At 42.9% G+C, this 576,716-nt stretch overlaps 1 protein-coding gene across 4 annotated transcripts; it reads left to right on the top strand.

Moving 5' to 3' along the window:
• Positions 1-244,598: 244,598 nt before the first annotated feature.
• Positions 244,599-500,953, top strand: ESRRG (estrogen related receptor gamma). 4 transcript variants are annotated; one of them, XM_075540577.1, is made up of 7 exons: positions 244,599-244,654; positions 295,469-295,884; positions 327,562-327,678; positions 437,433-437,543; positions 441,208-441,369; positions 485,259-485,528; positions 500,709-500,953. In XM_075540577.1, exons 1-7 carry the CDS (start codon positions 244,599-244,601, stop codon positions 500,951-500,953), a joined length of 1,377 nt encoding a protein of 458 aa, XP_075396692.1. The 4 variants fall into 4 exon arrangements, with proteins under 4 accessions (XP_075396692.1, XP_075396695.1, XP_075396693.1 ...); XM_075540580.1 differs by lacking the exon at positions 244,599-244,654 and having other exon boundaries at positions 295,476-295,884; positions 441,187-441,369; XM_075540579.1 differs by lacking the exon at positions 244,599-244,654 and having other exon boundaries at positions 295,767-295,884; positions 437,433-437,558.
• Positions 500,954-576,716: the final 75,763 nt, after the last annotated feature.

Below are 576,716 nucleotides of genomic sequence, written 5' to 3'. Positions count from 1 at the left end.
TATTTGCATTTGTTGACTTGTAGATAGAGATAACTTTTCATGTGACATCTTTTCTTGCGTGGATGACTTTGTCTCTACTTTTTTTATATAAGGTATTAGTCAAGAGACCTGGTTGCCTAATGGTCATGGGTTAGGCTGCTAACCATAAGGCCAACAGTTCAAAACCATCAGCCATTCCGAGGGAGAAAGATAGGGCTTTCTACTCCTGTAAAGAGTTACAGTCTTAGAAACTCACAAGCAGTTCTACCCTGTGCTGTAGGGTCGCTATGAGTCAGAATTGACTTGGTGGCAGTGAATTGGTTTGGTTTGAATCAGATAGTGAACCTTGGTAACGGAGTTGTTATGCATTGGCTGTTAACCACAAGGTCAAAAGTTTGAATCCATCAGTTTTCTGAGGGAGTGAGACAAGACTTGGAAATCCACAGGGTCAGTTCTACTCTGTCCTTCAGGGTCACTATGAGTCAGCATGGCAGTGAGTGAGTCAGGTGGATTAAAACCCACCCTACTTATATGAGCTCATGAACTTAGCCTGACAATAGCATCAAAGGAAAATCCTATTTCCCGAAGTCAGGTCACACTCATGGGTACAGGGACAAGGACTTCAAGATACAGTTGCTTGGGGACATGATTGAATCCGTGGCAGTTCCTAAGGCAGGTGCTGTTTACAGGGACCGGTGCCTGATGGGCTGCACTGGAGCACCAGCACTGGGCAGGGGACCCATTCACCTTTGGCCGTTGTTTCCGGAAGGTTACCCTGAGTACCAGGAACACTGGCACAGGAAAGTCAAGTTAATGTGCACGAGGACAAGCCATTTGCACTGAGAGCTAAGGTGGCCCTTTGGGAAAACGTACAATTCAGAGTTTTGGTGGTCTGAGCTGACAGTGAGATGTGTTTACATGGTCAAAGCTCTTTTTCATACAAAGACACTTTACGTGCACACTCCTGAGAAAAGCTGACAGTTTCAGAAAATTGCAGGACCACTAATGGCTTGAGCAATGACCTCTTAGAGACGTGTTGAAATTGCAGTGGGGAAAGAGTGAGCATCTTTGGAAGTAGTATTTTATTTTATTTGTGTAACGAAGCTCAGATAACCATCAATATTAAATAGGCACAGCTATGCCCAGGCCATGTACACATATGGATATACTGCTGCTAACACTAAGAAAAACATGGTGGATTTTTTTCCTTCGGGAAACCATACAAATATCTGTTTATAAATCCCCGGTGTCAGAGCTGGGATTAGAAGCCATGCTTTTGTCCACCAACGGATTGATTTTATTCTCTATGACAGTAGAACCCACGAATATAGCAGTATAGGAAAATACCATAAAAAGAAAAGAGGCAGCTAATGTGATTCTTAAAAACAATTTGAAATAGATTTGTCTGGATTGAGACAGTAAAAATGGCAAAGAAGTGCTGCCCGATGTCCTCTGGCTTTGCCGGGGACAAGAGAACCAAACTCTATATCAGCCCCAGGCTGAGTCCTCTGAGGTAGGCTCCAAACAGGCCTCTACCTTTCTTACCAATTCTGATACCAGCCACCCTTCCCACGGCACAATATGCTTCGCTCCTGCGTGCAGTGGCCACACCAAACTCACGGACAATAGTCACGATTTGGGGGAGTGTTAGGGAAGTTAGCAGGTTACAACTTAGGTTCAGGAATGCTCAGGAGATAGTTCTTTGGTTAGGACAACCTCTTTTTTTGATGTGTCTGCAGGTTTGCCTCTCTGTTGCCCTTGGTCTGGCCTCTGCCCTGCTCGGACAGTGGAACAGAATTCGTTTAGCATTGCTGGTAAATGCCCTAAAAGCACCTCTCTCGTTCATAAACCTCAGCCCAAAGATGCCCGGCGCCTCCCCGTGGGCAGCTAAGCTCACTCCCCAGATTAAGTGCGTGGAGGCACCCACTTCACAAGCCAGACTTCCGCCGCAGGTACTCAGCTGCACTCACTCCATGGGCCATAAGACATGGCTCGGGTCCTGCTGCTGCCATTTTCAGGTGACACAGCTCCAAGTGTCCTGGATCTAGGAGCTTCCCATGCAGGGATCTGAGGGTCCACAGGATGTGCTTTACTCCTGGCTTTCCTGAGTGATTGTAATGAGATACCCACCCCTCCTCCTACGGAGATGGTTCATTTCCTACCCAGAAGGATTATTAAAGTTCCAGGTTTTTGTAATCATAATTAATCCTGTTAACAGTCACTCCCAACTGAGTCATGTAATCTATTAGGATCCCCCCCACTACCCGCCCCCACACACACTTTCTCTTGCCCAAGACAATCACTAAGTGAGGAAGTACACCCAATACGCATGGTCCCACCCATTTGTTTGGTGGAAATTGACCAGAAGAGCTATATCAAGTAAATGACTATATCACAAAAGACTTATGGAATAAACTTAAAACAAAAATACTTTCCATGTAGTCATTTCGATTTCCCCATCGAATGGAGTTTGCTGCTCTCACTCACTGCCATTGAGTTGATTCTGACTCATAGCAACCCTATGGGACTGGGTAGAACTTCCCCTGTGGGTTTCCTGAGACTGTAAATCTTTACAGAATTAGAAAGCCCCATCCTTCTCCCAGTTTAGGATCAGGCATTTTTCCCTCTTCCTAATTCCGCAGGGCATAATCTTTCAAAGTCATTTAAAAAAAGGGAAACAATATAACTGCTGCTTTAGTTATCATGGCAGTGAAACTCTCATAGCTTCCTCACAGTTTACAGTCTCACAAAGAACCGTGATAGAAGGACCACGGCTGTTCCAGGGTAGAATTCGTACCTTCCGTGCAGGAAGCCTGGGTTTGCTGTCTGCTCGATGTCTGCTAGTATACTTCGTGCACAACACCACCTAGCAGTGGATCCTTGTGTTTCGCTATCGTGCTGAACAGCTTTCAAATTTTCATGGGAGCTTCCAGATGAAGGAAGACAGAGTAGGGAGAAAGGCCTGGTGATCAAGTTCAATAAAACAGACCGTGGAAACCATATGGATAACAATCACCTGATCCGCAACTGATCGTGGAGATCAAACAGGACCAAAAAGCATTTCATTCTGTTGTGTGTGGGGTCCCCATGAGTTAAGATTCACTTAAGGTCACTAGCAGCAACCACAGTGCATATAGGGTCCTATATCGTAGAGTACTTGTCTTGGGGGCTGTATAATTTGATAGTCAGACTCCCTGTGAGGTTGCTGGGGCAGGGTGCTTATAACTGTCTTAGTAAACGGTAGCAGAGCCTATACTATTAGGGAACTGTTCCGAGTACTTCAAAGCTGTAATCAACAGGTCATGTGGAACACTGTGATACATTTAAAAACATTAACTACTAATAAATATGGATATATATATACATTCTATATGCTCCCCTTTGATGTGATTGTAAAAATTAAATATGTAGGTTACATATATAGAGAGAGAAACATGTTGTCGAATTTTGCGATCACTCACTTTATGAGTTTTGATAATCCTTGCAGTGGCATCAACAGTGCAGAATCAAATATACAATGGCTAACTGGTGCAACTGAGCATAATTCTGCATTACTGACCATTATGAATAGACTGATAGCAATTGTGTTGGGGAAGAGAGGAATATAAAAGAGGTTGCCTTGAGTGGAGATCCATGTAAATCCTCCACGAATTTTTAAATATAAATGGGTGCAGACAATGTACAGTTTGAAATCACATAGGCCTAAGATTTATCGAATTTACTTTTTCCAAGCTGAAAATGAAGCTTAAAAGACCTCGCTGAGCAGAAAAGATGAGATGGGAAGAGGTTTCAGAATTAAGTAGATGCTGAATACATGTGTATGGCGCACATTGTACTTAAAGAAAACACTCACTACATGGTTACGGCAGAAGCTTGGCAGCCAAGTAGTTGCTCAGTACAGCAGTTCGAAAAGACAAGCTGATCCGTGGCACAAAGACCAGAGTTTCTACTCCCATAAAGAGTTGCGATCTCAGAAGCCCACAGGGATAGTTCTGAGTTGGTATCAACTGCGAAATGGTCATTGCTAATAAACAAAAGCAAGATTTGGACAAGGCTGCCGTCTGTGTTGGCGCAGATAGTTTCTTGTGTTTGCGCACAGATTGCTGAAATGTTTATACATTGGCCGAGAGTCTCATAGCTATCTTAGTAGTGATCTGTGTGATTTATCTTTGTTTTGGGAGGGGGAACTCAATTCATGCAAGTGCATAAACCCAACAACCCCCATTGCCATGGAGCGCATTCAGACTATAGGAACGTTATGGGATTGTAGATATGCCCAGAGAGTCGAAGTCTTCATGGGAGCAACAGACAGCTTCCTCTTTTTCCTGTGGATGACAGGAATTCAAACCAGAGTCCGTTTGGTTAACAGCCTAGTGCTTAAGCCATGACACTACCAGTGGGCCTTTTCCATGAAGCAAAACTCCTCTTAAGCAGCACTCGATTTCACGGGTCCAATGGAGTCTCCATATAGTCAGTGATATACAGAGCTCCTCACCACGACAAGGAGGACATTGTCTGCCCCAGTTCCTGACATCCCGAGTACAATAGTGCTCTGTCAAAGCCAGTCAGTGCCATCCTGTTGATGAGAAATGCCAAATGTTCATCCTCGGTCCAGTCCTGTGACTTGTGCTGAATTCATGTGAATTGCTTTTGTAAGGTCGAGGCCTTTCTGACAATAAAGGGAAAGTTTCAGGGAAGGTAGTGATGACGGATTCTTCTTGAGTTCATTGGAGTGCTTGCAATAAAACTAATGAATGGGAAAGACTGAACATTTTCAATGAGGTGCATATAGTAAAATCCTAAAAATAATGAGTGGCTGAGTTGGTGTGTACTTATTTTAAAATACTATCTCCAGTGTGTCAGGATCGGGGTTTAGTTTTCTTTGGAATCAAGCCATTAGGGAGGGGGGCGGGGGGAATCTACAATTTCCGTGCATGTGTGTGTTTTAGTTCAGCTTTTTAATTTCTTGGCAATAGAAGAATAATAAATAGCAACTTTTTCAGTGCGTTATGCTTTCACAAAGTTTCATTTGTAATAGTTCATTCCTCACAATAGCACTGTGAGACTAGCGTGGTCACCCTATTTATTGAATGAGGAAAGCCACTGTGTATGACTGAGATGACCCCCTTAAGGTCACATAGCTAAAACAAAATCAAATAAAGAAACAGGCATTTAAGTGAGATTCGGTGACTGTAAATTCAATGCTCCTTTAGCATGCCTTGTACGTGTTTGGGAGGTGTTTGTTACTGGCTTTGCTTGTGCTTTGGTTTTGCTTTCTTCTTCTTTCCTTGGCTGTTTTGAATGGTGACAGCACTGTTTCCTGTTTAAAACAAGCCTGTAACAAATCAAGGCTTTTAGGTTCAATCACACACACACACACACCGCCCCCCCCCCCCAGTAAAACAAACATGTTTTCTCCCAACATTTATTCACTGCCAAGGGTAGCCACTGTGCTTGGTTCTTGGAAGTCAAAGATGAATTGGGTAAGACCCTCATCCTCACATGGTGTATCCTTTGGCTTTCTGGGTCAACCCTGCCAGCCTAGTTTTGCCCATTGGAACTGGGTGCCACTATAGTGGTATGGCTGGACAACTCATGCTAGAACGAGACTTCCTGAGCTTTCTTTCTCAGACATGGTTGAGGAGTAGGTGGTGGAGTCATTGGTCCAAATGGGTTTGTGTGTGTGGATCACAACTATCAATGCTTTATACAATAATACAGTTTTTGCTTCCATTATCTCATTGTATCACCATGGTAGCTGAATGCAATCCTCCCTACAGATAGACAAATGTGTCACATAAGGTTCTGTGAGATCCAGGGGCCTAGACCTCATGTTCCTTAGCTACAAAAGGAAGCTGCTCCAACTTTCTACCCATCCACACCAAAAGCAGTGGGCGAGGAACGTGTGACATGGGACGCTTTGGTCCGAAATGGCCAGTTGCAATCAAAACGGTTGAGTTTCTTTTTCCTGTGTCATTGTTTTGTCTCTGTGTCTGCCTTATGTGTAGTGTGCATGGGAAATTTGTTCTCTACCAATGGCCCAACCCAAACCAGAAAATGAATCGATGCTACCAGGGATAGACCCTATCCCCCCCCCCCCCCCCCGCCGCCCACCCTACCCTAAGGATACATACCTTAAGCATGCATTGCACCCAGGAGAGCCCAACCGGGTCCAGTAAACTTCAAAACCCTACTAGCAGTTAACCGGTATTTGACTTAACTCTGAGTCATGACACCTCTAGGCTTTCAGATCAGAGGTGTGCTCCCTAGAGGTCTTCAAAACCTGAGCTTCCAGAGGTTGACTGCCAGGCGTTTCTTATGCAGCGCCCCTTATATTGCCGAGCCTTTGCTTTGCATCCGAGCACCCTGACTATCTGCATCATCTAGGGACTCTATGTCCCACTAGTGTTAGCTCTTTTATGTCATGTCATCTGGTTGGTGTTTTGCCCCAAATTACACAGTTTGTCTTCCTTCCTCAGTCTGTATGTTTGTCTGTCTATTCTGTTATCACCTCCCTTATTCCAAGAATTATCTGTGGGGACATAGACACAAAAACAAGAACCCATTGTTACTGATTCCATTCTAACTCCAGGTGACCTATGTCCACCAAGATGAACTGCTCCATAGGATGTGAAGGCTCTTGCCTTCCAAAAGCCTTCTGATGTGCCATGGGGTGGGTTTGATCCACACGCATTGAAGTGCTTAACATTCACACCATCAGGAGACATCCCATCAACTAAAAAGTGATCTAAAAATCAGGGTGAAGCAAAGAGCAGGCTTTCCTAGGAAGATTGCATTTGGGGTGGGAAGAGATGCCTGTCTTATGATGGTGTGTATTTTCTAGAAAGAGTCAGCTGGCTTGTCTGTAAGCTTCCACCTAGCCCAATCGTTCTTTGTCCTGAGTTTTGCCTTCTCTTACATTATCAGCAAGGAGCCCTGATGGCAAAGTAGGTATACCAGAAGGCCAGCAGTTCATACCTACCAGCTCGTTTCCTGGGAGAAAAATGAGACTGTATGCCCTTATAAGGATGTAAAGTCTGAAAAACCCAAAGGAGGTAGTTCGAGTCTATCCAGTAGGGTCACTAGGAGTTGAAATCTACTCCATCGATGGCAGAGAGTTTGTTTGGGGGTTTATATAACCAACGCTTAGGGGCAACCCAGTTTATCCTGGAGCTGAAATTGGAATCTCTCCTTAGGACACAGATTGCGGGTCACACTGATTAACACTCCCATGGCAAAACCCAGGGAGATCATCCGGCTGTCTGTTACAGCATCCTGCTGGAAAACGGGAGGTATAAAACTAAAACCCAACTGCGGCCGGGCCAGCCTGAACCCAAGCCTGTGAGTCCACTGTGATTTCTGACAAGGATGGATTACCCTGTGACTTTTTATTTTCTTATCCAAATCATACCCTCAATAGAGTTAAGAGAAAATTTATAACAATATTTTCAATGAAGTGTTTTTCTCATTAGAAGAGAAAATGAGTAAGTTGGAATTTTAATGGTAGGCCTTTTTAATAGCAATCCTTATGATTTATTATTCTCCCTGGGATTTTATTCACAGTCTTAAAATCTTAATAAAAATATTTTTTAAAGGTTCTTGGCTTCTCCCTCTGGGACAAGCTGTGATGCGAGAGGAGAGGGTGGCGTGGGCACAGGCGGCGCAGAAGGGGCGGCCCCAGTCTGTGCTTTCCTCCCGTTGCGGATGCGGATCAGACAGCAAGGACACCGTGTGCGTTATTTGGCATTGTGCTGATCAGACAGACGGACACTGGAAACTTTCCATCCGAGGGGGCTCTCCAATGATACACTCTTTACAAAGAGCATTGTGAGAGTCAATGTGTCTTTGGTTTATTGTCTTTTGTATCCAAAAGCACCCAATGGGTTCCAATTCATAATGTCCTTATCACAGAGTTTTTGAGGCTGTAATTCTTTTGGAGAGCCGAGAACCTCATACTCAGCTAGTGAGTAGCCCATTACACCATCACACACAGACACGCACACACACACACACACACATATGTCACCATCATAGAGTCTGACTTACTGTGACCATATAGGACAGAGTAGAAAGGCTTTTTAGGTTTCTGAGACTATAAATCTTTGTGGGAGCAGAAAGCTCCATCTTTCTCCCGTAGAACAGCTGGTAGGTTTGAACTGCTGACCTTGTGGTTAGCAGCCTAATATGTAACTGACTTCACCATATGTTGTGGGTGTGGTATGGGTTGGAGTCAATGGGATGACAGCGAGTTTGGGTTTTGGAGTCGGCAACCATGTGTTACATTGGTGGAAAGTCACAGTACAAAGGGGCCTTCTGGCAGGTGAGGTGGGTGGGTCAAGAAGGGAGTTGATTACTCAGGGAAGTGGGTACGATGGAAGGAAGAAAGGTGGAATTGCTCACCTATTCAGGCTAGCCAGCAGCGGTGCTAAAAATCAGACTGGACTGCTCACACTACCCTTGTTCGTTTTGAAACCGGCTCACAAATTGCTGCAAAGCCCTGACAGTGCCTGCATAAACCGTTCCCAGTTCCAGACGTTTGATCACAGAGGCAGCAGCTCCCTGCTAATGCTGTGCAGGTTGATAAAACAGTGCCGAGCTGGAATCCCTGAAGAAATTATTAATTATCTGGTTAATGTGCATCAGGCTGTGGGAGTGTGAGATTAATCACCAGCAGTGGGATGAGTTGCTGAAGTGGATTTGGTTTTTTGTCTGCTGTCACTCGGTAATGGCTTTTGCTTCCTTCACCATCAGGTGAACAGGTGCAGAGATGCTGTATTTTCATTTTCCCCGAGTCAGGAACAGCCGGTGGCCAGGCGATGCCTTTGCCTCAGTCCTGCTGCATGAGCAGTTTACAACATGGAGTATTACCTACTCGGAACCTTCCAGCTCTCGGGGAGGCTCCCAACATGCCAGGCCCGACTGCAACTGTTTCCGGGCTTCAAATAAGCCCGCACATACCCGCATATATACGTGTATACATATCTATACACACAGGGGACACATATATGTACGCAAGGTACATATTTAGATAGTCCTTGTGCTCTGTATGGATCCAGTCTCAGTGCTTTTTCTCATTTCTTTCTTTCTTTAGAAAGGCATTCCTTATCTACAAATGCTTTTTTAAAAAATGGGAAGACGTCTGCTTGGTTATTTTTTAGAGAGAGATGAAAGTGAGGATGCATGTGAGGGTGGTATCCTGCAGGCAGGGCACTCAGCCCCTGGCATCTCCCTTGGCTACCTCTCCTCTCAGGTCTGAGCTCAGTTGTCTTCCGAGGGGACACCAGGTGCGGCATCATCTGCTCATGGGGAGGTGTGTTTTCAGAACGCAGTCATCTGTGTCCCGGATGCGCCCGTGTGCTGGAGCTGATGCAGTGGTTGCTGGGGAAGGGTATCTCGCACTGAGAATGGAGGGAAAAGCTGGTGACTGGGGGCAGAGAATGGCTTCTGTGCGGGTTACAGGAGAGTTGGTTCATTTGAGCTGTGCTTCCGGACCCTCTGGCTGGTAAACAAAGGCTCCTCAAAAAAGCCAGTTGCCAGGGACTCCATGAACTGAGCGAATCCCCATCACACTCTAGCTCCTCCTCCCTTGGACAGGAGCCGGAGACTTTTCTGTAGGATAATCCGCTGCTTCCAAGGATGCTAAAGATTTAAAATTATCTGATGATGCTAAAGATATGTTGCTTTTCATTTAATTGATGTACAAGAGTTTGATGATAGAGACCTAGTAGTGTCATGCTTACCTGTTGGGCTACTAGCCCCAAGGTCAGCAGTTTGAAGCCACCAGCTGCTCCGCAGAAGAAAGATGAGGCTTTCTATTTCCGTCGAGAGTTATCATCTCAGAACCCCGTGGAGCAGTTCTGCCTTGCCCTGTAGGATTGTTGTGGGTCAGGGTTGACTCGATGGCAGGGAGTTTCTTTGTTTTTGAGAGGTTGGCAACTTTTCCCCCCTCTTTGTTTGAATAAACAATATAGCCAGGCATATACAATACGTGGGGAAGAAGCGAGTTCAAATGAGTAGACTTTTGGAAATATATAAGTCATGGACATATGTCATTGCGTTACTCTCTAGGATGTCCTATGCTCCTCAAATTGTTTTTAAGTAGATGTCTTTGAGAACTGTCTTTCACAAAGAGTTTGCGTATTTTGCAATGGATTTATATTTTATCCACACTTGCTGGGAGCTGTTAGGGGTGGTGTGCCCCCAAAGTGCTGGGGCTCCTAACCTGCAGATGTACTCCCTTTGGGGAATAAGGTTTTGATGTGTTAATGAGTCCTATCAGCCTAATCACTTTTAAGATATAAAAAGAGCAGATTAGGCTCAGAGATGAGCAAACAGACACAGGGGAAAGACAGATGCTCTCTACAGACCATACCAACCTCAAACTCATTGTCATTGACTGAAGGCCGACTCATAGCAGACCTTCTAGGGCAGGGGAGGGCTGCGCCTGCGGGTGTCCAAGACGGTATCTCTGTACTGGGGGAGAAAGTCACGTCTCTCTCCAGGAAGACACCGAGGAAGATATTTACAATCCCAGCAGCCCCAGCGCTGGCCAGTGTAGTGATTACGTGCTTGCCTGCTAACCAAAAGGTGGGTCATTTAAGCCCTAAAGCCACTCGGCGCTGCAGGAGAAAGCTGTGGCAGCCTGCTACTGAAAACGTCACCCTCTGAAACCCTAGGGGACAGTTCCCCTCAGTCCTCACTGAGTCGGAATCCACAGCAATGGGTTGAGATGCTTAAATGGCCAAGAATGAACCTCTGGCTACACTCATCTTTTGAACTTCTACCTCGAGCCACCTGAACTGGAAGAAAATACCTTTCCAGCCTGTAAAGCCGCCCGTTTGAGGTATTTGGTTACAGCAGCACTGAGAAACTAAGACAGCAGCCTGCTCTGTTCCAAATGTAGGGACTGCAGTGGGGACAAGGTGGACAATGTCGAGGGCAGAACTTCAAGTCCAGTCAAATCACCCTAGCAAACAATAGAAAGCGAAGACTCTCGAATCGCAGGTGGTGCTCAGGGTTCTGAAGAAAACGAAATAGGGATCTAATAGAGAGCCTCTGGGCAGTCAGAGAAGACATCGCTTTAAGGGGTGATCTTTGAGCTGAGAGCTGAATAGGAGAAAGAAGCCAACCAATCTTGTGAAGCTTTGAGGCTGAATGTGCTTGACTGACCAAAGAGCATGTGCAAAGGTCCTGAGGTGGGCGTGAGTTGAGTTGGTTCAAGGAGCAGGAAAATAGACTGACACAGTCGGAGCCTAGTGAAGGAAGGAGCACATAGACTTGAGGCTTTCAAAGAAAGCAGAGAGCAATTTACATTAAGTGTCATCTTGCTGTTTTTAAATACCATCATGTCAGCTCCAAGTGAGAGCAACCTCACATGCAAGGGAACAAAACACTGGGGTTGGTACCAAAGCACTGTGCCAATCCATCTCATTGAATACCTTCCTCTTTTCCTGTGACCTTCTACTTTAACAAGCATGGTGTTCTTTTCCAGGGCATAGTCTCTCCTGGTACCAAATTCCTAGTACTTGAGAAGACATCTACCTATCCTTGCTTTTAAGGAGCATTCTGGCTGTTCTTCTTTCAAGACAGATGTTTGTTCTTCTGGAAACCCGCAGTATATTCAATATTCTTGCCAACACCGTAATTCAAATGCATCAATTCTTCACTAGTCCTCATTCTTCGTTTTTTTTCAGTATTCACAAGCATATGAAGTGATTGAAAATACGGTTGCTTAAGTTAGATGCACCTTAGTCCTACAGCGATATCCTGGTTCTTCAATACTTTAACGAAATTTTGTGCAGTAAATTTCCCAGTGCAATATGTCCCTTCATTTCTTGACTACTGCTGGAAGTTCTGTTGAGACCTATCCACCACGCATTGAAATATTGATGTCAGAGTTTCCAACAAGGCTCCCTGGCGGTGTCGTGGTTACACAGTGGGCAAGGTCATCAGTTCAAGACCACCAGCTGCTCCGCAGGAGGAAGATGGGGCTTTCTAGTCTTGTAAACAGTGATAGTCTCAGAAACTCACAGAGCCACTCTACCATACCCTATACCGTGTTGCTATGAGGCATCAACTCGATGGCTGTGAATTTGGTTTTGCAGCTTCCAGCATCAGCCATATATACAAGCCACCACAATCTGACTGGTGGGTTGGCCTTTTAAACAGACTGCGATCAAGTTGCTTCAAATCCTAGCACCCCTATGGGACAGAGCAGAATTGCCCTTGTGTATTTCTGAGGTTATCAATCTTTTTTTTTTTTGAATTGCCTAGATTGTTTCTTTCTTTTTTTTTTTTAATTTTTTTATTTTAACAATTTATTGGGGCTGATACAATTCTTTTCACAGTTCATACATATACATACATCAATTGTATAAAGCACATCTGTACAGTCTTTGCCCTAATCATTTTTTTCTCTTTTCTTCTTTTACATTTTATTAGGGACTCAAACAACTCTTACCACAATCCATACATATACATACATCAATTGTATAAAGCACATCCATACATTCCCTGCCCCAATCATTCTCAAGGTATTTGCTCTCCACTTAAGCCCCTTGCATCAGGTCCTCGAGGTTATCAATCTTTATGGTAGTGGTAAGCCTCATCTTTCTCCAGAGGAATGGCCAGTGGTTTTGAACCACTGATCTTGGGGTCAAGAGTGCAATGCAAAAACCCACTATACCACCAGGGTTGGCCTTGTAGGCCCCAGTAGAAAAACCCAAACCCAAACAGTGGCCATTGTGTCAGTTCCTCAAGTGTTGAACTGGGGTTGAAGCTTGTTCCATAAGGCTTTCAACGGGCGGCTTTCTGAAATAGACCATCAAGCCTTTCTTCATGCCTCTGGGTGGACTTGAACCTCCAACCCTTTGGTTAACAGCCAAGCACATCATAGGACTAGCAGCTTGCACCACTCAGGGACTGCCTATAAGGAGGGTGTATGCAATTCCTGCTGTGTGTGATGGACAGCCGTTGGCATCCAAGGTGATGAAAACCTTATGGTTCATTTAAGAACACTACCTGCAATATCCCTTACATCTTTAATTTCCTTGCCTAATCTCTCTTTATATAGAATGTGGAGAAAAATTAAGCATATATTGGATTTCCACCCCCACCTCACCCCAAAATTCTGCAATCGCTTCCGTTTGAGTGAAAGAAGATGGCATGTGAGTGTGGAATAGCACAGAAGCAGACAGTACAGGCCGCTGTCTGCATTGGGTCTTTAATCTCATTGGGGTAAAGACTTTCCCTTGAGCAGTGCAGGAGAGGATGGTGTTCTACGCATCCTCTTTATCCCTGCTCGGTGCCAGGATCCCAGAACTGCTTCGAGGCTCACAACATCTGCCTTGCCATAAGCTCCCAGTGATGGCTGGGCTCTGCAGCCACGTAAAGTCCAGCTGACCCATGTGCCTCTCCACCCCGAGCCTGCCTGCGAGTTGAGAAGCAGCTAGGGGGCTGTTGGCATACAGCTGTCTTCTGGGCTTTTTGTGAAGCAAGTGCATAACCATGTTTGGGTGGCTCCTTCTCTTAGGGCGCCTGAGCTCCTTCTGATAAGCAAAGCCAACTTGACTTTGTGCGGCTCAGCAGTCCCCAGCAGTAAAGATATAAGTAGGGGAAACATTAAGGATCCTTCAGAGAAAAAGAGCTGTGTGTATTTATAACGGGCACGAAGTACGCTTTTGAATGACTCTGTTTAATTTTAGCAATCTCACACTACATTTACCAGAAGATCCTGACTATCCCATAAACTTTGAAGTCCCAGAAAGGTTGGATGCCGCTCCCTGTGTCTGGCAGGACCATCTTAGTTCGCAGGTAGAATCGCCCCTGCTATTTTCGGAACATAAGCTGCAGCATGTCATTCGCGAGAGGGCAGATAGGTGCTACTTTCTTTAGAGAAGGAAGGAATTAAGTTGGACTCATTAGAAGGCTGTGTAGTAAGTAATTTGTGGTCGGCCTTAGAGCAGCCAGAAGATGACTTCCTACTGAGGCCAGCCTCTTTGGTGCTAGTTAATTTGTAGACCTACCTCATCTCGTGATCACAGTGGGTATGATGACTGTCATTCTTTTACAAATGACTTCCACGAATCAAGAAGAGATTTTGTCATCTCCAGTGTGGAGATTGGAACCCAGGCTCTGTGTATCAGGCCTCCCGCCTCTTTGTGCTACCTGCTGGAATTTGCATTGGCCTTCTGGAAGCAAACGCTAGAGGATCCAAGCAAGAACCTAAATGATCTTGGGTAGAGTTATCACTTGTCTTTTGAATAAAATTATGATTCACAGCTGGTCATGCATTTCCAGAACTTCAGAGTTTGTTTGGCATTGGCGGCATCTAACTGGCATTTAACCGAACCAAGATCTCTACTGTCCTTTCCTGCACTGTCCCACGGAACTGACTTTTCTGGTTGGATTTTTCTTTCCTGCGTCTCTGGTCTTTCTCCAAATGCAGCTCAGTCTCTCCCCTGGGTATCTAGGCCAGCAGGGACCAGCTGTGCGGGCCTCGGCTGCCTGTCTCTGCTGCCTGCTGTCCCCTCGTGACTCACTTTCACACCTCCAGTCCTTACAGCTGGGGAAGCAGAGCTTGAGCATATTGCTCCCAACCTATAATCTTGCTCTTTCTGCCCCCCCACCCCACTGCTGTGTGTGTGCATGCGCACACATGAAGCCACACATAAAAATACAGTCACCCACACACCATTTGGGGGGTTTTATTTGTCTGGGTGTTTTTTTTCTTTTGCTTCAATACCTTTTAACTTACAACAGAGGTTAGCCTGGTAATAGGTACATCACGGTCTTTTCAAAAAACACCCCGTGAAGAATTGCACTCTTCCCTGTGACTGGGGTTGCCGCAGGGCAGTGCTGTCTTGTCTTGGTAACGTGTGCTTGCTGGCAGGTGCCAGTGCCCAGTGGAACCAGATAAAATCTGAGAGTGCACACAATTCCAAGTATGTTTTAGGAAGTTCATAGAAACATGCATACACACACACACACGCACACATGCACAGCTGGTATAATCCCTTAGAACTGGGCTAGGAAAGCAAGTCCAGCACTCTGCCTTTCGCCCGAGGCGGTTCCTAAATGCTTGATGAGAAACAATGGCAGCATTGTGCTGTTGGGACAAGTGGGAACATGTCCGGTGAAACACGTTCAGTTGGCTGGTGACCATCATGGACAAGAGGCCAAATGTGTCAACAGTGGAGGACCATTACTAAAGGCTGGCAGAGCAAGCACTTCACACATATCGGGACGTTCCGCATAGGAGTACTCACTCTGTGTGAAGCATTGTTTCCACCATTGATATGGTTTTCAATACGGAATCACATAACTACATCAAAAGCTCTGATGTTTTCTTAGCTGGTGGGGTCTTCCAAAGAGGTGAAGATGCTCAACAATTCACTACTGAGATGCACAACAATTCACCACCGGAGATGTCAGGAGTAGGTCTGGCATGGAGATGTGTACAGGAGGTCCACAGGAGCATGAACGGAGAAGTCTTGGTGGTTTCTTCTTTCTCTGTGGGTGCAGGAATGGCTGACATCATTTTCAAGGTCAAAGCCAGTCTGAATTACAATACCGGATTGATATTGAGGATGCAGAAATGATTAGGACATGAGACATGTGGGACATGGCAATTGGGAGATAAATTTATGAACATTATGTGGATGGGCTTAACGTATTTCAAAGAAGTGATAAAGTTTGGACCTTATCACTGTTTGTTTTTTAGAAGAAATATGCAAGACACATACATTGATTTAAGAAGAGGTGGACTACCTTGAGCTAAGTCCTGGAAGGATCTCTTGGAACTAGCTAGACATAGTGCCTTTTATTTCGGGAAATTGAGGAAAGGGGATTCTAATTTGCTATGGATGAATTGAGCTTGGTTTCATCCAGAGAACCAAATAAATTTCCCAATAGCCATTCCAATGCCGGTTCTTAAGATTCTGTCCCTCAAGTCTGCATTCGTTCCCTGCCAGGCATGCTTTCCTCATGCAGACACATAAGAGCTGGCTGGAGAAACAAACCCAGAAACTGGGTTGCTTCTCATGGCCTCACCTTAGTATTTTTCTGGTCTGGCAGCTAGAAGCTGGTGAGCAAGAACTGCGGGCTCTCAGCAGGAATATTCTCGAAGCTGATTTCACTTGGCAATGTGACACCCTTAGTCACCTCTAACTTCTACTGTTATTTCTCTTCATAGTCATTATCAGAGATTCACGAGACCTGGATATGGTCACACGTCCTGGAGCTCTCTCCAGTGTGCGCTTTGCAGTCTAAAGATACAGATAGAGTGAATGTATTATGATTACCTGTGAGCCCTGAGTGTAACTAAAGGGGACCAAGCTGCCGTGGTTAAACATTTTATTACATAAGCTACCCTTGGTCCACTCCTTAAAGTGTCAAAGTCCTTATGATTTGGGACCAAGAGATAAAACCCAAGCTAATACTTCTTAGAAAGGCTTGAGCCAATATGGTGCATTGCCCAGGATGGAATTTACCTGCTAGGTCAACATCTCCAACAAATCCAGATCAAACCATTCCACACCAGACACTACAGACACCCATGCTGCTGCGAGGACACACACACTTCATACCTACACCCCAAGCATCTACACCCTAGCTAGAGGATGCTTAATTCTAAGACTGCTTCTGGGAGCTCTGTTCCCAACACTTTTATTCTAAGAGCTTTCCAATGACAATCTGAGCCCCAATTTGAGTGGGTGATCTCTTTCCCCAGCACCCTTCTGGAGATGCAGTGAGCATGTTGTATTAAACCTGAATATGTAGACCGTGCTTGTTTGTCTTTGGCAACACTCTAAGAATTCTAGATTTGTGAATTGTCAGCCTGAAAGTGCTGTCACGTCATTAAGGGTAACGTAGCTCAACTTTGACTCTCCTCTAATATCTCCTGACCCACTGAGGTCTGTCTGAAGCGGGACAAAGGCTTCATTATGAGCTGTCTGTATCTTATTATTTCGGTCTTTTATTGGGACCTGACAAAAGTTGCTGATTCTAAAGGGCAGCAGAGGGCAGATTTAGATTGGTTAAGCAGCTTTATGATGGCATCTAAAGAGGACAAATGCGTTGAATTTACAAAAGCGAAGCGAAGAAGGTACACCCTTTCAGTGTACTGGAAGGAGAGATACCAATCTGTAAACCTAAAACCTAAGACATAATGCAGTTGATGAAGCAGTGGGTTATGGCCCTACGATCAGAATCTTGGCAGGTAATCCCATTACCTTCTGGGCCACTGTGGCTACCCACACCTGCCAGGCCCACCTTCTGGATGGGCTGATTGTCTTTTGCTACTTTGGCCACCCACCTTTCAACTGGGGTTTTGCCAAATTTGCCCTGTCTTCCTCCATAAGCATGTCAATGTTAGCATAACCTGAGTCTCTCTGACAGCTTCTGTGTATGCTGTGTGAGATCTGTAAGTGCATGTTTGGAAACACAGGTGGGGAGCAGAGAGAAACCTTAAGCAGAGCTCCTAAACCTTCATCATGGTGGGGAGTTCCCTTGAGATGTCCAGACATTTTCACCAGAGAAGTATCCCTGAGCATGAACCAAGCATCTACTTTCCTCCTCTTCAGTGGCCCTGAGCAGAAGACCCATTGTCTTTGAGCCTGTTGGGAAATTTTTGTTTTCAAGGTTAAAATGAATGCTTAACAGAGTAAGAACAATAGCCTTGACACCTTCTCTTAAAGTGCTGCTCAACAATAATGAAGAATATCAATAATAAAATGTAGGACTGATAGGAAAATATGTTCAAAGAGTAAATTCCAAATCCCACAGTTACTATTACCCATGAAAGGGGTTAAGTACTAATCTGGAAACACATTCCAGGACAGAATTTAGGTGGTTTTGATTCTTAGCTCTGACATTTTCTTGAGAAAGGGGGGCGGGGGGTAGAGAAAGAAAGAGAGAGAGAGAGAGATCTGTGACCCATGACCCTAATAGGATACTTTGTCCTGCTCCTAGGGCTCTTGCAGTCCCTGAGGGCGTGCTGGGATAAGGAGGATATGTCTGGGATGGTCTTGCCCATCACCTGGTGAAGGAAATACGCTTACTTCCTTCAATGGCAGCAGAGGAAGATGTGTGCTAGTGTTTCATAGCCAAGCTTTCATACAAAAACAATATTTACATAGGAGTTAAATATGCTTTGGTGGGATGGCCTATAAACCTAAGCTCCATTGATTCCATGGGAAAATATTCTAAAATTTAAATAACCATTCAATTCAAGCATATTTGGAGTATGGATGTTGTTAGTCATGTGGAGCAATATGTTACCATCTTCCTATAGTAACTTTGGTTTAATGTATGTATTGGGGAAAGGAACCCTACCATCCATGGCCTAATTTCCATGATTCCTCCAGTAAATCAAACTGAACCATAAATCTCATAAATGGAGCACAGGAACTAATGCAAATGGAATCACGGAAATTTAAGTCTGGGCTCTCGGTTTCATGAACAAATTTCCCTGATCCCTTCACCTCCACTCCTTCTCTTTCATCTCTGTGTTAAGAACATCGTTTTATTGCCTGCTTTCACCCTCATAATCTGTGAAGTGGGTGCAGAAGCTCCCAGGTTTTGCTGAGGATGGGAAATGAATGAGGATTTCCCCAGACTCACAAAGCTGATATGGGGCAAGATGGCCTTGCACGTAGACCCAGCCCTCGGCCGGGCTACGCAGCTGGGCACAGCAGTACTAACTAAGCTAGTGAATGGTGCTCTGTAAATAGACTGGTGAGAGCTCACTTTTTAAAATCACTGGGTTCTTCAGGAATGGTGTCCCCACAGAAGGAAACAATTACCCATTTTCTTAAAATTGAACTGCAGCAATTGAACCCTAGGGTGACAGTTAGAACAACACCATCCTATATTTTTCAGGAGTAAGGTTATTTCACTGCTTTGAGCTGCTTATTGAATCCTATTTCTTCTATTTCTGGCTTGCCTCGGCTCCCCTGACCAATCACACGCCTGGAGGCTTGATTGTCAAAAGTGTGTACTTTCAGGCAAAGCCTATACCGGTGTATTGAAAATCGGCTTGATATGATGTTTGTCAATTAAAATATATATATGTATGTGTATATGTGTGTTCTTAACATATTTTGTACATGTTTTCAGTAGAGACTGGTCCCCAGAGAAGGACATCATGCTTAGTAAGGTGGAGGGGAGTGAAAAAGAGGATGGCCCTGGACAGATTGACACAGTGGTGCCCACAATGGGCTCAAAGATAACACCTGTGGGGTGGCACTGGGCCAGGCGGTGTTTCGTTTTGTTGTGAGCTGGGTCACTGTGGGTCCGAAGCAACACGACGGCCCCTAACAATAACAGCTGATCAAACAGTACAGAAAAGTCACTTAGTGGCTAAAATCATCACGAGCATCTCAAGCACCACCCTGAAAGTATAACTCAGTGGTGTTGCCCATAGCACTTTCCGTATGGCAAAAACAGCGGGGTCCTTCCCATGGGCACATTTCCATTCCCCCGCATGCTCTTCTTCCCAGGGCTACTTTTGCAAACTTCCATGCTCCTCATAACAGCCGATCAATGAACTTAAACATGAAAGACAAACTTAAACTCTTCTCGCCGCTTTTCATCCCCTCCACTGCAAATGCCCTTTCATCTTCCCAGACACTCCAAAATGTGTGGGGGTGCGGTGGGGGAGTGAGGGAGGTGGACGGGGATGGGGACGGGATGGGGGTGGAGGAGAAGGAGGCTCTGCAACAGAGGCAATTCTTCTAGGTCTCTAGGTAACATCTGAACCTGGGTAACGTTCGCCGCACAGCATCTCAAGTCATATTCCGGGACACACGCTTCCGCTTGTTAGAAAGGATAGGACCCCAGAGGTGTCTTTAAATATGCCTGTAAAGTGAGAGGTGCCAAGAGAAAGATAATATGGCTGATTATAGTTATTTACCTTACATTTTCATTCGCTTTTAACTGGGTGTAATTTAGGGGCATGAAATCTCTTATTGGAAGTGCATTTGCATTAAACAGCTCTAAGCAACCATGAAAGTGCAGAAACTGAAAAATTGACAGACTGGGTTCCAAGAATCCCAAAGTAGCATTTTTGTAACAGGCATACAAACAAATCGAATAAACATGTTTTGCTTCAGCGATTTAAAGAATATGGTCTTTGGAGTAATTTGTCTTTTTTTAACTATCATTTCTAACCTTTTCATTGCCTATCTCTGGTTTGCAGCTCCCCTAACCATCTGAGGCAATTTCCCAAACAGCTGTTGGTGTTCCAGGACTGGCACTTTGCTTCCATTCCCTTGCACGATCAAATCAACCTATAAAGCGGGTTGCCTGCGTGCTGCTGTTTTGAAGGTTTGTCGTTCGCATTGGGTGATTTGGTTCTTTGGGGGTTTCTCCCCTTCCTTTTTGTTTTTCCAAGAGCCTCCATTCTGTGGGCAGTACAAACATTTGCAAGAAAAACAGAATTGAAAGATAATGGAGTTTTGTTTTGTTTTTCTTACAAGCTTTTTGAAGCTGCCTTGTATGCTGGAAACATCATGATGGTCTTGCACTGTGCTGCTCAGGCCATGGCGAGAAGTTGCTTCCAGTGATGTTGCGAGCCAGTCTTTTGTCCCAAAGAATAACTGATGGAGGCAGACATGGCTTTGCCGACATTTTAGCTTGTTAGCCGTGCCTGACCCCTTCAGGTTTGCATAGACTTCGTTTGAAAGAGATGTGTGTTAATTTCACTGGTCTTGGTATAATGTTAAATAACAGACATTATTTGAACACTCTTACCCCTTAGGGTCAATCAGGGATAAACAAAGTAAATGTTTACACTTGGACTTGATGGAAGAAAGAAGCTTCATATTTCACTTCAGATTTTGAATCTCGAAAGGAAAGGAAAGGGTGTTTGTTGTGCTGATTCTTCACGGTGAATGACGTCCTGATTTCCACTTGGGTACACGTTACAGACATCAGTTTTCTTCACAGTGGTGGGCACTGCCACCGGTCAAATTATTCAATAGAAAGAGGCACCAAAAATAAACCACTGCCCTCAGGTCACATCAGACTCTAGGCCAGAGAGGAGAACTGCTCCAGAAGGTTTCCGAGGCTGTAACTCTACGGCTGCAGACGGCTGTTTCTTTCTTGAACAAAGAAGCTGGTGGGTTCGAACTGCTAACCTTTCTTGTAGCAGTGGAGCATTCAACCACTGCACTTCTACGGATCTTAGAAAGCAGGCAGCCCCTAGTACCATCAAATTGATGACATAATCACAGGGATTCTACCTAGGATTTCTGAGCCCGTACATCTTTACAGGAGTAGACAGCCTTATCTTTCATCATTGCCGGTGGGTTTTGAACCACTGACCTTGGGGGTTAGCAGTCAAAAGCTTACCCGGTAGTGCTATCAGGTTCCCTTGGGAGAAGGAAAGAGGGGATGGGAAACGTTGGTTTGTTTGTTTGTTTGTTTTTTAAGCAGGGGGCTGTGCTCTCAGTTTTTCCTTTTCCTGCCCACCTACTTTCAAGTTACATTTTAATCCAAGTCTGTTTGGCTACCATTAGAGAATTCATTCTGAGTACCACCCCGCCATTAGGAAGGAAAGTTACTCTAAGCTGGTCTCTGGAGTTGTGAATGACATTTGTTCCTTTGAGACGTTCCCTTCGTTTAGTTGGAACTTGCTAAGATGCAAGAGCACGTGGATCCTTCGGAGGAGGATTTTTATCTTCCAGTTAGAGCTGGGGAAGAAATTCTGAAAGGGCTTTTATTCTGTTCTCGCACGAGTCTGATAAAATGACAAAAGCTTTTTGTCACTAATGGGTCCTTGAGTATTTGGTCCCCATATATGTTATGATGTACATATTATCAAAACACTCCAGAGATGAGTTGGTCTTAATTAATAGTCTTAATTGACGGTTTTACCCTTAGATAGGTAGTAATCATTGCTCTTCAAGTAAGCAAATATATATATACATATACTGCATATATAGATACCTATACTATATATGTGTGTGTGATTTCCCTCATATGTCATAGAAACTGAGAGAAGGATTTTACAGTGATTATTGCACAGGTCACTTACAAAAGATAAATTAGAGCAGTTGACATCCCCTCAAAAGCTGATGTTCTTTTATGAATCAAAACAAGTATGAGTTTAACGAAGATAAAAATAATATGCACATTTCTGGTGGGTTACAGGTGTTGATAGCCACCAATTTTTTTTCCTATTGATAGAGAGAAAGAAGTATAGGGAGTCATAATATAAACATATAAATCAGAGCTATAACCAGACATGGAAAAGAAATATATTTTAGTAAATGTTTTGGTTTTTCAGTGGTGGTTGGATTTTTGGTTTTGTTTTTGTTTTAATTAATGGGATTTTTTTTCCCTCAGTCAGGATAAAACGGACTAAAAATAAACAGCTGTATACTACTTCATTAAGCTGCTGCTTGGAGTGATTTTCCCATCGATTAGTCTCAGGGCTAATGCCGGTTCATTCCTCATTTCATTGCTAATTAACATCCGCTCTGCTCCTGACCACTTGACCGTGCTCCCTGGTGAACATGTGCTGGTTTGGCAAGTAATTGCTCTCTTCTCCCTTTCTCCTACCCCCTAGCCCCCACTCCCTCATCTTTTCTTCTTCCTAAAAAATAAATAATATTTTAATCTAGTCAGGAAGAGGGATGACCTTTAAGTTATAGCTTGCTCTTTCCTCTACAAAAACAGCAAACAATCAAGGGATTAGATGCACAGCCAAGAAACAAGCACAGCTCCTCGCCCCGAGCATCCTGCGCTGAGGGGCGGGGTCAGTACAGATGATTCACGCAAGCGGCTACGTGGCCTCTCTGCCTGCCTCGGTTTGCATGTTTCTGATTATTCAAGTTCTCTGGGAATAGTCACAGGGCAGATCACCTGGCCCAGCGAGTTTGGGGCAAAGACCTTTAGAAGAAGACATTGAACATTGGCTTTAAGACATCTCTTTTCTAAGACTGTTCATTTCTAGTCCTGAGTTTGTGACAGAAAAAAGTCACTGTCAGGTCTTCTGATATGACCCATAGTTCTAGCTTTTGCACAGCGCTTCACAGTGAAACGGGACACAAGGTCTCGTCAGAACTGGTTGTTGTTGGGTGCCATGGTGTCAGTTCCTGCCATAGCGGCCTGCGGCACAATGGAACGAAGCACCGATCAGCTCAGAGCCATCCTGGCCATGGTTTCTAGGGTTGAGCCCATTGCTGCTGCTACTGTGCCAATCCATCTTGCCAAGTCAGTTCCTCTTTTTCACTGCCTCACTACTTTACCAACCATGATGTCCTTCTCTAAGGCCTGTCTCTCCTGACCACCTGTCAAAGGATGGGAGACATTCTGGCTGTACTTCTTGCAAGACAGATTTGTTTCTTCTTCTGGAAGTCTATGGTACTTTCAGCATTCTTCGCCAGCATATCATTAAAATGTGTCGATTGTTTTTCCATTTTCCTTATTACACGTCTCTCTTTTGCATGCTTATAAGGCAATGCTTTCCATTCCAATGCTTTCCGTTGTCCTCAAAGACAGTACCCTGCTTTTCAGCACTGCAAAGAGGGCTTGTGCAGCAGATTTGCCCAACGCAACTTGTCTTTTGCTCTCTTGAGTACCGCTTCCATGAGCATTGATTGTGGATCCAAGCAAGACAAAGCCCTTGACAACTTCAGTCTTTTCTCCAGTTATCCTGATGCTCCCTAGTGGCCCCGTTGTGAGGATTTTGGTTTTGTTTGCATTGAGTTTTTATCCACACTGAAGGCTGCAAGCCTTGATCTTCGTCAGCAAGTGCTTCCAGCCCTCCTCACTTTCATCAGCCTTCCTGTGTTCCGGGCGCCACATTGTTCTGCATCTAGCCCGGCTCCTCTGATGACTCGCTCAACATACAGATCAGATAAGTACCAGGAGACGGTACACGCCCGTCACACACCTTTCCTGATTGTAAACCACGCAGTATCCTCTTGTTTGCACAACTGCTTCCTAATCCATGTACAGATTCTGCATGAGCGCAGTGAAGTGTTGTGGAATTCCCATTTTCTTAAGACTATCCATAGTTTGTTATAAATCTAATCCGAGTAGATGACTCAATTGTTACAACCTAATGAGAATAGACTACTCAATCTGGCAAACCTGGATTAGGAACAGAGAAGTTTCCAATGATAGGCCTAAGGGAAATCGGTTGCTTCTGTTTCTGGTCCGGAGGTCAACATTTCCATGATCGCAAACCAGCGTGCATTTGGAAGAGCCTTTCTAGGACCTCTGAGTAATGTGTTGATCTGACTCAAATCGTCACATCATTTTCAATGGAACGAAACATTTTGTTACACTTAGGAAATAATGTCAAATAGCATTTTAGTTCAGTGTATTATATTTTCTAAATAATCACAAAGCTGTTTTCCTTTTCAAATGCCCCTTTTAGGAACAGTCTCTAGCTAGCCATTCTTTCTATTTTTTCTCTTCTGTAGCCTAGCCATTTTCTTCCCACCATCATTTTATCCGGTGCCAATCTTAGAAAGACCTATTGCGTATTGTTTGCATCTTATTCTTGCTATAAGATTTAAGATTATACTCAGAGTAACATGCATTGGTGTCTTACCACTTGCCAAATTCCACTCCTAAGACAAAAAAAAATGAACGAAGAAGCTGCAGATTTCTTTAATAACAACATCGTTCTGTTGCATGCATATCATTCTGTATGAATTCCCGTATGCTTGGTGGAGTCTGGCTCTCAGGCATTATGGCATTTTTGTCTGTCCTTATTTAGAGTTTGGCTATTTCCACGTGTGCAAGCATTAGGCTGACATTGGGGAGTCACTATTAAGCCTCAAAGGATTGATTAGAAAAAAAGTAGATCCTAAGACCCTGGACTTCGGAAGCTGTGTCTACTTATTTCCCCAATGTATTTCCAATGATCTGCTCAGTAAATGGTGTTAAATGGACATAAGTAGACAACAAGGTATTCGAGTCAATCGGAACTGCATAAACAAAGGTGCCAGGACCAGATTATACCTACTTATAAAGGAAACAGCAGGTAGCATATTGAGTGTGGTTTATATCCGGAGAAGCCATAGAAAACAACTTGGAAGGGTAGTTGAAGTCCAGTCTGTAAACATCCTGAAATGCTCAGCTAAGAAATTTGGATTTCAGACTTGCAAGTTGATGCTGGATACAGCTAATGACTAATAAATGTAGCCTTTATTTGAAAAACAACCTTTTAAAAAAAGGTAACTTTGAACAGCAAGGCTGTCACATAATAAGACCATAAAGCAACTAGAGCATGTATGCTGGTACAGACAGGGGCTCCCGACATAGGGATAACCCTTCAGGACCAGTAATGAGAGTAGCGATACCAGGAGGGGAAGGGGAAGTTGGGGGAGAGCGGGGAACCAATCACAATGATCTTCATATAACCTCTTCCCTGGGGGACGAACAACAGAAAAGTGGTGAAGGGAGACAGCGGTTGGTGTAAGACATAAAAAAAAATGTAAATTGTCAAGGGTTTATGAGAGAGGGAGGGTGGGGGTAAATGAGCTGCTATCAAAGTCTCAAGTAGAAAGAAAATGTTTTGAAAATGATGATGGCAACATATACATAAATGTGCTTGACACATGGATGGATGGATTGCGATAAGAGTTTGCAAGAGTCTCAATAAAATGATTAAAAAGAAAAAAAAGACCAGGAAACCAATTACAGGGATCTACATCTAGCTTCCTTCCTGAGGGATGGACAACAAAAAAGTGGGTGAAGGGAGATGTCAGACAATGTAAGATATGACAAAATAATAATTTATAAATTATCAAGGGTTCATGAGGGAGGAGGGAGTGGGGAGGGAGGGGGAAATGAGGAGCTGATGCCCGGGGCTTACGTGGAGAGCAAATGTTTTGAGAATGATGAGGGCAAGGAATGTACACATGTGCTTTACACAATTGATGTATGGATGGATGGTGATAAGAGTTGCATGAGCCCCCAATAAAATGATTTAAAGAAAAAGACCATAAAGCTGGGGCGGGGGGGGGGAGTCGGATGTTGATTCTGGTTCTGGAGGTGCTAAGCAGGGTGACGGTGCCGAGGACAGGCCAGTCATTGGGATAGCAGCTGCAATCGCTCTATTAGCTGAAGGTTGTTAAAGAATGTGAGGGGTGGTGTGTGTGGCTATAGATCAGCTGAGTTGGTTCTCATCTTTTTTGTTTTCTGATCACTGGCATGGATGGGTCCAAAGATTATCCAGCAGACTCGATTTGCATAATCTTTGTTTCTCATTGATGTGTGAGTTCCCAACATTTATTTTAGCTTCCTTAACGAGGGTATAAGGAATTGAAAGAGTGCCTCAGACTTTAATACACCACAACTAAACAGTGTGCTGTAATTTCCATCCAGTCGTTGAATAGTAGGGTAGACACTTTGTAAGTAAACTCTTTAAGGAAACTTTGGGACACAGGGCGAGGTTGAGACTTGAAATCTCGGGAGCCAGGGCTGGCAATTCCAAAAACATGCCCTTCCTCTTTTGTAAACTGCAAAACCAACAGACCTCCAGGAAGAGGGTCTTTTTCTTGGCAGCCACACCTGATATGCTGTTAGTCTCTAAAGTATCCTATTGATTAGTCAGAGTTAAAATCTGTTATCTCAATGCCAGGAGAGGCTGGCTCAAAGTTCTTCAGTCAGGAATGTGTCTTTTGTAAATTATAGGGTGACTTCAAAGTTAAATGCTCACAAAGAGCCCACTGACTAAAAAGTCATGGAACTAAGGACATTTGTTTTCCTTGAAGTATCCTGTTTTTCTTTGATACCTCCTTTATTCGGTTTCCTAAAAACAAAAACAAAAGCTTTTCCATGAATAAAAATGAACAGCATTAGATGGAAACTGTATTGGAATTCATCTCTAAATTGATCCAAAATTTTTTTGTCTCCTTCCCACAAGTTAACATAACACGTATGAGGTATGCACACATGGTTGTCACCCAGCTTGGGGGGACTACTCAAGGCAGAGGGAGGTAGGTCAACGTGTAATCTCCTAGGACATCGGTGCATGTGCGTGCATGTGTGCGTGTGTGTGTGTGTATGTCAAGGAAAGGATTTTCTTAGAGATTCTGGAGGGAATTACGTTTCATTAGTAGAGCATCAGGGAGGGATGCCACAACAGGACTGATTGTAATAAGACTACATTTTACTAAATATCTATTACTTGTTGAGCTGCTAAGTGATGAAAATATTAAGGGGATTTTTAAAAACTCAAATACAGATGATCACATTAGAGCATTTGGTGAAGTATGCATGTGAACATATAATATTCCTGTCTGTCGGCAGACTGCGGCTCATCTGGACCATACATATAGGCATAAAAAATGCAACAGCAGAGTTTCCGACCAGGAAATCTGTTTCCCCCCATATGGGCATCCATATGCTTTATCTTAAAATCCATATTTTTGGCCTGGATACCCATATGTTAGCTTTTTGCCCAACTAAGATTGTGCAGTCATTCTCTATTATTTCTTCGTTCCTGGGAGCTATCACTCTTAGGTTTGGGACAGGGAGTAAATGGGCTACTTTGCATGCCTGAGAGAGAGAGAGACATGGATAAGAAGCTGTGCTGCACGGTGACCATGTGCACAATTGTGTGTGTGCATGCACACACATCTCTAACTATATATTCTCTCTCTCTCTCTCTCTCTCTCTCTCTCTCTCTCTATATATATATATATATATATATATATATATATATATATATATATATATATATATATATATATATATGCTTATAGACCCACTTAAAAGTTAAGCTTATGCTTAGGTGTTGGTTTGGTCAAGCTGAGACTACTGCCAGTAGGATTTTCACATCATAGACCATCTGTCTACAGTTGACGCAGCCATGTGTCCAGCTGTGTGCTTTGAGGGTGAGAGACAATGAGAGGATATATTTGCCAGTGTTATATGTTGGAATTGAGCAATAACAATTTTACTACAGAACACTGATTTTGTTGTTTCAACCTAACAGGGGAATGCTACCACCACCACCCTCCCAACACACACACAAGTGAAGCAACCCACTGCCATCAGGTTGGTTGGGTTTCGGAGACTGTAAATCTTTACAGGAGCAGCCTCGTTTTTCTCCTAATCATTGATCGGTGGGTTTGAAATGGGAATCGTGTGGCTAGCAGCCTAGTGCTTCACACACTGCACCACCAGAGCCCTTTCGGAAAGTTGTAGAGTTAAATAATTATAGTTTGGGATATGATGGATTTAGGCAAGGCCAGGGAATTTTAAATAATTTAATATATATCAAATATATGACCAAACATACATAAAAGTATCTCAATAGCTGTGTGGCATCTACAATACATTGAATGTAGTGTACTTGCCGAGCAGAAAGATGAGTGTGGGGGGGGGGGTGAAAGAAGGCATGAGATGGTCATTAGCATCAAGCACTTTTCTTCAAGGTTTCACATGATACTGCTGTTGATTACATGCACGATTCTTCTTCCATGTATAATTAAAGCCAACCTGGTGAATAGTGATGTTTTGTTTTTAGGACTGCTATATCAATATGCCCACAGCCTCTGATTAGAGTATTTCATCATATATGTTTGAAATTATTGTAGCTTAAAAGACAGACACACAGAGAGGGAAACAAGCAAATATGTGCTCTGTCCTCTTCCACCTCATGATTCCCTAACTTTGCTCATCACATACTGTCAGCATGAAATGGGGGGCTATTTTTTTTCAGTTCACACCATTTCCATTGCATTTTCTACATCTAATCATAATTGTATCATAACCAGGTGTGTGATTTCCCCTCTAGACCAGGAACTCCTGGAGAATACGATAAGGTTAGAAAAGTACACTCCTCACTTCTGCGGACCTCACTCATAGCTCAAGGTTGAAATTCCATAAAAGTTTTTAGACCTTATCTGCAAAAAGTTCACCAAAGAAAAATGATTTAAACATTTATAAATTTCCCCAAATCAAAAGATCCTCAGGCAAGCAAACCCACTTTATTTCCAGCCCTCCGTCTGAAGAGAAATTTACTCTCTGCACTCTCTCTCTGTGCCATGCAGCTCCCTCTGCAGGCCCATCCCATCCTTCAACCCCACCCCAGAGTAGAACAAATGGCCTTTCCCATCATTGTCTTCTATTCCCCACATATAACAAAAACCACCATTAGACTGGATAATTCACATCAATTCACCTAAAACTAATTCCTGAGTTATTGAGGACTGGCTTACTAAGAAAGCAAAATCCACTGAGATGCCCCAACCAAAAAGTACTACTCAGACACAAGTTGTAGCGATCCTCCGTAGAGCAGAAAGAATCACCGCCCGTCCAGCTCCATCCTGCCCCGATCCTACGTAGAGCAGAAAGAATCACCGCCTGTCCAGTTCCATCCTGCCAACTGTCCTTCAGCTGGAGCCCATTGATGCAGCCAACGAGTCTGTCCATCTTCTCGGGGCCTCGCCCTTCTCCACTGCCCCTCTACGTCACCAGGCACGAAGAAACAAGGCAGATGTCAACACAAACAGACCCGGAAATACCCGCGTCTGTGCACCCTTAGAAAAGGAGTGGCTGCCAAGTGTCTTTCTTTCTATGTCCTGCTTCCTCGGGTGAGACCAGAGGATGGTGCACACTGGATTACCAAGACACCAAGAAGGATCTCTTTCCCCATCGTCATATTTAAATATATTTACATGTGCACATGCCTGTATTTAACCTCTATAAATGTCCTTTGCCTCCTAGTTCTTTCCTCTATTTCCTTTGACTTTCCTCTTGTCCCACTATCATGTTCAGCCCTCATTTGGTTTTCAGTAATTCCTCTCGGTTACATTGCCCTTGATCAAACCCTACTAGGCCTCCTACACCCTCCTCACCATCGATTTTGAATCACGTGTTACTCCCTTGTCACTGGGGTGGTTAACATCCGCTTCCTTTCCCCTGCCGCCCCCTCTCTCATGCCCCCACCCCCCTCACCCCTGGGAAACATCAAACCTGTTGTTTTCTCCTCCAGATTGTTTATCCAGCCTATCTTGTCTAGATAGACCTGCAGAGATAATAATGTGCACATAAAACAAGACGGAGCAAAACAAAGCAACAAAAGAAAACAAAACAACGACAAACAACCAAACAAAGAAAAATCTGTAAATAGTTCAAGGTCTGTTTTTGTGACTTTTAGGAGTGTTTTTCCGTCAAATATGATAGGGTGCCACACCCTGGCCCCAAAGTCTATTTTTGGTATTTCCTGGGGACTTCATTGATCGATTCTCCTTGCTGTTTTGTTGCATGCCCTTAGTGTTTCACCTAAGTGTAGTGGGGTCAGATCGGGCACAATTCCCACACTGTGCCCCCTCTACTCAAGGACTCCCTCACTGCAAGAACACTTTCTTCTATTAAACTGGCATTCCATGATGCTCACCTTCCAGACACAATCGCTGAAGACAAAACGGGTGCATAAGCAAATGTGGTGAAGAAAGCTGATGGTGCCTGACTATCAAAAGATATAGCATCTGGGGTCTTAAAGGCTTGAAGATAAACAAGTGACCATCTAGCTCAGAAGCAGCAAAGCCCACCTGGAAGAAGCACACTAACCTGTGTGATCATGGTAGGTGTCAATAGGATCAGGTATCAAGAATCAAAAAACAAAAAGTGATATCACTGTGAATGAGGAAGAGTACAGAGTGGAGACCCAAAGTCCATCTGTAGGCAAATGGACATCCCCTTACAGAAGGGTCACAAGGAAGAGACGAGCCAGTCAGGGTGCAGTAGCACTGATGAAACATACAACTTTCCTCTAGTTCTTTAATGCTTACCCCATCCACCACCACCCAATTCTACCTTATAAATCCAGCTAAACCAGAGGATGTACACTGGTACAGATAAGAGCTGGAAACACAGGGAATCCAGGACACATAAACCCCTCAGGACCAATAATGAGAGTAGCAATACCAGGAAGGGAAGGGAAAGGTGGGGGAGAAAGAGGGAACCAATCACAATGATCTACATATAACCCCCTCCCTGGGAGATGGACAACAGAAAAGTGGGTGAAGGAAGACATTGGGCAGTGTAGGACATGAAAAAAAAATTAATGAATTATCAAGGGCTCGCGAGGGAGGGAGGGAAGAAGAGAGGGTGGGGGTGAGGGGGAATGAGGAGCTGATACCAAGGGCTCAAGTAGAAAGAAACTGTTTTGAGAATGATGGTGGCAACAAATGTACAAATGTGCTTGACACAATGGATGTATATATGGATTGTGATAAGAGTTGTATGAGCCCCAATAAAATGATTAAAAAAGAAGACAAGAAGGGAGGCATTACTTTTAGAAATAATCTTATTTCCTCCTATTTTCTTGAGAAGGGGAGGGAATTCCTGCTGTCAGCCACTTTCTGTCCCTCCTTGTCCAGGTGATCCAGGAAGGTCAGAAATGGGGTGAGAAGTGGGTGTCCCTGGTCTGTCAGCCTCAGGACCACTGATTGACAGGCTGCTGAATTGCTCTCTGTGAAATAAAAAAATAAAAGGTGGTGGCAATGTGCCTAGCATGTGCAAAATCCCTCCACGTTTGACCATTCCCTGGCATTTTGGCTTGCAATTGTGCTTCAGCTACCTTCTTAGAAATGTCCAGTCAGGGCACATGTCAGTGCCACCTCTGCTGGATACCGCTCAGTGTGGACAGTCAGCATTCTGACCCCACTCCCACCCACCGAGAGAGATGTCAGCAATCTTTCGCTTATTATATTCCCAGGGAAACATGCTGAGATCACTCGATGGGCGTGCTCGAAGTGTAACTGCACTCGACAGGCAGAGGAAGCAAAAGTTCATTCTTCTCCCCCCACCTCCAGCCCCCTTTCCAAGGGTTTTAAACACGGAACGTCTTTTGCTTCTCCTCCTCCTTCTGAGGCTTGGGATGGAAGTCAGAGCTTATTTTAAGGTCCCTCGGGGCAGCATTCCATTCCTGGACTCTTCTATTCTTCGCTGCCTGACCTCACCGCATTAGTACTTGTTTCTCCCTCTGATGGCATCCAGTTTCCATCCCATTCACAGTGGCCGGGATCATATCTCTGATCCACTTAGAGGCACAGTAGCTCTGCCCCGGAGAATGCCAACGCTTTCTCGGTCACAGCTATTGATCACAGGGCTCTATTTCTGGATTTCCATTCACACACTCACTGGGTGTTTGGGATATTGGCTGTTCCTTTGAGGAACAAGAGTTAAGTTGGGTGCTAGGAACCAGATAAAGAACATCGCTTTGAATCCATAGGAGCAAGTTTTTATATAGGTATCAATGAGAGTCTGCATGCACCCCATCGTCCTGTGAACCAAATGTAAAATGTAGCCAGTTTCTCTTACAGGGCATGCCTGCTGGAGGGAGAGAATGTGAAAGCGAAAAAGGAGACTTGTCATTCTCTGTGTGTTTAAATTGAAGCTTGTGACGATGGCACAAAGTATAAAATGATTGAATATAAAAATATTAAGAAACAAATGTCCAGGAATATTTAGTTGGTTATTCCTCAACTGAAGTTCCTTTCTCCAGAGAACCACCGACCACATTCCTTTAACAAGGCGGTGGTTGGTATAATGTGGAGATAACAAATATTATGATGTCATTGGGAACCGGAAATAAGGGAAAGGAAGCTCAGAATTGGGTTAAAAATTTTTCCACAGCTGTAATAATGAATTGTTGCCATGAGAAAAAACTCCTAAATTAGAGCCAGAGTGGCTGTCTGTCTTAATAAGAAGCATGGTGGGAAGCCCTTCTTGAAATAGGAGCAAAACAAGGGAAAAATTACATTGTTGCAGGCCTAATTTGATGAAAGGACCTCAGTAAATTGTGATTGCACAGTTAATAAACCCTAGAGCTTTTTTTGGAAGACAGAATTAGTTGTTTAGTGGTAAAAAAAATCAATTACAAATTGTGTTGTCTTCTTTAACCAATCAGGCAGAGAAGCTTCCATAATAAAGAATACTCAAAGTGAATAGAACATCACTGCCTGTGAGAGTCGGCTCCTTTCCTCCTCCTCCTCCTCCTCCTCCTCCTCCTCCTCCTCCTCCTCCTCCTCCTCCTCCTCCTTCTTCCTTTTTAATGAGATTGAAAACTAACATTTCTAAATGGATAAAATGTTTCTGTCGCTTTGAAAGAACATTTTCAATTCTTTTCATATAAAAGGTCTATGGAGAGAGATGAACCAGTTTCGTTGTATCTTTGAATGTTGCTCAGTGAGGATGAGTTTGTGTGCTAATTCAGAGAGGAAAAACGTCATTAAAGGGAAGAGGGAGATGTTTTTGCATGTGGCAAAAAATCGCCAGTTTTATTGGTATACAGAAAAACCTGGGATTCTGTAAGCAGAGGCACCATATATATGTATATATACATTCTACTCTATAGCACATTAAAACATATCTATGTGAGATGAGCTATAGAATATGTATATAGTGTAGAAGATTTTAGAGTATTGCATATATATACATATACAGATATATTCTAAAAATTACTTTAAAGTATTATTGCTTTTGTGAAACAACTCAATGTGCCTGCCAGGATACACAGCGGCATCATCTGTTTTTGGAAATGACAGCTTAGTGAAGGACCACAAATAAATCTTTCCAATAAGTTTTGACCCAAGTCAGCCAAAATAGGAAGTCTTGGAGTTAAAAGTGATTGTGCTGTGATTTAAGATCGAGTTTAAGGTTAAAATCTGTTCCCTGAAACTTAGAAGGTGTTTTCCCACCATCAGAATATACTGTCTGGCAGTTGGACCATTCCACAATAGCTTGTTTCACTGGCACGAAGCCGAAATACTGTGCATGTGCAGCACTGAGATCAGTCCCCCTGGCTGACCCAGCCAGATCCAGTTTGACTCTCTACCCACCCAATGACTGTGGACAACTTACGCTGTTATCTGAAAAATGAGAGAAATGACACCTTCCAAGGGACTCCGGGCGAATTCCAGGAGACTGGGAGGTGTTATTATATTATCTGTATACGTCAGTGGTCTAGTAATTAAGAACGTTGAAAGATTATCTTGATTTTGAAAATCAAATCATGATATTTAGCTACTAAATGGACTTGAGAGAATAGAGCATTGCAGGAAGATGAGGACACTTTTAGGCATGACGGCACATTTATGAATTTATGATGTTGGTGCTGCCAATATCTTATTACAAGGCTTAACTTTTTTTAGTAGGAACCCTGGTGGCATCATGGGTTGCATATTGGGCTGCTAACCAAAGGGTCAAAAGTTGGAAACCACTAGCCGTTTAATGGGAGAAAGATGAGGCTTTCTAATCCTGTAAAGCGTTATGGTCTCAGAAAGTTCGACCCTGTCCTATGAGGCCACGGTGACAGGACCTGGGGTTTACCATTTGACAACAAACCCTCACAAGATAACATGTCTGCTGAGTGGATTTTATAGCCCTTCTTTCTCATTCTAATGTATTTATCACCCTCCTGAAATCCATTTCAAATCTGAAGGCATCCTTCTTATGTGGAATAGTGTCTCTTCTTATGTGGAATAGTGGAATTTCTGAATATAGTGATTGATTTTTTTTGTAACTTCGATGGACCCAAGAAGAGTCAAGAGAAAGGAGTGAGCTGAGTTCAAATTCATTTGACTTCATCTTATTGCCTGCATCTCAAAAGCCAACATTTAAAAAGCAAACTAAAGTGAGCAAGGTGCACAATCTGTGGACCGATGTGGCCAGCCCTGTTAGTGGCTGCTGTACTGTGTGACCATCACCAAAGGTCTAGTTAACTTACAGGATTTGGGGATGGTTTTTTTATATACCACAATAAAGCACTGCAAACCTGAGTGCACTTAGACCAGCAGCCCGAATAGAAAGCACAGAATGGCCTCACAGGTGTTCTGAGGACGAGGCAATGCCCGTTTCTTTGTTCTCATCCTTGACGGAGGTCCCTGTGAGAGGAGGGTTGGCCTATATCAGAGAAATCTGAGAGGACAGCTCCCCATATGGAAGAACACTTTTAGCAGCTAAGGAGACATTTTTAGTGGCTCTGAGAAGCACAGTTATTTCAAAATTCTAACCCACGGGAAGCCGGAGCAGGCGTGGGCAGCCACTGTACACATTAAAAACAAAACAATTGTTACCGAGTTGACGTCGGCTCACAGTAACCTTGTGTTAAAGTCGGACTGTGCTTCACCGGTCTTCCAGTGGCTGTTGTTTCAGATGTAGATAACCGGGCATTTCTTCTGAGAAACTTCTGAGTGCATCGGTCTTCCAGTGGCTGTTGTTTCAGATGTAGATAACCGGGCATTTCTTCTGAGGCACTTCTGAGTGCACTTGACCTTTTGACCATTTTCACCACCCAGGGACCTAGATGAGGCTAAATAAATTCAATTTAAAATGATGAAAAATGCTCAGGAACTCATACAATGTCTTGAACATTGTGGGCTCTCAATAAATATTTTATGAGTTAAAATAACATCTTTTTTCTGGAATTGCTTGTGTCGCCCAGAGTGAACTTGCCTACCCAGTGTTATTTCTTTTGCATGGCACTTGCCCAACTATGGAAGGCCTCTTTGCTCATCATAGCAAGCATGGGGGGCACCCTGTACAGGTTCCTAAAGGAACAGGTTTACGTTTAGGTCCACAACCATTGGACAAACCAGTCTCGCACCACTTAGAGGTAGGACTGTGGACTACTCCGGGAAAGGGGAAGCCAAGTGGGGGTCCACCTTCAGGAGAACATTGTCAACAAGGGGAGTTTGGTAATGCTGATTTATAAAGATACTGTCACTTTTAGACATGTACTTTCTACCTGAAGGACTGCCGTGGGGATTTAAAATATGACTATTTAATTTTTTTAAATTACATAAATTAAGTGAACAGCCCATCAGCAGGATGCCATCAGGATCACATGGCCAATTCAGACCCAGTTATATTATCTTGCCTGCCAGATTTGAATAAGAATTACAACATTACTATTCCAAAGTGGTGTGGGACATTGATCCTCATTTGCAAGTGATATTCTTCATGGTTACTACCTGGAACGGACTGCTCTGACCGTCTTGCCACTGAATCTTCTTGGTGGCCCTACCACTGGGGATGGATTAGTTGGAGAGAGGCAGCTGGTTCTTCATCCCACCTGCCTATGAGGAAGCTGTGTATAACGGGGTCCCATGTTTCCTGCAGGGAGGAATAAGTGTCTCTTGGAGGAGAACAACGATCCCGGAACTTTGTCTTTTTTCCCACTCTGTGGAGTGAAGCTTAAACTTCATGGCCAGATGGAAGCAATCAAATTTCATTCTTGTTTCTGTAAACTGCAGATCCAAACTTTGTCTTTTTTTTTTTCCCTTAACAAGTTCTTCAAGGGCATTCACACTAAGTCACGCATTTGACGAGAAAACTCTGCTTACAAAGATAAAGCTTGCCTCTGAATCTGCAGTTTGTCTTAGCTTGTTGTTGGTACATGACCAAAACACAAACAAGCAAACTCACTTGCCATTGAGTTGATTCCGACTCATAGTGACCCTGTTGGACAGTGTAAAACTAGCCCTGTGCGTTGCTGAGATTATAGCTCTTTACAGGGAGTAGAAAGCCCCAGCTTTCTCCCTGGGACCTGTGGGCAATTTGGAACTGCTGGCCTTGTGGCAGTTAGCAGCCAACGCACAGTCACCCAGGCTTGCTCCTTTGGTCCGTGGACTATGGTTTAAATTGGTCAATATGTTGACTGTGGTCAGGGGGCCCTTGGAATCAATCCCCCCTCTCGGCAACCCCAGGGCAGAGAGCATAACTGCCTCCGAAGACTTTCTAAGCTGTCAGGTTCATGGAAACAGGTCTCCAGGTCTCTTTCTCAGTGAGCTGCTGGGGGGCCTTGAACTTGCAGCCTCTTAATTAGCAGCCCAGTGCTTACTCTTTATACCATCAGGGCTCCTTCTCAGTGGAGGTAGGCTTTACGGTTTGGGATGCATTACTTTTATCTGGGCAATACATTCAAATATTTGATTCTCTAGAACTACAGGGACATTTTGCCTCTTGGACTTTTAGCTCCTTAAAATGATTGGTTTTCCTCTGCTGTCCTTTTAAAGATTACTTCATAAAACAAAAGAAACCTCACTCTTATTTTTCCTCGGCTGTATTTCTGTATGCTTAAAGGCCACTTTCTAACCTCACCCGTTTCTTCAAACATGAATTCACCAAATTCACCCGAACCTTGACCTATCTATGAGCCATCCAAAGCCTAGAATGTATGCTTTATATTTAATTCATCTCTGAATAATTTAAGACCTTGTGCTTGGCTCATTCTATTTTGATAGTTTATCGATACAGAATCTATCCTTTGTTTATTTACTCCGGCATCTCTCGTGTTGAGGAGTGAATTTTTGTTGTTATTGTGTTTGTTGCCTTCAAGTTGATTCTGTTCCTGAATCAGGATCCAAGGTACCTCTGGGTAGGTTTGAATCACCAACCTTTGGCTGATGGTCCCGCTGGTTGCCACTCAAGGACTCTGGAGTCTATCCTAAGGACTAGGGGTGGTCTGGTGTCTACATCTCCATTAATTCAACCAACAAGAGTCTCTGAGATACAAGGCACTTAGAATTTTTTGTCTTTGACCCTCAGAGAGTTGATAGCTAGTTCAGGAACAGTCAGGTCAGCCAGAGAAGATCAGCTCTATCAATTGCCTTTGGATCCAAAGCCTGGATGGAGTCTGAGACAGTAATGAAATCACGAGATCTATAACCCCAAGTCCTCAACTTGCCACCATCCTCTGCCTAACCTGAGGAAGCCACTGAAAAATGGCGATTATAACCAGAATGTTCCCCCACTAGCCAGATGGTTGTGTGGCTGAATGCGTGAATGAACTAGAGAGGGCTTATAGTAAAACATCGGTCAAGACGCCTTTTCTTTAGGATATATCTGTTTTTCCAATCCGTTGAAAGTTCATTGCATTCAGTAGACTAGTCAGCACAGTTTTGAAATTCTGTACTTTGAAAACACGACAACAGATGCTAATGTATGGGGCTATATAAGTCACTTACCAGATGGTTCACAACACATCTTTCCTATTAGATTTATGCAGTAAATCTTCATTCCCCTTGAAACATTTGTTTAAATGTGTCCATAACTTTGTATTCTCATTTCAGATGTTTGTGTAATACACATCTGACTCCCACAGCATCCAATTAGAACGAGGGTCAAGTAGTCTTTCCCTTGACCTACATGGCAAAATTCATCTCTAATTTTGGGGGAGTGGGGAAGTGGCATAGAAAGATGGAAGGTATGAGATGGTGGGAACCCTGGATGCTAGGAGAAACTTTTTTGATATTGGTCTTTGTATCCTCTTTGGAAGTCTTTATGCACCCTGATGGCACTGTGGGATGAGTATTGACTGAGCGTCTCAGGTCTTCTGTCTGCTCCCATAAGACATTCAGTCTAGGAAGCCTTGCAGGGTCACGGGGAGTCAGACTTGACTTGACAATCGGTTTGGTTTGGGTTTTGATGTAGTTTTCATCCAAGTCCCCCATCCTCCTAATTCCTGCCTCTACTTCCACGCCTACTCCCCTTTACTCCCATGTCCTGCAGTGTTAGAAGGAAATCTACAGAAATGTTCTTCACTTTCGTTAATGCCTTGGAGAAATGCCTTTCCGGTGGCATTGATGCTTCTCAGCCACAGTTGATGTCTACGGAGGGAGGGCGCTGTATTTGACAAGCTACCTGGCTCTCCTTTCTGGTTTGCAGTTGTTTGGAGAGCAACCTGCAGCTGCTTTCCATAATCTTCGCCTATCTGGAGAGGCTCCTGCTTTCCTGAGGAAATTACCCAACGTGTTGAAAAATTCGGGGGTTTATTTTCACATTGTTTCACTCCCAATTTTTTTGCTATGATTTTTTTGGGGGTGGTGGTAGCATTTACTCCTGTTCATTGTAAGAAGCTTTTAATACACATAAAAGGAGAGTCATTTGAATGTTGCTGGTTTAATTTATTCATTCTTTTTCTTTTAAGTTGTATTTTAGGGGTTTTTCCCTGTGGCTTCCTGCAAAGCAACCTCAACTTCAGTTAATATTTATTTTTAACTGCTGGTCCAATGATTTTAAGGTAGAGAAAAAGCATGCTAAAAGGCAATAATTATGGACCAACAATGTTTTTTATCTTTGACACCTAGTTTGTCATTATATGGAATACTTCTACTATGAATAACAATACATTTGAAAATTCCATTTTTTATTGTTTGTGGAGTCATCCTTCTTATTTCTTAATAATAGACTTTATGATTACATTAAGCTTTTTGAAACTAACGCATTTTGCACAATTTTAAATTAAGAAAGAGGGAATGAGTGATGTTCCTATTACAAGATAGATATTTGTATCAATAAAAATGTAGATAATTAGTTAGAAGGATCTCCCTGGTTGAAGCCAAGCAAAACAACAATAAAGATTTTAGAAATTTCTGAATGCGGTTTTTGATCTGCATCTGGACTAAAGTGATAGACATTTGCATAGGAGAAATCTTTTAGTGATCTGCTTTAATAAATACATCAAAGCCCTGCTCCTTTGTGATTCTCACATTCTTCAGCTGTCTGATAAACTGTAGATAAAATGATCCACCTGGTGTCATTGGATGCTAAAATAGCAACTCTTAAATATCATTGCATGCTCTGAAAATATTGGAGGTCACAAAAATAGCTTCTCCTTTTAAAAGTAGTTCAATCACACTCACAATAATGCATAAGCAAGTGTACACCTTATTAGTACAGATAATTGTAGTAATTTCTGGCATAACTTAATGATTTATATGTAACAGGATCAGCTTAATTACCTATGTGTGTTGCAAAGTCAGAATTCACGAAGTCAGAGCTAATTATATTTTACTTTATTCCGTTGGTTCCTCAGAGCTGTTTTACAAACTTATGCATGATGTAAGTGTGCCTTGTGTGGAAAAGGTCACAGGGACATGGGGATGGATTTCGGGACAAAAATATGACTGCTAGCTTCCTCGGCTTTGAAAAGAGAATTGCGCTAGATTTGAGGTAATTCCTGGGGTGGCCATTTTGTTGTCCAGAAAATACCATGGCGGTGCTTCGACTAACTCTCAAGTGATATTGTCACTGAAGGAACCGGCTGGGAGAGGGGAGAGGACCAGGGAAATGGACCGAGTGGGCCCACTCTCCTGTGTCTGCATTAATGCAGCACTGTCGCAGCTGCTGTCTTTTTAAAACAGCTTTTCTTGTTTGTGTTTTCCTGGTGGCCTTACATTTTTTTTCCCTTGTAAAGTAAGCCAGCCAGATTTCCCCTTCATAAAACTGGGACAAGCTTCGCAGAGGACAAGAATTTCCACGAACCGTCTTCTGGATGAATAGTATCAGTATCAGAAGACGGCCGGGACAGTTGCAGAGGGCAGTCAAGTGCAGTGGACGGAGTCAGCACCGTCCCTGCTCATTCTTTCAGAGAGTGGAGTCGGAGCCCCGTCCATTTACCAAAGCATTGAGCCCGAGTGCAAACCCCCTGAAGCCCTTGAACTCCAAGTTATTTAGAGATGAGGACAGATGGCAAAGCAGATTTGCTACAGGATTACATAAATGGACTCTGTCCAGTGGCTATATGTTCACCTATTTGCCTTAAGGAACTAAGCTCTTTGTGCTGAAGCCAACATTGTTGGTTAAAATCCAATTTCTCTCCCCTCACATGTATGCTCGGCCTCTGTGCCCACCCAGCACTTTCTCTGCACATCTCTACGGTCGTAATCCAATACCTCTGTCTCAAAAAGTGTGTCCCCAAGCCCATTTTGTGCCAAACACTCCGTTATGGAACAGGAAGTTCAAGGGGAATCAGAAGAGCAAATCTAATGTCTACGTGTTGGAAGAATAAAAAATAAAGCCCTTAATCCATACTTTTATATGGTTTGTTTATCATTGATTCACTCAGGAATCCATTTGGAACTTTTTGAGTCCTATTTTGGGGGCGGGGGGCAGGCACTGTAATATGTAATAGGAAAAAACAAGATAAATAAAAAGATTACTTACTTTCAACTTGATACGGAGCTATAAAGATACCCAAAGAGCTAAGGAATTCTTCAAAGGAAATAACAGGAAAATGTTGCCCTATAAAACATTAAGGAAATCACCTACTACCTTGAGGATATACAGTAATCACTGTTACCAAATTGATTCGAACTCATAGCGACCCTATAGGATAGAGTAGAATTGTCCTTGTGGGTTTCTGAGACTATTAGTGTATAGGAATAGAAAGCTTCATCTTCGTCCCACCACCTTGATCGGTAATAATAATTATGAGATGATACTAATAGCAGCAGTAATTATTTCTGACTTCTGACAATCTTATAGGGTAGCCAGGACCTTTCGAAATACTCTCTAGGCAGCCATGTGGTAGCGCCTACAGAAGGTGGGTTAGTATCAAAAGAGAGCTCACTACTTTAAATATTTTATTGTTTATTACATGAAGATTTAAATATATATATATATATATATGAGCAATAATCATATTGTAACAAAACCCATCCAAGAGATTCTAAACAATGTGTTGCCCACCATGGAATAAGAACAATTTTATTAGAATATGTTGATCTCTCTGTGGGATAATCCAAGATAATACTTTTCTTGGATATTGCTGTTGTCCGGTAAGCATTAGACTGCTAACTGCAACGTCAGGGGTTTAATCCCACCAGGCTCGCCTCAGGAGAAAGATGAAGCCGTCTGGTGCTGTAAATATTTAGTCTCAAAAACCCTAAATTTAGGATAGCTATGAAACATAATCGACAAAATGGCAGGGTTTTTTTTTTTACCATTTGTTTGTTTATATGGAGGTGGGTAATTTCCTTTATTGTTTAAGCATTACCTATTATGAAGGGGAGAATCTTCATTTTTTAAGAGATGTGTGGGGAGAATAATTCTAGCGTTTACCTATCTGCTTGCTTCTCATTACACAAAATTAATGGCATTGCCCTCTAATGATACATATTCCGTATCAAAATGATCTCTTTTGCTGCAGTTAGTGTGCATGTATCTGGTGTGTATGTGATGGTGTGTGTGTGGGGGGGGGGTGGACAGTACACCCATTCTGGAAAGCCGGCACTGTCTTCTAATGATGAATAGAAACAAACCCTGAATCCCCAAATCCCATTCTTTTGAACAAAGAAGCGTTAAAAGTGTGGGTGGAAAGTCCATTGCCTTTTTCAAGCCCCCTTGTATACAACCAAGAGAAAGAAAAAGTATGAGTCCATGGAAAGAACTCTGCAGAATACTTTGTCATTATTCACGGCAGCAGAAAAGTGCAGAGCGCTCAAATGTCCATCAACACTTTTTGATGAAGAAGCAAAGGAGTGATTATAAATAAGGATGGTATAAATAAAGCGTCTGGGCAAAGGAATACTATGTAAGCATGAAAAGAAACCACTGCTCGAATCCAATAACGTTCGTGAAGGGTTCTCGCAAATACAGCAACAAGTCAGACATCAATGAAGTCAGATGTAAAACATGCATTCCATGTAGTTCTATGTCTGTAACAACTAAATGCAGGTAAACATAATCTGAGACGGTAGACATCGGGGCATCTTTCATAGGAAAGAGAATGATTGGGAGGAGAAGATTACAAGTCCTCAGGGTTCAGTAGGACAGTAAAGGAGTGTGAGACATTGACGCCATTGGAATCCTTGAAGAAAGGAGAAATTGGGCAGAAATTAAAAAGCACTTGAAGAAATAATGACTAAAGCCTTTCCACATTTAGAAAAGGGAGTGTGGGGGCGGGGGAGGGCAGTGGGAAGGCCTACAAATTTAAAAATCCCAATGAAAGCCAAACAGGATAAGCCTAAATAAAGCATAATATGACAGATAAAATATTAAGACATAAAAATTCTTGAAGGTGGCCAAGAATAAAAGATAGGTAACAAGATAGAAAAAAAATGCTAACCCCTAATTCTCTATGCTGCAAAAATGACATTCAGATTGGAAAGTAAAATAGTAACATTCTCAGACTTAACCCTCAGATAATTTCTGACCAGCAACCTGATCTAAAATAATTTCTAAAGGAGGTTTTTTATCTTCCCCTAATCAGAGGGAAAATAGTAGCAGAAGAAAAATTTGGAGCATCAAAACTGAAACAAGTTTCAACGACATTACTATCTGTGCACCTGTATTATTCGCTTCCTCTTGAGTTCTTTACAACAGATTGGACAGTTGGAAGCAAAATAAATAAATAAACATTGAATGATAGAGTTTTTCAAGCATATAGATGTACTATACAAAATAAAAGGATCTCTAGTGGTGTCATAGGTATGTGTTGGGCTGCTAACTGCAAGGTCAGTAGTTCAAAACCAGCAGCTGCTCCTCCGGAGAATTATGGGGCTTTCTACTCCAAAACCCACAGAGGCAGTTCTGTCCTATCTTATAGGGTCACTATAAGTTGGTATCAACTCGATGGAAATGAGATACAAGATATAACATAAATGGGGAAGATAAAGGGATCATATGGTGGTAAAATATCTATACTCCACTTGGAGTGGTAAAATACATCAAGCATACAATTGGAAAGCCTGAAGCAACCACTATAAAACTAGGCAAGAGATAATAAAAATGGCAATCAATACGTTAAAATGGAATCCTAAAATCATTTCGAATGAATGAAAAAAAGAGCAGACATGAAAAAACTTCATAATAGAGAACAAATAGGATATAAATAATATATTGGCAGACATAAATCCAAATGTATCAATAAATGCATTAAACATAAGTGGTTCTAAATGCAATACATTAAAACAAAAATCAATAGAATGGAATTAAAATATGACTTAACTATTTACTATTTATTAGAAATCTCTTCAAGTATACTGATATACAGCTTTGTGTCTTCTAATGTCTGTTTAGGCATTTTTAACCACATAAACATCAGTGGATATATATATATCCATAAATATATTGGACTTATATATACCAATGTATTATTTATATCATATATATATTAGGGAAAGAGTATAGCACTGCATGTGTTTTTCTTCATTATTCTTTACTAATGTGAGAATATATTACAAATTTGGTCTTCAATAAAGTATCGATAATCTAAGCACTTACATTGATAAACTATATAAATAAGCATAATGCAAGCTGGGGGAAGGATAAGGCAATGGAGAAATGAACAGATATTAATTAAGTTAAAAAGATGAAAACATTAGGGAAAATACAATAAGAATGTCTGTTCTCTGAAAACATCATTAACATTGGTAAAATTCTAGTAGATTGTCAAAGGAGAAAAAAAGGAAAATTTATAAATTTTCTACACCAGGCATAAAACAGGATGAATATTACGACAGATCTGACGACCATTAAAATGCTAATAAGGGACTACAATGAGCAATTTTAAGCCTGAAAATTTGACAATGTATGTGAAGTGAGCTAGTTCCTTGAGAATCATGAGCTACTAGAATTCATCAAATATGAAATAGGTTACATAACAGCCCAATAACTGTTCAGAGTTTGGATTCCTATTTGAAATCTCTGAACAGGAATTCTTCAGACAGAGATGCTTTTATTAGTTCATGCTACCAAAGAGGAAAGATTGCCACATCCACACACTCTGCTACAGAACATAGAGTAAGATGGACTGCCTCCTCATTAATGAGGTCAGAGGTATAGCCAGGAAGCCATAATCAGGCAAAGAGGGTACAACATTGCAGAACTACAGACCAATACTCCTCATAGACACAGATGAAACAATCTTGAATAGAATATTATTAAATCATATATATTAAGATCTAAAAAAAAAGAAAACACAAAAGACAGTGACCCAGTGGGACTTATTCTAGGAATATAAGGTTAGTTCAATATTAGAAACTAAGTGTATGTAATCCTCTATATTAATAGTTTAAAGAAGGAATAAGTTACATAATAATTTCTACTGATTCAGAAAAAATAATACCAACCTTTAGCAACCATGGGGAGCATTTTTTCATGGGGAAAAAAAATCTTAGCAAATTGGAAATAAAAAGACATGTCCTCAACCTGATAAATGCCATTTACAAATTACCTCCAGCGAATGCCAGACTGAATGGTAAGACTGCGCTCTCTCCTTCTCACTGCCCTGAGTCAGTGCTGACACATAGCAACACCCCCTGTGCTTTCCCAAGACTGCAGCTGTTCTGGGAGTAGAGAACCCCGCCTTTGTCCGAGGAGCTGCTGGTGGTTTCGAACTGCGGAGCTTGAGGGTCACAGCCCAACTTATAACCACTACACCACCAGGGCTCCTCCTGCTTTCCCCGTTAGACTGTATGAAAAAGCAAAGATGATTACGGACAGAATTCCTATCCTGCATGTATATAAGAAATTCTAATCATAATGCATTATGTCAAGGAAAAATAATATATAGATTGGAAAGAAATGAAATTATTTCTTTATGCAGACAACATACTTGTCTATGCAGAAAATTCCAGGGAAATCACAACAAACCGCCTAGAACTGATAAGTGAATTTAGCAAGTTTATGGGATGCTAAGTCAATGCAGACAAATCATCATAGTTCTGTATGCTAATATGTGAAATTGGAAACCAAAACTTCAAAAGAGTGCTCTGCCATACAGCTCCCAAAGTGAAATATTGAGGTGTAAATCTAACAAAATGTTTACAGAATCTGTATGCTGAAGACCGCAAATACTGATGTAAAAAATTAGGAAGACTGAATTTGTGGAAAGACACACTGTAGTCATGAATCAGAGTCAACATAGTAAAGATGCCAATTCTCCCAAATTGATGAATAGATTTAATGAAATTCCATTTAAATCCAGCAGGATTTGTTGGGTCTCCATTCCTTGAGGCTGGTTGGCTGTCTGAGTTCCTAGGTGCACCCATCCTTTTCAGGACTGTTGGAAACCTGGGCCTATTTTCCCTAAATAAACTTGTCGCCTGTGTCACAAGTCCCGACTTGTGATAAATAACTAAAAAGAAAGTTATTGATTAGTTGGTCTTCTTCAAAGCTTGCCGCTCTCATCCTCCCACTATAAAGAAAATGAGAAGACCAGTCCCAAACCGGGTGAAAATATTTGCAACAGTTAACCGCTTCCAACGCGCTTGAATCCCTAAGAGTACACCAAAGGAGCCATGCAACCCAAGAGCTAAGGAAAAAAATAGCACAGTCAAAACATTCGCCTAAGACTCAACCAGACGCGAAAGCGGTACGTGTTGATGGTAAAATGATGGCCGGGATTCTGGGGAATCCTTGCTCTTGTGGGGACTGCCTGAATCTAGTCATGTTCGATGTGGGGCTGTACAGCAAGACAATTACTTTCATCCTCACTTAATAGGTGTTATGGATTTTTTTAAGCTAAAATGAAATTAATACTTTTTAAAATTTCCTGAAAAGGAAAACAACAAGCGCAGTCCTGCTATCGCGGAGTGATACTATTACAAACTGGTGAGGAAGCAAGTAAGTGAAGCTAACAAACAGAACCGGGGATGCATTTACAGAGTCTGGTGATGGTGGCACCTCAAGCCACGTCAGGTTTTCTTGTGTACTTGAGAATGATTTTTTTAAATCCGTTTTTCTTTGTAGTGAAATAGTTGCTTCTCAATTCACAGGGTCCCACCAATACTATTTCATCTCAATTAGCTTAACATCTACCATACGAAATTGTTCGCTGTTAGTTTACTTAGAGAAACTTCTCGTCATGAATATATGAAGGCAGAATTCTGCCCACACGCTAAGTGATACTGTATATGTCAACTAATGGGATCTGAATGGATGTGCCAATCTGGGCTGAGAACTTGGAAGTTGTATAAAAATGACAGATTTGAAAAATATTGTTAAAACAGAGGCAGAGTGATTTTGCAAGAACAATTTGAATAAAATGATGACATTTCACTCGTTGGGTGTGCGTGCTCATTTCACAGCATTCGCTTCTGTGGCTCAGTTGCACACTGTACGGGTAGACGCTCTGACCACGCATATTCTTCCCAGGGCAGATGGCACACAGATTTAAGCATAAGGCTGAAAAGTCCCTGCAGAAGAACGCCCATATTGATAAACGTTCATCATTTCTTTCTCAAACCCAATGCATCTTTTCCTCGTTTCACAATTCCAGCACTGATTTTTTTAATGGCAGAACTTTTTAATTAGGGAATTTCAAAATACTGGAAGTTAGAAAACTGTCTCTGTGGCAGTAAAGAAGGAAAAACAACTTACTTTTGCTCTGCTTGATAGCCTGCATCAAAGAAAGGAAGAAAGCTTAATCATCGATGCGAGTACGTTGGAAAGCTTCTAGAAAAGTCCGAGGAAGAAGCACTTGGCGATGCCTTTGGCCCATTTGGAAGATGACGCTGTTGTGTGGAACTATCTCTATGGGACAAATCACCACGTGTGGTCCCATAATGATAAAAGCCTCCATTAAACCGAAATATCAAGCTATGAAGATCTTGTGTATCAGCATCTCCTCCACTAGGTCTGTGCACTTCTTATGGCAAGGTTTCCATCTCTCTAAGCCTTCCTCCAAAACCCCTCTCTCTGACTTACCCCAGCATGCTCACGAGAGTCAGAGTGTGACCTTGGAGTAGTGGAGGCTACCCAGACTCTGAGAGGGCAAGGTCAGGACAGTAGCAGGTCATCGGTTCCCCAACGAGAGGAGCCTTTGCTGCGCTCCAAGAATGAGCAGGTGCCTCATTGTGTGGGGAAAATATATATCCTCTGAGTAATATTCCTGGGCTTTTCTTCACCAAAACTTAAGAACATTTTCCATTTTCTTCACACTTCCTTATAATAAGCCCCATGACCTTCCTGTGTTCATAGAGAAAATTGATAAAGATTACCCTTGGAATGCCAAAAAGAGTCACAGTAACCTTCCGAGCCGAGCTCTCTGCCTTGAATTTGACAGGGCAAGCAGATCCCCTGGAAAGCTAATGGAGCCTTTCCAGAAGGCACCTTCATGAGATTCAGGCAAGTCTATCATTGAGAGAGCTTGTCTGCAGCCACCCACTGATCACAGAGACATATTTTAATAGTTTTATTGGCATGTAATTCACATGTCTTATGATTTAATCGTTCATTTGCATTAAGAAGAATTGTACAATCAATTTCAGAACATGTTCTGCTTTCTCGTGTTTTTTTTAACTTCCCATGCCCCGCCCCCTCTGACACACACACTGAACCGCCCCAACCTAATGCGGTGACTCTTTAATACAGTTCATCATGTTGTGGTGACCCTCCAATCATAAAAATATTTTTGTTTGTTTCTTTTTAACTGTAATTTTGCTACTGTTATGAATCGGGTGAACCCCGTGAAAGAGTCGTCTGACCCCTGAAGGGGTCCCGACCCCAGGTTGAGAATCGCTGCCCTAAGGTGATTATTAATCCAATCATTGTCTCTATAGATTTACCTACCCTGAATTTGATATACAAAAAATCATGCAACACAAAAACAAGAAAAACAGAGAAAAAACCTAGAAAAATCTAAATATAAAAGAAAGCAGAAAATGTGAAAACCTGTACAAACCTTAAAATAATTCAAAAGAAATATGAAATGATAAGGTGTTATATTTTAACCTAAGTATGTCTCTTATAATCCAGACTGCAATGATCTCTGTCTGATAGGAAGGCTATTCACATTGTGGTCAAAGGGGATTCACTGGAGGCTCACTTCACATCGGGAGCTGCAAGTGGATGTGAGGCGGCTTCGGTCATCTGTGGCCTTCTGGAAAACAGGTGTTCGCATTTTAAGTTCTGATACCATTTCCTCCTTTGGCTTTTGCTGTTTACAATCATTGGACCAGCTGGTGCGCTTCTAAATCACAGCCCTAATGTAAGAACAATTGGTTCTTTTGACATGACCCTACTTGATGCTCACCCTCCTGAAGAGGTTGTGGAGGATATGCATGCTAGAAAGCAAAGTGAGGTGAGGAAACCAGGTGGTGCCTGGCCCTCAGAAACAATAGCGTCTGAGTTTTTTTAAAGATGTCTTACAACAAGCAGTCACCTAAGTGAGGTGGCAACTAAGTCCACAGGGACGAAGCACTTTTTGTTTAGAATAAGTTCTTGCATGTATAACCTGAAACATCAGTAGTAATACTTTTCAACTTACCCTATCTTGAAATATTTAAATATGTGGAAGGGAGTGGTTTCAAAAAATTAGGAGATATTTTCATTATTGCTTGTTTCCACTTTTCCAAAACTCTTTTTGAGACCCCCCCTCACATGTATGTGTTATATATATTTCATGATGTTTATCTTTGTGTGTGTATATAATACTGGAGAACTGATATAAATTATTTTAATACCGTTCTCCTAAAAGAATATGTAAAATGGTTTCTTGTCTCTGAAATGATGTACTTTTAAAAAAATATCAGTAAACCAAACCAAACGAAACCAAACTCAATCTAAGTGACGCACCAAACCAAACTCAATCTAACTGACACAGTCGTGGATGTGTTGGAGTAGAATTGTGCTTTCTCAGATCCTCAGCAGCAGGGAGCAGAGCGAAGCACAGTACCAGTCCTTTCTTCCAGAGCTGCTGTGTGGATTTGAACCACCAGCGTTCTGTTAGAACTTGTGTGCAAACCATGTGTGCCTCCCAGGGACCTTAACGGCAAATGCATTTAAATAATAGGGGCATACTTTAACACTTCATGGTATTATTATATTTGTACAGTATAAAAGAGATATGTGTATATTATATCATATATGACTACAAATCTTGACTTCTTAATAGTTTGTCCAGAAAGAGTGTACATATGCAGGCACATTGTTTGTACAGAATTCACTCCATGAATATGCTTACTACTTGATAGAATGTCTTATAATATTATTGTTCATAAAATGGCAGAGTAATAGTCACTGTTATTAAGCAGCATGCTCAAAAAGTTTTCATTCCCTAAGCAAGAACTAATAGGAACGGGATTTCTAGGTTAATAGCAGTCTCTGGGCCGCTTATTTAAAGCATAGTTTATAATGGTGATTTGCTTTCTAAAGATAAACTGAAAATCACAACAAGAACAATAAAATTAAAGAGTAGTGCAGAAGCTGATTATGGACAAACACCTCATGGGATGTGGTTGCTCAGTTTGGAGGCTTGGGGTCATGGTTTCACAGCACGGCCCAGTTAATAATGGGCCTATTAATGTGGAGAGCTTCTGTTCTGTCTCCTCATTTGCCGGCTTCAAAGCTCACAAGCGGCCATCCAAAGCACAACAACGTGTCTCTGTTCCCCTGGAGGAACAGAGACAGAGGAACTTTAGGAGTGCGAGGAGCATAGGAAGTGCTTGGCTCGCTGCTCCATGAACAGCTGCCTCCTTTGCTGGAAGATCAGAGGAACTGGATGGTGCCTGGCGACCGTTCATGGGCTTTTTTGACCTAAGATTCCATAGAATAATCCTGATCAAAGAGTGGGAAATGCAGAACAGAAGGCCAGATTCTCAGGGACTCCAGAAATTCTGGAGTCATCGAGGGTACGTGTTAAAGGATGCTATGACCCTTTAACCATGAACCGAAAAGTATTCACTAATGTAGTCTTAAAACTGGCTAATAGTTTGGCTTAATTAGTAAAATAAAATCCGGCGTGAGCATTATACTCTTTTAAGAACTATCACTGTGGGATCAACTTGATGACAGTGGCTCAGAGGGGGAGTGAGGAGCCTTTGGGGGCAGGAAGCGCATGTGAATGAGGGAGGAGCAGCCCAGAAGAGGGAGCGGAGAAGGACCAGCAACGTCATGAAACTGTGGGTGTGCAAACGGTTGAACGTGTGTGTGTTCTGCGGCGTACCTTCTCAGCAGCAGCAACAACAAAAATAAAATTCAGAAAGAAAAAAGTAAGAAACTGAAGACGGCAAAATGTCACGTAGCTCTTCTGGGTGAGCTTCCCATAAACTTTCTTGTGGCCATTTGGGGGGAGCATCAGGCCGTGGCCATCTGCACGATAAGAAGTAGAAGTACATTATGTTGGGTATGGATATCAAGTTATCTTGACTGGCGGTTGATAATGTTTAAAGGAAAAAATATTAAACTTCTCTGATGACAAGGAATGCTATTTGAATTGACATTGCTTTTGAGAAGTCACTATAGCACACGCAGAAAACGAACAAGAGCTAAATTTTCCTTTGAGTCTTCTATGTACTCAATCTGTATGTTGCCGGACATACAGCCTTATCAATTGTCAGTCACATATTAAGAGTAACATCCTAAAAATGCGATTTTGTTGCATGATATTTTTATTTTTTTAATCTTTTCTTCTTGGTGAATGATGCTGGCTTTTAGTATTGTTCCAAGTGCCGAGGCAATTATACTGTGTTTGCTTTTTTTCAGTTTACTCGCTTTTAAAATTTCTCTTTTTAATTGTAACATAAACTTTTCAAAGACAAGACCGAACAAAGGCCAGCACTCCTGTGTGGTCTGTGAAGTTAGGTAGGCATCTTAGCTACTTCCTGCTACAGCAGGTACTTTGGTACTTTGTAAATGGGCTTCTGAAATGCTTAACATAAGACTTAAAAGAGAGAAAAAGAGGAAAGGACAATTGTCAAGGATGGTTGATTTTAAAGACTTAACTAGCTGAACAATGTTCATTTAAAGTAACATATGAGTCTCAATCACAATGATCTAAACGGAGCAAATGGCCACTTTGTCCTTCCTTCTCAACGAAATTCTGGGAGGCTACAATACGGGGGAGTGAAAATTCTATAGATAGTTCTTACTATTCCTTTTGGAAATTTTTTACACATTTTTTCCTGCATACTTTTGTAAAAAGAGGCTCTGTGACCGGAGCATTGAGCTGCTAACTACAAGGTTGGTGGTTCAAACCCACCACCCGCAACCACAGGAAAAGTGCTGAGTCTGTCTGTTCCCATAAAGGCTTACCTTCTCAGAAACCCTCTGTAAGCAGTGGTTCTCAGCCTTCCTAATGCGTGACCCTTTCATACAGTTCCTCATGTGGTGGTGACCCCCAACCATAACATTATTTTTGTTGCGACTTCATCACTGCCATTTTGCTACTGTTATGAATCGTAATGTGATACGAAGGATATACTTTCATTTTTACAAATTGAATATAAACATAAAGCATAGTGATTAATCACAAAACGATATGTAATTATATATTATGAAATATGTATGTGCTTTCTAATGGCTTTAGGCAACCCCTGTGAAAGGGTCGTTTGACCCCCCCCAAGGGTCACGACCCACAGGTTGAGAACTGCTGCTGTATGGAATGGCTCTGAGTTGGAATCACCCCGGTGACAGTGAGTTTGTATTTATTTATTTTTAGTGCAGGCCTATTGGAAACTTTCTTATGAGAAACTGGTAGTCCGATGGTCTAAACGTTTTCGTTTCTTGTTGCTCCCCCACCCCTTCCATTCATCAAAATCTGGTTCTGCTGATACTAAGATCAAGGTGCTGTATTAACTTAGGAATACATTTTTTTTTTCTGCCAGAGCAATAAGGCCCTTTCTAGGTTCCTGCTGTGTGAAGGAGTTGGACTCCGTTACGTTCTGGTTAACTGTGAACATAGCAGTTCGGTCTCCACAGAGGTGCCATGGAAGAAAGGCCGACCATCCACTCCTGAAAAATCAGCCACTCCAAACTTAGAGTCCAGTACCTCTCGGATGCCCACGGGCTCCCTTTCCGACAAGAGCCAGCTTGAGGGTAGCTGGTTGACTGGGCCGTCCGAGATGTTGCTTCACTTCTGGGGCTCCACGGTGGTGGTAGGATCTGGGAGCCAGGAGCCCAGGTCGCCTGGCAGCTGCTTGCTTGTCTGGGCTCACTGTGTTCTTACTTACTTACCAAACACTGACTGTGTTCCTCGCAAGACACACACACACACACACACACACACACACGCACACACAGTGTTCTGCCTAGCTGCTGGGCCTGTAGGCCTCACTCCTCAGGTGGATTGTTCCTGATGCTCCCACCTCAAGTATGTCTGCTGTCATTCTGCTCCCACCACCAGGCCCCAGACGTGAAAAGATCATGATTTTCCCTAAGACAAATGCGTCAATGCTTTTCCATTCATCCCCTGGGTGTATCCTTCCTTCTAATGGAAATGCACTTTTCCAGGAATTTTTTGTTCGGGATTAATTTCTAAGCTACTGTAGCAGCAAGACCACAGAACTCTAGAGATTTTATAGTTTCTCACTAGAAACTAAAAAAGAAGCTCCTTAGACCTAACCCATGTCCATGAGCAGGCATTTTTCAATGACTCTCATAAACGTTAGGAATGTTTTCCAACGCAGAGCTGACCTCCTCATGGGTAATTCTGTTAACAGTCCTGGGTTTGGTTGCTTTTTGCTGACTTGGTGATTTAGGGACCAGCTGCCTTCTAGGAAATTGTGATCAAAGCTGTAAAAGCAGACCATAAATATGTCAAATGCATGAGTCGGAATTGGGAAGCTTGATTTGTCCTGTGATCCAATCTAGGCTAAAGGTTGGTGTCACTTGAAATTACTCTCTTAGAAAAGTGGTTTACATCCTCCAAAGTAGTTTATAAGCGCATGAATGTGTGTGCTGTGTATTTATCATTTGAGTCCATGTCTTTCTTCTCCAGTTTCATGATGATAGAGTTTGTGAGACACCCCCCCCAATCCTACACCCTCTCCCCAACACTCCCTGAAACCCAGAGGGGACCCAGGGGGCTGCAAGATTCCAGATGCTACTTTATTAAATCAAGGAGAAATAACAAACGATTTTTTTAAGGAGTAGGGAAAAAATGGGATTGGTGTGATCAAACCCTAAACAAAACAAAAAGGCCTTCCCGAATCATGTCTGCGAAGTACTACCTAGGGGTATGCAGTGACAGCCAGGGAGCCAGGAGAGAGGTTTAGAAAGCACTAGTACAGGTGTGGGAACATGCCAGAGAAAGTTCTGAAAAGATGATATCTCTGCTCCTAGGTATATGTGCCAAAGTACTGAAAGCAGAACTAAAATCAAGGACGTGTACACCAACGTTCTCCATAAGATGAAAACAACCCGAATGCTCATCGATAGGTGAATGGACAAACAGGCTGTGGTGTATACCAGTAAACAATGGAGTCTGATTCAATTATAAAGAAAAATGACGTCCTGATACATGCTATGAGAAGGATGCACCTTAAAAACCTCACAAGGAAGCTAATGTTGTAGTGCCCCACTTGTGTGAAATATTTAGGATAAAGAAGCGTATACAGAGCAAATTTGATCAGTGGTCATCAGGGCCAACAGGAAGGTGGAAAGAATCACTGCTTAGAGGAAACTTGGAAACTGATCGGAGGGACAGGTGAAGAACATGACAAGCCTAACTGATGTCACTGAGAATATCGAAGGGTATTGAATGCGTGAGGGATACTGAAATGGCAGCATGAGTGTTACATAAAGATTTGTCCCAACGAGCGAGAAGAGGGAAGAGAGGGGAGGAGCTAAATAGAGAGAGAATGCCAATAAAAAAGCAACTAATCTTCAGGGGGCAAATGGAGAGCTGATGGCTAAGCTGCGTTTAGCCGTAGATAGAAAGCAGGAAGAACAAAGGTGTGACTGACTGACGGAATGACAAGCACAAAGCCTGTCGTTGAAAAAGAGAGATCCCGTGTTTTGTTTATTTTTTAACTCTCAAGGATAACTGGTTCTCAAAAGGGTTGCAGATGAGAATCCTTGATATGTGACAGCAAGGAGGAAGAAAGTGTGGCTTTAGCTGGACGCTACCTTGCCTTCAAATTACGGGACTCCACGTAATTTCCCACTGACTGGATTAATTGCTTTCTGAGAGCATGGTGGTTCTCTTCCGTAATGCATTTGAGATTCACCTGAAAGTGATGGGGTTTTCTCTACGAGCAGAGTAAAAAATTGTGTAGGGAAATCCTTTCTAGAATAAAATAAAATTTTATTTACTTAAGTGTTCTGTTTTATTGTGAACTTATGTATGAAATAAAAATGGATCAGAAACAGGCTAACACTGCTGCCTTTCTACACTTGCTCATTATTCTATATTGCTCTATTATTTTGCACATACATCAATGGTTACTGCAGTGTGCGCCAGGACCAGCATCACCGAGAACTTGTTATAAATGCAAACTCCGAAGCCCACCCTCAGCCTGCTGACTCAGAAACTCTGGGCACTGGGACGAGCAATCCTTTTTAACACGTCCTCCAAGTGATTTTGATGCATGGTCAACGTTAAAAACCACTGGTCTATACTATTTTTGTTTTATGAAACACGTTATACAATCTCCTTCATTAAATTGGATTATGGATATGTTTTGTTTCAGTAACTAAACTTTAAATTTCTTATAGACCATGATTTTAGATTTGTTGGGCATCTTTCTTGAGGTATAACTCATATCAAATAACCTGAACACTTAAATTGTGCTTTTTGAGAAGCCTTGATATACAAGGGGATGCACATATAAAACCACCTCTATAACACAAAGGAACATGCTTATCAGCCTGATACCCATGATACCCATACAAGACACTCATGCATCTTATATCCCTTGTATCCCTTCCCTTTGACCTCTCACTGATCCCCCACCTCCACCCAATCTCAGGGCAGCTTACCTCATTTCTGCTTCTATAGACAAGTTTCAATTTCCAGAGTTTTCTATAGATGGAGGATACCATATATACTTTTTTTGGGTTAGGGATGGGAACTGATTTCTTAAATTTCACTTAAGATATATCCATATGGTAGCATGTACCAATAGTTCCATTTCATCTCTGAATATTATTTGATTACATTAATATACCACAATTTGTTTACATAGTAAACTATTGATAGACTTCTTTTGTTTTTCACTTGGGAGCTATTACAAATAAAACTGATAAGAACATTCATATTCAAATATTTGTATAAACATTTTTATTTCGTACATAAGTTCACAATAAAACAGAACACTTAAGTAAATAAAATTTTATTTTATTCTAGAAAGGATTTCCCTACACAAATTTTACTCTCCTCTTAGAGAAAACCCCATCACTTTCAGGTGAATCTCAAATGCATTACGGAAGAGAACCACCATGCTCTCAGAAAGCAATTGATCCAGTCAGTTTACTTTCTCTGAGGTAAAGATCTATGAGTGGACCCAATAATAGTTATATGCTTAGCTGTTTAGGGACACTGCCCAGCGTTTCAAAAGTGGTTAGGTCCCTGTTCATTCCCAACAACGGTGGAAGGGAGTTCTATTTGCTCTGAATCCTTTCCAACACTTAGCATGTTCTATCTTTCTAATATCCATTCTAATAGGTCTGTGGAAGTGTAGTATTGGCATTTTAATGAGCATTTTCCTCATGACTCATGGTGTTCAGAGCCTTTTCACGTGCTTCCTTTGCATTTGTGTACCTTCCGTCTGCAGTTGTTGTGCAAATATTCTGTCCATGATTGCTTATTATTTTTGAGTTTTGAGAGTTCTTTATATAGTCTTATACATAATGACATATACTCTAGATGCAAGCCTGTTAGTAATCTTATAAATTGGAATATAAATTAGAAGGGTAGACTTATCCATTTATTCCCTTCGCAGACTCTTTTAAAAATCACAACAGTTTGATTTTGATGACACCCTATTTATCATGTTGATCTTTTATGAATTGTGGTTTTGATGTCCTACTTAAGGGAAACTTTTTGACTATTCAAGGTTACAACATTTTTCTTTTGTGTATCTTTTTTTATGGGCAACATGTAGTTTAATCTTGACTTCTTTTTTATCTGCCAATCTGTGTCGTTCAATTTGGTTATTTAGTTCACTTATAAGTTATGTAATTATTAATAGAGTTGAACCTTGTTACTTCTTTATTTTGTCTTCTTTCTTTCTCTCTTTCTTTTTTTATTTACCATTTTTAGAGTTTCTATGAGTCAGAATGAGATTTCACTCATTAATTTGCATTAATTATTTTTATATTTTGTTTTATCACTATTGTTGGCTTGTGACTTTTAACTCTTTGTTTTCTGATGTTAGTGTTTGCTTAAAATGGATAATATCATCTTTTTCTTACTACAGACTACTGTCAAATTATTTTACAACTATTATTTCAGATTGACAAGATGTGCTAACAAACTTCATCTCATGTTTTATCTATATAAACATATGTTTTATCTATATAAACATATGTTATATGTGTAAACATGTTTATATATGTAAATATATGTTTTATATATAAACATATGTCATATATATTTATATACATCTATATAAACAAAAAGACCTCTATGGTATCAAGTTGGTTCCAACTCATAGAAACTCAATATCAGTGGTTCTCAACCTTCATCATGCTACAACCCTTTAATATAATTCCTCACGTTGTGGTGATCCCCAACCATAAAATTATTTTTGTTGCTATTTCATAACTGTAATTTTACTACTGTGATGAATTAGGTGACCCCTGTGAAAGGGTCGTTTGGCCCCCAAAGCCGTCGCAACTCTCAGGTCGAGAACCGCTGCTTTATATAGTTCCCAAGGTGTTGTAAATCTTTACTGAAGCAGACAGCTTCACCTTTCTCCTGGAGAGTGGTACACTATATTTTACTTTTGTTTGTGTAAATAGCAAATTTTGTTATCATTTTCCTTTACCACAAGAGCAGGATTTTATTTTTATCCATCACTGCATCTTCAGAGCCTAGATAAATTCCTGTCACATAGCAGCATACAATAGCTAACTTTTGAATGAATATAACTCTCAATAGAAAATTATTTTTTAAAGAGAGCTAAATAATATATATATATATCCATGTAACTATCATTCCTAATACTCTCCATTCCTTTATGAAAATCCAGATTCTCATCTAGCACCATTTTCCTTCTGTCTAAAGGACTTATTTTAACTAATTTGAAGGGTAATTCTTTTGATGATTCATTATTTTAGCTTTTGCATGTTTGTTTGTTCTTTTCCCTTTTGTTTTGTAAGATATTTTCAATGAGTATAAAATTCTTGGTTGGCAGTTGGTAGTATACCGGGTTACGTTGTGGAAGGCCAACCATGAGGTCAGCAGTTTGAAAGCACCAGTGGCTCTGAGGGAGAAAGAAGAGGCTTTCTACACCTGTAAAGATTTGTAGTCTTGGAAACCCACGGGGGCTTTCTGTACCCTGCCCTGTGGGTTCACTGTGGGCTGGAACCACCTCTATGTCAGTGAGTTTGGTTTTTGGTCTGATGACCTCACAGAAGATGGTCATCACAGGAAGGCAGCTAAGGAACGAGTCACAGATTTTAGGCTCAAATCTCACCTCTGCCACTTAAGCAAACTTTGTTAGTCTTGGTTGCCTCCTTTGTAAAAGAGAATCGCTAGACAATTCTTGTGAAGGTGAAATCAAATACCAGTTGTCCAGAGGCTAGAGCAAAGCCTGGCCCTTTATTACCCGTATTTAAATGTCATGTATGGTCCCAAGACTGCATTTAAGAATGCTCACAAGTGATATTAGAAAGCAAAAAGCTTTTAGTGTAATTCTGCCGAGAATGTACCATGACTTCATTTCATGGTTTATTTTTTTTACAACATACAGTAGTTTCATTTTCTGGGGTCTTCCTGTGGCTCATCTTATGTTTTCTCTACAATCATGTAGAAAATAAGGACCATGATTGCCACTCAGACAGACCACTTGTCTTACATCTGGTTTTCTTGGCTCTCGGGACAGCATGTCATCAGCACTGGAAAAGACCTTTGAGAAAGGCCAGGAGGTTTTACATGCAGGCATGTGTGTGCTGTATGTTCCAACCAAAACCCAAATAAAGAGTTGTTGTTGTTTGTTTGTTTTGTTTTTAATCACTGGACAGACGTGGTCCTGGATGAATCTTTCTGCTGTAAAGAATGAGGGGACTTGCCGGACTCTGGCTGGGTGGAAGAGTGGCAATCGGAATAGACTTGGTTTTCATGTCTCTCCAGCCTAATCCCCAGAGATGAGAAACCACCAGAGTTGCAGAATTGTATTTTTCTCTCTCTTTTTTTCCTAGACTGTTTCATTGTGTGCATTAAAGAACCCACTTTTTAAATGTTTATTTTTAAATATGTGGGTGACAGGGGTGTCTGTCTTCTCATGTGTCCAGAATTTAAACCTGCAGGCAAAAGCATTGCTGAAGAGAAATTGGCCCTGGACGGTTAACAAATTCCAAGCAGAAATGCATAAATCAGCAAAGGATATTTTTTAAAGTGCTCTCTCTCTCTCTCTCTCTCTCTCTCTCTCTCTCTCTCTCTCTCTCTCTCTCTCTCTCTCTCTCTCTCTCTCTCTCTCAAGGGTGGGCAGGGGAGAACAGGAAAGGAATGTCTTTAGAGAATTGTTTCCTATCAGCTCCGAAAATAGAGGAAAGCATTGCGGAATGCCCAGTGCTGGTTAGCAGATTGTCATTTTTAGGTTTGATGTTCCAGGGTTTAATTGTCTTTCATGTGAACAATGGCAGGCACTCTCTGGTGTGCCATGCTAGCATGATAAAAGGGGGTCGTTCTTGCATAGCAATGCCTTTTTTTTATTATTAGCGTAAAAAATTAGCAAGCTGGAAGTCATTAGAAGGAGTTCCACTGGCATTAATTGTAATGCAGCCTGAATTTGTTTGCAGACCACTGCAGCAAGACAATAGGGAGAGAGAAAAAGAGCAATATTAATAGCCTTCTAGTTATTGTATCATTTTAGTGGGCCTTAATAAGGTGTCTGCTGTCAACTGGAATTTTTTTTTATAAAAGACATAGTAATTGATGTATTGCAGTAGGTATAGATGAGGGTTCGACTTGATTAATGTATGAGTTGGCTTTTTAAGGCATTGTAAAAAAGGCTTCTTAACTGGATCTTAAGAGACTGGCACAAGCCCACTGTAAACTACTTCTTTGCAGTTGGAAAACAGCCTGACAGCTGCTAAGTCTCTTGTGGGATTTTTCTCTCCTTTTTCCCCTTTCTTTCTGATCAGAGAAAATCGAAGTAATATACTCCTCGTCAATAATTGCAGTGCTTAAAAATCTTATAAAGGGATTTTGGCTCTTTTCTCCAGAGATAACTTTCCAAAGGTTAAATTAGTTTTACTTGTTGTGCTTCAAATGTCACTGCTTCCGATGAGGAACAGATTTGGTTTTTAAATGAGCTGCTACTTGGTGGGGTGCTCGAGCTTGTGCCCTCTTGGAGAGAAATTGGTTTGATGTCAGAGATGAGCCCCCTCCAACACCAGCAGAGTGCAGCTTCAAGTCAGAGGCGGTTCCTTCACTCTCAAATGGCTCAGATTCTTTCCCAAGTGTGTATGTGTTATATAAAGACAGACAGACAAACTGATTAAGCAACTGGTACTATGCACATAGGGCGGGGGGCAGGGGGACGGAATCAACAAAGAACAAGCTTCCTTTTACCTGAGTTTGAGATTCATTCATCCATTTCTCCTCTTACTCCACACACTCTGTTATCAACTCTATTCTCATTGCTTTTCCACGGAAGGTTTTGCATAGGAAAGAGAGCCAATGTTATAACCTTCAGGAAGACTCAATCTAAATCCAAACTGCCTGCTGAGTGTCTGAGACTGTAGCTCTTTACCGGAGTAGAAAGCCCAGTCTTTCTCCCCTAAGCAAGACAGACAGGGTGAGAGAAGAACCGTGGGTGGTGGGGGGAGGGGGGTGGGATGTAAATACTTTGTCTTTTTTGGTACCTGAGTTAGTTAAAGTTTATTGTGCCAACCTGGCCGATAAACATGTGTGGGGTTAATTGAAGGGCGGAGGGATAAATGACTCAGTAAGCCTTGCCTTTTAATTCTTGTGACTCTTGATTTCTGATGATCAGACCAGGGTGCAGCTGCCTTAGCCAGTTCCCTGCTTTAGCTGACAAGGCATACTTCCTGCAAGACATCCCCAAGGAGAAGCCACATGCAGCCCTGGATGCTGGAGCAGCCATGTGGAGACCCCTGCCAGCTCTGAGATGCTTACAGGCTCACTCACTGGTTTGCCTTTCCTCCTGCAGTCGGCGGCATAGTATGTGTTTTGTGAGATGGAGGAGGACTTTGTGGATTGGTGTTGGACATATGGGTTAATATTTGACTTGTGGGCTTGGGCAGCACTGGGTTGGGATGTTTTCTTGATGTGCACTTAACCTTTATGTAAAACTCTCTCTTCTACATGAGTTGCTGTGGATGTTTCTCTAAAGTACCAGACTAACACAGTACCCATGAGTGTCAAGACAAGGTTCCCTCCATTAATAATAATAAGGAATTGGGAGAATTTCAATCAGGCTATCCTGAGCGTGGGGGAAGGGAAGTCCCTCATCATTATTTGGCACACCCACCTTCACCAGAACTGAGATCAAGGCTGTCACAGAGCAGTGGGAAATAAGACCAGCAGGAATGGAGGCGAGAAGGAAGAGTCCAGACAGCCCTGGAGATGGACTCTCTTGCTCAACCCGATTTCTGAGTCAACAACTGCTCAAAGGCACCTTCTGCAGAGGCAGGAGCAGTCGCATCTCAGCAGCTGGGCTTGACAGGTTGGCTCCTAGATCTTGGGGCTTATTTGCAAACCAGGGAGTGGGCAAGGGATTGGTCGGATTAAGTGCAGCCTGTGCGCAGAGAGGATTGGTCCCTTGGTGTGTAACCATATTCAGACTCGTTGCTGTCTTTGCCGGTTTCATCTTCGCATTGAGTTTGCTTGTTTCTCTAAAGAAGTGTTGTGTTTTCCACTTTAACTGTTGAAGGTCGAAACTTGCTTTTGGATTGTGTGCAGCTTCCTGAATTTTTCAGTTTTCTTTTTCTCGTCAGTGAAAGGGAGAATGGTACCTGCTGAGGTGGTTCAAAGAATTAAAGGAGATAAGTCATAAACAACTTGCCCTGCTAGCAGGGCAGCAAAGGAGCATTCACATCAGCGCTGCCAGCACCAGCACCAGCCGTCAGCCAAAGAGAGGCTCCCTGCAAGCCAGGAACCCAGCTCAGTCCCTAAACCCACTATTGGGCAGGCCCACTTCAACAAAGTTTTTTCTCTGTGGATTTTGATTCCAAGTGTTATTCCAAGTGGCTCCTAAGACCCAGAAGAGTTTGATAAAGCATTTTTACTTCCTTTTCCTTAGAGGGAAATAGAGGAATGAGAGCGGAGAGGACTAGCTACATTGGGAGAATAATGAAAGATCATGAATGTTATCTATAAGCGTCTTCATTATATAGGCGCCGGCACCGCTGACTGAGAATTGCTGGGTTGGATGTCACATGATCTGCCCTGGGTGTTTTTGGAAACCGAATTGGCAGCCTGTGCAGGGTGGACTGACAAGGTAAAGCATCTATTAGGAAACGAAGCTTAGGCTAATGAGACTCTCCTTCTCCATTGTGACCCGTCAACTCCCAGGGTGGTACTTACTGCGCCACAAAAAGCAAGTTTAGCTCAATTTCACCTTCAGCTTCATTCAGTTATTTAAATAAAAGCTGCCTGACAAAGAATGACCAGTTTAAAAGTATCGACTGGTGTACGATACATAAGACAAGCCCCCCAGCAATGCTGTTTAAAACATTTGAAAGTGCGGGTTCTGTGGATGTAACTACTTGGACAGTGTTACGCAGCCGTACCCGTTGTCTGTTTCCAAATGGTTTTCATTGCCCCAAACAGAAAGTCAATATCCCTTACCCAGGGCCCCTTAAATACTAAAGTCCTCATCTGCCCCTCCTTCACTCCCTGTTGTCTGTGTACATTTGCCCAGTCCAGATGTTTCAGAGAAGTGTGATCATAATTTTTAATATCTGAAGGGTATTAATATCTCTAGTGTGTATTTACAATCTTAAATAAAAATTTAGAGTATTGCCACATTTGGAAACTGGTTGCCAAGGGCACGGGTTCTTATTGTAGAGTAAGTACTTCTATAAAATATCAGTTATAGAACGTGTGTGAATCACAGTACCTTACACATGGCCTATGGAGAAAAGTGAGCGTGGCCATGGTGAGAAGCAACCAAGCACAACTCGGAAGGTTGGATCATAGGTTCCCAACCTTGTTTGACCAACTGCCCTATTATCAATAAAAACGAACACACAAACACCTCAGTGCTCCCCACACCTTTCAGGCAAATAGAAACTTTTGTACTCTAGCCCATAAAACAGGATAAAGTATAGGTATCTGCCTTGGCAGTCGCCCTGGATTATTCCATTGTCTGCTAGGGGGTGGTACTGTCCACTTGGGGAAACAGATCCAGTTCTTTCTTGATCTGAGGACCCTCGGTCAAACTTTGGAAATTCTTTGCTTATTTATGTTCCTTTACAATATTAAGTTAGAAGGAATATGGTAAAATGTAGGTAATCCCAGCCCCACCCCACCCTGGTGTCTGGTATTTCTATGATAACCTAAAAACCCAGTCCAATGTCTGGCTTCTGAAGTGTAAATCTTCATGGGAACACACAGCCTCTTCCTTCTTTCTCCCAAGGACAGTGTCCCAGCTTGAACCATTCACCTTGCATTAGCAGCCCGATGCTTAACCCAGTGTGCCACCAGAGCTCCTATTAATCCAGTGAAGAACAACCCACTGCTGTCAAGTGGATTCTGAGTTATGCCTGGGATTTTGTTTGTAATGTTCCAGAAATCTAAAAAGGCCCTTAGCAGGTCAGTAGGAGACCATGCTTCTGCAAGTCAGGAGGCAACGGAAGTTCTGCGCTGAATTGCTGTGTTTCCAAACTGATTTTGACGCCAGAACAGAGGAAGGAATTTATATATATATATATATATATATATATATATATTTCTAATGAAGTACGCATAGGTCTTCCACCTTTATTAGTTATACCAGGAATTCCAAAAAGAGTACAGAAATGTGTGATTGCCTCACGGTATCTGAACAAGTACCAAATGCATTCAACAGAAGCAAAATATCGTGTCGGTGGGTAGAGTTTTACAAATGCGATGTTAGCTAAGTGAGGTGCGCATATTACCATGGGCGCCGCATGCTTTTGTCTTTCTTTTCTCTGTTACATTTGGCCATGCATCTGTGGAGGGTCACTTCTTCAAGATAAGATAAGCGCTATCTCAACACTTCAGATCAGTCTGCCCAAAGAACAAGGATATTTGCTAAGCCTAGCTCTAAATAAGTGATATTTCCATATAGCTTTTCGTCTCTTATATTCTTGATAAATGCCTCATCAGTAGATTCGGTGAGACGTATAAAGCATGTAATCAATATTTTCCATCTTTGTTATCTGCATTTTGGAAAACAGTCGGTATTTATTACAGATTATAGAAAGAGTTTAATCTGTAGGAGGAAAATTATATGTACTACACTCTCTGCATATTAAACTCTGCTACCTGTAACTTGACGTGGCTTGAAAGGTCATCAAGAAATGTACATTTGATTATTGTTATAAAGGAAATAAGACTGCACTGAATCATATAACTAGCAAACCAACATGCACACATAGACACAATCACTCTCCTGGTTTTATCCAGACAAGCGGTGTTGTATAGATAAGATCTTTGCTTTTGAAACTCCATACGCAGAGTCCGATAGTGGTGGCAGCTCTTTTATGCGTGTAAATGTTAATTAATTTAATGCTACTCTTGCTAAACATAGTATGTTCTTAACATGAAAAATTCCTAAAATAGTTAATCAGTGAATGCTCTGTATTTGGAGAAAAGGAAAGCTAACAGATCACATTTATTAGAAAGGATATTTATGTTGAGAACACTTTCATGACACAATTGATTTGGGTACATAATATTTTTCCTCCCAAGAGAGCTTAAAGGGGGATTCATTTGGAAAAAAAATGCTGATGTATGGGCAGCTTAATTTTTAAGTTGTGTTTTTAGTTCTGTTTGAAGTCACAGTAAAACTATGTTGCCCACTATGGGCATGGTGAGCGTTTGGTAAAACTAATGAGAGTAAAAATCTTCTCTCAAAAAAAGATGTGGACCAAGTACATTATACTTATCAAGGTCTTCACTGACTTAAATCAAAATGTAAAACTGTAATTAGAGATCTCAGTAACAAACCACCCACCCAAGAAGCTTTATAAGCTTCTTCAATGTGTATAGCTTGAAGGGTCACATCCTATTTTTAACCCATGACACGAGCTAGCAAACCTGCAGAGAGGAGGCTCGGAGCTGGTGCTGTGTGGGTGAGCTACATCGAAGGGACCCACACAGCCCTCCAATGGGGGAGGCATTGCAAGTTCAGCTAACACAGTTGACATTTCTCAATATTTGACGAACATAGGCCTATTTATTTTCGTATTAATCTGTTTCCCAAATAATCAGTATCAAAGCAAGTGTTTAAAGCAGATTGCTTCTGATAGCCAGTGCTGAAATGAAGCAGGAAGAATCCTTTTGATCTCTTGTGAGTAAACTCTGTTTGCAGATAATACTGAACAAGAGCGTTCCTGTTCATTTGTTATCGAATTTACTAAGAACAAGTGGAATTGAGTTCAGCAAAAAAAAAAAAAAAGAAGAAGAAAGAGAGAAAAAAGGTAAAGAAATAAAGCCTCATACAGGTGTTGGAATACATACGTTTACCTATTGAAAGATAATGATTTGTATAGCATTGTTATGTAACGCATTTCTTGTCTTCTATCGGGCGCATGTGACAAATTCCAGTTGATAAGTCTCAGACTCTGGAGTCAGGTGTCTGGCTAGTTATTAAGATTAAGATAAGTACTGAGAACGAAAGATACAGCGCATTGTACTGCCTTTATGGGCCTGGCCACCGAGGATTCTGGGTGTAAACAATGAATTAGTTCACCCTGACTCTCTTTCAAGCCTGAGGTGAACACTGTAAATATTACTGGTGAGAAATAACTGGACCCATGTACCAAGATGACTTTTAATGTAATATATATGATTTTAACTAACAAACGCAGAAATGCAGTCCTATGTTTACAGAAAAGAGATTTACTGTCATTTTCTTTTTTTTCCTTTTGTATCAGTATTCAGAAATAATTAATGAATAATAATTCATATCAGAAAAATGAAAAAATGTTCTCCTCATAAATTATGCTAGTAAAAAAAGACAGAGAGAGAAGGAGATTTAAGTGCAATTAGGATATTTTAAGATGCAAGATCTATGAGTAAAAAAATTATATGTTTCTAATGCATATTCAAAGCTAACAGTGCCGATTAGAAGGTTCTCACTAATTTTTTCAAAGGCTGAAGAAAGTGTGTGCGCTGCTCTCTAAAGCTGATGGAATGTTCCAGAAGCATACCAAACAGAGACAAATATTTCCTGAAGTTCAGTCAATGATTCACACTAAATGTAGTAAATATGAGCTCTGCTGCAAACGGGTAGGCCCCATTTCCAGCACAGCAAAGTTTAACTGTCCCGGCGCTCGCTGGAGGAGTGATCGAAAGGGGTAATTTAGCAAGCACACCATAGCAGCATGCTGCGCCATGTAGAGCTCCAAGTAGCTATTAATTTTTGTTAATGAATTTAAAACGAGATGTATGGAAATGGTTATATGAAATGTATACACTGCTAAACAGTTAACTAGTCCTTAGGGCTTACGCTTTAATTATCTGCCTGTAAATCATTTTGAGCAGGGCAACCTAATGAGTCAAAGAAAGAAAGAAAGAAAAGAAAAGGGCCAGGGATCGCACGGGAGCTTTGTAACAGCTGCTGCACACAAGGAACCAAACCGTCCCTCCTGCAGGCAGAGAATAGAGAGAAGAGCTGCCTGGGCCTCGGGAGCCGAGCTGGGACTGTATGGTCGAATGTCTTTCCTTGTCCCAGGCCTTTCTTTGGTTAGAAGAACAGTCCAATGCTGTGTGTGCTTCTGGGTAGTTTCCCATATTTGCATTGGCATGCTAGGTCTCTCTCCTCCATTGTGTCTCACCTGGGTAAATGTTGTACCTGTGGTACAAAAATTCTTTGTTGGTCACACCAGCGCAGTTGCTACTGGCATCTAGGGAGTGGGGGCCGGGGAGGCTGCTAAATCCTGGGACATTCTGCAACGACCCCATCCCAAACAGTTATCGAACCCAACATGCCGCTGGTACCAAGCTAGAGAAACCATTTCCCATTCCAACATGGTGAAGCAGCATACACGCCTGGCACCAAAACCCGAACAAAGGCTATGATGCCGCATGAATGCAGTTGGTTGGCGCCCTTTGGCTTCCTGAAAGATCATTGCGTTTTGAGCCCAGGAGAACCCAAACCCCACCACTGGGTTTCTGTTTAACTGGTCACTCTGCAACGGCACACGACCCCTTTAACTCAGCAGTTATGGTCTTGTGATAAGAGCCTTGGATGAAGAATAAGTTCACCCGGGATTCAATACAGTTTTGTAAGGTAGTAGAATCGCCGACCTGGACACACCCAAGTTAGAGAGAGACAACATGCCAAAGAATGATGAAAACTGCAGAGCCAATGCAGGGGCTGGGGCTGAAATGACTCGTGAGATTCCCTGTAGCCCCACCATCCCTGACTGGTTGCAGGGAAAGGGATGCACTTGCATCGTTGAGAGGAAAACATGGCAGAATGCAAAGAAGCAAAGACCCCCTCATAATCCCTTGCAGAAAGTCACTTGAGGAATTAAAATGTATCCCTTTCCCCTCTATTCCTGTTAATCATGGTGCCTTTTCGCTCCCTTGAGGCATTTATGGAGATGTCGTCTCTGCTGGGAATAAAGATAAACAGCAAATAGGCTCTCCACCCCCTTCCAGCTTATTAAGTAAAACGAAACTCGGAACATGATGGTGTGGTAGAACAGATTTATAGTGAAAATACTAAACATTGTTTGAAAACTTTAGATAGACAACATTTATACCCTCACACACGTTCAAACTTTAACCATATCGAGTCCTGGTAGTAGGAATTGGGCCCTAAAGACCTTGATATACTGTCACTGGAGTTGTCACCTGGGTTTGTGGTCTAAATAGTAATCATAATGCATGATAAGCTTCCTCGCTTTGATTTTTTTAAAAAGGTAGTGACCCTGCTTTTTCCTGCTGAATTGCTCTCCATACAAACACACACACACACACACACACACACACACACACACACACAGTATCTGTCCAGCCAGCTCCGACTCATGGCCACCCCATGTGTGTTAGACTTGAACTGGGATCCATCAGGATTTAATGGCCTTTCTTGCGAGACCCTTCTAAGCAGACGCCAGTCTTCAACCTTTCCGTTTTCAACTGAGCATGTGGTCAACTGCCTCCACTGCTCGGGGACCCCATGATGAGGGGTGTTATCAGAGTCCTACGAATTCCAGGACATGTGCCTTTTCTGAGGCTGATGACAAAACTCTTGCCAGACCCCAGAACGTTTCTTTCTGCAGCAGAATTGCAGGAGAGTGCTAAATGCAACTGAAGACCTACATTGAGTTTTTTCAGGGCCTCTTTTGCACTCTTCTCAGTTGGGTCAGGAATCCTCTAAATTATTCAACAATTCTGTGATTGTAAGAAATCAGCAAACAACCATATTTTAGATCGCTGATGGGTATTAAAAAACAAAAAAAAAGTTGCAAAACATGTATTCCCTTTGAGTTAGTCATTCTATTTTTAAGCATCCTGAGAAAGTGATCAAAACTCTACCAAGAGATCTTGCTGGCAAACTACAGTCTTTGGGCTAAGTTCTGTCTATTGCCTATTCATAAATTAAAGTTCACTGCACTGTTGGCACACCCCTTAGTTTGCAGAATGTCTATGACTGCATCATAGGTAGGTACTTACAAAAGAGAGTCTTTATGACTGCCAAAGCCTAAAATATTGATAATCTGCCCCTTTAAAGAGAACGTTTCCCATCTCTCTAGGCAAAGACATGTATTTATTAATTGCCTATTTCTCAACAGAAAATGTTAAATAACTTAATAGTTTATTAGAGGGCATTTTTGATGCCAACCCCAAACCAGACCCATTGACAGCGAGTTAATTCTAAATTGTATGAGGTTGTTATGAGCATTGTTAACTAAAAGGTAATAAACCCCTATAATTAAATGTTCTGTCCCAGCCAAAATGTTTACCAAGAAGTTTTAAGCCCATAACCATATAGTAAGTGGGGAGAGAGTAAATTTGAAAGTTGTATGTAGAATATGATTTTACATGTGAAAGATGTGCAAGGGAAGAGGATCCTAAGGTAGTGATTTAAGCCACGGTAGGATGGAGAATCATTTTCTTCATGTTCTAAATTTCCTACCATGGCTCTTTCAGATTAACTTTATTACTAAGGGGGAAAGGTTACTTCATCATTGTAAACAGAAGATCGAGGAGGAAGAGATGGGAACAGAGAGGAAGGAGGAGGAGGATGGGTACAACACTAGACAAACATACCAGTGATTGTGAAGATGACACGGGGCTGGGCTACATCTCATTCTGTTCAACATGGGTGGCTGATGACAACTAATAAGAACAGCAAGAATAGAGACCTGGGAGGATACAACCAGGCAAGGGAAGTCTTTGGAGAACGATGAGGATGGGTCAGAGAATTTCAGAGTTGGGGGTATTTTCAGGAGAGAGGGATCTGACTCTGCTGCTGACATTGAAGCCACCTGGCGTCCCGAGGTTTGAAACTAGAGCTAGTAGACTTCATGGATGTTATAAGCAGGAAAGGGGCAGAGGTCTGGGGACCCTGCTCTAACCGATGTTGGCAATTTTATGATTTTACTCAAGATCAGCGTTTTTCTGATTCAGGCTTTGGTTTTCAGCTTTTCTATGTCTCTGTACCAATGAAAGACAGTATCTGCCACCTTCAGCGTCTTTTTACAAGAGGTGGATTACCTTACACTTGTTCCTATATTATTTTGATTCCTAACAATTTTGCCAATGGTAAAAGTGGGTGACGACGCTGATGCTCTGCCCTCGTGGAGTTTGAAGTCTAGGGCAGGAAACAAAAGCATATCAATCTGTACAGAAATACACTCTTTCTGAGTCAGACAATCAGGAGGAAGGCAATTATTAAGCTAATGACTTTGGGGAGTGGATATGACACAAGTGCCACTTTAGATAGAAGTTACCTAGGAATCCTCTGTGGGGAAACTGATGGATCTGAGACCGGAATAGTGTGGCTGTGTCAGGTGGACTGAAAATCACTTCGTTCCAAAGAAATATTTGAATTGGGCTATGGTAGTGAATACAACAAAATCCCTGTTCATCCTGAGTTGTCCTTTTTAAGTGTGTTTATGGTGTACCTGTGACTAATTTGGGCACACATGCAAACATTATGGAGAAAAGCACAGCAAGAGAAGAGGGGATGGGGTTGGAGTGGAATGGGGTGGGCACTCTCCTTCACCAGCTCTGTGAGCTCATATGTGAGTGGAATCCTGGGATGAATTAGGCAAGTTCTCAGAGCAGAGTCTCCAAAGCACAGGGCCTTATTGGAGAGGAGCTGAATGTCTTTGGATGATGGAAAGAAGACCCATATATTCAAAGTCTGGTGAGTAGCTTGGAGAGTGAGCTAAGTAGGGTTGACCATGCAGGGCCTTTGAGACTAAGATGACTAATTGAGAATAAGTTTGAGACTAAGATGAATTGTTGAGATTTTCTGCACTTTCTCAGAAGCACGCATTGGGGAAGTTTGAAGCAGGCTAGCATGTGATTTCATGTTAGGAGCGGCATTTGATAAAGATAAAGTAGGAAAGGTCGTCTACGTACTTACTTGGTGGTTAAAACATAGTCAGACAATGCCCATTCATTTAGTTCTCCTTTGATCAGAACTTCTCCTTTAACTGAGCTCAGAAAGAATGAGATTTCAGGAAGGTCTGCTTCTCAATTCTTCAACCTGTAATGAATTTCCAGTGCTACCTTCGGTATTCATAAAGAGGTTAATCTGGCTGCAAGGAAGGAAGAAGCAGGAGGATTCTCCTTCTCCGTTTCCCTCTCTCCTCATCCCTTCCATTTTATTAAGGAAAGAGTTGTATTTTCGTCTCCTGAGCGCTGCGTATTTAGATAGCAAGCTCCAAGACGACAGCACCCAAAGGGTGCACGAGGTAAACTTGGGACAAAACTTGGATTCCTGCGAACTGTAATTAAAGCGATTGAGATGAAAAGAGAGTTATTTCAATTCAGATTTATGTTCCAAAGACACACATACACACACAAGGGAAGAAAGAATGGGAAAGTGAAATACAGCAAAAAAAGAGAACTCGTAATTCCCATGTATTCAACTCACCCATCAGAAGAAATGGCATTAATTCAGGTACCCAATTACAGTAATGTGGTTCAGAGCACCGCAATAGGTGTTTCAATCTCAAGCCAGGACTAACATTTGTAATCCTTTAAATGCACTTAAGAAATTGATGTTACAGCCCCACAATCTGTTAGGGGCCTTGCTTCCTGGATGATTGCAAAGTATCCCACCATTAATTGGATCATCAGAATGTGATCCGCGTCCTGGTCCCTGGATTATGGTAGACTGACTCTGCTCTGACGTGTTGAACCAGAAGCTCCTCTTGCTAGATATTTTGACCCTTAATGTAGATAAGTGCTATTTTTCATCAATCTTAGCGTGCACTAAAAAGGGGGAAATGTCAATTCAATGTGAGCCATTTAACTTAATTCAACATCTTTTAATTTAATACCTTGGAAAAGTTAGTCTCTCCGACCTGCCTAACACTTCTACTGATGGAATATTTTGTAAGGCCCCATTGAAGAAAGTTGTCTTCCATGTGTTAATAATATTGAAAATTTGAAATTGCCTGCTTGTCTTGTTAGGGTTGGAGATGGGGGGTGGGGTAGACCCACAAAATTCAAACCAACCAACAAAAGGGTCATTTATTAATAGCTCCCTCTGTTGGAAGAGTGTCGAAGGAGACATGGAAATAAAAATGAAATACATGATTTGCCTCCCAGTCCTTTGTGTTTGAAATACAGAGAAATGAGGCAGTCGTATTACCCAGCCAGTGTACACATTGCACAAGGTAGAAAAGACTGCTGTGCTCCTTGGAAGGCGAGCACAGAGGGAGGAATTGATCTCAACTAGAGGAGCCCCGGTGGCAGCGGCGGTTCCATGTGGGTGGTTTGAACTCGCCACTGGCTTCAGGGAGAAAGATGAGGCTCTCCACTCCCATCAAGATTAGAAAGCCTCCAAAATCCTACTTAGGGTCCCTATGATTTGGAATCAACTCGGTGGCAGTGAGTTTTTAGGTTGCATGCACACTACACCATTTCACGTGCAATTCTTAGCAGCAAAACTCAGCTACTAACAAAACAACCCCAGAAGTTTGAACTCATCCGTGCCCTGTAGGAGAGGAAACCAGATCATCTGTTCCCATAAGAGGGTTAGGTTTCCACTGAGTTGATTCTGATCCACAGCTACCCTATCTGTGCACCACAGAAGGAAACACTGCCAGGTCCTGCGCCATCCTTGCAGTTGTTCCTGTGTTTGAGTTCATTGTTGCAACTCCGGTGTGGATCCATTTCATTGAGACCTTCTTCTTTTTCACGGCCCCTCTACCAAGCATAATGTCCTTCTGCAAGGGCTGATCGTTCGTGATTACATGTCCAAAGTATGGAGGATGAAGTCTCACCATTCTGGCCTCTAAGGAGCACTCTGGCCATACTTCTTCCATGGCCGATGAGTTTGCCATTTGGGGCAGTCCATTTCAATTTTCATTGCCGGCACCACCATTCAAGTGCATTGATTCTTCTTTTTCTAATTCATGTAATCCCACAAAGATTCAGCCTCGGAAATCCTGTGGGTCTGTTGTACCCTGACTTATGTGTTCACTATGAACTGAAATTGCGTCAATGGCACACAATAACTTCATTGGTCCGGGAATCCTTGGGGGTGCCCACAATAAAAGGGCTACCCTGCTAAATGAAAAAAAAAATCTGAAGGTTGAGTCTACTCAGAGACACTTCAGGAGAAAGGATTGGGGATCTCCTTCCAAAATCTCAGCCACTGAAAACCATACACTGAGTTACTCTGATGCCCGTGGGTCTCCAAGAGGCAACTTCAACACAGCAGCAGCTGGGTTCTTTGCTGTTTAGAAGTAGTTCGCTGCTGCTACTATTTTGGATGGAGCCACCAGTATAGAAATGTGCACAGCAACTTGATGGTTTCTAATCCTACCAACTCCAGGATGACCTCCCTGTGACTCTAACATCTGTGAGCCCTCATCTGACACATGTGGCAATAGAAGAGCCTGCAGCCCTCGGTTACCTTTGACTTCTTCCAAGATCTGGGGTGGAAACACAACTGTCAAATTCATAGCATGGGACTTCTTGGACTACTAAGGGTGTTTTCCTGCCCAGGGGTAGAGAGAGATGCCTGCCCTCTTGTGAAAGACATCGAAAACTCGGTAAAAATGGCTCGTGTTGGTCTCCGGCTGGGGCATCTTGTAAGCATGTCACATATCATTTAGTGGGAGCCAGTCTAGATGCCGCAGCCTCTCCAAGCAGAAAGCACATCTGCCTCTCGCTTGCAGGACCCTCTGGGTTGGAGAATAAAGTGGGGTTTGTGACAAAGTTCATATACCGGTTCCTTGTGCTCCGAAGACAAATGGAGCCTGCGCCTGTGCTGCTGAGGCCAGTGCCCTGGTGGTCCCTTGCAGACAGCTTCCGGTTCACATTGCAGCATGTCCTTCATCCCTAATGGGGTCCCTTGGTAGGGAAGCCACGCGAGTGCAGGACAGATGGGATGCCCTAAGGACCTGTGTCAGACGTTCTCATAAGCCAGGTCTTGCTGAACTGTGAACCAGTCTGAGGACATAAATTTAACTGGGAGACACAAGGAAAAGGAAGGGAAGGAGACGTTAAGAACCTTCCATAGCACGCGGTGCTGTGGCGAGCCTTGTAGCATGGGTTGCCGAAGCAAGACGGCCCAGCGTCAGCAAGGCTCCTTGGTTGTTGGGAATTTTACTTGTCTCTCTTGTTTGTACAAATAGTGGAGGAAAAAACCTTCTGGACTCAGTTTTTCCAGCCTGGCAGCAAGCTTTGAGACAAGTTACTTTCTTGGTCTTCTCTCTCTCTCTCTCTCTCTCTCTCTCTCTCTCTCTCTATATATATATATATATATATATATATATATATATATATATATATATATATATATATATATATATATATATATATATTCCTCATGACCAAAAAGCCTATTTTATTTAGAGGGCTTCTTATATGGAGCTCAATGCCACAGAGCTGATTCTGACTCGCCGTGACCCAATAGAACAGAGTAGAACTTCCCCAGTGTTTCCAAGGCTGCAGTCTTCCTGGCAGCAGACTGCCATGTCTGTCTCATTGGGAAGACAGCTCCTAGGCTTGTACTGCAGACCCGTGGGTTAACAGTCAGATGCTTCACCGCCGCGCCACTAGAGCTCCTGGGACATGGAAACTGGACCTCATTGTGGAAAATAAGAAAATGTTTGTCTTTCTACTGAGGCTCTGTGCCATCCTTTCTTCTTATTTTTCTTCTCTAAGTGTGAGGCTTAATTAAGAAATGATGCCTACTCTGCTGAACCCGGATGAACTAGCATGGACATTCCCTAGGGGAAAGAACACATATGCACTAAATTTTCTGTCTTGTATTCCAAATTGTAAGCTACTCCTGCCCCTTTGGGGTTGAGGCAAGGTGAAGAGGTGCTAGCATGATAAAGTAAATCTGCCATAAGTTACCTGTCTTATTGCTTCAGGTTTCTCCCTGCCCTGCCGCTGTCCTGCGGAGGCAGTATTCTTAACCTTTCTCCGAAGTGGGCTGGGAAATGCTTGGTGACTTTGCTCTTTCATGTTAAAGTTCCATCCTAAACAGACTTGGCAGCTGTTTTTGCCCAGTGCTCATGCACCTCTCCGGTTTCCTTCCTGATTGAATTCCTGTGGAATCCCGTATGACAAGAAGAGTGTGCACACCGGCGCTGACCGGAGTCCTGGCTCCTGTGTTAGGGGAAAGGTGTTTACCCTCCATTTTAAGACTTATTAAAAAGGACACAGCGCTGATGGGAGGCCAGTGTTGGAAGTCAAGCAGTGTGTGTGTGTGTGTGTGTGTGTGTCTTTCTTTCTGTAGGTCTCCCTTCCTCCCTTGCCCCCCACTTCTTTTTTCCTCCCCAGGAATTAGGACAAAAACAATTTCTCTTGGGGAGATTCATGGTGCGCTCCAACACAGAGGCTGCCAATTCAGTTTTGTTTTCGCTGAGGCTCATGCTCAGCTATGTGACCACTATTTTTAAACCCAAGGAAGAATTGTTCAAGGCACATTTGGTGAGTTAGAGCATGGTGGGTGGGTTGTGGCCAATGTCATGAATTTGATCACTGACCAGGCTGGCTATTTTTATTCTTTATTTTTTTAATAGCTTCAAAAGATTTCGCTAAAACTCATCAAATGTTTTGCAAACCATTCTTTTTACAGTGTTCTAACTGAGTACTCAGAAAAGGGAGCATCACCGTGTTAAAGTCATTATCAAAATGACAGCACGTAGGTACACTCGTCAGTCATAGGCTAGAGGTGACAGAAATATACAACAGAGGTGGACAGAAAGACAGTATTTGTTGCCAGATCTCAATTCCTTACTCAGTTACCAGACTCAGAACCAAGGTTCCTTGGCCACTGCTGATAAATTATGATATGAGGAAATCGAAAACGCTCTCATCCTTTCTCTAGCTTTTGGTGCTCAGGAGGAGGAAGTCCAAAACAGGTAGAAGGTGTGGTTGCAGAGACACTACCAGCTAGTTCCATGGTGGCTTTGGTGGCTGGGTTATACCTTCTCAAGTCCAGCTAGAGGTGAATAACTAATTTGGGGGGGTGGAACTGACTGAACTGAAAGCTCAGCTCCTAAACTTGGACTGAGGTAGACAGACCTATCATTACATTTGCTTGGGGCCAGGGGGCACTCCTAGCTGCCCACCACCCTAATTCTACTCACTCTATCAAAAGAAAAAAACACAACTCAATTCAAAGCTTCTCATAGCCTACTTTGTAAGAAGTCTGCACTCATAACTATAAAACAAAATTAATTTTAGCCCATTGAAACTTTCATCTCACCAAGGACAAGCCCTGGGGTGTCCGTGGACCCCCACAGGTAGTTTTGGACAGCTAGAAGTCATAGCCCAGTGAGCTATGGTTACAGTTCAGGACTCAGGGTCTAGCTAGCCTGCTTTTTTAACTCCCTATTGTCATTCATGATGAATTCTTCATCTCCTATCCACCAGATCAAATCCTCTTCAGGACTCCATGACTTGAAGGGACCCGTGGACTGTCTGCCCAAACTCATTGGCTCATTTTTTTCCCCTTCAACTTTGTATTGTAAATTAGGTTTACATTTCAGATCATCAACTCTTATTCGACAGAATAGATTACTCATCAACACCCTCCCCCACTTCCCCACCCCAAAAGTTTATTCTTCACCCATTCCTTGATTTCTCATTCTGGTGGACTATCTTCTTTTTCACCCAAGTGAACGCCTGTCACCATCTAGCCCGAGGCTTTGTCCTCCCCAAGCTTACCCTTGGCAACATCTGTTCCCTTTGCTCTGAAGTCTTTTCCTTGTTTGGGGTTGTATCTGCACCCCCCACAACCACTGTCCCATAACAGTGGTCTCATGCAACATTTTCCCTTTTGTCAATGACTAATTTCACTCTGCCTCATGTTCTCCAGGCTCATTGCCTCATCTCTAACCCTGGACTTGCCAGCCTACATCAGTGACTGCTTACTTCTCGCCCCATAACCAAGGCACAACGCACTGCCGCCCCCTCGATTCTGACGCCTGACGACTCTGTATAGGGTTCTACCAATGCTAAGTCTTTGGGTTTGAACTATTGACTGCAGTCAGCAGTCCAACACTAACTCAGAGCCCCTGTCTCCTCCCCCCGTAGTCATGGATATTAGATATCAGAGCAGTCATGAAAGTATGAAATGGCCACTTGTCTATTTTAGAAACTGGAGTTTTCTGTAGAAAGAGTTACCTCTTTTCCAGTTCTATAAATGAATAAATGCCTTTAATTGGAACTAGATGCATTTGGTTACTGGGAGGTTAGAGTTTTGACTCTCCCAAGGGCACCTTAGAAGGAAGGCCTGGTGGTACACTTCTGAAAAATTAACCATTGAAAACGCTATAAAGCACAGCTCTACTCTGATATTTGCAGGGCAACCGGAAGTGGCAACCCACGCAGTGGCAACTGGTTTACCTGTAACTAGGTGCATACGTAGCCATATGCCAGCTTATTTGATAGTTCTTTGTCACAGGAGATCTGGTGGCATAGTTGTTGCACATTGGGCTGCTAAGAAGGTTCGCAGTTTGAAACCATCAACTGTTCTGCAGGAGAAAGAGGGAGCTTTCTACTCCCATAAAGAGTTAGTCCCAGAAACCCACAGGGGCAGTTCTACCCTGTCCTATGGGGTCGCTGGGAGTCTGAATTGACCTGATGGCAGCGAGTTTGAGGTTTGGGATCTTCTTTCATTGTAATGGGTTTGGAATTTGTGTGTCTGGTAGTAAAGCTTGGAAACACTTACTTTTCCTCCTTCAACCATGTATGTATGCGTTTCTGTGTATGTATGTGTAGGAGTGTATATATTTGTGTGTGTGTGTGTGTGTGTGTGGTGCCTGTATATACTCTGGCCTGTTTTATCCAGGATTTTCATTCTCAATGATTTCTCTTCTCTCCCCGTCCTTTGTCTCTGCCACTCAAACCAATTTCAGCCATCCACCAGCTCTCATTCGAGATAAAAGTCTCTCTCTTCGCCATCGTCTTGTCATGCTCGGTGGGGCTGTGCACAGATTTTAAATTAGCCAAAACGTTTGCCTGCTGGGCTGACTCTGTTACCACTACTAGTTGTGGAGATGGCACCACTTGAAGCTGCAATGGATAATTGCTCAGAAAAAAAGATCAGACACTGTTAGTGACCATTGTCAAAACCATTCAGGCCAAGGCCCTTTTCAAAACCAGAACGGGAGAGAAGAACCCCTGTTTTCTGGCTGGCTCCAGGGTCATCCCATGTGTTTGTGTGAGTTCGGCTCCCGTTGTGAGCTGGCAGACCTGCTGGGCCTGAGAGCCTGAGACTGTAGAGGCAGAAGCCATTCACAAAGTAAAATAAAGAACAAAAAGCGTGCAGGTCCATTCAATGACTTGCTGCTGCTGCTGCTGCTGCTGCGTTTAACAGACTGACGAGGGAGCATGACCTGGTTTTCTCACTTGCTTTTACTCTCTCCGCCCTGAAGTTTACTCACTGCACACTTGGGCTAACAGACCGATTCTCCCTCTCCCTATGAAGCTCTCAGGTGTCCTCCCAAAAAGGAAACCCAGGGGACACGAACTGTTAGTTTTTGAAGTGATTTGTTGCCCGTATGTCTGACTTGGGTCTTCGGGTCATCCAAAACCCAATAGCTTCCCTAACTATTTTGGTGAGGTTTAGAAGTCAGTCCTTTGGTTCACTGGTAGGAGTGGACAGATGGTTGAGTACTTCCCTACCAGCTGGAAAGCTGGCTGTTCAAACCTCTGAAGACATGGTTGGGATCTGCTTCCTATAACTCACCACTTTGTAAAGCCTGTGGGTCAGCTCTACTCTGCATGCACGGGGTCCCTGGGAGCTGGACTCAACAGCAGAGAATAAAAACAATAGCAATAACAATAACCCAATAATCCAGGTGGTGTTGAGCCCATTCTGACTCCTGGTGACCCCAAGTGTGAGGAAACAGAATTGTTCTCCGTAGAGTTTTCAATGGTGGAACCTTTGGAAGTCCATCCCCATGCCTTTCTTCCAATCTAAGGATTAAAATGGAAAGGCCTCACCTCTTTTTGTTAAAAGAGCATCATCTGCCCTCCTCACCCCAGAACTTCGAAACGATTTCACTTACTCAGAGGCAAATACATGAGCACACGCTTTTTTGTTTTTAACTTTGCTGTTAAAGACAATGCAACTATGGAGCCAGGTCCACATGATTTCAGAACAATGGACGAAAAAGTAGAAACTTCAATAAATCAAACAACTGTTTTGTTTGTGAGACAAAAAAATGCTTTAGCTAAGTCTCTCATTAAGTGTCGTAAAATAAATATTACAGCCTTCTGTGTTTTGAGCCTTGCTTTGCTATTTTACATGACTTCTTTTCCTGGTAACTTGTAATTTTTTTAGAGGACTAAGTTGTCACATATTTTATCATGCTATTGTTTCCCATTGCTGACACAGAGTTTAGTCAACTCTCCTCTGCTATCTCAGATAGTCTTTCTTTTTTAAAAAAAAAATCATTTTATTATTTATAACTCATCACAATCCATGTATCTATCCGTTGTGTCAAGCACATTTGTACATTTTTTTGCCATCATCATTCTCAAAACATTTGCTTTCTACTTGAGCCCTTGGTATCAGCTCCTCATTTTCCCCATCCCTCCCTGACACCCTCCTTCATGAACCCCTGATAATTTATAAATGATTATTATTTTGTCATGTATTACACTGTCTGATATTTCCTTCACTCACTTTTCTGTTGTCCATCCCCCATGGAAGAGGTTATATGTAAATCCTTGAAATTGGTTCCCCCTTTCAACCCACATACCTTACATATTCCCAGTATTGTCACTCACTCCACTTATCCTGAGGGGTTTATCTGTCCTGGATCCCCTGTGTTTCCAGTTCCTATCTGTACCAGTGAACATCCTCTGGTCTAGCCTGATTTGTAAGGTAGAATTGGGATCATGATAGTGGGGGGGGGGCATTTAAGAACTAGAGGAAAGTAGTATTTTTCATCATTGTTACACTGCACCCTAACTAGCTCATCTTCTTCTCTCTGTGACCCTTCTGCAAGGAGATGTTCAATTGCCTACCGATGGGCTTTGGGTCCCCACTCCATACTCCTCCTCATTTGAAATCATTTGATTTTTTGTTCTTTGATGCCTGATACCTGATCCCATTGACACCTTGTGATCACACAGGCTGGTGTGCTTCTACCATGTGGGTTTTGTTGCTTCTCAGGTAGATGGCCACTTGTTTATCTTCAAGCCTTTAAGATCCCAGATGCTATATCTTTTGATAGCTGGGCACCATAACCAGGCATCATCAGCTTTCTTCACCACATCTGCTTATGCACTGGCTTTGTCTTCAGTGATTGTGTCAGGAAGGTGAGCATCATGGAATGCCAGTTTAATAGAACAAAGTGTTCTTGCATTGAGGGAGTACTTGAGTAGAGGCCCAACGTCCATCTGCTACCTTAATACTAAACTTATAAATATATGCACATAGATCTGTTTCTCTGTATTCACATATAAATATGTTTACATATGTACATGCCTGTATTTAGCAGATAGTCTTTCTAAAACTGGTTCCAACCCTTTCAGTGTTCTCTGAGATTCAATTCTATCAGTTAGTTCTACTTATGCTGGAGCCGTCTAATTCCAGTGATTTTTTTAATGATTTGTGGTACTGTGAATTGTTTGATATGGTTCTTTGAGTAATAGTCTTTGTAACTCCCCACATATGAATGGGTCCAGCCATGTAATTGTGTGGTATGGAAATCTAATGAGAGCATTGGTCTGTTTGGCATCCTATATAGTTTAAAATGAATCATCTCACAATCAGAATGGGGGTTTTCACTACCTTTAAGAAATAAATGTCTCCCAATTATCATGACCCCAATTCTACCTTGTGGACCTGGTTATACCAGAGGATGTACAGTGGTGCAGTAGGGATCTGGAAACACGGGGAATCTAGGATAGACGAACCCCTCAACACCCGCGGTAGGAGTGGCGGCACCAGGATGGAAGGGGGTATAGGAAGGGAGACCAATCTTGGAGATCTATGTGTAACCTCCTCTCTGGAAGATGGGCAATGGGGAGGTGGGTGAGGGGAGACGCCAGGGAGTGTAAGATAAGATATAATAATTATTTATAAACTATTAAGGGACCAGGAGGAAGGGGGGAGTGAGGAGGGAGGGGGAGGGGGGAAAAGGGAAACCGAGCTGATTCCAGGAACCCAAGCGGAAGGTGAATTATGAGAATGATGAGTGCAACGAATGTATAATGGTGCTTTGCTCAATTGATGTATGTACGGATTGTGATAAGAGCTGTATGAGCCCCAATAAAAAGATTTATTAATTTTAAAAAAAGAAAGAAATGTCAGGGATCCTGTGGCCCCTGTGTGATGAACCTCTTCAACCCAAGAGACAGAACTATAACATCAGAAGAGTAACGGGGTAACGGAATGGCAATAGCAGAATAAGAGCATGTAACAGCATCTTGGGCTTCCTGGCCATGGAACAGAGCAAGGCAATGGAGGGCCTTGGGCAAGAAGTTCACTTGGCCTGTGGGATTCTTCCGGCCCTTAAGCTGGGGAGCTAGGTTTTCTGACTCGGGGAGCTAGAGCCGAGAGCCTTTGGGCTGAAGCATTTGGCAGAGTGTAGTGCCCTTTAGGCATTTATTGGGAGCACCAAAGGAGGTTGACAACACTTGCCTGAGCAGGGCAGAACTCAAGGGGCCACAAGGCTGAGAGGTCAAGTAGCAAAGAAAGGTGTGCCAGGAACCTCATACTCCTGACCACAGCAGTTGTGTCTTGAGCATGTCTGATTCCAAATTGTAGCCTGTGAACTTCCCCGACACACCCCATAATGGGGAATCTTATGAGTTCTGTGCAGCCATTGTGCCATGAATTGTTGATCACAGCAGAGAAGCAAGGAGTGTCTTGGGAAGGGTGCTGGGTGTCAGAATTGGAAAGAAGGCTGTAGGATGGAGGCATGTCTGATCTCCAGAAGAATTGGCTTTGGGTTGGGTTTGCGTCTAATTTCCTCTCAGAATCCCCCTCCATAAACTTCCCAAAGGAACTCAAATCCAGCCCACTGCCATGGAGTTGATCCCAACTCACAGCAACCCTCCCTGACAGAGTAGAACTGCTCCTTGGCGTTTCCAGGGCTGTGCATCTCCATGGGCACAGACAGCCTCGTCCTTCTCTCACAGGAAGACTCGAAAAGCTGACCTTATGATTTGCGGCCCAATGAATAACCCACAGTGCCACCAGGGCTCGCTAACAAATGGGGACAAAACAACACAAAAACTTTCCCCGCATCTTGCTAACCGTTCTATTAATGGCCGCACATTTCTCATGCCCTTCCTTACTTTTTTTCCAATTAAAATACTTCATTGAGCTAGTATCACAGGGAACTTTTTCAGTCTCGTGTAATCTGGAACCTGTCTTGCAATTGTACTTCATCTGCTGCTTCTAAAGTCACCAACCAAAGTCACAGCAAACCATGAGTTGAGGAGTCAATTCTGACTCAGGATGACCCCATATGTGTTAGAATAGCACTCTGCCCCATGGGGGCCATTCCTTCAGAAGGAAGATTGCTACATCTTTTTGTGTCTCTTGGTTCATTCAACCCTCCCGCTTTTTGGGTAACAGCCTTGCACGATAACAATTTGCACTGCCCGAGGTCCTTTGGATAACAAGTGTGTGGATATTTTTTACCCCTTGTATCCTTGAGCACTCAATTGTATTTTGCATATTGAATGGCACCATCCATCTGTGTCTTCCTCTTTGATCAACTTTCTGTACATTCCTGAAGTTCTTCTTATCTCTTACACAGCTTTCAGTTCATGTCACTGCCCAGCCATACACTCATCATTTCATTCTTCCACATGTAGGTCTTCAAGGCCTGACCATATTTGTGGAACTTCTACCTTGAACTCTCTTATAATTTCCATTAGCACCTCACAGCCACTTGAATGTGTTACCTATGGGTTACCTAAACCCAACCCAAACCAATTGCCTTCAAGTCCATGCCACATCATGGTGACCTCATGTGTGCAGTGCAGAGCCTTCAATCTGCTGGTCCTCACTTCAGTCATGGCCAGTGGAGTGAAATGGAATGGAGCTGGATTTGTAAGGGGTGGCTGTGCCAGAACAATAACCCGAATGGAGAACATTGCAGCTCCAACATCTCACTGGAAATGCAATCTCCCTGTGAGGAGCTGAGAGCACTAGTTGTGTTGCAAAGCAACCAAAACTGATGCCCAGGGGGTGTCTCTGTCCACACTTCTAGCAGTAATCCAGGATTATGCACCAAGGTCCTAATTTCCAGGATTTCAATGCATAATTTTTCCTGTTCCAACTATTGTTCGGGTATGCCCACATTTTACAAATTTGAAGCTGCTCCTATTTCACTATGTTGCCCAATCCTGAACCAGTTAGAACTGCTTAAAGCCCTGGTATAGCCTAGAGCTGCTCCATAGAAGTTTCAAGGTAATGGCCTTTCATAAGCAGATTGCTAACCGTCTTCCCAGGTGTTTCAAGGAGGTTTGAACTGTCAATGATAACAGCGGAATACTTAAACCATGCACACCACACAGAAACTCTAATCCTTTCTCCCTTAGTTCTGCACACACGTGTTTCAAACCATTCTTCTTATCGTCCTTTCAGAATCTTCTCCTCCTGAATATCTGATTTTTTCAATAGCCGACTCTTCATCCAACATCATATTTACAACTTTGTGGTCATTTTTTATGCCCCTCCCCCTTCTTTTTTCTTCTTGGGCTTCACAGCTTGCAAAAAGCTTGACCTGTGCAATATTTTAATTTTTTTCCTCATTTTAATGCTCTTAATTGAATAATGGGATCTCACTGCACTCACTCACTGCCCTCAAGTCGATTCTGATTCATAGTGACCCAAGAAGTCAAAGTAGAATGACCCTGTAAATCTTCATAGAGACAGAAAACCCCATCTTTCTCCTGCAGAATAGCCGGTGGGTTCGAATGGCTGCCCTTGCAGTTATTGGCCCAACATGTCATTCACTATGCCACCAGGATTTAGAATAATTCTCTCTCTCTCTCTCTCTCTCTCTCTCTCTCTCTCTCTCTCTCACTTAAATGTACTCTTAAATAGTTGACTGGCTGTGCCTTTTATAAGAAGGGGCATCAAGTGAGGGGACTAATCTACCTGATTTATTGTGTCAAAATTTTCTCAGGATGAATTGAGAACTGATTTGAAGAACGCCTACACTGATTAGAAACAGTAAAGCATCCACATACCATACTACCTGCAGTCCTACAGACAGACAACCAGTAATATTGGTTAGAACAGAGAGCCTAGGAAACAGTTATAAAGCTGGAAACAAGACATGTAGCTTTAGATCTGGATCTCAATAGCTGTGCTATTTGTTCTGAGTTATACTTTTATAGAATTTCTTGTGCAACATGGAGTGTTCTCTAAGGACAAGCAATCTCACCTACCAAAGGTCAAGCCATGGTTACTTTTGTGAGCACTTGCTTGTGTATATGCAAGTAATATGTAAGACATCACATGAGATAAGTCAACAGGTTTGGGATAATCAATCCTTGTCCCATCAGGATCAGGCCCAGTCAGGGACAGGTGTGCCAGAGGAAGAAAGAGGTCCGTGTCCAAGTGCTAGCGCCGCCATCACTTTTCATTGTCCAGCAGTGCAGGTACTCTCCTAAATCCTAGTAGCTGGATTACAGGAAAACAAGAAAGGCCAGAAGTGAAGAAAACCAGAAAGCAATTTGAAGAGAACCTGATGAAATGAAGAGGAGCCCTAGTGGTGAAATGGTTATATCGTTGGGCTACTAATCACGAGGTCAGCAGTTCAACACCACTAGTCACCCCTCAGGAGAAGCTTTCTACTCCCGTAATGAGTTACTGTCTCAGAAACCCACAGGAGCGTTCTGCCCTGTCCTCCATAGTTCCCAAGGAGGAATTGACTCTATGGCAGTGAGTTTGGTTTGGCTTCGTCATGAACTGAAGTCGGGTTGTTACCCACCCAGACTTTGGGATGTTGGGCTACCAGTCTAACAAGTGGGCCAGTTTATTAGCTCGTGTGATCATTTTACCCCACTAGCCTGCCAGCTTTCATTTCCAGAAATGTCAGATGTCAGATGCTCCTCAGCCCCTGCTGTTTATATAAAGGTTATGTAACCTGCCCCTAGAGCAGGATGGCATTTCAGTGGGTAGCTTGTCTCTCCCGGATTAGGAGAATAATGCCCGTGTTCTCCACCTACAGGCGAAACCTGGCCAAAACTAACAGCCAGAGGAGCTTTCTGTTCAGCGTAGGTGCTTCAGTCAGTGTTGAGCAAGAAGGAATTCCCAGAAATGTATCTCATAATTGTCCTTGTGTGTGTGTATATGTATGTGTATTTGTGTGTATGTGTGTATGTATGTGTATGTGTGTGTATGTATGTGTGTGGGTGTGTGACAAAAATTGCTGTTGATTTGGGGTAGTCGCCTGAAAGGGCAAGAGCGGAGTATAGAGGAATCACTCAATCAATCAAGATCCTATGTATCAAAAGAGCAATGACATCCAATGGAAGATTTTGAGGTGCTAGCTTGTAGACAAGAGCATGCTACCTTGATTTGGGTTAACATATGGACATCTGTACAGTGCCAGGGGGACGAGGGGGCCCTTCAGCGTCTGGAAGACTCCTTGCCACAAGATGAAGACCTATTTGCAGACACTGGCAGGCTAGACTATTCCCCCAATTGAAGAGACCAACTTGGGATTAAGAAGAATAAATGGATAATAATAGTCTTCTAACTTAAATGTGTGTGTGATATGTGTAGAAAATACATGTATGCTGACACAGAGAGATAGATATTGCACATATTTTCCCAGTGAGTAGCGGAGATCTTTCCTGTCCTTCTCAGGATGGCTTCTCGCCTCTTTATAAGCAGGTCCTACATATAAAGGCCAAATAAGACCCGAGTAATCACAAATCTCATTTTCCTCAAAAAATCGCTGCCTGGAGAATTCTTTTAGGTGATCAAGAAGTATTGCTCTTTACATACGGTCCCTGCTGTGCCCAGTATATAGTGTATAAATGTGTTGTCTCATGGTTTACCTTAGGTAAAGTTTAAGCATTTTTGTTGGTGGTATTGTTTTTCTTCACTCTCTTGTCTTTTGTTCCCTTTGTTGAAAGGGGAGTAGGGTGGGGGGCGGGGGGAGCCTGGTTCATTCCCCCAGAGTCTGTCTCCTCAGGCTTCATTTGGTAAAAGAGAGTTTAGATTAGATAATTTTAGTTCTTTGTGTGAAGCTATTTTTAAATGTAATTTTTGCTAATAATGCAATTAGTTGTGTTTTTTGCATAATTTGCAATACGGTGTTGAAGTTTTAAGAAGCTTCATTTTATTTTAATTAACAACTTATCGGTAATAATAGCCAGGCGGCAGCCAACGTTAGCAGCCTTAACTCTTTTTGTAAAAAAACATGCACCAGACACCTAGATCCTCCCTTTCCCCCCACCCCCCTTTGAAATATTTAATAAGAATGCCATGTATAAAATTACCCTGTTTGAGAGGACAGGAGCTGCATCCCAATATAGATCGCAGTGGAAAATCACTCAAAATTACATGATGTATTCCCTCCCCCCAGCCTTCCTCTCTCTTCCCCTTCCTCCCTCTCCTCCCCCCACTCTTTTCCAATCGTCTGTCTCATGGCTCAGTTGTAGGGAGGGGGCAGACACAGGGGCTATTGTGACATTTCAGTTTACTGTTACTAACAATCCCTTTGCACATTCCATTAGCACATTATTTATAGCTTCATAAAAGGGTTCTCTTCCCTCTACCTCCCCACCCCAACACTATCCTTGTATCTCTGATGATGATACTATCTGAGAATTGAACTGTTATTTTTAAAAAATCTATTCCCTGAGTTGACTCCTCATTGGCTCACTATATTCAGCAGCCCCTCCCCCTCCCCCCGCTCTTGTCACACTTAGAAGTCCACCCACAAATCCTCTCAAGAGACATGGCTCACAGCTCACAGTTGAAGAAGTCCGAGAGAGGCTTGGAGCGGATCGCCTGCAGTGCCCGAAGCTGCTGAGAGCTCTGGACGCCAGATGCTGTGGACACAAGACTTCCCGGAAGTCATTACCTCATAGCTCCTCATAAGCTTGCACCTGACAAGCCTCTCGAACCAAGAGGGCTGTGTTTTCCCTAATAAATTCCTTTTTGAACCCACTTGTTAGTGGAGCATTGTGCTCGCTAACTAGAGAAAGGGCCCGGTGTCTTGGGCATAAATTACTCTTCGGTGCCACTGTCTCTGAACAACACCCCCGCCCCAAGTTATGGATTACTTCGTTCTCGACTTGACAGGAACATAATTAGAACGGTTGATGAAATCTACCAAATTGTTCCTCCGTGGCCTCAGTGGTCAGGAGATTTGGCTGAGTCGTATTTGTCACCGATGCGGAGGCTCTAAACGCTTCATATTAACTCTGTTATTAATGTCCCCCCTAATCTGCCCAGGAATTGGCAGCACTCGAAGTGAGTCCGGCCCTCATGGCACCTTGCAATGAATACATTGTGGTGCTGCATTAAAAGTTTCAGCAGGAAGAAAATGGTCAGAAAATTCCCAGTGTGTACATGGTGTGTGTGTTTACGCGCGCGCGTGCGCGCATGGGGTGTGTGTGCATGTGTGTTTACACCCAAGTTTGCTGGAAGGCACATTTCTGTCTTCATTTCAAACTGGTTGGTGTAGGCCTTTGCTGGACTATTGAGTTTGGTTTTACTTTAACTACTGTTTAGCCCCATAATCCCCTTGGAAGTTGAGAAGGCAATACAGGACACTGCTCATGAATTCAGAGGGAGCCAGGTCTAGGCTCAAATCTTGGCTTGTTTATTACCCATAAACACATTGCATCCTCTTGTTACGCCTCAGTTTTCTCATCAGTGACGTTAGTGTTGGGGCTCTTGAGTCCAGTCCATCGGGTCCCTGTGTCCAATGGAACGGTACACTGGCCAGCCCTGTGCCGTCCTCACAACGGTTTCTCTGTTGGAGTCCATGGTTGCATCCACGGGGTCGGTCCATCTCCTCGACTTCCTTTATTTCACTGTTCTTCCACTGCACCAAGCTCGATACTCTTCTCTAGGAACTGGTCTCTCCTACTAACATGCCCCTAAGTATGTGACATAAAGGCTCGCCCTCCTCATTGCTAAGGAGCATTTTGGCTGTTCTTCCTCCAAGACCGATTTGTTTGTTTTTCGGCAGTCTGTGGTACTTTCAATAGACTTAGCCAGCACCATATTCCTTTTCAGTAAGGGAATAAGAAGATCTCATTTGCAGGGCAGTTGAAGGGAGTAATCCATGCCCTGGTGACACTGTCAGGTTGAACGGCTAGCCACAAGTTGTGGTAAAGATGTACAGAAGCACCATGTGGGAGCTCTATGAGCCAGGGTCAACTTGAGAGCACTGACGGTTGGTTTGGAGGTTTCTTGGAAAGAATTTCACATATTATCTAAGGGAATTTCACATATTATCTAAGAATTTCACATATTATCTGATGACTGTGTGTTAGGCATTGGAATGCTAGTGATAAGGTTCAAAGGTTCAAGCTCACCACCTACTGCAAGGGAGAAGAAAGAGGCTACCTGTTCTCATAATGATTTATCGTCTCAGCAACCCTCTTGGAGTCCGCACGTGTTGGAATCACCTCAAGAACGATGCTGAGCAGCACACATGGGGTGCGCTCAGCCACTACACAAAAGCTCCCCAGTTCAACCCACACCCAGTGGCTTCATGCTCTGCTTCAGTAAAGATCATAGGCAAGGAGATCCTGCCCATAGTGACAGGTTACGCTGAGGCACATCGGGTTGCTCTGGGTCCGAATTCACCGGATGGCAACAACTTCAGTTTGGGAGAGCTGAGAGCCTGGCGTAGGTGGACAAGCTTGCTCCAGTGGGCGGCTACTCCACGTGCTCATCAAGTCACAGCTAAAGTATTGGAGAGAGACGAACCTCACTGGGCAGCAGCACAAAGAGGAAGCAGTTGTGCTTTGAATTCCATGACCTCTCGGTAAATGTAATCCATTGTCTACCAGACAACATAGTCTTCTAAGACGGATTAAGATATATGTCCAGTAAATGCATACATATATGTGGATGCCTCGATGTTCATCTGTTTAACAGAGATTTGCTCCCACATGCTGTGTAGGTATTCCATAGGGTGATTCTTACCAATGTGTGGCTCTACTTTGCTGGGAAGCATTGGGACTCCAATTGGGTGATAACGCTCACTGTAAGAGGTACCGGGATTGACTGGTGTACATATAATGGACACAAGGGTGATGAGTTCATAAAAGAGAAAGGGTAAAAGATGAGCTACTGGTGAGAGGAACTCATTTTTAATACGCAGATTTCAGCACCAAAGGAAACACTGTAATGAAGTTATTGGCCACAGAAGCACAGCCTCTGGATCCATCTGTTAATTAAGGATGGAAAAAAAATCAAAGACTTAAATTTTTTATAACCAGTTGCCCTTTTTGGGTTAATGCATTTTTCTCTGAGTCTCTGCTGGTAGTAAATACAAATGCCAATACATGTAGAGACAATAAGTCTTCTCTGTAATGCATGAAAGCAGGCTTGTTGTGCTTGTGCTATACCCTAGAGATAGTCTGGGAATTGTGTTGAGATAGATGTGTGTGTGTGTGTGTGTGTGTGTGCAGTGTATGATCATAGAGTGTTTTTCATTTTCCTTTACTGTAAACGTTTATTCGCGGTGTATGATCATAGAGTGCTTTTCATTTTCCTTTACTGTAAATGTTTATTCTTAAAGGAAATGCTTATTTTTTATTACAATGTTACTGCTGCCACAACCAGTTGTGATCAAGATATTTGTAACCCCAGGCGACTCCTTGCATACCAGAGTCAAACTTGCTCCATCGTATACCCAGTGGCTGGTTCTCTGGAAGTTGACTCTCAAAACCTTCCTTCCCAAGCATTTCTGGGTAGAGTCACACCTCCAACCTGAGTAACCAAATATATTAACCATTCACACCCCAGTTGACTTTTCATGATAACCACAGGTCCTATCCTCATGCCCCTGGGATGTGAAAGCAATGTGGTCGCTGTCTGAGTCTGGAGCCTGTGGTGGGAAGCACGTGCTTTGTTAGGAACAAACCAATGTGAGGTAACAAATGCTTTGTTACATTTTTGTTACAATACCAAAAAAGTATACTAAATGCATAAATGAGTCCCCAAAACCTCTCTACCAGAAGCAAACCCCCCCCCCAAAAAAATCAATAACAACAGAAAAACCCAGAAAAAAGGAGTAAATAATGAGGTATTTTTCAAAGGCTTTGGGTTTTTTTTAAAGATATTTTCAAGGTCTTAAATCGAGCTGAATGAAAGCACAGCTTGCCTCAGTCTTCACACTTGGAGAATTTGGGTCGAGAATGGCCAAGTCATCATGGGGATCCAGTTCTCCCCGCAAAGGGGCTATAAAGTCCCCAAACCTCAAAGCAGCTGTCCTCCCTCTGAGAAATAGCACCCATGTACAAGCTTGGGTTATTTCCCTGGCATAAGAGATGCTCAATCATTGCTGGTTTCAAGCAAGAAAGAGTTATGTTTTATGCCGAGAATTATGAACAATAAGCAGTAGAAAGTGATTTATGTAGGGCACATACAAAGAAAGAGCAAGAGAATTCAGAAAGTTCATAATTTTTCTCATGTCCCCAATTTCTTGTCTATGAAATTCTGCTCACCTTTCAGGGCCATCACAGGAAGGGCAGAGAGTTGGTGAATTTCAAAAGCCTAAGTGCCAAGTGAATTAAAGTAAGTACTGTATTTATCAAGGCAAATGAGAAATTATAGAGCAGTGGAGACTTTTCAGAAGCCTCCTCTCAATGCAAGGGGATGATTTTATTATTCTTGTTTTATAGATGAGGAATGGCAGAAATTAAAGTACCTCACCCAGGTCATGGAATTGGTGAGGGATTTTTTTTCCCTCTGTCCCTCCCAACCCCAAGCTCCCATTGTCTACGTACAACCACTGTAGGATGAAGACCCTCAGCAAAAAGTTAGAGAGCACAGAGTAAACTACATAGAACGAGTCACCCACCTACCCGACGAAGCGCAGTTGAGTCAACCACTGCTTAATATAACTCCATGTGTGTGCACCTAGCCCCGTTCAGTTCCCTTCAAGACAGAGTCTTTCGGGTGTGCGGAGAGCCTCTAGTGAGGCTTGAACCTCCAACTTTTTACTTGTACCCCAAACTTCATTGACAACAGATTTTTAAAATGTAATCAAACTTCAAAGATAAAAATATATAATAATGCCATCCATGATAGACAGCCAGCCAGCTAACATTTAGTGCAAACGATCCTTCCATCTCCTGTGCTCACCACCTGCAGATTGAGTTGTTTCCTCTGGCAGCGTTGAAGCAGCCAATGTTTCCATGGATGTCCGTGTCTCTGGTGTACAGCGCAGGACAGCGCTCTTCGGATATGATGGGGAAGGAGAGGAGGGCGTAATGTACTCTCGTCAATGCCCCAAATTGACGCCGAAGAGTACTTCAGTGGGGCAGTTGATCAATGACGAACATTCAAAGTCCTTCCAAAATCAAAGTGTGGAAATTTATTGAACCGCAATGTCACGTTCCTATATGAACGGAGGAGGGAAGAATAATAAATATACACGCTGCCATTTTTCTAAAGTCAGTGAAGTTGAATCTAAAACCAGAATTTATGTAGAATGGTCTAAAACTAAGAACAAGATCTGTGGGTTCTGACCAATCAGATCCTTTGCCCTCTATTGTCTTATCTGTACAACTAATTTTCACCTCAGAAGGCTTATTAGCATGCGGATTAAATTAAGTGGGGGGGGTGTTTATAAAACCATTACACATGTATCTGAAACTGTTCTAATAGTACAATGGCATTGTTATCTCTAACCTCTACTTATCGCCTCTCTTGACTTGGGCGCCAGGTTGTAAACTCTGCTAGATATGGTGGAGGAGCCCCGTCCCAAAGCTCATACTAGACTCTCAAGGTCAGTCGGGGTGCCGGTACTCACTGTTCCACAGCATGCATTTGCTCTGATACTACACTTAAGCATACTGTAGGTTTATAAGGCCAGATAAAGGGATTGGGTTAGAATTGTACCTTCGGCCAATGTGCGTTGACTTACTGATTGTACACCCGTCTGTATGTCTCTATACCTGTACGTGATATGTTCCTCAAACACATTACTTGGATCATGGTCACTTGAGCACTTTATCATTAGAACTTAGTGTAAATCCAAAGTAACATCACAAGCCTTTCCTTTAGATGTTACCCGTTCTCTCTCAATTAAAAAAAAAAAGCAAAACTTGCTGTGTAGATTGTGATTCACCTTGCTGAGTTTACACAGCCACTCAATGGCAGGAACTGGACTAAAACCCCAAACTGTCTAGTTCCAACTACCATACAGATTTCCAGCATCATCAGGAGCCTGTCTGATTTGTTTCATCATTTTCTGGCTTCTTCTCCTCCATTAATACATTGCATTGTCAAAATAATAATACATTGCCTTGTCAAACCAGGTTAGTGCACCTTTGCCATTTCATTGGGCAATTATAACAACCTGTTTCTGTTGGCTGGGAGGAAAACGGGGCTCTCCAGTCCCATGAAGAGTGACAGCCTCAGAAAGCCACAGGAAGTGTTCTTCCCTGTCCTCTAGGGTCTCTATGATCACCCCGATGGCGGTGAGTTTAGCTTTGGGGTTTGGTTTTCGTTATCTAGTGTGGCTATGACAGAAACAAATGGCTCGAATAAATGGCTTTAACAAACAGGAGTTTATTCTTTCATAGTTCAGAAGCCTAGATGTTTGAGTTAATGGTGCTGGCTCTGGAGGAGAGCCTACTCTCTCTGTTGGCTCACAGTTTCAGAGAAATATCTTCTCTTCCTTCTAACATGTATGAGCTTGGCCGTCTTTGGAGATCTCCATGTGTTTTAGCATCAATACTACCTGGATCTAGAAGGTTCTCAGTGCAGGGATCCTGGGTCTAAAGGACATGTTCCCCACACCGCTGGTGGTAGTAGCTCCCTCTCAGCTTGCTTCTCTATCCTTTGCACTCCTGTAAAGTAAACCGTGATGCAGGTCCTGCCCCAGGGGAACTCCAGTTCAGAACTATAACCTGCGTAAGGGTGTTGCATCCCACTCAAATCCCCTTACAAATGATTCTGATTATATCAGAAGGCGTCATAGGGACGATGATATTATTACATGACTGCCAAATGGCATTGTTACTTAACTGCCAAACCATTGAGGACCAGAGCCCAGTCAAGTTGACACATACTTGGAAAGACACAACTCAATCCTTAACATAAACTGGTTTGGGTACTACTGTCCACATTGTATTGATTCCTTTTTTATGATAGAATATTTAAGCCATATTCTAATACATAACCAGCAAGTGGTTTCGGCTCAGCCCCAAATCTTACTCCTCTGAGGCATAGGCCAATGATTTCTCAATTCAAACTTGGTCTTGAAGGCAGGAGGAATGTGAAAGAAGGGCATGCCTTGGCATCTGGAAGCTTTCAGAACTTATGTGCAGGGAATTAGGCCCATGACTCGTGCCCACTTTGCCACGAATCAGACAAGAGGGCCCACCATTACTGCCAGGATGTTTACGGACGAGGCCAGATCCATGTAGCAAAGGAAGGCTCTCATAAGAAGTCCGCAGAGCCATGCATTTGACAATGAAAAGCCTCTACCACTGAAATTCACTCTGCAAGGTTTCTGGGACACGTTTTGTAGACTGTTACATTGTTTTCTAGTACATTCTCTGTCTTCAATCAGCACTGCGTGCGGATATTAAGTACATGTATTCAAAACATCCTTTATCAAAGGGAACAGATTTTGGAGGTTCTCAAGAAGGGGCGGCAGGGGTGGGAAGATGAGTAATGGAATAGAAAGCAGGCAGGAATGGACTTGGGTGGAAGGGAGGATGGAGGTCCTTAAGAGGGAGGAGAGAAAGCAGAGAAGGTGGAGTGGAATAACAGGGGGAGGGACTGATGATTGGTTTGACCTGTTAAATACCGAGCTGGTAGTCTAAAATATAAACCCATTTCCCACCTAATTCAAAAAAATTTTTTAATCACTTAGGGAAAAAAACCACGTGTCATCGCTTAGTACAGTTGGAAATGTAGACAGTAAACTCAATATGGTTCATTTCACAGATGAAAATGTGCTGTCTGTCCACCATTATAAGGTGCTGGTTTGGTAAATGTATGTGTGTGCCTTCAGCATCCCTTGTCTGGAACATATGGCAAGGGATGTTCACGTTTGAAATGCTGATTCGCAGTTAATCATTATAAGAAATAGGCTTACCACTTCATAAACTCTAGGAAAGACTGTTTTCTTTTCTAAACATTTAAATTGCTCAGCCATTTTATGCATTAAGACCCAATTATAACTTACTATGTCAGAGAATTTCAGAAGCTATTCCCTGCAGGATCTGTGCCTCAGACTATATTTTATCTTCAGTCGTTCATACACTCTCATATAAATTTAAGCGAGAGAGAGAGAGAGAGAGAGAGAGAGAGAGAAGAAGAAGAAGCTTGAAATGCAGAAAAACACTTGACAAGAGTTTGGGTACTGCCTCATATTCCAGAAGTTCCTGAGGAAGGCATCGGGAAAAGGTCATTTCTCAGCTGCTCTGGTCCAATGATCACAAGTGCTTGTGACTCTGTAAGAGAAACGGAAAGTCTTATAGTCAAACCAAGATCGAGTCCAGTCACACTCTCAAACTCAAAAAACTGACTGCCGCGGTGTCAGTGCTGTGCCTAGCAACTCCGTAAGACAGGGCAGAGCTGCCCTTGGACTTTCGGAGACTGAAACCCTTTACAGGAGTAGAAAGCCCTGAGGAGAGGCTGATGGTTTTGAACTGTTGACCTTGTGGATCACAGCCCAGTGAGTAACCGCTATGCCACCAGGGCTCCAGGAGCACTCTAGTCATATGCACTTTGAACAGGGTGGACACCCAGCAGAGGTGCCCTTTATCGTAAGGAAGGCAGCTGGGAAAAAAAGATGTGACTATTCCTGTCACACTTGCTGCACTCTGCGGTCTAAAATCATCACCATGGTAAGGACATGTTTGGAATTTCCTCTGTTAACTTAATGCCTTGCCTCTTTAAAGAAATCTTATGTCTCCACCAGTGAACTGGAGCCTCTTACTGGCTAGATGAGGAAAGAAACTGTGAAATTGGGAAACTTAGAAGTTGGGAGGTATTCAATTCCACTAGCAAAATGGAAATGGACAGAAAATGAAATAAAATTAAAAAACAAAAACAGGTTAAGGGATTGTAATCTCTTAGAAGATTGAGTATAATTTCGTGTTGTTCCCCCGATACTAAAGTTAAGCTATGTTCAAGCAATATTACCCTCTCTCAATGCCACCCCCCAAAAGCATGCAGCTAATTTCTGGACTTGAAGCAAACATCCCTCCAATCACTCTGCTTGGGAATACTCCCTGTGTCCTTGGATGCAATAGGACCATGGTGCCCTTGCTCTAGCTAATAATATGAATCAACCAATTAATTTCACTGCTGTAAATATGTTAACTAGTGGAATAATGGACTATTTGGCTGACATGAATCTTTGCCTCCTTTTCCCCGTTTTCCCCTGGTGCTCAGACTTAATGAACCGCCCTGCAGTGGCTAGGAGAGCTAACACTAAAACCCAGAGACTCCACACATAGTCTGATGTTAATCCAAATTCTTATCACAGGATTTCTATCTGAAATACCTTTGGGTTTGGGGGGAGGTGGAAGCGGACCTGAAGGATTTAAGAGGCCGGCAGGCTGAGACCCAAGGCCAAGACCCTCCTTCCCTTCTCTAACTGGACAGATACACAGTCAATCTCACCACCACCAAAGAACGAAAAGAGAAAAAGCAAATTGATTCGCATTTATTCTTTATGGGCCAGCACTATTTGTTGAATCCTGTCTCACATCAGGACAGCATTTTCTCCGTGGAGCCGAAATGAGGATAAGCTTCTGAGTTGTATTCCTGCTGAGTAAATCTGGAAGATCGCATTAAGGTTCCAAAGGATGGGAGATTTGCAACTGAGAGTCTTACTTGTCAATAGCTCCTCTTGTTGGATATTTAAAGTTCAAGGGCTTTGTTTGCTTTGGGAAAGTGCTCTGAAGTGTTTCAACAGCTACTGGACCATTTATATAAACAAATGGAGATAAGCCATGATACCCAGAAGCAGCCCAAGTCCTAGGAGCAGCACAAATCCTCGATGACTTAAAAGATAAGCCTTCCACACACCTGCCTAATTCATGTTGTTAAACAACAACAGGTGTGTGCTAACGGTTTGAATAGTTTAAGACAGTGGTTCTCAACTTAATGCCACGACCCTTTCATACAGTTCCTCATGTGGTGGTGACCCCTAACCATAAAATTATTTTTGTTGCTACTCCATAACTGTCATTTTGCTACTGTGATGAATCCGGGAAACCCTGTGAAAGGGTTGTTCGACCCCCAAAGGGGTCACAACCCACAGGTGGAGAACCGCTGGTTTAAGAGGAAAGGATCTGTATTGGGGTGGGGGGGGGGTTTACTACTTTAGGCACATATTTCTTTCTTTTAATTTGTTGACTGCGACCATTTTGCTAAGAAGTTCACTGACACCATGATGCCGGTATTTGTCTTCAGGAGAAAAACTGTCATTGTAGTTAGCTATTCTTTTTAAGCATGGTACAAGTATAAGAGAGTTTTGTTAATAATTGGTTTCTTCTGAATCTGAATTATTTTAAATACTTTCTAACCCATTTAAGGTTTTATGAAGCATCAGTATTTATTTCTTAAGGAAAATCCATTTAAACCCAGTGACTTTGGAAATTACTTGAGCACAGTCAATCTACCTGTAGATAAACTGGAATTCATATAGCTATGCCAAGACTGGACAGTGAACTCAACTGATGCATAGGCTGCAATTCACCATCAAATGATGGCGTCTTCTCATGTCAACCACTCTAATACCGTGCATCTTCATTTATAGAGCCCTGGGCTGAGATTCTGTCATTTATCCTGCCAGAGTGTGCAAACACATGGAAAATGGGTATTGTTTTAGGGTGCAAAAGAGTCCTCAATCTCAAATATAGTGTAAGGAGAACATTTATTAAGTCTTAAAAGGGACAAAGATACAGACACATCATCCAGATGAGGAAGGCCATGAGCACGAGGTAAAATGACATCCAAGAAATCAAGTCAGGATACGAGTTAAATAAGGCATGGAACAAAAGAATTGGTCTCAAATTCATGATTGGAGCACAACCAGTGCATCATAGTTACAGGTGGGACTACAGCCAGGATTGGGAGGCCTGCGGTATGTTAGCTGGAAGGACTTCAAAGATTGGTCCAGGGCCTGCCTACAGAGACAGTCAGGGAACAGCTGATTGGGCATAACTCATGACTAGTACAGTGACCTCCATCAAGGACACACCCAGACAAGTCCCTAAGACACACTGCCCCGCCTTCGGCTGGCCGGAGAGAGATGGAGTTAATTATTTTCTAGTGCATGTTGCCCCAGGGCAAGATTATCTTTGGTTAATGATCAGAAAGAATTCAATGGAGCCTTAACCCATGTGGGGACCCTAAAAGTGGTTTGTCTGGCCCAGCCATCAGTAGTCTTTCGCAAACTGCGTTGCTCAGCGTGTCAGCTCTAAGGAATGTATTTGTGCAAAACCTGTCCTTTTCACCAGGCAGTAGTAGGAAGCTACTAAGAGACATTAAACTCAAAAAACAAAAACCAACTGAACTCACTGTCACTGAGCAGATTCTGACTCACAGTGACCCCATAGGACAGAGGAGAATTGCCCTTGCGAGTTTCTGAACCTGCACATCGTTATGGGAGCTTTGCCTCATCTTTTCCCCTCAGAGCAGCTTTAGAGGGCTCCTGAGGCAGGCAAAAAATTCTCATTCTCTGGGGAGAGAAGGGATTCTTGCATAAGATCTTGGAAATCAGCAGCCTGAAGTATGACCTCATAGAAACTCAAATCTAAAACCAGCTTTTGTCCATTAGTGATTGCATGATACTGCACAGGTCCAGGGAAATCTTACTGTGCGATTCAGAGTTCACCCTGGTTCATATGTTGTTGTTGTTGTGAAATACCTTCATCTCAGTTCCGACGCATAGTAACCCTATGTACAACGCAACACTGCCCGGTCCTGCGCCATTCACACAATTCTGCCTGTGTTTGAGCCCGTTATTGCAACCACTGCGCTAATCCATTTTGTCCAGGATCTTCGTAGCTTTCACTGCCCGGCTACTTTCCTGAGCACGATGTCCTTCCCCAGGGGCTGCTCTCTCCTGACAACATGTCCCAAGTATGCAAGCTGAAATCTCACCATCCTTGCCTCTAAGGCACATCCTGGCTGCAGTTCTTCCAGGACAGATTTGTTTGCTCTTTTGGCAGTTCATAGCACTTTCTCTATTCATCGCCAGGGTAATATTAAAATGCATGGCTTCATCTTTGGTCTTTCTTATTCAACATCCAGCCTTCTCATGCACATGAAACGATTGAAAATAACATGATGTGGATCAAGCACACCTTCGTCCTGAAAGTAACATCCTTACTTTTCAACGCTTTAGAGAGGTCTCGTGCAGCAGATTTCCCAGTGCAATGCATCATTTGGTAACTCTTGGCAGCTGCTTCCATGAGCATAGTTTGGGGATCCAGGCAAGATGAAATCCCTGACAATTTCAGTCTTTTCTCCGCTTATCACGATGTTACCCTCTGGTCAGCTCATGTGGAACTGCTTACATCTGACCGCACACAATAGCAATTTCCAATGTTTCCAAAAGCACAACATTCTCAATAAACAGAGATTTCAAAAAACAATCGATCATGGGCTGGACAGAGAGCGAGGTGGGTTTGCTAATGAAGATTGCACCGACGTCTGACGAGGAAGGAGCTCGTCGTTCCAGAGCTGCTCTTTTCCGCGAGCAATGGGGGTGCCTCCTGACTCACGCGGAATGATTACTTTTATGAATGAACCCACATATAGCTGATTTCATTCAAGCAAGTTGAGCTCCAAGAACTTTGTATTTTCTAAAAATCTCTGATCAAATAACAGTCCACAGAGGCAGGAAAAGCAATGTTTATGATCCCATCAAGAGAGAGAGAGTAGACAAGGAAAGGGAAGAAAGCTTTCATGAATGGAGTTGGTGCTCGGTATACGGTTGAAGATTTAAAAGTCCTGTCACTTCCTCTGGCCTGACAATTCTGAGTGTCCAATGCACGACAGGATCCTAGTGGCCGAAGGATTAAGAGTTAGAGCGCACCAGCCTTTCAGTGAAAGTAGAGTCAGCCATCTGCTCCCGTCAAATGGGCAGCCTGGGAAGCCTTTATGGGCAGTTCTGCTCCGGCTCATAGAGTTACTATGAGTAGGAATGAAATCAACAGTAACCATCACCTGCAAAAAACCCAAAAAACATATTGCTTTAAGAGACATTAGCTAAATGCTGAACATCGTTAGAAATGAATTTCAAAGCAAGTGAACCGCCCGTTCTGGGTTGACACATCTTGGTGCAGAGTGGGAACTTGAGAAGACTACTGGTTTCTTGTAGCATCATCCTGCAATCCTGCTCCCTCGCTCTTCATAGAGTACAGCATCTCATATTCACGCTCAGCCCAAAGGATGATGAACTCACACAACCCTGACCCATAGCTTTCCTGATGTTAACCCACCTCCCCTTATTCCGTACCAACGAGCTCTCAGGCCATAGTCTGTGTACAGGTTCTGAGTGAGCACATTTTCTTTTCTTGTTCTGCACTTTCTCTTCTTGTAATGGTGTCCACCATTTCTTATGGTTCACATAGTTCATTTGTTGAGATAGTTGAAATCGTTTAATTGCTGTTTTATCAAGTCGTGGAGTCTTGTCTCTCGAGAATGTCTTCATGGATTTTTTTTCCTTCAGTATTACTGGGTTTTGATTATATGCTACCTCTTGAAATGATTGACTGTCAAGCAAATCTTCTGGTCGAGTGCCTCTGTAGCTCTTCCATCTCTTTGGATGCTTCCTGTGCCATGAGATCTTTGGCTCATAACATCCTTCAGGAGGACAGCTCAAGGCTCTTTCATTCTTCCCGTCTGAGGAAGCTCCAGCAGGTGCTGCCTTTGGATTCTCTAACTCCAGGTGTTTGCACATGCCATGAAACTGCTTACTGAACTACTTTTTGAAATCATCTGTTCAGCTCCTTTACTTTCTAATGTCTTTTTTCAATGGTGATTTCATGTTCAAGATCATGTATTAGAGTCTCTTCTGAAGGCTGTGGATGACAGTGGAAGCCCAAAATCAATTGGCAGTGTGTCCATCTGGATCGTCTCTGTGGAATGCCCCTGACCCTAGTCCAGGGACATGGACAGTGTTGCTGCCACACAGAGAACATCGCAAAGTCGATTGTGGCAGATATTGATGGGTTAAAATCTAATACCTTATCATTGGAGCTCCCTTTTTGACCCACTTTAGAGTTGTTTCCATTTTTGATATTTCCTTCTTTCTCTTTAATTGGGGTATTCCTATGTTCTTTCTAGTCCTTGTTGGAGTTTTGTTTATTTTGTCCTTCGGATGATCTTGTGTGACTGTGTTTTGTTCAGTACGATGTTCTGCATGTGAAGTCCAGGTTGGTAGACAGTGACTGGATCAGGGTGTGGCAGGGAAAGATGGGGAGGGATGGGAGGCTATCAACACTGAGTATGAGACGAAAATGGTCTGAGATTTGTTGTAGTGATGACTGCACAAACCATAATATGATTGAACAATTCAATTGTATCACAGGTGATGGATATGCCAGTATTTTTTTTTAAATCTTCTGAGATCCATGTTAGTCTTTTTTCTTTAAAATAATTTTACTGGGGGCTTGTGTAGCTCTTATCACAATCCATCCATCCACCCATTGTGTCAAGCAGCCTTGTACATTTTTTACTATCATCATTTTCAAAACATTTTCTTTCTACTTCAGCCCTTGGTGTCGGCTCCTCATTTTATTTTCCCTCCCTCTCCTCCATCCCTCCGTCATGAACCCTTGATAAATTATTATTATTTCATTTCTTACACTGACTGATGTCTCCCTTCACACATTTTTCTGTTGTCTGTCCCCCAGGGAGGGGGTTATATGTAGATCATTGTAATAGGTTTCCCCTTTCTCTTCCCACCTTCCCCTCCTGGTATCACTACTCTCATTATTGGTCCTGAGGGTTTATCTGTCCTGGATTCCCTGTATTTCTAGTTCTTATCTTTACCCATGTATATGCTCTGGTCTAGCCGAATTTGTAAGGTAGAATTGGAGTCATGAGTGTGGGGGAGCAGGGAAACCATTAAAAAACTAGAGGAAAGTTGTAGGTTTCATCGGTGCTATACTATACCCTGTCTGGATCGTCTCTTCCTTCGGACCCTTCTGTAAGGGGATGTCAATTTGTCTACAGATGGGTTTTGGGTCACCACTCCACACACACCCCCTTTCACATTGATATGATCTTCTGTTCTGGGTCTTTGATGCATGATACCTGATCCCATCGACACTTCATGATTCCACAGGCTGGTGTGCTTCTTCCATGTGGACTTTGTTACTTCTCAGCTAGATTGTTGCTTGTTTATCTTCAAGCCCTTAAGACCCCAGATGCTATATAGTTTGATAGCCGAGCATCATCATCTTTCTTCAACACATTTGCTTATGAACCCATTTTGTCTTTAGTGATCATGATGAAGAAGCTGAGCATCACAGAATGTCAGGTTATTAGAACTAAGTGTTCTTGCATTGAAGGAGTACTTGAGAGGAGATCCAATGTCTGCTATCTTAATACTTAACATATAAATATGTACATAGATCTGTTTCCCTATTGTTATGTGTAAATATATTTAAATATGTACATGCCTATATTTAGACCTCTATAAATGCCCATTTGCCTCCTAGTTCTTTCCTCCAATTCCTTTTAGTTTCCTCCTGTCCCACTATCATGTTCAACTTTCATTCTGGTTTTAGTAATTCCTCTTGATTACATTGCCCTTGAGCAAGCCCTACCAGATATCCTAAACCCTCCTCTCCATTGATTTTATATAATTTGTTGTTCCTTTGTCCTTGGGTTTGTTAATACCCACTTCCTTTCCCCTTCCTCCCCCTCTCCCATGTTCCCCGAACTGTCGGCTCATTGTTTTCTCCTCCAGATTGTTTATCCCATCTATCTTATCTAGATAGACCTGCAGAGATAATAATATGCACAAAAACAAGAAAAAGCAAAACCAAATAGCAAACGAAAAGAAAACAAAACCCACAACAAAAAATTTTAAAAAGAAGAAGAAAGAAAGAAAGAAAAGAAAAGCCTGTAAATGTTTCCAGGTCTGTTTGTTCACCTTTGGTAGTGTTTTTTTGGTTCAGTCTGATGGGGTGCCGTGCCCTGGCTCCAAAGTCTATTTTTGGTATCCCCAGGGACTTCATTGCTCTGCTCCCCTTGCTGCTCTGTTGCAAGCTCTTAGCATTTCGCTCCAGTGTGTTGGGGTCAAATCGGGCACTATTCCTGCACTGTGCCTCCAGTGCTGTCCCTTGTAGTGCTATGGGTCAGTGAGGGACATTGTGTCTCATGGTAGGGCCAGCCCTATGGTCCTCTCTGCGTATTGGATGCTCTGAGCAGGAATATCATCTTTGGGGCTTGATGGGTCAGGCTGTGTTCCACTTTCTCTCTTCCTCCTCCTTCATTTGTTCCTCTGTGCTCTGATCAGGTGTGCCCCTCTTCCTGAGCTGTAGCTTCAGTGCTGTTCTCTGAAGTGAATTCTTCTGGGGGTAGGCGGTGTAGTAGAAACTAGTTGGGATTGGGGCCAGCCAACTCTTTTTTCTTTAACTACTTAAAAAAAGGGGGGGGAGAAGAAGGCTTTTTGCCCTCATGATGTCCTTGATGTCATCCAACAACTTGTGTGACCTCTGATTACTGATGTTCAATATGTGCAATCTATTCATGAGACAATCTCTAAATTCAGATTGGATATACTTAAGTTCATATGTTGGCTCTTGTAGACTTCATTTTCTTCCACGTCAACTTGAACTTGCATGTGAGCAATTGATGCTCTGTGCCTGAACAGAAGGATAAGTGGCACTTCTTTGAATACTTAGCCAAAAAAAAAAAAAACAGTACATTTATCAGCAGCATGAACTAGTGTCAATAAATTCAACAGAAATATAACTAAATACCCACCAGGGGTCAAAAGCTATATTCAGTACTACAAAAGATAAGATAATGGAAAAGAAGAGCCCACCTGTGCCCTGAAAGGATTAATTAAATTCTATGAAAGATCTGCTTAGAAGGCATGGGACTCTATTACAAGGCAGGATGTGATTTGGGCCATTAGAAATCTACTGTTCACATTGACCCAAGGTATAGAACAGTTCTTTTTGTGTGGATGCTGTGGAGATGGAGCGGGGGGGGGGGGGGGGGGAAGGTGTCTTAAGGAATGCATGAAAATAGAATAGGAAGCAAGGTAGGTTTTGTGTTATTAGCTGTCCTCCTTGTGACAAATGCTCCTTAAAGAGGGAAAAACAGGATGTAAAAGCAAACTGAAAGAACATTTCAGAAACCACATTGCTGGCAGATACTTGCTGCTCATACTTGGAAATTAGAGCACGGGTGTGTTTTGAGAAAATGAGAGGATAAGGGTGAGGTGGAGCGCTAGGCACTTTATGGAAGGGATTCCTGGCCACTTGCTTCCCAAGTTCTATATCACAAGTGCCCACACCAACCCAAGTGGTTTAGTCCTCTGTGATTTTCTATTCCTTTTCATAATATTTAATGTCTGCTTGACAGACAATCTCATCTTTCTGCAAGGGCAGGTAAATGTAGCAAAGACAAAATGACAATCTTTGCCTCTCCATGTGGATACTCGGTACTACATTCCATTATCCATCCATCCATTGGTAATTAAATAGCACAAAACAAGACAAAAATTGTCATTATTTACTCCTTGAACTATGCCAACTTTCCCTCTTCCTTGGAAAGCTCTTTCAGGAGGTTTTAAGGGATTGAATAAATGTACTTCTTTTAACACTTTTGTTGTTTAAAAATGCTATTGTTTCATTTGAGGTGTAAGAAGATGTGCTAACCTTGTCATCATTGGTGCAGCAGTGCAGAAATGATAACTGTATATACATTTTTTCACAAAATAGAGAGGAGCAGGAAAGAGAGACAACTTATTTAAATCCTGAGTGCAGTCAGACCTCATATGCATTGTAAAAAAAAAAAAGCCCTAAAGAATTGCATATGGATAAGAAAACCAGCAAAAAAAAAAAAAAAAGAATTGCATATGGATTAGAGGGATGAATATTCTATTATTTCAGTCTGTTCTGCTGATCTTCTTATTGTGACTTTGGGCTTCAGAAATCTGCTAGGAACTTGGCTTTGCCGCAGCAGGCAGTAATTTTAAATGTGTATCGAGCACTTGATCGTGTATGATTTGCGTGCTGTCGCATTCCTATTCCCTAAATTTCCCACCAATTTATTACTTTTTTCATACTGTTTTAATATTTCAGGATGATGAATATATACAGCATCATTAAAGGTAAATAAAAAATGCATGAAATTAAAAAATGGAATATTAGATGTTTCTTTGCTGTAATCCCTCAGCCCAACAGGAATGAAATGTCTCTGTTCTGTCGAGTAATCCCTAAACATGATTAGGAACCTGGGAGTGTCCACATGGCCCACATAATATTTGTATCATCTAAGCCTATTTATGTAAGGTTTCAGTAAAAGTTGTTATTAGAAGACCCTATAAACCCATTTTACATTTTCGAAAGATATGCTTCCCTCTTAATCTTTCTTCCTTTATTATTTTTACTGGAGTTGATGACACTGTGTTCTTAATTCATTTTTCAGAATGCCATTACCATGCATCTCTTCTTGCTTAGATGGTACATCGGCTATTCAATTGAAATAGATTTTTAAGACAGAGGATTGAGCTCGGCAGTTCATTTGCATCTGGTAGCTATTTCCCCCCAACCCGCCAACATTTATAGGAAAAGGAAGACTCACAACTTCTGGTCGTTATTTGACGTGTGTCTAGGACACGAGTGGGGTTTTTTTCCCCAAAAAAATGCTTCTTCATTTTCAAATTTGGCTCTGTCTTGACTCACAAAACTCCAATTTTTGTTGTGTTTCATTTTTTCTTTGATACTAATAGTATACACTATTTGACAACTTGCTACAAAATCTTTTTGATTGGGATTTGGTGCTGTCATCGTGGAAGATAGTATTTAGTTAAGCAGATATAAGAAAACAAGGAGAATGATTGTCCCTAAAAACCCTGAAAAAGCCTCGATAATTTGGGCCCACGTTCTTGAATGGCTGCTTCAAACAAATAGTCTTCTTTCTTTCTTAGCAACTCTCCAGTGTTTGTCCTTTTAGGCGGGTCTCATTGCCGTTGTCGTGTTCTTGTCATTGAGTGGATTCTGACTGAGCAACACGAAATGCAGTAGAACCAAATACCATCCTGTCCTGCTCCTGCCTCACAGCTGTTGCTGTGTTTGATCCCATGGGTCCAGCCACTGTGTCAGTCAGTCCGTCTCATGAGGGTCTTTTTCTTTTTCACTGAGACTGAACCCAGAAGGATGTCCTTCTCCAAGGATTAGTCTCCGCTGATAATATGTCCAAAGTACATAAGGTGAAATCTCACAATTTACTTTTCACATTCTGGCTGTACCTCTTCCATCACAGATTGTTCCTTGTTCTGGAGGCCCATGGAGTATTTAATATTCCTCACCATCTCTGAAATAGTTGAAGTCCCAGTACAGAGAGTAGTTTAAAAACATCTCAAGTATCATATCTATTATTCGATTTTTCTTTTCTTCCCTTCCATTAGAGTTTTAGTAGGTAACTGGCTGCTCTCAACCCATTTCACTCCTTGTAAATGTAAAAGTAGTAATTAGAAATTGGAATTTGAAACCCTTGCGTTTCAGGAAACTTAAATGTGCGTCATTTGAATATTTAACCCACACATATTAAAGTACTAGGCCACTCGTTTGGCTCTTAACGCCCTCTAGAATTCCTTATTTATTGTGTTCTTATTTTGGCATAAGCACAAAAGGCACTCTTATACTATCCCTGTTAACCAAAGCCAAGGCCTGTGAGGGTCAAGTGCGCCTATGACATTTACCGGGATACCCGATGATCCCAGATCTGAATGGAGATCATTTGAATGTCCTAAGCCTCCAACATCACATTTCCTAGAGCACTGCAAAGATGGGTGCGGCCTTTGAAATCCTTCGCTCTCATTTCTGGCCAGGCAGCATAGTAGGGAAAGAGGCATTCCTTAAGCACCTGTGGAAGGCAGGTTCCCGCCAGGTTCGAGCAGAGGCTGAGTGGCGTTGCTCCTCCATGTTTGGCATGTGTGCCCCTGGATGTCCACCCTGTCAGCAGTCTTGAAAAGTCTCCTTTAGAATGCGATTCCTGCGGGGTTGCACCCAACCTTGCAAAAGGATGAAGGAGCGCCAAGTTACAAGTGACCCACGGTCCCCGAGATGAACTGAACCCCTAGAAAAGCATGTAAGAGCTGGGAGGGGAGGAAAGTTTTAAATAGCCCACACACTTAGGCTAGAAAAATGAGCCAGCGAGCATGTGCTTTCGCAATGGTCCTGTGACAGGGCCGCTTCATTGTGTTCAGTTCAGCGGAAATCTGAGCCTCTCTCTGCCAGCTGCGCTCAACCGTACACAAATGTCTTGGGTTCAGTTGGCAGATAAAACGCTGCTGTGTCGCAACTTCAGTGTGTGGGGCTACCAGGTGCAGCAGAACCAGGGAGGCCTGAGCCCGGGTGGTCCTCTTCTCCCCAGGGCAGGTGGCAAAAGGAGCATCATCTGTGTGGATTTAGGAAACTGTGCACAGAGACCCAGCTCGAGAAGGAAAATGTGGGTCCCCATTGTGACGTGTCTCTGGAGCGGGCATGTAGCAGGGCCTGTTCCTGGAAGCCCTTCCAGATCTTGGAATCCCAAAGCCCACCGTGTGAGCAGCCGAAACGCCTGTGGGTTAGAACTCAGCCTGGGCAGTTTGCTGCCAGCTGTGTGACTTTGGGCAATTTCCTTAATGTCTCTGTATCTCAACTACCTTTCCTTTACAAAAAAAAAAATCTGATAATAATATAATCTACTTCGCAGGATTAAACAAGATAATCACTATAAAGCGCTTAGCTCTGCACCGGGCACATAGTCAGCTCTCATTTTGCAGGGTATGCAATGCATCCATAAGTGGAGAAACTGAGGCTGTAAACCATGAGTCCCCCCCTAGTACCTCTTGTTGAGAAAAGAATCTGTGTTCCCTGGCTCTCCCGCTTTATGGTAACCACTAATCTAGGCCTCTTCTCCAGCATCAAGCCCTTAACATTCCTATTCATGATTAAAGCGAGGGGAGGATTTAAGAAAATAATAATAAGAAATAACCGCATAGAGATTAACTTAATCTGCAGCATCTCATCCTGGAAACTGATCATATTTGAAATAAATAACAATCTGCTTTCCATCAGTGCTCCCCACAGCAACCATGCCCAGGTTCTCCAAGTCGAAGTTTTATATTCTTGCTGCAACTGGGAGGACATTTCAGTGGATCTTTTAGGGGTGAATCTATAGGGTCTTTCTTCTTCTGAAGCCATCTATAGACATAGAAAGAAATGTGCACCTGGGGCAGAATAAGGTAAAAAATGTTTACAGTTCATAGTGGTGCATGTGCACTGGAGTAATTTGCCCTGAGCATGACAGAAACTCCTGGGATACAGAGAAAAAGTGCATTTGCAAAGTGACACAAACTGAAGAAAATAGCAGGGGGGGAGGCGGGGAGAAACCATCTAGGAGGCTCAGTTAGAAAAGGTAGACAAGGAGTCTTTAGGCTCCTTCGGTAAGTAGTGGATTATGTCTACGTTCACGAAGTAGTTTGCAAATTAATATTTGTAATTGGCTAAATAATGAGCCATTACTTGTTTTGAGAGAAAAAAATTAAAAGTCACCAGTTCCTTGACTGATTGGGGCCCGCAGTTTCCCAAATAAGCAAATAAGCAGCTTGTGCAGATCCACCTCTCTCAGGTAGTGCCTCATTCTGCAGTGCAATTCTCTCCCGCTCTAAGATAGCAGCGAAATGAGCCCAGGCCAGCCGCTCACTCGTGGCCCTAGCGCACTCAGCCTGCTAATTTGGTTTGATTACTGGATATGGTCCAGTGGTCCAGGGTGGCTGGCGGGGAGCGTGTTCTTTCTCCATAAATGACAACAACATGGTGAGTAGAGAAGGGGCTTTTGTTGTCGTCGTTGCCCCACCCTCACCCCCATCTCTAAGGAGTAAAGCCTTTGGGCACATTAGCACTACTTTCACCGAGTAATGCAAAATGGGGCATAATTGGGTTGGGGAGCTCCTGGGATATTAGTGGTACTGCAGGCAGGAAAGCAGGCATTGAAAAATAAATGACAAATTAGTATGCTTAATCTCTTTATTGTGAATCAGATGCCATGGCAGAGGTTCATAAGACATTAATAAACACCAGTTAATGCAACTGAGGAGCTATTCCTCAAATTCCCAAAAGTGGTAAGCATACGTTCCCAAGGGAGCGAGCATGTGTGTGGAAGCATTTTCCCTGATATATGTGGGGCTGGAAAGACTACTCACCATCATGTGTGCTTCATACCCAAGCCTTCATAGACCAGCTTGCAGGTTTTACCATCTTCCCATTTTACAGATGAGCCACCTGAGGCTAAAAAGACATTAAGTTACCCACTTAATGCCAAAGATAGCCCAGTGTTAGCAGAGTACAGCAGGAGCCTTAAATTTGTTTGGCTTCCAAACTTGTGTTCTTTGTATTCTGTCACCCTACTCACATAGGACTCAAAAGTCCATACTAGACTAACTCTGCACAGGACAAATGCCGACATTCTCAGAGTCCAGTCCTCGTCCCTGACACGTGTGACCAGCTTCGGCAACCGCCTGGTATTAAAAAGATACCCTGTAGAGGTTCCCGGACCAGCCGTGATATAACGCATGCTGGTGGCATTTTCCACATGGAAACGGAGACTTGTAGCTGAACTTTGTCACAGTGACTACTCTGGACACCCTGACTTGTCGCTGATTATATCATGAGTTTAGCAAGTAGCACCATCTGAGTCGTGAGCTTCCTGTGTTAGCATCTCCGCGACATGAGTTATCATCCCAGCTCAGGAGACCTATTGATGAGTAGATGACTTTACAAGGAGTCTGTCCAATTTAGACCTGGACACAGTTTACACTGTGCTGCACCTAACTACTTGCCTGTGCAGTGTTATTTTGTTCTAGTTGATGGGGTATTTTGTAACTAATCTAAAACTTGTTGTGGCTATTATTTTTGTATCTAGACCCCTTCTTTCACATTTATGTGTGCCCTATTCATATTGCTTATGAAACCCACTCCTGTTGAGTCGATTTCAACTCATAGCAACTCGATATATAGGATTTCCAAGGCTTATGGGATTAGACAGTCTGGTCTTACTCCTGCTTGTTGCTTATAGAACATAGAAACACATTACACTTCTGCTTATGGACCAGTTGATCTAGGGAGCTTTTTAAGGAGTCCACACAAGAGCGCATATCAAGAGATCAGTCTGAACGGTACAGCGGTGGTCACATAATGAGCAAGCAGAGATTAGTATCCAGGTGGTGGTCATGGAGAGAAGAAAATAGACAAAAGATGTGTAGGAAGTGCAATAATTAAACTTATATTTGAATCAATGTTATAAGAATGTAAGAGTTTCTGCTATTGAAAGGAAGACAAAAATATAGTGAAGAAGGTCAACTGCATTTCTGAATAACCCACTGCAATTGAGTCTATTCTGACCCATGGCAACCCGATAGGCCAAGGTGGAACTCTCCGGTGAGTTTCTGAGGCTGTAAAGCCTTATAGGAGTAGAAAGCCTCATCTTTGTGATTTGAGCTGCCGACCTTGTGATGAGCCGTCCAATGGACAGCCACTACACCACCAGGGCTCCCTGCATGTCTTTCGAGAACCTCTGAGTACAGAGCTGCGTCTCCACGTTCAAAGAGGGCTGGTCTCCTTTCTGATTCTTTCAATAGAGAATTCACGGTGTAGACAAACTGCAGAGATTACAGGCAAATGGTCCCCCAAAGTAAGTTAAATGGGAAAAAAAAACAAACCTCGAAAACAATTAAGTTAGTCAGGGGCATGTGAGGTGTTCATACCTCACTGGGTAATAGTGTTAGAGGAGGCAACTGAAATATCTATAAAATGTGTGTGCAATGTTTAAGCAGAAATGTATTTCTTTATCAAAAGACACCTGGAGTTATAACAATGAAAGCATTTTTACGTTCATTTGACACGCTTCAAGATACCCCAAAGGCTAAAACTTACCATAATTTACCTTTTAAGACTTCTAATATGCGACTGACAGCATTGTCATTATTTCCCACTTACAGGAACACTTCAAATCACACACTTCCCTCTGCATGTGCTCAAGTCTGTTGCTGTTTTTGTTGCTGCTGGTGTTTTAAGAGTTAACTTGTCATATTTTCTAGTGTTTTAGCTACAATATTGTGATAAGTAGTATTATGAAACCTGTATCAGTCATTGTTTTGAGATTCAAACCACTTATACTCACTGATATCAAGCTAATGCAGACTGATTGTGGACCCTACAGGACAGGGTAGACCTGCCTCTGTGAGTTTCTGAGACTAACACTTTATAGGAGTAGAAAGCCTGTCTTTCTCCTGAGGAGCTTGCAGGAGGTTTCAAACTGCTGACCTTGTGGTTAGCAGCCCAATCCATTACCACTATGCCACCAGGGCTCCCGTTTTGAGAATGAGGTAGTAATTAAAGGGAAAAGAGAGAGAACATTTTTGAAGACTTCTACTCCACGAATAGTGTTGCAACTAATAATTCAATGTAGCTCTTATGAAACACTTTCAAGAGTGGTATTTATATCATCTAATAAATGTGACATTTAGGTACTGTGTACCGATGTTTAAATCCTTTGTTGGGATCCTATGATTAACCATGATCATAATCAAAATGATCAACATATAACCCCCTCCAGGGGGTCAGACAACAGAAAAGTGAGTGAAGGGAGACAGTGGTCATGTAAGACATGACAAAAAATTATACATTATCAAGGGTTCATGAAGGAAGGGTGGAGGGTGAAGGAGGGGGGAAATGAGGAGCTGATACCAAGGGCTCAAGTAGAAAATAAATGTTTTGAGAATGATGATGGCCACAAATGTACAAATGTGCTTGACGGACGGACGGGCGGATGGATGGATGGATGGATGGATAGATGGACTGTGATAATTGCTGTATGAGCCCCCAATAAAATGATATTTTAAAAATAGAAAATGATGATGGCAACAAATGTACAAAGGTGCTTGACACAATGGATGTATGTATGGATTGTGATAAGAGCTGTAAGGGCCCCAATACAATGATAAACAACATGATCGTGAAAATGACTAAGGGTTGCTCCTGAGCAGGAGGAGTCCTTTGGCAGTGGCTGTCCCACTGGGTGACCCAGCGGTAATGGTGCCGCTGGATCCCGTCGTCACCGCACGTGTCTTTTGGGTGGTGGTTTTTAGTTTGGCATTTGCAAGCTACTTAGATGGAACTACTTTGAGCACTCAGATAGGAACAAAATGTTCATATTCTTTTGAAGATGAGCCCTAAAGAAATGCGTTTCAGAGCCAAAGGTGGTGGTCTTTTAGGAGAGGGGGCGGTTTGGGTTTTTGTTTTTCTGGTTATCATGAATTTAGCATCTTGATATAATTGCTCTCTGAGATATGTGTTCTGGTGCTGGATCTGATTGTCTTTTTCGGTGTCTTCTTTTGAAAGTGGGACTTGGAGACTTCCAGGGTAATTATGCCTCCTCCCGTTCTAAGGACACTCTGTTACTGTTTTCGTTAAATAAACTGTGATCATGTAAGGGATAAACAGTATTAGCTCTGTTTTAATGACCGCCCCCCCCCCCTCTGGATTTTCCTGCGGCCGGCACCTTGCCAGAGCCCACTCCCGGCCTCTGTTTTTGTTCTGCATGCCTCAGAACTACGACAAAAACTATTTACGTTTTGCTTGAATAGCTTAAACACCATTTTAGAAGACTTTAGATTGCTTTTGAACATACTTGAATGCATCTTTAGCCATCACTAGGCTTAAAATGGAAACCCTTTTTTCAGCTTATCTGTATTAAACACCTGTAAAAATCAATGGTACTGTATTTTTCCCCTTATAATGCTCTGTTCCTTTAACTAATGCCAGAAATAATGCACAATTTATCCCAGCATGCTCTGTTCCCCTGCCTGATGTTCTCCGGTGGTCAGTGGCATAGAACTCACTTCTGCTGACTTAATAGTAAAACTGCCAGGTTGATGTTGAAATTCAACCAATTGGAGCCTAATCCTCAAGAAGAAATTTGCTGTCTCTCCTACTGATTACCGTCTGCCTTCTTCATAATGAATATGCAGAAAGTTTATTTTATTTCATTGCTAGTGCACATGCTTACTTAGGTGGCCAATAGGAGAGGTGAGAGTTGAAGAGTGATTTTTTTTCAGCAGTTATTTTTCCCTAAAATCAGAAAGCCATTGCATTCATATTGAAAATATTGAGTGGTTTGTGTGAGCTTTATGCCCAACTAAGATTAATGTGCTGTAGTCCATTACAAATGGGGGAGATTGGCCATTTTTATGAGTTAGAATAAAAAATGATAATAATTTCTTCTCATCGTTAGAAAAATAGATGATAATGACTAAATTAAATATTTATATTATCTCATTTTATTAGATAGATTCCATCTTTGCCCATTCCAAACACTTCCCCAAGAGGAACCATCACCTCCTCTTTAAAAAAGAAATCTATGTGGAATTCCCGTTCCTTGAATTTGTTAATAAGTTCAGTAATCCCAATACTGCGCTCATTGTTATTCTCTTGCCCTTCCGTTTCTAGAAATTATTTGTGCCTCTTATGATTCCTGATTCTTTGCTGCTGTTGTTTTCTTTTAACCTTTATTCTTTCTGAGTCTTCCTGTGTGTTATGGGTGGAGCAACTCACAAAAACAATATATTTTAGCTTCCAGAGGCTTCTCGTACTTGCCTGTTTCCAAGTTTCGTTTTTAAGAAGGAGGATGACGCGTAAAGGAAAGTCGATAGATAAACAAGTAGCTAGATTCTTTCTGCGTGCTCGTGCGTGCATGCGTGTGCCTGTGTGTGTGTGTGCGCGCGCATGCGCGCGCGCCTGTGTTTACTCAGACCTGTGATCGTGTAGAACTGTGCTACCCAGGAAAGTTCAGTGCCTGTTTTTAAAAGTAGATCATCAGGCTGTTCTTCCAAGGCACCTATGATGGACTTCCGTATCCAGCGGTTCATTTTGTACCCAAACTCAGAGATGATTATATAGACTGCATGGAGTCAAGGCGCTTCAAAAGTTCATGAAAAATTGAATGAAAAGATACAGGAATTCCTCAACTTTGTGATATATGAGATGTTTGTGTCTGTGTTTACGCCATATATCCCACACGTATGTGTGTGCTATGGATGCCCAGACTAAATATTTGTCATCTTCCCTCCGTTGCTAGACACCATTCTCTCTATACTGCTCATATCAACTACGTATGGAAACTTGCTGCCTCCTGCCCTGGCCCCGTGTGGCTACGTTTCTGTCTCCCAGTTCAGGTGCCCTCACGTCCTTTCCAGCTGGTCCCTAGTCTAGACTTTTGTTTCCTTTTGATCTAGACCCTTTGCTCTAGAGACCGCTCTGCAAGGACGGCTGCTCCCCACAGAATGCTCTGAGCTTAGCCATGCAGGTTGCAACCAAGAGCAAAGGAGAAAAGAAGTGACATGGAAGAAAGGGCAGGTGGTTGTACCATCTATACCAGGGGCATCAAAGCTCACCTTGAAGCGTCTCCTGAAAGCTTGGGGGAGGCACTCCGCCTCCAGTGACCTGAGTGTGGGAAAGTGGGTGATTCCAGCCAATGCCCTCTCTCATGACAGACGCTCAGAGTTCCCGGAACCGTTTCTAGTGTGTGCCTGTGGCAGGCAGCCTTCATGTGACCCGAACCAGCCTGCGCTCTCGCTCTTTTCCTTCCCCCTCCCCCCTCCTGATTCCCCATGTTCATCCCACTGAAGTCAGAGAAGAAAAGCTTTGAGGCTTGCCCAGTTTGTTCTGATATCAAGAGATGTTCAACTCTATAAAAGGTGGTGGAGGAAGCCGCCCCCGTGCCTGACCCACATTTCAACACTGTGTCTGTGCGGACCGCTCACACCAAGCCCCTCCTTTGTGCCTCCTGTCCTTCCTGTCGTGAGAGGGGCGACAGTCCCACCTGCCCCAGTGCTCAGCACCTGGTTAGATCAGGCAGAGGACAGCAGAGCACCCAGCTCAGCCCTTGTTTTCTGCAGAGAATGTTTGTTTGTGGAACACCTGAAAAAATCCTTTCTGAGAAACTGTAATCTGGGGAGTAGGAGGGTCCTATTTTCTGAATATATGCATTTGTTTTACATATTTCTTGAATGTCAAGAAAATATTTGGACTCAGCACACATAGACACAATTGGCCGTCCGTCAGGGGCCTTTAATCTTGCATCTGAAGCCCTGAAATGATGGCAGCGGAACAGATTATAGGACTTTACAGCATGGGACTCCTGATCATCCCCAATTTCTTCTGTTATGTTTTTAACAATGATGATCGGCAGTCTGCTTTATTTTCTTTTGTTTCATTATTGCTAAGCAGTCAGACCCTTGCTCACTTCAGATTTGACGTTGCATTTTCAAAACATGTCAGAAAACATCCAATACCCTCGCATAATTGAAAGGCGTCGGATTTTAGAGTCAAATAAAGTTAATTCTGCTGCCCTGTCCTAATTATCCTTCCTAAATCATTTTGACTTATTATTGGCATAAGAAAAGTATAGTGGGGGAAAAGACACCCACTTGCAACATTGTTGCTACAATGTGGTAGAGCACCCGATCTACACACATGCACATGGTGTAAGCCTGGAGTCCAGCATGGCATCTGGTGACTAATAGTCACCTCTTAACAGTCTCCTCCCTTCCTCCTCTTCTACCATGCTTTCTCCTTGGTTTCCTTCACATTTGAGCCAAAAAGTTAGGTGTGGAAGGAGCTCTTCTAACAGAATATGAGAAGAAACTTGATTTCACACAATGAATTTTTGAACTTAGGAATGGCGAGGTGAGAACTACGCTAGAAGAAAATTGTCTTCTAGGCACAAGGTTGCCCTTGATTATGGCCCAGCCTGACATGAAAATCCATGATCATTTTCTTTTAGCTTCATGGGTGGTCTCACATTGAGCCTCATCCAACTCTATGATTCAGATAGACCTGTCATTTCCATGAGCTTTGCCTCATCCTCTTAAGTGACCCTAGCTCAGATGCAGTGGCACCTCAAAGCACCTATGAGCCGAGAGGAATTATATATAGCATCTAAATGTCAGGAATCCTGCCTTCGGTTTTCCCTGATTTCAAAAATTTATTGGACCATTTCTCCACATTCCATCAGAGACAGGCCTTCTGGAAAGGTTTCTCCTTTCAACATCAGGGCTGGCCTGTCGAGGAAGATGTCTGCCATGGGAGCGAAGCAGGAGACCCGCATTGCTAAGATGATCATGCAGCCCTAGAACCGAAGACCTTCTGATTCCAAAACAAGAAGGTACCAGCCACTTCAGAGTCTCCATATACAGCTATGGAATGCTTATCTTTCCATTGTGATCTCCATCTTCCTTCCACACCAAGTCCCTGGCGATGTTGGGCTTTGTGATTTGTCTTGAATTTTGACAGGATCAGAACTGTGCCTGACACATGGAAAGCACTCAGCAGTGATTAGCTGTGATTATTACTTAATGAGCCATTTTCGTCAGGAGCCATCCTCATCTTGGTTCTTCCCCGCATGCTCCCTCCCCCCATTGAAAAAGTCCTATCACAGCCCGTGATGCAAAAGGAAGAAGAGCTGCTGCAGAGGTGAGGGGTGCGTCAGAAAGTCCAGATGCCTCCTCCCCCGGGCACATTGAGCACTGCCTTCCTGCAGTCAGCTCTCGAGACCCCAAAGTTCCTTATGCTGCATTACCAATACGAGAAACCAGAACCCCCAAAGAAAATGTATTACACTTTTTGTAGTCTTTATATTACGGATGTTTAGGAAGGTCGGAAACAAACATCAGAAAAAACAGAAATAAATGAGGTGAGCAAATCCAGTTTGCAAACTGAACAATTCTTCTAATCGGAAGGTGTTGGTTGTGTTTTTCTACAATTTCCAAAGACGACCTCATCTAACTGGTGTTTGACCGCCAGAGTTCCGGGAGAGCCTGCCATGGTGGTCAGAAGCAGAGACAAGGCTGGTCCGAGTTCTGCGTTTATTCCTGCGTGTCCCTGCAGGAGGAAAACTGCCAGGTTTCTCCTCTGAGCTGTTTCAGAGTTCAGTCCTGGCCCCACAAGTTAATATACCAGAAACGTTTTCTTTTTTACCAGTGGTCATAGGAAGAGATTAGCACCTTTTTACAATGCCATCGGATACAATTGATACCCTAGGAAAGCAGGTTTTGCAGCGATCATTAAGAAATTGTCTACACCTACATTTCTCCAGGGTCCATTAGACCACCATCACCTGAAGCTTCATGCACCCTTGTTTATCTAAATTGGGGTGATGTTTCATGTCTGGCTTCTTATTCATCTTCTTAGCCTCCTACCTGAGTTGGAACAGCTCTGTTGAGTAAGTTTAACAGGATTTTTTGCTGTCAGAGAGAGGACTGTTACATTTTGGATTGTTAGCAAAGGAAATCTTAAATTATGTTATACTTCTAGTATTGATTGTCTCTATCTCCTGACTACAAGATCTACACCCTAACCCAAGGTGGGGGGAGCAGAAATTGGGGGAAAGAGTTTTGGTGTGCTCACAGAATGGCAACCCAATTCTAATAGAAGATGGTGGATTATCCAGGAGAGGAGCCCCGCCTTTAGAGGAAAACACAAATTGGGGTGATGTGTCATGCTCGACTTTTTATCCTACTCACCTTCTTAGCTTCCTACCTGAGCTTCCTACCTGCCATTAGACAGCGGAATCACAGTATTAAGCTTCTCGGGAATCCTAACCTGTCCTCTTCACCAGAGGCCAGGTTGCTGATGTGCACATCAAGCCAGGGCTCAAGGCTGCCAGGGATGTATTAATTGTCAGCTCTGGCGGATGATAGCTGCCCCCAGAAGGCAATCAGGATCAAGAAATGCAAAGTCATGCCTTCACCAAGAACGTGAAACTGCCAGTCTCTCACAGATGAGCGCAACTGCGGATGGTTTACGGAGTCCTGGCTCACAGAGAGGATGCCTGTGCTAGGCCCGCCGTTGTGTGGTAGGTGCGCCTTCTCTATCATCGTGGGGTGAAGGCAATAGTATCAGTATCATTTGACGATGGGATTATTGTCACCAAATATGGAGATTGAAATGGAAAGAGGGCACCTGCATCTCATTCTCAGGGCAGCGAGGCACTGCCCAGCCCTCACAAGACGCACCAATGCAGGAAGGCTCAGGAGAAGGCCCACGAGGGGATGTGCTGGGCCGAGCTCAGTGTGCCTTGCAGGGGCGTTTTCCCCCGGACTGAATTAACTCTGAGAGTCGTAGAATACGCCAGGGCGGGACTGGATCGGGCTGGCTGGTATTGCATCCTGCGCATTACGTCTGACCTTGCAGCTCGGTATTCATTTGAAGTAGTGGAATTAAATTTTTCTATTCTTTTGCATTGTCATGCCTCACGTTGATAAGCACAAAGAAATGTAAATAAAAAAGACCTATTTCAAACCCTTCTGTACAACCTTTTTTGTTTTATGACAAAAGACAGTTAATTAACATACTAGCAGTAAGCAGCCTTCCCAAACCCCTGCTAATTATGTATTCTGTTGACCGTGACTCTAGTCATAAGGTAATTGGCTTGCAGCAACATGACATTTCAAATCATCTCTTGAAATTACATCAAAAAGGCAGCCTGTTTTGTTTTGATAGGGGAACAATCAATTTGATAAGTGGTAACACAGCTCATTGTTTCACATTAATTAGACTAATTGCCGCATGTTAGCCTCTGAAATAGACAGAACTTGGAGAAGACAAAGGCTGCGGCCTTTAGCATGCAATGTGCGCCATGGTTCCACTTGCTTGCACATACTGTAGGCAGAAAACAGAGCGGTGAGGAGGCAGCCTTGTGGGAGGCTGGGTGTTAACAGTAGTTTGATGTGTTATGCTTAATACACTGGCTTTCAATTATAGCATCTGGGTTCCAAGTCCCACCGAGGAAAAGAAGGATGCGTCCGAGAAGGAGCTGTTTCCCAGCTCATCAAGCTTGGCTTCTGAGGGACCGAGAGCAGCTTTCCCATCACCCTCTGTCCATCGAAACCCATACGCTTCTATGCCCCGGCCCAGAAGCCCCTGCTAATGCCTTTCGGTAGGATTCTGCACATACCTGCCGAAAGGAAAGAGAGAAAAGAACCAAGCCAAGCCAAACAAAACAAAATTCCAGAAGGCAAAAAAAAGGCCCCTAGTTTCCAATTACAAGATGGAATCGTTCCTCCTGCAGAAATTCCACAAACCATGACCATGGGCAGCTCATGATTCAACACTGCCAACTGTGCTTGGTTTCACAGTGTCCCATCCTGTATCCTGAAGGCCACCGATGTGGGCCACACTAGACAGTGTGATCTTCATGACTAACAGCACATGTTGCTCTCAATTGGCAGCAGAGTGGCTTTCACTTGTGACTTGACTCGCCCGGTCTCCTGATGCTCGCTTAGGTCGCTGCTATCTTGTTACCCGGCATCTGATGCAATGGAACAGAACGCCTTTCCAAGTCAGAGGCACCCGGCGCTTAAAACAACCAGAGGCAGGGCCTCTGTCACTCAGCTGCTGTCGAGTGATCCACACGTAACTCCAGAACACTGCGGGCTAACTCCACCAGTGTGCACTTTGGGGGCCTGGCCTGTGCATACCTGTTCGTGTCTACCCTACTTTCATAGATTCAAAATATTTAAATCTGCTGTTGCATACCGCCAAATTCAGTGAGGTTAGATGATAAATTATCTTGTTGGCTTTGGGCTAAATTTGCTCTAAGAGACAGAGTCCCCACCAACAACAGGATCCGCAGACTACTCTTGCAACCTGAACTTAGAGGCTGCCTTCCCCGTGCTCATGGCGTGGAAGGGGCTCTCTGTTTGGCACTGGTTTTCGTCAGCTATGCCAAGAGTGACGTTGTCTTGGAGCAGGAAGGACCGCAATCTATAAACATAACAGTGGTTTGGTTTTGTTTTTATTTTTCTTCATAAGATACACAGCTGCATTGCACACCCCAAAATTGTAAGTACCTCATTCCTCCATTTGTAAATGCTTATGGGCTTTCCTTGAAATTGCAGAGGGCAGTATGGCAGTGAAATGTCGACCTGGCTTGGAAAATGAATGAGGAACAGTTAAACTAGAGTCATTTGCTTCTGTGAATGCAGGCAATTGGGAGGGGCAGGCTCGTGGGAAGAGAAGAGCGAGAGGGAGGCCGATATTTGGCGGGAGAGAAGCATTACAGGTGTTTTCATGACTCCCTCAAAGGGATGGATGAACCTTCTGCAGGGGCTTCAAAAGCACAAATGTGTGCAGCACCTTTCATTTGGTGATTTAAGGGAGGGAGGCAGGGAGAAAAAGAAGAAGGAAGGAAGAAAGTATGCGGTGTGGCCGAGGCAAGCAATTAAATGATTGCTCCTACAAGTTAATAAATCTTCAACAGCCTTTTAAAAAGGTACAAGGATTTGTGATTTAAGGGTACTAATGTGCTATTTTCCCTCTAAAATCCCAGGCTTTATTCAGAAGGTAAATGATGGGGGGCGGGGTGAGGGGAGCAGCACGATTGAAGCCCCTTAGCATTCTGTGTAAGTGCTGGTTCCACTCGCCTGAGCACAAGTTGGAAGCAGCTTTGTTAGGATTCCGGCCCACACCCTCGCTGTCAGTACTGCTCCGTGTACAGTCAAGTCCCACTCAGGGCCGAGCAAATCTTTGCTCAGTTAAGCGAGCGTCAGTCACTGGTAAGCTTGGCTGCCGGCCCAGGGTTGTTAGGCTTGTCCACGCTACACCTGAATGAGATATCGAAGAGACATTGCTCCTCAAACAGAGTTGAGAAAGTGGCTAAAAAAAAAAATTAATTAAATTGTCATGGGGCTGACAGAATAATTGTGAAAATGGAACTTACACTTCCAGGGCCCAAGTAGAACCAGACAACGGGCGGCTGCTTGCCTGCTGTGAGGTGGTGCACCATTGGCTTGTGTGAATGCTCTCTCCCCTCCTTGCCTCACAATGACTGTACTTTTCCCCCTGACAAACCACATGCCCATGGCCATGATGTATGGAAGTGATAAAGTTAAATCGATTGGTTATGATGGAGTGGGCACTTTTTTTTTTTGCTTGCATAAAAAGTGCTGGATGGATTTGGATGGGAGTGATGGTGGTGGTGGTGGTGGTGAGAGGAGATGCTGGGAGATTGCGAACCTGCAGTGGACCATTTGCGCCTGACCTGCTTGGTCAGAATAGGTGTCTAACACTTCCTACTGAACAAAAGCTCCCCAAGACTGAACACCGTGGAATAACATTGTAAGGATTTTCAGTGGGAGAAAGCCTAACATTGGTCATTTCTGCTGAGGAGAAAACTAAAGATCAGAGAAAAGCAGGGACAGAGTGGGCAAAAGCGCTATAAAGGGGGATAGTTTTTAAATAGGAATGGACTGGCAGAGCTATTCATCAAAGAGCACGCTCTGAGCTGGAGGGTCTTCATGAATGGGAGGAGGTCCAATGATGGAGGTGACAGGAAACCCTGAGCCTGCCCCCAACAGCCCCAAGCAAAACGTCAGAGAACAACCTGTTTGAGTAGATGGAACATAAAAGCATATCACAATGGCATGGATGTTAGTCAATGTTTCAATTCCTTGGTGTGTCCTCCAGCGCATGTTTGGTCATGAGAAAAGTGGATTGCCTTCTGGGCAATGGATGGGTTAGCGCTCTGATGAGCCTGCACTCTCCCCTTAGCCCTTTGTTTCAATAGACTATCAGTGGAAGCTTTGGGGGCAGGAATCAAGTTACTAAAATAATTTCTAAAACAGATCCCAGTGTTATGAACGAGGCATGCGCTACTTTGGTGCATTATTTCTTACAGAAATTCCCTAAGTTCTCCTTCTATGTAGGTCTGTATTCAGATAGGACACTTCTGAGAGTAATAGCAATCTGCTCCCTCCAGCGTCACTATATGTCCCAACCAGTGATAGGTGTGTGTGTGTGTGTGTGTGTGTGTGTGTGTGTGTGTGTGTGTGTGTCCGGTGGTGTAGAGGTTTCTACTTGGCCTGGAATTCTCGAAGTCGGCAGACTGAAACCAACAGCTGTGCAGAAGAGGTTTTCTAGTCCTGTTAAGAGTCAATCTTGGAGTTCCCCATAGGATCACCGTGAGTCGACATTGACTTGATGACAGTGACTTTTGTTGTTTTTCCGTGTGTGTGTGTGTGTGTGTGTGTGTGTGTGTGTGTGTGTGTGTGTTGAGGAAGGAGTCCCTGGTACAAACCATTAACAGGTTGGAGGTTCAGGTTCACCCCCCAGGTACCTTGGAAGAAAGGCCTGAAGATCTGCTTCTCGAAAAGCACAGAGCCCCTTCTGGACCACAGTTATAGTCTGAAACACATGCGGTCTCCAGGAGACTGAGTCCGTACAAAGGAAATCAGTACTCATGTGGTGGAGTCACTGGAACACTGGTTCTGCACCTCAAACCTCTCTCTCCAACCCCCATTGGCTGACTTCACAGGGCTTGGATTCCCATGGCCCAGCCAAAGATGCACGATCACAAAGCAATCAAACACCCACTTAGCAGTCATCACTGAGTTGTTTGCCGGTGAGTTGAGTTCTGCTTGTAGAGACACTGTAGGACCGAGAACTGCCCCGTAGGTTTTCCAAGACTGTAATTTCTATGGGAAAGGGATCACCGGGTCTTTTCTTCCCATGAGGCTGCTGGGACTGTGGACCTTTTGTTAACCATTGTACTGCCCGGCTCCTTCACTGTAGAGCATACCCTGCAACACAGTATGGTGTAAGAGATTAAGAGTGAAATTAAGACATAATCATATAAAATAGCTTTTCTCTTTCTTCCCTTCCTGCTCTGGTCATATATACTCATGTATAAGCCAAGTTTTCCAGCACATTTTTCGTGCAGTTTTTGTGGTAAAATTAGGAGCCTCTGCTGATATTCGGGTCTGCTTATAGTCGAGTATATATGGTAATTTTGGTTCTATCACTATGACGAATGGGAATGCTAAGATCTCCCTGATAGAGTGGCTGAGAAGGTAAAGCAAATGGAAAACGCTGGACCTGCTGGTTGCCACTGTGGGAATTTGCTGTGTTAGCAAGAGTAGGTATGAACATTTGAAATGTCCTTCTGATAGCATCTCTTCATGGGTGTGTGACCAGGACAGTCACATGGGCCCCTTCCTTAGAAGGACATGGCACTTGGTTTAATGCTCTGCTCCCACCATCTTGACAGTCTTCATTTTTGAACAATGACCCTGTGTTTTCATTTTTGCACCAAGCCCTGTAAATTACGAAGGGGGCTTCCAAAGGTTCGTGGAGATTTCTAATTAACAGAGAAGAGAGTTTTTTTTCCCAAAAACCTTGTGAAGCCCCTTCCTAAGTCACTTGAAGCAAAGATAGGTCTTCAGTTTTTCACATATGTATTTCTGTTTCTTTTCAAATTACCACTGTGTGTGTGTGTGTGTGTGTGTGTGTGTGTGTAGAGAATATAATATGTAACAAGACAGGTGACATTCCAACAACCTTTTTCCCACAACGGCAGCTTTCTAGCCGATATTTTAAATTAGCTTTGGCATGGTCAGGGCAGCCCGACTCTGTTCATTCACTTGTGACTTTCCTGCTCCCCAAGGACTGCTGCTGTTGTGAGCGGCCATCGAGTTGACTCCAGCTCAGGAACCCCATGGGTGCCGCTGACAGAAAACTAACAAACACACCCACTGCCATCAAGTGAATGCCGCTTCTTGGGGACCTTATAGGACAGGGTAGAACTGTCTCTGTGAGCTTTCAAGATGGTAATTCTTAACGGGAGTAGAAAGCCTTGTCTTTCTCTGGTGGGGTGGCTGGTGGTTTTGAACTGCTGACTTTGCAGTTAGCAGCCCACCTCTTAACCACTGTGCCACCAGGACCCTTCTGCCCAGGAGAAGGGTGCTCTAAGGTTTTTAAGGCAGTGGCCTTCAACTGCAAATCACCAGGCCTCTCGATTCTTTCCTCTGGATAGCTGCAGGCTGCAAATCAAGTGTGTAACCCTTTGGGGCGTAAATACAGCTCCCATTTGTTCTAACTACACCGAAGTTCTTACCCTTCCTTTGATCCAAAGCCCCATTCTCTTGGGAAGAGGTGCCTTTCTAGTCTTGTAAACTAAGCCTGCCCTCCTCTGCTGCATCCTCACACAGTGCTGCTTACTTCCCTCCTGTTCTCAGAGTGGCTTGCTATGCCTGCATTCAAACACTTCCCTGTCCCTGCGCTGGACAGTAAGCTCTTCAGGGAGAAACATTGTGTCTTTTTAAACTCAGGGCTTCTCCTGTTGCTGACATATTGTCGACTGAGTAAATGAATAAACAAGCCCATTGCCAGAGCTGCCCAGAGTACAAGGGGCACCTTTTCAGTGGATCTCCTCTCCCGCACCCCCAGCCTCCCGCCCTCCTTCCCGACTGGCTGAGGATTTTTGAGAATGGAATGTGTGGAATGCATGCAAAAGGAAGTAAATGAAAAACCAAAACAAGTAGACTGGAATGTCATCCAGGTAGAAATTGGCTCCTAAATAGCAAGGATTGCGAGGGAGTTAAATGGATATCGTTGTATGCCCCATGATCAGCAAAATGAAATGCCCTGCCAAGTCCTATTCTATTTGATCCTATCTTACCACCTTCGGCTCTTGTTCCAAAGTCTTAGTGCATCCTTTGTTGACGCGGGGCTTTATATAGCTTTATCCTCAGAGATCCATTCAACAACCTACCACAAAACCCACGGCCACCAAATGCGTTCCAGCACACAGCGACCCTCTGTGCTCATCCCGTCAGGAGCAGACAGCCTCCCCAGGGCAGCTTATACACCAAACCCAAACCCAACTCACTGACCAAGTGCATTCTGACTCACAGGGACCCTATAGGACAGGGTAGAACTGCGCCTGTGGGTTTCCAACACTGTCACTCTTTAGAGGAGTAGAAAACTTTCTCTTTCTCTCTGGTTTTATAAGACACCCATAGAAGGAGAGGGCGTTCATATTGGGATGAGTTCAACAGTGGCCAGAGATTTGAGGCTGCACACGCTGCAACGGAATGCTCAATTTTGTGGACCTATGCAGTGTTTGGAGGAGATCTCTGAGTCTTCCTCAGATCCTCAAAGGAGTCTCTGATCTGAAAGAAATGAAAGCCCTGCTTTGGTATTAAGGTCAGCAGGGAGAGTCCATTAACTGCCCTTTAGGAGAAAGCAGAGGCTGCCTGCTTCCATGAAGATTTACAGCTTTGGCAACTGCACGGAGCAGTTCTGCAGGGTCTCGACAAGCCTGCACTAACTCAACGGCAGTAGGTTGGCTTGGACTTGGTATTACAATGGAGAAAAAGATGTTTCTTTTTAAAAGTAGAGTATTGTATATGAGTGCTTATTATTATTAAAGAGATATTTCCACGGCTGTCAACAACCCTTTATCTACCCCAGGAGCCCTGATGTGTAACAGGTCAAACACTAGGCTGTCAACTACAAAGTTAGCAGTTTGAAACCATCAGCTGCTCCATAGAAGAAAAATGAGACTTTCGACTCTGGTGAATACAGACAGCCTTAGAAACCCACAGAGACTGTTCTACGCTGTCCACTAGGGTCGCTAGGGATCTGATTGGACTTGATGGCCATGAGTTGGGTTGGGTTTTTGTTGTTGTTTTTTGTTGGTGCCTTTAGGGCAGCCCAGAGTCCTTCCTTCAAGACAGTTCTTCATCATATGCCACCTCCTGAACCAACTCGATGGCGGCGAGTTTGTTTTTGGAGTTCATGGGCCTGAAGAGCTCTGGTGATGTCATAGGTCCCATATGCGCCTGCTAACCACAAGTCAGCTGTTCAAACCCATCAGCTACTCCACAGCAGTAAAATGAGGCTGTCTACTTATGTTAGTCCAAGTAGACTAGAGAAACAAATTCATAGACACTCATATGTTTATAAGAAAGCTGTCTATACCAGAGCAATTGAATATTCAGAAAATGTCCCGGCCCAGTCCAGGTCAGGTCCCTAAGTCCGTGGGAGCAAAGTCTTGTGGATCCAGTGACAGTAGAGGCATCTCAGCGCTGGCAGGGGTATCCACCTGACTTCTCAGCTCCAGAGGTCACAGGCTATATCAGCAAAGGACAATGTATCTTTTCAATAGAGCATCTATCAGGGAGTGAGCAGAGAGAGAGAGAGTCTCCCACCTCCAAGGAGAAATACCGGAGTTCCACAATCCTCAGGGGAAGGCCTTTCCCACACAGAGGCTTCATTGGCTAGACAGTGATTGACAGGCTAGACTCATCCCTTCACTCATAATCCTCACAAGTCCCAAATTGACACCAGATTATGTAACTACCACACTAGTCTATAAAGATTTAGAGTCTCTGAAACCCTGGGGAGTAGGGTCTAGCTGAGAGGGTCGCTTTGAATCAAATTCTACCTGGTAACAGTGGGTTTGTTGATAAACGTGTACTGTTTGTCTACTGTACATTTTGAAGGGGGTTGCTTCTGTGGTCTGAAATGTAGGTCCAGCTATGTGTGTGATGGCCTTTATGAAGTTGGCTGTCTTTTTTCCACCTCCTCCCTTCAGCCTGTGCTCCTCCTGCATTCCCAAAGCCCTCCGTGTAGAGAGGTACACCAGGGAAGGGCAGTTGAGAGAGCGCCTGTGCCATTGGCTACTTAGTGGTGTATTCCTTGTGCTGTGCTGATATGATAGAATTCATATCATTGATGTGCTTGGGGCATTGGTGACAAGATGTTAATGCTTTCCTGACTGGGCAGGCAGCTGGGCTGAGAGGTATTAAGTTTTCAGTAAAATCATCTGTTTTATTAGTTACACTTACCTGCAATGGTAGCTCATTTACAAGTGAACATTAGGTCTGTTTTTCTCACCTTTAGCAGCTTCTGCTTCCTCTCTTTGATTTTATTGTAGTTTTATTTGAAAGGCAGTGGGTTTCCCTACTCATCCTCCATAAGTTAGGATGCTTTTCCGGACACATACGTATGGGTTCTTTTGGGTCCACTTCCCCCAAGAGCTTGATGTGCTTGGAGGGAGCCTAAGGAGCAGTGAGATGACTGACACAGTGGGGGCTACAATGGGCTCAAGCATAGCCTCTGTGGTACATAGGGTCGCTGAGTCATAGCCAACTCAAAGGTGCCTCCCAACAACAAAGAAACCTGGTGGTGCAAATGGTTAAGCACTTAGCTTTGAACCAAAAGACTGGGGGTTCCAACCCACTCAGGGACTCCGAGGAAGAAAATCTTGTGATTTGTTCCTGTAAATGTTGCACCTTGAAGAGCCCTATGGGAAATTATACTTTTGTCACATGGAATGTCACTATGATATGAGTGGGATTCATCTTAGCAAGGCTACCCGTGTAAGTTATAATCACGTATCCCTGACAGGTGAGAGCTGAGCAGTCGTCACGGAAAATACACACATGCAGGTAAATGGGCGTGTTCTGTTTTGCTCCTTGTCTGTATTTCTGTTGAGATGTCTGCAAGAATTAGTAGAATTCAAATTTTTGCTTTCAAGATGAGCTTTGACAAACCTTTCCATTGCTATAGGAACCACATTGTATGCCCCAGAGCTGGGCTTATTCTATCATTGCATATCCTCATTCTCTCATTTCTGAATTCTTTCCTGTCCATCTAGACTCTAGAGCCAGTATGGAAAAATCATTCGTAACTTCTCCAAGGTTGCATCTGATTCTCTTGTGTGTAGAAGAGCCTGCCTCGTTGTAAACTCCTAGAGGACAAGTCCAATCTTGTTGTATTGCCCATAAATCCTAGGCCACTGTCAGAAACATGGTCAGTGTTGTAAACCCTCTCATTGATTATAATGCCAGCCCCCTACCTGAATTGATCACAGCCACCAGTAAAGCTGTGGCCCTGTGGTCTCTGATGCTCTCTCTGGATAGGTAAACTTGCTGGGGGTAGATTCTTTCCTGAAATGCTTTCTAAATATAGTAGAAATAGCAAGATAGGGTCCCTGTGTAATGGAGAGAAATACTACTGGTCCCGAATGTGAAATGTTTAGGAATCAAAATCAGTTTCTTTTTTTTTAAATTAAAAGTCCCTAATTAAGGAACACTTTCTTTCCCATTGTCAGGTTTTGTTTTTCTTGGTTGTTTCCCCCCCTCCCCACTTTAGAAGCATCTGAGGGATATTGAGGCAGGTTAGCTCAAATAAGGTAAAGCAGAGAGATTCCTGACTTCTGTCTCTCCCTTAAATCTGTCCATTTCCCTCCACCTGCACTCCTCCTACCACAAGCTCCCATCATCTCCTGGATAGATTTCTGCAGAGACTTCCTCACCAGCTTTCCTTATGCATTCTTACAGACCAGACGGGCTCTGTCCCGGCTGCCTGGATCATCTATTTAAAACTCCGATCTATTTATGGCACTTCCCTGCTGTCGGTGGCCACACGATGTTTGCTGGGTTTGTAGGAGGTGGCCCTTCTCTCGGCTTTTCAGTGGCCTCTTTAATCTTTTACTCCTTGGCTCCCTATCCTGCAGCCCATCCCCTCCTCCTTCATACACCAGCACTGTGTGCAGGCTACCCTTGGTCCAGAGTGCTGAATCTCTTTTTTTAATCGTTTTATTAGGGGCTCATACAACTCTTATCACAATCCATACATACATCAATGGTGTAAAGCACATTTGTACATTCATTGCCCTCATCATTCTCAAAACATCTGCTCTCCACCTAAGCCCCTGGCATCAGCTCCTCATTTTTCCCCTCCCTCCCCGCTTCCCCCTCCCTCATGAACCCTTGATAATTTATAAATTATTATTTTGTCATATCTTGCTCTGTCCGACATCTCCCTTCACCCACTTTTCTGTTGTCCATCCCCCAGGGAGGAGGGCACATGTAGTTCCTTGTAATCGGTTCCCTCTTTCCAATCACCCTCCTTCCACCCTCCCAGTATCGCCACTCACACGGCTGGTCCTGAAGGGATCATCTGGCCTGCATTCCCTGTGTTTCCAGTTCCTATCTGTACCAGTGTACATCCTCTGGTCTAGCCAAATATGTAAGGTAGAATTGGGATCATGATAGTGGGAGAGGAGGAAACATTTAGGAACTAGAGGAAAGTTGTATGTTTCATCATTGCTACATCATATCCTGACTGGCTCATCTCCTCCCCGAGACCCTTCTGTAAGGGGATGTCCAGTGGCCTACAATTGGGCTTCGGGTTTCCGCTCTGCACTCCCTGCCTCATTCACTATGATATGATTTTTTGTTCTGGTGATGCCTGATACCTGATCCCTTTGACACTTCATGATCGCACAGGCTGCTGTGCTTCTTCCGTGTGGGCTTTGTTGCTTCTGAGCTAGATGGCCGCTTGTTTCAAGCCTTTAAGATCCCAGACGCTATATCTTTTGATAGCCAAGCACCCTCAGCTTTCTTTGCCACATTTGCTTATGCACCCATTTGTCTTCAGCAATCATGTCAGGGAGGTGAGCACACAATGATATGATTTTTTGTTCTTTGATGCCTGATAACTGATCTCTTCAACACCTGGTGATCACACAGGTGGGTGTGCTTCTTCCATGTGGACTTTGTTGCTTCTTTTGATAGTCTGGTACCATCAGCTTTCTTCACCACATTTACTTATTTACCTGCTTTTTCTTCAGTGATCGTGTCAGGAAGATGAGCATCATGGAATACCAGTTTAATAGAACAAAGTATTCTTGCATTGAGGGAGTACTTGAGTGGAGGCCCAATGTCCTTCTGCTACCTTAATACTACACCTATAAATATATGCACATAGATCTATTTCCCAATCCACATATATAAATATATTTACATATGTACATGCCTTTATTTAGACCTCTAAAAATGCCCTTTGCCTCCTAGCTCTTTCCTCTATTTCCTTTGAGTTTCCTCTTGCCTCACTATCATGCTCAGTCTTCATCTGGGTTTCAGTAATTCCTCTTGGTTACATTACCCTTGACCATACCCTACCAGGCCTCCTATACCCACCTCACCACCAATTTGGATCACTTGTTGTTCCCTTGTCCCTGGGTTTGTTAACACTACTACATTCCCCCCAACTTCCCCCTCTCTCATGTCCCCCGGAAACTGTCGGTCCTGTTATTTTCTCTTCCAGATTGTTCTTCCCAGAGTGCTGAAACTTTTCTCTCCTTTTTGTGGAGTTTCTCCTGCCCACCACCCAGATCTTGACTCAGAAGTCATTCCTTGGGGAAGCCTTTGAACCGTGGGCCTCGATCTTCTTGATTCATCATGGTACATGTATTCTAAGAGCTGTCTGAATGTAGTAGACATTCTAAAAGTATTTGTTGAAGGAGGGAAGGACAGAGGAAGAAAACCTAATGTGTCAGAATAATTGAACCTTCCTGTTGGAGTCTGGGCTTAGAAATACAATATCTGATTTGGATATACCACTTATTTACTGGCAACATGCATGCAAGGGCAGCAACAAAAGCATCAAAATAATTGTAAACAATTATGGAGATGCTCTCTCCTCAAGGAGCTGAAACACTGTCCCCACCCCTTAAGCAAGGTCTGTGCACAATAACTTCCTTCCCTGTGTGCAGCTTGGAAGTGGGGTAGGGAGTCGCTTTACCATGAAAACATTACCTCGGCCACGTGATGAAGGTCAGCACCCATAGGGATGAAGCATGTTGATAGGATGCACACCTCCAGAAGAGATGATGAAAGTGACATTCAGTCTCTTTGGCATTCTTCTGGAAAACACTGGCTTAACTACAAGTCAGATCCTCATTGAGGGATTCTGCAGAATGCTTCACCAGTCCTCCTCAAAGCTGTCAAGATCATTACAAAATAAAGATGGGGGAAGCTCTCTCAGTTGAGAGAAGATGACAGAGTCATGGTAATGAGATGTGAGAGGATCCTGGGAGAGAGATACAGGACACTAGGTAAAGAGGAAGAAACACGGAATGGGATGTGTGTTAATACTGATGCACTCATGAGACAAATGCACCATCCTAATGCAAGGCGCTAACAGCGGGAGACACTGAGTGGGTGTTTATAGGAACTGTGTATTATAATCACAACTTTTGTGTAACTGTGAAACTGCTCTGGGATTAAAAGTTTATTTTAAACAGAATAACCATAGGTGTGCTAGTCTGGGTTCTCCAGAGAAGCAAAAGAAATGAAATGACTCACACAATTGTAGGGTCAGATAAGTCCAGTCCAGTTCAAGTCCGCAGGTCGATATTAAGCTGGAGGCTCCTCCTGAACTGTGCAGCAGCAGCTGGGACTGATGGATCAGTAAGCAAAAGGCAAAGCACGGAACTCAGGCTGGTAGAGATCAACAGCGGAGTCTATGGCTGGCAAAACCAAATAAACCCAAGGTCATTGTGCTCTGACGGTTCCCAGGGCAAGCAGGCAATATGGCAGACAAGCCCCCAGAAGGCAGGCTGTTGGATCAAGGAGATCAATGCAACAGCTATGGGGTCCTGATCAACAAGAAGAGAGAAGCTTTCCAAAGCATCAATTTAAACCTCAAGTCGGTCAAAGCCTCGAAGAGATGGCATGAGGGCTTTGAAGTGAGTAACAGATTGGTTCACAGCATGTCCCATCATGGAGTTGATTACATTATGTTCGAACTCATATGGGGGAAGCTCAACTGTCAAACCACAGAGAATCCGGGCCCAGCCGAGCTAACACAAAACCTAATTATCACAATAGGGTTGTGAGATTGGGTGTCAGAAAAGTTGTTCAAATAGCACAGGGGTAAACCAAAAGAGTCTTGGTTATGAGCATCGGGAAATGTGGCAGGAAGTGTTTGTAAAAATCACACCATAGGGTTAAGAAGACACCGGGGCCTGTGATAAAAGCAGTCCCACAGGAAATTTGATAGAAAAAAAAAGAAAGTAAACCAGATTGAAGCTAGAAGAGACAGTAGAGGCAAGTAAATAATTCTTTTTACAATATTTGGAAAGATGTAGATTTCTTTCTAGCAGAAGTCATATCCATTGATGTTGCATCTATTTTGACCCAGGACAATCCCACATCTTACCACGTAGGATTGTCTTTTTATATAATCTTGGAAGCCAATCCCCAGGCTTTTCTTCCATAGAGCCGCTGAGTAGATTTGAGTCATCACCCCAACTGTTTGTGCCACTTGAGGTCCTCTTCCATAGCATAGGAGATGTGCAGCTGTTTTTTATTCCATTCCTATTTAACAGGGAGGCACTACAAAAGGTTTGTCACCTTAGGTATGTGGATAGGCCTTAGGTATGTGGATAGGCCTTAGGTATGTGAATAGGGACTGTGGAGCCATTGATTTTACTATAGGGTGACTTTTTTAGAGAGCAGGTTTTATTGTTGTTGAGAGAATCCATAAATAACTGCTGTCTCTATCTCTTTCATCAAGAACTTTACAGGTCTCCATCAGGGTATCTTACCCTTTGATAGACAACGACCTAAGGGTATTCTAGTAACCCATGCAGGATGAAAGATAAGGATGGGCAGGCCTTCCTGGAATGCCCTCATTTTCAGCAAGATGTTCTTCATTCTACTGTTCTGGGATTACAGGATTAAAATCTGGAATTTTCTCTTTTGAATGTACAGTGAAGGGTGGGGACGTGACTGCTGTGCTATTTAGAGAGTAGGTAGAAGACTTGGAAACAGACTGCCATCCAGCTCTACCTGCTTTTAGCCCCCTGCTTCATCCAGCCTGACACTGATACACAAAGCCAGTGATTCCTGAGCTGTTAGGAAACCTACTTCTTATTGGGTTCCTGCTTTACATGTGTGTACTTTCCCCTTTTTGTATGTCCTTGATCAATTTACAACTCTCCACTCTGTTTTTCAGCATCATTTGTCATGGTTCAGGGTGACATAGGAGCCTCTCTCTTCTTTCTATCAAAGAGGAAAGATGCATTTCTCTTCCTCCGCCTTGATGCCTTAACGGATCACGTCTGCACTAAGGAGGACCAAAATCTGTTTATACCTTCTTAAAGCCCAAATTCCAGGATTCAGCATGTAAAGTCGTCTTTGCTTCCTGATGAATGTGTGCTCATGTTTTAAAAACATGTTGGAACTAAGGTGCAGCAATGATCATCGGTGTGTTTATTTTGATGGCAAAACGGATGGACAATTATAACTTGAGCTGTCGATTTATTTCTCCAACGGGTCTGGGAAGTTTACGGTTTCGTCCTGAGAGCCTATTGCTTTCTGCCTTTGGAGCAGGACTCACATTTTTGAGAAGTAAGCAGTGCTTGTCAAGTGAGGCAAGAGTCCACGCTTGTTTCCCAGAATGGAAACTGAACTGAACCCCGGGCCCTTCTGTACCCGCCCTGTCCATTCATTTCTCTCTTAATATTTTAGTGATCGTTTAAATGCCAAAGAACAGAAAAAGATTCTGATGCTTGACTTCTCAGAGTTTATCAGCTAGTTGAGGATGGAAAAAGAGGTGACAGCGTTTTGTCCTGAGTCTTTTCTTTCCTGAAGCCCAGATGCTACGTTCCTACAGGTGTAGCTGGTGCATCCCGGGGAAATTACTTTCCAGTGAGGTGCGGGCCTTTTCATTGTATCCACCTGGAACTTTTGTTTCCTTTCCAAAAAGAACCTCAACTCTGCTGGGCAACACCTTGGCCTTTCTTCTTTCTACTCGGGGAATTCTTTCCACTAAGGCGTGGGAGTCATCATTGTAATTCCTCTCACAGGACGTTTTGAGGCAGGAGTAGGCAGATGGGGAGGAAATGCAATGATCATGTGAATAAATGTGGGCTCAAGCGAACATATCCCTAAGAAAGAAGCTTCCAGATGAATGCATGCACATTCCTCGAGGTACCTGAGTTATTTTACCCCTTTATGTAGCCTGCTTTTTTCCCAGAGGAGTGTGCTAAAATACGGGGCCTGGTAGATCGGAGAAATGAAGCAGGTAGGTCTCAGTGCTGACTCCTGGTACTGAAAAATAGAATTCTCCTCTCCAGAAGCACAGAAGGTCCTTGGCCCCTGAGTCACTCCAGCTGTCAAGCTACTGAGGGGAACATCCCTAGATCCTACTGAGTATAGCTCCATGAGCCTGTAAGCCCAAGACCTGCAGGAGCGTCTTTCTTTCACACTTACGTCAGCCTTGAGTCTTTCTCATCCTGCCGTCATGTCTTAGCTGGTGAGGCCAAGTTTTCGTTTGTAATCATGAATGCTTATAAGGCAGGAGGCCAAGGCTTCCTAAATTGCTCACGGAGCTTCATTGTAAATTTATATTGAACTTTTAATGGTGAGAGCATTAAAAACTTGGAGCTTCTGAGAGGTGATCTCACTTTGGATTTTTTCTTCTTCTCTACATTCTCTGGGTTAAACCACATTATTTAAAGGAGAAAAAAAATTAGTGAAGCCAGAAATCTGGAAGTGTAGTCGTCATTGAATTCACTTGAAGGATGAACACAGGAAGGAGCTCTGTCCTTAGGCACACCGCCAACCCTCAAGATGAGTAAGTTAGGGCTTTTGCACTGAAGCCACTTGGAAATGAAAAACAAACCCAACAGACATAACCCTATAGTGCCTATTAGTTCGCCTTATTTTGTGCAACAAATTAACCAAACATTTAATGGCTTAAAACAAGCACGGACTGCCAAAAGAGCAAACAAATCTGTCTTGGAAGAAGTACAGCCGGCATGCTCCTTAGAAAGAAGGATGGCGAGGCTTCCGCTCATGTACTTCGGACATGTTGTCAAGAGACCTTGAAGGTCATCATGCTCGGTGACGTGGAGCGGCAGAGAAAAGTCACCACGTGGATTGGCCTCGTGGCTGCAACAATGAGCTCAAACATAACAAAGGTGAGGCTGGTGCAGGACTGGGTGGTGTTCCGTTCTGTTGTGCATCAGGTCACTATGAATCCTAACTGCCTCATTAACACGTAACAACAACGTCTGTTCTCTCTCATAGTAGCCGAGGATCAGGAATCTCAGGGCAGCTTCACTGGATGGTTGGCTCAGGGCCTCTCAAGGGGTGATGGCAGCACCTGCTGTAGAATCCGCATCCCAGCCCACTCATGGGGCTGCTGGCTAGAGGCCTCATTTCCATACAACATAAACCTCTCTATGCAGGGAATTATTAAATGATGCCTGGTTTCCATGAAAGCAAATAATCAGAGAAAGAGAAAAAGAGTTAAAAATGGAAGTCACCGTGTCTTTTATAACCTAATCACCGAAATCACATAGCTTCACTTCTGCTGTCTTGTATTGGTCACAGAGACTGAGCTTGGTACAATGCAGTGGTAGCAGTGCTGGTGGTGGGCCTATACAAAAATATCAATAGCAGAAGCAGAGATTATTTGGGATTCATCCATTAGATTAACTTGCACAAAGCTTCCATGTGCTCATGCTCCAGGATCAGCTAGGCAGAAGCGTCCTTTAAAATATCTACTCTTGGGTAAGGAAAGAAAAAGGTTGTGATATTTAGAGGCACAGTGGTGGACACGGAGGATGAAGGTAAGTCAGCCAAAAGGAACAGCAGCTTTGGATATATATATATATCCCAGAAATATCCTATATAAAAAGTCTGATTCTAACTGTCTGGTGGGATTTTGATTTAGCAAGGAACTGGATTTAAAGTTACTAAACATATTCCTATCAGTGGCAGCCTCAGGGACAGTTCGAGAGGAATGCTAATTCACTAAGGGGTGGCGGAGCGTCTTGAAAATTGAAATGGAAACCACAAGGGAGGCTGCATTTAAATGCACCCCACCCCAAATCACCACCATGGGATGGCGCCAAAATCAACTGCTACTAACAGCACCCCCACCACCACTACCGCCCCCCACTCCCACCCCCACCCCCGTGCCGCATACTATCATATTCCTCTTGAACTAGCTTCTGAACCTGGTGCCATATTTATTATAAAATAATCCAAGAGGAATTCTTGTTGGGGCATTTGCGAAAGGAGGTTTGTTTGGTTTGGTTTTTGTTTGGGGTTTGACTTGAAGCACTGCGTTCCATGGCAGAGTTCACTTCTTGATCACTGGATTGTTTTATTCAAAGAAGTCGTCTAAGTCTACTAAGTTGCATTCCATTTGAGAATCGCACCGGAGGCACTGCGTACACTTTTCCTGTTGCCTGCACCCTATCTCTATTTCAAGTATATGAAAGATACCTAAGCAGATACAATCGTACCTTTTGGTTTCTTCTGGAATGTTTGCTTGTTTTGGAAGCAGTGGTTGAGGGTTATAAATATCAAAGACAGCCTTTCTCTCCTGGACTCTCCTTGCTGTATCCTGCAAACACTTTAGGACTCGCTAGAGAGAAGAATGGTACATTGCACTGACATAGCTTTCTAGCACCCTCCTTAAGCTTAGACTGGCTTCCATTGCTGTTTAATAAAAGGGGGTCTAGGGCAGAGAAGGGATATGATAAGAAAGGAGATAATTAGTAAATTGGTCTGAGTGTCACAAGGATAATGAACAATACTGACAGCTTGTTACCTGTCCTTGTGCACTTAAATAGTTTCCTTTGGTCTGAATAATATTCCAATACTCCGCTTTAAGTTTGATTTCTTACCTACACCTTTGCTATAGGTAAGATCGCCAGGTAATAGGTAATGCTGGAAAATCTTGACCCCCCCCTCTTGTAGCTTTATAATAATCTTCTTACACACACACACATTCTAGAAATGGAAATGACATCCAGTTGACAGCAATGCAACACATTATGACTGGGTAAATGAACAAATTTACAGGTCAAGCCTGGTTTCTGGCCATGACTTTAAGAAGATAGGATACTACCTCTGGATGAACTTCCTTATCTGCAAAATTCTAGAGATGATCTAATAAGACTTTGTTTTGTTTGTAGCTCAAATGTTTCATCAAAATAATTCTCCTGGCTGTCTATATACCCACGTAATTTGTATTCATCAGTGATATGACAAAAATGATAGTGCTCATAAAATAAGTACCTATTTGCTAAAAAATGCATGCCTTTCTTATCGAGTCTGATTGCTTTTGAAAATATGTTTTCAATGTTTTTTTATGAGGATCAGAGAGACAGGGGCTTCAATGTTGTATCACAAAGGTGATGTGCCAGACACATTAAAACATTTTACAAGTAATATTTTGTGATCAAATCTTTCCCCAGAATAGCTTGTTCTCTGAGATGATACCAAGTCAGCCATTGACACTTCTTACAAAGCTATAAGTTACGGAATCGCCAACTCATTGTGTGTTCAAAAGGTAGTAACATTTCATTATCTCAAGGAACAAGAAGCTCAGAGAGGAACACTTCCAGTTTTGTTCAGTGGCTTCACAGTGTCAAGGTTCTTGGATGGCATCTCTCTGGTTAGCTTGGCCTTTCTATGAAGGTCAGAACTTCTCCAGACCTAAGCAATGCCTCTCTACAGAGAAGTGTCTAGTGCAGATCACCATCCTGATCAAGAGGATGAATTAAACTATAATGAAGATTAATCACAATCCATAATTCTAGTATTAAAATCCTTGTTGTCCTCCAACGTGCCCCACAATTTTCCTTTCCGTTACCTACATACCAGATTCCTCTACCATACACTAATTGTCTTTTGCTATTCTCTGAAAATTGCTCTCTATATTTTGAGTTTTACGCTATACCTTTTCTCCGCACTTCCACATTCTCTTTGAAAATTGAAATCCTATCCCAAAAGTCCTAAGGTTCATCTGGAGTTTTGTGTAATCACTGCAGATAGAAGGAATTGCACTTTCCTTTCAACTCTTGTGTGAGTTTGAATGTTATGTTTGAAAAATGGCATTGTGCAGAATGATCAGTGTTCATAATTCAGTACGTTAAAAAATATATATAAGCATTCCTACTTCACAAATGGAGAGAAAGCTCAAAAAAAGGTGACTGTCTGTGATGCTCGCCTTCCCACACGATCACTGAAGACAAAGCAGATGCATAAGCAAATGTGGTGAAAACAGCTGATGGTGCCTGGCTATCAAAAGATATAGCATCTGGGGTCTTAAAGGCTTGAAGGTAAACAAGCAGCCATATAGCAGGGACTCAATTAAGCTCACATGGAGGAAGCACACCAGCCTGTGTGATCACAAGGTGTCCACGGGATCAGGTATCAGGTATCAAAAGATCCAAAGTAAACAATTAGCTCTATGCAAACAAGGGGGACCAAAGGGGAGACCCAAAGCCCACCTGTAGACAATTGACATCCCTTTACAGAATTGTCACAAGGAAGGGACAAGTCAGCCAAGACGCAGTATAGCACCCACAGAGCACACAACATTCCTCTGGTTCAGTGGTTCTCAACCCTCCTAATGCCCTGACCCTTTAATACAGTTCCTTGTGTCATGGTGACCACCCCCCACAACCATAAAATTAGTTTGATTGCTATGTAATAACTGTAATTCTTCTACTGTTATGAATTGTACAACCCCTGTGAAAAGGTCGTTCAACCCCAAAGGGGTTGTAACCCACAAGTTGAGAAGCGCTGCTCTAGTTCTTGAATGATCCCACCACCCATCCCCGCCCCACCATCATGACCCAGTTCTACCTTACAAATCTGGCTAGACTGGAGTATGCACATTTGTACAGATAAGAGCTCTCAACACATGGAATCCAGGACAGATAAACCCACCAGGAAGAGTAGTGGGAGTAGTGATACCATGAGGGGACTGGGAGGCAAGGGTGGGCAAAAGGAAAAAAGGGGAACTGATCACAAGGTTGGATATATAATCCCAGTACCACTACCACAAAGGGTGACGAATAATAGAAATTTTGGGTGAAGGGAGACGAGACGATGAAGATATGAAATAATAATAATATATAATTGATTCAAGGATTCAATGGAGAGAAAGGGGGCAAAAAGAGGAGCTCATACCTAGGACTCAAGTAGAAAGAAAATGTTTTGGAAATGATGATGGCAACACATGTACAAGTGTGCTTGATACAACTGAATTATGGATTGCTATAATATCTGTAAGAGCCCCCAATAAAATGATTAATAAATACAAAAGCCAAAATAAGAGAAAGGGTGAGTGATGTTTTCAAGGCATTATACTCCCCATTAATTCAGCATCTCTATTTACTTTAGGATAATAAGGTTCAGTAATAAACACTGTCCAAAGTAGTGTGTGATAAATAATGTAAAACCTTGATTTTTAAACTTTTTGTTATTACTGTTAATATACACCCCCGAACATTGATTAATTCAACAGTTTTTACATGTACAATTCAATGACTAATTACATTATTATTCCAGTGGTACAACCTTTCTCTTTTTGTACAACCTTGTATGACCAGTCTCCCTATCTGAATTGTTTCTCTGTCACTGACATAAACTCCCCACTCCCCAAATTTCCTGTCTCATCTAAAAGTGTGCTTCTTTCTCATGTAATAGACCAAGATGAGCGTGCTCCACTCACAGGCATCTCGGCTTCAGAGTAATGTAGGAAAGCCAGGCTGAACATTCTCTTCATTTTGTCTTCTTAACTTTTGATTGTGAATTTGGTGAAGGTTTACAAAGCAAGTCCGTTTTCCATTGCACAATTCATACACATTTTATACACATTTATTTCATCTCATTTATTATGTAGCATCACTAAACCCACTTTCTCTATATATTTCTTGTTTCTGTTCTACCATTTTTCGTCTAAACCTCTGAATTCTGTCCTTGGGTAAATGCCCATTTAATAAAAAATGGACGATTTTTCTTAGGTGTCTGTCTAATCTGCTCCACCACATTCATGAACATATTTTCAACAAAAGTAAAAATGTGTACAAATATCTTCTGTGAAACAGAATATATCTATATATATTATATAATTTGGGTATAATCCTATTCTCCCATACCAGTTCACCCTGAATGCCTCTCTATATATCTATGCATAGATTACTGTTATTACAAGTTTGTTTGTATACCTCTGTTGTCTTTAATTCTTCCACCTTTCTCAATGTCTTCCTCAGCCTCCATCATTTTTAGCGGACTCTCCTCTTAGTGTAGCCTGTCTTCCTTTTACCCAAGTTAACGTGACTACCATTTAGCTAGAAATTTACTCTCCTTCACTCTCCCATCCCTAGTACCCATCAAAGAATATTTCTTTAGTGTGAAAATCATTTCTTAGCTTTTCACTCACTGTATTTCTCCTTTGTGACTGACTAATTTCACTTAGCATAATGTCCTGCAGGCTCATCAATGTTATGAGGTGTTCCATGGACTCCTATTTGCTAGCATTGTGTAGTATTGCATTGTGTGTATGTGCCAATGTTTATTTATTCATGCTTCTACTCGGGGACATGTAGGTTGTTTCTGTCCTTTTGCTATTGTAAATAGCATTGTGATGAACATGGGTGTGCATAGATCCATGTCACACCTCTTATTTTCTATAGGGTATATGTACATGTGTATGTGTACACACACACACACATACTGAATAGGGAGTTCCTGCTGGTCATGTGGTATTTCTATTTCCAATTTTTTAAAGGAGGTACCACGCAGTTTTCCAAAATGATTGAACCATGTTACAGTCCCACCAGTTCCGGCCTCTACATCCTTGCCAGAATTTGTTCTTTGCTATTTTTTGAGTATTGCATTGATGCTAAGGTAAGATGGGTGATATTTCACTGTTGTTTTAATTTGCATTTCTAGAATGACTAAATATTGCAAGCCTTTCTTTTTTCTTTTTGTAATCATTTTATTGGAGGCTCATACAGCTCTTATCACAATCCATACATCCATACATTGTATCAAGCACGTTTGAACATATGTTGCCATCATCATTTTCAAAACATTTTCTTTCTACTTGAGCCCTTAGTATCAGCTCATTTTCTCCCCAACCCCACCCTCTTTCATAAAACCTTGATAATTTATAATTTTTTTCATATATTTTTTTACACTGACCGATGTCCCCCTTCACCCACTTTTTTGTTGCCCATATTCCTGGGAGGGGGTTATATGTAGATCATTGTGATTGGTTCCCCATTTCTCCCCACACCATCCCCTTACCTTTCTGGTATCACTACTCTCATTATTGGTCCTGAGGGGTTTAACTGTCCTGGATTCCCCATGTTGCAAGCTCTTATCTGTACGTGTGTACATGCTCTGGTCCAGCTGGATGTGTAAAGGTAAAATTGGGGTCATGATAGTTGGGGGGAGGGAGCATTAAAAAACGAGGAGAAAGTTGTATATTTCATTGATGATATACTGAATCCTGACTGTGCAAACATTTCTTAATATTTTTGACTACCTGAATGTTTTCTTTGGTATAGTGTCTGTTCATGTCTTCTGCCCATGTTTTTAAGATCACTGTAAAAAAAAATCACTGTATTGAGCGTAGTTGCAGTTCTTGTAACAATCCATACATCAATTGTATCGAGCATATTTGTACATATGTTGCCATCATTTTCTAGACATTTACTTTCTTTTTTATTTTTTTATTATTAATAAATCATTGGGGACTCTTACAGCTCTTATAAAAATCCATACATCGGTTTTTTTATTAAATCATTTTATTGGGGGCTTGTACAACTCTTATCACAATCCATACATGCATCCGTGTGTCAGGCTCTTTTGTACAGTTGTTGTCACCATCATTCTCAAAACATTTACTTTCTATTGAGCCCTTGGTATCATCTCTTCTGCCTATTTTTAATTGAATTATTTGTCTTTTTCTTGTTGAGATGTTGACATTTTCCCTGAATTTCAGAGATTAGTACCTTTTCAATATGTCATTGAAAAAATGTTTCCCAATCTGTGGTTTCTCTTTTTATTCTTTTAGTAATTAAAAAAATTATTAAAAGATCACTTTATTGGGGGCTCTTCTATTGAGCCCTTAGTATCAGCTCCCCTTTTTTTTCCTTCCCACTTCCCTTATGACTCCTTGATGGAGTATAAATTATTATTTTCATATCTCACACCGACTGCTGTCTCCCTTCGCCCATGGTTTCTGTTGTTCTTCCTCTTGGAGGGGTGTATGTGGTTCTGTGCCGATCATTGCGATTAGACCCCCTTCCTCCTATCCTCTCCCCCACCCTTCCCCCTACCCTTTTGGTATCGCTATTCCCATTCCTGTTCCTGGATTCCGTGTATTGTGAGCTTTATCCCTTATCTGTACCTGTGTCCGTGCTCTGGTCCAGTCCAACGTGAGAAGCAGCACTGGGGTCAAGACACTGGGGGGTGAGGAAGCCTCCAGGAACCAGAGGAATATTGCATGATCCATCGGTGCTCTACTGCACCCTTGTTGACACATCCCCTCCCTGAAACCCCTTTTTTGGGAGGGGATGTTCCATTGTCTACAGATGGGCTTTGGGTCTCTGCTCCGACCCCCCTTGTTCGCAACACTGTGTTTTTGTTTGTTTGTTGTTTGTTGTGAATCTTCTGATGCCTGTTACCTGGTTCTGATGACACCTTAAGATCACACTGGCTGGTGTGCTTCTTCCATGTGGGCTTGTTGCTTCACTGCTGAAAGGACGCTTGTTTTACTCCAATCCTTTAAGAACCCAGATGCTATACCTTTTAATAACCAGGCACCGTCTGCTTTCTTCACCACATTTGCTTATGCACCTATTTTGTCTTCAGCAATTGTCCGGGGGTGGGGAAGGGGGGGAAAGGTGCACAGAGTGCACAGAATGCCAGTTTGTTAGAACAAAATGTTTTTGTATTGAGGGAGGGTATGAGCTGAAGCCCAAGGTCCATCCACAATCTCAGTGTATTGCCTTAAAAATATATGTACATAGGCCAATACCTCTATTTTTATGGATTAATGTATTTACATAAATACACACCTCTGCTTATTTGTTAAAATCTTTTGATACATATAAGTGTCTAATAGTTTGGAGGTCCTAGTCACCTAGATCATCTTCAGCTATTTGTATGTTTTGAGTTATCATTGATAGTTATCATTGTATTTATGCCACATTCTTAGGTCCCTACTTTCCTATTTTTTCACTGTTGATCTTTATAGTTCTGGATGTTACATTTAGGTCTTTAATCCATCTGTGCTTAATTTTTAATATGGTGTGAGATACACAGGTACTGTTAAATGTCTCTGCAAATGTATATCCAATTTTATCAGCACCATTTGTTAAGAAACTATCTCTTACCAATTTACCAATATTTGGCCCATTGTCATAGATCAGCTATTTGTTGATGAACAGGTTCACTTCTGGACTCTTAATCCCTATTGTCTATGAGTCTGTCATTGTACCAAAGCCAAACTGGTTTGATTAACATTTTTGTATAATAGGTTTTCAGATCAGGATGTGTAAAACTTCTTCCTTTTCTATTTCTTTATGTTCTTTTGCTTATTGCCATCACTTTTCCATGTAAAGTTGATGATTTTTCCATTTCCTTATAGAATATTGTTGAAATCTGGATTCAGACTGTACTTTCTCTGTAGATGACTTTGGGTAATATTGGCATTTTTACAATGTTAAACCTTCCTATCCATGAACATGGTCCTCTTGGTTTCTTGTATATTTTAGAATTGTGTTTAGTTGTTTTCTTGTTTGTTTTTTGTAGGTCTTTAAAAAATTGTATTTATTTCTAAGCATTTTATCTTTGGATGAGTATTACAAATGATATTGTTTCCTAATTTCCGTGTTAGAAATATATGTTAATGTAAAGAAAATTCACTTGTTTTTATACATTGATTTTGTTTCCTGTCACTTTGCTGAATATTTCAATTAATTCCAGTAATTTTCCTTCACAATCATTGGAGTTTTCTAGGTATAGAATCATATTATTGGCAAATAGGGTTTTAATTCTTTACCAATTCAGATGCCTTTAATTTTTCTTTCTTGCTATTAGTCCTGGCTAAGACCTCAAACACAGTGTGTGTGATAAAGGCCATCCATATCTAGCTCCTGTTAAGGGGAGTCCTTTTAGCTTCTCTCCACTAAGATTAATAGGGGCCATTGGTTTTGAATATATGCCCTGAATTATGTTAAGGGATTGCCTTTCTTCTGATGTTGTTGTGTTTTTATTGGGAATTGGGTTTTATTAAGTGCTTTTTTTGCATCAATTGAGTTGATAGTATGATTCTTTGTTCTGTTTATGTAGTAAATAAACTACCTTGATTGTTTTCTAATGGTGGACCACCCTGCCATGTGCATCTCACCTAGTCAGGATGCATTAGTTTTTGGCTAGGTTGTTCAAGTCTATTAGCTAGGATTTTGTTGAGAATTGTTGTATCTATGTTCAAAAGGGGTATCGGTCTATAATTTTATTTTTTAGCAATGTCTTTGTCTGATTTTCCTATCAAAACTATGCTAGCTTCATTAAATGAAATCTGGAATATTTTATCCTTTTTCTACTCTGGTCTCAACTCTTCTCTGAATATTTAGTAGAATTTACCAGTGAGGTTGTTTGGACCTGGACTTTTCTTTCTTTTATCTTTTTCTGGGTTTCTTAATAATTTGATTAGTTCCTTCATTAGTTAAGCATCTGTTTAAATGTTCTGCTTCACTCCATGATAGTTTAGGTAGCTAGAGTGCTTGCAGAAATTTGCCCCTTTCTTCAAAGTTTTCAAAGTTGTGGGAGAACAGTTCCTTATAGTGTTAAGCTATTGTCCTTTTTTATTAGAGTTTATCCTATTGTTATGTAGCCCATTGTACTGCTCACTTACCTATACACTCGAATATAAACCAACCCAAATATAAGCCGAGGTACCTAATTATTACCTGGGAAACCAGAAAAACTGATTGACTTGAATATAAGCCTAGGGTGGAAAATATATTGGTGAGCTTCAATAATCGAAACAAATGAAAATAAAATTACTAAAAATTGAGACATCAGTGGGGTAATGTATTTAAATATTTATTTTAAATTTAAAAAAATGAAAGGACAACAAGTCATTTAACATTAGTAAACCAACACAGTAAGTGGAAAATAGGTTCAACAAAACAATAAGGTAGCAGCAATGATACCTTAAGAGTACTATTCCCTGTGCTCAGTCAGCATCCAAGCTAAAATCAAAGAGTTAAAATCCTTCAAAACTGGATTCCTCGTCATCATCAGTATCCCAATGCAGAGCTTCAGCTAGTGTGAGGTCATCATAGACGCTGTCCTCACTGAGATCGCCGTCATCACCATCACTGCTGTCATTTTCATGCAGAGTGCAGTCTTCACTGCCATCCATAGCATTACTAATTCTGCATTTCTGGAAGGCACATCACACCATGTCTTCTGGAATGTCTTCCCATGCATCTCGAACCCACTTTGCTATTAACTCTATGTCAGGCTTCATGAGATTTCCTCCTTTTGTTAGTCGGGCTTGACCAGATGACATCCATTCATTCACTGACCCATGTATAAACCAAACCCCAGTTTTTCAGCACATTTTTTGTGCTGAAAAACTTGGTTTATACACGAGTATATATTTTGGTTATTTGCATCTCCTTCTTTTCCTTTGTTAGACATGCCAGTGATTTGTGAATTTGATTAGTCTTTTCAAATAAATAGCTTCTAGTCATGTTGATTCTTTAGATTGTTTTTCATATTTTGGTTTCATTTATTTGCTTTAATCTTTATTCGTTCTTTTCGCCTGGTGACTGTGGGCTTACTGTAGTGCCATTTTCTAAGTGTTAGAGGTATTGGATTAAGATGCTGGTTCTTCTTCTTTGATGTGTGAATTTATAGGTATAATTCTCCTCTGAGGACTGCTTTTGCAGTGTCCCAAAGGTTTTTGGCATATTGTTTTAAATTTCATTAAACCTAGGAATTTAATTCATTTTTAGTTTCTTCTATTTCCTCTAAACCAAATACCCAAACTCACTGCCATCAAGTGAAAGTCAATTCATAGTAGCCCAAAAGAACAGGGTAGAACTGCCCTGTGAGTTTCTAAGTTTACAGGAGTAATTTAAAAATAGGGTGTTAAAAAAAGAAAAGAGGAGAAAAAATGAAAAAAAAATAGGGTGTTATTCAATTTCCATGTATTTGATTTTTTTCTTTTGATCTTTTCATTGTTGATATTCAATTTGACAAATTTTTTTAGATTCTTTGCAGTATTTGATTTTTAAAATTTATTGAGGCTTACTTTGTGACTTAACACATATTCTATTCTGGAGAATGTTCCATGTGCACTAGAAACTAACGTACATTGTGCTGTAGTTGGGTAAAGTGTTCTGTGTGCATCTATGAAGTCAAGTTGGCTAATTGTGTTGTTCATTTTATCTGTATCTTCATTGAATTGATTTCTAGTTCTGTCTTTCATCAAGAGTGATGTATCAAAGTTTCTTACTATTATTGTTAATGAGTCACTCCTGCATTTTTAGATTTTCATTAGCTTAATATTATATATTTCCCATCCTTTGATTTTAGTCTATTTTTGTCTGTGTGCCTGAAATGTGCTTCTTATAGACAACAAATTAATTAGTCCAATTTACTAATGGATTCTGCTATTCTTTGTTTCCTGACTCTCATATTTAATCTACTTATGTTCAGTGTCATTATTGGTAGAAATTCATTGCTGCTGTCAATTACTGTGTTTTTGTGTTGTGTTGTTCGTATGTGTGTGATGCCATTGATTTCTCTGTGACGAGTGATTTCTATTCTGAGTTCATTTTGTTTGTGGGTTTTCTTGTCATTTTCTTCCTTTACTGTTTTGGTGTTTCCTAAACCTTTCTGATTTCCCTCTTTTTTAGCTTGATAAACAGTATCAATTTTTCTCTGTGGTTGCCTTGTGATTTATTAATTTCTTCCCAAGTTTTAAAAAATCTGTTCTGCCATGAATTTAACTTAATATCCTCTGCATTTGGAAGTTTTTAACTACATTCTTAGCACCCCCGTTTTACTCTGTAGTTGTCTTTTTACTTTGTGATTGATAACTCTGGTTCCCTATTTTCAACCTTACACGTTTGCTTTTCTTTGAATATTTCTATAACTGGGTTGACTTCTGTGTGTTGTTGTCATGTAGAGTAATCTCAGGTTATTGTCTGCTGTTGTTCGTTTCTAGCTGATAGCAGTTTTGTCATCTTCAAGAGATATAGCTTACTTTGGTCATCCCAGCCAAGGACAAGGATAAAGATCAGGCCAGAGATTTACACTTAAAGTGGTAAAGTAGATGTTTCACTTTTACTAATAATACAGCAGATAAAAGTCTAATCACGCGACCCACCCAGTTTCTAAACTAGAAAATACTGTCTAGTTTAAGGTAGGAAACTGGAAAAAAACAGATGTGATAAGCAAGCAGTGGTGTTTACTGCATACCTTGCTTTCTGATTTTATGCTTTTATGTCTAGTGACCTTTATCCTACATGATGCTTTACCTTTGAAGCGACCATAAGTGAAAGCCAACTTGGCATTGTGGAGAACACTGGGTCTAGAAATTCACTCAGAAAAAAAAGAAATCCATTTACTTCAGCTACATCAGAACCCTGAACAAGACATCCTACCCCCATACTTAAGTTTCTGCTTTTGTGAAATGAATATATTAAATTGCAAAAGCATGACTAAGTACCAAAATGTTGTGAATTTTCTATTCATAATAATTTCATTGAATGGATAATTTGGGGTTGTCCAAAATATGCAAAACATCGTGTTAGACACTCACTGCCTGTCTCCTCTGGTATGTAATTATCTTTCTGGCTAGATAGCGTACATACCACCTGGCCAGCTCTAATCACTCAGTAGGAAATGATACTGAAACTCAATATTATTGGTACAAAACATATATGTCCTGGAGCTAGGAGAGGGAACTCTCTGTAACTTGATTATGTATTCTAGCTAGAATTCAGTTTTTGGATAACATGTAGCCTTTACATACATCTTCCCTGTGTTATTTCATGTAGGTATGGTGTGGGGTGTGTGCTTCTGTTCTTTATGCTTTCTCTTTATATTTCTTAACACCACAGGATGGCTAACATTTTAAAATATTTCCCCTGATGTTCACCTTACATTTCCGCAAGTAAACACACTGTAAGTCACTCAATACACATTTAATTCTTTTCTATGTATAGTATGTCTTTTAAAAAACAGGTTTATTGACACATCATCCACATATCATACAATTCAATGGTTCAATCAGATCACAAAGTTTAATACAATCATTAGCACAATCAATTTTAGAACATTTTATTCTTTTTTGTGCTTCTTGTTATTAACTCCTCATTTCCCCCAAACTTCCTCAAGAAATCATTGATCCCCTTACTGTCTCTATAGATTAACCCATAGGAAATTTCATATACAAAAAAATATAAAAACAAAAAAACACACAGAAGAAAAAGGCTAATAAAATAGAGAAAACCCTCAGTGGAAAAGAAAGCAGAATTTATTAAAAATGAGGACAGTGTTTAAATGGGTCAAAGGCAAGGTCAAATGATAAGGTGTTAACCTTTAACCTATTACCTGTGCCATAGTTCACTTTTGGACGCATGCTGTGTAAGGGCGAGGGTACTCACACCCCTGGTCAGAGGGACTCACTGGAGGCTTACTCCGCAAAGACATATTTTTAATAGAGTCATTTGTCACTATCTGTGCTCCCTTTCTGCTAACAATTGAGCCGCTGTCTAAATGGGATCAAACTGGTGATCGAAATTTGAAAGACTAGACAGGACATTTAGCAGACAGCAGGTTTAGGGTAGAAGAAAGGAACAACGCAGAAAGGGAGGTTTACTCGAAGACTGTCATCAGTGTGATGGAATCACCCAAGACAGCGCTGTTGAATTCTTGTATGTCTTACTGGTGCAGTTGCTTTGATGTGTCCTGGCGCTCTAGGTCTCTTGAACTGAAAAATAGACTCAAGGACCAAGAATGGCCAGCAGAAAGCAATGTTTATTTGGAACAGAAAGAAACCACCTGGCACAGCAGGAGGGGACTCGCTGAATGAACTGTGTTTAGGGGTTTTCCTCGGGAGTGGGGGTCCTTGGCCTGTCTGTATCTCTAGTCTAGGCTATGAACCGATCAATCCTGAGTCTGGTCCTATTTCTCAGGTCAATTGTGAACCTGGTCATGCTGTCTATGGCTGGGGCTTGGACAGGCTTGGTCACGGAAGTAAGCCCATCTTGTGGTTGAGCCATGGTTTATGGAACAAAGGTGACCTTGGATCCTAGCCACCCCTCCAGTCTGCCAGACCCCCTGCCACGTGTGCTCCATCCCGCGACTGGTGTCTCTCTGGGGTGCAGTCCTAGGTGGGGACTGCACGGGGACAAGCGTCACTCCCCACCTGTCATGTGATAAGCAGTTGCTGACAGTCTCCTCTCTGGGTTTAGCATGTCCTGCTCCCAAGCAACAAGGGGGAAGGGAGGTGGGGAGGCCAGCAAAGGCACCCTGCTGGCCCATTGGGTTAAGCTTTGGGTTGGTCATCAGAGTGTTGGGTTTGCTGACTGGAGTTTATGATCAGCCTGGGGGTCTTATACCTGCTGGTGTAGGATTTAAACTGCCCTGGGCTGTTGAATCCGCCCTTGCAGACACCCTGCCTCCCTCAAAACTTCCCATCTCAGGACCTCTTTTCCCTCACTCCACCTTCGGGTTCTCTGTCTCTCGCTGCTGTGGATATTCTCTGCAACAACAAAAATACAATAAATTGCCCAAAACAAAGGTAAACAATCATCGTGTAGTTTGAAAGATAACATGGGGAAGAGCAAATGAAATCAACCTGTGAGGTCGTACGCCACTTACTTTGTTTCTAATTTGTTATTTACTCAAACCAAAAGCCCAACTCCCTGCCGCCGAGCCGATTCCACTTCATAGAACTGCTCCTGTGGGTTTCAGAGACTGTACATCTTTGGGGGAGTAGAAAGCCTCATCTTTCTCCCATGGAGCGGCTGTTGTTTTCGAACTGCTGACCTTGTGGTGAGTTAGCCCAGTGGATAACCCAACCTCTTTTCTTTTGTGATAAAGCCCCAAAGGGTGGAGACAGGCCAGAGGGACACTCTCTTTGGGGGGTGCTTTCCATCGCTAAGTGAATTGAAGCAATGAAACAATTTAGACTAGAGAATTCTTTCCTTCTCCTGAGCCAGTCATGTCTTATTTTAAAAACTCTGAACAGCAGTTCTCTTTTATAGACACAAAGAAACAGCACACCGGACACTCTCCGCTTCCCTGGTGGTTGACCTTTAGGGAGCAGCAGATCAGACATGATCCTCGTTCCATCCCGTTGATTGTGTTGTTCCCAAACTCCCACCGCAGTGAGCTCCGGGCGCTTGCCTTGCTTCGAGCATGCAGCAAAACATGCAAAATGTTATGATTTGTTGCCATGATGACAGTGTCTACTTAACTACAGCTGACAAACAGTTTTTAAATAGAACATGTCAGTTCATTATAGTATTTTCCATCTGTGTGGGGTCCCTCCCCCCCCCTTTCTCACACTGAGCACCGAAGGGTTGAGGAGTGTCGTCACAAAGGTTGCATTTACACTTCCAGTTACTCCCGTTCATGGCTTGCAAAGAGTTATTAAAGTTTGGCAACGAACAGGACAGGGATAAGTCGTTTCCCCAAAGGCGGCCCTCCTCTGGCCCGTGGAGACAGTTCCCATCGCTTGGTCCCTGTTGTGCTGTTTTTGCTGCACATCACCCTTGTTTCTCTTCTGGCTTTCTTCTGTTTCTGCCTGGCCATTGCCTCGGAAACTCGGATTTCCCTCACGGCCTGAGCAAAATCCCCACCAAGTTCAGAGGCCCGCTGCAGGAGGTACAAGTCAGCTCAAACGGGGCGCACACAGAGGCGTCCAGAAGGCTAACCATCCCGCGCCTCCCCTCGCCAGCCCTTGACTGCTGACGGTGCAAGCTTCGCTCATTCCTACGTGGGGCCTCTCAACTCCTTGCTCAGAAGCCTCCTTTCCTCCGCATGTTCCCCATTAGGAACTTTTCATATCAAAGCCACATGCACTTCCTTTACTGTGTTTTAAATGATGCCCGGGCCTGTGCGGGCACTGACAATGAAAGGACGGAGTGACAGGGCCAGTCTTAGAAGTCAGTTCTCTGATGGTTCAATTTTGCTAGCTTTTGTGTCACTGCAAAATTTTAAATTCTAAAGAAATTTGATTAAAAAATAAATCTCGTTAATTCTCTACTTTTCATTCCGGGCACGGAGGGCATTCATTCCTTGCTGTTCTCGTAGTTCAGGCTTTGGCGGCAAATGTTTGGACATCAGCTCAGAACATCGTCTCCGAGGGAACATTTCGAAAGTGTTATCTCCTTGTTCACAGAATCCAAGGTGGGCCTAGTGGAGAATTGTTTAGTGATAGAAACTGAAAAAGCAGTAAAAAGAGGGATGGTCAAATTATGTAAAATCAGAGTGCATGAATAATTCAGTGTTTCACTTGAGTGTGATTTTTATTTTTATTGTTAAATAATACTAGCATTTCCATGAACTAATAACACAGAGACTAACCAACTGGTAAGCTTTTTGTTGGGTGTTTGGGGCGACAGGGAAGAGGAAGGAAGAAAGAAAAAAAGAAAGAGGACCAAATAGTCACCTTTTAAAAATGGGGAGGACTCGGTAAAGTAGCAGCGATAAAACTACCTGTTTTGTAATTACTGAATCATGATGAAGAGAGCGGGAAATGAAGCGATAAGGAAATGCATCTTTGTTTTCAGGTCATTTGAAACGGAAAAGTTTTATGAACTTTCTGCACAAGGGAATCTCAGAATTTGAAATGAGTGCTTTAGTTTGTTTGTTTTTTTTTTACCAGAAGTCTGTGTGTGTTTGTGTTTATAGAGAAATGAAGTATATAAGGCTCTCTTTTGTTACAATCCTATGGTGTTCCTTAGGTATAACCCTACTGTGGCAGATTGAAAGCTTTTTATCTTAATCCCAAGCAAAAATTAGTCTTGCGAAAAAGCGAAGAAGCCAGCTTGATGCAGCTACCAGCGCGGATGAGACTGGAACACATGGCCCTCAGTGGTCAGTCAGTCACAGAAGGCCACACTCTGGGTGGCCCACTCATTGAACAGTCTCCAAAGGGAAAGAATCTGGAGATGGAAGTTCCTTCATGGTTCCCAGAGCTGGCAAGGAGTGGGGAAGTAAGTCGTGAAGGGACGTTAAGCTGCTTTCTGTTAATGCAGTGGTTCTCAACCTGTGGGTCGCTACCCCTTTGGGGGCCGAAAGAACCTTTCAAAGGGGTCACCCAATTCACAACAGTAGCAAAATTACAGTAATGAAGTAGAAATTAAAATAATTTTATGGTTGGGGGGTCACCACCACATGAGGAACTGTATGAAAGGGCTGCGGCATGAGGAAGGTTGAGAACCACTGTATTAATGGGAATAAAAATATTGGGTCATGATGACGGTTGAACAACATGATGAACACATTTAGGTTCAGTGCATGTTATGATTGTTGAAGGTGGCAGTTGTATTATTTCCAAAAAAGTTAAAAATCCTAACTATGATAAGCTGGAAAATCATCAATACTTTTAAAAGGTTAGAAGAATAGAAAATGAGCAATTGATGTCATGTTTCTAAGAAAACATGTGCAACAAATCCCACATGGAAGACGTACACCAGCCTGTGTGAGCACGAGGTGTCGAAGTGATCAAGTATCAGGCATCAAAGAACAAAAAATCATATCTTTGTAAATGAGGGTGAGTGCAGAGTGGGGACTCAAAACCCATCTGTAGGCAACTGGACACCCCCTTACTGAAGGGTTGTGGGGAAGAGACCAGCCAGTCAGGGTACAATGTAGCAACAATGAAACACATAACTTTCCTCTAGTTCTTAAGTGCTTCCTCCCCCACTATCATGATCCCAATTCTACTTTACCCATCTGGCTAGACCAGGGGATGTACACTGATACAGATAGCAACTGGAAACCCAGGGAATCCAGGGCAGATGACCCCTTCAGGACCAGTGGTGTGAGTGGCGATACTGGGAGGGTGGAGGGAGGTTGGGGTAGAAAGGAGGAACTGATTACAAGGATCTACATATAACCTCCTCCCTGGGTGACAGACAACAGAAAAGTGGGTGAAGGGAGATGTCGGACAGTGTAAGATATGAGAAAATAATAATTTATAAATTATCAAGGGTTCATGAGGGAGGGAGAGCAGGGAGGGAGGGGGGAAACAAGCTGATATCAGGGGCTCAAGTAGAAAGCAAATGTTTTGAAAATGATGATGGCAACAAATGTACACATGCGCTTGACACAATGTATGTATGGATGGATTGTGATAAGAGTTGTACGAGCCCCCAATAAAACGATTAAGAAAAAAATCATCTAAGAGCAGACAGGGAGCAGATGGTACAATTCCGTCCATGCTTTGCGTCATCTTCCTGTCAACCATCCCGAGGTCATTCACAATGGACCAGAGGCCTTCACGCAGGCAGGCTTGGGTTGGTTTGTTTTTTGAAGGAGAAAGGGAATATTTTCCCAGATTTCTCCAACGGCTCAAAAGATTGAACACTCGTGAAAATTGACAGGGGTATTGTTTATTGTCAACCACACAGTTCCTGTCACCTTCTCTGCCACGCTTGTTTTACTTACTTGTAAGGTGGAAGATGACGCCTGCCCAGTCTGTTTGTCCAGGCTCCCGTGGCTTTATAAAAGGAAGCAAGTGGAGAGCTCAAGCTCACCCCAGACTTTCATTAATAATCACCATCAGCCTTCTTCTGAACTACTGACAAAATGTCACCGCGTTCTTGAGAGCAGATGTTGTATGCTCTTAAATAAAAAAACGGGTTAGTTAGAAGTTCTTTCTAATGAAAATGACCTAATTCTGCTATGTGCCAACATAAAGGAATGAAAAAAGAAAGAAAAGTAAACGATAGTTTACAAAAATGCACATTGAGTCACATAGATCAATAATTTAGAACATGATAGAGGCTTGAAATCCACTAGTGTCTAAAAACCCTCTTGCCTGTCGATACAATAGCAGGACATGTTTGCCTGCTTTGTGATAATCAACATGGAAATGAGGTAGTAATATATGCAGGATGATTCAGACCGAGGGAAGACACTTCACACCTCATGCAGGAAGGAATCCTGCCATCACTCACAGTGGCAGTGCCAGGAGTGACTTGCTCAGTGGAAATCTGTCCCCTGGGCAACACCAAAGGGGGAGGACAAGGAACAGGAATTTAAAAGTCACCTGTCAGACCCGTGAGGGTGGAGACACTGTTTCACTCACAAGCTGACTTTTCAATCAGTCTGTTGCTTCTGTCCACACTTAATTTTCAAATATTGAAGAGAAATGTGAAATCAGTTTTGTTTGTCTGTCAGAACTGCAGCAAGAGCAGGTAGGTTGCAGTCATTAAGCCTTTTCTAAAGGCTTAAGTATTCAGGTGGTGGTGGTGGCGGCGGCTGTTTTAATTTGCTCCATCTCAGCAAGCTCAAGTGACCCAAAAAGAAACGTGGCAATCAGAGGTTGGTTGCCTTAAACTCAGCAGTTCCACAAGCCAAAGTAACCCAGTGCAGGACGGATATGACAATCTAACCACGCCGGCCCCTACTTTGTACATTAAGAACCCTTGGACTGGTCTGGATATGACCCAGAGCAATGGTTCTCAACGTGTGGGCCGAGACCCCTTTGGGGGTCGAACAACTCTTTCACAGGGATCACCTAAGACCATTGGAAAACATATTTCCAATGGTCTTAGGAACTGAGACACCGCTCCTCTTTCCATATCCAGGCAGGTCTGGCCACATGCAGATACACCCACATATGAGTACCCGGCATGAAAACTGTTAACCCATGCTACACACACCATGCTTTAAGACAAAATTTCATTTATTTTTAATTAGAAATAAATATTTCACAATATATAATTATATTTTTTGGTGATATTTCACTATGCTTTAATTATGTTCAATTTGTAACAATGAAAATACATCCTGCATATTAGATATTTACATTACGATTCATAACAGTAGCAAAATTACAGTTACATAGTAGCAACAAAAATAATGTTATGGTTGAGGGTACCCACAACATGAGGAACTGTATGAAAGGGTCACGGCATGAGGAAGGCTGAGAACCATGACCTAGAGAAAGTTAAGCTAGCCATTACCCTATGGCTTTTGTCTTAACTGGATGCATGCCTGCCTTTGCTATAGAACCGATCAAAGAGGCAGAAGAACCAGGAGAGAGGTTTCCACTGTCAAGGTGTTCTCGTCTGTATTAGAGCACCACGGACAGTATGTATGTTTGCTAGCTTTTTTTCTTCTCATTTTAATTAGCTACTAAAATAGACACTCTTTTGAATTGTGACATTGTTTGGCTTAACTCAGAATACAGAAGACATTAAATGAATTTTGGCAATGGCTGACAGACCCTTCCAGCAGAAACTATCTCAGTGAAATCCACCATTGGACTTTAAGAAATAAGAAAAATCACAGAACTGATTAGAGAAATTTGCAAATATATTACCTGTTGCTTCCACAGCTGTTCTTCGGGGAGAAAAATCCCTCTCTCTAGTTTATCACACAAACACGGTCATTGTTCAATAAGTACTTTGGGGGTAAAAGAATACATATTGGATGAAAATACCAGAGAAGTTAAAATACTAATATCTTCTATATGACGGGATAGGGGTTATGCACTGGGCTGCTTACTACAAGGACAGCAGTTTGAAACCACCAACCGCTCCACAGGAGATAAGTGGGGCTTTCTACTCCCCAAAACAGGTCATCTTTGGAGGGGAGGCCCAAAGCCCATCTGTAAACAATTGGATATCCCCTCACAGAAGGGGCAAAAGGAAGGGACGAGCCAGCCATTGTGCAGTATAGCACTGATGAAACATGCAACATTCCTCTAGTTCTTTAATGCTTCCTTCCCACTCCCACTATCATGACCCCAGTTCTACCTTACAAATCTGGCTAGACCAGAGCACGTACACTGCTACAGCTAAGAGCTCTCACTCACAGAACCAGGAAGATAAGCCCCTCGGGAACAGCAGTGGGAGGAGCCATACCCAGAGGGTAGGGGGAGGTGGAGGTCTCCCTCCTCCTCCTCGATGGGAACCGACCTCAACGATCGACGTATCACACACCCCCACACCCACACACATACACAGGGTGATGAACAACAGAAGCATGGGTGAAGGGAGACAGCATACAGTGTAAGATATGAAAATAATAATAATTCATAATTGATCAAGTGTTCATGAGATTGGGACATGTGGGGCAGAGGGTAAAAATGAGGAGCTGATACCAATGGCTCAACTAGAAAGAAAATATTTTGAAAAGGATGATAGCAACATATGTACAAAATGTGCTTGATAAAATTGATGTGTGGATTGCGATAAGAGCTGTAAGAGTCCCCGATAAAATGATCAAAAAATAAAAAGAATTGCAGTCTTGGAAACTCACAGGAGCAGTTGTACCCCACCCTATTGGATCACAGTGAGGCAGAACCACTCAGTGATAGGGAAGTTGTGTGTGTGTGTGTGTGTGTGTGTGTGTGCGTGCGCGTGTGTGTATCTCCTAAAACCTAGTGTCTATTTATCTTCGATAAAACATTGAAATTGCTTATGATGTTGAATTTGGTTTAAGAAATTAATGATACCGTTAAGACTGCATCACACAATTATCTCTGCTGATATGTATTAGCTGAATTTAGTGCTGAAGTACAAAGGTAAGGGATCCATAGATGCTTGTTGATAAGCCAGCGCTTGTTTCGTTATTCATTTCGTTTTAGCGGACAGATCATCAATTTTACTTTCAATAGCTGATGCGCATTTTTGTCACTACCCATCCTTTTGAATGCTCTCCGTGCACTGTCCGTGTCCCACTTCCTCCTCGGGCATCTCCTTTTCCTTCCTCCCTTCTTTCCGAACTGGAAGAGTGACACGGGCGACAGTCCTGGGGATCCTACTCCTAATCCTGTGTCTTTTCATGACTTTGAGACAGGTAATCTGAGATTGATCGTGGAATACACCTTAGATAGCGGCTTGCAAGCTTTTAAGACCCAAACCACTACTCACTAAAGTAGAATGTGGAACCTTATCTTTGTGGACTCGGTTAGGCCAATTGACCTGATGTCCCCAGGATTGTGGCCCGGAGCTCGCGGGCCAAGCAACTCATTCTATCAAGGAGTTCCATTATGGCTAAGAAGTCTTCGTCCTTTTGCCCTGTGGATATATTTTCAGCAAAAGCAACTACATATTTACAGATAACCCCTGTCAATCATATATATATATTGATATACTCCCACTGTCTCCCCCACAAACCAAATTGACTTAAATGTCTCCATACTTAGTTCTGTTTTATGGGCACACAGACTTTGCTTCACTTTGTGTACTCTAATCTCTGGTGCTAGAGCCATATTTCTGCAAGGACAGGCTGCATGAGAAAGACTAGGGTTGGAAAACAGTTCCAGTCATTGTTTTGTTGCCAAAGAGCTAGAAAAACCTTTCAAATCCTTTAGCCTCTCTGGACCTCTGTTTTGCTTTTTTACTTGGTTTTAGGAATTCTTTTATTTTTGTTATTTTTAGAGTTGTTCCCACTCCGGAAAACTCACTCCTACTGTTGGGTTCAGTTAGTATAAAAAAAATACAGGTTGAAAGAGAACAAGGTAAGGCCGCTGCGCAGAGCCTCCAGCTTGATCTCCGCTTAATTTCCTCGTTGGTAAAATGAAGATAGCAATTGTCAGGACTGATAGAATTCCTGTGACGATTAAACAGATCATTTATACACAGCTCCTGATAGGACATGTAACAACATTTCATTGATGATTAGCTCATATTCTGTCTCTAAATATTTATGATTCCGTGAGAAACTTTCCCAACCTATCAATAACTCAACTTAAAAAATGTCCAGGCATTCCCAGGGTCCATCCTGATAACTTCTGTCAGGTAAAGAGAAGAATTGCTGGCTTTTCCATTTCAATTCTTATGCACGGAGCATTTTCAGTTTTGAGAATGTCAGCGCCTTGACAGCACTCCTTTAAACACAGCTTTGTTGTTTTCAACTTACATTTGTGAAGCTTGGAATCCATAATGTGAATGATAGGCCTTGGTGGCCTTTATCTAAAAATTAAAACTGTCAGGTTGTATTAAGGTTTCATCACTGGCTGTAGCCACAGTTTCTTTGCATGAGTCCTCTGGAAGCATTGTGCTGCTGCTGCTGCTGCTGTTGTTGTTGTTGTTGTTGTTATACATCTAAGCCTGGAAACATGCACGTGCCTTTGAAAAAATGTAAGGAAGAAAGGGGAAAAGACCCACCCGTGTTCTTAGGAACTTCCTCAATGAGATTACATAGAAGCAGGCAAAGTAGTATGGTAGTGACAGTACTTTGTTGTTGCCCTTCATTGAGCTGCCCTCGAATCTGCCATGTACGATGGAGTGGAATTCCGTCCAAGACACTCCATCTCCATGACCAGTTGCAGATCAGACAGAGCTTTCAATCAGCTGTCTGTCTGAAGTAAATCCCCAGGCCTTTCTTCCTCGTCCATCTCAGTTTGATGGCTTCGGTGCCGAGTGCACATCATATACTAAGAGATTCTTGGCATGTGGCATATCATTTCATCTTTAACATACCCAAAAGTGTATTATCATGCCCCTCATGCAGGTAAAAATACCCAGTCCCAGAGAAAGAAGTGAGTTGTCCAAGGCCATTGCCAACATGCAGAGTCTTCACCTTTTATCAGCAGAAAGCGGAGGCTTTCTACTCCCGTTAGCAGTTACAGTCTCAGAAACCCACAAGTGCAATTCGAGCCTGCCCTGGGGTTACTGCGAATCAAAATGGACTCTGTAACAGTGAGCTTTTTATTTTGTTTTCTTTTTATTTGATACATTTATTGGGCAAGCTTTTTATCTTCGAACAACTGCCTGCATTCATTTTACATTTTCTCTTCGCCCCTCAAAATATTTTTAAGTGCCTGGGCATTCTTACTAAATGGGTCAAGAGAGGTGTTGAAATAATGTTTAATCCATTATGTGTCAAAAGAAAGACTATCTTCAATAATGCTTTGTAAAGATAATAGAGGTCCTTCTAAGGTGGAATGAGTAAGCTTCTTTCAATGTAAACAAAATTCAGAAGGCTAAGGATCCAAACACAGATAGATTTAAAAATATAATTTAAAGGTGTCACGATCCAAATACAAATCTATTTTTAATAACCACTCAAAAGAAGAATGTTCTACCCGGCTGGGGTTTGTATGCTGCTTTATTTGGCATTGTCAGCGAAGAGTTAAGTGAAGTGACGTTGAACGAAGGCCCACGGTCCCGGATCAACATTGCTGCTTCACTGTGTCCCTCTGAGGACCTATTGCCACAGGCAGGTTTCTGTTCAAAAGCTTAGATTCTTTCTCAACTCCAGGGTGTTTACCAGCTCTCAGTATTAAGCCTCTTGCTATTCCTTCCTCTCAGAACCATGAAGTTTGATTTTTTTCTTCCTATGGGCATAATTCCAATGAGATTTCCCTAAAAGCAGAGAAGGATTTATTAATTTTAGCCTAAGTAGTACAAGTGTGCATTAGGCATACTGTGCGTTTCAGCTGGCAATAAGGTTTTGCCTGTATGTGTAGGGTTTTTTGGGACCTGTTGCTCTGGGCTTGATGAGGACCGGCTGCACAGTCATGGGCCGTAACCTCTGGAGTGGGCTAGAGCAGGGCCCTGTTGTCAGTTGACCCGGGACTCTGTAGACGTTGATAGTAAGGGCCATCAGCCAACACTGTGGAGCGGACACTGTAGTGTGCTGCTCTGATCCTTTCCCACACCCAGAGCTCCCAGAAATGATGGGTCAGAGCTGGGTCCGTCCGCCCAGTGAAAGTACCTTTCCCAAGGCTCAATGACTTGACAGTGAGAGACACAAAGGCCCAGCCAATTCACCTCGAGTTCGGACAATGCTGAAAGGCCAGGTGAGTGAAGGAGTCCTGACAGAATCCGTAGTATCATCCTTTGGTTCGTCTTGCTGGTTACTTCTGCTTGCCTCACTACCAACATGTGCTGATCTCCAGAGCCTCCTCAGATAGACTTCATGCACACACCTCTCGGTGTCTGTTTTCCAGGGGGCTAACCTGGGACAACCTCTGTGTGGTCAATTTAATCACCCAAGACTCTGTGATCCGATTCTCAAAATGGCTCCTAAATGTGTGCACATTAATTCTTCCCAGCTTGTTGCTTTTCTGATCGTTAGCTTGCAGTGACAGGCAATTTGAAGGCAGCTATTGTTCAAATTTAAGGCAGAAGACTGCTGATATTGTAGCTTTTGTTGTATCTGGCATGGGAGAGAGAGTGTAATAGAGAGTCTATGTATCATCCTACTATAAAAAATAGAAGGTGAACTATCTAGCAGTGTCCCTGAGACGCACTCCTGTCTTGGCATTCAGAATAGACAATACCAAACTCTGTGTGTGTGTGTGTGTGTGTGTGTGTGTGTGTGATTGCATATGGAGAGAAAGAAGAAGAAGAAGAAGAAGAAGAGGCAAAAGGGAGGGAGGGAGAGGCAGAGAGATAGAGAAGAGAGGTGGGTGGGGGTAGGAGGGTGTTCAGAATTATTTGCAATAGGGCACTTACACTATGATAGATGAATAAGACAAACCCCCTATTTAATTGTCCAATAGTGCAACAGCAGTGAAACCTGCACGAGCGGAACCCTCAGCTGAGCCGTGGTCTCTCTCAGTCTCCTAGGTCTTCTACGTTTGGCCAGGGGCAGGCTTACCACTTTTCTACTGCTCCCTTGAAAGGGAGCTATTTGCATGTTCCTTCTCTGACAGGTTTCCACCTTACACAGATTCCAGCTATTCCACATGCAATGGCGTAGAATTCATACCTAGACTTGAATCCAGTGCCCTGACCCTCTTTATATGCCCTCTTGCTAATTCTATTCATTGGTTGTCAGCTTATGACATAATTTTTAAAAAGAGAAACGTTGTGACAGAACAAATATAATGGAAAAACAAAAACGGAAACTTGGGAATTTTATTTGAGGTGGTAAAAACAGGTGAAAACTCACTAGCTCTTGGAAGTTGACTTTCCTGTTGGTCGGGTTTCCGTCGACAGCACGGGACTGTTTCTGCAGGGTTGTCACAGGGCCGGAGGAGGAGCTGCCAGGTAGAATTTTTGCTTTACCTCAGAATGCCATCTCTCATGGACTTAAATCCTAGATCCTCACAGCTAGAGGAGTATATCTCTGGTGCTTTATATTCTATTACCCCATAATATACAATGCATTTTATTTATGTTAGTCATCTTTTATACAGAACTGTCACAAAATACGTCACTGCTGATTACAGCCTGTATAGGCAAGCTACGCCGGTGAATTATTCCTCTCACTATAGCTCATGCCAGCAGCACCTGGCCGGGAAGAGGGGAGGATAAATCCCAAACAGTGATAGATGTACTTCAAAAGGTTAAGGGATGACTGGGTGTGGAGACAAACCGGCAGTTAAAAATGCCTAGAGGTGCCCTCTTTTATCTTCTAACTTCTTAGCTCCTCATTCATCTCCGGAGAATATGCTATACCCAACCATGGTAAAGATTAGTAGTTCTTCATTCCCCCCTGACCAACTCCTTAGCAGGGCACTCATCCTTCACCAGCTGCCAGCCTGCCACTGGCGTGTCCTTTAGTGAACTTTAGCAGGATTTGGGGGTCCTGAGATTTCTCTCCCTCCCTTCCATGCATTTTTGGAAGGCATGGAACTTTCCATTACATCTCAATCTCTATAGACTGTCCGCCCACCGATATAGTTGAGAAGGATACAATCAAATCATATCTCTGCTAACACATTGGATATTTGACTAGCCATTGACCTTTAGAAATAGCCATTCAAAAAAAAGAAAAAGAAATAGCCATTCATTCATTATTTATTCTGTAATATACTATATTAGGGATCATACTTGTAGTTGTGTGCTGTTGGGTTGATTCTAGCTCATAGCCCAGTAGCAGAGTTGAAAAATTCCAGAGTTTTGTTTTTTAACAGCTTTATTGATATATAATTCACATATCATACAGTTCAATAGCTCATTCACATCAAAAATGGCTGTACAATCAGCACCACAGTTTTACAGCATTTTCCCTCTTTTGGACTCATCATTATTAGATCCCCATCTCCCCTAATCTTTTCTGCCATACCCCCAAAGAACCATTAATCTACTGACTCTATAGATTTACCTGTCCTCGATTTCCTATACAGGAAAACATACCCCCTCACCTCCACCACCAAATAAAAAGTTAACACAAAGTACAATAGAAACTGAAAAGAAAAATCATAAAAGGCCAAATTTAAATGAGTCACAGGGGTTACATTTTAACCGAATGGGGTCTGTGATCATCTGCTTGTCAATGCACTCTGCAGGATAATAAAGGAATGCTTATAGAAGCAGATCACCTGGCCTTTCTCCGATGGAGTTGCTGGGTGGGTTTCAGCTAGCAGCTGACCACTTACCTCTTTGTGCCACCAGGGTTTCTGGGGATCATGCTAGACGTATATCATGATGAATATGACAGAGCCCAGCGTTCCGGGTCTGAAGTCCAGGGAGGGCATGCAGATGATAATAGAGTGTGGTAAGTGCTGGAACAGGGAGCGGTCCGGGGTCCTTTTTCCACTGCAGGTGCATCTAAGCCAAGCCCAGGCGACGAGGGAAAGTCATGCAGGACACTAGGATTAGTCAGGCGAGGGTCGTGTCCAGGTGGGAGGGGAAAGGGCGGCCGGACAGAGGGAACACACAGTGCACAGGGGAGAGAGTGGCCAGAGAAGGATGTGCTGGTGGTTCTTCCAGGCGGCAGTGAGGAGAACGTTGGTGGAGAGGGCAAAGGAGGTAGCCACGAGAAAGAAAGCTCAACCTGGTCCAGGTCCCACATGGCTAGAGGCGATGGTTGTTCTTAACTCTAACAGGTGGCTCTGAGCTGAAGCTCAAGCTCAATGCCATAGAGCCAATTCTGCATCGTAGAGACCCATTAGCGGGGGAGTGGGCCTGGGGGTTTCTGAGACACCGTAGCAGAAAGTCACATCTTCCATCCTACGGAGCAGCTGGAGGTTTCGAACTGCTGACAGGCCTATTATGACCCAAGTGGGACACAACCATGGGCTAGAATCAATTCCACGGCAACCGGCTGTTTTGTGGTTGTTTGTTGGTTTAGCTTTTCAGATGGCGAAGTGGCAGGCAGTGTTATGATCGCTGGGCTTTCACTAACCAAACTGAGGCGAGAGTGGGCAACTCCCTAGGCTTCCCTCGTGAGAAGGGAGAGTCGCCTCCATTCAAGCAGTGGCAATAGGGAAAGAGAGGAGTGGCCGGTGGGAGGTGATAGCAAAGAGGCACTTTAACAAATCATGCCATTTTATTTGTGTAGGGGGCAGGTCACGGAGAATTACGGTACTCCCAAGTGTGAGGATGAGCAATTGGGAGGGGAGGGGTGTGTTCAGGAGCTTGAGGCCCTCAGGAGAGGGTCGGGTTAGAGAGGTAGTGATCACCTTTCATGATCATGTGCTAATTGACTAGCAGCTCCTCTTGTCCAGTCAACCACTGGTTGCTTACATGGTGTCGGAAATCAAGAGCCAGAGGCAAAGGTAGGAGGTGTGAGAGCGTGGAGTGGGGTGGAGTCACACAGGAAGAACATGGGAACACACGCATCGCACAATAAATCCACGAGCACACAGATGGCAGAAGGCAATTAGGACATAGGGCCATCTTTTTATGCTCGCCTGTTTGTGATTGTACAAATAACATTTTCTACAATTAAAAATGAAGAGGAAGCAAAGAAATCCTTCCCGGGCCCACCACCTTAATTAATTGCTTCCACGCGCCCTTTCAGACCCTGTACCTATGCGTTCACAGATTCCCTTTTAATCAGCGTGTGGACTGAGTGCCGCCTTCCAGCCCCTTTCATTAATGTGTTATAAGCATCGCGCGGGCAGCTTCAGAGCCTTCGGACGATGGCTTCGACACAAGGCAGTGCCTTTAGCCAAGTATGCAGTTCTCTACCTGAAGGGAAACGAGAGACAGATCTGCAGGCGTTAGCAACAAAGACTTTCATTCATAAAATGCCAGTGTCATATGACGATGGCCCAGCATGACTGACGTGCGGAGGGGACTTCGGTTTAGAATTTCATGTTGCCTTTTCGGTTCAGAACCTCCGACCGCACCGTGTGATAGAACATCATGTGCTTCCACATCCGTGACAGGAGCGGGGCGCTCTCATGCAGGCTAAGGCGGTGGCCCTTGCCGCAGACTTGTGACAGGGGGGGAAATCACCATCAGGAAACCCCGACCTGGTTTCTCCTGCTTCTCTACCCAGGTGGCTCCCAGCACCCAGGGAGATGGGAGACAGCCAGCGGGCAAGTTAGGAAACACCAGCAAGGTCACTGCTGCATGCAAATGCTGAATGAGCTCGGCAGAGAGCACACGGGGCAGGTGCCTTGTCAGAACGCATTTATTGGGCTCGAAATCTGGGTTCCTCCATTCACAAGTCATGCAGTCTGTATGGCTATGAATGTATTCATTGTTAAGCTGTAGCTAAATATCTCTTTCAGGGAACTGTCATGAGGACGAAAGGAATATGTAAACAACAGATGCCGGTCTTGCATATTAGCTAGGTGCCATTATTATGACTACTTTCAACTAGTACTTACGTTTTAGCCATAAAACCCCGTTAGTCCTTTGGCAGCTTATGACTGGCGTGGTATCTGTGATGAGGACCTCACCAGAGGCTTGTACTGCATGACTGATAAAAGCTTTCTGGTTTTTAAAAGTACGCTAGCCTATTTATACCCATTACCTCCCACTATTCCGTTTCCCTTCCTGAGCTTCAAGACAAGCTCGCCAGCAGCTGCTTCCTCACTAAGGCCTCTTCTCCCGCCCACGGATCTGCCCTTGGACTCCATGAGAGATGGCAGGGAATCCAGGGTAGAGATTTGTGAACATTGTTCTTTCTTTTAGATCTTTACTCAAACTGACCTTTTTGTTGTTTTTCTCCTTCTGAGTAGGACTCTAGAATACCATATATAAAAGTATTTGCATAGTTCACTATTCTTCACAATTTTTTCCAAAGAGAACAGATTCCTGAGGTGTTTGATACTCTTGCATGAGATCAAGGCCACCGACAGAAATCCCCGAAGTAATCCAGGTAGTCCATGACATCAATGAAGCTGTTTGTTGCTTTAAATCAGACCATAGCATTTCCAGTGGATGTTTTAGACCCCCAAAACACGCTCTTTCTGTGTTTGCGTGGTGAATCTTTTATCTCCTTGGAAAAATTAAAGAAAACCTCACGGCCTCCCAGCTGATTCTGACTCACAGCAATTCTGTAGGACAGAGTGGTCCTGCCGCACAAAGTTCTCACGACTGTAAATCTTGAGGGAAACATACTGCCCAAGCATTCTCCCCTGGGCGTGAACTACTGGCTTTGGGCTTAGTGACCAAGCACTTAGTTACTGCACCATCAGAGCTCCTTATTTCCTTCCTTGGTAAAATGTTCTAAGTTCCTATCTTTTGAAGTTAATACACTTTATACTATTATCCACTACGCTGCAGAGAAGCCGAGGTGGTTTATGTCCAAATTTTATTTGCATGAAAATCTCCAGCCCTCCTCTATGGAGATGGTTCTGACCCCTCGCTTGCTTGATCGCCTTCTCAGATTGTGGCCTTTCAAAGCGGGATTGAACATCCAAAGGGAGGCTCTCTCCCTCGTTTCCTATGCAGAGTAATGAAAATAATTTAGTAATTTAGCACAAGGAATCCCAACAAAGTAGTTATCTATTGTGTTCCCCAAAAATTCACTGTTATGTTTTGTCTTTTTTGAAAATATTAAATCTCAGCTTCTTTCAACGACAACAAAAAAGAAGTTTGAAAGACCCCTTTTTGCTGCTGCCCAAGCACATTTCTTAGCCTTAGTCGCCTCCTCCTCCTCCTCCTCCTCCTCCTCCTCCTCCTCCTCCTCCTCCTCCTCTTCCTCCTCCAACACACACACACACACCCAACGAAATCTGACTCTGGGTCTGATCCACTAAGCTAGTTGATTTGGGCATTAAGTTCCAAAGCCTGAATATGTTGGTAAGCGAAAAATAACTCACCGTGTTGTTGCATTTTATAAAACAAACTTTCTCTGAGGTCATTGGCCACCACGCATATCTTTCCAACTAATGATTTTGCCTTAAAAGGTTGAAGAATTGCAAAGAATATATTCTGACAGTTAAAAAAAGTTATGTTGCGGAGAGAATACTTAAATACTTCACTGTGTAGCGGAATGATCCCCCCCCCCCCCACACACACACACTGTGTGCTCTAGCTGTTTGGTGAAGACAAAGCTGTATACAGCTTGAGGATTTTTAACAGGCTGCAGGGTTTAGGAATCTTCTGTCCCAACAATGTGCAGTTCTTCCCCAAGCTTCGGAATTATCCGGGCACATTAGAGTAGATAGCCCGAGGCCCTGAAATGAGCAGAGTTCTTTGTGGGGAGAGGCAGGGCGCAAGATCATAGGTCCATAAACTTCAAGCTGCATATGACCAGCCAAGTCCTCCTCCTGGGAGCATGTGTATAGGCTGCTGCACAGGTGCTGTGTCGGTTTCTTGGTCTCGTGGCCTTGAACTTGTGTCGGCTTTCTAAGAATTTGAATGCAGTTAGATGGGTCTTCCAAGATGGGTTCCAAGATGGGTCTTCCACTTGCCCCTTTGTCACAGTTCCCACCATTCCACATTGCTTGAACCTGCATGAGACCTGCAGGGACCACCTCCTAAGAACTGCCTTCCACTTATGCTGGCCCATCTCTGTCGAGGGATGCAGGTGAACAGGAAAGGGCTCTCCAGAGGTCATCTGGAGCCAAGTCGGAACTCAGGCATGCTTGAACAGCGTCCTTCTACCAAGCAGTTTGCGGTCTACAATTTAAATAAATCCCTCTAGTTGGTCTTTGCAAAAGAGAACATGCACAGCTTTAAAAGTAAATTAAAAAGTAATCAGGTGTATCACCTGCCTACCTAAAAGTATCACATGAGAAGCGCACACAGTACTTGACCCTAATGGAACTGTCCTATGTTATTTTTTTCCAAAATGTTTGTAGATCTAAGCCAATTAAGTGTTCAGTTTTAGCTGTACCCAAGCAAGCCTTTCAATACAGGGCATAAGCATCAGCAAATGAAGACGTGCATTTTTTTCTTTGGCAGGAATATTTGAGACACATACTTGGACATAGTTATCAGTGTCTCCCAGTTACAAAATTTTGACAAATTCTGACTTTAGATGTATATTTCACACACCATTAGAATATATTATAAATTCCCTTAGGGCAGGGCTCCTCTTCCTTGTTCTACATATTTTACTTATTAGATAACTGTATGCACATGGTATGGCAAAGATAATAAGGCATTAAATTAGAAATGTGCCTAATTTTAATTTTGCAATTGAATTTTTCACAGACTGTTATAAGTATATGTGTATTTATGCTAAGGAGCTTCTGGAGCATCTTTATTAGAGGAGCAAAATTAATATAAAAGGCAAATATCATTTTCCCTTATTTATCTGGCATTTTAAAAAATCTCCATTAATTGGTATGTGGTGCTTTGGTTCATCTGACAAAGAGATATGTCTTTGAAATTATTTTTAGTAAAGTGAAATTGGTAAATCAAGACTAATGCCTTACATTATCCAGTACCTGGCCTAGAATAAACACTCAATTAATATTTGGTGAATGCATGAATGAAAGAGTGGATGAATGGATGAATAGATCTTTGTCATAGGGCCTTGAGAGTGCATTTAGTATCAGCTTTTTAGGCCTGGAAAGAAATTGCTAAGTAGGTACATACAGAATGAAATCCCAAAATCAAACAAGAATTCATTGTTCAAAGTGTGATTTTTTTTAACACATAAGAGAATTCGTGTGTGTGTACATTTTTTTAATATGTGAAATAATTCATGCATTGGGTACTTAAAGCTCAATATTTTAACATACCATTGTCATCATAATTATTATCCTTTTTCACTGTAAAATTTTTAAGTGTTTGAGAACTATACATAGAGTCATGAACAGGGCAGAAATGTGGTTAAAAAAGAAAAAAAATGTGACCAAACTCACTAACGATTTGCATCTGAGTTCTTGGGAAAGAGGTGTGTTATCCCCTGAGCCTGTTGCTGATGGGAAATAAAACTGAAAATAAAAGGTCAAAGAGAAGAAAATATGTTGGTTTTATACTAGGATTTCGGAAGGTTGGGAATCACAACAGCAACAGCAAAAGCACTCGCAGGACTCATCTCCCAGTGCTGAAGAAGCACAGTTCCTGCTAGAAACATGAGCTGCTGAAAACATTTGCAGCAAGGGGGGGGGACCATTTTTATGCCAAGGGCAATTTGGATATTTATAACGCTATTCAAGGGCCATACAAAATCATCAACTGAAAGATTAGCCTGAGATACTTGGTCATTTAACTCTCCATAATGTGATAGCTGGAACTGCTTCTTTTTAAAGAAACCTTTTAAAATTATTTATTAATTTATTTAGTATGTTAGTTATTCATATATTTATTAAGTAAAAATAATTAGCTCATTACTTTTTAACATATCATACTATTAACAAAAATAACTATTGTTTTCAGAAGAAAATCAACTATTAAGAATAACATTGCTGTACACTTTTCCCAAACTCTTTAATATCTACCCCAGTAGAAGAAAGCTGGAAAATCATATCTACTTCTGCAAGTAATCTGCTATAGTGTCAAGTAGCCTCTGGAAAATTCCACTGAACACTCATGAAAGAAAGAAAGAAAAAGAATAAATAAGAGACTGGTATTATTATAAAAATGATTTTGATGCCAGCAATAACCTAAGAATCTTGCAGATCTGATAGGTTCCTGGGACCTCTGAGCCACACTTAGAGAATCATCCTAAAATAATTTTTTAATCATTTTATTGGGGGCTCATACAGTTCTTACCACAATCCATACATCCATCCATTGTGTCACGCACATATGCACATTTGTTGCTGGAGCGGCTTCTTTATGGCAAGGCACGTGTTATCTGGGTTTGGTGGTTTCCTGGACCTTGTCTGCCTGTGGACCAGAAAAATCCAGGGCACAGGACTGAGCTCCCACGCTGCTTCCTTTCCTTAATTGCTCGTCTCCTTTGGACTTCGCTGTGACTATTCCTTGGGCTCTTTTCTGTCTTTCTTCTTTCTCAAGCCATCAGATTTCTTCAGGGTGATTTACACTCCTGCTCAGCTACCAGCCTCCCCAAAGCCTCGCCAGCATTTGTCTACTTCCACGTTGAATAACGTCATGCTTCTTGTTTCTTACTCCTCCTTCTCTTCTATGTCTGCAACGTTTTGCACCATGAATACACTAACACTCTCGGTCCCAGGCTTCCCATGCTTGCTTTTCTGCTATCCTTATTCGCTTCTTAGCTTTCCTGGCTTAGAAGCTCTGTTCTTTCCCCTGTTTCCTCAAAAAGTAGGCTCATCCTCACTGTATATCACTCTTATTTTTTGCATTCTCTTTTATCAGTGTTAACTATCCATGCGGCTTCAACTTCTATCCATGCAGAAATCCTCTAACAACATAATTTCCAAATTAACTTATTTTCAACTTATGTTGCATGGTAGCATCGTGGGTTATAAGTTGGGCTGCCAAGTTCAGGGTCAGCAGTTCAAAACCACCAGTTGCTCTGCAGGAGAAAGAGAAGGCTTTCGACTTCCTTAAAATGTTACACGGTCTTGGAACCGCTCAGAAATAGTTCTGCCCTGACTTTCAGGGTCACTATGAATCAGAATCCACTCAATGGAAGTGAGTTTGGTGTTTGGACCAGCGCAACCAATTTAGATGACCCTGGAACAGTTCAAATTCAGCATATGTGAATTTATACTGCTATTGTCAATCGTTTCCATGTTCTTGGCTATTTATTCTTGGCCTTGCTTTCTGAGTTTGTCATCCCACTGCTAGTCTGCTTACTTACATAGAACTACATAATACCAGTGACACTCCATTGCAAAACCTTAGGGAGAGGGTTTCTGGAATAATGATTATCACACCAGGCCAACTTACACATAACTACCCTGTATTGTTCCCTAGCTCTCCTGTAACACCATCAGCTATATCCAGGTTGCTTTTCAAGACTAGATGTTGAGGCCTTCAATGCCCTTCATTGCTCTGCCACTGTCCTCTCATAGTATTTCTCTGTAGATGCGACAGCATATGCTATTGGACCCACTCACTCTTGCCCTCCTCCCCAAGGCTACTTAGGCCATGGCACCCAACCTGATTGTCTTTTCAAAACCCACTCTTCATAGAACACCCTTGAGAAGTACTACCTTATCATTCTCTTTGGAGACGGTCTCTCTCCCTCTGAAATGGAATCAAACTGTTCATTCTCATAAGACCCAGCTCAGACATTGCCTGTCAGATGGCTTTATCCCTTCCTCAATAGATTCTCCTACTAACGCGTATGTTCTCTCATGTCACGAGCCAATATCCTCATTACTTTTTGCCTTGCTTTATGTAACTCTTGCTGGAAAAAGAATATTAGTAGTAGTTGGTTGAAAATACTTTTATGATGAGGATCTGATTTTAAATAAGTAGTCTATTTTAAGCCTAGATTCGGGGGGCTTAAAAAAACAGTGGTTTTCCCTTCCTTATCACCCAAAATGCTGTGGTTAACATATAGGCTACCAACCCATGCCATCAAGTTCATTCTGACTCAACCATCTTACAGGATAGAATAGAACTCTCCTTCGGAGTTTCTGAGATTGTAAATCTTTTGGGAGGGGCAGAGGTGGTCAGCACTGCTTAGCCTCACATTTGTCCTACAGAGAAGCTGGTGGGTTTGAATTGCTGAGCTTGTTAGCAGTCCAACCTTAAACTCAGTACATTTGGGGATGTATCCTGGCTTAAGTATTTAGTAAGCATGATTTGAGAAAAGACACAAAGTTTCAAAGATTGAGCTTCCTTGTACATTGAACTTATTTATGTAGCGTCTCCTCCATAGGGGGATTATACTCACTCACTGCCATTGAGTCAATGACCACTCATAGTGACTCCATAGGACAAGGGAAAAAGCCCTGAGCTTCCAAGAAAGCACCAGTTTACAGGAAAGAAAGCCCTTCATTACCCTGTGGAGCAGCCGGTAGTTTCAAACTGCTGACCTTTTAGCTCACACCCAGCGGGTAAACATTACACCGCCAGTGCTTCCAGGGTAATTATAAGCAATCAATATAGATAAGCGGTTCCTCTTTTCTTACAAACAGTTTTGAATACTACCATCGTTTTATAGAATATTACTAGGATATTATGACATATCTTGTTCACCTGACATCATTTCAAACCAACCCTTTCTGAATTTTCAGGAATTATAACAGGACAGCACAGTGCGAGGCAATAGCTTGGACTTTGGAGTGAGGCCTCCTTGAAGCAGAGTCTAGACTGTCTGTATGTCTGTAGTAGTTGCTTATGTGACCTTGCTCTGGTCAGAGGGCTTTTCTGTGCTTCAGAGTCTTCACCTGAAAAGTGGGCTCATAACACCTACCTTAAAAATTCCTAAGAAACAGCCACAAAGACTTTGTTGGATTTTTAAATTGGCCTTTTTTTTAAAAGGATCTTGATGACAGCTTTCTTATAGTTTACCACCCTCTTTTGGAAGAATTATTTTGAAAACAGAAACCATTGACACGTGCATCATCTTCTTATTAATGGATCACACTTGTTCTATCAAACAAGACCTGCAAGAAATTATCGATTTATTTTAATAAAGCATTTTATTGGGGGCTCTTACAGCTCTTATCACAATCCATACATCATTTGTATCAAGCACATTTGTACATAAGTTGCCATCGTCATTTTCAAAATATTTTCTCTCTACTCAAGCCCTTGGTATCAGCTCCTCTTTATTCCCTCCCTCCCCCACCCTCCCACCCTCATGGACCCCTGATAAAGTATAAATTATTATTATTTTCGTATCTTAAACCACCTGCTGTCTCCTTTTGCTCATGTTACTATTGTTCGTCCCCCTTGGGGGGCTGGTGGGGTCATTGTAGATTGTAATTGGTTCCAAATTTCTCCCTCTTCTCTCCCCACCTTCCCCTTACCCTCATGGTATTGCAACTCACATTTTGGTTCCTGAGCAGTTTATCTGTCCTGGAGTTGAAGTCCAGAATAAACATTAACTTATAAACATGGGAAACTATTTTGAAGAAGGAAACTCTATCAAATAGTCTTCTCTGCAGGAGGGTTTCAGTTCAAACGACAGGCTGATTCCAATGAAAATGTTTTAAACATATTTCTGCAACCAGCGAATGACTGCAGACAAGCTCTCTCAGTCATACATACTTGTCTTATTTTCATTGGGTGCCTCCAAACACATGGGATTTCCAAGAGAATCTGCCGGACCAGCGAAAGTCAAAGCAGAAAGTCAAAGCTGGGGGGATACGGTGACTGTGTTCCCTGTTGTTTAATTTGAAGGAGCCACCTTGGTAGTTTCTTGAAAGGCTCAGGACCACTATGCAGGCTTATGAGGAAGGTGCTTTAACAAAGTTGAAAACTGCGCTGGTGAGAAAAGGGCCAGGGAAGTCATGCCAAGGAACTGTTTTCCAACCATGACAATGAACCTGCTCATTCTTGGAGGGTGGCAAGGACTCTCCTTTGAGAATTCAAATGTGAAACTTTACTCTATACCCCCAACATCCCTGATAGAATTTCCCCTTAATTGTCTCTTTGGTTCTCCAAATTCAAAGAACCTTTAAAAGGAGCATAATTTAAAAAAAATCATTTTATTAGGAACTCATACAATTCTTATCACAATCCAACCATCCATCCATTGTGTCAAGCACATTTGTGCATTTGTTGCCATCATCATTCTCCAAACATTTTCTTTCTATTTCAGCCCTTGGTATCAGCTCCTCATTTTCCCCCTTCCTCTTCCACCCTCCCTCCCTCATGAACCTTTGATAATTTATCTTTTTTTTTCATGTCTTATACTGTCCAATGTCTGCCTTCACCCATATTTCTGTTGTCTGTCCCTCAAGGAGGGGGTTATTTGTAGATCATTGTGATCAGTTCCCCCTTTCTCCCCTCACTTTTCGTTTACCCTCCTGGCATCCCTACTCTCATTATTGGTCCTGAAGGGTTTATCTGTCCTGGATTCCCTGTGTTTCCAGTTCTTATCTGTACAAGTTTACATCCTCTGGTGTAGCCGGATTTGTCACGTAGAATTGGGATCATGATAGTGATGGGGTGAAGGGAACATTAAAGAACTAGAGGAAATTTGTATGTTTCATCAGTGCGATACTGCACCTTGACTGGCTCATCACCTCCCCACGACCTTTCTGTAAGGGGATGTCCATTTGCCTACAATGGGCTTTGGGTCTCCACTCCACACTCCCCCTCCTTCAAAATGATATGAGTTTGTGTTCTTTGATGCCTGATACGTGATCCTATTGACACCTCATGATCACACAGGCTGGTGTGCTTCTTCCATGTGGGCTTTGTTACTTCTGCTGCTTGTTTATCTTCAAACCTTTAAGACCTATATCTGTTGATAGCCGGGCACCATCAGCTTTCTTCATCACATTTGCTTATGGACCCACTTTGTCTACAGCAATCATGTCGGGAAGGTGAGCATCATGGAATGCCAGGTTAATGAAACAAAGTATTCTTGCATTGAGGGAGTACTTGAGTGGAGGCTACCTTAATACTTAACCTATAAATATATGCACATAGATCTATTTCCACATTGTAATATATAAATATATTTACATATATACATGCTTGTATTTAGATGTCTATAAATGCCCTTTGCCTCCTCCTAGTTCTTTCCTCTATTTCCTTTTACTTTCCTTTTGTCCCACTATCTTGTTCAGTCTTCATGTGGGTTTCAGAAATTCCTCTCAGTTACATTGCCCTTGATCAAGCCCTACCAGGCCTCCTACACCCTCCCCGCAATCGATTTTGGATCACATGTTGTTCCCTGGTCCCTGGGTTTGTTAACACCCACTTCTTTCCCCCACCTCCCCCTCTTCCAGGTCCCCCTAGAACATGGGACCGGGATTGGGGCTGTCCAAAAGGAGCTTGATTGGAGTCCCTTGAGGAAGCTCCAACTGCCATTTCGTATGAGCCTTGGTGGCATAGGGCTCAGGCATGAGGCTGGTAACCACAAGGTCAACAGTTTGAAACCTCCAGCTCTCTGACGGGAAAGGGTGATGTTTTCTACCCCTACAAAGATTTACAGTCTTGGAAACTCACAGGGACAGTTCATTGCTGCCCTGCAGGTTCACTATGAGTCAGAATTGACTTGATTTGGGTGTTTTGTTTTGTTTTTCTGTTATATGGTAAGTCAAAGAGCACAGCACTCTTTGGGGCCGGGTTGAAGACAGGGAAACATCACCTTCAGAAAGGGAGAGGCCTAGATGGAGGACAGGTGGGGAAACAATAGCTCCCATTTTGACAGTTTTGTTTAATAAAGGTTTCTATGACTTTGCAGCGGTACTTTTTGACTTGCCTTGGCACACAGCAATAGGCACGTGACAGCTTTCTAGTCGTGCCACTATCTACACTGCACTGTATAAGTTATGTATCTGTTTAAGTAAACTGTACTAGTAGTAATCAAAGGATTACAGATTGCTTGTGTTTTCCCACCATGAGATATATTGAAAATTACAGACATCATGGAGCTACTACTGACAAAAACCCACTAGCTTATCATCCAAATAGCTTTAAACTCATTGTTACCATAACCGTGATAAACATTTTAGGTGATTAGATTATGGTTAACATATCTGGATGGCATTTTAGGCAATTGGCTCAAAAACTTCTTTCTTTCTTTGTGCCCTTATTTTTCAGAAATAGTGTCTTTGAGATTTTGGCGAGTGTCCATTCCTTTGTGTGTTTCTTTTCTTTTCTCTTCTTTTTTTAGAAGCCCACGTGACTTGAAAATACAAGGAACAAGGAAAGAAAATGAAAACCTGGTTAGCTTCTGATCGTTTGCTGAGTCAGCATGATGGGACTTGAATTGAATGGAACCTTTTGGGCCCCGTTTAACATGTAGGATGACCTTGGACAAGTGTCTTTCCCTTTGCTCGGCTTCAATTTCCTTACCTGTCAGAACGAGGAGTTAGGTTCTCCAGTTTTAAGACCCCTTCTAGCTCTTAAATTCAGGGGCGATCTGTAAAATGTGCTTCCTCAGGTTTTGTTTGTAGTGGGAGAGAACTTGGTTCATTCAGAAAAACAGAAACAAAAAACCATTCAGTAAACTTGTTATTGCGAGATCGAGCTGAGATGGCTCTGGTTCTCACAGAGCCTACATCTACGAGAATGAAATACTGCCCATTCCTGGGCCAGCCTCACAGTGCTTTCTATGTGTCAGCCCATCATTGCAGCCCCTGGATGAATCCACCTTGTTGACGAGATCGCTCTTTTTGCTGACCCTCTAATTCACCCACTACGATGTCCTTCTCTAAGGTCGGTCTTTCCGGGTAACATGGCAGAATCACGTGAGAGGTAGTCTTGCCATCCTCTTTTCTAAGGAGCCTTCTGGCTGTACTTCCTCTTGTACAAAACAGACTTGTTCTTGCTTCGGGCAGACCGTGGTATATTTCATGTTCTTCCCCAAGGGCATCCTCTGAAGGCATCCGGTCTTCTGCGGTCTTCGTTATCCCTGTCCAGCTTCCACATGCAGGGAAGGCAATTGAAATGGGGGGGGGGGGGGAATACCATGGCTTGGAACAGATACAACGTAGTCTTCAAAGTGACATCTTTGCTTTTTAGCACTTTAAAGAGATCATTTGCAGCAGCTTTTTCAACATTCTATCCATTCATCACGGTGTTGCTTATAAACACAACTAAATATATATAAGATCTTCACTCACTGAACAATGATAAAAAGCCTCTGGATTCCCTAGCCAAAGCATTTGATCTGAACTATGTCAGACCTGAGAGAAAAGGAGTATGGAGTGATTTTATATCTGCACACCCACAGAGGGGTCATGCTGTCTTCTTGTAGGTAGCCAAGACTTCCAGGAACGAGAGACACGTACCCACTTGGATCCATCATTCTGTGGATGCTACTTTCCCTGTGATTGAGCTTGATGAATGGGATGCTTGTACAATGCTGACAAAATGAAATCCATTCTTATTATTTATTGAAAGCAAACAGTAAATAATGATGGGATATTTATAAATGCTTACCCTTCCTAGAATCACCCATGTCTCTATTCTTACATTGCCAAGCAGGTGCACTGTGCTTCAGGTCTGATACTATGTTCACATCACCACTGCCTCTAGCTACCCCCAAACTGCCCAGAGCCATGTATGGCTCCCCAAGCTTCTCCCCCACTGCTGGTTCTTGCTGGCCTCTGCTGCAGAGCTCCCTCTCTACTACCTGGGCCTGCGGAGCTCTCTTACTGCCACGCTGCCTAGGTCCATGCTGCCAGGGCAAGTAGAGAGCATGTAGCCACTGCCCAGGGCACACTCAGATCTCTCGCCCCGGCACAAACACATGTTGATGTCAAGCCTCCTGCTCAGAGGCATCTGGACCTGCCCTCCAGGATGATGAGCCCTGAGCAGCATCGTTTGTAATCCTCTGACGTGGGGCCCATTCAGGCTTCTGCTCTGCACAAGGCCCATTGAGCTTCACTGACTCACTTCCTTCTGAAAGGGGCTCAGCTCTTGTTCCTGGGCCAGCAAGCCCACCACTACTGTCCCTCGCTGTCTCGTGCCATCTTCAGTGTTCCATCTTTCTTCTGGGTCTAGGAGGGTCTCAGCACAAGGTCTACGCATCTTGGTCAAAAAGACATGCTTTTTTTAGACTGACCCGTTATCAGCAAACTCCACATCCATTTTAAAGCATGACCTTCCCACCAGAACTAACCCTCTGGGTGGACTGTAAGTCCCTCAATGTTCATAGTAAACTAACCGGTCGCTTGTTGGCTTAGGGCCAACTCAGTGATTTTTATGGGGGATGCAAGGCCACAACTAGAAAGTCCATAAAAAGGGGGATTCGTTGCATCGCAGAATCCTGTCCAGAAACGGACTCTCTGTTTACATAGATGTTGGACAATAGATGAAGATCTGTAGGATAACCCCTGATATAAATTTAAAGCTTGATTGTAATAGTTAATCAAATACTCATTGCCATCATAAAACACGTCAGACGTTGTCACGTCACTGTTGACTCACGGTCACTCTGTGTGTGAGAGCAGAATTGGGCTCCTTAAGGCTTTTAAGATGATGATTCAGAAGTTGATCCCCAGGCCTTTCTTCTGAGGTACCTCTGGGTGAGCTCAGATCGCCCACTGTCTAGCTGCTGTGCCTGTTAACCATTCACAGCACCCAGAGACTTCTCAGCAAGCACCATATTGGGTTTCCTGCTATGTCCGGGAAAGATTTTCATGGTGACAGGATGGTTTGCCTCCTGAGACCCAATCCATCTACACTGTCCCAAAGCTGCCCATATGATATTGAAAAAGATCCAGTACATGAATTAACAGTTCTCTAAATTCTTTTTTTAGTCCTAATAATCTCCAAATTTGGCCTGGAGTGGAGAGGAGGGAGGAAAAAATGAAAGACCTAGAGGCATCCTGGAGATTCAAGAAGCTAGGAAGGAAAAGCAGAGCTGTGTCCCGACTGCTCCTGTCACATTCCCCTCAGCTGTCCTCCGCATGGGAAACCCCCCACAGGCATCCTCGGCCTAATTGCACTTTGTGAGCGAGATGGGGTGCTTGGGATCTCCCCCCTTGTGGTGGGCTGAGAACTGACTGAGCCAAAGAAAGAGAGAGATGCGACATCATATTTCCCAGCCTTCCGCGTCAGGCTGAGTGCTGAAAGAAGAGATCAAACCCCGACAGGTTCGCCTACGAGATGTGGGACAAAGATTACCCCTCTTTACTATTACGTGCTATTTTTACCTTCACTGCCTTGAGATGTTTTGAGTTTGTGTTTCTTTCGCCACTGATATAAAAAGTTTTATCGGTTGCCAGAAAGGAGAGGTGAAGTAGAAGCAGGGATCTGTAATACTCTATTTGTGAGTAACAATAAAACTGTCTTCAAGCTCAGCATGGGGAGTTCAGCTGAAGCCTGGGGATTAGTGCAGAACCAGGGTGGAGGAACAGCATGTACAAAAGCTGCCTAGAGGACCTTCAGCTCCACACGGGCAGGCAGCATTATACAAAAGCAATGTAAGAAAGCAATCCCCAGGGATGCCGGTCAAGGCTCCCGCCAGATCCCTTAGTACCCTGACCACCCGCCTCCTCTGTGCTGCCCTCACACACCGGCTCTGGTTTCAATCTCTCTCTCTCTCTCTCTCTCTCTCTCTCTCTCTCTCTCTCTCTCTCTCTCTCTCTCTCTCTCTCTCTCTCTCTCTCTCTCTGGCTCATGTTCTTCTCTCCATTAGTGCCTGAGTTATCCAGGGCTTCTGTCAAACAGGAACCCCGGTGCGTGGCTTTGAAGAATAGGACTTTAGTTTCTCTCCATTTAGGAGGCTAGGGGGTGGGTTTGAGGGCATGGTGGTGTAGCGGTGACTCGTTGCCTGCTAAATCCAAGGTCAGCGGTTCAAAACCACCAGCCAAACATTTTTGGAAGTGTTGATGGTAACATATGTGCAAGTGTGCTTAATGCAGTGGAATGATGTATTGTCATAGATTTGTCAGAGCCCCCAATAAAAAGATTAATTAAAAAAATAATAAAGGAAATAGTATGGCCGATCCATCTGAAATGTGTTTGTTTCCTGCATAGTGAGCACTCAATGCGTATTTTGAAGTCTGAGTGTTCTGAGAAGGTGTCAAAGGGAAATGTGGCATTAGAGATTGAACAGTGGCACATTCATTTACTGAAAAACAAGGTGGCTCTTCTGTCACTTCCATCTTAAATGCCACTGTTTCCTTTGATGCCTTCCATACATGTTTTGGGGCAGTGAATATTCTACCTATTCCATTGTGAATGCCATTTTTTTCCTTTGATACCTTCAATAGAATGCTCATCTGCATAAAAATATGTATTGAATGCCTGCTCTGTGCTGACCATCTTCTGGGCTCTGGGAGTGCAAGAGGAACAAAATTTCTACCTCCATAGACTTACCTCCTGTTCTAGTTACATATTTTCATGACAATTTGACGATATATAAAAGTTTGAAGATGATATTCAACCCATCAATCAGGTCACAGCCTGATGGTGACTCTTTGTAGGCATGCCCTTCTCACAACGAGGGCCCTGGGCACCTCCCTCGTTGCCTCCCTGCTGTCATTTTCCTGCTGGCTGACCCTGGTTGCTGCCAGAGCTCTGTGATGCATCCACTGCCACTGGATCCACAGGGCTCTGCACCCACCGTCCTGTGACCTTCCTGCATCCTGCATCATTGCGGGTGACTGTGTGAGTCTGAAGAGGGACTTAGGGACTAGTAGCAGACTTATGAACTTGAATTGGACAGGGCTCAAATTTTTTTTTCATGCACACATGCACAGCCACTCCACAGGAGAAAGACAAAGGCTTTCTAACGCCTCATAAAGAGTTGCAGTTTTGGAAACCTAAGGGTAGGTTTTACCCTGTCTTAAGGGTCGCTCTGAGAGGAACCGGTCCAAGAGCAGTGAGGTTGAGCGTTGAGTCGAGCCTAGGGGATGGCCCTCTCCTCAGCTCCAGGGACGATTCTTCTCTCCTGCAGGTGACAGTCTCAGGTCCTGATGAGCTTCTGGTCACGTCTCTCTAGCTCTGCTGGTGTTGACTCTTCTCTGTGTCAAAGGGGCTCTGTGGGACCTTAGACCTATACAGGATAAAACCTGTCGTTAACACAACAAAAAACTCTTTCCTGATAGAATTGCGACTGCCTGTATAGGTTTTAGGAAGTCTGCCCATTTTGTTTGGTAGGGGTTGGGGGACGGATCATAATCCAATTCATCACAGCTTGTGATCTGCTTTCCCTCAGAAACACTTACTTATAAAAACAACAAAATCTCAGTTTTGTTTTGTATTTTTTTTCAAGCAGAAACCCTTAGGTGTGAATTTGAGGGTAGTTCACACTCTCAGCTAAACGAAAATGGAAGGTTCCATTCCACACTGAGGTGCCTTGAAAGAAAAGCCTAGCGATCTTACTTCTGATAAAATCAGCCACTGAAATCCTGATGGGGGACACTTCTACTGTGATTCACACAAAGTCACTAGGAGTGAGTGTGTGTGCATGAGTGTGCGTGTTAAAATATAACAAAATTTGCCGCTCTGTTTTTAAGTGTGCATGGTTTGGTGGCATGGATTAAATTCTCATTGTCACATGACCATCACCCTATGAAGTCCCCAAACTTCTATAGCAACCAAAACAGAACTGCCCAGTCACTCCTCCCTCCAGCCCCAGGTAACCACAAAGGCACTTTCTGCCTGTTCATTTGCCTGTTCGGAAAGCGCCTCTTGAAAGTCCAGAGCAGTTAGGTTGGCATCGCAGACACGGGAGCTTCAACCGAGTCTTCCCTTGCTTGCTTTGTGGACTTATGCCCCAAAACACAACCGCCACCAAATCGATTCCAACTCACAGTGTCCCTGTAGGCCAGAGCAGAACTGTTCCTTCGGCTTTGGCAGACTGTAAACCCTGACACGATCGGGCAGCCTCATCTTTCTCCTTGGGGGTTGCTGCTGCTTTTCAAGCACTGGCCTTGTAGTTAGCAACCCTGTGCCTAACTCAGCAGCTGCATGAACCTTTCTGCACCTGAGGCTCCTCAGCCACAAAATGAGGTCGATATTCGGGCTTGCCTTAAGAGGATTAAACAATTTAGTACATGTAGAACAGCAATACATAGTAATAATTTAACGCAATGAATAGCTGTTATAATCATTACTGCAAAGCCTCGATGCTGTAACGGTTCAGCACTCTGCTGCTGACCGAAAGGTTGGTAGTTCAAACACTCCTAATGACCCAATGGGAGAAAGACCTAGTACTCTGCTCCCAGCCTAGGAATGCCTATGGGACAATTGTTCTCTGTCTTGTGGATATGTCATGAATTGAAAATCGACTCAACAGCACCTCACAACACAAACGATGACCAGTTTGTTGGGTATTGGTAACTTTTTGGTCATCCTCAACATTGAGCTATTTCATTCTGTCTTCTCTGCCCCAGGAGGTAGCCTCTGCTGGCACATCAACAGGCCTCCTGGGTTCTCTGGCTGCCCAACCGACAGGGCAGGTCTGGGCTGCAGAGCCCCTCTGAGTTGCAACCAACTCAATGGATTTCTTTGTCCGGCTCCAAGTGACCTCCGTACCCGTCTCTCGCTGTCTCTCAGGATCCGCAGCCGTCTTTTGGGCCTGGTGGTGGTAACAGCTTTGCTTTTGCTCGTCCTCCGTGCCCCCCCTCCCTCTCGCAGTTCCTCCCCAAACCTGTGTCTCTCCTGAGAGGGAGTCTCTCTGTAAAGACCCCTCTGGGACTCCATCAAGTTGTGTAATTGATCCTTTTCCTCTTGAGCCTTATAATAATAAATTTCCTCTCTCTTCCTAGTAGATATTCTGAAACTTTCGTGGAGACACAAGTTAATTAAAGCAGATTCTGGAAAATTATAGACTCTTCTCTGAGGGTCTGACATGGGATCTTGGAACTTATATATGTAATAAGTGCCCAAGAGAGTTGTCGTAGCGATGGATGTATCTAGGCCTATGGAACATCACTTGCAACTGAACTTAGCATTCAGTTCAGTCTGTCTTGAATCGAAGTTGTTTGGTCTTCTCTCCAAGTCAATAACATATAGAATATCTGCAGCAGTTGCTATCAGGTCAATTCTGACACGTGATGACTCCATGTGTGTCACAGTAAAGCCATGCCCACAGGGTTTCAGTGGCTGAAGTAGATGCTGTGTTTTCTTCTGAGATGCTTCTTGGTGGACTCATACCTCTAACCTTTCAGTTAGCAGCCATGTGCTGAACTGTTTGCTCTACCCCAGGAATCCTATAGGATACCTCCAAAATCCAAAATCAAACTCACTGCCAGCCAGTCAATTCTGACTCATATCAAGCCTAGAGGACAGGGTAGAACTGCCCCATGTGGGTTTCTAAGATCGTAACTCTTTATGGGGTAGAACGCCTCACCATTCCCTCCAGGAGTAGCTGGTGGTTTCAGTCGGCGGAACTTGTGGCTAGCAGCCTAATCGATAAGCACGATGCCTCCAGAGCTCCGCGTAGCATACCCACTATGTGTTCAATGCTTTTTATAAGCTTTTCCCTGATTATATTTCATAATCACAGAGGTGTCATGATTCCTACTTTACAGACGACAAGACAAAGGTCACAAACTTTGATCAGTGTGCCCAGAGTTGATAATCATTTAGACTCAATTTTCCTCCACATCTGTCGGGATCCAATACCTTTGCTCGTTTCCTGGCGAATATTGAACTACTTGATGTTGAAATGTATTTAAGTGGGAAGGACAATTGCAGATGAAAATTTAGAATCAGTCTTAACGTTACAATATCAGGAGAAAGGGGAGTCACTTATGTTAAACCAATCCTGCGATCCTCGAGTGGATTTGACTAACAGTGACCCTAGAGGACACATTAGAACTGCATCCTAGGGTTTTGAAGGCTGTACATATTTAGGGAAGATTTACATCTTTGTAAAAGAATGATTTCCACATTTTCTTCCATGGACCAACTGGTAGATGCAGATCCCTGACCTTCCAGTTAGCAACCTAGCATTGAATTAGCCTAACACAGGGCACAAGTGCACTTGTGATCAGTGTTTTCTTGGATGATTAATTATCTTCTTTTTGTCACATTCTTCTCATTTTCTTACCTTCACGCTTCTTGTATCCTACTTTTTCTCCACCACCCTAGCTGGTCAGTAATACTAACAACAATATGATTTGTAAAAAGGAATAATTCAAGATTAGCCTGAACTCTGTGATTGAGAGCCAAGGATTTTGCCTCAAATAATGATGATTCTGTTTTTCTCAAGCTTTTTTTTTTAGACTACCATACTTCCCAAAGAGGCTTTTGAGTGCCAAAACCATGTTGTGGACTGAAAATGTTCACGCGCCAGCCATCTTTAATGTTGATGTCATTTGAAAGTTTTCTTAAGAAGTAACCTAAAATGAAGAGATATAGAAATGAACACAACTGATTTTTTTCACACTAATGCCATTCCCTAGTTTACATGGATCTCCAAAATACGTGTGCCCCCACCACTTCACTCATGTGTCTACTAACTAATTTTCTTTAAATTGATTGTGGAGAACATCAGAAAATGTTTCCACGGGAATTAGTATTCTTAGGTAACTTGCGTACATAATTCAAAAAGTGCTAATTAAACATCTATTGTATAGACTGTCAAGGAACCCTGGATTGTGCATTGGGTTATATATTGGGCTTCGAACTGTGAAGTTAGCAGTTTGAACCCATCAGCCATTCTGAGAGAGAAAAACGAGACTTTCTGCTTGTAAAGCTTCACAGCCTTGGAAACCCAAAGAAGCAGTTCTACCCTGTCTTATAGGGTCACCAGGAGTCAGAGCTGACTCGGTAGCTGTCAACTTGTTGCAAACTTAGGATTTCACTGAAATAACCCGGGTAAGTTCATTTGTGTAAGGTACATCTGTACTCTAGTCTTTCTGTATCTGCTTTGGGTGTGCCATTTAAGCTAATGTTTATGTTAGGTCTGTAGATCGGTTTTGACAGAGCATAGGTCTGCCAAGCTATGTGGCCTGGGGCAGTTTGCTCAGCCCTCTAAGCTTCAGTTTCCTTTTCTGTAAAATGGGCAATTAAGAATGTAGCCCGCTCTATGGTGTCATTGTGAGAACAATAAAGCCATAGGTTAAAGCCATTGGCAGAGCAAGGTGGGTGTAGTCAGCTGGCATCTTGTTGGCCCCTACACGAGGGCGTCAAAGCTTGCCTGAGCCTGCATCCGGCCTCCAATCAATCAGTTGCGCGTGGGCTGTTGTAGGCCCAGCGTTTTCACTGACTTGTTTCACCAAGTGGGTCCCGGGTCTTCTTCCCCCCGTCGTCGGCGTGGAAGGCCTGCAGCAGCCCTTCGCCATCGCAGCAGTGCTTAGCACCGACCAGAGCCTGGTGGTGGCGGCCCATTCAGAGCTGAGTGCAGTCCCCTTCTTGGAGGAGGAGAATTCTACCTCTGAGCCGTCACAGCTTCAGAATGCTAGTGTTACGATTGCCACTCTGAATACCCACCTCAAAGTATTAGTGTCATTTAGTTGAGAGGCTGAAGTCTCAAGGCAAAAAAGCTTAAATCACGGCCAGCGAGTCAACTCTGACTCATCGCGACCCCATAGGAGAGAGTAGACAACCCTGTGGGTTTCTGAGCCTGAATCTTCATAGGGGTAGAGAGCCTCATCTCTCGCCCCGCCCCCACTGGTTTCAAACCTGAGAAACCCGGTGGTCAGCAGCCCAATGCACAGTCCACGGGATAGGCACCCAAGGGTTATAAACTTTGAAATTGATTCCCTGGTGGCTGGACCTTGTTTTGAAAAGCAGTCAGTTCTAAGTGACATACACCTCATGTCACCAACCAGTCCGCCTACCAGTTGAAAGAAAGGATTTGTAAATAAGCCTAATTGCTGTTTTCCTCTTCTTGCCAAGTATTAGCATATTGCAAATGGTGGTGCTATTTAAGCCTAGTGCAGTAAGCACCCGTGTTCCATGGCTTGATAATGCAAGTGAAAGAGTACCTTTGCTTCCTTTCAAAATGTGTCCTCATTGTGCCTTCCCGTGTCTTCCCTACCCAGGAAGCACTGGTGGGCCAGGGAGAACGCAGAGAACCTAGACCAGCCCGTTCAGTTATTGTCAGTCACTCGGCTTTAAGGTTTTCTGGGTCCACGTTTGTGAGGAAAATGAAATTTGGGATCACTCATCAGCCAACAAACATGCGTTCTACGTCAGGAAAGAGATCACTTGCGTGGTTTTTCTTCTCTTTCTTCCTTTTTTATTTTAATTAGTCAAGGTCACCGCGTTGGAAGTTATCCTTCACTCTGTTGACCATAAGATCCTCTTTACCGTAATTATATCATTGAGAAATAATCATTTTACCCAGAGCTGACTTTGGAATGTCAGTGGAATTTCGCAGGAACTGATAGGCAAGCAAGGGTCGGGAGAGAGGCGGAGCTCACTTTCTGTATCTCCCGGTCTTCTCTCCTTCGCCTTACTGCCTCTACTTCCCCAGTGGGAGGGGAGCTGGACTTTGGAAACACAGTGAGTTCGAGCTGCTAGATTGGCCAAATCGGAACAGCAGATACTAAACTAGCAGTCCGTCCTTCAAAGGAATGTCAGCATGTCTTTAGTAGAAGGCCAGAGTTCTCCTTAGAGGCAGGGACAGTGACGCTTCATCTCACATATTTGGGACATGTTGTCAGGAGAGACCAGTCCCCGGGGAAGGCCATCCTGCTTGTTAAAGTGGAGGAGGGACAGTGATGGAGAGGAAGGCCCTAAGCAAGATGTGTTGACACAGTGGCTGTAACCATGGTTTCAAGCGCAGGAACAATTGTGAGGATGCTACAGGCGTGGGCTGTGTTCCATTCTATTATAGACAGCATCGCTGTTAGTCAGAACTGACTGGGGGCACCAAGTAGCAACAGCACGCTGGCTGTTGCTGCTGCGTAAGCACTAGACAAGTAACTGCAAGGCTGGCTGTTCACACCCACCAGGTGCACTGTAGGAGGAAGATGAGGCTGTCTGCTCCTGTTTCGGGCCACAGCCTCAGAAACCCTGGACGGGAACACTATGTGCTGGAATCAAACCGATGACAGTGACGGGGGTATAGAGGTTTTCCTTTGCTCTCTACTTCTGTGCTCATACATTCTTAGAATAGTTTCATCATCTTTAAAAATCTTTGGATACCAAGTACAGTGCTGGCCTTCTCAGCAGAGGCCCGATAGCTGTTTGTCAAATTGAATTGAATTCTAACATCTTCTTGATAAAATATTGATTTCCCAGTCGGTGCTGCAAAACATATAGTCTACACTTTCTCTGTTTTCTGATCTCTTTCTACTGAGTCTTTCTTTACACTCTCTGGGAAGTCTTCCACCCCATCCAAAGCATCCCTTATTTCCTCAGAGTACAAGTTGGTTGGTGTTGTGAGGGCCCTGCAGTTGATTCCACCTCAGTGACCCTGTGTACACCGGAATGGAACACTGAGAGAGGCTCAGCCCGGTGCCGTTCCCACAATTGTTCTGATGTTTGAGCCCATTGGTGCAGACTCTGTGTCAGTCCATCTTGTCATAGGTCTACCTCTTTTCCACTGCCCTGCTACTTCACCAGGGACTGGTCTCTCCTGACCACATGCTCAAAGTCTGTGAGAGGAAGTCTCCCCATCCTTGCTTCTAAGGATCATTCTGACTGTACTTCTTTCAGGACAGATGTGTTTGTTTGGGGAGTGGGCAGCTGTGGTGGTTGAATAATCTGGTGCCAATTTGGGACTTGAGAGGATTAAAAGTGAATGGGTAGAGTCTAGTCTGTCAGTCAGGTCATAGCCCATGTGGCCTCTGTGTGGGCATGGCCTTCTCCTGGGGATTCTGGAAACTCCTATATTTCCTCCTTGGAAGCGGGAGACACAATCTCGCTGTGTTCAGTCCCTGCAAGACATCCTACCTGAAAAGACACATAGAACTGCACTAGAGCCCTGGGGCTGGACAAGCCACATGGAGACCCTGCCAGCACTGAGATACTTACAACGCCACTGGATCCACACGACTTCCCACTCATTGGCTCGTGATCTTCCTGCATTCACCATCATTGCATGTGTTTTGTGAGTCTGAAGAGGACTCTATCGTTTGGTATCAGATATATGGGCTAATATTGGATGTATGGACTTGATCTGCACTGGGCTGGGATGTATTCCCAATAGTCAACTACCTTTGTATATAAAGTTCTGTCTTATGCAAACATGAGTGTCTATGAACTTGTTTCTCTAGTCTGCCCGGGCCATCACAGCAGTCCGGAGTACTTTGCAAGTTCTTGGCCAGCCCGTAATTCAAATACATCAGTTCTTCTTGGGCTTTCCTTATTCGTTGTCCAACTTTCACATGCATATGAGGTGATTGTAAAAGTTTGATGGCTTGGGTCAGGTGCATCTTAGTCTTCAGAATAACATCCTTTCTTTTCAATACTTTAAATAGGTCTTGTGCCGCACATTTACCTAATGCAATGCATCATTTGATCTCTTGACTGCTGCTACCAAAAGCAATGATTATGGATCCAAGCAAGACCAAATCTGAGAGCAAAATCCTAGATCATGTTTATTATGAGTTAGCTACTGATACAGTATAGGTGTCATCCATTTCAAGGTCATGGGAATTTTTTATTGGTCATCTATAAGATTGAAGGAGCTCTAGTGGAGCCGTCATTAAGTGATCAGTTGCTAACCAGAAGGATAGTGGTTTCAATCCACCAGTGGTCTTATAGCTCTGATAAATATGACAGGCTAGAAACCTCTATATGGGCTCTCATGGTGTAATGGAATATATGTTGGGCTGCTAACAAGAAGGGCAGGGTCTCCAACCTACCAGCCACTCCTCAAGAGAAAGATGAGGCTTTCTGCTCCTGCAAAGATTGATTGCTTCAGAAACCCACCTGGGCAGTGCTCCTCTGTGAATCCTGTTTGGCTTAATGGCAGTGGGAACCTCTGGGGCAGTTCTACTGTGTCAGATGTGTCCGAATCAATTTGATGATCTATAGGGTCACAATAATTACTCTAACCTAGAAATCCTTCCAGACTCTCATCTGCATATCCATCTATCAATCTATCCATCCATGTGATAATTACTGAGCACCTCCTCTGTACCAGACATTGTCCTTCATGTTGAGGAGGCACTAGTGAACAGGATGAATCAAGTTCTCCTCACTTCTGGAGATTGCAGTCTTGTGTATGTAAAGAGAAAACACTGTTTTCTAAGCCTGGTGAGGGACCTTTACCTAGTGTAGCAATGCAAAGAAAGCAGTCATATCTGATCTAAGATCTGAAGGTTGAATAGGACTTTGACCAGAGACAGGGAAGAATGTTCTAGGTCTAAGGACCTGTATGTGTAAATGCTTGAGTTCTTTACAGGGCTAAAAGCAAGTCCAAAACCCCAACATGGAGAGAGATGAATAAGGCATGGCGTTCAGTTCCTCCTTAACTGATTCTTAGAGCAAAGAAACCTTGCTGTATTACTATACTAGGAATCAGAAAGTGGTATACCTAGAGCATAGCCTACTACTTAGAACATTAAAAAGGGGGGGAGGAGTGCTGATTGGTTGACTGAATAAATATTCAATATTATGTAATGAGTTTCATACTTGAATTTCTGCTTTTGTGTATTTTTTGTTTTTACTATGGGACTGGTGAAAAAAATAATAAAACCAACAAAAGTGTTTTTAAAATAGACCAAGAACTCAATTATCGAGCAGGAGGAAGTTGAAATGGCTAAACAGTAAGCGGCCATCAGGTGGTAGAGGGAGGAGGCCTGGAGAAGGTGTTGTGAGCCACACAGGGATTTGACTGTTATCTGTAAGTTTCCACTGGCAAAGATATACTCAAAGCACTTGACTGGAGCAAGTTTGTTAAGTCCTACTGGCGGTATTGGCTATTTTCTGTAACCTTGAAGTGACCTTCACTATGTAGTCTTGACTTAGAACTAGATTCCTTCTGCTCCTGGAGTCTAGTGCTTAGAACCATGATCGTTTTTCCACTCTCAAGCAAGGGCACATAATCTGACAGGTGTTTAAAAAATGGAATCAGAACTCTCTTGGAAATTCCAAAATATGTGATCCTCATAGACATAGATTTTCAAATGACCATGATGGCCAATTTTAATCAGGCTCTGTGGCTGGCAACATCGATTTTAAAGCCCGTATGATCTTCTTTTTTTTAAAATCTTTTTTTTAAAGGTACCAGTAGCATTACTCTCAGCTATTTCTCTGAAAAGGAGGAGGATGCCCTATGAGGGGTTTTTTGAGGCAGTCTCTGTGAAGAGCAAAGAGTTAAGCACTCAACTATCAGCTCACAGGTTGGCAATCTGAACCTTACAGTCATGTCTTATTGGACTTTCCTGGTGCCCTGCTTCTGAAATATCAGTCTTGAAGGCCCAATGGATCATTTATGCTCTGGGTACATGGGTTCACCATGGCATCAAGTAGATGCCAACTAACCACAGTAGTACAAGGGGGTCCCCCCCCAAAAAAACAATGCTGGGTGGGGTGGAGCTCTTATAATAAGCATTTTTTTCTCGCTAAGTGAGCATCCAGCAGCTCTCTCCGAGTAGTTCATCCAGTGATGTTGCCTAGAAAGGTTCTCTCTGGTCACAGTGAATTTTTCATAAAAGCATTTTCCCTCCAACCAAGTTTTTTGTGATGGCCAATTTAAGACAACAGTGTGCAGCTGTGAAATTCTGTTTCCTGATCAGGAAAAATGCTGCAGAAATTGTGATGTTGAACACAGCTTACAAGGAGAGTGCTTTGGGGAAAAACTCAAGTGTAGGAGTGATTTTTCACATTTCAAAAAAAGGTGAAATGGCCATTGATGACAAACCTCATTCTGGACATCAGTCAGCTTCTCAAATGGATGAAAATGTCAACCCCATGATGCATTTGGAGTTTGTTCCACCAGATCAGATTGTTCATCAAGCTAGCTATTTAGAGCAGCGGTTCTCAACCTGTGGGTCGCGACCCCTTTCAGGATCAAATGACCCTTTCACAGGGGTCACCTGAGTCATAAAAGTAGCAAAATTAGTTCTGAAGCAGCAACGAAAAGAAGTTTATGCTTGGGGGTTCACCACCACATGAGGAACTGTATGAAAGCGTTGCAGCCTCAGGAAGGTTGAGAACCACTGATTCAGAGGTTCTGAAAAGACTGCATAACAGTGCGTGACCCAAAGAGCCTGACTTGTACAGACAGGGGACTGCTTTTGCCACCACGACAACGCGCTGGCTCACGCAGCCATCTCAGTGCACCAATTTTTGGCAAAAAGCCCAGCATGCTTTTCTTGTCCCACGCACCTGACTCACCTGACCTCACTCTGTGCAACTTCTTTTTGTTTTCACGAATGCAGAGGACATGAAAGGACAGGGATTTGGTGGCATAGAAGAGGTGAAGAAAAAATTAGGGAGGTGCTGCTAGCCACCCAAACAGATGAGTTTGAAGATTGTTTCCAAGAATGGAATCACAGATTTGACAAATGTATTAAGTGTAATGGAGAGTACTTTGCTGATAATAGGGTTGGTTTAAAAAAAAAACACAACTTAAATATATTATTTTGTGGGGGAAATTCCAGGTTTGGGGGGGGGGTGCCCACACACAGATTGTTTGGTTGATTTAACAGTACAGAAGTCAATTCACAGTAAGGGCTCAATATTTTTAGCTGTCATTGAGATAGCCCCTAATTCCTGGTGACCACATGCACAATGGAAGAAAGCCCTGTCTAGTCCTGGGCCATCCCCATCATCAGTTGCAGATTGAACTGTTAGGGGCCATAGGATTGTCATGCTCCCTAGACATCATAGCAACAAGCAAACCTGCACTGACATACTGCTAGTGCCTGGGTATGCGATCTATCCACCAGGAGTGCATCTTATGTATCTCCCGTGGGAGGCAAGGGTCCCACCACCAAGCCACCAATAATATCCTGCACTGAGAACTTGAGACAGTGCCTGTGTGAAAAATAAAATGAAAATTCCTAAAAGGATGATATTCTTTTCATTTGAAACAATGATATCAATAGCCTAATATATGGAGAGAATCAGATGCCTGATGTCTTCGACTTTCCAAGTGCCCATCGGTGCCAGGTCTGTTGGATGTGTTTTTGTTTTGAGTTTAGCCTTTTATCAGGATTCCCGAACGTACTGGTTACACTGGTTCATGGACGCCGACATGAATAAGAATTTGACTTTGTCAGTATTGAGGACATATTTGGAAAACAATAGTCAATAAATAAATATGCTGTAGATTTTGGGTCACTTAGAAAAAAATTGCCCAGGAGGGTAGTAACGAACACATACCCATACACAGGACGCCCCGTGTTAACTAGGTTTGGTTTAGTATTTGGACAAAGAAATCCCTGCTCTGAACTGCGCAGAGAGATAAGCTCCCTGACAAGCGATAGATTAAGAGACCTGCATCGGTGAGCTCAGACCCCGTCGGAGGCGCTCCCTGAGTGCCGCCACATTTAGATCTAAGATGAACTGCAGCCGAATGGTGGAGCGGCTGTTTGTTTTTATGAAACAATCGCTAATGACATTAAACAGACGGAGCCCCTTCCAACATGATTGTTCATTTGCGATAAACCGAGAGGAGCCCACGAGAGATTGAAAAAGAAAACTCCTAAGTGCTTCATTTCAAGGCGCTTACAATATTCTATGGAGGTGACAATTAATGGAAGTGAATGAGAATCTAATCTAGAACACATTTAGATGGAGTGGGGGCGACGTGGGGGGAGGCAGTCAGGCAGCACAGAATCAATATAGATTTGCTGAGGTTTGTATTTATATTAAGGGATTGAGGGATCATAAGTTCATGACAAGTTTTCCAAGGACGGGTGTGTGTGTGTGTGTGTGTTTCCAATGCTGTCCATTTGTTCATTTCTCCTACCCCTGCAGCCCCTGGCAGCCTAAAGCTGGCACTGTCTTTTTTTAAAAAACATTTTATTAGGGACTCATGCAACTCTTATCACAATCCATACATATACATACATCAATTGTATAAAGCACATCTATACATTCTTTGCCCTCATCATTTTCAAAGCATTTGCTCTCCACTTAAGCCCTCTGCATCAGGTCCTCTATTTTTCCCCTCCCTCCCCGATCCCCCTCCCTCATGAGCCCTTGATAATTTATAAATTATTATTTTGTCATATCTTGCCCTATCTGGCGTCTCCCTTCACCCCCTTTTCTGTTGTTCATCCCCCAGGGAGGAGGTCACATGTAGATCCTTGTAACCGGTTCCCCCTTTCCAACCCACTCACCCTCTACACTCCCAGCATCGCCCCTCACACCCCTGGTCCTGAAGGGATCGTCCACCCTGGATTCCCTGTGCCTCCAGCTCCCATATGCACCAGTGTACAACCTCTGCTCTATCCAGACTTGCAAGGTAGAATTCGGATCATGGTGGGGTGGGGAGGAGAAGCATTTAGGAACCGGAGGAAAGCTGTATTCTTCATCGGTGCTACGTTGCACCCTGACTGACTCATCTCCTCCCCTAGACCCCTCTGTTGGCACTAAGTCTTAACTGTATTAAAAAAGAGTGCTATCTATTAGTTCAATTAGGCATCAGACATTTGCTTTTCATTGTATTTGAAGCCTGATTTGGTTTGGGCCCAGTCATTTAAAACTAGGAGAGCAGAACTGTGTACAAAACCCTGTATGGAGATCTGTGGCTCTGAAGTCTTCATTGCAAATTCACATAAGGATTCGACAGAACGGATCTCTCTAGACCAAAGGTATTTGTTAATACCTGAGATGGAAAGGCCGTTACCTTCTCTATTTACTCACTCGGGCTCTCGCTTTTGTATTTTTATTGAACTTTCAATATTTTGGTTGACTACAACCTCATCTGCGACAGCTTTAACAGAGCATATGCACGGGGGTGGGGTGGGCATGTCAAACAAGCCTCACTTGCATTTTCATTATTTGGGTCCAGGCTCAAAATGGAAGTCGTGTTTATTTTATTTTTTTAAATTGTCAAAGGCCACGTTGCAGCATTAAGCTTTTGTTTTACACACAAAGAAATATATTAATGACAAGTGTTTTAAGTGCTTATTATAGAGATGGTTTGTTTTGAAACATGCGCTTTTCCATCGCAGTTTTACACTTCGCTGTGTCCCAGGAAAGACATTCTAAGTAGAGGTTGTCAGTCTCCCATCAGAAGGAGAGTACTGCTGGGGAATGGAGCCATTTAGGACGTCACTCAAGCAGGGCTAATCTAGAGTAGATATCTTCTAAATAACCAGCAACGAAAAAAACAAATCATTCCTCTCCGCAGCAGAGCAGAGAGAATGACTGCTTAGGAGAAGGAAATCTTTATAATAAAGATTTACAGTTTGAATTAGTGACGTGCTTGGAGCCAAGCATTGCACCAAGTTGCAATGACAGCCTTTAGATTCCAATCCAGGAAGCGGCGGCAATGCCTCTGCGAAGAGGGCCATGAGTTCATGAGGACGCTTGTGTCTCTTCCTTTGGTCTTGGGGGAAGGACTGGCTGCCCTACCCGTGTGTCCGCTACAAAATGTCTGCCTATGACAACATTTTCCATCTCCAATACATGTTCTTCCCCTTTGATTCCAAAGGTACTTGTATAAGTGGGTTTAAAGTGCTGGCAAAATATAATGAGAATGACTGGGTGCTACAAAGAGTTAATGCACTTAGGACCTAACCAAGAAAGCTTGGACGTTCAAGGCAAACCAGAGGCCTGGTGATTTAGCTCCAAAAGAATTGGCCAATGAAGACCCTATCCTGACATCAAGGGGTCTGCATGTGTTGTCAACTCAGTGGCAACTGGTTAGAATGTGATAAAAACTACGGAGAGTGTTGTGGTCTGTGCCCGTTTAATTGTCATTGCCCTACTCTGGATTTTCTTGAAATAAATATGGGTTACTTTGGGTACTTCCAAATGTCCCAGCTTTTGAAATATTATCTTCCTTGTCTTTAATATTTTTTTAAAAAATTTAGACAGAGGGAATTATCTTTCAATTCACAGGCAGTAGGGGGAGGAGAGGTGGGAGCCTTTATCAACCCCATTTGGAGAATCCTTTCTATAGAAGAAAGAGAAAGAACTTGACCTCTTGACTCTGATAAGTGCAAATTGCTTCTTGTTGAAGATTCTTTCCAAGTTGTAGGCACAGAGAAATGACTAGCAATACTTCATCCCTTAAAATAACCTCAGCAGCCTTCCCTACCACAAATCATCTGCTTAGAATAGGACTAACAAAGAGGCACATTTCCTAGATTCTTTGAACCTGCCCACCATAGTGTTACTCTGCTAACCTAGAATACATGGGGAAAGAGAAGGGGAATCCTAACATTGATGTACCACTTTCTTTTTCCTTTTAAGCAGCTTGGTCGTGGTGGGATTGGAAGGGGGTGAGGGGGTGGAGTTTACTGAATGCTGGAGCTTGCTGTGCATTCTCATCCTGCCTGTAAGCCAGATAGGGAAGATGCTGTCTACATTTCTCAGGTGAGAAAATTAAACTGCTTTTTAAAGATCTGACAGCAAAAACATCGCTCATCCAGCACCCTGGAAGTTTGGGAATGTGTATCACTCTGGAGAGGTGGGCCTGGAACCCTGGTCATGCCGTGTATTAAGCCTTAGACTGCTCATCCAAAGGTTGTTGGTTTGAGCCCCGCAGCCACTCTGAGGGAGAAATATGTGGCATTGACCCATAAAGATGGACAGCCTTGGGAAGCATGGGACAGCGCTACAGTTCTGAGTGGAATCAAGTTGACGGAGTCACTACTTGGGAATCAAAGCTACAGCTGGTTTCTGGGCACCGTAGTCTTTTCAGGTTCTCAGTAGTCTCTGAGGGCCAGTGTTGGACAGCATCTTTGTGTTTGCTTGTTGTCTTTTGTTTATTAATAGGAGCCCATCTTCCATGAAGAAAGCATTCCTAGTTTAACTGGGATTCCTGGAGCTAGCAGACCCAAATAGCCGCTGCCCCTTCAGAAGGTGAAAAGCCTTTTAACATTATATATTGTAACGCTAATCTGTAGCATAACATTGCTTCCTGTTTCTCACTGGCTGAAGCAGTTGATAATGTGCCCAAGCAAAGGTTCGGTTCTGTAAGCCTCGACACGGTAGATATTCATCCATCCCTCAGACCTCTTGTGAACGCTCAGGATTTGAGAAGGTTGATAAAGAGGGGATGCATCAGCATCCAGGTTAAGGGCCATGGAGGGTAAAGAGGAACAGAAATCCATTTCAGTTTCCCCCAGAGTAAGATAACAGAATCTGCTGGTCTACCTGATCAAGCTGTTTCACAAAGTGCTGTTGTTAGGTGTCGCCCAGTCAGTTCCACCTCAGTGACCCCATGAAAACAAGACAAGGTCCTGCCCAGCCCGGTGCCATCCCCTCGGTGGCACTATGTTTGAGCCCTCTGTCGCGGTCACTCATCTGCCCATCTTGGTGAGGGTCTTCCTATTTATTACTGACCCTCAGCTTTCTCAAGGATGATGCTCTCCTCCACGACTGGCCCTTTCTAAGAGCCTCTCCAAAGGACGTGAGCCAAAGTCTCACGACCCACACCTATGTATATGTTTGTGGGTATGTGAACTCCCCACACGAGCACCTAAGGGTAGGCCGAAAAGTATCCTTAGCAGGGTTCCAATACTTGGGTCGATGTGAAACAAGACATGTTTCAACCTGTCTCCGCAACCAATGGGTGGCGCTGCAATGGTCTTCCTCTCATCAAACCTCACTGCAGTCCACTCGGCTCCCACTCACAGCAACCATGGCACGGGTACATCTGTCCCGTGGGTCTCCAATGCTGCGACCCTGCATTGGACTAGATAGCCCCCTCTTTCTCCTGGGGAGCAACTCACTCACTGCCAGCAAGTCAGTTCCGACTCATGGCAACTTGGCATAGGACAAGGGAGGACTGCCTGTGTGCGTCCCCAGACCGGAACTATCTACAGGCATAGGAAGTCTCGTTTCCCACGAGTCCATGGCTTTGCAATAGAGACCTTGCTGTTTGCAGCCCCAGGGCTTAGGGTGCCTCTAAAAACGCACTAAAATGGAGCGTTGCCTGGAAAGCACAAATGTGGTTTAAATCTCTCTGCGATCTAGCAGATGGCTACAGACGCGTTTTCTCAGTAATATCCTTTTCTTAGCCTTGCTGTGCGTCTTCGAGAAAAGGGGTCATGGAAAAGGTAACTTCTGCTGGGCTAGTTAAATCCAAGGCAGAAAGAGCCGCTCAGAAGCTAATGGTGACTGTCTGGGGGAATTCCAAAGGGGTCATCTTGGTGCGTCTTCTGGAAGAGCATAAACAGTCATGGGAGTTTATTTTGAAGCAGTTTTAAGAAACTTGAAAGCCCTATTGGTGAGAAAAAGGCAAGGAAAATAGAACCAGGGATTTGTTTCCCCTATCATGACAGGGAGAGCACGAGCTGTTCTAGAAGGTCCCTGGAATCTCTTACCCCTCCCCCTACAGCCGTGATCTCGCCCCTTCAGAAGTCTTCCTATTTTCAAACCCCGTTTCAAAGGAACATGATTCAAAGGCCTCAAGAATGCCCAAACTGCCAATAACTTAGTGTAGGTTGGAGAGTGCTAGAAGTTTCGGTGACGGGTTATAGAGATGGAAAAGCCACAAGTGTATAGACCTAGATAGAGGTTAGGTTAAGAAACAATAGCTTCACGTTTTTTTATATTGTTTTTTGTTTACTAAAGCCTTTATTATTTTGTGCCAACACATTTCAACTTACTGTATTCTGTCACGGTCCACCTCTTTTAAATAGGGCTCATTTCATGTTAATTCAAAAATGGAATGGCACTGAATTATATATGCAGAAGTTGTTGAATTGGAGAATATTTTGTTGTGTATATCTTTGCGACAATTAAAAAATAATAATTACATGAATAACAATGAGTACAATGAAGAGTAAGATGTTCTAAAATTGATTGTGGTGACAATTGCTCAACTCTTCCTGATATGATTAAACTATTAAATTGTGTGATATGTGGATGAAGTGTCAATCAAACTGTTAAAAAATAAAATAAAATGGTTGCCAAGGACATTGACAGGGAACAGCCAGAATTCAAGCCAGAGACAGAAGAGAGCATAGAACAAAGGTATCATTTCTGATGTCAGCTGGACCGTCGCTGAAAGATGATACAAGAAAGAGGTTTGTTTACCTGTGTCGTATAACTATGCATTCTACCAGGTGCATCTTGACAAATGATGGCTAACATTTCCAAGAATGGAAATTCTAGAACACAATTATGCACATGTGTACAGTACAAGATGCAGTGTTCGAACAGAACAAAGGAGTGCTGAGTGGTGTACAAGCAGGAAAATTATTCTGTGTGTATGCTGAGCAAATTATGCAATGATATGAAGATCTGATAAGAAGAAGAGCATGCTATCAGGACTGAAGGAAAACACAGTAACAACCTACAAGATGCTGATACTACAACTCAGCTTGTTGAAAGTGAAGAGGAAGCCCTTATTGATGCAGTTCAAAGAATATAACATTCAGTGTGTACTAACAAAAGTCCTCCCCACCGGGAAAACTAGCAGCATCATGAGTATTGGAAAACAGATGGGAAGTATCCCGGATTGCGTTTCACTTGGCTCTACCATCAATGCTCGTGGAAGCAGCAGTCGAGAAAGCAAACAACGTTGCTTTTGGCATATCTACAAAAGATCTTTTTAAGTCTTAAAAAATAAAGGTGCCAGGAACCGATTATAATGATCTACATATGACCTTCTCCCTGGGGGACAGACAACAGAAAAGTGGGTGAAGGGAGACGTCGGGCAGAGCAAGACATGACAAAATAATAATTTATAAGTTATCAAAGGTTCATTAGGGAGGGGTAGCGGGGAGGGACAGGAAAAATGAGGAGCTGATGCCAGGGGCTTAAGTGGAGAGCAAATGTTTTGAGAATGATGAGGGCAATGAATGTACAAATGTACTTTTCACAATTGATGTATGTATGGATTGTGATAAGAGTTGTGTGAGTCCCTAATAAAATGATTTTTTTTAAAAAGTAAAGGTGCCACTTTGAGGACTAAGGTGTATTGGACCCAAGTCCTGCTGGCCAAGGAATAAGGAAAATTCGAGAAGAATCAATGCCTGGTGTTGGCAAAGAATTTTGATTATACCATGGACTTGCCAGATGAACCAACATTCCAATCTGTGTCGGAAGAAGTATGGCAGAATGTTCCCGGGACACAAGGATGGCGAGACTTTAGGTCGTGTACTGTGCACATGTAACGAGGAGGGATCAGTCCCGGGAGAAGAGCATCATGGCTGGGAGAGTGTCCATGATAAAATGGCAGATCTTGAATGAGACCAATGTAGCAGTTGCAACAACTTTGAGATGGGTCAACATAGCAGTGATTGTCAGGGCAGAGCTGGCCTGGATGGGGCTTTGTTCTGCTGTATGTAGGATCAGTATGAGTTGGAAACAGCCCTACAAGACCTAACAGCATCAATGATAAATTATATGTTAGTGAATTTGATGTCCCTGTCATCTTAGGAGCCCTCGTGGTGCAGTGATCACGTGTTCAGCTGATAGCTTCAAGGTCAGTCTTTCGAAACCACCAGCTTGTCCAAGGGAGAAAAACCAGGCTTTCTACTCCCATCAAGAATGACACTCTCAGGAACCCCTAGGGACAGTTGTGCTCAGCCCGAGAGCATGTCTAGGCATTGGAATTGACACCGTGGCAATGAGTTTCATGTTTAGTTTCGGTCCTCATCTTGAACTACTTGCTGAGAACATGGAAAGTATGTGAAATACAGTAGAGGCGACTCTATAGCAACACTAACTGACTTAATGGTTTCCTGGGGGTGGGGCAGAGGAGGCTAGAGGGGACTAGGGACTTAATAACAACTAGTAAGAGAAGGAAGAAATTGTTCTAAAGTGGATTGTGGTGATGACTGTACAACTCTTAATAGGATTGAACTATTTGATTGTATGATATGTGATTTATGTGCCAATGTTATTGTCAGGTGCCATCGAGTTGATGCCCGGCCATAGCGACCTTGTGTACAACAGACGAAGCACTGCCTGGTCCTGTGCCATCGTCACTCTTGTTCTTAAGTCTGAGCCCATTGCTGCAGTCACTATCAATTCAGCTCCTGGAGGGCCTTTCTCTCTTTCACGGGCCCTCAACTTTACCAATCATGATAGCCTTCTCCACAGACTGGTTGCTCGTGACAACATGTCCAAAGGATGTCAGACAATATGCCGGTAAAACTGTTCAAATGCATACCGGGTCTGTGTGGTCAGTTCTCAATGATCCAGTATAATGGAATTGAAATAGGAAAGGCATAGTTGGGAGTGAGAACCACAAATCATTGAGAAAGTTCATGTGAACCGTGACTTTGAGAGCTTCCCACCAAATCTCTTCCCCGACTTGATTATTGAAGTATGACAAATGGCCGGATCTGAGTTCTTTTGTCATTCGCCTGATTACTCTGCTGACCTCTGATGTGTAAAGTATGAAGCATTTGGGCTTTTATCCAATGGCAGTTTGAATCCACCAGCCATCCAGTAGGAAAACGCTGAGACATTCGGCTCCAGTAAAGATGCTCAATCCATGGCATCCTACGGAGCAGTTGTGCGCTGCCCTGAGCCAGAATCACCTCAGCAGCAGCAGCAGCAGCAGCAGCAGCAGCAGCAGCAGCAGCAGCGGGTTTTTGTGTTGACCTTCAGACCTAAGTACTGAGGAACAATACTTTAAGTTAAGATTTGAAACACATACCTAGATAGAATGCAGAGGTTAGATAAAAATAAATAAATGGCAAGCAGTGGCTTTCTCTGGGAAACTCTGATTGAAGGTTCCCCAAGGGTGCCAAAGTAAAGCTGTTCTCCGTGCCTTGTTATACCAGGCCTTTCTTTTGTGGTGCCTTGAACTTCTCACCTTTCTATTAATATTAGCATCCCTCAGGGACTAGCCCTGAAGCTGAACAGGTATCTCTAAGCAGCACAATGGGATCAGACCATTATGAGCCGAAGGATGTTTACTGGTTGCTTTTTAAAGTAAGTCACCAGGACTTTTAATTAGTCTGAAAGCACCACTGATTATGGTTTGCTGAACCAGTATCATAGCAACGTAAGATACCACCACTCATGCCCAGTGGTGGTTATGCATGAGGTGCCTCTGACAAGAATCCAACTTGGGTATCGACGACAACAGAGAGTCTGAATTTCTCCCAATGATCTGCCGTTGCTCTCAATCACACCAATAGCTTAGGCTTAGCTCCGTAGGGGAGCCCTGGTGGCAAAATGGGACTGACTTGGGCTACGGACTACAAGGTTGGCAGCTGGAAAATACAGATGCTCCCTTGGAGAAAGGCCAGGTTTTCTATATGTGTACAGAAGTGCAGTCTGGGAAACCCACAGGGGCAGATGTACCCTGTCCTATAGGGTTACTATGAGTCGGACATGACTTTATAGCAGTGAATTTGGTTTGGATTTTAACTCATCCTACTGATTTAGACTCCAGAGGAAGGGTTGTGTTTTTATGTGTGCGTTTTTTGTTTTTTGGGTTTTTTTTAGGGCTGTAGGTGAACCTGAACTAGAACTAAAAAACAAACAAACTCACTGCCATTGAGTCCATTCTGGCCCATAGTGACCCTATAGGACAGGGTAAAACTGCCAAAGCTTCCCCATAGAATGTTAAAGAATGAACGTTGAAAGTTGACTGCACCTTTTTCAGGGAATAGAGAGAGGGAAGCACAGGTTATGAGCCCACGAGTAATGAAAAGATGCTGGATTCTAGAGAACAAGCTGGATCTGTTCCCGTTCTTTCGTAAAAGTGAATGCCAAGGTTGCGCTGTTATGTGTGAGCATGCATGTCCCTGTGTGCATGTGTGTGCTTGCTTCCACTGATCGTGCCCAGGAGGGAGGGGGTTGAGATTGCCTGGAGCAAACACCCCTGGGAGAAATGTATAGGGTAGGTCAAGGTCACATTCCTTGTGCGATTTGTGTTGCAGAGTGTTTGGAAGGAAGTATTTCTTTCCCCCCTTCTCCTTTAAAACGTCTAGCTGCTTCTCATTAACTTACTTTTTTTAAAAGCTCTTATGGTTTGGGAAGACAGAATTGGCAATAAAGTCAGCATGGGTTCTGACTTAAGGCCTGTGAGCAACAATGCTTGGTTCACCTAGTGCCAGGCAGAGTCACAGCTGATCAGCACAAGCCCAGCAAGGCCAACTTTATGTTGCATGTAAGAGCCCTGATGGCTGATTGGATCTCTGCTCTGAAGAAAATGTAGACAATGTGAGCGTGCCTCAACTTCTCCTCCCCACTACCCTGCCCCACTCCCCTCCCTCCTGTGATATCTGAAACGGGGTCCTTACACTCGGATGTGAAGTCATCATCCATAATCTTTATTATCTCCAAATAGCCTTTGCTTTTAAGCTGGGATTTATGTGTGCAGTGACTTTATTTAGAGTCTACCGGTAACGCCTGTTAAAGGGCTATTGCATACCATGGGCCTCTCAGGACATCTACATTTGAATGCATTTTGTACAGATATTATGAAGTATGCAGAAAGCCCAATGCACCTGAGATTAAAGTTTTTAACATGCAGCATAGGTTACTGAGAAAATGAAATCGGTAAGCAACCAGAGCAGCAGTTTGTTACAATCTGTTCTGGTGTTTTCTCCTTCCCTTCCTTCTTCCCTCCTTCACTTCCTTCTTCCCTCCTTCACTTCCTTCTTCCCTCCTTCACTTCCTTCTTCCCTCCTTCACTTCCTTCTTCCCTCCTTCACTTCCTTCTTTCTTTCCTTCTTGAGAAGGAGGGTGGATTCTTAATATCCTTTGGTGGTTTTCATCCACTATGTCTCATAAATATCAACATTCTTAGATAATTAAGAATCCACAGACCAAACAGGGGGTCTCTGAGCATTAAATGAAGGCATCCAATGAATATGTATATGTTTGCAAATAAATACATATTTGCATGTGCTGTCATGTAATTTTAAATATAATTCCAGAAACATGTTTATGTCTACATAGAAACTGTTAATAATACTCTGGAAGATATGCCAGCAATAACCACATGTCTCGGTAAATGCGCCTGTTGGTGCTAGCCCCAAGGTCACCGGTTCAAATTCACCAGCTGCTCAGAAGCAGAAAGATGAGGCTGTCTGTTCCTGTAAAGATTTATAATCTTTGAAACTATGATTTGGACCCAACTTGATAGCCAGTGGGTCTGCTTTGGGGTTATTTTAATTCTCTGTTATCTATTTGATAGTGTTAATTGATAATGGCATTTAGGTTAAAAAGAGAGTTAAGTTAAATGTGTCATTTAGAAGGGTGACATTATCTTGATATAAGCTTACCTCTTATCCCTCATATCACCTTCTTTTTATTTTAAATTTTGGTGGAAAATACAGTTTAGTAAGAAGACAGCAAATGATTCTTTTTGGAACAATTCTGTTCTAAGTACTGTATCGATTTTTCTCTTTCAATCCTCCCAGTAAACCAATGAAGCAAGTACTATTATAAACTCATTTTATAGGTGAAGATACTACAGCACAGAGACTTGAAAAAACTTGCCTATGAGCAGAGACCGAGTAAGAGATGCAGATGGAATCCAAATGTTCCAGAATTCCTATTGGATCACTATGCCCCACTCCTGGAAAAAACGATCATATAGGAGGGGTGCATGCCCCAAACAACAGACAAACAAACTCACTGCCGTAAGAGTCTTTTCTGACTTAGAGCAACCCCATGGAACAGAGTGGAGGAGCTCCTGTGGGTTTCTGAGACTGTCACTCTTTAGGGGATAGAAAGTCTCCTCTTTCTTCCATTAGCAGCTGGTGGTTGTGAACTGCTGACCTAGCGGTTAGCACATCAAGGCGTAATTCACTACTCCAGCAAGATGGCTCAGAAGCAGACATAGAAAGGCAGAAGCTCAAAGAACTAACGTACACCCCTTCCTCACTTAACGGTGTGGTTACCTTCTAAAGACCAGGTCATTATATGAAAATTGGCATCATGGGAAACTTCAGTGACCAAATGCTCCTCAGCTCCAGGAGTCACTGGGGAGGTGACCCTATGGGGCTACTCCCTTCTTTGCACCTGCCAATCTACCTGTCACCCATAGCTCACTTGCATTCCAATTGTAACTTCCTTATCTCTAGCTGTCAGACCCAATTGTGCCACTTCAAACCGCAGGTAGGGCTGCTGGGCAAGGATTTGCAGTTAGGAGGGGACCCGCCTACCCCCGCCCACCACCCATGTGGAGTTCTTGCTTTCCATGGAAAGACCCACCAATCAAAAGTAGCCACCCACTGGCCTTGGTTTGTTGTTAGGTGCTATTCATGAGTTAATTCCAACCCATAGCCACCATTCAACAGAATCAAACTCCGCCCAGTCCTGCTTCATCCTCGCACCTGTCCTTGGGTTTGAGCCCATTGTTGCAGCCACTGTGTCAGTCCATCTGGTTCAGGGCCATCCTTTCTTTCCCTGCCTCTCCTGCCTTTACCCAGCATGTTGTCCTTCTCCAGGGACACGTCTCTCCTGACAAATGTGTAAAGAACATGACAAGGGCCACCATCCTTGCCCCTTGGAGCACTGACTGAATCCGTGGCACGGGGACCGAAGCTTGTCCTGTCCAAGCCACTTTGCTGCCTTCCTGCTGACAGAGCACGCGGCCACAGCTCCTCGGCCGGCAGCCACTAGCCGGGGCTTCACTAGCCTGGCCCTACTTTTTAACTTGATTCACCTCCAACCCTGAGGAGAAGGGTGGGATGGGGAGGGTCCATGACTTGGGGCTCAGGCGAGAACCCCCTCTCACTGAAAATCCTCAGGTTCTTTAAGGGGAAGTGTTTGGATTTTGAAGCTTTAAGGTGAAGTGTTTGCTGTTTTAGTAAATGCAAAATGTCTGGATCACAGCATTGGTATGTGAAGAGTAGGTGTAATTTCTAAAGGCTATCCTATTGGCTCCTGCAGGACTAACCAATTCTTTGATTTGGCCATTTTTATTGTTAACGCCCATCAGGCCCTTCCTAAGAGAATGGGGTTCCTCTCTGGTCCTGCAGCCACACTACTTGCCAGACGTTTAGAGGGGTGTGTTTCTCCTGTGTGCTTCAAGGGGGGGAAAGTGCATAATAGTAAAAAATAGCTTCCTGCCTGACATTTTACCAACTCCATTAAAAACTTTTATTTATTTGTTTGTTTTTGGAGGAGGCAGCTGGGATGAATTGTTACAAAGTGCCTACCTGTTCCCTGGGAAATCTTTTCTCGCCTACCACATGCACCTGTGACTTCCATCGATGGTCCCTTTTTGAAAATGAAAATGGAATGCATGTGAATTTTCCGATGATGCCGAGAGCAAGTGGGAAACAAAGAGACAGAGGAGTTGGTGCACTTTCTGTTGAAACAAAGAGCAAACCATGCTTTCTCTCTTTTACATGAGCTTTTAAAAAACCGTTTAAAAACTGAACACTTAATCTTTATCAGCTTCTCCATCTGTTAAATGGGAATAATGGGCTTTTTAAGTGTCTGGATCCTCTAGGGTTAAAAGGCCAAGTGAATTTGGAGTGAAAACCGAGTTCTCCATTTTCTTTCAGCTCAGTGGCGGAGGGGCCCTTGAAGTAACCAAGCCACAGAGCAAAGATGATGGCCTTTATCATGTAGAGTGGACGACCAGATGGCAGAGTCCGCTTGACATAATGACTCTCACTCTGGTGGTTTGTAATTTATGAAGGAGCCTTCTAATCAAAGGCTGCCAGAGAGCCCTGCCACAGCGGGCGAACAAACAGCTTCTCCCCCAAAGCAAGGAAATCCATTGACTCCCCTTCAGCAGACTGTCACAAGCCATTCAAATCACAAGAAACATTAGCAGCGACCATTCTGGGTTTACATGTCATAAACCTTGAGACAGGAAGGTATGGGGTAGGTTATCTTGGGGATTTTTTTTTCCTTTTCCTTGACTTCTACAGGAAGAAGCCGCAGCCAATTTCATCCCACTTGTAACTGGCATCTCAAGTGCAGTGATGATTCCCAGGCCCTGCTGCAGGAGCGGGCCAAGGGGAGTGTGGGACAGGAGGGTGGATGATGGGGAAAGAGGAACAATGAGAGGCTGCAGAGCTGGGCTGGGGCACAGTACCCCAAAGGCCAGCAAGGGAGTGGTGTCGATTATGACTCAGAGTGACCCTGCAGGGCAGAGTAGAACTTCCCCCTCTGGTCTCCAAGGCTGAAATCGTTCTGAATTCTTCACCCTCAGAGCTGATGGCTGAGTTCACGTCTCCAACCTTTCTATTCCCAGCCAAGTGGTGGGCCTGTGCCACCAGGCAGGACTCTTTCTAAATCAAAGACATTTAAAGAAAAAAGCATGGACAGATATTCCATAACTGAAACTTTAACAAACCCAAAGTGCAGTGACTGTGGTTTTGACTGTCCAACACCCCCGCACATCACGTGCTCTATGAGGCGGTCCCTCCTGTCGTTTGTTGGATCTACTATCCCCGTTCTTTCTGCTCCAGCTCTTTTCCTAATATGACAGCAGGTTTACCCATCCAGCTGTGGTCGAAGTCGTTTCCAAAGAACGCTGCTTGATTGAGACACACACACTGCCCCGTTTTCTCTTATGTGTGTACGCAGACTAAGAATAACCGTGCACGGCTTGGTGTTGGGTACATTGTCAATCTGGCACGCCAAAACTCCCAACTCCGGGGTGAGAAATAAGTCTGCAGCTTTGAATAGCAATGAGAAAGACGGGGACGCATTTTAAAACAGTAGACGACGAGAGAGTGGGTAGCAGAGCTAAATGGAACGTTATGTTCTTATGAACCATTCGGTGTAAAATCAAGTGTTTTCTGATTAGGTAATCTTAGCTTTTATGGTGAGAAAACGGTTAAACACAGAGCACTCTCCTAAGGTAGTTTATCAAATGTGTTCCTTCTGGACAGAAGACATCAGGGAAATGGATGATGCATCTCATTGGATTCAAGTGGAACAGTTCAAATTGTTATGGCTCTGAGTTTGAAGAAGAAGAAGAAGAAGAAGAAGAAGAAGAAGAAGAAGAAGAAGAAGAAGAAGAAGAAGAAGAAGAAGAAGAAGAAGAAGAAGCAGCAGCAGCAAATAGTTCTTTTGCATAAATCACAAGAGATTTACAGTGGAGTCTTCTGGAATTGGCCTGGTGCCCATCAGCTTGAGACAATTAATTGATTGCCACGATTTCCCTGGACAGCAGACTGGGGGGACCTATATAAAAGGGTCGTCATCTCTAGGGCTCTCCTTTTCTGTTTGTTAAGCTGAGATCCCAGGCAGCGCATGCTCTCTGAATGATCTGCATTTAATAGATGGGGTTAGGAAGAAGGGCAATGGGGCAGAAGCAGTGCTTTGAGGACAGCTCTCCAGAGTCAGGAAGACCGGGAGCTACACGTATTTAGAGTCTGTGCACTGTAACTGCACAGCAGCTTTTTGAAAGCCATGCTTCGAAAACTGGAAGGTGAGGGCCGACTGATGGAGAGAGACTAGAGACAGCTTTCGTAGAAGGAGTGTGAAGATGCCGATAGTGGGACGGATAGGTAGAGCGCTGAAAGGCAGGCCACAAGTCGAGGAGCGGTTTCGCCTGCTCCTAGGGGACGTCTGCCAGATCAGAAACATTCGTGCCCTCTACTGTTCACTGGAGAACTGCAGGGTGGCCTGAGAGCAGGCCAGGCAGCCTTGCCTTCCACACTGACGGCTCTGCAGGCGGTGATTGATGAGCATCAGCGAAGTTGAAAGAGAGCGAGAGGGAGAGAGAAAGAAGGAAGGAAGGAAAAGGAGGGAGGTTGCCTTGTGATTGCCTTCATATTACTTAAGCCCTCCTGTCCCAAATCTTTAAAGGATGGCATGTATTCCTTATGGCTTTGATTCTCCCTAGCTCTTTGAGATTATTAACACGGGACGCGCCTCAGGAGAGAGGCGCCTTTTGCACTCCGGATGAATGGAGGCCAGGTGAACGGCGGGAATGGCCCCTGGGTGACTTCTTCATACCTCCGGATATTGTTCCGGCGAGCTTTGATTTATACATCGGCATTGAACTAACTTTGGTTGGAAAGTGCCTCAATTGATGGACGTTTCTCCCTCAGCATATTTGGCATTTTTTTCAATCATGCTTTTAGTCTGCTATAGGCATGGAAAAATACGGGCATTTGAAACTTTTTTTTTCAATGAAAATAACATTAAAAATAATGTAGCTCAGCTATGTGTTTTACTAAATTATAGATTACTGCAAAAATGACAACTTCACTCAAGCGGATCATTTGGAATGACATTAAGCAGCTGCTGTTCAACAGCTGAGAAGAGGGGGGACGATTCAGATCACACGGGGATGCTTGCAGGGTGTTCCCTCCACCAGGCTGAGGGAAGGACCCGCCGTGCTTCTGTGGACCAGCGCACAGCCGCTGCCCCATCACGCTGGTTGCCAGCTCCCCACTGTGCTTGTTGCCAAACACTGGCTTTCTAATCACTTTGTATTCGGTCAGAGATCCAGGAAGTCCAAATCCAGCCAGACAAGTGCAGAACAGCTTAGCCGAAGCAGCTTTAACAGGTGCCGGGGGTGAGGTCTTAGGGAACCTGAGAGACGAGGCAAACAATGGGCAGTGGTGGTCACCGCATCTGCCCATCCCAGTGCACAGCGGTGCACCCAGCTCCAAATGGCAGTTTGCCATCGAAGCCAACTAAGCAGGCCTTAAAAATATCACTGTTCCTGAGGCCATTCCAACACATAGTGTCCCAAGAGGACAGAGCCCAGCTGCTCCATGGTGTCTGAGAGTGTTCCTCTCACAGGGACAGGCGGCCTCCTCTCTCTCCCTGGGAGTGGGGTGTGGATTTGAAAAACCTTCCTGGAGGTTAGCAGTCCAATGTTAATCCATTGCACTCCCAGGGCTCCCCGGGGAAAGCATAGCCAGGCGGAATTGCTGTAGACACCTGGCTGTGGAAGTCCCCTGCAAAGAGGCTCCGACTAGGTGTCTCGTCTGCTCCCTGACATCTTGCAGCACAGGAAGAGCATAGACTGGCTTAAAGAACGTGTTGGCATTTGTCCTCTGTGCTGTATGGTGACTAGCAACCTCGTGTGACAGTGGGGAACAGCTCCAGGGACGATTCCTGGGTGTCACCTTTACAGAGCAGATCAGTAGCTCATGCTCACCGGAGGTGGCTGTGCAGGTTTGAACCACCAACTTTGGGTTTAGCGATGGTGAGCACTTAACCATTGTATCACCAAGCCCTTACAGATCATGTCCCTGCTACCATTCAGAAAGAGTGGATGAGATCTGACGTACCCAGGTGTCTTCATATGCAGGAGACAGGCAAGCTTGAAAAATGGCACAGCTTAAGCATCGCAAGTGCAGGCAGGGCACAGTCTAGTCCTGTCCTGGTCTGCAAGGACGGGCGGTGGTCCCCAGCACCACGCCCCTGTGGCCGTGTGCATGTACTTTAGGGGCGTCACGACTCCAGCAGGCCATTTCATTCATCCCCGGATCTACTCTCCTTGGTGGGTTCTGTGTCACCAGCCTCCATAATCAACTCTCTGCAACCCTATAAGACAGGGTAGAACAGCTGTTATCTCTCTTAGACTGTAACTCTTTACAAAAATAGAAAGCCGGCTGTCTCTCAAGGAACTGCAGGTGGTTTTGAACTGCTGACTCTGTGGTTATTGACTCAACTCACAACCACTATGCCACTGGGGCTGTGTAGGGCCAAAATAGGACACTTTAAATTGCACAAAGTGTGTATGTATGTGTGTGTGTGTGTGAACTCTAAGCAAGCACAAGAGAGAAACTTGTATGATTCTGTGTTTTCAGATAAAGAAAAATGTAGGCGAAATTTGAAAAATCTGCATTTAAGGTAGAAAACTGTATAAAGAGGTCTATTAATATTCAGACTCTTGGTTTGGTGCTGATAGTAAAAAAATGAAAGAAAGAAGGAGAAGCAAAGCCACATTTTAAATTCTCTGACATTATTGGCGAATGGTTTGCCTTTGCAGTTGGGCAAACATTCCACTATTTTGCATGAGTTCCTTATTCTGCTAACACTAGGTACAAATGAGTCCCCGGTCAGAAGAGAATTGCCAGTCTCTGGTGTCATGGAATGTCCATCCTGCGACAGGATGAGCACAAGTTCAGGTTTGTAGGTCATCCAGTCTGCTGGGCAAGGTGGCCAGACTACCTGGTAGTGAGCCTGACTGGTGCCAATGAACCATACACCGTCAACTCTAGGTATATCTCTTGAAGGTCACTTTGATGGGGGGGTGCCTCATGGGATCGAATTGTTAAGGAAGGGGAAGGGGATGTTGTCTATGGAGTGGCTGCCAATCAAAGCTATGACAAGGTCCCCCAGACAGATGGACAGCCCTATCATAGGGATGAGGGGTACTGATTGGAAAATCAAGTCAGGAGAGGGAATCGAGAACAAAAGCATCTTGGGGAACACAAATACATACATGACTATTGGTAGGAAAAGTGGGAGAAAGAATGACTGAAAATGCTTTGGGGGATCCTAGGCACAGGGGGCAGTGTCCCTGGTGGTATGCACTGAATGGGCCACATTGACCTGCACTTCTGGGTGCATCCTGGAGACCCAGGCCAGGTGCCATGGAATCCTGAGACACTGGATCCTGGACCTTCAAGGCATGTGGCATACTCCAGAGGCTGCGTCAGTGAGATCTGATGCAGAAAATCCACTGGGGGAACTGCAGTCCACCTCAGACACATGTGTAACCCGAGGACTTAAGACTGAAAAGTCATGGTGTCTGAGGAAGCACAAGACAGCTCTACCAAGAGTGTTGAACTGTTGGGAGGTGGATAATCATGATCTTGCTACATCAATGGCCTCTGTGCTGTATTAAGATATATATTTTTCTGGCAAGCCTGTGGCTGACATTGGCAGTGAATATTATTGTAAAAATTCCCTGACAGACAACTCCCATTATTTGTGTAAATGGCATCCAGCCACGAAAGGACTGGTTCTGTACAAATGAATAATCCAGGCACTGTGGTATGGAGTTAGCCTGCATGGGCCCAGTATCCCTCTCTCATCAATGCTCGAAATATGTACATATAGTGCGAGGGTCTAATGCAAGACAGTATTAATGGAAGATATTTATGGCCCAGGGGGATGATCAAAAACAGTCTCTATCCATGACAAAATAATAATAATTTATAAATTATCAAGGGTTAGTGAAAGAGTGGGATAGGGAGTGAGGGGGAAAATGAGAAGCTGATACCAAGGGCTCAAGTAGGAGGAGGGTGTTTTGAGAATGATGATGGCGGCAGATGTACAAATGTGCTTGACGCAATGGATATGTGTGTGGATTATGATAGGAGTTATGCAAGTCCCCAATAAAATTATTTTAAAAAGAAAAAAAGAGTCTCATCTATAAATTAACAAGGAAATTTTTAAAGGGAACCGAAGGCAGAGAAAAGAAAAACATAGATCCAGGAATTGGTTTGGGGCTTGCACTAAATCCTAGCTCCAACTGAAGAACAATTAGTTTTTCCATCATGGCGCTGCTCCATACTCGCCCGCAGGAAGGGAACGCAGAAGGTATGGGCGCCACAGCAAAGTGTGATGAAGGAGTCAGATGGTTAGTGTTTAACTGTCAGAGAAAATAGCGGCTGGGGTCTTCAAGGCTTGTTTCCAAGCAAGGTGATACCAAGGACTCAAGTAGAATGTAAATATTTAGAAAAAATGATGGCAGCATATATACAAATATGCTTGATATAATTGATGTATGGGTTGTTATAAGAGCTGTAAGTGCCCCCAATAAAATAATCTCAAACAAGCATCCATTTAAGTGAGATGTCAACTAAGGCCACATGGAGGAAGCCCACCATTATCAGTTACCGAAGGGCTACAAATCACATAATCCAAAGTCAAAGGAAGGACTAGTATCAGAGGCTAAATTGTGAGGATCTGTTTTGCAGAAGGCTGTGCATGACAGCGGGAGTCCAAGATTCATGTGTAGGAATGACATAGGAAATAAGCCTCTGGTGATTTCCCTCTATCCACAGCAGAGGGATGGGAAGAAACTGGTTACCAAAAAGACTACATTGGGGAGATGACTATAAAGATCAAAATTGGAAAAGAAAAAAAAAGAAGATCAAAATTATAAACCTGACTTGAATGGTTAAAACCTTGTCAGTCGCTCCCCACTCTGATGCACATTAGGCCAGAGCTGGTTTTCAACATTTTCTGTATTTTTTTGGTTGGTGTTTGTTCGTATTGGGGTTTATCTCAGATTTGTTTTGTGATTGGGGGTGACCCTCCTGAATTTTTGTTAGATATTTGTCTGGTTTTCAGCACATGAAGCCCAGATTGAGGAACCTATAGGGGCAGCAAGTAGCATAAGGGTTTATACAGAGTACAGGGACAGGGTTGGGGAGTGGTACAGGGACAGGGGTGTGGAGTGGTACAGGGACAGGGGTGGGGAGTGGTACAGGGACAGGGGTGGGAGTGGTACAGGGACAGGGGTGGGAGTGGTACAGGGACAGGGGTGGGAGTGGTACAGGGACAGGGGTGGGAGGGGTACAGGGACAGGGGTGGGGAGTGGTACAGGGACAGGGGTGGGAGTGGTAAAGGGGAACTGATATCAAGGAGTTCAAGAAGAACTGATTGTAGTAATAATTGCACAACACTGCTTGATGTGATTGAACTATGGAATGATCTATCTGTATTAACTACAAATAAAATGATTTGGAAAAAAATAGGAGAATGTGACCCATGAGTTGTTCTGAAGTAGCCTGGATCAAGGGTATGCATTTATACGTGAACTTAGTGTCGTTCCTCGTGACGGAATTCAGCTCAAAACGCCTCTCCTAACCTATACCACATTCGGAAATCACTAGTTATATCCCAACACACCGCTCCTCAAATAATCCACATGGTGCGGGTCCAAAGATAAGGTTATTACTCAAACATTGGTGTTATGGGAAAATAGAAGATGACCACATCAAATCCCAAATTGAAGGATGAGTGCATAATTGCCCGATTGCACAGTTACATCATCACATGACTGCCAAAGCACTGAGAATGGTGGTCTAGCCAAGTAGACCTTCATGAGCGCAGCCGCACAGCATCCGTGTGCCAAGGAGCTGCGTGATAGCTAGTGCCCTGAAGGTGAAACGTGGGGTAACCAGTCAGCACGTGAGTAGATGTGTAGTCCTACCTGAACACACACAACGACGTGATTTTAAGAACAACAGCTCCATTTCAGTACTCTTTCCTACTCCGAGTGCATGTTACCAGCACCAGAAGCCCTGGTGGTACTGTGTGTTAAGCGTTGGACGGATAATCCTAAAGTTGTTACCTTGAGCTCACCAGCTGCTCCACAGGGGAGAGAGAAGCTGGCTGCTCCAGGACAGTTTTACAGTCTCAGACACCCCACAGAGCCATTCATTGTCCTCTATCTTACTTCCTCTATCCTACTGGGTCTGTGGATTGGAATTGACTTGATGAGAGTGTTGTTGGCTTTTTTACCTGCTCATTGCTGTTCCTTGAAGGAGAACAAAAGCCATTTTATGGATGAATATTTTGAATCAGCTTTTAGTATAAATCAGTGCATTTCTCTCATTGTAGGGCTAGTAAACTGAGATATGAAAAGGTTAAGTGATTGGCCCAAAACCACACACATTTCCTGGTGGAACAAGGATTGTATTGAGGCAACCCATAGACGTTTTTATATTGCGTGTTTAATCTGTTGGACAAAATCATTGAATTTAGTTCCATGTGTTTGGGGAAGGAAGTAACATCCTTGCGCCCATAGTCTCGTCTCCATTCCTGTGTCAGGAATGTCTGAAGACATCAGAGAGGAACTGTGCTGGATGGGGGTGGGGAGTGGGGGTAGGGCATGGGGAGGGGAGGAGGGGGGGGGCAGGGCTAGAACTTGGATGACATTGTCGTGATGACACAAAGAACCTGTGCAGGAGAATGGATCTTTAGGAATGGTCTTGTAAGGACCCGGCACCTGGAACAAAGAGGTCTTTTAACACTGCCACTGTTTTGATCACGTGGAATTAGACGGAAGAACAGAGGGATCCTTAAGCAGAGAAGAAAGCTGGTAGGTGAGTCTTCTGACTGGGGGGGTTGTCTCAGCCAGTTCTCCATTGATACGTCTCAAGGCAATTTCAGTCTCCTCTCAGAGTTTTGGTTTCAAACCCTATAAAACTGGGACACGAACATGATTTACCTCACAAATGGGTAAGAGGATGAAACAAGAGTTTATGTGTGTGGACCAGGCCCTTGGGAAGCTTTCAAAGGATGTGCCTGTGCAGAACATTGATAAAACCAAGCCAGCAGATTGATAAAGATGTTTTCTTTCTTTCCCAGCTCTACTTCATGGGTTCTCAGAAGAGATTGCCTTGCTAAGTTGTATGCTAATTGCTGGTAGAAATCGATGGTCTTCTGAGTCTGTGAGGAAAACGTGAAGTTAAAGCAGGCTGTCATAAGAGAAGTGTTCAGGCGTCCTACAGACACGCATGGCGGCCCAGGACAGAAGCAGGCGCGTGCGTGTTTGTATGCGCCCTGGTCAGTTGTTGAAGGAGCAGGCTCTTCTGGAGGCAAGGGACCCATCTTATTTTACTTGGCCTTGGACAACTCTTCAAAAGATCTTTATGTTAGGGCAGGAGGAATTAGGGGCTATTTTTAGTTTTTCATTTACCGCTTCTATCAAGTTATATCACAGATCGGTTAACGGCTCTGAAACATAAATGAATAGTATAATGTTTCCCAGCGGCTCCCTGAAGGTGAACAACTCTGGCTATGTGCTCGAGTCCCATACGACCCCTGCTCTCCTCCGAGACCAGGGAAAACCCTACAGACATGGAGAAATGTAAGGATTCTTTTACATATCGGTTTGGATCCTTGTGTAATCTGTAGTTGGATGGACTCCAGGCCCTGTTGGGAGGCACACGTGAAACGAGCGTTTTGCCAATGAGAACACTTGCCCAGATGAATTACTTTCTCTGAAGAGAAGAAAGCAAGACCAAGAAAGCAACCTACTTTTCTGTTTCCACCAGGCTAGACTCCTGCCTTCTCTCCCTCCGTCCTGAGAAGCTTGTGCTGTGTCTGGGGCACAGCAGTTCCAGAGCCCCAGCCTGGTCTGTCACTGGCTGGATTGTCTTCCAGAAGTTTCTGCGTGGCCTTGCTTTCTGGCTTGTTTTTCCCTTCATCACATGGCAACCAGCATCCTTAGCATGTCTCTTTATTTTATTGAGACTAGATTTTAGAAAAAGACTAAATAATTGCACAATATAAACACCTGTTATTCATTTTACCTGACTGAGCATTTTTGAGGTCAAACAAGAAAAGTTGTGTAGAGCGGGTAGCACAATGCCTGAGACTTTGTGGGCGCACCACAAATGTCTTCCATTTCTCTTGATACAAACCCTCCTCACTGCTTGTCCAGGCAATTCAGACTTTTCACAATCCTATAGAGCAGGTTAGAACTGCCCCCCTTAGGGTTCCTGAGACTGTAAATCTTTAGGCAAGCAGGCAGCCTCATCTTTCTTAGAGTGGGTGGATAGTGGTGTCAAACTCATGCCTTTACAGGTTGCAGCTCCACACAGAACCCACTGGACCACAAGAGCTCCTTCCAAACCCTACAGCCCACAGCTAATATGAATAATCCCACCATGTGCTTTCATAATGGGGCCGGTGATGGATGGTTCCATTTCAGAATTCTCCCATTCTGTGTGGAAGACCCAGGAGTACTGGTGACATAGTGGGCTAGGAGCAAGATGAGGATGTCTGTCTTCTTTGGTAAAGATTTAAAGTCTGGGAAACTCAAAGGGGCGACTCTACTCTGTCCTGTAGGGTCACTGTGAGTCAGAATTGATTTGATGGCAGCGAATTTGGTTTGGGGTCTCTGTAAGGGACCTGGCTTCAATTACTCGCCCCTGCACTTCCACTAAGGAGCCCTGGTAGTGTAGTGAGTTGTGTTTGGTTGCTAATCACAAAGTCAGCGGTTCAAACCCACCATCCATTCACCGGAAGAGAGATGAGGTTTTCTGCTCCCATAAAGATTTATAGCTGTGAGTAGGCGGCATCTTCAATGTCCGTGGAAATATATAAGTTGCTATGTTGTTGAACTGGCTTCAGCAGACCTTCCAACTAAGAGTAAGGAGGAAGAAAGGCCTGGCGGAAGACTGGGCAGGGTTTTGTTCTGCTGTATATGGGGGCACCATGAGTCAGAGTTAGATTAGATGACAACTTTCAAAAGGAACAATATTTATCAAATTTGCACTGGATAAATCTGCCGCATAAGACCTCTTTAAAGTGTTGAAAAGCAAGGAGGTTACTTTGAGGATTATGGTATGCTTGACCTCTAGCCTTGGTATTTTCTTTCTTTCTGTCTTCACTACAACGGTCATCTCTTTCATTAATAAATCATTTTCATTGGGGGATCTTACACATCTTATAACAATCCATACATTGATTGGATCAAACACATTTATACACATGTTACAATCATCATTTTCAAAATATTGTCTTTCTGCTTGAGCCCTTGGTATCAGTTCCTCTTTTTTCCCTCCCTCCCCTCCCCTTCCACCCTCATGTGCCCCTGATAAGTTATTAATTATTATTATTATTATCATATCTTACACAACCCATAGTCTCCCTTTGCCCATGTTCCTGTTGTTTGTCCCCGCTGGGGAGGTAGATATACATTGATCATTGTAGATGGTTCCCCGTTTTTCCTCCTTTCCCCCACCTTCCCCTTCCCCTCATGGTATCGCTACTCCCACTAAGGTGCGGTATTTTCAGTCACCTCATATGCACGTGAGAGTTAGGCAATACATAAGGAAGCCCTCGGATGCATCGGTGCCTTTGAATTATGGGGCCGAGGAAGAATATTGAAAGTACTATGGGCTGCCAAAGAACCGAACAAATCAGGCTTGTACGAAGAATGCTCCTTAGAGGCAAGGGTGTTGGGAATTTGTCTCACGTACTTTGGACATGTTGTCAGGAGAGACCAGTACAGCTTGGTAAAGTGGAAGGGCAGCGACAAAGAAGAAGGCCCTCAATGGGACGGATTGACATCATGGCGGCAGCAAGAACGATTGTGAGGTTCACGCAGGCCCGAGCAGTGTTTTGCTCCGTTGTACTTGGAGTGGCTTTGACCTGATGACATCTGCTAACAACCTGCACAAGTACTGCTCCCTTACCCACAGTCTCCAGGATTTCGTGAGGTGGCCATAGTTTTAAAACAAAACCACCAATGCAGGTCTATTTCGCTCATGAACTATGTACATGTGACTGATACATACCCGTTTGAAAGGTACAAAACCATGACCTCAGTTGGCATTGACACGCTCAGGGCAATGGGCACAGGGTCCACACTGCTGCTGGTCCCCTGGGAACTGAAGGCTGTTCTGCCAGCCGCTGGGACTCCCTTCCATGAGAGCAGCCTCCACAAGCAGCGGCTGCACGTGGCTCTGGGTGGCCATCCGTGCAGCTGTGTCCCCTCCAGCATGCTGACCTTGAGGTGGCCCCTTGCAATTCTCCCATTCCTCAGAAAGAAATGTTCCTTGATCCTGCTTTGGGACACAGAATGAGTCCTCTGAACAAATAATTCTTCACGACTAGATTTGTGTGTTGTTGTTTGAACTATGATTTTGTGTGCTCCCCCCTGAGCCAGCAATCTTACCGTTTCGGACAAACCTAGATGTTGATGCAGGCACCGCACCTCTCCGAATCCTGGGCTCTGGAGGTGAGTGGAACGCAGGAGCCTGACAACACCCTCCAATCAAAACCCACTCAAACGAGAAACCCGAACGCCCAGTGCAGCGCATGCGCTTCGCGACACTGTCCAGTGGTGCTTGCCCGGTGGCGTGCTTGGTTATGCGTGGGGCTGCCAACCCTACGGCCAGCCGCTCTGCGGGAGACAGGGGGCCTTTGTAGTCTCGTGGAAGGCTCCAGTCCTGGCGCCCACAGGCGCATGTCTGCTCTGTCTGTCCTGCAGCACTGCTATGAGTTGCAATTGAGCCCATGACAGTGAGTTTAGTCTTGTTGTTTGGTTTTCTTTTTAGTGAGTATAGGATGGTCATCTTCCATTTCTGAACGATGCCAATTTTTGCATAATGACCTGATCTTCGAAACCTAACCGTATTTATAAATGAGGAGTAGTTCGCTGCCTGCAAGTTGATGCAGAATGACCTTATCGGGCAGGGTAGAACTACTCCTTTGAGTTTCTGAGACTTTAAAATATTTACAGGAGTAGACAGTATCATCCTTTCCCATAGACCTGCTGGTGGGTTTGAACCACTGACCTTGTGGTGAGCAGTGCAGTGCATAGCCCACTATGCCAGTTGGGCTCTGAGTGAGGAATAGATGTGCGTATTTCTCATTGCTCTTATAAGCTTCTATCAAATTGGATCCTAATTCACTTATTGACACTATGTTATACCCAATCCATAGGTAATGGCCCTATACAAGGAGACCAAATAATAAACACTCCTGATAGAAGTTTACAATCATAAATAAGCACCCTCTACTGAGCTTGGCTTTTGCAGACGAGTACGCTAAGTGCTGAGAGATGAAGTAACTCTAAGGATAAACACCTAAAGGCAGAGCTCACAGGGAAACCCTTGTATTTTCGGAATCAATGGCATGGCCCGCTTCCTGCTTCACAGGAGTACGCAGTGAGAGCCTTGCCAAAGGAGAAGCCGGGGTCAACTTCAGCCGTTCGGCGGAGAGGATGCAACTCCTATGCCTAGCATGGTGATTGGGACAGAACTGATGCAAAACAGATGACTCTGAGAGGGAAGGGAAGGAACAAAAGCAAAAATTGTTAAAAGTCAGGAAACTTCAGGGAGAATTGCTTTTAATGACATATCTCTAAATGACACCAGGTTATAAAAGGAAACGACAAAACCCAAAAAGGCCTTCCACTGAGTGCTCAGATGGCTTACTTAGCCAGTAATTTCTTGAGGAACTTTAGACTTTATTTTTGACCCTAGCAAAGCAGACTGCAATCTCAGATAAATAGAGCATAAATGTACATATTTGCTAGTATAGAACCAACATTAAAACCTGTCCAGAGCAACTGCGGAAAAATATATTTGCCTGATCTCCCCTGGAGAGTGAAACAAATGGGCCCAGAGACAACCTCGTCCGATGACATCATGAAGGCGGATGCGGCCGCAATGGCAGGAGGCCAGCAATATCGCGCGAACAGATGGAAGATGGGACGCAGTGGTGGCCAAAAAGAGACTACTCATAGGTAACACAGCATGCACCGCCAGGAATAAAGACGGTGAGAGATGGAAATAACCTTTTGTAAGTTCTATGTCTGTGTATTTCTTAAACTACACAGACAGTTTTGTTTGTTTGTTTTGTGTGTGTATGTGTTCGGAATTGTTGTATAAATTTGAAAGTCTCCAGCTGAATTCTATGGACTACTGGCTCTGTTGGACCGCTGCTCACAAGAGTGAGTGAGTGAGTGAGTGAGAGAGAGAGAGAGAGAGAGAGAGAGAGAGAGAGAGAGAGAGAGAGAAACACACGAACACCCAACTGTGCGATACCAGACTCAAATGTGATAGAAGGTTTGATTAAAACATCAAATGAGCTGCCCTGCGCCTGTGGTATGGTTGCTGTGGAATCTACTTTCTAAGGAAAGGATGTGGGTTTGTTTTCTCTCTTGTGTATAAATATTTTGCTTAGCGCCTAGTGCAGTGCTAACAACAATGTGAAAAATGCTTGCCAAATATAGTATAAGTAAATAAATTGATTTGTTACCCTGAAGTGTGCTATTCTTGATTTTAGTGCCACTTGTTCAGAGACAAAGTACAGGAGAGTCTAGCAGACAATATTATTTCTTACCTCCTTTATCCACCTGATCTCTTTAGCTTTATTCTCTTGAAACACTTAACCCTTGCAAGCATTCCAATCAGCCTAGTCAGATCATAGCTAATATAAAAAGGGAAACTGAAGACGATCTATAAATGTTAAATTCTTCTATGCACAGGGACAATCACTAGTGAGTAAACACTCATTAAAGAGGCATTTCTTTAATTTTCATCACCTGATGCATACACGGTGCTTTCATGGGACTACTGGGATGATTAAGGTGAGTGAGCTAGGGCCTATCCTCCAGGAGCCTCCAGTCCATTAGAGAGTGTGATTCTGTGCCTTTCAAGACTTCACACAGAAAACCTGCTTTTCTCCCTCCCCCTAAATAAAATGGAGCTAGTCTTCCTTTTGAAGACCCTGAACTATTTTGTAAAGACATAGGATCACATTTGTAAACAATATGACAAATAAGAAGAGTTTCAGTATGCGATGATGGGAAGAACCAGATCAAAATCTTGGAAACAGCTTGAGTAGGTTCAGAGAGAGGAGATGCTTACAGGTGGACTGGGTGAAGCAGAGTCGTGAGATGTGTGCTAGGAGAGTAGGTTTGGGTCAGGTTGTAAGCAGACTTGGATTTTCGGTCACAAAATGTTGACTTTGGCATGTAGCAGTGGGAAACATCAGTAAAGTGCTTAGGAATAAGCAGAGGTCAGATACACTCTTAATTAGGATTTTCAGGATGTTAGACTAGTAAGTTGGGAATGTAGAGTTGACTGAGAGTTTGACATAATAGGACTTAAAACTCACAAATTTATTTTTAGTACCCATCCAGACCTGTGGCGTTTATGGTTACACATACCCAAGAGTTCTTGGTGTTCCCGATAGTGCATGTACTCAACTGCCAGTTGGAAGTTTTGATGTTTAAGTCAAAACTTGACTTAAAAGAGAGGCCTGGCAATGAGTCCACTGCAAAACCAGCCCTGGAAGCTGAGCACAGTTCTATTTTGACAAGCATGGTAAGTTGGACTCATCTCCAAGGTCAATGTGCTTTGGTATGGTTTTTATACACACATTTTGAAACCTATCTTCCTCATGCATCCAAAGCAAAATGCCCAAAGCTCAGAAGAAAAGTGCTCCTTATCTTTTAATTCATTCCTTCACCTACTCATCACATATCATCTCATTTATGACGATGCTAAAAAAACTATCCATTTTGTGCATTAAAACATCTCACAGAAAAGAATGCTAATGTGGGACGTGACAGTACCATTAGCTATGATGGTTCAGGCTATAGGTCTGCCAGACTGAGCTTGGCAGTCCCATAATGATATCATTTAGTTGTTCTATAATGATGCTATTTGGCAATTATGCATTGAGATAGTGTCCTTTGTGATCTGATGTTATCATCCTCTATTTTCACATAACACCAGTTTTCACATAATGACCTCTCTTTGCAACCTGCTTATTTTGATAAATGAGGAGTGGTTATATGGAAGAGCTACTTTTTATAAAACCCTAATCTGTGTTCCAAGTATCAAGAGATGAATGAAATAGGTTCCTGCCTTCATGGAGTTTAAAATTGAATAGGAGAAATACAATTATGCTTCAAGAGATAGGAGAACACAAAAAAGATGGAAAGGATAAGAGAAACCATCAGAAGCGATGATTGTCCTGATTTTCCAGGGGAAAAAGGTGACTGTGTGTGTGTGTTGGAAAGGGTGCTTCTGCCTGAGGGGTTCAGGTGTGTAATGGAACAGGATGGTGACAAAAACCTTTTACCAACAAGTTGATTGTGACTTAGCAACCCTGTGACCAGGTATAAGGAAGTATTTACAATATAAATTCCTATTTTAAAAAATTATTGATTCTCTCACAATAGCTCCTCTGTTTAGCAAAGAGCATCTGCGTCTTCTATCCAGGGCTGGCCTATCCCGTACTTAGACCGCCCTCCCAGGCGGCATGGGGTGCAAGAGAAGGACGAAGCAGCACAGGGCAGGGGCTTTGATAGTTCAATGTCAGTTACGTTTGAGAATCAAGCTCCTTACATGGTTAAAACGAAACATAAATTCAACTAAAAATGAATATGTTCATTTCTACCGGAACGGTTCAGTTGAGAAAGTGAAAAAATGGAAAGGATGCCAATATACATAAAATCCAGTATTGATGAATGTGCATGCTTAAGATCAAGCCTTTCCAATAAATGCCAAGCCAGCTAGTTGTCTCAAGAAAGATGACAAAGAAAAATGGGAACCCTTTAAGTGCTTCACAATTTGGGGTACACTCCGGCAGAGGTGCGGAGAGTTGAGTAGAAAGCATGATCTCTGGACCAGAATCTCAGGCAGGAGGGCTGGTTCTTCTGCTGTTTTTATTTCCTCCAACTTTTTTTTTTTTTAATGTTAACCACGTTCCTTTGCAAGGCTTAGAAATGTCTCTAGTTCAAAACTGAACAAAAAGCCTCCCCTTGTGCTTCTTTGTCAGGCTGATGAAGCTGTATAGAAATGGAAATGCCATTAGGGGCATGGTACGTGGGCTTGCTTCTCTTGGGTGCTCCCTTGGAAGAAAATGCTCTGGTTTTGCTGTGTATGTGTGTGTGTCTCCTGTGTAAGGGCATTTAATTAGCTACAAGTTACAACAAAGGCTTTTGAAAGGAGAGTATATCAGTGGTGCAGATGCCTTTATTTTCATTCGGTGAACAGCGAGGTTTTTAACTCCCTTATCAAGAGCTGCATGGCCTGCCCAGACTAAATGGGGAACATCTCCACACTGTTTGACAAATGGATTTTTTGTAAACTGATTTAGCCTTTTCGTTGTTTGCATTTCATTATATAGCCGACTTCATGTCACAAAATCGGTATTCACTCAAAATAGAGAATTTAGAGATAGGACTGTCGCCAAATGAAGAACATTGCACCCGTCAGGCCTATTAAGCATAGAATAAGAGCGAGTCCGTGATCCAAGGGGCCGTTCTCCGCAGGGAAGGGGCTAACATGGCAGAGGTCAGGAGTCAGACGCAGGACTCCAGAGGTGGCTGTAGACACATTTACAAGAAAATCTGGAGGGAAAAGTAGAACTCAGTAGACTGACTGAGAAAATATGGTTTTTCCTTGGCAACTTCCCTGACTTCTAAATTTTGGGGTGGTTCCGGCTATTCACAGCAAAGGTACACAATAAATGGAGCAAAACATACCACCAATTCAAAAATGTCTCCGGGATCCTGTGAGGACATGGACTACTTCTTTAAGTTGTGTCACCATTCACATTCTCACCCTCCTTAACATGAACTCTCCACCCCCTAAGGTGTCCATCAAACTGTTCCAGAATTACTGTTGTCAAGCTGGCCCCACCTACAGTTCTTACAGGAACATAAGCCTTGTTTTAGTAGTTAAGCCAACCTGGTATTCCATTTCATGATGTCTTCAGGGGGCATTTTTGGTTAACCTTTAGCTTATCCCAGGGCAAGGGTTTCAGTTCATCCAACCCTCAATGGCTCCAGAGAGTCGCCTGTTCTTGAGAATTTGAAATTCTGTTCTGCAAGCGCCCCCTTTGATTAGGATTCCACGATGGAATTGTTGATCAGAAGGTTTGGCAGTGGTCATCAGGTGCCGTCAGTTTTCCTGGTCTCCTGACAAAGGAAGCAGTTATTCATGGAGGCAGTTGTTCTGACAGTCCATTTTTTCTTGTCTGTTTTCATATGTTTGAAGAGAGATTTTATGTCACTAGGACTACAAGTCCACTTCAGTTTTACTTACACTCCCTTTTTAGCCACTCAGACTGATATTTCAGTCCAAGGGGTTAGGAATCTGGAGGGATTTTTTAGAGGCTGTGAGCCCTGGTGGAAGAGTAAAGGGGAGCTGATATCAAGGAGTTGAAGAAGAGAATGTTTTAAAACTGATTGTGGTAGCAATTGTACAATTCTGCTTGATGTGATTGAATGATGGAATGATTTGGTGTCTGTGTTCGTTCCCAATAAAATGGTCTTGAAATATATATATAAGGTTACCCCCAAAGAACGGAAAAAAGCTCTGCTGGGCAGTCCTTTCATAGTACGCAGTTTCCCTACTAAATGAGCATCCAGCAACTTGCTCTGAGTTAGTGCACCCAGTGGCATCCCCTGGGAAGGTTCTCTTTGGTCACAGTGAATTTTTTTGTGAAAGAAGTTTTGCTCGAACCTCATTTTTTTGTGATGGCGAATTTAAGAGAACAGCGTGTAGCTGTGAAATTTTGTTTCCTGCTTGGGAAAACTGGTGCAGAAACTGTTGTGATGTTGAAACAGCTTACAAGGACAGTACTCCGTGAAAAACTGAAGTGTATGAGTGGTTTTCTCATTTCAAAAAAGGGGGACCTGTTCATGGATGACAAACCTCATTCAGGATGTCCATCAACTTCCTGAACGGATAAAAATGTCAACAAAATTCGTGCCCTTGTGCTCAAAGACCAATGACGACAGACCGTTGAAAAGATGGGGACGTTATCTGGACTATCTTGGAGCTCAGCAAACTTTAATGGAAGATTTGGGGATGAGAAGGCTCGCTGCAAAATGTGTGCCTCGGGTTCTGACTGACCAACAAAAAAAGCATTAAAGGAAACATGCTGTTCCTCGAAAGGACCCAGACTTCCCCCAAGGTCATTACTGGTGGTATTCTTTTTATAATCAGTTCATCAGGGGCTCACACAACTCTTATCACAATCCATCCATCCATCCATTGTGTAAAGCACATCTGTACATTCGTTGCCCTCATCATTCTCAAAACATTTGCTCTCCACCTAAGCCCCTGGAATCAGCTCCTCATTTCCCACCCCTCCCTCCACACTCCCCCCTCCCTCATGAACCCTTGGCAATTTATAAATGATTATTTTATCATGTCTTACACTGTCCACCATCTCCCTTCACTCACTTTTCTGTTGTCCGTCCCCCAGGGAGGAGGTTAAAAGTAGATCCTTATAATCGGTTCCTCCTTTCCACACCACCCTCCTGGTATCACCAGTCTCACCACTGGTCCTGAAGGGATCATCCACCCTGGATTCCCTGTGTTTTCAGTTCCTTTCTGTACCACTGAACATCCTCTGGTCTAGCCAGATTTGTAAGGCAGAATTGGGATCATGATAGTGGCCGGTGTGGGGGTGGGGTGGGCATTTAGGAACTAGAGGAAAGTTGTGTGTTTCATCATTGCTACTCTGCACCTTGACTGGCTTATCTCCTCCCCGCACCCTACTGATGGTATTCTTATGACCCCCAAAGCAAACATCATTCAAGCCATTGGAAGACGCCATCGTCACCTTGTCCAAAAAAGCTCATCAAGTGAAATAAAGGTGGATGATGCTCTTTTGTTTGTTTGTTTTTTTTGATGTGAGGGGGATAGTGCATTTGGAGTTCGTTCCACCAGGCCAGACTGTTAATCAGGCTTTCTATTTCGAGGTTCTGAAAAGATTGCACAGCACTGTGTGACAAAAAAGCCTGATTTGTGGAAGACAGGATTGGTTTTGCCACCGTGACGATGCACCATCTCAGTGCACCAGTTTTTGCCAAAAACAATATGCCTCTCTTACCCCATGCATATTATTCACCTGACCTTGCTCCCTGTGACTTCTTTTTGTTGTTGCGAATGAAGAGGGACATGTAAGGAAAGAGATTTGACAACATAGACGAGGTGAAGGAAAAATCAAGGCAGGTGCTGTCAGTCATCCAAACAGAGAAACTTGAAAAATGTTTCCAAGAATGGAATAGGAAATTTGAGAAAGGTGTTAAGTGTAATGAAGAGTACTTTGAAGGTGATAAGACTTTTTTTGTAAAAATAAATCGAACTACATACCTTTGGGGGGGTTCCATTTGGGGGGTGGGGGCTTACTCCCTTTTATGTGTGTGTTGGAGAGGGGTCAGGTGACTCGAAATTGTGATCGATATATACAGTCATGTCTATTTTAAGAGAGTAGTGATAAACAATTACGTACATAAGGAAAAATTCATTTGACCAACCAAAAACTAAATAAATTAATAAATAAAGGCTGTGAGCCTTTACTCTCATTTTGTCGTTGTTGTTGTTGCTGTTAAGGAAGTCTACTCTATATAGTTGCACAGCCCATCACAACAAATGGAATCGGTAATACCCTGTCAGACCCCCAGAACTATGCTTTCTTTTTCATGTCTCCCCCTCCATCCTTCTTTTCTCCTTCTATAATAACCTGTAATAATTCCCCTCCTCCTATTCCCACCCCAGTCCCTGGCCTCCTCATAGTCCTCAGTCTTATCTTTCAATATAAAAATGGTTCTTTTTTCATTGTTTTTCCTTATAATAATTATGTCATTAAATATTTGTCTTTAGCTGGAAACATACAACTTTCCTCTGGTTGCTAAATGTTTCCTCGCCCCCCCCCCAACGCCTTCCCCCTCATTATTATGATCCCAATTCCACCTTACAAATCTGGCTAGACCAGAGGATGTACACTGGTACAGATAGAAACTGGAAACACAGGGAATCCAGGACAGATGATCCCTTCAGGACCTGTGCCAAGAGTGGCGATACCAAGAGGGTGGAGGGGGTGTGGGGTGGAAAGGAAGAACCGATTACAAGGATCTAGATATAACCTCCTCCCTGGGGGACGGACAACAGAAAAGTGGATGAAGGGAGACTAGGACAGTGTGAGATATGACAAATAGCTTATAAATTATTCATAAGGGAGGGGGAGGGAAGGGGAAAATGAGGAGCTGATAACCAAGGACTCAAGTAGAAAGCAAATGTTTTGAGAATGATGATGGCAACAAATGTACAAATGTGCTTGACACAATGGATGTATGAATGGATTGTGGTAAGAGTTGTATGAGCCCCCAATAAAATGATTTTACAAAATCCAACAACAATAAATGGAGAAAAGGCAAAAAAAAATTTGTCTTTATAAGATTGACTAAATTTGGTAGTAGCCCTGTGCTGCAGTGGTTACAAGTTAGGCTGCAATCCATATGGTCAGCAGTTCGAAACCACCAGCAGCTCCTCAGGAGAAAGACAGGGCTCTCTCTTCTTGTTTACAGTCATGGTCTCAGAAACTTGAGGGGGTGGTTCTACCTTGTCCCGTCGGGTCACTAGGTGTCTGCCTGAACTCGATGGCATGACAGGTTTTAAGTTGGCTGAGCATAATGTTCTCTGGTTTTGCCCATGTGGCGCAGTGGTAGTGAGCGTTGTTGTATTTTACTGATGCATCGTATTCTGTTGTCTGACTCTACCAGAGCTTGGTTATCTGTTCCTCTATAATAGGATTTCTCAGTTGTTCCCATGCTTTTGCTATCATGGGGATCGCTGCAATGAGCATAGGTGTGCACATGGCTGCTTGTGTTGTATTCTTTATTTCTCTGGCGTATGGACCCAGAAGAAAGACTGCTGGGTCGCAGGGCAAGTGTAATTTGCGTTGTGTAAGGAAGTGCCATACTGATTTCCATAGTCCCTCCAGCAATGTAAGGGCTTTCTAGTCTTTCCACAGCCTTGCCAGCATTTATTATTTTCTGCTTTATTGAACTTTGGTAAGTGGCAGAGTCGGGCGGTGTCTCATTGTTGAGATTCCCTTTTTCCTGCTATTCCTGACTCTCCTTCCTCAATTGTTCCAAATGAATGCAGACCAATGAGTGTGCCTTTGCATAGCCAGCTGCAAATGTTACTGCCCTACTGCCCGGGGCACGAGGCCATGAGGCAGGGGGTGGACTGGAGGCATTCGACACTTTACTAGGCCAATTACGTGAGATGCTCTATGAGATAGTAACCCTAAAGCTCCACACCTAAGAATCTAAAACTACGAGGTGGGCCTTTGCACTCAAGGTTGGTTTTGCCATTGTTGTAGCTATAGCTGCCAGACAACTGTCATGAATTCAATTTTCGACTTGTACAGCTTCTGAACGCAATTACAATAATCAGCTGATTATCATTAAACAATGTGATTTTTCTATCACCATTAATCCATTTATTTCCCCCCGCCTCCTCCTCCTGGCAATCATTAGCTAACTATGTTCTCCATATATTTGCTTGTTTTTGTCTTCTTATATAAATTAGAGTCTGTAATATTTGTTTTTTTTCTGATAGGCTTCCTCCACTTAGCATAATTTCTTTAATACCATATAATATTATTCCATCCATACTATATAACAGGGGTAATGACTTCTACTGGGTGAAGAGTATACATGCATCATACTTTGTTAATCTGTTCCTCCGTTTATGGGCCTTTAAGTTGCTCCCACCATTTGTTATTGTGAATAATGCTGTGGTGAATATGGATGTACACATCTCTTTTTGGGTTTCCGCTTTCAGGTCTTTGGGGCACATACCTAGGAATGGAATTGCTGAGTCAAATGGTGGTTCTGTTTTTCTTCTTTTCAGGAGCTACCACACTGTTGGTAGGCTGGAGTCCTGGTGGTGTAGTGGTCACAAGTCGGCCTGCTAACCACGAGGTCAGTAGTTTGAACTCACCAGATGCTCTGCAGGACAAAGATGAGGTTTTCTACTCCCTTGAAGAGTTACAGTCTAGGAAACCCACAGGCGCAGTTCTACTTTGTCCTGTAGGGTCACTGAGTCAGAATCAACTCAATACCAGTCAGGGGTTGTTTGTTTGTTTTTAGTGGAATTGACTCTGGTTTCTAAAATCATAGTTTGAAGTTCCACTGCGTATACAGAAAGCCAGATGAAGGGGATCGACTTTGAAAAGAGATTGAGCAGTACAACTGCTTTTTGTTGCAAAAAGCTTAGACCAAAAAAATGGGTATACACAAAAGGGTGCCAAACTAGAACCTGCACCACCGTCCCATGCCTGGAATTTCTCAGGGTGGGCCTTGGACGTTTGCATTACTAAGGGTTCTCGGTGATAGAGATACTTCACTGCAAACCAGTTGTAAAAGCTAGAGATCAATCACAAGAATCAAACTGCCAGTATTTCCAAAGGTGCTGGGAGTTCCCAACAAGCCAACTTGTTCTTCATGATCACGGGCTTCTCGAGTCCATTGTTGCATCCACTATGGATTTTGAGTACCTTCTGACCTAAGGGGGCTCATCTTCCAGGACTATAACAGACAACACAAAGGATTGTCTTCAGAAGTAAATCACCAGACCTTTCTTCCTAGTTTCTTATCTGGAAGTTCTGCAAAAAAAGTGTTTACCGTGGCTGACATGTTGGTGTTTGAAATACTGCTGGCACGTCTTCTAGCATTATAGTACCATGCAATCTACCACAATATGACAAATTGATAGATGGTGATATTTTCAATTATTTACCTGTTAAACAAATTGGTCAATGACTTTTGACAGCTCTCTCACTGTGAGCCTGGAGTAGAAAGTCAGATCACTGAAGACAGCTTATATCTTGGCGTGGTCTGTGCTAAGTTTTATCAAGGACCCCTGGTGGCATAGCGAGTTAGGCATTGGAAAACTAACTGCAAAGTCAGTTGTTCAAACCCACCAGCTGCTCTGCAGGAGATAGACGAGGCTTCCTACACTTGTGCAGGTGGACAGCCTAGGAAACCCACCGCAGCAGCTCTACTTGCCATTTAGGGTTTCCACAAATTAGAATCAACTTGATGACAGTGAGTTTGTGGTTTTTTAAGTTTTATTAAGGCAAACACAAAGTTATGGTTGAATGACGTCGTAAACCTTCCTCTCCGGGAATTCTTACACATGTCCACAGCCAGCAGGGTTTCAGGATCGTGAAATGAATCTTGGAGCTCACTTTTCCATGTGCGTGGGCCGAGTGCTGTGTTCTTTATCTAAAGATGACCCAACACAGTTTTATTCCCACGAAGCTTACAGTAGGGGGAAAATAAGACAACTATGAGGAAAAATCCAGTATCTTCTTATTAGGCGGGATAATAAAGGTATCCTGAAGTCTCTGCTTATAGGAAGTTTCTTCTTACCCCCTCAAGGTAAAGTAAGTCAGGATTTCCCAAGCAGAAGCAACTGGGAACTGCAGATTTAAGTAAAATATCACAGTGTGTCTAGCAATCTGTAGTGTGAGTTCTAAAATCTTTTTATGTATAAATGAGCAGGGTGTTTTTAAAAAAATTGCTTTGGAAGTGTGATATGTAAATATTAAGAAAACTACTTTAAAAAAAAGAAGAAACCAAACTTGACCCATGGTTACCGTGGGTGAAGGAGGAAGAGAGTTTGCTTAGGGGCCATTGAGTTTATTTTAATGGTGGTAGAACAATTTGGCGAGCGATATTTAATAATAGTTTTACAATATGAAGCATAAGATCAACGGCGCTGCATTATACATGTAGAAGTTGTTGAGTTGGATAGTGTTTTGTTGTATGTATTTTTGCCAAAATTGAAAAACCACGAATAACGATGAGCATCATGGTTTAACGTTGATGGTGGTAAAGCTTGTATAGCCCTTCTTGATATGGCTCAGCTGTGGAACTATATGTGATGTGGCTGACGTGCCAATAAAACTTAAAAAAAATAATAAAATAAACTAAAAATTGAAAACAAAACTTTTGTTTATACTACTGCTTACTTTTGACATTTATTTCACTCTAGTCTCTGCTTGAGGGAGCCCTCGTGGTTCCACGTGGGGCTGCTAACCACAAGGTCAGCAGTTCGAATCCACCAGCCACTCCTTGGGGAAAAAGACGAGGCTTTCGATTCCCATTACGAGGGAAGGAGCCCGGGTGGCACAGTTGTAAACACTCTGTTAACCAACCCACTCAGCGGCCCCATCCGAGAAAGACAGAGTCTCGCTCCTGTAAAGATGGCAGCCTAGAGAACCCTATTACAAGGCCAGCAGTTCAAATCCACCAGCTGCTCCTTGGGGGAAAAGATGAAGCTTTCTACTCCCTTAAAGATTGACAGTCTCAGAAACCCACCGGGCATTCTCTTCTTCCCCAAAGGGCTGCAATGTGCTGAAATTGACTCAATGGCAGTGAATTCACTTCTTGGTTTGCCGGAAAAACCCTATGGGACAGTTCTGCTTTGCCTCAGGGAGTCACCAAGAGTTGGAATCAACTGGATGTCACTTATAAACAACCAAATGTTAGCTGAGTACTTTCCCAGGCTACTTCTCCGCTCTCCATATTAAGTTGCATTTTACACAAATGACCCACACTCATTGTAAAACCATTCGAATAAAGCGTATGACTAGAGAAGAATCTGAAAAGCTACTACATTGTATTGCCTTCTGATACCATATTAATATTTTGGTTCACTATTTCACACTCTTTTCGTCAGAAGCCTGGTGTCCAGAATGTTCTTTTAAAGTATACCTAGTACATCATTGACAAGCATCCTATAGTCTTGGCCTTGTTTTGTTTAGTCCCCTATGTCCCTGGCAGGATTGCACTTATCATAAACGGAGTGATCCTTAAAGCTTTGGATCCTCGGCATTGTATTGTATTAGAGCTTAAATTCTGGGCACTAGGTTTGTAGAAGGCTACCGATAATGGTGAAAATCCCAGATCCATTTGCAGGGTTCTCAGGTGGAGTGAGCCTCCATTGAATTCCTTCTGACCATTAACCAGGAATGGGAACAGTCTTACCTGCAGGCAGAAGAGTGAGTACATTAGAAAGTAGATTCTCCTCCCCCCTAACCCCCCCCCCAAAAAAAAAACAACCTGCTGAAGGGCAGCCTCCCTTGGGGGCTTGTCTGAGTGTGGGCTTCCTGGAACTGGCCATAGTTATGAGTTACAAAGTTATGAGTCATGCTTGGACTGCCTGGGTCAGAAGGCCTTTAACCCAGTTTGTAAGCTCTTCTCTATATAATGTCTAGAGCTATATCCCAATCAAGATCCCATTCCCATTTCTAAAGTCTCTGCAATAGTGATTTATTGATTTGCCACCAATCATGCTTTGATATCAGTTTCCCTTATCTTCCCATGGCTTATTTGGGAATCTTCCATTCTTTGTAAACCCTCAGGTGCCATTTGGACCTCTTGTTAATGGTCTCCCTTATCCAGATGATATGATTTTGTCTCTTTCTCATCATTGTCCTGCTTAAGGCTTAATAAATATCTTCCCTAAATTATATTTCAGATTTGGGGTTTCTGGTACCCTGAAACACCAGCATTGAAAATGCTAAGGCCTACAAATGCTTTTTACCTTGCCTTGAATCCCTGGCATAAAACAAATCTAATTGGTTCTTTCATTTCATTGGGTTTGTTTTTTTTATTTGTTTTCTCCTCCCCCCTCCCATTTTCAACTTTAGGAGCGCTGGTGGCCCTGTGGTTGTATGTTGAGCAGCTACCACCAGCTGCCCCTCAGGAGAAAGATGAGGTTTTCTACTCCCCTAAAGAGTTATAGCTTCACCATTCCACCGGGGAGTTCTACCCTGACCTATAGGGTTGCTGTTAGTTAGCATGGACTTGATGACAGTGAGTTTTAGTTATTTATGTTTTTCAATTTGGGCTGTAAGAATCCCCAGTGGACCGCATCCTCTGAGATTATGGTCCAGTGGGTTTGGAGCAAGGTTCAAGTGACTGTCGGGTTAAAGAGCTTCCAGGTGATTCTGGTGTAGCCCCAGGCCATCTTAATCTATGGGACTGGTGGGCTTTGGACTATTAACATGACCTCTAAAAATTACAGATGCTGCTTTATATTTTATCCGTAAAGCAAGTAAGGGTCTAGAGGTCAATTGTGGCTAGTAACTTGATAATCTAACATGAGCAGGTTAATGCCGAGACCCTGAGAGACTCTAGGTTTTGGATGCTGGACATCTTTCCTGGGGAGGGTACCCTCTACCCTCCCACAGGAGAGCCTCATGGGTTTGAATCACTGATCTTGCATTTAGCAGTTCAATACTTGTCCACCGTCACCACCAGGTTAAAAATAAGTTCTTTGTAAGAATCTTTTTCCCCCCTCCTATGCAAGTTCACAGCAATCTCACGAATAGGACAGATTTGTGTGTGTGTGTGTGTGTATGTTTTCTCTCTTCCTCTTTGTTTATTGTTGTCGTTAACAGATGACAAAACTGAGACAAAAGATGTAAAGAATTTCAAGGTCATAGTGCGTAAGGAAACATTGCCAGATCCTAGGTCATCCTGGGAAATGTCACCATAGACACTCTGAAGGAGGAGCCAAAGTCAAGTGGGTCGGAACAGAGGAAGACCTTGGTTGTTGTGCAGGCACGTGCCTCAGTGGGTTCCTGTTCAAACTCTGAGTAGCAGGGCCTCAGGGAGGAACCCTTGAGGTGTTCCAGGAGGGGCTGGAGGGAGATATGCAGGGTCAGGATTGGCTGATTCGTATATGTGGTGGGAAGGGGAGCATGGGTAAGTCAAGGGGCAGTTTATAGAAACAAAGTATTAAGTATTAACCCTACTTTTTTTTTTGCATTAACCTAATAATGGCTTTGTTCTCTCCTAGTTATGAGGCGGCAGCAGGTTGTCAGCTATAACAATGGCGTGAGATTGGGGTGGTCTGTGTGCTCGGACACCTGGAATGGGGTGCAGTTCCGGTGGCAAAACCACTGCTATGTTTGAACCCATTGGTGCTGTCGCTGTGTCATCCCATGTCATCGAAGGTCTTCCTTTTCAAAGCCCCTCTCCTTGCACACGCATCATGTCCTCTGCCGGGGACTAGAGGGTGGCGTGGTACCACCAGCTGCTCCTCAGGGGAGAGCTGAGACTTTCTGCCGCCTTCAAGATGTGGAGCCTCAGAACCCCACGGCACTGCTAGTCTCTGTGATAGCATCACACAAATCAGAGTCGGCTCCAGGGTGATGAGAAGCCCCTCCCGATAGCATGTCCCAAGGATATGAGATGAAGTCTCCCCATCATCTCTTCTAAGGAACATTCTAGAATCTTACGCTTCTTCCAAGGCAGATGTGTTTATTCTTTGGACAGTCCATGGCACTTTCAATATTCTTCAACAACACCGCAAATCCAATGTGTCAATTCTCTGTCTTCCTCTTTCATGGTCCATCTTTCACACGCACACGAAGTGATTAAACATAATAAGTTTGTGCACATGTGTGTGGGGGGGTGCTTTAATCATCAAAGTCACATCTTTGCTTTTTAACATTTTAAATTGGCCTTTTAACTGTTTAAAACAATGATTGCTGCCTCTATCCTTGAGTTTCTGATTCTGTGCATTTGGGGTGGAGCCTGAGAAGCTGCACTTGTATGTAACCAGCTTCCAGCTGGTGTAATTTGCTGGTCTGGGGTCCACACTTGGGTAAGCATTGACTAATCCAGTTGTCTTCCCCACTGAAGGCCATTGAAATGAAATGTCTAGTTGGAGAAGAACCATTGCTAATCACATAATCTTGTCACTGAGTCTCACTTCTGTGGGAAAGGTGGATTACTTGAAGGATGGAGTCTTTATCCTTACTCAGAAATCAATTAGACTTTTAAGGAAATGAATATTGGAGTGAGTTTTGTTGTTGTTAACCTCTTAGAGGCATCAGATTTGGGGTAGATTATACAGTTTAGAACAGGATTTCTTAAGATTCCCCACTCATGATACCTTTTTAAAGCCCCCCAAATTTGCCACATGGGCAAGCATGGCCAGAAAGACCTCAGGTTCATTAAGCATTTGATTTTGAATTAAGTTTTGGCCACTGCATATTCAGAAACCTCCTATTGTTGGCAACTTTTTCAAGACCCCCCCACATTCACATGGCCTCGTGACCTACACTTTAAGAACCTCTGTTCTAGAATATATAATCCACCCAAAAACTTTGGGTGAATTATACATTTTAAAACAGGAAACTTGTAAGTGTGGTGAGTTTTGAGCTAGGCTGCTATTACAAGGTAAGCAGATCTAGACCACAGACCACTCCAAGGGAGAAAGATAAGGCTTTCTACTCCAAAAGTTTTACCGTCTCAGAAACCCAAGGGGGCAGTTCTACTCTGTTTGTCCTAAAGGGTCATTGATATGAGTCACTGCATCAGAATCCACTTGTTAGCAGTGAGATGCAGTCCCTAAAGGTTACTCAGTAATATACTAGTAAGAGCCACTTGGGAATGGTGGTCTAATGGTTATGAGTTGGGCTGTGAACTGCAAGATCAACAGTTTGAAACCACCAGCCACTACTGAAGAGGAAGACAAGACTTTCTACTCCTATAGACTTACAGTCATGGTATTGACTTGACAATGAGTTTGTTTTTTATTCCATTTTTATTAAGTGGCAATGGGTATCACTGCCCCCAAAGGTAAGCTCTTTTTTTTTTTAAGGCAAGCTCTTAAAGAGATCATTCAGTTCATTGAGGCCAGTCAAGGTCATCCAATAATTTTTTATGGATATGTAGGATTTGAGAACTCATAGACAATTGGGTGGAGGGGTGGGTGGCATATGACATGGGAAGGCTTTCTTCCCTTCTCTGTGCACGTCTATCTGTAAAAGGAAAGACGACAATGGTAAGAAACACTTTCTTTTTATTCAGTGATGGGAAGTTAATCAGAGCACTCTTTTCCTATGAGAATATCATTATATTTGGTGAGTAGCTAATTGAGCGTCAATGTATTAGAACTAAAACCCAAACCAAGCCATTGCCGTCCGGCTGTTTCTGACTTATAGTGTCTCTCTAGGAGACTGGCACCCCGGGGGTTTCCAAGGTAGTAAATCCTTGTGGAAGCCCAATGCCATGTCTCTCTCTCATGGAGCTGCTGGTGGTGGGGGGGCGGGGGGTGTCCAGCTACCCACCTTTAGGGGAGCAGATGAGCACTCAACTTCCGTCACCAGGGCAAAGAATTAATCTCATGAACATACTAACAAGACCTCTTTGAAACACATTTACATCCCTAAAAATGTCACTAACAACAAAAACCCAAGCAGCACGATGACAGCAGTTTTGCAATGATTGGTTGATTGTTTGGATGTATTTATTAAGAGTGCAAAATGGCCCGGTTTCGGCACTAATTCAGCCCAGATGATTTGTATCCATCAAGAAGTTTGTTACTGGGAAAAAAAACAAACAAAACCCCAAACGAGGAGCTGATACCAAGAGCTCAAGTAGAAAGAAAATGTTTTGAAAAGGATGATGGCCACAAATGTACAAATGTACTTGACACAAGGGATGTGTGTATGGATTGTGATAAGAGCTGTAAGAGCCCCCAATAAAATAATTTAAAAAGAAGAAGCTTGTTACTCAATGGAGAACAGGGGGACCCAAATACAATATAATTTGACACGAACCAGTTTGTGCAGAGTATCATGGGACTTGGAGACGAAGCCCATTAAGTGGGCCTGTGGACTCTTGGAGTGGGCTTTACAGGGGAGACCAGCTTTACCTGGCCTTGTAAGGATGGGAGTAAGGAGCCCTGGCTAAGCGTTGGCCTGGTCACCAGAGCTTCACCATTCAAACCCATCGGGGGTCTGCGGGAGAGGCGGCAGTCGGCCCCCCAACTATGTAGTCTCAGACTCCCTATGGAGCAGCTCTGCTCTGTCCTAGAGGGTAGCTTTGAGTCAGAATCCACTCCATGGCAGTGGGTTTATTTGTTTTGAAATATTGTGATCTATAGGATTTTTATGGACTGATGTTCAGAAATAGATCAGCAGGCTCTTCTTCCTAGTCTGTCTTCGTCTGAAAGTACTGCTGTAACTTGTTCAGTATCAGAGACAATTTGCCTGAGGATCACTGGCTGGGAATCAAACCAGGTGTCCCACTGGAATACCAATGTCCTCCTGCTAAATGCGGTGGCTGTTGGAAGGAGAGCCAGAATCACTAGGAAAGGACCACTTTCTTTATAATGCTACCTGGTTGATTTAGAAATCTCTAGCTTTCTCTCCCAGGAAGAGCACACGAATTTAGACTGTTTTGAATAAGTGAAATGTTTACATTTACATTCTGTACATCTCCAAATATGGATCGAAATTGAATAATTGAATGGACGAGTTGCTCAATCAGTGGAAATGAGGCCAATTATGAGGCAGATCTTGGGAGTACTGGGTGGTTGTAACTGCAGGAAGAGGCCACTAGAGCTCATACTATCTCATTTAAGCATCTTTGCTATTAAAGAAATGTTTAAAAGTGGCGGCGATTCCTTCTAAGATCCTCCTAGCAGTAAAAGACACAGCTCAAGAGCACCTGGAGCTAGTAAATCCAAACCCTTGCACTGAGTTTTGGAGAGGTTCAAATGCAAAGAATCGTTTTGAAGAGAAAGGTGATGTTTGCAAAGTTGTGACATTATACAGGTTCATCTTTTTCTTTTTAATAAAGTGGACATTTTAGAAACATTCAAGATCAATATGACAGCATTTTTTTTGCTTTAATAAAAAATCCTCTATTTATAGCTCTTTGAGGGAGTCCTAGTGGTGCACTGGGTTTAGCCCTAGGTTGCAAACCTCAAGGTCAGCAGAGTAACTCCAACAGTTTGTTTTTTTCAGTGTGAGGAAGAGGAACTTTTCTGATCCTGTAAAGATTTACAGCCTCAGAAACCTTAGGGGTCGGATCTGCTCTGTCCTATAAGGTTCTATGAGTTGGAATCAACTCAGTGTTAAGTGGGTTGGGTTGGATAAGTCTCTCTGTTCTTTCGCTTAGATATTCTTAAATTATAACTCAACGAATTCGCTGTTACTGAGATCTGAATCACAGTGATCTTACAGGACAAGGTAGAACTGCATCTGTGGGTTTCTGAGACTGCAACACGTTGCAGGAGTAGAAAGCCTTGTCTTTCTCCCTTAGAATGGCTGGTGGTTTCGAACTGCTTACTTTGCTGTTAGCAGCCCAGTGGGTAACCACTATGCCACCAGGTTCCCTAAATTATATTATAGGCACATTCTATTGCAACATTGGCCGGGGGGTCGGGGGGGTAGCAACCAATGGGGAAACTGTACTAAAACTTTCTGACTGAAACAGTGACAGAGAGGGAAACAGAGACCCCCCTGCCTCGGGTTTAAATTCTCCCTCGCATTGAATATGTGTATCTCAGGAGACATCAACAACTCTGGGTAAAGATCCCAAATCAAATTCCACCATTTTTTTCTGCAACGGATTCCAACTTCTAGCTGCCCTACAGGGCAGTCAAAAATTGCTCCAGATGGTTTTGTGAGGCTGTAAATCTTCCCAGGAGCAGAAAGCCTCCTCTGTGCTGGCCTTGTGGGCCGCAGGCCAATTGGTAGCATGAGTCAGCATTGACTTGATGGCAGTGAGTTTGGTTCTTTTGGACGCTCCTGCTGTCAGCACCCTCAAAAGTGTTTTCTGAGCACAAGAGATGTTGTGAAGAGATGTTGGATTACATCTTTCAATCACAACAACTGCCTTGATGGGCACACCGATTCTGGAGTGAATACTCGTTTGGGTTCTCTGTGCGTCTTTATAAAGATATGAATGATTTGTTAGATGAGTTCAGGAGTACAAATCATAGAGGATTGAACTAAAGAACTAAATTCAGGTCCTGACTTTATAATGGAAGGTCTGAATGTCTTCAGGCAAATAAGTCCATGTTTGGACTGAAAAGCCGCATGATGATCATAATATAGCCTGACGTGTCACATTGTTGTGAGGAACCAAAGTAGACCGTGAGAGATTGCTTTGCGAATGACAAGTATCACAAAACTACCAGCTGTTCTACTGGTTGATTGTGATGTAATCTTTTTCTAAACAGTGAAGTGTTTTAGATGGTCATGTTTGTAAAATACAGGGTTTACAGAAAAGAAAATCTTCTTTGGTTAAATTCTACTTTTTTTGGTTTCAAGGTCCAATCTACTGAATAGCAAATTAATTTGTTTTTTTTCTCTCATGAATGAACATTGACTCTGATTGATGTCCGTTTTCGAATTCAAATGGTGAGTAAAGTTACCACCTCAGCCAACACAATGGAGGGAGGGGCTTTCTAACCACCTGACTTGCTTTCCTGTAATGGGGCTGATTGCAGCGCTTTGAAATGCACAAGATGCAGAGCCAATAAAGCTCTCCAGGTCAAAGAAGAAGCCCTGGGTCTTACTTGGGACCTGCTTCCCAGAGAGACCAGTTCCTGAAACCAGTTCCTGAAAAGAAACCTCCTGCTTGGTAGAAGCTCGGAGAAAAAGAGGAAGACCATCCTAGAGCTAGATTGGAACCAAGACAGTGGGCTCAACATAACAAAGGTTGGGATGAGGGCCCTGCTCTGGGCCGTGTTTTGTGTTTTGTTGTTGTGCTTGGAATCCCTAAGAGCTGGAACTGACTGGAAAGAACCTAAGAACTGCCTTTTCCCTGTGCCTCCCAGCCCCCACTCCACTCCTGTTATTTGGATCCTACCAGGAACATGGGAAAGGACTTCTTCACTGTACTCACCCTTGCACCCCAAATGGCGTTTTGTAGAACTAACTTGGTGGCGATCTCTCCAATGTCATTTGCCAAGGTCAGTGTTGGTGGTGGTGGGTTGGGGCCCAAAGAGTTAAATCATGGGGACTACTTAACTGAAAGGCTGATAGTCCCAAAGCACGCAGAGGCACCTAAAAAGACAGGCGTGCTCCTCTCCTCTTGAAAGGGCACGCAGCCTTGAAAACTCCATTGGGGCAGCTGGACTGTGCAGGAGGGTCTGAATCAGGGAGGTGGCAGCTAGCCTCAGAGAGCACAGGAAAGTGAGACAGTCTGATGAGGCTTTGGGAAAGAAAGTACCATCCTGAATGACACCCCAGAACCCCCCTCCCCCCACACGCACACACCTACCAATGGAATAGGGAAAGCTAGACTGTGGCCTGCAGGCAAGATCTGTGTCTTGCTGAGTCAGTAAATTCCATTCTTTCCCTCCCAGTACCTGAAATTCTGACTTCTTAGAAGTGGTCCAGATGGCTCCAACATCGTCTTACAGACACAGGAGCTTTGAGATCCTTCACGTATTCACTGCCCTTGTGGTGCTTCTGAGCAGTTTTCAAGGTCATCACTATGGGAGGAGACAGTCTCCTCTTGGCCCCATAGAGTTTCTGCAGGGGGGGGGGGTCCAGACTCCTGCCTTTCATTTAACAGCCCAATGTGTAACCGCTATGCTACCAGGACTCTTCCCTCAATCTACCCAAGGAATCCTGTATGGAATGGAGCCTATACACAGCCCAAGATGCTTACGTTCCCTACAAGAGCCAGTTAGCGATGCTCCTCAAGCAAGACTTTGTTGTCAGACCATATTTGGTATCATCATTCTCTAAATGGCCAGATTAAAAGCAGAAATGTTTCCATTCCATTAGTTAAAATCTAAATCAATATCCAATATTTTAGAAAATGTAGGGAAATGGGAAGTTAGTAAGAGGGCCATCATTCCACATTGCTCCTTTTTTTCGACCTGACCAGAGATGTGATCCAAAGGGCGTGCGTCTGACCGAGGCCCTGAGTGCGGGCAGGCCTGTCTTTTCATCCTGTCTTTCTTCTCTTGTCTTTCTGGTCACAACCCCTCCCTCCTCATTCACCTTTATTTATTTTTTAATTACCCTGTCTTTTAAATTTTCCCTGATATGCTCTTAATAATTCGAAGCTATCATCTTGTGAAATTTGGCAGCCTTTCCTAAATTGAAGAGTAGCATTGGCCGTTAGTTCATTAATCCATTCACTCATTCACGACATTCATTGTGTCCTCTAACATTTACAGGGATATTTATCGAGTTCCATTCCTGGGGCTGCAGGCAGAGCTGGCTCAGCTCCACAGATGCTAGTTGGGTGTGAGGGAGTGGGAGGGACGAAGGGAGGAAATGAGTAGCTATTTAAGAAAAATCAAATCCCTAAAAGAAATGATCGAGTGTGCATACATAAAAGGACAACTGCTTAGTTAAAGAGAGAAACTGTCTCTTTACCAATCTGACCCCATTTCAGTCTGATGTGCTTGGGCCGCTTTCATCATTCCAAGCTGTTTTGGAAAAGCAGAGGATACTTCGGTATACAACTGGGGATTTATTTCTTGAAATCTGATGTCCCTTGCTTCTGACTGAGGGACTTTTGTCCTCAGAGGGCTCCAGAATCTGATGGAGTTTCTGGGTCCTGGTATATTGTCAACAGCCGTGAGATGAACACTCATAGCTTGTTACTAACTAAGCACTGGAAAGAGAAGATGCCATCTTTTCTAATAGGAGCTTTCTGATGACTAGGTGTGGAACTGTGGTTTAGGGATCTTCACCACCCCAGCCTCATTCTTCTTACCTGCAAGGAATCAAATAGGACTCGCAATCCTTCAAAGTATTTTCTTCTTGTAATTTCTCCACTGCTTAGACATCTGTCCCCACCGCCACAGATTAGTAGCCATTCAGTGTAACAAGAGTAAGCCACATGAAGAAATTGAGTTCATGGGGTATCTGATCAGAGGGGTCCCTGGTGAATGAGGTTGAGTGTGGCATGCTAATAAAATCGGCTGCATGCTAGACCAAACTGCTAGGGGTAGAGGGATGCGAAGAGCTGCCTTACAGAATAGAAAAGCGGTAGAAACAAATGTTGCCTTCCGGTCTGGTCAAGGATAGTCCATAGAATGCTCTGGACAGCCCACACAATCAGTTGACCTTCTCAAGCCTGCCTTCCCCAGTCTCGCCCTATTTTACTGGGGACATCCTGAATTTTCTCACCTATTACATTGACCCAAGGTGTATGAGACACCCTAGCAAGCGCGTCCTAAGTTAGAAGTGTTGTGCATTTTCAATGGGGCTCTGCTTGTACTTGACTTTCTCTTTTATGCTTAGGATCATGATGAAGGCCAAATGAACTGTCAATGCCATTCTCTCCTGCCGCTTCTATTAGTTAGTGAGATTTTAAAATATTGTGGTTTAACATTTACGGAATACTCACTCTGTAAAGGATGACAAGAAAATGAATGAACTATCCTCTTGAGAGTGACAGGAGGGAATACTATAAATTATTAGGCTAGGACAAAGGGCGTAAACCAGACTGTCCTCAGCCCACTGGGTCACATGGTTCCCCATAGAGCCAGTCATCTCACTAAATTGATTTGAGTCATTGAATTCTTATAACAATTCTATAAAGCAGTTCTTATTGTTGTTCCCATTTAATAACTGAGGAAGGGATGGAAGTTCAGGAATCTCTGCCTGGGAAAGCACCTGATTAGGCGCTCAACTTCTACTCAAAGGCAGGTGGCTCACACACAGAGGTCTCTTGGAAGAAAGGCCTGGTGAACTACTTACATTGTCCCCCCCCCCAAAAAAAAAAATCAACAGCAGCCATTGGAAACCAGATAGCATACAGCTCTGCTTTGTCCACATGGAGTCCTCCTTAGTTATACACTTCCACGATGACGGGTTTGTTTGCTAGAGGTCTTCTATAGATTTCTGCGCACCATCTCTCTCTCTCTCACACGCACACCAGTACACCTACATCTCTAATTAATTTGCCGGGGTTGGAGTAAGTAGTTTTTTTATCACATTCATTTATTTAATTATTTTTAAAAAGAAACTTAGAAGTGTGTCACAGAGTCTTAACATAAAAAAATAGAGTAATCACCTCTTTTAGCATGTTTGTACAGACACTAGATGCTAAATATCTCATTTTCTTTTTCTCATTGGCTCTTTGAAAATTTGGATAGAGTAGTTAATGGAAGCAATGGAAAAAGAAAACCTTGAAACAATATTGGATATCCATATACACCAAGGGGAAAAAATACCACTTGGTGCTTGTGTGGTGCTTCATGGATATATACATTGTTAACTTCAAATATTCGTGTGTTGAACGGAGTGGTTAAAATGGGTAATGCTTATTCTGAAGTCTATAATATTTGTTCCAATTGACTCGCCTTCTCTGTCTCAATTTTCCTCTTCTAAGTCCTACACAAACCCCTCCCCCCAGAGTTAAATTACATTTTACTCTGGACAACACTATCACACACATGATTGAGTCAACAATTTATGACTTTTAAAAATAGGAATTTTGTCCTCTCTTAGGTTTATTGTTTATCATAATCATCTTTCAAGTGAAAAGGCTAATTTACTCTTTCTATAGGAATATTTTCAGCTTGATTATCATAATATTACAGCTGCCTGAAAAGGTCTAAAACGGGACATTGACCTTGAATGTTTTTTTGCATTTAGCTCCTAGTGCTTAACATTCAGGAAAGAATATAACTGCAACTCATTTATTAATGTATAATCTTCAAAATGTTAACAACGGCTCTGTAAATACATGCCAGGCAGATTGTAGAAAGCTGGTATCACACTATAAAATGTGCTTGCTTTTTTTTTGTAAAACCAGGAGAATGTTGGAAATTCACCTTAACTGAAGTCAGTTTTCCTATTGGAGCTCCTGTAGTTTATAATTTAATTTTTACTGACACCCGCCATGTCTGTTATTAGCTTGACAAAATGAAAGCGAAATAAACTCAAATTAATTAAGCAGAAAGTGAGCCACCTTGATTAGTTTTCCCGTCTTTCTCTGATTCTGATTCCTCTTGCTCATTTTCACAAATATGCTCGGGAAGAAAGAGTTTGATGTGTTGTGGAGATGCGGCAATTGCTCCCCAGAGAATGGGCTTTTTTCTTCTTCTTCTTCCTGTGGGTTCTATAATGTGGGAATGGGAGGGGTTTATAGAAGAAGAGGTTTGTCCAAAGGGAAGGTTTTTATTAGTGCTTCTGTGGAAGTGATCACTTTCTGTAGAAATAATTGCTTCTTGCCAATGGAGACAATAATTTAAATATCAAAGCCTGTGCCCTAGAAATGAAAGGCAACAGAAAATGAGGTATGATGAATTGATAGCGGTTTGGTGGTGATAGAGAACAAAGTAATCATACTGACTGTGGAAGAAGTTTGTATGTTCTCGGTGGAAAAGGTGTGTTGCTATGCAGGTTCACAGCACAAGAGAAACCCCAGTGAAGAGATGAGGAAATAGGGAACAGACAAGTGAAGCAACTTGCTTACCGCCCCCCCCCTCCGCCCCTCCCCAGCTCAGTAGCAGGGAGAAGGGATCCCAGTGGCCAGGCCTGGTCATTGCATTCAAAGCCCTGGTCCCAGGGGTGCTCACGGAGGGGCTTCTCTGGGAGTTAAAGGTCATAGTCTGAAGTAGTTTTTGTTTGTTAGCTTTTTAACACGAGACAACAAAGACGCAGGGAAAATAATTCCCAAAGTTAAAGAGTATTTCAAACATTTTTCTGGGAAGATAGCTTTCAAAGTGATTTGAAACACCAAAACTTGCGCTCCCTTGTTTGGTTTCAAATATTTAAGGAATGGTGCAGGTGAAGTATAAAATCAAACTATGCTTCCACAGTAGTTTGACCACTGGGAGCATTTTAATCCTGATCAGTTCTCTTACTTTTCAGTAAAGGAAGATGGGAACAAACAAATAAACAAAAGAAGCTTTTAACATGCAAACACTGTAAGAGAAAGTGTTTCTCGTGACTTTGTAGAATTCATAGTTAGACTTTTTAGGCTCTTTTGGGAAATGATTTTGACTAAAACGAAACAATGTATTTTCTGTATGTAAAATAAATGGCATTTGCTTCAGGTTTTTTTTTTTCCTCACCTGAATTTTGCTTCTTCCCATTCTGATTCTAATAGAAATGAAATCTGTTCTCTGCTTGGCTGCCTGTGATTCATTGGGGGCCTGATCATGAATTTGTTTGGGTATTTGTGACAATATCGTTTCAGATTGCAAGGCTTGAAATTATGCGCAGAGTGAGGACCTGATGGGTAGACTGACATTCATTTATTAAGACTCTTTGTGAAGACAGTCATAAGAATTTTCTTTTGTTTGATTCCGTTTTTTCCTGCTTTCGGTGGACTCCTTGTGGTAAGATTGTGAAGTGTATAGACTGATTAGCAATATGTGTTTATTCTAGGCTTTTTATCTAGTTTGTTGTTTGTTTGGTACCCTCTCCAGGCCCCCTCACCCCCCAAATTGTAATTGAGATTCTTACACATTCAAGCTCAATATTACTTGTGGTGGATTTATGTGCTGTGCTTATCAACTCCTTTCTCCTTCAAAGAAGAAAACTCCCTGTGACCTGGGTAGGTTCCTGAGAGGACTGAGCTGCAGATGCCTACAATAGTCCTGGAGATTGTTTTGAAATTTAAATGGACTAAACTGGATTTAAGATATTAGGTGTAATCTTAGGACCTTGACTTGGAAAGGTGACATGCTGATCCCCAGGGAAAGGTTCGCAGCCCACAAACCTACTCCACTTCTGGTCATTCAGAAAGGACCTGGCTCAGGGAGCACTGCACCTTTCTCAGGTGAATTACAGGTAGGGAAAAACCAGTGGGGACTACAAAATGTATGTTTGTACATGTTTCTCTGCAAACACAGCAACCCTGGGGGCGGGGGCGGGGACTAGTGGGACATATATGAATTTACTAGGTTCCAAAATTTACAGAGAAGGGGCCAAATGGTTCATCACAAGGGAAACTAAGTACCGAAAGGGAAATAAGAAAATTCTGCAAAATAGAAAACTCCTAAGAAATGTGGTGACTTAAGGGCCATCGGTAAATAATTGACTACAAATCTTGTCTTTAAAAAGCCATTTCAAAGGAGGAGCAAACAGGATCTGTCACAGCATGATAATGCAGAGGAACTGAATACCGTACAAGCGCCTGCACAGGTGCGGAGTCTGAATGCATTTAGTATCGAAAGAGGTGTTGAGTACATTAAGATAATTATATATGTGCCTATGTATGTATATATACATATATATACACAGACACATATATGTATTTAAAGAAATGTCCCCAGACAAAATAAGAAGGAAACTTTTTTTCTCTTTTTAATTTTTTGGGTGATAGCCAACAAGGGGGTACTACCAGTAGAACATGAGTACGATTGAATCTATGAATAACCTTGAGAATTTCAGTTTTATTTAGAAAGCAACATAGTAATCATATGAACAAGAGATGGGTTTCTGTCTTTCTAGGGCTGTATTAGGGCCATAATTACTTTCTTACATTTTAGAAAAAAATGGTGTTTCTTTTTCAAGATGCCCTTTTATTTGTTTTTTAATTTAAAAAAAGGTTACATGTCTCATTTTAGATTGAATAGACTCACCCCCCTCCCCTCAGTGTCTGCAGAACGCTTAGATTTTCTTCTACATCTCAAAGCTCTTTTAATTCACTGCTCACAACCAAATTTACATCTTAATTGCAGAGTTCACATTTAACAATATAGACAGCATAATGCTACTGGTAATTAAGCTTTTACTACCTGCTTTTATACAGTATTCTCAGCCTCAGTTTTTGCTATGTGTGTTCTGATCTAGAAACTTGCATGGATTTAGACCACGAATATAAGGAATCAGACCCATATCATATGGTAAAATACATGGCAGGAAAATTGCTTTCTTCTCTAGGGGGGGTGGGGGTTGGAACAAAATCTGTCTGTCATCTTTGTATGCTGAATTTTAATGTGGCTGTTCTATTTTAGTGTTGTTGCTTTTTTTTTTAAAGAGATCTAGAAAATTTGAAAAGGGTGTGTTGAGTTTTGCATTCTGATTTAGTGAATTTAACACACGCTGGCTATATCTGAACTCATTTGATCTGGACAAGCATGCTATTTATATCATGTAGGGATTAAGATGCCAAAGGTAGGGAGCTGGAGAGTGGAATTATATCAAAATTGAGGATCATCCACTCTCCAAAAGGTAGTAGTTATCTTTTTGCCATGAATAGCTGCCCTCTGTTCCGATGTACATTTGATAGTATCCAAAAATAATAATAATATTAGTTTAAATTAGAACCTCAGGAAATATTTGGGTGTATCTATATATATTTATATATAAAGCTATATTATCGTAGGAGAAAAACACAATTATATAGTTTATTTTTCAGTGCTTTGCAATGAAAAATCTTAGTTTTATAAATTATTATTTGTTTGATACTAGTTTTTCTGATGACTGGACTATACGATTTATAAAGTGTTTGGGGATTCATTGTTTAAAGCGTGTAAGGTGTTATACAGCGTGGCACATATGGATAAAGCTGGATGTTTGGCTTCCTTTGTAGCTGTCTCCCAGATTAGACGCATATACTGAAATAAACGTATAATCACGAAGACTTTTATTGCAGTGTTCAGTAATGCTTACCTTTTAAAATTCAGTCTTTATTGTGTTAAAATTCATTGAGATGAATTCTATATACTATTTACCCGATAGCTCTCAGTCTAACACCCCCAAAACTGGAAAAGCTGTTTTGTCCTGTGGTTGTTTACCTGTTTTAAAAAAAAACCTATGCTCTGTATATCTAGATGGAGAAACAGAAGCAGGTAGAGAAATATGTAGACCAATATTCACATAGGCATGCTCCTAAATTGTTTGGATACACGATTTCTTCTTCTTTACTGGTATAAAAAAGTGCATGCCAGCTCCTGGAGGATCAGCCCCGTTCCTATGCTCCAGCAATTAAGATCTCTAAATGCCCAGCATCTCTCAGGAAAGAAAAAAAAATGCAGGAAGAGACATGATGACAAATAAATGAGCAAATACATCACCAAGTAGGAATACAGCCCCAGAGTGTAGGAAAATACAGACAACGGCAGGACCAACTTAATTCTCTACCTTCTGCAGAATCCTTTCCCCAATGCTCACATTAACTGAGAGCCTGCGTGCGTTCTTCTTTTTCAAGGCAAAACACATCTTAGAAACCCAGCACTGACTTCTCCAGCGCTTAGAGAGTGAAGTAAGTTATGTTTCTTTCTTTCTTTTTTGGGTAGCTTCCTAGTCAGGGAAAAAAAAAAAAAAAGGAGAAGCAAGCCACCAGGTTATCTACAGGGAGCGTGTGACTGTGGCCCGCTCCCCGCCGCCGCCCGGCCTGTTTGCAGCGCGCGGCGCCTCTGCACACCGCCTACCTGCCGGCTCCGCTCGCGGGGCGCAGCCTCCCCGCCGTCGCCTCCCTCCTGATTGGGCAGCCGCCCCCCAATCGGCGGCACGCCTGGGCCAGTGGGATTGCATATGTAAAGCCCTACTTCATATTAATGAGCTCCAATCGGAGCTTTAAGTCCTTGATTAGGAGAGGGTGAGAGCTTTGGTCCCAACTGGCTGTGCCTATAGGCTTGTCGCTCGGCGAACGTTTGTGTTAATTGCGCTGAGCTCCGTCAGGGAAACTTTGATTTATAGCTGGGGTGCGCGCAGAATGCTTGCCGGGCGCACATGGATTCCGTAGAACTTTGCCTTCCAGAATCTTTTTCCCTGCACTACGAGGAAGAGTAGGTATCTTCTTCTTTTTTTTATTTCTTCTAATCCCCCTTCCTTTCCTTTTTAAACTCGGTGTGTGCGCGTGTGTGAGTGTGTGTGTGCGTGCGTGTGAGTGTGTGCGTGTGTGTGTTGGGGTGGGGGCGGGGGCGGGTGCGTGTGCGCGGCTGGGCGGAATGTATCTCTGGGTACACGGAGTCAGGTACTGCCCGGGTATTTTGTGTGCACGAGTGCTTGTGAGTGTCTGTCTCGTGCCTTTTGTGCTGAGGGTGAGCTCCTAATTCAGCAAGTCGAGGATTGTTCTCTGACTACAATGTTACCTTTGAGGCGCAAAGCTTGGCGTCAGTCACTTCTTATTCAGGTGCTAAGAATAGGCTCTCTGCACCAATGCTTAGTGAACTGTTAAAATGCATCTTTTACTGGGACCCATTTTTCCCAAGGAAAGATGTTTGAAAATACAATATTCAAAATGATTTATACTATTGAGTGCCTCTTATGTATTTGCCGAGTGACAGATATTTCTAGCTCCCTGTCATTTCGTGCCGTGCGGAGTCAGAGGCAAAATTGCACATTTACTAATTCTCCTTCAGAGAACAATTTAAAAACTAGCCCTGTGCAATTCACGGCTGGAATACTGTTATTTGCATGGTTAGCGTTAAGTCAGCACTTAACTGGAAAACCAGTCCATTAAGTAACATGAGATTTTTCACACATTATAAATATTTAAGGGAGGAGGGGGGAAATACTCAAAAAAAAAAAAAAAGAAAGAAAGAAACAGTATTGACTTTTAAAAATTTCCCCTTAAATAGGGAGATCTGAGAGTGTGGATTTGTTTCATGTTTCGTGCCCAGGGAAGATAGAATAGTACTTTGGTTCGTACAGGCAGTTTAATTCGTATTTATGAACATCTTTGTGCCCTGGGAAATACATATTTAGATTGCTAAAGGTTGGGAGAGTAGTGAGTGGGGGCTTGAAGAAGTATATAATGCATTCTTGTGTAAATGAGCAGGTCATAAACTTAATTTCAACCCACTGTTAAGATAAAATACTAGTGTATCATGGGAGGGAGCTGTCACTGGTTCCTCTCTTTCTGTGGAGTCAGTTTTATTGCTCTCCTTTCACATTACAGTAGTACCAACTGATATAATTCTGAAAAGAGTGCTCTTGGCAAACGTTTCTCTCTGTAGATTGTGTAGAAAATATAAAACTCAAGAGGTGAGGCAGTGCATTATAGGGGGATGTCCACTAGCTGTCCTTAATGACTGCATGTTGCATTGTTTTCGTAATTAAGGAAGGGATGAGAAGTGACTTGCAATCTCAGTGGCTGCTTGTGTGTGTACACTCACACACAGAGACACACACACACGCACCCACTAGGATATTAGCCAAGAAATAGGACTCCAAAGGAACTGAGAGGAACAGCCGTCCATACATCGGTTTGCAACACTCAAAGGAAGAGACAGCCTTGAGATGTGTGAAAATAAAAATGAAATATAAATAAAGGTAAGACTCTCCACTCAAGTCTAATTGGAAGGCTGATGCACCGGGTTGAAGAACTGGCAGAGTTTAAAAGGCCCTCGTTATCAGGAACAATGGTTCATCTGAGCTCAGCCAGATTTTGAACTTTCTCTGGTAAATAAATAAACAAGACAAACTTTTAAAATCCTCCAGAGGCCTTGTTTTAGAGTAGTTTCCTTGAATTTAACTTCTTATAACTAATTTGAATGGTTAGTTTAGATAAGCCTCTTAAAGTAGATACATTTAAATGAATTCAGGACACATGTCCTCTTGGCTCTGGCGCAAGATTCAAACTAGCTTTCTTTGGGGCTCAATTAAAAGTCATTAAAAAAATCAGATTTATTGTCTGGCTGCAGTTTTGATGGTTACGTGGTTCACTGGACAGACAGAAAGATCCAATGCTAAGCAACGCATCTGCCTCTCTGTCTCAATTAATAAACCACAGACTTTATACATGCTATTAATATTCATAGTAATTGTACTGGGTTAAACCCGTCACGTGTGTGTATACATAGAAATGAAACCAGAGTTATGCAGTTTCAGTGGAAAACATGGGCAGTCGCTGCACTGGTGGCTGTTTAAAAGATTGGTAATATGTACGGACCCCATTAGGAAAGTAAAATATCAACCCGAAATGATGTTTTTTTAAAATTAATTTTTTCAGGATGGTGCCAGCACATTAAAGAACATAATACTCGAAAGCTTATTTCCCATGTACTAGCAGTAATAGCTGATAGCATAAATAGATGAAAATAATATATCTGCTCATTTTGACATGTGTGTCAGTGTAATCATTCTAAATGAGTGTGCTCATCACACGAATCCCTTTCAACCTCTGATTAAAATGTAACACTGACTACCGGATTATAGAGCGGACTTAATTTTACTGACTGTTTTAGCAGTTGTCACAGCTGTTGGGAGAAGGAAAGGCAATTGAAACACTCCAAACCAGGCAGGACAGGAGAGGACAGTTTAGTAAATTTCAGTCTGATCGCCGAAATCCAGACACTGATCAGATTTGTGTTTCAGAAATCTGGTCTTGGCGCTGTGCAAGTTTTACTTTGTTCCCTTTCTGTGTGGGGCTTTTGATTTCTAGTCTGCCCCGTCTCTCGTTATTCAAAGCAAAACTAAATGGAAATGCAACTCTCTAAAAGTAATGTCAAATAGCATGGGATAAAAATAGGCAAGGAAGAAAAATGCGAACACATGATCAACAACAGTAAAAGCCTGAATCAGTGTTTGCTTTTTTGTTTTTAAGGGATGATTGGAGTGGTAATATTTGAGAACGATGGACCGAGACTTTCAGTTGATTATTCTAAGAAGGAATGCTTACAATCCTGACTCAGAGCTCGTAGGACTTGGTTTCCTGTTTCTTCTCAGTAAATCTTTGGAAGGGACTGGCAGTCTTACAGGTAGATGGTCTAGGTGGGGTTTTTGACTGCTTCCTTTGTAAATTGCTGGAAGTCCCAGCCAGTTGCCTTTAGGGGAGACTGCTCTTGAGCTGTCCTCTCATAACCTTGCCCCTCACTCACATCACTATAGGGACCGATTCATTCAGTTTTTCCCTCCCCCTTCAAAATTGAGTAGCAATTGTCGTGTCCCAAACAATCTATGTAGCTGAGATAACCAGACAGCATGCATTGTGCGATGTAAGATTTTTCTCTTTGAAGTGTAAGCACAAAAAAGTATCTCTAAGTTACTGGCATAAAGGTTGGCTAGGGGTAGTGAGCACGAGAGGGGCAACCCCATGTTCCCTCCCTCTTTGTATTAGGGTCGATGCATATATTACCCTCTACCTGTTTGGTGATAGAGTTTTAAAAACCCCCTTTTTACAGAAAAGGTTGGAAAACAGATTTCCTTTTCTTGGACAGCGGCAAGGGGGATGATGTTGGCGGGTTCTTCCAGTGATGGTTTTTCGTCTTCATGTGTGTATGACACTGCTGCTTTATGTACTGAGCCTAGTGTGTTGCAGCGGTAATTAACCCATGTTATTAGGAAAGCCCTTGTGGGTATCCATTAATTCTCTTGTATGGGTGATCATTTTTTTCTAGTGTTCTCCCCCCCTCCCCCCAATAAGGTATTGCGTTTTGTGATTGTTGTTTTGCTTTATTTTTGCTTTCAGTTCTATATTGACAGCCTCTGATATATTTCTTTGATTTAATCTGACCTGTTAAAGAGGTTGGCAATTTTATGAAGAATGGTCACCGTAATTCAGCTTTTAAAAAATGTTAATAGAAGAAGCAGGTGGAGAGGTTTGTTGTTGGTGTGCTTTTCAAAGTAAAAACAAAAAAAGGTATCATGGCTTTAAAAAGAAAAAGTGCAGCAGATAAATTTTAACTCCCCATTTTCTATATGTTAGAATTGATAATAATTCGTGTCTTTGAGGTCTTCTAATCATGTTGTTACTTCGTTAAGAACACTTTAGGCAGTTTTGTAAAATATTGAGCCAGCAGGGGGGGAAAAAACCCCTGAGCCTCCTGTGCTGAGAAAAGATAAGGACGGTCTCATTAGATGGGCCATACTTTTGCAATTAATTTTAGATACATAGGGCTATTCATCAAAGAGGGCAGGTAACTTCTCTATGATTCTTAACAATACTTTCACAATACCTCACTCCTGCAAGAACTACAGACAAAGGGGAGAGCATTCCTTTCGAAGGTAGGTTAAAGCCCAATCTCAAATCTGGATTCACTTGTGAAAAATTCCTCCACGTTTGATTTAGCATATTTACTACACAACAAAACACTTGTGTTACCGATAAAGTGACGTTAGGCACTGAAGGTTTTGCTCGTACTATTATTTCTTAAAAAGTGAATTAAACACCTGTGCTGATGGCAATACTTTGTCATTCAAGTATCAGCGAATAGCTATGATTTCTACTAACCCAATTAAGAGCAAATAAACTTTTTAGCTTTGCCTAGCAAGCAAGCATGTAGAAATGGGAGGCGGAGAGCGTTTGAAGTATCTCAATGGAAGTTTAAAGCCCTTGCAGCAGATAAGCTCTGCAGGAATTTTGCTTCATAGCACATTCTTGGAAGAAACAATGCAGTGTTGATCTGTTATAAGTGCATATGAGCTCCAGCCCTTGGCAGCCCTCTGGAGAAAATCTGTGATTACCCTGGCCCAGTTTCTTCAGTTTTTATCTCTTTTACATCCACTGGCCTTGTATTAAATTGTCATTGTCCTAAAGCACATGAGATCGAAATGAATTGCAATTCTCGACATTCTCTGACAGTGAAATATTTAGCCTCGCTTTCTCAAATCATACTTATGTGTATATTTGATAGTACAGGGATGATACCACACCTGTCTGCCGATTGACATTTCCTTATGACATTTTGTATGTTTTGCCGTTGATGGTGGTTCTCATAGTCACGGGTATATTGATTTGCATGATCTATATAGATTCAAATAAATCACTGCACACGAGACTTAAAAATCCAGAGCAGCAGTTGCTAGGTGTGTGTGTGTGTGTGTTGCATGTGAAATATGTATATATATATGAAGAGGTTTATAGGTAGACTATAGGCATACTCTTAAGCATGTTCATGTCCAAGCTTATAATAAAGTGAATCTCAAATATTTTCCTTGTTAATCCTTTGCCAAGCTTGATTTTAACCTGGAATTCACATTTCAGATAACTAACAGGGTCTGCTTTTGAGCTTAATAGGTTTAACTACTATGCCATAGACAGGTAACAGGTAACCGGATAAGTAAATTTGTCACCGACAGAAAGATTAATTATTTTATTGTCACTCATATATTAAATATCTGGCAATCATAACTAATCTGTAAAATAAGAAACAAACAACTACTATCAAATGCATAATTTAATGGCTCAGGCCCATATCCAAGAAACAATTTTGAATCAGTCCTTGGCTCGGTTCTCTTACACAGTTGTACCTGACAAATATTGCTTCATGTAAAGCATGATAGCTTTCAAATCAATGCAAAATAAGAATTTCACTTATCTGCACTACATAAAGATATCATTTGATTTGGGGTTTTTTTTGGGGGGGGGTTGGCTAAAAGCAAATATGTGTGCAAGTAATAAATAGGTGTTTTTTCCCATTAAGTACTTAATAAATTTCAGAATTAATTTAATCATACTCTAAGAAGTAAATTTAGTTCTGTGATTTTTACTTACTAAAGCTGAATGACTGATGAAAAGGAAAAGGTATTCTCATGCCCGTTCTAATTCCTATTGTTTAAATTTCTGAAAATGAATTTTTTACCCTCATTTGTTTGTGGAACCTTTCAACAAAATTTACGTGAGTGCGGTTTGAACAGTGAAGCCCTCCGATCAGAGTTACCCACCCCTGGTGGTCTGAGGGCTGGAAGCCATGGTCCTTTGCCCTGTGCAGGATTTACCTGGCCGTTATTCTTGTTTCAAGTTTATTTTGGACCTAGGTTTAAGAAACCTCTGATAATAAAAGTAATTTCCATTCCGATTTCAGCAAACACATTTTTCCTGCCCAACCTCTCCCTTCCCGAGAAATAGCAAATGTTTCTTTCTTTCTTATTTGAACAGTTTTTCTCAAATGCATTTTTAAATCAAACACACAAAGCCATTAAATTGAGACGTTTTCATTGTGTGGGTATGTTGGTTACATAGGTGTACACTAACATATATATATATATATATATATATATATATATATATATATATATAATAAAGGCTTGGAAGAAACTTTCTTTTTATGTTCTGATTTTTTCAATTCTTAAAGCACCTTTTATTTTTGACAATGCACATTCATGTGGAAGGGAGTTCATTAAGGCCAAACAATGAGAGAGAAGGTACAATTGGAAAGATATTGGCTTCTCATTGGTCAGTCGGACTGACTCCTTTTGAAATACTGGCATGGAGCTGCACGAGCATTTGAATGTGGCTACCTGACCTGTCACACTGCCCGTCAGAAGCACAGCCTATGGCTAGAAAGAATCCTTACATGCAATATAAGGATTTGAAACACTAGCTTTTAACATTTAAAACCTATTCAATCTTTGTTAAGGTGTTAAACTCATAGGGTGCCCACCTAACGAGACTACATTGTAAAAAGGAACTTTAAAGTAAGTTTCTATTTTAATTATAAAAGTGGTCTTTGCCTATACAGTTGTTTATGCCTTTTCCTATCTCACACACACACACACACACACAGAGAGAGAGAGAGAGAGAGAGAGAGAGAGAGAGAATGACATGCACTTTTCATCATTTGGATTGGAAGGACACACTATGTGTAATATGCTCTGGCAGCACATACCTAGCCTGAGAAAACAAATTAATATTGGGCAAACTGAGGGCTGGCAGGCATATCACAGACGTGTCGATCGAACTTTGCTTCATCATACACCTTCCCTGCAAACAGTTGGTTAAGATGGTACTAAATAAAAGGGAAGCTCCCAATAAATTCTATCATATCAGAGATTGATGGCTAGCATAAGTGTAATGAAAACCAGCTTGCTTGCTGGAGTCTCTGTCAAAGTCTCAACTAGAGGAATCCAGATGGCACAGAGCCTAATGAGGTTTTTAAAAAGTGCCCAACTTAATGTCCTTTAAATCTTAAAAATAAAGCAGAATAGAAGGGGGAAATCTCTGAAACGATGAACTGAAGTTCATCTTAGGTGTGAAGTCAGTGAAGACTTAGTGGAGAGTTAGAGGTCTATGCAGTCGACTTTAAATTGGAGACATTTCTTTTTATTGCAATGTGCATTCGTTTTCTGTGGGGGGGTATCTTAGGCTTTCTTTGTCTTAGTCATTATGCAAAAAGTGAAATTAAAAAAGGAGTAAATTGAGGATTTATGCACAGAAAATTGGCAGAAGCACATTAAATTATTTCTCTCTCTCTCTCTGTGTGTGCTCAGAATGTCTTTGTATGTGGCAACTCGTTTCCCCTTTATCCCGGGAAGAGTTTCCTCATGTTTTCATGGCTTTTGAGTATAAAAACCAAGAAGTCATAATTTAAATATATTTACTCTTTCAATACAATGTGAGTTACCGCAGTTTAAAAGGTGTACTTTTAAGGCAGTTAATATGTAGCAATATTTATAAGGATTTATTTGCTTCTGAAAAATATAGTAAAATCATATTAATCAGAAATCTAAAATTATACTCAGAATTGGCAAAAATGGCAGGTAATATGAAAGGTTATAGAGACCAAGGGAACTATTTAAAGGGAAATAATTCCAATGTGAGGTTTTCCATTAGATTGTTCTTTGCCCTACATGATTCAAAATTTCAGGAGCACATTTACTTCTACAAAAATGTGAGATGATTATGGTACACTGTACTCATTCTTCCATAACTGAAGGGATATTCTAGGAATTTTTTCTCACAGTTACTAAACTCATTAATCTTTGAGGAGCAATATTGTATCCTTAGTCAACTGTTCATGACCAAGGAAAGCGAAAGCTACAGATGGCAGATGAGAGCCCCGTCCTTTTCTTGTAAGAAAGCGTCTGCACACAGTTAGTTTGGGGCGCTAAGAGGGGACAGAAGCGTCACTGTCATCCATCGACTTCAATGGAACCTGCCAGCTCAGTCATGGAACCAAAGCGTCACAGGCGAAAAAGCAACCTTTGGCTGAAAGGCACTGCCTACACACTTCGCTAATTCATCTTATTGTTCTTCTGCGTGTCTGGGGAGGCTCGCTCTGTTCTTGGAGTCCAGACAGGAGCAGGAGCTGAGCCCAGGTGGTAGCATGTGGCCCTCTATTCTGTTCTCTCCCAGCCACTTAGCAAAGGGAGATGAGGAACAAATGGACAATTTACGCGCAGAAACTTGAGCAGAGATTCTTTCTGAGTGACGGGAACTCGTCGTTACCCAGGTGTTAAAGTACATCTCAGCTTTCTCGTGTGTTTCAGAAACAGCATGGCTACCTCTCACGCTCCAAAATACTACCCCTGACGAAACCATGTTTGTCGAAGCCACGAAGTGGTTGAAGCATTTTTAAACATAGAAACAGCAAATCATCGTCTGAAGTTGGTCAGGATGATGATGTATTTACGTCTGAGCAATCCTGATGAGAGGTTAAAACTCAAATTGTATTTTTAAAATTTCTTTATTTCCTTATAGTGAACCAAACGTTATGGTCTAGAGCGTTTAAGAGGGTTTTAATGATTGGCAACTCTACCCGGAGACTGGTCACCGTAGGTGATAGCCTTGCTTTCTATCTTGTCTTCGGTTTATTGGGTAAGTTTGGTGACATCATCTAGTATCGTAAATTTCCTTCCCGTATAGAACCAGTCTGCCTCCAAGTTGAGATAATTTTGAAACATGGGGTCATGGGTGGGATACCTGCTCAATTCTCACACGACCACAACAAAGACTTGCCTGAACGAACACCCTCACTCCCCCATCCCATCCAATCCAGGGATACCTTTTGACATTTTATTCTCTTTTCTACCACTCTGTTTTACTAAAGGATCCTTTACTTTGGTCAGAGGTAAGTGCATGTTATTTATAGGTACTTGTGTGCGTGTGTGTGCGCATGCGTGTGTGCGTGCGCGCGTGCGTGGGCACGCACACGGTACGTTTTATTTTGCCCAGAATTCCAAAGCGATTGCCTTCAACTTTTCCTATTTGTTTTTCTTTTGTCTCTGTTTGTTGTGGATTCTAGGTGAGTGCTTTTATGGTGTTTTCCTGATTGTTGTCAGTTTGGCATACTCGCGGCTGCCATTTTTGTTAAGTTAATGTCACTGCAGAAAAAACGGATGGCAAACTAGGATCTGGCTGCAGCGCGTGGAAGATACAACTTATGTTTGATTGTGTGTAAATACAGTTAGTTAGTTGGGGGTTTATCAGATAGCTTGGCAGAAAGAGAGAGGAGCAGTACAAACTGTTTTCAGTAACTGTGCTGTTCATACACCTGATAAGACTGAGGGAGCTTTTTGAAATGCTGATAGGCTTTGAATAAGAAAAGAGTAATCACTCTCTGGCACCAGCTTATCGGGAATGGAGTAAAATGCCAACACTTTTACATTAGCAAAAGTAAATGTTTTAGACATGTTGTGCCTTTTTTCATTCAAGTTAAATAGGAGGGTGCCTTTGAGTGTGCTGTAATGAATACAAGGATTTATTACCTTGACTAAATTACAGGTGAGTATGTTTGATAAAGGAACCTTCAGCATCGACAGCAGCTTCTTTGATAAGCAGGTGCATCTCCCACGGCACATTCTCTGGAGAAATTAAGTGCTTTCTCCGTCCCCCCCCCCCCAATTCTATGAGACATCATTTCTGATGTTTAGAAGATGCGGTTGTGTCCTATGCCAATCGTCTCCTTGTTTTCCAGCAGATGGCTGATAGGCATTTGAATTGCAGCCCCTCAGACCTGTGAAATGCTCCTGGCCTATGGGCACAGAGTTGGGGCTTCTGGGCGCGGCTACCACGTGCGCAGAACCACAAAACTCGTATTCAAGAATTTTCACTCCCCCACCCCCTGAGGAGTGGACTGGGATGAATTCAAAATTTAAGCCACTTTAATGAGAAGATAAATGTGTTTGGCCGAATGCTAGTCCCCTTTTAAACACCTCCTCTTCAGAAAAGAGATATCGCTTTGCTTTTCAATAGAAGCCATTAACTTGACCGGGTCTACCATTTTCTGGTCTTTGTAATTTGACTCCTACAAATAATTTGGTGTATTCAGATTTGATAAATGATAGTGCAAGCGCAGATTGATTTTGGATTGCTATTGATTACTCTCAATGAGATCACTGTGACACACTTGAATCAATAGTATTCGATTAAGCAAGTGGCAGCGTTCTATACATCCCCCAGCAGTGGGGAAATTCAGGAACAGAATGTTCACAAGCTGATAAATTGACAAAGCGCTCAGCCTTAAAGAGCCCTTTGTTCAGCACTCATTCTTTAAAATACCCTTCATGGGCAAGTTCATTTTTGTTTGTTGGTTTGTTTGTTTGCAACTCTGGGCCTTTCTGTGAAAGAAAGGTCAGCAGTTCAAGGCTTATTTAATTGTAACTAAAAACAACCAGCCCCCATTTAGGTGTAAAATAATTTAAGTACTTTCTTCAGGCAACTTCCATGCTTTTGAGCTGTTACTCAAAGGTTTCATTCTTTTATGAAGATGTCAATTGTAAACATAAAAATGCATCACTGGGAATGTAATAGCGTGAGATTCAAACAAATAAAAATTCCTGCCTGAGGAAAACACTATAATCAAAATATATCTGAGGGGTTTTTGCCTTTCCTCAGAAGTGGGCGTGCTTAGGAGGGGCGCTGGAAGGCAGCAGGGACAGCACTGGGTACTAGTGCAGTGCTTCTTCTTTTACCCCCCCCCCCCCTTTTATTGGAGTGTGTTCTTGTCGCCAATACTACACGCGGAAACACTAAATATCCTTCGACCAGAAAGTTGCTACTGACTGCTAATACACCGAAGTCTTAGAGTCACACATAGGCAAACTTATCAAGCCTTTGGAGGTAACAAGATGTCCACCTCTCAAGTTCCTTAGTGCAAGGGCCAGTAAGGTGGCCCACTTGCACTCTCTCTATCTTTATGCGTTCTGGTGCTGGTAGTGAAATGTTTGCTCTTCCATTGTGTGGTCTCAGCAAGGTCTCAAAAAGCAAACACTACTAAAAACACTTTATTGATATGTAAATGTTCCCACATGCAAAATATGATTTCCAACACACTTTGGACCACTAAAAAATCAAACCAAACTCACCTTCATCAAGTTGATACCGACTTATGGTGACCCTACAGGGCAAGGTAGAACTGCCCCTGAGCATCTCTGAGACTGTAACTCTTCATAGGCAGAGAAGGCATTTCCTTTCTCCTCTAGAGCAATTGCTGGTTTTGAACTGCTGACCTTGCAGTTAGACCCGTGTATTACCAGTACGCCATTAGGAAGAAGGGCCAAGGTACTCTTTTTTTTTCTTCCCCCACCCTCTCACCTCCCCAGCCTGGGCCAAGGTACTCTTAAAGTTTGCAAGTCTTGAAATATACTTACTACATAAAATGTTCTCATTTTTATAATAATTTTAAAACAAAACAAATAGAGGGGACTTCCAGAGGTAAACTGGACAGGAAAGTCAAATTGGGAATCTTGAAATTCCCTGCAAAACACAAGCTTCATTTTTGCATCGAAGTAAGGTGATAAGAGTCTAATGACATTAGATTTAACCGTGTGAAATTGGCTGTTTCTGTAGTTTAGGAAAAAGTCAAATGCTGGCAGTTGCATATGGTTCAACATTATAATTAAATTTATTTCTGTACTGTTCAAACTCCATAAGGAAAATGGAAGAGACAACCTGTTGGTTTGTCTTATGATGCCCACTATCCAATTATATGGCAGGCGCCTTTCTGAAACTCCAAAAAAAAAGGGGGGGGGGCAGCTTTCTAAGTACTTCGTAATATTTTTTTTCAGCAACTTTTTTCTTAACACCACTGGAGAGTAAGGAGACTTAGTGATGGTTTTCAGTAACCATTAGACTTCTAACCATAAGGTTGGCAGTTCACAGCCACCAGCTGTTCCAAAGGAGAAAGAGTAGGCTGTCTGCTTTTGTAAAGATTTCCATCCTTGGAAACCTACGGGCAGTTCTGTGCTGACTGGGAGAGTTTCTGTGAGTTGAAATGGACTCCTCAGTAGCAGTGGGCTTGGTTTTGGGGTTTCGACAGTTGCCAAGTGTACTGCATTGAGCACAATGAAAAGCCAAAACCAAACTACCATGGAATGGATGCTGGCTCATAGCAACCCTATAGGAGAGGGCAGAACTGGCCCTGTTGAGTTTCCGATTGGAACTCTTAATGGGACTAGAAAGTGCCCTGTCCATCTCCCTAGGAGCAGCCTGTGGTTTTGAATGGCTGACCTGATTGATGGTTAGCACAAAGCGTAACTGCTCTGCTCTCAGGGCTCTTGCACATTGAAAAGGTGTGCATTCACCTTACAGCTTCCCCATCGCAGCGACTCTGCCCCTGAGAATCCGTGGAAATCCTTTCCCTGCTTAGGAAGACCATCACCCCACAAAGGAGAGAGTAACCTTGTATCAGGCAACATGCGCTGACTTTGCCCCAATCCTATCCCCCGCCCCCACCCCCCACCCCCAAAAAGGCACATGGCTAAGGTTAAAGAGCTGAGAGCAAATTGGGGGGGGGGAAATGTCACTACTTCAAATAGCTCCTCCTCACATTCTTGTGTTGGGAGAACCTTAATATGCTAGTTAACCCCTTCTGTGCTTTCCCCAGGGAAGTACGAAAACTGCTCCATTCAATCTGTGCACCACTGCGGATTAGGCAGGGGAGCCCGCCATGCTTTATTGGCTGCTGCATTTAGGAAAAGAGCTCTAGGAGATTCAATAAAATGAGCCCAGAGCCGCCGCTTGACACCCTCCCCCCCCAGATGTACGTGCAGCTCCGGGCTGCGCTGGCCAGTGGAACTTTGTGTGCCCACCTGCGGGCAGAAGCCGTCCCCAGTTAGGAAGGAAGTTGGTGTCTGTAGGCAGCAGGTAGAGCTCCCGGCCCCTGCTGGAAATGTCAGCAGAAAGTGCGTCTTGACTTAGGGTCACGCCAGGACTGCACAAGTTTGTTTCTCTTGCTCTCTAGGTAAGCGCGTGACAGCTCGCATCTTGTTCTGGAGAGAAAGGAGGGTGGGCATGGGGCATGATGGCGCTGACCCGTCCCACTGTCAGTCTTGGCGGTTTCCCTCCGTAGTGCATTTCCCCCTGTGTGTGGCACTGAATTTGATTTATCGCTAGTACTAAGATCAAAACAGAAATCATTCCTTTTGATGTTCGCTATTAGGCACATGCAGTGCCGGGGTGGGGGCGGGGGCAGTCTTTCCATACCAGTCACTGTCCTGGTCACCCTGTGGCCACTGATGGCAGAGGATTATTTTTCTCCCCTCTCTGTTTGTGATGTAAAATTCTCTGTGACTAGAGGGGTTAATTATAGAGCCTCTACAATTAATAATTATGTTTGTTCTGAGCACACATTGTCTTGGAAAGGACACCGAGCAGTGGCTGGCATGTACATCTTATTAGAACATTTTTGAATTACTGTATTTACATCAGCTTTACCAAAAGACATGGAAATCTGAGAAATACTAATATTCATTCTTTCAGAAAAGAAAAAAGTAGGGAGTAGTTGTATTTATAGTTAGGTCGCAAGCTTGAGATCTGGGAGCATCATTGGGAAATGAAAAGGAAGATTTGGGGGGCTATTTCCTATATCCTGGGCTCCCATCAGGCTTTGTTCCCAGCTCTGTCCAGTAGCTTTTGTCTGGCTTCTCAGTTAGTGGGATTTCTCCAAGCAGCATGAGCCCAGGCCCATCAGCAGGCTGCTGGTCAGCAGCAGGTGTGAACAACATAAAACAGGATTAACACTGAACCAGAGTGTGTACTAAAAACAGAACCCCTGCCTTGCTTTTAAAAGAACAGCAGAAATGGAAGATAGAGCCACTCTGGTCCAGGATGTTTACTAAACAGTTTTCAATGGGCTATGTAAATGGCTCTGTTTAGGTACAGAGGGAAAGCAAACCAGCTATCATGGACATAATAATTTATTCTCTCTCCCCCCCGCCCCAAACTTCCTATGTGTTCACTTGCAGATTATTATTTGTTTACCTCTTGCTTTTTAAACTGTGAACTCAAAAATTATGTAGAAAATGTTTAGACTTTCGGGGACACGGGTGGGCTGGGTAAATCTTTGACCTAGATTACAGGTTAATATTTCAAAGATACTGTCTCTGCTTGCAAATTATAAATGGATACTGCCATTTCCCACCTCTGAAAAATATTATTGGTGGTTTATTTTAGGGATCCTTGTGTTTAATCTTTGTTAGGGTATCCTTGTGTGACTTTGTTTATATTTTCACTTCAGTTAGGTAAGTCACAAGTAAGTAATTTCATGAGAGATTATATTAACTTTATATTATATTATAAATATAATCTGATATCTGCCTATGGATTGGATATTATACACCAGTATACATATATATCATTACTCCTTGGATGTGAGTAAGAATGCTTGGAGGAAAACCTTGGTTATTACCGATAACTATACTTCAGTATGAATTTAACACATTGTTTTGCAAATTGAGTATTTGAGTATCTGCAGATTTATAGAACTTGAGTGACTTGATGAGTAGTTTGGGTAAGAAAGTGAAACATGTTTTTCTAATGACAGTAAATTCTAGTGTGCATGTTAGCTTAAAACGTGGGTATTTATATTTTCTTCACCCATTTTAAAACTGCCTTGTCTTTGAAACTTCAGGATTTGGTCATATGTAGCAATAGACCTGAAATTAGGAAATAACAATCCCGTTAGTCGGATAAATTGCATTCTCTCTCTCTCTCTCTCTCTCTCTCTCTCTCTCTCTCTCTCTCTCTCTCTCACACACACACACACACACACACACACACACACACACACAATCTAGTCCTACTTCAAATACCAGCAAATGTAATATGCTAGTATGTCTATATTTGCAAAAACCCTAACTTTTGATGCTTTAAAATATGTTCAGATATAGATTCTCCTATTTTTGAGAATATCATACAAAAAGACTGAAAAAAGGTTTGTTTGGGGTTTTATTTGGCAAAGATGTTACTAGCTTTATTTTTGAAGTAATATTATTGTGGAAGTTGTAGCATATCAACTATACTTAGTATATCTAGTCACTAAAAATTATACTTTAATTCTAGAGTTACCATCTTAGAAACTTATTATCAGTTGTCTGATAGTTTGTTTCTCTCTCAGGAATCCCCATGCCTTTCTGTTTCATATGATTGTGTACCCTCAGTTATGTTCTTGAATTAGGATCCTGGTGAATTACATAGTGATAGTTCATGAAAGCAGATTTAAAAAAAAGAAATCAGATTTAGGATATAATCAATTCAAAATTGATTTCGAGCTGCCCTAGGCACTGAAATCCAGAAATAAATGATCAAAGTTATAGAATTAATTATATCTATCTAGAAAACAATTTAAAACGGGACCTTTTTAGACCTAAATCTTCCATTTGGATTTGGATTCACCTTCAGAAAATAATTCCAGGAATTGAGGGAGCAGTCGTTTGGTAAAATGGAGTGGACTCAATGGTAGTGAGTTCTTTGGAGCTTAGGAGGAAGTGCTGAAGGAAGCATTGGCCCGCTGACCACAAGATTGGCGGTTCGACCCACTAGCTGCGCAGAGTTAGAAAGCTGAGGCTGTTTGCTCTTGCAAAGGTTTAAAAAGCCATGGGCATCCTCTCTAATGCTGTCCTGAGTCCACTCGACTCATTGACAATGCGTCTGGTTCTGTTTTATGTAAAACTTAAAGCAAGATGCCACTTACTTCCGACGGTTTGGTTTCCGTTTCTGAGAACTGAAGGTAGCCTGGTGAACACAATTGGGAATTGTGCATTTTGGCTTTGCGCATTCTAAGTATCATTGGGAGTCTTGGAGGAGTCAAGTCTGGTCTTTGCTGTTCTCCCTCACCTAAAAAATGGACCGGACTCAACTTTCTTGGGAATCCTTCCATGATTTGGCATCAGTGTTGCTACTAAAGCTTAAAATACTTTCACTTAGCTTGGATATGGTGTTATTTAATAACTTGGTAATGAGAAGTGGGGTTGTGGGGGATAGAATTCTTCAAAAGATGGTATAAGAAAAGATCTTTCCCAGATTATAGGGAAGATGGAATGGGAGGGATTTATTTGATCTCGGAAGTTATGGTTTAGGTTGTTTGACTTTGAGGGGAAGGTTTGAATTAGTACATTCATTCCAATAAAATGAAATGACCATCGAAAGTTCGATTTCATAAGGAAGCCTTGAATCTTGAGAGAGCCCCGGTTGCTGTCTTGGTTTAGCATTCTTGCAAAGCGCCCCCCACCCCCCGTGGAGTTCTTAAAAGCCTGGGGTTTGCTGGAGGATGGGGAGATCAGGATCAGAGCAATTTTGTCTCTTTGCAGACTCACCTCAATGGGTGAATTTGATTTAGGTGCTTTGTTTTTTCATTTACTTATTTACTTGACGATATAGATTGGTTTACTCTGAGTCCTTAAAATTAACGTCCTTCTCCCTTTCAGATTGACTCCGTTGCCAATCGGACTATGCCAGAAATATCTTGGGAGAATTTTTACCAATAGTTGATGCTCAATCAAAATTTCTGCTACATGTTACTATGTAGTTATCGCATCAAATCTTGGACTGTGGTGCTGCATGTTTCCAATTGCAGATGAAATACAATGAAATTCATTCTTTTCTTTCTTTTTTGGTAATAGGACTATGCGATTACAAGCTTCTGAAGGGAATTGTCACTTTTGGAAGCGACATTAGAAATCTGAGACAAAGAGCTCTCCCACCTGGACACAGCTAATGTTTGTAGCAACCCCCAAAGGCTGTTAAATATGTGGGCTCTCTTCGCAGCCACTCGTGCCTGCTCAGGACAGCAGACCTTTCTGAGAGCGCGGCAGGCAGCAGCTGAGTCATCTCCCACGTCCACGTCATTGCTGTGTGGTTTTTGTACAATGTTTCTGAAAGTATAATTATCACATAGTCACCCCGATTTTTCCAGTGTCACTCCCTTTGGATCCTCTTCCCCTCACTTGTCTTAAAAAATGATTTTATTGGGGGCTTTTATAAAGTTGCATACATCAGTTGTATCGAGCACACTGGTACATATGCTGTCATCACCATTTCCTAAACATTTACTTTCTATTTGAGCCCTTGGTAACCACTTCTCTCTTTTCCCTCCCTCTCCCCCTCTCTACCTCGTGACCACTTGATAAAAGATAAATGATGATTATTTTCATATCCCTCATTTTTTAAATGAAACTGAGGTGGGATATCTAAAACTAGCTGCAGCTTTCGTTTCTCAGTGCCCGCAGGTGCCTGCTCATATTCTTCAAACAGGAAAACCTGATAACTAAGCAGCAGCAGCAGCAGCACAAGCCATCGGGGCTCGCTGGGTGCGGGTGGAGGTGTCGGGAGGAAGAGGGCAGCTGGTAATTTATGACTCCTCTCTTAGGGTTCGTGAAGGATCTGCCAGTGCCCCACTTCCACCCCACCCCCGAAGTACACAGCGCTCAGTGTTGGGCTGATGGTAATGTACCTGGAAGGAAAAGGCAGTCCGTGCCGAGGCAGGCAGCCTCAGACAGGGCGCCTTGCCATCTGCCCCACCTGCTGCATGCGTGCGTCCATCTGGTGACTGCAGTCGCTCATTGTAGGCCTCTACTGAGGAACATTCGGCCTGAGAAGCAGGCAGTGTGAATTATTTAGGGAGCTAGTATAAATAAATCGAGGGAAAAGAAGAGTAACAGGGGAAGGATCTTAAAGAGCCTGGCAAGCTTCCTTGTGCCCGATGCTTTGGGATGTCCTAATGGATGCCAGCATGTCATTTGCATCGATATAGTCTATGTAGTATTTTTATTGACATGCCTTACGCATTCCAATATAGTTGTTCACATAGTTCCTTAGTTCAATCCTATCGGGTGAGTTGTATGTATGTATGTATGTATGTATGTATGTGTATATGTATGTGTGTATATATATACACACACACACATATATATATATATATATATATATCTTGTGCAGTTTATAAACCCAGGAATTTTATCTAGATGCAGATAGCGCCAGCCTGCTCTGAACTGAAATAGGGCCACTTACAAGTGGGAGATTTTTGGGGACTTTCAGCGTAAGTGAAAGGGATGAAATGTCATGCTTCAAGGCATTGATGTAGCCAAACAACTGCCTATCCTTTCTGAAAGAGATGATGGTGGCGGTGGGGGGGCCGGTGTTTGCCATGGTGGGTGGGGTGTGTGTGTGTATGTGTGTGTGTGTACTTTGGGGGGGAAGAAGAGGTTAGTTACCCCCTGTAAAGAGTGGCAGTCTCCGAAACCCACAGAGACACTTCTTCCCTGTCCTACGGGATTGCTATGAGTTGGAATAAGCTCCATGGCACTGAGTTTGGTTTGCATGTGTGTGTGTGTGTGTGTGTGTGTGTGTGTGTGTGTTACACATGTGTGAATACCACATTGGTCTTTTCAGTAAAATACAGTTCATATTAAGTTTTTCCCCTACAGATGTATGTACATATATGTATATAATATTAGAGAGAGAATTATTATTTTATCTGTGTATTTGGCTGGTCCAAAATATCTGTGTATTTGGCTGGTCAGTAACCTAGTGTTTGGAAGCACTGTTAATGAATTCAGTATGCACCACTAATGTAGCTTAAATGTTATGTAAAATCTTGAAACATAGAAATTTGTCTGACTTTGTGGGGGGTTCTTTGTTTCTAGATAATTCACATGGACAGGCACAACATTTTAAAAGTTAGCTGGCTCATTCGAAAGAGAAATGCTTAAAGAAACTGTAAATCAGAGCTGAAGGCATCATTTATGCTGGCTTAGGTGAATGAAAGAAAGTCTATAATAAATGGGTCTTCAAGACTGTGATAGCAAGAGTGACTTACAGAAGTCTCAAGTCTAAGGACAGCTTGTCCAAAGAGGGCTCCAAGTATTTAAAGAAGGTTTGGAACAGTGAGTGGGGTTGGTACCCTCGACCATGCACAGTCTCAATTTTCTCTCTCAGCCCGTTACAGGGACTTGATTTTGGAGGAGATGGTGAGGAAGAGGGCCCTCTTTTCTCCCTATGATCTTCTGTGTCCTTCCTTTTTACTGTGCAGATGATTGCAGATATATGGATTGTTACACTATTTAGCTTGGTTTTTGTTTTTGCTTGTTTGTTTTTAACTGACAAGGCTTTGAATAAAAAGCCATGAGAAAGAAGACGTGGCTGTTCACATTTCCCTCCGTTCCATATGTACAGAAAGGCATATGATACTTTGTATTCTAGAACGAGATGAGGTTCTTTAGGGTTACTTCACTCCATCCTAGCTTGACTCAGTTCAGTTACAAAGTAAATTTAATTGATCTACTTTTTTTTGAGCCCGTGGAGCTCCGGCCTGCATTTTAATAAGCAGCGTCTATATCTGAAACAGAATGTACATGGCAATGACTTACATCACTACTTCAAAAATAAATCCACCTGATAATTTTTCAAATATAATGATTTTTCTTGTATTCCAAGGAAATTTAAAACCCCAGTCTCTTTTCCAAAAGAATTTGAGATGGTTTCTTTTTATCTGCCTTGCTCAGCTTCACATAAAATGAGAATGGGCTCCGTCAGCCTAACCACCCAGCAAAAGCGAGAGGGCAAGAAGGGACATTCGGGCGAATTAAGCAACACTGAGTTCCGGTGTATGCCTAGTCTTTCTTCTTTGACCCCCATCTTCTCCTTTGACTTCTTTCCCTCTCTTCCCAGCCCCACATGAAGCACCAACAACACCTGCCCCCCGCGCCCCCATGTTGAAAGCAGGCCACTACAGGATTATATTTATTCAGAGTCTCAAAGGAGGAGCACCTGTCCTTACTCTCCTGGAATTAACGTTCCCTGGAAGGCAGTCTGCTCCTCATCTTGTTGCTTGCCTGCTGCTTGAACCCTTGTTCTTGACAGGCGGAGAAGGGCGAAGTTGGCAGAGACATGATTTAATTAGCGTGAACACCAACATGTTAGGGGCGGTGGTTAAGGGCAAGAACAGGATTTGCTGGTGTTCCATTGACATTCGCGAACATCGATCGATATTTTGAGGCTCTCGAGATGCTCCATGGGATGCAATGTTCTAGGGGAAAAAATGAAATGCCCCGTGATAAGAAGACTGAAGCTTTTCCTTACAGGTCCATTGCTTTGATTGCAATAAGTTGCCAGGCTTGTTGGGCTCCTTTTAAAATGTCATTTGTTATTTAAGCCTTAAGGCGCCCTAGTGTGGCAGTGGTTGCATGCTGTAGGCTGCTAGCTACAAGTTTAGTGGTTCAAAACCACCAGCTTCTCTGGGAGGAAGACGAGGCTTCCCAATCCCGTGAAGAGTAACAGAGTCGAAAACGCACAGAGAGGGTAGCCAGGAGTTGCGGTCAACTCTGTGGCAGTGAGTTTATTTAGGACTTATAGGCAAGGATCCTCCACAATGGCTTTCTCTTCTTTTGTGTCTCTTTGTGTGTGTCTGTGGACATTAGGACTAACCTAATCCAGAAGAAGCCAGTTTTCTAGTATCTTTGACTAAATTATAATCTAGTGACAACTCTGCCAGGAATTTATCATAAGATACTTTATGTTAATTTCAGGATAAAAATGCTTTTGCTTGGAGCTCAAAGTATGCTTACTCCATACAACAGTAATGGAAACGTAGGTCAAGGGCCAAGCAGCATGGCATTATACTTGCTCCGCAGCAGCGAGAAGAGAAATCGAGGAGCGAGTGAAGGCTTAGCTCTGGGTAGGTTTGATTCGTAGTTCAAACTGTTCAATACAAAGTTGTTTATCCGAAGTGTAAACCTCCACTTAATTTAAAATTTAAAAACCGAGGGGAAATGAGATTAGACTTGTTGCAGACATCATTTTTATTGTGTGCTGTTTTACAGATTTTCTTCCATGTAGGAGTCTTCTCAAAAGATTAGAAAACTCATAATCTGGACATTTATTTTCAGTTGCTCAGCTTTGTAGTGGCAGGAAGACCACTACAAAAACGTGGACATTGCCATTTTTAGAAAGTGAGAAGCCCAAATATTTGCCAGGCATTGAAAGGGGGGGGGGATTTTGTAATTTGTCAAGGAAACACTCTGAAGGAAATGAACTAGTATTACGATGTTCTTTTAGGAATGCTGACTTGATCATTATATAGTCCAGCGGCAAGTCTGATGATTGAATTAGAACCCAAACTAAGTAAAATAAACGTTAATAAAAAGCCTATTGTAACACATTATGTATTTCAAAAATACATCTCCTTGTAGTGGTTCTTCCTGAACTTTGCCATGGCATTTGAGTGAAATCATGTGTATTTATGCTTTAAATACTTTTCTCTAATCAGAGTTACAGGGTGGTATTAATTAGATGGCATAAGTAGCAAATAGTAGCAACTATGTTGCTTCTTAATAGCCTCTCATAAAGAACTGCATGACCTCATTCATAGGTAAGAAGAAGAATGTAAAAATAAATCAGAGGTATTTTTATGTGCTCATAAGTGGAGAGGTGGCGTGGCCCCAAAGCAAAGCTAATGTGTCGGATGGTATTTACTTAAATCCTGAAGATAGCTCTCCTGGCACGGGCAGCTGTTGTAGGGATATCACATCTGGCCCAGGCACAATGTCAGTTTCCTGCATTCGGCTAAATCGCACAGATTGCATTCTGGTTGTGTTTGGTGGGAGGCAGCGTCACCAAAGAGCAGAGGCATCTGCAGATGAGTGTAACCAGGCAGCGCAGCATCTGTGCCTACGGAGGAGGCTGACGCGCAGTGGAGAGGAACTGACCGGAATCTTTGTGCTACCATTTCCTATTTGGCGGAAGGTCCCACTGCTAAGTGTCAGGATTTCAGTTGGAGAGTCAGATTGGTGACAGGTTTTAAAAATACTGCCCTGGCATGAACAACAGAAGTATGGGTGAAGGGTGTAAGATATGAAAATAGTTGGTGTAAGATATGAAAATAGTAAGAATTTATACTTTAGCAAGGGGTCACGAGGGTTGGAGGCGGAGGGGGAAAAGAGGAGCTGATACCAATGGCTCAAATGTCAAGTAAATGTTTGGAAAAGGATGATGATGGCAACATCTGTACAAAATATGTTTAATACGATTGATGTATGGATTGTTTTAAGAGCTGTAAGAGCCCCCAATAAAATGATCTTCAAAAATAAAATAAAGTTAAAATTTCCTGAAAAAAAAAAAAGACTTCTCATGCATTTGGGGCTGCCAAATGATATAGTATATGGTTTAGAAGCCAGAGAGATGCATGCTGCTGCTTAAGGTAGAATTCTAATTATTTCATGAAAGAACCTACCAATATGTTTGTGGAGAGTGGACACTTAAAGATGTTATGCACCCCCCCCCCAAACTTAACATTTAATAATGGGGTTGTTAGTAGCACTAGAAGCAAAGTACAAAACCGAGCTTTCCCTTCTCAAAGCCAAATTAGCTTCTTACCTCAACCGACAAATTCTGAAGTCGAAATGAGTCATAATAAGGATTAGTCAGGGAAGCTTGAATTGAACCTATTTCTCTTGCATGTGTGACTCCTTATCAGTCTCCTCCTACTTATAATTGCTGGATTCACTTTCTGAAATTGGCAAAGGGGAAAGCACAGCAAAGACAGAGACCTAAGCCACTTGCTGGCCTCTGCCCTGCTGGGAGTGTGAGAGTAAGAATAGAAGTATAAAAATATAATATTTAATTATTACTATTAAAGGAAATGTTGTAGGAATAACACTTGAGTCATCTCCTAAGGGCACTGAAGGGGGAAGGGAGGGAGTGTGGAGTCTGAGGTTAAAGATTTTTGAGGAGGTACCTTGTTCGCTTCCTTTTTGTAAAGATTGGAAATACCTCTCTTTTATACTAAGACGTTACACAATACAGTCTGACGTCTGGAGTTAGGAATCCCTTACAAGACTAGTTATCAGTTGTATGAGAATATGTATATGGGAACTTCAAAAACTAGCTTTCAATTCCATTTTTCCAGAAGCTGGTTTTCCTCCATATTCAAATAGAGAAGCGCCAACATACCGATATTTGGCTGTAATTGAAGAAAAAAACCTTTTTGAATTGTTTGCAGAGCAAATCAGTTTTCCCTTCGACAATTCATCCACATCTTGTTTCATGCCATTGGCTGCACCCTCTCCTGTCCACGCCGTAACATCATCTCATGCCTTCCCTTTTCCGCCCTGCCTTTTTCCCTAATCCTTCATGCTAGCTGATGGGCAGATGCTGCCCTTGGGATCTCGAAGGGTGGCTTATCTAAGGTGTGCATGCCGCTCCAGTGTTCCTCTAATAGACCTGTCTGTCGTTGGTCTAAAAATTGAGCTCCGGGAGTGAGGTCCATGCCAGGCTAGACAGGTATCCAAGGGCGAGAGTCTCTGCGGCTCAACTAATCTCTGACTGGTCAGCCTGGCCTCTTGTATGATTTTGAGTTATGTTTCATATTCTTTCCCCACCATATCCAGGATTTTGGGATGTGATCCTTCTTGCAGCTGTCTTTAGTTCTTGTGGTCCATTAGACCATGAGGCTAATTGTTTGCACGTGCCTTTCACTTTCTTCCTCTTTGCTCTTCAGGAGGAGAGACCAATCACTGTACCTTAGATATTTGTCGAGGCCCAGTCACTACTCACGATTGCAGATGTAGCACATTGTCTTTGTGGGTAATGGCACACCCATTGACCTGAGTGTCCTCCAGATTGTGGTCCCGAGCCTCAGCCCAGCAACTCATTCTCTTGAGGGGTTTCCGTAGCTTTGCGCTGATATGTTATATACTATATTCATGGATCTATTTGCAGCCCCTACGCGTGCACATGTAGACACCGCCTATGCAAATCCTGTGTACATTAAAAAGTGTGCTTCCAGTCTCCTTGCCATACCTGTTGAGTGTACACGCCTCGCTCTGTATGCGCTCCTGCATTAGTGTGACTGCAGAATTATACATGTGGCAGTAGTCTGTCTGTTTCCTGCAACTCCAGTGCTCCTTCCAGTGCCTTTCTTTGACGTCACCAGTTTTTGCTGACTTCCTGCTTACCTACTGTACATTCCATGTATAGTTCCATGTAAGTTATTATGTGCTTTCCATCTAGTTAGTGATTTAACCTCGTTCCCCCTCTCACCTTTGCTAACTATTCAAGAATGTTGCTTTTTGTTTCAAAACCTTTCCTTGATATTTGATGATAATGGTGCATACAATATGTGTCCATTTGTTACTGCTTTCTACCACGCATCAGCTTAAATGTTTAAGAGCGTGAGTGCACGACTGTGTAAGTATGAGTGTGCGTGTGTGTGTGCGTGTTCACAGCCATGCACAAGTCCAGGGGATAGTCTTCATCCGGTTTAGGCGGGTTTCCAGAAGGAAGGGTTAAATGGATTCATTGAGTTGATGTTACCCTTGTGGCCTAATATTTTATTTATATGATAAAATGCTAGGAAAGTGATTCATTTGCCAGGGGAACATCTCGCTGGTATAAATTTACCGAATATGTAATAAAATTGCCATAGCACAGATGGGAAAAATGAAGTATTTTTGTTTGTTTGTTTTAAACAAACAGAAATAGCCAAAGAAACTTCCCATATTTCCTTCTGTTAATATTTTTTTGTGTATCAAGACTTCTCTCTTTAAGAACAGCAGCCTTGCAAAGATGCCGAGCCGGTTGAGAAGTGAGGCCGCGTGTGCTGGCGAAGTAGGAGTGGGATGGGAGGATGTAATAGAAGCCGCAGAGATGGGGTGGTAGATGCTGGTACCCCTCTCTCTCCCTTGACGACGATGACTGATACATCCATTAAATTTCGGCCCAGCCTGATTGACTGAGTGGATTTATATAAATTAGAAAATACAGGTCATATTCCGTTTCTGCTAGACTGTAAATGAGAAATAGGAACTCCTTTAAACCCCAGAGGAGGAAATCCATAGACGAGCCTTTCTAGTCAATGCAGTGGCACAGCGGCGCGCTCCTTGCAGTGTTTGCACAGTAAGTTTTAGTTAATAGACAAATACTCTGCCCGCCGCTCCCTGACTCTTTTTTAGCAAGAGGTAATTTGTAAATGAACTCGCGTGGTGGCCAATCCTTTCCAGCTGCGGTTGATTTTCCTGCGGTAGCTGCGTTTGGATCTGGCATTTTCCGCACCACACCTGAAGGCGGCAGCCCTCTTCCGTCCCTTGCCTCATTTTTCCCCCTTTTTTTAATGTAACAAGTGAAACCGGCATTAGTTAAGGAACAGTGACTTTTATTCACACTCATTCTCTCAGCTTCCTGTCCATTTGTCCACGGGAATGAGCCACTTATCACGCTTCCAGGTGTTTTCCTCTTTCAATATCAAGAGTTATGAAAGGAAAATTCCATTTTTCCCCTGGCCCTCCATGACAGGCAGACGGAAGATTGTGGTCGTTGGGATTAACAACATATCCATCACCACCAGCCGGCAGCTTATGATGATGTCTCCTTTGAATATATGAATTTCAGACACCCTATGTTGAAAGTCGGAGAATGCCAAATTTTTCAATAAGTAATTATCCCATTGGTGATGTACAGTCCACTGTTGCCATATTTTTTCCACCTGTATGGCATTCTTGCCCTTATCACCCATAACATAAATCTCTTGCTTTCGTCCTTAACAAAACAACTTAGGGTAACACCCGGCCAAATGCACACCTGCCACGTGGCTATCGTTACTTGTTTGCTTGTGTGACAGATATTTTAGTAGATCTTCTACTTTACATATGATAGCATATTGGATGCAGCCCTGCAGGTAATTAAACAATGATCTTATTTAGGTCCTGATGATGGCCTCTGTCCGCTTCATGAAGTTTCTGGGTAAAGAGCTGGAGGAGTGAAGAAAGCTCCCAGCTCCCATCCGTGGGATTATCTGAGCTGCTCCTCTGTCCGGCGAGTTTGGGAGAGTGGGAGAGAAAATACATCTGTACATGTATGTGTTAGAAGTGACCATTGCTCAAGAGATTATTTTATCCTAAACCTCAACCCCTCCACTCACAGAAGTATCTGATTTCTTAGGCTAGGAAGAGCGGCATGGTCCCATATTTCCATAGGTTGGTGGTCAGAGGTTTGGACCCAAATTCCTCTTACCTCACATTCCAGTTTACCTCTGTCATTTTAATTTTTATGGGATCCCTTGAGTTTGATTTCTTACTGATCAGCGTAGCTTCCGTGTCTGTTCACTGGTAGTGTTGCAGTGAGCTGGCTCAATCTCCACTCATGGAGACCCCGTGTGTGCAGTGGGGAGCTGTCCCACTGGGTTTGCAGGCTGGGCTCACCGCCAGGCCTGTCTCACGACGTACCCCTGGGGGCTTTGAAACCACCTACCTTTAGCCAGTGGCTGCGCCCTCAGCTGTTCACACTACCCAGGCCTCTCCTGCTATTGGTTTTGTGCTCTTCTAGCAAACCCGGTGCCCTGGCTATTGGTTGGGCTTCGATGTGCAAAGTGAGCAGTTTAAAACCATCCGCTGCTCTGCAGGAGAAAAAATGGGCTTTCTGCCCCTGTAACAGTTCAAGTCTTGGAAACCCACAGGACCGTTCCACCTTGTCCTACAAGGTTGCTATGAGTCAGAATGGAGTTGATGGCAGTGAGTGTATTTATGTTTTTGGTTTTTTTTTGAGGAAACAAACAAGCTCAGTGTTGAGCACAAAGTTTGCATGGGGATATATGTTCTCCCGAGGGAGACTTGAATGTGCACGTGAAATTGCACACGTGTATGTGTGTGTCTACAGGCGTATCCATGTAAGGTATAGATGCTAGGTGGCAATGGCTAGATCTTTCCTGAAAAGGACTGCCCAAGTATTCTCCATTTCCTCTTTTTCCCTCCCCCGGTTTAGAGACGGACTAGAACAGAGCGCCTGCTCTGTTTTCCTTTTGGAAAGTGGACAAACTGCTGTATGAAGGCATCGGATCAATTGAGGAGGCAGGGGCTAGCGTTTCTGAGCGTGGGGCCCAGCAGCTGTTGAACGATCGTGATGAATGAATGCTGTGGATTGTTGAAGTGACTCCACTGGAAGGGTTGGCCAGTTCTTGCAGGAAGACTGTGTTTCTATTCCTAGATAGTCACTGTTTTCCCAAGGGCAATAATGAGGGTAGGTGTTGCCCCATCCGCCTTTGTTCTTCTAGTGGCTCGTGACTCCAACCCCCTGCCACAGGGTCAATACTGACTCAGAGCCGCCCGTAGGACAGGCTAGAACTGCCTCTGTGGGTTTCCGAGAGTGTAACTGTTCAGAGTAGACAGCCTCATCATTCTCCCGTGGTGAGGTTGGTGGTTTAGAACTGACTGATTTTGTTAACAGCCCATGATCACTCCACCATCTGAGCTCCCTCTGTGGTCATTGACTAAGGTGGACACACACAGCTAAGGAGCTTTAGCGGCCGTCGCTAACAACTCTCCCCCCATGCTAGTTCTGTGCTAAATCATGTTCCACATGGAATCTGAAGGCTCTAACCACTTGTATATCTTTTTTTATATATTGAAAATGTTTATATTCAGCATTAGCCAGCTGGGCTCACTTTAGGTGATTCCAATCTGAAAAACAAAAGGGCACTTTGCTACAAAGCGCTGCACTGTGAAGTTGAAATCTTAAGGTGAGGGTTGAGAACTTGTCATGGACGGACAGGTGCCATCAGTCAGTCAGGACTCAGCGCCACATGTCAGGCTTTGGTCACCAACAGGCATCATCTGCATCCAGGAGGTGGGCACTGAATCTGTTTAAGAGGAAGCTTACTTTGTTGGCAACATCTAAGCGTCCTAGTCAGGAGCCGGGCGAATACCTGCCTTCTCACCATCAGACCTGGTCAAGGTGTTGACCTTGGCTACGTCAATGTCACAGAGCTTCTTCATAGCCTGTTTGATCTGCTGTTTGTTGGCTTTGATGTCCACAATGAACACAAGTGTGTTGTTATCTTCGATCTTCTTCATGGCAGACTCTGTGGTCGAGGGGGACTTGATGATGGCATAATGGTCCAGCTTATTTCTCCTGGGGGCGCTTTTCCGAGGGCATTTGGGCTGCCTTCTTAGTCTCAAGGTCTTGGGCGGCCGGATCTTCTTTTTTTCCCGTGGCTGTGGACGCCTTTCAGCACAGCCTTCTTGGCTTTTCAAGCCTTTCCCTTGGCTTCTGTTTTGGGAGGGACAGGAGAGTCCTTCTTCGTCTTTGGCGCCATCTTCATGAAAAGGCCCACTTGTATGCCGTGCATAACTTCTGTACACCCTAATTTTTAACCTGAATTTATTATGACTATTTAAAATAATTAAAAAAAACAATTTTATTGGGGGCTCATGCAACTCTTATCACAATCCATACACCCATCCATTGTGTCAAGCACATTTGTACCTTTGTCGACATCATCATTCTCAAAACAATTGCTTTCTACTTGAGCCCTTGGTATCAGCTCCTCATTATTTCTCCTCCCTCCCCCCCTTCCCTCATGAATCCTTGATAATGTATAAATTAGTATTTTTTTGGTCATGTCTTACACTGTCCGACGTCTCCCTTTACCCACTTTCCTGTTGTCCATCCCCTAGGGAGGAGGTTATATGTAGATCCTTGTGATCCGTTCCCCCTTTATATCCCACCTTTCCTCCACCCTCCAAGTATCGCCACTCTCACCACTAGCCCTGAGAGGTTCTTCTGTCTTGGATTCCATGTGTCTCCAGTTCCTATCTCTACCAGTATACAGTCTCTGGTCTAGCCGGATTTGTAAGGCAGAATAGGATCATGATAGTGGGGGCGGCGGTGGTGGTGGTGGGGGAGAAGCTTTTAAGAACTAGAGGAAAGTTGTATGTTTCATCGTTGCTACACTGCATGCTGACTGGCTCATCTCCTCCTCACGACCCTTCTGTAAGGGGATGTCCAATTGCCTACAGATGGGCTTTGGGTCCCCAATCTGCATTTTCCCTCATTCACAATGATATGATTTTTTGTTCTTTGATGCCTGACACCTGATCCCATCAACACCTCATGATCACACAGGCTAGTATGCTTCTTCCATGTGGATTTTGTTGCTTCTCAGGTAGATGGCCATTTGTTTATCTTCAAGCCTTTAAGACCCCAGACACTATATCTTTTGATAGTCGGGCACCATCAGCTTCCTTCACCACATTTGTTTATGCACCCGCTTGTCTTCAGTGATCTTGTCGGGAGGGTGAGCATCATGGAATGCCAGTTTAATAGAACAAAGTTTTCTTGCATTGAGGGAGTACTTGAGTGGAGGCCCAATATCCATCTCCTACCTTAATACTGAACCTATAAATATATGCACATAGATCTTTTTCCCTTTCATCATATTTTTAACCTCACTGAGCTTTCTTTTGACCAAAGAGCTCATGATTCTTCATGGATAGTGTTTTATTTTGCTGTTTTGCATTTTAACACCTGACTGTAATTTACCCTCTTGCTTTTTGTACTCTGACTTAAACGGGAGCCCTTGTGTGCAGAGTAGAACCATGCTGCAGAGCCCGTTCAAGGTTGTGAGGCGACTTTTTGGAAGCAGATTAGCAGGCTTTGCCTCTGAGACACAGCTGGGAGTCTTCCAATGAATGCTTCAGCTGGTAGTTCAGCTCATCTTCATTTAATCTTTGACATACGATGTTCACGATTGTATTGTCTGTGCAAACAATGAACAACAGCATGGTGTCTCCTGACCAAAATGCTAGGTGCTCCCAAATTGGGCCACTTGAGTCTTTTATCTCTTTCCAACAACCAGGATTCAGACCCTGTCCAGCCCCTCCCCACCCTCTAGCGTGCCCCAGTCCATACATGGAAGTCCAGTTGTTGAGTCTTGTTCTCCTGGGTGTTCTTTAGATTTCTTTTGATTGAGGGGAAAGGGTCAGGACATGTGGTGCCCTCCAGTCAGTCTTGGGTGGGTGATGAACTGAAGGATTTGGGGCTTGCTCTTAGATCTAGTCTAAACCGGGAGGACCCTGGGGCTGTGCTTTTCGGAAGGGGCTTTCCAGAAGGGAGATTTATTTAGATAAGAGAAGGGCAGGTCACTGTACTAAGCAGGAGGTATGGGAGGGGATGAGAAAAGGCGTTGTTGGCCTCAGGGTTTTCTTAAGACCCACTTCCTCATCAAGTTGTCTTGAGTACCTAGATCTCAGATCTCATTATTCTGCAGTCAGCACCAAGCCTTCCTCAGTGCTCACTAAAATTCCACCAAGGGATTGCTTTGAAGATTGACTGTAAACACCTAGCATAACCTCGTGATCTTGGTACTCGAGAATTGTGGCAATCACCCTACAGTGTCAGCTTGTGAGTTCAGATTGGTGAAAGATCAGTAAAAAAAAAAAGATACCATTATCGAAATATTCATTTAAAAAAACGCCACATTTAAATAATTATAACATATCACAAAACTGGAATTTTTGGGGTGGGGTAGGTACTCCAGGGTAGTTATATTTCAAGACTAGTTATACACTTTGTTTGGTTACTCCAAATGTTTTGCTCCAGTTTATATGCACACAGGATTGTTGTAGCTAACCCGTGGTTAAGCAGGTCTCTGTATGTACTTGGTGGATGGCTGCAAAGGGGCTCTGTGTAGTAATACTCTTGTCTTGATCTGAGAGAGAAGCCCCGGTAGCAGAGGGGTTGCTCATTGGGCTGTTACAGCAAGGTCAGCAATTCGAATCCACCAACTGAGCTTCAAGAGCAAGAGGAGACTTGGCACTCTGGTGGATACTGACAGTCTCTGAAACCCACGGAAGGGGCATTTTAGCAGCTGCTAATATCATAAGCTTATTTCTATAAGTGCACTGAATACATTATTTTAAAGCTATCGGTTGATGCGCTCTTCCTCCATCTGAGAAGAAGACGGATTATTCTGTTTTCCTGAAATCCATCCCCGGGCTTGGTTTGTTGACTACACGAACAACAGACGATGAATTCATACAGTCATCTTGAGTCTTCATCTCCTTGCCGTCAAAGGAAGGTCCGATCAAAACAGCAGCTCCCTAGGGGAATCTGCTGGACCCATGACATGCAAGTACAAGAGGTCAGTCAGCACAGAAGGTTAGAACCACTGCTTTTTTAGATTCCAGTGAGGAAAGCTTGAAGGGGTTTTCTAGAAGGACACAGGATGCTTAAAAGGACTTATTAGGAAGAAGTTTAAGAAAATTAGAAAACAATGTGTAGAAAGTAAAAATGTCAGTAGTTACAGGTATGGTTATTGACATAGATGCTTGGTTGCAACAAAATATTGTTGTGAAAGATTTGTGATGAAGCATTTGGAGTGCAGAGTACCGAATTTTGACGCGAAAATTTCAAGTTTATGTTCTGGGTCTTTCACTGTAAAATGGAGATAAAATTGACTTCATCACAAGCTTGTTGAGGGCATAAGAACATTATCTTAAAACTGCCATGCTCAGAAATAACCCAGTAGATAAACCACCTATGCCAGTGTGTGCCTGACCTAGACACCTTGCTGGCATGTAGGGACATAGATTTTACAAAGAAAATAATGCCCTAAAGAGATAGTGGTCAAACATAGAACCCATGTAAACAAGGGTTACAAAGAAAATGCTTAAGCCTTCAGTAGGTACAATGCCTTGTAGTTCATGCATTTATTTTTTCAACCAACAGGTATTAAGTGGTACATTTATCAAATATGTGAGTTGAGCTCAGTATTTTATGAAATGTTGGGGATGCGAAATCAAATTGGATGCAGCCTTTCCCCTCAAGGAGAATGTTATTTGTACTTTTTATTTCATGACAATTGTATTATTTCCTGCAGTTATACATAATAAACACCTTTCCCCCTCTTCTCTTTAACTACATAAGTGTAGTACGATAGTGTAACCCACAAACCTTCCAGATTCTCCAGTTTCAGGTTTGTGCCATTACATCATACATGCACATCTGTGTGACCACCACCATTGGCAGAGAAAGAGCCATTCCATCACAAGATGTTAATTTGTTTTTATGTTATACTTTAAATTTATATATAAATACAATCATATATATAATATATAGTATAGTAGAGAGTATATGATATATAGTTACATAATACAGTCTGTTGTTTAAAAGCTACTTTATATATTATATATGGCTATATGCATTACATATCATATATTTAAAATATAACAATATATAAAATATGTAATGCCATCTTTAAAATATATATTTGAAGTATACATAAATCTATCATATTAAATCACATATAAATATAGTTGAGACATAAATATAATATCTAAATATTTTTCTGTGTTTATATTTATAATATAAATATAATTTGTGGATCCTTAGGACTGCAGAAGCATCTGTTTTATGATGCTTATGATATTTAACACTTACTTCTCATTCTAACCCTCCCCCCCACCAGCTTTTATCTTGAACTGGACACCCTATGTGTTCAGAGACCTGACAGTTTACCAGATTATTTGCATAAAATGCACTCCAGGTAAATGAATGGACATGACTATAGTCAAGTGAGAACTTACTTGACTGCATTTATAGAGAACACAAGATGGATCATGTCTCTTTTCTCCTTAAAAGCCTTTAGCTTCCAGTTGCTTACAAAATGATACTCGATCTACCTAGTTCACTATTTCATTCTTCCTCAATCTGGCCCAACCCACTTTCCAAAGCCACTGGTGACCCCACCTGCCCGGCAGTAGTCTCCAGAACTCGCTCTCCGGGCTCTGAGCGTGCCTGCACTTTCCCACTCTTTGCGTCACTCCCCTTCATCAGAGTCAACATTGTCTTCCTCGCTCACCAGATCCTTCTGAGTTCAATGCTGCCTCTGAGATTTTTATTTCATCTTCATATCACACATGATGAAACATACTTCCCACTTAACAGAGTGAGGAATGATAGTCCTGTTGAACTCCAAATCAGATCTTCTCATTGAAAACCTTTCAATCATTTAATCCCTTCGCATTTCAGGCTTTGGTTTTGGTTGGAGTCAGAACTCTCAAGCCATGACTTTGATCTAAGAGACATGAAAGTAGCTTTTCAAGAACTAATGGTCATTGACTCATACAGTTGTATGAGCAAAATTTTAACTTAAGGATTTTTTTGGTGCCAATATTTAAAATCTTTTGGTTGTGTAAACTCATGGTTTGTTCATGGATTTGACAGACCAGGCCCAGGGATGGACGTTAGGAAGACAGAATAGTCAGTCTATAATCCTTCTCAGTCGGGGAAACAGAGCATAAGCCTATAGGTTTAAAATAATGTTTTAAGGGCACTTATAGCAATTGGCTTATGATATCAGAAAAATATCATGAAAGAGAGGCATTCCAGAAAAGACTTTCTGCAGAAGTGATAACTCAGTTGCGTTTTATAAATGGCGAGAAGACAGCCAGATAGCGGCCACTAGGGCTAGAGGAATGTATCCCAGAGGGAAGGGTGTGGGTCCTTACTAAGGGATAAGCCTTGTCCCTTTGTGAGATACAAGGCTAGAGAGTGGTGAGTCAGTTCCCTGGCAGCTGTAACTAGTGTGACTGGTTAAGGGCTTGGTTGTCATCAGTAGGCAGTAGAGAGGGACAGGCCACAAACCCGGTCAGCTTGATCTTCAGGAAAATACACCTACGCCTCTCTCATCATTTATCCCGTTATCTGACATTTTGCATATGTGACAGTAGTAAAACACTGCTCTCAACTATTTTGTGTATTAAAGACCTACTAAACACCAAGATGTGAGGAGAGAGTAAGGCTGACTATGCCGGGAAACTTGGAGGGGTCTTGGCAAGTATGGTAGTTAGATAAAACACCCATCCTTCATTTTGCGACTGAGACGATCATCTGCCATTTTCACATAGCACCATTTTTGAATAGTCACGCTGTCTTTGGAACCTAAAAATGTCATTAAGTGAGGAGTTGGGTGAACATAGTTTTATTACTGCAGAACTCTTAGGGAACAAAATAATTAACTACACGAAGGAGCTTCAAAATGTTTGTGGAAAAATTACAATTAAAAGACAGTGGAATTTTCTTTTTAAAGCGGTATTGACACATAATCCACATATCATACATAATAGTTACATCATATCAAGAAGGGTTGTACCATGATTACCACAATACGCTTTAGAAATTTTTCTTCTTTCTTTTGCTCATTGTTATTAGCTCTCTGTTTCCCCCAGCCTTTCCTGCCAGACTCCCAAGAAACTAGGAATCCAGTTATTGTCTCCAGAGAGTCACCTGTCCTGGGTTTCACATACCAGAAAACACACAAAGAGAAAAAAAACCGAGACAAAAAGCCAGGAATAATGACAAATAGAGAAGAATCTCAATGGAAAATAAAGCAGAAAATATTTAGAAAAACTTTAAAATGCATCTAAAGGAAGATCAGATGATACGGTGCTAAACTTTAGCCTAATTACATCTGCCACCATCCAGTTTCCGCTGCATTCTGCAGGAGAGCAAGCCTGCTCACATTCCTGAAGAGACAATGGAATTGCCCCACCAACTCTGTGACCCCCCTCATCCAGTCACTTCATGTCCCCTTAAAAACAAACTACACCCACTGACCTCGAGTTGATTCCAACTCCAAGCAACCCTTTCTAGAGTTTCTAAGACTGGATATTTTTATGGGATCAGACGCCTCATCTTTCTCCTTTGGAGCAACTGGGGGGTTTGCACAGCCGACCTAGTGGTTAGCAACTGATTGCCTGACCCCCAGGGCCAGAATCACTCCATCCCTCCTGGGCTTGTACTCAGTGATACTAACCCTCACCTGGATGGAAGTTAAAGGAGGGGGGGAATGTGCTTAGTGATTTATTTCTTTTCCTGGTAAGAAAAGATACAGAATTTTTCCTACCTGATAATTTTCCCATCTGGTAAATCGGTAATGAAATAATTTTTAAAATTTGCGTAAGTTACTATGCAAATTTTCTTTCCTGATAGCTTCTTAGAAATTACATTCCTCTTGAACTGTATCATTTTACCCACTCGGGTTTTATAGTGCACGTTGCTCCCCTCACACTTTCCAGGTTGATTGACTGTACTTGGATCCGAGCCCAATGTTTCTTTAGAAGTTTTTCCTCTTTCCTAATTTCCATTTTTTTAAATTTAATTTTTAAAATTTCCATTTCTTAAACTCTAAAATTCCCTTTATTCCATACTGAAGTGCCTATTTCTTTACTGAAAAATGAAACAGGTATTTTAAAAGCCCACCTAACTGAAAGTGAGGCCACACTGCGCGTGGCCTACACAGTTGCTAAAGTCAGTTTGTCCTGGTCATGTTTTGGGAGAAGGAAACAGAGGCATGAAGTCAGGCTCACGTTCTTTACACACAGAATATGACTCATGTTTATAAGAATGGTTTTATGAGCTTTATTTTTAATTTTATTTTAAGACGTTAGAAAAAGATTACAGAGAGATTTCTTGTTATTCTAAACAAAAAGAACATTATCTACTGCAGGTCTAATTTTTATTTCATCCTTTGCTTCACAAATAAATGAGATAAAACAGCTGGATTTTCTTCTGGCTCTAGCTCTAGATTCGCGTGTGCTTCCATGGTCCATGGTGTCCTTGTGTGTAAGGGAGAAGTAGAACCAGTAATCGATAATAAGATGGTTCCAGAAATGACAATTTCTAGGTCAGGAACACAACATACTTACTAACCAGTGGACATTTCTGATAAAGTTATTCTACCCCCTCCCTTTTTCTTTCTTAAGTGTATTGAGATAAAATTAGTATATAACAAATGCATATATTTTCAGTTTACAGTGTGGTGAATTTTGATAAATATGAGCCACGTAACACATGTGATCATGAATTTCCTTATGTTGCCACCCCGGACCCTAGACACTGCACCCCAGCTCCACCCTGGACAGTTTCATCACTGTTCATTCCGAAACAAGCACTCACTGCCATCAGGTTGATGGTGACTCATGGTGACCCATTAGGAAGGTAGAACTGCCCTTGCGAGTTTCTGAGACTAACTCTGTATGGGAGTGGAAATCCTTGTCTTTCTCCCATAGAGCGAGAGCGAATGGTTTCGAACCACTGACCTTGCAAACCAACCATGTTAGCAGCGAACCATGTAACCACTGTGGCACCAGGCCCATCTCACTATCCCTTCACTCATCCTCAAACTTTGCAAACACAGAATTTGACTGTATGTACTTTTTGGGGTGTATGTGTGTGTGTTTTACATACACATTTCGCTTTTAGTAACGTAGACCCCGATTTACCCATGACATCAGTTTCAGTGGCCACTACAGTCCCCCTTCCTCCCTGAGCTTCCCACTACCATTCAGCCTGCTTCCTCCTGGTTCTGCCCTGCCCTCTCCTTGGTTTGAAGGAAATGATTTCCTTCTGGTTTTGTGTAGTTGATCATTTCATGAAGCACATTCTTCATGGGTGTCATTGTTCATTTCGCAAGAATAAGAGTATTTGTCTGAGAGGTGGTTTCTGGGAGTGTCTTGTATTTCCGTTTTGAAGGTCTGGGGGCAATAGTCTTGGGGCTTTCTTCAGTCTCTTTCCAACCAGTAATGGGTTTTTTTTTGGGTTGTTTTTTGTTTTGTGTGTTTCCATTCAAATTTTTTTTCTACAGTTGAATCCGTTCTAACTGGGCTCTTGTGTCTACTCCTGCAGCTAGCTTCCTTCCTGGTGTCTCGGGAATTCAGCCATTTCGTTGCATGGATCACGGTTCTTTCTGTTGTAGAGTGGTAGCTTTCATTGCTGTTACAGGCCACCCTTTTCTATTCATTTATCAATTACGGACATTTGTTACATTTTAGGGCAATTATGCTCTAATACCCTTTGATGTAAAATTCTCTCTGTGGATCTGTTTTCATACATAGTACATTTGGAGAAGTATAAATGTTGGGACATGGTGTCTGCCTATTTGGTAATAAGTTACCAATGAGGCTGTACTATCTCACTCCCTTATCTATCACTGATGTAGGTGCGTTTCAGTTATTCGACATTCTCGTGTTTGTTTCTGTTAGTCTTATAACGTGTAGCCGTTTTTACATGTGTAAAGAAATTAAAATCTTCGTTCTAACTTATAAGAGTAAAAGAAGCCTTCAATGGTGTACAATCTAGGTTGTGACACGTAATGCAGTGACGCCAGAATTAGCATATTCCTTAATGAATATGAAAAGCTTTAACGTTGCTATTGTACTTTTTACCAGTCTTCAATCACTTTGTATTTGCTTAGGATGCCCATTAGGAGAGGAGATGGGTCAGTCAGGGTGCGAGGTAGCACCGATGAAGAACACAGCTTTCCCCCAGTTCCTGGATGCTTCCTCCCCACAACTACCATGATCCGAATTCTACCTTGCAGGGCTGGATAGGGCAGAGGTTGTACACTGGTGCATATGGGAGCTGGAGGCACAGGGAATCCAGGGTGGATGATCCCTTCAGGACCAAGGGTGTGAGGGGCGATACTGGGAGAGTAGAGGGTGAGTGGGTTGGAGCAGGGGAACTGATTACAAGGATCTACATGTGACCTCCTCCCTGGGGGACGGACAACAGAAAAGGGGGTGAAGGGAGACTCCGGATAGGGCAAGATATGACAAAATAACAATCTATAAATTATCAAGGGCTCATGAGGGAGGGGGGAGCGGGGAGGGAGGGGAAAAAAAGAGGACCTGATGCAAAGGGCTTAAGAGGAGAGCAAATGAATGTATGGATGTGCTTTATAAAATTGATGTATGTATATGTATGGATTGTGATAAGAGTTGTATGAGCCCCTAATAAAATATAAAAAAAGATATAGGTATATTAAGGCCAATATAGGTATATTGTATGCAAGTGTGTATCTTTAAGCAAGTATTTCTTCTAAGTGCTTTAATGTTACAAAACAAATTTCCCTTCTTTCATGAATGTCTGTATCTCTTTAAAAAATAAAGTTTTAGCTGCTGCTAGTCATTGAAAATACCTGCATGCTTAGTTAATCAGAAGACTGGGACAGTAAAATGAGAAATCAGTTTTTTATTTGGATTTTCTTCTTTTAATTATGTTTTGAGATCTTTACCAGTTCTGTGATGGATTTTAGCTGATAACGTCTCACTATAACTTTTTTATTTGGGGCTGATAATCATGCCCATTATAAAAGCTAATTATTCTTACTTGCCATCTCCAATTATTTACTGAAAATTTGTGGTTAACATCATGGAAATCAGCTGGTGTTTTGTACTACTGGGCTTGGAAACTAAAAGCCCATTTACTTACTGTTCATATGTTCATGGAAAAATGAGGTAGTGAGCTAGTCATCTAAATGTGTAATCAAATCTTCCCACTCAGCATTCAAATAATACTTGTTTCTCTCGTTTCATAGTACTCGCTGTGGCTCTTAATGCACGGTTGTCTTTCGAGGTAACACATTTGCAAAGGCTTAGAGAACAATAAAATACATTGAACACTCAATCTTTACTGAGCATAGTTTAATCTTTCCCTGATGCGGAAAGCACTTTATAATTTTATAGCTCCACATGATTGTGATGCTGGTTATTATGTTGGCTAAGAGTAGAAGTGATGGGGAATCCAAAGTACGTGCTAATAGAATGTTAGATTGAGAGGCTAATAGCAATTTACCCACGTACATCTCTGTATTTTAAAATATATCTTGGTTGTTTTCTCTCCATTTTTACATTTCCTAGGCTTTCCACCTATCCTTATTGACTCTCTGAATATATATGCATCACTCTCGTTTCCTTAAGAAAAAAATTATTTATATATATCATTTCAGGCTTTCTCTACGTGAAAACCATGACAAAGTGATTTTATAGCCAGTTCTGAAAATGACTAAACTTGACAACAATTGTATTTTATGACAACCTCTGCTTTCATGTCCCTAACCTACTTTCATATCATCATAATATTTTTTTACCCCAAAGATGAACAATTTCTTATCTCTGCAGTGGCTGAGAACAAATCCCCTTTCCAGGAATACATTTAAATGGAGGAGAGCATGCTTCCCTTAAGTCACCAGAGCCTTTAACACCTTAACTCTATAATATTCAATTTTTCACTCACCAAGAACCAAAGCAGCCCCCCCCACCACTCTGAACACACACACACCCACACACGCATGCACGCACACACACACCCTTTTTTTTTTAGTGGCCGTGTTCATAAGGGTTGGGGAAGAATTAGTATTACAGAACTAAACCAGATTAAAGGGGAATGTGAATTAGGTTTAGTAACAGATGGTGCTGTGGAAATTAAAGGTTCTTTGCGAATGGAAGCGACAGCAGCTTGCTTCTGTTCTCTCTGTCTTTCCCCACTCGAGCACTTGATAGACGGGTATAAATCACAACAATCCTGTCTTGACAGCCAATTTCGAGAATTTGATCTGGTTAAAGACATGGCTTTCCTGCTCCACTCGCTGAAACCGGCTTCTATTTTATTTTTACACCGCACCTTGTCATATTCAGAAAAGCAGTCTCACCTGCCTCCCTTTAATGAAATTTTTCTTAATTACCGTTTTAGCTCTTTAGTGTTAATTACTTCTCCATTTAGCCTGAATTTTTGCCATTTCTCTGAGGGATTTTCCCCTTTCCTCCCTCCCCCCCCCAAGTCCTTTCCATTCATGCATATGCTTTTGTTTTTCCTTAAGAGAAAACGAAAAGATTGTTTCATAGACAGCAGTCACGTTGTCAGAGGCACATTGTTTGAGAGTCATAATGAGAGCAGAACCATTCTGTTTTTAGAAAGAGAAAGACTTCCATGGGATGGGGTAAAGTTGCTGACTCAGAAATGGTTTCAAAGTGCTAGAAGCTATTACCCCAAATAACAAATATTTCAATATAATTGCCTCCAAATAAGCAATACTAGTCTCTTGTGGTGGGCGGGGGGGCGGGGCTGAGGCTAATAAAGTCTACAGCCTCTGCTCCCTCTGCTAAAATAAACTCACTGCGTAAAAGGGATGTGGTCACAATATGGCAGAACCAGTTTGTTGGCCTTGTGACGATCTAAGAAATCAGAATGGGAGTGCGGGCTTTAGGTGTAGAGACGGAAGCATCTCATCCACTGTGGGTCTCCATCCCTTCCCACCCTCTGGGTTGGACAAGCCCAGGACATGGGTCACTGAGATTGCCACTCACACATCCCCACAGCATTGGTGCTTACCACGTGCCAAGAAAAGGAAAGAGGGAAAAGGGGGATAGAGGGAACCGCTCCCCCCCCAGCCCCCCCCTCCAGGAAAAAAAACCGAAGAGAAGATTCTTTGAGCAAGAGGAACTAACAGTTGGTAGAAATGAAGCTTCCTACTGGCAGTCAAATCAAATGTAGTAACAACTCACCGACTCCCCGCTGCTTGCTGACAGCATGGTGTCACACACTGGGACAAACAGTCACTTAAACACTGATTGCGGGGAATTGCCCTTTCTGCCAACCAGCGCCTCCCACCACCACGTAATGAGCAGAAAGAACCATTTCTAGGAAAAGCAGAGTCCCTGCCCCCCACCTGCCCCACCCCCAGAATGATCAGGCCTCTGTTTGTCCTTTTGTGGTCCACGGGGAGGGGGTTCTTCCCTTGTATGGTGCTGCTGCATTTTCACTGTTGTAGAGCCAGTTGTTGGTGGAGTTACTCCCAGTACACACACACCAGCGCGCGCGCACGCACACACACACACACACACACACACACACACACACACACACACACACACACACACAGCGCTTCTGCACTGACAATGCAACTCAAAGAAATTGGAAGTTACTGCAATAGCCTTTGCTCTCAGGCCTCATCTCAGGCCACGGTGACTTTTATTTCATTAGCGGGTTCCTATTAACAAATACATACATCTGTAAGAAGAATGAGCAGAAGCTACTTTAGAAAGCAAATGGGTGAGTCCCCTCAGTGACAAGTGAGAAAACCAGGAGGTATCCCAGCCGTGACTCGGGATGGACCTTTCCAGACCCAGGAGAGAGCCCCACGTCCTTTATCACATGCTTCTAAGAAGGCAGGGGTTTCGGGGGTGGGAGGGGAAGGGAGAGGAGAGAAGACTTTTAAGCAACTCTGCTGTAGCATTTTTAGCAGTGTTTCAGAATGGCAAGTAATATTTAGACTTCCTTTCCCAACCCCGCCCCCACCCCTCCAGCATGTTCGTTGGGAGATCTCTGAGTGTGAGTGTGACAAGCAAGAGGGCCCCTCTGATGGCATCTGTGGCCTCTCCAGATGCTGTATCATTGCTGCGTTATCCCTTTCTTCAATCCCATCATGCAGAAGGAATCCGTCCTCACTTCTATGATGCAAATGAACGTATGTGTCGGTGTCTGGTGTTTTCCCTGTCCTGCAAGTGGCGACGTGTGTATTAATTTTCGCTTCATCTTCTTTTTCAAGAAGCTTCCTTATGGTAATATCTTTAAAGGAGGAGAAAGGGAGACTTGTTAGGATTGGAAAATAGCTGACTACCTCGTCTCCTGGCCTCTTAACTCTCCTCCTGCCTCCCCACCCCCACAACACCCCCACCTGGCTCACTTTCAGCCGAGCTACACCTGATACCAACAGAATACAATTGTAACCTCGCCTACCATAGATCACCTAACAGCTGCATTTGCATCCAGATGCTAACTACTGCAGACTAAGCTATTACATTAAAAGTATAAATAGAGTTTTACCAGCTGTCCAGCGGAGAAAATGGCATCGTTTATTAGCCGCGATTACACTATGGATCTTCCTCTCGTGTAGAATGTCTCCTGTGGACCTGCAAGAGTTTTACCTCCTAGGTGATTCCGTCTCCGCATTTTAGGTTTTCTCACCACTGGGTGCTTTGCCCAGTTGGGGAGTTTCCTTCACTTCAAGTGAACTGGCCAGATTCTGTGGAGGCAGCCCGTTTCTTGGGAATGGCGGTAGCTTTTCCAAACATTTACTTATCTCCCCCTCCCAACATCAAATTCCGACAGCACCTTCTCCCCCCTTTCAGTGGAGCAAAAAGAATAGGACAGGGAAATTCAGGCCGCCTGAACAGTCATGGACTTGGATTTGATTTGTGAACGGTGTCACTGGTGTAACGTGTGTGATGTGTAAGCATCTGTGTGTGTGTAAGCATCTGCATTCCTCCATCATAATTCGTAAAGGTCAGTGCATAGGCTTTCTATGGGCCGGATGTCTGTATTCCGTCGGGAGCGAGATGCTCTGGAGAGGTCTTCATTTACTTGTCAAACCCTCCTGTTGTGCTGGCTTCTCCTCCATGTGTTCCTTGACGGCTTGAAAATGGAATTGTCTGGACACAAGAAAACTTTATTGATCCATATTTCTGTTTGAAAGACCAGAGATTTGTAGAAGTAAGGTGACGATTTCTTTTCCTAAGAGCGCTTACTGCAGCTGAGGTCTGCTCACGGCATAGTAAATCTCGGAGTAGGTGCTTCCTCCGGCATTGATGGTAGGTAGCCAGTGTGGAAGATTGGCCTTAGGTAGTTTTTCATCCCGTGCTGGCTCTCCTTCCTTTGCAGTGTCAGTCACCATGTCTGCCCCAGAGCTAGCTCTTGCTCCCTCAGGGATGTTGGCCTGAGCAATACTTGGACATTGGACTACTCAGTGGATTGACTCCAGGGTGCGCTGTTCTGAAGTTCATGTGGCCTTTAGACTTTAGGTTCCCAGGAGGTAACTTGTGCACGCCAGAAATATTGTTGGGAATAAGATTAAATGTGGGTTTTACCATCTGCTGTGCCTCTGAGTTTCTCACTCGGCATATCTAGAGTCTCTGTTTAACATAGGTATCATGTCCTCATGCCCTGGTGGCATAGTGGTCACATACTCGGGCTGTTGCATCGTCAGCAGTTTGAAACCACCAGCACTCCTCAGGAGAAAAATGAGGCTTTCTGTTCCTGTAAAGAGTTACAGTCTTGAGGGCTTACAGGGACAATTCTGCCCTGTCCTAGATGGTCCCTTTGAGTTGGAATTGACTCGATGGTAGTGAACTGTGCTTCTTTATTAATAATGTCATCAGGGGTTCTGAGACGATAGTTAAAGTAAGTTGTATTCGGGTAAATATACCCAGTTGTGCAAACACTTAATTTCCCTCAATAATATTGATTACATGGCAGAAGTTTGCTGAAGCCCAATGGTATTTTCCCCCCTGACGGTTAACAATTCTTGAGCACACTGTTTAATCGCTAATAGGCATCATCAGTTAAATACCATGTTAGTTATAAAGTAATGTCATAAGAATTGATTTGGACTTGGCAGTGGAGGGGAGCTCTCCCTTCAAAGCTGATGTAGATGATTAGCCAGAGTTTCAGGCAGAATCATGGTTCATATAAACTGTGTGTATTTTATGGACTTATAGCTCCTCTATATTACATGAGTGCCCATTATATTAAAATAAAAAAGCTCAGACAGTTAATTATGCAAAACACCACGTATGAAATTACCCAGCATTATTGTGCATTTAAAAGTTTCATTGATTTGCCAGCAGCTCACTTGCTGTCGGTAGAGCAATAAACAAGGGATGCTCACCTCCAGATTGAAATAGGTCCAGGGAAACAAGCTAAGGATGAATTACACCACGAAGCTCCTCTGCATTAGATCGAATCCTTAAATACAGAAGCTGCCAACAAGCAGAATGTACAACCCATTGTGATATCGTAGGACCATTTCTTTTCCCATGAATAAAGTTTATCAACCAGGAAGCATAAGAAGTAACTTGGCTCTACCACAGGAAGCAACTGCAATTCCCTACATGTAAGAGATTCTGCATGGTTTAAAAAGGCTCTCAGCAGTGGCCGCCTGCTTGCCTGATAACAGTGACACAGAATGCCTTGGCCTCTGCAGGCACTTTCTAACCTCCTACATGCTTACAACACCCCTGATGCATGTTTGCCAGGCTTCCCATTCTTAGGAGTGCCGTCTTTCGCAGTCTACATCCCCAGCAATGGATATTCCCTAGCCCCTGTCTTCGTTTTAGCAGTATGGGCAAGGTGGAGACATAGGATTGTCTACATTGAGTGTTCAACCATCTCAGTTTGCCTAGAATTGAAGGTTCCCTGGGACACGCAATACTCAAGGCTAAACCAGAGTGACGGGTCAACCTAGCGCCGGAGCAGATTTGGACAAAAAGAGTCATTGTCACCCGAGGCAGGATCTCAGCGGAGGCCTTTCTGGCCACGGTATAGTCACCAAGCCGAAGTTTTAATGCCTGAATTTCCTTTCAATGGGCAGCATTGGACTGAGGGATGTGCATGTGGATGACCTGGATGTGCTGTTTTAGGAGAATGCACACACTTGAGGGAACTGCTTCCCCATCTTCCCAAGACACTCTTACATCTCTTGTCAGCAAGGCAGGCACCAGCTCTGCAGGGAAGCTGTTTGCTTACTTTTGTTCTTGATGGACTATGTTGAATGCAACACACCAGTTTTCTGTTCAGAGACTTGGGCAGAAAGAAGCCTTGACCAAACCATTGTGATCTTGTTCTATAGAAATCTGTTTCATTAGATTGGCATCAATGCTCAGTAAAGAAAGCCTGGATTGTCCATACACGCATATGCATGTATGCATGTGTGTTTTAATCTTTCTGAATGTTTGTCAGGCCCGACGAGTCTTCCTTTACAGCGACTGATCTCCTTCTGTTAGATTAACAAGGCAGACCTGAAGATATTTCTTATTAAAAGGAAAAATCCTTTCTCTTCCTTCTCCAACTAAGCCAGTGTACCTTAATGCAATGATGATATGTTACACCCAGCGGTTGTCAAAGCATCGTATTACTGTGATGCCATAATGACACCCTGTCTCTGTAAAGTAGTCATGTTTTCTCAAATCACACGTTGCACCGTTGATTTCTGACATGACACTTCATTCGGCTGCTTTCCCTTTCTTCAGCATCCCCATGCTCCGACAATAGCAGCTGGTGCCCATTTTGTTACTAAGTGATTCACATTTTGCCACTTTACTAGGAGAGTGCAATTAGTTGAAGCAGGAGGGGGAAGAAAACCTCATTGTAAAGTAGCATGCTTGAAGTTGTAACTCGGCCTGCAGTGGGGGCTTCTATGGTCATGGGCCCTGAAGCCCCAGCTTACAGGAGATGCAGCTCTGATCTTGGGAGGGTTTTTCTCCCTGTAAAGGGTTTGCAAAAACAAGGCAAAAGCTATGGGCTGCTAAAAGCTTTTTATGTTTTAAAGTAAAATAAAAGCAAACCAAAACAGAACAACACTTAACTATCGATTCTGGTGATTTTTGGAAGGCAGAAAACCAATCCATGTAGGTTGCTACTGTCGTTCAACCAGCGAGTGGAGTTGGATGACCTTACTCTCTAATGCGGCAATTCCAGCATCAGACCGAGGAGCCAGCCAGGAACTCACTGTGCCCCCCTCTCTGCATTTGTCAGTGTTCAGGGTTCATAGCGTCAGTGTCCTTAGATGAAAAGATTTGGATATTAATTTTATATCACCTTCAGAATTTACAGTGGTGATAGGTAACTTTCCAGGCGCTTAGGGATGACAAAGAAGAAAATAAAATGGTGACTTTTTTAGTGGACATTTATTTAAACCTATTAAGGTGTCCATCACGGGTCTAGGTATCACAAACGTTTCCGAAGATCTTGCTGTAGAATAGGAATCGGAAAGTCTAAAGAAGACTTCCATGTTCCTTACACGAACTTTATATGCCATCTTTTAGTGGGGAAATGAAGTGGCAAAGAAGATCAAGTTTGGTGAACAGTTCATTCGCCAAAGTGCAGCTGTTTGAGGAGGACTCAGATTGGATTAAGGGTTAATAATAGGTCTGGGCGCCTCGGAAGCATTGCTCTTCCACTGTTCCAGAGGCGGTGTCTAAGCTGAGGGCCCGCCTGTGGAGAGGGAACCACCTTGGACAAGGAAGCTGGCTGGTGGCAGTTTAAACCCCTGGCAGTTCATCCAAGATCGCCCATTGCAGAACAATTATGCTAGCTAATTGTAATATAATTTGACGATCCACTTCCAGACGAAGTCTTTGCTTCCCACACAGAAACAAGGTGCATTCTTCTTTTCCCTTCTGAGTTTCACTTTCTTGCTCCCTCCGGGACACACACAGACACAGGGTTAAGTAACTTTACAAAAATTATGCTGTAAGTCATCTTGCAATCTGGTCATCTCTCTGGTCCTCAGCATCTAACACCAGAGATGTGTTGGGCCCTCCCCTGGACTGACCTTAGGCTGGGCTAGAAACCATGCTCCCTGTGTTGCAGTTTGAGAGCTGCAATGGTTTGAAACCGTGGGGCAGATTGTTTTGAAAAAGCTTTTAGAGAGCATTGAAATTTCCTTAGCCCCGGGAAGGGTGTTAGATCCCTCAAATATCAATTCTGTGGTCGAAAGTCAATGTTACTCTTGACACAGTTATTTCCGTTTCCCCCTCCAGTTCATTCTCAGGGCGGTCTTTGGTCGTGGGGGATGGGGCGAGAGAGCGGGAAAGGGGGCATCCCCACCCCTGGCCCCTGGAGCAGACCCGGCATTGCTTCCTTGTGTTTCCCTTTATTTCTCTTAAAGCAATAAAGCAGCTGTAACAAGGCTTTACAATAAATAATTCGCACATTTCTTGCACGCATGTTATTTATATCTGCAACTTTTCACTGAATTTAGATTTTTATTAATCTAATGTGACCTAAAATTTCTGCGTTAACAGCATAACCTGGAATTGGACCTCTTCTCTTTGGCAACAGATAAAGCCATCATGTTGAAAATGGCTCTTTCTGACAAAAAGGTGTTCTTTTGAAATAAAGTCTTATTCACTACATTCCTCTTAGAGTTAATGTGAATTTTAGTGCCTCTAATTTTAGATTGAAGTGAAGTCCAGAATAAAACCCACCAGCTGACGATTGAATTTATAGAGAGTTGTGAATATTTCAGGCTTGAATAATAGGGCTGTAGAATTTCAGAGACAGAGAGGGAGAGAATTAGGGCCCGCTATAGCTCTGGGGATAATGTGATGGTGTCTAGGCCGTGTTCATGGCAAGGAGCTAAGTAGTAATTAGAAAGTCTTCTTTCAGAGGTTCTGTTTAGGTGTCTCTGGAAGCCCAGAGGAGGAGCACTCAGTAAGGGCAGCCCTGTGACCAGGATGGAGGCGTCTTTTGACTCATGGGCAAGGTGTGGCTGTGTTGGCAGAGAAATTGACACCATGTATGAGGCTGAGCCAAGAAGCGCTACTGGGGACCTTGTGCACACACACACAGTTCTGTTGCACACAAAACGTGTTGCCTCGTGTCTGTGTGACCAGTGGGTGATGTGTTTGAGCCCCAGGAAGGCACCTTCAAAGGAAGGTCCCATCGAAACAGTGATTTCCAAAGGAAGCTGCTGGGCCAGCGGAGAGGTCAGCTCACAGGGGTAGATCTAGGGTGACTGCGCTGGGGGATTCTAGAGGGGTGGTCGTGATCAAATACTTTGAAGGACACAGGGCAAGCATGCGGGCTTATTCTGCAGAAGCTTTTAGCAAATGGAAAACTGCATTGGTGAGCTAAATGACAGGATTTTCATGGCCTTTTCCTCCCCCCCCCCAAACCTCCCCCCCACCCCCCGTCAGGACAGTGCACCTGTTTCTGCTCAGAGGGCACAATGCACCTGTTTCTGCTCAGAGGGCAGCAGGGCCGTCTTGCGAGAATTTCTTTGGGAAACGTTCCCTTCTCCACCTTATACCCCTGGTCTTGTCCAACGTCTTTTATTCCTGGTGTTCAAAGGCCATTGAAAAGGAACACATTTTGGGCCCCCGGAGGATGTCAAAAGTGCCATTTAGCATGGTGGAGGTCGAAGAGGGCAGAGCGCTTGGGGAAGGGTTGGAAAGATGGGAACACTGCCATCGACGGCGGAGAGTCCGCAGTGGAGGGCGTGGAGGGAAAGCATCGTTTCTCCTGTTGGCATTTTTGTTTCACAAAGATTTCCATTTTGTAGCCGTACTTTTTTCCTGAGCCAGTATTTATTTTAGCTTGCTACTTCTCGCCTCACTTGCTTGACTTAAAACCAACCCCCACAAATCCATGTAACCTGTCTAAGACTCTGTGCTGGTCTGGAGACCCTTCGGCTCTGAACTTTGGGGTCAGAGCCGAGTTTTAATCGCAGGCACACCGCTTCGGAGCTGTAGGACTTTCAGCAAATCTTGCGGCCCGTTAGGCGAAACTGTACTGACTGCCTCCATCACAAAGTGGTTTCAGGGATGAAGTGATCTACTCTTCATAACGTGCTCAGCTCAGTGCCCGGCATATCAGAAGCACTTGATACACAGCGGCGCTTACTGTTCCCACCGGGCAAACGATAGCGACAGAAAAGTCGTTCGTGTCTGCCAAGAAGCCTATGCAAATTGGAACACAGCACATCCATGTATTCATTTAGGGTCCAGCAGCTGTACCGTGCGTAGTAGAAGCTTCTGCCCCTGCCCATGGGTGTGCCTGGCAGCTTTTACTTTGGGGGTTTCCTTGCTTCCATTGAGCTGGCAACAACATGGACCATGATTTTGTATGAGAGAGCTGCCGGAGAATCCCCATTTTTCAGGGACCTTTAACAACACGCATCTGCCATGTAAGCGCTCGGTCACTCAGCAGAGGACTGAGTCACAAACAGGAGGGAGGCCTCGACAGTGTTCCTTAACCAAGAGTTGTCTAATTTTAGCAAGGCATGAGGAAAAAGCCCGCAGGGAAGAAAATCCAGTGTTACAGGAAAAGAAAGAGAAGAGGGGGAGAGGTGGGCAGAGGGCCGAAAGAAGATCATGATTATGATTTGCAGTCAAGCAGCTTGCGGCACCTCTCTTCAGGATGCGGCACCTCTCTTCAGGAAAGAAATGTACAAAAAGGAAAAGCAAGAAACAGTGCCTTGTGGGCAGATGGTGAAAGAGTTAATGGTCACCGCTCTGGGAAATTCCGTGCTAGAGAGAGGCGAGGCGGGCGACCATGTTTTAGTACCCTAATAACTTCTAACTGGAGTCTAAGATCATAATGTATGTGCGCGCAGTCCAGTAATTATAAGGTAATAAGTGAAGTGGCGGTGTAAGTGCTCTAAATTAAAAGGAATTCGCGGGGCTGCTGTAAGTCAGTGCCGACCGCTTGCTTTCAGACGTTGCCTTGCGGAAGGTGCTTAGCCCAGGGTGCAAGCAGGGAGCCGAGGAGAGCCATCTATTCATTACAACGCTCATTAACAGTGATGGTGACAAGGCAGCAGATGCTGAAGGGAGAGGATGCCCGTGGCTCAGCCTGGCGAGGGGCTCTGTTCTCCCGCTATTTTTTTTTTTTTGCGAGAAGGACCACCCAGCAAGATGACATTTTTGTGGATTTCCCCTTCCTATTTGCTTTCTTTGCATCCTGCTACCACTGTCGGTCAAAAAGCAGGAGGGAGAAAAGTAAGCAGAGACATGCAACAAGAACAGAAACACCATTTCCAAAGGGAAATCTGCGTGTGGAGAGGCTTTCGCCTCCACCCCCCCGCCCCCCACCCCTTTGCTCTTGACTTTCCTTCCCCAATGCTTTGCTCTTGAGACTGCCTTCGTGGAGCAGTTACGAAGTGAACATTCGCAATAAGCATTTCCACTTTTTATTTTTTGTTTTAATGTAAAGCTGAACAGCTGGGGACCTAGGATAGGGGTGAGAGCGTGACATTTATGCGATGATAAAACATCATTCGAGTTATAGTGAAAAAGATAATTGCATCCTGTTGGTTGTACTGTGACTGACTCCTCCAAATTCTCCTGAATGACCATTACCCAGTGGGATTCCCATAAATCAACTTTCCACTGGGAAGCAATTATCTAAGTCCCTCTCTCAACCATCACCTCTAGCTTCTATAGTGGGCTCTCTCAGAAGGGTCTTAAGACTTAGCTAACAGGGGTTTTGCACTACGGTGAAGCAGAAAAGAAGGAGGGCCAATTATATCTTTTCATCTTATTACCTTTTCAGAAATTCAATCACTTCTGGGTCCAACAAAGAAAGAGGGGTGATGTGTTTTTTCTAGATAAGAGAGCTAGTTTGTCAGATTAGATGCTTCCTAGTATTCCCTTTTAGCATGTGTGGTGTGAAAGACAAAGGGGACAGAGGAAAGGGACCATCACGAATCTGTCTCTCTGGATAAAACTTGATCTGTTCTACTTTGTTGAATGTAAAGTGTCAGATTCACCGACCCATTGTCAACCTGAAGGTTTAAATGGATTGTCTGAGTCATCTCTCAAACGGTACACACACACACACACACACACACACACACACACACACACGCCAATGCTGGTGATCGGCTCACTAAGTTCTGTGGGTTCTAGGATATAATCTATAATGTTGGCTAGGATCTTCTACATGCATGTTGCCGAACGGCTATGAGATAGCCATTGAAATAAAGAAGCAACGTGATTGGAGGGTATGTCCCTATGTGTCTCTTCATCAGATCAATAAAAGACACAGTAATGCTTATGGAAGCGTGCTGACAAACCAAAGTTACAGAGCTGAGGGCTCATCTGTGCAGTCTTGAAAACAAAAGTTTGCTTCAGCTGGTAATGAAATGTTGGCCACTTCTGCATGCAGAAGGTAAAGCAGAGCGAATATAAACGAAAGGTCTAGAAGCGGTGAGGACTTCACAAAGCACTGCCTTTTCCGTTGATGGATTTCGAATCCAGTGAGATGGTTCAGATATTGACAGTGGCTCTTGAAGAGCGAGGTAAAATAAAAGGAAGGGGACTCTTTAGAGCTCTTGTTTATGGCCTGTCTGTCCGCTTTGATGTCACCTCATCATGCCCTTATGCTGATTACCCTCTTGTAGAACAAGAGCTATTGACTAGCGAATGAATGATGTGGAGTCCCCAGCCCTTCGGAAGCACTCTCAAGAGCAATGTCTTTCACATGGGAATTCTGGTTTCCCCTGCCTGCCACTTTATTAGGCAACATCTTTTGGTTTCCACCTCGTTTGTTCCCTGTGTTTGACCCTCTTGCTCTCTCTCCTTTCTCTCTCTCTCTCTGTCTCTCCCCATCTCAGGCTTCTCTGCAGAATGTCAAACAAAGATCGACACATTGACTCCAGCTGTTCGTCCTTCATCAAGACGGAACCCTCCAGCCCCGCCTCCCTGACGGACAGCGTCAACCACCACAGCCCTGGTGGCTCCTCCGACGCCAGTGGGAGCTACAGTTCCACCATGAATGGCCATCAGAACGGACTTGACTCGCCACCTCTCTACCCGTCTGCTCCCATCCTCGGAGGGAGCGGGCCCGTCCGGAAACTGTATGACGACTGCTCCAGCACTATCGTCGAAGATCCCCAGACCAAGTGTGAATACATGCTCAACTCCATGCCCAAGAGGCTGTGCTTAGTGTGTGGCGACATCGCTTCTGGGTATCACTATGGCGTGGCATCCTGTGAAGCCTGCAAGGCATTCTTCAAGAGGACAATTCAAGGTTAGTGTGGGCCTGGGCTCATAACCGGTGACCGCCGGCAGTCGCGCGGCAGGGTTTTGGTTGTTGTGGTTTTCCTCTACGTCGTCTGAGCCTCAGCGTCTTACAGCTTCTTAAGTACAAAATGGTGTCCATGCAGGATGCCAGGCGGTGATTGGGCTCAGCTGCCAACACAAAGGTTGGTGGCTCCAGGTCACCCAGAGGCGCCTGGGAAGAAGCCCTGCTGCTCCACAGTTGACGAATCGACTGTTAAAAATCCTGTGATGCACAGCGAGATTCTGACACAAGTGGGGTCACCAGGCATCCGAGTTGACCCAGGTGACCACAGACCAGAGAGAGACTAGCAATGAGAATAGAGGATTTGGGAAGAAACTCCCCCTAGAGAAGAGACACGCCCCATCCAGCCATCCTCTTTCCCCTCTTGAGTCCTGCTGATGGAATGAAAACAACCCGCGCATGGTGGAGTTTTCAAAAGCATGGCTATTATTAGGGTGATGTGTGAGCAGATCACATGCAGAACAACTGCACAGGCAATACCCAGTGCTCTCCCCGTGTTTAAGACCCAATGTCGCAAATTGCTGTGGGCTCAGCTGCTGAGAAGTCGGTGGTTTGACTTCACCCGGAGATTCCATGGGGGTGCGGTGGGTGGGGGAATCTGGTGCTCTTTCGTGTGAATGACAGCCGAGAAAGCCTTAAGGGGCAGTTCATCTTTTGTTATACCAACTTTTGAGTCAAAGTCATCGAATGACATCTAACAATCACAATCCTATGACCCCACCCTTTAAATAATCAGTACAAAAGTCCCCCTGAGCATACCAGTGAAATTACATCAAATTACCAAATTACAAAATATACCTCCAAAGATGTGCCAGACACATCCCCACACCATTTTGGATCTCCAGATTTATTGATAACTTTATTAGTTCCCATATAAAAATGTAGGAAAATGACTTAAAATTGTATATGCCCTCTTTAAACATATTATCCTGAAATAGAGAACTCAGCTCATGGAAAAAGCAATTAAAAAAAAGATAGGTCCATTAATATTGCTATTAGGCTTCTCTTCCATAAATGCAGGGATTTATTCTAAACCAAACGCATGTCTCTGATCAGTAGATGGCTGCAGACACGGGCTCTTGCTAGCCCAGCTTAAGGTGCCTGTAATGCAAAGGTCCAATCAAATCAGTGGCGATGAGGAGATCTGCTAGACCAGTGAAATTCAAGGCAGATCAGCCAGTTTAGAAGGTTTGGTACCTGTTTTCTGAGAGGGGGGCAGGAGAGTCAAAATTATGAGGCTTGCTAGTTTTATGAAGTTTTGTTGAAACTGGAAAACTTCATTGGTGAGTAAAAAGCTAAGGAAGTATGTAATTCTCCGCCCCCATTACAGCAATGCACCTTACCTACTCATTCTCAAAGGTACCAAGAATTATCCCATAATAATTTCATTCAGAATGGGAAACCTTACCGCTCCCATCCGACAGCCTGATTCGGCCTCCTTAGACTTCTTTTTGTTCTTAGAATTCAAAGAACATTAAAAACGAACAGGATTTGAGTCCCGTGAGGATATCCAAACTGGCATCTGATATGGTGCAGATCAAAGAGTGCAGAATTCTTCAGGGAAGCGTGAGAGATATGGAAGCGTCACCTTCAGAAGCGTATGGTCTATTTGGAGAAACAATAGCTTCGATTGTAACAGCAAAATTGTGACTCTGGGATGACCGGGGGTACTCTTGGAGAACTTGGAAGAGGGAAAATTTATTAGCTGGAGACTCAGAGGAACGAGAAGACCTGGGCCCTGAATGTCGGGTGGGTGTAGCTTTTATACTTGATCTGCAGGAGTAAGGTCACAGCAGCTAGCGAGCTCACAGAAGCAGAATGGGCAGGGATTTCTAGTACAGCCCCGGTCAGGAGACAGGTGCGTTCCGGGAATAAGGAAGTGCATGGGGAAGGGGGGGGGGGGCTGTCGCAGTGCGTTGGGTTTCTTTTCCTAAGGTTGGCATTTCCTTTTAAGATTTTCCTTCCACTATTTAGACAAAAACTCTTTTAGCAATACTTTTTGACTTACCCTTGCATATTGCTGTCTCTTCGATCATAGCAAGGATTGAAGGTTCCCCAGGGCTGCACTTTAATCACAATTGCTGCTAAGTTCAGTCCCATTGTTTGCAGCCGCTGAGAAGCACTCCAGTCGCCCAGGTAGCATCCCATCCGGTTTACCATTGCCCCTGATCATTGTCGTCTGAAGGGACCCTTGTGGCACAAGATCAAAATCAATATTTGGTGCTTTAATAACTTGGGAGATGCATCCAGGTTTACAGTGCAAAAGAGTTTGTTAAATTCTCCTCTTTAAAATATTTTATCAAAGGACGGATGGTTCTGAAATCTCTTTTGTGTAGCTGGAGTAATCTGCCCTTCCTTTCTAAGAGTGTCTGACAGGGAGGCACTCCTCTGATGCTGTGGTTTTGACAGTGAGTTAGAGAGATGGAATTGGTTGTGCTATGTCCCACTTTATGTTTATGTTGTCAGCGACATAATTTTCTTGGTGTGTGGCCGTTAACTATATGTGTTAGACAGATTCTCTAGAGAAACAAAATCAGAATGTTAATTATATATTTTTATTTATACAGCTAGATGTATAGCATAAGAAATAAACAGTTAATTAAATTATAAAGCAGTACAAATGATTCAGTGCAACTCACTCCCGTGAGATAGTTGTGAGACACTGGCAGTCCTTCAAGTCTTCAGGGCCTCCCGGTAGTCCTCTGTAGAGCAGTTCAGGCTATCTGGGCACAGGCAGCAAACAGCAAGGCAGGTCACCAACAGTCAGCCAGATGACAGGGTCCGACAGTCCCCAGCTCAAGAGATGTAAATTCCAATGGTGTGGCGAAGCAGGCCTTGAAGGAACCGCAAATTACAGCAACACAGTCCACGGGTTAGGTGTCCCAAAGGTTGTGTAGCTTGCAAATTGAGGCCCAGAACAAGCAAGGCAGCCGCACACTGGTCCGATGATCAAAGAGGAAGAGACAAGAAAGGCGAGGCTCGCTGAGCCATTTATCCCTCCACCCTTTAATTAATCCCACGTGTGTTTAGCGGCCAGGTTGGCACAATAAACTGACTACTTCAGTATACATTTAGAGAGTTTACTTAGCATAATTTTTAAGATACCATAACTGTTTATATTAGAGTCGATATTATAGTATGACCTTTTCATAGTTTCATCTAAAGAACATTAACCAAACAAATCATGTTAATGGGGGAGTACCTAGGAATTCCTTAAATATTTTAGAGGCTATATCTTTCGGAGACTCATTGCCATAGTTTATTATAAACATTCTTAGTCCACTGGATCTGTATTTAACAAACAGTATCTACATCTATAAAACGAAGTCCGTATTACTTACCTCCAGGCATGTTTAATGGTAAAATAAGTCATAAAACCTTATATAAGATGTTTAAGCCAAAACAATAAGCGGCCTATATGCAAAGTTCTGTTTCATTTGTGAACATTTGAAAAGCAATAACTCATCACCCTATTTGCTAACTCTGCAAAACCTGAGGTTCAAAGCATAACTCGTGTCATTGGGCAGGTAAACAGGACCTTAAAGCTTATGGCAATAAAAAACCCCAAACCACAATGATTAATTGGTTCCAACTCCTGGGAACCCTTGATGCTCATAAAACTAAGCCACTCCAAACCACTCACTGCCATTGAGGTACTCCTGACTCACTGAAGCTGAGCCCTAGGTCATTGAGTCCATCCTGACTCTACAACAGACCTGCCTCTGTGCGTCTCCAAGGCAGAAAGACTCATCTTTCTTTTTGGGAGCTCATGGTAGGTTTGAACTGCTGACCTTGCTGTTAGCAGACCAATGCCTAACACAGTGCCACCAAAGCTCCTTACCTGGTTATAAACAAACAAACAAGCAAAAACCGAAAACACTCACTACCATCCCGTCAATTCAGATTGATAGGGAGCCTAGAATATCGAAAATTCAAACTATTAGTAATTTAATTTTGTTAGCCCAGTTTACACCCTCTGGGCTAGTTATCCACAGATAAGCGGTTGTTTTGGAGTAAATTGAGTAGTTCTTCATATGCTGATAAAAGGAAGAGGTTCTCCATGTGGAAAATACTCCCATTTATTCAACAAATATTTACGGAGAACCTACTGTGAGCAAGGCAGCCTGCTGGCTAGAGTTTCATCTTACCAACATTTTTATTAAAACGTGATTTCTAAGTACTTGCAGATTGCAAACATCTCCTTCCTTGAGAGAGTCACATTTTTACATTTTTGCTGAAGGGAGGTGCAGGCAGTCCAAGTTCTCTGGTCTTCAATATGCTGTGTGTAGGTCAAATGGCTATGTGAAAAGGTTTCCAACTGTGTTTTGTGCATGTTTTAAAAATCATATTGCTTGGCTATTAATAGCTATGCAATAGTTATTTACTGTGCAAGAACTGGGATAGAATAATTGGAATTCTATGCATGATTATTCTTTAGGATGCTGAAATTCTACCACGGGCTTAGCAGAGCAAAGCACAGGGTGATTCTTGGCATTGATGTATCGTGCTCAGTTTCTCTCCATATTGGAGCGAGCAAGTTTCAGGGATTTTGAGCAGGCGACAGAGATGTCACTGTCCAGATTAGCACTCTGGACTTACCCACCTGGCTCTGCTCATGGCTGGCAGCTGGGCGGCACGCGGTAAGACTACCCTGCTCGTTACATCACCAGGCTTCACACTGTGGTGCTCACTTAGCCCCCCCAAAAGGCAGTGAGGCAAATAAAGAGATTAAGTTGTGAAAGTATAATGTAATAATTAGGGCAGTGATTATAAAGGAGATTGGAACGGCCCCACCTTTTTGTGGCCAAATAGTGATCTCGATTGAACTCCAAAGGGTGTATTGTCACCAAGCTTCTTTTCCTTGTCCCTGGAAGGGGCCCTCCAATCCATTCTCATGTCTTCAGGCCACTTGGCCACTGAACTGTCCGTGTTTGAGTTCTCATCCCTTTCCCACCCTCAACTCTTGGGAAGGAAAAGGATTTCTGTGCCCTCCCTGGAGAGCAAGTCTGCCCACATCTTGCCACCCTTGCTGTCAGCAGGTTGTGCAAGTGTGACCTCTGCCCCACCACGGTCCAGCTCCTTTCAAGCAATCGATGCAGTGTCACAAGCACCCGCTGATGAATATTATCTCTGGACGAGGCCCAGGTGACACAGTGGTTCAGTGCTAGGCTGCTAAGCAGAGGGCAGGCGGTTCAAACCCACCAGCCCCTCGGCCTGAGAAAGCTGTTCCATCTGCTTCTGTCAAGATTGACAGCCACGGGCAGCTAGGAGTCCAGCTCAGTGATAGCAAGTGATTACTGATTTTTGAATCTTTATTCCCGGCTATAATCATTTCTTTTAGGATTTCTTATAAAATGTACAATACATAGAAATTCAAAAGTCAGGCAAAATTCTTCTGAAACTTTAGAGCCGGCGCATATCTTGAGAAAAGTAATGAGACTTGTTCTTCTCAAAGTCGAAAGTGGTATTTCAATTGTGAAAGGCTATTAATCATAGATTTCCGTGAAAGTCAAGGAGAAAGACATATTTTATTTATTGAGTATTTCCAAGTTATCATTGAAAAACTATTGAATTAGGTCAGCACTTAGGTAAAAGTCAAAGTTTCTTCTTCTTCTTTTTTTTTTTTTTATGCTGACCCATAACATCCACTAGAGGATTTTTTGACAGTTCTTATTACAATGACAGCACTGGTTCCACTTTCATTTCTTAATTTTTTGTGTGTGATATCATTCTTATTTTTTCTTTCCAAGTTCCAGTTTTGGCCTTTTCTTTAAGAGTTTTCTCTGGACTCAGGTTAGAGAGTCAGAAAGAGAAAAATATTTTTATAGGAAAGAATTAAAAACCCATTACAGTGACCTTTTTATTAAGTCTTACACAGGGCAAAGACACGACGCAGACAAAAACGATTCACCTGCACGAGGGAGACCAGCGGCACGAGACCACAGTGATTTCCGCAGAGGAAAAATATTAGGAAGAAAAGTTAATATATATTCATTATTGAATATCCTGAACACTAGCCCACTGTGGTTTTTGATTCTGCCTAAAAGTATGGGGAGGAGATATCTATATATAGATATATATCAATCGTTCATTGCCATCGTTGATTCAGACTCATAGCAACCCTATAGGACAGGGTAGAACTGCCCCTGTAGGTTTCTAAGACTCTAACACTCTTTAAAATAATTTTTGGTGATAGAGATGTGACCACGTGATCACAAGCAAGGATCACACAACATTAAAGGCACAGCCTTTTCTCCACGGTAGTTCCCCTTCACAGCCAGCAACATGTCTCTCTCTTTGCTCCTCAGCCTCTCCACCGCATGGTCTCTTGGCCTCTGGTCTCCATGGGCTAGGAAGCCAATCTGCAGCTCTGTCTCACAGTCTCATGGTCGTGGCATTGTCCCTCTGTTTTGTCTCATGGTCTCCTTGCCTTCGCCTCTGGTCTCAGGCTAGCAATTTTGCTCTGTCACATGCTCCGTCCCTGCTGTGGTCTTGGCGTCCATCATTCTAGACAGTTTGAGTGTGCTCCACTCGTGGCTTTTCTTGCAGTGGTCCTGGGGTTTCTCCCTCTGCTTCCTGAGTGGTTCTTTCCCCAGCAGTTTTATTGGCAGGTTACTTACAATATCATATGATTCAATAGTTTAATTGTTCATTCCTATCACGGAGAATTGTACATAGCCCCATATCAATTTTAGACCATGCCCCCACCCAAGATTCTTAGTGGAAGTAGAAAGCTTCACCTTTCTTCTGCAGAGTGACTGGTTATTTCAAACTGCTGACCCTGTGGGTAACTTAGAGTTCCAAATATATATATACAACATGACGTGAATCCATCTGAACTGCTTATTGTCATGCTTGAGATAAAGAATGATTTTCCTCCCTACTTTAAAAGGAGAAATTATATATTTGGAATCACCCATTTTCTTTTCTTTTGGGAGCATATTGGTGATACTATGGGCTTGCGCTTCATGTAAAACCCAGTTCAAGTCTTGACCATATTAGCAGAGAGGTTGAAATTCTTCTATGTTGGTGATGGTTCCATGAGCTGAACCTGATTGCCTGGCCCATTCAAATGTTCATTCTAGTATTGACTTGGTAGATCCTGATAATATGACTGGCTTACTTTAGTAGTGGGTAGTTCTTCTAGTCTATCGCAAAGAGTTGACCTTGCTGCTAGCCCAGAAGGGCGTGTAACCTTGCTCAGCTCACGTCTGCCACACTTTCTGTGACCGTGAACCCTCACCAGTGCCCATTGCTGCTGAGGGCACCGATGGGAAATGTGCCTGGCTTTCTTTCCTTTTCCTTATTTACTTTTATGGTGATCAAGTTTTTGCGTGTTTGCTTTCTGTGACTGTGGCTGGGGTATTGGGAATATGGATTCAGAAAACAAAAAAAAGAAATTCACTGTCACAGAGTCACTTCCAACTAATAACGACCCTACTAAGTAGGGCAGAGTAAATGGCTTTAATGGAAATAAAAAGCCTCATTTTTCTTCCACAGAGTAGATGGTGGTTTTGAATTACTGACCTTTTGGTTAGCAGCCCCACATGTCACCACTATGCCACCAGAGTTCCAAAAGGAAGCCTGAGTCTTGAACATCAAGTCCCCGGTGGATCTTCATGTGTGAGATAAGCGAGATGAAGAAATAGAATGTGTTAGTGGTGTGAAAAATAGGAGCTTCCCTCTTGAGAATTATGTCCTCTCAGGATAACTTGTGGGGTCTGGGACTTGAGCACACATAGACACCCATGTACCATCTCTGGAAATATCTTAAAGTTATAAATCAGGATAACAACTACTAACTAAATTTTATTTTATTCTCTTATTGGACAGATATACCTTTAGCCCTATAATGCCGAGTGTGGCGTTTTTGTAACACACACACACACACATACATATATATTTATAATACACATTCATAACTATGAAAGTGAAGAATAAAAACAAAAAAAATTTCCCCCCCTGAAATTAAAAATTCACGTGTTACAGGGTTAAGATAGCTTAAGAGGTCAGCTTTGCACTTTTAATTCAGGCTTCCAGGAATTTTATGTCAGAAAGAGCCAAGAAAGGGAGTCCAACCTTATCCTCCCATTTCTCCTCCACATCTACAGAGTGGACACTCCTGCCCACTTGTTCAGCCCCAACCAGCCCTTCCAAACAACAGCCCTCAGGCCATTGCGCTAGCCTTGCAGACGCACACCATGAGTCCATGCCGTGCAGTCTGCCTTCCTCAGGATGGACTGCAGGAGAGGCCCTCTCAGCCCTTAGAACTTGGATCAGGGGTCATTTTTTAGGAAATTATAGGGACCTGGGTACTTAGGATCATGCACTGTAAAGAGGATGTCTCCCACTGTACTTGGCCTCTGTGACTCTGCCCCTTGGACACCTTCTTGAAAGACAAGACCTGCAGGAAAGGACCATTTGTGTCTGGGTCTGAAAGTAGCCCTGATAAGAATATTGCTCTCATCGCAAACATGGCATCAAAGATTGGTCACGTGCCTACAAGCCGTCTGCTGACCATGTATAAGCGTGGCCCTTGGCAATGCTCCTGCGAGCTTCTTTCCCCTGGGAATTGCCTCACGCTGCAGCGCGTGGCACGGTCCTAGAAGATTTGGCCAATTTGATGCCTTTTCTTTGCCATTGTATGTCGTGCCAGTCTTAGTAGAATGGTTACAGTGCTGTGGGAAATAGCAGCTTAGAATATCTGTGCCTGCATAGCATAAGAGCCTTCCAAAGGAGAGTAATTACTTTCTATAGAGCTTGCCTAGTGGATGGAGAGCAAGAATGGCCCCAGCTTGTAAATGGAATTATATGTGTTTATAAGAATGCCTTGGTTTATACTTTCTGTCACTGCCCTGGGGGTATTCCAAGATTGAAATTCTTTATGGGAGTAGAAAGCCCAGTCTTTCTCCCGAAGAGCTGCTCGTGGTTTTGAACTGCCAACCATGTGGATTGCAGCCTAAAATTATCATCATCATCTACCAGGGTTCCTCCAGTTTATGCTTTAATATGTTCTAAGATGAAAATCTGTACCTTAGAACTTGCTTCTTAAAGCTCAGTTGGCTTTTCTTTCCCTTATTTTTTATTTGTGTACGTGCATTTGATATTGTTTTCCTTCTCACGTTCAAAAATCACGAATCCTGCCAAATAACAAATGGCAAATATCAGTAGGTCTCTGCTATTTTAATTGTCAGGTTCTGTTTTTAATTTTTGTAATCAAAGTTAGTATTGTAAGCTTTTGGTTGATGGCAAAGATGTGTCATGTAAACCAGTGTCCTAGGAGCATCAATTGCAATTTCTTTTCTTTCCATTCTGACAGTGAATCCATGGATTTTGAGACAAATGGCCAGTGATTTATTTTCTGTGATTTATGCTGGCTTTGTGGAATTGGCCCACATTGTCATCGCCTGGAAAGTGTCATCGCCTGAGTCAGTGGTCAGCACTTTTCGTTAAGCATCACATAGTAAATATCTTAGGATAGTTAAATCTCCTAAATTCTCTGTCACAGTAGTGTCTGTTTTCATTTTAAACCATTGTAAAGTTAAAAACATTCAGAACTTAAAGTCGTACAAAAGCAATCCCGGGGCTGGGTTTGTCCCGATGGTGTGAGATGGTGTCCCGAGTCTGTGTGAACTACACCAACACGCTCTGCTCTCCCCTGCTGTCTCCCTAGCGGAGTCCGTGGATACCCAGAACTTTACTCCTCTGGACTTCCTTGGCAGCTTTGCATATGTCCCATTTACTTAAACGAAGACCAGCTTCTGTCAGGATACATTGTTTAGTCTATTCTCTCATTGCTTTTAGAATATCCTGCCCACCCAGGGGATCAGAATTTTCCAGTCTCTTCACTGTTTGCTTATTAAAAAATCAAACTAATGCTGATGTATCAGTTCTAACTCATAGCAACCATGTAGGACACAGTAGGATTGTTCCATAGGGTATCCAAGACTATAAATCTTTGCAGGAGCAGAGAGCTCTGTTGTCATCCTGTGGAGTGACCAGTGGGATTTAAGCCACCGACCTTGCAAATGCTTAACCCATCGCAGCACCAGAACTCAGTTGCCTGTTTAAATGACAGCTACACTTCTGTGGTTGACACATTAACACCCCGACCCCCCACACACGCAGAGTTGTCCCTCCACATCATGGTAATTGGTTCCAGAACCCCTTACAGATACCCCAAATCCACTGATGCACAAGTCCCTCAGATAAGAATGGCATATCATTTGCATATAATCTACTCGAAACCTCCTGATTAAATCATCTTCTGACGACTTAGCATACCTAATACCATGCAAATACTCTGTAAATAGGACTTTATGCTCCATTGTAGTCTTTGAGGGCTTGCTTCGACCACTTAATTGATTCCCTTCCCCGCTCCCCCCCTTGGATATTTTGAACCTGTGGTTGGTTGCCTCTGAGGATGTGGAATCGTTGGATGTGGCCCACCGACAGTATCGCAGCTGGCTAACCACAAAATAGAATCAATGCAAATTAAGATAAAGTAACATTTAGAGTGGCTGGAAAAGTTGGAGCTTTTGTATGTACAAAATCGGGGTGATTATTTTTCAGAGCTTAAGCTGCTTGATTGATCTTTAGTCCAGGAAGAGAAAATAGAAGAAAATGTAATGATCCCCGGTATATTCTTGTCCTTCACATGACAGTTTCACTTGACTTGTGGACTCCAGAACGGCCAGCATCATTTACATGTTTATTAAGCACATAGTATTATGTTACTGTATTTTGAAAGTCATTTAAAATCAGCATATTATCTTAACTTTTGACGCTGAGAGTATATTTTCCAGCTGAATAACACTGAGAAAAGACTTCTCCTGTGTAAGGGATGTGTGCCAGCGGCTATAAAGGAAGACAGGAGTTTGTTACGGGACTTTTAATACCATGCTAAAATGTCCAGCAGTAATTCACTATCAGCTTGTACAGAGTTCACTTCTCTAGCAACGTCTTGTGCAAAATGGGGGACCCTTTCTCTGATTACTTTAAGATGGGTGGGAGGAAGTTGTAATGTTTTATATTACTCCACTAATGTTTGCCTACGTTTGTTTTTTAAAACAGGACATCTTTTAGTAGTAATATCACTAATTTAAAAAGTGTAATCAATGAAATTCATAAATGGATACACTTAGTTTTTTTTTTCCCCCTACACACAGTTCTGTGTGCTTGGTAACTGAAATTTGAGGGTATGTGATTTTGGCACTGATTTTACTCTGATGTGACTTATATTCCAGGATTGGGGTGGGTGTGGGATATGGGAAGGATGTTATTCTGGATAAGCCATCTTGCAGCTTGTGCTGTCATTCATCTGTTTTTGTACATGTCTGTGCTCTTTCATAAAACCCTCTGCACTCAGAAATGGACTCCCATTTTTCATGGTCACTTTCACTCTGTGCTCGTCCTTAGAAGTAGCCATGTCTAAGGAGAGCTGTCAATCAGGAGACACTGGGATGCGCAGCCCGGTGTTTCTCTGATTCTGTAGCTCTTCTTGACCCATCTGGGTCACCTGTATCTGCTTTCGCTTTCCGGCCTAAAGGAAGTCTTTGCAGAAGCAGCTCTCTCTCACTGTGTGTGTGTGTGTGTGTGTGTGTGTGTGTGTGTAATTCTCTTTTCATAGCCTGCCTCTTGCTAAAACCCTATTGTCAGTGAGGCAGTTGGATTGGCCCTTGGCGGCCCCATGCGTGTCAGAGTAAACATGTGCTCCCTGGGACTTTTGGTGACTTTTTTTTTTTTTAAAGAAGATTTCCAGGACTTTCTCCCTGCATGCCTCTGGGTGGACTTGTCTATCCAAATGTTTCCTTAGCAGCTAAGCATGTTAAGTGTTTACACCACCTGCGGACTCTCTGCCTCAAATTACACCCCAAGTACAATACATCCCCTCCCCACTTTTAAGTGCCCTGATGCGAAGGAAACGCTCACTTTTTGTGTATGCTTACATCTGAAAGACTTCATGAGGCATTTCCTCTAGGTCTCATAAAAATGCTTTCTACTTTCTTGCTTTTTAGCTAGGTGAATTTTTACCTACTTCTTGGAAAACAGATGTGGCTAATACTTTGCATATATATAGATCTCTGCCCTTTCCTCCGAAGGAAGGGCACCCTAATCTCTGTATTATCTGATGGGGTATCTTGTTCTTTGACTACAAGAAAACCCCGCCCCCAGGTATCAGTGCCCCTGTTTACACTCCAGTGCATTCCTCATGAGCTCTCTTAACCCAAAACCAAGTGATGGCAAGTCAGGCAAGCCAGGAAACCAGCCACGGCTAAAGCACTCCTCCCCAGTGGTTCTTCCCTGGGCTGCCGACCCCGTGGCCCACAGCGGCAGTCCCACCCTGTTGTATGGGTCACCATGGGTTGGAAGTCCTACTGTACACAGCACCACATTAAAGACCGGAGGACAAAATAGGGAGAATGGTACTTGGTGCTTTATTGTTTTCAAAATGCATTTTTATGCATTTAAAACTACTACTGGATTGAAACCCTCCCCCCAGTGAACTCAAAATTGTTTATAGCTAATCTTTAAAAAAAATTTTTATATTAATAAATCTTTTTATTGGGGCTCATACAACTCTTATCACAATCTGAGCAAAGCACCCTTATACATTCATTGTACTCATCATTCTCAAAATTCACCTTCCACTTGGGTTCCTGAAATCAGCTCGGTTTCCCTTTTTCCCCCCTCTCCCTCCCTCCCCGCTCCCCCCTCCCCCCTGGTCCCTTAATAGTTTATAAATAATTATTATATCTTATCTTACACTGCCCGGCGTCTCCCCTCACCCACCTCCCCATTGCCCATCTCCCAGAGAGGAGGTTACACATAGATCTCCAAGATTGGTTCTCCCTTTCTACACCCCCTTCCCTCCTGGTGTCGCCACTCCTACCACTGGTCCTGAGGGGTTCATCCATCCTAGATTCCCTGTGTTTCCAGATCCCTACTGCACCGCTGTGCATCCTCTGGTCTAACCAGGTCCGCAAGGTAGAATTGGGGTCATGATAATCGGGAGGGGAGGAAGCGTTCAGGAACTAGAGGAAGGTTTTGAGTTTCATTGTTGTATAGCTAAATCTTATTGGAATTAGAATGTTCACCTTCAAGTAGGAAATTTCCCCGACCCCCCTGGTGCTGCGTGGATTCCCACTCATAATGACCCTGTACAGGTTTCCCCGAGTCTGTGATTCTGTGGGAGCAGACAGCCTCATCTTTCACCCATGTAACAGCTGGTGGAGTTGAACCGTAGGCTTTCTGATGGCTTTCAATGCCTAGCCAAGAACTCTTTCAATGCCTAGCCAAGCTGGTGGAGTTGAACCGTAGGCTTTCTGATGGCTTTCAATGCCTAGCCAAGAACTCTTCCAGGGCTTCTTTTGCAGTCTAATATAGTGAACTACTGCCATCAAGTCAGTCTGTATGAGCAGAAACCCTGTAGGACAGGCAAAGCTACAGAAAAGGTGGAATTGCCCTTGAGGTTAGCAGTTTCAAACCACCAGTTGCTCCTGGCAGAAAGATGAGGCTTTGTACTCACATGAAGAATTAACAGCCTCAGACCCCCACAGGGGCAGTTGTGCCCTGTCCTTATAGGGTCACGGTGAGTCAGAACTGAAGACGTGGCCGTGGGGTTTTATTTAGTTTTGAGCTTCTGTATCTTTATAGGAGCAGAACGCCTCATCTTTCTCCTGTGGACTTTACCTGCTGACCTTATGGTTAGCACCCGGAGTGTAACCCCTACACCAGCAGGGCTCTCAGTAACGGAGAAGTAGGAAAGACAGCAAATGAGTGATGAGTGTTCCATGTCTGAGTTTCTTGTTGATATGTGGGCTACAGTTTTTTAAGTTCTAAGAGTACATATCTCAATATGATCTGTGAATTCCTGAGGGGAAATACAGTTTTTATTAAATTTAAGTTTGGGAATCTGTAAGAAATTGTGGGAAATAAATAATAGAGGTGAATGAAATGAGGTGATTTTTGTTTTGTATTGTTTTTCTTGATCACGTCAAGCTCAGAGTAATGATTTGCAATGATTTGTGTGACATTTTGCTTGATACACGTAGACGACGTCTTAGAAGTCACGAGATATGCGCAGTAGTATTAGCTTTCTTTTAAAGCTGCTACTAATGACATCTCAACAGCGTTAGGCCTGAAGTCATTTGTCTTTCACGAATACAGTCTTTCAAGTTTTACGACCAAGCAAAATCAGGAAGAGTGCTCTTAGTTTTGAAATCACGTTTGTGTATAAGATGAAGTATGAGCTCATATTTAAAAGGAATGAAGTTCAAACATGTGTGTGAGGTTTCCGATCCTGCCCCAAACTTGACAGTCTGGCGTCTTCCTTTCTCCTTAAGGAATGAAGTGGGTCGATGCTACAAATTGTTGCTTTCAGTGTCACGGGATCTCGACCGTGCTCCGTTGTAACAACGATACACGTTTTGTTTCATAATATGCCACACGTTGTTTGAGTTATTTGTGTGAAGTATTTGATGAAATTATTTCATCACTCCAATAAAGTCAGGTCTAGCATTTTTATCCCATTAGAGATAGGGCACTTGAGCCACAGGGAAGTAATTACTTGAACAGCATTTGGCACCCAAGCAGTCTTACCCCAGAACCTGGGCCCTTAATTGCCGTCACTGCACAGCCTGGTATATTTAAAACATCGACTCATTCGTCACTGAATTTTAATTTGTCCACCGGCAAAGATGTGTACTAGGATGTTTAAAGAAAATGAAAACCCAGAATTAAGAATAATCGAAGAGTTTTAAGCAGGGATTGCAAATTTCTATGAAAGAGAAAATAAGCTTAAAAACATTGACTTTTAGAATTCTTTTCTGAAATACCCTAAACATGAAGCCTGAGAGTTCCACTTTCCCCAGTTATCACACCTGTGTTCATCGCCGTTCCTGGTGTTTATCTGAGCACATCCATGTCTCTACCCATGTTTTGTTGGTACCCTGTGAAGGAGTCTATCAATGGATCTCCATCTCCCCTTGCTGCCCTGCACTGAAAAATTTCCCCTTCACTCTTATTATTCTGGCTTCAGGAAGGAAGTGGCCTATGTCTGCCCTTGTTTTGATGTAAGGATGATTGTCCACCTGCATAAAATTTCTAATTACAAGAGGGCCTTTTTACAGAGTCTCTTTTATTTCTTCCTCGCCCTCTCTTTTTTAATGTTAAGCACTTGTCACAATGGAAGGGAAAAGTACATGATTATATGAATGGATTTGGTTTTGCTTACGCTGTGATGTTCTTTGGAATTAAATCTCATTTTATATAGGCTCGAGCAAGTTTAAACGCACTTTACAACTTGACTCGCTTCATAAACACAGAGGGAATCCTTTGTAAACCCTTCTGTAGAGGCCCTCGTGGCATGGTGGGTTATGAGTTGGGACCGGGAATCCCATGGTCAGCACACAGCAACCCTGCAGATCCACAGGACAAGAAGAAAGCTACTCCCGTAAAGAGTTAGTCTTGGAAAACCATAGGATGCAGGTCCACTCTGCCTGGTAGGATCATGATGAGCAGAAGTTTTGAATAGTAGAACATTTAGTACCAGGAAATCTTAATTCGCTTAGAATTTCAAACTTAAAATCTTAAGATACCTTGAAAATGAATTTGAAAGCATCTCCCAGCTCTCCACTTCTGGTACCCTAGTGTTGCAGCCTTAGCTGCTTAACAGGAAAGTTGGTGGTGCTAGCCCACCCGTAATTCTGCTTGACGAAGACTTGGTGACCTGCGCCCTTCAAGATTTCAGCCTAGAAGCCTGATGGGGTCGTGCTACTCACTCACAGTGGGGCTGATGTCCACTGGAATCCGCTGGGGCAACATTTTGACATAGTAGCTATTTGAGGAAGATGGGAAACAAGTGAAAGAATCTTCAAGGAAATTAATGGAGCCCAGTGTTTCCTCCCTCTTGTATTGTTGGCTGTATCACCCCCTCCAAGCTTCTGTGGTCCTTGGAACACATCCTTCCTTCTGGAGCACTTTCCCTGTCCCTCAGAGGCTACTGACTATTGTGTGAATCTGGGAGGACTAGACAACCAAATTCATAGACACTCCTGTGTGTAAACAACAGCCCTTTATATAAAAGAGCAATTAATTGTGTATTGAGAAAACATCCCAGACCAGTCCAGATTAAGTCCATAAGCCCAATATTAGCCCATATGTCTGATACCAATCTATAAAATCCTCTTTAGACTCATGCAACACATGCAATGACAGTGAATTCAGGAAGATGACAGGGCAGTGGGTAGAAAGTTTTGTGCATCCAGTGGTGGTAAGAGTGTCTAAGAGCTGGTGTGGGTCTCCACGTGGCTCTTTAGCTCCAGGGCTCTAGCATAGCTCCATGTGTCTTGTCATCAGGAAGATGAAGCAGGGAGTGAGTGTGTCCCACCTCCAGAGAGCTATTTTTATCTCAGTAGCTCCTCCAAATGAGGTCATCATGCAGCGACCTGATTGACAGGCTAAACTCCACCCGTTCACTCTTAACAGTGTCAAGTTAGCATCAGATTATGTAACTACCACAACTATTTTCTTCAGAGAAGAACAATATTACATTTTTGTATCTATCCATTACGGACAGTTTATTTTATTTTAATTTCTATACCTAAATTGTGGAAAACAAAAAACTCACTGCCATAAAATGGACTCCTTCACATTGGTGGCCTTGTAGAAAGCCACCCATAAAGGGCTGCAAGCAGGAAAGAAAAAGTGCTTCGGAAGATAGACGTCATTTTTATCATCTCGGTTTACACTATGTCACTGCATTTGTGTTGATTCTCACACCTACTGACCCGATAGGACAGAGGAGACCTGCCGCTGTGAGTTTCCAAGGCTGGAAATATCTATGGGTGCCGGCCTCATCTTTGTCCCAAGAAGCCGCTGACTCTGCTTTAGACTAGAGATCAGTAAACAGAGGCCAGTGGACTGCACCACAACTTTCCCTGCTTTTTCCAAGGGTCGTGATGGCTAAAGCTATTTGGGGGTTACTATGCCAGAGTTGAGGAGTCAGGATGGCCAGAAATACTCACTTTCTGCCTTTCCTAGAGAAGTTTGCCAACTCCCTGCCTGCCATTGCTGGAAGCGGCCATGCAGGCACTGTCAGCTAGTCAGTGGGCCACCTGCGAGGGCAATGCTTGAAATCCACTGGGAGAAAGCTGAGGTTATCTGCCCTCAAAAAGCTTTCTCGTCTCGGAAACCTGACTTAGACCTCACTGAGGCAGACTCAACTAGATGGCAGTGGGATTGTTGTGTGTTTTGTCATCTCGGTTGTGAAGGAGTGGGAGCCTGCAGGCCCTCCGGCCCTGGACAGCCATCAAACAGGATGCTCCCCATCTCCCAGCTCAGGTTTCAGCTCTCTTTCCCCTTCTTGTCCTCCTTCCCCAGGAATGCCAGGCACCTCTCTGCAGGCCCAGCCCCAGTAACTGGTTCAGGGTCAAGTACAGATACCATTTCAGAGAGGAGACACTCCGGCACGTGCGGTACATGTCAGGAGAGTCGGCGTTTGCCCTGGGCTTCCCTCGTTTGACCCCCCTGACAGCTGGCTGTCCTCATGGATTCCCCTGACTCTTGGAACATCACAGTTTCTTTCGTGAATAGGCCCATGGCGCAGGGTTTTTCTTTTTTTGAGGGGTGCGTGGGGCTGGTCTATTGAGGCAGCCCCTGGGCCTCTGCCTTTTGAAACTGCTAAACCATGGCCAAGAGAAATTCTCTGGCTACTCTGTTTATCCTGACAACCAGCCCCTGGTCACTTCCTGAGTCCCTCTGCCGCTGTCTCCTGCTTTGTGAAACCTTTCCCAACTATAGTTCCCACCCCACCCAAACTCACTGCCCTCCAATGGATTCCAACACAAAGCGTCCCTCCAGGACAGGGTAGAACTGTCCCCTGGGTGTCTGAGACAGCCAGTCCTTAGGAGGATAGGAAACCTCACCGCCTTTGTCCTGTAGAGTGACTGCTGGGTTTTCCCCTGCTGGCCCTTCTGTTAGGACGTAGTCCCGTAGGTAACCCCCTTACCCCTCCCCCCCCACCCCCACTCTAGTTACTCTAGTTATGGTTGGGTCTCACCGCACACCTGTGGCCAGCAGTCTGCTGCGCATGCTGAATGCACGATCTCATTTCATACTCTCCGCAGCCCCGTGAGGTCGCGCTTCCAATTACACATCCTTATTTCAGACACGAAGGCAATACCTTTTGGGTTAAAAACCCTTGCCACAATGATCCCGAAAGTGAGCGACTTAAGATGTGACCCAGGTGGGAACCTGCGTGTTAGCTCAAAAGCGCTATGGGATACTGCCTCCTACGGTTTGAAGAAGGGCAGCGGTGTTCCCATGATAAAATCCTCACCTTCCAGATCCGAGTCTTGCCTAACATGTCTCAAGCACAGCCACTGCCAGTCAAGGTTTCTGGGACTCTGCGGTAGTGGTTGCGCACAGGGCTGGGCAGTGAACCACAAGGTCAATTGTTCAAAAGCACCAGCTGCTCCACAGGAGGAAGAGGAGGCTGTCTAGTCTCATAAAGAGTTACAGCCTCGGAAACCCAGCAGGGCAGTTCTAGCCTGCCCTATGTAATGCCAGACTGTGAGTCAGAGTCAACATGATGGTATTGAGCAGGTTTTAGCTGAGCTTCCCGGCTTAGAGCAGGAAGAGTAGTCGGGTGATCTACTTGAGAAAAACCTACCACTGAACACTCCGTGGATCCCAACTGTCTGCTCTTGTCATGCACATGAATTGGGACCTGGCGCACAGCAGCTGATAGCAGTGTGAATGCAGCAGATCAATTACTGTCAGTTGCTGTGTCATGGAGGACTTCCCCCAAGTCCAAGTTAACTTTGCAGGAGGTGCGTGTTCCTGAAGCACATGCGCTTGACCTCACAGGCAGAACGTAATGCCTGCTAGTGTTTTCTGATACAGTTTGGCACACACTAGAAGCAGTCAGTAACAAGAACCCTTATGGACAACATCGGGACAAAAGCTATCCTTGGGTTCGCTTTCTTTAAAGTACAAGGAGAATCTCAAGACTCATGTGACGTGGAACACCTTTGCAAGAGTCGGCTCATTTCGGAATGTTCCAGATCCCTCTGCACTTTTCATGTGGACTTATGTCCAGTCTAGAACCATTAAACTTTCACCAAACATACAATATCAACACAGGTTTTTTTCTTTGAATTATTTGTTTTAAAACATAAATAGGTAAAATGGGAGTAGTGATACCAAGAGGGTAGGGGGAAGATGGGTCAGGAGGGAGAGAAAAGAGGGAACTGATCGCAATAAACAATGTTTAACACCACCCCACAAAGGAGGTGAACAACAGAAACGTGGGTGGATTCTGAAAACAGTCAATGTGGGGGTTAGGGTTGTGGCAGGAGTCACCTTTGAATTCTGTCATGAGCCCACTGTGACCTGATTCCAGCACTACCTCCCTGCCAGCTTGTTGATTCCAAGTCAGAGGGACCCTTTAGGACAGTGTATAAACTGCTCAGTAGGATTTTTGGCATTGTAAATCTTTATAGGAGCAGACAGCCTCATCTGTCTCTTGGAGTTGTTACTTATGGAGTTGAACTTCTGACCTTGTGGTTAACAGCCCAAAGGATAGCCTCACAGGGCCCCCAGAACTCCTCCCCTGTACTATAGGAGTTTAAAAATGGAGGAAGAATGGCTGTACACAGCACATAGGGCATGTTTTCTACACCGCAGCACATCAGTTGCCTTTTCCATGAAGATACCATCATGTCAAAGCTGAATACATCGTGTTTCTCCATGCACTGGGGGTGCTTTTCTGTTCCCCCTCATTTTTGTTAATGCATATATATATATATATATATATATATTTACATAAGTACTACTTCCCTTTTGGTGCATGTCAGAAAACCTCCTCTTCAGTTTTGGATTGTCGTTTTCCCCCCATCATGAACAATGGTATTATTTTGGGATTGTTAACATGCATTGTGTACAACCTGACACCTGTTGCTTTGGTGACAACGGTCTGTTTGGTTTCTGTGGAATTAAACTGGCCACAAACCATACTGGTATGGAGACAAGCCGGGGGTTTCTCTTGGAGGTGTTGAGAGATTCTGTTTTCTAAAAGCAACCCTATCCGCTCCCACACCTGCCTTTGCACCGTCAGCCTGACAACAGCAGAAGACAATGCCAAGAGTCAGCCTCATCCCATCACTCCCAGGCTTGTACGCTGGGCATCACAATGGCTTTACTAGCCAGCAGCAAAAGCCATAGCAGTGACGGAATGCGGCATTGCAGAAGATAGGACTTACTTAAAAAAAAAAATTCTACTCTAAACATTCAACGAATCCCTAGGGTTCTCAGGTCTTAAATCTTTACGGTAACAGAGCCTCATCGCTAGCCCATGGAGTGTTTGGTGGGTGTGAGCTACTCAATAAAGTTTAACTGATTGTACCAAGAGGGCTTTTTTCCCCTTTAATCATTTTACTGGGGGCCAAGAGAGCTTCCTGTGGTTCCCGTTAAGTTACCTCAAGCATCTCATCTGAAAATTGGGCACATAGAGATGAGAGTTTCATAAATTTTATGTAATAATTCCATTTCTCCCCTCTCCCCCCAACTTTTTGAAATCCCCTTGTGTATCTTAGAATAGTGTCTGGCACACTCACTGTTTTTGAATTCTATGTGCTAAGTTCTTGATACAAAAATTTTAATGGGTACATTTTTAAAACAGTGGACTAGATGCCAGGCTATCTTGGTTTTAGTCTAATTTCTGCAATTAAAAACAAAAATCAGTAGCCTTGAGTCATTTTCCCTTAGTGGGACCTTATGTATGGCAAAGCTCCCGTGGGATTTTAATGACTGATTGCTCAGAATTGATGACCAAGCCTACCTTTGAAGGTGCTTCTGGGTGGATTTGAATCTCTAGCCTTTCCATGAGCTTTGTTAATACTGCCCAGGGGTTACTTCTGTGTCCCTGAAACCTAATCTCTCATAAATCTGTGTTACTTTCTACATGAGATATATTTTATATGACTGTTTGTTTGTTTTAGTTTGTTTCTACTTTGTTTTTTAAATGAATATTTTTGGGCCAGACATTAAAGTCAGGTAATGAAGAATTAAACCAAAACAAAACTCACTGCTATTGAATCAGTTCCAACTCAGGACAAGGTAGAATTGCCCTTGTGGGTTTGTGAGATTGCAGTTCCTTACGGGAGTATAATGCTTTATCTTTTTTTTCTGCAGAGCATCTGGGAGTTTCAAACTAACAACCTTACAGTTAGCAGCTCAACGCATAACCACTACTCCACCAGGGCTCAAATGGGCACATGATGAGCCACTCAGTTTACTAGACACTGTTGGGCACAGGGGTTTCTGAGGGCTCTTGCCTTTAAGGAATATATGGGTGGGAGAGAAAGTGGACAAGTGGAATTAGGCCCTGAATACAATATCTTTATTGATAACAGAAGGATTTGGAGAAGCAGGAGATGAATGTGTAAAGTCAGAAACCCTCTTGGCTAGATTGTGTGTGGCCTCTGATGAAATGATTGTGTGCATGCAGATACCCAGCAGGGGTAGGGGGCAGAACCCTGCTTTCTAGGAATGTCATTCAAGCGCCAGACGGTGGGTGGCCTTGGGACAGTGGTAGACATGGACCTAGAACTGTGACTAGGATAAGATTCTGAAGAACCTTTCAAATGTTCTACTTTCAGTTAGAATTCTATCAAGCCCAGTGATAGTCGTTTATACTTTCCAATTTAATGGCAGGGAATATTCACGAGGAGATGTGGTGGATGATGGGGGATTTACCTCTTGGGCAGCTTGGTGCTTTCAAAGAGACTACGTCTTTGAGTTACTGTTTCCCTTCCACCCTCCGTTTCTGCCAAACACAGCTGTGTGCTCTGAAGTGTGCTCTGAAGTGGCTGGCAGCGCCGAACTCTCCCCCTCTTCAAGTGGACGGCAGGTTCATTTGAACCACAATGTTTCACGCCTTCTGCATACATCGGCGCGAGCTTGATTTTTCTGATAACCGCGGTTGAGGACTTCAGGTCATAGGTCAAGCTATATAACAATCATTGGGACTCTCTCCAGTGTCTGAACCTTTTCTTTACAGAGGGGGAAAACAAAGTATGTGTGATTTTTAAACTGAATTAAGACTCGCCCGAGTACGAACTGTTTACACAGCAAACGATAGGCAATAGTAATCCCTTTATTTCCTGTAATTACTACAGCGTTGTAAGGCAGGTGTGATTAGTCCTCTTTTTAGGTTAGGGAAACTGCAGCCAATAAAGGGAAAGTAACTAGTTCAAGTTCACACAGCAAATAGATGGCAGAGCTGGCATTTTCACCTCGGACTCCCACTTTTCTCACTCTCTTCCTGCCGTGCTTCCCTTTCATTTTCAGATGTTTTCTTGGCTGTTATGCGAACCCGATATGGCACACAACAGCAAGAGCAATAGACACATTGTGGGCATGCATTAGATACAGGTGGACCTGCGGTAGACACATAAGAATTGTCACTTTTTCACAGAGTCTAGTATATGCTCAGCAAGTAGCTGTGGAGTTCAAAGAGTGGGACTAGCCAAGCTTACAAAATTGAGACGGAGGCAAGGCATCTTGTCTGAATTTCCGCTGTAAAAAAATCAAGTGGAATGACTCCCCCATCTGGGGTTGCTCTAGGTAGAATGGACCCTAGAATGGACTGAGTTTTATGGAGTCCCTGGTTGGTGCAACCCTTGATGCACTTGCTGCTAATTGAAACATTGCAGGTTCAAGTCCCCCTGCAGGTGATTGAAAGAACAAGGTGTCTGGCAATCTGCTTCGGAAAAACAGCCCCTGAAAATGCTAGAGAACATGTTCTTCCGACAAACAGGAAGTCACGTGAGCCACATTGGAGAAGTGATTCTGGTGGCATTTCTAAAGGAAGTAGTAGAACGTGTTTGTTGCAGTCTCTCGACAGTCACAGTTTCCCAGAGAACAGTTGGAAATCCAACTGTGGTTGTATTATTTGAGAAAAGTAGCCCCCCCCTGACTTTTATGTACCTTGATTTCACGACCATGTTTCTACAGACAACACCTTATTACTCTCTATTAGACAACTCCAGCTGTAAAAACCACAAAAACCAAACCACTTGCTATCAAGTCCCTTCCAAGCCCCCTATGGTTTGGCAGGCCCTCTGGGAGTAGGCCGTCTCATCTGTCTGTTACAGTGACTGGTTGGTCAAACCAACCTTGTGGGGAGCAGATATGCCACCTGGGCTCCTCGATTCTAACTTTAGGGGGTATTATTTTCCATCTATCTTTCACATGTGTCAAGACACGCTTAATGAAATAGAGCATTCGGCTAGGAAATACCTGAATCATTGTCAACAGTGGCTCTGCTCTTCCACGGAGAAGATGCCTTCTGACCTGCAGTGAGCAGGAAGGGGGAGTTATAACTCTGGAGAGTCGGCAAAGCCTGTCCTGCACAGCGAAAGATACAAAGTCTGCTGGTTCAATGATAGCTTTTCTTTCTTTGTGTCTTTTTTGTTTAAGGTTTTAGGATATTTCACATGAAATACATCAGATTATTGCCTACATGTTTTTAATGCCCTGTAATTGTGGGCTGAGGCAAATACCGTCATTTTAAAATCACTTCATGTTGAAAAACAATTGGATCAACCCCACTTGGGCTGCCCTGGGGGTCACCTCCGGCCATTCGGTTGTATCAATAAAGTGAAAACCGTTCTGAGATGGATACGGTGCTTTTCAGTGGACTTCCCAGAGATGATGTCTGCACGTGGAGAGAGTCGGGCCCTCTGGGCAGCCGCATGGCTACTGGGGGGGAGCCAGAGCAGCGGGAGCAAAGACCTGACATAGTTTTATTTTGAGATGCCACACTAATAGACATCATTCAGCCCTTTCACTGGCAAAGTGTAAAAAGTCCATTAAGTGACTGAAAGGAATGTACAAATTATCCACGGGCACTTCAGGCTGGAGGTTTACACACACCCTGTTATTCTATCCGCCAGCTAGCTGCAAGATTCTATTAAGCGGTAAGTGAGAAAATGATATTGCCTGCAAACTAATTGTACAAAAGACTCTGAAATAAGTAATCAAGAGACCAGGACTTTCTGAAAAGCTGCCAGGAGATATTATAAATTGCCCTCTCGTTCTTGTCAGCCCGGTTTACAAACCCGGAGCGTCCCCGTTGCTTCGCCTCCCTCTGCAGCAGACAGAGCTCACTTCCGCAGCGAGGGACAAAACTGGGAACATTCCAGCCGTGCCATCAGTAGCTGCCCAGTTCAGTCCCTGGTGCCATCTCACAAATTTGCCCCAGACAATGACAAGCTATAGCCCAAGAAAGGTCCCTGTGTGAAATGAGACTCGTAGGCTGCGAACAATAACTTCTACACTCTCCAGAACGACCGTCCACTGTCAGCATTCCGAGCGCCTGGGATTGCTTTTGGACATCTTTTTCCTCTATTTCCACTCTGAGTGAATTGAAGGAAAGCAAGTTCCCCTTGGAGAGCCCACCGTCCACGGGGAGTCATGCCTTTGAACCATTACCAAAATAGATGTAACATTGCCACTCGGCTGTGGGGCGCAGCACATTTTTAGGATGAAATGCTTTCTTTACTGGATAGAAAAGAGCGCCAGGGAAGGTTTTTCAAGGGCAGAATCTCTGTAGACTCTCGCATGGATCAAAGGCTTTGTTGGGTGGGCGATCATAGCCAACAAGAAGGAGCTAAGTTAACTCCCTGGGAGGGCTTGGAAATTAGAGAGGCTTTCCTCCAGCAAATGAATGCTTTAGAATGCCGTTGATTTGTTTTCCACGATAAAACCCTGTGTTACTTGGTGAAACCAAGGTTATCATACATATGTGTCAAGACAAATTTACTGAAATAGAACATTAGGCACCAGGGTACCCAACACATTGTAAACACGTTCTCTCCTCTCAAACTGAGCCTGGCAGTATATTATTGGGGCAAACGCTTAGGACCACGAAACTTCCCTTCCATTTACAGTGAAAATATTAGCCCGCTCTTGTGTTCCCTGTAGTTTTGAGAAGATTCCGTTTTCCTCAGACAGCCTTTGTGTGGCTGCCAATGTGTTCACATGCACTACGGTTCTGCGTCGTGTATTACAGCACCTGCTAAGTTTGTTTGGTGTTTGTGTACATGTCCTGTCCCTTCGATACAGTTTATCGAGCTGCCAACCATGGTCATCTTAAAGGCAGACAGTCCAAACCCCCAGCAGAAGAAAGCCCTGAACATTGGCTGCTGTAAAAGCGTTAGCCAAGAAAACCCTTGGGGAAGCTCCAGTCAGTAATGTATGAGGTGTCAGGAGTCAGAATTGACTCAGTGGCACCGGTCTGGTTCGCCTCTTCCACAAGACTGTGGACATCTCATACACAGGGACCACCTACCTGTCTTTATCCCCACCCAGAGATGACAACAAACATCCCAGCAAGTGATAGGAAAAAAAAAATCATCGATAAGCTCTGAGGATTCCGCAGTCAATAAAATAGAGCCCCACCTAAGGCACCAAGCTTTTCTTACCCCCTAAATTGTTATCTTTTCTAAAGATACTGGCTTTTAATCTTTTTATGGTGAATTGGTTTAGAGAGCAAGTCAGTGGGTATACATTCAGCAGTCCAAACACATTTTGGTCACTTAGGTCACTTATGTCCTTTCTTCCCATGTACCCGTTTCAAGCCCCTGCATTTTTTACCCTTCTGAACTTGGTCTTTGGTCAATGCTGCCCATTTGATCTCAACGTTTCTAAGGTGTGTGTATTGCACTAGTGTTTTTTTTTTTGCTGTTTAATGAGCTTGTATATTTTCAGGCTGACATTTGAGTAGTGGGGTGGGGTTGAGGGGTGGAGTTAAGTTCAGGCCAGAAGGGTGACTAACGGCCCTGGTCTAGGCGTTCCCACCAGTCTGCAACCAACTAGTAAGCCTGGCCTCTTAGGATCCTGGGTTTGTTCCACACTTTTTGCCTGTTCTTTTGGGGAACTTTCCTTTTGAAAGAATCTAAGACATCACTCTTAAAAAATAAAAAAACAAAGAGTCCCTGTCTACGTGTGTCTTTGTCAATGATGCGTGATCAGAAAGGAAGCCGGAGTGGTCCTTATGTGTGATCGACTACTCTCACGTAGCCCTTGGACAGCCTAGCCTGTGTTTAAAGAAGAAATTAAAAAGCATCTTCTATTGAAGAGCCCTTCCTAGATTCAGCTCCTCTTACTGAAGCATAGTTTCTCCCATTGTGACTCTGTTTCTTAGAGCACTCATTTTGTAAATAATAAAGGCATTAGAACGAGACAAAAATAAACAAATAGCTCCGATCTTTCAGTGCCTCCTATTGCATTTTCAAGTTTTGTTTTCCCTTGATTCTTTCCCTTTCAGATCAAAATGTACTTTTATTCACTTTAAAGCATCCTACAGCTTTTCTCTCTCTCTTTTTTACCCTTTGCTACACAGAAGCCTTTGTATTATTTTTGGTTTTGCCCTTGATTATCGCTCTTTCTTTTGTCCGACGCTTCCCTTTTTGTCAAAGCTACTTCTCGAGGCTTTGAAAATTAATTAGCTTCCCTTCTACTTAAAACATATTTTATGTGTTGGAGAAACTACACAGCAGACCCTTTTCCCATTAATGCCGACACCGAGTGCATCCTTTCCTCTGTCACCGCTCACGCCACCTTTCCTCAAGTTCTGTCACTGCCATTGACTTCAGCCCTCAGCCCTGCCCCTCCGACTTAGCTACCAGTCAGATGGAGGCGCTTTTTTTTTGGACGCAGCACTCGGTGCTCCAGGGTGACAGTCTTTACCTTTTGAGCTAAACGCTTACTTAGTATTAAAGCTACTTCAGGAGGTACTATGGATTCAGGGTTTAAATTGGTTTGTGGACCGGCTTTCCTAGTGTCCTTCGTATGGTTTCTTAGTGAGGCATTCAGTGCCTCCACCCATGTGAAGTTGCCGCATTACAGCACAGTAACCAATGACCTGAAGACAGGAGACAATGGCGTGGGGGCACATCTGACCTCCTTTGGTAAATCCAGCTCCTTACCAGCCCCAGGCCCATTGCTGTAAAGCGGAAGTCAGACATAGCCCCACCCCACCCTTTTGTAAACAGAAAACACTGCTTTCATAGAAACTTAGTCACCTTTGTAAACAAAACACTTGCCTTGAAAGACTAGAAATTTCCCTATCCTTAAAAATTAAAAGTTAGGAAAGCACCTATCAGTTTCAGATAACACACATCTCATAAAGTGCAATCTTAATGGTTATACTGTACAATACTAAAATATTAGGCATTTCAAAAGTTTTACCAGTATCTTTCCATATCAAACCTACTTTCCTATTCATCATCACCATCTAGTCCTTATTTTCTTGCCCTAATCCATTACAACTTTACTGGGATTACTCCTTTTCTCAATGAAACACAGTTTTCCTCACACCCACGTGCTAGCTAGCAGCCATACAAAGCACTGGCCAGCACCTTAGTGGGAGTGGTAGTAACGTGTGTGGGGGGGGGTGGGGGGGTTCAGATGGCCTCAAAAGATAGCGAGCACCTTCTCCTGAGCTATTCAAAACCAGGGGAGAGTGCTGCACTCCTGATGGTAATTGTGTGTTTGATTTACATAATGCACATTTCTCTTTACAACAAGTTTTCCATTAATATTCTAAAGAATCAGTGCTGATTTATTCACGGATCTCCCCAAACAATCATTAGGTTCTCAGACCACTTAATAGAAAAATATCCTCAGGCTACCAAATTTAGGATTGAAGCCACACACACACATACAATTATTTTTAGTAAAATAGAGAAATATTTAAATTTACATTATCCTGTTACAATGGACCAAGGATTCAAAATCCACAATTATTCATAAAGGTCCTGCACATCTTCCTCGGAATAATCTGTTTCTCTACAAAGACTTACAGATGTCTCCTTGTCCTTTTAGTGTGCGACAGTTTCGAGGTTCTGCTAGATAGTCCCCGAATCGAGTGCAGAATCAGCCTCTTCATCAGCACTGTCACCTCTCACTGCCTCTAAGCCAACCATTTGTCCCCATGAAGAGCTGAAAACTCATTCCTGACTGTCATCCAAAATCAAGCTCATGGTCTGGTCGCAACTTTTCAGAGTTCCCACATCCATTCGCCTATCAGATTTAATTAATGAGAGAAAACAAGAATGAATCGATGAAAGCAACAGTTCTGTTGAAGTAGTGCTTCAAAGCAAACAGCAAGCACTCCAGGTGCCTGGGAGCGCCAGCGGTAGCAGGCGCCCCCGCCATCCTTTGTGACCTTATTGTGACAGCACCCTCCCATGACACTACTTCTCTGGCTGGAGTCAATAAGCCATTGCAATGGCTACCCAGAACTCACAGTAAACACTCATGACTATGGGGGCTATTAGGGACGTTGGCCGGTCAGTAAAGAGTAAAGATACAGGGGTCAGGAGCCCTCTGCCACTCTGCCTCACTGCCTCCCTGCCTCCTGCTCTCCTTGCTACTACTCTGCTCTGACTCGGTGGGCTCCTTGGCGCTGTCTCAGGGCCTATGAATCCCGGCTTCTGCTACCGCCACCATTTCAGACTGGGATCTTGGACATGCTCCACTGTGACTCTTCTTTCTTTGTGGTCCCAGGATTCTCTCTGCTCCTTCTTCTGAGATGGCTCACTTATACCCAGGGGAAGGGCAAAAGTAATCCATAATCTGTTAGAATCCTCTACATCTTATTTGCATGGTCCCATCCCGTCATTTGGTGGGAGTTGATAGAGTAACGGACAGAAGGATCTTACTAAGAAATTGTACGTCACCACGGGGCGTCAAGACAATACTAAGTTATTACAAATGTTTTGTTTTACATATGTACGGCTTTTTGGGTGGAAGAATATTTTTTTCCTCAAGTATAAGACATGATCTTAGCCCTCCAGAGTCTTCCTATCTGAGGGGGAATGTACCTGTTAAAAAGGTATAGCAAAATGCCGTGCATGAGGAGACAACCTGAAGAGATGGGAACCAAATAATCCTTTCTGCTGGGAGAGCCCGAGGGATGTTCAAGAAAGGTTCAAATGGTGTCTGAGCTGACCACTGAGTCTTGGGACTCAGTTCAAGAAGCAAAGAGGGTCAATGTCTGAAGGAAGTCTGAGGGCATAGTATGTAAGTAAGTCAACAAACAAACAAACAAACAAAAACAGTCACCTGGGAAAGTGCATTTCAGATCGTAATGGTAATATTGCCAGTAAAGTAGAAGAGAGATCGAGGGAGAGTCTCATACGTTAGTCTAATAATTTATATTTAACTCAGGGAGCCATCAGTATCTATTTTTGTTTGTTTTCCACTTTAATTAGGGCAGTGATATGATCGAGGCAGTCATAGGGTGAGGACTATGGTAGTAATCTGCAGGGTGGGTGAGAGTGTAACAGGCTGGAGGCAGAGAGCCGGGTTAGGAGAGAGCTGTGATAATTTAGGTGTGAGATCACATGTGTCTAATTTAAGTTCAAGTCACAAGCATGCTGATACGAAGGATGGGGTTACAATTTTTAAAAGAGAAGAGGAACTCATTTTGAAAGATTGTTCACCTACATTTTTGATGGTAGGTCATTGAGGTAGACATTTTGAGCATTAGGCTAAACAGGCAGGGCAGATGTCGAATCATGCCTTCAGTACTGGAGCAGGAACAAAATGCAGCTTGGTAGTATATCTATCTATCTATCTATCTATGTATCTATGTATCTATCTATCTATCTATCTATCTATCTATCTATCTATCTATCTATCTATCTATCTGGATCTAATAACCATTGTTCATCCTTGCTAAGAGAGCACATGAATGAGTCTTATTTTTAAGTTCCTTCCAGAGAGAGCCGCCTAGACAGGAAGAATCTGGTCATAGAAAGTGCTATGTTCCCCTGGACAGTTACTAGCAACCACAGTCTCAGGATGCCCCGGCCATTTTCAGTGATGGTTAGATGAGGAAGTCAACACAGAAAAGTGGTTCATCGAAAGTTCAGGGTTTTCAATCCATTTATTCGCAGCCATCACCCAGCCAACCTGGTCCCTTGCTTTGTCCTGGTTTTCGCTGAGTGCAGAGCCAACAATATCTTCGAGGAAGGTAACGGCGCATTCTTCTGTCGATGAGATTCACGTTCTTTTATTTAACCTTTTCTTATTCATTGCTTTGGTAAATGCCTGCATGGGAATTCTAGTTTAGTCAAACACTATTGATAGATTTGTCTCGATTTATAACCTACAGACTCCCCCTCACGTACGCATTTCAGGGTGCATACTGAGCCAACAGTCCATCGGTATAAATGGTTGGGTATTCCTTCTTGTTGAATTAACAGTTGCTGAGTGGTTGAGTCTTTGTGCAGTCCTGCAATCCACTAATGTGATATTTAATGAGGAGACATCAGTCTGGAGAAAGGTAGTCAATATAAATCAGTGTTTACAAAGTGTGATTAACTCTGAAATATTTCATCAATGCTGTGGTCCCAGGCAGACTCTATGCTAATTACTAGAACCGGCGCCTGTTTCAGGGGACTTGGATGGGCCCCGAGTATGGCAAACACACAGCAGCAAAATTGCAATTACGCTCCGACCGTCTCTGATGACAATTTATGCGTTTGGTGCGCCGACCTCCCCCTTCCCAAGAGGGCAATAAACAGAATGCATTTTCATTACGATACTAATGCACTTAATCACAGGGGGAAAGGGTTAGGAAGTAACGAAGGACCTCCAAGCGCTGTGTGACAAAGCTGATAGGGCAGAGAGGTTTCATGTTGACGGCAGCTTCTCTACCAGGCAGCCCCACAGCACAGCCACACGCTCCCATTGGCCCTAATTGAAAGAGAGAGAAAAAAGAAAGTTCGGATCTTCTGGCTGCCAATATCGTTTCCGATGTGTAGGTTCTGTTCTACACGACGCAAACCCCGATAATAAGAAAAACTCTTTACCAACATACGGTTTTAAAGCGTTCATTTGCAATGTGTTGAAGGCGTTGAAGGGCTTGGAATTAATTATGCAAATCAGGAAACAGACATGATAATGATCATCAGTACAAATTTACTGAGCACAGAATTATGCGCCCAGGCTCTGGTCAGCGTGGTGGTAAATGTGTTGTCCGTTCAGCTCCTGCCCCCTAGGATTGTATCTAAACCCAAACCCGCCCGCCTTGGCGGAGTCAGTTCCGACTCCTGGGCTCCAGATGAGCCTGCTCATCATGTCTCACAGGGAGGGTTCTTCTGCTCAGCGTTGTAAAGGCAATCAGCCCGAAGCACCAGAGCGTTGCTAACGAAAAGAAATCCAGGATCGATGATACCAAAGCACAGTTTTGAGTTTGTGTTTTTATGGGAATAATCTGTATTGACATTTCTTTTCCATCCTGAGATCCTGGAAACCCATTACCAGGCAGGGCTGGCAGGAGCCTTGCCCTGCAGTGGTTCATTTGTAACTTCATCTGTGGAAGAGCTCCGCGCTGTCGAGCTAGCTCCTCATTGTTCCATGCGTGCTCAGTGGTTGGAGCAGAGAATCCAGTGTCAGGAGGTTTGAGACATTGATCCCAGGTGCCTTTTTTTGGCCTGCTTTTTCCAGCGAGGGGAGTAACAATTTGACATTGCCGTCGGGATGCTAATCTGTTGTGGGAGTTTCAAATCTAACAGCATCTCTTTCTACCCCCTTGTGTTGTAGGTAATATAGAATACAGCTGCCCCGCCACCAATGAATGTGAAATCACAAAGCGCAGACGTAAATCATGCCAGGCCTGCCGCTTCATGAAGTGTTTAAAAGTGGGCATGCTGAAAGAAGGTAAGACATTTTCTCACTGACTCCACGAGTTAGCTTGGGGGTGGGAAATAACAATTTTTAGAGACAGCAGAAGAAGACGGAGTCAAAGTAAGTATGCTGAGTCTGAAGGTAGAATATTACATCCGAGCTCTCGGATGCTCTGTGGCACAGTGCTTGACATCAACAGGAGAGAGAGGAGGGCACATCTGATGTGCAGCAGCTCCCACCCGTTCGGCTTTCCAGGTCTGGTTTTATTTGTTTAGTTTGCAGAACGCAAAAGAGAACGGAGAAGCTAGCGGGCCCCGCTGTGCTCTCTCTTTCCTCCTCTTCTCAGATTTATTGCGGTTATTCTCGCTCTCCACGTCTTGGGGTTTGTAGTATTCTTTGTTTCCCGGCAATATTATCTTTGGGGATCACTTCCTATTGTAAAGAGTCTGCAACAATGATATTAAAATGGTTTTCCATTTGCCTTTTTTTTTGGGGGTAGCATCGTAGTGGGGGCGGGGTTGGGAAGCTACAGGGTGTCAGGAGTGGGATTAGCAACAAAAACAAAATACTGAATAATCACAGTAAGCATGCCTCAGTGCGAAGCAAATTGCCTCAGCCCCTGGAGCTAACTTTGCCGGGAATGAAACCCACTAAGATTCCAGAATTCACTCAAGGGTTCTACACAGGTCACCCGTCCTGAGACACGTGAAAGTTTCAGCATGTCTAGTAAGGGCAGACGGGCAAAGGGCTTGTTCTCTTCTCTGTGCAAAACCCAGTGTTTAATTAAAAAAAATTAAGTGTTAAGTTGTATTTTTATGGGGGGGGAAGGGGGAGAAACTATCTCCTATGCACATGCTTCCAATTACCACCACTTTTAGGTTTTCCAGCTTCTTCCTTCATGAGAAGTCACCAGATTTTCAAATGAATATGGTAATTTTATGAAGTCAAAAATGAAAATGTAGTCATTGAAAAATGGAAAGAAAATTATCTAAAGTGTCTAAAATTTAGAATTATTAAAATCAAATACAGCTTCTATTGAATCTGCCCTTTGTTCCTTGAATTTGCCACTTGAGATATTGTTACGGGTAGTCTCCCATCCCTTTGGCTCCCAGATCTTTATAAACCTAAGTATTTATGCACCAAAGACAAACCAGAAATTCTGTTAGATATGGCATAACTCAATCTCCTAATTTTTTTATGGCGGGTTCTTATATTAAGATATTTTATTATGAACGGCATTATCGAAAGATGAGTGAATCCATTGATACCTGGGTGCATTGCTCCACCAGAGTTATCTACCTCCTCACATGACTAGAAACAAAGGAAATCTTTCATTCCTATTGTCTTCAACTTGTGTATTCCTTTGGAAATTCTCCATCAATCTACCTATCAGCCTGGTGGCATAAGGGGCATGTGTTTGCCTGCTCACTGCAAGATGAGCAGTTGAATCCACCAGTTGTCCACAGGAGAAAGACAAGGCTTTCTGGTCCCACAAAGAGTGACAGCCTTGGAAATCCACTGGGGCAGTCCCCTTTCGTCCTGTAGGGCTGCCGTGAGTCATACTTGACTCGATGGTAGTGATAAGTCTATGTCTCGAGGAGAAAAAGCTTAAGAAAAGAGAGATGGCCAAAACACAGGGTCAAGCTACAAAACAAACGGAAAAGTTGCCTAGTTATAGATTTCAATATATATAGCTACTCTTACTAGATGAAGATATTCATGTGACCATTCTCTCTCTCTCTCTCTCTCTCTCTCTCTCTCTCACACACACACACACACACACACACACACACCATAAAAACTGAAGGCACAACAGTAAGAGCACAACCTACATAGAGTCCCTGTAGAATTGCCCCCAAGGGATTTCCGAGCCTGTAAATCTTTTAAAATCATTTTATTGGGGGCTCGTACAGCTCTTATCACAATCTATACGTTCAACCATTGTGTCAAGTACATTTGTACATATGTTGCCATCATCATTTTCAAAACATTTTCTTTCTACTTCAGCCCTTGGTATCAGTCCATTCCCTACCTCATCTCCCCGTCACCCTCCCTCATGAATCCTTGATAATTTCTTTATTTTTGTTCTTGTATTACGCCAACCACTGTCTCCCTTTACCTATTTTTCTGTTGTCCATCCCCCTGGGAGGGAGTTATATGTAGATTATTGTGAGCGGTTCCCTCTTTTTCCTCCTGGTGTTGCTATTCTCATTATAGGTCCTGAAGGGTTTAGCTGTCCTGGATTCCCTGTGTTTCCAGTTCTTATCTGTACCAGTGTACATGCTCTGGTTTAGCAGGATTTGTAAGGTAGAATTGGGTTCCTGATAGTGGGGAGGGGTGTGTGTGCAGGAATAGAGCATTAAAGAACTAGAGAAAAGTTGTATGTTTCAACGGTGCTCTATTGCACCCTGACTGGCTCTTCTCTTCCTTGTGACCCTTCTGTAAGTGGATGTCCAGTTGTCTATAGATGAGCTTTAACTCTCCACTCTGTACTCCCCCTCATTCACATTGATATGATTTTTTGTTCTGGGTCTTTGATGCCTGATACCTGATCCCATCGACATTTCATGGTCACACAGGCTGGTGTGCTTCTTCCATGTTGACTTTATTGCTTCTGAGCTAGATAGCTGCTTGTTTGTCTTCAAGATTTTAAGACCCCAGATGCTGTATCTTTGGATATAGCTTTCACCACCATCAGCTTTCTTCACCACATTTGCTATACCCCCATTTTGCCTTCAGCGATTGTGCCAGGAAGCTGAGAATCACAGAATGCTAGGGTATTAAAACAAAGTGTTCTTGCGTTAAGGAAGTACTTGAGTTAAGGCCCAATGTCCTTCTGCTACCTTAATAGGTAGCATATAAATATATATACAGATATCTATTCTCTATCATTATATATAAATATATTTACATATGTACATGCCTGTATTTAGACCTATACATGTCCTCCTAGTTCTTTCCTCTATTTCCTTTTATTTCCTCTTGTCCCACTATCGTATTCGATCTTCATTCAGGTTTCAGTAATTCCTCTTGGCTACATTTCCCTTGATCAAGCCCCACCAGGCCTGTGACCTACGACCTCCATGCCATCGATTTTAGATCATTTGTTGTTCCCTTGTCCCTGGGTTTGTTAACACTCACTTCCTTTCCCCCGCCTCCCCCCTCCCATGTCCTCCTGGAACCATCAGTCCCGTTGTTTTCTCCTCTGGAGTATTTATCCCGTCTATCTTATCTAGATAGACAATAAGAAGCACAAAAACAGGACAGAGCAAAACAAAACAACAAAATAAAGTAAAAATAAGAACAACCAAAAAAACCAACGACAAAAAAAGAAAACCCTGTAAATAGCTTATTTACTGTTAGGAGTTATTTCCAGTGGAGCCTGATGAGGTGCCGTGCCCTGGCCCCAAAGTCTATTTCTGATATTCCTGGGGGACATCATTGATTTGCTCCCCTTGCTGCTCTGTTGCACGCCCTTAATTTTTCCCCGGTGTGGTAATATCAGATCTGGCGCAATTCCCGCACCATGCCTCCAGTGTTGTCCCCATAGCACTATGGGTCAATGAGGGACATTGTAGTGGGGCCAGCCTTATGGTCCTCTCAGGGTATTGACTGCTCTGAGCAAGAATATCACCCTCGGGTCTTGGTGAGCCAGGATGTGCTCCACTCTCTCTCTTTCCCTCTTCATTTGCTCCTGTGTGCTCTGATCAGATGTGCCTTTCTCCCTGAGTTTGAGGTGGGCTAGGGGGTGTCCATGTATTGGGGATTGGGGCCAGCCCCACAGACCCCTCTTGGTACGCTGCTTCATGCTGGTATGTTGCATTCATGTCTTGGCACAACATGTTGAGATCTGGTCCCTCTCCTCCTCCTGTGGAGGTATAAAGCCTGGAAATTTTTACAGAAGCACACCGCTGCACCTTTTTCCTGTCACTGGTGAGTTTGAAGAACAGATTTTGGGTCAACAGTCCATTGCTTAACCCCCTGAGCCATGAGGACACTTAGTGAGAGAGATGACTTCTTAAAGTGATAAAGTTTCTCTTGCTTTTTGCCTTAATCTACATCAGACTAAGAAGTGCAACACATTTTAGAATACAATCAATTATAAGCGAATGGATTTTATATTAAACGTTAAAGTGTATAGAATGCTCTCATATCCAAGTAGGGTAAAAATTATTTTGATCCCACTGCTCTAGTTTTTCCACTGCTTGCCCACTCCACATAATTTATCTCTTCCTTCAAGGTTTTCAGGAAGTAGGGAGGGGGAGAGATTTTCCCTCAATGTGGTTCCCTCCCCCACCCCCATTAGGAGCAATGCTGAAGGGCAGTAATAGTGGCTGGAGAGTGTGAACTGCGTTTAATTAAACATTCTTGGTGAGAGTAAATGGGACAGGGCTTATCTATAATTCACACCTCTTCAGTTGCTGTTATCAAGCCTTTAGAGGGTCTGTTTTCAAGGGAATTGCTGCTGTTGCCGATATACTCAAATAATAATTTATTTTTCCTCCACTTTCTTGTGCCCATTTTAATGGCACAACATTAGCGCTCCAACCACCACCCCAGACAGACAGCGTGAGATGGCGAGGCATAAATATGGAATATTCCCTTTCTTTTGTACTTATGAAAAAAAGTACTGTGAAATATTGCTTTACTGCTCGCATACAAATGCACCATTATGTTTGGCCATCTCCTTGGCTTCAGTCTTGCCTCCGAAGCCTGGAGAGAATGATATTGTCTTAAATGTATCTTTATGGATGGAGAGGGATTTCCGCCCCATGCAGTATGTCAGAGATCATGATGTAGTAAATCTATTCAAATGTAAACCTGTTCAATTCAATTACCAGTCCATAATAAAATTTGCTGCTACACCCCCGTGTTGACCACAGCAGCCCGCACAGACTGATGCCAGAGCAGGTCTGGAAATTGACAGGGAAAATCTATTTAAACAAGCCAAGGCGAAAAAAGAACATCAGTTCAAAGAATCTGAAATGAAATCAGATTTCAACAGCTTTGACGCGAACCTGTCCTCCTTGAAGGGTTTTTTTGTTTTTGTGTTTCTCTGACTAGGCAGGTACATCTTAGAGAAAGTGCTGCCTGAAGGAAATGAAGAGGTGTTTGACTTTTTTTTTTTTGTATTTAAAAGGTGGTTAATGGAAAAACAGCCTTTTTTTGGGGAAAGAGTTGATTCTTAGCTTCATTGATTGGCATCTCTGTTAATTGGAGTGTATCACTGAGGAAAGCTCGCGGAGCACATGTGGGAGTGTAAAGGGGAAGCAATGGCTGATGGGTAAACACTTTGAATCGTATCACATTATTTGTCATTGTATTTTTTTTTAAGTTAGGGCTTTGCATTCTCCAGCAAATTATTTACGAATGGACTGTGGTTTTTTTTCATTTTAACTTCCAAAAGTTCAAGAAATAGTTTTTAAAAATTGCTACCAAGTGGAGTAAAAATAAAACTTGTATTTGCAGAGAAAACAACAGAATGCTACAATATACCCAAAGTTTGTGAAGTTCCATGAAATAAACAGCACTTTGTTCAAACCCAAGAGCTTGTAACATTTCACAGCCTGAAAATCCCCTTCCTCTTTCTCTGTGCGGTGCTTCGCTCATGAGCTTCATGAATGATGGGCGAGCGTTGCTTCCCAGCATCGTACCATGCTGTATGTCAGAGGAGACCCATCTATTACCAGATATCTGGTCCCAACATTCCCTTTTCATTTTTCCCCTCCAGGTATTGCTTATTTGAAGGAAAACACAAAACAAAACAAAAACTAATCAAGGTGCGCCTATAAATCTGGTGACGATTTATTTTTATTTTGATCTCTCTTCTTGGTTATTTAAAGGCAACTGTAGGATCAATGGGTCAGTTTTCCTCTGTCAGTGGCGAACAGACATCTTGTGAAAGTCACAATTATGGAGGTGTAGAATGCTGTCATCAAAGGGTGGGAGGGTTTCGCTTACTTACTGCCGTAGTGGGTTTCACCTTACACTTCAAGTTTGTTTTTATACTTTTCTTTTTAAAACTGTACTCTTACAGGTTAGCGAGATACTCTCCCATACCTACACACAGTATTTCCCAGCAGGATAGTTAGCCTGCCAAAGTGTAGCTGAATCCGGGCGGTGTACAGGATTCATTTAGTTATTTCGTGTTAATAGAGTGTGCCTTATTACTCTGCTTAAAAATGATTATTTTGGCTTTGATTTCTTCATCTGTAAAGGTATGATAACAATAAGATTGCTGTGATGATGTAAACACTTGCTGCGAACATCCAGAAAGGGGCTGCAGGGTCCCAAGTGCTGACAGTACCAAGAGGTCTAGAGTAAGGACTAGATTGACATGAGCTTTGTTTATTGGAGACCATGAGGAGGCTCAGTGGTGCCAGGTTCAAACCCTGGCTATCCCGTGACTGGACCTGAAACAAGTTCCATCACCTCTCGACGACTCACTTCCCTCACCTCTTTATTTGTGCACACAGCACTGCAGGTTGGGTTTTTTGTGAAGACTAATGAGTTCCATAGTCACAGGGTCTGACACATGGTTTGCAGGAGACACCAGCTAGTATCAGATACCACATTGACTTGCTGCAGTATCCCAGAGAGATGCAAAATTTGTTATCTTTTGGCAACATCTGTGACTTTGGTGGTCTTTTCCAAATATTTTTTTAGGAGAACCCATCAGTAAGGGATGATTTCCTCAGAAATGCCATGAGTCAACTTGGTCTTAAATATCTAGCCTCAAGGGAAGAGAGTCAACATACAAAAAGAAAGACGTTTTCAAGCAGCAGTTTTCACTACATGCTTTGAAGGCTAGTTTAGGAAAGCCAACTCCTGTCTTAGCAAAAAAAAGATGAGGAGAGGGAAAGAATGAAGACAAACTCCACCCCAATAATAATGATAATAATTGACAAAACACATATTTTTAAATATGCAAGAACTTAAGAATTCTATCAATGTCATCAAAGCAAAATAAAGCAAAAATAAGACAACCCATTGGCACTATTGATTCTGATTCTCAACAACCCCCCGACCGCCCCCCTCTAACCCCCATGTGTTGCTCCATTTGATCTTGCTTGGTGGTGACCTTTCAGAAGCAGAACCACAAGCCTTTCCTCCCAGAAGCACTCAAGCTTTCAGCCTTTGAGTCAGCAGATAAGCATTTAGCTGTGTCATCTAGCAACTACACGAACTTCACAGGCACATGAAATTTGACTGGGGAAACTTTTATATCAGAGTATAGTGGTGGTGGAAAAAGGACAGATTGAAATAGAGTTTAGTGAGCCTCATAAAGACTAAGTGAGCTTCGTTGGGCTTGGAAATGTATTGTGTTTTAGCATCTACTCTGACGTTTCTACCACCAACCCACTGCTATTGGGTTGGTCCTGACCCATAGTGGCTTCCAGATTTATGGGAGAGGACAACCTCACCTTTCTGTTGAGAAGCAGCTGGTGATTCTGAAGGGCCAGTCTTGCAGTAAGCAGTCCAGTGCAACCACCCAGCACTGATATTGGGCAAGTTGATTCAGTTTTGAGTCTCCCTTCCCATATGCACAGGGGAACAGTGAGACAGCCTTCTTTCTTGCCCCTTCTACTCTAAAGTCCTATGTTTCTGTGGGAAAAAGATTCAATAAAGTCAGTCACATCGTTCCCATGTATAACATAAAGATTCATATTTATGGTGATGATGGCAACGATCAGAAATGTAATAGCATGCATGTATATGATCAATTCAGGAAGTGATTTTATAAATTTTCTCTTAATTGACTATACTTTATAGGTGTTCTTTCTGTGGAAAAGCAGGGGATAGGTTTTGTATTATAATTTTGGGGGGGGAAATCCAGCAGAAGTGAGTGCTGAAAGAACAGTAGCTACATTAATAGATATTTAAACACTTAGAAACAAAATATTGATTACATATATTGCTTGTGTTTGATAACCTTTTCTCTATATTTCCTACCATCTCTTGTAAATATATTGAAAATGGAGTCAGTGTATTTTAATTTCTGTGGATATCCTAAACTTCATCATGGATTAGATTAATTTGAAGTTGTATTGTTACTATATATACATCTAAATACATAAGTTTCTAAGGAAGCTTATATAATACCTTTAAAATAATTCCTTTGAAGAAAAATGAACAAATGATGTAGCTGTTTTATTCATAACCATGCTTTTGTATGTAGGTTTTATTGGTGCTGTTGTTATTTATTTGATAACCTCCTTAAGTATATTTCTATTATGGTCATGTTCAATGTGATATATGTGTATTTCTCCCACTTTTTAAAAGTCTAAACAACACAACCATGAAGATTCCAGGTAGGCAACTCAATGTTTAGTCTTCATCCCCTAGTGATACTCAAAATACAGCGGAAGCAGCTCCTGCCTGTCCATTGCCCAGAGTCCAGCATAATAATCTACTCACTGTCCTGGAGTCAATTCTGACTCACCACGACCTTAGAGGACATGGTAGAACTGCCTCATGAGTTTCTGAAGCAATCACTCTTTACAGGAGTAGAAAGTCTCATCTCTCCTTCTCCTAGTGGACTGGTGGTTTTGAACGACTGACTTTGTGGTCGGCCAATCAACATGTAACCACTAACCACCAGGGTGCCTTAATATGATAGGCCAGCTGAAATCTTAATTGTAGCCCCTGGCCTGATAAAGAGTCCAGAGAATTTCAGAGAGCGGCAGAGTTTACAGATCAAACAGGAGGCTTGTGTTGTATCTAAGATGTGTGAGGAAGCTCCGAACTTTTGGGAAAGTGGAGTCCGAAGAAATGGGACTTTTCCACCAACTTGGTGAAGCCCCTTTCATGTTGAAGATGCATTCATAGAGAGGGAGGCTCTCCCTTTCGGAGGAAAACCTGCTCCGAGGAGACTGCACTTCTCAGTAAGAGTTGAACAAGGCCATCAAAAACATAATGGCGAGGCTCAGTTCAATCAGGAAGTGTGTTGGCTAAATTTTTGGACTGATTGTAAATTAGAGGAGGCATTTTGAATAAAAAATGATGGAGATCAAAAGAACATGCCCGGAGCAAGAAGTTCAGATTCTTTTGTTTGGGTCAAGCAGATTAGCTACTATCTTGGGGTGGAACTGTAAGAAAGATATTAACTTTAAAAAGCATGAGAATCTAAAATGATCTTGTATTTTTCTGCCTTGTTGTGCCTCCAGTTATCTGAATGGGGCCAAGCTCTCTGATTAGTGAGAAATACTTTTTTTTTTAAGGGACTCTAGCAGCGGTTCTCAACCTGAGGGTCACGGCCCCTTTGGGAGCCGAACGACCCTTTCATAGAGGTTGCCCAATTCATAACAGTAGCAAAATGACAGTGATTAAGTAGCACCGAAAATAATTTTATGGTTGGAGATCACACAACATGAGGAACTGTATTAAAGGGTCACAGCATTAGGAAGGTTGAGAACCACTGCTCTATAGTGACGACATAAATTATAAACTTAAATCATCAACTCCTTCCACTTGTACAATCCCATGGTTTCCAGGATAATCACAGGACTGTGTACCACTACTACAATCAATGTTAGAAAATTCCCATCATCTCTGAAAGCAGCCCCGTGTTCTGGATCTGAAGTCCCTCTCGCACTCTCCACCTCCCGCCCTCATCTGTCCTTTGGTGGACGTTTAGGTTGTTTCTAACATTGAGCTGTTGTGGAAAGATTCCCGGAGGACTTCTGTGTCCATTTCTTGTGAGTTTCTCTGGGGATGGAGGAGAGGGCCACCACGTAGTTATATTTGCAGTCATCTGAGAAACTGCCAGGCTGGGCTCCCTAGCCACCACCTATGTTCACATTCCAAGTGACAAGGAATACAGTTTTCCCACTTGCCCAGCCTCCTTCCCCACGCTCGCTCTTGTTTGACCTGGGCCTCTCACCATGGTCCTGAAGGTAAAGCGGCTCTCCACTGTGATGTGCGTTTGCAGTTTCCTCCTGCTTACGGATGCCCAGGGTCTTCTCAGGTGCTCACTGGCCATTAGGATGCCTCACGGGGTCTATTCTGTTCACTCTTTTCCCATTTACTAAAAACCTCTCTTCCTTTTGATGGAGACTGTCCACCACGAAGCATAGACCAAGTCAACAGCTTCCACATGTACTAGCAGTGACACAGGCTGCGTCCGTCAAGCTGCGGACCCCTTCCGGCCTTTTAATTGAGTGACCTCTCTTTCTTTATTTCGGTAGTAAGATTTCCTTCTATCTTCTAGAAGCAAGTCCCTTGTGAAATCATAAGATTTGCAAATACATCCTCCCGTCCTGGGGATTGTCTTTTCACTTTCATTCTGGTGTGTTGTGAAGCACAATATTGGCTTTTTCAATGAAGTCCGTGTTACCTGCTTTGTTGGGTGTTTGATGTCAGATGGGAAAATCCACGGCTAAACCCCAGGCCATGAAGCATTACTCGTGTGTTTTCAAATGAGTTGTGTAGTGTTTACTCTTTCTGAGCTAGTTCTTTGATCCATTTTTGATGTAAGTTTTGTATATGGTGTCAGTCAGGATGTAACTTCATTATTTGACAGAGCCAGGTGCCCCATTACCATTGGTTGAGAAAACTTTTTCCCGTTTAAGTGTTCTTGGCAGTTTCACAAAAAAATCATCTGACCATTTCTCTAGGATGTTGTTTCTGGTCTCTCAATTCTACTTCCTGGTTTATTTGTTTCTTCTTGTGCCAATCCTACACTTTTTTTTGATTATCATTGCTTCATAATTTGGAAAGGGGAAAATCTGTTTCCTCTGATAATCTTTTTCTCTTGCATATGGTTTAAACTGTCCCGAATTCATTGAAATTCCATATGAATTTTAGAATAAATCTATCACTTTCAAAAGTCAGCCGGGTCTCTAATAAAGGTTACATTGAGCCTGTGGGTTCATCGAGGGAGGCTTGCCATCTTCAGGAGTCCGGGGCATTCTGGGCTGGACATTGGGCTGCTAACCAGGAGGTGAGCAGTTTGGACCTTGGAAGGCAGAAAGGTGAGACTCTGCCCCTGTAACGATTCACGGCCTTGGAAACCCTGTGCGCAAATGATGAGTCAGGACCAATGTGATCGTCACAATAGTCTTCCAGTCTGTGTTTATAGGATGTCTCCCGTTTGTTCCGTTTCTCTCTCTTTGTAATAAAGATTCGAAATAACCTTTTTGTTTTCCTTATATTTTTGCTCTCTTAAAAAGATCATGTAATCGATGCCTATTTTGCATTCCTTTTTGAAGGGACTGGACAAATGATACTGCTCTTAGAATTGAAAGACACTCTGGTGCCACAGTGTTTGAGTGGTTGGCTGCCAATTCAAGGGTGGTAGTTCAAACCCACTAGCCACATGCAGGGAGCCTCCCTGTGGCAGTCGGTTTCCCTAGGGGTAGCAGTCTTGGACAGTGGTAGGGAGCAGTGCTTCAGAAGGGATCGTTACCAATCACTGGCGTTGCCTTTGCTTTGGGATGGACTGGGAGGCCACTGTCTTTTGCTCTGATTCATGGTACCAGGGCTAGCCTCACGCCGAGGAAATCGCTGATTAGAAAGAACAGCAGGGCTATACAGAAGGTGGCAGCTCCTCCGCTGACTTTAAGGGTCTGTTCAGAGGCCCTATTAATTATATCCAGAGAGTAGATTTCCATATTTCAGTGTAGAGAAAGCGGTGTGGGTGTGTATGTGTGCACATGTATGTGAGGGGGAGTACAAAGTATACGCTTATTCATTTACCTGACATTATAGCTTTCCAATCCGTTGTTTTGATTCTTGGGAGCCCCCAGGATACAAAGAAAAAATGATCCCAGAACTGTTTTGCTACAACCTCAGCTTGTGTCTTGATTTATATGTGGCAGAGGGACTCGCGGAGTCTTCTGGGTGCACCCTATCAGCAGGGGAACAAAGAGCAACTTACTTGTCTAATTGCCCTGCTGCTGCACTTCCTCCATTTTAATACCATGTTCGCTTTAAGGGTGTAGCGTTTTCCAGGTAGGTTCTCTTTAAAAAATATAAAGCAACTCGGGTCATTTAGTCCCAAGCAAATTTGTTATCTCTTACTTGAAGAGCCTGGTTAGTGTAATTGATCCTAACAAAATAGCTTTTGTTAAAAAATAAAACAAAACCAAACCTCTGAAGAAGACATTGCCAAGGTGATTCTGCGCCCCCCCCCCCCTTTTCTTCCTCAAGTCTAATATCATTATGCTGCCAAGTTGAAAACAGAAATTATTGGTAGGGAAATTTGGGTTCCTACTGCCTTCAAAAAGCAGAACAAAGAAAAGGAGAAAGCTTTAATGGTATTCAAGGAAAATATTTCTGTGTTAGATGACAGTTAATAGAACCGCATTGACCTCCCTGGTGTTTCTTGCGCTCTCTGTTGTAATATTATCCTGCGAATCTCCCTCATTAATGCAGAGTATTAAACAAAACTCCCAAGTCATAAGCGGCAGCAGGCCACCTTCTTTGTGAGTTTTGTCTCGATGCTAAGCCATTTGCAAATGTATTTAAGATGCCACAAAAAGTTATTTTGTGTACAGATACTGCCTAACCAGCTGGTGATTTTTATTTTATATTTAGTTGATATGGAGCTTGCATAATGCGTCTCAAACGATTAGCAAAAATGTGAAGGTAAGATTTATAATCTATATCCCTGAGAGCATAATATGCATTAGGCTGTGTGTGTGTGTGTGTGTGTGTGTGTGTGAGAGAGAGAGAGAGAGAGAGAGTGAGAGAGAAAGAGAGAGAGAGAGAGAGAGAGAGAATCCTTAGAACGACCCCCAGGGGCAGCTGGTACCCCATCTCACAGAAGAAAGTGAATGCACAGAGAGATTACGCTATTGGCCAAAATTTTCACCGAGCCAAAATGGGGCATAGATTGGATTTCTGAGTCCATTGTTTGTGCCCCAAATTTGCTTAATGTATTTAATTTTGTGAACCTCAGGAATATTCAGATATATATTAGCTTGTGACCCTCCAGAGCTTGTTTCATGTCAGAAGATGTTTCTCTTTTTAGAGCGTTATTTAGAACACCTGCTTTGGCTGCTTTGCTTTATTTTTTTTTCTTCCGTTTCGACCAGGCTGGCTTCGGTGCTTTAGGTTCTGCATTCAGTGTCCGGGAATGCAATGAACTGTGATGAAAGGCAGGAAGTTCTCTGTCGCTGTGAGGGATGGTGCAAAGGAAAAGTATCACATGAGACATAGACTAGGATATCTTTTAAAAACACTTTTATTGTGGAGTGAAGATTTATAGAGCAGATCATCAGTTTTTTATTCAGCAGTGCATGCGCATGCTGTTTTGCCTCATTCCTTGCAGTCCTATCAATGTTCCACCCACCCCGCCCCTCCAGTTTTCTCCATGAATCTCCTATTTCCTTTCCTCCTTCCTTCCTAACCCCTCAGAACTTCATCTTTGACCTCAAATGACTGATTATTCTAAGGTACCTGACCTCACTGGGATGATTGGTTCCCTGAACATTGAACCACGTGTGCGGAAGGTGGTTGAATTCAGTTCCTCATCTGAAGGGCTATCTATCCCCTAGGAGTCCCGCCACAGAGGGGACTTTATTCTATGGTGGCTGCCACCACTCAGATTCTGGAGACGCCAGCATAAAGCGGAGACTAAATTGACCATTCTAAGCTGTCTGAACAGATGTCAACACTCTACGCTGCCACTGCCTGCGAGCCCGATGTCACTGGGCTCTCCGTTGTTGTCAGTGTAGACGACATAGAACGCCAGTCTATGACTTGAAGCATTAGAGAGAGAGATTTTGCTTCTTGCGACATAATTTTATTCTCTGGTTCTGTTTTTAGAAAGTAAACCTCCAAACCGTGTAATTATGCCTTTGTAGAGAGGAATGGATTTGTTTCATTGACTTCGAGTATCATCTGCCCTATAATCTTCAAGATAGCTCCATTGAGCACCACTGGGGATATTGTTTACAGATCCATTTTGTCAATGAGGGAATTGAAGTCCTAAGGATTCAAAGATTTGGCCATGTGATTTTGGATATAAACTCTGCTGGCTCTTTGACTTTAGCAGATCCTCTGTGTACAACTGGTTTGCCGCAACAGCTTTTACATATAATTTATATATGTTTATAATGAAATCATGATAGCATTACAAAAGAGGTAGAGTCTCCCATCCTTAGCTTGTTAGTTACTTCTCTTGTTAAGACTCAGCGGATTTCTAGTGCACTAAACATTTAACTCCTTATTGGGCATGTTTTGCTTATGGCTCAGACTCTCTCAATTGGAAGTGAGCACTGGTCCTTTCTTGAGAGAGAGATTGTTCTGTCATTTTGCCTCTTTCTAGCTTAGTAGGTTGCGGATCCACCAACCAGCTTCCCTAAGGCAAGCTGTCTGCAAAGGAACAAGCCAGCTGGCTTGGCCAAGGTTGATCAATGATGAGAGGCAGGCTGGGTTCCAGGTTCACAAAAGCCACTCAGTGGAGAGTAGGTCAGCGGCTTCCCCAAAGCCAATTAGCTGGCAGAAGTCTACGGTGCCTGGTGCTAGCCAAATTCCCTGAGCCTGATGGTACTGGTGGGGAGTCCATCGTTGGCCTTGCTGGCACACCAGACTTAAGTGAATGGCAGATTGTGCTGTATGCGAGCCAGTGTGGCTTTATGGAGCCACTAGAACAAATATCAGGGACCTGCCACGCCCACTCATCATTCCCTAAATCATCTATGCAGTCCCAGCACGTTGATACCGGCAGGTGTAGTGGACCTGAGTTGACATTTACATCACGCATCTTTTCCACCTTGCTTCGGCTGAAATGCTTTTTTTTTTAAGTTGACATGAGCATGAATCATGCCACTTTCGGGAAGCTACATAGAGCTGGTTTGGGAGACAGGAAGCGTTACAGTGTCAGAATTTCTGTGAATTTAATAGTGACAACTGCAAAGTACTCTTCTTTCCCACATGGCAGTGTGGGATGCACGGAGCCATGTGGCAGTATCCACAGTGAGGGTTTAGCATTTGCCGTTTGGTGAGCCAGCTTCTCCCCAAACTGTGTGTAGATGCCTAAGGTCATAGCCTTCTTCTCCGTTGTGAGGTTAGGTTTGCTCTACCCAGACTGTTTCATCAGCATTTAGATAGGTCTGAATGACTTAGATATTTTGGACCTCTGGATGACTTTGCTGAAGTGTTATATTGGAAATCGTAACATGTTAAGAAGAATATGTAAAAGTTAGGGAATTTATGTGACCTCATTTCGCTTAGCAGGTGTTTCTGCTTAGATCTTGTTTCCGTACTTCCTGATTTCTATTTCCAAGTTCCTAGGAAGCCAGGCTCACTTTGCCTGGCTTCCTTAGTCTTCAGCTATGAAAATACATGTTTTCTTGAGGCTACCTAAGCCCTTATTTAATGGACTCTCCAATGAATGTCCCCCAGTTAAATTCTCCCCTCTTCTTCTACCCTTGTGTTGTTCCCGCTCAGATTTCTGACCCCAAGTTGTTGTGTTGTTGTTGTTTGCTGCTGCCCAGTCTCCCAGCTCCTGGTGAACCCATCGGTGAAAGGTGAAACACTGCCTAGCCTGTCCCATGCCCAGGATTTTTGGAGCAGATCATTGTGGTCCAGAGGATCGCATGGACAGGTTTTTGAAAGTGAATCAACAGAGCTCTCTTCATAGTCCAGCTTAGTCTGGAAGCTCACTGAAACCTGTTCAGCTTCACAGCAATGCACAGGCTTCTCCTGACAGATGGGGTGATCATTTCTTCTAAAAGCCATGGTTCTCCACATCTCTGCCAAGTAGCAGTTTGGTGACTCCCACGCCTGTGCTCCCCATAGTTATCCTGTCTTGAACCCCCACTACCCCCGAGTTCACCTCTGTGCTCTTCAGACATCAATTCTCTTATCAATTAAGGCTTTTCGGTGTCACATTATCATTACTATATTTGAGGCCGATTAAAGGATGATGACATTGATTTTAGCCAGTTTAAGATTACTACCAAGTCACAGAGACTTTGAAAGTATTGGGGAGGAAAGTGGACCTGGCTCAATATTTCCTCTCCACACCCCCAGAGATGGCCTGCTCCTTACATCATCGGAAGCTGGCTTCTGCTAATTTCTCCCAGGAAATACTTTCTCTCTACCTGTCACTTCAAAGGAGCCTACATACATGGAACTGCGATTAAGCACTTAACTGCTAATTGAAAGGTCGACTGTTCCAACTGTCATTCACTCTGTAGGAAAAAGATGGTGGTCTGCTTTCAGGAAGAGTACAACCTCGCACACTCTATGGGGAAGTTCTTCTCTGTCCCGTAGGGCTCTGGAAGTAGGACTCAGCTCTATGACAGGAGACAGTGCTTTATTTATCAATTCAAACAATACGCATTTGGCAAAGAAATCCAATCTTGCAATTATTCCTCCTTCTGTTATCTGCCTAGTCAACAAATAGTGTCTGAGTGATTGATGACTCCATATTTAATTAAGTGCCATAGATTAAAAGTGAGCATGATAATTTCCTGCCCACATGGAGTTTATGATCTTTCCTAAGCCTGATTACTTAGAGTGATACTGGTTCCTTGGTTCCTTTTCCTGAATTCCCATAGCATTTATATGCTCTTTTAACATGTTTAAACATTTTAACATCTTGTTTTCCATGGAAGGAAGTAGAGCATACATTTTAAGAACATGGCCTCTAGAATCAAATGAACCCTTCCTATTGATTGAGTCCTTAAAATATGTTTAACATGACAATACTTTTTAATTTTGATTTTAACTTCTGATTTCAATCCATTTTGTTTAATTTAAATAGCAGCATCTGCTTGGTGGCTACTGTATTGGACAGGGCAGAGATAGAATCTAGGTCCAGTCCAAATTTCACCACTCCTACCGATATGATCTCAAGCAAGTCATGTTACCTTGGGCATGCCTTCTCTGTAAAATGGAGTTGGTGATGACGGTTGTTTTGAAGATTCAGTGAAATAATACATATATAGTTGGCTTGGACAGTGCAAGCATCCAACCGGTTGTCAGTGGGATCCTGGCATCCCAGAATATGCCAATATAGAATTGTGTTCCTTTTTTATTTTTAAAGCTAAAAGGAAGAAATTTATTGGGGCCCATACAGGAAACCCTAGAGGGGCCCAGCATCCCCTACTGTGTAGGCATATGCAGCAAATGGTCACATCATTCACTGTACCCCAGTGGCCCGGAGGGTCTCCCCTTGAGCCGAGCCCCAAAGCCTAGGACTGGCTGGGGGTGGCTGATTTCTTAAAAGAGATCACCAGACCTTTCTCTTGAGGCACCACCAAGTATACGGAACTCTCCAACCCTTTGGTTAGCGGTTCAGTAGATCTGTGCCATCCATAATTGCAGCACATCTGAAGGGCTCAGATGCTCTGATTAATTTTTGTATTCCATTGTTCACTTGGTAGCCCTGGTGGCACCGTGGTAAGGGCTCAGCTGCTCATCAAAAGGTTGGTGGTTCATACTCACCAGGCACTCTAAGGGAGAGATGTCAACACCTGCTGCTTAAGCACTGCAGTCTTTGCAGCCCTATGTAGTGGCCGTTTCCTCTGCTCTGTAGGGGAGCTATGCGTTGGAATCGACTGAGCAGCACACATATTACACACTAAGTACGTCTCATGAGACAAAACACGAACCACCTGAGAACAGGGATTGCGTCTGCCTCTTTTTTTTTTATTCCTTCTTGGCAGATAGCAAAATAATGAGCACATAGCAGATGCTCATTAAGACCTACCCGAGTTTTTCTTTTCCTTTTATTTCTCCCAAGTATGTTTTCAGTTTGTATTTTTATAATGGGTGAAGAATAATTTCACCATCATAATTTCAGGGAAAACATCAGACTATCATCACATATACACTTGCACATTTTCCTTATATGTGTGTGACCCTGCAGAATTGTAGTTCATAAGTGTTCCTTTACGTAATTTATGTTGAATTCTGTGTTTGGCTGGTTGACTAGAGAGACAAATTCAGTGACACTCACAAACGTGTAAGAAAGAGCTTTATGTCAAGTAGTTCTCTATTGAGAACACATCCCCGCCCAGTCCAACTCAAGTCCGTAAGTCCGATGCTAGTCCCTAAGTCCCTCTGCAGACTCACACAGCCTCGTGCAATGAGGCAGAATGCAGGAAGATCACAGGCCAGTGGGTCCTGTGAACCCATTGGTGGCTCTGGTAGCATCTGGGCCAGCCAGCAGGGGCGGGAGGATGTTCCCAGAAACCCACTTCTGAACAAGCCACACCCACATGGAGGCACCATCAGGCTTTGATTAACAGGTTGAATGCCACCCCTACACTTTTATATATTTCCTCGTTGACATGAAATTATGAAACTGCCACAGATACCCTGACCAATGATATGCTGAGTACAAAAAGAGGAAAAGAAAATGAAGAACAGATATTATTTTTCATCTGTCTCTCCAACAGACATTTGATTGGTTAGTGAATATAAATGAGGGATTTCAGGTACATTTTCAATAACTGGGCCCTATCAGTAAATCAATGAGATTTGGCTGCAGCTTCCATAAGTAGTAAATGATAAAGCTAGGATTTAATCTGGGTTTCTCTGACTCTGAAGTCCATATATTATTATTGACATTTAGGATCTGGGCTTGTTTCTTACTTTGATAATCTTACCAGACTATCAAGAAGTACAATGTTGTGTGTGCCTCTGGTCTCTTCTGTTACCCCGGTTTGTGAGGAAGGAGACCTTGATTTCAGCGCCTGCTTTTGGGGGTGGAGCTGTGACAAATTCCAGAAGAGCCCCTTGCTGTAGACATCCTGAAGCAGGAGGGTCTGCGTGATAGCAAACGCATGTTCTGATCGCTGTAATATTGCTCTCTGCAGGACCGCCGTATTATTTCTTGCAGTTTCTGGGTGGAATACCCCCACCTTTCCCTCAGCACGGTTTGAATAATGTTTGAGCGCCTTGTATTTCTGAGCAGCACCCCTTCTTGTGGCCAAACCTGGGCTACCCTGCCCATGGGCCACTTCTCCCCCTTGGAGCTGTCCAGGGCCCTGTCTGCTGATTTCATTTCCTGTTGGCAGCACAGCTTTCAGGGTCTGCCGTCAACAGGTCCAAATCTGAGTTCTGTGAATAACTGTCTTTCTCAGCAATTCCATCTGTGTCTGTAAGTCTCCCCAGAATTCCTTAATTAGGACCTGGAGGGGATAAAGTGGAAAAAGGAGGCTTCCCTAATGGTGACAAAGTGAAAGGACCAGAAATTCGATTCAAAAGCTGTGTGCCTAAGAAATGTAGTGACTCTCCAGTTATCTCACAAATCTTTAACTATTTGGTTATGTGCTCCAGCAGAGAAAAATCCATCAAAAGTTTTGTTAAGGTAAGAAAGAACAAAATCCCCCAGCCTTTACAAGGAATTCTGTTTCTATTTTAACGGCACTTGGCAACTGGCCTCTTTGAGCTCTCCAGATTCTGAAAGCTAGGATTTCTACCCTTCCTCACCTTTCTTACTTAACTTGCAGTTACAGAATCTAACTAGCAGCCTTAGCTAAGACATTGATTTTTAACTGGACATCCGAGAGGCGGCAATGCTGTAGTCAGCTGAACTCTTAAACAGTCCTGGGAGACCAGTCATTTGCACATCGGAAAACAGCTAATGGACCAGCGAAGCACAGGTTAGTTGGGAGGCTTTGTCTAGCATCCCTTTTTGATCACCATGAGAATGCGTATGGATAAAAAGTCTCTTAACATGCAGTGCTAAAGCCACGTCTACTTTTTAATTTTTTCCCTTTAAAACTGGATATTCTGAAAATATGCAAGACCGGGGGCTGTAGAGTGGAGAAGCACGTGAGAGTGATTGATCATTAGTCTCTTCTCACATTGCGATATGTCAGGAAATAACGAAGTCACGAGGTTGGTTTATTTTGAACAGAAAAAGAAGCTAGAGACGTTGGGTGTGCATTATAAAAACATCAGTCTGAATTGCATCTTTTAAAGTCAGGGGTTTGTCAAACACACAACTCTGAATGGTTGTGAAGGGGCCAATGGGTAGCCAGCTTCTTAATGTCCCCAAACCTCAGTTTCTCAAGGGTAAAATACTGATGATGATCATCATGAGGGCCCTACAGGGGGATTAAATAAAAGAATGTGTTTAAAAGATTTCTTCCAATGTCAGATCTCTTTAAGCCCTCCATAAATAGAAACTACTATTCTTACCATAAATAGAAACTACTATTACTTGGTTGCTCAAATGGAAAGGACCCTGCCTGATTATGTGCGAGACCAGTCAGCTCTTCTTGGTCTCAAATGTCATCCTTCTAGATTGTTTCCCCCGACGGAATGACCAAGTGTTATGTTCACAGCAGGCGTGGCGTTTCTTCTCATTGCTGGCTCTCCATGATTTGCTGGGGTCAGAGGCCCCAATAATGCTCTGTGTGACTCCGGCCTCAAGGCCTTTGCTGTGTTCAGAAGAGCTGAAGGTGACAGGCAGGGTCAGCAGAACCTGCCACCATTGCAGAGACACCTCTGTGGATTGGTGGGGGGACAGAGGAGGAAGTCTGTCATGCACCAGACACAAATGACCTTGAATCTTTGGAATCTCTTGCCCTTTGGATCATTGCTAACTTTTCCCAAGGTGCAATTCATGTCATCTGCACATGCATATATATTTTTTTCATTTCTATCCAGCAATGTCGGGATAAACAATGTCTGCTTCTTTGGTGAAGAACGGGCTACTGCTTCCACCTGAAATATTTGACAGCTTTTTCTAGCGGGGGAAAAGCCATTTTGCCATGCTTTGGTTTTGAGCTTCGAAAACAACTTGAGTGTAAAGCTGCAGCTCACTTGGTACCTGCAGAGTTCTCTCCTGGCCGTCTCAAGTTCTGCCTCAAGGCCATTGTTCTAGCCAGGGAAGCCAAGACTGTAAATTACTCACGCTTGGGAAGGGTTCACCAGCATTCTCAGCAACTCCTCTCTTGCTTCCTTACCCCCCAGGATTGACCCCAGATCGTCACAGCTCTAGATAGCAGTACTCAAGAACCTTGGGATAAGTCTTTGCCTATGTCCCAATTCTTATGACCATGGCTTCAGTCCCAAAGTGGGAGGATTTGAATGGTTGGCTTATAGAGGGGAAGGAGGGAGGAGAGAGAAAAAAGAGCGTGTGTGTGTGTGTGTGTGTGTGTGTGTTGGGAGGGGTTGTATTCCATAGCATCAAGATAAGTTCTTTCTTTCTCCTAAAACTTTCTTTTGCACGCTTTCCCATTCTTTTTTCCTCGTGTAGATAAATGACAAACTACAAGCCTCCTGATGGGGCCCAATTGGTGTTTGAGACACTCTCTGTCACCCACTGACTCCGACGCCAGTGTCGTTGGGGGAAAGAGGCAGCATACCAGCCCCCTGCTCGGCCCTCTCCTTATTGCCTCATTGGCACAGAGGGTCTCCCCCTTGGGCGTCTGGGCACTGGGTGGATGTGCGCCTGTGGAGCCTTTCCAAGCCGCAGCTCGTGTCTAATTAAAGTACTTGCTATGAACGATTTTTAAGCACTGAAGCTTAATGAAGTTAGGAAAAGGATTTGGAGGCAGTTTGTGAAGACTTCAAATTGTTTGAGTTTTTTCTCTGGGGAGAGTTGTAAAGTCTGGAGGCACTGTGAATTACTTACAATGTAGCCCATTTCCTTTCTTTCAGAAATTCTTGGGCAGCGGCAGATAGCAGAAAACCGCCCAGTCCCACCTTATTTTGTTCCTTTTTCCCTTTCCACGAGGACACTGAAACTCTTGCCTTGCCAAGTGGCTTCTGGGGAGTTTACAAGTCTTTGAATACTGTTACCTCATTAGAGGGATGCCCGTGTCTTTAATTCTCCTTGGCAGTTCCACCTTTGACCCTATCGTGTGCAGCAGTGGAAAGTAAAAGCCGAGACCGTTCTTTCTAGAGGACCCGGAGCCTGTCTCGGCTCTCTCACCGGCGCTGCAAGCCCAGTGCCCCAGAGATCTGGCCGCACTGGAGAGATGGTCTATACAGAGCTATGCACCCCTATGAAGTGAATTTCTCTGCCCATTGCTGGTTTACCGCGGACAGTTAAATGCTGGCTAATACCTTCTGTTAGAGATCGGAGCAGTGGTAATTTGTCGTCAATAGTTGTAATTAGGTCTATCCACCCTTTTAACCAATACCATCCTCATTACCGGTTAGGGACCATTGAGACCACGGAGAGATACTGCAAAAACAAAACAAAACAAAACAAAAAAATACCCCAAACTTGTTTTAAGCATTGATTCCAAAGCCGCTCAGCCCTTTGGGGATCTTTTCCTCTTATTCCATCTCCCTTTTCATTTTTTTTCCTTCACAACTATTCAAACACCTATTCAGAATAAAATGTCACGGAAGCATGTCATGTATCTGAAAAATAATTAATATAATTGACAGGAATGTCGGTTTTCTGCTGAGGTGTGTGTCTCCTAATCCCATGGTGCAATCTTTAATATTGATCTAATTGTTAAGAAACCTCCTCCCTCTGAGCTCCCTGTACCTGGCTGGGCATTTTCAGGACCAGTGATCCTTAGGCTACATTGTATTTACATCTGTATGATAATAATCATTTGCCTAAGTGAGTTTGCTTTTACCTCTGTGCTGGCGCAGGCATATCTAGCATCTCTGTGTGCCGGTGTGTGTGTGTGTGTGTGTGTGTGTCGTGCGCGCATTGTGTGCCTGGTTCCACAGTTTATTCACTGTGTACATTGCATAGAATATTGTAAATGCCACACCTGAGTGTTGGAATCTCCGCTATAGGAGTTCAGCACTTCAAGTGTCCAGGTTGCACCTGAACTAGCTGGAGCCTGCCAGCCCCTGCAAGCCCACTGAGAGCATCTGTCTCGTCACCCCCTCGCTCATGCTGTCTCCTCCGCAGGCCCTCCGATTCTCCTGACTATGAGCATAAATCATCCACCTGTCAGGAGCTCTTGCTGCCTGGATTATGCAATGCGCCTGCCTTCACTTAGAGGTGCTGTGAGCAGGGGATGGCTGCAAATGGTTTGCATTCATTTTCATGCCGTCCCAGCATTTCCTCAGCTTTAATGAGGGGATTAGGGTGGTGACGATGACTTTCAGAGACAATGAAAGTCTTCAAGATTCTGCAATTTGCTTTGTATGTTGGTTATGGCTTAGTTTGAGAATCCCCCCACCCCCCTTCCTTTAAATCCCAAATAAATCAACAGTTTAAACATTTAGGCAAAGGAACGGGCTGGCACACAAAGCCAGCTGTCCACAGCTCTATTTATTGGATTGATAATAGTTCCCTCCAGCTGAAGAACTTAAAATCAGTCAAATTTATTGCTGATCTTCAGTTTGTTACTCTTATATTTTTTCAGGGGTTACAGTTATACATATGCACACACATCCCCATCCCACCCCAAGCCAGCCTCTTTTTTTTCTGCCTTGCCTTTGCTTAGCTATAAAATTAATAATAATAATAATAATAAAACAAACTAGAACCTCCGTAGTTTTACTTCAATAATTTTAGCTTTACTAATTGTTGAAACTGGTAAAGGTGAATCATGCTTTTGAAAATTAAAAAAATAAAATCTCTTTGTGTTTATAATTTCATGGCTCCCTGTTCTATTAGAATAAACTCTTAACTAGGTTGAGATTCCTCTCCCCCACCACTCAAAGGTGCTAATTTTTAATTAAAAAGCCTCTGGAGTCATGTTTGACTTTGTCTGATAACCAGATATACGAAATCATCAATTTCTTTAACTCATGGGCCCTTTTGGTACATTCAGGAGAAAAGCGAGGCTTTCAATTCCTGTAAAGAGTCACAGTCTGAGAAACCCCCTGCGAGTCAATTGACTTGTAGTGAGTCAATTTAATTAGTTTATTATTTTTATTTTGGCACCTTCGGAAGTACTGGTGGCCCAGTGGCTGACTCACTGAGCGGCTGACCAAGAGGTCACCAGGTTGGACCCACCACTTTCTCAGAGGGAACGGCTCCCGTAAAGATGTAAGGCCTTGGGAAACTGAAAGAGCAATTCTGCTCTATCCTGTGGGGTTGGGATGAACTAGGTGGCAGGGAATTTGGTTTGGTTTCAGTTCGACTCATTCAATCAGGGTTGCATTTATTCGAAATGGAGAGAATGAGGATCCCAGTGGCAATCCCTCTCCACTCCCGCCTTCTAATCCCCCTCACCTGAGGTCTTGACTAGCCAAAAAGATTCACAAGTGATATCTACAAGTTGCCTAAGACCAGGACAATGGTTGGAAATACCATTTAAAAAACAGGAGATGAGCCAGTCAGGGTGCAGGATAGCAACGATGAAACATATAACTTTCCTCTAGTTCTTAAATGCTTCCTCCCCCACACTATCATGATCCCAATTCTACCTTACTAATCTGGCTAGACCAGAGGATGTACATTGGTACAGATAGCAACTGGAAACATAGGGAATTCAGGACAGTTGGTCCCTTCAGGACCAGTGGTGAGAGTGGTGATGCATGGAGGATGGAGGGAACGTGGGGTGGAAATGTGGAACCGATTGTAAGAATCTATGTATGGCCTCCTCCCTGGGGGATGGACAGCAGAAAAGAGGGTGTGGGGGGGGAGATGTCGGACAGTGTAACATATGGAAAAATAATAATAATTTATGAATTATGAAGGATTCATGAGAGAGGGAGGAGTGGGGAGGGAGGGGGAAAATGAGGAGCTGATATTAAGGGCTCAAGTAGAAGGCAAATGTTTTAAGAATGATGATGGCAACAAATGTACATATGTACTTCACACAATGGATGTATGTATGGATTGTGATAAGAATTGTACGAGCCCCCAATAACATGATTAAAAGAAACAGGGCTTGTATAATGAGCTATCAGCTAAAATCAAGGTAGTGATTTTAAACTAGGTCATATGCTATTCAATAGCTTTCAAGTTGTGGGGGGATGTAAGGGGCCCTCGAGTTTAGTTGTTACCACAAGATCAGCACTTCAAAACCACCAGTAGCTCTATGGGAGGAAGATGAGGCTTCCAACTCCCATAAAGATTTACAGTCTCAGAAAGCCACGGGGCAGTTCTACCTTGTCCTGTAGGGGGTGTTCTGAGTTGGCATCAACTCAAGGACAGTGAGCGTGGTTTTGGGTTTAATTCAGGAACATGAGTGAATTAGGTCACATGGCAGAGTGTGTGTTTTCTAAAAATCAATAAAAGTAGGCATTGGCTATAAAGTGCCCTGGTGCCGTGGTGGTTACAGGTTGGGCTGCTAACCACAAAGTCATCAATCAGTCCAAAGCCACCAGTCAGTACCCAGCCATCAACAGATATAGCATCTGGGGTCTTGAAGGCTTGAAGTTAAACAAGCAGGTAAGCAACAAGTCCACACAGATGAATCACACCAGCCTGTGTGATCATGAAGTGTTGAATGGGATCAGGTAACAAGCATCAGAAGACCCACAAAAAACAAACAAAAAAGCATATTGTTGAGAATGAGGGGGGCCAGGAGCAGAGGACATCCCCTCAGAAGGTCAGAAGGAAGGGACGAGTCACCCAGGGTGCAATATAGCAGCAATGAAACACAATATTCCTCAGGTTCTTTGAGGCTTCCTCATCCCCCACTATTATGACCCCAGTCCTGCCTGTCAGTTCTGGCTAGACAGAGCATGTACACAAATACAGATAAGAGCTCTTGACACATGAATCCAGGTCAGATAAATAAATCCCTCTGAAACAGAAATGGGAGGAGCAATACCAGGAGCGTAAGGGGAAGGGAGGAGGGGAGGAAGGGGGAACCGATTGCCATGATCAACGTATAACCCCACCCAGGGGTATGAACAACAGAAGTGTGGACGATGGGAGACAGTGGTTGGTATAAGATATGGAAACAATAATGATTTATAATTTATCAAGGGGTCACGAGAGTAGGAGGGAGTTGGGAAGGGAGGGAGAAAAGAGCTGATACCAAAGACTCAAATAGAAATAAGTGTTTAGAAAATGTTGATGGCAACATATGTACAAATATGCTTGATACCATTGATGTAAGGAATGTTTAAGAGCTGTAAGAGCCCCCAATAAAATGATTTTTAAAAGAGAGAGAGACTGAGAAGACAAGAAAAATTCACTGGTGAAAGATGAAGCTTCTATTCCCATAAAGAGTTAAAGTCTCTGAAACCCGCAGGAGCAGCTCTGTCTTGTCCTATGTGACTCGACATTGACTCAGTGGCAGTTGGTTTGAGTTTGAGTTTTTTGACCTATAGTTGTTGTCTTTGAGCCTTCCTGGCCCGCCTGCATGTGGGGGCCTGGTGGAGGGGCATCCCTGGGGTTCTCTGCTGGCCGGTTCCTGTACTTCTGCTTCCCGCTCCGCCTCCTGTCCCTTCCACTATCAAGACCACAGACCTGTGGGAATCTCCTTGGGCACAATTGTGCAAAGTTTATCAAAATATGATACACCGATGTCCACAGAGAGCCAACAGTTTGGCATGTTTTTCTTTTTTTACATTTTATTAGTGACTCATACAACTCTTATCACAATCCATACATATACATACATCAATTGTATAAAGCACATCCATACATTCCCTGCCCCAATCATTCTCAAAGCATTCGCTCTCCACTTAAGCCCTTTGCATCAGGTCCTCTTTTTTCGCCCCCCTCCCTCCCCTTTCCCCCCTCCCTCATGTGCCCTTGGTAATTTATACATCGTTATTTTGTCATATCTTGCCCTATCCGGAGTTGGCATTGTTTTTCATGCACGAAAGCACCATACATGTGTCTGCGTGGTGTGTGTTCATGTGTATGTCTACAGACAGGTAGATACAAGGATTTTTTTCCCCCGTAAGTACAGGGAAAATTAGAAATGAAAGATATTTTTTCCACGAACTTCCTAAGACCCCCTCAGACATATACATTCATCCTTTCTGAGAAAATAAAGTGCGGACATTTTATTAATTTGGAACTTTCTGAGATTTCATCTACGTTGGGAGAAAAAGCACGAAGTTCAGCAGTACTGTAAAAAAGGTTCGCTTTTATTTTTTTTTTTAAATCTTCGTGACCAAAAAACCCAGCCTTTTACTCCCTCAGCCATAGTATTCTTAAATCTTAGCTCTATCCAAAACTCTTTAATCAACGAACTGCCAGCTAAACTGAAATTGTTGACGTGTGCAGAAAATCTGTTCCCCGTTCTTAAGACAACCCAGCTTACCAAGGCCTCAAGTAGTTTTCAGATCTTGAAGTAGGGCATGTGCTCTTGACTGTCAGCTGGTTGTGCTGCCCCCCACACCCCAGGAAGCAGCTGGAGGCAGTGCCAACACAGCAGCTTCCTGTGGGTCTTTTTGGGGAAGCAATTGACCGCGTCGCAAAGCACACTGAACCTGAGTGCCGCCTTAGAAGCTTCCTAGGCTACAGGGTATCCTCCATCTCTTGCCAGATTTTAATGTGCTTGTATCTTTGTTATTTCTTTCTATGGTAACTTGAGGGAATCCACTTCCTTGGGCAGAAAATGTGTCTCATCATCCCCCCCCCCCCAACTGACAAATCTAAATGTATGCATATTAAAAAAATACCAGGAACATCTGAAGAGATAAGTGCAACACAACACTGACAAAATCGGATGAAAAATCACACTCTTTTATCTATGGAGAAATTAGGTTTATCATCGGGAAAGCATTCTCTTTTCATTTCCTGAAAGGTGCTTTCTGACAGACCCTTTGCAGTGGACGTCACACTCACAAAACATGCTGTCACGAGGCGATTTGAATATGGTGACAGGCTCATTATCATGTTGAAGACTGCTGACAACACTGAGAGGGGAAATGGACAGGGCTGCCAATCAGCTGTTGAAAAGACGGTGGTTGAAATAGGGTTTTTTGTTCTGAGAACAGTAGTACAAATTGACTGCATTAATTCTTTTTATTATAGCCGTGCACACTGTAGTTAAGGGCTCGGGAGGGTTTCCATTTTCAACCCCTGCTTCTGCAGGTTTATTAGCTGGCTGTAAAAAATGTGTTCCCAGCTGAAATTTGGCCGAAGGAGAAGCCTTTTCCTATAAGATTTAATTGTGTGTGTGTGTGTTTTACTAACAGTAAAAAAGAAAATTGCCAAAATAAAGTTTGACGGGCAGGTGGACAGAACTTCCAAAGTCTCCCTGCAATGCCTTCAGAACCTATGTTGGAAAGGAAAGCCACTTCCAGCTGGCCCCCAGTGGTGGTGGCTTAGGATCTGGACAGGGTTCTGACCACAGAGGACCCAGGAACCTGATGAATCACAAACAAATGGTGGCAGAGTGGCTGTCAGGACTTACTGCTTTTTCCTAAGAGTCTCACAGAGTTTGCCTCATTGTTCTGACTTCATGATACAACTGCAGTTCGTCCTCAAAATTCAAGTTGTTTCCCGAATGTTTCCAGTCTCTTCACTGGGTTGTTGTTTTTTTTTTAAGAAATCATTTTATTGGGGGCTCTTACCACTCATAACAATCCATACATCAACTGTATCCAGCACACGTGTACAAACGCTCCCATCCTTTCAAAACATTTTCTTTCTACTTGAGCCCTTGGTTTCAGCTCCTCTTTTCCCCCTCCCTCCCCCACCCTCGCGCCCTCATGAACCTTTGATAAATTATAGATTATTATTTTCATATTTTATACCATCTGTTGTCTACCTTCACCCATGTTTCTGTTGTTCACCCCCCTGTGGTGGTGGGTGTTGGTTAACATGCCTATCATTGCGATTGGTTTCTGGGGTTTTGCTTTAAAGGTGCCATCCGAGTTTTAATATTTGTGTGTGTCTGTGTATTTATTTTTTACTTACAAGATTCACTCACTCACTCTCACTAGACTTTCTAAGATGAGGACATTATTCAAGCAGCAGATTTCCTTACTTTGAGGCCTGGAAAGGTAAGACTTGGTATCTCCTGTAAGTCTCTACTCTTAAAGCATCGCCACAAAAGATAATACAATTTTAACCTTCTCTAAAAGCCAGGATATTTCTGCTCGTAAGTTTTGCATAGCTGTTCTAATGATCTCTCTTCTGTTCGGTGCCTAAGCTGCTTCCCAGTGGTAAGGCACTTCAGGAACCCACAAGAGGGACATTAATTTTCCTCTGCCATTTGGTGTATTGCAGCATTTACACACTTGATTAGACTCTGCTCTGGTGAAAAAAAAGTTAGCATTCCTATGAAAGAGCCAAATTCTCCCCAGGGAGTGACTTAGATATTGGAGTTAATAAGTCCAATAGAAAATTTTACTTATCTGCCAGGGTTATTCCATTCTGACTCAAGTTGGCTAACCGTGTCTTAAATTTGCTTCTCACAATGGTGGCTTTTAATCTATCTCTACCCAACAAGCATGGAATGTTGTTTCAGAACATTATTACACACACGCGTCCAAAAGTTCCGGGAAAAATGAGTTACCTTTCCATTTATTTTTCCATTAACTTTTGAATGAGGGGTGTTGAATTTTGCTGGAGGAGAGCAAGGGGTTTCCAAAGTTGCTATTGTTTTAAATATCTTTTGTTTAGGAGGATAGTACTACGTTTGTGTTTTAGCAAAAATGCTATGGCTACTGCATAGGAAATGAACAAGTGATCCAGAGGTATTGGCCCAGTCTAGCATTGCTATTTATTTCTTCCCTTCTAAATGTTTTTTATTTTGCTGCAGTTCTGGAGAATGTACACAATGAAACATACATAATAAAGTCAGCAGTTTTTACAGGGACAATTAGTGACATTAAAATAATTCTTCAAGTTGTTCTGTTTCCTCTCTTTTCCTGAGTTGCTCCTCCCTCATTTGCATCACTGAGGTCCCCAATTGGATCTCTTGAATTGCTGTTGTCCCTTTGATCCATTTAGATCCTACCTTTGTGATCTTTGTAAATATATCACATCACCTTTTCCAATTCAGCTTTTTACAGGTACACAATGTATTGAAAGCCTTTATAAGAATTGGTTGTACAATTATTCCTTAAATTAAGACCCCCATCACAATTAATCCCCTTTGTACCCTCTCTACAGCCCTTGGTACCCACTAAGAAACTTTTTCTTTCTACATTTGCATCATCTTCTTGGTTCTTTAAATGAGGTCATACAATATTTGTTCTCTTGTGATTGACTTAGTTTTGCTCAGAATGCTATCTTTAATTTCTATCCATACTGTAGCATATCTTAAGACATTATTTCTCCTACTGGCTGAAACATCTTCTATTGTCTGTAGGTACCATAATTGATTTGTCCATTTCTTTGTTGGTGAGGCTTTAGGGAGCCTCTAGCTTTTGGTTTTGTGGATAGTGCTGCCGTGAACATGGGAGTACACATTTCTTTGAGTCACTCTTTCATGTTCTTTTATACCTAGGAGTGGAATCATTGAATCATGTTAGTCCTATGTTTAGTTTTTTTTAAAATAACTACATACTGTTTCTGCAATGCTTGGACCATGTTACATTCGCACTAGCAATAGATAAGTATTCCAATTTCCCTACAGCCTCATAAGCATCTGTACTTAATGGGTTTTTAGTCACTGTTAGTCATTGTAGTGCGAGTGAAACCATATTTGGACGTCTCTGGTGACTCATGATACTGAGCAGATGAAATGTATATATGTGCCCATTTTATGATTGGGTAATGTAACTTGTCGATGATGAGTTCTTAAAGGTGTATGTATATTTTTATTTGTCTTATTGGATATGCAGTTTATGAAGGTACCTTTTAGGCAAAGTCTGTTGATGAACAAAAGTTTTTATGGAGTTTTGATTTATTTTGTCTTTTGCTATCTATGCTTTTGTTATTATCTTAAATAATCCATTGCTGAAATAGTGATTTCTTATTTGAAACATGAAAATTCCCTTGCAGGGCCCCCCATTGTTCTCTCAAAAATGTATGGTTTGAGCTTGCACATTTAGGTTCTTCACCCATTTGGAAATGGTTTTGGATGTAAAGTGAGGGATAGATCCCTTTTCATTTCTTCACGTGGAGGCCCCATATCACATGGGTGAAAGAGAGTCTTCTTTCCATAGTGAATAAACTTAGCACCTCTGTAAAATACCAGTTGGTCATAGACTTGTAGATTTGCTTTTGGGTTCTTTATTCAATCCCATCATTAGTTCAGTCCTAGGCCAATTTGATCGTTGCAGCTATTCATGTTTTTTAAAGTCAAAAACTGTAAGGCCCTATTTTGTTCTTCTCTTTCAGTGTTTTAGCAATTTGGGTCTCTTGCCTTGCTATATACGAAGGATTTTTCCCTCCCTATTTCTGTAGAGAAGGCTGTTGGAATTGTTATTGCAATTGCATTGAATCTATAGCTTTTGGTTAGTTTTGGACAGCGCTATTGTCTTCCTATCTATGAACATGGAACATCTTGCTCTTTCTTGAAAATGTCTTAAATCTTTTTTAACAGTTTTATAGTTTCGTTGTATAAGTCCTTCACATCCCTAATTAGATGTACTTGTAAGTATTTTATTATCTTCAGTGCTGTTTGAAATAGAATTATTTCCTCTCTTTTCCCTTTCAGATTTCTCATTGCTGCCCAACTGAATTTTATTTGTTGACTTTGTACCTGGAAACTTTGCTATATTCCTCTATTAATTCTAGAAGTCTTCCTGTGGCCTCTTTGGTATTTGCTATATTTGGGGTCCTCTCAGCTAAGGATAGCGATAACATTCCTTTCAACATGGTTACTGTTTATTTCTCCTTCTCATCTTGCTTTGACTAGGATTTCGGATTCAATTATAAATGGACATGATGAGGATGAGCATCTTTGCTTTGTTGTAGGTTTCAAGGGGAAAGAACACAATCTTACCCTGCTGGAATCATGTTGGCTGTTGACTTTTCATATTACAGAAAAAGCATTTGATAACATGTAACACTCTCTGTTGATGAAAATGTTGAGGTTTCTCCCCTCAGTTCTAAACATCTTTAGGGTTTTCACAAGAGATGCCATTGGATGCTATTAACTGCTTTTCTGCATCCATAGAATTGATCGTGTGGTTCTTTTTTGTCCTACTTTGTTTGCTTCATAGAATGAATTAAGGAGTATTTCTTCCAGGCCTGTGTTGTGCAGGAGAGTTGAAGCAGAGTTGGTCTCATGTTACATGTCTGATGGGATGCTGCAGCGATGCCATCTGGTCCAGGATATTGTTGTTGTTGGAAAAGTTTTGGTTTCTGATTCATCTTCTTCCCTTGCAAGGGCTTTCTATTTTCTCCTGGGTCAGTTGGGGTAGAGTGTATGTTTATAAGAGTTTGTTTATTTCACTTAAACACCATTTCGTTTGTTGCCTTATATTTGTCCATACTATTCTGTTATAATTCTTATCATTTGTGTTGGGTCAGTTTTAATTTTGCTTCTTTTATGAACTTATGTTTTTATTATTGCATCTTTTCTCTTGTTTTCTTTTGCAAAGAACCAACTTCTGGTTTTATTGATGGTATTATTTCTTTATATTTAATTTAGTCCTGCTCTGATGTCTGTTTGTTTTAATGATAGGTTTAAGCTTAATATGTTTTTCACTCTCTCGTTCAGTTTAATCAGTTCACTTGAGATATATTTTTTTAATGTAGACATTTCTCCTGAGTGCTGACTTTGCTATGTCATTGCTATTTTTTTTAAGACAAAATGTTAATTCCTTTCCAATTTGGTTAATTCCTTTCCAATTTGGTCTTTCATCAGCTAAAACGGCAGCCGCAATAAAAACAACAAAGCAAACAAATAAAACAGGATTTTTTGCTAATAAATACCTCCAGAAATAAGATGATGTGGGAATCTATTGCATAGTGACTTTCAACGTGAGGCTTTGGTATCTGGTCCTGTCAAGTTCAGCAGCGTTATTGTGTTCACATACTAAGTGCTTGCTACAGGCACCAGCCGTGCAGGAATAAGCCCGTCTGGCAACGGACCAAAGGCTGTAGGAAGACTCCTTCCTTTAACACGTCATCATTTTAATTATGAATAGATCATCCTGTGATTCATTTGAAGTAAGATACTCTACCGCTCTGGGCTTAGTGTGTGCACTTTATACCTTCATGAGTGTTTCAGAATAACTCTTCTCTCCAAGGATCTGTATCCCTGCCTTTGTGAGGAAATGAATGCCCATAGGATTCTGGCACACCCTTGCATTCCAAAATTATGAAAAGCAAAGCACAAAATATTTATATTTTCAACATACCTGAAACTTTTTATCATTCAGTAAAAGTGAGGAGCAGGGGGACTCTATCTAATCATCCCTAGAGTACATTCAATAATCATTAAATAATTAATTGTCGTCAGAATTGTGCTAACAAAACTTTCATGAGAGATCAAAGATCTCATTTACCTGCCTCATGTTTTCTGGCAGAGCATCCCAGAGGCCACCTGATATTTACACCGCTAGTAGAGCAGCCGTGTTTCAATTTTCTTCTTAAAAGCAAACTACCCAGTTTCTGCCAGGATATTTAAGAGGTGCTCATGGGACTTCTATCTAACTGGAAGTAGAAGCTTTTACAGCGGCATATAGATTTTGCTCAGCTCTATTTCCTAAGGCTGCGCGGCAGAGCGGGCATGACTCTTCCCGTGAAGCTGGCGCTGCACTGTAGACACCAGGGCTCCACTAGATGGAGCAGGTGCAAGTGGAAGAGCAGGGCGGAGCCAGGGCCACCGACAGCTGCGCTGGCATTTGGGAGAGTAGGAGCCAGACACAACGTGATCCAAAAGAGCAGGAAGAAACCTGGGCAAGGAGTTGCATGGGGACCCGGAAGTAGAAGGGAGCGATGAGAGAGAAAGAATGATTAATGATCAGGTCATTTGTGAATGAAAATGACATCGAGGAATTAAGAGATTTCCAAGTGTATAGATGACATTTTAAAATTTCATTGCCAAAGTGTAGTCATTCTTATACAGAACCGAGGCTTTTAGGAGCACTGGTGGCAAAGTGATTAAAGCACTCTGCTTTTAACTGCAAGGTCAGCATTTCGAACCCACCGGCTACTTCAAGGGCGAAGAAGTGGCGGTCGGTCGGCTTCCATCCTCGCGGGCCAGGGGCAGTTCAGCCCCGTCCTCTAGGTCACTGGGAGTCAGAGTCATCACGATAGCAAGTGACTTTTTCTCTTTCAGCTTGGTTAAGGGCTTTTATTTTATTAGTTGCATGCATAAGGAGCTTTCATTTCCAATGTTAACCTCATGACCCTGGGCAGTATGTTTTGAACCCTTTGAAAATGACCTAGAAAGGCTTCTCTTGTCTTTCGATATCTATCAGTCCCGAATATCCCCGACTTCCAGAACTGTTGATTTTCTGTTATTGAATTCTTTCAGGCTGGCAGACACACTGGGCGTGTAGATGGGGACAAATAATTGTTAGCTTCCTGGAGTGAGCTTATGGTGCAGCTCTTTTTTTTTTCGTTTTCTTAATCATTTTATTGAGGGCTCTTACAGCCCTTATCACAATCCACCCATCCATCCACCCATCCATCCACCCATCCATCCATCCATCCGTCCGTCCGTCCATCCATCCGTACGTATGTTGCCATCATTTTCAAAACATTTTCTTTCTACTTGATCCCTGGGTATCAGCTCATCCCCTCCCTCCCGCCCCCCATGAACTCTTGGTAAATTTTTTTTCATGCCTTACACCAACTGCTAATCTCCCTTCACCCACTTTTTAGTTGTCCGTCCTCCACGGAGGGGGTATTATGTAGATCATTGTGATGGGTTCCCCCTGATCGGCTCCCCCTTTCTCCCCCCACCTTCCCTTTCCCCTCCTGGTCTCACTACACTCATTATCGGTAGGAGGGGCGTGTTATCTGTTCTGGATTCCCTGTGTTGTGAGCTCAGCGTTTTTGCCAACTGTCCAACCAACTTGCCTGTCCTTGACTGGCTTCTTCTCTAAGAGAACTAACTCCGTTACTCCCTTTCTAGAACACCAGCTGGTCATCTTTGCTTGTTTTATGGAACCATGGGGACGTCCACATGGCCTTCTAGAGCAGAAGCCCATTTACATTTTCACCTACCCCCGCCCCATTACACTTGTCTTCTCCAGACTAGATTGCTATAATTCTCCTGTCCTCTGACCTCTTTTCAGGTGATGGTAGTGAGTCCTGTTTTGGTTTTACCATTCTGAAAAGGAGTCCTGACTTTGCAGTGCTTAAAATGCTTGCTACTAACTGAATGGACTTGTTGGCAGTTGGAACCCCCAGCCACTCCTTGGGGAGAGCTCTATCCATCTGCTTCATGAAGACTGGAGCCCTGCAAACCCTATAGGGCAGTTGTACTCAGCGTTCCAGGGTTGCTTGTTTTTAAGGAAGAACATTATTGTTATAGAGCGGCGAACTGAATCGACTTCACAAGCCGGTAATTCACGCCAAAAGCCGCATAGTCATAGCTTATGAAATTCCCAATGCCCCTTCTCGGGAAAATTTAGATATGTACACATCTGTTCATGAAACTCTTTAATTTCCAGAATTTCTCAAAGGTGAAGGGAAATAATCCTTAGTTTCATCAGGCCTTTCTTCCCCATAGTCCAGGATGTCAACTCCCAGGGTTAGAAATTTGACTTTTGATAAAATGTGCGAGTGTCCTTTTCTTATTTCATTTTGTTGTTTTTTCAGGCTCACTTTGCTTTACTTAGAAAAGCAATGGGGAAAACAGAAGAAAAGACCAAAAAAAACCCCAGATCATGCCATTATACTTTAGTCATCTCTCCCTGGCACCACACTGCCGTACCAGCCAGGATTCTGGATATTAGACTTCGGTTAACTTCAGCTAAAATGGAAGCTACCTAGGCAAGGTATTAGGTACCTAGCAGTCAGTGGAAATACTAGATATGCAGACTTGAAAAATGAGCAGCGACAATCGCTAACAGAGTGACTTTAAGTCCTGATCAGGTTCATGCCCCAAACTGGTTTTGAAGACACTGGGGTGGCCACCACTGGAGCTGTCTCCTTCGGGACCATTCTCCATTTCAGGGAGCAGATAAGAATTTGAGAAGCAGGGGTATAGCCATGAACATGGGTCTGGTATTGATTCAAGGATAGCCTCCACTGAGAAAAAATGTCACACCCCTCCTCATGTGCCTCTGTGCAAATTTCCATGTGGTATTGAAGGAGAGTATGCTGAATATTCATGTGAGAGCATATTATCTCTTCCAGATAGGGGGTCAAAATGATGTCTTGATCACCTGTCATCCAATATCTCATGGCACTTTTCAGAGTTATCTCTTAGACCCCAGGATCACGGCCACAGTCTACTGTAGGTCACTGTTTCTTACCTCTGGGAAATTTTGACAGGTTTCGTAGCAATCTTGGATTATTTGTATTCTAAACTGTCTCCTAATATGAGACACCGTTGAGGTGCTTTGAAATCATTGTACTATGCGAATACTGTAATAGAACTGAAAATCTTGAAGGAAATAGGCAAAGGCCAGTTTCTATCCATAATTCTAGGAAGTTGTTTCTCTTTAGGTTTTTTTTTTGCTTTAACACTTGCGAGAGGAAGAAACTTAGGGTAGCAGGTGGTGACCCTTCTGCAGTCTGCCTGCCTCCAAGGGCTTTTGTCCAGGTTTTAGTGGAAATGACACTGGCCTAGAATATTTTGGAGGAAAAGAGACAGCTCTGTGTCTTATTTTATAAATATGTTGGTGCCAGGATCTATATTTGGTTAGCAAAATTCAACGGATGATTAATGGCCTTGCTTGAAAAGTACATTGGAGCCAGGTGACTCCTCTAACATCCTAAGTATGGTTTTTTATGTAGACTTACCTTTGTGTGTATGAATATATAAATTCCATTATCTATTATATGTACATAAAGCGTATTATATATACAATTTATCATAGAACTTCTATTCGGGTTATAGTAGAATTTATGTATCTTCAAATTGCACCTGCAAGTGTTTATGAAGTGTATGGATCTCAAAAGCTCTAATCAATATAGAATATGTTGCAAAGAAATTTGTAACCACAGACAAATTCTGAGCTTATCAACTGCGGTTATCAGAAACACTGAAAAATGGCACACGAGTAAACTACTGGTTTGACTTTCTTATGATGGTGTGACAGTCAAATGCTCAATTACTGACAAAAACTTGGCAATTTGAACTCATTCAGTAATCTGTTCATGAAAGATTGGGCAATTGCCACACCCCTCATACCCCCCCCCCCCCGCAAATTAAAATCTACCCAAAAAATCTCCCAAACCACATTGAGCAGTTGCACTCTGCCACCTGTGATTTGGAATGTGTATGCGTGCTGCTTTGTTTCCCATGTGTCACACAGGAGAGACACACAACGTCCGTGTTTCTTACAGTCACAGCCAGCAAGTGTTCTCTTACATTTAGGCCATTCTGCTGTGTACAGGGAGCTTCAAGCACAGAATCTGTGCCCTTCAAGGGCTGCTGATCTGGTTGCGAAAGCTCAAAGAATGCCTAAAAGGAACAATTGAAGCGAACACAGGGGAAGCTCCCGAGTACCGTATATACTCGTGTATAAGCTGATATTTTCAGCACAATTTTAATGCAGTTTTGTGGTAAAATTAGTTGCCTCGGCTGATATTCAGGGCGGCTTATACTTGAGTATATACGGTAAGTATGGCCGCGAACTGATTCGTGATGACCAGAGTGATTTAAGAAGTCCCTTAAATGTAGAAGTTTTACTTTTAGAGAAGTGCTAGTTCTTAGGGCAGGGAAGGTAAGGAACATTTCTCACAGGGGGAATTGTGGTCAACAACACAGGTATAACTTACATGCTCATTTCCAGACTCAGTAAGTATTTTTCCTGAAAAACGAATTGTCGTGAGAGACAGGATTGGAGATAAAGATGGGGAAGCAGAGAAAAGCGGAGATCCTGCCGGGTCTTTCTTAAATGCCATTCCAAGGAATCTGCAGTTCAGGCGTCAGTAGAGGGTTTCCACAGGTATGCGCCTATCTCACATGGGAGAACGGCGAGAGGAGGAGGCAAAGGGTCTATTGAACCCAGAGCTTCAGGTATTTCAGGTGTCAAACAGTGAGGGCCCCACATGGGACTATAGAAAGAAAGAGAAGGATTTGCGTAACCTTCCAAAGGCGGAATTAACTTGAGCCCCAGTACCCGAGTGGATATGGGGTGCTGTTGAAAGGAGCTACAATCACCCCATCAGAAAAAAAAGTGGAGCCATCTCTTGCAATAAATAGCTTATTTCTCGTAAGCCCCCAAGCTGCACTTCTCACAGTGAAGCCGAGCGGATTCTGGGGAGTGAAAGGCTGCGTTCCGTGCTTGCTGATCAGCTGCCTTCTGCTTCTGCGAGCGGACAGCGCGGAAGAGATCGTGCTGAGAACTTCTGGCGTTGAAGGAGCCCTGGTGGCTTAGTGGTTTTGACTGGGGCTGAGAGCCGAAGGTCAGCCCCTCTGTGGGAGAGCGTGGGGGCTTTCTACCCCAGTGAAAAGTTACCGTCTGCGAAACCCAGAGGCACACCATAGGGTCACTGTCAGTTGACATCGACTCTGTGGCATGAGATATAGAGTGAGTTTCTGAAGTTGACTGAGATCTGGGGATTATTTTGGGAAATGTTTTCTGCTAAACAGCCTGGCTTTATTGTTACATGCTCTGTACTCAAGGCTTAAGATCTTCCCATCACCTCATCTCTCACCTAGCAACCAACCACAAGGTCGCTACCAATTGGTCATCCTTTGATTGCATCTGTGACTTGACAAAAATAATTGCCATGTGTAGCCCTGATACTGTATCTCTTCGTCAGAAGTCTTTTAGGCACACATCACGAGGGTGTTTCTTTTAGTGGTGTCATGAGCGAGACATGCATAATTTTCCAATAAAACATAAAGAAAAGAAAATTCTTTAAATTGAATAATAAATTGGATTTTTGCCCATCTGGCTAGGGTAGGTCAAGGTTAGTACTTTGAGTGCTTTAGCCTAGAATAAGTAAGCAAAATTTTATACATAAATATCACTTATATGCCACTTAGATTACGTTTCTGCCGTGGATACATATCGAGGGCTGCTTCCAGGGTCTTATCCATATTCATTGGCTGATATAAAAGCAAAATGGGATGATGGTCTTCATTGAAAAACGCCCTGCATCTTGACATCTGGTGACCAAACATGATGTTGCTATTGACATTATCTCAGGGGAAAGCAGGTTTCAGACTGGAGGACCTAACATATTCAGCTCTCTGTATCACACCAAACACCGCTCTGCTCGGATGTGCTTGCTTGTTTGTTTTTAAGTGAAGAATAGGTACTTAATATAGATCCTCCAAATCACACCTACAGACACAACCAAAGGAGAACTGCCAAATAAAATGTTTTCCATCTCTTCCTGGACACATAAATGATGATACGCCTTATTCATGCTGTTCCCCAAAACTAAAGGGAAAACATAAGGAGGAAGGGAGGACTGGCTTATGTTAGTCCAATAATTACTCTAGCTCACCAAAATGTATGCTTCTGGTCAAAAATGGGCTTTAAAAAAAAGGGTGGGTCCTTCTTCATTCTTTTTCATGTTTCTACCACTCCTTTATTTCATTTTCTCTTTTTGAGAAAGTGAAAAATTAGGTGAAAACATGCTTAATTACCTGAATAGGTAGACATGTTTCTCTGAAGGCAAGATATCACTTAAGTAGCAAACTATTGTATGGTGGACTGACCCCCCCAAAATACTAGATAACAGCGGTGGTGTACACACGTACTTACCACATATTATATGTGCTTGGTGTGAACGAGCTTACTATGTCCCTACAAAGCTACTATCGAGTTGGTGTTTTTAGCCCATTTTATGGATGAGAAATTTGAGGAACAGAGGTGGTAAATAATCTGTTCAGAATCACAGAGCAGGGAAGTTATAGAACAGGTATTCTAACAGAGAGCTTGGATTTACAGCCTGGATTTTAAAACATGAACGAAATCTATTCCCTACTCTATAGTGGTGTGTGCCTGAATTAGTGTAGAGATACATTTTCATTCTCTAAGAGATGCCCCTTTACTTTTTACAAGGTTGAGAAGGATTTTGGAAGGGGGCACTTGGTGTTGAGCTTCCTGGCTCCGTGTTGTGTGCTCAGCGGCTTCTCTCATTCACACTGAGTGAACCTTCCAGGTAAAAACCATTTGAGAGTCTTCGGCTGACCACATATTTCTCCTTAAAGGTGACTCTCTTTGCTTGCCACTTGTGTTGGCTTTCCAGGAGTTATTTAGCTTTCATTATCCATTCCCCAGACATTCAGCAACTCTGGCAAAACAAATCCCTATGTAGTGCGGGGATATATATATATATATATATATATATATATATATATATATATATATATATATATATATATATATATATCGGGGATATATATATAAATAAAACTAGCACATGACTGCGAAGATACACATATGCCTGCGAAGGTATGTATACCTTAGAGAAGGACCCACAAGGTATTGCAGATGATTTTGGGCATTCGCTCTTTTGTCTGCTACCATCATTTTATATGTATTTTACAATATAACAGAGCTTCTTGTTCACTATTTCCATCAGCAGTACAGAAGAAAATGCTAATATCCTCTCCGCAAAACTTAGAGTTGCCCCATGTGTTATCGAAACTAGTTTCTCTTTTTTGAAAGCAAATCCAGGTGAGAGAATCCAGTCCTCTTTCCTCTGAAGAAGGGAAGCAGGAGGATGGATTTGGATGACCGTGTCCCCTGCAATAGAGAGATGAGGAGCGGAAAGGATTGTGATGCCATCTTTCCTCGCTCTGTTTGGATCCTACTTCTGTCCAACACTTGGAGCCCTGGTGGTCTAACACTTACAGGTTGGGCTACTAGCTGCAAAGTCAGCAATTTGAAACCACCAGCTGCCTTGTGGCAATGAGTTTGGATTAATTTTGTTTGGTTTGTAAACAATATCTGGTATTCAACATTTTATATGAATTCTTGGAGACAGAAATGCCTGTGATTTTTGTAACGACCCCTTTCTCCAAGAACACATGTAGGTATGAGTGTGTATGTATCTGCACATAGCCCCATCAGGATTGTTTGATAGTAAGACGTCTTTCATTGACTAATGTTAGAAACTTCTTAAATGCACTAAACAAAGAACAGAGTTATTATTTTTTTTTCTTCTTTTACATTTTATTAGGGACTCATACAACTCTTACCACAATCCATACATATACATACATCAATGAACAGAGTTATTTGTATGAGTTTGTTTCTTGGTCGTCCCCCCTTCCCCCCCGGCCGTGGGATTTTTGTGATGCAAATTAATTTGCCACCCGTGTGCTTCAAATTCTGACGGAGCCTGATGGGGTTCTAGTGGATGTGCCTGCCAGTAAATCACACATCTCAAGGAAACCAAAGTGACCTGTGTCAGTGGCATGGCTGTTCTCAGCAGGCTGGGTCATTGACCCCGGCCACCCATCTTCCCTGAGTGCCTTCATATATCTCTCTTTGAGAATTGCGATTGCCCCACTATTCCCTCAAGTTCATTGGATTTACAGCAATCATGCCTAACCTTAAACACAGAAGGCAGAGAGAAAATACCACCACAGATTCTTTTTTTCTCATTTTAGTTTGTGGTTGGTATTGGATTTCTGCGCATACTTTAAGGACCATAATTTAAAAAATCACTTTCATCAGTGTCTTAAACTACTTTGAAAATCCATCAGACATTCTAAATATCAAATGGCATAAGGACTAGAATTTGCACACATATTCTAAAAACATTAAAGTGAAAGTGAGCCCCACATTTGTGTACGTATGTATGTGTTTGAGACTTGAAACCAGATTCAGTGCTTTCGAGTCAATTCTGACCCCTTGTGACCTTATGGGGCAGGGTAGAAATGCCCTTGTGCGTTTCCCAGATTGTAACTCTAGGAATAGACAACCTCGTCTGTCTCTCTGGGTAGGGATAGTTGTATACGTGGTCCTCATTTGTTTGTGCACATAAAAATTATGGAGTGTATGCGTCAATCTCATAGGGTAATTCCCAGGGTTACTTAAATCAGAATTGACGCCATGACAGTGAGTTTGCTCTTATTTTTTATATGAATACTGCCTCCCTGTGCTGGAGCCAATTTTGACTCAGAGTGACCCTATAGAACAAAGTAGAACTTGCCCTCGGGGTTTCAGAGACTGTCAATCTTGACACGAGCAGTAAGCCCTATCTGTCTCTCATGGAACAGATGATAGGTTTGAACCCCAGGCTTCATGTTTAGCAGCCACATTGATTACCCACGACACCACCAGTAAATGTGTAGCTGAACCATTTAGAATACGCTGCTAATTAAGGCTTATGTGGCACACTTCAATCCTTGAGTCGCCTGTTTAATGTTGTTATTCATCCATAGATTGCATGACATCTAGAGGTCTTTTATACTATCGGAGCTGCTGCCACAGGGAAAGGGAAGGAATCAGTACAACTGGCCCTACTGTTGGGAAAACAAGCGAACTCATCAGTGTAGAGTCATAATGTATCTGTTCTTTTGAGGGCAAGTTTAATTTTGCTCTCAAATTCAATGTGATTTTGATATTACTATGTAAGTCTTGTTAAAATATGTAAATAGGGCATTTGCTAAACTGTCTTTATTTAGTGTTCTTTTACGTGATAATAAAAATTTAATGACTATTATTACCGATACTGTAATAAGTACTTAAATGAATTTTGTGATGGTTAAATATAATTTGTATGTTACTCCAGAATCTCAGTATGGGGATTTTAATATTGAAGCATTACTGTAAAATATTCATGCCATCAGCCTCCCATATTGCTGTACCATAGAATAAATGCATGTTGATTTGAACTTAAATCTTTTTGACATCCAATGGTTTGGGTCTCACAAAGTCTGGTATGCATTAGGCATTCCACTGAAGGAAAGTGACTTGCATTTTCCAAGTATTTATAAATTGTTGTTCAAAACAGTTTTATTCTTGATAAGCAGGCTCTTGGTTTTACAGTTTAATTTTGGACCTGTATGTGTGCTCTTGATTAAATAGAGAGATAACATTAATCTTTGGGTAGCAACAAGTGCTACGTGGGGTTAAGGGCAAGAAATTAGCAGTCCCGATCACACATACTGCATTGTCAGTGCAGGATCATCGCTGAATGCTCAAATAACTTAGATTCTTTTAAGTTGTTATGTGATACGGTGAACTGACTCACACACCCCCCTCCAGTCACGTGGATTGTGACTAGGTGGGTTTCTGAGATGGTAAATCTTTATGGGAGATCTCCCCCCACCCCCAACCCTTACGGTAAGCCTGGTAGTATGGTTTTTCTTGTTTTGTTTTCCTTTTAAAAATCATTTTATTGGGGGCTCATACAACTCTTATCACAGTCCATCCATCTGTCCATTGTGTCAAGCACATTTGCACCTTGTTGCCATCATCATTCTCAAAACCTTTTCTTTCTACTTGAGCCCTTGGTATCAGCTCCTCATTTCCCCCCTCCTCCCCCACCCCTTCTCCCTCATAAACACTTGATAATATATAAATTATTATTATTTTGTCATGTCTTAACTGCCAATGTCTTCCTTCAGCCACCTTTCTGTTGTCCATCCCCTAGAGAAGGGGTTATATGTAGACCTACCTCACTTTACCTTCACCCTCCGAGTATCACCACTCTCACTCACCACTGGTCCTGAGGGGTCTATCTGTCCTTGATTTCCTGTTTCTAGTTCCTATCTGTACCAGTGTACATGCTCTGGTCTAGGCAGATCTGTAAGGTAGAATTGGGATCACGATAGTGGGAAGGAAGCATGAAAGAACTAGAGGAAAGTTGTATGTTTCGTTGGTGCTGTCCACTACCCTGACTGACTCGTGTCCTCCCTGCGACCCTTCTGTAAGGGGATGTCTAATTGCCTACAGATGGGCTTCGGGTCTCTACTCTGCACTCCCCCTCATTCACAAGAATGTGATATTTTTTGCTCTTTGATGCCTGATACCTGAACCCATTGACACCTTGTGACCACACAGCCTGGTGTGTTCTTCCATGTGGGCTTTGTTGCTTCTGAGCTAGATGGCCGCTTGTTTGTCTTCGATAGCTGGGCACCATCAGCTTTCTTCTCCACATTTGTTAGTACACCCATTTTGTCTTCAGTGATGGTGGCAGGAAGGTGAGCATCATGGAATGCCAGTTTAATAGAACAAAGTATTCTAGCATTGAGGGAGTACTTGAGTAGAGGCCTAACGTTCACCTGCCGCCTTAATCGTAAACCTATACATATATGCACATAGATCTATTTCCCCATCATCATATATAAATATATTTACATATGTACATGCCTTTATTTATTTAGACTTCTATAAATGTTCTTTGCCTCGTAGTTCTTACCTCTATTTCTTTTTACTTTCATCCTGTCCCACTATCATGCTCAGCCTTCATTTGGGTTTCAGTAATTCCTCTTGGTCACATTGCCTTTGATCAAGCCCTATCGGCCTGGTGGGTTTTGGCCTTGCAGTTAGCAACCCAATGTTTAACCCACAGAGCCACGGACTTTTGTTGTTGTTGTTAAGGTAGGACATAGTTCTCCTCCTTGCCTGGGGTGGGCTCAAGGTCAAAGCAAGTATCGCATCACGGCGAGTCCATGCTGCTGTTCACATCAACGTTTAGTCCCCGGGACGGACGGCCTGGCTTTTACGTTACATACCACGAAAGTTTTTCTTTTTCCTTCTTTGAATTTTAGCGATTTTTGTAGATGAGCATATGCACAGCAAAACATACAGCGGTCCAGCCATTTCTAAGGCAGAGTTTCTGAAACACTTTGTGTAGACATGCAGACAGACAGCAGAGCCGCTGCCTCTACTCACTCTTCCCGAGTGACCTTCGGTTTGGCGAGCACCAGGCACTGAAAAGCACGTGGGTTCTGTTGCCTGCTCGGTTAAATGGGAACGGGCTAGCTAGCGCCAAGTGCCTGTATTTCCGGGCAATTGTTCGGGTGAGGGAAGCTAGGCATTGCTGACCTCATCAAAGCAACATGGAGAAGGTTGACAAGACGCAGAGTGACTGAGTTTGATATTGAGGAAACGCTGCTTGGCAGAAGCAGTGCTGTGCTTTGATTGGAAAGATCTCTACAACCACCGAGGTGTCTTGTGGTCCTTTAGAAGAAGAGGAACACTTGAGGTGACAGGATTCCTGGGGTGAAGAGCTCTCAGTGTGCATCTCAGGGGAATCCTTTTTTTTTGGGGGGGGGTGTTTGGGTGGGCATTGATTCTCATCTTGGCGGTAGAAAAAAGATGTTATATTTAATAATACTTCCTCCTCCTGTGTCCTCCCCCTGTGCCTAAAGGCAAAGGTGAAAGCTCGCCTTCTCTCTCCTTTCTCCTCGACTTAAGAGGGAATCTGCACCAAGCACAGGAAGCTAGAGAAGAGGGTGCTGAGTGCAGCGGTTGGTGGCATCCTATCCCATCAGCAAAGGCCTTCACAGAGTAGAAGCCCCGCAGGCACCAGAGGAGCGGAGCACAGAGGAGAAGCGGTCTGCTAACCACACAGGCCAGCCGGCATCCCTGAGTGACTTCTGTTTGTCATCACCATGGGGAGAGATCAGCAAGCACTTTCTATCACCTTCTATTATTTTATGAACAATATGGAGACATAGGAAGATGAAAGGGGGAAGACATCAGTCTTCACAACAACAAGAAGAAAGGCCATTTGCCACTTTTCGACCTGGGATGGATGATAGTGAAGGGCAGGAACAGTGGTTAAGCCTGCATGTTCTTTGCGGGTTCTAGCCTGGCAAAAGCAGAACCGTCTTTTCACCTACTCATGTTCTAGCCATGCAGGGTCTTGCTTTTATGTGGTGTTAGAAGCCACTCACGCATTGCAGGTTGGGATAGGTCTCTGACAGTTGCAGTCTAGATCCGTGTGGGCAGCCTATCGGGTTGCCACAGGCCAAAGTCGACTGGAGGCCAATGAACAGCCCTAACAATGTGGGTTTACAGTACTGGAGCCAGATCCAGTGGCTAGTCTTCGGTCTCATCCACTGCGCCAGCTCTCCCCCTTGGCATACACCCATTGTGAAACCAAACCCATAGCCATCAGGCCGATGCTCGCTCAGAGCAGTCCTGTAGGATGAAGTCGATGGGCCCTTTGGGTTTGTAAGACTAAATGTTTACAAGGACAGATGACCTCATCATTCTCCAATGTAGCTGCTGGCCTTGTGGTTTACCCCACGCTTAACCCACTACATCGGAGGCCTCCCTTCCCCAAGCTCACTGCCACCGAGTCGATGCTGACTCCTGGTGAGCCTGTAGAACAGGGTAGAATTGCCCCTGTGAGTTTCAAGGACTGTAACTCTTCACTGGGGTTTAAAAACCAACAACCATCTTTCTCCATCAGAGCTGCTGGTCATTTCAAACTGCTGACCTTGTGGTTCGCAGCCCAACAGGTAAATCACTACACTGCTAGGGCTTCTTCCCCTTTAATATAAACCTCACAAATCAAGCCACTCACCATAGGCTCTAGAGCTCTCCTAGGGGGGTGGAGTACCTTGTCCTTGCTGTAGAAAGCAAAATCGTCACCCCTGTGACTTAGGTGCTCAGGTTGAAAGCCTACCTTTCATTGTCAAGGCCTGTGGACCTCACAGACTATACTGTCCTTTTTTACATAGGGATGGCCATAGGGTGAGGGCAGCAGTAAGCCTAAAGACGGTTTAAGGATCCATAGTGATTAGCACAGATTTGTGCCAATGTTAGAGGCTAAAAACGGAGGTGGCTTTTCTGTCCCTGCTGATTATTCTGAAATGCCATGACCTGGAGGCTGCCCCTAGCCAGCTGGGTCCCCGGCACAGAGCATTAATATGAAGTGTGCATCCTGCGGGGTTAAGTTTCTTTAGAATGTGTGTACACAGACCCCACGTGAAGGAACTGAGTCAGGGGAAGAAGAGTAACCTGAGCGCACCCAAGATGCTGGCCCTAAAATGAGCCGTTACAGGCTAGAAATATACCTCATGCCCAAGAACCTTAAAGCACATCCCTAGTTCCTCTAACAAAGAAATGCTCAAAGACCCGAGATAGACTTTTATTCTTTGTAAACAAAGTTATTTCAGAGCGATTTCCCTGAAGGTTGGCGTTATCCTGTCTAAAGGTTTGTGGTTCACAAAATCTTTGGGGAAAACCTTTAGCCACTTTGAAGTAGCAAGTGAGAGAGTGACCAGCTCCGCACCCCACGCAGCCCCGACTGGAGGGGAGATGTATGTCAGAGCATTGACTCCGGCTGCCTTCCCGGTAGTGAAAACCCGGCTACACCAAGCGCAATCACCCTCAAATCTTTTGTTTATTTTGTCTCGTTGCCACCAAATCGCCCGCAACAAAGCCACAGATTTTAAATTCAAAACACACGGAGACATTGCTTAATTTATCTGGACTGCAGCTACTAGCCTGCCTGCCTGCGGTCATTCTTTTCCATCATCTGTTTTGTTTGTTTGTTTGTTTAACCCAGCAGTGATGTCAGCTTCCGTACGTTAAGCCGCTATGTTCCCTTTGCTGTTTATGCCTGGGTGCCTTATTAAATGCACCCACTAAACAGAAAATGCGGTGTAAATATGTTTCATGAGTCATTTCAGGATTCAGCCGAGAGACGTGGCAATTGACTTTTGAGTCCATTTTTAGAACAAACTCTTTCAGGACGCTTCTCGACGGGAATACTTCTCCCAGCACTCGAACTGACAAGACTGTATGCGTTACTTTATTTTGATACTGACATTTAAACAATAAAATAAAGCCATTTAAAACAAATAGTAGTGCTTTAAGTGTCTGGGCTGTCAAGATATCAAATTATATAACTTGGAAAAAATCAGAATTCATTGTTAATGGTATGCACTTAACACAAAGGGTCGCTGGAGTACCCACCAGATATATTCAGCTTCCCTGGTGGAGCTAACAGGCTGTATTCCTTTAGATAGAATTGACTATATTCACTTAAATGGACTTGACTCTAGTAAAATCACTGTATTCAAATGTCAGGGGAAAAAAAGAGAAAGAGGATGTCACAGAGGGTCACAAATGATGTTGGATTTTGACAGATTGCAGCCTTGCTGTACAAGAGCAGTAACGTCTCATTTGTCACCGCTTGATCTGTGAGTGCGGGAATGGGCGCGGAAGGCCCTCCGTCTCCGCCACCGGTTAATCGCTCTGAGGCCGCAGCGGTGGTGAGAGCCACCCTGCCCAGGCACTGCACTGCTGATCTGTTTTAATTTAATCGTCCGTCAGCGGGATGAAAGCATAAATCGTCTCTCTTTGATCTGCAAATGGTGTGTTTTTGTAAAGCAGGGTGTGGAATCAGGGCGCAGGGACTGGGGGGGTTGTGCACCCTGCGCCGGGTGTGGGGGGGAAGGGGGGCGTGGGAAGACACCCAGACTCGCTGCAAGTCCAAGCAAAGACAAAGAGGCTTTTGCCACAAACTTAGACAGACCTGGGGGAGATCGGAAGGAAAACCGTGTCTGTTCACAGGCATCGACAACCTAAAAGCTCATGAGCTTGTTTGAAGACGTTCGCCAAACGCTAAAAACGCTTCGTAGCCACCGTCTTCCTGTCGCAAGCAGCACAGGAGTGCTTATCAGCAGTGTCCACGGTGGACGGTCAGCAGGGTTAATGGAACCTGAAGTTGTGTTTCTGCTTCTTTCTTCCCCTTTTATTGTGAATTGGGCGAAGGTTTACCGAGCAGCCAAGCATTGTGACACTCACCAATCCCTCTGGGTTTGGGTTTCCTCCCTCGAGTCACCAACCCCAAGGAAACATGCAACCGCCCTCTCCCTGGGCGGCCGGTTGCCTTTGCTCAACCTTCTGAATGTCTTCCGGTGGATCCTGCCTTTGGGTTCTCCAGCGGTGGGTTATTCTGAGGTGTAATCAATCGGATGGTTTATGCGAAGGAGATGGACAGTAAAGTATGATTTGGTTGAATTTGAAGGACACACTTTTAAATGTAATCAGTGACATAAAGATTAGGCCCAGTAAGTGTTACATTAAACCAGCCTCCAGCTTTGTAGCTGGTCTTCTAGATAAACACTGCGAGGGGATTTCCAAAGGAAGCTTCTCAGATTTACCAGTGAGAGAAACTATACATTGTTTAAACTACTGCTGCCCCAAAGAACGCAGGTTAGGAAGAGTTGCCACAAACACATTCTGTGTTTCCTGGTTCTTACAGAATGATTTATTTCAGCTGAGGCTAAAGCAATTGTGAGGGACTTTCACAACAATTCAGAGACCCCCATCATGATTAGGTACTGCCGTTAGCTCTGCCCATTTATGAATGACAGAATAGAAACGTCGGGAGAGTGTTACATGGTTTTATACAAGCCATCCCATAGAGATGCATATCTAAGTTAAAAGGCCAAAGGTTTATAAACAAAAATCTACTTCAGGAAAACAAAACCCAACAGTAACCCAGACATTTCCAAAAGACTCCCCCCAGTCCACAGGGAGTGGTTCCCCAAACCATTCACGGGGGAAAAATTCCCCTGAAAATCCTGTAGGATATACCATGGAAAACAGAGTCCATTTACAGTTATATTCAAAAAGCTAAAAATTTCTTCGCTGGTAATGGTTCTAATAAAATTTCCAGCAGAGGCAAAGGCCCCTGAAGACCAGTTGGGCCATCCTGCTGACTCTGGCCCATGTGTTTAGTTGGCTTTCCCCTTCCATAATTCCCATGAATGGTTTTTCTAAGCAGTATTTGCACAGGAAACATAAAGGTGCCTCAGCCACTTCCATTTGTTAAGTTATTCCACTGTGCTGCTGCAGGCTCAGAGGTAAACATTGCTGAGCTTTTAGGTTAAATCAGTCCCATGAAACAGTTTGAGGAGAACCTGCTCTTTGATAATGGGATTCCGTGGCGTGTAGCACACAGTGCGGTTGTGACACGAATGCTTAAAAAAGACTGACCCCAAACAGCTGTCACGGAGCCGAGCCTTCATCACGGGGCCCTCGCTCCTGTCGGAGGAGAGCTGGGCTCCAATGGGACTTCACCGGCAGGCGGTTCACAAGTAGCTCTGTCTTCCCAGCCCTCTGGTGGACTTCACCACCCAATCCCACCTGTGGTTGGTGGCAGGGATTGCACGAAGATGACTGTGAGTGAAATGAGAACGTAGATCGACGGTCTGGATTCCACGGGGTCAGTCTTTGCCGATGGGTTTGGGCTTCAGCTAGTCAACAGAGGAGGAGAAGTAAAGACAGAGGAGGCGTTAGAGGAACGAGAAAAGGAAGAAGGCCGTGGAAAGACAGTATGTATATTTTGGGATGTGTCAAAGGCCACCCATAAACTCCTCTAAGTGGCTGCATTCCCTGTGAGCACAATTCACTTGTCTTCTTCAGTTTCTTGGTGGCTTGCTTGTTGTCTGGGTTGACTAGAGAAACAAATTCATAGACACTCAAGTGTGTATAAGAAAGAGCTTCATATGCAAGAGCAGTTGAATAACAGCCCAGCCCAGTCCAGATCAAGTCCTTAAGTCCGATATTAGCCCATATGTCTGATGCCAATCTATAAAGTCCTCTTCTTACTCACGAAACACATGCAATGATGCCGAATGCAGGAAGATCACAGACCAGTGGGTGAAAGTCTTGTGGATCCAGTGGCCGTAGAGACATTTCAGCACTGTCAGGGTCTCCACATGGTTCCTTCAGTTCCGAGGCCCTGACTGCCATCGGTCTGTCTCCATGTGGCTTGGCAACAAGAATGTCTCCTTGGTAGTAAGCATGTGTCCCGCCACCAGCAAGCTATTGATCTCCTTAGCACCTCCAAATGAGCTCATCAAGCTGCAATCTGATCCACAGACTAAACTTTCAATTCTCAAATTGACACCAGAGTATGTAACTATCACACCTGCCGATCAATCTGTTCTGGGTTTGAAACTTTTCCACGGAGGGAAAGCCCTTTCTTTCTTCCTGTCTTCCTTCTTCCCTCCCTCACATTCTCTCTCCACTTACTCTCTCCTGCCTCATTCCTTTCCCTCTTAGCTACTTCCTTCCGCCCTTCCTTGTTTCTCTCTGAATAAGACTCAGTCTTCAGAGCACAGAGTCTATGGTCTATCTTTAGACACATCCTGGAATCAATCCTTTTCTACTTCCCTGCAGAGCCTAGTGGATTCTACCTACAGAGGGCCTTTTGAATTCATCTCTTTCTATCTGTCGTCCTTGCCAATTCTTTAGCACAGATTCACATTCGTTTCATACATGGACTATTGAAATAATCTCCCCTGTCTGGATAGCTGTGTTCCCAGAAGGACTCTCTCCTTCATCCAGCGTTTGCATTGCAGAGGATAAAGTAAGTCAAAACTCTGGTAGTCATCTAAGCAGCCATTTACAGTCAGAACCTCATTCATCTCCGCAGCTGTCTTCAGGAACTCCTTTCCTGTAATCTCCTGACCCTCTTGCTATGGCCTGCTCATAGCATGTTGTTCATGCTCTGCATGATCCGTGTCTCTACCTGCAAAGTGCTTCTCACCCTGATCTTCACCTGACCAACCCCAACACACCCAGAACCAATCAACCCCGATTTGTGAAAGCCCCAGAATCTTCAAGCAGAATTGTTTCTTGCTTTACATTCCCATGTGATTTTTCTTTTAAAACACCACGTAGCATAGCAAAAATATACTGGAGTGAGGTATTAAAAAGTCTCCCAATGGATTCTTGGTCTTTAAGGGCAATCATAGGTTTCATGTTTTATTTACCCCTCCCCTCATTTCTTGTAAACCCAGCCCAATGTTTGCAACCCCTGTCAATGTCCCATCAATATTTATGATAAACTCACTGAAGTGACTATTTCAGGAAACTTTCTTTGGAAGTTTACTTGAATTTTGTGCATGTGTGCAATCGCCATATGCTCACCGTGTACATTTTGTAATATCCACATTTTTGTTTATTTCCGTTTTTCCTTATATCCACATTTATAGGGTTTTGAGTTTAGTAATACTCTATTAGTTCTTTAAGCTAGTCTAAAGGGCTCTTGGCTGATATGAAGGGTGGGGGGAGGAAAGCAGAGAGAAAAGAACCTAGAATCCATACCAAATGCCTGCCCTGTGCCAGGCTCAGTCTTAGAGGCTTTTTTTTTTGGGGGGGGGGAGGGCGGGGGGAGGTATTCTAGATGTTAGTTATAGTCTTAGTTCAATATCACAGAGACAACGCTAGGCCTCAATGCTGACATTCTGGGTTAGATGAACTTATGTAAGTACTGTGGTGCCTCGTTTTTCTTTTCTGTAAAATAGGGTTAATATTAGGGTTAATAGCACTGTTTGTTGTTTGTTTTTGTTTTCCCCTCAAAAGGTTGCTCTAAGAAAGAAATGAGCTGACACATGTAAGGAACTTAGAGCATGGTTTTCACATAGTAAATATGCAAGAACTATGAACACGACTGTCTGATATATATATGGCACATATATGAATACATATGTGAATATACCCACACATACAAATATATAGACACTCAAACATATATGTGTGCAATTGCTTTATTAGGGCTTCCTGCCCTCATATACTTACAGAGGACGAAGGGACGGCGTACGGACTTGGAGTAACTAGCGGAAAGTCACATAGCTCATAGGTGACAGAACTGTGTATATGTGGGCACAGCAAATTCACTCTTTTAGTTTCTTGGGTTTCCCCTCCAATACATTGCTTCCCCTCTGTTCAGCATTCATGATCAGAACCTCTCCAACTCTCTGGTAAAAATATTCCAAAGTAAAGGAAAAAACAAAGGTTTTATCACTCAGAAGCTAAAGTCAGTGGGAGAGCAGGGCAGGAATAAAGAAATGTCCTTTGCATGCTTCTAGTCCCCGTGCACTGCTTTGGTTTAACCTGTTACAGAGAGGCAGGAATGAACACGGGTCAATTCGCTGGGGATATTATGAGCCTATATTTGTCCAAACTCAATGTTAAGCCCTGCTAACAATAGGGGTTCTGGTTTGGAAGTGGCAGTGGTATCTTTAGGATCATTTTGGGACCTGGAGCAAGAGGAAATATATACATTGAATTTTGTATAATTATCTAGCTCCACTCTAAGGGCACTTTTGGTTTTTAAAGATTACCAGTCTATTTTGATAGCTTCTATTTCTACTGCTAAATGTCTTGACCTCTAAATCGAATGCACACCTGCTCTGGTCCACCCTGCTCTGTACCAAATACCGGATGGGGAAATAAATGAGAGCCAGGCTTTTCTGTGACAGTGAACTTCACTCTCGTGGAGACTGATCACCCCTGAGAGGTGATAAATGCCAGTGGAAAGGTATAGTAAGCCATCATATATTAAATATGGAAAAGTACTTTTAAATAATATTGAAATGTGAAGAATACAACCTGACAGCCACCACCAAAAAGAATTGTAGGCCAAGATCCTGTTTGACAGAATTAACACCTAATGAAGATTTTGACAGGAAATGCCAGCCTGCATAGCATATGTGCTAACTAATATCTCAACCACAATGCTATTTTTATATTTATGAATCCTGCCTATTTCAGGGCAGAATGTTTAAGCTGAAAAAAAAAAGAGTTGTTGAATTTTCTTAGTTTTATTTTGTTGTTGAGAATATACACAAAACCACACAGCAAGTTGAATAGTTTCTACATGTGCAAATCCGTGACATTGATTGCGTTGTTCGAGCTATGCCGTGACTCTCGCCTCCCTTCTCTGAATGGCTCCTCGTCCGGGAACATAACCAACTCACTGCTCCCTAACATTGCTGTCTAAGCTGTCCAGTTGCTCTTCTCAGTTTGATCACATATAGAGAGTTCTTCAAGAGAATGACTTCAGGGAATATTTTGGTTTAAGGTTGAAAGATTGTCCCAGGGCAATAGTTTCGTCCACCTTCAATAGACACAGCGCATCTACAGTCATGACAACTTGAAATTCTCTTCGGTGTCATCTCCCTTTGGATCATGATTCTTTTTCTTTTTAATCGTTTTATTGGGGCTCATACAACTCTTACCACAATCCATCCATGCATCCATTGTGTCAAGTACATTTGTACATTCATTGCCCTCATCATTCTCAAAACATTTGCTCTCTGCTTGAGCCCTTTGTATCAGCTCCTCATTTTTTCCTTCCCTCCCTACTCCCCCCTCCCTCATGAACCCATGATAATTTATACATCAGTATTATTTTGTCATGTCTTACATTGTCTGATGTCTCCCTTCATCTACTTTTCTGCTGTCCATCCCCCAGAGAGGAGGTTATATGTAGATCCTTGTAATGGGTTCCTCCTTTCCACCCCACCCTCCCGGTATCGTCACTCACAACACTGATCTTGAAGGGATCATCCACCCTGGATTCCCTGTGTTTCCAGTTCTTATTTGTATCAGTGTACATCCTTGGTTCTACCCAGATTTGTAAGGTAGAATTGGGATCATGATAGTTGAGTGGGGGGGGAGCATTTAGGAACTAGAGGAAAATTGTATGCTTCATTGTTGCTACACTGTACCCTGACTGGCTCGTCTCTCTATGACCCTTCTATAAGGGGATGTCCAGTTGCCTACAGATGGGTCTTGGGTCCCCAATCTGCACTCATTCACTTTGATTTGAATTTTGTTCTTTGATGCCTGATACCTGATCCCTTCACACCTCATGATCTCACAGGCTGGTATGCTTTGTCCATGTGGGCTTTGTTGCTTCTGAGCTAGATGACCGCTTATTTACCTTCAAGCCTTTATGATTCTTATATAAATTCTTTGATCAAAATATTTAGGAATTATATAGCCAGTCACTGTCCAGTTCTGTTCGTCTCATAGCAAAGGAGGCATTTATTCATGGAATATATTACACATATATTCCAAAGCCACCTCTTTCTCCGGATTTTCCTTCTTCCCCTGTGAATTCCCCATATGAATGCAGACCAATTTTTGTGCCTTTGATACCTACTTGCAAGCTTTGATCTGGGCTATGGTGCTGCGAACGAGGTGGTAGAACAGAAGCACTGGACACATTATTAGGCCAGTTGAGATCTCCTTTGAAACCAAAGCCCGAACTAGGCAAGCCACATAACAGAATCCCATGAAGTGTTTGGTTGAACAAAAGCAACCTCAGCAGCTACGCCCCAACCCTTTCCTTTGTCTTGGTTGTTTTTGTAAATATGTGGCAACTGCCAACATTAAAAGATGATGGAATTGACCCACCAACTTCCCGAAGCGCTCTTCTTTATCACACGTTTGGGTAGGTAAAGAGGTAAAACTTATGGAGAGCAATTACAGTACTCGACTATGTAACCCTACCTTTAACCATTGTGATTTTTCTCTCACTGTTTACTCCCTCCCACACCCACCCTCGCCCTGCTCCCTCCTGCCCCTGGTAACAAATAATAAATAATGGTCTCTCTCGATTTTTGCCTTGTCTCATTTTTTATGTGAACCAGGTCAGACATTCGGTTCAGGCTCCGTGGATTCCCAACCCCAGCTCCCGAGTTAAGTACCCAGTGGCACCCAGCCTCCTACACAAACATACTCAGCTTCACTTGCTCATCGGGTTGGGAAATCCACCCCTCTGTGTCGTGTGCTGGCTCCTTGTTCTGCTGCTGCTGCTTCTCTGAAATTGTAGCTTCCCTCTGGATCCGGGAGGTTTACTCCACAGGGTTCTCGGTCCAAAGGATATGTTTTACAAAAAGAGAAACATTAACAAACAAAGGATATGTTCATTCCTAGCTCTTGTTAGTAAAGTCCCTTCGCCTACTTTTCAAAAGGCTCATTTTATACACGGTCGGGTGGTGCTTGCTTCATATTCTAAACTTATCGTTTTAGTTTGCACATTTAAATCCTTTACTAAGTTTGAATTTCCTTTTGTGTATGGTATGAGGCATGGATCCTGTTTAATTTATTTTTTCTATATGAGGAATTCCAATTTGTCCATTATAATTTATCGAAAAACTAAGGCATAGCATCATTGTCCAAAACCAGTTGACCATAGATGTGTGAGCTTATTTTTGTAGTCCGTTGTATTCCTTTGGTCTATGTGTTTGCCAGCAACAGGTTGTTTGACCACTGTAGCTGTGTAATATGTACAGTTTGTTTAAAAAACCAGAAACTAGGAGTCTTAGTATTTTGTTCTCTTTCAACCTTGTTTTAGCAGTTTACGACTCTTCCTTTTCTATATTAAGCTGAATATTTGTTTAATCTATTTCTATAAAGATGACTGTTGGATTGTGTTGAATCCATAGATCGTTTGGGGGAATATTGGCATCTTTCGAGGAATATCCAGTCTTTCTATCCAAGAACATAGAACATCTCTCAATTATTTAATCTTTTCCAGAGTTTTATAGTTTTCATTCTATAAATCCTCCGTATCCCTGGTCAGAGGTAGGTAGGTGTTTTGTTCTTTCTGATGCTATTGTAAATGGAATTGTTTTCTTAATTTCCCTTTCAGATTTCTCATTACTGTTGTACAGAAATGCAACTTTTTTTTCAAAACCATTTTATTGGGATCTGATACAAATATCATTATCATTTCATCTAACTGATTTTTATCTGTTGACTTCATGCCCTGTACATTTGCTATCTATCTCTAGCTTTTGAAATTTTCTTTTTGACTCTTTGGAATTATATATATATATATAAGATCATATAATCTACATATGGAGATCATTTTTTACTTCTATTCCAATCTGTATGTCTCCATTTTCCCCTTTATTATTACCATGGCTAGGAATTCTAATACAACATTGAATAGAAGTGGTGAAAATAGGCACTCTTGCCTTGTCCTTAGTTTTAAGAGGAAACGGTCTCCCTCAATTAAATATACTGCTGCCTTTATAAATATGCTCTGATTCATTTTGAGGAATTTTTCTTCTTTGCAGTTTTCATCAAGAAAGAATGTTGGATTTGGGCAAAAGTTGTTTCTGAATCTATAGAAGTATCTTGTGGCTTTTTTCTGTTCCATTGATATTGTCTATTAAATTGATTGATTCTCTCGTGTTTATCCATCTTAGCATTCCTGGAGAAAATTCTACTTGGTCATGGTGTATGAATCTTTTAGTATGACATTGGATTCTTTTTAATAGCATTTTGTTGAGCCGATTTGAGTCTATATTCATAGAGCTAGTGACCTAGAGGTTTCTTTTTCTTTGGTGTGCTTGACCGGTCTGCGTGTCAGGGTAAGTTTGCTTCATAGAATGAGTTACAGACAATGAGTTCCTTCTCTAACCCTTGCGAGAATTTCAACAAGATTGGTGTCAATTCTTTAAATACTTAGTAGAATTCCTCAGTGATTTTATCCGGTCTAGGACATTTTTTTGTGATGAGGTGCTTCAAGATGGCGTCAATCTAGTTTCTTCTCATTCCATTCAGTAAGGAAGGTTCCATATTATTAAATGATTAAAATAAATAGGGACTCTAGTTGATATTTCACAGTTAAAAGAGTTTGACAAAATAGATAAGCTCAGTCTTTGCACTCATTTTTGTTTTTTAATTTTTGAAAGCAGAAGTCTGTAGGAGTATTGGAGATTGGGCTCAAGTGGAGTTCAGGGCTCTGTTAAAAAAAATCTCTGGGTGACCAGCGTATGCACCTTCCCGAGTAGACGTAGGTGTAGCACAATCAAAATATCTTTGAAGAAAGATAAGTTTTAAAGGAGTATTTGGGTGATCAAATGCTAAATAAACAGATTAGAGGTTCAAGTCCACCAGAAGTTCTCAGAGCAACAGTCTGACCATATATTTCTCCCCAAACACCAAAGCTTTACTACGCCTGTGGAGCCCAGTTATGCTCCAACTTACACAGAATGCCCATGAGGGACAGCCATGCAATGGCAAAGGTTAAAGACATATCCAACCGATTTCACAGAAGATCAGTATTCCCCTAATCCAAAGGGTGTTTCTGTGCACTAATTGTTGTTGATCTGATCCATGTTCTAAAAAAGTTTCCATGCTATGACGACATGGATGAAATCATCTCATAAGTGAAACCACTGTGAAAGTCTGCGTAGCAGAGGTTTGCAGTGCTAGTACTAACCGATTCAATCAGTGCAACTTTTATGATGTTAAACCTTATCAGCATCTTATGCTCCACTCTGTACTAAACTACTCTTTTTGATAAATCTTGGACTGAGATATCTTTTACAGGGGCAATTCTAAAAATACAAAAGAGAAAGTGAAATAAATTTGTGAAACCCATCCTCAGAAAAGGTGTTCATCTACTCAAGACTGCTCTGCGAAATACAGAAAGCATACCCCCGGCCATTGATGGATTTGTATTCATCATGACCCTGTAGGACAGAGTAGAGTTGCCCCTTAGGAGTTCCAAGACTGTAATCTGTGTGGAAGCAGACTGCCATAGCTCTCTTCTGTGGAGCAGCTGCAGACTTCAAAGTGCAGTTCGCATCTGAGTGCTTACCCTTGGTTCCATCAGGACTCCTTACAGAGAACATACATGTCATACATAGGCCACTATCTTTGGAATCTTTCAATTTCACATTTTCACAAATTTTTGAAGCGCCCTCATATTTGTGTACTTTTAGAATATATTTGTGCCTGTGTGGTCTCAATGCTTTGCCTCTCCCTCTCCCCCACCCCCTCAATCTTTCCCTCTTTCTATCAGTCTCTCTTTCTCTCAATCTCTCTCTCTCACCCTCCCTTCCCCCCCCCCTTCCTCCCTCTCTCTCCTAGATTATTCTGAATGTACTAATTTTGGAGATGTGTTGTGGACTAGAGGAAATTGGAAAAACTGTTTCTATAACAAGATGCAATCTGATTGCTTCATTAGATTTTAATAATATGCTTGGCGATTTCTGCCTATTTTAAATGAGCTCAGGACCTGAGAACCATCAGACTTTCGTATATCAGTGCCTCTGGATGGGGAGACGGGTTAAGCTAAAGGTGGCAGCTCATCAACAGTAGAGCTGAAAATAGAACACTGGTTTCTGAGTTCAGTGTCTGGGCACTAGACTGGCCCACACATTCCATCCTCAAGGGCCTATAATGTTGTACAGCCCATTATTTCTGTGAAATGGACACCCGGGGCTCCAGGGAGGATTAGGTTATGATTTGGTGAATCTGTGATTCTCTAAGAAGGCCTTAGGATGTCTAAAAATATCCTCCTCTTCTCTCTCGACACATAGAGGAAATCTACTCATGAGTCCTTCAGAAGGAAGCCTGAAATGAATCTATGACCTGAATACCTAGATTACATATTTGCCCTAAAAGCAGTGAGACTCAGGCAACTCTGCATACGTGAAACGTGCGTTGTTTCAAGGGAACATTTTCAAAATCTGCAGTAATGACAAAAGCAATAAAGGAGGATAATATTTAAGTTGATAAAAGATGCAAACATGGCTTTATTGGGTTTCTAAATTCAAATTAAAAGAATAAATATTTCATCAGTGATACTAATTAAAGGTTGGTCAAAGATTTGTCTGTGTTTCATATAGCCAATACCAATCACGACTGATTAAAAGAAGTAGCATTTATTGGACTCCTCAGGTATAGAAAGAAAAAAAAGATTACTAAGTCTATTGTACTGCATATTGATTATTCGATTATGGTTTTCCAATGGCATTAGTACTTCTAGATGTCACACCACATTGTCCTTCCCACGGAGTAAAATGTTGATGTGTGGGGAAATCATACCTGGGGATGGTTCATTATCGGACCTTTGTATATGTAGTGGTTACAGTGCACTAAGATGCTCACCTTGCTTTGAAAAGAGACCAGAAAAGCAATCAATGACACAGACTGTGACATTCAGATACTTACTATGTGGCCATCACTTGCATCCCATTAATTCCTTTTCAAACATTGGTATATCGTCTTAGCTGCAGACGTCTGATGAAGTAGTTCCTGTTCTTGGTGAAAAAAGAAGTTGAGGAAATAGAGAAAGGAGATGTCCTCATAAAGCCTGGCCCTCTGATGATGTACCCAATTACGGTTGCTTTGTGAGTAGTCAGTTCTGTGGGCTGGCACTCACAGCGACCCAGGGGTGGCAGAGTAACGCAGGGCTTTTCAGGGATAATTTTTCGAAGTAGGTCACCAGAACTTTCGTCCCTGAGAGTATTCGACTTCTACTGTTGGCTGGCAGCAGAGTGTGCCATTTGACCACTCAGGGCGTTCTTGCTTGGGGGTAGGTTCCTTTCAGAATGGTTTTCTTTTTCTTTCAGAGACTGGTATTTCAGAAGCAGACAGGACTACATACACTTTGAATTTTTGCTCTCACATCTTCAGAGTTAAGCCTGCAAAGTTTCAGATACCTGCCCAGCCCCTCTGCCTTTCCCAACCGTTGGCTTGCTGGGGATGTCATGGATGGTGTTGTGCCAGTGAAGCTAGTGGGACAAATGCTCCCACTCATTGGCACAGTAAACCCAAACCAGTAAAACCTGTTGTCATGGTCCAGCCTCTACTAATGACAGCTTGTACTAATGACAGCTTTCTTTTCTCTTAAACCCATGACTGTCAGGCCACATCCTTCTTAAGCTGGCCGTATATGTCAGAGTAGAAGAACAGGATGCAGGGCCCCAGGAATTACCGTATATACTCGTGTATAAGCCGAGTTTCTCAGCACAAAAAATGTGCTGAAAAACTGGGGTTCTGCTTATACACGGGTCAGTGGTACCCCAGTGAGGTGTAACATCTCGCTGGTAATAGCCATTCCTCTGCTGTTCATTCAAAGCCCCGCTGACACTGCAGGGCTTTGAATGTTTGTTTACTCACATCTAACCAATCAGAGCCATCCTATGACGTGGACGGCTCCAATTCGCAGAAGCACCCATAGTGATTCGCCGGCAGCTGAACTGGTAACGATGTGTCTGTGGCTGTGCTCCATCTCTCCCCTCTGGTCTCTGTGTTAATTCACATCCTGCATTTCCCCCCCTAAGCTTTTACTCGAGTCAATCAGTTTTTTTTTTTTTGTTTCCCAGGTAATAATTAGGTGCCTCGGCTTATACTTGGGTCGGCTTATATTCAAGTATATACAGTATTTAATGTGGCTCTTTTTGCCAAAGTTTCTAACTCCCACCAAACAACCTTTCCCTACATGGTTCTGGTGAGAAGGTGGGAAAGACACCAATAAGATTCTCCTAGGAGTAATTGCAAATAGGATTCTGGAATGTCATGTTGCTGTGTATAAAATGAACCCTCTGGGAAGGAGGAGGAGGAGGGATCTCATTACCAGCAAGAGACATCACCAGTGCATGTCCTGTGGACCCGAGATCCCTGTTCAGTGAAACTCCTGGATCCAGAAAGCAGCTGTAATATCAAAGGGGCAGCAGGAGCCTGAGCATGAAACAGAGTGGTAGACTCCCCAACCCAGGGAGCAAGTGCTTTTGTGCAGGAGACTGGCTTGCAGAGTAGGGTGCCCCTGGGCACTTAGTTGGGGAGCTGGGCTTGCTGACCCTTGAAAATTGAGCTTCAAGTTGAGTGGAGTATTATGCCCCTTTGGGCATTTATTAGCAGACCTAAGAGAACAGCTCCATATCCTGATAAAGAGCTCTACCCGAGTCTTCCTCACTGGCATTGCAACCTGGGAACTTCTTTAATAAGCCCTTTAATCGTGAATTTTGTCCATGAGTTCTGAGTAGCCATTGCAATGGATACCAGAACTTAGAGAGGTAAAATAGAGAACATCAAGTCAGACAAATACACTGGGAACCACAGGATTTCCAATAGCAGCACTTTCAGACGTAGGTCACTAAAGCTTTCATCTTAGGATCATCTTGGTGGACTTGATCATGCAACCTTTTATTTAGCAGCCCGGTGCAGTACCGATTTGTACCCCCAGGTACTTCAAATGCCAGCATGAGCTCACTGTCAGGTGAAACTGTTTGTAAACCCTCTGGAGTCTGAATGCGATCAAAGTAGACCTGAGGTTTCTTTTCTCTTTTCTAGGTATGAGTGTGGAAATGCTTTATGGTTTCCTAAAGACAAGAGAACCATTACAGAGTCAGTGACTATTACATAACGAGACTGCTCTATGAACAGCCTCTTTCAGAGATTCCCTGGAAGACTTTGAGGCTTCAATCAGTGGTTCTATCTAAAGATAAATCACCTTTCTCTGTTAAGTGTGTGAAAAAATACTAAGAGCATTGGAAAATACTACAGCACTGAGGCCTCTTTTTCCTCTCCCTCCACTGTTGAGCGGCACATTCATGTAGATAGACACCCACATGCAGCTGTTGTCCACTAGCAAATAGCCAAACCGATGAAGGGTTAACATCATTCTTGATCTGACCTTTGCATGTTGCTTCCCCAGGGCCTCTTTCTGCATGTATGTGTTACATACCAGGTACATTAAAATTCACATCTAAATTTCAAATGCGTTAAATACAGCTTGCTTTCAAGTAAGTGTCTGATTTTGTTCCTCTCGTGTTATATTAATATTAATATTATGGAATCTCTGTCCCCTTTCATTCCTGGCGGACTCTCTGATAATTGGGTTGGGGGGGGAACTAAGGGTCATCTTGCTTAGGTTATCACTGCAAGAGAAAGAGTGGCCAATAATATGGGAAAGCGGCAATAAAACGGTAACAAAAAATTGAAAAGAAGATTTAATCTCTGGCCAATTTGAAACATATCCCAGAGAATCCATAGAGAAAAAGATAAAGTGTGACTACGAGTAAGTTAACTAAACACATTACACCGGGTGAGAGCAAATGAAGTTATTCCATTGTACATGTTTAATTTCCTATTAGTCTCAGGCGTTTACTACCACGTTGGAGTTGGGCATCTGTAAATTCAGTTAAATACAGTGCATTGTCTAAACGTATCACAGCTCCAATCAGTCACCCCAGCTGCTGATAAGAAGCCTCTGGTATTATTGAATCTACAATAGGGAGGCTCTGCCGGCACCAAGATAACGGCTAGGTAGTTCACTTTTAAGTCAGAAACAAAACCAAACCCAAAAAAGCAACCTTGCTACCTCTGCTGTTACAGCACGGGCACTTATCCCAGCTCTCTGATTTGCTTTATACGTGTGATGTGATTTTTGTCTTTGACTGTATTAGTCTTCAGTTTTAACTTCAGCCCTGGGAATCAGAAAGGAAGGGGAACAGGAAGAGCGAAGCATTGCCACACCCACGAGACATCGGCTTTCCTGTCATTACCCAGATAGCAACTGCTTCTTCAGAAGGTTTCTTCCTTTCTCCTCCCCCCCCCCCCCCCCCCGCAAAAAAAAAAAATGAAGCTCTCGTTATTGCTTCTTGCTTTTCTTTACGGCTTGGCACATAAGGATGACCACCCCCCCCCAGTCTTTCTTTTACTTGCTTCTTTCATAAGTTTCATTGAAATGCTTATTGATTTTTCCCCTAATGATTGATCCTCTGAAAGCAAATCACTTTGGGTCTAATGGTGAACTAGAAGGCAGGTGTATACATAATGTAACAAAAGTCTGTCCCCGGTTCCACAGAGTTTCCTTCCTCTTGCCAGTAGGACTTTATTTGTTCTTTTGCATTTATACCAACCACTCGATTGGTGAGAGTGTAGAGAGACACCTCTAGTGATTTTAGATATAATTGTCATCTTATATTTTAAATTTATCTTTTAAAAATCATTTTTTGGGAGCTCTTACAGCTCTTATAATAATCCATACATCGATTGGATCAAGCATATTTGTTCATATGTTGACATCATCATTTTCGAAATGTTTCCTTTCTATTTGCGCCCTTGGTATCAGCGCCTCTAAATGTATCTTTTTGTAAGAATGGTGCTAATAGTTACTCTCATTCTCTAGGAATATTGGCACACCATTTGCTCAAATCTTGTTGGAAATCCTGGCTAATCTGGTGTGGGAAGATCATAAAGTTCCTTGTTTCTGACTTCTATGTTTTTTAATAGAACGATTGATAATTTATTGCAGATTGCTCCATATGTCTAGTGTTCTCATATCTGTGAAAGTACAGATCACGTTGCCTCTGTTTGATTTTATGACTTTATATTTCCTCTTTCCCCAGCAGATGTCTGACTACAGCTGCTATTTGTTTGGTAAATTGGTTCACTTGCCCTAGTTCTGTTTTCATGTGACCTTAAGGATCTGACCAACAGCATCCGTGCAAAAGCAAAGCAAAACAAGAAAAGCAGACACTTCCAGGTTCAAATGTGAACTCTTGTCAGGCTACATTTGTTTTTTTAAGTCATTTTATTGAGAGAGCTTACAGATATTGTAACAATTCATAATTCAATTAGATCAAGCATAATTGTACAGTTGCTACCACCATCAGTGACAAAATCTTTTCTTTCTTTTTGAACTCCTTGTATCAGCTACCTTTTATCCCCTCCCTCCCAGCCCTACCCCCCAATATTAGTATTGTTATTAGGCTATATTTTGTGCTGAGTTTTATACTGATTCTTCTCTTAACAATCACAGTTTCTTAACACTCACACTCTTAACAATCACACACGTATACACCTCCATCAAAAACAGATCACCACCCCCTTTTATGTATTTACCTGGTGACAAGCCAGAGAAAACCTAAGTCTCAAGGGCTGGGATGTCAACATATTCCAAAGATATATTCAGTTTACACAAAGCAATAAGTAAATGTTTGGTGAAAAATGGTGACAACATTTGTATTTCTAAGGTTAGAAGGTTGAGAACAAGTGTTCAGATAGAGGAGCAATAATAAATGCTTATACGAAACAAATCTGTCCTGGAAGAAGGTGCCTTTGAAGCAAGGCTGGTGAGACTTTAGCTCTTGTATTTTGAATAAGTTATCAGGAGGGATTAGTCCCAAGGGAAGAAAAGATGGTAAAACAGAGGCAGTGAAAAAGAGGCAGGCCCTCCAGGAGATGGATGGACACAATGGCTGCAGCAATGGGCTCAAGCGTAACATCAATTGTGAGGCCGGCGCTGGACCAGGCAGTGCTTGTTCGGTTGTACACAGGGTCACCATGAGTAATTATCTACTCGATAGTCTCTACTAACAACAGGCATGGAAAAATGTAAATGTAATTAGGGGAGGAGATCGGTGATTAGGTATTAAAATTAGATGATCGGCTCATGAAACTGACCCAACTCCTTTCTAATCTATAGATTGCATTTTATGGAAGGGTTGTTTGTTCTTAACATTGAGAGGAACAATCTGGTCACCACAGTTCTCCTGTGCTTGTTGTTGTTAGCCGTTGAAGTCAACCCCAACCCATGGTGACCCTGTGAGCAATAGGATTCTACGGTGTGAGCCATAGGCCTTTCATGGACTAATTCTTTAAACTAGATTCCTAGGCCATTCTTCCTAGTCTTTCGGTCAAGAGGTAGTTAATTATGGCTCTTCTAGCCATAATTCCTTATGTGACAGATTATAATTTTGTACTTGATGCCAGTTGCTATACTCCTATTTTGGAAGGAGTTCTCTGGTATACTAATGGACAAGGTTAAAGTCCTGAGTTTGGGAGAGGTGAGCAAACTGGAAACAGAATAGAGAAACAATATTAAAACTATGGGACGGGGAGGGAAAGTTATATGTGGGCTTCCCGGGTGGCAGGGCCAGAGGCCCAGGGGCCATGTGGCTCAGAGGCTGAGGACTAGAGAGGGACTTGGTTGCTGGCGACTGATCCTGAATTGTGGCAAACCCTCTTGATTGCATTATCTGTGAGTTCTCTGTGGGCATTGCAACAAATGCAACTGCACATGGACGTGGGAGGAATGGTTGGTATCAGAAGCAGTGGTCCTCAGCCTGTGGGTCATGACCCCTTTGGGGGTCGAATGACCCTTTCACAGGGGTCACCCAATTCATTCCAATAGCAACATGTCAGTTATGAAGTAGCAGTGAAAATAATTTTATGGTTGGGGTCACCATAACATGAGGAACTGTATGAAAGGGCTGGGGCATTAGGAAGGTGGAGAACCGCTGGAATAGGGGAAAAAAGGATGGAGCAGGAAAAAGGCAAATCTGCCCAAAGGAAGTCAGATGTAGCCCAAGCTCACCATTTTCTCCTTCTGTCTTCCAGTTTTGAATTTCATAGCCTTGTACAATCGTTTCCAAATTACTGAGGTCCAGGAGCAACTGAATTTCATATTTTGTTCTGTCATTTAAACTGATTTGTATTGTATTTTGTGGATATTCATACACTTTGTAGTGTCATTTGTCACCCTTCATGATAGGGATTAAATGAAAATCCATCCTCACCCAAGTTGAACCTGGTAAAGCAATTTGGCAAATACAGGTGTAGCACCATCTAGCAAACTACTTGAGTGAAAAAGAGCCATGATAACTCCGGGTTTAAACACTTGGCCACCAAAAGCTCCGTGGTTGACACACGCCACATAGCCCACAGGAGAAGACATGGCAGTCAACATACTTGGATGTACTTTGGGGCAATTCAGATCCACCTCATATGGTCTCAATGAGCCCGAATCCTCTTGAGGGTACGCAACAAGAACTTCAATGAATATTAGGCTTCCCGGTCTTTTGGATAACGTGTGAAAAACTATGTATGGAAAGTGTGTTCTGAGATTCCATTTAAAGTCAGAAAAATAGCATTAAAAATGAAGACAAACTGTTAGTGAGACTTGAGCTATTCATGAGGGTAAGTAAAAAAGCATTCCTTTAAACCCGTAGAAGCTTTTGTTTGAAATAACAAAATGTGACGCTATTGTTTCTTGATATCTCTTCGATCTGGGTCTATAAACTTCTGAAGGTGGTGTTTCCGTGTTTTCTTCCTTCTGAAAAAAAACCCTGTGCTCTTTGACTTATTCCTTGTCAAAATGGTTCTGTTGGCCTCCTGGCTGCACAAAAATGGCATTCCTTTTCCGTATTCTCTTCGTTTGGGAAACAAAAAGAAGTCGAAAGCGGTAAGATTAGTGCTGTGGTGTCGTGGAATGATGTGGTTTCTCAAGGAAATCCTGAAGAGCCTTCAAAGTCACTACATGTAGTGATGAAACGAGGTTTAAGTAATATTTATAAAAGCAAGAAGTTTAATCCGGTTCGTTTGGTCAGTGCAGAGAGCAGGTAAATTTATTAATTCACATGAAAATATAATATGCTGAGTTCTTTATTATTACATTTTGCTATCTATAGGAGCAAGGTTAAGCAGATTATTTCTGCCTACTGTATTCCTTTGTGATCTATAGATGAAGTTGAACACTAAGTTAGGACACACTTAAAATGTTTTTTTGCTTATTTTCTTTGGGTAGGCAAGAACAACATTAGATTATTGTTGATCAGGTATTAATTTAAAGATGAAATTTATTTGAATTAGTTTACATCTGTATTCTGAATGCTGAAGAGAAAAAAATCCTTTCAGTGGTCTGTTAAGCTGTGAAGATATTGCTTGGTGAGATTACTCATGGAATCTTAATTTTGAAAAATCTGATTAGAGAGCACCATATGGCAGCAGGATTCTTATACAATTTTCCAATAATTCCCCGCAGACCTCCTCTCTAATGCACCAAATCAACAATTCACTTGGGAACATTTATCCTGGAGTTGATAATCCAGGGAAGTCTGCCATGAAAATGGCCCACATGTGGCAGGTTAGGGTAGGCAGTAACAGTAGCACAATTGTTCATGGAAAACTATTTTTCACCACTTAGGCTACTTATCTGGAGTTCTTTAAAAATGGCAAAAGAAACAGACATTAGATTTCATTTTAAGGAATATTTGCTTTCTTAATCAGAATGTTATTGTGTGCATTATATATTGTGATTCAAAAGCAAGTGTGAACTAAAGTAATCACAACATTTTGTCAGGCTCATGACAAGCTATGCCCGTGGTAACTGGGACTCTGTACAGTATAGCTAGTTACTCTGCATTCTCCCCACCAACAAAAGCGTTGGCGACGTTGAAGGTTTCGGTTAGGCCAGCACTTTCGTTGTTAACAGCCTTGGCTGTTTGTTAAAACAGACACTCTGCATCGAAAGAGGAGCCCTGTTGGCGTAATGGGTTACAAATTGGCCTGCTAACCGCAAGGATACCAGTTTGAAACTACTAGCTGCTCCAAGGGAGAAAGAAGGGGCCTTCTATCTTTTAGATCAGCGGTTCTCAACAGTTCCTCATGTTGGGGTGAACCCAAACCACAAAATTATTTTCGTTGCTACTTCATCACTAACTGTAATATTTTACTACTGTGTTGAATCGGGCGACCCCTGTGAAAGGGTCGTTTGACACCCCCCTTCCCCCCAGGGGTCCTGACCCACAGGTTGAGAACCGCTTTTGTGGAGTCACAGTCTTTGACACCCACAGGGGCAGTTCTGGCTTGCCCTAGAGGCTCCCTATAAGTCGGCCTCTCTTTCAGGCAGTGGATTTGAGGGTTTTTGGAGTTAGGGGTTGAAATCGAGTAGGTGGAAGTTTAACTTTTGGTTAAATGAAGGCACCTCGGTGATGCTCCCCAAAGCCCATTTCCCTTGTAAGGACTAAGTGGGTTTTCGTTTTTAAAACGGTTAGTGCAGTTTTTTAAAAGTCGGATTTTTATAATGTATACTCTGCCAAACCTGGTAGCGACTTGATTAAGGAGCTAGCTGGTTAAGGTCGATAACTAATTCGGGTAGAGAGCTAGTTAAGGAGCCACACACAGACACTGAACCCTGATCCTTGTGGTTTGATGTGAGCCAGTTTCCCCTCGTCAATTACAGGCAAGCATACCTGCCTCCCGTTGAGGGCATTCATGAACTTGTTTCCCAACCTGTGAGCCCCGTGGCGGTGGGCACTCCAGTGATGACCGGCGACGAGGAGCGGTGACCACTACCGCCAGGGCCCATCCCTAAAGTGCCGCGTGCCGCTCCTCCCCGGGGTCCGCGCAGCCTGGAGCACCCACTTAGCAGCCACGCCCGCCGTCACAGGCCCGGCGTCAGACCCTCGTGGATACCGTGCAATGACTGTTTAGGGAAGATGCCCACTTTAACACTCACGATCGCCTCTTTACAGTTTAAGGCTCCCTTTCCCCGGAAACCCTCTGCTTCCTCAGGACACGCCCAGGCTTTCTGCTTCTGTTTTGACCCCGACTTGGCGTGGACACCACGAGGCCCCCGCTGCGGAGGGAAGCCCTCAGGGGGCTCGCGTGGTGTCTTTTCTGTCGCTCGCGTGGTGTCTTTTCCATCCAGCCGCCCCTAGGTGAGCAGAACCCCTGGCACAGGGCCCATCTGGGGGCTTGCAAGCAGCGTGTGGGTGGCTGCAGGGCAGGGTGGGCTGGCAGTCTGAGCTCTCCGCTCCCTCACACGCAGCTGCTGCCCCTCGCTGCCCCCACTGCCAGGTTTTGCAGAGCCTCACAAGATCCTTAACTTCCAGGAGCCAAATCCCAGTTGAGAATTAGGGAAAAACGCAGAAGCAGCTTCCACACCCCCGCCCGCACCCCCTCATCATTTTGAGCTTCTAGTTTATCTTTAACAATCCATCCTCAGAAGGGACCATGTCAGGGTCAATGTCACCGCTGGGGAAAACACACACACACAAAACAACAAGAAGGCAGCAGCCAGTGTGCAACCAGAGGGCCCCAGTTGGGACTTCACAGACTCACCTCAAGGCCAATCATTCTGTCTTCAGCCCCTCTCGAACATAATCTTTCAAGAGGAATGGAATACGGAGATCTAGTGGAAAACTTCAATGGCCCTTAATTCTACAGTCTTGGCTGGTGATGGTTTGGTCTTGGTTTTCTTATCCCCCTCACGGGATTTGGGCTCAATATAGTCATCCTCAAAAGTGGATTTTTACAGCCTAAGACCGCAGTCGACAGCTCCTCCCCAGTCGGCTTGCTTTCCTGATGGGCAGCTTCAGTCTTGTGGCAGAGAGACCCAAGCTGGAGCCAGCCCTTTATGGTTTAGGTTTTGTTAACAGAGACCATTAGTATGTGCGATTGCCTAATCCTCCCTATGCTGAGGGGCCTACCAGTTTTAATTCACAGGGAAAAAAACTCATACTATTTTGGTACTCTGATCACAGGAGAAACTAAGTGGAAGTCAGTTTGGCATCCCAAGGGATTTCGGCGTTTTAAAAAAAATGCACAGAATACCTTTGTCTTTTCTTTTCCTTTTTCTCTGTCTGTCTGTCTTTCTTCCTTTCTTCTTCCTTTAATTCCTCCCCCTTCATGAAGTACAGATAAGCAGCAGGCCGAGCCAGATTTCATTACTATCACCTACTCTTCATGGTCAGCTTTTAATATTTGAAAGGATCATTTGTTAACTGGAAATGGTCAATTTTTTTCCTTTGGCTTTTGAAATATAATTTTCAATTTTTAATTTGATTCATTTAGATGAAATCATTAATCAGGGTTGAAACTGAGTTAATTTTCTGGAAAATAAATGAGGTTGTTAGAGTGAACATTATTAAGTGGGCTCTTTGTATGAAAGGGATAATAGCTGAAAATAGGGAATACTTGGAGAGCCTTAGCTCTTGGGGAAAATCGAAAGTTTTTTTTTCTTCCTTTCCTTGCTAAGTGGAATAATTCATTTTAAAAATTAGTTAGATCAGAGGGTTTTCAACATTAAGCATTATAAACACCCCATTAATTATATTAGGAATTGCCAAAAGCTACGTTTTAAGAAAATATAAGAAAAGTGTACCACACAAATTCTCTATTGTGAGATGTTAGGACATGTAATTTCTATTGCATTTTCACTCTGTTCCTTTAAATATGTGCCAGCTTCAGATTCTCACTCACCCACTCTCTGCAGCTATTTCAGACTTCTTTGGTTTTATTAGGAGCCTGGTGGCACAGGGACTAGCTGCTAACTAAGAGGCCAGTGGTTCAAACCCACCAGCAGCTTCTTGGGAGACAGGTAGGGCCGTCTGCTTTCATAAAGGTTACAAATTTGGAAAGCCTCTGATCTTTGGGTCACTCTGCATCAGGATTGACTCGACACCAAGAGTTGACGGGTGGTTTAATGTCAATCACAAAGAATTAATGGAGTTCTTTTACAAATGTCCAAAGCTACACAGCACGGAGTTCCTTCTACACGTCCTTCAGGACCTAGTTTATCACCGACCTTCTGCTATTGTTCTTTTCCCACCCTCTGCCTTTATACCTAACGTGACTCCCCAACTCTCCATCACCACAGCCCTCGGCTTCTCTCTAGAGAGTACTTGAAATATTTAATTATTCGTTGCTTATAAATTATTGTCCAACTACGTCCTACATGTGTTTTTTGGGGGTCGGGTGCCTTTCTTTTTCTTGTTTAGCAAATACGCAGCGGAACTGACTTCAATTGTGCGACCACTCTCCCTCTCCGTTTCTGAGTGGTTTCTCCTTCAGTAACACACATTCCACCTCCCTGGTGCTTACTACCTAGTATGTAAACTAGCTGCTGTCCATGTGCTGCCATATACGACAGTTCTAAAATACATATAATGCTGAAGGCAGACTTCTGTTTTTTACTAATTCAAACTACTGTTGAACTTTAAGATGACTTCAGTGGTTAATTTGGAGTTTAATCTTTAAAGATTAACTCAGCAATAGTTAGAGGAGTTCACCCAGCATCAGCGGCTTCAGAACATCTGGGTCCCCTGAGAATTTGAAATTCAGTTTTACGCAATTCTGCGTTTGATCAGATACTTCAATAAAATCATTGTTCAACCTATTTAGTAATGGTAACTGGTCCTCATTGAATTCTCCTTGTCTCCATGAGGTAAAGGAGGCAGTGATTCATGGAGGCAGTCAGCAGTTCATTCCATACCCTTCTCTTGTTCCTGGCTCTTTGTCTTCCTCTGTTGTCTAGGGGAACAAAGTCCAAAATCTGTTGTGTCTTGGATGGCTGCTTGCAAGCTCTTAAGACCCCAGGCACTACATAAGGAACTGAAGGCAGAGCAGAAGTACTCAGCAAGTTATGAGGCCAGTGAAGTGGGATGTTCAATGCCCATGTGACCCTAACCCTCCAACCCAAAGAACCAAATCGTTTAAGATGTGTGGTTGCACATAAGCAGACTCAGCAGCTATTCACCCTGTTTCACATGTGTGTGCACGCACACATCATTGCAAATGCATCTGTCACACAAGTTCTTCCAGTTCAACTTTTTAGGTGCCCCTGATACCCATAAATAAACTGGGTTCTTGATACATATCCGCCTTTCTTGTTGTTCTTCACCAGCTGTAATTTTAACTATGCATCCTCAAATTCAGGAGCGCTGGTACCATAAGGGTTACACATTGTTCTCCTAACCACAAGGTCAACAATTCGAAACCACCAACATCTCCAAGGGAGAAAGAGGAAACTTGCTACTCTCATAAAGAGTTACACTCTTGGAAACACAGAGACCCCGGAAACCAGTTGTAGTCTGTCCTGTAGGGTTGCCATGAGTCAGAATCGACTCAGCGACAGTGAATTTGGTTTGTTTTTAAGGCCATCTATTGTGTTTTTCTTGTTCCTTGGTTTCAATTTGTTCTTTATTTTCTGTTATAGAATTGTTCTTTTTCTTTTTTATTATTCAGCTACTCATTCTCGTTGACACGTTCATTTAGATGAGCTTTTGTAATTTTGCTCTTTGTGTGTCTTGAGTTTTTTTGTTGTTGGGGGGGTCATTGGGGATTTTGAGGGTGTTAACGTGCTCAGATTCTCCCAGTATTGGGTGTTTTTGTCCACATTGTGTTCTGAAAGAAGTCTTTAGGTGAGCAGAAGCCCATTTGACTCTCATGTGCTCCCTCCTTGCCCTCTCCGTGGTCTTTCCTTCTCTGTCCCTTAGTCAGTAGTCGAGAAATTCAGATTTCTTTCTAACTTTCGATTTCTCCCAAACACACCAGAGAAAATCCATCTGTCCACCAGTGGGGACCACGACTCAGGTGAGATATTCCGTACTAATCTTTCTGTCTATATGAGGCACCGTCTCTTCCCTTCTGTGTTTCTGCAATCATCATTTATAGGCAGAAAAACGTGGTTGGTGACGTCCCTTAGGGGTTGAGTTTTGCTCTCTGGTGTGCCTGAGGATTTCTTCCAGATCCCGTGGGGACTGCTTACATCTGAGAAAGAACCAGAGAAAGAGAGGCACTTCTGAGAGGGACCTCCAGAAGCTATCTTGCTGGTTTCAGAGTCCCGTGAGTAGTGGTTGAGGGAACAGCCTCCACGGGGTTGACGCATCTTGACGGCCCGTCGGTAATCTTCTCTAGGAATTAATTCATGTCAGCCCAATAGCTGACAGTCACCAAAGGGGGAGGGGTGGCCACCCCTCTGAAGGACCCCAAAGAAGTCTGTCTTATTACTATCCGAGCCTGCCCTATAGAACGCTCCCTGAGCGTACAGCCTCCACACACGATGCCAGATGCGCAGGACACTGCAGCCTCGTGGAACAGCCCTCAGTGAGGGCTTGAGAGGGAGCAGACCTCAATTCCTCAGGGAGGTTTGCCCCCGTGGTTCCAGAGGGCAGAGCCAGAGGTCTACAGGGAGGCAGGGAGAATGTTGACTATGGGAGCCAACGCCACTTTAACACTCTTCCAACAAGTCACAGCAGGCTTGCAGGTGACCATATCGGAAGGCTAGGGGCTGTGGGATATTGTCACATTCTAGCTTCTACCAGCACGCCACAGTCCAAACCAGCTTGCAGAGGAAACAGACCGGAGCCAACTCCCCAGGGGGCTGGTCCTGCTAGTGTCCGAGGCCGGAACCGGGGTGTACACAGAACCCAGTGACTGTTCACTGTGGGAGCAGGCAGTTCGCAGCACAAGGGGCTTGTAGCCAACAAGATCTAGGTAGGCAGGGGCTGGCACATTCCAAATGGACCCTCGCAGGCTGGTTGCTATCAGATACCCCCCTCCCCCCGCTTTAGCATGTTGGCTGCTAGTGTATCCTCGACTGTATATGCTTGCCCCCTAGTACACAGCTGCTCCGGGGGGCAGTTCTCCACACCCACGAGAAGAGAGCAGACAGACCTAAACTGAATCTCTGCAGTGTTGGTCCTGTTGGTTTCAAAGACCTGAGCTCTGGAGGGTGCAGGAAGGCACATCGAACTGCCTCTACAGCAGGGGACATTCTGCAGAAACTCAGAGTGGCCTGGCAGCTGGCAGTGTCTGGGTAAGGGAGGTGCTGATGCTGTCCAAACTGACCCCCAGCATAGTCTACCTGGTTGATTTTAGAGCAGAGAAGCCCGGTCCTGCCTCTGGACCAGCAAGGGTGGGGGGTGGAGGTGGCATTAAACAGGAAAGCAGGCTCTTTTTATCTGGGGTCATTCCTCTAGTTGTGTCACTTGTACCTGGAAGGGGGATCTGGGACGATGCAAGAAACAATTTTCCTACCAGGTGCAAGCCATTGTTGACTCCTTGATTTTTGCTTACCTCCAATTCCCACGGCATTCCTCTGCTCCTCGCTTCGGAGGCCTTCCCATCCCAGCTGTGTCCGTGTATTGTTTTCAGTATTTGAGTTTGTGTGGAGAGGTAAGGGGGGCAGACAAGACCGCTGTTGCGTTTACAGTGCGAGTCTATGCTGCTCTTGCCCCGGCATCTGTGTCCTTCCACTTCATTTTAAAGGAGCTTCTGTACCAGAATCATGAGTACCGTTACATACCAGGAAACTCTCTCTGCACAGAGTAGTCATGCCATTACTACTTCTTGAGAAATCGATTCCGTCAATGATAGAAAAGTATTGGCAGTCAGCTGTAGGCCCCAGACTATATCAGACCCAGGATCTTTTCTACCAGACCCAGGATCAAAATGTAGCAATTAAAGGAGACAGCACACGTCACCAACTGTCTGTGGACCACAGCATGGTTCTAAGTGATGAGGCTAGTGAGTGAAACACCCTGTCCAAGGAAACCAAGCGAGTGGAGATATGGCCAGACATACCGTCCCCTCAATCCACCCTTTAAATGCCGTGCAGGTCACGGGGGAATGCCTTGGTCTTGGTTGCTTCTAATTGCCACCTCCATTTCTGTAAGTTTCATGCTGGGGTTTTTCCACTATGAACACTTTCCTACAGGGGGTCCAGTTGAATGAGCCATGGAGAGAAAGAAGTACACATGAATGCAACTCAAGAGACACCCGTGAAAGCCCTCCTATCTGGGGACACCTGTAGGAAGCTCACTCACACAGCCCCCTGCTCCCGGGAGAAGGGAGACGGTAACCTGCTCCAGCCTTAAGTTTGGTTGGCAGGATGAATTCCCCATTGATTCAGCCTGTCCACGTGCTTTCCTATAGCTATTTTTAATCTCCTTTCTTTACTTCCATTCCCATAAAGCAATAGAAATGAGGATTGGAGTGGAATATTAACTGACAGACGCCAATGTGTTTCTCCAAGTTTACTGTTAATGAGTTAATGCTTATAGCTTAGGTGGGACACAGCTTGCTTCTCAATAAGCATTCAATAAATGCCAAATATCCTTCAACCTATTCATTGAAATAAAAAAAAAAACAAGAAAGAGACAGATATGAAGGGGCTTTGTAGTTCTTGAAATAGCTCTTTCCCGTGGTGCCGCAGAGGCGATCGGCTGCTTCACCATGACGCTGAACACCTCCCTCCCAGCCACTGGCAGCCAGAACTCATGGAAGTGGACAGTGAACGTGAACCTCGCACCATTTATGAGAAGCGAATGGCCGCTGAAGCTGCCATGGAAGCACTGGGCGATGAATGGAAAGGCTGTGTTGTCCGCATTAGCGGTGGGAGTGACAAGCATGGTTTTCCCATGAAGCCGAGTGCCTTGACCCAGGGCCACTGCTGAGGAAGGGGCGCTCCTGTTACAGACCAAGGAGAACTGGGGAGCGGAAGCGCAAATTTTTCCAGGGCTACCAACCTGAGCATTCTCAACTTGGTTATTGCACAGAAACGGGAGAAAGATATCCCAGGACGGACTGATACAACTGTGCCTCCACACCCGGGGCCCAAAAGAGCCAGCAGAATCTGCAGACTCTTCCATCTCTTTAAAGATGACATCCACCAGTATGTTGGGAGGAAGCCCCTGAGCAAAGAAGGCAAGAAACTCAGACCAAAGCATCCAAGTTTCAGCGTCTTGTAACTCCGAGTGGCCTACAGCACACGTGCACCAAGAAAACCAGGAGGAGGCCACCGGATAGGCCAAGCTTTGGGCTAAGAGAATGAAGGAGGCCACAGGGGCACGGCAGGTAGATTGCCAATAGACGAGGCTGCCTCGCCAAGGGCTTCTACCGCTTAAGTCCGAGGCCAGTCGAAAATAAAATAGAACCTGGAAGCTCATCTATTGAAAACAAGAGAAGTTTTAAATATATTATCTTCTAATTCCATTTTCCATGTTTTTTTAAAGACCTTCCATACATGTGTGGACTGTGTGTGTGTGTGTGTGTGCGTGTGTGTGTGTTCGTGCATGTTCTAACATGGGACGCCTGACACACAGCAGAGCTGGAATGAAATTCACAAATCGGATCTGGCCAACTACCTTCTCCCTCCTTCACTGATCTGCACTACTTAGTCTGCAACTTAAATTCTCCCGTGGCTCGCCAACCCCCAAACCCAAACCGAACTCGCTGCTGTCGCGTGGATGCCAACTGTGAGTGGCGCCCGGAGACAGGGTAGCATCCCTGGGAGATTGAGGGACCCTCACTCTTGAACTACAATGAGCTACCATTTCCTCCAGTGGTTTCTCAAAGGACCTGGGACCTTTCCTGCCGTGGAAACACCATGGGTTCTCACGCCTTCAAACCCAACATTTCCAAGTTAGCCCCGGCTGAGAGAAGGCGCTGCATTCATGGAGGGGCTCAGGATGTGCATGCCCCAGTGTGGTAGTCCCTAGGGAGCGGGGGCCATGGAGCACCTGAGCAACAGAATGTGTGGGGTTCGGCTGTTGCAATTAATTGATAGTGAAATTTGGATAGCCACAGCTAGTTCTTGTTGCTGTGCTGCCAGAGCTCCGCCCTTGTCACTAAATGCCCTTCTTCCTTGTGGTCACATCTCAGTCAAATCTTCTTGAGGTCCTCAGAAGGAGTTCAAGTACGGAGGCCCGTCGCTTACTCTGAAGTGTCCGATGTCTATCATGATTCATTGATGTGCCTGCATCCCTCGGACTGTGAGCCCTGGAATAACATCTGAGGTCTTGCCCCAGGGCTAGAACAGTACCTGGCTTCCAACACAATCTTCATACGCATTTTAATTCATGAAATGAGATGTGTTTGATCAGGCATGGCTCAAAAGGATAAAAATGATCACTTGTTGGTGAAGAATGCAGAATATGTGTTTCACGTATCAGTATCGCTGTTGTGCTGTTCCTGGCTGGGGCCAGTTTGAACATGGTGGAAACGCAGCAGTAAAGAGCCTCCAGCTCAGCAGTTCTCAACCTGCGGGTCGCAACCCCTTTGGGGGTTGAACAGCCCTTTCACAGGTGTCGCCCAATTCATAACAGTAGCAAAATTACAATTATGAAGTAGCAACAAAGATAATTTTATGCTTTGGGGGGGGGGGCACCACAACATGTGGAACTGCATGAAAGGGTCGCCGCCTTAGGGAGGTTGAGAACCGCTGCTCAAGCAGGTCAGCAGCCTCGACCTCTCTAAGGAGGCCAGAGCAACAGTGCATTTTCTGACTAGCTAACGTGTTCCCCTCTGGTCTTTGCAGTAAGGTTAACACTAGCAATTGCATAACCTTGGTACGCAGGATGCCACAGCCACATCACATTTGGCTCAAGTCATATTGTAGACAGATGCAAGCATATGCCACTGATGGCAACAAAAATTAAATTTAGTTACTATTTGGACCAGAAACCCTAAACTGTGATTCACGTCTTTGGGAACTGACTGCACTGTGATGGTTTAGCCATCTGTCCCACACACGAAACATTCAGTTCACATACTCGCCACCTTGAGGTTGGCTAGTGGTGTTGGCCAAAGTGAATGCAAATGTTTAATGTTCACAAAGGGAAATTGGTTGCGAGATAGCTGATCTGAGCTCCCTTCTCCCTCCTCCCACCGCAGAGTTTTCAGGCAGTACAGCTAGCATAATGACTTGGCTCTAAGTTCGTATTTCAAGAGAGGCTCCTGGGCCAGTTTTAATCCCTATCAAACCTCATGCTCTGATTTGAAGACCGAGCACTACCAGCTCCAGCTCCGAGGCAGGGCAGTGCCTCTTTGTTTTCATGCTCTGAAAATGAAGTGTTCCCACGAACTCATTTACAGAGAGTGGAGTTGACAGTCTTATCAGGAGAGGAGAAAGGAGTTCTGAAGATGAAAAGCTCTCCCAAAGACAGAAGTCTTTATTACTTCGGGCATTAATGGAATGCAATGTACACAGGGTAAAGTGACGCCTATCTGGGGAAACTCGAGTAGTGGACATGGTTTATGTCGCTCCTCATCTGGCTTCTCGGGGAGCCTGTTGATCCCAGGAGTGGGGCTTGGACAGGTTGACAGTCATGGGAGTCCACAGGTTCCTCTCTGGAGAAAACGGAACAGTGGGCAGGCCCAGATTTGAGGCAATATAGAGGAAAATAATGCTATGAAATCAGACAGTGCACCCAAGTCTTCTTCCTTAAACTACAAAAAATCCCCCAACTTGCTGCAGTTTTTTTTTTTTTTCGTGTTCTGTTGTACTGCCAACATTTTTTGGTAGGGAGAAATGCTATCGATGTGTTTGTGTAATTGTTTTCATAATCCAGCATGCTGGTGAATAAAATTGGCACCGATCCCAAGAGCTTCAAGATAGTTTAAGCATAGATTCATCATTCTAACGAATCCCAAGTTGAGTCAGAGCAGCCAGGAGCCCCCTTCTCCTTTTCACCCAGTTATACTTGAATAGACAGCTAATTAGGCGCGCTCAAATTTGACTTGTGTCCAGAAATAGAAGGGACTAGAAGCATAATGGAAATGAAATCTGTGATGCTCCCTTCGCGAGAAATTGACATTTCGTGTGTTTTACATTTGACATTTCTACTAGAGGTTTATTTTTTAAAATGATGCGAGATGTAATTATCTGAAATAATTCAAGAAAGGTTCTGACTGTACATGCTTCTCAGCGAATTTCCCAAATACGTTTTATCAAGTGGAAAGAGAATCCAAGTATGATTGATTGTGTTGGAATATAACAGTTGTGCCGCATTGAAGGCCTTTGTTTCTGTATTGTGGCCTTGTCATCTGTAAGCTCAGCTGAGTTTTTAATGTCATGAGCACTAAATACAGTAGGAGCGGGATGGTGTGTCGATGGCAAACAAATGCTCGCGTGCAATCAGCTCAACCTGCGGGTAAAACGTCATATTTCATATTAGTAAATATCATTTTAACGTGCTCTCTATAATGCTTCATTTTAGTGAATTAATTTCCAAATCACATTCCATTTCCAACATTTGCCTAGAAAACAGTTTTCTGTCTCAGAATGAGGGGGAGCTAGATTTGCCACTCTCTACTGCTACTTGCAAGACTTTTTCCTAGAGGGGATTGTGGGCACATCACCTCTACCCACAGTCTTCTCTCGGTGGGATGGGATCAATGATCGTCTATTGTGATCATGACAGGTGCTCAAAATGCCCCAGGCCTCAAACTATCTGTTCGACCAAAGTGCCAGTGAATCTAAATTCCACCAAAAAGACGAAATTCTTATTGCTTGGCTGTTTTTTCCTCCACTTGTCCGTCCTTCCCAGGAAGGAAGCAAAGGAAGGCCACTGAAGAATGACTTTTACTGAGTGGGGCCGTGTGCCAGCCAGGATGCTAGGTCAATTGGGGACGTTATTCATATTTTAAAAAATCATCACTCCAACTCTGTAGATGAGGGGGGTGCATAATACGCACAAAGTTTAAAAGTGTCAGGCTGGGGCTTGACCTCACTCTTGCTCATTCGTTTACAACTCTACCTTATTGTAAATTAGCTATTTTCAGAATGCAAAAAGGCTTGGAACAATTGTGAGGATGGCCCCAGGCCTGACAGTGTTCTGCTGTGCATAACGTTGCTAAGGGTTGAAATGATTCCAGATGTCTGAACAACAACAGCAACAACAACAACAACGAGGATTGGAGGTAGAGGTAATACAAGACATTCTGCCGAAGGCCTTCCCTCAAGACTGGACCCCTCACCACTGAGCAAATACGCTCATGTAGGCATTTTGCTGTCCTCACAATGTACTCCAGCTTGTCATCATATCTAAAGGTGTAGGACTTATTCTTGCCTCTAAAATGCATTAGTTTCTTAAGCTGAGGATATTTTAAAAGCGAGAGCAAAGTTTAAGGGGTGCTAAGCTTTATGTATAATGCAAACATCACCGTTAATAACAACTAACACTTTTTCTTTGAGACTAGACACATCATTTCTTATAGTCATCGTATGTCCGGAGATATGTACTATTCTTATCCCCAGTTTACAAATGAGCCAGCTGAGATCCCAAGGGATGAAGGTCATGTAGTGGGAAAGTGATAGGACAGGGGTTTATTCCCAAATCTCACACCTGTGAAGTCGGAATGCCACCGTCAAGTGTTCCCGTACATCAGTTATGGGAATTTTCCCTTGTACTTCACCTTCAGGCTTCACACTACTGAGATTCAGCCAGTGCATGCAGAATAAATTCTAAAACAATTCACTTGGAACTTATTTATAGTTTCTTTTCAATGTATTATCTGCCAACTCAATCAAATTGCGTTAAATTAGATAACTAATCAAACCATACAAAAGTGTGCAAAGTGGCAGACATGTAATTAGTCGGATTTTTAGCGAAATCATTAGAATGCAAGTAATTATTTACCTCCGGCCCTTCTGAGAGCATATTCTTCTAGACAGTCTGCCTCGGTTGTCGCCGAACTTCGACAGGGCTCGGTGGTGGGGAGGGCCACTGTCAGGGGTTGAATGGTCTTTTTAATGTCTCTAAAACAATGGGCCTATATTTCCATTTAATTAAAACAGTAAAATTGTGCCTCCACTATATAGAATTTACTCACATCCATAATTGATTTCGTTCATTTTCTTTTCACTTCTTTAAAATAAACTCACTGTTAATACCACAGCACCATCCACTTCAGTTAACAAGCTAAGCAAAAATGAGAAGATAGATCGCTCCCACCTTCGTATGCTCATTGTGAAGGGGCACGGGTGGTTATTCATTCACATTTGCACAACCTGAACAATACCAGCTTCTTTCTGTGCCACTTCCTGGTCTGATTGATTTCCTCCTTTTTGGAATGTTGAAATGCAGACAGTCCCTCGTATATAAGGCGGGCAAGTGCTGCATGCTAAGGACAGCCTTGCTGAATGGAGCCCACAAACCGGTCCTAGATGCAGTCTGCCTCACTGCCTCATTTATAAAAGGCAAAGCCTCTGGCTATACCTGTCTCCTAGAGTGGGTATCCAAATCAGAGTAGGCAAACCAGGGGAAGCGTCTCCTAAACCAAAAAGCACAACACCCATGTCACCCAAATGATCCCCCCAGACAGGTTCTTATCAAGCTGAGAGTTGTGTTGTTGCTAGTGTCAAGTCCACTTGGCATCTTGGCAACCCCGCATAGCACACCACAAGCCATTTCCCAGCCCGTAACCATCTTCCTAACTGCTGATCTGCGCACGCTTGAGTCCATTGACACGTCCTCTGTGCATTCTGAGTGCCTCCCGATCTAGGCGCTAGGTCTTACAGTATCAGTTATGTTCTGATTCTAGGCTAATTTTCCAAATAGACTGCCAGGCCCTTCTTCCTCGTCTGTTTTCACCTGAAAGCACTGTTGAAGACGGTCTACCCTGGGTGAGCCTCCTGGTATTGGAAACACCAGTAATACAGTTTACATTATGGTAGCGGTGCACAAACACTAAAGTACAGACAGACAGACAGCCTGAAAGACAGGTGGTGGTGACATGACAGGAATATCCCGAGATGATACTTACTGGGGTATCATCACAGTGACTTAAAGAAAAGTTTAGACAAGGAAATGAGAAACCCAATACAAGGTAAGTTGGGCTTATTGGTAGCATTGCTCCCAGGTAATACTAACCTTTACATTCTGTCGAAAAGACCAGATGTCGCAAAAGGAGAGAATAAAAAGTTAGAGAGCGAGTAGGCCATGCTAATGGAAGGACAAATGGCAACACCCAGGAGATCACAGAAGCCTTGTCACTGACAGAAAGTCTGGAGTTTCTATTGAATTGACAGTCTTTTGTGCGGATTCCATAACTTTGATCATTTTGAAAACCGAAACTACGAAGAATAACCCCAAAGACCCTCATTGCTGTTGGGTCCATTCAGCCTCACGGAGACCTTGCGTGTTACAGAGTAGACCTGCTTCATGGGCCTTTCTTGCCTGTAATTTAATTTTTATTTTTTTATAAGTCATTTTATTGAGGGCCCTTATAGCTCTTATAACAATCCATACATCAATTGTATCAAGCACATTTGTGCAAATTTTGCCATCATCTTTTCCAAAACATTTTTTTTCTACTTGAGCCCTTGGTATCAGCTTCTCTTGTTTCTCTCCCTCCCACCTTTGCAACTTCTTGATAAATTATAAATTATCATTATTTTCATATCCTATACTGTTGCTGCCTGCCTTCACCCATGTTTCTATTGTTCATCCCGGAGGGCTGGGGGAATGTTATATATCAATCATTGCAATCAGTTACACCTTTCTCCCCTTTTTACCAGTACCTCCTCCCTATCCTCATGGTAGTGTTACTCCCATGATTGTTCCTGAGCGGTTTATTTGTCCTGGATTCCATGTAATGAGAGCTCTTATCTGTACCAGTGTACAGGCACCGGTCTAGCTGGGTTTGTAAGGTAGAACTGGGGTCATGAGAGTGGTGGGGAGGAAGCATTAAAGAACAAGAGGACGATTGTGTGTTTTGTAGGTGCTATACTGCACTCTGTCTGGCTTGTCCCTTCCTTGTGACTCTTCTGTGAGGGAATGTCCAATTGTCTATATATGTACTTTGGGCCTCCACTTGGATTCCCCTTGTGCAAACAATCGATATGATTGTTTGCTTTGGGTCTTCTGATTCTTGCCTGTAATTTTTTATAGAAACATCACCAGGCCTTTTTCCCATGGTGTCGTTGCGTGGGCTTGAACTTCCAACCTTCAAGTTAGTTAAGTACAAATCATTTTGCCACCTAGTTAGAATCTAATTATTTTGCAGAGCATCCATTGGTTTGTGTTCTGGCAAGATTAGGTTATGCTTCTTTGGCAGGGACGTCACAAAAGTGGTTGTCTCGTGGTGTCAGCGCCAAGAGTGTATGATTTCCCTTTCTCTTGATGACTTGACCAATGACTTCAGCCGCAGTCACGTCATTAAGAGGGCGTCACCACCTGTTCCCACTGGAAAGTTACTCTTCTCTCCATTGTTAGTAGTCAGTATTCCATGGAACACCTGTTTGAAACTATGTCAATATATCCTTTCTCCTTCACCACCAGTGTATTCATTCAGTCAGGATGGAGTCATTGATTCTTATTTTAATTTTATCTAGTGAATTATAGTTCATCACTTCTTCACTGCTCATGCTCAAATTGTCCTAGATTTAATGAGAATACTTTCAACTAGGCTTTTTGCAACTTATTCCCATGTCCTTACTATTCTTTGATCATTTTCTTGCTCTCTGGCACAGAGAGATGACCCTACCTCATGTGAAACTTTCCATGCCATTGTTGTAGAATCAACCATTTCTCCTACGTGAAATGTTTCCTTAACTCCACATAGAGAAGGGTGAAGCCAGTTTGAACATGTAATGTGAACATCCAAACTGTTCTTGCTTGGACTGTATATTTTTGTAAGTTCCTGACCTCCAGGACCGCCAGAGTACTGGAAAATACTCAAGTGTGGTATTACTTATGAGATTAGGTCCTTTTGGAATTTAACCAAAAATGACAGAAATACATATGCATCTAGTTTTATAATATGGATCCTAGAACTGATGTTATTAGCATGGGACTTTGTGGTTTTTCTAGAAGATAATTAGGCTGCTAAAATTCTCAACAGCATCATTGTGTCCTCATATTACACTCTTTGGTTTTCATATGTTCTTTTCCAATTGGTTAAAGAAAATACAAAACAAAGGGGATGTGCAACCTAAACACTAAGCACCCCAAACCAAACCAGCTGTCACTCAGTGAATTCTGCCCCGTTTTCCTAGGTTCCAGTCATATCATCTTTAATTGAGTGCTGTAGCTTTTCTCCAGTTTTACTCTTTGCCTCCTTTTGCAAAGTCTTCCCTTCCTGCTTTTAGAGCCACAGTTTCTTATTTTCTTCTCTCATCTCATGTTTTATTTCTCCTAATTATGAATAGTTCCCAAGGTTGGTCCTTACCCTTCTACTCTACTTTCTGAAAACCTCATCTAGACTTTTCAGACATCTGAGATATGGTTCCCGTTTACCACACCAGTCTAGAGTTCTTGCCTAAACTAGCGTTTCAAATTCTGGTGCATAATATCTTCTTGGACTTCTCAAGGTCATCTCGATTTCCCAAGCATATAATTATGTTGGTCTGTCTTTCCATAGGGACCTGTTTGTCTTCTCAGTTTCCTATCTTGTTCAGAAGCCCCAGTTTTCTTTAGGATTTAAACGTGCATTTTCTCTATGTCCGCCCTACTTGTCCCTTCTCCGTTTTCAACATGCGTCTCACTGGTACAGATGACTTTTGGTTGCTGTTGCGGGGAGGGGGTCTCTGCCTTTTATTTTGCTCTCACTGACTGCAAGTTTTCAGGGGGGCACTCAATGGACGTTCAGTCCTAACTTGGGGGTAGAGGTGATTTATGACTTTATTACCTAGTTTCCCTAATCTTTCTGTCTTCTCTCCTTCCCTCCCTCTTTTCTTGTCTTCCATCCACTTTTGTTAAATGAAGATAACCTGCATGATAGTACAAAGAGCGCTTGAAATTAGAAGAACGATCACAGGCTCTTGATCATAAGTTGTTTAACGCCTCCGAATCCACAAACGGGCAAAGACCTTCTATATTTCCACCGCTGAGGTTCTGTAAGACTTTAATGAAGTGATGTATGAGAGGACTCCACAATGTTAGCGGTATTAAAAGATAAGAATTTTAAAAATATAAAGTATGATTTCTCAGCTCAATCTCCATCAAGGTCAAAACGCTCTTGAAAGTGATGATAACCAGTCACTTAGTCCATGGCTAAAGAAATGAAGGTCCTGGAAGTGTAACCATATCAACACAGTCAGGCATTTTGGTAAAACAGAAAACGGTAGCAGCAAGTAAGAGGCAGTGGAGTTGTACCCAGGAATGCTCTTTCGATCATGACAATGAACTAGCTCATCCTTTAAGGGTTATCCTATGAGACTTTCATTGGGAAATCGCGCCCCCCCCCCATCTTGCCCATTCAGCCTTGTTTTTGTTCCTGAAAGTCAAAGAAAGATTGACATCCCACAAGGATGACAGATCTGTTCCTTTGACTTGGACATCAGAGGGTGCAGAATTCTTTGAAGAAAGGATCAGGAAGAAAGAAACACCACTTTCACACCTGCTTTCCAAAGTGTCCCATGCTGCCCCTTGGGAGTGCTAGGATGAGGGGTTGGGGGCTGGTGCGGGCTGCAAAAGCAGATAACTACACTTTGGCATAGTGGTTATGCTCTGGACTGCTACCCTCAAGGTCAGCAGTTCAAAACCACTAGCATCTTCTCCGGAGAAAGATGAGACTATCTACTTCTACCATGAACAGTTAACAGGAGCAAACCTGTCTTGCAAGCAGTCTTGCAAACCCACAGGAGCAGTTCTACCTGTCCTACAGAGTCAGTATGAGTCAGCATCGATTCATTGGCAGTGAGTTAATACTTTATCCTGGATTATGGACTATATTACAAGAGTTTTTAATTAGCAGGCACATGCTGAGTTGTTTGTTTTTCCTGGAAAAAGGGGAAGTAGGCCCAATACATGGGGGAATGTATTGTATAGACCTTGGTGGAGAATATGCAGAAAAACAGTAGTTAAATGATGTCACCATTTGTTTGTAGCAATGTTGTTTTTGTTTGTTTGTTTTAGAAGCAACACTTTTCACAGTGAAATGGGTGAAGGTTTACAGACTATTTCATCAGGTTTACATCCAACAATTCATGCACTTTTAATAAATAGCCTCTCATTAGCTGCAATCATTTGATGTAACTCACTTATTCCACCTCCTCCCTGTCTTCATGCTTCCTTTTTAAAGGTTTCTGAACTCTGCACTTGGTAAATGTCACCCTTTTCATCTCGAATGGTTGATTATTCTACAGTGTGCCTACCTCACTAGTGACATCGAGCGCCTTATAGGCCTGTTGAATGTTTGCCTGAAAACTGAGTTTTAGGGCTGAGCTCCATTCTAGACGTGAAGTTCTAGATTAAAGTCCAGACATAGTCTGGGAGGCTCCACCAGTCTATCTGTAGTTGACCAGTAAGTTCATGTTTTTTTTCAACTTACCTTTTAAGGAAGCTTCAAAAAAATGTGTTAGAAAATGGTGTAAAATCTTAATGGAATTTCCCCAAAACTTTTGGAAGCCCTTTATATATATTTGTATATAGAACATTGTATTTAATTTGCAGAATATCTGTTTTTTAGAAGTTTTATTACCAAGAGGGATAAATTAGACCTGGTTTTTGCTTGATTATATTTTCCTTGCAGATTCTTTTGTCCCTTTCCAAATAGTTTAGTTAAACGGTGCATATTTTTGAAACTATAAGCACAAATGCTTACTTAAAGGGGGAAGGGAGGCAAGTCTTCTCTTATGACAACAGTTATTATCCTTATTTTCTTATTTATTCATTTTTGGGTTAATTTAGTCTGGCTAAAATTACATACATATTCATGTTTCTTAATAAGCACAAAGCTTCACTCTTGGTTATTTTCCATAAATTTGTCCTCATAAGCAACTTGATCGACATCCCCTTTAGCTATTAGGATGAAAGTTCACACTGAATCCATGGGACCTAGGTTCCGATCTATAATTCATTAACTCCTTTCCCAGAGGCCCAAATGCTCCTGGATCAGATAAATAAAATGGCTACTGCTTTCTTTTAAATTTCCAACTCATATTGTAAGCCAGGCATAGATTATCTATTACTGAATGCACAAGAGTTTTTGAATGTTATTTCATTTTGATCTAAAGCATTAGAGTAAAAGTAACATTATGGATTGTGAAATAACAAGTTACAACTTCTCTTAAGTGAGTTTCTTTTTTAAGATTCCATTGAATATATAAATATACATATATAACTGTTTGCATTAAGAAGCTAGTATCTCCAACCCCCCTACTGTCAGTTTATCAGATATATATGAGCTTCGTGATACTAAATTTATAAGACAGTATCAGTAATATATGATTAACTGAGTTTTCCCGAATCATGAAAGTATTGATTGGCCAGCAGAGGTGTGAAGCAAGCCACAGATCGCCTTGAAGTCCTGGGTGCTGCTGCTGAAGGAAGGTTCCTGAAGCCCCAGAGTTACTTAGCTTCCTTGTACGAGTAGATGTTGACATAAGGAGTGTCCGCTAGTATTTCATGTGATTTTTGTATAATTATTTAATTTAATATTTGTTTAATTCTTACATATGTGGGGATTCAGTAAAGTTTGTGGAAAATTCCATTACCTTTCAATTAAAATTTTCGACAAACCTTTTGAAGCCTCGTATAGTAAGTTTGTGAAAAAAATTAACATACCTTTCAATGGTTAGAATGAATGTAGCTTTTTATGATACATTCTTGAGGTGTGATTTAAAGAATACCTATCATTTTCCAGCGCAGTGGTGCAGTTTTATTTGTAAGTCTTGATTTTAAAACATTTTAAGAATAATTGTATTGTAGACTTTTGGAAAGAATATGCTAAAGTTTGTTTTGGTTTTTGATACCAGATTCATTATAGAGCAAAGAATTTTAATTTTAATTTAGAAATTATTTCTCTGGTTATAAATTGCTATTTTGTATATTTTCATTTCACTATATAAAAATGCTAGATTGTCACTTTACTGGATTTCTTTTAAAACCTTAAAAGAATATATTAAATATGAATTTTATCATATATTTTTAATTCTTGAAGTTGATACAATTGTATAATGTATCCTATATTTCTAATGGTGTTATGTCATTCAGTGGAATATCTTATGATTTCTAAAAATGTACTCATTTTCACAAGTGTTTGTTTTGGCCCCGTGTCAAAGAAAGAATGTTGCTTTGCAAAGTTCTGCTTTATTATTTTCTTCATCAAACATGTTAGATCAGGTAAACTGCAAATGTGAGTTTCAAATATTTTGGATTAATTTACTGCATTTTTCTGTACTTAGCTCTTGGGTTTCCAGAGAAATTTTAAGATTAGATATTTTAAATTAGACCTCTCAATTCTGCTACCTTCACAAGGCCAGATATTTTGAATTTTAGAGAATGATACTGTGTTTGGTACATTCCCATGCTGAAGACGTCTACTACATTTTTTCTAACATCGGTTTAACAAAATATGCCACTATAAATATGCAGAGTTTTGCCATGTTCTTTATTTTTCCCATTTTTCTTTCAGTGTTCCTCCTTTTGGAGAAAGAGAACCCATAGTTAACACCAGGGAAACATTAAAAAAACACGAAAGAGTGTTTTTGTGTTGATAATTTCATTAACTCCATTTAATATTTTACTTTATCTACTTGGGTTGTACACATGTTGAAAAATTAGTGAAGCCTAACTTTATTAGAATTAATAACTAAAATATTTCAGCCATTTTTACTTTTCATGTGAACAATACAGTAACCCACGTAATTGAATGTTCATGGTACCATTTCAGCTTGGACCCATAGTTAGCGTACTGATCTTAAATCGGTCAGTCTCAACCTTCAGCCATACCCCCCACGTGTGTGTGTGTGTGTGTGTGTGTGCGTGTGCTTTGAGAAAGACCGGGCATGGTGCAGATGGTTAATGCGCAGATCACTGGCTGAAGGTTCGAGGGTTGAGTCTCCCCAGAGGTCCCTTAGAGAGAAGCTCCGGTGACGTGCTGCGTGGGAAACAGCAGCCCCTGCCGACAGCCCTGTGGAGCACAGTTCTGCTCGGCACGCGAGATGGCCACGAGGTGAAGTTGGCTTCATGACTGAATTACACCCACATAGGACTCCGAGGGGACTGCTAAGTTACCTGGTCTTTCCATTTCTCCACAAATGTATTGAGGGTCCCTCATACATATGCTAAATAAATGCATATATTAAGTGAAAATAGTTGGCCAGGTGGGGAGAAGGACAGATCTCCTGTTTCTCCCCCCAAAGCACTTGGACTTTTGACTAACCTGAAACCCATCACATGTGGTTTAATACATAGCTAAGCCAAGATACCTTTGTCTGTAGCATTTAAATTTTTTTTTTTTAGATCTGAATAGCGCACTCATTTTCCCAGCCCCAAAGCCTTGGGATGGAAAGGTTATGACATTCAAGTGCATTCCTGGATGACTTTGACGGCTGTTTCTATGCCTGGCTCACTTGGTGTCCAGATCATGGTTTTTCTTTTCCGTAACCGGGGGCTGGGCGGGGAGGACTCAGTGATTAGAGGCTTGTCTTGAAGCCCCTGAGGATGGGAGGGAGGGCGCATACTGCCCAGCAGCAATGCTCTTGACCCTTCGGACTTAACCACTTCCAAGGGGACTCCAGTCTAGTTTCCCCTGATGAGAGCAGAGAGGACGAGCTTTGAAAGGTTAGTCTCTGAAATACATGCAGTTGGAAGAAACAGGTTGCTCTCTGCCTGAGGCATATATTGCTGGAGTGGAATGGAATTAGTTAGAATTATGGGATTAAGAACTCAGTCCATGTGGACTCACAGAGACCCTATAGGACAGGGTAGAACTGTTCCCGTGGGTTTCTGAAACTGTAACTTTATGAGAGTAGGAAGCCAAATAATTATGGGATATATAACTGCATTTCAACAAGGGTACGTACATATTTAAATTCTTAGCTGGAAAGAAACTGATATGTTGATCAAGTACCTGTTAGGCTTGTCCATACTGGCATGGCCTGTTTAAAGGCTTTAAAAAACAAAAACAAAACCCCCAAAAAACCCTTAGGTAATATCTTATTTACTATATGGAAAATTATATTTTCTTTTAGCATGTTTTAATTTACTTAGTGATTAAGAGATAAAATATTTTCCCCTACTATCTTTCAGATTTCTAGGTTAAAAAAAATCATTCCGGTGTCTCTTCAAATGAAATTCCTTCTTTTCTCATTCCTTCATAATATATTTGCTACACTCTCTTGACCAACTTTTATTTTTCATCTTCTTCAAGTTTTCTATTCTCCTGGGCATTATATCACTGGTTCAAAGAAAAGGACTCCTACAACCTAATCTTCCCCGGAGGCATCCAGCATCATCTTTTGTGATTTTACAGAGCTTTTTTTCCATAAAATGCACGCATTGAAGAAGAAATGCGAGGACCAACAGAAGAATTTTATGGTCAACGAAATTCCAGTGATGGTTAACTTGGTGTGATTTTTAGTGACAAGACGAGACACACCAGTTATGTTTCAGGAGTTGGTTTGGGTTTCAGCTCTTATGTAAATAAGAGTTGCACCTAAATGCACCTGGGAGTTCATTTTGGAGGGAATATTTTTGCTAATTATAAGCTTTCACAGAATTATTTGGCTAGGCAAAATCATTAGCAGGAAAATAAGGACGCTGAATAATCTACCTGTCCAGAACTACATGTGTGTATATTTGAAACGTCTCCTAGAGAGCTTAACTATGGTTGTTGAGATGTTGAGACGCCCACCCCTGTGGTGTCCATCTCTACTGTAGTCTGCTCATCGCCAGCCAAATATCTTTCCATTTCAAAATTCGAAGGGAAATGCAGTCAAATATCTGAATAATTATTGGTTGCGTTTAAAATATCCCTTAGTAGCTCATCTGACCCTCTCCTTCCCTTACTCTAGTTCATATGTTGTTCACGGCAGGCAAATGTGAAGCTGTTTATGATTTGCTCTACTTTATTCCCCTCGGTGATGTGCAGCAGGCATTGATCTTCCCCTAATGCAGTAACAAGCTAGAAGCATTTTCCAAACACGAGCACTTTATTTGCTCTGTTATCATCAAGAACAAAAGGAAATGCATCTGGCCAAGGTCAGAGTGATGGGAACACTACGATCTATGCCAGAAAGCCTTCTGCTCTTCTGGTTCATGAATGCGATCCATTTGGCTCCAGTCTTCCCTGATTTAAGATATGAAGTCTGTTGATGTTTCAGTTGTCAGGCTCTGCATCTGTGGGTCAGTTCCATCTTTTTAAGTACACCATTTCATTCATAGAATCTTAGATCTGGAAGGGACCTTAACACGTGCTCTAACTCATTCATCTGCTTCCAGGCAGGAGAGCAATAAAAATGTCTCAGGAAGTAAATGGTTTTCTTCATTTGCTAAATTTTGCAAGTATAGAGGTCTCTAATCATTCTTGCTCAATATTTGGCATCTAAATATAATTCTCATTAGGGAGTTCTTCTTAATATCTAATAGAAGCTTCCCCAGTAAATCAAAAGAGGCTGCTTCCTACCTTGTCTGCTTTTTTGTTTTCACTTCCTCCTGTTCTTCATGCATCTTCAAGTTTCCTCTTCATCACCAAGGTTATAATCGGCTAGAGCCGTGAGGAAATGTGGCAAAGTGGAGCCACTCAGCGAACAGAAGAGAGATTCATATCTTTGTGCGTGTTCGTTCCAGGCTCAGACAGACCCAAAGGAAAACAAGCAAACAAAAATACCTTCATTCTTACCTGCCTAAGAAACACGGGTAGCTTTATTTATTCATATGCTTACATTTTGATGTGACAGGCAAGTGACGAATACCGTGTGGGCTACGGAAAGCAATACACAGAAATTATACACTTACCAAAATGATTTGGATGTATATTTGGTCGTTTGAACTTGTTTCAAATGTGCCATTTCTCCCTATATTATCAACCCTTAAAAAAATGAGGTGGAGAGGGTGTGGTTAGGTCGAGGATGCATAATAATAGATAGAAGCTTGTAAGGTTCAACTTTAAGCCAGGCTGTCAGAAATACACGGGTTTTGTCAGCTTATCATCGTGTTGATGTTGGCTGATAGCAAGCCTGTGAGACAGAGTGGAACTGCTCCGTCAGGGTTTTAGACTCTAGACTCCGCAGGAGCAGCTGGCCTGCCCTTGTCGCCTGGAGCCCTCAGGCCACCACCATTTCAGCTGGAAGCCGGGCACCTACCCATTGTGCCAGTTGACAGGAAACACCAAGGCAACACAATTTGGAACACTGCAAGAATTCCATGGGAAATTCTGCCTCGGTCTACGTGATGCCGACAAAGATGCGGTTTTCTACTCAGACACGCACAGGGCCGCGTTACCCTGTCCTATAGAGTTGAAGTGGACGTCATGGCCATGGCTTGGCTGTGCGTTCTGCAAGGGGCCCTGCCAGTCTTGCCTGTCCTACCCTCGAGCTGCCTTGTGGCTGAAGAAGCATGCTTTTCTTTTCGTTGGATTCACCTGGACATTTCAAGTTTCTCTTAGTTGTGAGCATGCCCTGTGCCTACTCCGGCCTCTAGCCCCTGGTGAGACAGCTGTACGCAGGCTAGTCTGTCAGAAACTTCTTGCCCTGATGCAGACACACGATGCTTGGTGTCTAGACAGATCAGCGGTGTTTTCGATACTCTCTCACATGCTCTGCATGCCTCCTAGTTCCGAATCAAAATCCAGCTCTCTGGGAGATACTTTCTCTGAATCCTTTGATCAACCCAACCTTCTTATTGACCCTCAGAATATGCACTTCACCAGTTGTTAATTTCTTGACATTGAATTTGGATAGGTTTAGATCTACTGATGGATAATCCTGCTCCCCAAACCTTTACCCTTGTACATCAGTTAAGCATGAATCTAGTGTTCCTTCATTACAATCTGACTACTTACTGGAGTGAAATAAAATTATCATTGAACATTGGGCTCGGAAACCTAGATTTAGAAAATTAGGTCTTTCACATGCATATCCAGTGCATCAAAGCAAGCTGGATCTATGGCCATCTTGTTGAAACCAGGAAGAAGGGCAGTTCTGAAAATATTCGCAGATCAAAGGATGGTAAATGGAAATCAATTGTACAGGGAACATTATTAGTGTGTCTGTCATCGAAAGTCTTTTAATGTTTGTCTTGAATTCATTTGGGTGAGTGTATAATTTATGTGTAAGTGCATTCTGATTGTCACCACTACTCTCAACTCTCCTACTTCAGTTTTTCTTATGAGGTTTCACATTTCTCAGCAGTCTGTGGGTCAGCTCTGAATGGTGTTTGACTTGGAAGGTGCGCGCGCAGTGACTATACGCTGCTGTGATTTTCCCGGTACTCAGGCACTTGGGGCTGTACTTTGACTCTTCTGTCCGTGTCCTCTGCACTTCTAAACTTACAATTGATTACCTTACTTTCTTGCTCCAACTTTTGAAACATTTCCCCCCTAATTACTTTTCCCACAACTCCTTAGCCACACAGCTGGCAGTGAATGGGCGTTACTGATAGCATAGATTATTGGTTGAGAAAGACATTTAGGGACAATTGTATTTTCTTTTGGCATATCAGACCCTGAAGCAGCCCCTTTTAGATATACCTCTACCCCCTTTCTAGGTTCTTTCTTATGTAGTTCACTAAAAGATTTCAAGTCGACTTATTTGATTCCACTATACTCCTCTTGACTGAATGAAACAAATTGACTGACTTTCAAACCAGCAACTAGAATACCAGCTTGTTTGATTTCATATTTAATTCATTCTCACAGGGCATTGAGTTTTGCATAAAAAATTTGTGCTTCTGTTTACACAAAGCATCCCCATAGGGTACTGTACAAGGGCTGGCTATTATTGTTTTGTTAAACATATTATTGCCGGTGTCAAAGGACATGAATGTCACACAAAAATTAGAGGGGTCACAAGAATTACTCTCACTTGTGTGGAATATGGGCACATAGACATGAATTATATAGTAACATTGCCATTTCAGTTGATCTCATCGCTCTCCTTCATAGCATGCTAGTGCAATAAAACATGACAAACAAGAATTAATGAGAATATTGACATCTTTTTTGTATGCACATAGTACGTTACCAAGTACCCCCCAATTATAAAACCTAATTAAAGTTCATTTATTTATTTACATAGCATTTCTGAGGGCTTGAATATGTTAGTTATAACTCTTTACACTGGACCTAGAAATATATATTAACGTTTTTTTGCATGAAAGACTAAACCCATGGCTGTAGGTCCATTCCAAACTTGTAATGAATGACGCTATAGGACAGCGCAGAACTGGGCCAGGGTGTGAGCCAGGCATCCAGCTCTACAGACCTGACAGCCTCATCTCCCTGGTGCAGAATGAGCGGTGGGTTTGAAACACCAACCTTTCCAGCTGGCACTCTTTAAACCTGCGCCTCCAGAGCTTTCTTTGAACGTGTTTTATTTTCTTTTGAATTTTTTCTTTGACAAACTATAATTATCACCAGAGAAATATTACTGCATGTCATATATCTATATCTCTCTTTGTATCTGGCTACGCTACTTTGGGCCTTCAGAATTTCTTCTTGAATCTGGAAAAAATACATTTTTATTCTCTTTGTGAGTTACCGAGAAAAAGAGACAGAACGTAAAATTGTCTCCGAAGAGCTTCTCTTTGGCACTGCTCATGAGTTTCCTGTGGGACCCAGCTTCATGGCATTCACCGCCACCTTTCTCTACCACCTTTCCTCTCCCTTTCAAAAATCGACATTCGCTTCGAAATTCACGCCAGCCCCTTTCAGTCAGGAGACTCACTCTGCTCCCTCATGAAAAGAAACAGATTGACTGGCTCTCAAGCCAGCAGCTTGAACACGAGCTTGTTAGATTTCATATTTAATCCAGTTTTACATGGCATTGGATTTTGCATAAATCATATCTGTGCTTTTGTTCACACCGAGCAGCCCCATGGGGTGCCGGGCATTGTTACACTATTATCATTGTGTTCAACTTACTGATGCCAGTGTCACATTTAATTGTGAATTAGTAGAATCACTTTTCCTGATGTTGATATGCAACCGCATCGCACGTCTTTACCCACTAATTCATAACTTCGCCCACATGGGAAGGCAATTTCGAGCAAGCCACGGCCGAGTCATTAGGATTAAATAAAACCACACAAAGTACGGTTTAGGTAGGCCAGGACCGTGATAGCTGGTGGACGTGGAGCAGGCACAAGGAAGGAGCGGGGACATTTTTTCCCCCTCTCTTTTTAGAGCCATCTCTGTGTTGAGCAAAGGCGGGGAAGTGTTTTCTCCACCCCCACCCCTCGTCCCCCCCTTTACTTCAAGCAAAGTAAGAAATAGTGCCTTGTGGATAGGCTATTTCCTTTAATTACACCGGGGAAGGGATAATGGTAGGTATTGCATGTTTAATGTAATGTTCTGGGTGTCCTGCTTTCCCTTACCCCCCTCACCCTCACAGCCACCTCATCTTGAGCAGGAATAAAAGGTCCCAGGCTTGTCAGCATCGGTTTATAGATAGCTGTTTAAAAATAATGAGATATTGGGCATTGTAGGGCTCAGGGCTGTCTTGCCAGGCTCATTCATTTCCATTCACCTTTTGTCAGAATTGCAGACAGAAGACATTCAATTAAAACTTGTCACCTGTTGCACCTGACCTGATTTGTACTTGGCTGTGTCATAGGGGAGGGCCCCGAGCTTCCAAGAAAGCAAGTTGCAACCCCAGCGCCCCCTCCCTCCCCCTGCTACCCTCCCGCTAAAGACTATCTTCCTGGTGTGGTCCGGGCTGCATCACTGACAATCGGCTCCAATCCAAATCACAAATGTAGCACGTGTGCTTCAGAAACAGCCCCAATCAATCATATCTTTCATTTTTTCTTTTTCTTTTTCAAAAGGAGGAGGGACTTCTTTGGGGTTATGTCCCCTCCACAGAAAGCCACAAATGTAGTTTGTTGCCACCTGAATCGGTAACGGAGGGAGGACGCCTTTGTAATTTCCTATTCAAGCCTCACATGTTTAATAGTCCAGATAGCTATCAGGAGACCAAACTGAAAGACTTCCCCTTGCTAATTGTTAATTCATCTGTAGAGCAAGAAAGCTTTAATGTGAGTCATGGCTTTTATCTCTTTTAGTGACTGAGGACTCAGTTTGAGGGGGTGGTGGGGGAGGGGCGGGGGAGAAAAGTTCCCCTAATGGATATGCATCTTCTCTCCCTCTGTGATTTTCCTCCTTTATATCTGCAGGCATCATAGGTTTTCCACATGCAGCTAAGCTATTTCCCGAGTTCCAGGACTGCCCTGCTACTCCGGCACCAGTGATTGAACTACTGACCTGGGGTGTTTAGTGGAAAAGCTTCCCCCCACTGCCATTAGCAAAAAAAAGTGAACCGTTTATTGGCACACAATGCACACATCATACAGTCTGATCGTGTAATCATATCAAGGAGAGTCGTACAATCCTCACCACAATCAAGTTTAGAATGCTTTGCTCTTTGCTGCCCTCATCGTTACCAGCTCTCCTTTCTCCCCCACCCACTCCTGCCGAGCCCCCGACACCAGTGACCGTTTCTGTAGATTCACCTGTCCTGCATTTCACACACAGGAAACACACTAAAGAAGCCTAACAACAACAATAGCAGGGTGAAACGGAGAGAAGCCTCAATCGTGTTACCGATATTTGCACACATTTCTGAAGGAGAGGGAGATAAACATGAGGCAAATTCCTCAAGCAGTCATTCTCTTCTGTGGCAGAACATTATTAGAAGTCCCCGTAGTTCAGCATCTGGTTCTCTGTTCTTTTTGAGTTCTAAAACATACTTAAAAATTTTTTAAAAATAGTTTTGGGGGATATTATTCACATATACACTTCAGTCATATTAAAAATACATATAACCTCCTCCCTGGAGGACGAACAGCAGAGAACTGAGTGAGGGAGACGTCGGATGGTGTAAGATATGATAAAATAATAATTATTTATAAATTATCAAGGGTTCAGGGGGAAGGGGGAGCTGGGAGAGAGGCAAAAAATGAGGAGCTGATACCAAGGGCACAAGTAGAATGCAGGTGTTCTGAGAATGATGATGGCAACATACATACGAATATGCTGGACACAAATCATGTATGTACGGATTGTGGAGGGAGTTGTATGAGCCCCTAATAAAATTATTTTTAAAAAGAAGAAGAAGAACTTGGGATTTTCCTCTAGCAGAAGAGGAATCCTAGGTCTAGATGCAAAGAAGCAAGGCACCACTGACTGCGCTCTGGTGCTTTGCAGATAACAAAACCATTTTACAGAGAAAGCAAAGGTGAAGGTTGAAAGTTACCCAGGTTTTTCTAGCAGATAGGCCAAAAAACACCCCCCAAAAAACAACACAAACAAATAGAACCCCCCAAACCAATGGACATTGAGTTGATTTTGACTCCTAAGACTCTAAATGAAGTTTCCAAGTCTACGATCTTTATGGGAGTAGAGAGCCTCCTCTTTCTCCCGTAGAGTGGCTGCTGGGTTTGAACTACCAACCTTATGATTAGCAGTCCAACACTTACCTGACAACACCACCACGGCTTCTGGAGATGGGCAGAGAAGAATAATTCAGGATTCTCCACAAAAGAATTGCACTCAGGAGGAGTCATGAGCAGAGGCTAAATGCCAACAAACTAGAACTTAACTTGCTATTGGTCCACATTCTGGCAACATTATTAATAATCAAAATAAAAGATCAATCACCGAGTGGCAAACTGTTTTTCTAAAGATGACAAAACTTTCTTAGAGCATAATAAAGACATTAAAAAATAAGATTAACACATGGGCCGGACTTCTAAAATCCTATTGAAAAGGATATCAGTGTGCTTGGTAACTAAAATTATACTATATAGCACTGTTTAACTCAGTCTGGGGGTGATAGTAGTGTTTCTCCCACTAGTAGAAGAAGAAATACTTCTATTTTTCTTAACCTTCCTTTTCAGGATAAAGGCCCTGAGCTTTCTGAAAGTCGTTAAATAGAGTTTGATTACATTAACCCTTCTGGTTAGCAAAAATCTAAATTTTTGTTGTTTTATTTTTAAAAACCAAGAGCACCATCAAGTGTGTATCTCATTTCTTTACTTAAATACGTTTTATGGCTTTTTGTATTTGAGTTTGAATTTTTTTTTTGAACACAAAATTTTACAGGGCCATGAAAGTGCACAATTCAATTAATGTTCCACCGTTTCAATGAAGGAACACACCTGTGTAACAAGCAGTCAAGTGAAGAAATGAATATATTTGTTTCAAAAAATTGTATCATCCTCACTACCATCAGTTTTAGAACATTTTCTTCCTTCCTGAACTCATTGTTAGTTTGCTTTCCCCCCCAACTTCTTCTCCCAAACTCCTCATAAGCCATTAATAATCCAGTTACTGTCTCTATAGGTTTATCAATCCTGGAGTTCATACACTGGAGAACATGCCGGGCATGGGGGCAGGGGCAGCAAAACGTTTTTAAACATTAAAAGACCAAAAGCAAAATAAACGAAAAGGAGGGGGAGAGCTTCCATTGAGGAAAAATATTAACATTAAAATATAAGAATATTAAAATATTTAATACTATAACAAATTAAAAATGGGTCAAAAGGGTGCCCAAAGAATCAGGTCTTCCATTTCAACCTAATTACATCTGCCGTACTCTAGTTTATGACATTCTCTGTGGTCGTAAGGCTCTTTACAACCCTCACCTATCTTCAGAGGGCACTCACCAGGGGCTTAATCCATGTCGGGACCCTGCAAATGGATTTGGGGTTTCCACATTAGCCATGGCCTTCTACAAACCAGTGTTTCACCACTTAAGCTATAAGACCATTCCCTCCTTCGGATTTTATTATTTGTTCATCCTTGCACCCTAAAGACTGTCTGCGTTCAAATTTCACGGGAATGCTGCCCTGCTTCTGTTAGGCAAAGTGGTCCAGCCTACTCCCCACCCAGGTCGCCGAATGGCTGGAGATTTGTACCTATCCTGGGACTCTGTGGAAGAGAGACCTGATCATCTGCTTCTATAAAATGGTAGCTTAAGAAATTCTACACAGACAGTTCTACTTGAAAACATACAAGTGACCTGAACTTGTCAGTAGCACCCAACAATATAAAGGGGGTTCTTGGAGCAAGGAAAGGAGTCCTGGTGGCATAGTGGGTTCTACACTGGGCTACTGGTCAACAGTTCGAAACCACCCGTCGCTGCTTCGAAGACGAGGCTTTCTACTCCCATAAAGAGTTACTGTCTCAGAAACCCACAGGGGCAGTTCTGCTCTGTCCTCTAGAGTCCCTATGAGGCAGATTCAACATGACGGCAGTGAGAGGAACCAGGGAATTAAATTAAGACCACGACTTTCTGCCTCAGTGGAAGAGCTGAATGTTTTTAATAATTTTTGTTTGTCCATCCCTATTTATCACTTGTGGTATAAGCAGCTCTAAATGTGAAAAGTTAGACCACTATGAGTGGGAGAGGCAGAACTGGTCCCTTTTTGCCCTTCGTGGTCTACCCCCCTTCACACCACTGCATGGTGAGAGGATTGTTCACTTCAATAATCAATTAGGTTTTATTTGCCTTTGTTTCTTCTTTGGAAGTACACACTGAATGCCCTTTTCTAGAAATAGAATTTGATGCTAGAAAGGCATTATATATGTAGTGTTTAAGAATGTGGGGTTTGCAAGCCCCAAACCTGACTCTGGCTTTGCCTCATACTGTCTCTAACTTGCCCGGTTTTTAAAAATCTTCATTTGCATAAGTAAATGTGGCAAAGAAAGCTGATGGTGCCCGGCTATCAAAAGACATAGCATCTAGGGTCTTAAAGGCTTGAAGGTAAACAAGTGGCCGTCAAGCTCAGAGGCAACAAAGCCCACATGGAAGCACACCAGCCTGTGCGATCACAAGGTGCCGAAGGGATGAGGTATCAGGCATCATCAGAACAAAAAATTTTACCATAGTGAATGAGGGGGGTAGTGCGGAGTGCAGACCCAAAGCCCATTTGTCGGCCACTGGACATCCCCTTACAGAAGGGTCTAGTCTAGGGGAGGAGATGAGCCTGTCGGGGTGCAATGTAGCAACAATGAAAAATACAACTTTCCTCTAGTTCCTAAGTGCTTCGTCTCCACCACCACCCACCACCCCCCAACTATCATGATCTAAATCCTACCTTGCAAGTCTGGCTAGACCAGAGAATGTACACTAGTACAGATGGGAACTGGAAACCCAGGGACTCCAGGGCAGATAATCCCCTCAGGACCAGTGGTGGGAGTGGCGATACTGGGAGGGTAGAAGGAGATTTGGCTGGAAAGGGGGAACCGATTTTAAGGATCTACATGTGACCTCCTCCCTGGGGACAGACAACATAAAAGTGGGTGAAGGGAGACGTTGGACAGGGCAAGATATGACAAAATAATAATTATAAATTATCAAGGGTTCATGAGGGAGGGAGGAGTGGGGAAGGAGGGGGGAAATGAGGACCTGATGCCAGGGGCTTAAGTGGAGAACAAATGTTTTGAGAGTTATGAGGGCAATGAATGTACAGATGTGCTTTACACAGTTGATGTATGTATGGATTGTGATAAGAGTTGCATGAGCCCCTAATAAAATGATTAAAAATTTTTTCATTTGCCCAAATCTGTTTAAATGCACTTAAAGTTATCTTGTGATGTCATGTCACCTGTGCCCCGATCGTTGAAATGATGATTCAGGATGTGCCTAGGTACCTCTAGAACCAGGTATTTGCTTATTTAGCTGTCTCAGGAACCTGGTGTTAGAGTCATGTGTTCCAATATGAAAATAATCAGCTCCTGAGGCAGTCTATGACTCTTAGGAACCAAGGCAAATTATGCCAGTCTCATGGGATTTCTTTAAAGATTGAGTTTAAAAAAAAAGATCGAATGAATGAGTTAATACATTTACATCTCTTAATGCTAGCCTACAATAAGCTCTCATTAACCGATGATTTCAGGTACTGGCCACTATTTTGAATTGGGCTTCATATCAAAATGGACTTATCCAATCAGCAGCAAAGACATGCTTTAAGTAGGGAGATATAGGTATGAGGAGTCTGAAAGGAAGGGATTAAATCCTGGGGCAATATTTAACAGTATTACCATGTACTCCCTAAACTATACCATAAATTTCACTCATCTTCTTACCCAGATATATATAAATACACACTTCTTTCAGTTAAACTGGTACACTCTATCAAAGTATTGTCTGGAAGGAGAACCCCATCAGAAGCTGCCATTAAAATCCCCGCTGCTGTGTCTGATACTGCTAATCTGCCTTTGCTTCTATTCCTGCAGCTCCTCAAAGGGCTTTTCTCTAGCCTGTGTATGCTGGTCCCTCTTAGAAATCTCAGGAGAATTCAAGGGCACTGCGAGGTTCTTCTCTTTCTGGAGCAAAGGAGGGCAGCTTCCTTACACAGCAGCCGACGCTGCAGTCGCACGAGGTCACAGAGTTGGGGAGAGAGTGTCCGTGCTCTTTACCTTATTGTTTCAGACGTATTGCTTCCCATGTTTCCCCACTCCTCAATTACAAACCCTCTTTGATTACATTTATTGAACACAGCTCTTTGTTTGATATGCACTCTTTGATTATTATTTTAATTTACACATTTCTTAAGTATCCCAGGGGATACCTTCTTAAATATCCCAGAAGTTTATGTAATTAAAGTGTTTAAAAAAAATAAACCTTTATCGAGGAGAAATCATAAATATCTTTAATTTAGGAAAATTAGCTAGGGTCGCTTTGTGTAACTCTCTAAAGGGGAGATCATTTATGATAGTATGAAATGCCTCTATCTTTGTGCTATTAAAAATATGAGAAAAACCAAACAAAAAAAACCCACTTTTGACTTTGGACTACACAGTGTTCTAAAAATTCGCATTTGAGCACAAAATGTAGACTTAAAATTAGCTGACCGAAGAAGACCTTGTGCTGAGCTGTCTCCTTCGCTTGGTGTTTATTTGCTTTGAAGCTTATGTTTTCCTCCTCGCCCTACTCTTGCTCTCCCAATTTTGTAAATTCTGACAATGTGGGAGATTTGTAATCCCCTGGTGGCATTGTAGGCACATGCACTTTTTGAAATAAGAAGCAACGCGCAACGTTCTATTAGGTAGGCAATGCCAACTATGAACATGGTTTATTATTTTTTAAAAAAATGCAATGGCAGGCTCCACATGAATAGACAATCCAATTGCCTTAATTAACTTCAAATCCTGTCAGACATTAAACAGTGTGAGTATCTTATTTCCTGGGAGAAATCATACTTTAAACTTTTTCAAAATTGGTTTACAAGTCAAGTCTAAACAGAAATTGTTTGCGTTTAGGATTGTGACAGTAGACAGACATGGGCTATGTTAACATAGGTGGAAATATTTGGGTTCAGTTGGTGTTCGTTTAGGGCAAATCTGGACTTCCCAGGTTCTGATCATAAGTATTGGTTTCTCTCTTTCTAAAATAGTTTGAGCCTTTTAAATTTGCAAGAGTAATTGGGTAATTGTCAATTCTCTGCTTAACTCTGTATTGTGTACTTAACAGCTAAACTCAGGAAAAGCTTCTTCCTTCTTGAATAGAATTTGGATTAGTTTCTGTATCTCTTTAATGTAATCACATATCCAAATGATATTATTAGTGACAAGGAGAAGTAAATGGAATGGGATGCCAGATATTTCCTTAAATCACTGAGACATCAAATAGTATCATTATGTGGTTTCACTCCTTAGAATTATTTTACCAGCCTATCGTACATCAATTCTGTTTACCTACAGAATGAAGGCATAGTAGCTTGCCAGTCTTCATAGGGATATCTTTTCAATAAATGATCATGGTCGAAAAATACATTTCAGGAAAGTATTAAAGTGATGTTTCAATAAGATAACAGTGTCATAATGACAGTCATCTTATTTTTACTTGGCATTTTAAGGTTCATAAAATATTTTGATAACTTATTTGTATGATATTCAGTTTATAATATTACTAGTTCTTTATAGCAAAATTCCAAGGAGGAGATTGCCTTTATGTCTGTTTTATAGTTGTAAAACAAATAGGCTAAGGGACTCTTCAAAGTTTACAAAGCTAGTTAGTGAGAGTCAGAAGGAGATTGGTTCATACTGATAAACTTATAAACTATGCTTTATTTCTTTGATATATTCATCATATAGTATTCAGGAGAAAAGTTTTATATTGTTCCAGTTGGATATATTAAAAATGGAAACATTAAAATGTTATTTTTACAAAATCATTCTGAAGAAATTGGATCAAGTGCATATGGACATAGCAATCAAAGATGAGTTATCCTTTATTATGATATATACAAGGCTAAAACTCTTAGGTCAGAATATCCAAGAAATGTTCTTTTAAGTTGCTTGTAATCATTACCCCCCAATATTCTTATATGGTGATTTTTATGATCTCTTTTTATTTCTGAAGCTTTTACAATGAATTACATATGTACTTATTTACATATGATCCTAATTTGAATTCAACACCATTTGCACTTAATTCTATTAATGAGAAATTAGATCATGTCAATACACATGATTAAAACTTTGGTTAGATATATTGTTCTGACTAACAGGAATAAACTCAACTACTTTAGAAGAGGCACGAATAGCGTCTGTGGATATTTTTGAATAATATAGAAATGTACTAGGACTGCTTTAACTTTCAGAACTATGATACTTGTATGTAGGGGGTTTTTATGATTATCCTGGTAAAAAGAAACCCTTGAGTTTAACCAGGGGCTGTTATTCCCACAATGAAATTGAATAACCTGACAAATAGTGTTATATGATGTAGAAGTAGTTGATAGTTGTGTAGTTACCTGTACTTGTGTCCAAACATATCAATTATGATAACACCAAAAATCATATAATCATTATCATTACATTAGATAATGCCAGAGACAGTTAAGACTGAAGATAGGGGAAAATAAGTAGAAATATTGTTTGTTGGTTGGAAGTATTTTTTAAAATCATTTTATTGGGGCTCATACAACTCTTATCACAATCCATACATACATCAATTGTGTAAAGTACACTTATACATTACTTGCCCTCATCATTCTCAAAATTCGCCTTCTGATTGGGTTCCTTGAATCAGCTCCTCATTTTCCTTTCCCCCTCCCTCCTCACTCCTCCCTCCCTCATGAACCCTTAATAATTTATAAATTATTATTTTATCTTATCTTACACTGCCCGGCGTCTCTCTTCACCCACTTTTCTGTTGTTCATCCCCTAGAGAGTAGGTTATATATAGATCCTTGTGATTGGTTCCCCCTTTCTGCCCGACTTCCCTCCCGGTATCACCACTCTCACCACTGGTCCTGAGGGGTTCATCTGTCCTGGATTCTCTGTGTTTCCAGTTCCCTTCTGTACTGCTGTGCATCCTCTGGTCTAACCAGGTTTGTGAGGGAGACTTGGCACCATGATAGTCGTGGGGAGGAGGCGTTCAGGAACTAGAGGAAGGTTGTGAGTATCATTATTGCTACACTGAACCCTGAGTGACTCATCTCCTCCCCACTACCCCTTTGCAAGGGATGTCCAGTTGTCTACAGATGGGCATTGTGTCCCCATCATGTGCTCCCCTCATTCACGATGATATGATTTCCCCCCCGTCTTTGGTGCTTGATACCTGGTCCCCTCAGCCCTTCATGATCACACATGTTGGTGTGCTGCTTCCATGTGGGCTTTGTTGCCTTTTTGGCCAAATGGCCGCTTGTTTGCTTTCAAGCCTTTAAGGCCACAGACGCTATAGCTCTTTATAGCCAGGCACCATCAGCCTTCTTCACAACACTTACTTATGCACACATTCATCTTTGGCGTTTATGTGGGGAAGGTGATCACACAATGATTTTTTTTTCCTTTCGTGTCTGCTACCTGATCCCTTTAACACCTCGTGTACACACAAGCTTGTGTGCTTCTTCTCTGTAGGCTTTGTTGCTTCTGGGCTAGATGGCCGCTTATTTGCCTTCAAGCCTTTAAGACCCCAGACACTATACCTTTTGATAGCTGGACACCATCAGCTGTCTTTACCACGTTTGCTTATGCACACGTCTGTCTTCAGCGATCATGTCGGGAAGGTGGGTATCATGAAATGACTGTTTAGCTGAGCAAGGTTGGAAGTATTTAAAATTGTCACTATGTACCCCACCAAATTGCTTTTGATCCCACCAAATTGCAAAAGTGACCTTGTTCGAGCACGATGAGGTTTTGATTTACAATGTGTAACACATAATTGATACTAGAATTTTTCAGCTTTTGGTCATGTCTCTAAATTTTAAGACAGGTACATGTCACTATAGAATTACATAATTTATGTTTGTGGGTGAGGCTAACCTTTTTTGTTCCTTATAATAATTGTCCATGTATTATAAAATTAAAATTATGAATCAGAAAAGACTGCTTAATCCAATTGATTTTTATTTTTGGAGATACAGTGTATAATCATAGGTTATATATTACACCTTCTAATATTTAGAAACCAGATGGATGGGGACGGGAAGGTTGAGAAGGACTAGGTGGTTGGGATGTATGGATGGAAAGTGTTGGTGTATCCATACCCAAACAAATATCAGGAGTTGGAGGAGAGAGAGAACCAGCTGCCTGTAGATCTTTTGGTGTACAATTATGGAGAAAGTACTCTGAATATTTCTGGAGCTGACTTACAGGAAATTATTTGTCAACACTAAATTTATAACTCAAATATCTAACAAAATATCTTACAATTGATGGTATTTATTTTATTTCTTGGCTTGTGTTATCTCTAGTTTCCTAGGTTTATCTTGTTTACATAAATTTGGCCTTGTTGGCTAAACTAGTGGGTGGCTTTCTTGTGATAAGACAGCCCTTCCTATCCAGGATCTTGTGACAAATTAAATCATAATCATCTTCTGTAGCCTTTTGGGTAGACCAAAATCCATTGCAAGAAACTCACCAGCTCTGGCTTCTCCCTTGAGAGACAGACAGTGGGCTGTTCAATAGGTATGAGACCCCTGCTGGTGCCATGAGTCAGCTTGTGGATGTCAACGTAAAAGCCCACAGGTTGAACCCATTAGCTATTCTGCAGGAGAAAGGTGTCTCAGCCTGCTTCTGTAAAGATGACAGGCTTGGAAACTTTGTGGGCCTATCCCACTCTGCCTATTGGGTTGCTGTCAGTCAAAAGCAACTCAGTGGCAGTGGGGTTTTCAAGATCTATTGAATCTCTGAGAATATGAGACTATCACTCCTATGATTAATGTATTCCTTGACAGTCACCTTTAGTAAATTTAGGAGTCCACAGATCCACTCAAGATTTATTCTATAAAATCTCTCTTTAAACAAAATCCAATATACACGGTTCCTCTCCAGGCTTTATTCGTCTCTGTCTCGTCTCTGCTGCGGCCTCTTCTTGTCTTCTTGGCTCCTCTCTCAGTTCAGATTAAGTGTCACTGGTTGAAGTTGGAGAACAAACTCGCTAGGGTCAAGTAGACTTGTGGTTTTTATTATCTAGTGTTTTCATTTTTAACGTTTTGTTTTTAAAATGCACAGTTAAAGATCTTGAGTGTATTTTAGATGAACAAGTAAAATGGGAACACCTTGTATAAACTGGAAAAATACCTTGGATAACATTTGGGAAGAAGAAGATATTTTTAAAAATATAAAAGGGGGAAAATAAGTGAAAGAGACCCAACTTTAGTAAATATATATACCATAAAACCAGAGCCCTAGAAGTTAGGTAGGGGGACAAAGGAAAGGAGCTCTAGGTAGACCCATGTGTGGTCAAAACAGCAATTAGGAGACACAGTTGCCTTGTGACCCACACACACTGTGGTTTTCAGTGAGTAAACCCTAACTAAGCATCAGGATTTTGATATTCATATAATACAATTAAATTTAAATAATCTCTTGATTTCATTTAAACTACTGATGTTCTAGTAGGACAATTGAGGATTGAAACAGACACATCTAGAACCAAGCACGTGTTTGTTTGCTGTGCTAAAAAATAAGCAACTCTTATGATAATATGTACTAGGAAAACTTGATAGGTGTGTTGTCTTTTATATCATTGATAAGTAATATCCTGAACCTTAGAATAGACATACACCCATACACACACAAGAGACCTGTAAATAGTTGGTGGAAAGATTCCATTATCTTTTCATTTTCCCACAAACTCTTTGAAGCTCTATTCACACACCCATACCCACATCCACACACATATATACACATATATGTATATGTAGGCATACGTGTATATGTGTATATATATGATTTTTCAAGGGTGACTCATATATGTTATTATTAGGTGCCCTCAAGTCAGTTCCTACTTCTAGCGATCCCACCCCATTTACAACAGAAGAAAACATTGCCCAGCTCTGTGTCATCCCTCAGTGTCCTCATATTTCTCAAACTACCTCCACAAAATTCAGATGCCCAGCAACTTGCATGTTCTAGGAGATATTGATTGGTATGTCCCAAAAAGAAAGTCCTTGCTCAAAACGATTTGGGCAACATCACCTACGTTTGACCCTCTCTTAGGGTTCTATAGAACCTGTTCTCATGTTAAAAAAATTCCAAGAAATGGGTTGGTGTTTTAATGGTTGTTGTGGTGATTTCAAATGAACCTCCTTTTTTGGGGAAATTGTCGAAGATTTTATTTTGCTTGAATGCACAATCAATACTCATGGAAGCAGCAGTTAAGAAAATAAAGGTCTTATTGTAATGGACAAATCTGCACAGGCCTCTTGAGAGCCACCTTGATGGCAGTAGTAGTAAGTGGTTGGTGTAGTGGGCTACATGTCAGGCTTATGTAATTGAGTTATATGTTGCTGTTCTTTTAAATTTTGGATCAAACTAAGCTTGGTAACTTTTTATTGCGTAAGAAGTACAATTAGAAAAGAAATCCTAAATGATCATTTACTTCTGTTGTAAATTTTTTTTAAAGAAATGGTATTTAAAAACCAAATAAAGAGGAAAGACATACTCATAAAGGATATTTTTTTCCCTACAAAGGCAATTAGCAACCTAACATCGATATCTTTGTTTTTCTTGAGCTTAGTAAAATACCCTAGAAAAAAGTCTCACTGCCATCAAGTTGATTCTGACTCATAGCATCCCTATTCGAGAGAGTCGAACTGCACTTGTGGGTTTCCCAATCTTATTTCTTACAACTGGCCGAAGAATGTCAACATGCACACAATACGTCACTGCCTTGTGGATTTTAGCAACGCACATGAATTTTTTTAGTGTATATGACTCACCCAGGGAACCTTGTTAAAATGTCGAATGGGATTCAACATCTCTTGGGGCAGAAATACACATTTTCGGTAGGGGGTTAAGCCAGAATGAACCCGTTACAAGCACTGATCATCTGTTTTGTTTTAAATCATTTTATTAAGGGCTCATACAACTCTTTTCACAATCCATACATCCATCAATTGTGTAAAGCACATTTGTACATTCATTGCCCTCATCATTCTCAAAACATTTGCTCTCCACTTAATCCCTTGGTACCAGCTCATTTTTCCCCTCCCTCCTCGCTCCTCCTTCCCTCATGAACCCTTGATAATTTATAAATTATTATTATTTTGTCATATTTTACACTGTCTGACATCTCCTTTCACACACTTTTCTGTTGTCTTTCCCCCAGGGAGAAGGTAGATCCTTTTAATCAGTTCCCCCTTTCCAACCTATCCTCCCTCTATCCTTCCGGTATCGCCACTCTCACCACTGGTTCTGAAGGGATATTCTGCCCTGAATTCCCTGTGTTTCCAGTTCCTCATTGTACCGGTTACTGCTATTTAAACACCACCTAATAGTACTACAGTAGTTGAGTCTTAACTTGCTCCTGGCTGCTGAGTCCTCTTACCTGCACTTGGGGAAGGTTTGCCAGGCCTGCTCCTCCACTTTGCAACTACACACAACCCCATGCTTTGCCACATAAAGGAAACACCTCTTCTTTTTCATCTATTTCTTTATATTTTGCCTTTCTCCTTAATCTTATAAATCCAATGCCAGCACAAAAAAAAAAAAAAAGGTCTGCATCTTGACCTAGTCTACCATTCTTGGGAGAAAATCTCCCTCCAGTCAGAGTGCTTTGATCTACGTGCCTTCCTGTGCAAACTTTCCCCGCTCCCTTACTAGTTGGACAGCGCAAGCTTCTGCATCCTGCCCTCAGGAAGCTCCCCGTGTCGGTCTCCTTTTGCAGTTGAAGCCCATATGGGACCAAAGGTCAATGCTGCTGCCTTTCACACACAGGCTGGCTGCTTCCTGTGGAGCAAGCAGCCCTCGGTCTGACCGGACTGCATTTCATCCAGTGGCATCCCACAGCATGGGGGTGCCTCTCCATTTATACCGAGTCGATCGCATTCAGTTCTCTGGCAGGCCAAGGGAGGGAAGATGACTCTTTTGCCGTGGTGGTAAGCGCTCAGCGCACCTTTCCTGAAAGGTTAGCCACTCATTGGCTCCCAGGAAAAAAGCTTAGTGATCTCTTAGAAAACTGGCCAAGGAAGTTCTGTAAAATGGACTCACCATGAGTAGAAAGGAGCCAGCTTTGATGATGTAGTGGATTATGGGGCAGGCTCCTCTGTGGAAGGCCAGCCGTTTGAAACTACCCGCTCCTCTTTGGGAGAAAGATGAGGCTCTACCCCTGGAAACAGTGGCCGTCCTGGGAACCCGCAGGGAGTTTGAGCCTATCCTGTAGGCTTACGATGAGTCAGAATTGACTTGACGGCGGTGAGTAAAGAGTTCAAGTCAGCTCTCAGCTATCTAATAACAATAGCATGCGCTGAGTTCTTTGGGGAGGCTGGTAAAGAGGAAAAAGTAGCCAGTGTTTCTATTTTGAGAAATGACCAGAGGGCTAAGTTACAGCTGCTTCGTGTTAATTCGTATGGGCTGCACCTTTTCTGTAATATATGTAAATGCCACTTGGATGGCCTTGCCTAAACTCTTTCAGGACTGTGATCTACCAGCAGATTTGGTTTCCAAACACTAGGAATCTTAATTCACCTAGCATCCAAGCATATGTGTATGTATGTATGTATATATATATATATGTGTGTGTGTGTGTGTGTATACACATACATTTATACACACACACTATTCATGAAGAGGAGTCCCGGGTGGTGTAGTTACCATGGCCAACCACAAGCTTAATGGTCTTAAGCCCATCACCCAGGGGTACTTGGGAAGAAAAGCCTGATGTTCTCCTTGTGAAATCTGAGTCGTAAAAACTCTATAGTGCTCTGTTCCGTTCTGTTCCATCTGAGGCTGGAGTGCACTCAAGGGCAACTAGTGTAACCCATGGGGCATTCTCTGGGCTGTGGCCTCTCTCGGCACAGCCCCCGAGGCACACTGTCCATGTATCTGACTGATCTCAGCCATCCCACCTAAGCAGTAAGCACGTGCCTGTGTTTCTTTCTCCAAAGGGGTGCGTCTTGACAGAGTACGTGGAGGTCGGCAGAAGTACAAGCGCAGAATAGATGCGGAGAACAGCCCCTACCTGAACCCTCAGCTGGTTCAGCCAGCCAAAAAGCCATGTAAGTACAGCCGACGTGCCTGGCTCCCCGCACACGGATTCTTCCCAGCTGGCTCAACGACATTAGCGTTGGCATACCTGTGTCTCCTTACTACAAGGAGACTTCTCTCTGGTAGGAGGCTAGGGATTCATTCCCAAGCCCTGCCCGTGAAACACAACAGCAACGTGGCTAATTATCTCTCCCCCGCGCCCCCCCCCCTCTTTTCAAAGGTTTTTACGATTTTCTTCCTCTTGCCTTTTTGCACCTAGTTACTTTGTGGAAGCATAAGCATATTCATGCATAGCTTGCAGAGTGCCGATTTTACATTTACTGGTTATCGTTATTTTCAGAAGTACATAAAATGGATCATACCGTGATCATTAGTTCATTGGAGCTGTTAGTTTCAGATTTCACAAGAAAGTGATTTTTGTAGTTTTCCCTAACTAAACGAGTTTGACTGCTCAACCTCCCAACGAAAATACATTAGGGGCCTCATTAATTTGGAGCTATAGAAGGTTAACACCGCAGCTAGCAATAGATTAAAGCAGGAATGGTCCCCACTAATAAGAAGCAGAGGTTGGTGGTTCCATCTCAGGTGTCCTTATGGGCATTATGAATTGTTTTCAAAGAGTCCATGGCTTTATGATGCCAGGTTGCAATTTGAAAGGATGACTGGTACATTACTAATGTAAGCCCCCTGCTCTTTGTCGTTAACTAGAGAGACCTGGATTGAGGCAATAACTGTATCCCATTTGGGGGTATGCCTGGGGGGCGCACAGAGATCAGTAGCTGTCGTGCACTAGAGCTAACATTTCAGGATGCACAGGCAGAGTTCCTGTTAGGCACTTAGAACTGCGGAAATCATCCTCGTAATAATTCTCACGTTTAGCTGTTTTTGTCTAAAGCAACACAAGCAGTGCTCACCTCCGGAGGCTGCATTTCTAATAGTGGTAGAGAAGGCTGGGGCAAGTTTCGCCATACCAGCTTTCAAGGGGAAAAATGTTTCCCCTTCTGACTCTCCAGGAGGGGTCACTGCTGTGTACCCTACATGGGATGTGAGCGTACGGGGATGTGTTAAATAAAACAGACCCTGAACTGTAAAGGAAGGGCATTTCAGCTACGTCAAAGGAACAGCCACCCGCTTTACATGAAATTAAAGCTTCAGTGAACATATGGCATAGCTTACTTTTGCCTTTCCAAAAACCATTATGCTGATTGCACCTCCAATTGGCTGAGCTGGAGCTCTCTCCTCGGCCGGCATAAGCTGGTTGGCATTCCGCAAATACGATCTAGGGCTGCATTAAGCAGATTTTGCACATTATAATTTAAAAAGCCCACAACTTCCTGATAATACCATCAAATGCAATAAGCACCAATGCTTACTTTCACTAGAGGCGTAGTTTTTCTGGAGACAACAGTGTACAGGCTGCCTGTTTCTCCTTCATGTTACCCAGACGGACATTGACTGAACCCCATTGGTAATTTCCTCTATTGACAGAAAAATGAGCCCCAGCCCATAGGTAAGACCCCGCGATGGAGAAATGTCCACCGTCTTCTCTGTAAACCTGAGAAATTGGGGAAGTGGCTTGTCAAGTACCTTTAAGACGATTACAGCTATTTCAGCGAGCTTCACTTGTCTGAGATAAAGAGGATTTCTAATAAATCATTACTCATTATCTAAAGGCCTCTGTTATTTTCTTTAGTCTCTCCAATTAGTGTGTTTTTGTAACAAACATTTATAAAACTTAATTTTCAGATCCTGTCAGATAGGTGTCAGGAGTTGGTGCATGGACTTTTCTAAGAAAGTGGCTGGGGAGACTTCTGGACCGTGACAGATTGTTCGTGTTCTACAATGGCCCAAGACTGAAAATTGGGTTCTATTGATTCTAATTAGGGAAACATTAAATAAGATTTACCTAGAAAGAGTGCTGCCGGCTATTCTGTTTTCTAAAGGTTGAAGATTTCACAGCTTCAACCGAATCTCTCCGAGCCCGCAAGTCAAGGGCCCACTGACTTGGGTAAAATGGGGGTAGCATTTGAAGTAGAATAAAGATTTCCTTTGGTTGCATTGTGGTGCCCTTTATTAATATATTCTCTTCTCACCCAGTGGATCTCGGAGTTACTGACCGGCTTCCTTACCTTGTCAGAACAGTGGGATTGAACTTCAAAGCGTGCCTTGAAAGTACTTGGTGCTGTTCCTCCAGCGGAGATAGGAGACACGTGTCACTCTTTGCAAACCCTCCAGATTTAGAAGAATGGGTTCATTGTAATGTTTTCTTAGGACAGATAGTGTTGGGAAACATTTCTCACCTCACATTTGGCTTTTCAATTCGATGATGTACAAATATTACTGCTAATGACTGTTGAGCTTTTGACATTTTTGGAGGATATGGACAGGAACTATAATTCATATGGCAACCATGCTAATATCTTTTGAGACCCTCATCTAAGGCCAATTGTGACCTGGAGAAATTTGCTCCGTACGTCACGAAAGGAAGCTGAAGGACAGTATGTTTTCAATGCCAAGCAACATGCGGTCCTTTCCATGTTGGTTTTAAAAGTGCAAACACTTTCTGGCAAAAGACAAATGGTCCAATCCTTACAGTGGAGACCTTGGCTGCACTCAGAAAGAGACTGCTTCCTATCCTACGCCTTTAGGTTCACAGTACAGAGTGTGCTTAAATATGTTGGTTTCTTCTTACCCATCTGTATCTTTATCACATAGGAGAAAATAGAAAATCTAAAGCTACACATGGAAATTGAAAAAAGAGCCAACTAGAAAAGTCATTCCGTTAGCAAGGCTTTACAACCCCTGCCATAAAGCCTCACATGCCCCTGGGCAATAAAACACATTTGAAGTGATGCTTTCCATTTATCTCCAGTGTTTATTTTAGGAAGGATTTTTTCAAACATATATCACACATTTCAGACAGATAAATGTGAACCAGAAGCTGGAGTAAAGACAAGAGAGGAAAACGGAGGATTAAAGAATTAGACACTCGGAGGAGAAGCTAGTGTAGTGTTTAAGTAGGAGTGTTTTTCTGGATTCCAATGTTACCTATATTTGGAAGGCTGCTGGGTCTAGGGGGAGGGGAGAGGAAGCAAAGACAGTCTAATTTAATGCATCTCACGGAGATAGAGTTATATAGTCAGTAATTCCCCTGGGCAGAAGGGCTTTGACCTTTGCTCTTCTTTAAAGGAATTAAGACATTAATGACTCTCATACCCATGATGACGACGGCATTCGTCGTTCTTGGCCTCCTACACTGTATTCTGTATTTCAGTGGTTTGCTTCAGGATTTCTATTTTCAAAATGTTGGATACAATGTCAGTCTGCTTCCCGCAATCCCACATAGGACCCCAAGAGGAAACCAGAAAGCATCTAACTTCTCTTGATCTGTTTGCTCCCAAAATTTCCATTTCAGGACAGGCTCATTGGTCCACGAAGGCAGGGGGAGAGCAAAGAGGAAGCAGGGGAACACATCCTGTTCCCGCCACAGTGGGTGGTTTCTTGCTGCTGGGTTGACTGATCTCTGTTAGCATGCATGCCTGGCATCCTGAATGGGGTAGTTGGGTCTGCGATCGGCCAGTTGACATTCTTTTGCCCAACACAGGATCCTTTTGGGTTTGTGAAAAAGGGATGTTACTACTAGTGATCTTGTAGTGCTCTGGTCTGATCCTGCAGATAACAAGATTGTCTCACATTTGCTGGTGGCTGAACCGGAGAAGATCTATGCCATGCCTGACCCTACTGTCCCCGACAGTGATATCAAAGCCCTCACCACACTGTGCGACCTGGCTGACCGAGAATTGGTCGTCATCATTGGATGGGCGAAGCATATTCCAGGTACATTTTCTCAGCGGGGGGCAGGGGGGCGATAAAAGTTTGCAATTAATTTCCTAGAGTAATTACATAGAAATAAGTGATTTCAAATATTCCTCCTTAAGATTTTTTTTAAGCTTTACTGCATCCTTCCCCATACCCCCCACATTTAAATTCAGGACTTCGCTGATCTCAAAGGAAGCAAAGCCTTCTCTTTGCTTCTATGCCCAGGGCTTTGGTGAAGGTGGTGCTTTTTTGCCTTATATGGAAGTTACCCAAGGGAATATGGCTTCTTTTTTTTCTCAAACATGTATGCCTTTTCTTGTACAAAATACTTCTACTTTTTCTTTTTACCTTAAGAAACATGTGTTTTTTTCTAAGTAGCAGCCTATCCTGTATTTTCTTCTTTTTAAGCAGAATCTCTCGTTTTGTTTCTTCCTGGTGGCTTTCCATACTGAACTGCTAAACACAGTCACAGTTTTCCATCGGTTTATAATGAAATACTTCTTGTGATTTTATATGTAATAAACGACATAAGCATATGTTAAATGACATGGTATTTTTTTAAGGCAATTTAAAGTTTGTACTTTTAAGCATTCTATTTTTCTTCCTGGATCCATCCTGTAATACAATAAGCAAGGACTTGATCACAAGTGTGAAGACTTTTAGTTAGCTGTTTGTATTAATGTTTTGTTTGTTTGAACTCTGAACTCAAATAGTTTATAAGCAAGTTTTTGAATGATGAAGCAATGTTTTTCTGGTACAGTTAACTTATTTCTGTCTCCTTAAACTAGTTTGTCTTTATGCTTTGAATGCTACAGTAATTTCTTTAATCAAATTGATGGAAGTCCCTTTCCCAGCCCACACTGAAACCAATTTATTGGTCATGATACGCCAGCAGTGTTGCTAACAGTCGTAACGAACTGTCAGGCGATATCGCAGTGAAGCTAATTTGAAGTCATTAGGTGTGCAGCGTTCAGGCGACAATTTGTTACAGTGGTTAGGAACACAGCTGACATTTCTGAATGGCTTTGTTCGGTGCAGTTCTAGATGAGACCAAGCAAATTGTAAACTAATTTAAACATCACTCTGTATTATACCAGCTACTTTGTCTTACACTGTTTGCTAATAAAGCACCCCAAATTAAGTCAAAACCAGTTAAATAGGTGAGCTTGAGTGTGCTCTTCAGAAGAGGCCCACACCAGGACCTCTGCATCTCAGGGGAGGGTGACAGTGTGATCGTGAGTCTAGCTCATGCTGCAGTGGCAGGGAATTACGTAGATGTGACCTTTAGGAAAAGCAGAGACAAAAGGGAAATGCTAAGCTATGTTAAGGTGTTTAGGAACCATGACCTTGGAAACAGATGGACTGTGCTTAAACAATATGTGAAAAATCCCTTTGCTGGGGAAATGTTATTGGAAAGGTATTTCAGAGCAGAAAGACAGGAAATGCTCATTTGATGGAGTATCTACCAAAGTTTTAGATGAGCAGTTCTCAACCTGTGGGTCGCGACCCCTCTGGGGGGGGTGTCGAAGGACCCTTTTACAGGGGTCATCTAAGACCATCAGAAAACACATATTTCCGATGATTTTAGGAACCATGACACCACTCCTCTAGCCATCTGTTACCCGTGCTACACCATGCTTCAAGACAACATTTCATTCATTTGTCATTAGAAATAAGGACTTCACAATATATAATTACATATTTCTTGTGATTAATCACTGTTTTAATTATGTTCAATTTGTAACAATGAAAATACATCCTCCATATCAGATATTTACATTACAATTCATAATAGTAGCAAAATTACAGTTATGTAGTAGCAATGAAAATAATTTTATGGTGGGGGGGTCACCACAACATGAGGAACTGTATTGAAGGGTCACGGCATTAGGAAGATTGAGAACCACTGTTAATCAGTGTATAGTATTGTCACTTATATTACTATAGTATAATTTGTATATGACTGTGCATATAATATACTGTTACATGTTCTCAGTATATATTTTTCCATCAATTTTTGATGGTCACATATATATTTCTGTATTTCCATTTTGAAATGAACTTTGTGAAGCCTCTGTATCTATGTGGCTATCGATATCTATCTATATCTATATAGCTATATCTATTTCTCTGTATATATAGGCTTCAAAAGAGTTCATGGAAAAAATAGAATTGAGCCAGAATATAATTTTTGCACAAACTTTTTGAAGCCCCCTTGCAGACACGGGTGTGATTATCCTAACCCAGGCACTCCCACCCCTGTACTGTTTATTAGCTTTGACATTGGAGCGGCCGGGTGGGGTGGGGGCACTCTGTGTACTGTGAGATGCCCAGCGGCATCACACTCAGCCTCTTCCCTGTAGATTCCAGTAGCACCCCTCAGCTGCTACACCCAAAAACTATCTTTCGACACTGCCAAATGTCCCCTGGGGGACAAAATAACCCCCAGTTGAGAACCACTGGCTTAACCCAGGAATCAGACCCTATTAGCCTCAATTGGAAGATGGAGAGATTTGTGGCACAGAGAGTTAAAAACACTGGCAGAAATGTAGCAAGTACCTTCAACACACACATTCAGAATTGCTTCCCGGAGTAGCATCAGGATATTTTCGTCTCCCAACTGACTGCATTTGAAGGAACTATTTCCAAATAATCATGGTGACGGAAGTGTTGTTATTAGTCACATCAACTGCACGGCAGACTGCCCCTCCATTTCCAACCTGCCCATTATTCCCAAGAACTCTGCCCGTGTCCTCTCTAAATGGAGAGAACTGTTAAGCCAAACAATTATATTTGTATCAGACAGACCTCCCCGATACAGCGGAAATAAAGCCCACAGTTCCTTCTGGAAAGGGAAGCTCAGGGGTCCACGTGTGGGTCCATTTGTGCATCCCAGTAGAAATGTCAGCTTAGAAAGTTAAGGGGCTATCGTGACTGCGATAAAGACAGTAACTTTAAATAACTCTGAGTAACGCCATTTCCAGTGGTGGAAACAATTACTATACGATTATGTGTTCAGTCTTCAGCGGCGACTCGGGATCGGTGGGGACTGATGTGACTCCCTGTCCACTGCAGATGTCGGCGCGGGTCAGTGTGGAGAGATGATTCACAGCTCCACTTCCCAGGGCTCCCTGGGGGTGCGGTACATGACTGCCACGGGTATCCTGGCTGTTCAGGAAGGGATTGGCCAAGCAAGAATTAACTTCTTTAGAATTTCCCAACTCTAACTATGGCAGCTGGCACTTTCAGGTTGAAGGGGAGGGATTGAGGGCACGGATATCAGCGTTCACCCTGGGTTCTGGAAAGCTGGGCACCTGAGGGCCGGGTAAACGCCAAAAGAATCAGACCATTAAAGTTGCACTGCTGCTTTGGTAAAATCTATAATCATATTCTTGACCACAGGAACCCATCCTGATAACTAGGACCAGAATGGAAGCCAGATCCAAACTGCAATTTCACCCATGTTAATCATAACTTCAAAGCCCATTGTTTCAGTCATGCTCCACTGAAATGTTCAATTAAAAAAAGAAGTTAAGTCAATAGACTGAAACCCAAGCGTTTGCTCTCAGTGTGTGTTCACTGTTGTGTCGCGTGCACGCGCCCACATATGAAAATATGTTTTTGAAATTAAGGTTAACACCCAAGGAAAATCAGACCTCTCTTCAGTGCTGGGAATGCACTTTTGTATACTTGCTTTAGATACACAGAAAAGTGAAGAACTCACCCCAAGAAAATAGTGAAGAAAAATACATATGGAATGTGTTGTGTGTGTGTGTGTGTGTGTGTTTAAATCAGTAAATAGAATTAGTTGACTCACATTAATAAATCATATAAGTGGAAGAGTGTGTTGCTATGAAAAATGAGCATCCTTTATCTAGAAGAGGACTTGGGCAAATGCTGGACTTCCGCTGGAGGAACGTAAGGGCACAAGGACAGATGATGGCGCCCTAATAGCCCTTTTTAAGAATGACAGGGCCCCACCATTAGCATCCTTTTATATCCTTGGAAATTGCTCATGCCTCGCTTTTCTGGTTCCTATCTGCCTGACTCTTTTTTATTTCTCTTTCAATTTCGTCCGCGCTCGGATAAGCGCATGCTAACACAATATGATTGAGCTGTAAAATGGAACGCTGTCGCCCCTAATCTCTTTTATGTAGATACGGCGCCACTGCACACTCCACTTCCTTCTCGCCCCATTGTTGGCCTTTTCCAGAATGGGCTGCCAGGTAATGGAGGCTTCGTCAAATATCAGAGCTAGGTTTCACAGGGTATGATAAGACGGTTGTCAGCCCAGCAGTCAGATCCAGTATTGTTCTCTGTAGCCGATTAAAATAGTATGATGTATGTAACTTTGTTAGCAACACGCAAGATGCGCTTAGTCTGGTCGTGCTTGAAGCCGCATCGCCCCCTGGTTTAAATCTATGTGTGGATCTTGCCAGATAGTTTACTTTGGGAGACTAGCAAGGTATTCAAACAATGAAGTGAGTGAGTTCATTTTAAGACATTTTTCTTTTTGTGTGGGATATGGCGAAATGCCACATAGGTGTATTTGTTTCCCACAGCAAAATAAGCAGCTATGAAAGAGGGGAGCCCTTGCTCCAGTGTCAGGGCCTTGCCTCATGCACTACGTGTGAAATGTTTCTTGTAATGCCATCAAAATGATTCAGAACCAAGCAACCAGCAGACGGTGGCTCCTCTTCCTGCCAAGTGGAAGAGGAAATAGTGAGTTCGGAAAGAGAGCCCCCCTGGGCAGAGAATGTGATCATATGAATGTAAGAATCAGAAACCCAAACTCTAGGAAGCAGTATTTTCCACTTCTTTTCAAACATTTTTAAAAAAATGACCCATTCAATCTTAAGAAGGTAGCCCACATTGCTCAGTAACTTGAATTTTTTTTATAGTTTACTCAACAAACATATTTAGACTTTTCTAAAACTGGTAAGAAGTCTATTAAAAAGTATGGATGGATAGTTTTAAGATTATGTGACTTTCAGAATTATGAAGTATAAAATCAGGAGTATACATCCTGTAGAAAGCACTCCAGGGTATTTTGAGTATTTGTTGCTTGGTGATTTATTTATTAAAATTCTGACATTTTTATTTAGAGAATATCTTTTTCTGCGAGTCTGTTATGTCATTACCAGAATTGTGCAGAATTCATGTTTAAAATGAAGTTTATTTATCCTACATTGTCGCATCATTAAATGATCTTGCCATGGGGAAAGCCTCCAAGCGGGAGGATATGAAACTCAGCATGCTTGTGTGCCATTTGTAACCCCAGTGGTATTCCCCTGAGTATCTCTGTGTGGGTGTGGCTTGATGGGCTAGAAACAGAACATAGGAACTAAGCGTGGATTATATACTATGAAGGTCTGCTGTTCAAACCCACCAGCTACTCCCTGGGCGAGAGTGAGGTAAGAGATTTATAGTCTAGGAAACCCTGTATAGGACTGCTATGGGTCAGAGTCAATCAGTGGCCCCAAACCAACCAGCTCCCTGCCATTAAGTCAATGCAGACTGAGCAACCATGGACAGGATGGGGCAGAACTCTCCCTATGGTTTTCAAGTCTGTCACTATGAGAGTAGAAAGTCTTTCTCCCACAAAGCTGGCTGGTGGTTTGAACTGCTGACCTTGCAGAACACAGCCCAACACATAACCACTACCCCTCCCGGGTACTTCTCAATGGTTGTGGGTGTCAAACTCTGTTTTAACTGGTTATAGAACTCTTCATAAACATTGATTGATTAGCTAATTTAAAAATAGGCCTCAGAACTACTAATTACACTGAAGCTCCTCTCTCCAACCAGTCCTGGAGTGGAATTTCTTTCAGGTCATAATTTTTACTTTGCTTTGAATCACTTAAGTGCAAGTGTAGGCCCTGTTCTCAGGACTAAAATTTCTTTTGTGTGTATAATCTAGTGAGCTCATGATTATGAAGTAGGTAAGCGTTTTTTAGTTATGTGGAGAAAAATAAATTTAAAACCCAAAGTTCAGATACTTAATAAGGCTGTTTAAATTATAAATATGTTCAATTATCAATTATTTTAAGCTTGCATTTATTGTACCTGGTAGCTATGTGCCTGTGATATGTAGTTACAAGTTTATAAGTGTAATTTTTAAAGTAAAGTTTAAAAACCTGAGCCTTTAGTGAGTAAATTTTTCTCAGTTACTTAATTGCTCTAATCATTAGTTATATTGTGAAAACCAAATGAGGAAAAAGTACAGGTAGAAATTATACACATATGTATAATTAATTTGAAAATTATGAAGCATAATCTAAATGCAAAGCACTCTGTTCATTTTCGTTTCCAAGACATTGCACATAGATTGTCATTTTGTTGCAATTAAAACCAAGTGATCCAAAAAGTTAGTATTCACAAAAGCCATTTCCAAAAATATTCATAGCAAACATTGATTTTAAGAAGGATGAAGCAAGGCTTACTGTGCAAAGAGGACCATTGTGTGGCTATTGACCTGAGTCTGTCCCAGGTTGGCAGTGCCCATTAGAGTCCAAATATCTAGTCCAGCCTCCTTGACCAAACCGAACATCATTGAACGTGTGTCCATTTCAGAAGTCACATCCGGATACATCCCTGAGACAGAAGGTGAAGAAACATGTTGTGATGAAAGTAATTGAGACAGGTAGAGCCTAAGGCCTTCACTTTGCGCACCTGCCCATGCTGGTTGTGGAACAGTCAACCGACAAAGAAGTGAGGTGGTTTTCTAGACAGAGGCAGCCCAAGAGTTCAGATGCTCCCGGACAGCTATCCTCACCAGTCGATGCCTTCTTCTGAGACCCCCTCTACCCCCTGTGGTCCTACTGGATCTTCTGGGGTCATCCTTTCTCTGGTCCAGCCTGGCTTCTGCTGGATGACTTGGAAAAAAGAGAAAGGTTGCTGGCAAGTTTTCTGACTTGTAGAAGCCCCAAGTGTGTCAGTGGAGAACTGTGCTCCGTGAACTGTGAATGGCGAGTTGATTTACAAGTAGACCAGCAGGCCTTTCTCTGATGGTGCCTCCGAGGAACATGTTAATGTTCAATGTTGATGTCGCTCAGGAACTCCATTGGATTAGATGCCCCCACATTTATCTGCCTTCCAGGCATAGCCATGCAACTGTGTACTTCTGAAAAGCAGTAGGAACATAATTTTATACTATTGACTGTACAATATTCAAGTATTTTAGTGCCATCTATGATTAAGCACTATACCCAACACTTAGCTGCGCCCACAGGACATATAAAAGTCATGTGACACGGCTTCTACCATGAGTCATATGCTTCTGTCGGTATAAAAGTTCATACTATGGATGTGCATATGTATTTGTTAATTGCCTTGAATTGTTCAAATTATTAGTTTCAGACATGACTTGTTCAGCTTTGTTTGTTTTCCCCGCAAGGTTAAGGTTTCAATATAAAAAGACGTGACATCTGTATAATTACTTACTCTTTACAAAGTACTCCTATACATGCTGGCATTTGATTCCCCCAGTTTTGTAGCTTGATTCCTCCTCAAGCAAACGAGAGTTGGGAGGCTTGATTCACTATTAGCTAAGTTACTCAGAAACATAGACTATTTAACTTCCATTTAGCTTCAACCATTATCTTTGCTTCCCACTCTTCACAGCCTTTTCCCATAGCCTTTGTCCTTTTTCCAGATGATCTGCTTGGATTTCATCATGAATGTCGATGAATAGAACATATTTGCCCTGTCTGTCTTTAAATAGTCTGGAGCTTTACAAAAGGAAAGATTGAAGGAAAGAAAAATGAATTTTAAAAGGAAATGGATGCCGCATTGTGAAATCAGTCAAACCGGGGTGTGTCTTTGCTCGAAGGCGCTTGAGGCTGCTGACCACACGTTTTAATGAAACACGTCAATCCCTACATTTGAATAGTTGAAAAGCCCTTACACTATTGATCTCTAAAATGGGATGCTCTGGTGCCCGATTCGGTTCAGATTCACTAGGTCTTAAATTGCACTGGAAGCTATAACTGAACTGGGTCAGAAGTGAGTAGTTGTGAAAGAGTGTCATCATATTGAGCATTACAACTTAATAGTGAGTAGGTTTCTTCCTCTTTCTTCGCTCACCCCATCTCCTCCCCTTCCCCTCCCCCATCTTTCCATGCATATGCACTTAATGAGCGCTCCGGCTGGTAGGACTGTCTGCACGTGTGTATACAGGTGCACAGCAGGCTGCTCCTCGCATGGTCGCAGTGCAGCGAAGGACTCCAGCTGGTGAGGCGAGAGCTCTGGGCAGCACAGCGATGGGTGTGATGAAGGTGCTTCACATGAGTCCCCTGAAAACGTGGAAGGAGCTGCAGAGGGAGATGGTGTGGCATGAGATTGGAGAGACAGCAAGGCTGTCATCTTGGAAACTCTTCAAATTTTATGCTGAGGAAATAACATTTTATACAGAAGGCAATGAGGAGCCATTGAAAAATGTAACTGAGCATGACATGTTTAGAACTACATTTTGAAAAGATTAAAATCAAAATATGTGAGTCAGGTTACACAGAGGTAGGTTATCCAATACTTAAAAAAAAAAAGATGATGGTACATTTTTAGTGTCTATGTGTTGTGTTGGTGATTTCAGTGTGCACCGTGTGCTAACCTGGGTGCCGTTTTCTTGCATGTTCACGGCAATTCCTAAGTCATTTTGATTGAAAAATTCACACAATAAGCCCTGCTGTCCTGATTACTATATGCCATGATCTCGCAGAGGCCCGACGGAGCCTAACACTCAGCACACTATGACCCCGCTGGCAGCATCCGATCGATGATATGACCCCAGTCCTACTGTCCTCATCATCTGGAATTCCCGTCTGTTAACAGAGCTGCTTCCTGTGAGTTTTAGTTTCTCAAGCTAATAGATGAGTTAATGAGAGAAAGGCTTTGGGGTCGTGTAAGAAAATTATTAGATGAAAGCTGTCCTCATTAGTTTAAATCACATATGTTGAAATGCTCCACTGAAAGAGCTATCTCCACTTTGAAAGGCAGACTTTGGGTGAGGCGGGCTGCTCCTGTGGCAGGTCTGTGTCCTCTCTCCAGGGGCTCCTTTGGGGCCCTCTCCCCCACCCCAGCCCCACTTTTCCTCCCTGCGCCCTCCTTTATCTGCCTCAGCCAATCTCCAAATGAATGCATGTCTATCCTGGCCTTGGCTTTGACACTCTGGATATATTGATTAATAGTTGCCCTAAGCTCCTTTTAGCAAATCAAATTTTCACTTTTAGCAAGGATTTCGCCTCTGATTTATTCAGCAAAGTGAAATGCACTAAATTGACTTTGACATTCAGGGAAAATGGCTGAAAAACAAAGAGCGAGGGAAGAGGTATAAATTGTGTGGCAGCTGGAGAGTTCAGGCGTCAGAGAAACAGTTTTCTATAGAATACAGGCAATTTAAAAACACTTTTTAAACACATAGAGAACTGATTTCTTTTTTTAAAAAAAACCTTAACTGTTGAGTTTTCTTTTGGGAGAAGGTGTTGTAAGTATTATTCAGCTGAATCAGAATTTCTGGTACAAAACATTGTATTTTCTACATTAAAAATAGCTCCCTAACTTATGGTTGTAGGTATCAAAATTCATTTATAAAGACTAGGAGGTAACTTAATTACTTTAGGAAAGGAATATTCAAGTTGCCTTGTAGAAAGTGGAACAACTTGAAAACATTCATGCTTTGGGGGGGGGGGCGGTGAGTCGGTTTGTTGTAAAGACGGGGCCTGGCTTTACTCCTTCACTATAAGGAGAATTTGAAATATTTTGGGGTCATGAACTTTACTACAGAAAAGCCATGCAGCTCTGCTCTTCTGTCTGCTTTTGTGCCATAAGTCACTCTACTGCCTTTGTAGACTGTGTTAGTCCGTGTAGACTAGAGAAACAAATCCAGGGAGACCCATATGGATATAAGAGAGAGTTTTATATAAAGGATAATTATACATTTAAAAAGCAACCCAACCCAGTCCAGACCAAGCCCATAAGTCCGGTATTACCCCATATGTCCGATACTGATCTATAAAGTCCTCTTCAAACTCAGAAAACATAAGCAATGGCGCCGAGTGCAGGAGGATCACAGGCCAGTAGGTAGAAAGCCTTTGGATCCAGTGGCGTTGTAAGCATCTCAGAGCTGGCAGGGGTCTCCAGGTGGCTCCTCCAGCACCCAGGGCTGCATCAGGGTAAGTTCATGTGGCTTCTCCTTAGGGATGTTTTTCAGGAAGTGAGCAGAGAGAGAGCGAGCAAGAGGTGTCTCCTGCCTCCCAGGAGGAAATACAGGAGTTCCCAGAATTCTCAGGAGAAGACCATGTCCACACAGAGACCTCATTGGCTATGACCTGATTGACAGACTAGATTCACCCTTCACTCTTAAACCTCTCAAATCCCAAATTGACACCAGAAAATGTAACTACATGGATCAAAGGTCAGCGAATAACACTGGAACTCCAGATGCAAAAGGTGGTTTGGGTGTGACGATAGGAATGGCGCCAGGTGTGGATGAAGGGAGGCGGGAAGAGTGTCTCGCTGAGCTCACTGTGCACGCCTGGGGAGGCAGGTAGAGGCATGAAGAGTATTAGGACGTACCTTTCCTGACTAAGCTCTAACAGGCTGTTGTGTTGCTGGTAGTGACATTGGATCAGAATAGGGAAAGAAGGGGGAAGGTGAAATTCACAGCGTATCCACTGTGAACTTTCTTTTATGCTCATACACAGAATTAACATAGTCAAGGCAGCTATTTCCTCCTCCTCGTTTCAGCTGCCGTCAACTTGGCTCCTGACTCAGGAAGAGCTCATGCGCAATGAGAAAGCACATAGCCCAGTCCTGTGCCCTTCTGGGATTTATAGCAGTGTTGTTTGCTGATTTTCAGAAGTTGATAGCCAGGCGTTTCTTCCTAGTCCTCCTTAGTCTAGCAGCTGTACTTTGACAAGATCAGCATAATACGAACCTGCAATGCCTCCATGGACTGAGGTGGTGGGCAGACATGAGGTGCATTGACTGGGAATCAAACTAAGGTCTCCTCCACATAGAAGATCAGAAACTAGCACCCTACCCCCACCGCTCCCCCGCTACTTACCTTTTAATAAAGACCAATCTAAATGTCCCCCTGACCTTAATTTTCAACAAATCTAGCAGGAAAGCTATAGACTAACTGGCATTGGATGTGGCCTGAGCTTACAAATAAATAATATCGGGGACAGTGTACCAAATATGTTCAGAGCACACATGGACTAATCCCTTCTTTAGACTCAAACAGCTCCCCTCAAACCCCATCACTGCCATCAAGTTGAAATCTCCATGGGTAGACCTGCCCGTGTGGGTTTCCAGGCCTAAACTGTGTATGGGAGGAGGGAGCTCCACCTTTCTCCTCAGGAGCAGCTGGCGGTTTCAAACTACTGACCTTGAGGAGCACAGCCCAATGTATAACTTCTACACCACCAAGGCTGCCCTCCCCCTCCCGCCGTGCACGCTCATTTGCAATCATCAGAAATGACTGTTTATTAGAAGAACCTATATAACCTGCCAATATCATCTTGACTTGGCTAAACTTTCTAAGCAGTACATGCTGTATAGTAAGTAGATAAAATACCTCAATTTATTTATTAATATGCTTATATTTCTCAAAAGGATTAAATTGTATTTTCCTTGGGATGTGCTGTGATTTCCCCCCCCCCCCAAGTATTCAACAACTTTTTTTCTTTTTTTTTTTTTTACAGAGCAAGGCTCACAATTTTTTTTTCCCCTTCTATCAGGAGCCAGGAATGAGGGTAAAAGTATACAAATCCCAAGTAAGGGGGTATTCAGATTTCCTTTTGAATTTGAACCTTTTATACTGTCCCATGTTTGTTGCCATGTGAGTTATAAAGTACCAAACCCAGATGCACAGACACACCGAACTTCCTACCAGTGAGTTGATTCCAACTCCTAACTTCCAGATAGGGCAGGGCAGAGCTGCCCCTCTGCAAACTGGAAATCAGTACAGGACTTTGTACTCTGACTTTGTGGTTGGCAGCTCCATGCACAGCCCACAGAGCAACCAGAGCTCCTTCACCGACCGCTGCATCAGAGTCTAGTGAGGGAGAAAGAGGATGGATGAATAGCAACCTGCAGTTGTTCAGAGGCGCCACCTGCAGCAGGAGCGGGCTCTCAGTCAGTGCAGGTTCATGGGTGATGTGATGCTGCCGACCAAGTTCTGACACAGCTTCCAGACTAAGACAGACTAGGTAGAAGCTGGAACAAGCTTTCTTTTAAAAATTATCTATCTATCTATCTATCTATCTATCTATCTATCTATCTATCTATCTATCTCTATCTATCTATCTATCTATCATCTATCCATCTCAGAGCAAACAAATCCTCGTAGGTCACAATGTGGCAGTGAGACAGGGTGACTGAACACAGGTGCAACAGCAGTAGCATCAATTTAACTTAGTTAATCCCCAATTTTTCCTGGGTTTCCATGGATTACATAACTTGGCCTTCTAGAAGGAAATTTGATTGTCATTGACAGATGGGCCCTGGACCCTAACTGCAAAGTATTGATATTGTAGAGAAAGCAGGGAAAAGGACTGGGTTTTTTTGTGCTGGGTAACCCATGGCCAAGTGAGCCACACTGCCTCATCTGGTTGCAGGGAGTCGGTGGAACCCAATTAAGCTTTGTAACTCCAGGGCTGTCCGAAGAACAGCTCCCACCTCGCAGCCTTCTGAGGGAGGCTTCGCACCTGCTTAACCTGCATTAGGAAAGGATTAATTACCTGAAGTGCTGGCCCCTCAGCCAGTCAGCACGTTTGTGGCAGGCCACACGATGCCTTGGGCTGAACTGAACAGGGAAGGTGGGAGAAAGAGCAGCTGGGAGCTTACAGCAAGACGCACTCCTCCTTACATGCTCAGCACTTTGGGGGGGGGGGAGAAAGAAAAGAAAGTTGCTCTTCTTCTTGTGATTTCTCCCTAGCAGAGTCCAGGGGAGGGTCTGTGTTGTAAGTACAGATTCCCATGCCTGAGAGAGGCCTTAAGGGTGTCTGGGTTGTGCGTGATTTACCAGAGTAACTTTTTGGGCAAAACATGCAAACATTTAGATTTTTGTTTGTTTGTTTTTGCATTTCTTTTCGTCGGTTGCTGTTAATCTGCAGTACAGTGCTTTTTGAGAGATGCTTCCAGCTGCTTTTTAAGTGTACATGTTGCTTCAGAAACATGCTCCCACACAGCTGTGTGGCGCCCTTTATGAACACATAGACTGTAACAGATTTCTTAACACACACACACAAATCAATTCTGGGGTGATAAAGCCTGAGCAGACCGTACAGATCATTTGCCCTTTACCTTTTGGTGGGAAGCACCAGGTGGCCATTGGAGTAGGCAGCATCTTTGGAGTTAGCGACCCTAATTCTAATCCTACTATTGCTACGTGCCAGGAGACTGCTCACTTAGAAGACGGGAAAATAATGCCCATTGAATAGGTGGCTAAAGCAGTGAGCTAATGCATGTTCAATGCCTAAGCCAACCTTTGCCCCGTATTGTAAGGGTTCAATACATGTTAAATGCCTGCACTTTCTCATTTGTTCATGGACAGAGACGGACAGTCTAAAGGCTTTGCTAAGAGTGTAAGCTAATCTGAGAAAAGTTTGCTGCTAAAAGTCTTAACTTACACATATCTGTCATTACCACCGATAGCTTTTCAGATTAGTAAATGTTAGTAAAGTTCATCTTAACTTATTTCTCCTCTGCCTTGTTCTTTGTTGTTGGGCCTGGCTCCTGGCTCAAGCATCCATGAGGGGCACAGCGGAGCTGCACCACAGCCTCGGCTCGGCTGTGATCATGACAAAAGCAGTTCGCCAGTCCTTTTCTGTATCGATAGAGCTCCCAAGAGGATTTCAAATGTCCAAATATGCATTTTGGCATAGTTCAGTCGTTAGGTACCACAAATTACAAGCAACAAATTTTTCTTTTTTCACTTTTTGATATAGCATGGGATAATGTCTAGATTTAAAAGATCAAAAATTTTGTTTTCTGATTATAAATCTGTACATCCTTCTAGTTCATGGTAAAGAAATATAGTAGAGAGAAATCCCTGACTAAGATTTAAGATTGGGAACCAGGCCACTCACCTAAAATGGCAGAGAGTGTAGTTGATGGAAGAACTGTCAGCGTCTTTTGATACAGAGCTAAATGGTATAGATAAGGTAATGATGAAGTAGCAGACGTCCACGAGGAATGCCTCATTTAGAAAGCATCTGGGAATGTACTGCCTACACAAGCAGTGATACTAGCTTGGAAAACAGTGTCTCTGGGAAATCTGCATATCACATTTGGCTAAAGTTGTGAAGAATCCATGGATTTTAATACTCCTTGCACTCAGTGTTTTAATACCTATGCGTTTGCTTTGAAATTCTACCTCAAACTTCCAAGGGTAGTTGGTATATTTAGAACAGAAAGGGTAGTTTGTATATTTAGAACAGAAGGTTTGTGTGGAATTCCAATCCAATTGGAATCCGACCATATTACATTGGTGTGGTTGAGGACATAATACGTGACCTGAGAAAAGGGGGTGGTTATATTCAACACCTCAGCTCCTGGTATTTAAGATATCTGAATAAACAGATCTGTGCTATAAATTCAGATTGACATAGTTCTAAACACTTAGCGGGTTTCAGTTCCCCAACAAAAATATCATGTGTGATATGTTTCAGGACTAGTCGAGTATCCATTCACTCTTAGATTAAACAAATGAACAAACAATATGTGGAGAGGCTGCCCACCCGCTAGGCCCGGTACTAAAGTTGCTGTTCTTTGGGAGACGGTCCCTCAATATCATCTGATTACGATGCTTCCTGCACATGGTCCTGCAGCTCCTTCAGGAAGGTAGCTTTGAATTTGCCATTCCAACATCCCCAAGAAGTAAGATGGCATGAGCTAGGTCTGCCGGGTGACACCGTCTCCTTTCTAGAATCCCAGCCTGTCCTACTCGGCAGCGCTTCATCCCTGCATTCTGTATGCATCGTGTGCTCTGCTGGACCGACCTGAGAGCCAGCATCTGCCCGAAAGGGTTTTTGTGCTGTTTTCGAATCACGCACACGTGGCTGTCTTGAATCAGCGTGGATTTTAAATGGCTACATGAAACTCGGGAGTGGCATCCCTTTGCGGCTGAAGGCCTGCTTGCACTCCTTCAGGGAAGGTGGCAGCATTTGTATTTTAAGAAAGGCTTCTTTGTCGTGATTGAATGTGGGACACAGAGCTGATGGCAGCTGCAGCTTTCCCTGGACTGTGAAGGCCTCATCACCTCTCCTGCAGGTAGCTCCCGCGCTCTCCGGCACGGCACAGTTCAGAGGTGGGGCTCCACGTTGCACCCCTCCTTGGCTTGTTTTCCTCTTATCTCGCTCTTAGCATCCCTTTGTTTATTTGAGGCGACAGGAAGACTGTGTAAAGGCTGCTTAGTCAGGGATATCAGCCTTGTTGGCAGGGGAGTGATTGCCAGTTGAAAAACAAGGCATTATTGCTCATTTTTTCCCTCTTATTAGTTTGATTACATTTGCAAATCAAATCAATCCATCAGACATGATCAGGCCTCGTCCGCATTTTAAGGAATAGTAATCTCCGTCTAATAAGATGCAAATGTGTCACATCGGTAAGTAACCAATAAATCATCGTCTTGTCTTTGGCAATCATTAAATATCAGAACCAACAGTCAATTTTTAGTATTTTCAATTTGCGATATGCCGCTGGAATATAAAGATAGATGGACGTAATTACACAAACCAAACACTATTTCAGTTCATTCCAGACAGCAAATTTAGTGGAAGGTATAACTGGCTTGTCATCACACTACATTATTCCTAGCGGTTCATGCAAAGTTCACAGACAAGCTTCAAATGGACATTGCTTTTTTTCAACTTCTAACATTCCCACAATGGCAACCAAACTTTGATGTAAGGACTTGAACTGACTTCCTCACTGCTGTTGCCGTCAGATGCCAGTGTGGCAGAAAAATATGCTCGCTCCCATCAGAAACTGCTGCCCTTGCCAACTCCCATCATCTCTGTTGTATTTATTAAAAAGAAAATGTACAATTGTCAAACCAAAGGAAAGCCAAAGCAATCAGGACCTCTTGGGATGATGCGTACCGTCCTCATCCATTCTCATGGAATAGTTTACCTGGGAGGGGAAATGGGAGTACGTTGGGCTTTGAAGATCCAGGACTTCGCGGTGGCGGTCGTGTGTTCTGTTCACCTAGGTCAGGGCCCAGGGTGATACGCATGTGGGCAGTGCTGTGATATCATGGCCAGGGAAGAAAAGAATGTGCCAATTTTAGGTACAATTCCGAAAGGTTGGAGAGATGGTAGAAGAGGCCATAATTCAAAGGATAAGAAATAGAATTGTTTGGAGGGAATATCTGATGTCCCTACTTCTACTGGCTTGGCAAGTCAATATCTGCTGATGAGCAGTGACACTGGCCTGTTTATTTCTCTGCAGAAATTATTATGCAGCAAGTGGAGAAAATGCTTCTGTTTGATTATTTCAGTGCAGTCGATATCCATTCTCTTTTGTCCTTCTTCAGTAAGTCTCCTGTCCATCCTTCTCTCTCTCCTGGGTTTTGCCATAAAGGGTGCCTGAGTTCAGGTGCCAGAGAAGAAGACGCGCCCATCATTGACCCAGCGTTCTCCACTTCTCTGGCGCTTGTGCTTCGCCTGAGCTTCACCTCCTTTCTGGCATCACTTTGGTTCTTTCCCTTCTCCTTGAACGTATTTGCTTTTCCAGTGGAAGCTGCTAGATAGGATGCGAAGAACGTATTTATGTGACCTGGGTGCGCTTGCTGCTTATTTTATTGGCGCTGCAAATAGTCGTTGACGCATTCTAGTTTGGCTTATCCGGGTTGTCCTATTCTTCATCGTTAAAACTTGCCAAGCCTTTGACCTGCTGCATGCCCTTATTTGCAGCGAGGGAGGCAAATTCTTTGGAATACTATGGAAGAAAAACTCTCATTTAAAGCTGACAGATTTTGATCGCATCATTTACCCCCTCTTCTAAAGGTAGGGAGGGCATCTTTCTGTGGTAACCACTCTATTGGCCCAAGGGGATGCCAAGGTGAACCCAACGGAAAGGGACAAAGTGCCATATTGCTTGGTCTATTGGAGAATCAGATAAACTAAAACCATTTCTCTTGAGTTGATCTCCACTCATAGCGACCCTGTGGGACAGAGTAGAACAGCCCCAGAGTTCCCAGGGCTGACCATCCTTACCGAAACAAGCTCACACAACTTGTGTCTCCTAAGGCTGCTGGTTCGGAGGCTGAGACCATTGACCGTTGGCGCCAGCAGAGAGCGCTTCACCGCAGCAGCACCAGGGATTCGTTAATCAAGCAAAGGTGCTACTGGCCGGCAGTATGCTCAGGGCAATGACAGAATAGCCCCGCGTCGTTCTGTCGCACCAGGGTAGACCGCACAGGCTTAGGGAATCAAAGGCTTTCTGAGGAAGGACACGTCTCGGCTGGCCCTTTACCACGAGTTGCAAGCCATCATCATAACAATTTATAGGGTGCTATCCGGAGCAAGATTGACTTAAATATTGTCTTCCTTTGATTACAAAACATACATTGTCCATAAAACAGACCCATTTCTGATACCTCTGCTCCATTTGAAAGCCAAAACCAGGAACATTCTGTCCAACTTTTAAGAAATGATACTGGAAGAAAAATCTCACAAACGCCAAAGTGCAGTTTTACTCTGTGCTGTAGGGTCACTATGAATGGGAATCCATTCAATGACAGTGAGATTTGTTTGTTTGTTTTAATGGGCCACACTTTTTAAACTTTTTGTTGCCACCGGTGTGTGCCTGTCGGCTAAGCTCTGCCTTCCTTCCATTTGGACAGGCTGCATGTACCATCCTGCTAGGAAAGCACTTTTCTGCTGCTCGTGCACCGCCCCGTCTCCATACCCGCTCAAAGCCGCATTTCCAGCATTCTGCTCCTTTCTGTGAAAGTGTCGTGAGTTTTTGCAATCCAACCCTGGTCTTTCCAGGTGCTGGGTCTGCCAGCCAGCCCACGTAGCTCAGGAACCCCATCCACAGCACCAACTGCCAGGAACCCCTTCGAGTTACAGCTCATGACAGCCATTGAGCTCGTGCGGCTGACACTGTGTACCAGAGCCTTATGCTCTCCCTAACCGATTTACATACCACCATGGTATGTTTAATTTGCTTTTTCATCAAATCAATAATGGGTCTAATTGAAAAAATTGGCAGTGCTACGTGCAACCTAACTACTGATCTCCGTGTTTGCCGGCTAAAGGGAATGTTGCACAGCTCCGTGTCAGACACCTGTGTTATTGGTGTGCTCCTGCTCCTGATGCGCACAAAAACAAACAGTAATACAGGTGGAGCATCTGCACCGATTGATCACTATGCTTTGAGCATTAATCACCTGGCTTTCAGCTTGAGAATTGCATTTACATTTTTAATGTATGAAATATATTATCACCCATGCTTTCACCATAGACTTGGGGCGATTTCTGCACACGTGTGTGCTCTTTGCCGCACAGGGACCCCTCTCCAGGGAGATAGGCTCTGGGGGAGCACATGGCATGCTGGGTTCTAAGCACATGATAGCATTTGTTAAAATTTGATTTGAGGCTGTCTGATTTATAGGAGTTAGGAAAAGATCTAAGGGTTTAACACTCTTCACTCTGGAAGTCACCCTTCAAAGTTTATGTCTGAGGATGCTTTTGTTGTTAATCTCTGTGTTCTCATCCCAATTACAGAGGAGATGGTGGTAACACCAGCACCACTATCATCACACTACATTCATGAAATAGTAGATTGAAGGAGCCCTACCGGCATAGTGATTATGAATTCGCCTAAATACGAGATCAGCGGTTCTAAACCTCTAGCCACTCTGTAGGAGAAAGAGGAGGTTTTCTCTCCCTGTAAAGATTTACAGTCTCAGAAACCCACAGGGCCAGTAAGACTCTCATCACACATGGTTGCGCTGAGTTGGAATTAACTCAATGTCAGTGAGGTCCATTGTTGATGATGCCAGAACCAATGGTAATTGTTCCATGTTCCTTACCTCAACCAAGCTGCCAACGGACCAAATAAGTGAGTATTGCATTGAGTTTAGAGATGTGAGAGAGAGGGGCTGGGTGGGGTGGGGTGGGGAGGGACAAACCAAAACAGTAAAAACCTCCCTGACTAATCAGGGAATGGTGGTGAGATTTAAGTTCCTCTCCTCTGGATTCCAAACCAAGATTTTTACCCATTACACCAACCTGGATTCGTTGTCTAGATTAATTCCATTTTTCAGAGTTCCAAAACTATTTAATCTGAGCACAAAAGATTTTCTGCCGCTAAGACAGAGTTCATGGATGCAGCTGAATGATACTGGCTTAATAGTTGTTGTGAATACTGGCACCATCTTTCGCAGGAACTGGCAACTTCATTGGCAGGGACTTGACAAAATGAAAACCTAGGGCCACCTGTGAAAGAATTATTGAGAAGTTCAAGTTGGCAATATCAGAGTTTTCTGCTTTGCGTGGGTCTCCTGCACAAGTTACACACCCAAGAAGCAAGCCACTGAACTGCTGCGAGAGATGACCCCAAGAAAGAAATCTGTACAGCCAACTTTGCATATCAAGCCATAGTCAGGTCTCAGGCAATCCTAAGAGAAGTGGTTATCAATACCGTCATTCTCAACAATGAGTATTTCAATTAACAAAGGGAAGATGGTTCACATCATCTCTAACCAGTCCTTTCTTCCCACGGGAACATTTGGCAACATCTGGAAACATTTTGAATGATCACAACAATTGGGGAAGGCCGGAAGGGACTGCTTACATCTAATGGATAAAGCCAAAATTGTGGTCAAAACATTCTACCGGTCTAGAACAGTCCCCCACAACAAAGAATCATTTGGCCTGAAATGTCATTATTGTCAAAGTTGAAAATCCAGCCCTAAATATTCATATTCGTGCTTAATTTCACAATTGAATATTTTCTATTCAATTTTGCAAACTTGTAAACCAAAGGTTCTCAAATATATTTGGCCTAACGCCCCATCAGATCTTTCTCCCACATGTGTTCAAACCACTAACCTTTCGTCAGCAGCTGAGCACCTAATCGATGTACCATGCCAGCTTAGGAATGGGTCACCACAAGCCCATGCCATCAAGTTGACTGCCTCTCAGAGACCATACAGGACAGAGTAGAACTCTCCCACGTGGGCAGGTCGCCACTGAGATTCTTTGGTATGGAAGCCATTGTTATAAAACATAGCCTCTTTCATTATATGGTCTCCGTAATGAAAGAATTTACGTCTACTTAGTAAATTGGTATAAAAATGTGAATGTGTAAAAACCAAAAATCAAGGGCGACGTTGGAACATCTGTGAGACATCCTTGCCTGGGTCTAGGGAAACGGTAGCTTTTTTAGTATTATTGAAGTCTGAGCTTCCATAGGGATATCCGTCTCTTCGGTGTCTCCCATTCCGCTGGGAACAGATAGAGACGTTGAGGATATATGTGTTGCACCACAGGCTTTCACTGCTTACATAGTGATGGCTCACTGACCTGTATGTGACTGTCAGAGCTACAGCTAATGATGGATGGCCGCTTTGGAAAGAATCAGAGAGAGGTACATGTTTTCTGTATTCTAGGAGAGACCACATGCTTGACTCCTACCCAAACTCACCGCCATCGGGTGATTCTCACTCCAAGCCACCCTTATTCAGTGTTTCCAGGACTCTGTACATCTTTACGGGGACGGACAGCTTCATTTTCTCTCATGAGTTCGCTGGTGGGTTTGAACCACTGAGCTTAAAGTTTCATGCCCTCCCTTAGTCTCCAGAGCCACCAGGGCTCCTACAGAAGTGATTAAATAAGCCCTGCATCTGTGACAGATATAAAACATTTTAAGAAGAGTTTGGTCAGATGCGGGCAATAGAAGGGGTTCCCTGGAAAGTAGTAGAGAAGGGAGAGCCGTTGGCCCACCAGGGTGAGTAAGGGAATCAGAAACATTTCTTTCTCCCTCTCCACAGAGGGCAGTACATTCAGTTCACGGAGTCTCGCCAAGCAGGGTTTCAGGCCATCACGTTCTCAGAGAATTAGCCTGGGTTGGGCTCACAGAGTTGCAGACGGAAAGAAGAAACCTAAGCCCCATGGTGATTGGCTGTAAGATCGCACTCCTGAAAGGCGTGGCGTCAGGATTTTTAGGATAAAAGTAAATGGCCTGTTTGCAGGAAACTAAAGGTTTGACTGAGAGGAATGCTAGCAAGGTTTTGCTCTAACAAGGATTATGGGCTTGAACAAAATAAAATAAACATGAGTGAAACGTATCCTGACCTTCTTTAAGATGCAAAAGGCTTAGGCTCTTATACTTCTCTTTCTGATGTCTCATCTCATGCCCATAACAACCTAACAGACTCAGAAAGGCCTCTACAAGGCTCCTTCTCTGAAAAATCATTATTTCCCAAACTTATTATTAAACAGAGGTTCACACTCCGTAATGTATAACAACATACGGGCAGCGATAATGCCATTGGCTGAGAGATAACATTTAACTCGCAGTTCTTCTGTGATCCGATTGAATTTGCCTGTTAAGTTCTTGGTGTAATTAAAGCAGATAGGGGCGTTCATACATTTTGTTGCAAATTGATATGATCTCCTTTGTGATCTAAATGAGATTGCCCTGTAGTTTTTAATTTAGAAGGTTAAGAAGCACAATTAAAATATCATGAAAAAGATCATAATCAGAAACTATCTTTTGGGTTGTCCCTGCCAAGTTGATAAAGGGATCGGTGTATTTAATAATTACCTCCTTTGCTGTACATTTGTTCTATTTGTGGGCTGAAGTGTTAATAAATACCTTGCACTCTTCCAGTGGGAACTGCTTTCTATCTAATTAATAAAACTTGGAAGAATACCTAGGATATTGAACCAGATCTTTCTTATTAGTGTTGCCCGTCTCAAAAGAGAATCCCGGTCTCTTTACCACATTAGTAAATGTCATCTTCCTAGTTTATAATGGAACATTTTGAAAACCGACTGGTTTTTCAATAGAAGTAAAAAAGTAAACTCTTGGATCAATTTTCAGCACTCACTTAGCAATAGAATTTTAAGGAGAGAGAAACGATAATCAAGCGCATGAATTAATCTGCCCTAGAGAAGATCCCATAGGAAAATCTCCGCAATAAAGAAAGGTTCACATTGGGGTAGAATAGCCTTTGAATTGGTCTTTATTTCCAGCCTATTGTTTCTCTGCTATTTCAATTACACAATGCTTTTAGTTCCTTGATTCTATAGAGACGGAAACTGAGGTTAGCAGATAGCACTATTATAGCTACACTCTCACCATTAATGACTGATGGCTAGATTTCTTGTGAATATTGTTTACATTAATGCTCATTTCACAAATGAAAAAATTTGAAAACTCATCATTATTTTCCACACAGTATTGACCCATGTAGGTAACTTACACATATGAGTTAATGCAGTTAATTACAATTTGAGTACCTATTTGGGGATGTTGAAAAACTAAACAGTCAATAAATTAAACAATGCCCTATATAACCAATGCAGTCTTCACCCAAAGGCTTAAATAATGGGCCTGATATTATACCTATTTGTTTAATTCAAATAATGTGGCAAATTAAACAAAACATATGTGTATGTTTGTGTGATTTGTTCAGTGAGCAAATCAGTCTTTGAATAGAGTGTGAAAGTTACATCCATTTTGTTAAATTTGAGTGTTTAGCCCATTGATTTTGCTAAGAATTCTCAGACTATAAAAGTAACAGTATCAGAATTCTGTGGGAAGTCTTAATAAGTGAGAAGGTTCATAGGGTCTTAAGTCTGTGATAAGATGGAAACACTAAATGCTGTGTATATTCTCACCACCAGCATCATCATTTTTTTTAAAATCCAAGAGACCTAGAAATACTAAGGTGCATAAGGGGTAGCTGCAATATAGTAGACAAGATCTCCTAGAATGACCAAGGAGAAAGCCGGATCTATTGCAAATATGTTTGTCACGGGTTTTCTTATTTTCAATTTCATATCAGACATTGCGCTAATTAAGATTTAAAGTGACGGTGTGTGTGTGTGTGTGTGTGTGTGTGTGTGTGTGTGTGTGTGTGTGTGTGTGTGTTAAAAGGCAGACCCTAGAAAAATACGGGGGCTTTACAAAGTTCATAGAAAAATTCCATTATCATTTCATTCCACTTTCCTCAAACTTTTGAAGCCCCCTCAGATTGTGGCAGTAAAAATAATTGTATATGTTTCTGTCATCTCCAATTAAACGAATTCATCTTTTGAAAATGTGAGGGGAAAAAATCCAAACATCTTTAGCACTCTTTATAAGAGCTAACAAATTCACAATATAACGTTGTACTGATCATACTCACTCATGCTTTCATTTAAGTGTTTTTCTTGGGCACCTACTCACCTGCGCGAGGCTCTGCTAAACCTCCTGATTTGGCCGTGAACAAAAATGGCAAGAAGTCCCTGCTTTTTTGAGGCTCAAGCTCTAGTTGGGAAGACAGAAAATGCGCAGGAAGAGAAGAGTATGTGCGGGAGCCCCGCGGCGGGAATGTGCTTCGTATTCTAAGAAGAGTGGAGAAGCTGGGTTAGACTAGAATGAGGGAACGTGAGGTGCAGAGTGGGGTGGAAGGTTAAGTCAAAGAGGTGGGAAAGAGGGGAGGTGATTGGTTGATACTTTCCAACATAGCACCTTGTCCCGCCTCCTAGGAGTCAGTGTCATCAGCAGCCAACCACATCTGAATACTATGAAGCGTCTTTACGTGGTGCCGATGGTTAGAGTGCTTGACTTTGGCTGGAAGCCTGCAGTCTCAGCCCACCCAAGGGTGCCTCAGGAGACAAGCCTAGCCACCTGCCCCGAACAGTGGCAGCCTTGACAACCCTTCGGAGCATACTCGCACGATGCACGCCAAGGGTCAGTCACCATGAGTCAGATTTGACTCATGCACAACTTACAACCCTAACTGCAGCTTTTAAGTGAGGCTAGGAGTGGACCAGGCTTGTTGAATGTGAAGAAATCGACAGCAAGCCCTATGTAAACATTATCTGTGGTCTGGCCACAAAATGTATATATTGAGAGTGTTTTTTTTCTTACCCAACAAACAATCCTTCCAAAGATTTTGGAAGAGCAGCCAAAGCTTATTTGCGGAATTAGAGTGATTATCTCCATGTCCCAGGCTGTGTTGGCGGGTTGGGCTTACCGTTTGAGACAGGAGTAATGTAGATCAAGTGCATTTCAAGCATAGATCGCGACTGCAAATATTTCAAGTCCCGGAGTTGCTACTGAGAATGAGTGTTAACTGACATGCTACAGGTGCATGATGCAGATGGAATTTATTGTCCTAAACATCACCAACTTTCTTATGTGTAAAGTGAACCGTTGAAGGAAGATAGCTTTCAAAATCATTTCCTGCACCTCTGCCCTGAGCTCCTGTGGGCGTCCTTTGGTAAGCACTCCCGGTAACCTGGACAAGGAGTGAACTTGTCTGTGGGCACAAAAGCTGGGAGGTTGATGGCAACCCAGAAGTGCCTCAAAATAAAGGCCTGGCGATCTCTTTCTGGAAAAACAAACCCACTGGGAAAACCCTTATGGCGCACCACTCTTCTCTGGCACCCGGGGTTCGCCATGCATCAGGATTGACTTGACAACAATTTTGGTTTTCATGTCATATGAGGGGCAGCTGGAGTCACCCTGGCAGCATATGGTTACTTGTTGGGCTGCTAACTACAAGGTTCGCAGTTCAGTACCACCTGTCTTGCTGTGGGAGGAAGATGGGATTTTTTATTCCCAAAATGAGTTACAGCCTAGGAAACTCACAGGGGTCACTGTGAGTCGGTATCAACTTCACGCAGTGAGTGCTCACTGGGGCACTGTCCCACAGTTGAGTTACATGGACAGCCTTGTTGAAGCTAATCAGGTGTCCAGCTTGCTGGAGAAGTAAACCTAGGCATGTGGAGCAGTAGAGGGCCTTTAAAGTAGAAAACAGCATGGTGATTTCAGTCTCTTTCTGAGGTGTGAACTTGTTCTTTTGGGGGGCTAAGGCCCACATTCACTGCTTTATTTTCTCACAAAGTCTCCAAATTCCTCAGTCTCTTCACTTACCTGGCTTGACTTTGAGGAGGAGCTTAGCAACCCAAGCCATCTCTGACAGCGGGCGCATGCAGCGAGCAGACCTGGCTCAGTCCAGGTGGAAAGCGGGCCTGGTGCTGGAGGCGGGCAGATGGGGCTAGAAGCTCTCTGGAGGCCTGGTCTTTGTGCTATTCTCACCGACACGGATTGCTTTTGTTGTGTGCCAATCTGCGACCACTCTCTCCCTGCCCATTCAGCCTGTGTGGTGTTCAATTCCGCAAAGTTGGACTGTGATCATTTAAGTGTCCGAGACTTGGTACTTTTGAAGCATGCCTATGAAAGATAAGTGAATTGTACTGAAGACCCAACAGGTGGGTACGGAAGGTTTTGGAGGCTTTTGCCCTACAAAGAGGAAGAGAAAAGGCCTTCCCTAGAAAGGCAGTGAGCCGTCAGAAGCAGCTCGGAGCTTGTGTGGGAAACAGTACGTAGTGGTTGGAACATAGGGTGAAAGGCAGTGCAGCACAATGGTTAGGGTTCAGGTTTCGGAAACAATGGACCTGGTGCAGTTCGAAACTAATACTTTGCCCCATAGGCAAAGTATTAGTTTTCTCATGCACAATGTGAGAATCGACCTCAGTATTCTGTGCCTCCGTTTTCTCATGCACAATGTGAGAATCGACCAATACCAATGCCATAAGGTTTTGCTGAGCGCCAAATGATTGTACCAGTCTCATTCCTCTCCTCTGCCCTGCCATCTTTTGAAAATGCAAATCAGATCCAGCCTCCCGGAGCCCCAGGCCCCAGTTGTTTCCCATCGGACCCAGAAGTATATAGACATCTTACCATGAGCTGCAAGCCTCCCAGTCTCCCCTTCTCTTCTTCTGCAGCTACCCTGGCGTCGTTGCACCTCTCAAGCACAGCACAAAGGTTCCTTCCTCAGCCCGTTTGCTTTTATTATTCCTTTTAACTCTGTCTCCGAGGGCTTCTTATATTCTTTCTGTTATCCTTCAAACCCCTATTCAAAGGCGTAGCAGCGGAGAAGGCTTTCCTTGGCAACCTGCTGTGCAATAGCAACTCGTTTCTCACACTCCGTGGCCGGAGCTTTGGTAGCGAGCTGAGCTTCGCCAGGGCACCAGAGCTTGGCCGCCTGTTAACATTTTGTTTCTTTTCTCTCTCCCCGACTGGAATGTAAGCCCCCAAAGGACAAGCACTTAGCCTTTGGTGGTATCTCTACACCTGGCCCTTAATAGTCACTCCATAAACAAAATGCTTCTCGTGGTACCTGGCAAAGCACTCTTTGTTACAATTTTTTTTCCATCAACATTACTACCACCACCTTCCTGCCAAACTAGAAATGAGGAGATCCGTGCAAACTGGGTTCTTACTGTGAAAGGTGGGTGGACCTCACGGGGGAACATCTTCACAGCAGACAAGCGATGACTTACATAGTCCTAGCGGAAAGAGGCTCAAGACGGGGAAATCATGAGTTAGGAGGCCTTTAACTTGCTTCAAGTTAATGAAAGACTATATTAGGTGTTGAGTCTAGAAATGAGTATTGAAATTGAGTAATATTTCATAGAAAAAATGGGGCAGAGGAGGAGAGCCCAAGAAAATAGCCAAATGTCCATTCTGTCGTGTCACCGAGCTGGGTGATGGCCTAGGGAAAGCATCGAAAGCTGTTTGGGGGAAACACGTGCAGTTTTAGACAATGTATTTTGAGCTGACTTGCCTGGGGGATATTTTGAAGGGATAAGTATTGGGAAGGAGTTGAAAAAAGTTTACTCTTTTGAAGAGAAATGTGTGCTGGAAAGACACTCGCTGCACTCCCAGAAATGGAGAGCAGGGAGAGGAACAGGGGAAGGCTAAGACAGAGTGACTGAAAATATCCCATGGGCCGGAAGGACAAATGGGGGCCAGTAGTGTTGCCGGTGCTAAAGAAAGCGCAGGTTTCAAGGTGGGCCCGATAGGGGGTGGGGCTGAAGATATCCATGAAACCAAATGGTACCTGAAGCAGGAGGAGTGGCTCCGGGATTTGGCACTGGCAGCCACAGAAATGGAGAGGACCCAAGACCTGCCCAGACTTCAGCCGAATGAAGGTGCATGAGAGCGTAGGTGTGGAGAAGTATGTACATACTTGTTGGGGAGGAATGTACATACTTGCAGGAGGGGATGGAGGTTAAGGTGGATTCACAGGAAGGAGTCAATGCAGAGGGAAAGTTTTCTTTTATCAGAACAGAAGAATAAAGGAATGCAGCCCAAGGAGAAGGAAGGTTGAATAAAACCCAAGAAAGGGAGAGTGGCTGAGCAGAATATTGATGGAAGAAAAATTTAAAGATGGCTAGAGCACGTGGGATTGCACACACATCAAAGACCTTCCATGGGAAGAGGGGAGAATCCTTACTCTACCTGGTGCTGGTCCTGGGTCTGATGAAGAGGGGGAGAAAGCCAAGGACCTTTCTAGCCAATGTCTTTGAGTTCTCTGAAAATTGGAGGTAGTAGAATAAACTACAGTCAGTCTAGGAAGGATTCAGACAGAGAAGACCCACTGGTGTAGGGAGGGTATGTTTCAGTCTCACACTCTCCCTTGTGTAAGATCCAGAAATAACGGGCTGACCATTCTAGAGCTTCCTTGATCACTTCCTTGTTGACAGATAAGGAAATTGAATAACTCTGTGACTGACTCAGGGTTATGCAATGTTAGTTGCAGAGATTGCAGAGAAGCCAGTTTCTCTCTCTCAACCCTGTCTTTTACTGTCTCTCTCAAACCATGCTTTCCAGAGACTGAATGCCATTGAGGCCATCTGACTGCCTTTGTTACATGTTCCTCCCAAGTGCACACATATACCCTGCCCCACTGCCAACCTGCAGCATCAAACTTGGCCTACGGACAAGGCTGCTACTTTTCTTTCTTGCCCCGTGGACTCCAGCATTTCAGCCTGTAGCCGGAGTTGGATCGCCCCTCAGACAGGCCTTTTATCCTGGATCAGCCCCACCGCAGACTGACTTTGGTCATGTTCACGAAGCGAGCCAGCGTGAGTCTGATGCTATCATACAGACCTGCAGCATCAACGCTGTGAAGTTGCTACCATATCCCAGAGGCAGAGTTGAACTCCCTGCTCCCTGGAGTGGAGCATGTAAGCTTGTCAATTGAGCCTCCTAGATGGCTCTTTTACATGGAACTTTATGTTTCAAAGGACCCACGGCCACACTGCATTTCGGGAGAGGGCTATAGTGGACAGACATTGAGCAGACTGTGCTTTATGGATTGTTACATTCCAAAAACTCCCCTTAAGAAGGAACGCCTGGAAGTTAGGAATTACTCATGCTACATATACATACGGTTTGCGAGTCCATGCCTAGAGTTAAGTGTGGATTTTTGTCGTGGTTGAGTGAATGCTTTTAAAAAGTGACAGTCTGTGAAAGAGAGACTGGGACTATTGGTATTTAAAAAAGGAAAAAGACAGGAAAGCTTTTCAACCATAAGAAACAGACTTTGATGATTCCAGAGTGGGAGGGGAAGTACTAGGCTCGAGGGTAGCTATGTGTGCACTTGGGTGAAAGGGAAGACAGTATCCTAGAAGGAGGAGATGGGGACATTTGAGGGGGGTGGAAAAGCCACAGGGAGGGCTGTGTTGATAAGTTCTTTAAGTTGTTGAATGCACAAAATAATGATCTGTTATTTTAAACCCCCACCTAATTCACAATAAAAGTTATTTTTAATAGGATTGGAAGACAAAGAGGTAAACACTCAGGAGCCGTACTCTATAATTTGTTTCAAAGAACTCATTTTGGATTGCTGCCTGAGTGCCGTATGCAAGGAATAAAACCTCCACTCGCTAGCCTTTCTCTCCCCCCCCACCCCCCCGCATTGGGATAGATGTCTGGATATTTGAGTAGTTTCTGCCTTTTAAATAATGCACTAAATACAATGCTCATGGACACCCTCTCATGGCTGGCTTCTCTCTGTTGATTTGAGATAGGATGAATAAATGAGACGTGGACTTGGGCTCTGCTGTCTTATATGAAATCCACCCACTCCGGAGTGAACGAGACAGAGGCATCGAGCCCCCTTCGTGGGAGCAGTTACCTCTCCACATTGCCTCGTTCTCTGCCCTCTGTCCTCCCCGGGCGGTGTGCCTGCGTCTGCATGTGTAGATTTATGGTTTATCTTTATCTATGGCTTCATCTCTAGGTAGCTATTGTTGCTGCCTCGCCTGGATATTGTTTGGGCCTGATAGATCTGTCTGTAGTTCATCAAAGGGGAGCCGAGTGCCTAAAAGCCACCAGGTCCAGCTGAGGATGAAATACGAGCCATCAGCCTCGGTAATGGCTGTAAAATTTCATAATTACACGGCCTTTATTACATTGCATAATGATCCTGAAGCAGTATGGAACAATTAATTAAGATTTTCAACCGTGCCTCTTTCAGAAATTAAAAGGTGCTAGTCACTGAGAAATGGGGAGCTGTCTTGTCCTGAAAGCATTAGGGATGCTTAAGAAATACTTCTTGGGTACTTTGTTTTTTCTTTCTCCCCTACCTTAAGAGGAGCAAGTCTCTCCTCGTTTGGAAACAGGTATTAGTAATCCACGCACCTTGCTGAGTTTTTATTTCAGCTTCAGAATTGAAAATTTAGAAGGAAGGTGTGTGTGTGTGTGTGTGTGTGTGTGTGTGTGTGAGAGAGAGAGAGAGAGAGAGAGAGAGAGAGAGAGAGAGAGAGAGAGAGAGAGAGCGCTCTGAGGGTTCTGTAATGCTTTGTGTTTCCATCCAAGTTCCCTCCCCAACTTCCCTTTTCACTTCTTTGAAAAATCCTACTCAGCCGCCTGCTGCAGCCATTCATCATTTTTATGGTGTTCATCTCTACACATTAAATAATGCAGGCGCTGAGACGGGGGTCAGTTAACTGCCTGCTCTAGTAAACTGACCAAGGAGTTGCTTTTAGGCACTCTCTCACATCTTGAAGCATTAAAATTCTTCGAGATCCCTACAGTTTTGACAGTCGTCCCCAAAGGAAGACTTTACTGTTTTCATTTATTATCTTGAGAATCCAGCATGTCATGTCTAATCTATACCCTTTATTTTTTCATAATCTCATCTTCGGGCCCCATAAAGAGTAATTAAATTTTCCGAGGGCCCATATAGCATCGTCTGTAATTTGCTATTTTTAAGATCATAATAGACACTCACGGAAATAAATAAGTAATAAGCCAGTCAGTAAATAGTAGCCGTGCAAGTGGGTCCGCATTTACCCAGACAGCTCTTGACCCATTCTTCCTTTCTTTTCCATGCCAGGGAAATTAGGATTGAGATGGATGGGCCCAATGAAACAATCATGGAAAAGATAGTGAAGATAATAAGGTTGCTATTTTTATTATGATGATTCTATGCCCCTTTCCGAGCTTTCATCTCTAGACCTGAGAGGAAATAGTTCTTTTTCAAGGCACACTCTCAGTGGCATGGTCATTTTCAATGAAAAAAAAATAGTATTTACAACAAAACCACCCCAGAAACACAAAGCCCCCAGCCTCCTGGCGATTTACACAGAACTCCTGGATCTGTGTTCACCTCAAGGATGATTGCTTTTAAATTGACAATCATCATATAACATTTTCCAGATCTAAATATTTCAAGGGAGGCTAAAACTTCCCTTGGGCATCCCCAATAATAAACTTTTCCGCAGGAAAATTTGGGAAGGCTTATGTGCTTCAAGGAGGAGCCGCTGCCTCCAGTAAATTCTCTGGCTGCGGCATTTAAGTCCCTTAATAGGCATTTTCTGATCGACTGTCATTCTTGTGCGCACACTGAGTGTCACTGCCTCTAACACACTTGTCATTCTTTAATGGAAACAAAATAGTCACTGCAGCCAGAGCCGCAATGTCATTGCACTACCCCTTGCTGCGTCGGCAATCGTGAAAATGACAGAGCAGCTCTCAGTAGGGGTAATTAAAATGTAAATATTGATATTTTATTATTTGAAATTACTTTCCAGTGCGGCATTTAATATCTCTCCATCTGCGCGGCTCTGTTTGGCGGTCACTTTAGTGCAGCTCTGGGATACCAGGCGGCGGCTTGATCCCCGTTATGTCAAAATGCTTGTTGCTGCTTAATTTTGATATCTAATTAAGTGGAAAAGTACAGTCCACACTGTAAGCCATGGCATCTTAACCAGCTGCTTGGGTATATTTAGAATTAATCTCCACTATGGAATCATCCTAATGTATGCAATTAAGAGTCTGCCGATGGCTAATTAGGTGTATTAGAATCAGGCAGCTTTTTCCCCCCTTTCTCTCTCTGTCTCTCTCTCCCTCCCTCCCCCATCTCTCCCTCCCTTTCCCCCCTTTTCCAATCCCCCCACCCCCTCTTTTTTTCATTTTGAATTCTGCCTGTAGAGGTAGCATTAATACTACACTGAACTCGTTAGGAAACTGTTACAAGTTCGAAGGAGCATCACCATGGACAGCGCCCCTTGCCTTTTCTGTTGCACCCACCCAAGGCCGGAATTGTGAGGCCCTTCTGGGCTTGCTTCCTGGGTCTTGGTGACATGAGAGGATTGGGCGCAGCGTAGGGAGTTGGGCTGTAAAGATGAATACAGTCTCCAACAGCAGCTGTGAGCAGAGAGTTGTGAGGCAGGGCTGCGATGCTCTCCTTGTTTTAGGGAGATGGGGAGCAGGGGCCAGGAGAGCCTGGTAGTCTCACTGTTCTCCCTCCTCCTCCTTTCCTCTTTTGAACGAGAGAGCTTCTGAGAAGAATTATTATAAGAGGCCCCGGTTTGGTATTTCATGGATCCCTGGTAAGGGGTACGGCCGCTTCCACTGCTGAAAGCAGCTCCCCCCTTGTGCTGTGGTGTTCTGAGAGCTTGGTGATTTGATGTTTTTGTTTCGGTTTTTTAACTTGGCCAGTTATTCAAATCAGGAACAGTGTTGAGAGGAAGAGGGAGGGCGGCGAGGAATCAAAGGGGCTGCCTCTGTTGTCGATGAGGAGATAACTGTAGCCTCCCAGTGGAAGGTATGCCAAGCCTTAATGACTTAGCGCTGCTTGAGCCAGCAAACACCAGCCGTGAACTTGGGAGTAAATATTCGTAAACAGATCTTCATTAGCCGCCTAGAAAAAGAGTGTGGGAGCCTGACTTTCAACTGAACCCTCTGAGCTAGATATTGAGAGAAGCTGTTTTTCTATGCTGCCCAGAGCACCAATTATACTCAGGTCTTTACACATAGAGAGGCTTTCTAATATTATTTGAAAGTGGAGTTTCAGGGTCAGCATGCTGTAATTTCATATCGGTGGCATGCATCTCCTGTATAACATATTTCTTCCACACTCTTTCATGAATGCATAGGACACTTTGTTTTTAATGGCCCGTGCTGTAAATCCTCCAAGTTTCTTGTGAGCCGAAGACCTCTAGCTCTCTCCCCCTCCTCCCCCCTCCCTCCTCCCACCCACCGCTGCCTCTCCTTGTCGGGCAGATGTGATAACACCGAGTTACAGTGTCCTTCTATTTTAGGGAAGTTGAAGAAAGCACACCTGAAGGATTTTCTGTTGTTCCTTCCTTCCAGCTAGTAAAATGAGACTAAGGAACGTGGATCAGCATGAACACAGCACACATCCAGTCTCCAATAATTGCTGTACTGGTTGGTGTGTGCGTGCGTGTGTGTGTGTGTGTGCGCGCGCGTGTGTGTTTCTCTATCAAGGGGCCAATTAGATCCGTTTGAAAAGATTTGAAAGCCTGTTATTTAAAATTAATACAGAAATTTAAAGGGGCTTTCGCCTGGTGATCTCAGATAGAATTAATCCTTGGCCATTTCAGTGCCTGTACAGAAGATTACCATAACTCTCTCTTCTTTTCTAATTATTGGTCCCAATAAAACGTTCACATTTTCAGCTGAACTTAGGAAATCGCCCAGGTTCCCACCATTGCCTAGGTCATTCACTGCCCTAGTGTGTGTGTGGGTGTGGCCTTTACACATAAGAGAACAGCAGCAGCTAGGTTGACAAGATGCCTCAGTCTTAAAGTCAGCAACTCTGCCTTCATTCGGGGCAGACACAGGTGCAGAAGCATCCTGCGCACAGCCTTCTGATAGACAGCTTTCACTCGGTCATCACACTGGGACGACAGAGCCATTCTCGTTCTTTTCCCCTCGGATTTTCCTTTTGAGTTACCCCACCCAACAAGTCAAAAAGTATATATTCTAGACCCACACTCGTGCGCTCTTCATTTAACCAATGGGTCCAGGGTGCGGGTAACTTCTTTAATAGCAGAGCATCGTGTTGGGCTCCGTGCAGTGGCCGCCATGGCGCTGTGGTTCAGTTGCCGTGTCTGGATTCCCTTTCATTGTGGAACGTTCACGAGAGAAGCATGTCCCTAAAAGGAGGCTCAGCAGATGTCACTTGTGGGTAACTTACACACGCACAAAAAGGCATTTTAAAAAATGTAAGTTCAAAGTGTAATGCCAATCATTGGTTACTATTATCATTGTTAATAAAATGTAGTCCAGAAAATTACAGCTGTGTAATTTTTCAAAAGTTTTTTAATACTTTCAAATAACAGTCGGGGCACATCTATCTCTTCTTATCATCTGCCAAACGACACGTTTTATTTTAACACCATGTTACTTTGCTGATAAAACTTAGGCTGGTGCAAAAGGTATAGACCGGAACCTAAACATGACTTCGCACATATTCATTTTGTGTTTCTCCCTCCACATCCCCCTTTTTAAGGAAAAATTAGCTTGTTTTTCAACAAACCTAATTTGCGCATAAGCCCAAGTGTCCAGAAACACACACGTACGAAAGTGCTAACAGAAGCCCGTCGCTCAATAGTGTGAACCCACCACCTCAGTGCACAGACCAAATCGGTGGCTCCCTGCCTGCTTCCCCGGAGGCCTCACTGGCATTTCCTGGGCACTCACCACTTAGGACTTGGTTCTCCTGGAGTTCGAATGCAGGCTCGGCTTCGTAGGTCAAAAGAACTCCTCTTCAAAATTATTGTGTAAGACCAGGATTGATAAACCCGAAACGTGGCTAACTGGCATTTAAATTGCATTACCACCTACTCATGTGGGCGCAGTGGAAGGTCAGGACAGACAAGGACCCTCTTCGCTGCTGTTTGTAAATGTCTAATTTGCGGCTCTTCAGTGGAGGCGGCAGCGTCCTCTCGCAGCGCGGTTCAGTGGCTGCGGTTACAAACACTTCTGACAAGTGAGCATTTGCTTCAGAAGAAGCCATTGTTCGGAAGTGGACAGAATGGGAGATAGCCGGGGAAAGCGTGTCACAGCCTGGCCTCCTCTGTGGTAGGCTTGTTTCTAGGAGAGGAATGTCATAAATATCAAAGTTAAGAATTTTTCAATCTGCGTGTCCTTTTTGTTTTTAAGTGTGAAAAATGCTCTTGTCAGCAATTTTTTTTAATGTGGGATTTCAAAACAAACAAAACTAGATTTGGAATCTCCTAAGAATTAATTGGGGTGGGGGAGGAAACAGGGCGAGGAGGATAGTGGTCATGCATCTTTTTATTCTTGCAGTAGAAGAAGCAATACATATTTTGTTTCATCCCCTACTTGATCAGATGAAGCATTTAGAGCTAACACTCCCACCCACAAACACACACAAAGTGTAACCCGCTGCTATCCGATCAGTTCCAACCCATGTGTGGCCTTAGTAGAACCGTTCTGTGAGGCTTTCCAAGACTGTCAAGTTTTCAGAAGTGGAAGTAGGTGGCCACATCGGTGGGTTTGAACCACTGACCTTTTGGTTCATAGCCCAGCACTATAACCACTCCCCCTCCACCCCTCTTGGCTTCTACATCTAGAGAAAATAAATTTATACTTCATCAAAATCATGATATCACTGGGATAAAGTAGAGAAGTTAATTATAGACAGGTATAAATGAATTTTTAAAATTATTGTGTCATTTTCATTGAATCTGTCGTGAGCAGTTACTTTGTAAACTGGTGAAAGAGAGCACGGCATGTGATGGAGATGCAACTCTAACTGCAGAGGAAAGAGGGAACTGGGTGAACTTCAGCAACTTCAGGAGCACTTTATCTGCAGTTTAAGTGGATTGAAAGAAAGTCCCATGTATGGTAGAAACATTTAGATACAAACAGGTTTACATCCCACCAGTGCCTTAATAAAATGTATTGAATTAATGGGGGTAGAAAAATGAGGAAACTGTCTTAATTGTGTTGTATTCTTAATCTCCCCATTTTGGAAAACCATTCATCCAATGGGCGGTGCAGGGACTCTGCATTCTTTTTGCAGAGAGGAGGGGACTCGTAAGTTCATGGAGAGTTTTCATTGTCCTTTGGTTTCTTTGGTTCCACTCCCTCAGAGTTCCCGAAGTCCCCTTGTATTGAGTGAGTCCCTGCTATGTGACAGGTGCTGATGGCCACGCTGGAGACACAGCAGGCACCGCGACAAGAGGTCTCCGCCCTGACCCTGTGATCGTATCCATGTCCTTAATTCAAGTGCGACTTCTACCCAAGCCTGCGTATCTTGCATGTGTTTTTCGTGTCAGCGCCTCTGTTCTATTTCACAACTTAAAACTGCCTCTGGGTGTTTTCCAGGCATGGTGATCATGGCAGTCAGTTTGGAATGAAGGGTGTGCATTGAGATAGATGCCTGCTATTTAAAAGGGAAGACTTGGTAGTCAGTGAAGGGCTAGGATTGGTGGTCGATGGACAGTAGTTACGAGACTGGGCAAGAAAAAGCGAGAAGGGCAGGGGGAGCTCCTGGCTCACTTATACGTCAGCCCCTTTGCAGAGGAGTTACTTGGCGGTGTGTGTGTGTGGTGGGGGTGGGGGTGAGGTGTCGGCGCTGTGCCGGTGTTTTCTTTTTAGGAAATGTGAGAGGAAAGGGGGTCAAGGACCCAATTGGGAGAGCGAATATTGGTATTGTTTTATGGAGGAAGTGGAAGGCAGGGAAGCATTTTGTTCAATGGTCAGGACACTTAGTAAACACAAGACTGTTTAGGTAGCACCAGAGTAACATCTTGGTAGGGAAACTGTTAAACGTGTCCCAGAAGAGATGGTGAAGGACTAAGTAAAACCCATGGAGAAAGGAGGGGAGTGGTGGATATATGTATGAGGCTGTGTACCATTAAACCTCAATCTTTCTCCTCTACATGGACATACACTTTCTATCATTTCTTATGGTTGAATCAGTTGACATCGGATGGTGAGCCTTCTAATGAAGGCAGAGATTATATTGTCTAACTTTGTATATTCTAATAGTACTGAACACAGAGTAAATGCTCGGTTCATTTGAATATCATTACAGAGGAACCATTAGAAACCTAATCACTTTGGCTGGACCATCCTCCCCCCATCTCACCCCGACCTCCTCTCATTCTACAGATGAGAAGGCGGGGGTCTGTGTCACACAGCTCCTTGGTGGCAGAGGTGGCACCCAGTTCTAGGTCTTCTTACTCAGAGCCATTGATCTTTTATCAGAGATGCACACTCTTGCCTACCCATGCGACCCTGTGCTTCATGAAAGTGATTTTCAGTTTGCTGCTCTGGGAAGAGCCGCCTGCCATTTCCAGGTCACATCTCTGTCTGACAGAGGAGGAGGTCAACTGTGGGCCCACGTGAATTGCTTTAGTTGTGACACAGGTAGGACTAGAATCTGGATCTTGGACCACAAGTGCATTGTTTGCCACACTAACCTCTTTGCTCAAAGAGTACTCCTTAATGTCTGTTAACCCTTACCAGGGATCGGGGGGGGGATTGAGACTAAATGTTTTCCTCCATTGCATTTAATATCTGTTGAGGTGGAGACCCCAAAAATTCAAGATAGATGGTATATGTGGTTATTTTTAGAGGTGTGGTATGTAAATAAACTATCATACCAAATTTCATGCTGGCTCTTAGGAATTTCCTGGAGAAGGCCATTCCTGGGTTGGCCTAACTCTCCGATTCCTGAGTTGAACTAATTTGCTAGCACAGGTAGTTTATACTCTTTACAACCCTGTGAAGCCGGTGGATTTCTTTCTCGTAATTGACTTGGTTCTTAGTGATTGGGAAGAGTAATTCAGATTCAAGCACAGTTTGTTTGTTGCTTTCAAAACTGTACTTTTCCTCTGTGTTTACCTAGTCCCAAGTGGAGACTGAATAAGCCCTATAAATAGACTTGTTTCAAAAGAGAGTTTGACATCATATGGCTCTGCCTTCCTGTTTTCCTTGATGGTCAAACCAATGTCAGCTACATCAGAAAGGAGAGCTTTCCAGAAACCACTTTCTTGTTTTCAATTCGTACAAAATCAAGGATGTGAGAAATAAAAGTCATTAGATTTCCATTGTTTGAGGCAACTCCATATTTACCTCCATGGCCCTCAACGTTTTTTGGTTTTTCTTTTTTCTTGGCTTAGATGAAAGGACAGGAAGTAAAGTGAAGACCAAGCAGAGTGAGTTGAGGGGAAGCCGGAGGAATCCCTTCAGACCCTCTCTCCTTATTGCCAAGTGGCTGCCCTAGAGGAAATGTGCGTGTGTAGTCCATGTCAACGTTCTCAGGTTACCTCCGCCCCACTGTCTCCAGTCCTTTTGTTCAAAGTCCATTGGTTATCAAAGGCTGAAAGCCAGTTCTACACAGGAAAAAAATAATCTTGTCATAATAGATACATTAAATATAAATTGATTGGATATCGTGTTATCCCTTTTTCATTTTTGCAGCAAGCTGCACTGAGCAAGGAGGAGCAGTCGCTGAAGGGAGGATCGCACCAGTGCTGTGTGCGCCTTCAATGGCTGTGCCTGGGCAGGAGCTGCCTGCGAGCTCACCGGGCTGTTTGCGTAGCCTCCATGAGGGGCCCATTGCACCTGCAAACTCAGTTGATCAGTGGTCACTTCCTTCTGATCAACTACCCATATAATGACGTAGAGGACATTCTAGGAGGTGGTCAAACCTGACCTGGGGCTATAAATTCCTTTCCAATTCTTAGTTCTTCTGTTCCAATTGTGTGGGTATGCCTTTGTCCAAGAGAAAGCACGGTTTCAAAATGACACTGCCATGAAGTTTAGAGAAAGCCTGTTTGAATGTAAACAGAGCTAAAGAAACAGGTTTCTTCACCTGGAACCAGTAACTGAACAAACAAGTGATCAAATCTGGAAGAAGGCAATCATCAGTTACTCTTATTTAGTCAATTGCAACTGCTTCTAAATTTTTGAAATCTGCCATATGTACAGCCTAAAGAATAGAGATTCAACACTACTGAAGGTATTGTGTCTTAACTTAAGTGCATAGGATCATTATCATTCCTTTTAAAGAAAAACAAAACTATGTTTCTGATATCACCATGCAAATGCTGCAGGTCTCCTGTCAGCACTTGACCATCTACTACTGTGGAGTTCTAGTCCCGAGTACGCCCCGGTGCATGGGGTCCATTTGTATGAAAAGGAAGGAAGGGGGTTTTAATAAGTGTATATGGTTAGAATTTTACCTGTATGACTTAGAATCTTTTATGAGTCATAGAACAATTGGTAACCCCAAACCAACCTCACAGCCATTGAGTCAATTCTAATTCATATCAACCCTAAAGGACAGAGTAGATTTGGCCTTGTGGGTTTTGGAGACTGTGAGGCTTTATGGGAATGGGAAGCCTCATCTTTCTTCTAAGAAGCAGCTGGTGGTTTTGAATTACTGACCTTTTGGTTAGCAGCCCAACAAGTAACTATCTCGTCAGAACAACTGATAGGTCCTCCCATATCTGCCGAGAGCAACTGACTTATTACTACAGAAGCATGTGCAGCTAGTAAAGGTTGTGCATTCATGCATTTTTTGGTACCTGGGGCCAAATCTTAGCAGTGCCTTTTCTAAAATTTTCTTCCGCACTTTCTGTAACCATTAGGTCTATCTTTGTACGAGGGACAGAAAAGACTGTGCCTCTGCTCAAGCCGCTTCTCACAGTGCATTTTGTTTGTGATCACTGTGAGCCGTTATGGCATAATTACAATTCTGGTATGATACGCTGTTGGTTGAAAAGCGTCAATGTTTAGTGGAACAGAGAAACTCCAGTTCAAAAATCTGTGAGCGGGCAAATCAATGCCATGATTAACTGATTTTCACAGACACCCTGAAGCTTTGAGATGCTCGCTCTGTGGTTCAGGGGAGCTGCAGAGGAGCAAATGCCCAGCAGGGGTTAAACCTCCATGCCCGCACTGCAGCCCATTTCTGTCAACACACGTTCAGGAAATAAACATTTATGCTTTCTGAAATGAAAGTGTATTTTTGAAGACTAGCCGTCAGATATTTTTTGCCCTTCACACTTTCAAATGCTTAGTCTTTTTTTTGGTAAGTCAACTGCAAAGTGTATCCGTTTGCCAGGCTTAACAAAAAAAGGGAAAAAAAATGCTTGACATGTGCCCATGGCCCCAGAGTCGGCGCCCTAAGGCCCCAGGAGAGGAGGGCAAGAGAGTTGGCATGAAACAGGCTTGCTTCCAGCTGGTTACCTCAGGGGTACCTGCCTCTTGAGAAGCTTTCAATCCTTCCAAATGATGTTATTCCCAACTGTCATGTGGCTTATTTAGAGCACGCTGTATTGCAGATAAACATGCTATTTAACTGCGGGTCAAGGTAGAGAGTCAGGCTGCCAGGAGAATGCCCGAGATGCATTAAATGGCATGACTCCCGGACGGAGATGAAGGGACATCAGGATTGTCAGTGATATGCACGGAATGGGCCTGTGGCGGCGGGGGAAAAAAGTGTGCCGTGGTATCAGTGTATTTTTTTAAGCTGTAATATGACTGAACCTTTAAAACCATAACCTGTCACACACCAAAGATGAAGATACGGGGTTACACAAATATGTGAAGTTCAAGCAACCCAACTGCAGAGCACATTTTATTTCACCTGGCAAAGAGGTTTCCTCCAAAGAGCGCTAGATGCTACAGGGGCTCCCTCTCCTTGTGGCGTAGGGGTGAGAAAACGCTCCGTGTGCCCCGAAAATGCACAAACAAGTAATTGTCATTTGGATACAGGTATCTGGGCGCCAAATGAGCTGCCGGGCTTTTAGAAAACCCTTTTCCTGCCGCTTCTTAAGACTTGCGTTTATTTTCATCTAGGCCTGGCCATTTAGGTTTTTATACTCTGCTTGGGTTTATTGATAAAAAGCATTATGTAGTCCATTTGTCTTTGGAGATGTGAAATATAGCTCGTGCTCCGAAAAGGCAGGTAGAAGAATTTCATGGCATTAAAAATTGACTCTCTATTGCAGTCACCTGCCTTAGTCTCCAGGTGAGCACACCAGTCTCAGAACAAAGCCATCTCACTGCTACCCAGAGAAGCGCGGCGCGCCTCAGTGTCGGTCATAAAGATCATAGCTTTCAATAACGACAGCACCAGCCCGTGTGGGCAGTTCCCCTTTGCCACGTGAGCCCGCATCTCCTAAATGGCCCCAACAACAAGTCACGCTCTTTTTGGGTCAGGGGAATTCTGGGTCCCACACTCGGGATCTCAGAAGTTACTTGGCAAGTGTTCCATAGCTAGGAAATCCAGCTACTTAAAGAGCCAAGGAAAGGTGAAAGCCCAGACCGATCGTACATTTTTGCACAGCATCGATTGTCCTGCTTCCTGTGGTGTTGTGAGAAGGACACTCCCTTGGTTTGCTGAAGCGATGCACACAGAGCAGGCAAACGTTTCCATGACCCACCCTACCCAACCCTCCCACCCACCTCCCCCCAAAACAAAGCCGAGGGAGAGATGTTTTCTTTGCCTTTTCCTTTCAAAAAGAAGCGGGGGGGGGGGGGGGGGGAATGAACCGAGAAAGGAACAAGAAAGAGTTGGAGGCAGGATAAACAGGCACACACAGCCAGTGACAGTGAAGAAACAGATTGTGGGCGCGAACTGAAAAATGGAATAGCATTGCTTTTCTGCTTAATTAAACCCCAAAGAAAATGTGCGCAACATTGTTATGGCTGAAAAATTGTTAATTTGTAAATCACAGGACAAAGGGGGCCCTGTGCAACTTTAAAGTTTCCGTGCACGTAACTGTCGATAGAGTACCTTCTCCATCATCAGCACTAAATTCACATTGATGCCTCTTTTCTTCTCCGTATTGATCCTTCCATGAGAACGGAGATTTGTATCTGTTAATTAATGCGTCCTGAAACAGCGTTTGTATTAATCAGGCAGATAAGAAAAATTGGATGCCTGCACCCTCCTGACACCCGTAAAAGTGCTGGCCCTGATAAAATCGTGGATGGACCTCAATAAAAAAGTTCCTCCTTCCACTCAATAAACTAATCATCCTGCTTTTAATTATTCGGCAGAAAGATGTGTGGAGATTGGAGAATGTGTAAATCTATTTACTAACAGCGGTGTCTGGGAGGGAGAATAGGGCTGTCACTGGGAAGTGCTGCGGGCTACAGGCTCTGCCCATCTGCCGTGCAGAACGACTGCCGCTGGAGGAGCCGGGATGAAACGGGAGACCAAGGTGCACCAGTAAAGCACAACACCTTTTTAGCACTCAGCTTTCCAGGTGATCATGTCCTGTTTCGTCTATTTCAATGACAAAATAACCCCTCTGAAGGAACCCCATCTTGCTTTTCCTAATTTATTTTTTAATCCAGTATTTGGATTTGCATTGCATCTTCCTTTGGGGAAGAGAAGTTGGGGGGGGGGGGTGAGCAATCAGGATTATTTTTTCTCTCTTCCTTTGTGCATTTGTTTGCTAGATTTGCTTTTGTTTTGCGGGGGTGGAGCATTCCCAATTACAAAAGTCAAGGCTGCTCAGGTTAGGTCAGTATTCCTGCCTGTGTCCCCTGAATGCAATGTTATTAGCTGCTCTGTCACTTTCGCTAAGACGGGGCTGACTTGTTCGCGGAATCGGAAATATCCACTCCTCAAGGAAGAATGAGGAAAAGACAGGAGGCAGCCAGTTCAAAAGCAGCCCCTTCAAGGAACCCGAAGCGACTTGATAAGCAATGGAAGAGCTGTTGCCCACATGCCCTGAGAGCCCCTTACGAAAAGCTGCATTAATCCCTTTTGATGATTTTATTAAGGACTCGTGACTGTCCCCCGACAGCAAAGCACCGGCTTTCACCAACAGGCTAGGAAATGCTCTCCTGGTCCACGGAGGTCAGACAGCCAGTAGGTTTTTATATTGTAGTTGGGACAATGGTTTGCCAGAATAAAGTATCAGTACAGTTAGATTCCTTAAGTTGATGCATTAAAATTTTCCTGCGCTTCCATAGCACTGCTCTGGGCAGGACCTTAAGTTATAATCCCATTCGCTTCAGAGACGGGGCAAGGTGCCGTGGTACTTGGGATTCCTTCATCTGCCCTTGGAAGTGGATGGGGTGTGTGTGTGTGGAGGGAGAGAGAGAAAGAGGGAGAGAACTTTTTTTAGGGTTCTTGGGGAGGGGGAAATATCAGGCTGATAATGGGATACCTTCACGGATTTGTTTGTAGAATTTAGGATTAGTTGCTATGTGGTGTAAATAAATTAGACCTTTAATTCTACCTAGGTTTAATTGTATGGCTTCACTCTTTCCTGTGGAGAACAGTTTCTTCTTGTTTCTTGCTCTGTTCTTCCAAGCTCAAAATGGTTTAGCACGTGTGAAGGCAGTCTTGGTTTGCAGTAAAGAAGTGAACCAACCACACAACTACTTCAGATACAAATAATGTATCATCATATGGCTACCATTGGGGGTTCTTGTTATAAATCCATTTTCAGTAGGCATTCTTTGATAAGTTACCAAATGCAAAACTGAAGGTACGAGGAAATCATCTTGCTTCGGGGAAAACACACAATAGCTCAGGGGAGCCAATATTCACCTTCGGTATTTGACTCTGTTACTTCTTTCCCACTACATCCCACTGCCCGGGCATTTTATAGTATAGCCTTCTTCCTCTTCAAAGCAAGCCCGAGCAGTCCTGGTGGGAAAGCAGTTCAACCCTGAGCTGCTCACCGGAGGGGGTGGGGGGTGGCTCAAATATCGCACCAGCTGCACAGGACAGATCTGACGATCTGCTTCTGGATTGATTAAAAACCCCTTTGCTTTCAAGCAGATTGCAATTCATAGTGGTACCACAAGACAGAGTAGAACTGCCCCCAGCGGGTTTCCAAGGCTGGAAATCTTTATGGATATGGACTACCTCATCTTTCTCCCAAGCAATGCTTGCGGGGTTTGAACCACTGACCTTGTAGTTAGCAGCTGGCCTAACTAAAATTTCAGCACTGTGTCACTAAAGTTCCTAGGAAAGCCCACAGGACTCTTCTACCCTGTCACCTGGGCCGCTGTGAGTCTAATAGACTTGACGTCACCGAACAACAGAAACAAGAATGAATTGCCGCTTTTCTGATTGTAGGAAGAGCTGGCTGTTCTATATTTCACTTTGTTTTGCAGTCATAATTTGGTTAAAAAGGAATACACAGTAAGTATCACCAGGGCACAAATATCCAAATAAATTGATGATTTTTAATGTAAGAGTACTTGCGCCTCACTGCTGCCTAAATTATTTTCTTTGTTGTTGACTTTTGCATTACTTTTGTCTTATATAACCATTTTAGTGTTTATGGTCGAGGCCACTGGACATCTGGTGCCCTATAAGGACTTACAAAGACTTCAGCCAGGAGTCAGATGTAGTTTTAGATGACCTGGTATTTTCTTCTCTAAGAACGCTCTGTTAATTCTCCCCTCAGAGAGCCCACAGGGAGCACCAACGGACAGAAGCTGGGTTGTGTCTTTTCCCCTGTCATTTGCAAAGTGATCGGGGAAAACTTTAAGAGCTTCTAATCAAAGCTCAGCAGAATTTTGAGCACTGATGCAGAAGCCAAAGACCATATGAAACTAATGTTGCATTATGGAATTATGGCTTTGAAGTAACTTGATCTGCCCATTTTCCCATGCAGGCTTCTCCACTCTGTCCCTGGCGGACCAGATGAGCCTTCTGCAGAGTGCTTGGATGGAGATTTTGATCCTCGGTGTCGTATACCGATCCCTTTCGTTTGAGGATGAACTTGTCTATGCAGACGATTACATAATGGACGAAGACCAGTCCAAATTAGCAGGCCTGCTTGACCTCAATAATGCTATCCTGCAGCTGGTGAAGAAGTACAAGAGCATGAAGCTGGAGAAAGAAGAATTCGTCACCCTCAAAGCTATAGCTCTGGCGAATTCAGGTTGGCATGTTCACATGGTTGTTGTTACATATAGCTTTTTTTTTTCTTTAATATGTCAGTTTTACCCTTTCCTTCGCGGCTGCTTCTTCAGGGATTTGCTGAGACCCACTTTGTAAACCCTGTAAGTGTCAGCCAAATGGCCATCGTTTCACCTTCCTCGTGAATAGCGAAGTCTAAGAAAAACCTATGTGGAGCGAATTACGTGTACTGTACTTGCTCGTTACCAGCCAGAGACTTCCGGCACCTAATGCATTGGCTAATGTGGACCACACAGCAAAACAGCCTCTTGTCAGAGAAGCACTAAGCATGTTCTCAGGACAAAATGAGCACCAGTGTGTTTCATGCAGAAGTTAGAATGAGTGTGAATTATGAATCCACACAAAACCGCTCTCCCCTCAATGATGCTAATTACGCAATTGGGAAAATACATTTAAGCGTGGGCATTAGTTTTGGTGTATCAAAGAGTGCTATGCTTTCTTGCATTCTGGAATTCTCCTTTTGCTGGAGGGAGTATTTCTCTCAAAGAGCGCTACGCGTGCAGGAAAGGTTAAGAATTATGGGAATGCGTTTTCTGTATCTTTGAGCAGAGACACGCTAAAGTAGGAAGCAACCTCAGATAAGTAGAAATCGTTGGGGCTTTGTTGTTCTCCCCCTTTGTGCCTCTTCTAATGCTTTCTTGTGGTCTTAGGTCTCTCTCAGCATTTGCATAAAGTTCAGGATAGATCCTCCGTAATGACGTGCCGATCATTAGATACCTGCGTGTCAATAACCTGCTCTGATGGTGTGTACCATTGACAGTCACACCGTGCCCCTCCATCTGCTTTTGTTTTGACCCTATCTTTGAACTTTATCTTGGTTGCCGGCCAGTAGTTTTCCCTTTAATTACAAGAAGGAAACTGTCAATAAAATCTGTTAAATGGGATGCAATGAGTGGCTTGAATGGGCGGACGGCTATTTGTTCAAATTCTGCAGCATTCAAGGTATTGACAGTTTGTTTTCTGGGGCCATATGTGACGATCAATCTCAGGCTGGGCTCAGCCGCGCTGAAAAATGAGAAAGCAGATTGCTTTTGCTTACTTGTGGATGACGACTTTGTGATTTGGTACGGGCCTAGTGAGATGGGTCCTTCTGCCCAAATTGCCCCCATGAGAGCCAGGGGTGCGTGACTGTTTTTAGAAATAATTTTTAATTGATTTTGTAATTAACAGTTCATCTACAATATTGATGCATGAATCCTTGGACTGATAGGAGGGAAATTGTTTTCTACAATGAAGTTGTACTTTCCTATTTGTCTTTATAATGGCGTTTAGCATTTCAGCCTTTTAATTGGGACCATAACCCCACCAAGCCATTTACCCTTCTTCATTCCCCCCTCTGTGCAGATGTGAAATATGATTGCTTATGAAAAATGACATTGTTGTCCCATAGCCCAAGACCCGCTTCTGCTTTCTAGAAGACCCGCGTGGGAAAGGGGATAGGAATTTTCTGTGAGTTCCCTGGTTTGTATGAACTCCCTGTTTTCCTTGCAGCGCTCATAGTTAGAGAAAGGTTTGCACCCTCCTTCCAGGAGAATTGTCTGTTAGGGGTGATCATAAAACGATTCTAAGTTAAAGCATTTGTAGTGGCTAGGTTCCTGGCTTAAAAAATTTTTTTGCATGGACCTTTTGTTCCAAATTGCTTTATAAAATCCAGTAACTGCTCATGAATTGCTGAGTAATGCCAAAACTTTATCAAAGCCTTTCGATGTTAGCTGTCAACTTTATGAATATGTATTGTACACCTGAATTAATTAGGAGCAGCATTTCTTTCTGTCTTTCTTGTTTGGAAGGATAATCATTAATATTTTTGATGGAATAATATCTAACCACACAAACTCTGCTGTTTAGGGAAGGAAATGACCTATTTTAGAGCAGTGACTGGTGAACAGAAAATCTTTATTTAAGGAGAAGATCATATCTTGTTCTTCTTTTAAGTCAGAAGTCATGAACAAATGTCCCCCTTTTCTTTCAACTTAGTACCTAGTTGAGTAGCCTTGCTCTTTCATGGAAAATTTCTCCAGATCATAATTTTTTTCTGTAGGTGATGCTAACATAAAACCCAATAAATAAATGGAATCAGAGTCTGTACTAAAGGAAAAGTAAGTAATGCTGTCTTTCTTAGTGTCAAAGTGGTGCCACTTCTGCTTTATTTTGCTTAAATGTGGCCTCCCCTCCAGCCATCCACCAATCTCCCTGGTATTGAAGCTTGGAATCAGTCGTGTAGACAGATACTTTCTCTGATACTACCAATATCATCCCTTATTATTTTCAGCCATTATTTAGAGGACAGCAATAAATTTGTTCATTCAAAGTTATGATCCAATGTAAGTTTCTTAGATGTTCAAACACATCAATGCGAAAATATTAAGATATTGCTCAAAAATCAGCCCTGTAGAGGATTTCTAAGGCTATAAATCTTTCTGGGAGCAGACAACCTCATCTTTTTTCCATGGGGTGGCTGGTGGGTTTGAACTGCTGACCTTGTAGTTAGAATTCCCTTCCCCGACAGTGTACCAGAGGTCTTATAAACACCCTCAAAAAGTTCCTGGACTTTTTTTTTAATATTTAGGGAATGTATACACATATATTATGGATTTCAGATTAGCATAGGTAAGGTTTTGTGTCAAAGGTTTTTATTGTTATTTAAATATGTACTGTTATTTATATACGTTCCCTGTATGTTTGTAAATAGTAATAACCATTGTCTCATTTTTCTAAATTTTCTGTTTCTTTTAAACGCATCTTTTTTTCAGTCATTATTGTGATCAGCGTTGTGTTCATGCTTGTGAAACAGGAAATGGGTTTCCTGACAGTGGCCGTCCAAGTTTTGGTAGCCTTTGGCACAGTTGGTTGCATACACATTGGGCTGGTAACCACAAACTGAGCAGTTCAGATCCCCCGCCGATCGATGGAGGGAAGATGAGTCTTTCCCGTAATGATTCACGGCCTCAGGAAAACCTGTGTGAGTCCGAATGGACTTGATGCAGTGGAGTCTGGGATGTGTGTTTGCTGTATATGAAAGCAGGGATGCTTTTCAAACCAGACACCACTGGCAGTGTATGCCTGGTCCTCAGATGTGCCCTCAGAGAAGCAAGATGTCGCTGACTCTGCAAAACTTAACTGAGACCCTGGGGGCCCGTAGTAAATAGTGCTGCGGTGAGTACTTCTTTACCAGTGTCTCCTTCTACGTCTTTTGACTATCGACCTAGGAGTGGATTGAATACAGACTTAGGAGTGGCAATGCTGGGCCACATTCTTAGTGTTTTGAGAAGCCATCTGTTTTCCACAGTGGCTTGTAACCGTTTTACATTCCCATCACTGATATACAAGGTCCTCAGTTGCCACACATCCTTTGTCAACGGCAGTTACTTTTGGTTTGGTTTTGAACTTAGCCGTGCTAGTGGAAGTGAAATCGTATTTCACGGTGGTTTTGATTTGCATCTTTCTGTTGGCTAATCACCTGGAGCTTCTGTTCATGTGTTTGGGGCTATTGGAATGGTCTCGTCTTTGGCCCATTTTATGATTGCGCTGTTTGTGTTTGTGTTGTTAAGGTGTGTGTGTGTGTGTGTGTGTGAATGAGTGTGTGCTATGCTCATCAGATACCTAAATGCCAATCACCAGATGAATGTAGGACATACAGACAGTGGAATGCTACTCAATCAATAAGTATCAATTGTTTTGATACCTACCTAGAGTACGACACCTAAGCAGGCGTCCTCAAACTATGGCCAGCGGGCTACATGCGGCCTGCCGAGGATATTTATCTGGCCCGCAGGGTGTTTTTGCCCCATTTGATTTTTCACTTCAAAATAAAATATGTGCAGTGTGCATAGGAATTGGTTCATAGTCTTTTTTAAACTATCGTCATGCCCTCCAACGGTCTGAGGGACAGTGAACTAGCCCCCTGTTTTAAAAGTTTGAGGAGCCCTGTGCTGCAGTATGAGGAACTCGAAGACATTATACTGAGTGAAGTCAGTCAATCATAAAATGACACATATTGAATAATCCCACATATCTAAACAGGTAAGGAAAGGCAACTGAAAAGAGAAGGAAAAGCTTGTCAGTGGTAACCAGCAACCAAGGACAGGAGTCACCAGGGCAACCACCAAAAGGCGTAGCTGCGGGGTCCACTTATACACCACCAACAACCTCAAGAGATTTGTTGTTTTGGTGTAGTTTGGTGTAACATCCCATAATAATGTGTTTAATGCTTCTGTTCTGTGTCTCCTAGTTCATTGCCTAGAACCCGAGGTCTCAAAACTTTACAAGTAGCCATCTGGGACACAGCGATAGGCCAGTGTTTCCCTGGAGAAACAGAGGGACAGAGAGAGTCAGGAATGGAAGGACACTGTGGAATGTATTGGCAGCAACAAAATAGCTTCATCTCTGGCTCTCTTTGTAGCGTTAGCAGTGTTGCTTGTTGTCTTTAAATCCATTAATCACTGGGGTTGCAAAATGTAATTTGTGAAGTTAACATTTCTTTTCAGTCCTCTGTGTAAAGCTGTTCTTCCTCTCCTCTCACTTGATTGCCAGTGGTACACTAGCAAAAGGAAGATAAATGCTTAATTATTTCTCTTTTCTTTATCTACCAATTTTCAAGATAAACAATTGATGTCCTATCTTACTTTGAAAGTGACCAGTTAAAGTATTGTTTTTCACATCGCTGTAAACTTATGTATTCCAATTACAACTCTCCCTCTATATCCAAAGGGGATTGTTTCCAGCACCCCAATGGGTACCAGATACAGAGAATGCTCAAGTCCACCATATAAAACTGCACAATATTTCCATTGACACATTTGCTTTAAATCAGCTGTGGATCACTTATAATATCTAATATGTATACCTGATAATATGATGTACCTATAATGTAGTGCTGTATAAATATCACTTCATGCTTCTTCTTAGCCTTTGAGGATTTTCTGTGACCTCTTCATTGATTTTTTTAATGAGCATGTGTATATTTTTAATAACACTTTATGAGTCAATACCCAAAGTCACCCAACTGTAGATTCAGTCCATACAGATGCATAACAATTTTAAAGCATCGAAGGGAACTGTCCCATTGGGTTTCCCAGGCTGTAAATCTTTGTGGAAGTCGACGGCTACATCTTTCTCCCACAGAGTAGCTATTGGGTTCAAACTGCCAACCTTTCAGTTAGCAGCCCAGTCCTGAACAGAATCTGTTCATTCAAATTCCGTACAGATTTTTGTTACTGTGTGCTACTACTTTTATTTACTTAACCTCTTTTCTAACACTTCCATATCTACATCGACTCACACTAAGAATTCTGACTTCTTAGAGCACAGAGGATCATAGGATATCTCATAATTATGAAGAGTATATGATACATTAAACACATCATAGTCCCCAAATAATGACACTTATGTGCTACTATTTCCAAAAAGGATGATTGGAAATAGTTGACATTTTGTTGTTCATAGTGTTCATTGTCGCCCATGTTATGCTCTTGTTGGGTGCTCTTGGGGGCGGTTCCTGCTCACAGAGACTGTGCACAACAGCACAGAGCACACCCAGTCCTGGGCCGCCCTCATGGTTGTACGCTGTTCGAGCCCATTGTTGCAGCCACTGTGCCTCTTGGTCTTGCAGAGAGCATTCCTCTTTCTCGCTGCCCCTCTATTTTACCAAGCATGATACCCTTCTCCAGGAACTGGTCTCTCCTGATGTCCAACGTGTGGGAGACAACGTTTTGCTGTCCTTTCTTCTGAGCATCATTCTGACTGTACTTCTTCCAACACAGATGTGTTTGTTCTTTTGGCACTCCGTGGTTCTTTGAATATTCTTCGCTAGCACCATAAATCAAATGCATTGATTCTTCTCTGGTCTTCCTTATTCTTTGTCCAACTTTCACATGCAAATGAGGTGATTGAAAATAGCATGGGTTTTGTCTGGCACACCTTAGTCCTCAGAGTAACCTCCTTACTAGTCAACACTTGAAAGAGATCTTGTATTTACCCAATGCGATCCATTTACCCAAGGCAATTGCTAATTCCATGAGCATTGATTGTGGACCCAAGCAAGATGAAATCCTTAATCACTTCAATATTTTCTCTATCATGATGTTGGTGTAGAAATTCAACAGCAAGTGCTTCTGGTCTTCCTGATTCTCAGCAAGCAAAGTCGTGTCATCTGCGTATCAAAGGTTGTTAATACATCTTCTAATCCTGACACCACATTTATCTTCATATATAAGTCACCTTTTCTGATTATTGGCTCAGCATGCAGTTTGGGTATGTATGGTGAGAGACTCCAGCCCTCACCTTTTTCTATTTAAACCATTTGGCATTCTCTTGTTCTGTTCACACATTTGCCTCTTTAGAGAAAGAGTTTTATTGGCATGTACTTCATATATCATACAATTTAATCATTCAGTCATATTAAGAAGAGTTATGGAATCATCACAATCAATTTCAGAGCATTTTCCACTTCCTCGAACCCTTTGTTATTAGCCCTCCATTTCACCACCACCTCCTCCGCCTGGCCCCTAGGTAATCATTTATCCAGTTTCTGTCTTTATGGATTTACCTATCCTGGATTTCACATACAGAAAGTCATACCAAACACAAACATGAAACGAGCAAACAAAACCAACAATGTCAAAACAAGTCAGAGAAAAACTTCCATTTAAAGAAAAACCACAGAAAATATGTTAAAAAGCAGGAAAAAACGAGCAAACTTTAAAATGGATCAAAAAGGAGATCAAGTGACAGACAAGGCGTTGTATTTTGACGTAACCACACCGGCCACCATTATATTTTCAATGCTCTCGGCCTGGTAGCAAGACTATACCTGTCCCTGCACTGTGGTCAGAAGGGATTGATCCAACAGGAGCTGTACTTCTGCCGTCATCCACAGCTCTCTGGAAGCTAGCGGTTCATAACTTAAGCTCTCACACCGTTTCCCACTTTGGATTTGGGTGTTATTATTTACAGTGCTTACATAACTCAAGCTGGTATGTTCCGTCCATTGCACGACTGCCTCTTGATCCATGTACATCTTTACTTGTTCTCTATTGACAATGTGATTAAATATTGTATTCTCTTCCGGTTCATCTTCGGTTCAGTATATTTAACTGTATATTCATGAATAACTCTGTATTGTGTATTCACTGCTAATTCTTGTCAGAACTCCCTTGGTTGTCTGAAACTGATTCTCCAATAGATTCCTTAGGAGGAACTCACAGAAATAATATATCCTGACTTCTAAACATTGATCACTTGGAAGTCAGTTTCGCTGAATATAAAATCCTTCCTTTTCTTCCCCTCCCTCTGAGTAGCTTGTGTCCGCTCCTTTGGCCCAGCGTGGAGCATCACCATTGAAGCCTTGGCCACGATTTCATTTTCTCCCCTTTGTAAGTTCTACCTTTTACTAGACTCGCACGGTCCCCTCACTTTCTTTCCCTCCCTTTCTCACCCCTGCATCTTTAACTACTGTAAGACAGCCTTCTGTTGAGGATTCTAGGACTATATCCTCAAACTGACTGGTACTTTGTATGAGTCTATTAAAAGACTAAGAAGATTCCTTTATTTTCAAAAGTATGGGTTTTTGCAGGTGTTATCTTATTTTTCCTTTTCCTTATCTGTATACTCTTTACCTAGTTGATAATAAGTTATCTCCTTTTAAAGCTTTTTTTTTTTTAAAGAAATTGTCTGTTGTGATTATTGGCCATTGTGTTCTTTGTGGATTTGTCTTTTTCTCCAAGAGAATATTTTATTTATTTCTGATTCTTTGCCGAGTTGTTTCTTCTTCTTCTCCTTCTCCTCCTCCTCCTCCTCCTCCTTCTTCTTCCTCCTCCTGCTCCTCCTCCTCCTCCCCCTGTAGTCCTTCCAGTTTGAGAGTACTGAGTCTTGTGGTGCAGTGGTTGAACAATGGACTGCTCGCTAATGGGAAGACCTGAGGAGTAGTTGCTTCCATAGAGGTTACAGCTTGGGAAACCCTATGGGGCAGTGCACTGTATCACATTGGGTTACCATGAATCAGAAGTGGCATCGAAAACCAATTGTGTAGTATGTTGGTCTCTAGTGCATGGCACCTTAGTGGTGAGGAGTGCAGTGGCTGAGCACTCGGCGGTGCACTCAGAGACTGACTGCTGGGACAGCTCCCCCGTGAGAGGAAGATACGGCAGCTTACTTCCATAGGGATCGGAGCCTGGGAAACCCTGCGGCAGTTCTTCTCTTCCCGTCGAATTACTGGGAATTGGAATCAACTCCACAGGAATTACAAAGCTTAATTTTAATGTCTTTTAGTACATTTGAAAATAGAATGTTATCATTTTGCTCAAAGGATCACTTTCTGGCAAACTTATTTATCTATAAGAATGTTATTCTTGTCTTTAGAACTCTCATACCGTTACAGACATATTTGGAGAAGACCAAAATCTTTGCTACCATCATTGCCACTTTCCTAGAGCTCTACTGTTATTGAATCAAAACCTCATGATTTCTTTAAAGAAAAAATTAGCGCTAGCTACCTGATGGCTCAAAGGTGAAGTGCTCAGCTGCCAAGCAAAAAGGCTGGTCATTTACACCCACTGTCCACTCTGCAGGAGGAAGATGTTGTCATCTGTTTCTGTACAGACTCACAGCTTCGGAAGCACTCTGGGGCAGTTCTACTCTGTCCTGTAGGGTCACTCTGAGTCGCAAAAGTGTGCTTAGGTTCAAGAGCTAACTTGAGTAACGGTCCACCCGAGCTCTTCATTCCCCACCCCACGTCCCGCTGATTGCAACCCAGAGGCCACGCTTTTAAGTTCCTGTGTGGCATGGAGACATTCGGAGACATCCATCCTCTTAAAGAGAAGTAGGCTTTTACTGACTTTGTGTCCATCCCATCTTTTGTGTTTACACATTTATGATGGGAATTATATTGCTCTACCTTGCCCACTAGGAGGCTTGGTGGTGCAGTGCTTATACATTGGGCTCACGGAAGAAAGACTCAGCTTTCCATTCCTGTACAGAGTTACAGCCTCAGAAACCCGCAGGAGCAGTCGGGCCCTGTCCTATCGGGCTGCTGTGGCTGCAGTGGGTGGGTGAATGTCACTTCTCCTCTGGCAGTTTGAAAACACGTAAGAACACCTTGTACTCTTAAGTGGGGTTAGTAGTATGCACTAGACCTGACTCTGACTACATTTTGTCTACCTTTTATATTCAATCATATGAGATATGACATGATTGAGAGAATATTGCCACGAATGAGTTAGAAATCCTGAATATACTTGGGCAGTTTCTTCAGTAGCTATGGCCCTACCCACAATGATTAATATTTCCATTATAGAGAATGGCAGTGTTTTTTACCCAGTGAAATACAAAAATAAAAAAATTTTTTTTTGCAATGGCTCTTAATTTCTTTTTTAAAATCATTTTATTGGGGCTCATACAACTCTTATCACAATCCACACATACATCAATTGTGTAAAGCACACTTACACATTCATTGCCCTCATCATTCTCAAAACTCATACTTTCTGCTTGAGCTCCTGGAATCAGCTCCTCATTTTCCTACCCCCACTCACCGCTTCCCCCTCCCTCATGAAGCCTTGATAATTTTTAACTTATTATTTTATCATATCTTACACTACCCAGCATCTCCCTTCACCCATTTTTCTGTTATCCATCCCCCAGGGAGGAGGTTATATGTAGACCCTTGTAATCGGTTCCTTCTTTCTACTCACTCTTCCCTCCTGGTATCGCCACTCTCACCACTGGTCCTGAGGGGTTCATCTGCCCTGGATTCCCTGTGTTTCTAGTTCCCATCTGCACTCCTGTGCATCCTCTAGTCTAACCAGGTTTGCGAGGGAGAATTGGGATCATGAGTGGGGGGTGGGTGGGGAGGAAGTGTTTAAGAATAGAGGAAGGTTGTGAATTTCATTAATGCTACACTGAACCCTGAGTGACTCATCTCCTCCCCACTACCCCTCTGCAAGGGATATCCAGTTGTCTACAGATGGGCATTGGGTCCCCATCATGTGCTCCCCTCATTCACAATGATATGCCCCCCCCCCCTTTGGTGTTTGATACCTGGTCCCCTTGACCCTTCGTAATCACACATGCTGATGTGCTTCCTCCATGTGGGCTTTGTCGCTTCTGAGCTAGATGACAACTTGTTTACTTTCAAGCTGTTACGACCCAATCGCTGAAGACAAACGTGTGCATAAGCAAACGTGGTGAAGAAAGCTGATGGTGCCTGGCTATCAAAAGATATAACATCTGAGGTCTTAAAAGGCTTGAAGGTGAACAAGCGGCCATCTAGCTCAGAAGCAACAAAGCCCACAGGGAAGAAGCACACCAGCCTGTGTGATCACAAAGTGATGAAGGGATCAGGTATCAGACACCAAAGAACAAAAACCATCATTGTGGGATCTTCCCATATAAACGCTGAAGACGAATGTGTGCATAAATAACCGTGGTGCTGAAGGCTGATGGTGCCCGGCTGTCGAGAGATGTAGTGTCTGGGGTCTTAAAGGCTCTTAATTTCTTTCACTTTTACTTAAGATCTAAGGATACTTAACTATCTTCCCCAAATAAATGTTGTGATCTGGACCCACTCCTTTAGGATTTAACTCTTCTGAGTTTGTTTGTTTGTTTGTTTTTAAGGTAGTCACAAAGTGTCCCTTTTTATCAATCGACTTGGAAATTTAAACAAATGGTGAAAATATCTATCATTTGTACTTGATTTTTTTTAACGTGATGCACGGAGAATAGGCTTTGTCTGTCTTTTTGTCTAATTCTGTCATTCTCGATTCTGACTGGGTTGTAGAACCAACAAGATTTTAAAAAATACTGATGACTTGAACTCACCCCCAATATTCTGATATAATCTGGGGCGGAATCAAAGTTACAGATTTTTAGACAATTCAATTGGTTGTAAATGTGCAGCCTCGCTCTGCCTAGTTAGTCCACAAACAGATGGATACCCCTCCCCCCATCCGTTAGTAAATTTAACTGGTTCCCACTAGTATAAATTCCAGGACTCTTTCTTTTAAAACGTGGATTTGAAAAAGACCTGCCAGCATTAACCAGAGCTAACTAGTTACACAAATTGTTTTACTGAGCATAACCCTATAAATTTAGGCAAAAGAACAAAACAAAGATGAAAGCCACAGAGCCAGAACTTGAACTAGGATCCCTAATGGAGATTAATATTTTCTTCAGCAGTCTGCCAGCTGAATCATAGTCTAATTAAACAGTTCAGATTTAGTGAGTTTGCATTTAAAGTATTAGCAGATCCTAGAATGGGTATAGCTAAGATGAGTTAGGATCTTTTCTGTAAACGGGAAGTTAAATTATCATAGTAATTCGATTAAATCATTTTTAAATCTCTCAAGCTAAATCACAGTCTTTAAAGAATAGTTTGAAGTCTTAATTGCTGTTTGTGAGCATATCTCGCTGCTATTTGTTCTCGCCTCATTTCCTGTGACATCGTGTAATATATCTCCCGCTGGGCAAGGCTAGTGGGAAAGGAAAGCGGTGTTGGGGGCTGCTGTGGCTATCTAGTTGGCTTCAAGCCTTCGAGGTCTACTGTGTAGGAGAAATAAAAAGTTCCCATACTGGTTTAGTTATTAGAACCAGAACCATAGCATGAAGCTGGAGGCAGAATCAGGAAAAATAGGAGCAACGCTTCTAACCATTAGTTCCATCTTTTTGTAAAGGACACACAACAGGGCAAGGCTCCCTTGGCGATGTCCTAGAGAAGACTCACAGGGAACGTAGGAGGTTGAACCAAACAACAGTTTTAAAGCATGCAAGAATTAATATCATGTCTAGTAATATGGATTCTGCTTACAGACTTTGAATCACAGTAACCTGAGATGATGTCTGACTGATATTTACTACCTGTTTGAATTGGGAACTAAACAATGGGACATTATCTTCTTGGCAAAGTGGAACTCCTCCCACGAACTTTGCAAGATAATTAGGACAAGCAATGAGGCAATGACCATAAAGTGCTTATCAGAGGGCTCATCCAATATCCGGCCTTAGTAATTGGCATACTTATACAGAATACTTACTCAGCTTGTTATTTTGACTTCTGGGAAGGGACATAGGTGGGCTTGTCCAACCTATTTTGGGATTAAAGATATGAACGCTAAGTGAAAACTGGTTTAAGGAAATACATTCTTTGTAGGGGAAAAAAAAGAGAGAAAAACACATCTTTTCTAAGTAGACCGAAATAACAAGCTGAATAAATAATCCACGGAACTGGGTTCTTTGAGGAAGAGTGGAGCCTGCGCTTTGGCAGAAGGACCTTCTCTATGCAGATGGCATGACCTTGCTTGCTGAAAGTGAGGATATTTGCAATTTTAAAATAATAAATCTACAACCATGTAAAATAAATATATATGAGGATTAATTCGCCAGTCATGTGGTGTAACGATTCACTTGCCAATGAAGATCAAGGACGGCAGCCTTTAGTATGAGTTCCAATTCATTGTAAAGATAACAAAAATCCTCACAAGTAAAACCATCGGTAACATCATGATAAAGGGAAAAAAGTTTGAAGTTGTCAAGGATTTTTCTTGCTTGGCTCGTCTGTCCATGGTCATGGACACAAGAGCCAAATAGTCAAATGACAGAGTACATTGGGGAAATCTGCTGCACAATACAGCTTTCAAGTGCTGATGAAGAGCAATGATGTCATGTTGAGGACCCCAGTGTGGCTAACCCAAGCCAAGTTGTTTTCTCTCACCTCATAGGTATGTGAGAATTAGACATTGCGTAAGGAAGACCCTAGAAGAATCCGTGCATTTGACCTATGATGCTGGCAAAGAATCCTAAAAGTGCCGTGGTCAAGCATATACATACGTAGCTTGGAAGAGGGACAGCCAGAATGCCCCTCAGGAACCTACTTTGGACATGTTAGGAGGAAAGAAAAAGCAGGCTCTGGAAATGGACAGGGTGCTCGCTAAAGTTGGAAGGGCAGCAGAAAGGAGAAGACCTTCAAGGAGATGGATTGGCAGAGTAGCTGCGACAGGGGGTTCAAGTGTAACGCTTGTGGGGCAGAGCAGGACCAGGCAGTGTTTCATTCGGTCCCACATGGCTCGCATCCACAACAGGAGCCCGGTTCTTACCACAATCATTTTTATTCCTAGAATAACAACTTCTATGTGTCTCCACGCCCATCATTTTTCCTTCAAAAACAAAACAAAACCCAAACATTTAAGTTTCAAAAGCGAAAGAAAAAAATGAATGTAGCAACTCCTGTTAGCCCTTTGGTTACTTTCCCGTCGCTGTTGTGTCCGACCTCTGTTGATCGCCGCCGGCCTGATCCTGACAGAGCAGCCCCCGGGCCGCAGAACCAATCACTGGGTCCTGCGCTGCCCTCACCGTGTGTTGGAGAACCTTGTGTCAGCCGCTTCGCCAGTCTAGCTCATTGGAAGTCTTCCTCTTCCAACTCTCAGCACACATCACAATTTATGTGTGCTTGTTTATGGAAGAGGCCACTGTATGAAATGGATGAGATTGACATGCCAAGAGGAACCAGAAGGGAGACAATTCTAGACAGAAATAATTCAGAGGGAGAAGTTTGGGTGGATATTGGAGCGTGAGTGCCGTGAGTTCCATGCAAGACACCGCCATGGAAACACGATCATTTTGAAGGATTTCGGGAAGCCAGGCAAAAATTCGATCACTAGAGCAGTAAGGAGAGCATAGCAAAGCAGCAACTCCATTCATGATGATTTGAAATCTTAAAATCATAAATCTCCACCCAAGTAAAACAAATATATATGAGGATTAATTCACCAGTGATGTGGGGCAATGATTCAAGAAGACATAAAAGAAGAAACAATAATGAACTTTAAGTATTATGTTACTTGTCTATATCCATCTGTTCTACATTGCCGTGTTTTTTATTATATGTTTAACTGCTAGAATTTAAATTATACCCCCCTCCCTTTCTTTCGTGCATGCAAACTGACATTTGAATTGTATGGAGGATTAGACTAGCTACTACATATATCTTCAAGCTCGGCATTCTCAGAGAAGTAGAATTATTAAACATGAACAATCCCCCAAAGACTCCATTATGTGTAATTAACAGATAAACTGTCATCAGAATCAATAAAACGTGCTAAATGATTCAAACTTGTATATAATTAAGTGTCTGTTTAGAGCTGGAGCTTTAACTCTCCGCACCCCACCCCCAACCGCATCTTACATTTCTCTCAGGAATAATGATGGGTAACCTTGTTAACCCTTTCTTTGCTTGTTTGAAATCGACTTGTAAATTCGTCAGCTAAGTGCAAAGTTCACCTTCACAAATGTGAAAACTATTTTAGAACTCAATAATCTAAGGTTGTCACTTTTTTTTAAAGACAAGAAGCAGGCTTGGTAAGGACTCTTTAATGAACTGTTAATAATCCACTGAAGAAGCCTAAAATGGTAGCTGTGTGTGTGTGTGTGTGTGTGTGAGAGAGAGAGAGAGAGAGAGAGAGAGAGAGAGAGAGAGAGAGAGAGAGAGAGAGAGAGAGAGAGATTGAGATTTCTGGAGAGGAAAATTGAACATAAACCTAGATTCCACATGTTGGAATTCTTACGACCTTGGTTTAAAGGCAAGTGTGTTTCCACCTTCTGAGAACCATGGGCGCACGAGGACACCCTGAGCACTTTAAGCAAGTTTGTCTCACACAGAATGATGCTTTCACGTAGACCTCAACCCACAGTCGTTTCTCGAGTGAATAGATAACTGAAAATGAGTGAGCCAAGGCGTAAAATATACCAGCCCCTCTCCCCCTGCTCAGTTCGTAGGAGGTTTAAATCATAGGTCGTTTTTATAACCCCTGTGTGCTCCATTAGTATTGGAGATGAGTATTTGAGGAGGAAAATAGAGATTTGGGAAACGTGAGGCTGCTATTGAGGCGACGCCGACTCTTGGCAGCTTCAATAGCAGAGTAGATCGGCCCTGTGGGGTTTTGCAGATTGTCACCTGGACAGGAGTAGGTGGCCCGCTTTTCCCTCACACGGAGCTTCTCAGAGTGGCTCCTGGGTTCAAACAGCCAACCTTTCCATTAGCGGCCAAGCACGGAGGCTCAGAGCCACTCCCCAGCAGCATCCAACTTTGCTACCTTGTATCGATAGCAATGTCCTCCCACCCGCAGTCTCATTTCCGCTTTGCTTCCCCCCCCAGACTCGATGCACATAGAGGACGTCGAGGCCGTGCAGAAGCTGCAGGACGTCCTGCACGAGGCACTGCAGGACTACGAGGCTGGCCAGCACATGGAAGACCCTCGCCGGGCTGGCAAGATGCTGATGACGCTGCCGCTGCTGCGGCAGACCTCCACCAAGGCCGTGCAGCATTTCTACAACATCAAACTCGAAGGCAAAGTCCCCATGCACAAACTTTTTTTGGAAATGCTGGAGGCCAAGGTCTGACTAAAAGCTCCCTGGGCCTTCCCACCCTGCACGCTGAAAAAGGGAAAATCCACCAAGAGCGATGTCCAAGAAATGTAGTGTGTAGTTACCAACATCAAAATCAGCAATGACTGCACCCATGGTTTAGCAAGACTTTGAAGCAGCTTTCAGATTCCCCAAGATCTTCCCAATGAGGGTCTTTCCTCCTGACCTCTCTCCTCTTTTCCCAGGTCTCCTCCTCTTGATCTCCGTGCCCCCGGCCCCCACCCCTTTCTTCCCCCTCTACTCATTTCTTCTTGGCTTTCTTCATTGCTGGATTTCTCTCACCTTCGTTGCCTCCTCCCGCCCTTTCTTCCAAGTTGTAAAGAGCTCTGCCTGGAAGGAAGCAATTTCCTTTCCTTCCTTCCCCTTCCTCCCTTCTGCTGCTGAACGTTTAAAAGAGGTCTCGAAACTGACGAGAGATGGAAGCCAGCCCTGCCAAAGGATGGGAGTATGGATACCAGTGAACTTATTGTGAACCATGACGTCCCCAACGACTAAGGAATCAGCGAGAGAACCGGCGGACCTAAACGTGCAGTGCAACACATACAAACTGACCCGAGTGCAGTATTAGATGTCACGGGAGCAGCCTCTGAGTAGACAATATGAGCAACGTTGCATCGGCTGCTTCTTATCATTGCGTTTCCATCTAGATCAGTTACAGCCATTTGATTCCTGAATTGTTTTTTCAAGTCTTCCAGGTATCTGTTAGTTTAGCTACTATGTAACTTTTTCAGGGAATAGTTTAAGCTTTATTCATTCATGCAATATTAAAGAGAAATAAGAATACTGCAATCTTGCGTGCTGGCTTTGGACAATTATGAACAATAATGAAGGACAAATGAATCCTGAAGGAAGATTTTTAAAAGAAAACAATGTTTCTGTTTCTTCTTACAAATGGAGATTTTTTTGTACCAGCTTTACCACTTTTCAGCCATTTATTAATATGGGAATTTAACTTAATCAAGCAATAGTTGAAGGGAAGGTGCATATTATCACGGATGCAATTTATGTTGTGTGCCAGTCTGGTCCCAAACATCAGTCTCTTAACACAAGCTCCGGTGTATCTAAACGTTCACTGACACCAAGGCCTAGATGACACCTGGGGTGACTCCCGTGTAGTCACGTGTATGCCCACTGCACGTGGAACACAGCTCCCTAGACTTACCAGGAGTGCACCTCTCCACCCGGGAGGTCCGCTTGCCATATGATTTCTAGCTGCCGTGGTGGTTAGGAATAAGATACTGCCTGTTTGCAAAGATGCAGACCTCTCCCAGAAGGAGCTGGGAGCCAGTATTCATGTACGTGGCAATAAGGCAAATGCCAGAATTTTGAAAAAAATCACCGAAGACAGCAGACGCCTGACCAAATTCTAAAACCCAATCTGTATGAGTTGCTTTGGTTCTGTTGTTTTTTTAAAATTTTTGTTCATTTCAAAATGATGATTTCACGTAATCTGCGGTTTTTACTAAGAGCTAAGCCAATCTATGTGCTTTTCAACCAATATTGTCACAGCATGAAAGTCAGTCAGGTTCCAGACTGTTAAGGTGTAATCTAATGAAGAAATATATTAGATGCCCCCGAAATCGACAGTCGCCGAATAACCAATAAACAGTCACCTCCATCAAATGCTATACCAATGGACCAGTGTTAGTAGCTGCTCCCTGTACTATGTGAACAGTCTTATTCTATGTACACAGATGTAATTAAAATTGTAATCCTAACAAACAAAAGAAACGTAGTTCAGCTTTTCAATGTTTCATGTTTGCTGTGCTTTTCGGAATTTTACGTTGCATTCAAAGACTGTTGTCTTGTTGTTCTTGTGGTGTTTGGATTCTCGTGGTGTGCTTTTAGACACAGGGTAGAATTAGAGACAATATTGGATGTACAATTCCTCAGGAGACTACAGTAGTATACTCTCTTCCTTACCAGTAATAAGGTTCTTCCTAATAATAATTAAGAGATTGAAACTCCAAGCAAGTATTCATTATGAACAGATACACATCAAAATCATCATCATATTTTCAAAACATGGAATAATTTCTCTAATGGTTTATTATAGAATACCAATGTATAGCTTAGAAATACAACTTTGAATATTTCAAGAATATAGATAAGTCTAATTTTTAAATGCTGTATATATAGCTTTCACTCAATCATCTCTCAGATGTTGTTATTAACTCGCTCTGTGTTGTTGCAAAACATTTTGGTGCAGACACTTTCCAAAACTATTGCTACTTTGTGTGCTTTAAACAAAATACCCAGGGCTGATGTTGCATCTGCCCAGGGCTAGGAATACTGTGTATCTATCATTAGCTCTCTGGGACTGTAGCGTAGATTGTGGTTTCTCGGTAAAGAAGTGACAGTAGTGTGAGTCTAGATAAACTATCATTAGCAATTCATTCAGATGGTCAATAACTTGAAATTTATAGCTGTGATAGGAGTTCAGAAATTGGCACATCCTTAAAAAACGATAACGATGATGATGACAACAAAATACAACTCCTGGGAGGAAAGAAAAAAAAAAGGTGCTGATTCTCTTAAAATTATTTATATATGTAAGTGTGTAAACAGATTATTTTCCAGAAAGTTTGTGCAGGGTTTAAGTTGTTACTATTCAACTACACTATATAGAAATTAAATATATACAATATATATCTTGTTTTCACTGTATCACATTCAAGTACTTGGGCTTCAGAAGTAAAAGCCAACCAATTGAAAACACGAGATGGAGATATAAAGTAATGAATGAGGTACTTTTTTCCCCCTCTCCCATGTAAATGATTCTCAGCATTAGAAGAAAACAAGTGTCTCACAAATAGAAAGAACACTAAAAATATAGAATTCAAAGATTTGCACGAACTTTAGGGTAAGTTCTTCTTAAACCTCGCCTGAGGTATGTGTTTTGTTTTTCGCTCGGTTTCAAGCAAGACCATTTACTTAATGTGAAGTTTGGGAAAGTTATAAATTAAGGTGTATGCTTTAGCCATATGGTTTTAATTTTAATTTTGCTTCTTTTAGGTTTATTCTTATTTAAAGCAATATGATTGTGTGACTCCCAGTAGTTACACTTGTGTTTCAATCAGATCAGATTGTTGTATTTATTCCACTATTTTGCATTTAAATAACATAAAAGATATAAAAAATTTAAAACTGCTATTTTTCTTATAGAAGAGAAAATGGGTGTTGGTGATTGTATTTTAATTATTTAAGCGTCTCTGTTTACCTGCCTAGGAATACATTTTATGGCAGTCTCATGTGCAAAGATCGTAAAAGGACAAAAAATTTAAACTGCTTATAATAATCCAGGAGTTGCATTATAGCCAGTAGTAAAAATAATAATAATAATAATCATAATCAAACCATGTCTATAGGTGTAGATGGGCTTCACATCTGTAAAGCAATCAATTGTATATTTTTGTGACGTGTACCATACTGTGTGCTCCAGCAAATGTCCATTTGTGTAAATGTATTTATTTTATATTGTATATATTGTTAAATGCAAAAAGGAGATATGATTCTGTAACTCCAATCAGTTCAGATGTGTAACTCAAATTATTATGCCTTTCAGGATGATGGTAGAGCAATATTAAACAAGCTTCCACTTTTGATTGCTGTTTTGTATTGTTTTTCTCCCCCCACCCCTTCAAGAACAGAATCAATAAACACTGCCCTTTGTTGCTTCCATTCAAACAGTATCTCTGAGTACCTGTTCCCGAAATATAAAGTAGCTTAAATGCGGGCTATATAAAGGCTTGTCAGAATGAATTCTAGGGTGCCAAGAGACATTTTGCATATTTAAGAGTATGCAAAGTGTCTCGTGGCACATTAGAATTCATTCTGACAAGCCTTTATATAGCTCTTATTTAATCTTAAAGCATCTCCACATCATCCTGCATTACTCAAAAATCATCGCCTCTGTGTCAATGTCATAACACAAAACTTTCCCCCTATTTTAAGATCATATTAAACCCTGCTAGAGATACCTCTTATTTCCTTCCCTCCACAATGAAGTCACGCGTTGCACTGAGTGCCTCCGCAAGCTGCAGGCTTTGTGGAGCCGCCTGGGAACTGCTGCTGCCCGGTTTTCCTGAATGGAAGGGGGTGAGGGGTGGGGGCATTGTCTTCAGCTCCAAGAGGGTTACACGCCATCCTGACAGCAAAAGGCCTCCCCCTGCCTGCCACACCCAGAAAGGTCTCAGGCTTTGCTGGGCAGGGTTGAGCAGTACCTCCCAGGGCCCCTGCTGGGACCATCACGGAAGGATGGGCTCATGCTTGCTGCCTAGGCGGCTCGGCTGTTCGGAGTGTTTTGTCATTGTGTGCCCACTGTCTTTCTCACCTTTCAGAGGTGGCTGGCTCTCCAAAGAAGCTAGCGGATGACACAACGGCCATGCAATAGAAACGAGTCTAGGGGCTCACCTGAATCACCAGATGCACAAGCTAGTGAGGTAACTCAAGAGTCCTCTTTTCATCGGTTAGTGTTCTTTGAGTGGCAATCTCTAATAAAATTCGAATAAAATAAAATTTGATTTTTGGATTTTTAATAGTACTCAATGCAAGATAAAAAACATGAAAGAGAAAATTATCCCATCTCCCAAAGAGGGGTCCTTCTTTATACATCATACAATGTGATGTATGTTATTGTATATTGTGAACACACGTTTTTAAGAATTCTCTGACTGATCCTTAAAATGTAGAACTACTACAGGGCAACTTTTTTTCTCCTGAATATGAAATGATCTAACTACTGAAACCTTGGGTAGAAAATAAAATCACAAGGTAGGTTTTTGACGTTTTAACACGTTAGTATTTCTTAATATGTAAACAACATGAAGCTTAGACAAATAGGTATTGGCTGGAAAGGGACCCCTTTCAGGTTGTATCACATTTACGAGTTGTTTGTACTCACTTGTTTGCAGCTTCGTTGCACATTGGGACCACTGGGGGAGTTTCAAGAAATCACTGATGTCTCTAGTCCCTTGAATGACCCCTGGTGGCCTGGCCGGCGCTGAGGTGCTAACTAAAAGATCAACAATTTGAATCCAGCAGCTGTTTCAGCAGAAAAAGACAAGGCTTTCTGCTGTTAATGATCAGCCCTGGCAACCCAGAGGGACAGGTCTACTCTGTCCTAAAGGGTCACTATGTGTCAGAAATGATTTGTTGGCAGCGGGACTGGTTGAGTTTGGATGTCGCCTTCACAGAGCTTTTATTTCACTGGGGCTGAGATGGGTCCTGTGGTTGAGAATGTTTAAAAAGATGCCCAGATGTTTCCCATGCGAAGATAAGTTGGGGAAATGCTTCAATTTTATAGTTTGCTCAAAGGCCAGAATCCCTGGTCACTTAGAGTCTGGTGGAACCTCTAAGACAATGGCCCTTAGTCAGCCTTCAGGTCTGCACTCAGCGAGCAATAGACAGAAGCCAGAAATATTTTTACAGGAGCAACAAAAACCCTCATGCATCAACTAAAACGTTGTGAACGTGGCCTTTTCCTTAAATCACAGAGACACCTGGATTATCTGACCTCCGACTTTCATCTCACTAAAACTGCTCTTCCCACCCCCATTCTTCCTTAAGGCCTGCTAGGAGCGTTGCCTTTCCTTTCCTTTTGTGGTGGTCCTCACGCCCCTCTGGATAGACCACCATGTCCCTTCACAAATCAGTTTGCGGAGTATTTTGCAATTATTCCTGCCACCACCACCCCTCATTCTACCCCCTTGACCTTTGTGCTTTTAAACTAATTCGGGTGTGTCCATAATACCTTTCTCTTACCAGGATAACTTTGATCTCTTGAGATGGTATCTCTTTCCTATAACTCCTAAATTGGAGAGTTTCAGAGATGCGGTTGAAATGAGATAGGACTGATGGGATGTTTCACTCTGGGGCCTATTTGAGGGGTGGGGCGTAGACTTTAATAATGACCAAGTCGCTTATTATCAAAATTAAGGAAAGTGCCTCAAGGTTGTTTTTGCCCACAAGAGTTTGTGCACTGAATCGATATTTCCACAGTCCAATGGATGCCGCGGTGCTTCCAGCCCATTCCAATCCAAGCCTCGCTTCGGGCGCTCCTTGGTAGTGTGGAAAAAGCAAAACGAAACAAGTGGCAGTAGACTGATTGCGCACTGCATCTTATTATGAAACAAACAGAAAAGAAAGGAATTTCGAAACATAATCCTCCTTTCCCAGGAGTATTTGTCTTGTTCTCCATGAAGTTAAAGGTCTGAAATAATGTGCCCATCAGGGGCTCAATGTTGCATGTCCATGCCAGTTGGTCCAAGGGCTTGTTATGATGGTAATGACCTCCTGAAACGTGAGCTTGGATTGCAACAATACAATTGCTACCAGCTCACCCGCTGGGAGAAATATTTTATTATTGTCAAATGTCCTCCATAGAGATTTGTTTTGCCTGTTCCTGTTTAAATTAAATTCAAAACAGAACTACATTATGATTCCTCTGGAGTATATTTGAGATAAACAACTAGTCTCAAAATTTAGGATTCCTGGCTAGTTCAAATTTGTTTATTAGCAGAAAAATTACAATAGGTGACCCCATAGCTGCAGGAATATTATGATTGCAGACACACAGGAGATTTATGGACTGAGTCACGGCCTAAAAGCAGGAGGACTCCCTTTCTCATTGCAGATGGCAGCCAGATTAATAATGAACTATTCCATCAATTGTGCAACCTTAAAAAAAAGATATCCCAGTATAGTAGCGAGTAGCCATAACATCACAATGAGAAGCTTTTCACCATCTATGAAGTATGTTTGTGCTCAAGATAAAAAAACAACAACAGATGTGTCTGTGTGGGGATAAGCATGGAAATGAGGGGGAAAAGCAAATATAAAAAATAGAGCCTAAAGCCCAAGGCATGGATGAAAATGTCCATGTAAATGGCATACTCATGGAATGTTCCCACTGGTATTTTGTAAAAGAATGTTCTTCAGCACGTGGGATTATTTAGATAATTTTGCCAAGATCCTCTATGGTTGTAAGTTAATGTAAAAAAATATTTTTTGCAGTCAATTAAAACTGGACTGCATTTTAAAAAATACTTGTTCCCTTGAAGAAAGCGATAGTGTGTGGTGTGTTTCCTTTGGAGAGCTGACTTGAGGAAATGGAAGCACACTCGTGGGAAGCGGCACTAGACGAGGCTAAGAGGACAGCACTTCAGACGCGCAGGACCGTTACATCACCCTGGTAACACGCCTGCTCAGTCTGACGTGCTCACTCGAACGTCACAGTTTCCTTGGGAAGTGAAGAGCTGTCTGCTATTATATATCTATAACACTAAAGTCATAAGAGCAATTTCCAACATGAGTTCTGTAACCATGGAAGTGTTGCCTTTTCCCCCTAAAAACTGTGAGTTTATATCAATACAGATGGAAATACTGAACACTAATGTTAAAAAAGCAAACAGGCGCCCCGGTGGCACAATTGTTAAGAGCTAACCTACTAACCCAACAGGTCAGCACTTCAAACCCACCCAACATGACCACCTGCTCCCGTGGAAATGACAAGTCTAGGAAAGCCTATGGGTAGTTCTACTCTGTCCAGAGGGTCGCTGTGAATGAGACAGGACTCCACATCACACAGGCAATGGGCAGTGTTAAAAAAAGAAATCATGAGACTTTTGTCAATACTCAATGTAATCTTTTTCTTTTACTAAGCTTTTCTTTTGCCCCAGACTTCCTTTAGTGAACAAAGTGAGTTGACCAACCCTTAAGTATTATTTAGAAATCATAACAAGTCTATACCTTTGTTACTATATGTACACACCAAACCAAAAAAGCCAACTCACTGCCATCAAGTCAATGCAGACTAAGACAGATAGAATCGTCCCTTGAATTTTGGAAACTGTAACATTTTAAGGGAGTAGAAAGCCCAGTCTTTCTTCTGTGGGGCTGCTGGTGGTTTCAACTGCTGACAGTTCGGATCCTAGCCCAAGTTGGAACCACTGCGCTACCTGGGTTACACACCACACACACACACACACACACACACACACAGAGTGAGAGACAAAAATAAAAATGTTAAAAAGTACCTTTCACTGAAATAAATATGTAGTTGATAGTAATTTCTGGGCTGGGTAAAAAAGTGCATAGATGTTTAGCAACCAGGCCATTTTCACATGCAGGGCACTCTCTCCTGCATGACTCACTTGTTGGGGCTTAATGAGTTTTGATGGAGCTGAAATAGATTGAGGAACTGGATCGAGAGAAATGGCTGCCACTGCAGTGCTGGTTACATGCATGGACTCGGAGTCAGTCACATATGTGTTCACGTCGCAGCGCTCACACGAAACTTTGCTACTGTTAACATCTGAGTAGACCCTCTGAGGGGCTATTTATTCGGATTAAACGAGGCCCTCTAGAAATAGCTTCTTATACCTAATAAAATTAAATACGACAAAAGCAGAAATCCCTTTTTGTCCTTTCTGTCCTACGTAGAGAGACTAGATACAAAAGACGGCGAGTGGGAGATGTCGTCACTTCCGGGAACTCTGTAGGCCTTTGGGATCCCTGCACATAGTCGGCCCCTCTGGGGAGCTTCCTGCGAGGGGACAACCCTGACACAGTTCAGGATCAGGGTGCCCTTGGCCAGAGTAACACAGACTTGCTAGGGACTAACTCTATAAATGCGTGGTCACCGCACGCTATGAAACAGGTCTGTTATGATGCCCACGTGATAGACGCAAAGAAGGCTCAGGGGCGTTAAGTAACTTGTCCAAGGACCATCGCGTTCTTAGATACCTCCGCTAAGTTCGAAAATAGTTTGACTCACTCCAGATCTATTAGCTTAAAGACTAGCCGAACATATAGCGGAAGCTTGAGATTGAATAAGAGTCCATATTTTTCCTTATAATGGACCCGAGAAGCACAGGGTTGGGTCGATTCCATGGTTCAGATCATGGAGTGTGGTCTGCTTTTTGTTCCTTGCACCCACTTTCATGTCCTCCCTCCACCAGAATCTCTTTTCTGTCCTTGAAAAAAAAAGTTAGCTGTGTGTACCAAATTTAATATACAGAAAAAGACTATCTTGAGTATCTTCTTCTATTAAATTTTTAACACTTTATGATGTGGAAGGAAATCTCTATATGAACCCATGGAAGTCACAGATCACATTTTATCAATTCCCCTTGTGATGAATGATAACACTATTTTCAACTTAATACAATCAATAATGCTGCAATGAACATCTTTGAATGTTTTCTCATACGGTCCAATGTAATTATTTTTCTGGGATATATGCCCAGGAGTGGGGTGACCGGGTCAGGTGTCATTTATATGTTTATTTTCACTACAGAAATCATCTGTAGAATTAGATCAGTTGGAGCTTCGACCAGCTGTGCACTTGGGTTGCATTTTGTGTATATCCTCAGCAGCATAAAGTTTTATTTTGCTCTTACATTTTTACCAATTTAGTTACTTAAAACATGGTCTAGTTCTGCTTTGATTTGCATGCCTCTGATTACTATTGAGAATGAATATCTTATTCTTACACCTACTCAGGCTACCCTTTCTGTGAATTGCCTATTCATAGCCTTTTCACTAAAAAAAAATTGGATTTCCTATCATTTTATTGTTCATTTGCAGGAGTTCCTTGTGTATTCTAGGTATTGATCTCTTGTCAGTTTTGGTTTTTGTAAATATCTTCTCTTTGTCCTCCATCCATCTATAATGTTTAACCTTTGTCTTCATTGACTAGAAATGATTAATTCTGATAGAATTGTTTTAATCTAGTTCACCCTTACTGTCTCAAAGCTAGGAAAAATGTGTTCCATTTTTGCCCAGTTATCTAATATTTTAAATATCACATTTAGGTATTTTTCAAACCTGGGTGAATATGTTCAGGTATATAGGATTCCACTTTCAGAACAATTAAGTCATAATGCTAGCATTTTGGCTGAGAAGAATTTTCCCAAGTCCTGGTTTTATTTTCTTATTTCCAAGCTACTTGAGGTAAATGGGTTGCCTGGGTTTATCCTTTTTCCAGCCTTCTAGAACACTATTTCCCCCTGCCTCCTTAACAGCATCCCATATTGTTCTCATCTCAAAACGACTTCTGTGTAGTTTAAGTCTTTGTTGTGGCAGCAACAACATTTCTTGGTAGCTACCGGTTCATGCTATTAAACATAATTACAGCATCTCAATGAAGTATAAAATCAGCACGTATTTTTGGCATTGAAGTCCCTTGACAGTGCAAACGGTTAATGATTGGAGATTCTCAATCATCCAGAGTCACCTCAGAAGAAAGTTCTGCCATCTGCTCGTTAAAATCAGCCACTGCAAACTGGATAGCAGGCCGAGTGTGACTCTGGCATCCACAGGGTTGCCGTGGCTCGGCGTCAACCTTTGGTTTTCAGGGAGTGGGTTTGACTGGTGGTCTACGGCAACTCTGGCTGCCTCAGCTCGCCCCCAGGCATCGCACCCCGGGGCTTGGGCCGATAGAGTAGTCCTCACTCAGCAGAAACTCTTCTCATGACTGTGAAGACGTGCTGGACAAAGCCTAAGGTACAAGCACATTTCAAGTGCGGCTTCTGTGTAGCCCACTGGTCAAGTAAAGTTCTGTGACTAAATCCAAAGGCAGAGAACAAAGCAAGGCACTTTACAAGATTTTATGGAAACTGAAAATTTGCATGACAGTGTGTGAATAACTGAAGACTGATCCAATTTATCATAACTGCTTGATAATTTTATCTATTTATTTACTTTTAATAAATGAATTCAAAGCCACAAATAATGAAACAGGTTTTAACGCGAATTTGGTATAGGTTTACAGAGCACTTGTACAGTCAATGATTCATACAGATTTTGTACCATTTCATTCATTCATGTAACATCATTTATCTCACCTCTTCCTGTGTTCCGTGACTCCATCCCTCCTTCTTTCTTAAATCCTTCTTAACATTGTCCTTGGGCAAATGCTGCCCCTTGAACCCAAATGGTCTGTCATTCTAATTATTGTTCCCTACATGGAACTACCTAGTTCCGATTGGCTGAAGTCTAACCACGGACGATAGTCTCAAGGATTCCATCAGTTTTAATTCAACCATAACATCTGGTCTCTTTAATGATTTTGAGTTTTGTTCCACATCTTTCTCCCTCTCTACCCAGGACCTTACAATGCAATTCTTTTCAGAGTAGTTGAGAGTGGTAGACAGCCATCATCGAGTTGTTTGGGACAAAGAACCATGGAAATGGATGTAGGTGTGGTCCATTCATCCATTGGATTAATTGATTTCCTGTGTCTTTTAATTTTCCTCATTTTTCTTTCCTCTACAGAGGGAAAACCAATAGTAGCGTCTTAGATGGCGGCTCGTGCACTTTTGTGAACCCAATCTCTACTTGCCAAAGTAAGATGTAGACTTTGTGGTCTAGGTTATGCCAGTAGACCTTGGTGTGATGTCCAAGGGTTTTCATAATTTTGCCCCCTGTATGCCCTACTTCATTCACGAATATCATTGTAGCAGAGCTAAATGTTCATGCACAAATATTTTCTGTCAAACTCCTGCTCACCACACATGCACCGATTCAGTCTGAGTGCTTGTCCCTGCATCTGCTGATAATTTGTCATTATTACAGGATTGTGTCTATGATAGTGTTTACTTCGGAGGTCTTTGACCCTCCCACTCCTTCTAGTACGCTCTCTTACCTCCAACATGTTATGCCGACCTCCTCCTTATTGTACACTGACCATGCCTTCACTGGAGATTTTCAAGTCTTCTTAACTTCCTATTCATTTGGAGAGTCTATAACATACCCTATCCCCTATGTATATTTTGTGATTGTCTTCATTATGAATTGATATCTACGCTCCCTATTTTCAGGGCTGTGGTGTCGTTTGGTTCTGGTTACCTCTATCTCTGGGTTGACTTCGGGCAGTGTTATCATGTATGATAATCTCAGGTTGTTGTCTGATGGAATTGGTTCTCTGTCAGAAGAACTCCCTTTTGTATTTCGTGTTAGGTTGGTCTGTTTTTACAAATTCCTTTCATTTTTGTTTTTAATCTGTCAGTGTTCTACTTTGGTCATCATAATAAATGTATAATTATTTTTCTGAGTATATGATTCTTGTTTGCCTTTCCCCCCCTTTCTTTCTGAGTTCTATGTATGTACCTGCTTGGTTTCTACTGAGAAATCAGAATGTTACCGTATTGGTTCCATTTGGTAGATAACCTTCCTGTTTCATAAGTTGCTTTCAGAATCTTTTGTTTGCCTTTGGTCTTGGAAAGTTTGATTATGATTTGCCTTGCTGATTTTCTTTTGGGGTGCAGACACTTTAATGTATAACTTGGCTTTCATGAAGTTAGAAACTTTTTTCTTCCAACAACACTAACAATTTTGTGTGCTTTTCTTTGGTTTTTTATTATTAAGGAATTCTGATTGCATTTTCACTATTCTTCTTGATGGGTTAATGGTGTCCCACAGAATTCTTAGGTTTTCATTGGATTCTTGTTTTCATTAATTTTTATGGATTGCCCCTTTAGTAGATGAGTACTGGGAGCTTTGTCTTCAACCAAAGGAGTTTGGCCTTCTATTGATACAGTTCTACTCCATTGACTTTACAGTGTATTATCTATTTCTAAAATCTTAGTGTTTATAGTCTAGATCTCTTCTTGTTGCTTTTGTATGGCTTCTTAATTTTCTATTATTTTGCCAGTTCTTGCAGTGTTTCCCTATTTCTTTTAAAGTTTTTAATGTGTTTGGTTTGAATTCTTCTACAGCTTTTTCTCAATCCATTGAAAATATTCAAAATGAATTTTGAATTCTTTATCAAGTTCCAATGTCATGTCTTCTGCAGAAAGGTTTGGCTCTGATTTTTGATCACTTGTTTCAGCCACTCTATCTTGTTTCTTCACACAAATGGAAATTCTTTTATGTCTGAGACATTGTGTATTATTGTATTTAATCGATCAGTGTGTTGGTGTGTTATTAGGTGCTCCCTACCTGTCGCCGAGTGAGTGTCATAGACGATGTGGGTTCCTGCATCATTCTCTGATAACTGTTCGTGTAGGACCGTTGAGAATTGGTTTGCTGTTGTCGATTCATGATCAGTGCTATAAGGTAGGGAGGAGCTCTGGTGGAGCTGTGTTTACAAGTTGGGCTGCGATCTATCAAGTCAGCAGTTCAAAACCACCAGTGATTTCTTGGGGGAAAGATGGTACTTTCTACTCCCATAAAGAGTTACAGTCTCAGAAACTCACTGGAAGAGTTCTCTCCTGTCCTGTAGTATCACTATATATGTCAGTATGGAGTCGGTGGCAGTTAAAAACTATAGGGTAGGGAGTGGTCTTGTGTGGCTGGGTCAACTGGCACAGTTATCTCCCATTGGGTGAGATGAGAAAGAGAATATAGGATAAGAGAAATTAATGAAGAAAATGAAAGCATGTGAAAGAAGACAAACAAATCAAGAATGAAGAATTCAATAACTTAAAAAGAAAGAAAAATAAAGCAAGATAAAAAGAGAAAGAAAAATACAATAATCAAACTAGAATGAGGGGGAAAGAAAAACATCTCAGGAAATAAAAAAAAACAAGCATAACAAAATATGAAAGAGATAGTGAAGATGAGAAAGAAACATTGAAAAAGAAATGACCAAAAACAAGACGAATGAGAAAAAGGGAAAACATTCCAGATAAATGCGTGGGGTCGAGTAGCAAGTTTGGGTCAGAATCATCTGCTATCCTAGAGAGTCCCTATCCTAGAGAGCCACAAGGGGGTTGAAGAGAGTGGGCGGCCTGTCCTAGAAAATGTCCCTGCCAACGTCTGTGCGATCCAGAGTCAGAGCACCTGATCCAATCACAGGGTGAGGTCAGGCGGCCTCACCCATCATCTGGATTTGTATACATATGCTTATGTATATATACATGCATGTATATGTATATGGACCCACATACATGCACATTTTTGTTGGTATATTTCAGCATGGCCTATGTACCCTCAGTTTCAGTAGGTAATCTTTGCTTTGAAATTGCATCCCCATAATCTAAAAGACAAGTTGAAGTCCTAACCAGGTATCTTTGACTGTCACCCTGTTGGGAAGAAGGTTTTCCTTTCCTTGTGTTCATGAGATCATACCTCAGTAGAGTGGGTATTAAACATAATCCCTCTGGGTGGTGCCGTGGTGTCTTCTCAAAAGGGACAGCAGAAGAGAGAGATATACTCAGAGGAAGATCGAGTCTATCTGACAATATTATTACCAGCAATGCAAGAATTCCCTGAGACTACAGAAGTGGCAAGACTTCGCCTCATGCACTGTGGACATGTTATCAGGAGAGACCGGTCCCTGGAAGAGAACATGCTTGGTGAAGTGAAGGGTTAGGGAAAAGAGGAAGAAAAGATGGGTTGACACAATGACTGCAACAAAGGGCTCAAATGTAGCGATAGGGTGAGTTGGCTCCAGAAGAAGTGGTGTTGTATGTAGGAGCAACTCCTCGCAGCCCCTAACAAGAGTGACAACTCGGAAGTTGAAGGACACAAAGAACACCCCCCCCACCCCACTACCAACACACACACACACACCCTGAATGAAAACGTGTAACGATAAAATGTGTGTTCTATGGCATCGCTAGATAACGAAGACAATCAAAAAACAACCTTTTGCAGTAGCCATACTTCACATACACACTAGCCCACCACGGTGTGGGTGTTTTGCAATGGAATAACGAGGTTATCGTGCTCTGGAATATTTTATTCATTCTAATGATGCTAGTGCTGCTAGGTGCCTTCAAGTCTGCCCCAACTCAAAGCAACGATGGAAACGCACCAACACTGAGTGGTTTCACGCCATCCTCACTGTTGCTGTGATGTTTGCACCCATTGTTGGAGACATTGTGTCAATCCATCTCATTGAGCGCCTTCCACTTTGTTGTTGACTCAACTTTAGAAAGAGTAATGTCTTTCTCCAGGACTAGTCTCTCCTGATAAGTGTTCCAAAGTACGTGAGACAAAATGATGCCACCCTAATCTCTAAGGAATATTCTGGATTTACTTCTTTCACCACAGATTTATTCCTTCTTCTATCAGTATATAATATATTTAATTTTCTTCCCCAACACCATAATGCATCGATTCTTCTTTGTCCGTATTCATTGTTCAGCTTTTACCGACATATGAGGCTTGAGTCAGATACATCTTTGTTCTCAAAGTAGTATCTTTGTCCTTTAACATTTTAAATAGATCTTGTGCTGTACATTTGCCTAATGTAACACATCCTATGATTTATAAACTAATGTTTCCAAGAACATTGATTGTGGATCTAAGTACAACGAAACCCTTGAAAATTTCATTTTTTTCTCTATTTGTCATAATGTCTTCAGTTGGATAGTTTTGAGGATTATTGTTTTCTTTACAGTGAATTCCAGACCATCCTGAAGGATGCAGTCTTAGGTCTTCATCAGAAATGGTTTCAACTCCTCTTAGTTTTCAGCAAGCAAGTTTGTGTTGTCTGTGTATCATGGCTTGTTAATAAGCTTTCCTCCAATTTAGAATTGTGTGTTACTCCAGGTAGGCTAGAGAAACAGATTCATGGACACTCATATGTGCATAAGAAAGAACTTTATATACAAGAGTAATCGAATATTGAGAAAACATCCCAACCCAGTCCAGATCAAGTCCAATAGTCCAATATTAGCCTATATGTCCAATACCAATCTATAAAATCCTCTTCAAACTCACAAAATACATGCAATGACACCAAATGCAGGAAGATCACAGGCCAATGAATGCAAAGTCTTGTGGATCCAGTGGCAGTAGAAGCTTCTCAGCACTGGTCGGGGTCTCCACGTGGCTCCTCCAGCTCCTAGGGTATGGGCTTTTTCAGTGTAGTGTTATGTGTCTTGTCAGTTGAGCATCTTTCAGAGGGTGGTTTTATGCCCCACCTCCAATGAGCTATTTATCTCCTTAGTACTTCTAAATAAGGTCATCAAACTGTGACCTGATTGACAGATTAAACTCCCCCTTCACTCGTAATCCTCTCAAATTGATAAAGATTATATCACTACCACAGACTACCCTTGTCAACTTGACATTCTCACACAACTCTTTAGCCATATATAATTTTCAAACAAACAATAATAAAATCATATCTGTACCTAACAGGATATAATTAAAATGCATACAATTCCATATGTGCCACCCTCATTTAAACATAACATTCTATAAGTGAACAAACAAAAATATCTTATACTTATTTGAACACCTACATCATAATCCTATAACCCTATGAATATATTCCAGCATTTATGAAAGCTTGTTAGCCAGCCACCTTATGCCTTTATCCCCCAATTTTGGGTAGACAATTTCTATACATCAACCCAGTGCTCTGAGGAGACAATCATATTCTTTGACATAAAGAATCATCATTCCAGTTGGAACCTTGTGAGTCCTCATCCATAAGCAAAGACAGTCCATCCATAAAGTCTTTCAGCAACATGCACCACTTTACAGGCTCAAAAATATTCTCCTCACTGGTTGGGCTCTGGTCAACTCAATGTAGGCTGCCTCAGTCTCACTAGGGTGTCCATTGGTCATCTTGCCTTTAGACCATGTGTCCATCACAAATTATCAACAACTCTAACCTCCTTGGGTTAGGTCATGAACTTTAGACCAATCAGCCTGCTCTTATCTTCTCTAGTTTCTGTAAACCAGGAGTTTCAGTGGCCAGACACTACCCATCTCTCTACTGTTGCTTTTCACCCACTTCTACTCAACAAGTGGATCCAGGTGGTCATCTAGCAAGCATTTCAGCGTGCCCACAGGTTTCCTTTAATGTTCAGTCCCAGAGAGGAGTTTTCTTCATGGTTCCAGATTTTTTCAGCTTCTGACAAAAACCACTAGTTCAAAATTCAAAAATGCAAAGAGTTCCTTTATTTCCCTTTCAATCTGTCAACAATTTCCTAGATAAGTCTCTTGGAATGCAAATATCCTAAGTACTCCAAAGCACTGGGTGAGGCTTATCTTTTCAGAGACTTCTTTGCGGGTGTGTCTTAATCCATTTAAAGATTCAAATTTTAATGTCTCAAGGCAAATGGGCTTACAAGCTCTCTATTTCATACTTCCCGATCATCATTCCTATAAGTCCTCATACAAACAATAATAAACTGTATAAACAAAGTAGAATCAGATACTAAACTCAATTCTTAAAAACAGTCAAGTCCAATAATTATCTTATCTCAATCTTTATCTGAACTACTCTATTGATACAAAATATGGGATTGGGTCTCTGAGAACATCAAGCCAGAGCCAGGCTTTCTGGCAGCCATTTTCCCTAAACGGCATGGTGTCTGAGAAATTCAAATGGCAATTTCAACACCTGAGTTCAAATATACATTAATCACATTCATATATATATAAATATACATAAACCATTTTAAACAGGAATAACCAAAGACTACAACCATACAAAAGAATCAAAACTTTAACTTCCCATATTTCCAGAAAACAACCCAGTAAACTGCATGGACATTTGACTTCTGGCTAGCCAAAGCAGAAATACTACCATGAGGGACAGGTCCAACAAGCATCCACTCTTCATCTTTGTGATTTGCTTCTCTAGTACCCCCTTCCAAGGAACCACAATTTGTCTTGTCCAGGTTTTCAGGTTACTTGTTCAGTATACACATTGAACAAATATGGTGCAAGGATACAACCCTGATACACACTTTTCCTGATTTAAAATTATACAATGTCCCCTTGTGTTGCTTGCAAAGCTGCCTCATGGTCTATCTACAGCATTTGCATGAGCACAATGATGTGTTCTGCAATTCCCATCTATTTAAATGTTATACAATTTTTTTAATGATCCACAGAGTTAATGGCCTTTGCATAGACAATAAAACACAGACAGACATCTTTCTGGTAGTCTCTGCTTTTAACCAAGATCCATCTGACATCAGTAATGTCATTCTACATTCTCTTCAGAATCCAGCTCACATTTCTGGCAGCTCCCTGTTGACGTACTGCAACCGTTGTTAAATTACCATTAGCACCATTTAATTTGCATTTAATATTAATATATTTCTGCACTCTGTTGGGTCACATTTTTTTTGAATGGTAACAAACTGTTAGCCAGGTATAACAAAGCAAGCTCACTGCCATCAAGTCTATGCTGACTCCTAACGACCCTAGAGGACTGGGTAGAACTGCACCTGTGAGTTTCTGAGACTGTCACTGCTTATGGGAGTAGAAAACCCCATATTTCTCCCAACTGTGGCTGATGGTTTCACATTGCTGTCCTTCCACCAGGGAAGGTCCATTTGTACCCTCACCATTTCTGTTACTAAAAGAGGAGGCAGTCTTCCCCAGTCATAATGTGAATGCTTTCCAACCTGAGGAGTTTGCCTCTGGGCAGTATATAGACCATGTTATGCTTCTATTCATAAGATTTTCAGTGGCTAATCCCTCAGAAGTTCAACTTCTGTTCCTTCTTCTTAATCAGTCGTAGTCTGGAAGCTCCAATGATACCCGGTCACCATGTGTGACCCTGCTTGTATTTGACGTAGCAGTGACCTAGCTTCCAGCATCACAGCAACAGGCAAGCCACCACAGTCCCACATGCTTGACAGGGAAATGGAGTTCTCATGACTAAGTGGTGGTATCTCATAGTAATACATTTCATTTTCCTTGTGCCTAATAATATTGATGCCAATAATAATGATCAGTTTTCATATCTTTATTAGCGATTGGAATGTCTTCTTTTATGACATTTTCTTCAATTGTCTTCTCTCACTTCTGGTGCTCTGTGCTTTTTGATTTAGTCGAGGTTTTAATATAATCTGGATATGAATCCTTTGCCTGTTATATGTAGAACAATTAGCTTCTCTAACACTGTGGCTTACATGTTCATTCTGTCACTGGTAACTTTGATAAAAGAGTTCTTTGTTCTTTTCTTTGTGTTAATACTTTTAATGTCTTGTTTTGAAAAAAATCTTTGAAACTATGAAAATACATTGAAGCATTATCTCCTTCTAACGTTGTATTGTTTTGCACTTCTCTTTCAGATCTTCCCACTGTAATTGAATTTAATGCATGGCATAAAGTAGAGGTCAAGTTTTCCATCTCTTTTTCTTTGCAGCAAACCAAGGGTCTAAATACGGAGAATTGTCTGATCTTTGACTCACAGGAAACATTCTTGAAAAGATTGACTTCTCTGTACCACGTGGTTGAAGTGAAATCACTTAGTATGGTCCATTTAGCCATGATCTTTGTAATTCCCACCAAATGACCAGTTGGGATCATTTAAATAGGGTGTGTGAAGTTCTAATGGAGAGCATAGTCCATTTTGGCATTCCTTGGGCTATGAATTAAGTTACGTCAGAAGTGGAAACAGAATTCCATAACATCTAGATAAGGAAGAGCCAAATGTGATGTTCCTCCAAGATTCCTGCTTGGAGAGACAGCAGAAGGGCAGACCAAGACCAAGAGACAGAGCAGGTGCATGGTGCTGAGCTGGTGAGACAGAGGGCTGGGATTCCTGGCCCTCAGACTGAGTAAAGCTGAGTGTCTCTGGGCAGAGGGCTGGCTTGCATGTGGGGTGTCCTTGGGGCATTTATCAATGCTAAAAGAGGTTTGTTGCCATTGCCTGAGCAGGGCAAAAGCCAGAGGCCCGTGTGGCTAAGAGGCAGAGAGCCAGAGGAAACTGTGCTTGCCAGCTGACTGAGAAAGATCCACTGTGGGTAAAAGAACTGTATCGTTAACATTTTGTAAACTGTGTGTCCCCAATAAGCTCCATTATTATGAATATCATCTGGGAGTCCTCTGTGGCGACTGCACTGATATTTCAAATTCAGCAGAGACATAGAGTGTCGTGGGAGGAATTGCTCATGTCAGAATAAGCTAAGAGCATTTCGAGGATGGAAAGTTGTCTGCTCTCTGACTCACAAGAAGCACCCTTCAGCAAATATAGAGCTAGATTCTCCTTCTCCTTCCTACAGCTGGAAGAGGCCAGACATGACTTCCATAGCATTGCCTCAGCCATTCTACAGTTTCACTTTTAATATGCACAAGTCTGTTTTCTGGACTCTCTCTTGTGTTTTACTCAGCCATATGTTAACCTTGGAGCCAATGTCACACACTCTTGTTTCCTAAAATACTTCAAATATAGTTTGATATGTGTTTGACTAATTCCTCTTCATTCCTGTCTTCTTCCTGTAAGTCTCAGTTTTTCATTTATCTACATAAAATAAATAATAATCTTGTCAATTTACACACATACATGTTGGATGTTCATTGGGATGGACTTATTTCTATGATCAAATTGTAGAGGTTGACATTTTACCACATTACATTTCTAATTCATGAACTTCTTTAGTCCTACATCCTATTTTATTTTATTTAGGTTTGGGGGGATTTTTAATGCTATTTTAAAACAGTAGCTTCAAAATAATTTTATTACATAACATTCATACTGTAAATATATGAAGTGTTATTGTTATTGGAAGGGCATGTATATTTAGTTAGTGTTTTTGGTTCATGTTCTAATTGTGGCTGATATATAGTTATAACTGATTTTCTGTTTTAATTTTGTATCCACACTACTTAATAAACACATCCATTAATGAAAACATTTTATTTTTTAATTTTTTTGAACTTTTTACTCACCCAAACATCTGTTTACAAAGAAAACAAAGCAATCCACTTGATTCCAGCTCACAGCAACCCAACAGAGGCTTCGTTCTGAGGTGATCTTCGTTATTCTGAGGAGCAACTGACCGGTGGGTAGAACCACAAACCAGGTTAGTGGTCACGTGCTTACTTGAAATCACCACCAGGCCATATTTCCCAAATACATAATCCACATGAGGTTTCCAAAGCGGAATGTGTGGCTGGGACGTTTGAACGGATGACCTTTCAGTTGGCAGCTAAGAGTTTAAACAATGAGCCACCAAGGGCCCTAGGTTCCTAACAGATATCCTTTAACATAAATGTTGTTAAAGGCAAATCAGTCTGACTCAAGTGACCCTGTGCACAACGGAACAAAACACTGGCCAGAGCTGGGCCATCCACATAATCCTTGTCTGAGCCCTCTGTTGCAGTCACTTTATCAATCCATCTCACTGAAGGTCTTTTATCTCCACTGTCTCTGCTAGATTATGGCTAAAAATGTTTTTGTAATGCACAGACACTGAATCGCATCAAAAATTTTTGCTGCCATTTACTTATATATTCTTTAATATTTCTTCTTTATAATGATAATACGATAACTTATATTGATTGCTATTCTGATGTAAAATAAATTGTACATTCCTAAAATAGACTCAAGTTGAACTTTTTGTATTTGTTTCTTTAAACTGCTGGATTTACCTAGACCTTGTTTAAGAAAATTTCCCCCATCTTTGTTTATGAAGGGAAAAAAATGTACTTTTATTTTCTCTCTCTCTCACGATTTTCTTGTCAAAAAAGAGGTGGACAAGGTACCTATTAATGTTTTCTTTGGAAGAATTTGTATGTGATTGGCATTGTTTCTTTATAAATGTGTGGTAAAATCCATAAGGGACAAAATTTGGGCCTGATATTATTTCTGTTTAAAGTGTTTTACCTAATGAGTGCATAAGCAAATGTGGTGAAGAAAGCTGATGGTGCCAGGCTATATAAATCCAGGGTACAGTACAGCACTGATGAAGGTAGTACCCTTCACAATAGCCAAGCATAAATTCAAATATATACGGATAGACCTCACTCCAAAAAAATAACAACAAAAGAAAACAATAGAACATTACTACAAGAAACCAAACGTGACCTTCAAAAAATGGAGGGGATAAGGGAAGCTGATGTGGAAAAGTTCAAGAAGATAGAAAAGGTTTTGAAAATGATGGTGGCAGCAATTGAACAATTATGCTGGATCTGATTGATTGACCTATGGACTGTTATATCTATAAGAGCTTCCCATTAAAAGATTGAAAAAAATTCTCTAATGGCTATTTTGGTGTCTGTGGTTCCTGTAATAAATCATCACACATTGGGTGACTTAAAACAAAAAATTATTCTTTCCCAATTTTTGTTATCAAAACTCCAAATTTTCACTGGGCCTAAACCAGAGGATTGGCTGGACCACCAGCCCTTCTTGCTTCTTCCAGCTTCTAGTGGCTTGACTCGCCTTATGACCACATCACCTCAGTGTTAAAGGAGGGAATCTTCAAATCCCCCTTTTCTGCTCCATATTCACGCACCCTCTCCTATTTGTGTGAGGGTAGAGAATAATCTCTGCCTCCTTCTTAAAAGCACACATGTGATGGCATTTAGGAGTCCTGGTGGTGTGATGGTTCCACATGTGGCTGTCAGCAGTTCGAAACTACCCATAGCGCTGTAGGAGAGAGACTGGGCTTTCCTCTCCTGTAAGCAGTTACAGTCTAGGAAGCCCACAGGGCAGTCGCTATGAGGTGGTGTTGCCTCAAAGGCAACGAGAGAGAAAGTCATTGTCATTGAACCAGTGCCGACTCACAGCGATGCTGTAAGACAGTGTAGAACTGCCTCTGTGAGTTTCCCGGAACGCAGCTCCACTGGAGTAGGAAGCTCCCATGGAGGGGATGGTGCCTTTGAACTACCAACTTTGCAGTTAGCAGTCCCAGGGCTCCTACTAGGACCCACTAGGAGAATCTGAAAAAGGTGCCTTGGTAGTGTTGTTGAATAAGGTCAGCGGTTCTAACACAACAGACTCTCTGCAAGAAAAAAAATGAGACTGTCTGGTCGTCACAGGTTTACATACAATCATTGAGCCTATGACAGCTCATGGAGACTGGATAGAACAGAGCAGAACGCTTCCTAAGGTTGTCAAGGTTGTACATATGGTAGCCGACAGCCACCTCTTTCTCCGGGAATGGATGGCAACTGGTCAAAACTAAGATCACTTGGATTGGCAGTTGAGTGCTTAATTGCTGCACCACCAGGGCACCTTAAACTACAGATTCTGGGAAGTATAACCCGATATATTTGGTACCATTATTCAGCCTCCTACAGTATGCTCTCTGAGCCCCAAAGGTACACATGAAACTCACAAACAAAATCCATCCCCTACCTCACAGGAGCCCTGATAGTGTAGAGGTTACTCGTTAGACTAAGCTGTAGAAATAGCAGTCTGAAGCCACCACTTGTTCTGCATGAGGTCGATGCCACTGTCTACTCTTGTAAAGATTGAAAGTTCCCAGGGCAGTTGTACTCTGTTCCGGAGGGTCACCAGGAGACAGCATTGACTTGATGGCAGTGAGTTGTTGTTTTATATTTATAATACACCAAAGTCATTATAACTCAAAACGGCATAAATTTACAATTTGAGAATACTGATACAGAAGAAAAAAGGTTTCTTTAACATATGAACTCACGTAATAATCTATTAAGGGCCCAGTTTATAAAAGCCAAGGGAGTTGAGTGGCTAGAGAAGAACTGCCCGGTGGGTTTCTGAGGCTCTGCATCTCGGCAGGAGCAGTGCAGCTCATCTTTCCCCGTGCAATGGCTGTGCATTCAAGCTGGTGATCTGGGAGTTAGCAGCCCGACCCATAACCCACTACACCACCAGGGCTACTTGACGTAAAGCTAGGCAACAGCAATTAAAGTTTCAATCAAGCCTTACCTTGATTGCCCCCGTGGAACTTTTACCTGAGGTTTCCTTGTTCTGTAGAAAAATTGATTGATTCCCTGACCAAAATTCAGTAAGGTCTCACGGACTCTGATTTAGGCTGAAAGCAATGAAGCCGAAAGGACGACAAGCTGGAAGGTCTTGTCTCAAAGGTGTGGTCTCACGTGTATAAAATGTGCTGCTTGAGCCACCAGGTCAGGCGTGGGTGGATGAACTGTTGGCTTAAAGGATGCACGGCTCTCTCAGCATCCACATCCACTGCCATCTGAAGTTACAGTGACTCTATATAGGCAATTCTGAATCACAGATAGGGTTTCCAAGAATAAATCTTTATGGGAGGAAGCAGCCTCATCTTTCTCCCATGGAGTGGCTGGTGGGTTTGAACCATGAACACAACCAGGGTTCCTTTTGTGGTTCCACATGTGGCTGTTACTGATGGCTGTAGTAAGTTGAGTTGACTCTTATGCATGGTGACCCAATTGGGCAGAGTAAAATTACCTTTGAGGTTTACTAGGCTATAATCACTAAGTATCTCTCTGCTTTGGAAGAGTTGTGCAGTTTCAAACTACCAACCTTTCATTTAGTAGCTAAGCCTATTAACTGCTCGGATCACCCTAGGACTCAGGCCCTTTGGATGTGAATGGGACTTGATTCAAGCTTTAAATCACATGGCACATGGCAGGACTTGTGCTACCTATGAGACAGTTTGATTTACCAGCAATGGTTGTCCTCTGTTCTACCTTTTTGTCAATTTAGATAATTTTCTCACAACCAAAGAGTAAATTAATTACTTTAGAAAGTTCTGATTCTTGTCATGTGTGTCTATTTGGAGTGACTGGAATGTGACTTTCAGAAAAACAAAGAAGCCAGGCTTCCATTTATTTTGTGTGCATCCTGCTCTAGGTAGAGTCACAGTCACTAATGGTGGGACCATGGAGAAAGGCCATTATAGCCCAGTTCAGCTACAATATAGATATCATTATTTGCATTATCTCTGGGAGTCAAACTCTATCATATGCGAATTAGATGCTACTGCACATATTATCTGGTCCAATCCATTTATGTGACAGATGAAACCACTAAATGGGAATGTTTGAAGCTTGCCTGAGGTCCTAAAGTTAGTTACTTCCTTCTTCCTGTCCAGGTCATTAGGACTTGCTCTATGTTGGCATGACATCGTCAACTAACCTGACAATATCTTCAGCAACACTGTAATCCTCCCCCCCCCCAAAAAAAAAGTTACATTCTGAGTCACAAGGATCAGGACGTGAAGATACATACCCTTTCGCTATAGCCTCAGCAGATCCCAAGGTTAGCTGGCACAACATAATCCACAAATAAGATGTTCTGCATCCTACTTGGCTGAGTAGCAACTAAGGTCTTAAAACCTTGCCATATAACATGCATCTATTGGTTTCTCACCATCCAGAATGAAGAGTGAAGGTAACCAAAGGCACATGAGGCCAATAAGTCTAAAGCCTGATGGACCATGTGAACCCAGCCCTCAAGATCCTGCCATCAGATGAACTAGACTGTGCCCAGTTACCACAAACAACTGCTCTGAAGGGACCACATTAGAAGGTCCTGGACCGAGTAGGAGAAAAAGATGGAATAAAGCTAAAAACCATCAGAAAGACCAACCTTACAGGGTGGATGATAGGTGGGACCCCAAGACTATGAAGCTTAGATAAGCTTCAGACTTGGAATTGAACTCTTTACCCCTGTAGCTCAACTGTTAGTCAGCCCACATAGCGCAGCGTGTGTGGTAGTTACAGAATCTGGTGTCAATATGAGAGGATGACGAGGAAAGGAGTGGTGCCTGGCCTGTCAATCAAGACATTACCAATGAGGCCTCTGCGTGGGCATGGCCTTCTCCGAGAATTCTGTATTTCCTCCTTGGAGGCGGGAGACACTTCTCAGTCTCTGCTCACTCCCTGAGACAATGTTCTAGTGACAAGACACATGGAGCTACCTCCTGGGAGCTAGAGAAGCCTCTTGGACCTACCCTGATGCAACCTCTGGAGACAGATAAGTCACAAAGAGACCCCTGCCAGCACTGAGATGTTTACAACGCCACTGGATCCAGAAGACTTCCAACCCACTGGCCTGTGATCTTCCTGCATTTGCCATCAGTGCACGTATTTTGTGAGTCTGAAGAGGACTTTATGGATTGGTATAGGACATATGGGCTGATATTGGACTTACGGGCTTGGACTGGACTGGGTTGTGATGCTTTGTTAACATACAATTCACAAAGCATCACATTCCTGCCTTGGTATAAAACTCTTTCTTACACACATGAGAATTTCTATGCATTTGTTTCTCCAGTCTACCTGGACCAACACAACGTGTGAGGCAAGCAGTAGCACCAGAGAGGGCTCTCTGCTCAGCACATCCAACCACAGGCAATCAGAGGGCAGCATCGTTATGAGGGATTGAGCTCTGATGCAGGAGAGGAAAGGAAAGGACACCAGAGGGAGCAAACCCAGGAAGGAAGGGAGAAGGGTGCTCTTATGTTGTGGATCAACGTCACAGTCAATGTTACATGACAAACTGCATATGTATTGTTGAATGGAAAACCAATTTACTCTATAACTTTCACCAAATCCCAATAAAAAGATTTGGTTATTTTTTAAGGTAAAAAGCAAGTAAACAGCGAAATAACCCCCAACATGCTTTAAGGTTAGTGTAGCTGTAACATAATAAATAATACTACCAGTTGCTATAAAGTCAGCTCCTGCTTGTGTGCCTCCGAGTCGGTGCTCCATAGAGTTTACAGTGTCTGGATTTTGGGAATTCAATCAATAGATCTTTATTCCAGGATGCCGCCGGGTGAAGTCAAAACTCCATTTCCATTGAGAACCAAGCAATTGAACCTTTCTTTAAAGCAATCATTTAAAAATACCAGATCTCCTCTTTTACTTAACTGTGCAAACTTTGCATTTTTACTTTGAAAACGTATTTTGTGCTTCCTCCCACGGAAACTATCCTTTTCGCTCTGTTCGCGGAACGTCTGTCAGAGCATCGTTACTGCTTTCCTCGCGTCAGATGCTATTTATGGTTGGGGAATTTTTTTCTCACCTATTTGCCCATTCTTCTCTCTTTAAATTAACCTTCCTGTTCATTTAACTCAGGTTAAAAAGTGGAGATATTTTTCTTAGAAATAATTTATCACCACCTATTTGACTCTTTATACCCTGAAAATCCACTCTATGGGAGATAGGAGGATTTAACGGGTTATTTCAGATATAAATTTCAGTTGGAAGAATGCTTCAAAATTTAATATCTGCCTTCCTCCTGCATTTTGTATTTTTCTTTTTGTTCATCTACAGCTGTTTACATTCTGCGGTGCAAGGGAGAGCCCCCTTCCTTCCTCCCCCCAACACAGAGGGCAGAGGGGCTGGGGAGCGGGCGCCTCCTCCCCTCCCACCCCCCATCCCACCACACGCTCCCTATTCTGGCGCTGCTTGCCTAATCCTGTCCAAAGCCTGTGTATTATTGTGAGTGAACAAACAGAGAAGATGTAAATAAATTTTAAAAGGGAGTTTGTGTCTATAAACAGGGAATTAATAAAAGGAGGAAGAAACTAATAGTTATTGAGTGTCAATTCTGTGTCAGGTGATGGGTGTGCTTAATTTCAGTTAAGCTTTCTGATCTCTCTGTGTGGAATATCTATTATTATCTCCATATCTGAGGTTGGGAAACAGAGTGAGACATCACCTAGAAAGTAAGGAGAAGTGACTGTGATTTGTATCTAGGTCTACATGACACTCAATTGTCTGGTTTGTTGGTTTTTTTCCCACATCATAACAAGTTGCCTACAACAATGAGTGAATGGATGAACTAGGGAATGAATGAATCATTCCAAATAAAAATAAAAGAAACTACAGAAGGAAGGGAAAACATTCTGGTTTTTTTTCCCAATAAACCTCTTCAGTTCAACAACTTCAAAGGTCAAGACATGAAAGAGGCAGAGAATCTGTGTCACAGGACAGAGGCTTGAGAATCGAGGAGTACCTTCAAATTCCATGAGCTTTACCTGAAACGAGCACTGGGTGGGAGCCCAGAGTATCTGGAATTTTTAGGTGATTATACCTGACACAGCAAAGTCATCGCCTTTATTGCCTCAATGTTTTGAGAACATTCTGTTATTGTGTGGGTGGCAGTTTACCGAGTGAAGGAGTGGATCCTGGTCCACACGCCCGTACAAGGTGTTTCCTCACAGGAGTTGTGCTCTCCTCAACGTGACAGCAACTCTTGCTAGCTCCTCCTGGGGTCCCCATCGACTCATCTGTCCTGCCCCTTCCTGCTTTCTGAACTTTGCTTTCGGGCAAATGCTGCCCTTTGGGGCAGAGATGGTCATTGTTCTGAGAAGCATGTTCCTCGTCGGCATTACCGTTCACTTCATACGCCTGCCGATTGCTTGGCTGAAAGATGATGTGTGGGATTGGGTTCAGTGCTAGTTTGGAGGGTTCTTGAGGGAATCACCTACCTCCACCAGACCAGTAGTCAGATCTTTTCCTTTAAAACAAATTGAGTTTTATTGTACATTTCTTCACCGTTTATTGTGATACAGGTTGGAGTAGTCAGCAGTGGTCGTCAGGCACCATCTAGTTCTTTTAGGTCTCAGGTTTGTGGAGACTGTGCTTTGGTGGTCCATTAGTGCTTTGGAGTACCTATCTCCTTGAGTCGTTGGTTATTTTCAGTCTTCTTTGCTCTGCACAGGGAGAAGCCAGTGTCCTGTCTGAGATGGTGGCTTCCAGCAGTGAGGACTCCAGTCACTATTTACCAAAGTAGATGTAGAGCATTGTCTTTGTACCAGTGCCTGTGGTGACCTGAGCTTATGGTCCTAACTTCCCATATCCTGTTTGTGCAAACACTTTTCTACTTACTTCCATCACCTCCAAAGCCAGGGAATTACATTAAAGTATATGTGAAGTCTCGCCCTTAAAATAATGAGTCTACTAAATGTGTGTGTTTATAAAATTGGTGTTGAGAAATTATTCACAGTATTCAAATAGACATCCAGGAAAAGCCTTGGGTTAAAATAAAAGAAAAAAATGTACGTAATTAAAAAGAGTCCTGTCTTTTACTCATTGGGTCCCTTTAGATATTATTAAAACTTGCTAGATAACCCTTCACTTGGGAAGTTCTCATAGTAGAAAACAAAAAGCACAACAGCATAACAATATCACAAACCCATCCTTGTCAACAACACAAACCCATCGCTGCTGACTCCTGGCTCTCCCAGGCATTCCAGAGGAGAACTGCTCCGTGTAGGTTTCTTGGTTTGCAAACTTTAGGCAAGCTTTCTTCCGAAGCATTAAAGAGGTTCGAACCACCAGCATTTATATTAAGAGTACAAACTAAAGCCACCAATATCGATCGGGTCTCTGAGGTCGTAAATACTAAAAGGCGTAGACAGCCTCATCTTTCTCCCACGGAGCAGCTGGTGGGATTGAACCACCGACTGTGAGGTTAACAGTACAACACTTATCCAAAATCACCTACAGGGTTGCTAGAGTGTAAATCATTTGGGCTATACAGGGACTTTCTGAAAAAATTTAAACAAAACCAAACCTACTGTTAATGAGCTAATTTCAATTCATTGCAAGCCTATATAGGGCTTTCTAGGCTTGGAAAATGTTGATGGGAGCAGACAGACTCATCTTTCTTCCGGAGTAACTGTTGGGTTTGAACCATGGGCCTTCGGGCTACATCACCAGGGCTCTTTTGATAAAACAACTATCTTTTAATTACTACTTATTTGATGTTTCTGATGCACGACATTTAGCATTGCACATGTTTTGCTTCATTTTATACTTAATTCCCCATGAAGTCGCTGCTGCTATTGTTCCACTTTTCCTGGGAGGGACCTGCCTTTGGTCAGAATGCAAGAACATGTGTTCTACAAACAGCTCAGGTGCTGAGCCTCAGACTGTCGGACAGCACAGCACCTACGGTAAACCGCGCTTGGCCCTGCTCCGTCCTAGACTCCGTCTGGACCAGATCCATCTGTGTGATTCCCTTCTTGGATTTTGTGATCATGGAACAGCTGAGTACAGCCCCCGCCCCCTCTCCAGATACTGCCCATCAAAGAACAAATATCTAGTGTTTACAGAAATAAAAGTTCTATTGCGGCGCCTCATGTCAGCGTATACAGAGGGTTTATGTGCTTCTCTGGGAAGAAAAGGAAATACAGCTGTTTTGCAGGTAATAACAGTTTATTTTATGTCCTATTTTCTTTAACAGTGATTGCGCTAACTTGGAAACTCTCCTGGCATTTTGTAGGCAATAAACGCGTAAAAAGAATGTTCTTTGTGGAGAGTTTCACAAGCCAGGCCTCTCCCGTTCACCCTCCCTGGCAGAAGGCATGGGCAAAATGAGTGCAAAGCGGTTTCTCCGTGCATTCCACAGCAGGGCCCGTGGGTGCTCCTCCCGACAGGCCTCAGGTCAGCCGTCTGTCACTGCCTCTCCACAGCCATCGTGAGACACAGGGACAATGCCGATTTTAGAAAAGCCGAGGAAAGTCTGTTGGGGGTTGTCTGCAAAAAAGCAGCAGAAAAATGGAAATGTCTCTGATACGAAGGGAAAAGATCAAAGTTTTATGTTAATTAAAAGTTCTCTAATTGCCTATCCTTATGCAGGCTCAAACCAAGTCCAGCACAGCGCTATGAAGTATCCTGGTCTGACGTCTGGAAGCCTCCATTCGGGGGCGTGTCCTCGGCTTCCCTCATGGCGACCCCCGCTATTGCAGGTCTTTTCCTGGGGACAAGTCTGTGATCAGCGACCTTCTCTGCTCCCCCGTTGTGTTTCATTGGCCCCAACGCACTACAGATACATTCGTGCAGATCTTTGAAGAGGGTTACTCAACTTAATTCACTCGGGGAGTGGGGTGGGGTTTGGGGAGGAGAAAAAACAGGAACTTAAAAAAAATCATCGCTCTGAAATAGGTCGTTTATATAAATGACTAGGTACTTCTTTTTTTTTTTTTTTTTTAACAGCCAACAGTCAGATGGGCATTTCTGAAGGAGTTATAAGCCTGGAGAGGTGAAGGGATTTGGTTACAGAGATTAAGTTAGAAAACCATGCTGGTGGAAAACCCATAGTTTCCCCCATTATTCTATGTTTTTTCCCCTTGAAATCATGCCCTTTTCTGCCAGGACCGCAGGAGATGATGCCACAATTGTCGGCTTCCCCAGCTCCACCAGGACCCTGAATAAGAGCGAGGAAGGTACAACAGAAGGTTCAACAGAATCAGTTCAGAAATTTTCCATCCTCCTTGCTCATTCTCTCACCGCCTGCAAACATGTATTTGAATGACAACTCTACTAAAACTCTAGCTCACTTTCCAAGTAATATAGCTTCTGTATCGTGCTTTGTGGGAGCCTGTTGGGCTGCCGGCCACAATTTCAAACTACTAACTTTTCCGTGGGAGAAAGATGAGGCTTTCTGCGATTTACAGCCTTGGAAACTCACAGGGGCAGCTCTACTGTCTTGCTACGAGTCGACATCAACTCGATGGCAATGAATTTGCTCCAGTGGTTACAGAGCTTTCTATAGTCTTGTAGTTGTACCGAGAATGAGATCTGCGTCCCTGCAGTACAGTGACTTACTTAATATGGCCCTTCTACTTATACTGCCACCAAATGACCTGGTAGGACTATGCAAGTGTGAGATGCTTGTGGCCTCCCAATGGGATTGGAAAGCTTGCTCATACTGTAAATAAGCTGTAGCACCATTGTGGGAGTGTGACCTTGCAAGTCAGGTATATGAAACCCTAACAGGGAGCTTGGTCAGTTTTACCATTCCTCTAGAGCTCTATCAGGCATTAAGAAAAAACGCCAGGGTAAACCTGAGATCTCTGCATTGAAGCTCCTCAATTCAAGAGCGAGAGTGAGCGGTGACACAAAAGACAGCAGGAGGCAGCAGAAGCTGTAACAGAGAAACAGTGGCAGCAGAATGTAGACACTAGCAGGAGTCAGAGAGGTGGACTTGCTGACCCACAAGCAAGAGGGCTGAGTGCCTTTGGGAAGGAGGCTTGCTGATGGCGTAAGCTTCTCTGGGCATTTATCGGTGAGCTAGACTGGTCCACTCATAGAATTAAAGCCCAGCATCTTCAGGCTGAGGATTACTGGCAGGGTGGAGGGCAGTCTAATAATTTTGGATAATAATTGACATATATATAATAATAATTATGAACACCAAAAGGTTGTAGGTGACAACTAATCACATAGAAAATACATATTGCCTAGATCATCTAGTTTTATATGATTAACATAATTCAATATTTAAAACTGCTATGCACAATCTTCGATACCTGTTTTTGTTGCTATTGTTATTAGGTGCCGTTGAGTTGGTTCAAGTGGGATTCCTTTGGAAGAGGCTTCCTGCTTTTGAAGGGGCTCTCTTTATACCCAGCAGAATGGCAAAATTGACCAATCACAGATTTGGGATTTCCTACATTCCTCCCACACAGTCACTTAGTGGGCGTTGCAAAGACTCTGGATGAAAGAGCCATACCAAGTAATTTCACAGCACTGCATTAGCCAGCGGGAGCCGTGGTGGTGTGATTATGCATCTGGCTGTGATCCAAACAGTCAGAAGTTTGAAACCACAGGGAAAGACTGGGCTTTCTGATTCTGCAAATAGTTATAGACTTGGAACCTCACAAGGGCAATTTTACCCTGTCCTTTAAGGGTCACTAGGAGTCAGCATTGGAACAAAGGCAGAGAATTTTGTTTTGTATTGTTTGGGGTGGGCTTCAGCCAACACCATAATTCAGATGAAAATTCCTCCTCATTTTCCTCATTCATTACCCAGCTTTCACAAGTAGGAGAAGCTATTGGAAATAGTACTGAAAATGGCACAAATTAGGACTTGAGTAGTGTAATGTAAACTCAAGTTCATAAAATTGCTCAGATCAACATGTTTAAAGTTAAAATTAGGTGTTACATAATAGTTTTATGAAGTGAAGCAATTTTCCTTATAGCCTGACATAACACAAAGGTTCTTTATTTTTAATCTATTTTTTTGCAATCAGATTACTTTATTTCCTTAAGAAAATTATTTTGTACAATGTCCTCACTTGCTAAAACTCCCAATTTAGTAAAATAATACAAATATTGCATGGAGCTCATTACAAAGATGATTAAAAAATAAGTTTTATTGATATATAATTCAGATATCATTCAAGTCAATAGTTTTAATATATTAAAAATAGCTCGCAATCATCAGTACAGCCAATTTTAGAACATTTTCTTATTTTTTGTACTGGTTATTATTAGCTCCCCAAATTATCCTAGCCTCCCTTGCCATTATCTCAAGGAACTCTTAATTCAGTTACTATATCTAAAGATTTACTTATCCTGGATTGCATATAAAGAAAGAAATACAAAAATAAAAGGCAAATGTACTTACTTAATGTTCTATAATTTATTTCTAGGTTCTATTATCCATTGAAATGGTTACAAAATTCATGATTAAGGGATTTATTAAGGAACTTAACAAACTGTAGTGCCAGTGAGAATTGTTCAGGGTAGTTCAGGATATGTTATGAAGTTTTAGTTCTGCTAAAAAAAATGCCCAAAGGGACATGCAATCTGCTGTAAGCCTCACCCTGCAGCATTCGGTTCAAGCTCTATGGGTCAGCAAACCCAACGTCCTAAATTAAGTGCTCAGAGGCATGTCCTTTCAGTAAACCTCAGCTTGAAGGCACTCGGCTCCACCACATGAAGATCAGCAAGCCTAACTTCCTGAATCACGTGCTCATAGATGCCCGACTCCACAAGCCAGCCCCGGGTACAAAAACCTCCGTCTTAACTTGCTTCAAGTCCATCACTCTGCTCATGGCCCTGCTGCTCCTCCTCTGATGTGGCAGCTCTCTTCTGGATCCAGAGGGTTCACTGTACTGGGATCTTGGGTTCCAACGATGTGCTCCCCTCTTTGTTCTTGCTGGTAATGCGAGTCCTCCTCCGGCTTCTCAGAGGGTTTGTTTATACACAGTAGGATGGCACTCTGGGGACATCATTTGCAATTACTCACAAATGAATCCTACCAGTATCTTCCTCTACCTTCTTACAAGTCTCATGCAGGGAAAGGTCATTTGGTGAGGATTAGACACTTTGGCTAGAAGAGTCACATTAAATAATCCACTCAGTGCCCCTGTCACAGAAATAAAAAACTCAATAATATTAACAACAAAATACAACTTATTTATCCCCCAGAATCATGAGAAAAGACAACTGCCCTCTAGGGATCATCTAGTAATCCTCTTCTAACACATTTACTCATCATCACCACCACCCCTACATACACACGCACTGTGAACCCCACTTTCCAAAGAGCCCGAGGTTGAGAAGTGAAGAACAATTTGCCTGAAGTTATGTAGTTTGTAGGCAGAGGAATCAGCTACTGAACAAAGTAACTATGGCTTTGGAGAGGTTGTCCCCACACCCCAGAACATTCCTTCTGCTGAATTCCTCCACATTGCAGAACATAAACCCATCCCCATGCAGTTACACTCATGGAGACCACCTGTGTGTCCAAATAGAACTGTGCTGCATAGGGCTTTAAGTGGCTAATTTATTGGCAGTAGATCACCAGGCCTTTCTTCAGAGGCACCTCGGGGTACAGACTCGAATCCCCAACCGTTCAGTTAACAATGAATGGGTTTGCAGCTGTTGTACAACTCAGGGACTCCATCAGAACCCTCACACTCCCCCCCATTTATTTATTCGTCTTGCCTTGCTTTGCTTTCAAAATTTCACTTTCTTTCCTGCACACTGTGCTTGGTTTTGCCTAGTGTGTAGGGGAACATGAAGAGATGCGAGACAGCCCCTAGCTTTAGGATTTGGTGACTTAAGGCTGACCTGCCACTCAATAAAGGAAATAATTTTCAAATCAAATCTAGAATTGTTATCTATTTAAAACATAAAATAGGAGTGAAACCAGATTGTAGAGGCCAGACTAGAAACTCACTTGGCAAATGAAGTAATGGAGTCTCCGGTGGCTCAGCTGGTTGTAGTCCATTAACCAGTACTTATCACAAGGGACAGAGGCAATTTTACTTGAGCATTTTTTTTAAGCCGTGATACTCGGGTGAAGACCTATTGTTTGTCATTTGAGGCTTTGGCACTCATTTTTAAATGATGTTTGCGGCCACAAATATATGACTTCAGAACAAACGGATTACTGGCATCTTCTTGTCTGGGATTGTGATTTTCCTCAGTGCTGGATGGAATCAAAGAGTGAGAAACAACAAATTAGGGGGAACAAATCTTTGCAGATTAATTTGGTTCTCCCACCCCGGTTTATGAGGCAGCAATCTTGCCATGCTTATTGATTATCAGACAAGACTACTAATCCCCTTAAGGTCATTAAGTGTACTTAATTAAAGAGCAGTTAGCAAGCTTCTCGTTACTAAAGTAATGTGGCTGTGGAAAGTGATTTGTACTTTACCAATACGGTAGCTATTAATCTGAAGGTCAATTTGTCATTTATATTTTCCCAAACAAATATATTTGGGAGGTCAAATGAGTGCTGGCATTTATCACTTTCTCTCTTGATGTGCCGTCGATGTAATTGTCCATTAAGAAAGAAAGTCTTGATATAGTGTCTGGGGTCTTAAAGGCCTGAAGTTAAACAAGCGGCCATCCAGCAGAGAAGCAACAAGCCCACATGGAAGAAGCACAACAGCCAGTGTGATCATGAGATGTCATTGATACCAGGTAACAGGCATCAGCAGACCCGTAACAAACAAACAGAAGCATATTGTTGACAATGAGGGAGGATAGGAACAGAGACCCAAAGCCCATCTCTAGACAATGGAATGAACATCCCCCCACAAAGGGGTCACAGGGAAGGGACGAGTCAACCAGGGTGCAGTAAAGCACGTCTGGAGCACATAATATTCCTCTGGTTCCGTGAGGCTTCCTCACTTCATGCCCCCAGTGCGGCTTCTCACTCTGGACTAGACCGGAACCTGTACACAGATACAGATAAGGGATAAAAGCTCACGACACATGGAATCGAGGAATAGGACTGGGAATGGCATACTAGAAGGGTAGGGGCAGGGGGTGAGGAGGGAAGGAAGGGGGAACCGACTGCAGTGATTGACACGTAACCACACCCCCTCCAGGGGAAGAACAACAGAAACCATGGGGGAAGGGAGACAGTGGTTATTGTGAGATATGCAAATAAAAATAATTTATAATCTATCAAGGGGTCATGAGAGTTGTGGGGCGGAGGGGAAAAAGAGGAGCTGATACCAAGGGCTCAATAGAAAAGAATGATGGCAACATATGTACAAATGTGCCCGATACAATTGATGCATGGACTGTCATAAAGTTGTAAGAGCACCCAATAAAGTGATCCTTTAATAACAAGTTTTTTAAAAGAAAGTGAGTCTCCAAGTGCTGTGTCTAATGATCGGGTAGCTTTCTTATGCTTTCTCTATTTTCTTTTACCTTGAGGTAAATATATGAAGGAAAGTCCAAAATGGCTGCTACCAAAATCATAAAAGCCATCCTTAAACAAAAACGGAAGATTGTGAAGCTACTGTCCTGTGACTAATCACCCTCTAGGCAATACTTTTTTGAAAGTCACATTCCCATCTCTCTAACCCTTTCTGGTTGCTCAACAACTCGATACCTTCCCTCACGGAGTACTATAATCCTGCCCCGAGGGCTGGTAATCCCCACTACGTACGGCAATTCCTGAGTGCTCTCACCCCATCCCTCCTCACGACCACCAGGGTATCCGGTCAGACAGAATCTGCCCGGCTCCTCCTGGGCTTTCCGTGGTGTAGTCTCCACCTGCTCAGACTCCTTGTGCCAGGGTGTCAGGCTTGGCCTAGTGGGTCCTCACCCTGCGAGCTGCCCCACTCCCAGCACCTGGCAGCCACTTCCTCCTGCATCAGCACGTGACCTCACTGAGCCCCAGTACCCACACTGCACTCCAGCACCCACACTGTCCTCCAGCAGCCAGTGTCTGTCGCCCTGGCTCCCGCAGTTCCCATCGACAGTTTGGTTACGTCCCTCCGACAAGGTCAGCCTGTGCAGTCCCCTCTCGGTCCTCCCCCTGACAACACTGGGACACTGTAGACCATAGTGTTGATTTGCAAAACACAGGAAAATGGTTTCAATAGAGCTTGCTGATTCCAAAATGAGTTTGAACAAGAAGGAAGGGACGGGATACACCCACGTGCTATATGGGGCAGTTCTTCCGACCACCATTGACCTGCCATACGTACTCAAATGTTTGACCCCAGTGCTGGGGTTGACTCAGGTGGGCCATGGCCCACACTAGGGCTTGGGGCGGAGTAGCTAGGTGAAACCAACGAAGGGCGGATGTCGGACGAAGAGCATCACAGCACGTTGTCCTTCCAAGCAATGCGGTAAGAGGGAGGGAGTGAGGGCTGATAATTTGTAATGGAAGGTTTTTTAAAGCTTTCTCCAGTTGAGTGGAGGAGTTGAGTGCTAAGGTATAATAACCAAATTCCAGAGAAAAGCACGCGACTGCGTTTGTCATACTGGGTATGGGTGTGTGACCGTGGAATACGAGTCTCTGTTTCACTCATTGGGAATCCTGCTTCTCCTATGGGCGAAGCATTGGGCTTCCGACTGCTGCAGGAGCAAACGAAGACTGCTTGCTCCGGTAAAGATGTGTAATCTCAGAAACCCTGCTGGAGTCAGTATTGACCAGATGGCCGTGGAGCTGGTTTCACTGTATTCAACGTTTCTACTGGCCTGGGCTTGATGCACTTGGAGCTGCGACAATTTAAGACCCAATGAAACGAACCACAAGCTTAACTCTCACCTGTCGCTGGCCTTCCTAGCTTGAGTCCAGGCTTCTTTGGAGCTTCCTTTTCATAGGCCGATGTTCAACAATGTCACCACCATATCCAGGACCTCTCCTTAATATTCCTTCAGCGACCATTAAATTTGATTTAAAAAGACATTAATTTGGGTATTTTCAAGCCCCTTACCAGTTAGCCGTATTTCTAATGTCCTATTTATCCAAGACAGTTGCTTGTGCTGTTGTTATAATCAGATAAGGGTCATTAAACCATTTTTTGAGATTAAATAGCACAATGCCATTTCCCCCCATTTATGCATCCCATTAATATTGGAGCTTCTGCTTACTGTGCCTTAATGTTTCCATTTTAAAATATCATTTATGTTAATATGGAAAGGCTCTATTATCTAATTGCGAGGATTATTTCCATTACCTTTGAGCATAATCTCTGCAAACGTTGGCCTCCATATTTATTTGAGCGGACAGACTTTCAACCTTGGACATGTCCGTGGTCATCATTCAAAGTGTTACAAGCCAGTCATCCTTGTGCCGCTGTTTTAAAGTTCCTGCTTTGTCTTTCAGTGTGAGAAGTGCCTCGTCTCAAATGTTTAGCTTGTTATTGCTCTTGCATAGGTGCTGTCTGGAGCGTTAGTTGGCTAGAAGATGCAGCAAGTCTTTCTGTTATTTTACCTTTTCCTGGAGCAAGATAGAGGAGCCCTGGTGGCACAGTGGTTATTCACTGGGCTGCAGTTTGAAACCACCAGTCCCCCAGGGGGAGAGACATGACGTTTCTACTCTCCTAAGGAATTCTCACTACCACAGAGTCAATTCTGACTCATCGCCTGGGAAACCTCCAAGGGCAGTTCTTCCCTGTGCCATAGGGCCGCTTTTGTGTTGGAATCAACTCAAGAGCAATGTGAATTTTGAGTTGAGGAACAAGACAAGTTGAGAACGAGGCAAGCAAATGATCGAGCATGTGAGGGTGACTACTTTCAAAATAGCCATTCTGTAGGTGTGATTTGTGAAGACTGCTTGCTTGAAAAAAGAAAAACAATCAACCAAGAAAACATGTTGTGCTTAGCATGCCGTAATAACACAAAGTTCCTTCCATGACAATACATCTTTGATATTTTGACAAGACCCTATTTTAAATATTCCCTTCTACGATTGATATAATTATACCCCTGAACCTCATGAGTTCCAATTCTTAGTGGAAAAATAACATCATTATAAATCTTATCCACCACCACTTACAATGATTCGTGAGATCTTTCTTTGCCAAGACTGCCACAGTGTCACTTGGCGCAGCTGTTCTCCTCAGAAGGGAAGCTGATTTTGGCTCAATGCACCTTCCTCACAGGTGTGGCCTCCGCAGGTGATGGCCAGCTTAGATGGACATCAACCTTCCAGGCAGGTTCTCCCATCAGTGACTTGGGACCCTGTCACTTTTTCCTGGGCACCTTTCTCTTGCTCACCCCTGACTCTGATATCCTCAGTGTTTCAGGCTCTCTAGGTATTAGATGTCTCTAGATAAAGTGATGCTAAAACTCTTCTGTCTTATCCATACCGTCCTTGAAAGAGTCTGAGCCGGGTCAAACGTATCTGAGAAAGGCACACGTTATGGCCAGAATTCTGTTTTGGATCCATGAGCCCTTCCTCTTTAGCGAGGTTACACCTCCCGCCCCCCAACCGCAGTGTTCTTTCTGGACACTCATGTTCCCTGTCACTTACTTCCCAGGGCTGGGATGAAGATAAAGTTAGATCACTGCCTGTGGGTGTGTTCAGCTGGCTGTTGTCCACGTGGATTCTCGGGACTTTTTAGGGCCTTTCCCAAATAGCTCCCCATGTGTGTATGTCTTCTGAAGGGCTTCTCGGTGCATTTGAACCAATTTTTTTTTTTGGCAAGTAGTTAAGTACCTAAGGGTATGTGTCTTACTAAGGGACCCCCTTATAAAGTTCAGATGCCCCCAAACGGCCTCCCAGTAATAATACATGGAAATGGAAACGTTTTAGTAACATCTGCTCTGTGCCAGACTCTATTCCAAGCTTTTCTTTCTTCCTTTCTTTTTCTTCTTACTTTTATTGGGGGCTCTTACATCTCTTATCACAATCCATACATCCATCCAGTGTGTCAAGCGCATTTGCACATATGCTGCCATCATCATTTTCAAAGCATTCTCTTCCCACTTGAGCCCCTGATACCAGCTCCCCATTTTTCCCTCCTCCCTCCCCTGCCAAGTTTTTTTAAAAGATTATTTTATTGGGGCCTCTTACAGCTCTTATGACAACCCATGCACCAGTTGTGTCAAGCATATTTGTACATACGTTGCCATCATCATTTTCCAAAGATTTATTTCTATTTGATCCCTTGGTATCAGCTCTTCTTTCCCTCCCTCTGCTCCAAGCTTTTGATGAGGTTCTTCCTCTTTTCCCTAGCATGTCTGAGTGGAGATGGATCTCCCATTTTCCAGATAGGAAAGCTGAACCACAGAGAGATTAGCAACTGGCTGTCCAGTCACCCAATTGATGTGCTGGGATTTGAGTTCAGCATCTTTGCTCTGAACCATCAAACTATTGTCTCTTGAATAATGAGGACAATGATTCAAGTATTGAGATTCTCAGTAATAATTACATCAAATCCATATCTATGCCTTCTTTATGGATAATTAAATTTGACCTTCCCCATCCCCAGATTATCATGTACTCCTTAATCAGTACCCCAACCCTGAACCAATATTTCTGATAAAGTAAGGAAATAACTCAGTGTGCAGAAATTAAGAATTTATGTTGACACAGTGGTTCAACAATCTCATCTCTTCTCCCAGAGGCAGTGTGGTTCCAAAAGACCAAACTCCCAACCATTGAGTTGATTCTAACTCAAAGGGACCCTGTACGACAGGGTAGAACTTCCCCTGTAGGTTTCCAAGGTTGTAACTCTTTACAGAAGTAGAAAGCCTCATATTTCTCCCCGGGAGCAGCTGGTGGATTTAAACTGCTGACTTTGTGGTTAGCAGCCCAATCCATAACCCACTACACTACCAGGGCTCCTCTGCCAGTGTTGTCAGGAACAGCTAAATTTAAATAATACAATATTTTTGTTTGCTATAAAATATTAATAATGACATTAAGCAATATTTTCAAGGAAATTACTGGTCACATCTGTGTTTACCATGTATTCTGCCATCTCTTTTATTTTAGCTGTCTTCAGTAGATAAAATGCATTAAACTTATATTTATCTCTTCTCAGGTATTCATGACACTTTCGATTGTTTAGTTACACTTCTGCTTGTCAGCTCCAGCATGTAGCTTACCAAGTGGAGTTGCCATCTATGTTAACAGAAATGAGTCTTCCTAACTGTACTAGGAAACTGTAGCATGCCAGGGCTTTCAAGGTCTGGATGGCAGAACATTGTGAGTTAGGGTGTGTTCAGTCATTTTAAAAATTCAGTGTGGGTTTTGTTTGTTTGTTTGTTTATTCAACCCCATGAATAATCTTTCATTCCTGAGATTCCCACAGCATTGTGCATCACGGAGGAGAGTGTCCATGCCGACATTGACGGCCTGACCTCCAGTCTTTAGTCAGGCACTCAGTAGCATCTATGTCCTTGTCCTGAACAAAGGGAAACTGTACGACTGGTGTATAGAGTCACTCTGAGTTGGAAGTGAGGTTTGTTTGTTTTGTTAATTTGCTTTCCTCTGGGGCTCTCTAGATTTGCAGGGAGGGCAGCAGATGGGAGAGATTACAGGGACTATTTCTGGGTTTTTTGTGTTTCTGCCTGAAGTCGTGCCGACTTAGTCCTTTTATGGTTGTTCTTGCATCCCAGAATAAGTCTGATACACTTCATTGGGTTCTACCTCTTACCTGGGTTCTCTCCTGCCTTCAACGCGTTTCCCTCTTTCCTCCTGAGAGAAGGTCTTTCCCCAAGCCACGCCTCCTTTCCCCCAGCTTGTGGTGGGTGGAGCCCTGGTGCTGTAGAGTTTACTTTTTCGGCTGTGATCCCCAAGGTCAGCAGTTTGAAACTACCAGCTGCTCTTTGGGACAAGGATGGCGATTTCTATTCCCTTATAGAGCTGCAGTCTCGAAAGCTCACGGGGGGCTGCTCCACCGTGCCCCAGAAGGTCCCTGGGGATTAGCCGTGAGAGGGAGTGACGAACTTGAAGGGAGAGGGTGGGCAGGGGGTTGGAGATGGTGGGTAGGATACAACCCAAAATTGGTTCTGTACGATCACATGTTTGGACAAACCTCTTCTTAACAGGAAGAGTGTCTGCAACTGGACAAAGCACTTGTAGCTCGTCATGTCACCAGGGCTCCTCAAGCACTTGGAAGTTAAAGCTTAAGACGGTGATGGCTTTTAGCCTGTGATTCCAGGAAGAGGGGTCCCTGCAGCTTTGCTCCTGAAACGGGAGGGGATTGAAGCAAACCACTCCAGGGGCTGGAAAGGAGGCAGAGGCCCGTTGGTTAGGAGTTCCCAGAGTCATTTCATCTCCGATACTGCCCAAAATCTCTCACAGATTTTTTTCTTCTTTCCTTCCCAGTTAAAAAAATTGGAGTAATTATATATGTAACATTTACCATCTCACCGCGTTCAGTGGCATTAATTCCCTTCATCATGCTCTTAAGCCTTCACCACTCTCTTTCTTTTAAAGTCAAACCATAGGGAAGCATGATGCAATTCGTGTTGTGGACGACGGAAGGGTTCCAGTTAGACTTTTGCATCAGCCTCCGCTAGCAAGATTGTTTGACCATAGTCGCCCAGGCTACTTCCCGCTCGCTCCTTTCCTCCCTCTCTCTTTGTGGGTTCTGTACTGTATTCAGCTGGTCGCTTTAAATTTTTATTCCACTATTTAAATTTCATGTGTTAGCCATGTGATGTCTAGCTCTAACATTTACTACCTTATTAACAGTTTAATAAATAATAACATGCAAATGAGGGCTCGGATATCTAAGCAATTCACTTGTTTATTTTTAACGGACTCATTTCTCAACTATTTAGGGATGTGCTCGCCTCAGTCTTTGGGCCACCATTCTTCCAGTCTCGGGAACTACAGTCGCGAATAAAGCAGAGAAGGCCGTCCACGTGTTTGGAGTTGGTAGCTGAATTTGGAAAATGATTTGGAGGCACTACTAAGGAAAGGAGGACATTGATGTTTCAGAATTCTCACATTCCATGTCAGGGACTGGAGTTCAATCCGCTGTCAGCAAACTTCCTACACAGCCATCATCCGTCAGTGGAAGTGTTAGGTAGTTTAGCCTAGGGAATTGGGAAGTCCATTTATGCATGCCCAGGAGAGCCAGCAAAGGACAAAGCTGGATTTCCCGCGGGTGGGCCCAGATGGGCGTTACACCTGGAGCAGCCCACCTGGGCCAGGTGATAGCAATTCAGCCAATGGGATCGACCTGGAGTCGTTCACCAGGCCTCCCCCGGGAACCCTTGAAAAGGCAGGGACCGGAAGGGAGAGGGTCTCTGGGCTTGGCTTGCTTGTGCGGTCTGGTCATCTTCGTGGGAAGGGAGAGATCCTTGCGTGTCCCGGAGCAGTCTCTGCCAGGCCGCATGGTCAAAGGAATCCTATGGGTGCCGCGTAAAACCTGATGCTTCTTTGAACTTTCATTAAATTCACTTGGATCACGAGCCCGGCTTCGGCGTGAAATCTTTCTTGCGCAGAACCAAGGACAGAGGCTGAAATCTAGTCCAGGAGAGAGAAATCCTTACAGAAGCCTGTGGGTTCCTATGATGCCTGGTACTTCAGTGGAGCTTCCGGGTTGAATTTGACTAGGAAGAAAGGCCTGGTGATCTACACTGGGAAATCCGTCAGCCCTATCCTTAGAGACCAGGGAAAATTTTGTTCCATTGTGCATGAGGTTAACACGGGCCTGCATTGACTCGGCAACAGCTAACAGCAACAACAGTAAAAAATATTTTAGTAAGAGCTGACAGATGTGTTGTTCATCATGAGAATGGTGAAGGTAGAATAAAAGCTTGATTGTTATGCTGGAGTAATAATTCCCATAATTTCCCATGCAGTCTGAAACTAGGAGAGTCATCTTATTACTTGGGATCAAATGAAATTGGAATCATTCCATCACTGTTTCCTCTGACTCAATAGAAGGTGTGGGGATGGAAAGGTGAAGGGAGAGTCATCCTTACACATCTGGTATCACAGGATGACTTAGGTTAAACCCGATGCTCCCCTAGATGTTAAAGAGGTAGCCAAACATTTATAAAGACTAAGAGATGCTCATATTGCTTAATTTCAATGCTAAGTTTTATAGGTCTGTAGCACCATGTTGATAAATTCACTCTGAGAAAAGGTGTCAGAATGACATTCAGCATTTCCCTCCACAAAACTAACCTTGTGTTATCAAGGGGTCAAAACGGTGGAAGGAGAGGAGGGAGGGGGAAAAAGGAGCTGATACTAAGGGCTCAAATAGATAGTAAATGTTTAGAGAATGATGATGGCAACATATGCACAAATATGCTTGAAACCATTGATGTATGGAATGTTATAAGAGCTGTAAGAGGCCCCAGTAAAATGATTAAAATATGTATATATTTTATACATATAGCCTTGGCTACATTGGGATTAACTGTTAAAAATAAGCCAGGATAGGAATGTGGCTCTGTCTTAATCAACTGAAAGCTGTTGTTAGAATAACTGCAGAGAAGCAGTAAACAGAAACGTTTAAGAATCAAAAAGTGATGCGGCATTTCATGGTGGAATTTATATCCACATTTTCAGAAATACTGGTGATGGAGTGGTTAAGCATTGGGTTGCAATCCACACGGTCGACATTTCGAACCCACCAGCACCTCTGCGGGAGGAAGACTCGTGGCAACCAAGTTAAGGGGTTACTTTGAGTCAGCCTTGGGCTGATGGCAGTGGTTTTCTTTTTTGGAAATACATAGGTCCATCGTGAACTTTTGCTGGCTCTGTTCCAGCTGAGTGGAGATAAGATTGACACGTTGGCGATCATGGTTTCAAATTGCATTTGCTTTAGAGCACGTGCATCCTTTCACTTCATACTGGACACGAAAACCTCCTTTCCCCAGACCTGTAGCGATAATGTGTATCCCTTGCTCTATGAACAGTGTCTGCCCCATGACTAGACAGAGCAAAATGCAATTTGCATGTTTCTGATTAAAATGAAAGTCTGCATGTGGATATGAATGTCGGATCACATTTTAAAGGAACATCTCAAATGCTGACAAAACACCTTCCCCTTTCTACACAATCCAACCGCTTTCTTTCTTGTATGCCCACCAAGCCCTGTGCCATCTCTTTGTAACAAAGAATGAACCTATGCATGAAAGGCAGCCAGGAAGACTTTGGCTTGGTGGCTCTGCAGCAAATGGACGCCCCAGGAGAGACTCTTCCTGCTCCTCTGCTCCTGCAGTTTCAGAATCCCTGGCCGCTAGTGCTCACGTGCGGTAGCAAGAAGTGCTCATGGGATTCCCCCCGTATAGTGAGAGGAAGCCCAGTTTTAGATCACAATAGGCCGCTCCTGGCAAAAAACACAGAATATTATCAGTCAGCTTTTACATTGGCACCTTGGAAAGAGATGAGGGAGGGGAGGAGCAAAGGAGAAATTGGAGTGGGAGTGGGGGCTAGAGAAGATGCTCGACCCTCTCCATTTCCTGAATTGTACCGGGACACTAAGGCAACATGGATTCTACAGTATGAATAGCTGTCACTTGTAAACATGGACGTTCTTTCAAGAAGTGGTAGGTTTAGAATAAAACAGCTACTCCTGATCTGGTCAGAAGAGATCATTTTGCACACTGACATCTTAAAAGTATATTAGAGAGATGTTCTTAAAATTCTTCTGAGAAGAAATTATGTGAAAGATCATTGTTTCAGTACTGGGGTGGGTGTGACAAAATATCATCAAGGGAAGAAAGTTATTACATCACCATCTTGGGGGATGAAAATCCAAATTCAGTGTCTCAGCAGAAACTCTGTGTCCACTTTAGGGGGCAATCTTTCCTTGGCCCTCGTGGGAGCTTCCTTTCTTGGCTTTCAGAGGAATCTTCACATGATGTCAGTCTTGTCCTTGCATATCTGTCTCCCCATCTTTTGTCTCCCTCTATAAAATGTCACTCAGGATAAACCATCAATCCATATATTGTATCCTGAGCTGGCCTGTATTTGTATAATTCCCTTTTCCTCAACAATATTTTAACTTGTACGTCTTTAGGGAAATGCATGGTTTATAACGTCCTCTATCATACAATGACAATGATGTCTCTAAAGTGGATCACATACTTACATCAACCATAGACCTATGACTGGATTTTGGGTTCATACTTAATTCTTGCTCCAATGTAAGAACAATTAGTTCCTATGACAGGGCCCTCCTCAATGCTGTCATGCAGCGATCTCTGAAGATATGGTGCTATAGCAAAGTGTGGTGAAGAAACCAAACGCTACCTGATTATCAGACAGAATCGCATCTGGAGCCTTAAAACAGTGGACCTCAACCTGTGAGTCCCGACCCCTTTTGTGCTTGAATGACCATTTCACAGGGGTTGCCCAATTCATAACTGTAGCAAAACTACAGTTATGAAAAGCAACAAAAATAATTTTATGGTTGGGGGTGTCACCACAACATGAGGAACTGTATTAAAGAGTCACAGCTTCAGGAAGCTTGAGAACAACTGTCTTAAAGGCTTATCTTTAAATAAGCAGCCATTTAAGTGAGACATTAAAGTTCATATGGAAGAAGCACACCAACAAGCCTGTGTGAACTAAGGATTGTAAATGATAAAATCAAAATCCATTTGATCTCCCATATGATCCATTTAACTTTGTCTAATTTTAAGTAGTTTCTGCTGTCTTTTTTAAGTGACATTTTTATCTGTTTTACTTTGTTATTCTTGATAGGTTTTTTGTTTGTTAAAGCTTTTCTGTACGTGAACTCCAAACTAGACAAATCTATAGTGATAGTAACTGAGTTCATGGTTCCTTGGGAGAATGGCACAGGAGATTGTGGGGACATGGGTGGTAATAACCATGAGCACAAGGGTGAAGAAAATTTTCTAAAACTAATTGTGGTGTGATTGCACAAGTCTTTTTTTGTTGCTTTTCTGTTTAGTATAATTTTATTGGGGGCTCTTATAGCTCTTATCACAGTCCATCCATCCATCCATCCATTGTGTCAAGCACATTTGTACATTTGTTGCCATCATCATTTCAAAACATTTTCTTTATACTTGAGCCCTTGGTATCAGTTCATTCCCTGCCCCCCCCCGCCACCATTCCCCTCTCATGAACCCTTGATAATTTATATATATATTTCTCTTTTCATGTCTTACACTGGCCTCTGTCCCCCTACACCCACTTTTCTATTGTCTATCTCCCTGAGGGGGTTATAGATAGATCATTGTGATCAGCTCTGCCTTTCTCTGCCCACCTTCCTCTTCCCCTCCTGATATCGCTACTCTCATTATTGGTCCTGAGGGGTTTATCTGTCCTGGATTCCCTGGGTTTCCAGCTCTGATCTGTACCCGTGTACATGCTCTGGTCTAGCCGGATTTGTAAGGTAGAATTGGGGTCATGATAGTGAGGGTGAGAAAGTATTAAAGAACTAGAGGAAAGTCGTATGTTTTATCGATGCTACACTGCACCCTGACTGGCTTTTCTCCTCCTTGTGACCCTTCTGTAAGGGGATGTCCAGTTGTATAAAGATGAACTTTGGGTCTTCACTCCGCACTCCCCCATCATTGACATTGATATGTGTGGGAAGCCGCAGCTCTCACCGCCATTACAAGATGGCGCCGGGCAGTCAGGGCGGTGGCCCAGTTAAGTGGTAAACAACCACTTAGAGCATGCGCACTGCTTAGATGACGTAGTCATAACTCCACCCTGGAGTATGCTAATAAGGGTTCTGGCGAACGCACCAATCAATGCACAGCACGTCCCCATAGAGCGCATATAAGCAGCAGTAGTTTGGGGCTTCGGGGTCTTTTTCCGCATCTGCAAATCGAACCTGCATTAAACGCCTGTGGAAGAATCCTGTTGTGGCGCATCCTTCTTGCTGGTGAGACTGAGCGCGCGACAGATATGATTTTTTGTTCTGATGCCATTGATACCTCATCATCACCTAGGCTGATGTGCTTCTTCCCTGTGGGCTTTGTTGCTTCTCAGCTAAATGGCTGCTTGTGTATCTTCAAGCCTTTAAGACCTCAGATGCTGAATCTTTTGATAGCCAGATACCATCAGCTTTCTTCATGACATTTGCTTATGCATCTATTTTGTCTTCAGTGATCCTGTTGGGAAGGTGAGCTTCAGAGAATGCTGGGTTATTAGAACAAAGTGTTCCTACTTTGAGGGCGTACTTGAGTAGAGACCCAACTCTATCAGCTACTTTAATACTTAACTTATAAATGTATTTACATTTATCTATTTCCCTAACCTTATATTGAAATATATTTACAAATGTACATGCCTATATTTAGAGTTCTATAAATGCCCTTTGCCTCCCAGTTCTTTCCTCTATCTCCCTTTACTTTCCTGTTGTCCCACTATCATGTTCGTCCTTCATTGAGGTTTCAGTAATTCCTTTTGGCTACGTTCCCCTTGATCAAGCCCACCAGGCATCCCATGCCCTCCTTGCCATCGACTTTAGATCACTTGTTTTCCCCTTGTGACTGGGTTTGTTGAAACCCTGCTTCCTCCCCATCCCTCTCTGGTGTCCCCTCCCCCGACCCCCAAAAACTATGGTCCTGCTGTTTTCTCTTCTGGATTGTTTACCTCGCCTATCTTATCTAGATAGACATGCAGAGGCAATAATAAGCACAAAAACAAGACAGAGCAAAGCACAACAGAACAAAACAAAAATTGCAACCAAAAAGTCAATGAAAAAAAAAAGAAAAACCTATAGTTTGTTTGTTGACCTTTAGGAATGTTTTCCCATAGAGTCTGATGGGGTGCCACACCCTGGCCCCAAAGTCTATTCTATGGGGACTTTGTTGCTTTGCTCCCTTTGCTGTTCTGTTGCATGCTCTTGGTGTTTCACCCTGGTGTGGTGGGTCAGATTGGGCACAATTCCTGCACTGTGTCTCCAGTGTTGTCCCCCATAGTGCTATGGATCAGTGAGGGATGTGGGAGGGATCAGCGAGGGATCTCATGATAGGGCTGGCCTTTGAGCCTCTCTGTGAATTGGCTGCTCTAAGCAGGAATATCATCCTCAGGGCTTGGTAAGGCAGGATGTGTCCCAATCTCTGTCCCTCTTTCTTTGTTCCTGTGTGCCCTGATCAGAAGTGCCCTTTTCCTGAGCTGGGGCTTTGATGCTGTCCTCTGAAGTGAATTCTTCTGAGGGGGTGGGCAGTGAGAAGGGGGAGTTCCATGTAGTTGGGATTGGGGCCGGCCCCCAGATCTCTCTATTGGTTCCCTGCTTCATGCCAGTATGCTGCATTCATGTCTTGGCTCACTGGGTTGAAGTCTTGCCCTTCTCTCCCTCTATTTAAAACAACTATGAGATACTACCTAACACCCTCCCTGTGGGTGGGTTAGTGCCCTACCTCCGATAACCATGTGTTTTCTTTCTTTCTTTCCCCCTCCTTTTTAGTTGGCTGCCATATTTATCCCTTAATGGGATCTGGCCCCTGCCATAGTACCTGGACCTTATCCCAGAAAGGTTCCCAAGACTGTATGTATATAGTATGCCATATGCCTCTTGCATTTTTAAGCTTACCTCAGCAGATTCATGTACTTGTCCTGTTGTGCTTGGCTTACATCGCTTATAATTTCCTCAAATTCTTCCCCTTTGGTGATGTGCTTCATGTGTTCATCACTGATTTTTAGGGATGCATAGTACTCCATTGTATGTATGTACCACAGTTTTTTAATCCATTCATCTCTTGATGGAAATGTGGGTTGTTTCCAACTCCTTGCAATTGTGAACTGTGCCATGATGAACAGTGGCGCACAGATGTTTGACTGTGATTTGTGTCTTGCCTCTTCTGGGTATATGTCCAGTAAGGGGGATGCTAGGCCTTTTGGTAGCTCAATTTCCATCTGTTTTAGATATTGCCGAATTGATTTCCATAGTGGCTACACATACTACAGGTCCACCAGCAGTGGATGAGAGTTCCTATCTCACCACAGGTCCTCCAACACTTGTTATTTTATTACTTTTTGAATTGGACTATCTTTGAGGGTGTTAGGTAGTGTTGGTGTTTTAAATAGCATTTCTCTTATAGCTAATGGTAAAGGAGATTTTCTCATGTTTATTGTCCCTTCAGATTTCTGATCTTGTGAAACTTCTTTTTAGATCCTTTGCCCACCCCTCAGTGGACAATTGGTTGTTTTTTTGTTGTTGTTGTAAGCTAGCAATATATTGTAGATTTTACTAATAAGGCTTTTGTCTAATGTGTCATTGCTAAAGATGTTTTCCTAATCACTGGCTCTCTTGCTACTCTCTTGGTGAATTCTTTCGATGTACAATGGTGTTTTATCTTCTGTATATCCCATTTGTCAATTTGTGCCTCCTCTCTATTGGTGTCCTTCCAATTTCCCATAGTCTATGTATTCCCTGCACCAAAGTTCTCAACTAGCTTATGAAACACTGGAGTCACTCACTTGTCTATGCCAAGAAATACAGAAGACAGTTGCTTTGCAAACTGACTGGAAGAAATCCATATTTGTACCAATTCCAAAGAAAAGTGACCCAACACAATGCTCTAATCAGAGGATAATATCATTTATCACATATGCAGGTACATTTTTGCTGAACATCATACAACAATCGTTACAGCAATAAACTGAGAAGTAGCTGTGAGAATTTTAAGCCATATTCTGAAGACAACATGAAATATAAATATACTTGATGATATCAGATAGATCTTGACTGAAAACAGAGAATACCAGAAAGATAGCTACTTGGGTTTTGTTGACCATGTAAAGGCATTTGACTGTGTGGATTATAACAAACTATGCACGGCCTTCAGAAGAATGAGAATTGAAGAACACTTCCTTGTGCTCATGTAGAACCTGTACTTGGATCAATATATAATTGTGGAAACATAAAATGGAAATACAGCATGGTTTAAAATCCAGAAAGGAGGAACGGTGTATCCGCTTATCATTTTTATTCAACTTGTATACTGAGAAAAGACCCAAGAAGCCAGATGTATTAGTCCAGGTCGAAGAGAGAAGCAAATCCAGGGGGACTCATATGTGTATAAGAAAGAGCCTTATATAAAAGAGCAATTGTATATTGAGAAAACATTCCAGTCCAGTCCAGTTAAAGTCTGTAAATCTGATATTAACCCATAAGTCTGATACCAGTTTATGAATTCCTCTTCAGACTCATGCAACACATGCAACGATGCCGAATGCAGGAAGATCGCAGGTCAGTGGGTGGAAAATATGGATCCAGTGGCAGTAGAAGCATCTCAGCACTGGCGTGGGTCTCCACGTGGCTCCTCCAGCTCCAGGGCTTTGGCTCCATCAGCGTTTAGCTACATGTGGCTTGTCAACAGGATTGTCTTGAAGGGAGACAGAGAGAGTCTGTGTCCCACCTCCAAGGAGGAAGATGGAGTTCCTAGAATCCTCAGGAGAAGGCCGTGCCCACACAGAAACCTCATTGGCTGAGACTTGATTGATAGGCTAGATTCCAACCCTTCACAAATTGACAGATTATGTAATTACCACACCACACTGGAGGATATGAAGAAGAATGTGGCATCAAGATTTGCAGAAGGCTTATTAACAACATAATACAATCTTGCTTGCTGAAAGTGAGGAAGAATTGAAACACTTGTTAATGAAGATCAAGGATTGAAGGTTTCAGTATTGATTACAACAATATAAAGAAAAAAATATTCTTACACCTAGACCAATAGGTAACAGCATGATAAATGGGGAAGCAATTGAAGTTTGGAGGATTTCATCTTGCTTGGATCCACGTACAAGCAGCAGTCAAGAGATCAAACACATCATTGCACTGGAGAAATTGACTGCACAGACCTTTTCAAAGTGCTGAAGAGCAAAGATGTTACTTTGAGGACTAGGGTGTGCCTGACCCAAGCCATAGGATCTTCAATCACTTTATATGCTTGTCCTATTTTTGTGGGAAGTTGAATAAAGAAGACAAGAAAATTTGATGCGTTTAAATTGTCCTGGTGAGGATTGTCAAAGGCAGTGTGGACTGCCAAAAGAACCAGCAAATCTGTCTGGAAAGAAATACAATCAGAATGCTCCTTAGAAGCAAGAGTGATTAGACTGCGTCTCAAACACTTTGGAAGTGTTGTCAGAGTGACCAGTACCTGGAGGACATCGTAAGTAGAGGAGCGGCAACAAAAGAGGAAACCCTTGATAAGGTGGATTTCCGCGATGGCAGTATCTATTGGCTTGGACGTGGCAACACTTGTGAGAATGCCTCAGGATGGACAGTGTTTCACTCTGTTGCCCATAGGGTTGCTACGTGTCAGAACCGACTCACTGGCATCTGACAACAACAACATATGCAAAACATATCTAGGTTCAGTGAGTTGGAGGGCATTTGCAGATGGCCAAAGAAGACTATTTTAATTTACGGTGGTGTTATAAAGCAGTCATTTATTGAAGCCTATGCAATGGCAGCTGCAAGGGGAAAGTCTCCCACAGGAAGCCGTCAAAAGGGGAGAAAGCATGGACGTTCTCGGCTGGAGCACTCAGAAGGGAAGCAACAGCCTAAGATCGCTATAACTCCCAGATTTTATCATGTTTTAGGGTACAAAAGAGACCCCATCTCAAATATCATTTAAAGAGAGCATTTTTTGTTTTGTTTTGAAAGCAGCAAAGAAAACACAAAGACAGAGAAACACATTATCTGGATGAGGGAAGCCATCAACAGGAGTTTTTGTTTTGTTTTGTTTTAAAGATCATTTTATTGGCAGCTCTTAAAGCTCTTATAACAATCCATACATCAATTGTATCAAGAATATTTGTACGTATGTTGCCATCATTATTTTCTAAATATTTACCTTCTATTTGAGTCCTTGGCCTCAGCTCCTCGTTTTTCCCTCCTTCCCCCACTCACCCCTTGTGATCCCTTGATAAATTATTATTATTTTTATATCTTATACCCATTGTTGTCTCCCTACCCCCACGGTTTCTCTTGTTCATCCCCCTGGCGGGGACGTGTGTGTGGCTATTTGTCAATCATTCTGATCTGTTCCCCCTTCCTCCTTTCTTCTCCCCACCTTCTCCCAACCCTCCTTCTTTCGCTGTTCCCATTTCTGTTCCTGAGGGGCTCCCCTGACCTGGATTCTAAGTGTGGAAACCTCTTATCTGTACCAGTGTACTTGCTCCAGACTAGCCCGAAGTGAAAGGTAGGACTGGCGTCATGATAGTGGGGGGTGAGGGGTGGGGTGAGGAAGCCTCAAGGGACCAGAAGAATATTGTGTGTTTAATAATTGCCATAGCACACCCTGGTTCACTCATCCCTTCCTGTGACCCTTCTGTGAGAAATTGTCCTATTGTCTACAGATGGGTTTGGGGTCTCTGCTCTGAACCCCTTCATTCTCAGCAATAGGTTTTGTTGGTTTGTTTTGGGTCTTCTGATGTGTGTTACCTGATCCTGTCAACAGTTCATGATCACACAGGCTGGTATGCTTCTTCCATGTGGCTTGTTGTTTCTCTGCTAGATGGCCACTTGTTTTTAAGACCCCAGACACTACAATCTTTTGATAACTGGGCACCATAAGCTTTCTTCACCACATTTGCATGTGCGCCCATTTTGTCTTCAGTGATCATGACTGTAGGGTGAGAATCACAGGATTCCAGGTTGTTAACACAATGTGTTTTTGCTTTGAGGGAGGGCTTGAGCCCAAACTCCGTCCATTACCTCAATGTATTGCCATATAAATATATGTACAAAGTCCAATACCTCTATGTTTATGAATGAATATCTTTTCATATGGACACAGATATGTTTATACCTCCATCCATAGCTTTGCTTCCTAGATCTTCCCATTGTTTGCTTTTGCCTTCCTCCGGCCCCACCATCATGCTTGCCCTTCTTCTGCCTCTTGGTAATTGTTACAGCCTCAGAAACCCACAGTTCTACCGTGCCCTGCAGCATCACTGTGAGTCAGAATCGACTAGATGGCTGTGATTTCATTTTTTTATGTGTTTACTGCACAGTACATTTGGAGTCACATTACTGAATGGGGAGGGGCGCGCGCAAAGAAATAGCAACACTAAAAAGGTTTCTGAATCTGAAATCACCAAGAATCTGTTCAAAACCAAGTGTGCAGTAGGTCTGGAGTGCTTGTAGCAGCACGTACCCCTGGTGCAAATTCCTTGATCGAAAGGCGTCACAAGTGGGCTGAGTTTAAGTAGTCCTGATCTAGGTGTTTGAGAACGACCAGGTGTTTCTCCCATGAAGCAGCCAAGCGCTTCAATGTCGCTGCACCAGAACTCCTTAAGGCAGCCATAGGAAACCAATAGACCACCCAACAGTCATTCCTTCCATATGGTAGTATATTAATAGTACCTCTATGGATAACTCACTGCCATCAAGTTGATTCCAGCTCACAGTGCCACTAAAGGACAGGGTGGAACTGCTGCTGTGGGGGAGTTTCAGAGCCTGTAGCTCATTATGGGAGGAGAAAGCCTCCCACAGAGCAGCTGGTGGTTTCCAACTGCTGACCCAGCAGTTAGCAGCCCAAATGTGTGGCCACTATGCCAGCAGGTGCCCAACTACATTTCCAGGGCGTCACATATCTTGATATTAAAGATAACCTCACCGCCATCTGCTTCATCAACCTCAACATGCCAATGGGTAGTTATGCTGGAAGAACTTGGACACATAATCTTCCTTCCATACACAGGTTAAAATTCAACTACTTCTTCTAATAGATCTAAATAGCTATCGTTTGTCTTGGGGGAGGGTAATATATTAATGGTGTAAGCAACAACCAGATTTAGATACACATTAACGTCTTAATTTTTAAAAACCAATTCGCATGGTAAGGAAAAAAAGAAGACCACACTGTCTTTCTTAACATGTCCCCATGACCTCATTGACCTCCTTAGTATTTGTTACTATTTGTAAAGTTAATTGAGTTCCCTTGTGCGTCACACTTAGCCTGATTTCTCAAAGGGGCAGCAGCTGCTTTCTCCGTCCTGTGGGCACAGTGCGCTGGGGCCGGCCGGGCTGCGGCCTGATGGCCTACTGGTTGTAAGTGCTGTTGACTTCCCCTCAAGTCTTTGTCAAATGGGCTGGAGAACGGCGGCTCGGCTGCCTGGCTCTTCTCAGCACAGAGCACCCATTTGTGCGAAATCATCTCAAATGTGGTGATCTGGAAAAATGCCCACTTGGGGATTCAGTTTGACTCACCTGATTTCTTGGAGTAGTTGATAGATCCCAGTAGAGAAGAGCCTGCAAAAGAAAATAAAGGAGACTTGAAATTTCCTGAACTCCCAGAATTTGTATGAATGCCACCAGCGCCTCCTCCTACCTCTTCTTCCTTTGGGAAAAATAACCTCTGACTATTTTTCAAGATTTCTGCCTGGCATGAGAACACCCATGTGGCTATTGTTGTTACTTTGCGAACTAGAGTATGGGGCTGAGTATTGACTCTGTGATAGTCCATCAAGCCGAGAATCACCTTAACTTAAAAGAAAAAGTGGAGCAGCTTTCTGGAAAGGATCATAAAATGCCAATTTATCCCAAATATTCATTATGCAAGCTAGGGCACAAAGGGCAGTCAATCAACAGCCAAATAGTTGAGAAGCTTAGAAAGGTATGTCTTAGAGCTGTAACACTACAGAAGTAAACATTCGCTGGAATAAACAACCACTGGGCACAAGGCAGCAGCACATACTGAGAGGCTAAGTTCAGAAGGCAGGGAAGGATAGAAAAGAAGGGCAAGTGGGAAAGAAAACATAGGAAGTGGGATGGATGCTCTGTGGCTTTGCAATAAATGGCTTGAAGCAATTGCATGAATTGTTGAATGGAAAACTGATTCGCTCTGCAAACTTACATTCAGGGCAAAACAAAAAGTCCTATAAACACGTAATCAGATGCCCACTACTTTTTAATTGTACTAGGCTTAATGTAAAATGTTATTTAAGCATTTATTTCTTTATTCATTCATACTAACTCTTTACATGCAGCGTGGCCACAAAATTTTGAAGCAGTACGCATAGACATAAGCATACACTCTTTTATAAAAGTAAAACTAGGGAACTCAAAATGCTGACGTAAAGGGAAAATATGAGCAGGGAAAGGATAATCAGTAGAACCAAGAGAAAGTTTGGCAGCTGGAAATGTATGTCATTCAGGTCTGCGCAGTTGCAGCTCCCTGCATAAGCAGCTGGAAACGACTTTTCTGCATGAACAGGAAAATGGATCGGTAAGCTTCCTAGAGGCCAAGGCAAAGAGGCAAACAGTCATTTACAAGATTAACTGCTCGGAAGACAAAGGCAATGTCTCAATCAGTGTCTATGGTTACTGTGTGCTGGATAGTGTACTTCTATTTCTCAGCTCATCTTCCCAGTAATGCTCAAGCATGGAAGCACAGGAAGGTTAAGTAACTCCCTCAAAGCTTCATATTAATGAGTGCCAGAGTTGAGCTCAGAGATGAAGGTTGTTGGCCTTCAGGCTCCTGCTCTGTAGGCCATCCCACTCCCTTCTCTTACGCTTACTATTTCTCAGGACCCACATGACATGCTAGAGGTATTTCAAAAATGGTATGGAAATACAAATGAGAAAATATGTCTGCCTGTGTCTCTGACAGAAGGCAATGCATTTATGGAACCATGGACATATAAATATATATACTATCCTTATAAATGATATAATCTCAGTATGTTTAAGACAGCAGTTTTTTTTACAGTTACTCAAATTCCTTTGTTTTACTTTAGCCATGTTTTTGGTTAACCTTATTGTTATCTTTGTTGTTTCTTTCTAAATAGTTTCATGATTTAAGAAGATAAAATGTTAGTTATTGAGATTGAATCACACGTCTCAATTTATCTTTAAAAATGCAAAAAATTAAAGCACTTACATCCTATTTAGAAACACGACAATATTTGGTTGCAACTTGCGATATTTCTTTAATCAATAGGCCACGGATAAATATGGTGTTTCAGAGCTGTGTTTGAAGATTGGTAATCAGTAAAATGATATTTCTTTATGAGTTGCATAAATGCTTTGTGGCGTTCCTGAAACATCTAAATTGCTTTTATGAATGTAGTTAATGAGTTCCATTTAAAATGTAATGTTATTTACCTTATGGGACTAAATGACTCTCCATCCAGCACACTGTGCAAACCCAGAGGAACATTGCTTTTTGCCTGTGGTGCAGGGTGAACCAGAAAACTGTAAATCCAACTGTTAGCCCCTCTGCTCTGCCGGCGTGAGCTCAGTGCTGTGCCCACAGGAGATTTGGGATGGGGACTGTCCGTCCGGGAGCCTCTGGTCTGGTATCCAGGCTTAATTGAATAACAGCAGGGGAAGAGATGAGATGGCCAGTCAAGATGGCTGCAAGGTCAAGAAATAGCCTCCGAGGAAGTAATGTTTATGTCATTGAGTCAGCGGATGATCCATTTGGATAGTTAGTGAGTTGCTGAGAAGAATTTTGCTTTTACGCGAGATGAGAAGAAATAAAGCCAAGGGGACATCTATTATGTTTTGCTGGGAGTGACCATCGAGTTCAGTTTAACTCCTGGTGACCCTGTGGGTGCAGGGTAGAACTGCTCCCCAGGGTTTTTAAGGGGTGGCCTTCGTGACCGGATCTGCAGGCTTGTCTTCGGTGGTCCCTGGGAAGGGTTTAACCTTCTGGCTGGTAGTAGAGGGCTTTTACGCATTTTCATTTCCCAGGACTTCCCCGTTCCTGTCCGGACCCTGATCATCAATGTGGCTCCGAGCCAAAGCTCTCGCTCTTTTAAATCTTCATTGCCATCTTTCCTCCATGATTGGACACTTCATTCACTCACACACATACGTGAAAATGATAATAGCGAATTCTATTATGTGAATGAACACCTATATGTGCCCCATATTGTACAAAACACTCCCATACGCGTTGCTGCTACCAATCTCCCTATTTTCATGATTCCGTCTTTACAGATGAAGAGACATCAATATTAACTATTTACTATAATATAAGAACAAGGGTCTCTGGGAGGTGAGGGGATAAAGGAGAGCTGATATTAAAGAGTTCAAGAAAAAAGAAGCTGTGTAGAAAATGATGGTGGCAGTAATTGAACAATTATGCTTGCTCTCATTGAATTATGGATTCCTATAATATCTGTAAGCACTCCCAGTAAGTGATTAAAGACATGAGAGTAACAATGGTTTGGTGACCTTGCTCAGGTTCTGTGGCTACAACTCTAAGAGGCACGGTGACTTCATGGGGTTAGAGTGGCCCTGTGTTCCATAGGCTCATCCATGGTTGATTTTTTTTCTATTTAAATCATTTTATTGGGGATTTGTACAACTCTTATCACAATCCATCCATTCATCCATTGTGTCAAGCACATATGTACATTTGTTGCCACCTTCATTCTCAAAACATTTGCCTTCTACTTGAGGACTTAATATTGGCTGCTCATTTTCCCCCCTTCTTCCCCACTCCCCCACCCCCATAAACCCTTCATAACTCATAAATTATTATTATATTGTCACATGTTACACTGTACGGTATCTCCCCTCGCCCCTTCTCTGCTGTCCATCCCCCAGGGAGGAGGCTATATGTAGATTCTTGTAATTGGTTCCCCCTTTCCACCCTACATTCTCTCCACCCTCCAGGTATCACCACGCTCACCACTGATCCTGAAGGGGTTATCTGTCCTGGATTCCCTGTGTTTGCAGTTGCTATCTGTACCAATGTACATCCTCTGGTCTAGCCAGATTTGTAAGGTAGAATTGGGATCGTGATAGTTGGGGGGAGAAAGCATTTAAGAACTAGAGGAAAGTTATATGTTTCATCGTTGCTACCCTGCACCCTGACTGGCTCATCTCCTCCCCACAACCCTTCAGTAAGAGGGTGTCCAGTTGGCTACCGATGGGATTTGAGTCTCCACTCTGAACTCACCCTCTTTTACAATGATATGATTTTTTGTTCTTTGATGCTTGATACCTGATCCCTTCGACAGCTCATGGTCACACAGGCTGGTATGCTTCTTCCCTGTGGGCTTTGTTGCTTCTGAGCTAGATGGCCGCTTGTTTATCTTCAAGCCTTTAAGACCTCAGACGCTATATCTTTTGATAGCTGGGCACCATCAGCTTTCTTCACCACATTGGCTAATGTACACGTTTGTCTTCAGTGATCATATCGGGAAGGTGGGCACCCACTGATCTGATTTTTTGTTCTTTGATGTCTGATAACTGGTCCCTTCTACACCTCGTGGTCAGACAGGCTGGTGTGCTTCTTCCATGTGGACTTTGATGCTTCTCAGCTAGATGGCCACTTGTTTATCTTCAAGCCTTTAAGGCCCCAGATGCTATATATCTTTTGATAGCAGGGTACCGTCAGCTTTCTTCACCACATTTGCTTATGCGCACATTTCCTTCAGCAATCGTGGTCGGAAGGTGTGCATCATGGAATGTCAATTTAATAGAACAATGCACTCTTGCATTGAGTAAGTACTTGAGTGGAGGCCCAATGTCCATCTGCTGCCTTAATACTAAACCTATAAATATATGCACATAGATCTATTTCCCCACCCTCCTCTGTAAGCATATTTACATATGTACATGCCAGTATTTAGACCCTATAAATACCTTTTGCCAAGTAGTTCTTTCCTCTAATTCCTTTTACTTTCCTCTTGTCCCACTATCATGCTCAGCCTTCATTTGGGTTTCAGTAATTTCTCTCAGTTACATTGCTCTTGCTGAATCCCTGCCAGGCCTCTCACAGCCTTCTTACTACTAATTTTGGATCACTTGTTGCTCCCCTGTCCCTGGATTGGTCAGCACCATCTCCTTACCCCCACCTATCCCTCTCCCATGTCCCTCTGGAACCATTGGTCCTGTTGTTTTTTCCTCCAGACTATTCATCCAGCCTATCTTATCTAGATAGATCTGTAGAGATAATAATATGCACCCAAAATCAAGCCATAGCAAGATAGGCAACGGATGAGAACACAGCGATGACAACAAAAAATAAAACCAATGACCCATAAAAGAATAAATTAATTAAAAAAACATTTTTTAAAGAAAGAAAAACTTTTAAATAGATCAAGGTCTGATTTTGATCTCTAGGCATGTCCTTCAGTCGGGTCCAATGGGGTGCCACGCTCTGGCCCCAGAGTCTGTCCTTTTTACTCCTTCAGGGCCTCCCTGCTCTGCTCCCACAGTTCCTCTGCCACAGGCCTTTAGTGGCTTGCCACGGTGTCGCGTGGTCAGTCCAGGCCAGTCTCGACATTGAGTCTCCAGTGTTGTCCCCCTTAGGGTCCTGGGCCAGCAAGGGACGGCATGTCTCATACTGGGATCAGCCATATGGTCCACTCTGTGCATTGGCTGTTCAGAGCAGAGACATCGTCCTCCAGCCCTGATGGGCCAGGATATGCTCTACTCTCCCCCCCACTTCATTTGCTCCCATGTGCTCTGATCAGACATGCTCCTCTCCCCTAGCTGCAGCTTCAGAACTGTCCTGTAAAGTAAATTCTTCTGGGGGCAGGGGCAGTTGTCCGTGGTTGATTTTACAGAAGTTGTTTTTAGGTGTCATGTAGCTGGTTCTGAATAATAGTGATCTTCTCTATATACAACAGAAGGAGACGCTGCCTGGGCCTGGGACGACCCTCAAGCAACATTTTGTGAGTGAGCATCATCTGGGGTTCTGAAAATTGTGAATTCACTGGCTCAATTTAAGTCTGACTGAGTCAAAATGTCTGCAAGTCAGGCCCTGCGTTGTTGTACCTAGAGTCTTCGTAGGTGATCATGTAGGTAGGAATCTCTGACTTTGGAATGCAGGTGGGCCTCTACTCCTGGCCATTTCCCAACCTCTCCTTGGGAACGTTGAACAAATACTGAGGCTTAGCCACCACCACTCCGTGCCCCCAAGGGATTCTCATTTAACTCACCTGGGATCAGGTCCTAGCCTAGTATTTTAAAAATATACTTTAATAGTTATAATTTTACAGCCAAGATCAAGAAAAACATAGGGACTAATTTTCATAGAGAAGATAGGATAAATGCCCAGAAGAGAGAGAGAAGAGGATCAACATACGATAGAAATGAAGAAATTTAGAAGTCAAACAAGTAAAGTTTTTCAAAAATTAGGAAAATGTAACATTGCTAAATTCTACATATATTGACTTCTTTAGGAGAAAGACTGAAATAGGCCGATCTTACTGACAGTAAGATCAGTGATGGCTTCCACACTGGGAGGTAGGTATAAGAGCAGAGGTTGCTGATGAGAGTAAGAATTAAAGATTGAGTGCAAACTAACTTTCCAAAAGTTTGAAAAGAGATGGAGCATAATATACTGTAAGATAAATACTGCTACACAAGAGGGTTAATAAAAAATATTTCTACAAAATCCTGGAAAACTTTATCAACTATAAATGGGAAGCTTGTGTCTCAGCCTATCCTCCATCTAGGTGTATATATTTCTGAAGGCCTGGTTTCCCTCTTGCTAAGCTTCCCCCAAAGAATCTTGTGCTCTTTTATTCACACCACATCAAAACAACAGTTTTGGCATTCTCTAAGGACTCAAAAATTGTGTTTCCTTTCAATGTCTTTTTTACTCATTGGGCTGTGGTCCACAACGGCAGCAGTTAGAAACCACCAGAAGCTCATGGAAGAAAGACTGGGCTTTCTACTCCCACAGTTTACTGTCTTGGAAATCCCACAGGGGGGTCACATTGAGTCAACATTGACTTGAAGGCAATGCGATTAGTTTGGTTCAATGTATTTTGAGTTTTGGAAACAGGGAAGCATGAAGGGGGCACTCAGGATTTTAGGGTAAATGGGGCAAGGTTTCCCAATGAAACCACTGTGGGATGGCCTTGGCTACCATAGAAAAATAAGCAAATATGTTGTCACAGTGGAGAATTCCATTGTGTAACTTTCCTGACCTTTTCTCATGAGCGCAGTTTTCTACTTCCTTAAAACTTCTTATTAATAAGCCTTCATGATTATCCTGCATCCTTCTTGAAAATCTTTGAATATTATCTCTATGGACTCCTAAAAACAGTTGCCAGAACGTTCTGAGCTGACCTCTTTGTTTTGAATTGCACTGTCCCAATACTCCCCACCCTAAAAAACAAACAAACAAAAACTACTGTTCTTTTGAACAAAATAGTTTTATTGACATATGTGGTAGGCACCTAATCTGGTGTCAATTTAAGGATTAAGAGTGTAGGGGTGCAGTCTAGGCTGTCAATCTGGAGATAGCCAATGAGACTTCTGTGTGGGCATGGCTTTCTCCTGAGAATTCTGGGAAATCTGGTACTTTCTCCTTGGAGGCCAAAGACACCTCTCTCTCTGCTTCTCCCTGGGAGACATTGCAGAAGACAAGCCAAATGGATGCAACCAGACCTCAGAAACCGGAGAAGCCACAGAGAGATCACTGCCAGCACCAAGATGCTTACAACACCACTGGATCCAAAGACTTTCTGGCTTGTGATCATCCCGAATTTGGTTTCATTGCACGTGTTTTATGAGTCTGAAGAGGACTTTCAGACATATGGGCTAATATCAGACTTATGGCCTTGGACTGGACTGGGTTGGACTGTTTTCTCAATGTCTAATTCCTTTTTTTAATTAATAAATCATTTTATTGGGGCTCATACAACTCTTATCACAATCCATGTATCGCTTTCATATGGAATGGGAGATTTTGACACTACAAGCTGACATTCAGCTGATGTCCAGAGCGCATGAACAGTTCTGGAACTTACTTGCAGAGGGAAAGTACCCAAACATGAGAAAATATGCTACCTCCTTGCTTGCATTATTCAGCTCTATTTATTTATGTGAGTCAGCCTTTTCCCACATAAAGATCATTAAATCCAAGTGCCATTCCACCATGACTAATGATCATTTGGAAGTGTGCTTGAGGCTGGCTGTCAGCAGCTACTGTCCGGACTATGCATCCCTGGCTCATTCCATTCACTGTAAGTCACCAGAGTAAACTCAGGTCATGACAAAAAATGTACATAGTTAATTGTGTTGTGTTGTGCAATATGGACTCATGTGGTTATACAAGGTACATAAACATACATTGGACATATAAAGAATTCTCAATGCATTTATGAATAAATATAATAAAGAAATAAAAATAAATATGTTTTCCATTCCAAGACAAATTTATTTCATCTTTAAGCAGTTCATAGTACTTTCAATACCATAATTCAAAATGCATCCATTTTTCTTGGGTCTTCATTATTCAACGTCCAACTTTCATTTGTACACGAGGCAATTAAAAATACCATGGCTTGGGTCAGGTACACCTGAGTCCCCAGAGTAATATCGTTGTTTTTATATACTTTAAAGAGGTCTAGTGTGGCAGATTTATCCAATAGAATACATTGTTTTATCTCCTGACTGCTGCTTCCAAGGAACATTTATTGTGGATCTAATTAAGACAAAATCTTCACAACTTCAATCTTTCCTTTACTTGTTATCATGCTGCCTATGAGTCCAGTTGGGAGGTTTTCTGTTTTCATCATATTGAGCTGTCATCCATACTGAAGGTGGCAATCCTTGATCTTCTTCAGTAAGTGCTTCAAGACCTCCTCACCTTCAGCAAGTAAGGTTGTGTCATCTGCATATTGTAGGTTGTTAATAAGCCTTCCTCCAATCCTGATGCTGTGTTCTATTTCATATAGTCCAGGGTTCTCTGATGATCTGCTCAGCATACAGAGTGAAGATATATGGTGAGGAGATGTAACCCTAATGCACACCTTTTCTGATTTTAAACCATGCAGTATGCCCTTGTTCTGTTGTCCCACTGCTTCGTGATACATATATAAGTTCTGCATGAGCACAATGAACTGTTTTCAAATTTCTATTCTTCTCAAGGCTATCTAGAATTTTCATCATTAAGTTTTAAAATTATTCATTATTGTTTACCTTGTAATAGATTCTTCTCATTAAAAATAAATTGGATGGAATATAATAGATATAAATATTTTAAAAATCAAGCCTAAAGTACATGTGGAATGAATTGCACCTGCCCATCCCCAATACTGTGTAAACCTTAACTCTGGTACTTGTAAATAGCCCCCCAATTAGAAATAGACAGAGGCCTGGTGACCAATGATTAAGCACTTAGCTGTCAACCAAAAGATTGTTGTTTTAAATCCACCAGGTGCTCTCTGGGAGAAAGATGTGGCAGTCTGCTACCAAGAAGATTTTTAGTCTTGAAACGGCATGGGGCGATTCTACTGCCTTAAGGGAAAGTCTTGTTATAACTTGGAATCAACTCCTTGTCAAGGTTTGTGTGTTTGTTGCATTCTGGGTGGAAAGCGGGGGGCGGGGAGGGGGGAGAGTATAGTAGGTTTCTTTTGCTATTTTAGGGAGAACATCCCAGAGAAATAAGGTGGTTTTTAAACCTAGTCCCTTTTGAGAGCTGTTTGGAGTTTCTAGCAGGGGCACGAAGCTATTTGTATGCTTTGGCAGGGGGTGATCTTCCTATTGGGGCAGGTCTTCCTCCTCAATGAGTGGGATGTTTTTGGAGAGACTGCGGCCTAGCCCACCAGATTGGCCAAATGGATCAGTGCTGACAATCAATGGAAGGACAGATTACCTTCACATCCGAAACCTAGTCCTTTTGACTAGGTCTTTATACAAAGAGCAGAATCTACACACAAGGCACTAACAGACACAGGTGGGGTCCAGTCTGTAAAAAAGGTGTGCCATGGATTGCCGTAGGAGAGAGACTCTTGGATGACCCTGGGGGGTGGGGGTGGGGCCAGGATTGGGGTTTGATCTTTTAGCCTCCAGAAGGAAATACATTTCTGCTCTTTAAAAACACCCACTTAAATTTAGTTTGTTTATGGCAGTGCTGGGGCCATGGTTAAACATGATATAATGAAAAATTTTAATGCGTTCTATTAATCTAATTAATTGTACTGTGTGCAATGTAACTAAATATATTTTTCAGACTTCTCTCTTAAAAACACCCAAACAAAACGGACAACCGTAAAACACCCAAACAACAAAAATAAACAGTCCATGCTGACTCACAGAGACCTTCCCGGCCAAGGGAGAACTGCCCTGTGAGTTTCTGAGTCTTAAACTGTTCACGGGAGTAGAAAGCCCCATCTTTCTCTCTGGCAGAGGCTGGTAGTTTGGACCTACTGAGTTTTACGATCATGGTCAACTTGTAACCATCACACCACCAGGGCTAAAATACATCAAGGTCCTTGCCAAATTTACAAAATATATTTGCCAGAACGTTAGCATCACACACTGTGAGGCAAGGTCACCTGTGGTTCTGTGTGAAAGATCCTCTTCTGAGCGCAGTTCTAGACCCCTCTTCTTTGAACAAGAAGCAAGGTTGGAAAGTGAAAATGGAAGAAGTTAAAGTATAAAAGGTTAGAAAATGCATTGGAATCTGTGAAATAGGGACTGAAGCCAAATGGTTTATCTTTGGGGACACACTAAAATTTGTCTGAAAGAGTTCTTACAATGAAAACTTCCCAAATAAAAGCGTGGTATTTTAAAATCTCTATGAAGTTCAGGAAGAAGTGAAAGTAGGGACGAGTAAAGGTGTCATTCACTACCTACTCCAGGTAAGCCTCAGCCTTAAGGCCCTCAGCTCCACTTCCATGGGAGAGCAAGCCCAACTTTCCTTGTTAGTGCCCAGAGGCACCCCACTCTGCACTCATCTTAACTCGCTCCCTGAGTTGAGACGTCCGTTGCTCTGGTGCATGCACAAGCTCCTGGTTATGCTGCGGTCCCTCTCATGGTGTAGCTGTCATCTGGATGCGGGAGGTTCACTGCACAGGGATCTTGGGTCCAGAGGACACACTCCACTCCTGGCTCTTGCTTCTCCAAGGACACATTTTATGACACAGCAGGGTGGCAAACAAGAGGTGGTAATTTAAGTCATACCTTTTAGTGAAATAGAGACGATGGATACATTCCACCTTAGTCCTGTAACAGAGAAAGAAAACTTCACTGCCACCGAGTCAATTCTGATTCACCGTAATCCTATAGCACAGGGTAGAACCCCCCTTTGGTTTCTGAGACTAGGAATCTTTATGGGAGTAGATAGCTTCATCTCTCTCTTGCAGAACACCTGAAGAAGTGGCATTACTGGCCTTGTGATGAGCAGCTCAGGCAATAGTCCCCTGCACCAGGGCTCCTTCCTGTAATAGAGAGCCCCTTACAAAGTGGGATTATCATCACAGGCATGGAGGTGAGAATTTACAATACGTCAGAAGAAGGATTATGGCAAAAGGAATTATAGCTAGAAGGGCCATATTAAGTAATTGGACTACATCTCAAATGATCTCCCCAAAGATGAAAGAATATATGTTTATTTCTTTACCAGTGGAGGAAAAAATGAAAAAAATTTGATAAAACTATAAAAAGAAACAATTATAAGAAGCTTAAAAACCCAAGGTATCAGAAATCAAAGGAATTATTCACAGATAAAACTCACCTATTAAAACACAGAAACTGTTTAATTGGCTTAATATTAATAATTTTTCAGGATTTTGCTTTGTTTTGTTTTTGTGCTGAATTAAAAGGTCTCTGGAGCCCTGGTGAGATTGGTACACATTGGGCTGCTAATTGCAAGGCCTGCAGTTTGAAACCAAGAGCCGCTCTGTGGGAGAAAGATGAGGCTTTCTACTCCGGTGAAGATTGATAGCCTCTGAAATGAGGAGGGTCAATTTTGCTCTGTCTTATCGGGTCACTATAAGGACGCTCATAGAGTAACCTTCAAAATCATTTTCACCCCATCCTCTTCATTCGCTCTAGTCAACTTCATTCCCAAATAAAAATAATTGGACAAGATGGTCTTTAAAATGCACATAGTTTCTGATTATCAACCCTCTTTTAGAGATTTAATCTAAAACTACTAGAAGAATTGGAGATTAAAGAAAGATAACCTGAAAAACACCCATTAACTCAATTTTATTGCAAATAAGAAGACTGGAATAAAATGCAGCCGTGTGTCAATGGTGGTAATCTTAGCAGTAGACTTAAAGGTACTTTTTCTTGCAATCATTTTGTGTTTTAAAAAGTGCTACTTTGTTGCTGTTCCCTGACATCCATGGGCCTCCAGCCCTCTTAACTCCTGACTCATTGGAACCCCGTGCACAACAGACCAACACTCGGCCATGTTCTGAGTCAACCCCACGACGGTTGGCAAGGAAGCAATGTTCCTTTGTGCTCCATTTGGTTTTCATTAACTGATTTGGGGAGGTAGGTTGCTACATCTGTTCGGTTTCTGGAGTGGGTAATACCTCAGTTCTTTGCTTTGCATGCTGAGAGAATTCATGCCTAAGCATATCTTGCGATCTAAGAGAGCTTTTATGAAAGAAGGACAAGTTTCAGGTTTTACAGTCTCAAAATTGTGCACGCTATTTCTGGAAAGAATATATGTTTATTGTTTTTACCAGTGGAAGAAAAAATGATAAAATGATAAAATGATAAAAGGATAAATTATAAGGAGCTTAAAAAAACCCAAGGTATCAGAAATCAAGGGGATTATTCATAGATAAAACTCACCTTGGGTTCATAACTGGGCACGAAAAACCACATGGACCAGAACACCCACATGTGTGGAACTGGGGACTCCTGGGGACTGAGAGGTCAAGAGAGTAAGTCAGCAAGGAGCAAGAGGGCAAGAAGGCAAGACAACGTGCTGGAGAGTGCTCCCTTGATTCTAGCCCACCCTCTGGCTGGGGAGCCATGGTTGAAGATACTGGTTGACCTCATTAGCTGAGTTAGGCCCACCTGGGTGATGTCATGAACTTACACCTAGTTTGGGTGCCCAGGTGTATCTCCCAACTGGCTTGGAGGTTTATTTATGAGCATGCTCGGTTCTGGGTATCTCACATTGGTGTCTAATGGTTGCCTGATTTCTTTCCAACCTCCTCTATGGGGGCCTTTTCAGGCATCGGAAGGACAACGCCCCTGTCCCTAAGCTACCTACCGATCACATGTTTCTTTTTACTCTATTAGCTCCATTGAACCTGCTCACGGCCATAGTACTAGTCATGTACTAGATCAATAATTTAGAAAAATGTGATTAAATAATAAAGGATACATTTGAAATAGATTTTTAATTCTATTTCATCAACCTAATTTTATTGAAATCTTTCCAACGAAAAGGACCGGAAGAAAATGTAGCAGTGTTAATTGTGGTTATCTCTGGCGGCAGACTTACCTGTGCTTGTCAAGTCACATTAAGTAGAAGTGGAGAAAGAGGGGAATGAAGATGCCCAGGTCAGTGAGTCTGCTGGGGGGCATGACCCCTTTCCAGGGAAGATTCCATCTCCAGCAGCCTCTCTAAAGGAATGGTGGTGTAGAAACAACACGGAGGCCGAGCAAGCAGAGAGGAGGAGGCAGTCGTTCTGTTGTGCAGTGGTTAGCATACACTGGCACAGACCTCCCCCAGCGGGTCTACACTACTTAAAGTAGGGATGTCAGGTTTCTGGGAGGGTTGACCTCAGTTCTTGCTTCGCAACGCTGACAGAATTCACGTGGCGGAAGCACTTTTGTAAATCCACGTGACTTTTATGAGGGAGAGGGAAGTTTCAGATATTACAGTCTCAGAAAACTCACATGATCTCTGGAAAGCGTGCAAGGCCATTCGGAGGACCACACAAAAGTTCAAGACTGAAGAAGGCCACTTCCGGTGAGCGTGACGAATCACGGGAAAGGAGTGCAAGAACAAGAGAGCGGAACCGAGCACAGAGCAAGGGCGGGGTACAAGGTGCCCCTTGCCTGGGTCCCTGCTTTTATCCCACCCTCCACTACTTGAGGGGGCGTGGTAGAGGGCATTGGATGATCTTAGTGGCTGAGTTCAGGGATACCTGTGATGTAATGTCGCTGGGGCCTTGTACACAAGCCCAGGTTGGCCTTCACCTGGGCCTAGGTGCCTTGTGACTGGTGTAAGCATGCCCAGCTTTGGATCATCCCATCGGTGTCTAGGGTGTGCCTGATTTCTTTGCAGCCCCTTTATTGTGGCATGGCCAGCAAACTTTTGTTTAGTGTAAGCATTGGGTGGAGACGCCTCCTTTATCTCTAATCTTTCCACCTGTCAGTGAGATGCCGCCCAGAGCTGGCAGGCCTTTTAAAATGTGTCTTGGCAGTGGCTGCTGAGTTCATGGCTGGGGTTTTCCCAAAACGGCAGTTGTGCCTGGTTGGCAGGGGCTCAAGCAGTGTTCTCTGGTTGTGTTGGACCCGACTGTGTCTTTACTTGGCAAAATCCTGGCTGGTCAGGCTCACGCCCCGTTTCTGGTATGCGGTGATTCACCGGTCAGACCGCTCAGGAGGCTTTCCCTGCCTTTGCAAGTGAGCTTGCACAACTCTGAAAGATCTGGGTCCAGCACAATCCCCGCCATTACAGCCTCCCGCAGAGCTCTTGCATGAGAACCCAGTAGGCTTTATTTTTTAAGACTTTTGGCTGATGTGAAGAAGCTCAACCTGCCTGTTACCAAGCAGGTGCAATAGAATATTAGCATTAGAAAACACTCCGATTGGAAGTTATGAACCTATTTTACAGTATCTTGTGCTCTTTGAGTTCCTCCCTTTCAGTCCGATGCCTGATTATGTTCCGTGTTCTCCGTTGCCTTAGGTTAGCATTGCCCAGAGTTCTCAAAGCTGTCGTTATAGCTGTGTGTCTAAGTGAGGCCAAAGCTAGAGACTTAGGAGCAGCGCCGTTGTTCAGCAAATGGGAAGGCACCCCCACCATGGAGCTTTGAGTCATCTGTTCATTCATTCATTCATTCTTTCAACAAATATTAATGATTCATTTATCGATTACTAACTGTGTGAGTAAGATTCCCTACATGGTGCAAATGACTTAACTACTAACTGAAAGTTGCCACTTCGCATTTACCCTGAGGCTCCATGGAAGAAAGACCTGGTGATCTTCTGAAAGATCACAGCCCCTGAAGGGATCAGGTATCAGGCATCAAATAAGAAAAAATCATATTTTGAATGAGGAGGAGTGCAGAGTGGGGATCTAAAGCCCTTCTGTAGGCAACTGGACATCCCCTTACAGAATGGTCTCGGGGAGGAGACGAGACAGTCAGGGTGCAGTGTAGCAATGATGAAACATGCGAATTTCCTCTAGTTCCTAAATGCTTCCCCCCACCCACTATCATGATCCCAATTCTACCTTACAAATCTGGCTAGACCAGAGGATGTACACTGGTACAGATAGGAACTGGAAACACAGGGAATCTAGTACGGATGATCCCTTCAGGACCAGTGCTGAGAGTGGAGATATCAGGAGGGTGGAGCGAGGGTGGGGTGGAAAGAGGTAACCGATAACAAGGATCTAGATATAACCTCCTCCTTGTGGGACTGGCAACAGAAAAGTGGGTGAAGGGAGACATCGGACAGTGTAAGATATGACAAAATAGTAATTTATAAATTATCAAGTGTTCATGAGGGAAGGGGCAGCAGGGAGGGAGGGGGAAAAATGAGGAGTTGATGCGAGGAGCTTAAGTGGAGAGCAAATGTTTTGAGAATTATGGTGGCAATGAATGTACAAATGTGTTTTATACAATGGATGTATGTATGGGTTGTGATAAGAGTTGCATGAGCCCCCAATAAAATGCTTAAAGAAAAAAGAAAAAACAAAACACTATGAAGTGTAGTTCTACCCTGACATGCATGGGGTTGCCATGAGTCAGAGTCAACTCAGTGGGCTTGGTTCTGGTTTGGGATATGTAGGTAATAAGTCATACATGAGGCAAACGTGTACCCAAGGGGCAATTCTACCCTGTTTTTTAGTCACTGTGAGCTGAAATTAAGCCAATGGTGGTTGAGTTTTTTTGAAAGATGTAGTAAGGCTCACAGGAGCCCCTGACTGAAAGGTGAGCAGTTTGAAACCACCAGCTGTTCCAAGGGGAAAAAACCGAGGCTTTCTACCCTTGTAAAGAGCTACAGTCTTGGAAACGCACCGGGAATGTTGGACCCTGTCCCATAGGGTTGCTATGGATTGGCATTGACTTAATGGCAGTGAGTTTTTTGAGCGGGCCCCACAATCATCCTTCAAGGGATTCTTTCTTAGCGCTCCCCCCACCCCACCCTTTTCCATATTACATGTCCCATTTGGTCTCTGTTTCTTTTTAATTCTACCCTGCTTTCAGTCCGAGTCCAAATGGACTTGATGGCAGCGAGTTTGGCTATGTTTGGTTTTCAATGGGTCATTTACAAATTGTGTTCTAATTCTATTTCCATTCTGGTGGCCTGTCTCAAAGATGCCTAACAAAGAGCTCCTCCTCCGTGGTCACGGTGTCTTTTCAAGTGAGGTTGCTCTTTATTACAGCCTCTTGCCAGCTGCAATTGAAATAGGGAGTATTTATCCAAGTAGAAAGAATTTTATGACCGCCTATAGTGGTACTTCAGGTTAAAATGATAGTAGATTCATTTGCCCCTACATAAAGTGATTCCCTTGTTACCATTAACTTCAATCATATCAAGTATTCCTTCAAAACTGTTCTTTAGTCCTCAGATTTTCCATCGTTGGAGGTTCTTCCCAAATGGTTCTTATGTGTATTCTCTGCTAGTGATGATCATGTCATTGCATTTACACAGGGATTGAGTATGCTCCTGTTTCAGGGTATAGGGCATGGGATGAGGTGGAAATCAGCCAGGCCTGATCATCAGGAAACCTGGTTTGTGATATAAATCATTAGCTTTATTTACATGGGACGTCAAGTCCCATTTCTCGTTCAGTGTGATAGCTTGTTTGCAACTCATCTGTTTCAGTGAAAGATAATTGTGATTGCTTATAGTTTTATAACTGCGGTGCAAATGTAAAACTTTTATTCTCCTGACCACTTTTAAAATTGTTACAGCTCTTGTCCTCAGGCTTGTGAGCCTAAAGACCATATTAATAAATCATATAAGTAAATTATGAAGAACATGTTTTAAAGGGTTTAATAATGTAGCATCCTTATTGCAATGGAGACTGAAAAACCCACCTCTCAAACATGTAATGTTAACTATTCTCAGAAAAATCTATTTTTATCCCCACCAGCATGATTTTCATATCGGCCATTTCCTCTAGTGTCATGCGTGTTTCTTCATGCGGTTTTCGGGATTATGGCGCTAGATGGAGCTTCTAAGATGAAAGCTCTCCGTCTTTGGACTCCTCCGGACAGGGTTCTTCAGGCATCCTCAAAAGCACTTCTAAACCACACAGCCTTGGCCTTTCAGGAACTCTGCGCTTGCAGGCTGTGGGACACAGGGTGGAGACTTGCGTAAAGTGAACTCATAGAACTTTGTAGAAACTTGATCCTGTGATTGCCCATCGCCTCCTTGGTCTGAGCTCAGTGATGTACTCTGCCCGCCTGCTGTCTTTCTCCACATCGTGTCATTTTCATTTTCAGACCCACACCCACCTATTCATCCTGCTCACTACCCGTTAAGTTGCCCCGCTCTACCTGTCCCATACTGCTTCGCAGCTGTTATTGTGCTGCCAGGCTCGGAGCTCAAAAGCCTCTCCTGAATTCACCTGTCAGGCTCAGTCTGAGCCCTTTCCCGGGCTGAGGAGAAAGAAAGGACAGGCATTAGATGGCCTGCCACATGCTAACCATGCTATCAAGTTCTCCTGCTGTCCCAGTCTAACCTGCAATATCAAGTGAAGCTTTTATCCCTCAGACAAATACTAGTCTTGGATCATCTGAGAGTATGCATAATTTACAAAGTAAGTATAAGAACACATGCTCAATTTGTGAGTGAATGGTCAACAATTTTCCTCAAAGTAGTAGAATGAGAAACTGCTAGGACCTAGATATTGAAAAGTAATAATAATAATAATTTCTGAGAGTCCCAAAAGTTACTTACAGTCTACTTTTAAAATTTTATTTTAGCATCTTAAGCATTTGTAGAAAGATCTGGAAATCTGATAAATTCTAGACTAGAGATCTGAATTGCTTTCTTTGCAATAAATGTAGCACAATCTTATTTCAAATTCAGTGCCTTCACTTGTGATGCTGTTTGTTTTCTCCACTAGTTCGTCCATCCAGTGCTCCACTTTCCATTGTCCATTTCAGTGCTCCAATCTTGGTCTCAAGACTGTTAGGATTGTGAGCGACTTTTTTTGAGTGCAGATAGCACAGCTGTGTAAGAAAATGAAGCTGGCTTGTTGGTTTAATTACAGACTCCGTATTTATTGTTGCTGTGCTTGGCCGTCCTTTCAGTTGCCCATTCAAAGTCATGGAAATCTTACATACAACCGAGCCACACACTGCCTAGTCCATTACTGTTCCTAGGATGGATTGTGAATTGGATCATTATTGTCCATAGAGTTTCTACTGCCTGATGATTTGGACGTAGATTGCAGGTCTTTCTTCCTAGTCTGCCTTCACCTGGAAGGACCACTGCAACGCATTCAGCAGGGGTACTGGCCAATAATTGAACCTGGGACTTCCACGTGAAAGGAGAATATTCTGCCACTGAATCAGAGTGTCTCACTGTGTATCAAAAGCATAATGTGTACTTTCCTAGCAAACAATCCTAAATTCTTAACACTAAATGGGCTTCCATCTTGCTCTTGCTACCTGCTCATTCCAAATCAGCTGACCCCCTTTGGGTGCTGTCCCCATTCTGAGATCTGAATGATGGATTCTCCCATCTTTACCACAGGTGAGATGGCCGGTCACAGGTTGTCAATGGTATGAAGCTCTGAGCTCAGATTCTTTAAACTTTCACATTCAAGTGACACATATAACTTTTACTTGCATATCATTTCTAATATTCATAATTTTAGGTGTCTTGTGGTATTAGGAGCCTTACACAGTAAGCATCCTGACATCAAATCATGGCCAGATTATTGCACTATACCAAGAAAATTTACTTTAATTCAACATCTGAATCTTTTGTTCATGTGTTTGAAATGAATTTGTGTGTCACGAAGGAATCCAAGTTCACTTCTGTTTTACTTTTCCTCCTTTTCCATCAATGAGACCAACGTGTAGATGTGAGGGGTGAAGAGGGATCTGGATGGTTCCTGAGGCTGTGAGCCTCCATTCTGCCTTTGAAAACTTACATTTACACTCTAAACGATTTATTTAGATTTTAGATCAAAGCATATTCTGAGTAATCACATACTCTATTTCATTAAATCAAATCAGCAATAGTCATCTATTAAAACTCTCATTAATAGCGTCCCCCTGCCCCTCATTCCTTCCAAAATTTCCTGTACCTTCCCCTTCTCCCTTTCCCATCTCTATCCCTGGCCTCCTCATGGCCTTCAAAGCCTTGTCCTTCAGTGTGAAAACCACTTTTCTTTTCCTTTGTTTTTCTTATTATAACAAAATCATTAAATATCTGAATTTATTGATTGACTAACTTTACTAATGTTCACTAGTTTTGTTCTTGTCTTGTGGTGTTTACAAGAGTTGGCAGTTTTTTATTGATGAATAACATTCCATTTTATGAATGTACCAGAGTTTGTATATTAATTCTTCTATAATTGGAGTTTTTATTTGTTTCCATCTTTTTGCTATATGGAATTAACAGCAGAAACATAGGTGTGCATATGTCTGCTCACATTGTGTTCTTTACTTCTTTAGTGTGTATTCAGCACCTGAATCTTAACATTGCAATTTGTTCTGAATATTGCAAAACTAAACAGAAGAAAATTTCACCCAGGTTTTCAGATGATGGAAACTGCTTTAATTAGGAGACACATATTTCATATTTTATTTATATTTAGAAATTCAAGTTATAACAGTAGAGCCAAGGTGGATAGACAGTGGTGAGAGATGGATAATATATTTTATTGGATCTCTCCATATTGTTTGAGAACATTTTTTTCCCTAAAAAGTGGACATATACAAGGAGGTACCTAAGAAAACCTGGGAAAAAGCCCCTCATTTTCCCCACTAGGCAAACATCCAGCAACTCTCTCTGAGTTAGTGCACCCAGTGGCATCTCCTGGGAAGGTTCCCTCTGGTCATAGTTGATTTTTTTTTCATGAAAGCAGTTTTGTTCCATCCTTGTTTATTGTGATGGCCGATTTAAGAGAACAGCACAGTGCTGTGAAATTTTGATTTCTGCTTGGGAAAAATGCCACAAAAACTGTTGTAATGTTGACCACAGCTTACAAGAACAGTGTTATGGAAAAAACTCAAGTATATGAGGTTTTTTTTAAGTGAAATGTCAAATGATGACAAACTTAATTCTGGACAGCCATCTACTCTCAAACGGAGAAAATGATCGACTCAGTGGATTCGGAGTTAATTCCACCATGACAACACACCTGCTCAATCAGCAATCTCAGTGCATCAGTTTTTAGCAAAAGACAGCATCCTTCCCTTTCTCCATGCATCTGACCTCGCTCCTTGTGACTTCTTTTTGTTTCCACAAATGCACAGGGAAATGACAGGACAGTGACTTGATAGTGCAGAAGAGGTGAAAAAATGAGGGAGGTGCTGTTAGTCATCCAAACAGAAGGGTCTGAAAAAAAATGTTTCCAAGAATGTAATTGAAGATTTGATAAATGTATTAAGTGTAATGGAGAGTACCTTGAAAGTGATAAGGTTGTTTAGTAAAAATATTTAAATACATAGCTTTGATAAAAACAACATTTTGAGGGGGCACCCCCTCTTATTATTTGTGTTATTTTAAAAGAGAAAGATAATGTAATGGGGGTGTGTGATAGGTTGAGTTTTTTCTCTCTCATCTCATTAAATATGCTTGACATCACTTGGAAGGATATCAGTCTGCCTGGCTGTCCAGTAGTCTTGCTGTCTTCTAATTCTGGGTTGGGTATTGTCTCACCTTCCTTCCCTGGGTCAGGAGAAATCTACCAATCTAGGAGGCCACACTCCTTGTTGTTCTAGTTTCTGTATTAGCACAGTGTTTTACCTCTGACCACTTCTTCTCCTGCTTTCTTTACTGAGTATGTATTTCCTGAATTTTAACTTTGGCCAACCATATCCCAACTTGGCCCACATCTCCCAATTTATATCTAAACACGGTTCAGGCTTCCAGATGACAGACCAGTTCCATCCCAGGCCAAAGCCTGAACTCGAAACCTCTGGGTCCTAGTCCTACTTGGCATTGGTGCCCCATTTACCTGGTGAGTAGGCCTTTCCAGTTCACAGACATTGTTTCAGCACCTACCATGTGTGAGGCACCATGCTAATTTCTAGAGCTGCAGAGAGGATCTGCATGTCATCCTTCCATGCAATACTACTATCTCTCACTTTCTACAGTTGTCATTTGAGACGAAGACTTTTTGGAGTCATCTCTGAAGAAACCAACGCATTGACTTTGTGTTGATTCTC

Source organism: Tenrec ecaudatus, chromosome 1 (genome assembly GCF_050624435.1).
Source record: "Tenrec ecaudatus isolate mTenEca1 chromosome 1, mTenEca1.hap1, whole genome shotgun sequence".
In the NCBI taxonomy this organism is placed as follows: domain Eukaryota; kingdom Metazoa; phylum Chordata; class Mammalia; order Afrosoricida; family Tenrecidae; genus Tenrec; species Tenrec ecaudatus.
This window is presented reverse-complemented; position numbering and strand designations above follow the sequence as displayed.

Coding starts and splice junctions, on each gene's coding strand:
- ESRRG (XM_075540577.1), top strand. CDS start 244,599: ATGGATTCCGTAGAACTTTGCCTTCCAGAATCTTTTTCCCTGCACTAC. Junction 244,655..295,468: donor TCCCTGCACTACGAGGAAGA/GTAGGTATCTTC, acceptor TCCCCATCTCAG/GCTTCTCTGCAGAATGTCAA. Junction 295,885..327,561: donor CTTCAAGAGGACAATTCAAG/GTTAGTGTGGGC, acceptor CTTGTGTTGTAG/GTAATATAGAATACAGCTGC.